The 576716-nt window shown below is 48.3% G+C and overlaps 6 protein-coding genes and 1 long non-coding RNA gene across 17 annotated transcripts; 3 read left to right on the top strand and 4 right to left on the bottom strand.

Annotated features, from left to right (window-relative positions):
- Positions 1-105803: 105803 nt before the first annotated feature.
- Positions 105804-164557, top strand: IMPG1 (interphotoreceptor matrix proteoglycan 1). The gene is made up of 17 exons (XM_039914864.1): positions 105804-105831; positions 111056-111289; positions 113302-113468; positions 114479-114507; positions 116252-116319; positions 118510-118610; positions 122380-122529; positions 128765-128823; positions 131254-131274; positions 133328-133581; positions 134433-134509; positions 136662-137055; positions 150438-150817; positions 152337-152556; positions 157131-157341; positions 160258-160341; positions 163933-164557. The coding sequence occupies exons 1-16, from the start codon at positions 105804-105806 to the stop codon at positions 160295-160297; spliced, it is 2433 nt and encodes an 810-aa protein (XP_039770798.1). The 3' UTR covers positions 160298-160341; positions 163933-164557.
- Positions 164558-165655: 1098 nt separating this feature from the next.
- On the bottom strand, positions 165656-323172 carry MYO6 (myosin VI). 7 transcript variants are annotated; one of them, XM_039914738.1, is made up of 37 exons: positions 322913-323172; positions 266584-266739; positions 262801-262870; positions 257764-257837; positions 253833-253962; positions 251908-252013; positions 243589-243644; positions 241375-241472; positions 237198-237362; positions 232140-232220; positions 230439-230447; positions 227603-227783; positions 223375-223519; positions 220019-220176; positions 218796-218887; positions 216141-216213; positions 212886-213013; positions 211428-211523; positions 210786-210959; positions 207223-207261; positions 205068-205161; positions 199771-199901; positions 199569-199646; positions 198614-198743; positions 194415-194505; positions 193485-193635; positions 193181-193389; positions 190828-190906; positions 187835-187995; positions 184698-184724; positions 184281-184310; positions 182266-182304; positions 181318-181421; positions 180067-180198; positions 176027-176053; positions 171198-171416; positions 165656-169353 (listed from the first exon to the last, which is right to left on the bottom strand). In XM_039914738.1, exons 2-37 carry the CDS (start codon positions 266698-266700, stop codon positions 169154-169156), a joined length of 3894 nt encoding a protein of 1297 aa, XP_039770672.1. In that variant the 5' UTR covers positions 266701-266739; positions 322913-323172; the 3' UTR covers positions 165656-169153. The 7 variants fall into 7 exon arrangements, with proteins under 7 accessions (XP_039770672.1, XP_007668902.2, XP_028902901.1 ...); XM_007670712.4 differs by lacking the exon at positions 230439-230447 and having other exon boundaries at positions 322913-323171; XM_029047068.2 differs by lacking the exon at positions 230439-230447 and having other exon boundaries at positions 171198-171413; positions 322913-323171.
- Positions 323173-336437: 13265 nt separating this feature from the next.
- On the bottom strand, positions 336438-417022 carry SENP6 (SUMO specific peptidase 6; the record flags this gene model as incomplete). Its single annotated transcript, XM_029046960.2, has 24 exons — positions 336438-338461; positions 339831-339981; positions 340064-340132; positions 346495-346583; positions 346727-346830; positions 352256-352692; positions 353452-353544; positions 354101-354223; positions 358382-358498; positions 358575-358687; positions 360098-360324; positions 361793-361978; positions 363401-363434; positions 366424-366588; positions 368691-368923; positions 370514-370895; positions 373856-374001; positions 381320-381390; positions 387345-387365; positions 392750-392854; positions 396935-397077; positions 398682-398742; positions 402019-402112; positions 416962-417022. Coding segments are annotated over 24 exons (3435 nt in total), but the record flags the coding sequence as incomplete, so codon positions are not given.
- A 22012-nt stretch (positions 417023-439034) lies between these two features.
- Positions 439035-466471, top strand: METTL24 (methyltransferase like 24). Of its 2 annotated transcripts, XM_029047637.1 has the most exons (5): positions 439035-439322; positions 448121-448219; positions 451185-451324; positions 452777-453005; positions 466133-466471. In XM_029047637.1, the coding sequence occupies exons 1-5, from the start codon at positions 439143-439145 to the stop codon at positions 466445-466447; spliced, it is 963 nt and encodes a 320-aa protein (XP_028903470.1). In that variant the 5' UTR covers positions 439035-439142; the 3' UTR covers positions 466448-466471. The 2 variants fall into 2 exon arrangements, with proteins under 2 accessions (XP_028903470.1, XP_028903473.1); XM_029047640.2 differs by lacking the exons at positions 439035-439322; positions 448121-448219 and adding an exon at positions 450341-450443.
- On the bottom strand, positions 455294-456677 carry LOC114805735. Its single transcript, XR_003753763.2, has 2 exons — positions 456477-456677; positions 455294-455809 (listed from the first exon to the last, which is right to left on the bottom strand). It is a non-coding gene; the product is annotated as an uncharacterized LOC114805735 (long non-coding RNA).
- A 4406-nt stretch (positions 466472-470877) lies between the features above and the next one.
- CDC40 (cell division cycle 40) lies at positions 470878-503018 on the bottom strand. The gene is made up of 15 exons (XM_007670756.3): positions 502812-503018; positions 492175-492261; positions 487895-488024; positions 486367-486450; positions 483214-483353; positions 481339-481435; positions 480865-481004; positions 480326-480400; positions 478755-478800; positions 477597-477698; positions 477190-477305; positions 476828-476961; positions 473977-474053; positions 473312-473456; positions 470878-472013 (listed from the first exon to the last, which is right to left on the bottom strand). The coding sequence occupies exons 1-15, from the start codon at positions 503001-503003 to the stop codon at positions 471836-471838; spliced, it is 1743 nt and encodes a 580-aa protein (XP_007668946.2). The 5' UTR covers positions 503004-503018; the 3' UTR covers positions 470878-471835.
- A 3621-nt stretch (positions 503019-506639) lies between these two features.
- On the top strand, positions 506640-576513 carry WASF1 (WASP family member 1). 4 transcript variants are annotated; one of them, XM_029047581.1, is made up of 11 exons: positions 506640-506727; positions 543780-543892; positions 550433-550590; positions 554641-554775; positions 563214-563367; positions 563823-563940; positions 571847-572025; positions 572759-572941; positions 573855-574477; positions 575557-575727; positions 576151-576513. In XM_029047581.1, the coding sequence occupies exons 3-10, from the start codon at positions 550458-550460 to the stop codon at positions 575712-575714; spliced, it is 1683 nt and encodes a 560-aa protein (XP_028903414.1). In that variant the 5' UTR covers positions 506640-506727; positions 543780-543892; positions 550433-550457; the 3' UTR covers positions 575715-575727; positions 576151-576513. The 4 variants fall into 4 exon arrangements, with proteins under 4 accessions (XP_028903414.1, XP_039770756.1, XP_028903412.1 ...); XM_039914822.1 differs by having other exon boundaries at positions 571850-572025; positions 575557-576513; XM_029047579.1 differs by having other exon boundaries at positions 575557-576513.
- The last annotated feature ends 203 nt before the right edge of the window (positions 576514-576716 follow it).

Below are 576716 nucleotides of genomic sequence, written 5' to 3'. Positions count from 1 at the left end.
AGAAGAATCTTTTTTTTTCCTTTTGTTGAACTTAAAACGAAGGAGTGAAGAATGAATGTCGAAGAGTTTTAATATAATGGCCATGGAGCTATACCAAACTGCCCTAAAGGCAATATTAAGAGAACGGCATCACAGCTGATTTATAATTACATAAACTTCCACTTGGATTCGGTCACATCTCCTGAAAAATGCTCAGAAGTTGGTAAACAAAAGTGATTAACAATTAGCAATAAGGTATCTCTGCAAGCCTCCTTTAATATACTCCCTTTCTTGATGACAAAAGGGAGGTAGAAGAGGCATTATGCAAGAGACATTCATCTTGGAACTGTCTCTGGAGAAAAAGGAAGGCAAAGAAAGATACAGTGGACAGTCAGACATTACTGAACCTTTACAAAATTCATGTGAAAATTAAATGACTGTATTTCTTCTCCACGCAGCCTATGATTTCCTTTGTCATCCTTGAGAGGACGATTCCACACTTAGAAAATACTAAGCCTATGGTGAATCTTGATACGATGGTGAATCTCTATGCCGTGGTGAATCACTCTGTGATGGAGAATCGCTACGTGATGGTAAATCATGAGGTGATGGTGAATTTAAATTGTGGCATTTTGGGTATTTAAGTGCTTACTATGTACCAGGCACTGTAGTAAGTGCTGGGTTGGATACAAGCCAATTGGTTTGGACACAGTCCCTATCCCACATGGGGTTCACACTCTCAGAATGTGATGGCGAGCCACAAGGTGATGGTGAATCGTGAGATGACGGTGAATCATGAAATGATGGTGAATCTCAATGCGATAGTGAATCATGAGGCGATGGTGAATCATGAGGTGATGGTAAATTACTCTGTGTGTGTGTCTGAAATGAAGCATCGAGGACCCTCAGTCTCACTCCCACTGCCACACGCAGACACAAGGCACGTGTAGTTGCCATCTGGGCTATGAGGAATTCTTTTTGGATGAGCCTTGCCGTCCTGTGCTGTCAGTCAGTCAATCAATCAGTGGTATTTATTGAGCGGCTTACTCGGTGCAGAGCACTATACTAAGCACTTAGGGGAGTACAATAACAACAGAATTAACAGACGCATCGCCTGCCCTTAACGAGCTTACAGTCAATCGTACATGAGTGCTCGGTCCGTGCAGAGGATTGGACTATTAAGAAGAGCATATATGAAGAGCATGGCCTAGTGAAAAGAGCACAGACTTGGATCCAGAGGACCTGGGTTCTAATCCCACCCTGCCACTTACCTGCTGTATGACCTTGGGCAAGTCACTTAACTTCTCTGTGCCTCTATTTCCTCATATGCAGAATGGGGATTCAATAGTCATTTCTGTGATCCCAGTGTGGGACTTGATTATTGCTTAGAACAGTGCTTGACCCATGGGAAGCATTTAACAAATACTACGATCGTTATTATCATCACTATTACGGTTATGGTGATTATTATTGTTATTATTATGAAGAGCAGCTCTAATAGTCCCTGAACTGTCATTAAATAAAGGTGAAACAATAAAGGTAATATGAGACAAGGGCAATTATATTCAATCTTATTTATTGAGTGCATAAATGCTCTCAATAAATGCAACTGAATGAATGAATAGGCCCACCTTCATGAAGCTTTTGCTCAAGAAAATAATAAGAATAAGGATAGCAATAACAGTGATAGTAATTGTGGAATTTAAGTGCTTACCACCTGTCAAACACTGTACTAAGCACTGAGGTAAAGACAAGATCATCAGGCTCCACAAGGGGTTCACAGTCTAAGTAGGAAGGAGAACAGGTATTGAATCTTTCATTCATTCAATCGTATTTATTGAGCACTTACTGTGTGCAGAGCACTGTACTGAACACTTAGCACGGTACTACTAAGAAGAGAAGCAGCGTGGCTCAGTGGAAAGAGCACGGGCTTTGGAGTCAGGGCTCATGAGTTCGAATCCCAGCTCTGCCACTTGCCGGCTGTGTGACTGTGGGCAAGTCACTTAACTTCTCGGTGCCTCAGTTCCCTCATCTGTAAAATGGGGATTAAGACTGTGAGCCCCACGTGGGACAACCTGATTCCCCTATGTCTACCCCAGCGCTTAGAACAGTGCTCGGCACATAGTAAGCGCTTAACAAATACCAACATTATTATTATTACTACCCCATTTTGCAGATGAGAGAACCGAGGCCAGATCGTGGAAAGTCTAGAAGGGAGTCGGAGAAGAGAAGATGAAGGCAGCAGAAGTAAACAATTTATCGAAGAAGTTAACAGATAAACTGAAACACAGAAAAGCTAAGGGATTTGCCCAAGGCCACACAGCAGGCAAGTGAAGGAGCCAGGATAAAAGTCCATGAATCACGCCTATTAGCCCTTTTCTCAAGATGAATAACCTTCAAAAAAACTGATTTCTAGGTAACCTTTGACTCACTCCTTTTTAAGAGGTTAAAGTGCGTTAAATATCCTAATATTTAGGTCCTTAATTACTGCCGTCAAACTGGAAAAAAATCAGGTTCTATCTCTGTTCGATGAACAGTTTAAGATTAGAGGGCTTCCTGAGGTAGCTACTTCAACTTTACCCTTTGCAATCCATCTGATAGGTGAAACTGAATTCATTTCTTCATTTAGAGCACGGAAACCCGGCCAAGCCAAAGAACAGACCAACGTATTGCTTAGTAAACGGTCAATAAATTACCACTGAGTGATTGATTGGTTGATTCTCCTCTGAGAGCAGAAACAGAACTTGGATCTCTGTCTCACTGGCAGAAAGGAAAGAGACCAGATGATCTTGGAGTGGGGGTTTACGGTTTCCTCGGGCCCATTCACAACTCCAAATTCCACATACACAAGCCGATACGCGGTTCCAACCAATTCGCTTTGCAGGATCAGTGACTGATGATGAACCAGCTTGTACCTGGCAAACTCTTTTCCCACCCGAGGACCTCCATCGGCATCCTAGAGCTATGTAGAGTGTCTCCAAATTCTGCTTCCTCAGCAGCCGGCTGCCGGAGATTACAGGACAGAGAGATCTAATAAACCCCACTGATGTCCAAAAAACTCATCCTGTCGGGAGGCTGGAGAGATATTGGAAAACAGGTCCCATCAATCAATCAATCAATCAATCGTATTTATTGTGTGCTTACTGTGTGCAGAGCACTCTATTAAGGATTTGGGAGAACACACTCTAACGGAGTTCATTCATTCATTCATTCAATAGTATTTATCGAGCGCTTACTATGTGCACAGCACTCTACTAAGCGCTTGGAATGTACAAATCGGTAACAGATAGAGACAGTCTCTGCCCTTTGACGGGCTTACAATCGTTGGTAGATACATTCCCTACTGCACAAGAAGACCTAGCGGTAAGAGGATGGATCTGGGACTCAGCGGACCTGGATTCTAATCCCGGCTTCTCCCCGGACCTGCTGTGTGACCTCGGGCAAGTCACTCCACTAATCTGTTCCTCTGTTCCCTTTTATATGAAATGGGATTCAATACCTGTTCTCCCTCCTACTCAAACTGTCAGCCTTAAGTGCGACCTAAATATGTATCCCGCTGCTAAATACTGTGCTGGGCAGATAGTAAATGCTTAACAAATACCATTATTAAGGAGTTTATTGCCTGCAGGACTACTATTTCACACTATGTCAAGGTTCACATCATTTGCAAAATCAAACCAGGAATTTATTCAAACATAGTAATAACAACAACTCTGGTATTTTTTTAAGCACTTACTCATGTGCCAGGCACTGTACTAAGTGCTGGAGTGGATACAAGATAATCAGGTTGGACACAGCCAACGTCCCACATGGGGCTCGCAGTCTTCATCTCCATTTTACAGATGAGGGAACTGAGGCACAGAGAAGTGAAGTGACTTGCCCAAGGTCACACAGCCAAGTTAGAACCCAAGTCCTTCGGAATCCCAGGCCTGTACTCTACCCACTAGGCCGTGCTGCTTCTCCGATCAATATTAAATGTTCAACATTAAATATTTTAATAAAATAAAATAAACCTATGAAGTATTCCTTCAAAAGACATTTACAGTGCAACTTCATTTTTTTTCTAAATTTTGGGGTGTGAGAAGCAGCGTTTTTGTGATAGTTATTGAACAATTTACACAGAGCAGACTAAATAGGGTTCTTAGACGGGAAAGAAAAGTATATGGCTAGGCGAGAGAGAAAGCCAGGAGAGAGAAATTTTCTGCTGAAATAACATTTTGCCACATAACCAACTAATATGAGCCTAACACAAAGTCTAAAAGCCTAGCCAGAATTGTGTCTAAGCCAGATAGATAACAAATGCTTTAATGATAAAAATTTGTGGTATATTTTAAGCGTCAAATTCTATGCCCCAAATGCAATAGTCGATGTAAGATAATCAGGTCAGACACAGTCCCTGTTCCACATGGGGCTCACACACTAAGAGGGAGATCAGGTATCGAAGCCCCATTGTACAGGTGAGGAATTCCGCTAAGGCACAGAAAATTCATTCGTTCAATCATATTTATTGAGCCCTTACTGTGTGCGGAGCACTGTATTAAGCGCCTGGGAGAGTACAAACCGGCAATAAACAGTCACAGTTAAGTGACTTCGCCAGTCACACAACAGTCAAGTGGGAGAGCTAGGATTAGAACCCAGGGTCCCTGACTCCCAGGCCCACGCTCTTTCGACTAGGCCACGTTGCCTAAGGAAGCACATAATAATAATAATTATGGTATTTGTTAAGCGCTTACTATGTGCTGAGCACTGTTCTAAGCGCTGGGGTAGTTACACGGTAATCAGATTGTCCCACGAGGGGCTAATATTTTTTAATCCCCATTTTTACAGATTAAGTAACTGAGGCACAGAGAAGTTAAGTGGTTGGCCCAAGATCATAGAGCAGATGATACAATGCAATCAATCAACTAATCTTTCAATCTTGTTTACTGGGCATCTATTATACGCAGAGCACTGTAAGAAGTGCTTGGGAGAGTTCAATATAACAGAGTTGGTAGACACATTTGCTGCCCACGGGGAGCATACGTCTAGATAAAAGTGGAGACAGGCTTTAAAATAAATTACGGCTACGTACATAAATCCTGTGGGATTGAGGGTGGGGAGAATAAAAGTTCTACCTTCACCCCAGTGGAGGAGAAAGGGCCGATTTTAACAATATTGTGACGGTAGATCTGACGGGATTTGCCGACAAATTGAATATGCGAGTTGAATCATAACGACAAGGTTCCGAGCTTGTGAGAGAGGGAAGGGGGTTGTGCTGTCTACAGTGATGGGAAAGTCCAGGTCAGGGCCCGGGGGCAGGGGAGAGGGGGCATTAAACCTCCCAAACCCCTGAAAGATCTGTGTGGTAGCCTATCCCGTTGACGGACTGTAAGATCGCTATGGGCAGGGGACGCTTCTGCTAATTTGCTTTTATCTGTACTCTCCCAGTTGGTTAGAACGGCGTTCTGCAAATAATAAACGCTCAATAGTTATCACTGATTACTTGGATGATCAAATCAGACTTTCCCAATTGGAAGTCTCTGCTGCTTTGTTTCTACAAGCTTCCCTGACATTTCCTAACCTCACTGTAGCACCCGAGACAAAAACGATTATTTTTCAAACCCTCTTCCGTAGTCGCTCACTTGGTCGCTGTGAGTTACGGAAGTGACAAGTAACTCGCAGTCCGTTTTCAAACTGTGTCCCCAAGTTTGCATTTTCTCACAGAAGAGTTCACCTCGGGAATACAGGCCGCTCATTCGCCATTTCTCTACTTCAAACTCAAAGACGTTCTTTGGGAGAGACTGAAGTTGGAGTATATTTAGAGGAGGAGAGCAAACTCTAGGGGAAAAATCAGAACGGCTGAGGTTGGAAGTGATGAAATCTTAGGACAAATGTAATACTTTCTTTTATTTTGAGGAAAGAATGTTCTACTTGTTTTCTATTTTATCTTCTTTACTAGGAAAATCTGCTGCATAAGGAAAACTAGCCTCAGCTGCAATATTTTGATGGATTCTGCCTGAGTGAGCAGTTCTAGACGACTTGCTCACGTATTCGTTTTCTCCCTCTAGAGTCAACTCCGAGTCCCATATCCTCTGGCAAAGCTCAGCGTTACATATGAAAGTTGTCGGGCTTTTTTTTTTTAATATTTGTTATGCGCTTACTGGGCTGAGCACTGTAGCAGATATAAGTCCATCTGATGGAACACGGTTCCCGTCTCACCCAGAACTCACCATCCAAGTATGAGGGAGAACAGGGATTCAACCCTCATTTTGCAGTTGAGACAACTGAGACACAGAGAAGTTAAGTGACTTGCTCAAGGTCACACGGCATTTTGGTCGGGTGGAGAAAACTAAGTCCCAGAGAGGTTAAGTAACTTGCTCAACGTCACCAAGTGGTCCGGTAACATGGCTGGGACGTGAATCCAAGTCTCCTGGCTTCCAGTCCCGTTCTCTTTCTGCTAGGCCTCCCAACCTATTTTGTGAAAAATCCCACTTGGAGTGGCGATACAAAATCTAACTTCCTTTGGCTAGTGTACAACAATAATCTACCCCCCGATGGAGGGGATCGGTTGCCGTCGACACCATCGACTTTTCCAAGGTACCTTATTGCTCCAAATACACTCAAGCTGTGATCGTTAAAAGACAAAGGCAGAAAATAATCAGTTTGTTCCATCCATAATTCTGATGTATCGTGTTGTGCGCATTCATAAACTCCCCAAGACATCAAGAGAAGCTTTCGGAAATGGGATTGGGGAAGTTTTCTTTTCTCTAACTGCAATTCTTAAAAAGAAATATCTTCTTAGGCAGATGCTTTACTTCATTCCGTGATGATGGTATTTATTAAGTACTTTCTTTGCGGCACGACCTAGTGGAAAGAGGATCTAAATTCTAATCCCAGCTCTACCACTTGTCTGCTGTTTGACCATGGACAAATCGCTCAACTTCTCTGTGCCTCAGGTCCCTCATCTGCAAAATGAAGATTCAATATCTGTTTTCCCTCCTAGACCGTGATCCCCATGTGGGACCTAATTATCTTGTATCTACAACAGCGCCTAGTATAGGGTTTAGCATATAGTTAGTGTTTAACACATGTTATTACCAATAGTAGTATCGTTAATAATAATATTAATAATGATATTGGGGTACTTGAAGGTAATCAGAGCAAATACAGTCCCTGTCCCACATGAAGCTCACAGGGTAAGAACTAGGAAGGGCAGTTACTTGATATTCAACTCCAACCCGATCCCCACAACACTTAGGTACTTATCTTTAAATTATATATTGGTATGTAAACTCATTATCGGCGGGGAAAATGTCCTCTAATTCTGTTAGCGTGGCTCAGTGGAAAGAGCATGGGCTTGGGAGTCAGAGGTCATGGGTTCGAATCCCGGCTCAGCCCCTTGTCAGCTGTGTGACTGTGGGCAAGTCACTTAACTTCTCTATGCCTCAGTAACCTCATCTGTAAAATGGAGATTAAGACTGTGAGCCTCACGTGGGACAACCTGATTACCCTGAATCTAACCCAGCGCTTATAACAGTGCTCTGCACTCAGTAAATGCTTAACAAATACCAACATTATTATTATTATTGTGCTGGTCTCTTTCAAGCCCTTAGTTCAGTTTTCTGCACGTAGTAAGAGCTCAATAAATTCCATTGGTTGATTGATTTTAATCCCTATTTTACAAATGGGGAAACAGAGGCCCAGAGAATTTAAGTGACTTGCCCAAGGTCACGCCGCAGATGAGCACCAGAGCCAGGAATAGAATGAGGGTCTCTGGACTCTCAACTGCATGTTTTTCCCCTTCGAGTTGCCGAAGATAGTCAGAAAGGTCATAAGGAATCAACGCTTGGGAAAAAGTGTTCAGTCACAACATTATTTCTTTTTCCTTTCAGTCAGTCAGCCAGTCATATTTACTGAGTACTTACTCTGTGCAGAATAATAATAATAATAATGTTGGTATTTGTTAAGCGCTTACTATGTACAGAGCACCATTCTAAGCGCTGGGGTAGATACAGGATAATCAGGTTGTCCCACGTGAGACTCACAGCTGATCCCCATTTTACGGATGAGGGAACTGAGGCCCAGAGAAGTTAAGTGACTTGCCCACAGTCACACAGCTGACAAGTGGCAGAGCTGGAATTCGAACCCATGAACTCTGACTCCCAAGCCTGGCCTCTTTCCACTGAGCCAGGCTGCTTCTCTAAAAATTCACAGCAAGCCAGCCGAATATAACAGTATAACAGACCCAGCTTCTCTGGTTCCCAGGCCCGTGCTTTTTCCACTAGGCCATGCTGCTTACTGTGTGACAGGAACACTGAAATGAGCACCTGGAAGAGAACAATATAGCGGACGTAGTTCCTCTTTCCCAGCAACTTGCAATGTTCCTCTTGAAGCAGAGCTCTGAGGAAGAATTTTGGGCTAGCCAACCCAGGTTGGGCCACTGAAATGGCTTTCTGTCCTTGTTTCATTAACTTAGAAACACCCTTTATGATAAGATCTGCTGCATTTGTGTCACCCCGACTTTTTTATGGTTTTTGTTAAGCACTTACTATGTGCCAAACACTGTTCTAAATGTTGGGGTTGGTACAAAGTCAATTAGGTTGGACACAGTCCCTATCCCGCGTAGGGCTCACAGTCTAGGTAGGAAGAACAGGTATTGAATCTCCATTTACAATTGAGGAAACTGAGGCACAGAGACTTTAAATGACTGGCCCAAGGTCCCACAGCAAGTAATCGGCAGAGCCGGGATTAGAACTCAGGCCTTCGGACTCCAGGCCCCTGCTCTTTCCACTAGGCCGTGCTGCTGGATTATCAGAGATCTGATATAAGCATCAGAAACTTTTGCCAAAGCAACCAAAATAGTAATGATAACAACAGTGATAAAAATAATAATGATCATGATCGGAGGAGTTTTTTAGGTTCTTACCGTGTGCCAAGCACTGGGATAGACACAGTGCAATCAGTACTGTGCACATAGGAAGCAGTGCGGCTTAGTGGATAGAACACAGGCCTGGGAGTCAGAAGGAGCTGAGTTCTAATCCCGAATCTTCCACTCATCTGCTGTGAGACCTTGGGCAAGTCACTTCACTCCTCTGTGCCTCAGTTCCCAGATCTGTAAAATGGGGATTAAGACTGGGAGCCCAATGTGGGACGAGGACTATGTCCAACCCAGTTACCTTGTATCTACACCGGGGCTTAGTAGAGCCTCTGGGACACAGAGAGCAATTAACAAATACCACGATCATTATTATTAGATGAGACATGGGCCCCAACCTACATTGGGCTCAGAATCTAAGCAGGAGGGAAAACCGGTAGTTAAGCCGCATTTTGTCTTGTCTCCTGCCGTCGAGTCGTTTTCGACCCATAACGAAGCCGCGGACACACCTCTCCCCGAACGCCCCGCTCTCCATCTGCAATCGTTCCGGTAATGGATCCAGCGAGTTTTCTTGGTAAAAATCCGGAAGTGGTTTACCATCGCCACCTTCCGCGCAGTAAACTCGAGTCTCCGCCCTCGACTCTCTCCCGTGCCGCCGCTGCCCGGCACGGGGGAGCTTTGACTTGTAGCAGACGGCCTTCCACTCTCTAGCCACTGGCCAAGCTAGGAATGAAACGGACGGGCCTCTGCTTGACTCTCCCTCTCGTAGCCGAGACTGAGAGAGGACTGGAAACTCTGCAGGTGCCACCCTGAGAGGGGAAGGCCGCATTTTACAGATGAGGAAAATGAGGTCCGGAAAGTTGACTCGCCCAAGGTCTCCCAGCAGAGTCAGGATGAGAACCCAGGTCTATGGGCTGCCAGCCCAGTGCTCTTTCCAGTAGATCCCACTGCCTCTCCAGTATCAATAGGAGAGTGAGGGCTGGCAAGAGAGATCGCCTGGGACAGTTTGGGGGAAGGGGGACAGACCGACAGGGGAGACGGTGGGGGTCTATGTTCTGGGGAGTCCCCACCCTTTCTCAAATTCCCTCTTGATCTCCCCTCCCAAACCACCGGTCCCTCTCCTGTCCCGAAGTCACCACCACCCCCCGCCATGAATCCTGACTTTCCCCACCCTACTGAGTCTTCCTGCTCCCCTCTTCTCTCCTTTCCCATCATCTTCCAGGGCCTCCCAGCTAATAACGAAATCAAAGGGCCAAAAACTATCTCTGAGGCTTCCCATCTGCAGATAGTGCTTTCGGCTGATCATAATCACATCCCCTTTAGGGATTCTAAAACCCAAATCCCATCCCGAATTGCTTTTCAGCCTCCGTGGAGCCGTGCCCTGAAGAAACCATAAGAGGAGCAGCGCGGCTGGGCTTTCTAATTACGTCTCCGATACACTCGGTGTTAAAATCCCATAAGTCAATACTGACAACTCTGATGGTTCAACCAACTATTTAGCAGCAATTACATGGTCCTGCTTTTCTAATAGAGGGCCCCCTCATTTGTCTCCTCAATTTTGCCTCAAGAATATGGTGCCTGTGAAGACACAAGTAAGCCTGTTGTATCTTCGCATCCCAGGGTGGTAATGGGGTGTGGGTTGGGAAAACGGAGGGTATAGGGGCAGCAAGAAGCTGAGTGACGTGGGGAGACAGAATGGAGGAGGTGAGCCAGAAAGGCCTTTTGAAGTTCACCAACATTAGGGTCAAAATATCACCAGAATCTGGAGGGGGGGAAGCAGCGTGGCCTAGTGGAAAGAATAAGGCCCTGGGAGTCGGGGACCTGAGTTCTAAATCCGGCTCCTATTCATCTTAATAAATACGATCGATCGATCGATTACAAAAATACCCAGATTATTAACACTGAGTGGCGGAGAAAAAGGAAAGTGTGACAAAATGAAACTCCAAGGAGTCGGGTGAAATCTCTCAGAAATTCATTATTACCATGAAACTTCGAATCCTATTTTATCGCCTCTCCGGGATCTCTCCATCACATGAAAGCTCAGTATATCGCCTTCCTTTTTCATCAATACTATCTAAAATCATCACGTATTTGTCTCCCTATACGTTTGCGTGACGAACATCCTTGTCAAAGCAACTAGACACTCTGGTGATTCAAGTTTCAAAGAGCCTGGAAATAAGTCTCGTGAAATAAGTTTGAGTTGCTGTTTTTATGGACTCTGTTCCTCTTCCCTTTTTCTCTCTCTCCTTCTCTCTCTCCTCCCTCCACTCTCAGCGAGGCCTTTTGACACAGGTTTTTTTTTCACAGAAATAGGGTCTTTGAAAGGAAAAAAAAAAACCTTTTCCCCAAGCCATCCAAACTGTCGTACTGAAGTGCCATTTCGATTACTTCTTGCCATTTGTAAACCTGCAATCTTGTAGGTGCGAAGATGACTACTATTATTTTCAATGGCTGCTAATAAAGTAGTTATGTCACGGCTGCCTATCTGGTGTCCAACATCATTTTCCAGAAAGTATGGCCTAGTTAGGGGATGCAATATGGTTAATTACCCTGGGCTCCGTGGACAGAATAGTTGTTTCTTTCCAGATCGCGGTGGCCTCGAAGAGGCCTCAACACAATCAGGTTTGGCAAAGAAGAACTACATAATGAATCCATGTTCTTTGGGCAATTAACTGAAGTATATTGCTGTTTTCTGGAAGAGAAATGTGCTTTTCACACTGTCTCTATACTTGAGTCTATTCTGCAAATGTTGTCGCCACCTGCTTCATCGATGTGACTAGCAGAATCCCAGGAAAGCACTTGGCGTCGACGTGTCTTATTTTAAGCCTTGTGTTTCAGACCGAACTGGTGCCCAAAATATTTGCCCAAAATAAAGAAGGCAGAAGCAGCTTCGGGTTAACATTCAAACTGGAAAAATCAACTTCGACTTGTCCCCGGATCCAAGACCACCATCTTCACTGGAAGGATGTTGTCGTTACTGACGACAAAATCGTCAGCACCGACTGAACGCTTATTCTACGCAGGGCTGCTGACAATAGCCCTCTGCCAACAATGTAGTGGGGTCTTTGTAAGCGAATACCCCCAAAATCCTCGACACACTCCCCACCCCAGCATCTCAGTGACACAAAGGACAAGCTGAGCCTTATTTTGCTCTACTGAAAAATGGGGCAATATTTTCTCCCTCCTTCTTAGTCTCTAAGTCCCACGTAAGAAAGAGGCTCAATAATGTCTCCTGTTTTTTTCAGTGCTGCTTGCTAAGTTATTACTACGTGCCTGGAACTGAACTAAGCACTGGGGTTGATTCAGATTGGACCGGATCCATGTCCCACATGGGGCTCACAGTCTTAATCCTCATTTTACAGATAAGGGAACTGAGGCATGAAGAAGTGGCTTGTCCAAGGTCAAGCAGCAAACAAGTGAAAGTCTAGACAAGTCATGTTGGTTGGCAAATTTTATTTAGAACATCTACATCTTTGACATGGAATCAAAACCTAGTCTTCAGGTAAACCTAAATATTTCTACAGTTATGATGAACAGAGCAGAGCATTTGTGTAGATTGCACACCTGTTTCAACCATATCCTCAGCAACCACATCAATGAACCTGAGGAAATGCATCCTTTCCTCCCAACTCTAAGACTTACAAACTTACTTACATCCCCCTTAACAATCACATATATGCAAACTCATTTATCTGGCCAATCTAGTTGTAAATATCTTTGGATTTCTCTGTCCTATTTGACTGGAAGCTTCTCATAGGCAGGGAATGCGTCACTATTTGGAGTCGAAGAAGACCCGGAATAAAAGCACGATTCAGTAGATGTAGTTAACGATCGAGGAACTTGTTGAGAGCTTATTATATGCCAAGCACTGGGGTAGTCACAACAGAATCCGATCGGCCGCATTCCCTGTCCCGCACGAGACTCTCAGTCGAAAAGGGAGGGAGAACCAAAATTTAAGCCCCATTTTGCAGGGGAAGAAAGTGAGAACAGAGAAGTAGAGTGACTTGGCCGAGGTCACAGTGAATGCTATCTCCTTCAGACCACACTGCTTCTGGGTAAATTTCCAGATAATTTCCAGATATCTGGAGTATTAACTGTGGTCCTGAGGAACCTACGCCTCACCTTGAGTAATGATTCCACTGGAGATTATATGCAATAAATCCGTGCAGACAAGTGAAAGCATTTGATTCAACTTACTTGTTAGCTCTCCTCTAGGGTTTCCAAGTTCAGGAAAACACTTTCTTTATTTACCACGCTCGACTGATTAATGATTTATCCAGCGCCTCTGATGCATTAAGTCCTGTTTAATACTATACAGAAGGAACCGTCTCCACCCTAGGGTAGCAGGTACTCTAAAAAACACAGAGCCAGCTAAAACAAATGGGGAAATTACATTTTGCTGACTGAGGGTAACGGGGAGGATTTAGATGGATAGTGATTTGGAGAGAGTTCTATCACTGTGGGCTTTCAAATGCTGAGCTTTACTTTCCAGATGATCCCCAGGGCAGAGGTCTGAAAGGAGAGATGATCAGCATCCAGTCAGTGTTCAAGAATCTGTCAGCCAAAACGAGAGGAGGCCTTCAGTTCATTTGGTTAATGGTCATCTTTCAGGAGAGGGGAAGGGAAAGGCAGTGTCACAGAACCGCGGGCCCTCTAAGATATGAATTGGTTTTCATGCTACCTTTCCATAGACTTGCTAAAATTGTGATTGCAGACCAGCAGGAAAAACAATCCATGTCTAAAGAGTGCATTTCTTACATATCAGTCAGTCAGTGGTATTTATTGAACGCTTACTGCGTGCAGAGCACTTTACTAAGCGTCTGGGGGAGTACAACAGAAGAGAGTAGGTAGACGCATTCCACGCCCACAGCGAGCTTGCAGTCTAGAGCTTATGCAAGAATCAAGACAAACTCGGCATATTTAGAATCTCCTTGCTCTAGCTGAGCTGGGGAAAGGTCCGATATAAATGTCCCCCATTCAACCCTAAATTGTATTTATTGGAAAATGGAGCCATAGTAATCTTTAGAGAGGTTAGCTTACAAACAGTTTTTACCAAAAGCCCGTGCTTATACGGTCTTAAAAACACAAAAGGCTTTCATGTGTCCCTTGTTTTCCCTGCAGACAACTCTGGCCAAAAGGAATTATCCAGGTCAGAGACAGTCACTGTCCCACATGGACGCATAGTCTTAGCAGGAGGAAGAACAGAGATTCAGTCCCCTTTTTACTGAAAAGGAGACCAGAGAAGTTGAGTGTCTTGTCCAAGGTCACACAGTAGGCAAGCGGCAGAGCCGGGATTAGAACCCAGATCCTCCGATTCCCACGGTGGGAGCCCGCTCCACTAGGCCGCACTATTTTCCCGTAGGTTGAAATGTTGCTTTTCCCGTCCCTTATCGCGAGGATTGGTCATTCAGCAAATGAACTGAATCTTTCCTCTTGTTGGACATTTGGTTTGCAATCACATTTTTAGCAAATCTGGCCAATGTTGGCCTGGTCCTAGGAAGCAAAGGTGTCCGGAAGGATTCTGCATTTGTTTCTTGTCTACCTGAAAAAACACATGCTTTAGATAGTTTGCCCAGTTACTTGGAAGAGCTTCTATAAAAGGTTTCTTTATCCGCACAGGACTGTGCGTTATTACAATATACAGTGCTCAAGATCATTAAGCTTCTTCAAGTCGAAGATTAACGGGGAGCTTTAACTCTCTCCAAACTATTTCGAATTGCCTCCCGTTTTCAATAAATCAAGAACAATATTTAATAATATGCAGATTTAAATTTAGATTGGAGTACAATTTAATTCTAACCCAGTCAAACTCATTTAGTTGAATTTGGCAACGTACTCTGCGTCAAATTTACTTGTATCGTTGCATTTGCAATAACTTTTCAAATCGTTCTTGAAAATTACATTATATTAAAACCAAAAGATGCCTCTTAAAGATTAAGTACAAAGCCAAGGCACTAAAATATAGTCTATAGCTACAAAAGTTTATCCTGGTTTTCTATTTCTGCAGTGTGAATTTCATCATGCTTTCACTATGCTGTAGCTTTCATGTATATAAATATATCCAAAGCTACAAATATTGAAATCCTATTCATTTTTGTGTGCAGCTGACTGTCTCTATTATCTTTAGTGTATTTACTGAGCACCTACCATGCAAAGAGTACGGTACTAAGCACTTGGGAGAGGTACAACAGAGGCAAAACTGAATTCTCTGTCCTCAAGGGGTTTATGATCTAGTGGAGAAATGGGAGGACATGAAGTGTTGAAAAATTGTGAAGCACTGGGAAGTCTCTGCTGTGTGACCTTGGTCAAGTTTCTGAACTTCTCTGTGCCTCGGTTTCTTCATCTGCAAAATGGGACAAATATTAGCTCTCCTTTAAACGGTGCAGCTCTTCTGGGATAAGGGATGTGCCAATCTGATTACCTTGTATCTACTCCAGTGCTTGGCCCAAGGTGAGTATGTAACAAATACCACGATTATTATCATTAATTAGCATCAATGTTAGTGAGTGAATGAATGAATGAGTGAATGAATGAATGAATGAATGGAAGAATGAACTGGGCATCCATCTTTGTCTCTGCATTACTGAAAGCTTGTTTCAAGATGTAGAGTAGAGAATGGGCATTAAATGAGAGCAAAGATCATCTTCTACTGAAACAGAATCTCTTCCACTTCCAAATTCTTTTGATTTAATTTAGCTCTTATTCAACCACATTCCAACTGATTTACTAACTTTTTTGGAAACAGAAGTTTGATTCTTTCCACCACCCAGCCTCCCTGTGTGAAATTTGGAGCAATTCAAACAGAAACTCCCTCTGGCTTCACACCACTGAACATTTGATTAAAATTACAGAAACCAACTTCCAGGACAGCACCCTTCCAGCTCCTTCTGGAACATCTGCTGCAAGGAAGCTCGGAGGACGATGGATGAACTGAAGAGTCAGACTTGGGGGGAATTAAAAATAACTCCAGATTCCAATCTTCCACCCCTTGGATACTTGTATTCACTAGAGAAAGGATTCTGTGGATATTAACTCTGGTGGTGAAGCTGGAGCCTCAGACACTCCGGTGCATGAGGTGTGGAACGCTGCTGGCAGAAAGCCAGACACCAGGCCCACCTTGTCTACCTCAAGTTCATCTTCACTTACTTTAACTATGCCCTCTTCTCCACCCAGCAACAATACTTCTTCCACCGTAGTGGAGAGAGCACGGGCCTGGGTGTTAGAAGGTCACGGGTTCTAATCCCCGCTCTGCCACTTGTCTGTCTTTTGGCCTTGGGGAAGTCATTTCACTTCTCTATGCCTCAGTGACCTCATCTATAAAATGGGGATGAAGACTGCGAGCCCTATGTGGGAAAGGGACTGTATCCAAACCGATTCGCTTGTATCCACTCCAGTCCTAAGTTCGGTGTCCGGCACAGCGTAAGCGCTTAACAAATGCCATTATTATAATTCATTATTATTATTATCCTTACCCATCATACCCATTGCCCTCTACAGCTGTTTCAGACTTTTAATACTCTCCTCAAATACCTTCTTTACCCTTCCCCACCATCTCTCCTCCCTGATGACATGTACTTCATTGATGAAATTGAAGTCACTGGAGGTGGTCTCCTTAAAATCTTCCCTGCTCCATTTCAATCCTTTCATCCACCTGTCCCCTCTTTGAGTCTCTTATCTTTCCCAGCAGTATTTCAAGAAAACAACTTCTCCCTCCCTTCTTCTACTCCTCAAAAAACTCCAGTGTTTTCCCATCCACCTCCACATCAATAGGAAACCCCTCATCACCACCTATGAGGCACTCAATCATCGTAATAATTATTATTATGGTATCTGTAGCTTATTAAGTGTCACGCACCGAACTAAGTGCTGGGCTAAATTCAAGATATTCAGATCTGACACAGTCTCTAAACCACATGGGGCTTACGGTCTAAACAGTGGAGTAGGGTTCATTTCCCATTTTACAGATGAGGAAACTAAGGCACAGAAAAGTTAAGTCACTTGCCCAAGGTCATATAGCAGGCAAGTAAGTGTCAGGGCTGGGATTAGAACTCAGGTCCTCTGACTTCCAGTTAGTTTCCTTAGAACAGTGCTTAACACATAGCAAGTGGCTAATATAATAATAGTAATCATAATAATGAAGGAGAAGAGGAGGAAGAAGAAGGAGAAGAAAATGACAATGTTATTTAAGTGTTGCCTAGTGGCTACAGCATGGGCCTGGGCATCAAAAGGACATGGGTTCTAATCCCAGTTCCACCCCCTGTCTGTTGTATGACCTTGGGCAAGTCATTTCATTTCTCTGTGCCTTAGTTACCTCATCTGTAAATGGGGATTAAGAATGTGAGCCCCCTGTGGGATAAGGATCGGGTCCAACCCATTAGCTTGTAATGCCAAGTACGGTGCCCGGCACATAGTAATCACTTAACGAATACCACAGTCCTTACTAAGCACCGACTATGTGCTTAAGAAAGCAAGAGTCCTCATTAATCGAATTGAATTGTACTTCCCAAGCGCTTAGTACAGTGCATACAGTAAGCGTTCCGTAAATACAATCAAATGAATGAATTAATTAATGGGTTTCCCAGAAAGATAGGTGTTTAATGAGAAACAGCATAGCCTAGGGCTCTGTGTCTGTTTCTTCATCTATCAAATAAGCATTAAATACATATCCTACTTCCTAATTAGAAGTAGGATGTTTGTATCTACCGTGTCTAGACCGTAAGCTCATTGGGGAGCAGGGAATGGGTGAATTGTACTCTCCCTAGTGCTCAGTAGAGTGTTCTGCCCACAATAAACTCTCAGTAAATACCTTTGATTTATCCACCCCAGTGCTTAGAACAGTGCGTGACTTAAAGTACTTAACAAATGCAATAGCAATAATAAAAATAATAATAATTCAAAAACACCTTGAACATAGATAATGGGTTTTCATTATAATAATAATGGTTTTTGTTAAGTACTTACTATGTGCCAAGCACCGTTCTAAGCCCTGGGATAGTAATTATAGTTGTTAATAGAAGCAGCGTGGCTCAGTGGAAAGAGCACGGGCTTTGGAGTCAGGGCTCATGAGTTCGAATCCCAGCTCTGCCACTTGTCGGCTGTGTGACTGTGGGCAAGTCACTTAACTTCTCGGTGCCTCAGTTCCCTCATCTGTAAAATGGGGATTAAGACTGTGAGCCCCACGTGGGACAACCTGATTCCCCTTTGTCTACCCCAGCGCTTAGAACAGTGCTCGGCACATAGTAAGCGCTTAACAAATACCAACATTATTATTAAGCGCTTAACAAATACCAACATTATTATTAACATTATTAATCAGGTTATCCCGGAGGGGCTCACAGTCTTAATCCCCGTTTTGCAGAGGAGGTAACAGGCACAGACAAGTGAAGTGACTTGCCCAGGTCACACAGCAGACAAGTGGAGGAGGCGGGGTAAGAAATTTTTCTCCTTTGTATTTGTTGTTCTAGGAGTTTGGATCACAGATAACCCCTTAGAAAGGTTCAAATCCCTGTTGGGTATTGAAATGAGATTACAAGTCTCAAATTCATATACTGTCATATTTGGCCCGAGAAGGTATAGGACTTTGGGATTTTCTTTTCTATTTTTAAGCAAGAAAACTTTGCATTTATTAAAACTGATGCAGGGAGGAGAGAAATATAACAAGGCTAAAGATAGAATAAAAACCTTCTAGAATGCAGACAAAACAATTATCTATCACATGAATGAAAACCTAGGAGAGTCTCTTCAAAAATAAATCGGGAAAAGTAAACAATGTTCTCAACTTATTTGAAAGACTTTCCTACGAGTGAACAGATCAAATCCTTCAGTCAGAAAATGTTATTAAAGCCCAAGTATTTGCATCTATATAATGAAAAAAGATGTATTCCAGGGACAACTTTTTGAATACAGAATACCAAAGTAATAAGTGCTGCAATTACTCTTGTGATCACAAGTTATTGTTGTGTTTTTCCCAGTCAATGTTTCCATTTGAGATGTCATCACAATTTACTTAATTAACTCTGAGTAAAGTCAGTTTGGCATTATTACTCAGGAGAAGACAATATAGCAAGAAGGGAAATATTGAAAATAGTCACATCAAGATCACTGCAATCATGAATCAGCAGGAGAATGCATTAATTGGCCGGGATAATGAATCAGACACTCCTGAATTTTTTGGATGTTACAAGCCAAGCATACCGTATGTCATTGCCATTCGGAATACAATTTCTTTTTTTTCTATTAATACTTGCTGTGACAGATTCGGGATTCTCAAAGTCACAAAAGTCATGGGACTTGAATCCAAGCTAAGAATCCAAGTAAATCTTACCCCAAAACAGAAGATATTTAGTGCAGAGAGCTATACTGTTGAGTCCCTGTCTAGACTGTAACCTCCTTGTGGGCCGGAAAGATGTCTACTCTGTTCCATTGTGCTCTCTCCAGCACATAGTCCAGTTTGATTTATTATTATTAATGTATTGATTCATTATTTATCAAGCACTGTGCTAAACACTGGGAAAGAATACACCGACGTGAGTTAGCCATGCTCTCACACCATAAAGAGCTTCTCAATATAAGAAGATAAGTGCTCGATAAATACAACTGAATGAATGAGGGGCTGAAAGATGTTATGGGTTCTATTCCACTGGGGTAGACAACGGGGTCTCATGACAACTTTTCAAATGATGCAAAATAATAACCGATGCGGCAATTAGTAGACATAATAGTGAGAGTAATTCAGTTCGATTTAGCGAGTGTTTACCGTGTGCACAGCACTATGCTAAACACTTGGGAGAGTACTTGGGAGAGATACTAATAGCAGTAGTAATTAATGGTGGTCGTACGTATAATTTATCAATCTCCCTATTGGTGCCCCGCACCGTACTAGATACTTGGTAAGTACAGAATAATGATACTCTACTATTTTCCCCTCTCCTTAATCTATTTTAAAGTCTCTCTCCCCCTATAGATTGTAAATTCCTTGTAAGCAGGGATTATATCTATTAATTCATTCAGTCAATAGTATTTATTGAGCACTTACTATGTGCAGAGCACTGTACTAAGCGCTTGGAATGAACAAGTCGGCAACAGATAGAGACGGTCCCTGCCGTTTGACGGGCGCACGGTCTAATCCGGGGGGACAGGCAGACATGAACAATGGCAATAAATAGAGTCAAGGGGAAGAACATCTCGTAAAAACAACAGAACATCTCGTAAAAACTCAGTTGTATGGCAGCTTCCCAAGGTGTTCAGTACAGTGCTCTGCATAGAGTAAGCATTTAATAGCTACCACTGATTGATTTATTCTTACAGTGAAAGCTCTATTAGACTGAAAGCTTCTTGTGGGCTGGTAATGCGATGCTTCTTTAATCAATCCATCAATCAGTGGTATTTATTGAGTGCTTAATGTGTGCAGAGCACTCTATTAAGCCCTTGAGAAACGATAGTTCAACAGTGTTGGTAGATGTGAACCACATGGAGTTTTCAGTCTAATGGAGCTGTCGCTATAAAAATTAAGTCATTCGATTCGTGCTATGGTATTAAGCACTTAGTTTGTGCAGAGCAGTGTACTAAGCACTTGGAAAAGAACAATACGATGAATCAGGGAGGACCGCAGAATCACGGTTTAGGGAGTGCGGGGAGACAGCCTTCCTCTAGATCACTCAATTTATTGAGCGCTTACTATGTACAGAGCACTTTACTAAACCCTTGAGAGAGTACAGCAGAACAAAGTTGGTAGACACATTCCCTGTCCTACTTCTCTGAATTGATTTTCTCATCCACACTGTTGCTCAGCCAGTTTGGGAACGGACCGAATAAATCTTGTTGCTTTTCGGCTTGCTCTGATTTTATTTTCATTATCGATCAGGCTTATCTGCAGAGCTCTTTGGGTTGGACGACAGCAGTGGCGCTAAATGCTCGGAGCCGGAGGATGGGGAAAAAAATACGAAAACGAGGTTGTAGGATCACCAGGCGAATTTCTGCAGTCTGTTTGAAATCTAAAAATAAAGAAGTCAGTGGCTGTGCTGTTGTGTCTGTGAAAGAAAATGAGTCCCGCATTTTGGCAGACAAACAAAGAATGTTCGGTCTGAAAGGTAGTGGGAAAACTAAGAAGGGGGCCATTATCAGATGCTAGCGTGGAACTTAAGTAGAGGCTGAGAGAGCTGATCACGAAGTCGTTTTCAAATGAGAAAGAACATTAATGAGACCAATTGAACAGATCGTAGAGATCCGAATTGCTCCGATACTGGTAATGGCTATGGCCAACAATCAAATTGAAAATCAAATTGCAGAAAATAGGGCAAATAAAGGAAAGGGCGACTACATATAGATTGCAGAGCCGATAACTTCAACTGCCTGGAAATCGAATATGAAAATGACAGGCTTTTAAACATCCCTTGGGCCTCGGTTGAATATAGAAAGCTCCGGGCCCGAATTCGTCGAATCAGAGAGCCACGAAACTGGGAAGGTCTTCGCTGGCCATCTGGTTACCCACTCTAGGCAAAGAAACGGTCTTGATTTGGATCTGGCAGACAAGTTTGCTAGGGAAAGGAGATTCTTAAATGTTAAATCTGGTGTTAATTTATCTGAAAAAAATCCTGGCATAAAACGGACACCTGCAAATCAGATGCCTCGTTAAAAAGCAGCGATAGGACAGATGTGTGGCAAAAATGCAAAGCCATGTTGGTACTGAGTCAGTAGTAGGACATCAATCCATCGAAGGTATTTATTGAACTGTTACTCTGGGCGGAGCACAGCACTTAGAACAGTACCATGACACAAAGTAAGGGCTTAACAAATACCGTACCCTGTAGTAAACTTTGCAGAAGACTGTGCTCCAGAGGCCGATATTCAAGAAAGTTGTCAAATGATAATTAATAATGTTGGTATTTGTTAAGCGCTTACTATGTGCCGAGCACTGTTCTAAGCGCTGGGGTAGCCACAGGGGAATCAGGAAGTCCCACGTGGGGCTCACAGTCTTAATCCCCATTTTACAGATGAGGTAACTGAGGCACCGAGAAGTTAAGTGACTTGCCCACAGTCACACAGCTGCCAAGTGGCAGAGCTGGGATTCAAACTCATGACCTCTGACTCTAAAGCCCGTGCTCTTTCCACTGAGCCATGCTGCTTCTCTTAATTGATAATTGATAATTGAAGCATTTGTTAAGCCCTTACTCAATGGATAGAGCCTGGGCCCGAGAGTCAGAGGCCCTGAGTTCTAATCCCCACTCCTCCCCTGGTCTGCTCTGTGATCATGAGCAAGTCACTTCACTTCTCTGTTCCTCAGTTACCTCATCTGGAACATGAGGATTGAGACTGTGGGCCCCACATGGGGCAGGGACTGTACCCAACTTGATTCGCTTGCATTTACCTCAGCGTTTAGTACAGTGTCTGGCACATAGAAGTGCTTAACAAATACCATCGTTATTATTACTATTTCGGGAAGCTCTCAGTAAACACGACTGAATGAATCCCCTCTTTTTTCAAAGATTGAAATTCACTGACTAACCTAATACTTGACCCTTAATTAACACTACCACTGGATTATGGGTTGCTTATTTTGCTGACGGTAGCTTTTAGTTCTGTGAATCATGTTCAGAACCTCCACCTGGACTGAGATTGACAGCCAGATGATGATGATGATGGTATTTTTGAAGCACTTATTATGTTCCAGGCACTGTTCTAAGCACTGGGGTAGATACAAGTCAATCAGGTCGGACACGGCCCCTGTCCCACGTGGGGCTCACGCTCTTATTCCGATTTTACAGATGATGTAAGAGAGGCCCAGAGAAGTTAAGCGACTTGCCCAAAGTCACACCAGACATTTGGAGGAGCCAGGATCAGAACCCAGGTCCTTCAGACTCCGAGACCCGTGCCCTTATCCACTAAGCCTAGCTGCTTCTCTGCTGTTGCTGTTGTCTGTTTTCATTTTTATTTCTTGTTTTCTGCTCTTCCCCTGGTGTTTTGCAAAAAAGCAGAAACGATGGCCCTCCCCCTAGCCGTTACTAAGCCATTCTGAATATCATCCTGAAAAACATTTGTCGTGCGTTTTTAAACACTTACTGTATGCCAAGCACTGAGGGAGATACAAGAGAAGCTGCCAGGCCCAGTCATGCATTCATTCATTCATTAAATCATATTTACTGAGCGCTTACTGAGTGCAGAGCCCTGTACTAAGCTCTTGGGAAAGTACAATAAAACAACAGTCCCTATTCAGTGTGGGGCTCACAATCTGAAGGAGGGTGGAGGGGGTCAGACGGGCATTTAATCCCCATTTTACAGGTAAGGAAAGTCATTTGCCCAAGGTCACACAGCAGGCTTGGCTTTGCAGATGAGATGAGGGAACAGTGGTGTGTGCTGCTGTTATAATCCCTAAAATAGTCTATTCTGTGACCCCAGACTTTATGCCTCCTCTTTAACAGCCACCTCATCGCATACTCCTGAGGACAAAAGGGCCCGAGAGAGTGCGGATGGCTCCGTGCCAACCATCCCCATTATTGCCAGAACGACGCAAATGTTAATTCTACTGATGGTAGGACACACCTTTTCCTTCCTAACCAACATAGTCTACCCAGAGGTTACTTGGAAGAAGCTTCTCCACTAGATTCTAAAATCCTAGAGGGAGGGATTATTTTTACCAACTCCATCGTACACTCTCAAGAGCTTAGTACACTATTCGGCACACAGCAAGGGCTGAGTAAATATCATCGATCAATTGACTGATGGGCAAAAGTTGCAAGTGTGTGGAAGACTCACACACTAAATCAATCGGTCTTTGTATTTATTGAGCACTCGCTGTGTGCAGAGCACTGTCCAAAGCACTCGGGAGAGCAAAACAGAAAAGAGTTGATGGACATGTTCCCTGCCCACATCGAATTTACAGTTTAGATGTAGCCGTACCAGTCAGCAATAACAGCATCAACAAACCAATCCACAGCTCTTCTGCTGGTCTTATTTTTATGGCTGCCTTCTTGATGCTGTCCTGTCTTCTTTCTGAAAATTGATATCTATCTCTTCTGCTAGATTGTAAACTCCTGAGGGCAGGGTTCGTGTCTACTCATTTGTACTTGGTCAGTAAGTCAGCGAATCGTATTTATTGAGCACTTACTGGGTGCAGAGCATGTAGAGAACACTTGGGAGAGTACAACAGAACAATAAGCAGACACATTCCCTGTTTACGACAAGCTTACAGTTTAGAAGGGGAGACGGACATTAATATGAATTACAGATATGAACATAAGGGCCGTAGAGTTGCGTTCACAAGTGTTTTCACAGTAGGTGTCAAATCAATATCATTGATTAAATGATTGATGTGGTCTCAGTCAGAATAAGTACATTAATGCACGTTTCCTTTAAACCAGTATTCTGCAGGACTCGAGCTTCTTTCAAGTTCTGTTGTCAAATGATAATATAATCAGTGAGGCTCCCACCCAGAAATAGATGTGGTTCCTGTTCACAAAAAAAATTCCCTTTAAGAAGACAACCTGATTCAGAGTTCAAAAAAAAAAAAGATGCATTATAGAGAGGGTAAATTTTGGAAGATTAATTTTTATTATCCCTTATAATAAGTTTTGGGGAAGAAAAGAGGGAAGCTTTTAAATCAATTTGATTCCAATCCAAATTACCTTCCTAATGCAGAAATAGGAATTCTGAAAATGAGCTGAATAAGGCATCCCGAATTCTATTAGTTTCTAATACAGAAACTGTTAAGGTTGATGGCCGCATATTCCAAGTAAGCATTCATCCGTTCCTAGGCTGTTTCACCCTGCAAAGTGAGCAAATGCTTCATGTATAATTGTGGTATTTGTTAAGCACTTACTATGTGCCAGGCGCTGTACTAAACGCTGGGGTGGATACAAGCAAATCGGGTTGGACACAGTCCCTGTCCCACCTAAGACTCACATTTCATTCCCCGTTTTATAGGTGAGGCAACTGAGGCCTGGAGAAGTGAAGTGATTTGGCCCAGTTCACCCAGCAGACAAACGTATCTAAGTCCACAGGGTCTTCCGTACCTCTTCCGAGCTTGTCCCCCCAAATCTTTCCAGGACTATAGTAAGTGCTCCCCCGACTCTCTCCCAGCCTCTGAGTGGTTTGGGGGTCTCTCCAAGTCCATTTTCCTCAAGCTGAGCCGCTAAAGGGTAACAGGGAGCGCCGATAAGTTGAGTTAAACATTTTAAGCAGTGTGGCTTAGTGGCTAGAGCCCGGGTCTGGGAGTCAGAAGGACCTAGGTTGTAATCCAGGCTTCACCACTTTTCTGTGACCTTCTGACTTGCAGGTCTGCCATGCTGCTTCTGAAAAATAAAGCAGCCTCCCTGTCGGGGAGTCGACTCACCACTATACTAAGGAGGGGTTGAGGGAGGGGTGAATAAAGGGAGTAAATCCGGGGGCAAGAATGATGGCCAGGGAGTGAGAGAAGAGGACAGGAGGGCTTAGTCAGGGAAGACCTCTTGAAGGAGATGTGCCCTCAGTAAGGCTTTGAAGGTGGCGAGAAGGAGTCTTCTGCTCCGATTCAAATCGACATGGCTACTGGAGTCTGTGTTTAACGTACCAACCAGGTGCTTTACAAGTGTGGTTTCGATTCACTCTGGTTCCAGTCTCCATCCCCACCCCCAGCCAGGAATAAATCTCATATTTGTTAATCACATCACACAATCTCACGTACCAGTGTGAAGCAAAGACACCAAAGGAGGCATAAATGGGGTGAAACAACCACAGATTGGAAAGCATGAGAGCTCTCTCGCTTAGAGCTACTGGCATTAACTGTTGCTTTTTGTTTTTCCTTTTTTTCCTCTTTCGGCCTGCTCGCTCCATCTGGGTTCTGGTCCACTTGTCTCAATAATGCAACAGCGCATTCGACCCTCGGGTGACTGGAAATTGAGGAAAAACCCAGAAAAGCCATAGAGGGTCCAGTCACAAGTGACAGGAGAGACAGTCATCTTGATCATGCTCCATTGACGTGGAACCAAAATCACTCCAAAACACCTCAGCTCACTCTCGAGACTCACCCGATTAAGCCACGCATGAGCCAATAAAAAAATAAGGGTTTAAAAAGTCTGTGTATGTCCTATGCAATTAGCACGCTGAGGTTATATACATTAGACAGTGAGATATTATTATTATCAGGTGCCATCGAGTCGTTTCCAATTCATAGCGACTCCATGGATAGACTTTCTCCAGAACGTCCTGTCCTCTGCCATAATCCACAACGACCGAGGTATTATTAATAGTATTCATTCAATCATCTTTATCGAGCGCTTACTGTGTGCAGAGCACTGTACTAGGCACTTGGGAGAGTACAATACGACGAGAGAAACATTCCCTGTCTACGGTGAGCCTAGTCATTTGGGCAAGTGTGAATCTGGGCAAGTCACTTAACTTCTCGGTGCCTCAGTTCCCTCATCTGTAAAATGGGGATTAAGATTGTGAGCCCCACGTGGGACAACCTGATTCCCCTGTGTCTACCCCAGCGCTTAGAACGGTGCTCGGCACATAGTAAGCGCTTAACAAATACCACCAGTATTAGTCAGACTCTCTTCGATTCCAGATGAGAATTTGGGTTCTCTCTGGACTGAATCTGGCATTCATTCACTTAATAGTATTTATTGAGTGCTTACTCTGTGCAGAGCACTGTACTAAGCGCTTGCAATGTACAATTTGGCAACTGATAGACACAATCCCTGCCCAGTATCAGCCTCACAGTCTAAATGGGGGAGAGGGACAGCAAAGCAGAACAGAACAAAGCAAAACTGTCTGGCATTGCTTGGAGGAAACCATTAAGCGAGTTCCGACAGGATTAAGCACCCCACGGTTGACATTATCCACGGCAGATCTGGATTTTAGACCCTCCCTCCCCTCGCTACCCCCCAGCTACTCCTCAGTAAGTCATTGTAAGCTCCAGAGAGTATGACTAAGCTCCCCCCGCAAGCAGGTAAGAGAAACAAACAGGTTTTACTCTGAACTAGGGAGAAATAAACACAGAATATTGAAGGCGAGGGCCAGGAGGCAATGACACGCAACTTCTGAAAAGTTTTAGGACTGAATGATTTAAGCGTTTAGGACCGTATTCTGCACACATTAATCGTTCAGTTAATACCACCGATTAATTGACAGATCTTCCTCTTAGGAAGGCATCCTCATCGACTGGCCATGCGGACTCAGGATTAGTTTTAATAAATTAACGAGAACTCCTCTAACCAAGTTAAGCCACTCAAACCTTCCTTTTTATCCCCACTGTTCCTCGATGGGAGAGAAATAAGTTACATCCTAGGCCTTGGGTCTCTCAGTTCATCAGTGGTATTCAGTGAGCACTTCATATGGTGCAGAGCACTGTACTAAGCATTTGGAAGCATACAAGAGAGTTATGAGACCCGATCTTTGTCTTTGAGGAGACATTTCACCTTCATTGGCTTCTTTTTTGAGCATGGAGGACAATTCTCTGCTTGTTTTGCTCTCACTTACACACTCTCTCTGCCTCTGTTCTCTTTCGGTCTCTCTCATTCTCTCTGACCCGAAAGCCCAGAGGCTAATCTCTCTTATTTAGAAGTGATTAGTCCACAGAGAGACAAGAGTGAAGAAGAAAAGTGGCTTTCACGTTCGGATGAGGGTTAGCACGGCGGACCCGGAGCAGTCTCTGCAGAAAAATAAGAGAGCAACCGGAAAAGATCCATTTAAACGTGATCGCCTTGGCTCTAACACAAAGAAAAAGAAATATAAATTGAGGAAAACCGGTACCGAATCGAAGAGCAATGGATTAAATAAAGTCCGGGGAGAGGGGGGAAGTATCAGCCACGATCTGATGAAAAAAGTTTGGATTAGAGGCTGTTGTGGAGGAAAACTCATTCCTGAAAGAGGAATGATTTCAGCCCAGTGCTGTCTCATAGCCGGAAATAGAGACACGTCTCACCAAATATATTTCTCAGCTAAAAAATAGGCCCTTATAGGCTGAAACAGTAGAAGGTGGAGGTCAGTCATTTTTCTACATAAAGTGGCCATTAAAAATTAAGAGCGTGATTAGGGAAGGAAGAGGAGGTAAAGATGAACCCAACCTGGACTACATTAACCTAGCTATCATATTTATCTAAGAAGCCAGCCGTCTCTAGGGGTGGGCTTTTAGATATGATTTCTTGCTGAAGAAAAGCGTGCCCTCGAAACCCATAATAAAGAACTGTCTTTCAAAAACAGCTTTAAAGAAAAATCCGGCCAGTCTTTAACATGAAATAAACCACTCCGGGAACCACAGTGGACATAGATGTATGTCTACGTTTAAGGGGAAATCATTTTAGGAGAAGCTGCTTTTAGCACAAGAAGGGAATCGGTTCCCATCAGATACAGGCAAAAGGAGATAAAGTGTCCCAGCTCACTCTCATTTTCCTATTTTATATTTACTCTTAGTGACTCTTACCTAGTATTTTTTGTTGTTACGTGAGGTCCCCTGCAACATTACATTGCTTCCAGAAGTCATATTGCTACCAACTCTTAATTATCCCTATTAATAATAATGGTTATTTGTTCATCAATCATATTTATTGACTACTTACTGTGCGCAAAGCACTGTACTAAGTGCTTGGGAGAATACGTCATAAGAATAAACAGTTTACAGTGCCTCCTATGTGTCAAGCACTGTTCTAAGCAGTGGAGTAGATACAAGTCACTCAGGTTGGACCCAATCTCAATCCCACATGGGACTCACAGACTCAAGCCCCCTTTTACAGATGAGGTATCTGAGGCCCAGAAAAGTTAAGTGACTTACCCAAGGTCATACAGCAGTCACGGTAGAGAGACACGATTAAAATCCAATTCCTTCTGTCTCCCAGGCCCATGATCTTTCCATTCATTTGATCATTCATTGGTATTTATTGAGCGCTTACTATATGCAGAGAACTGTACTAAGCACTTGGGAGAGTACAGTACAATAAAAGGACGCATTCCCTGTCCACAGTGAGCTTACCTGCTCCTTAAATGGGTTGTATACTCCTGCTGTCTTCACTTCCTCTCCCCCAGCTCTCTCCTTGACCCACTGCAATCCCGTTTCCTTCACTGTACTGTACCTATCTAGAAATTATGAATTTATTTGCATTAATATCTGTCCCCCGCCTAGACTGTAAGCTCACTGTAGTCGGGAAATGTATCTTGCACTTGTGTAGTGCACTCTCCCAAGCGCTTAGTACCGTGCTCTGCACACAGTAAGTGCTCAATAAATAATTGTTGTTTGATCTACTGAGAGCGCTCACCAAGACTTCAACAACCTCTTTGAATGCCAATGTTAATGGCCTCGACTTAATAATAATAATAATAATGTTGGTATTTGTTAAGCGCTTACTATGTGCCGAGCACTGTTCTAAGCGCTGGGGTAGACATAGGGGAATCAGGTTGTCCCACGTGGGGCTCACAGTCTTAATCCCCATTTTACAGATGAGGGAACTGAGGCACAGAGAAGTTAAGTGACTTTATCCTAATCATATCAATAATCATTATAATCCTATTTGATTGTTAATAATAATAATTATGATGGTACTTGTTAAGCGCTTACAACGTGCCAAGCACTGTTCTAAGTCCTGGGGTAGATACAGGTTAATCAGGTTGGACACAGTCCCTGTCCTACATTGGGCTCCCACTTTTAATCCCCATTTTACAGATGAGGTAACTGAGGCCCAAAGAAGTGAAGTGACCTGCTCAAGGTCACACACAGCAGGAAAGTGGCAGAGCCAGGATTAGAACCCAGATCCTCTGACTCAACGGGCCTGCAGGCTTTCCACTAGGCCACGCAGCTTCTTCTGCTGCATATCTGCAGTAGCTCGAGCAACTGTCAGGCTCCTCTGTCAGTGGAGGCCCTCATTAATGAGGTGACTTGATTTGCCGATTCTAGAGATAACTCAGATCTGGAGCCTCTGAGTGATTTTTGTGTTTATCAGGCCCTGCCGATGGACAGCAATGTGGTAATAATAATAATAATAATAATAATAATAATGTTGATATTTAAGTGCTTACTACGTGTAGAGCACTATTCTAAGCGCTGGGGTAGATACAGGGGAATGAGGTTGTCCCACATGAGGCTCACAGTCTTCATCCCCATTTGACAGATGAGGGAACTGAGGCACAGAGAAGTGAGGTGACTTGCCCAGTCACACAACTAAGGGATTCGAACCCATGGCCTCTGACTCTCAAGCCCGGGCTCTTTCCACTGAGCCACGCTGCTTCTCTGAGCCACAGTGCTTGGTAGACAGAGGGGTTCTCATAAGGCCTGGGGACCTTAAACACCATAATTATTAATTATATTTTCTCACTGAATTAAAGTAGACCACTGCTTATGTAACTTTCCAATTCCTTGAACCCCACATTTCCAGCTAGACTGTAAGCTCGTCAGAGGAAGGCATCATGTCAGCTTGATGTGGGAAGCAAATGTGTCTATTTACTGTTATATTGTCCTCTCACAGGTGCTTAATACAGTGTTAGGCAAACAATAAGCACTCAATAAATACGACTAAATGAATGAGTAATAATGTTGGTACTTGTTAAGCGCTTATTATGTGCAGAGCACTGTTCTAAGCGCTGGGGTAGATACAGGGTCATCAAGTTGTCTCACGTGAGGCTCACAGTCTTCATCCCCATTTTCCAGATGGGGTAACTGAGGCCCAGAGAAGTGAAGTGACTTGCCCCCAGTCACCCAGCTGACAAGGGGCAGAGTCGGGAGTCGAACCCATGACTTCTGACTCCCAAGCCCGTGCTCTTTCCACTGAGCCACGCTGCTTCACTCTATTGTACTCCCCCAAGTGCTTAATCCAGTGCTTGGCACGCAGTAGATTGTGACCCCTTTATTAAATCTATTTTACTCTTCCAAGTGTAGCCCAGTGCTCGACACAGAGTTAACTCTCCACAAATCTGATCAATTGATTGATTGATTCTTCCTGAGGACCTGCTGTCCAACTTCGGAGCTCCCATAAACTATTTAGATCCTTATAGCTCTACTGCACTGCATTCATTCATTCCGTAGTATTTATTGAGCACTTACTATGTTCAGAGCACTGTACTAAGCGCTTGGAATGTACAGTTCGGCAACAGATAGAGACAATCCCTGCCCATCGACGGGCTTACAGAACTGCGCTCTCCCAAGTGCTTAGAACAGTGCTATGCCCACAGTAAGAACTTAGTAAATAAAACTGATTGATTATATAATTTTTATTAATAATAATGGTATTTCTTAAGCGCTTACTATGTGCCAAGCACTTATTTTTCTCCAGACTCTTTCGAATCCCGGCTCTGCCGCTTCTCAGCTGCGTGACTTGGGCAAGTCACTTCACTTCTCTGTGCCTCAGTTACCTCATCTGTAAAACGGGGATTAAGCCTGTAAGCCCCACGTGGGACAACCTGATTCCCCTGTCTACCCCAGCGCTTAGAACAGTGCTCTGCACATAGTAAGAGCTTAACAAATACCGACATTATTATTATTATTACAGGGTTATCAATCATTTGTTCCTCAGGAAGCCAGAGACTAAGTGTTACCTGATTATAAATCCAATCCCACTCCCGAAGAGGTATCCAGCACCCACTTCTGCAAACTCCCTCTGAAAAGACGGCCTAGTTTTCCTCTACTGTAAACCCATCTAAGAACTGGGTTTCTTTCTAAGGTGCTCAGCAATACAGCAGCGTGGCTCAGTGGAATGAGCACGGGCTCTGGAGTCAGAGGTTGTGGGTTCGAATCCCCGCTCGGCCACTTGTCAGCTGTGTGACTGCGGGCAAGTCACTTAATTTCTCGGTGCCTCAGTTACCTCATCTGTAAAAGGGGGATGAAGACTGTGAGCCCCACGTGGGACAACCTGATTCCCCTGTGTCTACCCCAGCGCTTAGAATAGTGCTCGGCACATAGTGAGCGCTTAACAAATACCAACATTATTATTATTAACCTAATCGATTAGCCACATCTCTGTGGATAAAACGAGTCCCTGAAAATCTCTCCCAGGCAGTCTAAATTCAGGGTAAGGAGGTTCTCCTCTAGCAAATCAGAATCACAACCCAAACCACCTGGACCCCAGCCTCCTGAGATGGGGGGGGGGGGGAGGTGTAAACCCTATGGGCAGATGAAGAAGGAGAGCAGAAATATGCTTTCATGCCCAAGGAAAGAAATAATTCATATAAAAAAATCAGGCGGAAAATAGATGCTGGGTGACAGCCAAAAGGTCATTTTAATAATTATTATTCTGGTATTTAAGTGCTTACTGTGTGCCGGGCACTGAACTAAGCACTGGGATAGACCCATCCAATCAGCTTGGACACAGTCTTAACCCCCATTTTACAGATGAGGTAACTGAGGCACAAAGGAAGTGAAATGACTCACCCAAGGCCACGTAGAGCTGGGATTAGAACCCACGCCACATTTTCAAATGTTTAGTCATGCTTAATCAGGGAAGAGACAAGGTGAATGTCGCTGAACAAACGACCGTTTCTGTCAGTCAATCCATCAATCATAGGTACTGATTGAACACTTACTGTGAGCACAGCACCGTCTGAAAAGTTGGCAGAAGACTTCCAGGGGGAAAGGGTTCATGATCTATCATCAGCTTGTATCAATAACAAGAATTACGATACTCTTTGAGTGTTTACTCTCTGCCGAGCATTATTCATTCATTCAATAGTATTTATTGAGCGCTTACTATCACTGATACAAGATAACCACATTGGTCACAGTCCCTGTCTCGCATGGGGTTCACCATCTAAAGAGAAATTAATGCCCGTTTTGCAGATAAGGTAACTGAGGCACAAAAAAGTTAAACCACTTACACAAGATCCCACAGCAAACAAGAGGTGGTCAGTCAGTCAACTGTGCTTATTGAGCACTTACTGTGTGCAGAGCCCTGTACTAAGCTCTTGGGAGAGTACGACATAACAATCAACACACATTCTCTGCCCACAGTGAACTTACAGTTTAGAAGACCTCTGACTCTCGGGACATTATTCTTTCCCCTAGGTCACGTGACTTTTTCAGTGCAGGCTCCTGGTCTCGGAGCGTTCATGGCTCACCTGAGGTTGATCTGTCATTACAGCGGGATTCTCTGCTCTCATCAATTTCTTACCTCTTTTTTTCCTACTGCAGCTGGTTCAAGGGTAACAAATTACGGCCCCTCTGTTTCCTTGGCGCGTTCTTCTCCAGAGCCTGGTTGTGACGGGTCAGGCCTTGGCCAGACTCCCTCCATTTTATAACAAACCTCCATTTTATACCACCCGCATCAACTGACACCTGCAGACCCCTCTGATTTTAAAAAACCACAAGGTCACGGGTGCCAGCGGACTAGTAGTGAGACACAAAGAACCGTGGGCCCCTCGATTCTGAAAATCCACAAGGACGCTGAAGCCGGAGGGGCTAGCGACGAACGACGAGGAAAATTCCACCGGGTCGTGACACGCGATCCTCCCACATATGACCGTGGATCCAGAATTAACAGGGTACATCATGAAGTGAGCCTCCGCGAACTCTTAGTAATAGGTTGGAAGTCCATCGTGCCGGTGTGAGGAGTTGCCTTTTCCCAGAGTCGGGGACACCCACCCGGTCGGACCCTGTGGGGGACTGAGTGACCCATCGGACCTCCTCACTGGAGCAAAGAGAAATGAATATCCTCTCGAGGGGAGAGCTCAATTTGGAGCAAAGAGAAATGAATGTACCCTCGGGGAGGGACCTCGTTTGGAACTGTGCCTCAGTTACCTCATCTGTAAAATGGGGATTAAGACTGTGAGCCCCTGGTGAGGCAGGGACTGTTTCCAACCCGATTTACTTGCATCCACCCTAATGCTTAGTAAAATGCCTGGCTCGTAGAGCAGCAGCATGACGTGGTGCGTAAGAAGCGAGCCTGGGCGTCAGAAGGTCATGGGTTCTAATCCCAGCTCTGCCACTTGCCTGCTGGGTGACCTTGGGCAAGTCACTTCTCTTCTCTGTGCCTCAGTTCCCTCATTTTTTCTACTAGGTTAAATAGCCCAGCCTGGAGGGCGGCGATCAGAAGTGGACCGGACTGAGTTGAGGCGGAAGCTTCGTGAAGACCGTGACACCAAGAGGGAGAAGTGAAATTATTGGCAGGCGCCGGGGCTAGACAACCTAATAGATCAGCAAGGGGAAATCTCGGCATACTCAAGGAGTGGCAAGGATCGTCAGTCACACATCAGAGTCACTGGCCCGCTCGGGCTTGGAAAAAACTCCACCCCTGTAGCATCACCGTCAAACCTGGAAGACAGTTATATAAATGCCCCCAGAAAAATGAGTTAATAGAAATCGTAAAAGCCAACACTAATTAAGCATAGCCTATAGCAGCCTAATGATTTTGATGCTCAAACCCAACCTGCTTACTAGTTTGGAGTCAAGCAATCTCAGTACCACAGATAGAACTGAATCCCAGAAAGATCAGGCATTTCAGAGTGTGGTGTGTTTTGGGTTTGGTTTTTTTTTCACGATATTAGTTAAGGACTCCCTAGGTGTCGAGCACTGTTTTTACAGCTGGGGTAGATACAAATATCGGGTTGGATACAATCTCTGTCCCACATGGAGATCACAATCTAAATCCCCAATTTATAGATGAGGTTACCGAGGCACAGAGAAGCGAAGTGACTCTGCCTAAGGCCCCACAGCAGATGAGTAGCAGAGTCGGGGTTAGAACCCAGGTCCTCTGACTTCCAGGGCCATGCTCTTTCCTTCAGGCTATTATACGTCTTTTTCTAACAGAGAAGTCAGAAATATAAGCAAGTATTGGGAGAACTTACTCCTTCATATACAATGAAGTGAGTAGACGCGATCCTGGCTCTCGAGGAACTTGCGATGAGTTTACAGTGTAGTGCAGTAAAACAATCATTCCTCTCTACAAGTAAAATTGCCTGAAGAAAAATGCTGAGGGTGTCTCAGAAACAATCTGAGAATGATTTTCTGCTTAGCCGCCTCTCAACCAATCAATACTTGTCTTCTGATTTTTCCAGAGTTAGACAGGCTGATATTTTATTCATCTATACTATAGGATTTCTAGATTATATTATGATCGTTCGGGACTAGGTCATAGAGCCTGAATTCCAATCTTTAGCCGATTATTATTCAGTTGGGTCTTTCCAGGCCAAAGAGTTCATTTACAGATCAGCTGGATTGTTCATTCTTTCTAGTGTTTGTATGTATTTGCAATGTATACAGCGTATGTGTGTATGCAGGGAATATGTTTGTTTTTCCACTGTATTCTCTCAAGTGCTTAATAAATACCACTGAATGAATAAAAGTGTTATACGTATATAGAGCTCCCAGCAGTGATTTCACTTCTGACCGCGTGTGTGGTTGAAAAGGTCAATATAGGATTATCAGCCCTGGCCACTCTGAGAACACAAAAAGGCTGTCACTGGTTATGTTACTTTTAGTGCTTGCAGGGCCGCTCTTTTGCCTTCTCGTCTCTCGTTCCCTACGAAGCTTCTGCTCGACAAGAGTTTCCTCCATCTTGCTGGCAGTGCTCAGTCAGTCAATCGTATCTATTGAGCGCTTACTGCGTGCAGAGCACTCCACTCATCGCCGGGAAGAGTATAATAGAACAATAAATGGATAAATTCCCTGCCCACGATGGGCGTACAGTCTAGAGGGGGGCTCCGCACTGGTTGTCCTCGGCAACCGATTTCCGGTTTTCAGCTGGGCCATGACACTGTTGGAAACTCTGTGCAGTCTTCCCGCTTCTAGACTGTAAGCTCGTTGTGGGCAGGGAATGTGTCTGTCTATTGTTCTGTTGCTCTCTCCCAAGAGCTCACTACAGTGCTTGGCACATAGTAAGCTCTCAATAAATAGCAATGACTGACTGACTGTCTTGGTTAATATTAGAACGTTTCCTCTGCCTTCTTTGCTTTCAGTTTCCCAATATCACTTCTCCATACAGTAACTAATTAGAGTTAAGGTAAAAGTTAAGGTTAGGGAACAGTTTTAGGCAAACCAAGGGTCTCCATATGGTAACTAATTAAGGATAGGGTTAAGGTAAATGTTAGGGTGAGGCAACAGTTTTTGGCAAGCCGAAGGATGGGGGGAGGAAGTGGTGTAGCTTGCCATGCGTGTTTGTGGAATTTTTTTTGAATACGACATTTGTTAAGCACTTACTATGTGCCAGACACTCTACTAAGTGCTGGGATAGATACAAGCGTATCAGGTTGGACACACTCCATGTCCCACGTGGGGCTCCCAGTCTTAATCCCCATTTTACTGATGAGGGAACCGAGGCACAGAAATTAAGTGAATTGCTTAAAGCCACACAGCAGACAAATTGCGGAACCAGGATTAGAACACAGGTCCTTTGACTCCCTAGCTCGTACTCCATCCATTAGGCCATGCTGTTTCCCCTAGGTAAAGTTAAATCCTGGAAGATTTCCCCCGACATCTGCTCTGGTTGGGAATCTCATGGAAAACCCCCGAGGATTCATTTTATTTTCCCAAAAGCACTGCGGAAAGATACGCTCCTCGAGTTCTCTGATGTTCAGGGAAAGTTGGAAGCAGCGTGGCCTAGTGGATAGAGCTGAGGCCTGGGAGACAGCAGGGCCTGGGTTCTAATCCCGGCTCTCCCACATGTCTGCTGCGTGACCTTGGGCAAGTAACTTCACTTCTCTGGACCTCGAATAACATGTGCCATGGACTATGTCCAACCTCATTAGCTTGTATTTACCCCAGGGCTTAGTACAGTGCCTGGCACATAGTAAGGGCCTAACGAATACCATTTTTTAAAAATAAATATAGATGTCTTGTCTGAAGAGAGCCCTGTACGGGACAGTACAGATGAGTTAGTAGAAGGAGCCATGACCTTGAGGAGTTTACAATCTGGCTATATCGACACGGCTACACCTCTTAGCATATTTTGGAAACTAGTGACTGTAGTAGACTGACTGAGAACAACTCAAAGTGACCCAATGTAACACTCTTTCTTAGTCCAACTGAGAAAACTCAAAGGATGCCAGATTTTATATAAAATCTAAAGTCCATTACAATTTGGCTAGCGGCAACGAAGAAAAAAGGGTCCAGACTTATTTCCCGATACCAAGCACATACTAAACGCTCACTGGAACGTCTTCGTCATAAGAGAGACAAAACATATTACTGCTAAGACTATGGTCCAGATTTGTGTCTCTAGCAAGTTTGCTGCAAATTCAAATTCAGCTCTGGGGAGCTCCTTTCTCTTTCTGTCATGAAGAGGGGGGTTAAAAACCGAGAAAGAAAAAGCAAAGGCTTTCATTTCTGCATCGCTGCCTACTAGATCCTAGTTTATCAACAAAGGAGATGGAGCATATTACCAGCCAAACGGGCAGGTGACTGGTTGTGAAAGTTCTTTCTCACAATTAATTCTCACTTGAAAAGATCCAAGACTCCCTAAGACTAAGACCCTGTGGAGCTAATATACATTTAAGTTAATAGATTCAGAACATCGCGGAGCTAGGCAAAAAGTCGCACGGTCCAATACCTTGTCTTTCTAATAATATTGGGAAGAAAAGAACTCTGACGCTAGAAAACATCAGAGCAGTTAAAGATAATCGGAAATAGTATCAATAATAGCACTTTTTTATGGTATTTGTAAAGTGGCTCCTCTGCACTCATCTTAGCTCAGCTTTCACCGATGTTTCCACACCCTGATATGTTACAATTTTATTACTGATGCCCTGGAATACTGTTTCAATGTGTCGGCAGCTTGGAGGCTTAAACCTGCAAATGGTTTCAAAGTCTCCTTTTAGCATTAGCAGGATAATTCCTTTTAGACTTCATAACATCTAACTCCTAATCTGTTTACGGCATTTATTGAGCACCTACCATATAACGAAAATGTTGGTATTTGATGATGATGAGGGTGTTTGTTGAGTGCTTATTATGTGCCGAGCACTGTTCTAAGCCCTGGGTCAGTTACAAATCCTTGTCCCACATGGAGCTCACACTCTTATCTCCATTTTACAGATGAGGAAACTGATCAAGACTGTGAGCCCCATATGGGAAGGGAATGGGTCCAACCTGATTATCCTGGGCCTAAACAAGCACTTAGAACACTGTCAGGCACTTAGTAAGCCCTTAATGAATACTGTTTTGTAAAAATCCATTAGTCACAGCTGAAGTCTTTCTAATGTTCCACACATTGTGGAGGCCTAATGCCAACCCAACCTAAATCCAAGGCTCTGCTGGCACGGGTCAGGTCTGGAGCTAAAGCCAGGTTGGCACGGTGGGAGACGGCACTGATTCCCAGAGTTTTAATCCAGCTGTGCGGGAAGACACAGGAGCTATTTTATTGTGAAAATAGGCTACAAACCCCAGATGATCTGGCCTGATGCTCCTGAGCCCTTCCTTAGAGAAGCAGCTCGACCTAATGGCTAAGACTGGGAATCAGAAGGATCTGGGTTCTAATCCCAGTTCCTCCATTTGTCTTCCGTATCACCAAGGGCAAGTCACTTCACTTCTCTGGGCTTCAGTTCTCCTGTTTGCCCTCCTTTTCGGACCTTGCGGGACAGGGACTGTGTCTAATCCGATTATCTTGAGGAGCAGCATGGCGCAGTGGTTAGAACACGGGCTCCTCCTTCTCTTCTTCCTCTGTCTCCTCTTCGTCCTACTTCTCCTCCTCTTCCTTCTCCTCCTCCTCTTTCTCTTCCTTTTCCTCCTCCTTCTTCTTGTTCTTCTCCTTCTTCTTCTACTGCTCTTCTTTTTTTATGGTCTTGTTAAGCTCTTACTATGTGCCAGGCACTGTACTAAGAGCTGGGATAGATACACTTTGATCAGTTTGGACAGAGTACCTGTCCCACATAGGCCTCACAATCTTCATCCCCATTTCGCAGACGAAGTAACGGAGGCACGGAGAAGTTAAATGACTTGCCCAAGGTCACACAACAGCAGACAGGTGGAGGAGCCAGGATTAGACGCCCAGGCCCTTGCTCTCTCCACTAGACCACACTGCTTCTTCTTCCCCTTCCTCCCCCTCTCCTTCTTCTTTCACACAGCCTACATTTCTACCTCATTTGAAGATGTACAAGTGTATATCCAGCAGGAAATCTTGATTCATTCAGACCGATGATATCTATCATTTCCTCCAACCCCTCTCCATCGATCAATGCATGGTATTTATTCAGCATTTACTGTGTGCAAAACACTGTACTCAATGCCTGAGACAACACAATACCACAGAGTTGGTAGAAATGTTCCCAACCCATAAGCAGCTTTCAGTCTAGAGGAAACCAAGCTGTCTTCTCTTGCCCCTGATTCATTCATTCATTTATTCAGTAGTATTTATTGAGCGCTTACTATGTGCAGAGCACTGTACTAAGCACTTGGAATGTACAAATCGGTAACAGATAGAGACAGTCCCTGCCCTCTGACGGGTTTACAGTCTAATGCGGGGAGACGGACGGACAAGAACAGTAGCAATAAATAGAAAGTAAATCAAGAACTCACATTTGCCAGGAAATCTCTAGTCATCCTTATACCTCCAAGAGCTCACTTACTTTCCCAATCTCATTCATAATAATAATAAATATCTGTTGTCCCTCCCCTTTAAGCTAAGCACCACATGGAACAGAGAATATGTCCAAACTGACTGGACAGATACAGAATAGTCACTTTGGACACTCTCTCCCATGTGGTGCTTAGTTTAAAGGGGAGAGACAACAGATATTTAATTCCCATTTTAAAAGAGGAAACTGAGGCACAGAGAAGTTAAGAGACTTGTCCAAGGTCACACAGTATGCAAGGGGCAGAGGCAGGATTAGGTGTCCTAAGGCCCGTGTTCTTTCCACTAGGCTATGCTGCCCTTCCTATCCCTATTCTGTGATTGCATCTTATTTTGTTGTATATTTCTGTAGAGCTCCAGCTCCTTTGTAATTTCCTACTTCTCTCTCGTGTTACAAAAAACATGTTCGGTTCAATATGTGAGTTGTCATTCGTCCTTAGAGGACCGCATTTCGTCTGTTTCACTGGGACTTCCTTGTGGTTGTGTCAGCTATAAATGCAGCCTGCATGTAAATAAGGATTTGTGTATGACTACAGTGGACTGAGGTGCTCTTGCCTTCCTGCTTATCCATTGCTCTCTGGGTCCCTTTAGGAGAAGACTGGTTCATCATGTTTCTGGTACCTGCCTCCAGTTTCCAGTTTTTTTCTTATAACAGTATTTGTTAAGCGCTTACTATGTAATGTTGGTATTTGTTAAGCGCTTACTATGTGCCGAGCACTGTTCTAAGCTCTGGGGTAGACACAAGGGAATCAGGTTGTCCCACGTGGGGCTCACAGTCTTAATCCCCATTTTTACAGATGAGGTAACTGAGGCACAGAGAAGTTAAGTGACTTGCCCACAGTCACACAGCTGACAAGTGGCGGAGCTGGGATTCGAACTCATGACCTCTGACTCCAAAGCCCGTGCTCTTTCCACTGAGCCACGCTGCTTCTCTACCAAGCAGTACAGGTTAATCAGGTAGGACACGGTCCCTGTCCCACATGGGGCTCAAAGTCTCAATTTCCATTTTTACAGGTGAGGTAACTGGGGCACAGAGAAGATAAGTGACTTGACCAGGGTCACGCAGCAGATACGTGGCAGAGCCGGGGTTAGAACCCAGGTCCTTCTGACTCCCAGGACTGGCTTCTATCCAGATCTGCAGAAAACAGAGTGGATAATCAATCTATCAATGGATGGTATTGATTGAGTGCTTACTCTGTGAAGAGCATTGTATAAAGAGCTTGAGAGAGTACGATAGAACAGAGCTGACATAGCCACTGCTCTTTTATATCGAACCCTCTCAAGAGCTTAGTAGAGTGTTCTGCACATAGTAAGAGCTCAGTGCCACTGACTGGTTGACAAACTGACTGAACTCAAGAAAGACAGAGAAATGGAAAGAATCCTTAAGTGAGAAGCGACGAGGGAACGCTGACGGGTGCGAGAGTGAGTAAAACAATTTCATTTAAGGGAAAAAGCGATCCTCTAATATCACTTTAAACTGAACTCGGGATTAAAACGAAAGGAGCCAGAAGCGTTCATTACCTTAATGTCTCAGAATCTGCCAGTCAAAGAACATTACTTCTTTCTGGAGAATTCATTCACCAAGACTAAAACTAGAAAGAGAATTGTTCTGCTTGAATTTTCCATGTACCACAGCAAATTATTTTTTCCCACTCTATCAAGAAATTGGGTATTCACTGGGAGAAGTTGGTAAAGTTTCTGAAGCTCTTAGATGGAGCCTCCTTGTATAGTGGCATTCCTGGCCCAGTTTGAACTGAACTTGAGCTCACCAGCCCCAGCTAAAAAAGAGCAGAACAACTCAACGGACTATTTCCACGGCATAGAAATGCGTGCGAGTTGGGAGTTCTTCTTTGGATGGACTTTCACCTGGTCAGTGTCTCTCTCAATGCGGACCTCTTGCCCACGGCTTCCCACGTGCCTGAAACTCAATCAATCAATCGTATTTATTGAGTGCTTACTGTGTGCGGAGCACTGAACAAAGCGCTTGGGAGAGTACAAAACCGCGGAGTCGGTAGACACACTCCCTGCCCAAAACAAGCTCCCGGTCTAGAGAGGGAGCCAGACTCCCTCTGGCTTCACGCTTAGCAACCACTGCTCTGTCAGTCGATCGTATTTACTGAGCACTTACTTTTTGCGGAGCCCTGGAGCACTAAGCGCTTGGGAGAGTATAAAATAACAACCTACCCGGAAACCACATCTCCTTCATACTCCCCCAAAGCATGAAGGAATACTTTATCGCTTTCTAGTCTAATTTCTTTTACTGTTTTATTAAGGGCATTTCATTCAATCGGTCACACTGACTGAGCGTTTACTGTGTGCGGAGCACTCTACTAAATGCTTGGGAGAATACAATATAAAAGAATTGATAGATCCTGCCCCTGGCCCCAGTGCTACCTATTCTCCTTCTACAACCCAGCCCACACACTTTGCTCCTCTAGTGTTAACCTTCTCACTGTGCCTTCATCTCACCTATCTCACAGCCGATCCCTAGTCCACATCCTGCCTCTGGCCCGGAATGCCATCCCTTCTCAAATCCGACAGACAATTCCTCTCCCACCCTTCCAAGCCTTATTGAAGGCTCATCTCCTCCAAAAGGCCTTCCCTGACTAGGCCACCCCCTTTCCTCTTCTCCCATTCCCTTTGGCATCACCCTAAGTTCTCTCCTTTGTTCTTCCCCCTCTTCCCACCCCCCAGCACTTGCCCAAGGTCACACAGCAGACAAGTGGCAGATCCGGGATTAGAACCCACGTCTTTCTGACTCCCCGGCCCGTGGTCTATCCACTAGAGCCCGGTGTTCGTCCTCTAGGTTCACCCTAGTCCATCTCTGACGTAGTACCTTCTAGAATCACTTTGAGCACTCAGCCTAAAAATCCATGATAGTATCTTGTGCACTTTAACATTTTCAAAGAATCCACTCAGGATTTATTTACCTTTTAGCAGCAGTTTGAAGGCTGGGTTTTGCCCCTGAGGGCCTGATTAGAGAACCAGAGTTCTCAGATCAGATCGTGATGGCTGAAATCCAGTCCGACAAACTGAATTACGCTGAAAAGGATGGTTACCCCCTGACCTTGTGCCGCTAGAAAATCGGTGAGAATCCGGCTAAGCCCATTAAAGGCCAGTCCTCATTCTAAGTCACTTTTAGAGTGATCCTAAAAAGAGCAATAAAGCAGACTGTGACTGCCGAGAAAGCTAACGGTGACACCGAGGAGAAGAGAGCCTTCTCGGTCGGGTTCAAAGGCTCCTCCTCTGCCTTTCACATTCTAACCGTGGAGAGCCTCAGGTTCAGGTCTGGGTCTCCTCTTCTCCTCCATCTCCACCCACTTCCCGAAAACTCATTCTCTCCCACAGCTTTAACTACTAACTCGACCCCAGGGCTTAGAACAGTGTCCGGCACATAGCAAGCACTTAGATACTTTAAAAGAAGTAGGAGGGAGAACAGGAGAACTGAGGCACAGAGGAGCTAAGTGGCCTGCCCATGGTCACTTAGCAAGCAGCTGGCAGAGCCGGGATTAGAACCCAGGCCTTACGACTTCGAGGCCTATGCTCTTTCCACTAGGCCACGGTGCTTTTTCATCTTGGCTCTAGTTTAGAAGAACATATCTGAACCTTCACAGCTGACCTGTCCACTGTTTTGCTAGCTTAATCTTGAAATTGTGACGTACCTTCTTTTCAGACACCTCAGAAACATTCCCTGATAGCCTTTCTATTTTTTTATGGTATTCGTTAAGCGCTAATTATGTGCTAGGCACTGTTCTAAGTGCTGGGGTAGATACAAAGTAATCAGGTTTGACACAGTCCATAACCCACACGGGGCTCACAATCTTAAACCCCATTTTACAGATGAGGTAACTGAAGCCTAGAGAAGTGAAATGACTTGATCTCACCCCTTGCCTCTGGGGAAGATAGAAAGAGGATATCATTTTCTCATTTTGAAGAGGGGGAAACTGAGTCAGGGAGGATAAGCTTTTTGCACCAGAGCACACATTAAATGATGTTTCTATGTTCTTTCAACTCGCTGACTGCCCAAGCTGGAAGGACTTTTGGGAGGGTCACTAATTTGGTCAATGCCATGCTGATTCCCTGGGATGGGGGTAAAACACTTTCAGAAATTTCTGAATTTCTGTTGTTCGGTCGTTGAAAATGGGATGGTGAGATTCACAGGCCACCATCATCGTCATCGGCAATGGTATTTACTGAGCATTTATTGTGTGCGGAGCACTTCATTCATTCAATCGTATTTAATGAGCGCTTACTGTGTGCAGAGCACCGTACTAGGCACTTGGAAGAGTACAATAAAAAGGAGTTGGCAGAAACGTTCCCTGCCCACATTGAACTTGGTGTCTACAGGTGGAGATCAGTGTAGAAGGACTCTCCAGGACCTGACCACCAACCTCCACATCAAACAGAAACTCCTTACCGACGACTTTAAATAACTCAAGCCCCCTCCTCCTTCACCTCACTGATCTACCTCAGCCCAAACTTCACACTGTAACAGGCCTGTTGTCAGCTTGGTGTAGTTGTTCTAACTCTTGGGTATCACTCTGAATCACCCTGCTACAATGCCCTCCCCTCAAAATGATCCGTATCGTACCGTGGCTTCAGGAAACAGAAGGCTATTTATGTTTAAGAAAAATCTACATTTTCTTAGTTCAAACCTTATAAACTCAGTAGACTGTAAAAAAGGGGTGGTTTTTTGGCCAGAGAGATCGGTTTTCTGGGGAATGGAACGCGGCCTTCTTCAGCAGATTTTATTATTCATTGAATAACAGAAACCAGGCAGAAGGGAGACACCCTCTCCCCCGCCCCAGCATGGCATCGGGACTCCCACCAGCTCCTGCTCCCTCCCGGAAGACGTCAAACAGCGGCAGCGGCGTGAGGCCTGCTTGACTCTTTGAATGTTTTGGTCACTTCTGTGGTCACAGCTGGAACTTCCGGTATTGTTGATCTGAGGCACGCGGAATCCCTTCTGCTCCTTGTCCTTCGTACTTCCTCTTTCTTTATGGGTCTATCTCCGTAACCCCCGATATTCTTGGATTTTCGGCCCCTCAGAGCTCAATACCTCAACTGTGTGTTTCTTGCCCAGAGCTTTGCCCAGTGTTTCGCATAGAGTAAAGACCTAAATACTACTGCTGCGGTTGCTGCTACTGCTGCTGATATCCATGCGTGAGGAAACGCGGAAGCATTGGGAAGCAATACGTCCTAGTAGACGGAGCACGGGCCTGGGCCTCCGAGCACCTGGATTCTGATCCCAACTCTGCCACTTGTCTGCTGGGTGACCTTGAGCAAGGCACTTGATTCATTCATTCATTCAATAGTATTTCTTGAGCGCTTACTATGTGCAGAGCACTGTACTAAGCGCTTGGAATGGACAAATCGGTAACAGATAGAGACAGACCCTGCCCTTTGATGGGCGCACAGTCTAATCGGGGGAGACAGACAGACAATAACAATAGCAATAAATAGAATCAAGGGGATGAACATCTCATTAAAACAGTAGCAAAAAAATAGAATCAAGGTGATGTACATCTCATTAACAAAATAGAGTAATGAAAATATATACAGTTGAGCGGAAGAGTACAGTGCTGAGGGGAGGGGAAGGGAGAGGGGGAGGAGCAGAGGGAAAGGGGGGAAAAGAGGGTTTAGCTGCGGAGAGGTGGAGGGGGGGTAGAGGAGGAGCAGAAGGAGCAGAGGGAAAAAGGGGAGCTCAGTCTGGGAAGGCCTCTTGGAGGAGGTGAGCTCTAAGTAGGGTTTCGAAGAGGGGAAGAGAATGAGTTTGGCGGAGGTGAGGAGGGAGGGTGTTCCGGGACCGCGGGAGGATGTGGCCCGGGGGTCGACGGCGGGAGAGGCGAGAACGGGGGACGGCGAGGAGGTGGGCGGCGGAGGAGAGGAGCGTGCGGGGTGGGCGGTAGAAAGAGAGAAGGGAGGAGAGGTAGGAGGGGGCAAGGGGATAGACAGCCTCTTCTCTGGGCCTCAGTTACCTCATCTGTAAACTGGGGATTAAGACTGTGAGCCCCGCCTGGAGCAGGGGCTGTTTCCAACCTGATTAGCTTGTATCTACTCCAGCGCTTAGTCCAGTGTTTGGTACGTAGTAAGCGCTTAACAAAAACCATTAAAAATGTGGATATTTGAAGGCTGGTTTGATGAGTGCAGGTCTCTGTCTTCAAATAAATGATCTAGCTCTTAGCTCACATGAGAAGCAGTTTGATTTAGTGAACATGGATTCTATCATCCTAGAACAAACTCAATCTACCTGGATCTCTGGGGCCTGTAGTGCCCTAATTGAACATAATTCGTCACAATTGGCAGCTTCTCCTCAAGAGAGATTTAGGACTGATCTAATATAAACACTGAAAGAACTCCTGTCTCACTCCAGCCAGTGCTGGAAAATGTTTAATACTGTAAAAAAAAAAAAAAACCAAGAGACTGTAATGTTCTTTTCCCACAGGTCTTTTCCCATTTGGGCTCTGACAAGATATTGGGATCGGAATCAGATTTCGGTCCTTCACTACAGGGCGTTATATTCAATTCAGTCTCCGCTGAGTCAGACTTCTGAAACTCCGCAATATAGCCAGACCTTTTCCCATGAAAATTCTCTTAAAATCATTTGGAAATTTTGTACCCCTCCAAAGGAAATCAGGGTTGTGAATATACTGCCTTTAACAAGACGTTGCCTTCCTCTGAGGGAAACTGACCTTGTTTTTGAAACCCCAAAGAGGGACAGGGAACCCAAAAGAGAGGCAGAGAGGCACAGAGTCATGGATGATGATTCAAACAAAACGAGGCCCAGACACAGGTTCAAATCCTGACAAGGAAAGACCCGTAAAGGGTGATTGGGGGGGGGGGGCGGTATGGGCGGAGAGAGACAGAGATAAAGAGAAGAAAAGGAGAGAGATGGAGAAGGAGAGAAAGGGAGGGAAAGAGAGAGAGGGTGAAGGGAGAGCAGGACAGTGATGCCCTATATATAGATTTCTACACATAGTTCCACACACATACATGTAACATTTATAAGCAGCTGTGTCTGCCCATGTAAATGCTACAGATATGTTTGAAGAAAGGAAGAGAAAGAGACAGAGAGAGGAGACAGAGATCTAGTGAGGGATGCAGATAGTAAAATAAATTACAGATAGGGGAAGCAACTGAGTATATAATTGAAGTGAAATAAATGGAGGATTTTGGAAGCTAAAATAAGGTATTTTTCTCATGAGGCCAAAAGCAGAATAAATTGGGACTTGAATGCAAGACAGGTTCCCAGTGGATCAAAGAGTGAAGGATTCGTTCCACGGAATAATAATTATGGTACTTGATAAGCACGTACTACGTGCTTAACATACAAGTTAATGATGTCAGACAGTCCCTGTCTCACAAAGGGACAGTTCTGAATTTCCTTCTATTCTCCATCTACACCCACTCCCTTGGAGAACTCATTCAAACCCCATTGATTCAACGACCATCTCTACGCGCGTGATTCCCAAATCTATGTCTCCGGTCCGGATCTCTCTCCCTCTTTGCAGTCTCGCATTTCCTCCTGCCTTTAGGACATCTCTGTCTAGATATCCTGCGGTCACCTCAAATTTAACGCGACCACAGCAGAACTCGTCTTCCCGCCCAAAGCCTGTCCTCCCCCTGTCTTTCCCATCAGCGTAGACAACGGCACTATCCTCCCTATATTACCAGCCTGTAACCTTAGCTCTGTATTGGACTCATCTCTCTCATTAGACCCACCTGTTGGATCTGTCACCAAATCCTCTTGGTTGGACCTTCACAGCATCACTAAAATCCGCTCTACCCTCTCCATCCAAACTCCTACCGTGTTAATCCAAGCAGTTATCCTATACTCCCCTTAATTACTGCATCGCCCACCTCACTGACCTCCCCGCCTCCTGTCTCTCTCCGCTCCAGTCCATACATCACTCTGCACCATGGGTCACTTTTCTCCAAAACCTTTCAGTTTGTTTCACCACTCCTCAAAACCTTTGGTGGTTGCCCATCCACTTCCGTATCAAACCAACCCCTTACCATCAGCTTTAAAGCACACTGTCAGCTTGGCCCCTCCTAATTTACCTCCCTGATTTCTTACTCCAACCCAGCCCGCACATCTCCTCCTCGAGTACCAGCACACTCGCAGTACCCCGATCTTGTCTCTCTTGTCTCTAACCTCTTTCCCATGACTTCCCTCTAGCTTGGAACTCCTTCCCCCTCCATTCTACCAGACGACCACTCTCCCTGCCTTCGGAGCATTATTAAGGACACATCTCCTCTAAGAGATATGGCACAGTGGATAGATCACCGGCTGGGGACTCAGAAAATCATGTGTTCTAATTCCAGATCTGCCACTTGTCTGCTGGGTGACCTTGGACAAGTCACTTCACTTCTCTGGGCCTCAGTTACCTCATCTGTAAAAAGGGGATTGAGGCTGTGAGCCCCATGTGGGACAGGGACTGTGACCAAGCCAATTTGATTGTATCCACACCAGCGCTTAGCAAAGTGCCCAGCACAAAGTAAATGCTTAACAAATACCATTATTATTATTACTATTATTAAGAGGCCTTTCCTGATTAATCCCTCTTTACCTTGGCTCCCTCTCCCTTTTATGTCATCTATGCACCGGTTCTGTGATCTTTGGATATTTGATATTCAACCCATCCTCAGCCCCACCAGCACTTATATACAAATGATACATGATAAATCATTTATATTAATGTCTGTCTCTGTCTCTAGACTGTAAGGTCCTTGTGGGTGGGGAACGTGTTTACCGATTTGATTGTATTGTACTCTCCCAAGCGCTCAGTACAGTAAGCGCTCAATAAATGTCACTGATGATGATGATGCTTTACAGCTTAAAAAGGAGGGAGATCAGGGATTGAATCCCCATTTCACGGGATTGTGGTGGATAAAGTTAGGTCCAAGCCTGAATCCGATTTTCCATTGCATACAAACCCTGATGCCTCAAACTCAGAGGTGCTCGCTTGTCGCTGCGGTGAGGTGGTTTGGAGCAGACCTGGAAGCAGATGAGTGTGTTTCTGCTTATTCGTTAAGTCATTTACCCTCCAGGCCCCATTTTTTTTCATCTGTAGGATGAGAGTTAAACAAGTCTACTTCTCAAAATTGCTGTCTCAATGAACACCTCAGTGGGAAAATCCACTGGATAAAAGGTTCCATCATACCTGCTCCTGTATAAAACCATGGCTAAACCCAGGTTAATGACTGGCTGGGGGAGGAGAGAGGAAGAAAGTCCTGAGTAAACATTCCAAGATGGCAATCAGGTTAACAAAGAGGTGGTTAACTACCAGGTTTCATCTTTGGGCGGGGGAGGGGTTGGTTCAAATATTTACAGATTGATTTCTAAAAGGAATTTTTCTCAAAGGGAAAAAATATTGGCAATGGACATAAAGAAGTATAAATTGTTATTATCGTTATCATTATTATTATTATTATTAAATTTGTTAAGCGCTGTCCTAAGCACTGGAGTAGATACAAGTTAATCAGATTGGCCCGAGTCCCTGCCCCAAACGGGGCTCACATCTAAGTAGGAGGGAGAACAGATATTGAATGCCTGTTTTGCAGTTGAGGAAACTGAGGCCTAGAGAAATGACTTGCCCATTTGCTAGCTAATGGTGGAGCAAGGATTAGAACCCAGGTCCTCTGATTCCCAGGCCCGTGTTCTTTCCATTAGGCCATGCTGTTTCCCCAGTGGAATCCCCATTCAGTTCCCACTCAAGTTCCATGGTGCTTTAGTAAGAGTAGAGCAGACCTCATTCAGAAGTTCTTCCTGGGCTGCAGCAGGGATCCATGAAATTCTCAATGGCATGAGGATGGAATTACATTGAGAGTGGTAAATTTGGTCGCTGTTTTTAAGGAGTTACGATGAAGTGGGGGAGAAGGAGCACCCAGTCATTCACTCAGTCAGGTTAATTGAGCACTTACTGTGTGCAGAGCACTGACTAAGCACTTGGGAGAGCACCATTTGACAATAAACACACATTCCCTCTAACACCTCTAGGAGGAAGAGGGAAAATCAGTTATGTAGATAAGCAAGTATGTAAGTCCATATGAAAGAAAATTGTGGGCCATGGAGCTCTTCTCAAAAAAGGTTAGGTCATTGGGTGTCCCCAAACTAGATTTTCCTTTAGAAAAATCCAGCAGGATACCTGAAAACTTGAACGTAATGGATCGCTGTATAGCTTAACTAACAAATTCCTTGGAGGACTGATGCCAAGACCAGTTTAAAGGAGATAAAGTTCTAGCAGATGAGCCACCTGCGCTTTTCTCTTTTAAAATGGTACTTTTTTAAGTGATATTTGTTAAGCACTTACTCTCTGTCAGGCACTGTACCAAATGCTGGGACACTAAATGATAATCGGTGGGAGAGCTTTTTGGAAGATTTTCTCCATTTAAGAAGTCCCTACGCTGCTTTATCCCCAGCTGTGTCGACAGATGATCGATCATATTTATTTAGGGCTTACTGGGTGCCGAGCACTGTACTAAGCTCTTGGGAGAGTATAATATAAGCGAGCTAATAGACACATTCCCTCTCCTCAGTGAACTTTCAGTGTGGTATTTAATAAGCGCTTGCTTAGTGCAGATCACTGCACTAAAGTGCTCAGGAGACTCAATTTCTGCCTTCAAAAAGGCAGTCTAGCAGTGCTCCTGAGAGTGCTTTTCCTTGCTGAATAATTATACCACTTGCTCTTCGAGTATTATTCCCCTTACAATCCCTCTAGACTGTAGGCTTACTGTGGGCAGGGAACGTGTCTGTTTATTGTCGTGTTGAACTCTCCCAAGCATTTAGTGCCCTGCTCTGCACACTAAATACTCAATAAATCCCACTGAACAAATGAATGAATTCAATTTCAGTGCTCTGCCTCACGTGTCTTTGGGCTCGTGGACCTTCTTGGAGGTTTTGAACACGGTAGAGAAATTAAACATCCTGGAAAGTTTCCTTCGACAAAAGTAGAAAATGACTCTCATTCTTAAACCGCATGATGCAGTTATAGGACTGTCGACATGAAGGACTGCATTGTTAGCAACAGATCCTTAGATTCATTTCTAAGCTAAGTGAATGTGCACAAAAAGACTTGTAAGGGAATGGAAAGGTTGATGAAAAATGTATTGCTTTCTGAGGTTCAGGTGGAAAACTATTTTAGCACACTGAAAGAGACCCAGCAAGAAGCCAGGGTGTTTTAGAGTCACATAAGAATCAGTTCTGTTGAATCCATTCCCAATGGCAGAAAAGAAATGTCAGGGGTAAAAAGGGGAGTCAGGAGATTTGAGCTCCTCAGATTCATTCACTTCCTAGATTGGGATGTTGGAAATCTTATCTTCGGGCAACTGTTGCTTTGTGTTTAAAAAAGCTTTTAATCTAAACTACTCTGAGTCCTCCTGGCTGGAGAAAAAGCCCATGATCTTTATTTGGTCTAATCCTCCTTCACCTCCCACCGCCTTTGACACTATAGAAGTGTGATCTCCAGACCACTTTTTCAGGCAGAAGAGCCAGATAAAATGAAACCTCTGAGTAGTTAATGTGTGAAGAGCTGTTCGTCTGATTGAATGATAAGAAGGGGAGAAAGCCGGGGAGGAAATAAAATTAGGGGTGGGTCAGAGGAGTGGGGGGGAGTAGAAAGAGAAATAGAGAGTAAAAAAGAAAGAAAAATCCAGAAATAGAGCATTATGGCCCAGTGGAAGGAACATGGGCCTGGCGGTCAGAGAACCTGGGTTCCAATCCCAGCTCTGTCACTTGCCTGCTGCGTGACCTTGGATGAGTCATTTGTCTTCTTTGTGCCTCAGTTTCCTCTTCTGTAAAATAGGGGTTCAATACCTATCTTCCCTCTCCTGTTTTGCTCCACGTGGGATAAGGACTGTGTCTAACCTTATGGTCTCTTGCTTAGTACTACGATTGGCACATAGTAAGCGCTTTCCCGACTCCAAAATTATTAGAGAGAGACAAACTTAGTGTCACTTCATACGGGCAGGGGAAAGGTGGGTGCCACAGGGGGAAAGCTCCATGTACCCGCGGCCATCGCGCTTCACTCTCCCCTCCCCCGTCCTCTCCCCTTCCCCCTCCTAAGCAGACACTGCAGCCCCGAGCCCAGCTTGGGTGATGGGTGAGGAGCGTAGCACCTGGAAAGGAGTGGGAAGAGGGCTCTTCTTGACTCCTGTCCAGAAACAGCTCGCCACAGCCATGCCAGGGTGTGTGGGGAGTGTGACGCCTGGTGCTTGGACCCTTCATGCCCCCCAACCCCTGTACTTCCCCACATTCTTCTGTCACTATTGCCTCCCTCACTGCTTCTGTCCCCTCTGCTTCTACCCCTAATGCCCCTCACTCCGCTCCCCTAGTCCCTCCATCTCGCCTGTCTTGCAGACGATCCCTCGCCCACGTCCTGCCTCTGGCCTGAAATGCCCTCCCTCCTCAAATCTGCCAGACAATGACTCTCCCTCACTTCAAAAACCTATTGAAGGCCCATCTCCTCCAAGGGGCCTTCCCTGACTAAGCCTGACTTTTCCTCATCTCCCACTGCCTTCTGCTTCACCCTGACTTGCTCCCTTTTTTCATCCCCCCTCCCAGCCCCAAAGCACTTATAGGTGCGTATCCATAACTGTATTTATGTCTGGCCCCCGCTCTTGACTGTAAGCCCATCGGGGGCAGGGCATGCAACTGTTTATTACTGTATTGTACTCTCCCAGGTACTTAGTACAGCACTCTGCACACAGTAAGCGCCCAATAAATACCACTGAATGAATGAATGAAATGTTGAATACCCCCCTGCGGCGGGAATTGCTTTGGGAAGCCAGTAGGTTCCAGAAGATTGTCTCCCTCCACCTGCCAGCTGGTGGACAGAAAGTTTCAACTAGCAAATCAACTTCCCCGCTGCTTTTCCTGCCACCAGCCTCTCTTCCTATCCTTCCACCCTACACGTGAAATATCACTCAATACACATTCCTCCGTTCCTCCCTTCCTCTCTCTTTCTCTATCTCCCTTCCTTCCTCCTTCCCTTTCTTCCTCCCTTAAAGGCTGAAGCTGCAGAGCAGACTGGCTTCAGTCAACACTCCCCTCTCTGCCTCCGCCTTTCCTCTAATGGGCCTTAGTTCATTCATCTGTGGAAAACAATTCCAGTCTCCAGCTCATTTCACAGGGATTATGGGAAGGATTAATGAGATGATTGCTGAAAATATCTTCCAACCCTTTCATAGAAATCATTTACTCCGGTATCAAGTCGGGTCCTGAATCGAGTGAAGAATTCACCAATTCCTCTTTGCTCTCATCCCTTGAGGCCGTTCACTGCTCCTTGGAGATCAAGGTAGCCACTGATGTGGTCCAGACAAGGACGCACCCAGTACGTCAGTGGTGTTACACGGGGTGTGCAGTGTAATCTGATATTGACATTGGAATCACGGGTGCCATTTTCCAGAATTTTGTGACTCTCACGTGATTCTCCAAAGGAAATCACTGACTGAACTCCCTTCTCCACCACCTCCATTTTTTTCCAGAGACTTTGACTTCTTCCAGTCGGTGAGAAGCAGTGCGGTCTAATGGATAAAGCACGGGCCTGGGAAGCAGGTGATCTGCCATCTAATCCTGAGTCCGCCACTTCTTTGCTGGATGACCTCAGACAAATCACTTAACTTCTCTGAGCCTCAGTTTCCTCTACTGCGACTGCAAAAAAAATTCAGACCTGTTCTCTCTCTTATCTGGACCGTGAACCCCACAAAGGACAGGGACTGATTGATCTTTGGTTTCTCATCATCCTTCTTTTCTTAGACTGCAACCTTGCTTTCCACATAGCTAGGTTCAGACACCCTAATATTGGACTGAGATTCTTAATCCCTATTCTTCCTAAACCAGATCCTCTCAAATCAACCCAATAGTCACACACTGAAATAAGATAAAGATGAGCACATGCCATCTTAAATATTTAATGTCCAGGCTGCGTGTTCTTGCAAATTACACACCAGTCTGCTTGCCAGACATTTTTTCATTGTGGCTTTAATGCATTTCTGGGTCGAGTCCTACAGTGAAGGAACTCCAAAAATATTAACGACACCTTAAAATGGAGATTTCTTTCCGGTACTTCGGGGTAGAGGTGAAGCCGAAGTGTCACTGAGTCCCGGTGAAGTTAAGACCCTTGAGGAATCAAGCCAGGCAGTTTCTGAATCATATTATTCTTTTAACTAGTGTTAACTGAACCCATTATATTGAGCCTTATTTCGCCATTCACTTGGCAATATGCTACTGTGCAATTTACTGCCAATACACAACATAAAGCAACTCTGCAGACGTGAGTGCCAAAATTCAATGCCATCCTTAGGGTCTTGGAGAATAATTTCTCAAGAATGAATGGATACAAGAGAACTGAGAGTTCAGGAGAGGAGGCCTCGAACTTAAGAAGCAGCTTAGCGTGTTGGATAGAGCCCAAGCTTGGAAGTCAGAGGTCATGGGTCCTAATTCCAGCTCCGCCACATGTCTGCTGGGTGACCTTGGGCAAGTCGCTTTGCTTCTCTGTGCCTCAGAAAGCTCCTCTATAAAATGGGGATTAGGACTGGGAGCCCTGTGTGGTACAGAGACTGTGTCCAACCCAATTACCTTGTATCTACCCCAGCATTTAGTACAGTACCTGGCACATAGTATGCACTTAAGAAACACCACAGTTATCATTATTATTATCATCTACCCCAGGGCTTAGGTCAGTACCTGTGACATAGAAAGCGTTAGTAGAATCTCTTATCCTATCCCGACTGGATTACTGCATCAGCTTCCTTTCTGACCTCCCAACCTCCTGCCTCTCCCCACTTCAGTCCAAACTTCACTGCCCTGATTATCTTTCTACAGAAACGTTCAAGAATGTCACCAACCCCTCCAAAAATCTCCAGTGGTTGCCTATCAACCTCCATATCACACAAAAACTCCTTACGATTGGCTTTAAAGCTCTCCATCACTTTGTCCCTTCTTATCTCTCCTCCCTACTCTCCTACATCCCGGCCCGCACCTCTGATGCTAATCTTCTCGCTGTGTCTCGATCTCGTCGGTCTCGCCACCGACCCCTGGCCCAAGTCCTACCTCTGGCCTGGAAGGCCCTCCCTCCTCAAACCTCCAAACAATCACTCTTCCCCCCTTCAAAGCCCTGCTGAAGGCTCACCTCCTCCAAGGGGTCTTCCCAGACTAAGCCCTCTTTTCCTCAGGTCCCCTTCCCTTCCACGTCACCTCAACGCTTTCCCTTTGCTCTTCCCCCACCCACCCCACAGCACTTGAGAGACACATTCCCTGCCGACCACCAGCTTACAGTCTAGAGGGGGAGACAGACACTAACATAAATAAATAAGTTACATATATGTACCTAAAGTGCTGTGGGGCTGAGAAGTACGGGAGTCAGTACGGGGTCCTTAATAACAGTAATATTTGTTAAGCACTTTATTATGTTCAAAGCACCGGAATCTCTACATTGCAAGAAGATGAGACCTCGTCCCCGTCCCACATGGGGCTCACTCTCTAAAAGGAGGAAGAACAGGCTTTTAACCCCATTTTACAAATGGGAAAACTGAGGTAGGGATCAATTAAGTGACTTTTGCCCATGTCAGGCATTATTAGGCAAACTGAACAGTAAGGATTAGAACCCACATCCTCTAACTCGCAGGTCTGTACTCTTTCTACTAGGCCACGATTCTCATGCTTTTAAAAGAAATGCAAAATAGAAGGAGAGTATCGTTACTACTGTTTGGAAAATAAGAATGTGCTTATCCTAATATTACTTTCACTCCTCTTCCAAAATGGAAAAAGCAAAAACTGATGAAAACTTAAACTTGTGGGCCTGTCTGCCGTCATATCGATATGTTCTAAGAGGTATAAGTTTATTGGAATAGACTTTACAGGCTATAATTAACCCTAAAAGATGAAAACATAATTGAATGATCTTTCTAATGATCACAGAATTAATGATGACTCAGTGACAGACCAGACAAAAGAACCTTTCCTCAGGGAAGATCATTACTGTAATTTCCATTTTAATTTGCACCGAACTCCTACTTTTTGATATCTTCCGGGACTTTATAACAAAGAATGCTAATACCAATCTCCTGGGATGACAGAAAACTCTGCTCTTTTCATTCTGGTTGTTCTTCCCATTTTCATGGTGTTTCAGAGTAGGACTATAGGACCAGTTTTCTTTCTAGAAAAATATTTTTCCTATATTCCCTACACAAATGTCACATGGGTGCTGACCTCTGCCCTTGTTACAGCCACCAGACATGCGCTGTGCCAAAGATGATGATTTTTAGGTAGCGAGAAACTCACTCGAATGGTCACGCCAAGTGTATTTAACCCAACAGTCTGTGCAGTGGATGGTGTGGACAGAGTAGGAAGTGACCAACTTCGCTCCACCCTCTGGCCGGAAAGGAAAACAGTGGCAAATGATGATGATGATTATGGTAATTCTCAAGTGTTTACTCTAATTCTGAAGTGTTTACTCTGTGTCCAGCACTGTTTGAAGTGCTGGGGCTGTCACAAGTTAATCAGACTGGGTACAGTCCCTGTCTCACACAGGGCTCGTAGTAGGAAGGAATAGGATTCAATCCCCGTAGAATTGAGGTAACTGAGGCACTTAGAAGTTAAGTGACTTGCCCTAGGACATACAGCAGGCATGTGGAGGATCCAGGATTAGAACCCAGGACCTCTGACTTCCAGACCCCTGCTCTTTCCATTTAATTTCCAGTTTATAAAGAACTGGTCTGAGGTGATCAGTAAAAATGGAAAGAATACCAGTTAAAATATTATAGAAAAGTTGTTCCTTTCGATGTCTGACCCTCGACTGGGATTCAGCTGGGAAGAAGAATCTCTCGAAATCTCTAAAACTCTCTAGAAGTCCATGAGGGTTCCCGTGCAAGAGGAAATTTTGGCCTATGGATATATAGCTCCCTGAGAAGGGACGATTTTTGTTAATCTGATTTACTTTCAATGAGTGAATTTCCTCTCCCCTAGCTTCAAGCTCATTCATCCATTCCTTCAATCATATTCATTGAGCTTTTACTGTGTGCTAAACTCTGTACTAAATACTTGGGAGAATACAAGAACAAACAGTCACATTCCCTGCCCACAAGGAGCTCACAGCTTAGATGGAGAGATAGATGTTAATATAAATAAATAAATAAATAAATAAATAAATAAATAAATAAATAAATTACAGGTAAATGCATATGTGCTGTGGGGATGGGAGGGAGGATGAATTAAGGGAGCAAGTTCCGGCGATGCAGAAGAGAACGGGAGAAGACGAGGGCTTAGTCAGAGAAGGTCTCTTGGAGGAGACGTGCCTTCATTAAGGCTTTGAAGGTTGTGAGAGTCATTGTCTGTTGGATTTGAGAAGGGAGGGGTTTCCAGGCCAGGGTCGGGATGTGGGTAAGGTACAGTGCCTGGCACATAGTAAGCGCTTAACAAATACCGTAAAGAAAAAGAGAGAGAAGTGTCCAAAGGATGAGACCATGGAGAAGAGACCAGTCACAGAATAGATGGCAGACATTAAAAAGTGGAAAACCTTTATAACAAACCAAAAAAAAAATGACAGGAGTAATCCTGGACTTGGCAGGTGGCAGGAACTCTCTTTTAAAGGAAGTTAATAATGTTGGTATTAGTTAAGCGCTTACTATGTGCCGAGCACTGTTCTAAGCGCTGGTGTTCATAAATGTGTACCTCAAACTGGTTCAGAGAGAAAACAAGACTAGATGAGGCAAACCAATTAGAAATTACCTAGCAATGCTTTGGGTATTTTGATGATTCCGGTCCCCAGAGAGCATCATCCATCAGCTGTGAGTAGGCTAGACTTCAAAAAGGAAAACTATGTGTTTGATATTATCCTTTGAACGTGTCGTGAGAAAATCACCCAGAAACAGAAAAGAAGGAAGAAATTTGTGAGGTGATACAAGGGCTAGTTTTCTGGAATGTCTAACTTTTTCAGTGACTAAGTATTTTTCAACTTTAACCCTACAGTATTTATCAGGTTGGAGGCAGTCCCTGCCCCGCATGGAGCTCACAGTCTATATAGGAGGGAGTAGGATTTAATCCCCATTTTACAGACGAGTCAACTGAGACCCAGAGAAATAAAATGACTTGCCCAAGGTCACACCGCAGAGAAGTGACCGGGCTGGGATTAGAATCAATCAAAACATGGATTCGGACCTGAAAATACTGACACCCCAAGCCATTTCTTCAAAAACACTTGGGGGTACAGCAGCACCCCTTCCCAAGCTGCGAGCCATCCTCGGATTTACTACCCAACTGGTCCCCGAAAACTGCATCTTGAGTTGAAACATTGTAATCCGGGAAGCAATTTTCTCGTAGGATTGGTTGTCAAACTTGAATTCCTGACATAATTGGCCATCAAGATTGATTTTTCAGAGGGAGCTTCGGCGGTGGGTCCGAAGTCACATTGAGATTCAGGCTAGAATCCTGCCCGTGATAGAAAGCAATGAACGTTCCCCCGGAGGTTTCTGCCTGTCTGCCCTTCTCTCTCACGCAAGACGGAGTCCGAACCTGAAACTGTGGGGATGGAGCTTGTGGGAGTCGGAGGGGTGAAAAGCAGCACGGCGTACGGAAGACAGGCTGAGCCTGGGGGTCAGAAGGTGAAGGGTTCTAATCCCGGCTCCGCCACTCGCCCTTTCTGTGCCCTGGGGCAAGTCGCTTCTCTGGGCCTCGGTTACCTCATCTGTAAAATGGGGATTGAGTCTGTGAGCCCCAAGTGGGACAGGGACTGATTGGCTTGCCTCCGGTGCAGTGCTTTGTACAGCGTCTGGCACATAATAATTATTACGTAACAAATACCATAATAATTATTACTATCACCCAAGTGCTTAGATGATGCTGAAAGACTACAATTTCAGGTGTGGGGGAAAATAGTATAGGAAGATGAGCGATTAATCAGGGAAGACCTCCTAGTTAATCCCACTTTCTGGGAATGTTCATATTGCATCTCTTTTCGTATGATCCCTGCCCTTAAGGAATTAAGAGTCTAGCAGGGGAAAACAGGTACTGAGTCCCCATTTTACAGATGAGACAACTGAGGGACAGCCAAGTCAAGTGACTTGACCAAATCAGCTTAGGATCCCAGCAGGAATGGCAAAGTTCTGATCATTTCAAAGCCTTCCAACCAAACCATGGTTTGGGAAGCAGCGTGGCTTAGTGGAAAGAGCCTGGGCTTTGGAGTCAGAGGTCATGGGTTCGACTCCCAGCTCTGCCACTTGTCAGCTGTGTGACTGTGGGCAAGTCACTTGACTTCTCTGGGCCTCAGTTACCTCATCTGTAAAATGGGGATTAACTGTAAGCCTCACATGGGACAACCTGATGACCCTGTATCTACCCCAGCGCTTAGAACAGTGCTCTGCACATAGTAAGCGCTTAACAAATACCAACATTATTAAACCAACCCATCATCTTCAAATGCTCCGGCACATTGGCGGCCTCTAAAAGGTACCCAGGATAAAACCGGGCGTAAAGAAAACAACCACTTTTTAAATCTTGTTCTTGAGGCATATTCACGTTTGGCATTCGAAAGGGGAAAGGGAACAGGTTTGGTATTTTTTTTATTCCATTATCCTAAGCACGGGTGATTGTAATGTTTATGAACGTGTTCGGTTGTTTATCGCTCATTTAATCCACTTGAAAAATCTCCAGTTACAATACTCATCCTGCCTCCTTTCTAGAAGTTTTACAAACAAGAAGCTAAACTGTGCTAGTCTGCTCTGCCATGAAAAGTATCAAATTTTACTTTGGATTTGAAGGATGATTCCCAGACCAGCAGAGCAAAGTTATCCCTTTTACTTTTGCTGTTGTTGGATTTTTTTTAATGGCATTTGTTAAGCTCTTTCTATGTGCCAGGCACAAGCTAAGTAAGTTGGACACAGTACATGTGGATCATGGGGCTCGCGAGCTTAGTCCTCACTTTACAGATGTGGTAAGTGAGGCACAGAGAAGTTAAGAGACTTGCCCAATGTCACACAGAAGACAAGGAGAGGAGCTGGGTTTAGTACCCAGGTCCTTCTGACTCCACGGCCCATGCTCTAGCCACTAGACCATCCTGCTTCTCAAGTGTTGTTCAGAAAAGGCCCCCAGAGCCTTAAGAACAAGCCCTGTTAAGACCTTAAGTGGGTTCAGAGACCAGCAGAATGGGGAGAGAGTGAGGGGGATTTGGGTCAGAAGCAGCGTGGCTCAGTGGAAAGAGCACGGACTTTGGAGTCGGAGGTCATGAGTTCGAATCCCGGCTCTGCCACTTGTCAGCTGTGTGACTGTGGGCTAGTCACTTAGTTTCTCTGTGCCTCAGTTCCCTCATCTGTAAAATGGGGATTAAGACTGTGAGCCCCACATGGGACATCCTGCTTCCCCTGTGTCTACCCCAGCGCTTAGAACAGTGCTCGGCACATAGTAAGCGCTTAACAAATACCAACATTATTATCTCTAATCCCCCACAGAGTCCTGGAAGGAGCATGGCCCAGCGGATAGAGCCTGGCCCTGAGAGTCAGAAGGATCTGAGTTCTAATCCCTGCTCCTCCACCTGTCTGCTGTGTGACCTTGGTCAAATCACTTCGCTCTGGGCCTCATTTACCTCAACCGTAAAGATGTGGATTAAAACGATGAGCCCCATGTGGGACACGCACTGCATCCAACCTGATTACCTTGTATCTACCTCAGCGCTGAGTTCGGGGCCTGGTACATAGAAGGCACCATCAAGTACCATAAGAACAAAAACAAAACAAACAAAGAGTCCTGTCGCTCTTGGGGTCCAAACCCTCGTTTGAAGACGAGGGGCTGAAAGTTCCCGGAATGTCTCGTCTTACGCTGTCGTGTCCTTTCCGATCCACAGCGACGTCATGGGCGCATCTCTCCCGGAACACCCCGCCTCCATCTGCAATCGTTCCGGTAGTCTGTAAACCCGTCAATGGGCAGGGAGTGTCTCTATCTGTTGCCGAATTGTATATTCCAAGCGCTTAGTACAGTGCTGTGCACATAGTAAGCGCTCAATGAATACTATTGAACGAATGGTAGTGGATCCATAGAAGTTTCTGGGTCAAAATCCACAAGTGGCTAACCACTGCTGCCTTCTGCCCGGTAAATTTGAGTTTCCAACCCCGACTCTCTCCAACGCCCCTGCTGCCCAGCACAGGTGAGTTTTGACTTGTAATAATAATAATGTTGGTATCTGTTAAGCGCTTACTTTGTGCAGAGCACTGTTCTAAGCGCTGGAGTAGATACAGGGTAATCAGGTTGTCCCACGTGAGGCTCACGGTTAATCCCCATTTTAAGATGAGGTAACTGAGGCCCAGAGAAGCGAAGTGACTCGCCCACAGTCCCACAGCTGACAAGGGGCAGAGCCGGAATTCGAACCCGTGACCTCTGACTCCCAAGCCCGGGCTCTTGCCACTGAGCCATGGCCTTCCACTCGCTAGTACTGCCCACGTTAGGAACGGAATGAGTACGCCTCTGCTTGACTCTCCATCACGTAGTCGAGACTGGCAGGGTACTGGAGACTCTCCCGCTGCCATAATAATAATAATAATGATGTTGGTATTTGTTAAGCGCTTACTATGTGCAGAGCACTGTTCTAAGCGCTGGGGTAGACACAGGGGAATCAGGTCGTCCCACGTGGGGCTCACAGTCTTCATCCCCATTTTACAGATGAGGGAACTGAGGCCTAGAGAAGTGAAGTGACTCGCCCACGGTCACACAGCTGACAAGTGGCAGAGCCGGGAGTCGAACTCACGACCTCTGACTCCAAAGCCAGTGCTCTTTCCACTGAGCCACGCTGCTTCCCAGATCGCCGCGCTGCTTCCCAGATCATCCTTCGAGGGTCTTCCCTCAGAAGCCCTGCGGTCACTTGCAAACCAAATCGTCTCCCATGCCCTGACTCCTTGCTTTGCTAGGAGCAAAATTTCAGCGATACAGAGAAGAAGATTAATATCGGGCCCTCACGACAATGACACAAAATTCCCCGAAGGGTTTCCCGTTGTCCTGAGGCCATCTGACCGGATTCCCTGAGATTTCTCCCAGAATTTCCTGTGTTCAACTGCAGACCCATCCTTTATCTGGTCTGACTCGCTTCCGCCCAGTAGGCCAGTGCTCTAGAACACCCAGCCAGGTGGAGGAAATGGGCAGTGACTCCCCAGAGCAATGTATGACCTTGGGTAAGTCACTTAACTTCTTGATGCTTCAGCTATAAAATGGGGAATAAGACTGGGAGCCCCAAGCGTGACCTTGGGTAAGTCACTTCACTTCTCTAGGCCTCAGTTACCTGGTCTGTAAAATGGGGATTAAGACTGTGAACCCCAGGTGGGGCAGGGACCGTGTCCAAACTGATTAACTTGTACCTACCCCAGTGTTTAGAGCGGTGCTGGGCACATAGTGAGCACTTTACAAGTACCATAATAATTATTGAAGCGTTCTGTGTCCAACCTGATTAGCTTGTATCTACCCCATTGTTTAGTACAGTGCCTGGCGTATAGCAGAGAAGCAGCGTGGCTCGGTGGAAAGAGCCCAGGCTTGGGAGTCAGAGGTCGTGGGTTCTAATCCCGGCTCCGCTGCTGACCAGCTGTGTGACTTTGAGCAAGTCACTTAACTTCTCTGGGCCTCAGTTGCCTCGTCTGTAAAATGGGGATCAAAACTGTGAGCCCCACGTGGGGCAACCTGATCACTTTGTATCCCCAGCTCTTAGAATAGTGCTTTGCACATAGTAAGCGCTTAACAAATACCACCACTCATTTCTTTTATTTTATTTAAGCGCCTAACAAATACCATTAAAAAAATGAGGGGTGACAACATTCTGTCACCAACAGAGTAAGAGGAAATTTGAGCCCTGCAAAGATAACCAGCAACTATCTGAAGCGGTCAGTAGCGTTCTGGGCTCCAAGCACTGTGATAAATAGCTTGTCCCCCACTTTTGTGACTTGATTCACCCCGTCTTCAGTTCTTCATTCCCCGCTGACCATGACCCTCGTAGCCAGGGGAGAAGAATTGGTTGGAGGAGAGAAGGGAGAATCGGGATTTTTTTTTTTCCAACTCAATAAACCCTAAGCCTATCATTTTTCAAATCTGCCCTTGGTGGAATCAATCCCTTCTCCCCTCTCTTCTAGAATGGAATGACCCCTCTGCAAGTTTGGGTCCTTTGCCTGCATTAATCACAAAACTTCCTGGTTAGAGTCCGCTTTAATAGTTATGTGCAAAGAGTAAATAGACAGTCCATTTCATCGTCATGGTAACCGCAGAAGGAAAATCTGATTAGAACCACCTAGTCCTAGTCTTTATAGCCCATAAACCAAAGGGTTTTTTTTGCTTTGGGGGCTTTTTTTTTTTTACTTTTTTTCTTATCCTTTTAGTCTTTTAGTTATAAAACAGATTAACTTTCTTCACATATTCCAGAATCAAGAGTCTCTCCCTTTTCTTTCTCTCCTCTCTGTTTCTCTCTGTGTCTCTGTGTGTCTCTCCTTTCTCCCTCTGTCTCTCCCTCTGATTCCCTCTCTCCTTCTTTCTCTTTTTCTTTCTCTTTCTCTCTTCTATCTCTTCCTCTGTCTCTTTTTTCTGTCTCTCTCCCTCTCTCCTCCCTCTACTTCTTTCTCTTTCTTCCTCTCCACTTGTAACTTCTCAGGGCAGCATACATTCCAACTATACGTATACAGCATACGTGAAAAATTGTATGATTAACCCATCATCACAACCACCCATCCACTGCATTTCACCACAAGTGGAACATAATAAATTATATATATTATATATATTATAATTATATAACATAATAAATAAATTATTTAATAAATAAATTTAAAAACACTCCCTTACCATTCAGTAGCATTCAAGTCCCATCACAGAATAAAATCCCTCCCTGTTACCCAGTCATCCACCTGGATTCACTCTCCTAGTCACGTGAGGCACTCTCTGCTGTGTGATCCTGGGCAAATCATTTCACATCTCTGTCCTTCTCTTCTGTAAAATGGGGATTCAATACCTGTCCTTCCTGCGTAGATTGTGAACTCCTTGTGGGAAGGGACTGTGTCTAATCCTGATTATCTTCTATCTAATGCAATGCTAAGCACAAAGTAAGAGCTTACTATAAATACAATAGAAATACCACTATTATCATTAAAGATTAGGGTGCCAAGAGGCAGACTTAAAAACAAAGGCAGGCCCTTCTGGAACCAACCTTCAGAGCAGCTAGAGACCACTTTTACATGCATAGAATCCATAGAGAAATATTCTCACACATCTCAGTGGGATCTAATAATAATGTTGGTACTTGTTAAGCGCTTACTATGTGCAGAGCACTGTTCTAAGCGCTAGGGTAGATACAGGGTAATCAGGTTGTCCCACCAAATCCCCATTTTACCGATGAGGGAACTGAGGCACAGAGAGGTTAAGTGACTTGCCCACAGCACACAGCTGACAAGTGGCGGAGCTGGGATTCGAACCCATGTACTCTGACTCCCAAGCCCAGGCTCTTTCCACTGAGCCACGCTGCTTCTCTTCAGCAGCAGTAGCTTCCCCTTTGAAAATGACAGGCAGCAATAAATATCTCTGTCCTCTTTATATATATTTGCTTTTATTACAAGTGGATAAAACGGGTGCAACTTTGTTTAATGGATTATCAGCTCTGAAGAGCTAGAAAACTAGCGCCGCTCACGCGGCAAATCCCCGTTGGCCACTTCAGAGGTGTTTCCTCGGCTTCCCTCACTCGACTGAGATCTCGAATGACTTGCTTTTGGTCACATCAAGCGAAGCTCCACTCTGTCCCAGCCCGCCTGGACTTCTCATTTGTTTCATTCAGCCCGATCACTCCCTTTCCCCAAAGACTCTCGCTGGCCTCGGCGATCCTGACGTGATCCTCTCGGAGTTCTCTGCCTACCTCTCTCCCTCTGCAGCTGCAGAGTTTCTTTCCCGGCTCCTTTTCCTCTTCTGGCCTTTTAAGTGTAGATGTCCCACAAGGACCTGTTCTGGTACTTAATTGTTTTGCTCCACATTCATTCTCTTTGGGGACTGCATCTGCTCTCCAGATTTCAGCGACCGCCTCGACCCAGAGGACACCAGACTCTACTTTCATTCAATAGTATTTATTGAGCGCTTACTATGTGCAGAGCCCTGTACTAAGCGCTTGGAATGTACGAGTCGGTAACAGATAGAGACAGTCCCTGCCCTCTGAAGGGCTCACGGTCTAATCGGGGGAGACGGACAGACACGAACAATAGCAATAAATAGAATCGAGGGGATGAACATCTCATTAAAACAAAAGCAAATAAATAGAATCAAGGCGATGTACATTTCATTAACAAAATATACCTCAGCGGACAGAACTTCTCACCTACTTCACAAGCTTGCCTTTCCTTTTATTAGTATTATTATTATTGCTAATAATAATAATATCGTTAAGTGCTTACTATGTACCAACCAGTTCACTCAACACTGGGGAAAATACAAGATAATCAGATCGGACACAGTCCCCGTCTTTCACGTGCTCCCTGTATAAGTAGCATTATCCTGGATCTTCTTGGCACATAGTAAGTGCTTAACATATATTACAGTTCTTATCATAAGAATAATCAATAATAATTGTGATATTTGTGAAGGAATGGTGCTTGGCACGTAGTAAGCGCTTAACCAATACCACAATTATTATTATAATGATAATAATTAATAATAAATCCTGGTATTAGTTAAGCTCTTACTACGTGCCAAGCACTGGGGTAGCTATAATAATGATAATTACGGTCCTTGTTAAGCTCTTACTATGTGCCAAGCACTGTTCTATGAGCTGGAGTGGATGTAAGCAAATAGTCTCTGTCTCACATAGGGGTCTCAGTCTTAATCTCCATTTTACAGATAAAGGAACTGAGGCACAGAGAAGTGAGGTGCCCAAGCTCACACGGCAGAACCCCTTTTGACTCCCAGGCCCGTGCTCTACCCACTAAGTTTCACTCGATAACACATCATTTCCCCACCTAGATACAAGGTAATCAGGTCCGACACAGTAATAATAATAGCAGGAGTGAGTCCCCTCTCAGGGTCGCAACCGGAGAGTTTCCAGTGCTCTACCGGTCTCGGCTACGGGAGGGAGAGTCAAGAAGAGGCCCGTCCGTTCCATTCCGAGCTTGGCCGGTGGCTAGCGAGTGGCAGGCCGTCGGCTACGAGTCAAAACTCACCCGTGCCGGGCAGCGGCGACACGGGAGAGAGTCGAGGGCGGAGACTCGAGTTGACTGCGAGGAGGGCGGCGGTGGTTAACCGCTTCTGCATTTTTACCAAGGAAACTCTATGGATCCACTACCGGAATGATTACGGATGGGGAGCGGGGCGTTCTGGGAGAGAAAGGTCCGTGGTGTCGCTACGGGTCGGAAACGACTCGACGGCATAAGTAGTAGCGAGCAGGAATTAATCCCCATTTTACAGATGAGTGAGCTGAGACACAGAGCAGGTCAGTCGGCAGGCAAGTGGAAGAGCCGGGATTAGAACCCAAGTCCTCTGACACCCAGGCCCGTGCTCTTTCCACTAAGCCATGGTGCTTCCATATTCCTGTTATCAGGGTGGCCCGCTTTGACAATCTTCTGATTCCTTAAACTTAATTTAGTAAAATTCAATTCAATTCAATTCAATCCTCTAATCTAAACTAATTCTTCTCTTTCCTTTCCCACCGTGGGTGGTCACTCCAAAATCCTTCCTGTCCCAGGCCTTGTGTCAATCCATCAAGCAATCAGTCCTATCGAGCGCATACTGTGTGCATGGCTCAGTGGAAAGAGCCCGGGCTTGGGAGTGGGTTCGAATCCCGGCTCTGCCGCTTGTCAGTTGTGTGACTGTGGGCAAGTCACTTAACTTCTCTGTGCCTCGGTTACCTCATCTGTAAAAAGAGGACGAAGACTGTGAGCCTCACGGGGGACAAACTGATTACCCTGTATCTCCCCCAGCATTTAGAACAGTGCTCTGCACATAGTAAGCGCTTAACAAATACCAACATTATTATTCCTGCAGAGCACTATGCTAAATGCTCGGGAGAATGTGATATAACAGACTTGATAGACACATTCCTTGACCATAAGAGAACTGTTTAGTACAAGCATTTAGTACACAAAAATTCAAACACAGGAAGCACTCAATAAATGTGATTGATGGGTTGTCTGAATTTTTTTCCCTCTCCTCAGATAATATTCTCCTAAGTATAACTGCAGCACTTTGGTATAATCTTCCCCCTGCTAAAATCCCTGTCTCCTGTAGCACTTTGGTATAGGAGAGTTTTGCATTTTCTGCATTCATCCTCACACCTAGCTTTCCATTCTCTTCTTCTTCCTATCTTTAAATCATTTTCTTTCTGTCTCACCTGCAAGATTGCAAGTTACGTGAGAGGAGGGTCATCTCTTCTACCATTTTCTCCCAAACACCTAATACAGAACTCTGTACATAATAATCATAATTAGAATTAGAATAACTGCGGCATTTGTTAAGGGCTTCCTATGTGCCCAGCACCGTTCTAAGCGCTGGGGTAGGTACAAGATAAGATAATCAGGTTCTATATGGGGCTCACAGTCTAAGTAGGATGGAGAAAAAGTATTGGATCCCCTTTTTGCGGATGAAGGAACTGAGGCAACCAATCAGTCAATTAATCGATAGTGTTTATTGAGGGCTTACGATGTGCAGAGCACTGTAGTAAGCACTTGGGAGAGTCCAATACAACCGAATCAGCAGACACGTTCATTTAATTCATAACAAGCTTACGGTCTAGAGGGGGAGACGGACATTAATACGAATACAGATTTGCAGAGAAGTTAAGTGACTTGCCCAAGGCCCTACAGTAGACAAAGTGGTGGAGCTAGGATTAGAACCCAGGTTCTCTGACTCCCAGGCCCAGGCTCTTTCCACTAGGCTATGCTGCTTCTCAGAGGAGGTACTGACTGAGGAATGATTGACTGACTGAGTAAGCAAACCTACCGGGCTTCTGAGATCTTTCTTAATGAAAGTCCAGTCCTGCCAAAACGCATCCAGAAGCTGGCAATCAAGTTGTTTATCGAAGACGGACCCCTGAGTATTGAGGTCAGCTTGGCTGCTGCTTGCTCAGAAGCTCCACTTAATTTACTTACCAACCAGTCTCTTCAAATCATTTTGATGCAGCTAAAACCAGCAAACCAAGGAAATTTGACTATTTGGTGAAAGCTTTCTGATGGCAATTGTAAAGGTCCAGGAAACCGTGGGATCTGTCATCATTAAACCGTGGGGTCTGTCATCATCAGTGGCATAAATGTTTGATTTATGGTGTTGGTTAAGCACATACTATGTGCCAGGCATTGGCTAGATATAAGGTAATCAGGTTGTCCCAAATGGGGTTCGTTTTAATCCCCATTTTGCAGAGGAGGTAACTGAGGCACAGAGAGGCAAAGTGACTTGCCTAAGGTCGCACGGCAGATGACTGGTCAAGCCGGGATTAAAACCAGGTCCTTCTGACTCCCAGGCCCGTGCTCTATCCACTAGGCCATGCTGCTGTTTTATTTATTGAGCGCTTAATGCGTACAGAGCACTGTACTACATTCTTGGGACAGTACAATTGAAGAGTTGGTCGATATGTTCCAGGACCACAATAGAGTATCTTTCTAGAGGGGGGAGGCAGACTTTAATGTCTCGAGCTTTTAGTAAGGCAAAGATGTCCAACTGCAAGGAAAATGTGATTCATTCATTCATTCAATAGTATTTATTGAGCGCTTACTATGTGCAGAGCACTGTACTAAGCACTTGGAATGTACATTTGGGCAACAGATCTGTGTCTTAAATGCTGATGATCTTCTTCCTAAAGCCTGATCCTGTGTTTGCCCAGAATATAATAAATGTGGTGTTTGTTAAGTGCTTACTATGTGCCCAGCACTGATTAAGCATGGCCTAGTGGGCAGAGCAAGGTCGAGGAGTCAGATGGACCTGAGTTCCAAGCTCTGCTCTTGCCACTTGTCTGCTGTGTGGACTTTAGGCAAATCACTTAACTTCTCTGTGCCTCGGGTACCTCATCTGTAAAATGGGGATTGAGACTGTGAGCCCCTTGTGGGACACGGACTGCGTCCGACTGAATTAGCTTGCATCTACCCGAGGCCTTAGTACAGTGCCTGACATTTAGTAAGTACTTAACAAATTCCATTAAAAAGAAAAGATAATCCGGTCCTAGATGAGGTTCACAGTCTTAATAGGAGGGAGAAGGGTATCGAATCCTCATTTTGCAGATGAGGGAACCGAGGCAAAGAGAAATTAAATGATTTGCCCAAGGTCGTACTAGAACTAAGGTGCGTCCTCTGATTCCCAGGCTCTTTCCAGTATACGGTGCTCGAGATCATCTTCGAGACTGTGAGTTCATTGGGGTTAGGGAATGGGTCGGTTGTAATGTTATATTGTACTCTCCCAGGCACCTAGTACAGTGCTCTGCACACACTAAGTGCTCAATATGATGGACAGACTGATTGACTTCCCGGGACTCGGTATTTTCTCTGCCAGACTCCTACCAGGTGTGTCAGGGAAGGCTTCTTGGAGGAGACAGGAGCTGAGTAGGGCTTTGAAGATGGAGAGATGGAGTAATGAGAGATGGGAAGCAGCGTGGCTCAGTGGAAAGAGCCTGGGCTTCGGAGTCAGAGGTCATGGGTTCGACTCCCGGCTCTGCCACTTGTCAGCTGTGTGACTGTGGGCGAGTCACTTAACTTCTCTGTGCCTCAGTTCCCTCATCTGTAAAATGGGGATGGAGTGTGAGCCCCACATGGGACAACCTGATTACCCCGTATCTCCCCCAGCGCTTAGAACAGTGCTCTGCACATAGTAAGCGCTTAACAAATACCGACATTGTTATTATTAACGGTCTGTCGCTACATAATGGTAAGGAATCCTAGCCAGAAGGAGGACTTGGACAAGGGGTCGATGGTGTGAGAGTCGAGATCCAGTTACAGTAAGGAGGATTCATGGTAGAGGAGTAAAGTGGGTGGGTTGGCTTGTAGTGGGGGAGGAATGAGGTAAAAGTGTGGGGTGGGGTCAATAAAGTCATCTTCAAATCACATTTCTTCCATGAGGCCTTTTTTTTTATATGATATTTGTTATAAGCACTTACTGCGTGCCAAGCACTGTTCTAAGCGCCGGGGTAGATACAAGGTAATCGGGTTGGACACATGGGGCTCATAGTCTTCACTCCATTTTATAGATGAGGTAACTGAAGCATAGAGAAGTAAAGTGACTTACCCAGGATCACACAGCAAATAGCAAAGCCAGGATTAGCACCCAGTTCCTTCTGATTCCCAAGCCCGTGTTTTAACCGCTTCTTCTCCAAGTTGCCTTTTCTGACTAAGCCCTCATTTCCCCTACTAACCCTCCCTTTTGAGTCACCTAGGTACTTGAATCTGTATCCTTAAAAAACTTATCATTCCCTCAGTCCCGCCTCAGTCCCGCCTCATCTGTGTACATATCTGTAAAACGTTCACCTCATTTGTGTACATTCTGCCCTATCTCTAACCTGTAATTTATTTTCAGGTCTGTCTCCCACTCTAGAAGGTAGGCTTCTGGTGAGCAGCATCATGCTTACCAACTCCAGTGTACAGTAGCCTCCCAAGTGCTGGGTCCATTTAAAGGACACCAGAAAGGCTTAATAGATACCATTTATCGACTGATTAATCGATAGGGAGAGCTGCTAGAATGCCTTAAAACCAATGGTAAGGAGCGAGGAGACGTGTGCCGACAATTTTTAGACAGAGAATTTGGGCAGCGGAGTGAAGTCGAGTCTGATGGAGTTGGAGGCAGTAGGTTAGCAAGGAGAGCAAGAGGTCGGCGGTGAGATCGATGAGATCGAGGTGCAGTGAGTAAGTTGGCATTAGAGGAGTGAAGCGTGCGGGCCGGTCTGTAGTAGGAGAATAGCAAGGTGAGATAGGAGAGGGCAAGGTGACTGAGTGCTTTAAAGCCAAGGGTGAGGAGTTTCTGTTCGTTGGAGAGGGCAGCTACTGGAGATTCTTGAGGAGTGCGCAAAGAGTTTTGTGGAAAAAGGTTCTGGGCGGCAAATGTAAGTGTAGACTGAAGCGGGGAGGGACAGAAGGCAGGGAGGTCAGCAAGGAGGCCGAGGGCGTGATCCTGATGGGATAAGTTTAGTGCTTGGATTAATGTGGCAACAGTTTAGATGGGAAGGAGAGAGTGGATTTTAGCGATGCTGTGAAAGTTGAACCGCCCGGCAAAAAAGTAAGAAACAAGATCCCAAAAGCCAGCATGGGTTTTGGAGAAATGCCGTGGGCTAGACCATCAAGGCAATGGACCATCGGGTGTCATAACGGGATGAAGATTTATAAGGGTTTTTTGATGGTTGTGAGAATCAGACCTACAGTAGAAGATGCATCCAAATACCCTACTCATCAACAACCCCTTCAAACTAAATTGGACTCATCATCGGATAAAAGGACAAAGTACCCAACAACGAGCTTTTGGAAAGCACCCAGGCTCACGGAAATGCAGTCCTACTGGGTGGCTTGTGTGAGGAGATTGGACAACAGCGGGATACCCGACCAATTACCCTATGCATCATCGCTCACGGCAGCGGAATGGCCCCTAATCTTTTCATGGAGAAACATTTATCACACAAACCTGAAAGCAAATTGTAACACAGAATGTTCATTTTTCATTCTCCTGTATTAATTTGATCTGTCTTTTCCTGGTGCTCAGTCATTTTTTCAGGAAATATTGGAGATCGAGATAGCTCAGAAATATTTTACTTCCCGCGGCAGAGCTTTCTCACATTTATGTTATCAGACGAAAGTGTTTGTGCCGACTGAGGCCGTTCAGTTAACTGACGGCAGTGTTGCTCCCCGTGTTGTCCTACTTCAACGTAATGGCAATGTACCACCCCAGAAATTTCCCCGTGTCCATAAAACAATGTTTTTCTCTCACAAATCTGTCATATCCTCCTTCGGTGAAAATGCTGAATCCGTGAAATCATCACCATGACAACTCACAAGGACTCTGAACGTAAGACGTGGAGCTTTTGTGCAGCGAGTAATTAGAATAAACGATGTTGGAACTCAGAGATGAAAGGGACTTTTAGAAAAAATTCTTCTTGATATATTTCAAACACAATCAGAAAGGTTCGGAGTTAATAATCATTGCTTTGTGGCATTTATTAAAAGTGCCTGGGCCAATTCCTGTGCTAAGCACTGGGGTGGACATAATAATAATAGTGGATTTTTAAGTGCTTACTATGTGTCAGGCACTGTTCTAAGCGCTGGGGTAGATTCAAGCAAATCGGGTTGGACACAGTCTCTGTCCCACATGGGGTGAAGAATCTAAATCTCCATTTTACAGCTTAAGTAACTGAGACCCAGAGAAGTGAACTGACTTGACCAAGGCCACACAAAGGACAAGCGGCAGAGCCGGGACTAGAACCCAGATCCTTCGGACTCCCGGGCCTGTGCTCTAGCCACTAGGCCATGCTGCTTTTCTTAGATCAGGTGTGCAGCAGTCCTCATCCCCGGGCCATTTTAAGGGGTCCAGAGGTAGAAGGAAGCAGAATGGGTGAGAACTCAGCTCCGGTTCAGAGAAAAGCTTCCCTGACGAGAGTCCCTGTTATGAAAATGGTTTGGTGGTGGCGGTCGGGGGCATGGGGGGAGACAGCAGCACTTCGGTCCAGCCGGAAGCGGAGTCCCCAAAGACCTGCGGGTGGGTGGCCACAGGCCACCAGAAATGGTCGTCCCACCCCCGCCCGGTCCGACCAGTCCAGCTCCCACCGTGATTCGGTCTCCCAGGTACTTATCATCCATCCCCCAGTCTAGATTCTGGGACCAAAGAAGCCCTGGCTCTTCCTCCCTCCCTTCCACCCCTGCAGCAGTGGCGTTTCAGGAAGGACGGAGAGCTATTGTCCGAGAGAGAGGGAGAGGCCCAGCTCTGAAATCCCGGCGCGACTCCAAATGCAAACCTCTCTCTTGCCTGAGCTGCAGGGTGTCTGGGGAGGAGGATAATGACCTCTTCCTGAGGTAGTGGGGGCTGCAGAGGGGCTGAGGAGGATGATGACTCCTTCTTCAGTTACGGGGGAATTGGGGGAAGCTGCAGGAGTTCTGGGGAGAAGGATAATGCCCATTTCCTGAGACGGAGAGCTGCGGGGGTTCTGGGAAGCAGGATAATAACCACTTCTTCATAAAAGAAGTCTGCAGAGAATCTGGTGAAGAGGATAATGACCCCTTCCTCAGGTAGGGGGTCTGGGGAGGAGATGACGACCCCTCCCTGAGGTTGCGGGGCTGAGGGAGAAGAGGTGGAGCGGCTGGACTCTGGCCCCTCCTGCGACACCGTCACGTTACACGGGCCCCGGTGTAACATGCGTGCCATCCTTGGCTTTCCTGGCAGAAGGAATATGTTTCCAGGTGTACCACTATAGGGAAGGTAGGCAAAATTGAAAGTCACAAGGAGGGCAGAGGAGGAAAGATAAATGGAGGGAAGGAGGCAGCGACAGGGCCATTTATTTTATCGGAAGGCTAGGAGTTTCTCCGGACTTCCCAGATCACTAACTCAACTTGGGGAGAGAGCCAAGAGAGTGGAATATAGTCTTTAGAGTTACATTTCAAATAGACATTATTAATGGGATATGAACGATACCGACGGACTGATTTTATCACCCTGGATCAGGGAAATCTCCTCTCGGGGTCACATGGTATTGCCCTCAAAAGTTGGGCCGGTAAAGAAAAAAAAAAAACGTGTGATAATTATTGATATAAATTCCGCTGCTCTTTTCTATTGACAATCTGTGTCCCCTTTCTTCCCAGTTAGATTGCATACAGGCAGAGTAGCCTACTGGAAAGAACATTGACTTAGGAATCAGAGGACCTGTATTCTAATTCTGACTGTCACTTTCCTGCTGTGTGATCTTAGGCAAGTCACTTACCTTCCCTGTGACTCATTTTCCTAATCTGCAAAATGGAGGTTAAATAACAGATTAAATACCTAAGTAGATGAAATGTTTATTCTCCCTCCCCCTTAGACTGAAAGCCCCAAGCGGGACAAGGACGGAGGTGGGAATTTTGTTGGGTGGGAAGGTGAACGCTGCTGCCTACACCCTTCTGGGGCAACATCGGGTATCATAGCAACACCCAGAGAATGGTGTGTGTCTTTTGACATTATAATAACGTGAAATTGAGCTTTGGTCTCTCGAAGCAGTGTGGCTTAGTGGAAAGAGCACGGGCTCGGGAGCCAGAGATCATGGATTCTAATCCTGTCTCCGCCATTTGTCAGCTGTGTGACTTTGGGCGAGTCACAACTTCTCTGTGCCTCAGTTACCTCATCTGTAAAATGGGGATTAAGATGTGAGCCTCACATGGGACAACCTGATTACCTTGTATTTACCCCCGCGCTTAGAACAGTGCATGGCGCAGAGTAAACACTTAACAGATTCCATCATTATTATTATTATTATTATTATTATTATTATTGATCTGGAACTAGCCCTGCTAGAGAAAGACCCAAGAGAAAAACTGAACCAAAGCCAGTTGCAAATAGAGTGATCCCGGTTCCGGCAAATCCATACATCTCGGTGAAGCTCCTCTTTTATCTCTGAATTAATTCAGACTTTGAACCCTAATTGGAAGTTGGGGAAATGCTGCTTGGGCCATTTTCTTCCATCCACCCACTAAAAACGTTCAATAAAGCCTGGACCTCGCTGGCTCCGGGATCCAGAGTCGAATCAATAGTGTAAAAAAAGGAATGGGTCAGCAGGTCTAGAGGACCCGGTGCCAGTAAACTGGTTTTATATATTTATGTATATATAGATATACATAGACGTGTATTTACATATAAGCACATAAAGACAGCCAAGCTCAGAATTGGAAGAGAACATTATTTACGGTGAAATCCTATCTGTGCACGAGGGTTTGGCTGGAAAGGACTCATTCCAGACTTGCATTCCTTTTGCTCTGTATTGTCTTTATCCCATATGAGACGTCTCTCCGTTTGGAATTCAGAACTCTGCAAAATCTCTGCTCGAGGACAGCAATCTCTCTCCCTAATGATGTCTGCCAGGCGGGCCTTTCTGTTGCAGAGTCTCCCAACTGTCTATTCCTATGTCACACTGTTTGACATTGAGATTGGATTTATAATAATAATAATAACTGTGATCTTTGTTGAGCACCTACTATGTACTGGGCACTGTACTAAGCCCTGGAATAGATACAAGGTAATTGGGTTGGACACAGTCGCTGTCCCACACGGGGCTCACAGTCTTGATCCCCATTTTACAGATGTGGTAACTGGGGCATAGAGAAGTTGAATAGAGGTTGGGTACAGTCCGTGCCCCACATGGGGTTCACAGTCTTAATCTCCATTTTACAGATGAGGGAACTGAGGCACCGAGAAGTTAAGTGATTTGCCCAAGGACACACAGCAGACAAGTGGCAGAGCCGGGACTAGAACCCAGGTCCTTCTGACTCCCGGGCCCGTGCTCTATCCACTAGGCCATGCCGCTTCAGAGCCCTGACATAATTTTCAGAGTAATTCTTGTTAGTATTATATTTTTTAAGTGCTTACGATGTGTCAACCAACACTTCTAAACACTGGGGTAGATACAAGCTAATCAGCTGGATACAGTCCCTGTCCTACATGAGGCTCACAATCTAAGTAGGATGGAGAACAGGCATGTAATCCCCATTTTACAAATGAGGAAACTGAGGCACAGAGAAGTGAAATGACTTGCCCAAAGCTATACAGCAGGCCTTTGGCGGAGCCGGGATTAGTACCCTGGTCATCTGATCCCCAGGCCTGTGTTCTTTCCACCAGGCTGCTTCACCATGTCTTTAATCATTTATCCTCCCCTTGTGGCTTAAATGTACCCTTTTTAGCTGCCCATGGAGGAGTCGCTTTGTTTTCCTACTGTCGTCCATTCTCTTGACAGGTCCTACTCATTTATTCATTAAGTCAGTCCTATTTATTGAGCGCTTACTGTATGCAAACCACTGTACTAAGTGCTTGCCAATAAACAGACACACTTCCCACTCACAAGGAGCTCCGGGTCTGGGGGGGGGAGAGACAGACATTAATATACATAGATAAATAAGTAACAGATAGATACACAAGTGCTCTGGGGCTGGGAGGGAGGATGAAGGAAGGATGCAAGTCAGGGTGACATAGAAGGGAGTGGGAGAAGAAGAGAGGAGGGTTTGGTCGGGGAAGGCTTCTTGGAGGAGATGGGCCTTCGTTAAGGCTTTAAAGTTGGGGAGAGCAATTATCAGTCTGATCCAAGGAGGGAGGGTGTTCCAGGCCAGAGAGAGGACGTGGGCAAGAGGTCGTTGGCAAGAAAGATGAGATCAGGGTATAGTGAGGTTAGCAATAGAGGAATGAAGTATGTGGGTTGGGTTATAATAATAATAATGACGGTATTTGTCAAGCACTTACTATATGCCAGGCACTGTTCTAAGCACTGGCGTAGATACAAGGTAATGAGGTTGTCCCACATGAGGCTCACAATCTTAATCCCCATTTTACAGATGAGGTAACTGAGGCACAGAGAAGTTAGGTGACCTGCCCAAAGTCACACAGCTGACAAGTGGCGGAGCCAGGATTAGGAGCCACAAGCTCTGACTCCCAAGCCCGGGCTCTTTCCACTAAGCCACACTGTAGCGAGATGAGGTAAGAGGAGGAGAGGTGATTGAGTGTTTTAAAGCCAGTTCATTCATTCTATCATATCTGTTGAGTGCTTACTGTGTGCAAAGCACTGTACTAAGCAAAGCACTTAGGAGAATAAAATATAACAACTAACAGACACATTCCCTGCCCACAACGGGCTCGCGGTCTAGAGAGGTTTTTTTGCTGAATGGGCAACACTGGAGTTTCTTGAAGAGCCGGGAAAGATGGGCTGGACGTTTTGGAAAGAAAATCATCTAGGCAGAAGAGAGGAGTATGGGAGAGTACAAAATAGAGAGCATAAGTAGACGTGATCCCTTCCATTCCTTCCAAGAGTTGTTTTTTGTTTTTTTTAACGGTATATGGAGTTCTCTCCCACTCACCTCAGGAATTCATCTTGAACCATAACTTCCTTAACACCTTGAGGGATATTTGTCACCCCTAATCCTAGTTCCCTCACTCCCCCACGGTCCGGGAACAAAAACAGGCACAGGGGTGACTTCTGCAATTTTCTAGTACAAGGCAGAACGTGTGGTCGCTCTGCCCAAACCCTACTGAATGTCTTGAAATTGAGCTTGTTAAGAAAAGGTGTCGACAGGGTCACCGAAATGGAGTTTATTTCTTATGTTAGAGTTGCTCGAGACAACATGTGGGGCTGACAGAGGGGCTTAACCAACATTCCTTTCACCTATCATTCGAAGATGATGATTGCATTATTTTCTCTGGGCCTTAGAGACCGTGAGACAGGGTGAGAGAGAGTTATCTTTGCACCTGAGGTGGTTTTTTATTTGAGGACTATCTGTTCTCCAGAGCCGGCCAACTAAAGCAGAAATGAATCCCAAGAGTCCAGCCCGGACCACCGGAATAAACTCATCTGTGACTCTAAATGGCAAAGATGAAGATGCGAATTCTGCCTCTCTCCTCGGAGATGAATCTGTGGACCCCAAATTGTTCTCGGCAAACTAATCTTTCCATTCCCAACTGATTCTATGTAAAAAAAAAAAAAAAGCTTGAGAAAGGCAGCTCCTCTGAAAAAGTCATTTTTAATTGTAAATGCCAGTCTGACACTGGTTTCGTGAGATATAATGGTGGAAAGGTCCCAGAGTCAGTGAGTGCACAGAAATGTAATGAAGGGATGAGAACTTTGGCAAACAAGAGCAGGCTGAGGGTTTGGATAGTTGGCTGCCCTTTCTAATTTGAAAGGTCAATCCGCGGCCTTTCTCAGCAAACCGTGCTATGGCTACCGGCTCCGTCTAACCCAAGAACGGATTACAACCGTTCTGCCAACTGATGCGTTTCCGTCACGTCCGGCACGAGGTGAGTCGGCCCCGCACGCTGTTAGAACAGAGCTCTGCGAGCTGAGTTCTATAGCTTCACAGAAGCCAAGTGAGATCCTCAACCGGTCAATAGACTTAAATTCTTGAGCTCCCTCAATCTACCGCTAAACCTCCCTCTGAAGCATTGGTCCATTTGTCCTTATTCTCTGCCAGCCTCCTGCACCGGAAAACTATACTAAAGCTGAGTCCCCGCATGCATTTTTTTTGTGGGAGGTAACGGTATCTCAAAGCCTTCTCTTGAAAAGTCGTACAAGCTGAAGTGCAAAACCCTCATTCTCAATTCCGTTTGAACCTCACTTCATGCCTGGAACTCCTTCCCTATCAATCAATCATCAGTGGTATTTATCTAGTGCTTACGGGGTGCAGAGCACTGTACTAAGCACTTGGGAGAGTACAATACTACAGAGCTGGTAGACGCATTCCCTGCTCACAGTGACCTTAGGGTTACTGAGTATTTACATTCTCCGAGCAGTTTATTAAACTCCCTTTGGATCTTCCCCACCGTGTGTCTCCGCTATCTTTCACAGCTCTTTCCGGTTGCAAATTTTCTGATTGATTTTCTTCTCCCCAGGGCACAATCTCCCTAGTTCCACCTTAGAAGTTAAGCACTCACCCTCACCACGCTACTATTTAAACACATTCATTCACTTAGAGCACGGTCTTCCATTCTCTTTTTCCTCTTACTATTAATTTATTCTCTCTCTCCCAGCTCGTTGTGGACAGGGAATGTGACCATTTAATGTATTGTACTCTCCCAAGTGCTTAGTACAGTGTTTTGTACCCAGTAAGTGCTGGGAAAATATGTTCCAGTGTTTGAATGAAGTAGATCATAAACTCCTTAAGGGCACAGATTTTGTCTTTTTCCTCTATTGCATTCTTCCAAGTGCTTATTAGAACGATTTGTACAGAGTAGGTGCTCAACATCACCACTGATCAAAGGACACTGATCAATCAGTAGTATTTTCTGAGTGCTTACTCTGTGCAGAACGTCGTACTGAGTGTTTGGGAGACTACGATGGAGGTGGTAGACGTGATCCCAGCCTTCGTGGAGTCTACAAGTTTGTGGGAGAGACAGGCACCAAAATAAAATATAGGGAGAGGGAAGCAAACCAAGTTCAAAGATATGTACATAAGTGTTGTGGGAGCTCATGGTGTACAGAGAACATGTAAACTAACTCTTAGTAAAGTGCTTGGCACACAATAAATGTGCAATAAATATGATTGATTGGTTGATTGATAGATTGGGGTGAGTTCCTAAGTGCTTAGTGGGCAGGGTCTCAAGTGCACAGGTGACACAGTAGCGGGGAAAGTAAGTGGGGAGACGAGATGTTAGTCTGGGAAAGCCTTCTGGAGGAGATGTGATTTTAGTAGGGATTTCAAATGGGGAAAGTGTAATCAGTCAGCTAATTGTATCTGTTGAACACTTACAATGTGCAGAGCACTGAGCTAAGCGCTTTGGAGAGTACAGTATAACAATATAACAGTCACATTCTCTGGTCACAGCGAGTTTACAGTCTAGAAGGGGAGACGGACGTTAATTAAATAAAAATACAGATTATGTACAAAAGTGCTGTGGGGGTGGGAGGGGGGATGAATAAAGGGAGCAAGTCAAGGCAGCGCAGAAGGAAGTGGGAGAAGAGAAAAGGAGGCCTTAGTGGAGGAAGGTTTCTTGGAGGAGATGTGCCTTCAAGGAGGCTTTGAAGATGGGGAGAGTAATTGTCTGTTGGGTGTGATAAGGGAGGGCTTTCCAGGCTAGAGGCAGGAGGTGGGTGAGAGGTCAGCGGTGAGATAGACTAGAGAAGAAAGCTTGTTTGGGCAGGGAATGTGCCTATCCCCAAGGGGTTTTTTGTTTGATTTGATTTGGGTTTTTTTATGGTATTTGTTAAGCGCTTACTATGTGCCCGGCACTGTTCTAAGTACTGGGGTAGATACAAGGTAATCAGTTTGGACACAAGGCCAGGTCCCACATATGGCTCACAGTTGTAACCCCTGTTTTCCACATGAGGTAACTGAGGCCCAGAGAAGTGAAGTGATTTGCCCAAGGTCACGCAGCAGACAAGAGGCAGAGCTGGGATTAGAACCCAGGTCCTTCTGACTGCCGGGCCCATGCTGCTGCATACACTGCTTCTCGCTGTGCTCTTCTGTATTGAACGCTCCCCAGCACTCAATGCAATAATCTGCACACAGTAAGTGCTATATTAATGTTGGTCTTCCCCTTTAGTCTGTAAACTCCTTGTGGGCAGGGAAAGTGTCTACCAACTGTGTTGTGTAGTACTCTCCCGGGCATTTAGTACAGTGCGGTACACACAATAAGGGCTCAGTATATACCGATGATGCTGTTCAAAGGTGAAGGTAGTTCCGGGCAGGAGAGATGGTGGAAATATGAGGTAAATTGCAAGAGAGATGAGAGTGAGGTACAGTATTCATTCATTCATTAAACTATATTCATTCATTCACTAGGATTTATTGAGCGCTTACTATGTGCAGAGCACTGTACTAAGCGCTTGGAATGGACAAATCGGTAACAGATAGAGACAGTCCCGGGTTTACGGTCTAATCAGGGGAGACGGACTGACGAGAACGATGGCAATAAATAGAACCGAGGGGAAGAACATCTCATTAAAGCAATAGCAAATAAATAGAATCAGGGTGATGTACATCTCATTAACAAAATAAATAGGGTAAAGAAGATATATACAGTCGAGCGGACGAGTTCAGGGCTGAGGGGAGGGGAAGGGAGAGGGGGAGGAGCAGAGGGAGAGGAGGGGGAAGAGGGTTTAGCTGCGGAGAGGTGAAGAGGGGGTAGAGGGAGCAGAAGAAAAAGGGGAGCTCAGTCTGGGAAGGCCTCTTGGAGGAGGTGAGCTTGAAGTAGGGTTTCGAAGAGGGGAAGAGAATGAGTTTGGCGGAGGCGAGGAGGGAGGGCGTTCCGGGACCGCGGGAGGTCGCGGCCCGGGGGTCGACGGCGGGAGAGGCGAGAACGGGAGACGGCGAGGAGGCGGGCGGCGGAGGAGCGGAGCGTGCGGGGTGGGCGGTGGAAAGAGAGGAGGGAGGAGAGGTAGGAGGGGGCAAGGGGATGGACAGTCTTGTAGCCTAGAGTGAGAAGCTTTTGTTTTGTGCGGAGGTCGATGGGCAACCACTGGAGGTTTTTAAGAAGGGGAGTAACGTGCCCAGAGCGTTTCTGCAGGAAGATGAGCCATACGGAGCGTTTACTATGTGCAGAGCACCCTACTAAGCATTTGGAAAGTATAACTCAGCAATAAAGAGAGACAATCCCCGTCCACACCAAGTTCACAGTATGTACATTAAATCTGGAGTGAGTAAATTCTCCAGTCTGGGTTGTAGTGGGAGAGGAACACCAAAATTCTTGGCTTTCATGAGAAGCAGCATGGTGTAGTGGTTAGAGCCCGGGCCTGAGAGTCGGAAGGGCCTGGGTTCTAATCCCGGCTCTGCCATTCGTCTGCTGAGAGACCTCGGGGAAGTCACTTCACTTCCCTGTGTCTCAGTAACCTCATCTGTAAAATGGGGATTAAGACTGCTCGTCCCATGTGGGACAGGGACTGGGTCCAATCTGGTTAGCTTGGATCTACCCCAGCGCTTAGTACAGTGCCTGGCACCTGGTTAGCTTTAGCAAATACCATAAAAATAAATTCATTAAATAAATAATGGGTTTGGATATCCCTTCTCAGAAAAGGGAATCAGAGAGCCTGAAGTTCATTAAAAAATTCACATGAAATGACAGGCCTGTAAAACACTATTTAAACTGGCCGAGGAGTCGGTCAACAAGGAGCCTATCTCACACAATCCGGACTTCATTAGGGGAATCTCCAAAGAATAATCTCACGCCTTTCAATAAAAAGGGACTTTTATTTTAACGCTCCCTAAACTCATGGACTAGAATATTTGCTTCCTTCCTTTTTTTTCCCCACCCCAACAACTCATTCTGTACACCAAATTTCTCTGAAGGCGATTTCTAATATTCTAAGAGTCTCTCCGGGTCAATCAGCTTGAGAGGGAATCCGTTGTTTTTTTAAAAAATAAAATAAAACATTATTCTTCTTTTACGCTTCTGGCTGTATTGCGATCGATGCGACCTCCGCGGGCACTGAGCTGACATAATCTTCCGAATGCAGAGACAAAGGTTTTTCTGGGTTTTCCTGAATATTAGGGCTGGTTCTAATTCCGGCTCCACTTGTCTGCTGGGTGGCCTTGGGTAAATCACTTCACTTCTCTGGGACTCAGTTGCCGCATCTGTAAAATGGGGATTGAAAATGTGAGCCCCACATGGGACGGAGACTGTGTCAAACGTGATTTGCTTGGATCCACCCCAGAGATTAATACTGTCCCTGGCACATAGTAAGCGCTTAATAAATACTACAATTATTACTCCCCCAAGTAACCGTCTATGGGAAAGGAACAGTTCATATAGCCTGGCTAAAGCCAATCCGGTGATTCTCTGAGCGAAGGGTTTATCAACTAATAGCAATTATAATTATAATTATGGTATTTATTAAGCACTTGCTATATGCCAGGCACTGAATTAAGCACTGGGATGGATAGAAGCAAACCGGGTTGGACGCAGTCTCTGTCCCACATCAGGCTCACAGTCTTAATGCCCATTTTTACCTATGAGGTAACGGAGGCTCAGAGAAGTTAGGTGACCTGCCCAATGGCACACAGCAAATGACAGGGCCAGGATTAGTGGCAGAGTTGTTATATTGTACTCTCCCAAACATGTAGTACAGTGCTCTGCACACAGTAAATGCTCAATACAGTGCTCTGCACACAGTAAATGCTCAATAAATACAATTGATTGCTTGATGTATTCCGAGTATATAGAGTTTGCAGTGAGGAAGATCGACAAGACAGACCAAAGCTACAAGAAAATCAGTTGTCACCCTGTTAACACTCAACGATTTCTTCTTTAGAGATTTTAACTTCTTTCCAGGCTATTTTGGATCTCAACTGGGGGTATCCCGTCTCCTTTCCTTTGTGTTATTGGCTTGTAAGTCTTGCTGCCATCTTGGGCCCCCAAAACAGACACTTGGCCCTGAGTTTGATTTCACAGCAGTGTGAAAAGTAGCAACCAGGAGAGAGTTAACAGTCCAAAACGCCTTTAGATAAAGAAAATCTCACCGCCAACGTTGTCAGAAAAATTGTTCGGTCGGCTTGTTCTAGGGAAGCGTGTTAATAACCGTAGAGCTTAGGAAGGGGCCATTAGCATTTAAACTTTGTGTGTGATTCACTGTATTTGTTGTGATTAAAATGTGCCTGTTTTTCACTGTAATGGTTAATAAAGGTGCACTGAAATGGAAATGTAATTGTGTAGAAAATGTTCTCACCTCTCCTGTCTCTGACCCCCGGCTCTCATCTTTTCTTTCTTCCGCTTGGAATTCCCGCCCCCTTCAAACACACCTGTTCACAGCTCTGCCCCTCTTCAAAGCCCTTCTGAAATCCCATCTTTTCCAAGGGCAATCCCTTAATCAATGGATCAACGGTATTCACTGAGTGCTTAATAATTAATAATTGTGGTATTTGTTAAACGCTTCCTATGCGTCAGACACTGTACTAAGCGCTGGGGTGGGTGCAGAAACTCGGGATTCATTCATTCATTCATTCAATAGTATTTATTGGCGCTTATTATGTGCAGAGCACTGTACTAAGTGCTTGGAATGTACAATTCGGCAACGGATTGTCTCTATCTGCCCATCGACGAGCTTACAGTCTATTCGGAATGGACACAGTTCCTGTCCCACGTGGGGCTCACAGTCTCAATCCCCATTTTACAGATGAGGGAACTGAGGCCCAGAGAAGTGATGTGACTCGCCCAAGGCCACACAGCAGACAAGTGGAGGAGCCGGGATTAGACCCCATGACCTTCTGACTCCCAGGCCCGTGCTCTATTCACTAGGCCATGCTGCTTCCCATGCGTGCAGAGCACTATACTAAGTATTTGGGAGAGTACAATAAAACAGACCTGGTAGACACGTCCCCTGCCCACAACGAGCCAACAGTCTGGTAGGAGAGACAGAAATTAATATAAATAAATAAATTTCCGCTATGGACATAAATGCTGTAGGGCTGAGAGGGGTGGGGTGTGGGTGTGAATATCCGATAAATCTTTTCTCTCTCCGATAAATCGTATTCCCTTCCTACCACCTCAGCAATCCTTTACCAGTTCCACATTTAAGCTCCAGTAGCATTTCAGATATTCAAGCACTTACCTCTATATCCATATTTCCTTTGTCTTCTTTCCATAAATACGTTTGTGTCCGTCTCCCTCCCTTTGGATGGGATGCGATAAGCACTTACTAGGTGCCAAACAAGTACTAAGCTGTGGGATAGAGCCAAGATACTTGTGTTGGATGCCGTCCCTATTCCACTAGGAGCTCCCGGTCTAAGTAGAAGGGACTTAGAATTTAATCCCCATTATACAGATGAGGAATTGAGGCTCAGAGAAGTCAAGTGACTTGTCCAAATTTACACAGCAGACAGTGGGTGAAGCCAGGAGTAGAACCCCGGTCCTCTGACTCCTGGGCCCGTGTTTTAGCTAATAGGCCACGCCACTGCTCGCGCCGCTCCTCTGCTTGATGGAAATCTCTTGAAGGGCAGAGATCATGTCTTCTCAATACCATAGTCTGTAAAATTCATAGCAGAGGCACTCAATAAATAGGACTGATTGAATGACTTCAAAGAAAACAGGCAGTTCTGAAATGGATTGAAAATAACAACGTCCTCTGTTTTGTTTTCTCCCTCTCCCGTTGCCGAATGCCTGGCTGACGTGTTTTGGGATATTTTGCTATGTTGAGTTCCAGGCACTGAGTAAAGAGTTTCCTTTCATCTGTTCTGAACCCTTCAGTGGGTGCCATCCTAGTTTTGTGGACAGAAATTCCAACTCCGCCCCGTTTGCGTCCTTCAAGAATTTAAAACTTACAATCACATTTGATCATTTGTTTTTCCAGACGGCCCTGGTTTTTTAGAGAAGCGTTATGGCCTAGTGGAAAGAGGACAGGCCTGCAAGTCAGAGGATCTGGGTTTTAATCCCACCTCCGCCGCTTACCTGCTGTGTGACCCTGGGCGAGTCACTTAACTTCTATGTGCCTCGGTTAACTCATCTGTAAAATGGGGATTCAACGCTGATTCTCCCTCTCCTCTAGGCTTTGAGCCCTACTTGGGATGGGGAAGGTGTCCAACCTGATTAGCTTGTATCTTCCCGGGTGTTTGGTACGGTGCTTGGCACATAGTAAGTGCTTAACGTATCTCATAACTATTAATTATTATTAGAAAAATAGACCTTTGGCTTTATTTTCTGCCTCAAATTGAGGTGACTACACATCCAGGGCCAGATCTCAGCACATCGCTGTAAGCACTGGGCTTGTAATACAGCTCTCTGATGGTGTCATCTCCTTTTACAGAGGTTTTCAGAATCCTTGCCATTTTCCCAAGTATTCACGCTCACATTTCCGTATTTTACCGCTGTACTGAGCTGAAGTTCAAATAGAGGAATAATTTGGAGCCTATCGTAACTTTTTCTATCCCCGCTTTGCCACCGCATATTTGAACGCGGTCCAAAAATTAACTGATGCAATTATCCTACAGTTCTGTGCTGCCGTTCGGATGTGAAAATTGTTGTACTTTTGAAGTGGACGAACGTCTCGACTCTCGTAATATATATTCAATACATGCTGCTCTGTTTACTTGTTTAAATCCCGAGGGTGGTTTAGGTGCCGGCTAGCTGTGACTTTTGCATCTTCATGTCTTCCCTTCTGAGATTCTAATCTTAGAAAGGTTACAGGTTGAAGAGGGAATGAAAGCAGGAGAGGCTTCCTTGTTTCTGAAAGAGAGAACTGTAACTCCATCATCAATCATTCATTAGATACATATCAAAAAAAGAAATCCTCATCAATAATTAAGATGCAGTGGACCTCCAGTAGGATTCAAGAATACAGACATATCCCACAACACAGCTGAGTTGTAGTCCATGAAGAGGAAGTGTTATCATGAATGGTTGTAGGAGACGGTTTCCTCAAAGACTTGTTATAAATTAAGATTGGTTCCAGAACTGGAAAAATCATATAAATGTTAAGCATCACTTAAAGCTCGTTGAAGTAATATGAAGCCTAATGCACCGCTTTTGGTGGAATTTAAGTGCTTACTCTGTGCCCAGCACTGTCCTAAGTGCTGTGGTAGATGCGAGATTCCGATATTTGAAAGTCCGTGTCCCACATGAGGCTCGCCCTCTAAGTGGGAGGGAGAAGAGGTATTGAATCCTCATTTTACAGATGAGGAAATGGAGGTGTAGAAAAGTAATGATAATAATAATAATTGCCCATCTGTTAAGTTCTTAACACAGTCCCTGGCCCACCTGGGGCTCACAGTCTCAATCCCCATTTTATAGATGAGACAACAGAAGCCCAGAGAAGTGAAGTGACTTGACCAAGGTCCTACAGTTGACACATGGTGGAGCCAGGATTAGAACCCATGCCCTTCTGACTCCTAGGTCTATGTTCTATCCACTATGCCACACTACTGAGAGAGCTCTTGGGAGAGTGCAACGTGACAGTTGGTAGACATGTTCGCTGACCACAATGAGCTTAAACACTTAATAAATACTATGATTATTAGTCTGAAATCCTTCCAAAAAATCATCTGGGTCATGAGATTCTCCTTCCATGATGTGAGGAGAAGTGGTCAGGCCTGCCTGCTGTCTTGGTCCCCCTAAAACTCTCCCCTCCAAGGAAGAGAAGAACTGCCACGCATCCCCTACCAGAGTGAAAAATTCGTTTTTAGAGCCGACAACTTCAGCTCCGCTAAAGACTTTGATCACCATGGTTACGCTTTTAATGAAATACCTCAAAAAGAAAACAACTCCAAGTCTGATTAAACAGTTTCTATATTTCAAATATAGAATAATCTTGTCAAATTCGCCATTCAAAATTCCAGCGCTCTTCGGGGTGATAGTCCGCAGAGCTCAGGGCGTCAAATAATATCCAAGTGTGGGAGCAAGCAATCTTGGGTGCCTTCTTTGTTCTCTTTCACTGGTGAGTTCTGAAGGCTAAGGATGGTAATAGCCGCAGCAGCATTTACCCAGTGACCACGTAATGTCACACTCTTGGGAGCGGCGTGGCCTAACGGAAAATCAGTCAGTCAATCGTATTTACTGGGGGCTTACTGTGTGCAGAACACTGTACTAAGTGCTTGGGAGAGTACAATATAACAAAAACTGGAATATTCCCCGCCCACGGCAATCAAGGGGGAGACATAATAAATAAATGATAGATATGAACAAAAGTGCTGTGGGGCTGGAAGGAGAAAAACATAAAGGGAGGAAATCAGGGAGATGCAGAAGGAAGTGGGAGAAGAGGAAAGGGGGGCTTAGTCAGGGAAGGCCTCTTGGAGGAGACGGGCCTTCGAGGAGAGTAATTGTCGGCTATAAGGAGGGAGGGCGTTCCAGGACAGAGGCAGGATGTGGGCGAGAGGTCGGCGGTGAGATGGATGAGATCGAGGTACAGAGAGAAGGTTAGCACCAGAGGAGCCGAGTGTGTGGAATGGTTTGTAGAAGGAGAGTTGCGAGATGAGGTAAGAGGGAGCAAGGTGTGACTGACTGCTTTCGAGGCAGTGGTGAGGAGGTTTCTGTTTGATGTGGAGATGGATGAGCCAACACTGGAGGTTCTTGAGGGGTGGGGAAACATGGCCTGAATGTTTTTGTAGAAAAATGATCTGCACAGCAGAGTGGAGTGGGGTGAGACAGGAAGCTGAGAGGTCCTGGGAATCGGAAGACTATTTGCTATTGTTTTACTGAGATGTTCTTCCCCTTGACTCTATTTATTGCCATTGTTCTTGTCTGTCTGTCTTCCCCGATTAGACTGTGAGCTCGTCAAACGGCAGGGACTGTCTCTATCTGTTGCGGATTAGTACATTCCAAGCGCTTAGTACAGTGCTCTGCACATAGTAAGCGCTCAATAAATACTACTGAATGAAAAGAAGACCTGGATCCTAATCGCAGCCCCGCCACTTGTCTGCAGTGTGACCATGGCTAAATCACTTCACTTCTTTGTACCTAAATTACCTCATCTGTAAAATGTGGATTAAGACTGTGAGCTCTACGGGCAGGATGGCCTACTGGATAGAGCATGGGCCTGGGAGCCAGAAGGACCTGAGTTCTAAAGCTGTGTTCCACAGTCTCAAATGGGGCTGACAGTCTAAGATGGAAGGAGGGAAAAACAGGTATTTTCTTCCCATTTTACAGATGAGGAAACTGAGGCACAGAGACTTTAGATCAAAGTTGCACCACATGCAAATAGTGGAGCAGGGATTAGAACCCAGGTTTCCTGAGCCCCAGTTCAGTGTTGTAGCCCTGTTCCATTAATAAATGCCACCCTTTATTGTTATTATTCCTTCTTTCTCCATGTAGGGACTGTCATCACCCTTTACATTCCTGCACACGTAAAAACCCAAACAAACTCCTTCTTACACATGCTTGATGAGCTTCATTTCAATTCTCCCCTCGCTACAGCTCCTTGGATAACGAAGGAGCAGTGATGCCTAATGAGCAGAGCATGGGCCTGGGAGTCCAAAAGACCACGCTACAGGTTATTTAGTTCTGACACAGTCCCTGTCCCACACAGGACCTACAGGCTAAGTGTGCCTTCAGAACATGGCGACCGTTCTTCTCCCATTTGCCCATCTATTCTCCTTTTCCCAAACCTCTTCTCCGATTAGTTCTTCCCTGTTGATCCAAGCTGATCCGCCTTCTCCGATCTGTCCGCCCGACATGATCCAGGAATGGCCGTCAGATAAATGATTGACATTTTAAGCTGATTAGCTTTTCCCCTTGTGAGGGGGCAGGGAGGAGTGAGTGGCTTTCTCGGCTAATGAGATTATTCTGACTGAGACAGCCAAGATAATGTGCAGCTTCCTGCATATATATTATTGCTAAAGATCTAGTTTAAGGTAGCCCCCTAATAAACCTCTTGGACAGTGTCTCCCAACCCTGTGGACCACCCCCTTCTACTGGAAAAGTTATCCAACCCGGCTTCGCTGACACTGTCCTCCTCCTGGCTCTCCTCTTCTCTCTGGTCGTTCATTCTCAGTCTCCTTAGCGGACTCCTCCTCTGCCTCCCACCCCCGAACTGTGGGGGTCCCTCAGGTTTCAGTTGGGGGTCCCCCGCTATTCTCCATCTACTCTCACTCCCTTGGAGAACTCATTCACTCCCTTGGCTTCAACTAACCCAAATGTACATCGCCAGTCCTGGTCTCTCTCCCTCTGTACAGTCTCGCGTTTCCTCTTCCTTTAAAGACATCTCTATTTGGATGCCCTCCCGTCACCTCAAGCTTAACGTGCCCAAAAAAGAACTCCTCATCTTCCCACCCAAACCTTGTCCTTCCCCTGACTTTCCCATCGCTGCAGATGGCACCACCATCCTTCGTGTCTCACGAGCCCGTAAACTTGGCATCATCCTTGACTCTTCTCTCTCATTCAACCCACAGATTCAATCCATCACTAAACCCTGTCAGTCCCATCTTCACAACAACGCTAAAATCCGCCCTTTCCTCTCCATCCAAACTGCTATCATGTTAATACGGTCACTCATTCTATCCCGCCTGGATTGCTGCATCAGCCTTCTTGATGACTTTCCGGCCTCCCACCTCTCCCGACTCCAGTCTATACTTCACTCTGCTGCCCAGATCGTTTTTCTACAAAAAATTCAGGGTATGTCACTCCACTCCTCAAAAAACGGCAGTGGCTACTCTCACCGACTTCAAATCCTTATGGAAGGCACATCTCCTCCAGGAGGCCTTCTCTGACTAAGCCCCCTCCTTCCCCTTCTCCAACTCCTTTTTGCGTCACCCTGACCTTGCTCCCTCTGTTCTTCCCCCACTTCCAGCCCCACGGCGCTTATGTACGGATGTGTAATTCATTTTTAATATATCGATGTCTGTCCCTCCTCCTCTAGACCGTGAGCTCGTTGTGGGCAGGGAATGTGTCTGTTTATTGTGGTTTTGTATTCTCCCAAGGCTCTCCTCACAGTAAGCGCTCAATAAATACGCTTGAGTGGACGAATGAATCACCCGAGACTCTGTTCTCATCCTTTCTCCGTTGCACTGATTAAAGGCCAGCTAAACTTCTTCCCTGTCTCCCTGGTGTAAGATCACACGGGACCGATCAACACAGGAGCCTTTATAGTAATGATGGCATTTGTTCAGTGCTCACTATGCGCCAAACACTGTTCTAAGCGCTGGATCTCCACCCCAGTGCAAACCGTCAGACATAAAGACATTCACAAGGTATCTTCAGTGTTCACAGAGCTTGCGCTCTCTCCCAACTTGATTGCACCTGCAGAACTGGAATGAGTAGGTAAAAACCCAAATAATTAACAAGACACAACTATCCCAAGGGCCATGTAGGGAATTCTAATGTATTTGAAACGTTTTCCTGAATTATAGCATCTCTGTTAGCTGTGAGGTTCATCAGGTGCAGTTAGATGTTTTGTCCTTTTTTTTTTTACAGATTTGCAAGCCAAATTACTGCAGTCCACCATTTCACGCCATCAAAAAGTTGCTACAGTAAATTGGGAGTGGGTGTGGCCAAAACAGTTTTTTTAATGGTATTTGTTATGTGCTTGCTATGTGCCAGGACACTGTATTAAGCACTGGGATAATACAATTAATCCGATTAGTCACAGTCCCTGTCCCACATGGGGCTCACGGTCTTCATCCCCATTTTACAGATTCATTCATTCAATAGTAATTCTTGAGCGCTTACTATGTGCAGAGCACTGTACTAAGCGCTCGGAGTGTACAAATCGGTAACAGATAGAGACAGTCCCTGCCCTTTGACGGGCTAAAGTCTAATCGATGAGGTAACTGAGGCACAGAGAAGTGAAGTGACTTCCCGAGGTCACAGAGCAGAAAGTGGTGGAGCAGGGAAGAGAAGCAGCATGGCGTAGTGGCTAGAGCACGGGCCTGCGAGTACGAAGGTCATGAGTTCAAATCTGGGCTCTGCCTCTTCTGTGGGACCTTGGCAAGTCATTTTACTTCTCTGTACCTCAGTTCCCTCATTTGTGAAATGGAGATCAAGACTGTGAGCCCCAAGTGGGACAGGGACTGTGTCCAATTCCAACTGTTTATATCCACCCCAGAGCTTAGGTAAGGTGCCTGCCACATAAGAAGCGCTTAACAAATACCATACTAATAATATAATAACCAGGACTTCTGACTCCCAATCCTAGTCTCCCTCCCTTCTGCGTTGTCTCCGTACTTCCATGAGAGGCAGCGTGGCTGAGTGGGAAAGAGCCCAGGCTTGGGAGTCAGAGGTCATGGGTTCGATCCCCGGCTCCGCCACTTGTCAGCTGTGTGACTGTGGGCAGGTCACTTGACTTCTCTGGGCCTCAGTTCCCTCATCTGTAAATGGGGATGAAGACTGTGAACCTCACGTGGGACAGCCTGATTACCCTGTATCTACCCCAGCGCTTAGAGCAGTGCTCTGCACATAGTAAGCGCTTAACAAATACCAACATTATTATTATTATATGTGCATCTCTCTGCACTTTGACACACCCCACAGATCGTACTCCGCCGTGAACCCCTAATCCAAAGGTTAAGACCCACCTTCTTTCTCCCTCCCCTAGATTGTAAACTCTTCGATGGCAGGGATCGACTGTATTCCCCCAAGAGCAAACACTAAATACTATCGACCGGTTGATTTTTCTCTGCTTCGCTGCCCTTATGAAACGTTGATTTAGCAATTTCAACCGATTTCCAAAGGTCCTCTGATTTGAGCTGTTCTTCTTTTCCCATCTATCACATGCCTTCTCGTCTTTTGGAAAACAAAACGGCACAGGCTGAAATTCAATAAGGAAAATCTTTGATGACTTGCTTAATATCCTTTACCAATATTTCAGTGGAAAAATCAGTTAAATTTCACTGGGTTAACTGCAACCTCGATTGCCCATTGAAAACTAAATGCCGTCATCACCCATCCTTTGTCTTTTGAAAATAATTGCCAGGAAGGGGCTGGTAGTGGCTATCAGCGGTATTTATGTTTCTGGTCTTCATTCATTCAGTCAGTCAGTCGTATTTATTGAGCGCTTACGATGTACAAAGCAGTGTACTAAGCACTTGGAAGAGAACAATACAACAACTAACGGATACATTCCCCACCCACATCGACCTTACAGTCTAGAGGGGGAGACAGACGTTAATATAAATAAATGAATTATAGATATAGACAAAGAAGGGTGACCAGAAGGTTCTCCCAATTCTGAGTCACTTAACCACTAAATGGAGTTATCCTCTTCCTTGTCCTCATTTGGTGCTAGGAATACTGAACGAAAGAAGAAACTGATAACTTTATGAATCTAAGAAAAGAGGATAAAGATGGTTTTATAAACCATCTTTCCTTCAGCCTCAATGGAAAGTCTTTGAGATAAACTGTGAGCGATCAACCCAATCATCCAAATTCCCAATCTCTTGGGCATTTTTGGCTTCCTTTTTTTTCTTTTTGGCGTTACGAAGTTCATGAGGTTGTGGGTTATATCACTGAATTGAATGGAATGAATGGTACAAAAAATAATGAAAATCACCACTAAAATGAATATATAGGTATTCCATGAGAAGCAGCCTGACTTAGAGGAAAGAACACGGGCCTGGGAGTCAGGGGTCATGAGTTCTAAACCCGGCTCCGCCACTTGTCAGCTGTGCGACTGGGCAAGTCGCTTAACTTCTCTGTGCCTCAGTTACCTCATCTGTAAAAAATGGGGATTAAGACTGTGAGCCCCACGTGAGCAACCTGATTACCTTGCATCTATCCCAGCTTTTAGAAGAGTGCTTGGCACATAGTAAGTGCTTAGCAAATGCCATCACTATCATTATTATTATTATTTATCATTACCCCACAGCATATTCATTACAGAGTATGATCTGTGCTCTCAGTTGACTTCCCCCAACATATATTCGCCAAGAAATGAAGTTGCACGTGAACCCTCCCCTCCTCTCTCTGCCCTAAACCCATTTCACCTTCACTCTTTCCCACTGGTTTTCCGTTCCCTCTCTTCTCTCTACGCACAGTAGCAGCATGGTTTAGTGGATAGAGCAAGGGCCTGAGAGTCAGAAGAACCTGGGTTCTAATCCTGGCTCCACCACTTGACTGCTGGGTGACCTTGAGCAAGTCACTTAACTTCCCTGGGCTTCAGTTACCTCATCTGTAAACGAGTATTTAGACTGTAAGCCCTATGTGGGACAGGGACTTTGTCCAACCCAAATATCTTGTAGCTACTCCAGCGCTTTATGGTACCTGGCACATAGAAAGTGCTTAAAAATGCCACTATTATTATTATTATTACAGTAAATGCTCAGTAAATATCCCTGATTGATCTTGAACTCCCCCTCCATTTCCCTATCTTCCCAGACTCACTGCGTTTCCTTCACACTGGAAGAATCCTACTTCATAAGATATAAATGTATGGGAAAAGATAATCCACAATTGAAACATTTCGGGTGCGATCATATTTTCAAGGGACATGCCCACACGTATTAGGCGGCAGAATCTGTGCTGGAAACTGAAGTCACTGCTGATTACTGTAACAGACAGCTAAATCCATGTCAGAGAAATAGTTTAGCCACTTCTAAAGACGTCACGACTTTTCCATCACGGTTGACAGTTCCTATAGTCCCCTTTGCCTTTGAAGCCCACAAATTTGGCATTATCCACGGGAGGAGGCATGGTCTACTGGAAAGAGCACAGGCCTGGGTGTTCAAGGACCTGGGTTCTAATCTTCACTCTGCTGTGTGACCTTGACAGGTCACTTAACTTCTCTGTGCCTCAGTTTCCTCCACTGTAAAATGGGGATTTACCATCCATTCTCCCTCCTACTTAGACCTTGAGCCCTATGTGGGACAAGGACTGGATCTACCCGACTGACTGATATCTGCCCCAGCATTTAGAAGGGTGCTTGACACATGGTCGATGTTTAATAAATACCATAAATGAAATAAATAAACCTTGACTCTCCACTCTCTTTCAAATCTCATATACAGTAGGTCACTAAATCCTATCTGTAAACTCTTTCTTCCTCAACATTTCCTGTATTCACCCCTCCCCCTCTATCCATCCGACCTTTTGGACTATCACGTTGGTCCAAGCCGTTGACATAACCTGACTAGAATTAGCCTGTTCATCGGTCTCCCTGCCATCATTTTCTCCTCTCTCCAATCCATACCTCACTCTCTTGCCTGAATCATCTTTCTAAAACATCTCCCTGTGTATCTAATAATTATAACAATAATAATTACGATATTTATGAAGTGTTTACTATTTACTAGGCACTGCACTCAGCCCTGGGATGGATACAAGCAAATCGGATTAGACGCAATCCCTGTCCCACACGGAGCTCACAGTCTCAATTCCCATTTTACAGATGAGGTAACTCGGCCACTGAGAAGCGAATTGACTCACCCAAGTTCACACAGCAGACAAGTGGAGGAGCCGGGATTAGAACCCATGACCTTCTGACTTCCAGGCCCGGACTCTATCCGCTACGCCACGTTGGGACAAAAGGCCTGGAAGGATGCCTGAATGGGAACACTCTTGGATGGTGGTGGTTGCCTCTCTCTGCCAGCGGCTCTGGGGGTCGTGAGCTTACAGACGCCTAACGCGGTGGACCAGAGGAAGAAGAAATGGGGGGGAAGAAACCTTTTTAGCTGCATTGCCTGAAAACAACCACCGGAAAGCAGTAAAAGACAAGATTTGGAAACCTAATTTAAGAAAAATAGGAGAAGGGGTAGTTTCTACTCCATCATAGTAATCACCCGTATTAATCGAGCGCTTACTATACGCAGAACACTGCACTACGCTCTTGGGAGAGTACAATATAACAGTCTTGATAGACCCATTCCCTACCCCCAACGGGCTTACAGTCTAGAGGACAGTAGTAGCAGGAATAGCATGGACACTTACTGTGTGCAAAGCACTGTACTAAGCACCGGGGGAGGATCGTAAGCCAGTGCTCTTTCGTTTTTGTTCTTTGAAATAGATTGGACGGTGGGTAGCAGAAGTCGCAGGGCCCCATCCCAACAGCATCGGGTAAAGAAGCTCGTTCTTTCCAGCAGAGATGGGCGCCTTTTAGAGCCAATGGAATCCAAACGCTCCGAAGCTTCCAAACTCCAAACTTCCATTTCCGCTCCAACAAAGAGTAAGTGCCTCCTAAAATTCTTCCGGGAATCTTGTGGAAATTCCTCTCTTGATGATGGAAACAGCACGGATTCCTCCCCTTTTGTCGATAGCATGTAGGAACCCTTTCCGTGAGAGGCCTTTGGTTGGATGCTTTTATGTGTGAATTTTCTCCTTCGGCAACTCTGGAGATAGCCACATTATCTGCTCTGGCTCAGATAGGCTCAGAACTGGAATATTTTCTTCTTTTTATGGTATTTGTTAAGCGCTTACTATGTACCAGGCACTTAACTAAGCACCCGGGGGTAGATACAAGCTAATCAGGTTGGGCACAGTTCCTGTCCCAAGTGGGGCCTAACCCTTATTTTACAGATAAGGTAACTGAGACACAGAGAAGTTAAACGGCTTGCCCAAAGTCACACAGCAGACAGGTGGCGGAGGCAGGATTAGTACCCGGGTCCTTCTGACTCCCAGGACTGCTCTTTCCTTTAGATCATACGGCTTTCTGTTTGTCTGTTTGGCAAGTCACTTCATTTCTCTGTGTCTCAGTTTCCTTACCGGTAAAATAAGGGCTGTAATAATAATAATGTTGGTATTTGTTAAGCGCTTACTATGTGCAGAGCACTGTTCTAAGCGCTGGGGTAGATACAGGGTCATCAGGTTGTCCCACGTGAGACTAACTGTTCTTCCTCCTCCTTCAGATCGTGATCCCCAAGTGGAACTCTGTCTCAACTGATCATCTGACCTGACCAGCATCAGGCTGGGAAGCGGCAATGCGTAGGGGGATAGAGTCCGGGCCTGGGAGTCAGAAGGTCATGGGTTCTAATCTCAGCTCTGCCACTTGTCCGGTGGGTGGCCTGAACAAGTCACTTCACTCCTCTGGGCCTCAGTTACCTCATCTGTAAAATGGAGATTGAAACTGTGAGCCCCATCCGGGATAGGGACCGTGTCCAACCTGATCGGCTTTTATCCACCCCAGTGCTTAGTACAGTGCCTGGCACGTAGTAAGTGCTTCACAAATATTATTATTATTACTATTCCCTCTTTGACCATAATACGGGAAGCGGCATGGCTCAGCGGTAAGAGCACGGGCTCGGGATTCAGAGGTCACGGGTTCGAATCCTGGCTCTGCCACTAGTCAGCTGTGTGACTGTGGACAAGTCACTTAACTTCTCTGTGCCTCAGTTACCTCATCTGTAAAATGGGGATTAAGACTGTGAGCCTCACGTGGGACAACCTGATGACCCTGTGTCTACCCCAGCGCTTAGAACAGTGCTCTGCACATAGTAAGCGCTTAACAAATACCAACGTTATTAATACTGGCAGCAGGGAGCTGCTTTGCTCTGAGCTTTGGCCTAAGGTGCGGAAAGACATCTTGAACAATCTCTTTGGAAAAGTTTACCAAGGTAGTCAGGGGCTGACTGTCTCCGTTCAGTAGTCTTGTTCTGGTTTTTGATCCCCCGCTTCAATTCTTTTCAAGCGTAACACTGATTAAAATAGTATTTGTCAGCAGTTATGTGCGTTCAGAGTTTTACCACTTTTCAAAGAACTCAGGTAGAATTCCTGAATTGATTTGCCCAGATTTCACAGGTCTCAGTTTCCTCATCTGTTTAATGGAGTTTCAATATCCGTTCTCCCTCCGATTTAAATTATGAACCTCATGTGGGACAAGCACTGTGTCCAACCAGATTACCTTGTATCCACCGCAGTGTTTAATCCAGTACTCGGCACAGAGTAAGTGCTCAAAAATGTGATTATTAGTACTATTATTGTGAGTATTAGTAAAGTGCTCTACACACAGGAAGGACTCCATAAATACCTCTGATTTTATTATTATGAGTGATAGTAAGTAATTATAATAAAAACAACTCCTGTACTACTATTATATGTGTCGATCGGTGAAGGAATTTTTTTGCTTCTCATTTTAGATACCTAATTAAGTGGTCCCAATCTCATGAAATAACCAAATCTCTTAATCAAGATGGCCTGGGGAGGTGGGCTGTTTACAGAGTACTGAAGTATAGTAGAGATTCAAGACCGATCTCCTGCAACTGAAGAGGTCGGTTTGCAGGTTGTGATGGAGAGGGACAAGTCTACAGGACAAGCAGCATGGCCCAGTGGAAAGAGCCAGGCCTGGGAGTCAGAGGACCTGGGTTCGAATCCCGGCTCCGCTGCTTGTCTGCTGGGTGACCTTGGGCAAGTCGCTTAACTCCTCTGGGCCTCAGTTCCCTCATCTGTAAATCGAGGATTAGGACCGGGAGCCCTGTGTGGGACTGTAAGATCATCTCTAGACCGTAAACTCATTATGGGCAGGGAATATTGTTACTGCTGTTGCTAACAGTATTTGTTAAGCGCTTATTATATCCAGGCACTATTTTAAGCACTGGGGTAGCTACAAAGGAGTCAGGTTGGACGCGGTCCCTGTTCCACATGTCTGTTGTTGTATTTTATTCTCCCAAGCGCTTAGGGCATTACTGTGCACATAGTAAGAGCTCAATAAATACGTCTGATTGACTGATTAATCGACAGGGATTCTGTCCAACTAATTAGTACAGACCTTAGGACAGTGCCCGGCACAGAGTAAGCACTTAACAAACACCAATTTTAAAAAAAGGCCAGGATGAAACAGTTATGCCGATAACAAGATCCACTGTACCCCCACACTCTCGTGGGCCGACGTGGGATGAACCGAGAAGTCACAGAAGAGTCGAAAGTTAAGAAGTGAGAGTGAGGGCTGTGACTTGTTTTGTTCTGTTTCACTGTCTGTCTCCCCTGTTTAGACTGTGATCCCGCTGTTGGGCAGGAACTGTCTCTAACTGTTGCCGAACTGTACGTTCCAAGCGCTTAGTACAGTGCTCTGGACAGAGTAAGCGTTCAATAAATGCAATTGAATGAACAAATGAATGAGTCAGAGCTATCGGTAACGGGGAATGCGTCTACTAACTCTGTTGTATTGTGCTATCCCAAGTACTTGGACGGTGTAAGCACTCAATAAATACCACTGAGTGATCGATTGATTGATTACAAGACCCGTTCCCTCCCGCCTCAGGGTCTGGACCGAGACTGTTGCTTGAGAAGACTCAAAATGTCATCTGAGGCCGCTTCCTTGCACTGCAAACTAACATTTTTGGAGAGGGTTGGTGGTTGATTTTTCCTCTGTTTGCACAAAAAGTAATGAGCTTTCCCAAGGCAAGTTAGTTTCCCCTGGCCGAAAACAACTTCTCTTTGTTCATTAAAAAAAAAAAGTTCACTTTTTCGTTTGCCAGGGAGGCTGCAGGGGAAGCAGACTGTTTCTTCATGGATGTGAACAGAGTCATTGTGTGATCACCATCAACAGTCCCCCCATTTGTGCGCACTTCTCGTGGCTCAGCGAGTCTATCGGCAAGCGACCCTGCCCTTCGCAGATTTTCCTTGTGCGTTTTTAAGGCCATCGTGAAATTCAGCCAATGAGGGGAAAACTCTACCCCTTTACGGATACGTAATTGCCGTCGACAGCCAACCGGCTAAAAGAAGCACTTTTGGATTAATTAACGGTGACCCACAATTAAACCCTGCAATACGTAAAGCAGGGAAGGGTTGCCAGATAGCATTTCCTCAGCTAGAATGAGTTTATCATTTTGGCAATCTTGGTGGCAATTATCAGGATCAGTAACCAACAAACCAATATATGATATAAGGTATAGCTTTTGCAAGAATAAAAACCCCTTGAAATAGTCATGGTACAAACATCTAACTTCAAATGCCTCTCAGCAGCATGGACAGTACAGGGGCCTGGAAGTCAGAAAGACCTGGGTTCTAATCCCGGCTCTGTCAGTTGTCTGCTGTATGACCTTGGGCAAGTCACTTCACTTCTCTGTGCCTCAGTTCCATCATCTGTAAAATGGAGATTAAGACTCTGAGCCCTATTATGTGTCCAACCTGATTAGCTTGTGTCTACCCCAACGCTTAGAACAATGGGTGGGTTTTGTTAGAGGCGTCAGGTGTGTCAACTGCTTAGTACAGTGCTTTGCACACAGTAAGCACTCATTAAGTACCAGTGAAGGAACGGGTGGCCTTGTAATGGAAGAGAAGTAAGGACAGGTGGGGGAGAGAGCTGATTATCATACACCTAATGATGAGGTGTTTCTCTTGATGGCAAAGATGGAGGTTTTCGAGGAAGCGCACACAATAAGCACTTCAGAAATTCCATCCCCCCAAAAAGAGGACTCAAATGCCCCAGTTTGGTGAGGGAATGAAGACAGATTTCTGCTTCTCTGGGGCTTCAGAGACCGAGCCTCTCAGGACTGCAATTAGTTCCATTAAATGGATGCTCCGTGGACCTTTCCAGAAACAGTTGACCCACTCAGATAATCAGCTCTCCCCATCACTCGGCAGCATCTCCAGTAACCTTCTATATTGCTAGAACGGAGGAAGAACTAATATGATTCTTCTTGCCGGGGCCCCTTGCGGAAGGTAGTCTCGAATAGAGCTGCCGAGAGGTGAAGGGGCCGACCGACAGATACTTCTCCACAAGGCTAATAAGATGAAGGGAGCTCTTCCAGCTGGCGGATAAGAGGGGATTAGGTCCGAGAAGTGGATAAACAGATTATTCCCGAAACAGACCTTTCTTCTTTTCTTCTCTTCAACTTAGTCATAAATAGTATTCCCCGGTCTAGTTCCCTCGCCCGGCCCCGACAGGACCCGGCCTCTGACGTCCACTGCGTCATCCTAAGGCACGTCGGTAGATTCTACTTTCTCGTCAACGGGCGGGAAGTTTTCTGGCATTTGAAGAAATGTCATTTGGGAATCCCTGTCATTCATCTCTTCAAAAATAGCCTTGGGGAGCATCATCTAGCTGCCTTTCTTGCCAATGATCTTTAGTCAGGATGCGTTTCGAAACTGGATTATTATTTTCGATTTTTTGGCTCGCTCTCCAAATTCAAGGAATCAAAGGTGAGTCCCTCTTTGAAAGCTTCTGGTCTGTCAGTTAATGGGCTTGGCATTTATTCGGTTTATGCCTCGTCATCTTTTCTGAGGAAAAACTTCAAAAAGAGCAGTATTTCAATTGATTGAATGCCCCCCACCCTCCATACATAATATATATAACACAAATTGTATTCCATAAGAAGGGGTACGAAAGTCAAGTCGGCTCTGGATTTGCCGCTGAAACCTCTCTCCGGTTAACTCTCAGCGCAAACTAGAGGCATTTCTAATACAATTAGCGGAATATCAGTAGAATCAGTTCAATCCATCAATTAATCCATCAGTGGTATTTATTAAGTGTTTACTGTGTGCAGGGCACCTTACCTACCTCTTGGGAGGGTGCAATACAATAGAGTTTAACCTTAATAAATGTAATTTCGTCTATTCAGTGAGACGTTAAGAATGAAATAAATGAACCACTGTCATTTAAAAAAGATGAATTTACCTGTTAATTCATTAATGCATTGGAGTTCAAGACTGAATTTGCAGTCTTATTGGAACCAAATCAGCCGCAAGGGTAAACAAGGAGGACAAAATGCATTTTGGCTTTAATGAGGACTATGCATGCCTAACCAATTAATCAGTCCAGCGGTAGCATTTATCAAGCGCTTCACTACGGGCAGACCCCTGGACTGAGCACTTGGGAGAGGTCAGTAGAGCTGGTAGACACAATCTTTTCCCTGTTCCAAAGCACAAAAACTAGGACATGGGGAAAAAAATATACAGCAATGTTCTATTTGGAAGATTGGTCTTCAAATTGAGAATAAAATGAAAAACAATCAGGAAACCCACACTTTACCTATTGAGGAAATGAGTCTACTCCCCTGTTGCAGAAAGTAGAATAAAGTATAACTGGTGGACATTCTTCTGAAAAACTTTAAACTACCCAGGCCTTTTCTGTGGACAACTTTCAGAAATCTGCATTTCCAACTTAATTTTGGTGAGTACGTGCCTATGAGAAATGAAAATGAAATATAAAACAGTGAGAATTTGTAAGGTTCTTGGGCATAGTGAAAGCAGGTAACTATTCCATGTGCAGCCTGATAATAATTGCCTTATTACTATTATCATTATTATTACGGTATTTGTTAAGGGTTTACTATGTGTCAAGCACTTTTCTAAGCACTGGATAGATACAAGTTAATCAGGATGGACTCAGTCCCTGACCCACATGGGGCTCAGAGTCTTCATCCCCATTTCACAGAGGACGTAACTGAGGCCCAGAGAAGTGAAGCGACTTACCCGAGGTCACACAGCAGGCAAGTGGTGGATCCAGGATTAGAACCCAGGTCCTTCTGAGTCCCAGTCCTGTTCTCTATCGACTAGGCCCTGCTGCTTTTTTGTATCCACTGACTGCTTACTCTGTGCAGAGCACTGTGCTAAGAGCTTGGGAGAGCAGAAGACAACAGACTTGGTAGACACGTTCCCTGCCCACAAGAAGCTCACAGCCTAATGGTCTAATTAAAATCCATTTCATAGGCCTGTCTTTACTGACAAGGCAAATATTCCCCACCTCCTTTCAGCCAGACTATTGATATTCCTTAATCCCAAACTCAGAAGCTTCTCTCCCTACCTTTCCCATTGCCTACTGCCTCCTGCCCCTCTCAGCGTGGCATCCGGAGAGTTTCCAGTCCTCTACCGGTCTCAGCTACGGGAGGGAGAGTCAAGCAGAGGCCCGTCCGCTCCATTCCCAGCTTGGCCAGCGGCTAGCGGGCGGAAGGCCATCTGCTGCGAGTCGAAACTCCCCCGTGCTGGGCAGCGGCGGCCCGGGAAGAGAGTCGAGGGCGGAGATTCGAGTTTACCGCGCGGAAGGCGGCGATGGCAAACCACTTCCGGATTTTGACCGCGAAACCTCTATGGCTCCACTACTAGAAGCGGCCTGTCTCAGTGGAAAGAGCACGGGCTTGGGAGCCAGAGGTCATGAGTTCGAATCCCAGCTCTGCCGCTTGTCAGCTGTGTGACTGTGGGCGAGTCACTTCACTTCTCTGTGCCTCAGTTACCTCATCTGGAAAATGGGGATTAAGACTGTGAGCCTCACGTGGGACAAGCTGATGACCCTGTATCTACCCCAGCACTTGGAACAGTGCTCTGCACATAGTAAGCGCTTAACAAATACCAACATTATTATTATTAGAACGGAGAGCGGGGCCTTCTGAGAGATATGGGTCCGGGGTGTCACTATGGGTCGGAAACGACTCGACGGCATAAGACAAGACTGCTTCCTGCAAGTTCCTCTTTGGAAGGATGAAATGCGCATTTGGTCCTGATCAATCAAACAATCAATGGCATTTATTGAGTGCTTACTGTATGAAGAGCACTGGAGTAAGCGCATAAAAGAGTATAACAGAGTTGGCATCCATATTCCCTACCTTCAGCGAGCTCAAAGTCTAGAGAGAGACTGTGCTCTAGGTTTCCAAAGCTTTGTCGGGAGATCTGTCAGGTCTTTGTTGCTATCGCTGTTGTTTTATGGAATCTATTAAAGGATTACTGTGTGCCAGGCACGGTACTAAACGCTAGGATAGATTCAAGCTAATCAAGTTGGGCACAGTCCTTGCCTCACATGGGGTTCATTCATTCATTCACTAGTATTTATTGAGCGCTTACTATGTGCAGAGCACTGTACTAAGCGCTTGCAATGTACAAATCGGCAACAGATAGAGACAGTCCCTGCCCTTTGACGGGCTTACGGTCTCATCCCCATTTTACAAATGAAGTAACTGAGGCACAGAGGAAGTTAAATGACTTACCCAAGGTCACACAGCTGACAAGTGGGAGAGCTGGGATTAGTACCCAGGTCCCTCTGACTCCCAAGCCTGTGCTCGATCCACTAGACCACACCGCTTCTCTGCACATTCACAGAACGCTACACGTTCATAGAATAACAGTTCTTTGAATGTGCAGTCTTTTTCATTTCATGTTTACCCATTACATGACGTTTTCATTCCCTGAAACAATAATAATTATGGTATTTAAGTGCTTACTATGTGCCAAGCACTCTTCCAAGCACTGGGGTAGATACAAGGTAGTCAGGATGCCCCACTTGGGGTTCACAATCTTAATCCTCACTTTCCAAATGAGGTGACTGAGGCCCAGGGAAGTGAAGTGACTTGGCCAAGGTCACGCAGCAGACAAGAGGCAGAGCCGGGATTCGAACCCATGACCTTCTGACTCCCAGGCCCGGACTCTATCCATTACGCCACGCTGCTTCTCACTACAAGAGATTTAGAAGGTTCCGGGAATGATTTGTTTGTTCAGTTTTGGAGCTAGAAAAGTAGAATCTATAAACGGAAAGCATTTAATCGTTCCTTCACCTGGGGCATCATAAGCCATTCAGTATGGGGAGTATAAGGGTAATTATTAAGCATTCAATATCAATCAATTGCACGGCCCTTGGGAGGGCACCGTAGAATTATTAGGCATAATCGCTCCACTGAAGGTGCTTTCACCTCGTGGTGAGATAGACCCATTAATTACAGGTAGGAGAAAGTAATACAGGCTACACAAGTTATGAGTTTAAGAGCCGTGGGATTTCTCAGAACTTCAATTCATAGGTGCCGCAGAAGAACTGGAGAAAGTTATAAAATGGGGAGATTAGAGACTGATCGGGGAAGCCTTCCTGGAAGAGATGGGATTTCGAAGGGGCCTCCAAGATGGGAATGATGTAGACTTCAGATATGAAGGGGGAGGGACCTCCGACCAGGCCTGGAGGAGGAGAAATGCCGAGAAGACTCATCAGAACAGCTTGAGAGGAATGAAGAGTGCATTCATTCATTCAGTCGCACTTATTGAGCACTTACTGTGTGCAGAGCACTGTACTAAGCGCTGGGAAAGTCCAATACGGCAATAAGAGGTCACGCTGCGTCTCGGCTCGGTTCCTGGCCCCTTTTCCATCTCATTCTTGACGGTCCTTCCCTCTGAGTTTCTCCCTAAATTGCAGGTAGCAGCACTTCTAGGTTCAGTTTCCTATAAACCCTTCCTCTAGGCTGTGAACCTCTTGTAGGCAGGGAACATGCCAACCAACTTCTGCATTTTACTCTCCCAAGTGTTTAGTACTATGCTCTGCACTAGTAAGCACTACATAAATATGATAATAATAATAATAATTGTGGTATTTGTTAAGTGCTTTCTATGTGCCAGACACGGTGGGATGGATCCAAGCAAATCAGGTGGGATAAAGTCCCTGTCTCACAGTGGACTCACAGTCTTTATCCCCATTTTACAGAGGAGGTAACTGAGGCATGGAGAAGTAAAGTGACTTCCCCAAGGTCACACAGCAGACAAGTGGCAGAGCCTGGATTAATAATAATGTTGGTATTTGTTAAGCGCTTACTATGTGACGAGCACCGTTCTAAGCGCTGGGGTAGACACAGGGGAATCAGGATGTCCCACGTGGGGCTCACAGTCTTAATCCCCATTTTACAGATGAGGTAACTGAGGCACAGAGAAGTTAAGTGACTTGCCCACAGTCAGCTGACAAGTGGCAGAGCTGGGATTCGAACTCATGACCTCTGACTCCAAAGCCCGTGCTCTTTCCACTGAGCCACGCTGCTTCTCTAACCCAGAACCCAGACCCTTCTGACTTGGAAGCCCGGGCTCTATGCATTAGGTCACGTTACTTCCCTAATTTTATGGAACACTGATTGGATGAGAACTGATTTAATCAATCCACCCATTGATTAAATGACCGCAATAGAAGGGTACCATACCTCGCTCCCAACCGCCCTCGTCATCATTGCTATTCTTATGGCGTCGGAGGACAAACAAAAAGTTACATTTAATTAAACCCAAATCCGAAATGCAATGGAATTATTAATCAAAGCGAGGACCCAGCTCAATTATAAACTCCAAACTCTTTGCCGATATTCACATTATGGTAATCATACTTTGCATTTCAAAAGCACTTTACCTTACGAAACCTCCCAATCTTTTAATTACCCCCCACCCCCTCCAAACCTCCAGGCAGCCCAGCGAGGTGGAAGAAAAAGCCTTGTCAACACCCGATTTGCAGCCCGGGGAGCAAAACCACAAAAGTACGCCGCATTAGCAGCGGCCCTGGGACAGATGCCAGTAAAGTGCTTGTCTCTACCTACCAGACCGGAACGGATGGAGCCATCGACAGAGGTTCCAGAAAACCCTAATCTGGGTGGTTAAACTGCCTCTCTGGAAGCCAGGAGTTCTGGACCTGCTGGGCTGAATCACCTTGGCTAATTCTCTCCCTCTCCATTTGCAGTTCCGTTGCCCACACGGGAAACGGGGAGAGGGAACGTGCCTCTACTGCCTTTTCGTTTCTTGCGGAATTAGTCCTCGAGTCCATTCATCCGTTCGGTCTTATCTCTTGAGCGCTGACCGTGGGCAGAGCCCTGTATTAAGCGCTTGGGAAAGTACAAAGTATTAGCAGTGATAATCCCTGCCCACAACGAGTTCACAGGCTAGAGGTGGGGAGGCAGACATCGATACGAACAGACTTCGATACAAATAAATAAAATTACAGATTTATACGTAAGTGCTGTGGGGCCGGAAGGGTGGGGGGGAAGAGCAAAGGGAGCGAGTCAGGGAGATACAGAGGAGAGGGGGAGATGAGGGAAAGCAGGGCTTAGTCTGGGAAGGGCCTATGGGGGAGATGTGTCTTCAGTAAGGCTTTGAAAGGGGGGCAAGTAATTGCCTGGCGGATTTGAGGAGGGAGGGCGTTCCAGGCCAGAGACAGGCCGTGGGCCGGGGTCGGCGGTGAGACAGGTGAGAACGAGGCCCAGTGAGAAGGTTAGCACCAGAGGAGCAAAGCGTGAGGCCTGGCTTGTAGAAGGAGAGAAACGAGGTGGAGTAGGAGAGGGCAAGGGCACGGAGAGCTTTAAAGCCGACGGTGAGGAGTTTTTGTTTGATATGGAGGTGGAAAGGCAACCACTGGAGATGCTGAGGAGAGGGGTGGCGTGTCCTGAACGTTTCTGTCGAAAGATGATCCAGGCAGCGGAGTGAATTATGGACTGGAGACGGGAGAGGCAGGAGGTTGGGAGGTCAGCAAGGAGGCTGACGCAATAATCCGGGCGGGAGAGGACGAGCGACCGTATTAACGTGCTAGCAGTTTGGATGGAGAGGAAAGGGCAGATTTTAGTGACATTGTGAAGGTGGAACCGACAGGATTTGGTGACGGATAGAATGTGTGGATTGAATTCGTTCATTCAGTCGTATTTATTGAGCATCTACTGTGTGCAGAACACTATACTAGACACTTGGGAGAGCACAATATAACAATAAACAGACACATTCCCTGCCCACCGCTAGCTCATATTCTAGAGGGATTTAATACCTGTCTCCCTTCTTCTGGGACAGTGAGCCCCACGTGGGACCTATCCTGTATCTACCGCAGCCGGCCCGCGGTTCGGCGCATAGCACATAGGGCTTAGCAAAGGCCGTAATTATTACTTCTATTATCAGTAGGACAGGCTCATGAGTTGTTTTTCCTGCGTCAGTGATGGCCGCTCTACGGCGAAATCATCAAAGTGAGCATGGAAGAAACACTTCAAAGACACAGCTTAAGCAAAACCTCATGCGGTAGAGCAGAGGAGTAGGCAGTGTCGACTGAGAACAGGTTAGCCTACCAGGCAGTGATGAGAAATGGGGTAACTGTCTTGGAACAATGGTTTTGGGAAAAGTGTGAGTCCAAGAGAGAGAACGAGAAACATCGCCGGACACGGTGGGTAACACATTTTTTAAAATGGCGATCCTCAGGGTGATCTATAAGGAACCGTCAGTTACTCACTGATATAACCAGACACACGCACGCGTCACCATCAGAAGCGAGAGAAAACAAAAGACTGCTGGTGAGCATGGCCTGACGGAAAGAGCGCAGGCTTGGGAGTCAGGAGATCTGGGTTCTAACCCTGACTCTGCCATCTGCCTGCTCCGTGACCTTGGGCAAGTCGCTTCACTCCTCTGGGCCTCAGTTTCCTCATATGTAAAATGGGGGTTTAATGCCTGTACTCCCTACTACTTGGATAATAATAATAATGGTACTAGTTAAGTGTTTATTACGTGCCCAGTACTTTTCTAAGTGCTGGGGTAGATACAAGTTAATCAAGTGGGATACAGTCCCTGTCCCACATGGGGCTCACTCTCTTAATCCCCATTTTACAGATGAGGTAATTGAGGCCCAGAGAAGTTAAGTGACTTTCCCATGGTCACACAGCAGATAAGTCGCAGAGCCGGAATTAGAACCCAGCTCCTTCTGACTCCCAGGCCTGTGCTCTAGCCACTAAGCCACGCTGAGATTGTGAACATCGTGTGGGACGGGGACTTTATCTGACCTGATGAAACCGTATCTACCCCATCGCTTAAAATGGGTGCTTGACAAATAATAAGCGCTTAACCATTATCATTATTATCAATATCATTATCACTGTTATGATCATTGTTAAGAAACTGATTACCTTCAGAACTATTGTTCCATCAACTTTTCCTTTCACAAGTACCCAATTTCTTTACCACTCAACCGTACTAAATCCCACAGAGCCTGACCTCGTATATCACTCCAGTACATAACCCGACTGATTGCATTTAGACTTTATTACTGACCACATCTATTTATTCTTCTTGCCAACTGAACAATGTCGACAACACCAAATCCCAGTTTGCTTCACAGTTTGCCGTAAGAAAGTCCGACTCACTGAAATCCGATGTTTTCAATGCGCTCGACAGAACTAGAATCAGTTGAGCACATTCGATCGTATTCATTGAGGGCTTACCGTTGCAAAGCACTGTACTAAGCGCTTGGGAGAGTACATCATAACAACAAACAGACACATCCCCTGCCCACGACGAGCTCTCGGTTACATTTCCTTCAGCCTGTAAGTAGAACAGGCCAATACATTCAATGGCGAGTGCCGCAAGGGGAAAGAGACGCTGACCAATTTCAAAAAAACTGGAACATCACTGATAGATAATGACCTCCCCTTGGGAATCCGACGAGCTTTATTATATGAGCTTTATATGAACTTTATCGATTATGTCCATAATTCTTGCCACTAATTATGGCTGTCATACTAGAACGTTTCTTTCCTTCAATCACTAATTCGGAATTATGAAGGAGTTATGAAGGAATTAGTGGACATTCATCCCTTCCCAAAGAGAAAATCTCTGCCACGTGCAGAAGCTGTGTCATTTTGGGAGTAGATTTCAGAGAATTCTTCCTTTGCTGCTGCATTTCTCAGAATTAGGCCTGGCTGATGGACTAATGGAAAATATCTTTCTAGAAATCAGAAGACATAGGCTTTGGTACCAGTTCTGCCCGTAGCTGGGTCTCCAGGGCTTAGTACAGTGCCTGGGACGTAGTAAGTGCCTAATAATAATAATTATGATATTTACTAAGCGCTTACTCTGCACAAGACACTGTCCTAAGTGCTGGGGTGGGTGGATACAAGAAAATCAGGTTGGACATAGCCCCTGTCCCACGTAGGGCTTACCCTCTTAATCCCCATTTTACAGATGAGACTACTGAGGTACACAGAAATGAAGTAACCTGCCCAAGATCACACAGCAGATGCGTGGCGGAGCCAGAATTAGAACCCAGCTCCTTCTGACTCCCAGGCCTGTGCTCTAGCCACTGAGCCAAGCTGAGATTGCGCACACCATGTGGCATGGGGAATTTGTCTGACCTGATAAAACTATACCCCATCGCTTACAATAGGTGCCTGACAAATAGTAAGTGCTATTCACTATCATTATTATCACTATTACTATTATTATGATGATCATTAAGAAACTACCTTCGGAACTAATATCCAATAAGCTTTCCATTCACAAGTAACCAATTTCTTTACCAGTCAGTCATATTAAATCCCACAAAGCCTGCCTTCGTATATCACTCCCGTACCTAACACGACTGATTGCGTTTAGACTTTATTACTGACGACATCTATTTGTTCCTTTTGCCAATTGAACCATGCCAACTAAGCCACCGTGCTGCTTCTCCCTCAGAACTACGCCCACAGCGAGTGCCCCCAAATACCAGATTATCATTATTCCCTTTTACGGGCCTTGGAATAAAACTTCCGAAGGTTCGGTTGCTCAAATATGGGGCCTAGAAATTTACCTTATCATTTTCGTGTCCTTTTGCCTGTGCCCCGTGAATTTAATTGGAAACAACTTCTGCTGCCATCAAGTGACCGTTTCTAATAACACATTGGAATATTTTCCTTTTCAAATCAGCTTGCTTCCTACAGCAGTTTATTCGGGGTCTAAGACGCTCACAGGGTCCACGGCGCAGAGCTGTGAAAACGCTCCTGCAAAGCCCCAGTAGAGGTTCTAAGTAGCAATCAATCGATCCATCAGTGGTATTTATTGAGCGCTTACTGGGGACAGAGCACTGAAGTAATTGCTTGGGAAAGTGCAATAGAACAGACTTGGTAGACACATTCACTGTCTCAATAAATTCACAGTCTATTTAGCATTCAGCATAAAAAGTAACCAAGGATGGCATGGGTCTGTTGGCATAATCGCCTCTTAAATGAGATCTGGGAATAACTCCTAACCCTGCTCTACGTTTTGTAAGAGTAATAATTATATTCTGATTACTAATAATACTAATTGTTAAGCATTTATCGTGTATCCAGCACTGTCCTAATCACTGAATGCTGAACTGAGCACTGAGGTAGGGATTAAGAGTTGTCCTCCCCTCTCACCCCCTACCCCGACCGAAATCCTCTGTCAAACTTCCCTCCATAACTCTGCTATGGTTTGCTCCTTCCCGGAGCATCCCCCTCACTATTGGAGTATCACGTTTCTCAGCCAATTTTTTTTTTTTTTTGGTATCTGTTAAGTGCTTACTATGTGTCAAACAGTGTTCTAAGTGCTGGGATAGGTACAAATTAATTAGGTCAGATATAATCTCTGTCCTGCCTGAGGTTCATAATCTAAGTAGGAGGGAGAACAGGTAGTTAATCCCCATTTTATAGAGGAGGAAATTGAGGCACAGAGAAGTAAAGTGATTTGCCCAAGGTCACACAACAAGCACATGGCAGGGCAGGGAATTAGAACCCAGATCCTCTGACTTCCAGGCCGGGATCTTTCCACGAGGCCATGCTACCAGCTTTCCATGCTCACCTTCCAGCGGATGCCTTGGGTAGGGACCTCTCCTCCTAGTTCCTTCCCTTCTGGACCCTCAAGAGAAACCCCACCTCCTGGTCCTGTCCAAATGGACCCTGGAGTGGAGATTCTTCTTGCTCTAACCATCCAGCCCACATTTCCCCACTCCTCAAGAAACTCCAGTGGTCACCCATTCGCCTCCACGTCAGACGGAAACTCCTCACCGTCGACTTGGAAGCAGTCGGCTCACCTGCTCCTATCTTATCTCGCTGATTTCCTACTACAACCCAGCCCCCTCATTTCACTCCTCTAACGCCAACCTATTTCCTGAACCTCCATCTCATCGATTTCTACCGCCGACTCCTCTCCCACGTCCTGCCTCTGGCCTGGAATTCCCTCCCTCTTCATATCTGACAGACAATTACTCTCCCTGAAGGCACATCTCTCTCACTCTCTCTCCCCTTCACATTGCCTTGGTACTCGAATCTGTACCTTTTTAAGCACTTGATAGTCACCTCTCCCTCAGCTCTACAGCATTTATGAACCTACCCGTAACGTATTTTAATGTCCGTCTTCCCCCATCTACGCTGTAAGCTCCTTTTCGGCTCCTTTTGTTCTCTTCCAAGTGCTTAATACAGTGCTCTGCACACAGAGGTGCTCAATAAATACTACTGATTGATTGGATACTCCTGGATTATATTCCAAAAATTTAAGTCAGGGATCCTATCTTTAACCCAAGAAGAAAAGCTTAGATTATTCATGTGATTAAAGCTAATCATAGATGAAGCTATCTGGTGCCTTTTTGGACAACTATTTTCTGATGTCATTTGACCCGGGTTCGAAACCTGACTCTGCCTCTTGGCTGCTGGGCGATATCGGGCAAGCCACTTCACTTCTCTATGCCTCAGTTACCTCTTCTGTAAAATGGGAGGGGGGAGGGAAAGACTGTGAACACTATGTAGGACAGGGATCGAGTCCAATCTGATTACCTTGTACCCAATACCCGCCCCCTGGTAAGGATAAAAACGGAATACCCCATCTGATATTTCACATGAGGTATTCTTCATTGTGAATTATCGCTCTACTTTTGGAAAGGGACTTTGGTAATAAAAGAAGGTTTTTACGTGTCGTTTGTGGTGATTTTCCTTTTATTCCAGTGATTCCCTAGTCGTTCCACGCACGTCACGGTCGCCATTTTCCTTCTTGGCCCACCCAAGATGCTTTCAAAGGAAAGTGCTAATGTCCTACCTTATGAAGTTCCTGAAAGCTTGAAATAAAACTACCATTTTAAAGCATACAGACAGAATGTGATGTCTAAAGGTTTGGTCTGAGGCTGGGCTCACGGTATTGTGAAAAAAAAAACTGCGGATTGTTTTGAAAAGAAGCCTAAAAGTTCTACTTGCACTCGATTCCTAAAAAAAATTGGCTGAAATATTGAACTACTCTTACAGACAACCTCGGGCCCAAATGGGCAGAAATTATTTGACTATTGTCATTTTTAATAATCCCATGTCGAGAGCAGTCTGGGAGCTTGGATAATTATAGTTCGAGGTGTTCTGCCAATACGGCACCCGTCCCGGCCCCCTTGGATGAAACGCCGCAGCTAGAGGAGAGAGGTTCACCGGATATGTATTTTCCCTGCAGCAAACCCTTTGAAAACCAGTCATGCTGAAACCAAGCTCTTGGCTCTATCCTCAAGATCGGAGAAAACAGAAAGGACTGCAAAGGTGTCTAGGGTGTCAACCATCAGGAGGATATTTGATCTGGCCAAGCGACGGACGAAAAGATCATCTCTTCTTCCGAATGAGGTTAAAGTCTGTCCACAGGAGTCGATGAAACAGGTTTTAGCCAGTCATCAGGCTTATTACCGATTCAGAGGTAAGCAAACCATGCAACAGCGTGACTCAATGGAAAGAGCCAGGGTTTGAGAGTCAGATGTCATGGGTTCTAATCCCAGCTCTGCTGCTCGTCAGCTGTGACCTTGGGCAGGTCTGCGCCCCAGTTACCTCATCTGTAAAATGGGGATGAAGACTGTGAGCCCTACGTGGGATAACCTGATCTACCCCAGTCCTTAGAACAGTGCTTGGCACTTAGTGCTTAACAAATACCAACATTATTATTATTAACAGAAGTAGAGGTAATAATTGCGACATTTGTTAAGCGCTTATTATGTGACATCCACTAAAATAAGTGCTGAGGTAGATACAATATAATCAGATCCCACAAGCGGCTAATAGTCTAAGTAAGCGGAAGAGCAGGTAATAAATCTCCGTTTTGCAGAAGAGGGAAGTGAAGCGCAGAGAAGTCGAGGTCACGCAGGAGGTACACGGCAGAGCCCAGATTAGAACACGGGTCCTCTGACTCTACCACAGAGTCGGGCTGCTTGTAGAAATAGTAATATCAGTGATAGGAATAAAACAGCAATAGGAATAACAGTACTGTTGAAGAAGCAGAAGAAACTGTAATGGAAATGATAGCAGCGAAGATACTATTTCTCTCTAGACTGTCAACTCATTACGGTCAGGAAACATATCTGTTCTCCCTCCTTCTTAGATTTGAACCCCGGGCAGGAACAGGGATTGTGTCCAACCTAATTAACATGTACCTACCCCATTGCTTAACACAGTGTTTGTTACCTAGGAAATGCTCAAGAACTACCACAGTTATTAGGGGAAAAGGTTTCGAGAACTGAAGCAGTTTTGCCGGAGCCCCTCTCGGAAGCGAGGAAAAGGCTGGGAATGATCGTTCTATTCCCGTCTACTCACCTAGATCTCCTCCTCCCTTCATCACCCCCTAATAACTGTGGTTTTTGTTAAGCGCTTACTGTGTGCCAAGCACCATACTAAGTACCGAAGTGGATACAAGCAAATCGGGTTGCATACAGTCCCTGTCCCACGTGGCGCTCACAGCCTCGATCCCCATTTTACAGATGAGGTAACTGTGAAGGGGGAAGGGACTTGCCCACGGTCACACAGCAGACATGACTGCGTGAATATATCTGTTTATTGTTATATTGGACTCTCCTGAGCGCTTAGTATAGTGGTCTGCACACAGTAAGCACTCCATAAATACGATTGAATGAATAAATGTGGCGGTTAGGATTAGAACCCAAGACCTTCTGACTCCCAAACCCATACACCATGCTGCCTCTCACTATGCCACGCACTACACTTTCAGGCCTTAATTTCACCTGCGTGGTACTCCTTGATTATCCTTCCTTTTCCCCTCTTTACACGTGCATACCGCTGCTCTTAGACACTAATACCCACATTCAGAGACACTGAGCCTGTCCCATCTGATTAGCTTGTATTTCATTCATTCATCCAGTCGTATCTACTGAGCGCTTACTGCGTGCAGAGCCCCGTACTAAGCGCTTGGGAGAGTACACTACGACAGTAAACGGACACATTCCCGGCCCACAAGAGCTTACAGTCTGGGGGGCGGGGGAAAGACAGACAGTAATAGAAATAAATTACAGATATGAACACAAATGCTGTGGGGATGGGAGGAGGAAGAGCAAAGGGAGGGTGATGCAGAAGGGAGTGGGAGAAGAGGAAAGGTGGGGCTTGGTCTGGGAAGGCCTCTTGGAGGAGATGTGTCTTCAAGAAGGCTTTGAAGGCGGGGGAGAGTCATCGTCTGGCAGATTTGAGAAGGGAGGACGTACCGGGCCAGAGGCAGGACGTGGTCTAGGGGACGGCGGCGAGACAGGTGACATAGAGGCAGAATAAGAGGGTTAGCCCTAGAGGAGCGGGCCTGGCGGGCCTCCATTGCATAGTAGAGCGCTCAGCAAATAGAGAGCCGTTAGAATACACAATAATCGTTTCTAAAAGGCTCAGCCAGAGACGTAGGGAGCTTCCCAGCTTCCACTGTTGAGCGTTCTGCCTTTGCAGTCTGCCAGGAAGCAGTATGGGAAGCTTATCGAACCTTTCTGGACCGGATTCCTAACAGCGGTGAATACCAGAGCTGGTTGAGTGCCTGCCAGCAGGATACCTTCTGTATATTCGATATCGGAAAGAACTTCAGCAACTCTCAGGAGCACCTGGAATTGATTCAACAGGTAAGGAGGAAAGTTTCTCTTTCCTTTCTAAATGGGAGGAATGGCGATTCCTCCCTCCGCCCGGCCCCCGGACCTCCCCCTACGTTTCAAAGCCTTTACTGCGTAAACTCACTGTGGGTCAGACAGGAGATACGTGGCAGTGTCAGGATTAGAAACCAGGTCCTCTGACTCCTAGACGCTTGTTCTTTCCACGAGGCCATGATCCTTCTAGTCGCAATAGTAACAGTGTTGTTGAAGAAGTAGGATTAATGGTATTAAATAATAATACTAACTGTGGTGTTTGTTAAGCACTTAGTATGTACCAGTCACTGTACTAAGCGCTGGGGTTGATACAAGCTAATCAGGTGAGACACAGTCCTCGTCCCACATGGGACTCCCAATCTGAAACCCCATTTTAAAGATGAGGTAACTGAGGCACTAAGAAGTGAAGTGACTCACCCAAGGTCACACAGCAAACAGGTGGCAGAGCCAGGATTAGAACCCAGGCCCTTCCGACTCCGAAGCCTATGCTCTACCCATTAGGCTTCGCTGCGCTCCCCTGGGTCCAACCTGATTTGCTCATTTCTACCCCAGCACTTAATACAGTGTCTGGGACACAGTAAGCGCTTAACAAATACCATTTTTAAAAAATGGGAAATGCAGTGGGGGTGGGGGAGATCAAGGTCAAAGCAGGAAGAAAAACAGAGGTTGAGTCACTTCTGATTTTGAACAATAATGGTTATAATAATCACAATGGTATTGTTAAGCACCTATTATGTGCCAAGCACTGTTCTATGCACTGGGACAGATATAAGTTATCCAGGTTGGACATAGTCCCTGCCCACATGATGCTCATACTCTTAATCCCCATTTTCCAGATGAGGTAACTGAGGCCCAGAGAAGTTAATCAACTTGCCCAACGTCACAGAGCAGACATGTGGCAGAGCCAGGATTAGAACCTAGGTCCTTCCACTCCCAGGCCCATGTCCTTGTCATAATAGTGACCTTTTTCTCCTTTTTCTTTTCCCCAGCGAGTGAAACAGAGAAACTTCCCTGAGAGGTAGGTGGGTAATCTTGACTTTGTCGAAAAATGGACTTATTAGTGAAAGCAGGACCTTTAGTTTAGAATTGTAGTGACTTTGGTGACTGCCGCATTCCAGTTATTTTTGTATTCCCGTTCCACATCATGGAATTAAATAAGGAATTGACAATCAGCCTAAGAGAGACTCAACAAGGGATGTATATGCTAAACGTGTGTAGGCAGCCGATGAGGGGGTAAGATGGAAGTAGAGATTCTCCATTTTGAGCATCAGGGGGAAGAGGGAATAGGGGTTTTGGCAGGAGTTTGCAGAAGTTTCCAAAGCTAGCAGGACCAGAAAAGCTAATTTGGGGAATTTCAATCCTGCTTGGAAATTCTTGGGTTTTATTAGTGAGCTGGGATGAGTGAAGCCGAGCAGCTCTGTGGGGTGAAAGCTATGTCTCTGCCCCTACAGCTGGAAACTCTCGGAATCAATGGCCCCCAAAACTCTCAAGATCTATCTATGCACGGTAGGATGAGAGCAGTCCCACATTATTTGCTCGTCGAGGCCATTTAGATGAGCACACGATTTGCTTTTTCAGATAGGCATAATTATCCTGATAATCAGAATAAGATATCCTAGGAACAATTGCATTTTTGACATTTATTATGGAATGTGCGTCTGTTTTGAATTTTATACCTCCAACTGTGCTGTCACTGAATTGAGGTGCCATTTACTGCACCTCAAAGAAGTCCTGAAAAGTCAAGCATGAAAATCAGCGAGTGAACAAAGTCAAGGGAGGTGAATGCTTCAGGAAAATGGAAGGATGTCACGCTGGCTTTTTTTGTTTGCTTGTTATCCCTCCTATTAAGATTATCTCAATACTTAGAACCACGATGATGATGATGGCAAAGGCCTTAGTATATGTCAAGCACTGTTCTAAGCACTGGGGTGGAAACAAGATAATCAGTAGGACACAGTCCCCGTCCCACGGGGGGGCTCGTGGTCTTAATCGTCATTTTTCAGAGGAAGCGACTGAGGGACAGAGAAGTCAAATGACTTGTCCCAGGTCGCAGAGCGGATGAGTGGCAGGGGCAGGATTAGAACCCAGGTTCTCTGACTTCCAGGCTCTGGTCTTTTCACTAGGCCGTGCTGCTTCTTCCGTTATGGGACTTAAAGAGCCCAGTTGGGTGTGAAATTAAAACCAAAAAGAATCTCAAGGGTAGGGGCCTAGTCTTCTTGCAGAAATTCAAAGCCGAGTCATCGTAAGAGGAAGAAAGGACACAGTATCAATGATCATTATAATAGTGGTCTATTTATGGATAGGATAGGATATTATCCTATCCTTTGACTCTGCTGCTTCCCTTACGTGGAATTTAACGTCTGCTTCCATAGGATCGAGTCTATTAGATTGTACCCTCCCAAGTGGTTAGTACAGTGTTCGGTACACACCAAAGGCTCAATAAAGACCATTGACTGAATGGAGCACTTACTTTCTGCAGAGCACTTTACTAACTAGTCTCTGCTTCTAGAACCCAATGCTGCATTCCCAGTGGAAGCGAAGCTGACTCGTAAGAAGTGACATCGGCTCTTTGTAACGATTCCTCAGAGGGGATGTCTTGGGGATTTTCCTCTCTTTTCACGACAGATTCCACCTCGGAAGTCCCGAGGTGCTTCCAGAGGTGTCAGGACTCCTACCCTGACAGGGATCATCTCCCTATGAATTCGAATGCCAATTTAACCGAGTTTTAACTCTTTCATCTGTCACCTCTATTTGGTTAGCAGAAAAGATGAAAAGGCTCCAGAGAAGACATCAGGGAAAAATCCTGAAGAAACTGGCGTGCTTCCCACAGGTAAAGGGATCATCTGCTCGCATTGGAATCGCCTGTTTTGCACTCTTTCGCTGACATTGAAACATGAACTAGATAAATCGATGGTTTGGGGAATGCAGCAAAGCTAAGAAACCGATCATGACGGCCATCCCATCGAGAAACTCATTCGTTCAATCGTATTTATTGGGCTCTTCCTGGGTGCCGAGCATTGTACTAAGCATTTGGGAGAGTACTACAGTGGAATATGTAGTTGTTTTCCAGGGTTGGCATTTTCTGCCACCTCCAGTTCCTAAATTTATTAGTAAAGAAATCTTTTCGGGCGTAAACCAGGGACAAAGAAATGGACTAGCACCGGTCCATTGTAGTGACAGAGGAATTTTTGGCAGGAATGTCTGCGTTTTGGTAAAGGTATGTCCCTTCAGTTTGAAGGAAACAGCCAAGTCATTTTACAGGATTATCTGACAATTCTCTAATGCCCCCTTTAACCATAATAATTGTGTTATTTGTTGGGCACTTTCTGTGTATAAGTGCTGTACCAAGCGCTAGGTTGGAGATGCATTCCCTGTCCTTTACGGGGCTCACGGTTTAAAAGAGAGAGAGAACCGGTATCTAATCCCCATTTTACAGATGGAAGAAACTGAAGAACAGAGAAAAGTTATTTATATAAATGTCTGCCTCCCCTCTAGACTGAAAACTTGTTATGGGCAGGGAACTTATCTATCAACTCTGTTGTACTGTACTCTTCCAAGCGCTTAGTACGGTGCTCTGTATGTAGTAAGCGCTCAATAAATACTATTGAATGAATGAATATCGGTGATGATGATGATGGGTTGGGAGAGAAATACGTCCAGGGGTTCCTGCCAGTCTGGCTGGCTCACGTTATTGGCCAAAGTATCCTAACTATCAGAAAATCACAGATTTGTGATCATTAGCCCTGTTTATCCCAAAAGCTACTCCAAGTAGCCTGGTAATTGACCCAGGTAGTAAAACATAACTGGGGATAAAACAGAAAGAAGGGAAAACCGGCTTGAAGCTTGAAAATTTTTCATTTATGAATGAATTTGAATAGATATTCCTAAACTGGAAGCAAGCTTCCAAAGTTTTGTTAAACTATGTAGTTAACCTGTTCTCTTGCTGTTCCATTCATTCATTCAATAGTATTTTTTGAGTGCTTACTATATGCAGAGCACTGTACTAAGCACTTGGAATGTACAATTCCACAGTGCATTCATTATATATGTTTATTTTTGGTTTTGCTCATGGTATTATATAAGCACTTATTATGTGCCAGGCACTCTTGTAAGCGCTGGGGTAGATACACGTTAATCAGATCAGATACAGTCCCTGTCCCACATGGAGTTCACAGTCCAAGTAGGAGCGAGAACAGGGATTGAATCCTTATTTTGCAGATGAGGAAACTGAGGCCCAGCGATGTTATGTAGCTTGCCCAAGTTCACACAGGTCCTCTGGATGGTGATCGGTTGGTTGTTGGGCTTGAAGTGTTGACCGCTAAGGCTCACCAGTGCAGGATCCTCTCATAAAACCGGTTTTGAAAACGGGTGAGGGTTCAGTCCTGTTTGCTGTAGCTGAGGCCTCAGAGAGATTCTTCTCTAACAGTAATCATTGTTATGGCATCTGCTATGCACTTATGTGTCAAGTCCTGTTCTAAGCCCTAGGGCAGGTTTGAGACAGTAGAAGAAAGCAGCCAGAATCTCCTTCTCCATGTGCCCCACAACAGAAAAAAAAGGCCCAGAATAAAGGCAGTAGCCCCCAGATGCCACTAACTTGCCCAATGTAAGAACAGTGAGTGGATCTGAGAATCTTCCCTATACTTTAAGACTCAATCCACATGATCCTTTCAATACTCTTCTTATATCCAGATGAAAAGTGTGCAAGTTTCTAAGAAATCATTCCAACAGACTTCCCATTTCTAACTTGCCAGCTTCAAGAAAGGTTAAACAACCATTTTGGTAAAAACATATGTTTTTGAGAAAGAGATGCTGGGTCTATTTAAATAGGCGGGGTTACAAAAAGAATGATTCACACTGGAACTTTGTGTAAAATATCTTCTTTCCAATCTGAGGTCAAAACTGCATTATTACCCAGGAATTGCGGATTAACAAAGAACGGGTGACTAAGGTTTGACCTTGAACCGATAAAAGTTCCATTCTCATTGGATGCGCGTGTGTCGGGTGGGTGTGATTTTTGGAGTTTCCACAGGTATCATCAGCTCGTCTGCGGCTCCATTTCCATCTGCTCCTAATGGCACCCTTCTCAACGAAATCATCGATGAACCGAATATGCCTTCAAAGGTGAGGACAATCTAGTACTTTAGCTAATGATTCGCCTCTTCTCAATCCACTTCAGGAAAAATCAGGGCTTTAGGAGGCTAGGAAGTTCAAAGCCATTTTAGTTACTTGGATTGAAGTGAAGGCATTTTTACTGTTGGTGGATCATCCATTTTGCTTCGCTCATCAGCCACAGAAGCTACAGAAACCCTACAGTCGATTCAATGGGTTCAGAAGTCCAAGTTGGGTGACAAGGTCAGAGAAATTTCAAGGAGAGTTCTTTGCTTTATATTTTAACTCGAAGGCCCAAGAAGACACTGATTCTTGCTCAGCGTTCTCTGGGTTTCACTATAAACATGCCTCAATATTCAAATTCCGGGTACCCTTTTTTCTGATTTATTTTGTTCAAAAGCCCAGGAATCCCCAGAAGCCAAGACAGTGGAATCAAAGCTTCTAACTCAACCCACTTCTTTCCAAAATGCCCAGCGAACTAGAAAAGTGCCTCCATTTATCTAGATTTTTTTCTCATTGGAATGGTTTTTGTTAGTTCATTTGCCTAAACTCAAGATATCACGGAAAGTCTTACCCTGGAAAAAGTCTAGATCATCCATATCTAGCAGGAACTATCTGTTCCCTGCTCTTTATGCAGTAAGTTCTCGGTGATTGATAGACCGATTACGGATCCTTTTCCACATTCTCTCAGAAGCAGCGTGGCCTAATGGCTGGAGCACAGGCCTGGAAGTCAGAAGGACCTGGGTTCTAATTCCCTCTCCGCCACTTGTCTGCTATGTGACCTTGGGCAAGTCACTTCATTTCTCTGGGCCTCAGTTCTCTAATCTGTAAAATGGGAATTGAAACTGTGAGCCCCTTGTGAGGGACAGGGACTATGTGCAACCCCATTTGCTTGTATCCACCCCAGTGCTTAGTACAGTGCCTGGCACATAGTAAACACTTAACAAATACTATTATTATTCTCTAAGCTTTTCAAGATCATTATGGCCTCTCTCTCAACTGGCTTTCTGCTTCCCTATTTCACCTGAACCTGGGGCTAAAAGAAGCTCAGGCCAAACTCCATGGGAGCTCAAAAATGCATGAGGGTTGCTCAGTTCTGTACTAGTATCTGAGAGACAAACACAGAGTTCTCCACCTCTCCTGCTAAACCCCCTGGAAACGCTCTTTGCTTTGCTTTCCGGACGATCGGAGAAAGAGGTCAGCAATGGCTCTTCTGGGCATTTCCCTTTTTCGCCTTTTAATAGATTTTTCAAGTAAGTGTTCCCCTTAGAGACTCCGCAGGTATCCTAAACAGAAGCGTGTTTCCTCAGACATTGCCAATTTGGGCTGAAAATTCATTAAACTGTGCTCTAGCCCTGTGAATTCTCGGGGAATCAATCCACCTATCTAGAAACCCATTTTTGACCTGCTCTGCCACTGGAAAGCAGATGTAAACCCAAAGCTATAGGGTGAAGCTCAAGACAAGGAGAGCTTGCTTCTACTCTAATTAATCAATCAATTACATTCATGGAGTACTTATAGGGGGAAGAGCTGTGATAAGCGTTCATTCCTTCATGCAAGCGTATGTTTTAAATGCTTACTGTGGGCAGATCACTGTACTAAGCGCTAGAGAAAGTAACGTACAACAACAAACCGTGACAATCCCCGTCCACAATTAGTCCACAGTCTAGAGGGGTCGAGACGGGTGTCAATACAAACAAACAGACATCAACACAGTACGTAAAATTACAGATATAAGAGTTTAATAGGGTTAGTAGAATGATTCCTGCCTTCAGAGAGCTCACAATTTTGTCGGGGAAACAGATGGTAAATTATAGAGAGGAGGAAGTGCCTAGAGTACAGCCCTGGGAGTCAGAAGGTCATGGGTTCTAATCCCGGCGCCGCCACTAGTTGGCTGCGTGACTTTGGGCAAGTCACTTTACTTTTCTGTGCCTCAGTGACCTCATTTGAAAATGGGGATTGAGACTGTGAGCCCCATGTGGGACTCCAACCTGATTAGTTTCTATCTACCCCAGCGCTTAGTACGGTGTCTGGCACATAGTGAGTGCTTAACAAATAGTAGTAGTAGTATTAATAATAGGATATATGATAGGCATTTAAGTGCTATGGAGAATTGTGAAAACTTAGGTGTCTGGATGGTGTGAACTTGTCAATTGGTAGCAAGTTTCTCCCCTCTCGGGATCGCACCTGGAGAGTTTCCAGTATCCTACCGATCTCGGCTACGAGAGGGAGAGTCAAGCAGAGACCTACCCGTTCCATTCCTAGCTTGGGTAGTGTCTAACGAGCGGAAGGTAATCTGCTACAAGTCAAAACTCATCTGTGCTGGGCAGCAGCAGCATGGGAGAGTCGAGGGCGGAGACTCAAATTGACCGTGCGGAAGAAGGCATTGGTAAACAACGTCCTTACTTTTACCAAGAAAACTCCCTGAATCCACTACCAGACTGATTGTCGACAGAGGTGGGGCGTTCTGGGAGAGATCCGTCCATGGAGTCATTATGGGTCAGGGATGACTCTACGGCATAAAACGAGACAAGTAGGCTTCTCCTGTGAGCCCAACTGCCCCTTAGAATTCCCCTATCCAGCGACCTTTTCATCAGGAATGTTTCCCAATTCTCCCACCCAGACACTGAGGCCATTTTGGCGAAGGTTTATTCTGTCTCAGTCCTCGGAGAGGAAGGTTTAGTCTTTGGGCTTGTCTCAGTCGACGTTAATTCTCCTCACCAAAACCGCACCTACCTCAGGGAGAACTGTGGGAAAAAGCTTGGTTCCCACCCCCGCCACGAACTTCCCAACTGCAGGCTACTGCCAAACTCTTCCGTCTCTGGAGGGATCACATGACACAGCCCGTTTCCTTTGGGCCTACATGTGGCCTCCAAAAGGTCATGAAACTATTTATCCTTAGGGCCTTATATGTGGTTGACAGCCAAAATCGTTTTAATCCGAAACAGTTCTTTTGGGTAAGATCCAAAGCTCCTGGAAGCAATTGTCTTATTTTTTAAAGAAAAATGGGGTCTGTTAAGTACTTACTATATGCCAGGCAACGGATGAAGGGCTGGGGTAGAGACCAGATTCTCTGACCAATCCGACGGGAACCATCATCCAAAAGGTTTGCTTGGTGTGCGCTGATGGCCAAAATTGTTTTAATTCAATACAGTCCTTCTGGGAAAGTTCTGAAACCCCTAGAAGCAATTGTCTTCTTTTTTAAAAAGAAACAATGGTATCTCAAGTGCTTACTATATATACTTTTAATGGTATTTATTAAGCACTTACAATGTGCCAAGCACTCTACTAAGTGCGGGGGTAGATACAAGTTAATCAGGTTGGACACAGTCCCTGTCCCACAAGGGGCTCACAGTTTTAATCCCCATTTTACAGATGAGGTCACTGAGGCACAAGGAAGTTAAGTGACTTGCCCAATGTCAGGAGAAAAGTGGCAAAGCTGGGATTAGAACCCAAGTCCTTCGAAGTCCCAGACCACTAGGCCATATGCCAGACACTGGATGAAGCGCTGGAGTAGAGATGAGATTCTCCAACCAATCCAATGGGAACTGTCATCCACGAGGCTCACTTTGTGTAGGCTGACAGCCAAAATTGTTTTAATTCAATACAGTTTTCTGGGAAAGTTCTGAAAAAAATACAGTATCTGTTAAGTGCTTACTATATGCCAGGCACCAAATGAAGGTAGAGACAAGATTCTAGGCCCCATCCGCTGGGAACTGTTCATCCAAAAGGTTGGCTCTGACCTTTGCGTTCAACCAAATCTATTTTCATTCAGGAGAAGGAAACCGGAGTTAGGAATGTGGTGTCAGAGGTGATAGAGGAGCAGGTGGTAGAATTCAGCGTCATCCTTTCCAATGAAGAGTTCACAGCAGCACTAGAAGATCCGAACTCCTCACTGTACCGGGACCTCACGGAAAAACTACAACTCCAGGTAAGAGGATCAGGAGCCCAGATCGGGTTGATCCATGAACCAATTTTAAATATTGGCACCTCTTATTTTCACCAAGAAAACTCTAGGGATACACTGTCGGAACGATTGCAGATGGACGCGGAGGGTTCCGGGAGAGTTGTGTTCATGGAGTCGCTTTGGGTCGGAAACGACTCGACGGCCCAAGGCAAGACAAGACCATCCACCCACTCCCCGCTGTTTTCTCGTAACGTCGGCTTGAGTTTTGCTTGAAATGCGCTGCTTGGTGACGGTCGTTGAGAAATTAAACCACAGCCGGATATTCCCATGGGTTGGCTGGCGGGGCCGTGTTACCCAACCATTGGATCTAAGGAGTTTGAGGCATTTCTCAGACTTCCTTTTCTTTTATGGCATTTGTTAAGCATCTACTATGTGTCAAGCACTGTTCTAACCAAATAGGAGATACTAGGGATCGAATCCAAGGTCCTGAATGTGCATTTATGTCCATTTCTGTAATTTTATTTATATTAATAGTTTCCCACTCTAGACTGTAAGCTCATTGTGGGCAGGGAATGTGTCTGTTACATTGTTGTATTGCACCCTCCCAAGTGCTTAGTACAGTGTTCCACACACTGTAAGCGCTCAATAAATATGATTGACTGACAGTCTGAAACTGAGTTACATCTCGCTCACCTTCTCTGGAGAAGAGGAAAGGGGCAAATATGTTCCTCTCTTTCTCCTGATGAAAGAGACACCTCTCAGGTGATGTTCAGAATAGCAGTCATTTCCAGAGAAAAACCATAATTTACCATACATTGGCATCCTGGTATTTATTGAACTGGTCCAGGGAAGGGGCTCTATTCTAATGATAATAATAATAATCACGACATTTGTTAAGCGCTTACTCTGTGATAATAATAATAATAATGATGATGATGGTACTTGTTAAGCGCTTACTATATGCCAAGCACTATTCTAAGCGCTGAATTAGATATAAAGTAATCTGGTTGTTCCTTGTGGGGCTCACAATCTTAATCCCCATTTTAACTGAGGCACAGAGAAGTGAACTGGCTTGCCCAAAGTCATACAGCAGACCAGGGGCGAAGCCAGGACTAGAAGCCACGAACCCTGATCCCCAAGCCCATGCTCTTTCCACTAAGCCATGCTGCTTTGTAATAATAAAAATAATGTTGGTATTTGTTAAGCACTTACTATGTGCTGAGCATTGTCCTAAGCACTGGGGTAGATACAGGGTAATCAGGTTGTCCCTCGTGAGGCTCACAGTTAATCCCCATTTTACAGATGAGGTAACTGAGGCACAGAGAAGTTAAGTGACTTGCCCACAGTCACACAGCTGACAAGTGGCAGAGCCGGGATTCGAACCCATGATCTCTGACACCCAAGCCCGGGCTCTTTCCATGAGCCATGCTGCTTCACTGCCTTAAGCACTGGGGTAGATATAAGATAATCGGGTTGCATACAGTCCCCGTCCCACATTACGCTCACAGTATTAATCCTCATTTTACAGAGAAACAAAATGACTTGCCTGAGGTCACCCAGCAGACAAGTGGCGGAGCGGGGATTAGAACCCACATCCTTCTGACTCCCAGGCCCAGGCTTTCTCCACGTGACGCCACTTCCTTTCACCCACTCCACAACAGGAAAAACAAGCAGGAGAATTTCTTAATCCAAAATTAATGAGACCATGGCATGGAGAGCCGCGAAAGAAATCCTGAAGGCCTCTCCAAGTCGCTCAAGGGACAGACATACCAAGAGAGACAGACACAAAGAACTAGAGAGGGACAGAGACACAGAGAGAGACACGCACAGATGTAGAAATCTGGAAAGGGAGAGAGAAACACATAGGAAATCAGAAAGATGCCAGGGAAAGAGTGATAAAATGAGACCGATACTGTGGCACAAAGGCACAGGGAGAAAATTTGCAGTGAAAGAGAAGAAGAGACAGGAGTCAAGAGGAGAACAGGAGCATAAGTGACTGTAGGGAGGGAGGACAAGTAAATATAATTAATCATTTATAATTATGGTACTGGTTAAGTTCTTACTTTGTGTCAAGTACTAAGTGCTTGGGTAGATACAAGGTTATGTTTGGACACATAGAGCTCACAGTTTTAGGAGGAGGGAATAGGATTTAATTCCCAGTTTCCAGGTGAGGAAACCAAGGCACGGAGAAGTTAAATGACTCACCCAAGGTCACACAGCAGACAAGAGGCAGAGCCGGGATTAATACCACTACCGGACTGTGTTCTTTCCACTAGGCCATGCTGCTTATATGGAGGACAAGGTGGGAGATTGATGGGAAAGAGAGCGAGTCAATAGGTTCATGAGAGGTAAAATGAGTAAGTAGGGGAACTATTCCTAATAGGTAGGGGAATTATTCCTAATTTATAAATATGAATAACTGATGGGTTCCTGCTAATCAATCAACGGTATTTATCGAGTGGTTACTGTGTGCAGTGGACTGTTTTAAGCACTTGGGAAAGTTCAATCTAACAGAGTTGGGAGGCCTGTTCCCAATTCCTTGGGAATTAGAGCACTATCAGTGAAGGGTGTCAGAGAGAATAGGCTGGCTCGGTCCCTTATTTCTTCCATCTGCTTCACAGACCTGCTGTCCACCCACCCCAAAGTCTGTTGGGCTGAATAACACCTCACAATCCCAGAGGAATGAACAGAAGAAATTTATTTTTGTTTCTGGTTTATTTGTTTTGTTTTTTTATGGTATTTAGGTGCTTACTGGGTGCTAGGCAATGCACTAAGCAGTGCGGTAGATGCAAGCTAATCGAGTTGGACAATGTCCTTGTCCCACATGGGGCTCACAGTCTCAATCCCCACCCCGAGATGAGACAACTGAGACACAGAGAAGTCAACTGATTTACCCAAGGTCACACAGCAGACAGCCCCGCCGTTCTTTCCACTAGGCCACGCTGCTTCTCATTTGTTATGGGTAAATTAAATAATTGAAAGAATGGCCATTTAATAAAATCTCTTAGTAATAAAATGAAAGCATCTGCTCCGGCCAGGGAGGGGATGGTATGTGGGGGTTCTTTGTGTGGGTGGACTTTGGAAAATTAATTAAATCCTACACTCCATCATTGGGAACAACAAAGACCTTCTTTATTCGGGCATTCCTACCAAAACGTGACATTTTAGAGCACAGTTTGGATAGAAAGAGATGGAAAAAGGGAGGAATAGAATGACATAACTTGGCCGCGGATTGGTTACACTGCAGTGCAGCTTGTTTTAAAAGTGGCACCGAAGAATTCCTCAGCAATGGTGTTATCTGTAGCTTTTTCTCAGGTAACTGGAGATGACCTCATTTCCATTACTTACCGAAAACGGAACGTGAAGTTCTTGAAAATTAACTCCCAGGCTTGTGCTAACGAACTAGGAAAGTGTCAGCGCAAAGTGTGTGAAACAAGCCTAAGGAGGCTTTGGGGCTTTCAAGACCTTCTTGAATGTGACAGAAATCCTATCGATCAATCGATAGCATTTACTCAGTTCATACTGAGCATTTGAAAAGAGCAGAATAAAGAAGATGTACATCCTTTGCCCATTAGGAGCTCAGATCCTGCCCTCAAGAAGTTTAAACTTTAGCAAGGAAGAAAGACGCTCCAGTGAATTACAGGTAGGAGGAAACAATAAAGTCTAATGACATATATTCTACTGTGTTATTTGTTAAGTGCTTACTATGTGCCAGGCACTGTACTAAGAGCGAGTGGAGTTTTCCAGAGTTCTCGTCAACTTTAAGCTGCAACTGTCCATTTCGAAGACAGAACTTGTCCTGAGTCAAACATTTGTCTGCCTCCGAGGGAAACAAACTGTTCACATTTCCCTAAAAACACAGCAGCCGAGAAATCACGTGGGCCTAATCAGGAATTAACGGGCACTGCTTTTTAGTCATTTAACTTCCATGATAGACTTAATGAGCAATTTGACATACATGGTGAGAGGGATGGGTTGCTATCACGGGGTGGCAATTTTTCTCAACTAGCAGCCAATGAAACACAATCTGTGCCTCTTCAGAGCATTTTGTCATGCATTATCATATTTTCCAGCACACAAGTTGGGGGTAAGGCCTATAAGCATTATTGATATGGCTAGCAGCACTGAATTAGTAACTCCACAGTTAGCGCTTCATGATCTGAAAGCTTCCCACAAGTTTCATTTAGTAAAATGAATCCAGGGTCCATGGTGCTTACTCAAACGATATCACGGTAGCCTGCTCGGGCAAATGTTTTTATTTTATGGTATCTGTTAACCACTATGTGCCAGGCACTGTGTTAGGGGCAGGGATAGATACAAACAAATCAGGTCCATGTCCCACATGGGCTCAGAGTCTTAATCCCCCTTTTACAGAGGAGGTAACAGAGGCACAGAGAAGTGATTTGCCCAAGGTCACACAGCAGACAAGAGGTGGAGGCAGGACTAGAAGCCGGGTCCTTCTGACTCCCAGTCTAGCCACTAGGCCACACTGCTTCTGACTCAGAACCACTAGCAGATGGATTCCCCCAAAAAACCAGAAACCACCCAGCTCATAAACCGTCATGGCTCTTGAAATAAGTGAGGTTAAGCCGGTCTCTTGGAGAGAGGCTTTCTAAGTGTGGCTCTGAGTTGTTCTAGTGATTTGATTAAGCCTGTTTTCACTGCATTCATCTTTCTCAGCATCTCCAATATCTTGTGTCTCATAAAAGTCAGATCTGGAGGCTATCAAAAACTCTTCTCTTTCCAGGGAAAGTGGATTTGGCTCATGTACATCCAAAGGGATATGGCTCAAACAATCAACTTCCTTAGAAACTCACTTTCCCGTGAACAGCCAGACCCATTTAATGCAGATGGTCCCATGTCTGGAAAGGGAACACATTTGCTTTCCAGAATTTGGAACCCCTCGTAGCGAGGGGTCAATTTCCAGTGGGATTGTGTGGGAGGGGTCTCCCCTTCCCCTCTATGTGGCCATAAACCCACCACTCTGTCACTTTTGATACTCAAGTTATCCCCGAAGACATACAGTTTTTTTTTTTAATTTCTGAGGTAGAAATTACCCTAGGGGCTCACGCTGGAGATTGGCCCTCCTGCTTGGCCGCTGCCAACCCAGGATTTCAAGATTTGCACCTCCAGATGACATGGGAAGCATCTAAGGTGCAGTTTAAAAACCCTACCCCCTTGGAGCTGCTCACTGGAGCTTGGAAAAACTCAACATTCCCTCCCTTCTCTTGTCCTGTGCTGTTGAGTCGCTCCCAACTCATCTCCCCCAGAATACCCCACCTCCATCTGCAATCGTTCCAGTAGTGTATCCTTAGAATTTTCTTGGTCAAAACACAGAAGTGGTTTACTTCTTCCACACAATCAACTTGAGTCTTGACCCTCGACTCTCTCCCACACCGCTGCTGCCCAAGTTTTGACTTGTAGCTGAATGTCTTCCACTCGCTAGCCACTGGCCAAGCCCGGAATAGAACGGACAGTCCTCTGCTTGACTCTCCCTCCCGTAGGTGAGACTGGTAGAGGACTGGAAACTCTCCAGATGCCGATCTGAGAGGGGGACGTCCTCCCGAGTGCTGTGATATCTCCAAGGCTGCTGTGCTTTCAGAAAAACACAACCCTGTAAGTTCTGATTTCCTCTAGGCTGTCAACTCATTGTGGGAAAGGAATATGTCTGTTCTATGTGATAGTATTCTCTCCCACGTGCTTAGTACAATGCTCTGCACCCAGTAAGCACTCAATAAATACAATCGACTGTCATTTAAAGAATGTAAATAAGAATGAAATGGAATCTACTCCTCCTTACCCTTCTACTTAGATTGTGAGCCCAGTGAGTAACAAGAAATATGTCCAACCTGATTATATTGTAATTACCCTAGTAGTTAGTACAGTGTTTGACACATAGTAAGCACTTAATACCACAATTATTTTTATTACATTATTATTTACCTTTCCTTGAAGCTAGGATATTTACCAAGATCCTCCCTAAAACCTATGAACTTCCCTGCAGCAGTTCTTTAGCCCCCATTTGGGACAGGGTCTGTGTCTTCGCTATTTTTTTCATCTATCCTAGGGCTTAGTTCAGTGCTTGGCACAAGTAAGAACTAAACAAACTTCACAGTTATCATTTCTACATCTTTCTTGACTCTCAAAGTTTAGCCTGATACTACTAATGAACTGCACTGAGCCTGGGACAGACATTATACAGGGTTAAGTAAGGTATTTCACCAAATTTATATTCCACAATATTGATTTCTTTCTCCAGATGCAAATAATATTTGAAAAACTTCCAGGTTTCAAAGAAATTCGTGTGATGGGATTTAGGTAAGTAAAAACTTAGTTTCTTCTACCAATTATTCTCATGACTCGCTCCCCATTACTGAATGGATTATAATCTTTATCGCATTTCATAGATGAGTCTCTTCCTCACATCCTAATGCCAGATTCCCAAATCTTCCCTAGGATTCTCTCAGCTGGAGTGAAAATGACTTGTTTCACAAGGATTAGGGAAGAAAGCAGATTGGGATTGCTTTATTCTCTCAGATGATTTGTAATAATTATAGAAAACTGTGGTATTTGTTAAGCACTTACTATGTGTCGAACACTGTACTAAGCACTGGGGTACATATAAGAAAATCAGGCCTCACAGCCTGAATCCCCAGTTAACAGATGAGGGAACTAAAGCCCAGATAAATCAAGTAACTTACCCATGGTAAAACAGCAGGTAAGTGGTGGAGCGGAGATTCGAACCCAGGTCCTCTGTCTCTCAAGATCACGCTCTTTTCACTGGGCCCCTTTGCTCCTCCGAATAGGAAGAGTGTGGACTTGAAAAGAAACAGGGTGATAAGTGGAGATCAGGAGGCTGCAGTGGGACGCAGAAGAGACTTTTTAATGTGCAGAAAACACATTCAAAAGGAGAAGGAAAAGAATGAGTGGAGAGTGAGAGGGTAAAGATGCTGCTGAGAGAGAATGAGGTGACGGAGTAAGTAATTATAAGAGTTGAAAGAGGATGGAATCAGGACTCAGGAGAGAGCCAGCAGGCAGAAGATGATAGAAAGAGAGAGAGAAAAAGAAAAGAGGGAGAGAGGGAAAGCTGGGGAAAGAGGAGAATGTGTTGCGAAGTCAAGAGAACACTGAGGAGGACAGGTCGGCATTAAGGAAAAGTTCACATATGATGGTCTCTATTTTACCAGTCAAGTAGTTGGGGAGATCATCAAGGGTTAGATGAAGCACAGAGGTAGCAGGTGAAAGTTCGAAGGTCTACAATAGGTGGTGGAGTTAGAGGGCTGGAAATTTGATTGGGAAGATTTAGTGCTGCTGGTGAGAGATCATTTACAGCTGTATAAATTGGTCTCTAAAGATCAAGCTGTTTCAGTCCAGGTGTTTCTCTAGGCTATAAGCTCGTCTCTGCACTGTCAGCTCATCATGGGCAAGGAACAGGTCTGCTAATTCTGTTGTGTTGTACTCTCCCAAGCACTTAGTATAGTGTCCTGCACCTAATAGGTGCTCAATAAATATGATTGACTGAAGGATCTCAAAATAAACATGTTCATTGACTTTATGATGAAACTACCTCCCTTCCCACCCCCCACCCATATATGTCTGTTGGTATAGGCCTAGGGAGATTCTTGAAAAGGAAGCCCTGTCTTCTTGACAGGATAGGTGAAAAATATGTCTAAAAAAACTTCTTGCACCGACTACTTTTTTTAGCATCCTAGGTAAAGGATATTTTGGTGTCAAATTTAGGGTGAAGCAGCAAATACCATGGACTGCCCAAAAAACAAATGGATTTTAGAGCAAATTAAGGCAAAGTTGTCTTTGGAAGGCCAAATAACTAAGCTAAGCTAGTTTTCTTGGCTGGCTTCCCTAAGCTGAGGCAACCAGTTGCTAAAAAAGTAGAGGTGAATGACAAAATAGGTGGGGTGTCACCACTACTTCCTGTTGTCTGGACAGAACCACAGGGCCCAAGAGGCTACAATTCCTGATCCTGGGATAAGTCTTCCAGGCTAAAATCCTTTTGGGAGTGAACTGCTTAATATACGCTCTCCACAGCTCCACAGTTTCAGGATGCGAGTCATTCCTTCACAGACACAGTGACTCTTATAACTCCTAGAGTATTTCCTGTCCCAGCCAGAGGCCTAATGTTGAATATTTACTTGAGGAAACCACAGAAGAAACAGAGAGACATGGCATTGGAGAGAGAGAGAGAGAGAGACTGACAGGAGAGGGAGAGAAAAAGAGGGGGTGTGAGAGGAAAAAGGAGCCACAGAGATAGATGGGTAGAGAAAAAGAGACAGGACACTGGAGAAACAGGAGAGGGAGAGAAAAAGAAGGTGACTGAGAGAACAAGGAAAGAGAGACAGAGGTAGGGGGTAGAGGAACAGAATGAGAGAGACAAACACGAGAGGGAGAGATAAAGGGGGAAGGAGAGACAGAGGTAGATGGGACTGAGGGAGATGAGCAATTGAAATTCAGAAATTTCTCCCGCCTTAGTTCAAAAATCATTTTGGCTGTGATTACCATAAGAGGAGCTCCAAGTTGTCCACCAGAAATAGTTGGTAGATTTTAATCTTAACTCATCTGTGTCCCCCCAAGTAATGGAGACAAGGCAAAGGAAGAGTGATGGGAGTGGCATATTTGCCTCCGTGGATTCAGCAATAAAGATACAGGGCTCTTGGTCACAACCATTTATGCACATTTCTTCTTTTCCTTTGGCAAAACTGCACTTTTCCCACCTCCTGTGATGAAATGAAGACAGAAGAAGGAAAGAGATGGGTAATTTGCTTTCATTCATTTCATTTCGGATTGTAGTAGGTGACAATAATTATGGTATTTGTTAAGTCCTTACTATTTACCAAGTACTGTACTAAGTTATGAAGTGGATACAAGTCAAGCAGGTCAGACAAAGGCCCTGCCCCACATGGGGCTCACAGTCTAAGGGGGAAAGAGAACGTATTCTTATTATTATTAATGATTATAAGAGTAATAAATTGTGGTATTTGTTAAGTGCTTACTATATACCAAATACTGTATTAAACACTAAACACTGATACAAGATAATCAGGTCCCACATGGGGCTTACAGTCTAAGTAGGAGGGATCCCCATCTTACAGATGATGAAACAGAGAAGTTGAAACAGCATGGCCTAGAAGAAATAGCATGGGCCTGGGAGTCAGAGGTCCTGGATTCTAATTCTGACTCTGCCACTTGCCTGGTGTGTGACTCTGGGCAAGTCACCTCTCTGTGCTTCAGTTCCGTCATCTGTAAAAATGGGGATTAAATCCTACTCCTTCCTACCCAGTCTGGGAGCTCCATGAGGGACAGGACTGTGTCCAAACTGATAACTTTGTAGAGGCCCCAGTGCTTAGAACAGTACTTCTAAGGAGTCAGAGGTCTTAGGTTCTAATCCCGCCTCCGCCACTTGTCAGCTGTGTGATTTTGGGCAAGTCACTCGACTTCTCTGGGCTGCAGTTCCCTCACCTGTAAAATGGGGATTAAGACCGTGAGCCCCATGTGGAACAACCATTACCTTCTATCTACCCCAGTGCTTAGAACAGTGCTTGGCACATAGTAAGCCCTTAACAAATACCATCGTTTCAAGCGCTTAGTAGAGTGCTCTGCATACTGTAAGCACTCAATAAATACAATTGAATGAACTCTGAAAACAATAGGTATTCATGGATTTTATTTTTTAAGGCTATTTTCACGCTACATTGTACGTTCCTGAGCTCTTAGTAGCGAGCTCTGCCCACAGTAAGCACTCGGTAACTACGATTGACTGTGTGACTACAATTGTGCAAACTGTATCGCCAAGAATGTAAGTAACTAATTTGCTACATCATTGGAAAGGTTGTTTGGATTTTGGAGATGTTTTCAGCTCTGCTGTGGTTTGGTTCTACAATCAAAGGTTGGTTTGGGCTCCCATAACTAAATGTTGAAATAATGAACTGCTGAATCTCTTCCAATTGATTGAGTGGCTATCAATTTAATAGGTGTACCTATTAAAAAATAATAATAACTGTGGTATTTGTTAAGCATTTACTGTGCCAAGTTCTGAATTAAGCTCCGGGCAATCAGATCAGACCCAGCCCCAGCCCCAGCCCCAAATGGGGCTCATGGTCTAAGAGGAAGAGAGACAGGTATTTTATTCCTATTTTACAGGTGAGAAAACTGAGGCACAGACAAAATAAGTGACTTCTCCAAGGTCACACAAAAGGCAAATGCCAGATTTGGAATTCGAACCCAGGTCTCCTGACTTCCAGCCCTGTGCTCTTTCCACAAGGCCGTATTGGTCTGTTTATATCTTTGGGCTATAAGCTCATTGTGGGCAGGGAATCCAGTTATATTACCTCCAAAGGAATGGCAGGAAGGGAAAAAGGGGGAAAGACAAATCGATCAGTCAATCATATGTATTGAGCGTTTCCTCTAGACCGTAATCTTGTCGGCAGGGAATATGTCTACCAACTCTGTTATATTGGACTGTCCGAAGCACTCCGCAGCCTGTAAGTGCTCAATCAATACAGCTGATGGATTACTGCATGCAGAAACAGTACTAAGCGCTTGGGAGAGTGTGGTATAACAGAGTTGGCAGACAAGTTCCCTGCCCACAGCGAGCTTTAACATCTAGAGGGGGATGCAATTCCTCTGGTGGTTTTTTTGTGTTTTCCTTGTGTCATGGTGTTGGGTGAGTGCACAGACCAGTAACGGCAGTTTCAGAGGCCGTATAATGTAAATCCAGTCCAGAGTGGCTCCGTCTTCCATGGAGGATGGAGAGGGGTGGCCGCTTGTAATGGACGGGCTGCTTCTCGTCTTCCCCCGTGACCCGCAGTCGGAGCAGCACGGTCGTGCGCCACGCAGTGATCTTTGCAAGGGAGAGCTCGCAAAGAGGGCAGATCGGAAAGGATCCCACGCCCATTGGCTCCAACCAAGTGGAAAGCGAAAGGAGTCCCCCTGGGGTCAAGGAGGACGACGAGGTCCCGGTCATTAAGCTCACGGAGGCGGATCTCCAGCAGCTGATCACCATGGCGTTAGAGGAAGAAAAGACTCAGACGCTGGATTTGGGAACAGTTGAGTTTATCGAAGGTTAGTTATCCCTGGTCTTTTGGGTAATTTCATGGATTCAGGCTCATTCTAAACATCCATGAAGTCATTCACTCAATCCTATATTGAGTGCTTACTGTGTGTGAGGCACTGACAACTGGCAAGTTGAGGGGTTTTTTAATTGTATTTATTAAGCACTTACTATGGGCCAGCACTTTACTGAACGCCAGGGTGGTTACAAAAAATCTGGTTGGACACTGTCCATGTCCCACATCACAGCCTTAATCCCCATTTTACAGATGAGATAACCGAGGCACAGAAAAGTTAAATGATTTTATAATCATAATTACGACATTAGTTAAGCGCTTACTATGTACCAGCCACTGTGCTAAACACGAGGGTAGATTCAAGCAAATCCGGTTGGACACAGTCCCTGTCCCACATGGAGCTCCCAGTCTCAATCTCCATTTTGCAGATTGAGGTAACTGAGGCACAGAGAAGTAAAGTGACTTGCCCAAAGTCACACAGCAGGCAAGGGGCAGAGCCGGGATTGGAATCCAGGTCTTCTGGCTTCCAGGCCTGTGCTTTTTCCACTAGGCCATGCTACCTCTTGATCATTCTAAAGCACTGTTCTAAAGATTTAGAGGGTTCTAAATATCACTGTCACTCCCACCCCACAGCCTCCACCGTCCCAGCTTTCTATTTAACGTTTGCCCCCTTAAGTAACATTCTTATTACCTGGCGCTGGCTTATTCATCTCCTTTCCTTGATGTCTCATTAAAGACACGGTAGCTTGGGCCTTGTTCAATGCTTGAATTATTCTTTTCCATGTGGAATGCCTTTCCATTTAAACCAAATATTTTTCTCAAGTAAATTGTGTTTTCTTTCTGCAGAAACTGAGAAAGCATCCAAGATCTTGGAAGAGGATATCCCGTCGGTGATGCCTGGTACTTCTGCTATCCCCAAACTGGTGAGGGAAATTCTTATTCCTTTGATACAAAGAGAAGCATCTCCACCGAGATCCACCTTACGATTAGAGCAGAAGAGACGGAGCTTTCTTCCTGAATTGCTTCCCGGTGGAAGAGCTCCTCTAAAATTCCACCTCCTCCTCCAAGTGATCCTGAGAGAAGCAGCATGACGTAAGGGATAGAGCATGGGCCTGGAAGACAGAAGGTCATGGGTTCTAATCTCGGCTCTGCCGCGTGTCCACTGGGTGAGCTTGGGCAGGTCACTCAACTTCTCTAGACCTTTCATTCATTCATTCAATAGTATTTATTGAGCGCTTACTATGTGCAGAGCACTGTACTAAGCGCTTGGAATGAACAAGTCGGCAACAGATAGAGACGGTCCCTGCCCTCTGACGGGCGCACAGTCTAATCGACCTCAGTTACCTTATCTTTAAAATGAGGATTACGAGTGTGAGCCCAGTGTGGGCCGGGACGGTGTCCAACCTGATTAACTTGTATCTACCCCAGTGCTAAAGAAGTACCATTATCATTATTATTAATACTAATAATAATAATAATCAATTCCCACCACCCACAGGCTTGTCAGAGTAACAGCCACCTTTATAAATTTACAAGCATCCTCAATACTGATACATATGTAGCCATATATTGATCTGTGCTGAACAACAATCTTGCTTTTCTACCAACTTATTCATTTATCTGCTTCCCATTTCCTTACTCTTGCTTCTACCACTTACATCCTTGTCCGTCCTCTTTCCTGTCTGTCTTCCCCGCTAGACTGTAAGCTCCTTGTAGGCAGGGAACATGTTTTTGCTTCTGTTGTCTAAAAGCTCAGTACACACGGGTGCTAGATAACACCCATCGATGAATTGTTTGACACCACCTCTTCTAAGGAATGACTTCACCCAGGGGCAGATTTTCTGCCCAGGATTGCCCCATGAGGAGGTTAATTCCCCCACCAACCCTAGGTTGCCAAGGATGGGGTGACTGACCCCCATCGAGCATGGGAATCAGATGGACGCTCATCTGATTTCACAACAAATGTCTGGTTTTAGTTGGTTCATCCCCTGGCAGGTACAGATTCGGTTCTCATACTCTTACTTAGAGATGGATCTTCATTGAGATCAATCCATCAATCAAACCTATTTATTGAGCACCTACTGTGTGCAGAGCACTGTTTTAAGTACTTGGGAGACAATACAATATAACAGAGTCAGTAGACACATTCTCTACCCACAGGGAGCGTACAGTCAAGATCCCCCTCTTGTTTGTAAGCTTGCTATGGGCAGGGAGCATGCCTGCTTAGGGTTATCATGTAATAATAATAATAATAATAATGATGTTGGTATTTAAGTGCTTACTATGTGCAGAGCACTGTTCTAAGCGCTGGGGTAGATACAGGGTAAGCAGGTTGTCCCACGTGAGGCTCACAGTTAATCCTCATTTTACAGATGAGGTAACTGAGGCACAGAGAGTGAACTGACTTGCCCACAGTCATACAGCTGACAAGTGGCAGAGCTGGGATTCGAACCCATGACCTCTGACTCTCAAGCCCGGGCTCTTTCCACTGAACCATACTGCTTCTCTACTCTCCCAAGCATTTAGTACAGTGCTTTGCACGCAGTAAGCTCTCAACAAACTCGATTGAATGAATGAAGATCCCCTTGTCTTGTCTTACTCTGTTAAGTCATTTCCGACCCATAGTGACTCCATGGACGTATCTCTCCCAGAAGGCCCCCCCTCCATCGGCAATCATTCTGGTAGTGGATCCATAGAGTCTTCTTGATAAAAATCCAGAAGTGGTTTACCACTGTCTCCTTCCGCACAGTAAACTTGAGTCTCCAGCCTCGACTCTCTCCCATGCCGCTGCTGCCGGGCATGGGTGAGTTTCGACTTGTAGCGGGTGGCCTCCCACTCATTAGCCACTTCCCAAGCCCGGAATGGAACGGACGGGCCTCTGCTTGATTCTCCCTCCCATAGCCAAGACCGGTAGAGGACTGGAAATACTCCAGGTGCCATCCTGAGAGGGGGAAGATCAGTTGGTCAAATTGGTCATCAAATGGGAAGATCCACCCACCTTTGAACAACCACCTTTTTCAGCAAGATCCTGCCCCCAAGAGCCCTCCTATTCATTGTTTTCCTTGTTCTTTCCAGGAAATTCCCACTTCTGGGTTGGTTGAACCAACGGGGCCCAGTTTCACCACAATCACCTCAGGGCTAGGAGGCGACATCTACCTCGCAGAGGCCAATTTTGAGGTTCCCCCCAAGACAGCTGACCACGCTGTCATTGTGGCAACCCAGGATCCCTCCGGACCGGCTCTTCCAGGTGAAGCTGCAAGTTCTCTCCCTCAAGATCAGCAGTCGGCGCCTCCTCTAGAGCTGCTCATTGGGAAGGAAACCGGAGGAGAGCATGCTTCCCCTGAGCTGCGTCTTACAGCAGCGTCTGGCCCCAGTGGGATCACCGGCATGCCTCTCTGGGAAGACGAGAAAAACACGGTGGAAAACAAAGTATTCTCCACAGCTAGGACCACGCTGGACGCAGGACAAGGTGAGCTATAAAACTCTTTTCTCCGCTGTAGAGAGTGGTCTTTTCCGTAGTCCTGACAGGAAGTTTGGGACTGTGTGTGTGTGAGAGAGTATACACATGCAAGCAAACCAGACATTTAGAGTATCCAGGCTACTGTTACATGCACACAAACTCACCCAGCTCTCCTCAGGCTCCTCTAGACTGTGAGCTCACTGTGGGCAGGGAATGTGTCCATAGTTCATTCATTCACTCGTATTTAGTGAGCGCTTACTGTGTGCAGAACACTGCTAAGCACTTGGAAAAGTACAACACAACAATAAACCGTGATATACCCTGCCCACAATGAGTATGGTTCTCACTGTTAGTTTCTGGATTAGCATTTATGGGATTAGGAGATAATGGCCCTACCCAAACTCCCTAAGGCTTTTGGTGACTGTAACCAATTTAAAACCAGTGTAGAAGACTAGAAATTCAGTCCAAACATGATGCAAGCAATGTATAACAAGATGGCAAGATTGGGTAATCAGGACTCTTTCCCCCCAAAAGAGTTCCTTACCACTGATCTCAGAGGGACTTGGAATAAATCTTACACAGACAGCAGGATTAAGGGATAAGGAATAACTTCTTAGGAAAATTAAAAAGAGTGATTTGCAAGAGAAGATCCAGCGAATTGGAAAAGAGCATTCTACAGTTAGTTGCCATAATTGTACTATTTGATAAGCGCTTACTATGTGCCAAGCACTGTACTGAGCACTGAAGTAGATACAAGATAATCAGGTCCCACCTAAGAAGTCTAAGAAGGAGAGCGAGCGGGTTCTGAATCTCTATTTTGCAGAGGAGGGAACTGAGGCACAGAGAGGTTAAGTGACTTACCCACAGTCACCCAGCAGGTAAGGGGTAGAGCTGGGATTAAAACCCATGTCCTCCGCCTCCCAGGCCGGTGGTCTACCCACGAGGCCATACTGACTCTCTTGTAAATTGCCATCAACTTTCTACCTTTTCTCTTCCACATCCTCCCTCCAAACTACAACCCAATGAGCTCTCTCTGGAGGACTGCTAGATGCTTCCTTTGTATCGTATGATCATTGGCCTCTAGCTTCTCGAAGAAAATGTCATAAAACAAGGAGAGAGATGCCAGCCTGTCAATCTCCACCGTTGCTACAATCCCTGCCAGACTTTTTCTCAGTGGCTCGTGCGAATCTTTCCAGTCTGGTTCTACTGTTACCCATTTTAGGCCTTATCCTTTTATAGGAGAAAACTGGGAGAAAGTAAGCACACCCAGTCACTGACATGGTGTACAGATTAATGACGAGTGAATTTATTGGGCTCCAAATTAAACATCCTTCTGGACTCATACACCCTCAAACCTGGTTAGTGTTGGTGATCGAATCAGTATGATAAAGGTGGGGAAATGGAGGTCTTGCAGGGTCTCTCAGGCCTCGTTCCTCGCAAGTGCTCTTGCTTTGCTCAAGACACGGTATTTCACAATCTTGACAATCTCCTGCAGCCAACATCCTGTTCTCCATTTCCAAGTATTGCCTTCCTCAGAGAATAGCTAGCGTTCCTTATTCTGCCTCGGGGTTCTTTCGAGAGTCATATCTTCCAAGTCCCATTTATCTGGTGATGACTGCGTGGTAGAAGCTATTGTTTTTTTTTTGAAGATTTTCCTTCGAAGGTCCATTTTTGGCCTCAAACTACACTGGACGAGTCCATTGCTAAGACAGGAATAGCATTAGCGTGGGCTGTCTGAAGCTGATGGGTTTCCTATTTCACCCATAGACCTGTCCTTGAATTAGTAATAATAATTACAGTATTTTTTAAGAGCTTACTATGTGCCAAACACTGTTCTAAGCACGAGGGTAGACCGATATAAGGTAATCAGGTTGGACCCAGTCCCCGCAAGGAGCTCATATTCTTAAACCCCATTTGGGGTTGGGTGGCTCATGGAAGTGCCTTTCCTTTTCCTGCTATGGGCTCATTTCCTCTTCTCGCACTCCCTTCTGCCTCATCCTTACACTTGGACTTTCACCCTTTATTCACCCCTCCCTCAACCCCACAGAACTTACGTATATATATCTGTAATTCATTTATATTAAATGCCTTTCTCCCCCTCTAGAGTGTAAGCTCGTTGTGGGCAGGGAACATGTCTACCAACTCTGTTACACTGTACACTCTGCACGGAGTAAGCGCTCAATTGTTGCCCGCTTGCCACCCTTCTGCCCATTCCTGAGCCAAAGCCCTTCTGCTCCACTGGCTCAGGGAGCAGCTTTGACGCGGAATCGTGAAGGAGATCAGCAACGAAGCCGAAGCAAAGGAATGTTCATTCATTTAATCATATGTATGGAGCGTTTACTGCGAGCAGAGGACTATAATAAGCGCTTGGGAGAGTACAGTAGAACAAAAAATAGACACATTCCCTGCCCACAACGAGCTTACAGTCTAGGGGGGAGGTGGACATCAATACAAATCAATGTGCTGTGGGGGTGAGAGGGGGAAAGAAAAAGGGAGCAAGTCATCCTCCAATCTTAGTTTCAAAATCAAATGAAAAAGGGAAAGAGGTGATGGTGCAAAATGGCAGTCTTCAATAAGCTATGCGAGTATATCGTCAGTATGATTAGTAGCTCAGATCATAAGAGTAAACTGCAATTTAAATTATTCAGACTACTTTTAATGTTTCATACGGTTCCATTTCCTTTACAATGCTATAAATCTTTCCCCCTCTGCCTTGAAATATGTTTCGCAAAGTACAGTATTTATTTATAAACTGATGTTCAAGTGAGATTTGGATTGGGTTCATTCAAACGTATTTTAATAGCCCAAATAAATCTTAGAAATGTTTCCAAAAAATCCAGAGCACAAATATCATATCATCAAAGTTGATGAAACACCATATTTTAGGGAAAGTTGCCAATTGCAAGGCTAGGATTCATCTTCTTTCACCTTAGAGTCCTTTCTAAATTTCTTTTGTGATCTAAAAAGGAGTGAGATATTTGGAAATTTAGGACTCAAATGGATCCGGGGGAAACAGAAAAGTATCAAAAAAAATTGGGCTTTTAAGCTACTAATTTTTTGCCTGTAAAAACTCTCACTGTGCCATTCTCCAGAACTCAGAATGGTTTTCTCTAGCAATTAAAGCTTTTTTGTCCAGTAGTTGCATTTAAGAGACACATATGCCAAACAGACTTGCAGAACCTCTTAGCGGGTAGAACATTTTTCTTAAATGCTGGAATTGAAGAGTGTTCACTATTTGCAGCGTGGAAAATAAGCAGTTCCACCCATCCTGTCAACTCCCTCTCATTGTAAGGGACTGAGATTTCACTAGGAAAGGGAGGACCATTCAACCTAGGCAAGCAAACCCCCGGGGAGTTCAGATAGTTTTAAGATGCTTTCATTTCCCGGAGAACTTCGGGTGCATGAGTTGAAATGCCAACATTCATCTTGGTCATAAATTTCCAAATTGCCGAGCTCAAAAGAAATGGGTAACGGCAGAGCAATCGCCATTTCTAAGAGGGCTATAATGTAAATCCACCTTACCTAGGGTTTGGACGTTCTGTGGCTTTTTGTTTTCAAACTACGCATTTGCGCCGGCAAAGTGAAGATATGTCCATTTCACTTGGCTGCTCAGCTCTGATGAAGGAAGAAGGCTGTTATTGAGAAGAAAAATAATTCGTAGTTATGCTGTTTAAGTGCTGACTCTGTGCTAAGCACTGAGGTAGAGGCACCGTAATCAGGTCAGACCCAGTCGGGGTCTCACATGGGGCTTGTAGTCGAAGTGGAAAAGTGAACAGGCGTTGAGAAGCAGCGTGGCTTAGTGGATAGAGCACCGGCCTGGGAGTCGGAAGGACCTGAGTTCTAATCCTCACTCCTCCATTTCTCTGCTGTGGGACCTGGGGCAAGTCACTTAACTTCTCTGGGCCTCAGTAGTGGCCCTATAGTGGTTAGAGCACTGGTCTTGTAAACCAGGGCCACCTTTACTACTTTTCCAGTGCTTAGAATAGTGCCTGGCACATAGTAAGCGCTTAACAAATACCAACATTATAATTATTATCATTAAAATGGGGATTAAGACCCTGAGCCCCATATGGGACTGGACTGGGTCCAACTTGATTACCTCCTATCTACCCCAGTGCTTAGTACAGTGCCTAGCACACAGTAAGCACTGAACAAATACTATCGAAAAAAAGTTACAAGTAAAAAAATGAGGTACAGAGAAGTTAAATGACTTTTCCAAGGGCACCCAGCAGGCAAGAGGCAGAGTCAGGATCAGAACCCAGGTCCTTTACCTCCCAAGCCCGTGCTTTCCACGCTGCGTCCCATAACTCATCTTACTCTTCCACTAGGTAACGCGTCTCTTTCCCCCGCGTTACCCCCAAAACCAACAATCCCCACCAGCTTTTCCAATCCTTCGGCTCATTCTTGAAGCCTTTAGTTTCCCCACCATCTCCCTCCCTAGCCAACTATTTGGTTGGTAAAATTGACATTTCCCTAGAGATTCAGTGTTTTCCAGGGTGAAATACTGGGGCAACAACTAGAAGCAGCAGTCCTCTTCATGGAGTTTTCTTCAATTAATCTCTCTCATGCTTTTCTTCTGACAAATGAAGATTTTTAAGTTTTGGAGCCCTTTGAGCCCAGATATTCTATCTGTGGTACGGTGAAACTGGATCCAGTCCCAGCTTGGGCAGAAATCATTAAAGAAAAAGTAGATTTTCATTTGTTTGCATGTGTCTGGACTGATTATCTTGTAATTACCTCCACACGGTGCTTGGAACAAAGGAAGGACTTGAAAATGGGCTAGTGGATAAAACCTGGAACTAGGAATTAGAGGATCTGGGTCCCAATCTCAGCCCTGCCATTTTTCTGCTGTGGTACCTTGAGCAAGTCACTTAACTTCTCTGTGCCCCAGTTAGTGACTTCATCTTTAAAATGGGGATTAAGACTGTGACCCCACGTGGGACAACCTGATTACCTTGTATCTACCCTAACGCTTAGTTCAGTCGCTGGCTCATAGTAAATGCTTAATAACATTAAAAAAATCATAACTTACTCACATTTAGGACCACACACACACACCTTCATATATCTTGTGATGGGGTGAACGCACGTGGAGAGTCTTCCACGGGGAAACAGAGAGAAATCCTTAAAGAAACAGGAAAACAGAACGTTGTAAGCACTCACAGAAACATAGGAAAAGGAGGGGGAGAAATAGAGCGTCAGAGAGTGAAGACGGCACAGTAAGAAGTGGTAAATTGGTTGGTGAATAGCTATTTTGTATTTTCTGAAGTTAAAAAAAAGTTTGGAGGCAGACTGAGAAGCCAGGATTCCACTGCATATGGAATGATTGACAGACTCCTGCAATTTTAATATAGTAAACTGTATTATTTTTGTATGAAAGTGAGGAGAGGGTGCAGTGATGTATGAGATAAGGTTTCAATTTATAACAAAAATGCATTTTTACTTCAAAACCTCTTTCCTTTCAGCACAATGTCAAGCTGAGGTGGTATTAGAAGATGTTTTAGGTGCCTGAACGACTGATTGATCTCTATAAATATCTCTTCCTTGTATCCAAAGGTTCTAAGAAAATTGTACCATCCATATATGTGTCTAGCTGCCCTTCGTAATCGAAGATGGTGCTGCTGATAGCGAGGTCTTATCTGTGCAGGTGCTTGTGATTGAGAAGACCTAACTGGGATGGAGACCCTCTCCGACACTGTTTACAAGAAAGGATAGATATTTCCTTTTTTTTTTTATGATATCTGTTAAGCTTTTAGGGGAAAGAGCCCGGGCTTGGGAGTCAGAAGTCGTGGGTTCGAATCCCAGCTCCGCCACCTGTCTGCTGTGTGACCTTAGGCAAGTCACTTAACTTCTCTGGGCCTCAGTTACCTCATCTGTAAAAATGGGGATTTAAAAAAAAAATGAGAGCCCCATGTGGGACAATGTGGTTCCCCTGTATCTACCCCCAGCGCTTAGAACAGTGCTCTGCCCATAGTAAGCACTTAACAAATACTATAATTATAATTATTATTATTATTATATACCCAGCATTGTGCCTAAGAGAAGCAGCGTGGCTCAGTGAAAAGAGCCCGGGCTTTGGAGTCAGAGGTCATGGGTTCGAATTCCGGCTCTGCCACCTGTCAGCTGTGTGACTGTGGGCAAGTCATTTCACTTCTCTGTGCCTCAGTTCCCTCATCTGTAAAATGGGAATGAAGACTGCGAGCCCCACGTGGGACAACCTGATTCCCCTGTGTCTACCCCAGCGCTTAGAACAGTGCTCTGCTCATAGTAAGCCCTTAACAAATACCAACATTATTATTATTATTACATGGGGTAGATTCAAGCTATTCAGGTTAGACACGGTCCATATCTTGCACGGTGCTCACAATCTCGACCCCCATTTTACATCCGAGGTAACTGAGGCACAGTGAATTGAAGTCACTTGCCCAAGGTCACACGGCAGACAAGTGGCAGAGCCGGGATTAGAAGCCAGGTCCTTCTGACTCCAAGGCCTGTACTCTACCCACTATTGAGTTGGGAGATTTTCCCAGTGCACCAGAATCCCAGCTGGCATTTTTCCAGCAACCTTCAGTGGTTTCACTGCAAGCTGGAGCCCGGCAGCACTGAGGAAACCCAGACTTCCCACCCACTTCTGTTTCACTCCAACAGTAATAGGGAAAGGGTGAGACAACATCCCTTCAATACTAAATCCGCCCTCTCCTTGCCATCCGAACTGTTACCAGGTTAATCCAAACACTTATCCTCTCCCGCCTTGATTTCTCTAACAGCCTCCTTGCTGACCTCCCTGCCTCCAGTCTCTCCCCACTCCAGTCTATACTTCATTCTGCTGCCTGGATCATTTTTCTACAACAAGTTCAGCCCATGTTTCCTCAAGAACACCCAGTGGTGCCCATCCACCTGTGAATCAAACAGAAACTCCTCACACTCCATCACCTTGCCCCTCCCTACCTCACCTCGCTACTCTCCTACTACAACCCAGTTCACACACTTAACTCCTCAATGCTTACCTTCTCACTGTACCTCGATCTCGTCTATCTCAGCGCCAACCTCTCACCCACATCCTGCCTCTGGCCTGAAACGCCCTCCCTCTTCGTATCCGACAGACAACGACTCTCCCCACCTTCCAAGCCTTATTGAAGGCCCATCTCCTCCAAGAGGCCTTCCCTGACTAAGGCTCCTTTCCTCTTCTCCCGTTCCCTTCTGTGTCACCTTGACTTGCTCCTTTTATTCATCCCCCCTCCCAGCCCCACAGCACTTATAAACATATCTGTAATTTTTGTATTTATATTAACGTCTCTCTCCCCCTCTAGACTGTAAGCTCACTGTGGGCAGAGAATGTAACTGTTATATTGTCCTCTCCCGAGTTCTTAATACAGGGCTCCGTGCACAGTAAGTGCTCAATAAATAATAATAATAATAATATCGGTATTTGTTAAGCGCTTACTATGTGCAGAGCACTGTTCTAAGCGCTGGGTAGATACAGGGTAATCAGGTTGTCCCACGTGAGGCTCACAGTCTTAATCCCCACTTTACAGATGAGGGAAGTGAGGCACAGAGAAGCTAAGTGACTTGTCCACAGTCACACAGCTGACAAGCGGTGGAGCCGGGATTCGAACCCGATGGAAGGATCTATGATATAAGGATATGTCTCCTCTAGACTGGGAGCTCGTGGAGGGCAGGGAATGTGTCTGTTTGTTGTTCCATCGTACTTAGTGCTTAGTACAGTGTTTTGCACACAGTAAGCGCTCAAGAAATACGATTGAATGAATGAATGAAAAGATTTGGGAATCATCTGCATAGAGAGGGTAGTTGAAGCCATGAGAGGGCATGAGTTCTCCAAGATGGAGAGTAGAAGGGACCCAGAACTGAATCTGGAGGGACCCCCTCAGTTAGGGGGTGGGAGGCAGAGGAGGAGCCCCTAAAGGACACTGAGAATGAGCAGCCAGAGAGCTAGGAGGAGAACCACGAGAGGACAGTGTCGGTGAAGCTGAGGGTGGATAACATTTCCAGGAGAAGGGGACGGCCAACAATGTCAAAGGCAGCTGAGAGGATGAAGAGGATTTGGATGGATTAGACGCCATTAGATTTGACAAGAAGTAGATCATCTGTGACCTTTGAGAGGGCGGTTTCTTTAGATGAAGGGGATGGAAGCCAGATTGGAGGGGGTCAAGGAGAGAGAATTGGAGGAGAGGAACTTGAGACGGCGGACGTAGACGACTCGCTCCAGGAGTTTGGAGAGGAACGATAGGAGGGGGGTGGGATGATAACTGGAGGGAGCCGTGGGGTCAAGGGAGGGGTTTTTCTAGGATGGGGAGACATGGGCCTGTTTGAAAGCAGTGGGGAAGAAGCCATTAGATAGCAAAGAGTTGAAGATGGCAGCCAGGTAATAATAATAATAATGTTGGTATTTGTTAAGCGCTTACTATGTACAGAGCCCTGTTCTAAGCGCTGGGGGAGATACAGAGTAATCAGGTTGTCCCACATGAGGCTCACAGTTAATCCCCATTTTACAGATGAGGTAATGAGGCACAGAGAAGTTAAGTGACTTGCCCACAGTCACACAGCTGACAAGTGGCAGAGCAGAGATTCGAACCCATGTCTTCTGACTCCGAAGCCCAGGCTCTTTCCACTGAGCCACGCTGCTTCCCCTAGGTAGGGAAGAAGGGCCGGGACAAGTGCTTTGATAAGATGCGAAGGGATGGGGTCGGATACGCAGGTGGAAGGGGTGGATTTTGAGAGAAGGCAGGAGATCTCCACTTGAGATACTGCTGGAAGGATGGGAGAATTGAAGGAGCGGCAGGAGGAGGAAGGGATTGGAGAGGAAGTCTGTTGTATTGTATCCTCCCACACCCTTAGTACAGTGCTCTGCACATAGTAAGCACTCAGTAAATACCACTGATTGATCGATTGATACTGAAAGCAGAACACTGGGAAAGAAGACCCATTTGGGAATTATTTGAGAGTTGGGAGTAAGCATCAACGCCATGACTGAACCAGTCTCTCAAACAAGATAATGACCAAAGTTAAGATTTAAATCAGTAAAGTACCAAAGCTGAGAATTAGAAGATATTAATTAAAGCCACTGAAGTTCAGAACTGCTGGGTCAAGCTTGTCGATCTGATTAACAAAAACCAGACCTATGTGGGAAGCAGGATGGCCTAGTGACAAAAAAACACTGGCCTGGGAGTCAGAGGACTGGGGTTCTTATCCCAGCTTCACCCCATGTCCGCTGTGTGACCTTGGGCAAGTCGCTTAACTTCTCTGGGCCTCAGTTACCTCATAAAAATGAGGATTAAGAGCTTGAGCCCCATGTGGGACAGGGATTGTGTCCAACCTGATTAACTTGCATCTACCCCAGCACTTAGAACTTAGAACAGCACTTAGAACAGCACATAGTAAATTCTTCGCAAGTACCATAATTACTATTACTATTGTTGCTTTTATTAATAATCATTCCCCGAACCCTCCTACCGGACCTGTTTTGAAAAGATACTTACAGCCCACTGCTGTGACTTTGCAAGTTAAACAACTAATTTTATCATTGACAGGATTGAGATTCTTAGGCTACTCTATAATGAAGTGGTTAGTCGAGTTAGAACTTCAAGAATCCTCCATGATCTTTTCCTCATCATTGTTATAAAATGTTCAAGTCCCCTGGTACACCGAACTTGGTGGTATCTGACCTTCAGCTAAAGATGTCTCTGAAATTAGTGGCACATCTGAGATGCTCATTTTTCAAAAAATGTCTTCATTAATCACTGGAAAGTCAGTGAGGGTAACATTCAATGACATTCATTTGATGTTTACACATTTTCTTCTTACTTTAATGTTCCCCTTTTTTTTTTTGAGAACCTATTTCAAGTTCTCCTTCAGATTTGTATTGATGTGGCTTGTTTGTATGATAGATACCTAATATATTTCGGAGGATCACTATGAAGCCTCTGACAGATTGTTCATCAGTCACAAAAGCTTTTACCCTCCTCGAGCATTAAATAAAAAAATACTTTCATCTTTTTCTCTGCCACTCAGCTTTTGAATTTTGCAGTGTCATTTAAATCTCTCCCTGGGTTGTCCAGGATTAATATGTGATGCCCACATCAAAAGATTCAACTTTGGAATGATTTTCTAATAGTACTCCCCAAAACTTTTCACTATTCTGCAACCTTTTCTTGGAAAACCCTCTTGAACTTGGCGTGTCCATCTTGCAATCCAGCCACACGTAACTCCATCCTTTTGAACCGGCCAGCCTCTCTGGAAAGGCGTAGCTCAACTTCTTTTTTACCTTGCAAAATTCCATCCCTCTTTCTTGGAATACACCGCTTGCATCAGTTCACACTTCCCAGCTCTTCCTGCGTCTCAGTATGGAACGGAAGTAGAAGCTGTGAATCTCCCCAAATCACGGCTTTGAATAAGCATCTCATTACTCATCCTTGATTTCTCTATCTTTCCTATGACAAGTGTATTGTCTCCTCAATCTTTCTGTTTCTTTCTTCAGTTCATTAATTTCAGTACTCATCTCCAAATGCAGCATCTAAAGTAGTGCACCGCTCTCGAGAGGTGGTGTTTATTAGTGGTAAAATGAAATCGGTAAAATTAAATGACCTTTTTTTACTTGGGAATTTTACAAAGCTTTCGCTCGAAGGTGGATTTATTAGAGACATAATCCCCGGCACGTTGTGGGATGGAGATTTTGGAGATGTCAGTTAACTCTCTCACGGCCACCACCCTTAGCGCTTACCTAGTGCTCAGCACCTAGCAGTCAATCGAAGGTATTTAGTGAGCGCTTACTCTGTGCAGTCAATCGAAGGTGTTTATTGAGCGCTTTATTGGCTCCTGCTGTTGCCGTCAACATGACTTTTGAGAGTGTGGGTCTCTGGAGACGAGGAGGTAGGGATTGTCTGCGCTTCAGGCAGGGGCATGAATTCTGGAGAGCTGGAAGTAGGGTCAATCTCTCTTCTCACTGCTGCCCTGTAGGTGAATTGCTTCTTGCTGCCCTTTTATTCATTCATTCATTCGATAGTACTTATTGAGCATTTACTATGTGCAGAGCACTGTACTAAGCGCTTGGAATGTACAATTCGGCAACAGATAGAGACAATCCCTGGCCCAATGAGGGGCTCACGGTCTAATCGGGGGAGACAGACGGCAGAGCAAAACAGAACAAAACAAAAACAAGACAACATTATCACAATAAATAACATCAAGGGGATGTCCATCTCATTAACAAAATAAATAGGGTAATAAAAATATATACAAATGAGCACAGTGCTGAGGGGAGGGGGAGGGGAAAGGGGGAGGAGCAGAGGGCAGAGGGGGAGCAGAGGGAAAAGGGGGGAGCTCAGTCTGGGAAGGCCTCTTGGAGGAGGTGAGCCCTTTTATTTATTGACTGATTGATTTTCAATGGCATTTTTTAAGTGCTTACTATCTAGGAGGCACCATACTAAGCGTGGGGGTAGATAAAAGCTAATCAGGTTGGACGTAGTCCCTGTCTCTGTCCCAGCCTTAATCCCCATTTTAAAGATGAGGTAATCGAGGCACGGAGAAGCGAGATGACTTGCCCAGGGTCGCACGGCGGACAAGTGGTGGAGCTGGGATTAGAAGCCCGGTCCTTTTGACTCCCAGGCCTGTGTTTTATCCATTAAGTCATGCTGCTTCTCACCAAGGAGACCAGGAAGAAGCAGCTTCACCATGGTAATATATACTGCACTGAAATCTCTCCTGATGATCAGCCTGTATAATTTTGAAATCAATATCAATTGATGGATAGTATTTATTGAACACATACCATGTGCTAAGCCCTTGGGAGAGTACGATACCACAGAATCAGCAGTCACCAATTCCTTCCAGTTCCTTCTTCACATCATCTCCAGAATCTGCCTCTTCCTCTCCATCTAAATTGACACCACTGGGGTCCAAGAACTTGTCACATCTCGTTTCAACTTCTGCATCAGCCTCCTCGCTGACCTCCTTGCCTCTAACTTCCCCCGTCCAGTCCGTACTTCACAATGCTGACCAGATCATTTTTCAAAAGTACCATTTTAGATTAGTCGAAAACCTCAAAGAGCTGTCCATTCTTCTCTGCATGGACTAGAAACTCTGACCGTTGACTTTAAGGCACTTTCCCATGCGATTAATCAATCTCGCAAAGGTATTTATTGAGCACTTACTGCGTGTAGAGCGCTTACTTTGGGAGAGTGCAGAATTACCAGCTGGTAGACCCATTCCTTGCCCCCAAATTTCCTCTTCGACCACAACCAAGCTCACATTGTTCATTCATCCCTAGCTCACAAGCTCACTGAGCCTCTTTCTAATTTCTTCCATTATTTAACTCTACCTTACATCCTCCTTCCTGCTTGGCTTGTCCTCCCACTTCACCTCCAACAGATAACTGCACTCCCTACCTTCAAAGTCCTTCTAAAATCACATCTCCTCCAGGAGGCCTTCCTTGACTAATCAGTGGTGCTCTGCAGTCCCCCCAGAAAAACTTTTATACTAGTTAAAAAATGTCAAAATATCTCTTAGAAAAATCTAGCGTGCCTTCCCGAATTCAAACGGTTCCATCAACTCTACTTCTAATTCACATGTAAATATACTTTCGTGAATTTACAAAATTGATCCAACTGTATCCACAGAAATCTCATGATTTGAATTATACTCGATGTTAAATAATGCCACAGGGAATCTCGATTAGGATTTTACGGAATGTATTTTAGTAATCTCCAAAGTCTTTCAATTGAGTTGCTTATTGAGTTGCAGCTTGGTTCCCAGAGAACCCCAACCTCATTTTAACCTAAACACTGAAGCAGTGGACTTCAGTCATTCAAAGTGCATGTCTTCAAGGAGACTCACTAAAACTGTCAACTTTATTTTCAGTCACTATGAAGTGACGGCATGATTCCATATTTTCAAACCCGGATAGTATGTTGGCTAAACTGATTTGGTAAATATAGCTATGGAATATTCTTTAAGCTCCGTTTGCTCACATGTCCCAACCCAACAATCTGTGAATAAACTGTTGTCAGTCGGGCTGAGTTTTTTTATTTGTCTGTTGGCTAGAATGTGATAAAAACAGGTTTTATTTAGAAAGATGTGCCTTTTCTCTTTAAAAAAAAACCAGATGAAAATTCTTTGTGTTTTTTTTTAATGCCAAGCCGATCTTAAATTTCCTTTATCTTTCCTTTTTGTTTTATCTTGGTTTAAAAAAATTGAAGATATACTGGAATCATCAGGGGATTTATCCCTATCCATAGAAAGCGCTTCGACCCCATTTGACTTAGATGATCACGCCCTAGCAAAGACTTTACCTTTCTTTACCGGATCAAGTGACTTCTCTCTACCCACACCTGTGACTTCCAGCCTAGTTCCCGTCAGGGAGATAACCTTCTCCCCAGCGGTGACCATCCCGGGCTCTGATCGTTCCGTCGGTGCTCCATCGGCTTTGGGAATCCCAACTAACAACGAGCCTACCGCAGACGGCAGCATTTCCATAGTGACCGCGGATGTCTCAGGAGAGGTCGAGGTGGCCGACGCCAGCTCAGAGGATGGGTTCGGGGAATTCAAGTATACTGCCTCACCGGGCACGTATTTAGCGGAGATCACACCTGCACCGGCTTTGAAATATCTAACCGCCAGCTCCGCGACCACGGCAATCAAAGGCAAGGAACTCGTGGTATTCTTCAGCCTGCGTGTCACCAACGTGCCCTTTTCCAACGATCTCTTCGATAGGAGTTCTGAAGAATATCGAAACTTGGAACAACAATTCATTCAGCTGGTGGGTGAATAAAATTTATTCCATCCCTTTTTTTTTTTTTGGTAGCTTTTTGATAAAGTCTTCTAGACTGTGAGCTCATTGTTGGGTAGGGAATTGTCCCTGTTGCTGAATTGTACTCTCCAAACGCTTAGTACAGTGCTCTGCACATAGTGAGCACTCAATAAATACTATTGAATGAACGAATGCATACCTTTCCTGGAGTTCCTATCAATCAGAGGCATTTACTGAGCACTTAGTATGTGCTCTGCACTGTACTAAGTGCTTAGGAGAGTATAATTCAACAGATTATCCCCATAGCCATTGATAACTTTAAACAGTCTTTTTCTCTTATTTAAAAACATAACTTGTCTTAAAATGTCGTTTGGAGAGATTTGCTTCCTCGGATCTCTGGTGGAAAAACAATTCAGCAAAACATGAAAAGATCTTTAAGGATAGAGGTTACACTTTTTATTTTTATTGTACTCTTTTTAGTACTTTCTTAATACTGACAGAGTGGTAATAACAGGGAAGGATTAGTCAAAGCTTTAAATGTGGAGGGAAGAGTGGAAATGATCAAAGCAGTGTTGTCTAGTGGATAAATCACGGACCGGGGAGTCAGAAGGACCTGGGTTCTAATTCCGGCTCTGCCGCTTGTGTGCTGTGTGGCCTTGTGGAAGTCACTTAATTTCTCTGTTACCTCATCTGTGAAATGGGGATTAAGACTGTGAGCCCCATGTGGGAGCTGGACGGTGGCCGACTCTATTATCTACCCCATTGCTTAGCACAGTGCCCGGCACGTAGTAATGAAAAACAAGCCTTACGGAGGATAGTTAAAGGAGTTAGGGATCTTTCATTTGGAGAAGAGAAAGCTAAGTGATGACTTTAATAGATGTCTTCTATATATGAAGTGTTCTTTTGGAATGGACTCTGACCAATTGTTCTCCACGTTCACTTTAGCCCATTTGAGAGGCAATTGGCTTAAACTGTGGCAGAAAAGATTTTGATTTGATATAAGAACACCTTAACTAAGAGGGCAATAAAACCTTGCAAGTGGCTACCCAAGGAGACTTGAGCTCCTTCCTTGAGTTCTCTACAGAGAGACAGGGCATACATCTTTTCAATCACTCAAGATCGGTTCAGATGAGATCCCTTCCACTTCAAGGATTCTGAGATTCCAGTAAAAATTATTTCAAATGACTCCCCAGACACCAACATACCAACCGGAGGGCTGTATTGTAATATTTCTACGTGTTTATTAAAAGAAACAGAACGGCGATCCACTCTTGGTGAAATATCGGTCTGGATTCAAAAGAATCCTCTGATTGCTAAAGAAGCGTGTCATAAGAGTAAAAAGCTGAAAATTCGGAGAATGATCGAGGTAAATACAATAGCAGGCATGGCGGTATTCTGGGTCCTTGTCTTAGATCTGCAAAAGTAGCCATTATTAATGTCTCGGGTAGTGAAAAGTGAGAGTCTGTGGAATTAACACAGCTGCGCCTTTGGAAGACCAACAGAGGCCAATTCACTTCTTGTTTTGCAGCTGCTCCCGTATCTCCAATCCAACCTGACCGGATTTAAGCAACTAGAAATCCTCAACTTCAGGAACGGAAGTGTGATTGTGAACAGCAAACTGAGGTTCGCTCAGTCGGTGTCGTACAACGTCACCGAGGCCGTGCACTGCGTTCTGGAAGACTTTTGCTCCGCGGCCACACGGCACCTCAACCTGGAAATAGATAGCTATTCTCTGGATATTGAGCCAGGTAAGATTACGCCGCTTGAAGATCAGAGGGAAACACTCAGCCCCCTTCGCCGCATCGGTATAGCCTTCCAGGGAAAACGGTCAGACTGGTTAACCGATAAATGAAATTTCCAGCCAATCATAATGACAAGTGGCATTCAGAGCCCATATTCCCACCTGTTCTCCCTGTTCCTTAGACTGGAAGCCCCACGTTGGACAGACTGTATCCGACCTGATTAATTTGTTCCTACCCCAGTATTTAGAACAGTGCTTGACACATAGTAAGCGCTTAACAAATGCCAGAATAAATTAATTAATATGCTTTACTGAAACCTGGCTTCGGCAGCCTCTTGATGTGGGAAAAGTCAGGGTTTTTTTTAAATTTTTTTTAATGGTGTTTGTCGAGTGCTCGTCCGTCAGTCAGTCGATCGTAATTATTGAGCTCTCTCACCGTGTGCAGAGCACTGTACTAGCCACCCGGGAGAATACGATATAACAATAAACAGACACGTTCCCTGCCCACAACAAAGTGCTTGTTATGTGCCAGGCTGGGGTAGATAGAAGCTAATCAAGTTGGACACAGTCCACGTCCCACATGGGGCTCACAGTCTTACCCCCCATTCTACAGATGAGGGAACTGAGGCCTGGAGAAGTTTAGCGACTTGCCCAAGGCCACGCAGCAGACAAGTGGCAGAGCTGGGATCGAACCCAGGTCCTTCTGACTTCCAGGTCCGTGCTCTATCCACTAGGCCACACTGCTTCTCTAGGCCCTGGAACCAATGATTCCCAGTGTCAGTCCAAGAGGAAGTGACTGAAACAGAACTCCTGAGTGGGTAAACGGTCACACGCTCTTTAAGCCCCTCCTTCTGAGCGAAGCCCATCTGGTCCCTCCATCTTCGATCTCGTCTACCTCGACCTCTCGCCCGCATCCTGCCTCCGGCCCGTAATGCCCGCCTTCCTCGTATCCGACCGACAATCACCGTCCCCCGCTTCAAACCCTTCTCGAAGGCCCATCTCCTCCAAGAGGCCTTCCTGACTAAGCCCTCCTTTCCTCTTCTCCCACTCCCTTCTGCATCGCCCTGATTCGCTCCCTTTATTCAACCCCCCCCTCAGCCCCACAGAATTTATTACCATATCTTTATTTATTTCTATCAATGCCTGCCTCGCCCCGTAGACTGTAAACTCAGTGGGGGCAGGGAATGTGTCTGTTGTATTGTTATACTGTACTCTCCCAAGTACTTACTAAAGTGCTCTATACCCACAGTAAGCACTCAATAAATATGATTGACTGGTATCCTGGGCCAATTGTAACCCATTATTACAGCTCCAATCAAAGATCGACGCGAATCTTTGGCCTAGTCGTTTGCCCTGATCTTGGAGTTCGGCTTGCATTTCCACTTAAAACCTAACTTTCAAAAGGCAATTGGCTTGTCTCCTTTAGCTAGTCACTATGACTCCTTCTTGTCTGGGGAGCACTTAGAGGAGTCTCAAGTCTAATGAATGTGGGAGAAGCAAATTCATGATTTATCCAACACAAATATTCACCTTTTCATTACGCAGTTTAAGGCGGAATTGAACGTCCACACCCTCCATATCCGTCAGATCACAACTCTCTCCACCTTCAAAATTTTATTAAGGTCACGTCTCCTCCAAGAGGCCTTCCCCGATTAAGTCCTCTTTTCCTCGGCTTTCTCTCCCTTCTGCGTCGTCCGCGGGCTTGGATCGGTGACCTTTGGGCATTTGATATATGACCCGCCCCTAACCCTTTGAATTATATATTATAAAGTATTTATTTAAGTTAATGTCTACCCCTCTAGGTTGTAAGTTCATTTGGGGCAGGGAACGTGTCTGCTAATTCTGTGGTAGTTTACTCTCCCAAGCATTTAGTACAGTGCTCTACACAAAGTAAGCGCTCAATAAATACCACTGAGTGATTGATTGAAAGACATCGATTCCCTGATATTTGGCCTCTTAGTGGTGACTTGGATAGCAGAAAGGAAAATGCTGTCTGTGCATTAAATGTTGACGGCTAGACCACATCCCCTACCTCCGCAGTGCCGTTGTTAGCTCCCACAGAGCTGGAGTAGAGGAGCAGTGTGGCTTAATGGTTACAGCACGGGCCTGGGAGTCGGAAGGACCTGGGTTCTAATCTCGGCTCCGCCACTTGTCTGCTGTGTGACCTTGGCCAAGTAACTTCACTTCTCTGGGCCTTAGTTCCCTTGTCTGTAAAATGGGGATTAAGGCTGTGAGCCCCATGTGGGACTGGGACTGTGTTCAACCCAATTTCCTTGTATCTACCCCAACACTTAGAACAGCACCTGACATGCAGTAAGCACTTAACAAATACCACAATTATTATTGTCATTATTATTAGAGGGCCTTGAGAGGTGATCAGAAAAGAGGAAATGGGCTCATTTTCTAAATTCCGGGCCACAGAATTCCATCTTGGACTGAATAAGCCCTATGACCCCTGGCTCCTTTCTAAGTAGAAAGAATCACTAGACTATCCCCGTGAGCAAATGGATTCTGTCTCTATAGAGTAATACTATTTATTAAGCACTTACTATGTGCAGAGCACTGTACTCAGGACAGGGAAGACTACACAGGGAGCTTCTGTGTCTACGAATGAGACAACACCAGGCTATGAAGATGGAAACAGCGGAGTTAGCTCAGAAGACATTTTTCCCCAAAGCACTGATTATGCCAAATTACACACGATTCATTAATAATGCAAAATTCAGGCATCCAGCCCATTTTCTAAACGACAGACACGGCCCGTGCCAGAAAACAGACTCGAGCCAACGCATAAATTTATCAGTGGAATACTGAAGAGCATTGAGAGTCGGTATTTCCAGATAGAATGAGAGGTTAGATCCAGTGGCAGAGCAATCAAAACACATAAACAGAGAGAAGCAGCATGGCCTGGTGGAAATAGCACTGGCTTAGATGGGTTCTAATCTTGGCTCTGCCGTGTCCCTGCTGTGTGACTTTGGGCAAGTCACTTAACCTCTCTGTGCCTCAGTTTTCTTCTCTTTAATTCATCCATTCAGTTGTTTTTATTGAGCGCTTACTGCGCTTACTTACTAAGCACTTGGGAGAGTACACTAGAACAATAAACACACTCCGCAAAATAGGGATTATCCATTTTCCCTCCGACTTGGACTGGGGGCCCCAAGTGGGACCTGATTATCCTGTGTATTTCCCAGCGCTGATAACAGTGCTTGGCACATGGTAAGCCCTTAACAGGTAACAAAATTCTTCTTCTCGTTATTGTGTTCCAAAAGCTGAGATGAGCAGTGTGGTCTAGTGGATGGAGCACAAGCCTAGGAGTCAGAAGGACCCGGGTTCTAATCCTGGTTCCATCGCTTGTCCGCTGTGTGATCTTGATCAAGTCATTCCACTTCTCTGTGCCCAGGTTGTCCCACGTGAGACTCACAATTAATCCCCATTTTGCAGATGAGGTAACTGAGGCACAGAGAAGTTCAGTGACTTGCCCACAGTCACACAGCTGACAAGTGGCAGAGTCGGGATTCGAACCCATGACCTCTGACCCCCAAGCCCGGGCTCTTTCCACTGAGACACGCTGCTTTTCTAACTTGTATCTGCCCTGATACTTAATAATAAGAATAATAACGATGGCATTTGTTAAGCACTTACTACGTGCGAAGCACTGTTCTAAGCGCTGGAGGGCCTGGCACATAATAATAATAATAATGATATTTGTTAGGCGCTTACTATGTGCCCTTCTAGACTGTGAGTTCGCTGTGGGCGGGAATATGTATCCCGGCTCTGCCACTAGTCAGCTGTGTGACCTTGGGCAAGTCACTTATCTTCTCTGTGCCTCAGTTGCCTCATCTGTGAAATGGGGATTAAAACTGTGAGCCCCACGTGGGACAACCCGATCACCTTGGATCACCCAGCGCTTAGAACAGCGCTTTGCACATAGCAAGCGCTTAATAAATACCACAATTTATTTAATTTTTTTATTCTCCGCATAGGGTCCACAGTCGTAATCCCCACTTTACAGCTGAGGTAACTGAGGCATAGAAAAGTGAAGTGACTTGCCCAAGGGCACACAGCAGACAAGTGGCTGAGTCAGAATTGGAACGCAGGTCCTTCTGACCTCCGGGTCAGTGCTCCATCCATGAGGCCACCCTGCTTCTCTTCATCTTCTCTAGTCATCCATCTTGGTGTGGTAGGGATGAATACTTTTTATTTTCTAGGCCAGTATTTAGACCGGGGTGTTGCCACTGGATCAATGCATCTCTCCTCATCTTTTAATTATTCTTCTTATAGTTATTAATATAATTATGGCTCCTGTTAAACGCTTAGTATGTGCCCGAACTGTTCTAAGCGCTATGGTAGATACAAGTTAATCTGATTGGACACAGAGGACTCACACTCTTCATCTCCATTTTACAGATGAGGCACAGAGAAGTGAAGTGACTTGCCCACTTTATTGAGCGCTCACTGTGTGCAGAGCACTGTTCTAAACGCTTGGGAGAGTACACCACCACAGAGCTGGTAGACACGTTCCCTGCCTAGAAGGAGGTCACAGTCTGGAGAGGAGCTTACGACCTTTCGTTCTTCTTTCAGGGGATCAGGCGGATCCATGCAAATTCCTGGCATGCGATGAATTTTCTCAATGCGTGAAGAACGAATGGACGACGGAGGCGGGTTGCCTTTGCAAACCCGGTTACGTGAGTCGAGACGGACTCCCCTGCCAGAGTCTGTGCGAGATGGACCCCGGCCTGTGCGCCAACGGTGGAAAATGTGAATTAGTTCCGGGGAAGGGGGCCGTCTGCAGGTAAGTAAATCCAAGCGAACGTAACGTCGAGTTACGCTGAGCGCCTCAGCTTCCAATTTCTCCACAACTGCTTAGGACGGTGCCCTTCCCACATTCAATGTGCAAAAGAGAGGCAGTGTGGCCGAGGCCTGGGAGTCAGAAGGTCCTGGGTTCTAATCCCAACTCTGCCACTTGTCTGCCAGGTGACCTTTGGAAAGTCCCTTTACGTCTCTGGGCCTCATTTCCCGCATTTGGAAAATGGGGATTAAGACTCTGAGCTCCATTTGAGGCGTAGATGGGGTTCAAACTGACTACCTTGTTCATTCGTATGTATTTATTGAGCGGTTACTGTACTAAGCGCTTGTACCTACCCAGGTCTTTGCACAGTGCCTGACACAGAGTAAGTGCTTAACTGATATCGTAAATGCCATCGATCGACAAGTAACAAAATCCTTGCCTCTGGGGACAACTTTGGGGATGGCAAGATTTGGGAAGGAGGAGATGGGTTGGACCCATCTGGGTTGCGAGTTCCAGTCCCGTGTCTAAAAACGAGTCATCAGCTAATGTCCCCTTCTGCATGTTAGCAATCCCGTATGGCTTGGAATTTTATAGGCACCGATTTGATGGAAACCATGATAGGCTTCCTCGTACAATCTCAGATATCAAGTCCAGTCTGGATATCTGGAAATCTAGCAATTCTGGCTTCCACCCTCCATCTCCGCTCTGCCTACACGTGCTCGTCGCTAACCTGGCTCTCCAGCCCCAGTTTCTTGCCCCTGGATCTGCTCAAAAATCACTCCAGAGAAGACATGGAGCCCACTCTCCGCCCCACTGCCACGAGAAAGAGCATTCTTTAACTCCATCTTTTTTGTTCCTCTGAGAATTCCCTCTCCCTCACTCTTTAAAGACTTTTAAGACTTTTTGAAGAGACTGTCCCACTCAGTTTTTGCTTTGTGTATGTGTGAGATTGTTGTTCTTGTCCTACTATAGCAAGTCCTCACCCCACAAGAAGTTTGGGGTCATTTTCAATTTTGGATTGGTTTTGAAACTCAGCACCCTCAATTAAACAGGATTCCGTCGAGGTTGTCTCAGCAGGTGAACGCTTGCTGAGCTATTTGAGTCATTTTCAAATGCCGGAAAGGGAACGATATTTACCAAAGATACATTCGCTAAACAGACGTTGGCGTATGTTAATGCACCAAAATAAAGTGTAAAACGTAACCCCGATTTTTTAAAAAATTTAAACGAGATATTCACTCATATGAAAAGAAAATAAAAGTGGGAGTTAGAAGGACCTCGGTTCTAATTCCCAATCGGCCACTTGTCTGCTGTGTGACCTTGTGCAATTCACTTAACTTCTCTGTGCCTCGGTGACCTCAACTGGAAAATGGGGATTAAGACTGTGAGCCCTGTGGGAGGCATGGACTGCGTCCAACCCGATTAGCTTGTCTCTACCTCAGTGCTTAGTACAGTGCCTGGCACATAGTAAGTGCTAAAAAAATACCATCAAAAACAACGTTGTGTTGATGACTGGAATGTGCTCCTGATGGGATCTTAGGAGCGCGGGATCAGGTGAAAGAACGTCACTCCCTTACAAGAAAGAACCATTTTAGTCATTTATGGATCTGAAAATCAGCCCTCAGAAAAGTTCAAATAATCTGGAAATAGAATCAGGGAATAACAAAAAAAAAAAAAACAGAAGTATCCATGCGGTTGGAAACCAGACAGAAAATTGTCACAGAAGTGCTAGTTGTAGGGGAAAATTTCTAGGTCCTACTTGCAATTCAAATCAAGGCAACCAGATTTTCCTCTTAGACTGTAAGATCCTTGTTGACAAGGAAGGTTTTCTACCAACTCTGTCGCGTTGTCCTCTCCCAAGGATTTAGTACAGTGTACCGCACACAGTAAGCGTTCAATAAATATCACCCATTGATTGGTTGCCAAGCTCTGTTGGAAAGGGCTGCTGATCTATGTTTAACCTGCTTTTCTTGGCAGAGAATGATCAAGAAAATCCTATTTTGCTAAAATCGCTAAAATCAAAAATAATTGATGAGGTTGGAGAAAGGTAAAGGAGGATCTCCTTAAAGAGTCCTTAGGGAATGCGATAGTGGATTTATTTGTCTAGATTTCTCTCACGAAATGTGTCCTACCATACTTAACCTTCGTCAATTTTAACTTTCCTCATTTTAGATGTCCTGTTGGTAGAAACAGGTTACACCAAGGACCACCCTGTACAAATTACACTCCAGAACGAAAACACCCCTTCATTTTTAGTGCCTTTTCCGGTGGCTTAATGGTCCTTGCTTTCACTCTCATCGTCTTAATCATTAAGACGCGAAGGAAACGCATAAGCAGATCTAATATGGAGTAAGGCTTTCCTTATTTTTTTCTCTCAACCTTTCCATTTTCGGGCTGAAGTTCTCATGCCTGAAGTTGTAAGTAAATGAAATGTTCTCAGTTTTGGAAGGGCAGTTCACCGTTGCATCCCAGAGCCCGCGGGAGGAATTAGTCCGGTTTTTGAATACGAGGAGCCAAGTGTCTGTCCCTCCGGGGACCCCTGTGGCTCCAGTGCTTGGGTCAACCCTTCGGATATCACCGGTCCCGGGATATTTCGCGAAGCTCAGAAAGCAACTTAGCGTGGAGGTAAAACCCTCTGATCCCCATCGCTGCTCCGAACAATAACGTTCTCCATCTGCAGCATCGATTTTTCGACTCAAATTCTGCTGACTTTTCTTCCATTTGAAGCCTGAGAACAGAAAATACTAACTTCTCGAAATCACCGTCTTTCTACTTAAGAATCTGCTTAATTCTGCTTTTTTTTAAAAGTAGGCTATTAGGCGGAACCCTCTCTAACAGAATGCTTGCGCACTGTACTGTAGTTGCTTATTTTGAAATTCTGTTGATTGGGACAAACGATACCTTGGTTTTTTATTGTAGGTCCCCAGATGATTCTACCAAATCCACCAGGAGAAGTTAGTGTCAGAAATTCAGTATTTTCAGCACTAACAAGAAGTCATCAAGGTATGCGGTTTAGGATTCTATGTGAAGATATTTGTTACTTTTACTGTGTACTCCCAAATCTCAATTCATTTTCGCTTTTAAGGTACCTGCTAAGCCAGGCACCAAAATAAGCACTGGGGCAGGTGCAAAATAATCAGGTTGGACACAGGCCCTGTCCCACATGGGGTTCACAACCTAAACCAGAGGGAGTAGGATTTATTCTCCATTTGATAGTTGAGGAAACTGAGGCACCGAGAAGTTAAGTGAGTTGCCTAAGGTCACAGAGCAGGCAGAGCTGGGATTAGAACCCAAGTCCTCTGACTCCCAGTCAAGTGCTATTTCCACTATGCCATGCTGCTTTCCTACTTAAAAGTTGTGCACATTTTGTTGTGAAATAATAGTATTTTCAAGAGTTTTTATTTTAATCTTTTTTGGTGCAACGAAGTGTGTTTCCAAGATCTGAACCCCAATACGAAATATACTGAACGATTCATTCATTCATTCAATAGTATTTACTGAGCGCTTACTATGTGCAGAGCACTGTACTAAGCGCTTGGAATGTACAAGTCAGCAACAGATAGAGACGGTCCCTGCCGTTTGACGGGCTTACGGTCTGATCGGGGGAGACGGACGGACGAGAACGATGGCGATAAATAGAGTCGAGGGGAAGAGCATCTCGTAAAAACGATGGCGACTAAATAGAATCGAGGCGATGTACATTTCATTAACAAAATAAATAGGGTAATGGAAATATATACAGTTGAGCGGACGAGTACGGTGCTGAGGGGATGGGAAGGGAGGGGGGAGGAGCAGAGGGAAATGGGGGGAGAAGAGGGTTAAGCTGCGGAGAGGTGAAGGGGGGGGTGGTAGAGGAAGTAGAGGGAGAAGGGGAGCTCAGTCTGGGAAGGCCTCTCGAAGGAGGTGAGTTTTAAGTAGGGTTTCGAAGAGGGGAAGAGAATGAGTTTGGCGGAGGTGAGGAGGGAGGGCGTTCCGGGACCACGGGAGGACGCGGCCCGGGGGTCGACGGCGGGACGGGCGAGACCGAGGGACGGCGAGGAGGCGGGCGGCGGAGGAGCGGAGCGTGCGGGGTGGGCGGTGGAAAGAGAGAAGGGAGGAGAGGTAGGAAGGGGCAAGGTGATGGAGAGCCTGGAAGCCTAGAGTGAGAGTTTTTGTTTGGAGTGGAGGTCGGTAGGCAACCACTGGAGGTGTTTAAGTAGGGGAGTGACATGCCCAGATCGTTTCTGCGGGAAGATGAGCCGGGCAGCGGAGTGAAGAATAGACCGGAGCGGGGCGAGAGAGGAGGAAGGAAGATCAGAGAGAAGGCCGACACGGTAGTCTAGCCGGGATATAACGAGAGCCCGTAGCAGTAAGGTAGCCGTCTGGGTGGAGAGGAAAGGGCGGATCTTGGCGATATTGTAGAGGTGAGACCGGCAGGTCTCGGTGACGGATAGGATGCGTGGGGTGAACGAGAGAGACGAGTCAAGGAGGACACCGAGATCACGAGCCCGAGAGACGGGAAGGACGGTCGTGCCATCCACGGTGATGGGGAAGTCTGGGAGAGGACCGGGCTCGGGAGGGAAGACGAGGAGCTCAGTCTCGCTCATGTTGAGTTTTAGGTGGCGGCTGACATCCAGGTGGAGACGTCCCGGAGGCGGGAGGAGATGCGAGCCTGAAGGGACGGGGAGAGGACAGGGGCGGAGATGTAGAGCTGCACGTCATCTGCGTAGAGATGGTAGTCAAAGCCGTGAGAGCGAATGAGTTCACCGAGAGAGTGAGTGTAAATGGAGAACAGAAGAGGGCCGAGAACTGACCCTTGAGGAACTCCAACGGTTAAAGGATGGGAGGGGGAGGAGGCGCCGGCGAAGGAGACCGAGAATGACCGGCCAGAGAGAGAAGAGGAGAACCGGGAGAGGACGGAGTCCGTGAAGCCGAGGTGAGATAAGGTGTGGAGGAGGAGGGGACGGTCGACGGTGTCAAAGGCAGCAGAGAGGTCGAGGAGGATCAGAATGGAGTAGGAGCCATTGGATTTGGCAAGAAGGAGGTCAGTCTCGGTAAAGAGCAGTCTCCGTAGAGTGGAGGGGACGGAAGCCAGATCGGAGGGGGTCCAGGAGAGAATGGGAGTTAAAGAATTCTAAGCAGCGATTGAGACGACTCGTTCTAGGATTTTGGAAAGGAAGGGTAGTATATAGGGCGCTAACTGGAGAGGGAAGTGGGGTCGAGAGCGGGTTTTTTTAGGATGGGGGAGACGTGGGCATGTTTGAAGGCAGCGGGGAAGGAGCCCTTGGAGATTGAGTGGTTAAAAATAGAAGTTAAGGAAGGGAGGAGGGCAGGGGCGATGGTTTTAATAAGGTGAGAGGGAATGGGGTCCGAGGCGCAGGTGGAGGGGGTGGCACTTGCGAGGAGCTAGCGGCACCCCATTAGAAACAGGTCCAAACGTGATTTAATGAATTCACATGGCAATGACGTTACCTTTCATTATGCATCTTATGTTGCTGCCTTGTAATTGCTTTCTTAAGTGTACGGGTTCAGTTATTTCTTGTTTAAATAACAATTAGACTGAATTGAAATGGGTACAGGAGGCCTGATTGGTAAGAAATTCTTCACAAAGTTCAGAGGCTCTGAAAAACGTGATTTCATCTAGAGTAATTTGATTTTCCAGGAAGAAATATTTTTCCAAGGGTCATTCAATTATTTATTGACCTTTCTGGCTACCCTTCTCATTACCCAGTCAGGGCTTTCTCCTGTTGTTGGTTGAAACAAGGCACATTAAAACAGCCTCTTTTTCCTCCTTAATAATAAGAATAATTGTACTTGTTAAGCACTTACTAGGTGCCAAGCACTGCTCTGAGCGCTACGGTAGATACAAGAGAATCAGGCTGGACACAGTCCCTGTCCCTTTTGGGGCTCACACTCTTAATCTCCATTTGACAGATGAGGTAACTGAGGCCCAGAGAAGTTAGATGAAGTTAAGACACGTGGCAGAGCCGGGATTAGAACCCAGGTCCTTCTGACTCCCAGGCCCGGGCTCTAGCCACTAAGCCACACTGTTTCCCCTTCTGCATCCTCTATGGACCCAGACTGACTTCCGGCACTTACCAGAGGAAAATAGTGCACAAAAGGTAGGGTGGTGGATTGCTGGCAACTTCCCCAAATCCTCGGGCAGAATTACTCCAAATGTTTGCCCAGACGCCAACCCTGGCTTATTCAGGAAGCAGCGTGGCCTAGTGGAAAGAGCCCGGGCTCTGCCACTCGTCTGCTGTGTGACCTTGGGCACATCACTTCACTTTTCTGGGCCTCAGTTACCTCATCTGTAAAATGGGGATTAAGACTGTGAGCCCCACGAGGGACACGGACTGTGTCCAACCTGATTTGCTTGTATCTATTCCAGTGCTTAGAATGGTGCCTGACACATAGTTAGAAAATACCATTCGAAAAACAAAAGAAAACTCCCGGGTTCTAATCCCGGCTCTGCCGTTTGCCTGCTGTGTGACTTTGGGCAACTCACTTAACTTTTCTGTGCCTCAGTTTGCTCAGGTTTTTGAAGAACACATGCTGTACAGTGGGGTATGTAACTATATAAAAAAAGTTGCTTAAACTATCTTTCTCTTACAGGTTTTCAGAAAAACAACCGTAGTATTTCAGAAATAGCATGAGTTCCCAGCCACGAATCAGCTGGGCTAAGGATAGGAGAGATGAAGAAGGCCTTGCGGTTTTAGGAAAAGTGTTTCCCGCTCCACCACGATGATGAACAAAGAATACAAGTCTTCTTGCTAAGGGCTTCCTGAAATTCAGACGGCAGTCTGCGTTTCATTCTCCATCTTAACTGCTTGGCTGATGGGCTGACGGAGCTTGGACAGGCCAGAACAAAATCTTTGTAATTTAGCGTAAACATTGAGATGAGACTCTAATTACAGAATTAGAAAATAGGCGCGTTATTCGGTTCATTATTAGGACATCCGCATTTTTACCAACACCATAAGTACGCATTGGGAATTAGTTTCCCAATCAAAGATTAAAGTTCAAGCAATCCTTTCTACCATTAACATTAGATGTGTTAGCTAAGATTCGGGATGCTTATTAAAAATAAAAGCCAACGGAACGATCCTGACCTTTATTTGTCCTGTTTGTGTTCATTTTAATGCTGCAGTATTTTCTAAAGCATAATTTGCCCGAAAGGTAGAAGACCTACTGTATTTAAATGTCATTTTGCAGTACATTTCTTTTTTTCCATCAGAAATGAGTGAATGTTTATCTTTTTTTTTTTTAAGTATTAGTACTACCAAGCGCCAACAGAGAAACACAGTGTACTAAAGCAGGGGAACATCAGAATAACAAAGTGACGTGTTCCTTTCTCTGAAGGAGCTTATGCTCTAAAGGGGAAGACAAAACTTCTTGAAAGAGAAAATTACAGTGAGGCGTTCACATAACACATAATATTTGGGGATGGGTTTAGATTTCAGCTGAGTTCAGTCACTGCTAGAACCAAAAAAAAAAAAGGCATTTTAAAATCTACATGTAACAAAAGAATTCCTAAGTCTCTGTCACTGTTGTGGGTTTCAATTTAAATCAAACTAGTCACCGTGTGCTTCATTAAATTAAAAATACTCGGTTATTTGTAGGATACCGAAAGTAAACCAGGCCATAAAAATCACCTTCTCTACATCCTGCAGCAATTTCTTCTCCTCTCCAGACATTTTTCCTCTTGATAGGACATTCCCCTATAAACTATCAAGTATCAACTAGTAATAATAATCATTAGAAGAATAATTATGGAATTTGTTAAGCGCTTACTATATGCCAGGCACTGTACTAAGCGCTGGGGCGGGTACAAGTAAATCGAGTTGGACAGTCTCGGTCCCACAGGGAGCTCACAGTCTCAATCCCCATTTTACAGATGAGTTAACTGAGGCCCAGAGAAGTGAAGTGACTTGCCCAAGGTCACACAGCATACAAGTGACGGAGCCAGGAGCTCAAAAGCCCACTTTTTTATTTTGGCAAACTAAAACTATAAACAGATTTACCAAGAGTTAATCAACTAATGTTGCTAGGTAGTCTTATATTTTCAAGGTACTTGTTAAGGGAAGATACAAGACAATCAGTTTGGAGTTCATTTCAAGCCATTCTAAAAATTATCCCATGGTAAAATAACGATTAACTACCAAAGGTTACACTTTCAGAACTTGATAGATTTTAGTGCTAGAAATGTCTTAAATTCGAAAGGCGGGACAAGAACTCCTTCCTCATTATACCTTCTTCAAGATTACATTAGTCCATATCTCCGTCTCTCCCCCAGGGAACTGGGTTGAAAGCCCAAGAATTTGAAATAAGACGACAATAGTCACCAAGGAATGAATTTATTATTTGCAGCTTTCAGTACATCAGTAAAATAATTTGGGGGAAAAATTCTGGATACACACTTTGAAGAAAAGAGAATACAATTAGCAGCTCTATAAAGAGATTTTCACCCACGAAAAAAGGCAAATCAGTAAATGACCCGTTATCGGTTTTGGAAGATGACCTCTGCATAGATTCACATTCTTGAGCGACATCAGCGGGCTTCAATCCACCAGTATAGGCGTAAATTTCTCATATTATTGGACTTGAGGTCTTAATAAAAAAACAACAGCCAGACACCCAAAAGAACTTCTAATTCAGAGGAGGAAAATGCTTCTGAAAGATGGGACGACAATGCCTGTGTGGGAATTATACATAGAGTACGCAAACTCTCTAAATAAGCAACGTCTGCTCCACTCATCGTAGCATTCCTCCCACTTGGTCCCACTATGGATTCTCATGCTGCCGTCCAAAAAAAATATAATATTTAATTGACAGGGGAGCACCTATTCCTAGGAATCCTAAAGCACTGAGCTATTCAAGGGACCAGAAAAGAGATTAGTGTTAGAGAAAAACTGTAGTTATTTCAGCACTGAGATTCCAGATATAACGTAAATATTCCTTCCCTTTCTGGAAGGAGCGTGCCACAGAGGGAGCCTCAACAGGAAGAGACGCGGTAATCTAGTCATTCAAGAAGCTCTGTATAACCAAGTAAATTATCGCTACACTCTTCCTTTGTGCGACTTTCTCATCTTCACTACAGTTCTCCCAGATGTGCAAATTCTCGACTTTAAAAAAGCTCTGTTTCTTGGTTCCTTAAAAGTATTCCTTTTTTTTTTTTTTTAAACAATTACTGGAAAGAATATTCTGCAAGGAAGAATATTGTCTTTCCACCAGTCCCTTAGAAGTCCAGGAATCATGGATTCATCAGAAGAAAAATTAGCTAAAGTATACAGAAAAGTAGACGGGATAACTTTGAAATACCTTGCCCTTTCCCTTTTAAATGCAGCTTATTGCCGACAACCCACTTCCACACTGATGTGAGGAGAGTCTAGCCAAGCAGGGACTGGATTCAGCCAGGCAAAACCCTTGAAAGACAGACAGTACAAAAAGATACCTTTCACCGAAATGGTCTCGGTGAAAACAATTCATAAAACATGGGGATAAATCCTTCCAGAGGTGCTTATTCCTCTTGACTTATGATGGAACCGGCTTTGAAAGAGACCCAGAGTGACCCAAGCAGCTCGCTACAAAGGGCACTTTGTAAAGCACCATTTTGCGGCTCTTGGAAGTCTTTATCCTGATAGTTATGGCTTCCAGGTCAGGAATAGTTCCCTGCTAGCAGGGAGACACTTGGGAAGGGCAGCTGTCGAACATCAACGGGGAATCAGATCAGTTCTCCTGGTGGCAAAAATGAATTCAAGAGCTGCTATTCAGAGAGATCAATTCTAGGGTTGCTGCTTCATAAAACTGGAATTAATAAGACTAAGACTCTAGATTGTGGATATTTAAACCATAAGCACAGCAAAAAATATAATAATGGAGACACTCTGCTACAATGCCCCCCTGGAAATCAAAATCCTTAAAGATTTTGAAGAGATTTCCAGAATAACATCTAAGCAGAATACCACGAACAGATTCCACAAACATAATGCTAAGAGAGCTCATCTAAGTCTATTGTACTAATCATTTAAAATCGAGTCTTAGGGTCGTCGCGTTCTTCCATGTCTCTTTCCATTCCATGCAGCTCTATTCCCATTTACATGCCGCTAAGGAGAATGGATGCGGCTTCAAAGGAAAGTGTGGTAAGAAAAAGAGGGGAATTTCTGAACTCAAAGAGCCAAATGTTTTCAGAATAAGTTCAATCTATGCTTAAAAGAAAATCATTCGGTGACTACCGCTAGTTCAGAAATGTTCATTTCCTGTTATGAATGTAGTGTAATCATAATTATTTTTTACGAATGTAGAGTAATCATAAATAAATACCTCTTTACTACAGTGTCACAAGATGAGTGATTCTAAGAAGAGAGCAGAGAGCCCAAAACCTAATCGGTTGATAAATATTTTACTAAATGTAGAATCCTCTCAAAAGTTCATTGGGAGAGAGCTAAAGTTGTCATAGGATCAGAAGTATTATTTTAGTTGCAAAAGACTTGATTCTGCACTACAGCCAAAGACGTTTTAAAATTCATTACATCACAACTCAGAACTATGTCTTTTTGCTTTGCAAAATCCTAGCACTGAAATCATAAATACCAAGTTTTAAACTTTTGATGATCAACATGAAGAGCACACTCTGAAAATGTAAAAAAAGGTCATTTGTCTTAGGTGACATGAATAATTTTTGTGCTGATGGGATTTTAATTCAAAGTCTAAAAAAAAAAATAGTTACAAAAAGTCTCAAAGGAGAAGTGTTAGGCCAAAAAGATCATAGTACTTGATTAAACAGTTTATTTTATGGAATGCTAATCAAATTACACCATTTAAATTAGACCATTAGAGTTAGGGAACTGGAGTAAATATTTCAGATAGGATCTGGATGTGGAAATCATTTTAATCACCTGCAACAATGGTGAAAGGAAGGAATAAGTAAAATTCGGAATCAAACATTTCAAATCCACAGGGCTCCCTAAAACAAATTTCCCTTTCTTCTCCTTAATCCTACAAGAACTAAAATTAACTAGGAATTTTTTTTGGAAAAAAAAACCCATAGTATTCAAGTCAATGTGTTGCTTGAGGAAAAATAAAACTGGGATCCTTCACGGAACATCTAGCCAGAGGAAGACAGAATCGAGAACTCTGTGGGCCAGAACTTAATTTGAGTCCCTCCTTTAACCCACCGGTTCATTCGTGGCCTCAAAATGCACTGAAATTTCTTCAAACCCCAAAGCAGAGAGAGGTGATCCAAGTTTCTACCTCTGGGGTCATTTTCTAAAAACAGCATAAGGACTGAGATATCCCTGCCTGGTGTCCGAAGAGAAGATGCGTGGACTTTTCTGGAAAGAAATGAAAGCTGAGACCACATTCGTGTAAAGACAAGTGCTTCAGATGCTAGGTAGATGGAGGTTTTTAAGTGTAAGTGGGAGGGTGCAGTGCCAAGATTAGTTCAGTGCTCTGCCCACTCTAAGCACTTAATAAATAACTCAATAATCAACTGATCGAAGGAGGGAAAAAGTCCAGAACCTGGCAAAGAATATGGAGTGCTTAAATTCTACAGGGCAACTAAAAAAAAGCAGCATCTTTATGAGATGGAAATGTGATCCTTTCTAGACAGAAGCTTACCCCAGTCCAAGATTTAGAGTGCGCGTATAAAGAAACCATCAAAAGGTACAAATTAACGCCCCCTCCCGCCCCCCAGCAATGACTAATAAAATCTGTTTTCTTTATATTAAATATCTCGAGCTTGAAGACTGAACGCGTCAATCCTCTCGGGCCTGGGACAAGTCTTCCCCTTCTACCCCGGTAAGGGATTCCTAGATCTCAAACGGGAGGGCGGTATTTACTTTAAGAGGTTCTGCAGCATGGCCGTCGCATAAGTAGGTCGAGCCTGTCTGCTCTCAATTGCGTTTTGAAGGTACTGGATTCCTCCGCAACGCTCCCAAATCTCTTCGAACTGCCGGGGCAAAATCTCAGCTCCACGCTTTCTGGTGAGACCAGTCTCTTCCAGATTTAGCTCACACATTTCCATGTCATCTTTCCCTGGAAGGGATTAGAAAATGAGATTTAAAAAAGAGTTAATAAGCTCGTTTCATTTGGGGCACCCAATAAGCACATTAGGATGATGTCGGGTGTTGGTGTGAAGGTGGCCATGTAAGCATTCAATAAATATCACTGACAGATTTATGGTTCTCTGGTCCCTACCACCAGAAGCTGCAGACGTCATTTACTTCATCCTCTCGACCGTAAACTCCTTGTGGGCAGGGAACGTATCTATTTATTGTTGTACTGTACTCTCCCAAGTGCTCTACCCAAAGTACGTGCTCAATAAATACGACTGACTGACTGACGGGGAAAATGCCTCCACCCACTCCCCCACCTGAGAGTCCTTGCAGGAAACAAATCTTTCCCGTTTTTGAATTGAGGAATTAAGAGGAGTCCTAATGGAGGGAGAGCACAGGCCTGGCAGTTCTAAATTCAGCTCTACCACTTGCCTGCTGTGTGACTATGGGCAAGTCACATAATTTCTCTGCGCCTCAGTTTCCTCTTCTCTAAAACGGAGATTCGGCTGTTGTTCTCCTTTCTATGTAGACTGAGAGTCCCGTGTGGGACGGGGACTGCGTCCAACCTGATTAAGCTCTGTCTACCCCAGCATTTCGAACAGTGCTAGACACGCAGTAAACGCTTAACAAATGCGTCGATAGTCATCTTACTGCTTGTCTTACGCCGTCGAGTCGTCTCCCTCGCGCAGCGACACTTTGGACACATCTGTCTCCCAACGCCCCCACCTCCACCTGCAATCGTTCTGGTAGTGGAGCCAGAGTTTTCTTGGTAAAAATCCGCAAGTGGTTGACCGTCGCCTCCTTCCTAATCTCGAGTCTCCGCCCTCGACTCTCTCCCGTGCCGCTGCTGCCCGGCACGGGGGAGTTGTGACTTGTAGCAGATGGCCTTCCGCTCGCTAGCCACTGCCCAAGCTAGGAATGACTCGCCCTCTCTTAGTCAAGACTGGTAGAGGACTGACTTCTAGGTGACTCAGTTATCCCATCTGTAAAATGGGGATTAAGACTGTGAGCCCATATGGGACAACCTGATCACCTTGTATCCTCTCCAGCGCTTAGAAGAGTGCTTTGCACATAGTAAGCGTTTAACAAATGCCATCATTATTATTATTTTATTATTAAATCACTCAATCAATGGCATTTACTGAGTGCTTTCTCTGTGCAGAGCACTATACTAAACATGTGGGAGAGTACAATATGTGATTGACACATTCCCTGCCCACAGTGACTTTACAGTCTAGAGAGGGAGACAGACACTAACCTATTATTAATAATAATACTATTACTGTTGTTATTATTAATAGGGACCATTTATTATTTATCTTTTTTTTAATTATAAAAGTAGGCAAGATCCCTTCCTTCAAGGAGCTTACAATCTAGTGGGGGAGATGGACTTTAAAATCAATTACAGGTCAGGGAAGCAACCGAGTATACGGGGGAAGCGGCACGATGTAGTAGATAGAGCACGGGCCAGGGAGTCGGAAGGTCATGGGTTCTAATCCCTGCTCAACCATTTGTCTGTGGAGTGACCTTGGGCAATTCACTTGACTTCTCTGGGCCTCAGTTCCCTCATCTGTAAAACGAGGATTGAGACTGTGAGTCCCAGCGGGGACAGGGATTGTGTCCAACCCCATTTGCTTGTTCCTACCGGAGCGCTCAGTACAGTGCCCGGAACGTAGTAAGCACTTAACAGACACCACCATCATGATTATTACGTGCTGAGGGGCCGAGGAGCGCCCCGTCCGTTACTCTGCCCAAAGCGGGCGCTCAAAAGATACTCTCCGTTAGCTGACTCACACATTTAGAGGGGCAGGTAACCGCACGTACCAGCTACGAGGAGGATCGGCTGCTTGTCGGGATGGAGTTCCATCTGCCGGGCGATCCACGGACCATCGAAATGTGCATACCACCAGCCTTTCTTCTTGTTCTGGGGGTCCTTGTATTGGTCAGCGGGACGGATAAACGGGATGCGGAAGTAGCGCTGCTGCCGGTTCATCTCGATCTCTTGTTGCCTGGCAGGGTGATGAGTCGAGTTCTGGCGAGCTGCTGTCCCAAACCGAGCAAAAGTTACTATCGGCCGAGGAAGGCCCCAAACCGCCTAGAGCCCGTGAAGCAAATGAAAAGAGCCTTCCGAGGAAAGGACAACCAGAATTCGAGGGAGGAAGAAACTGAATCTTTAAGGAAGTCTTTAAAATTGCCCTTATTCTTAGGGTTAGCGCTCGGTTTCCGTTCTCCTCGTAAATGGAGCATAACATACACCGTGTACCCAGCGGTTGGGGGCCGTGATATAAATTTTTCAATGGGGCAGGCTATGGTACAATTGACGGACACTGTGGTTTATTTTTAGTAGTTTTAGTATTTATTAAAAGAAGCTAACAAAAGACGTTCATTTCCTTTATTACGCTGGTAGTTCCTTTCCTCCAGAGAGTTCATGGGGGATTGCTAACTTTAGACTCGATAATATTTTGTAGGACAAAAAGGTCGATAATTTAATTAATTGTGAAATTAGAGGACCTGGGTTCTAATCCTAACTCTGCCAATTGCTTCATTGACCTCGGGAAAATCACTTAACTTCTCTGTACCTCAATTTCCTCAACTGTAAAATGGAGATTAACTATCTTTTCTATCTCCTTCTTAGACTGTGAGCTCCATGTGCGACAGGGACTTGTCCAACCTGCTTAACTTATACTTGCCCCAGCACTTTCAACAGAGTTTGATACATAGTGAGCACTTACAAAATTCAAAAAAAAAAAAAATTTGAAGGATCCAGGCCTGTTGTCGGCCTGATTTCCATGTTGGTTATAATAGAGAGTATATTGAATATTGTTCTTTCATCACACAGGCCAGATACATTTGGATAAAAACAGGCCAGCATATTTAGAGAAAAAGCTTTCAACCAAAAACAGGGCTGGAAGCTAATTTCAATGAAAATAACTTCTATGATAGTGAGAAAATATCCCCAACATATTTCATAGTGTTCTACAACTGCCTTCCTCAAGAAAGTCTCCTCCAACTAAAGAAACTGGACCTGGGTTCTAATCCTGGTTCCACCTTTCGCCTGACGTGTGACCTTGAGCAAGTCACTTAAATATTTTTTGCCACAGTTTCCCCCATCTGCAAAGATGGGGATAAAGATACCTGTTTTCCCTCCCCTTTAAAGTGTTTGCCCCACATGGGATGGGGATTATGATCCAGCTGCTTAGATTTCACTCTCCCAAGTGCTGAGTCTAGTGTTCTCTATCCAGTGAGTGCTCAATAAATATCACTGATTGACTGATTGACTCTCTACCCCAACACTTAGCGCAGCACTTTGCACATAAAAGCACTTACTAATTGCTTTGATGATTATTTTTCCTTGATGTAAAACCCCTGAAGGAAGTTATAATTGTTTTAGGGCAGCGATGTGTACTTTTTACATTCAGGGTGCCATTTCCTCCCTTCTGGCAGCATGGATCAGATATTTCCCACGGGCAAGTAGTTAAATATTTAGTACTAAGCTTTGACTTAGTCACTTTTGGCTCTCAAATTCTGCAACCTAAAGGGCGAGGCAAAACCATTTAGTTCAGCTACACTGGAAATGGCTACTGACAGACTGAAAAGAGACTTCAATTTTTTTAATTATGAAAAGAGAATAATAATAATAATAATGCAGGTATTTGTTAAGCGCTTACTATGTGCCGAGCACTGTTCTAAGCGCTGGGGTAGACACAAGGGAATCAGGTTGTCCCACATGGGGCTCACAGTCTTAATCCCCATTTTACAGATGAGGTAACTGAGGCACAGAGAAGTGAAGTGACTTGCCCACGGTCACACAGCTGACAAGAGGCAGAGCTGGGATTCGAACTCATGACCTCTGACTCCAAAGCCCGTGCCCTTTCCACTGAGCCACGGGAAGTCAGAATTGGTAGTAAAGGTTTTATTTAGATGTCTTGGAACACTGAAAGGCAAATGGTTTTCTTGTTCACTTCCTTAGAGAGAGAAGAAGAAACTATCGAAAGACCAATACAATTCATTTTTCTGCAGAAGGAACCAAGGCAAAATTCAGCTCTCCTTCGTGCTGCTACAAAAATATACGACGTGATCTATTGGCCCACCTCCAGTTCGGTAAGTGAATTAGAAAAATCTATTAGCCCACCTCCAGTTCAGTAAGTGAATTAGAAAAGCATCTTTAATTAACATTTAGCGCCTTAAAACGGGGGAATTGTCTTTGTATAAAAATCTCCCAATTGCTTCCACCCTTGTGCACAGATTACTGACTAACCAACTCTCAAGTTTTGTGCACCATCATTCCTTACCGTGGATCATCTCGAAAGTGAAGCTCTTAAAACCCCTCACTTCACTTGGACATAGTCCATAGGAAATCAGTTTTGAAGGATTCGGGAAACGAGCAGCGACCTTTCATGATGTTTCTGGTCATTCACTCATTTTGTGTCCCTTAAAAATGCAGAGTGAAGGGCCTGGCAACCATTTGCAATTTACCTAACCTTACATCTATAGTAAAAAGCTTGTACTCCAGCCCTTTACCAAAGGAAAAGTAATTGGATCTCTTGGGGGAGGAGTTCACAGTCTGTTTGTGGGCAGGGTACACGTCTGCCGACTCTTGGATTCTCCCAAGCGCTCAGTACAGTGCTCTGTATATAGTAAGCGCTCAATAAATATGACTGATTGATTTATGATGTTTGAATCCTCCACCAGACATTTTCCTAAATTCTCTGATCATCTAAGACCAATTTCAGGTCTTGCCCTGCAGTGAACTCCATCTCCCCACTGATGTCGGGTTGGGGGGCTTCATTTACAACAAAGATTTGCCCTGACTGGATTGCAACTGGCAGACTTTCTCCTTAAGCGAGAACTTCAGCCGCATCATCTACTAATCAGCAAGGATCCATCGATCAGACCAGGTTTTACTCTCCCAGATTTCCTCCAAAACCTCAGTAGGGGTTTCAAACCCTCCGATTTTATCAAGTTCCCCGCTGGTCACTGGTGATTACCAGTTAACCAGAAATCCTAATTAGCATGCTGGTTAACAAAGCTTTCACCGCGAGTACGTAAGGGAAGAGAGGAAGAGAAAGGAAGAGAAAGAACGGGCAAGAATTAGTCTGTTGTTTCTTCTAATCTGAGAGCTGGAATTTTTACAGAAAGCAATTTTCATCTGGAAATCTTCAAATGCAGATGTCAAGAGCCTGATGATCTCCTTAAACTCCATTTCTTTCTCATTCAGTCGAACTTTTTCATAGAAGGTAGAAGGTATGAGCCGCTGTTTCTGCTAAGGCTCACGTCAGATTTACACACCTTGCCCGCAAAGCTTGAACTAAAAACCGTTGTGGGCATTGTGGGTCTTCCGAATCTGATGCATTGTGCTCTCCCAAGCGCTTAGGACAGTGCTTTGCATATACAAAGCACTCAATAAATGCCACTGATTGAATGACTAGCGTAGCGTGATCTAGTGGCCACATCACTGGCCTGGGAGTCAGAAGGACCTGGGTTCTAGGTTCAAGGTCTGCTGAGTGACCTTGGGCAAATCACTTCACTTCTCTGTGCCTCAGTTACCTCATCTGGAAAATGGGGATTAAGACTTTGAGCCCCATATAGGACGGGGACTGTGTCCATCCTGATTACCTTGTATCTACCCCAGGGTGTAGAAGAGTGCTTGATGCATAGTAAGCACTTACAAGTACTATTATTATTATTATCTGTGAGGCTAACTGCTCTCTGTCAGGCTGATCTATCTACACAAGGGTCTTCCAACCAACCACTGGTATTTTGCATCGTCACAGACACGGCTTTACCGTGTCTTTTAAATCATTTATTTTTGCCCTCTTGGCTTTCGTTTGCCACCCAAGAGTTGCTTGGATTGCCTGCTGTCTTCCACTTCCCTTAGATACCCCGGGTAGGAGGACCGAGATAGAGGATATGGGGTGGACGGGAAAATGAGAGGGAGAAGAAGGAGGGTACGAGGAAGACTGAGGAACGCCCAGAGAAAAGAGGAGCAGGAAAGGGTTGGGACAGGAAGAAGTGGGAGCGATGAGAAATCACTGACGGTCCGGATAATTTTTTAATAAGTCTCAGCAGCGTGTCTTAAATGTCCCAAACAAAAACCAAAGAATAGATGTAGCAGAAAAGTGTTTTCCATCTCCACAGTAATCAGTGGGGTTATTTCTAACCATGTGCACATCAAGTCCAAGAAGCCCAGCTGGATTCCAAACCATCACCAGGAAAAGGCCTAAAATTAGCCTCTAGTGTTAGTTTTTATTACAAAAGAATGGCTGCTGTCATAACAATTACAGCGTTGTGCTACAATACAGAGAAGAGTGTACATCCAGAGTTAAGAATGCTAATATTTGGGGGGGGGGGGGAATGCCATCATTGATCTAATTAGTCATTCTAATTAAATTTTCCTCAATTTACAAAGCTTGCTTGGAAAAGCTATAGGTCTTACTTGGGGAAAAGTTTCCTTATCTCACATTACAAGGCTTTCATTTATAAGTAAATGAATTACCATTATTATCAGCATTACAGGTATATGAATGACCATTATTAGTGCACAGCAATTCAACCTAAAATTGTAGCAAAACACTGTTCAACTGAAGTTAGTACTTTAATAGATCCACCCATTTTCCCTGTCAGTTTAAATCAGTTACCACGTCCCCACTTACGCTGGTTGTTCAGAAATGGTGCAAAATCTGTGAATAAATATTTCATAATGAAGAAAACAGAAAAATGCTATTATTACACCAACTTTTCTTAAAATACATAAAACCTTCCAGCACATCTGGTATCGGATGGAATTTCTGTTTATCACCTAAATGTAAATAGGCTGCTAATTGGGTGCACTGATGAGCTGTTTTCTGGTGAGAAAACACTGTTTTGATTTCGGAAATCTGTTTGGTTTAGATAAACTATGTTTTGGAAGCAGAAATATTTAATATGAGCTATGGAAACTGTGAGTCAGCTAAAGGCAGGCTGACCGATTTTACCGATACCAACCCGACTCTGGGTCACTTGCACATCTTTCTGTCGGGACGACCTTTCGAAATCCAGAACCACCCCATCTCTAAAGGGTTGAATGGTCTGCCCAGGTATTACTAAATTCTCATCCTAGAAATGCTTAATAAGCCACTTCTTCTGCCTTGAGTTTGAAAGCCCTTCAGAGTGACACTATAGACTAGGAAGACCTCACTTGGAGGAATGGCATGGCCTAGTGGAAAGAGCAGGGGCCTAGGAGCCAGAGAACCTGGGTTCTAATTCTGCCTCCACCATTTTCCTGCTGGGTGACCTTGTTCAAGTCCCTTAACTTCTCTGTGCCTCAGTCCCTCATCTGTAAAATGAGGATTCAATATCTGTCCTCCCTCCTGCTTAGACTGTGAGCCTCCTATGGAACAGGGACTGTGTCTAACCTGATTAACTTGAACCCACCCCAGAGCCTAGAACAGAGCTTGACACATAGTAAGCACTTAACAAATACATTTAAAAAAACTTTGATCATGACCGGTAAAGACTCACGAGTGCACATTCGGGCTTGGGTGGGCCGAGGTCTGTGGATCAATCAATCATAATTTTTGAGCCCTCGCTGTGTGCAGAGCGCCGTTCTAAGCACTTGGGCGAGTACGATATAACAGAGTTGGGTAGACATGTTCCATGCCCACAAGCCAAAGTGTACCCTCTCCCTTTATCTTTCCTGGAGCTCAGGTGTGCTTCCCGTCCTGCACTGTGCCTCAGTTCAAGCACTCAATCGTTTTGCTCCCTCCTACCTCACATCGCTACTCTCCTGATACAATCCAGCCCACACACTTTGCTCCTCTAATGCCGTCCTCCTCACCTTAATCTCGTCTATCTCTCCACCAACGTCTCGCCCAAGTCCTGACTCTGGCTTGGAACGCCCTCCCTCTTCATCTCCGACAGATAATTCCTCTCCCCACCTCCAGATCCTTATTAAAGGCACATTTCTTCCAAGAGCCCTTCCCTATTCATATTCTTCCACTTCCACTTTCCCCATTTTGGGCAATTTCTCTCCAATCCCTGCAAACATGTTAAAGAGAAACTTTCCTATCTTAGCACAGGCAATGTTTCCACTACCATTTAAATAGCATTCTTCTGATAACGTTTCCACCACCATCTAAGTAGCATTCTTCTGGTAAAATAGTGAGGCAAAAAGAGGATCACTCTGTAAAATCATTTCAAGTCAATAATACTAACACTATAATACTAGATAACTGAACCTTCTGAATTCACATAAAACGATACCCCGAAAATGTTGTTTTTAGTCTTTCGATTCAAATTAAACAGGCTGTACCTGTGGCATTTATTTTGATTAAAACAACGTGTACCTGAGTTTCAAACAGTGGCATGCGAATAGGCTACTGAAAAGAGGCATCGTGATCTGTCCTGTCACAATCCTCAATATGCATGGGCTTAACACAACCCTGACAATGAAAATTGAAAATAGTCTTCAATACCTGAGGACGGTTTCCTTTCACGATACAGTGAATTTAATTCACAGTATAATCACGTGCCGTCACCCCTGGAAAGAGCTACGTTGAGCTAATTTGCCTGGATCAGTAAGACAAAGAATGGGAAGACTGCCAAAAATTCTTAAAAAGCAAGACATAGCAGACGATTATCAAATAGCCCTGCTAGTTACGAGCAGAGATGACACTAAAATACTTTCTATATTGTCCCACTGCTTTATTTCAGTAATTCGGCATTTTATTAGCTCTTCTAAGTGTCTTGTGAAGCTGTGTGGCCTAGTGGAAGAACGCAGGACTGGGAGTCAGAGACCTGGGCTCTGATCTCACCTCCCCCACTTGCCTGTTGTGTGATCTTGGGCAAGTTGCTTATCTTCTCCGCCCCTCAGTTTCCTCATCTGTAAAATGGGGATTCAGTCCCTGTTCTCCCTCCCCAAAGACTGTGAGTCCCATATCGGACAGGAACTGTATCCAACCTGATGATCTCGTATTTCCTCAAGCGCTTAATATAGTGCATGGCCTATGGTAAGCACTTAACGTCCATTATGATCATTATTATTATTATTCTGAAAAATAAACACATCTCTGGGTGAAAGACCCTTCTTACTCTTCTCTAGTCTTCAAGGCTCTCCATCACCTTGCCCCTTCCTACCTCTCCTCCCTTCTTTCTACCACCCACCCCGCACGCTCCGCTCCTCTGCCGCCCACCTCCTCACCGTCCCTCGGTCTCGCCTATCCCGCCGTCGACCCCTGGGTCACGTCCTCCCGCGGTCCCGGAACGCCCTCCCTCCTCACCTCCGCCAAACTGATTCTCTTTCCCTCTTCAAAACCCTACTTAAAACTCACCTCCTCCGAGAGGCCTTCCCAGACTGAGCTCCTCTTCTCCCTCTACTCCCTCTGCCATCCCCCCTTTACCTCTCCGCAGCTAAACCCTCTTTTTCCCCTTTTCCCTCTGCTCCTCCACCTCTCCCTTCCCATCCCCACAGCACTGTACCCGTCCGCTCGACTGTATATATTTTCGTTACCCTATTTATTTTGTTAATGAATTGTACATCGCCTCGATTCTATTTAGTTGCCATTGTTTTTACGAGATGTTCTTCCCCTCGACTCTATTTATCGCCATTGTTCTTGTCTGTCCGTCTCCCCCGATTAGACTGTAAGCCCGTCAAACGGCAGGGACTGTCTCTATCTGTTGCCGACTTGTTCATCCCAAGCGCTTAGTACGGTGCTCTGCACATAGTAAGCGCTCAATAAATACTATTGAATGAATGAATGAATGAATTCTCATCATCTTGAATCACTCCTACCCAAGGTCTTTCCTTCCACCTCCCCCTGGTATCCAATTCCCATCTCTCCTTCCTCAACCTGCCTCCTGGTCCACGGCCGTCATCTCAATGGCCAAAAAGACGACCGCAATTCACAAGAATTAGAAAATGCTTCCTCTGGATGAACATAGCAGGATGTCAGTGTTTGCCCACAGTAAGAGATAACAATGAATGTAGCAAGTAGACTGTAAGCTCGTTATGGGCAGGGAAGATTTTTGCTAATTCTACTGTATTATACTTTCCCGAGTGCTGAATAAAGTGCTCTGCACATAGTAAGTGCTCAATAAGTACTAATGAGTGGCTGATTGAATGAATTCATTTTAACAATGATAATAATTATAACTAGGGTACTTGCTAAGCACTTACTACGTGCCAAACACTGTTCTCAGCACTGGAGTAGATATGTTAATCAGGGCACTGGAGTCGATATAAGTTAATCAGGTTGGAGACAGTCCCTGTCCCATATGGGGCTCACCCTCTTAATCCCCATTTTAGAGACGAGGGAACTGAGGCCCAGAGAAGTGAAGTGACTTGCCCAAAGTCACACAGCAGACAAGTGGCAGAGACGAGATTAGAACCCATGACCTTCTGACTCCCAGGCCTGTTCTCTATCCCCTAAGCACTAACAGGAGAGAGCAGTAAATCCACTGTGACTGAACAGATAGTGCTTTACGGACATTCACAACAGTAGGGAAGCTTGTGGAGGATTTAGCGCAGTTTTAAAATCAAATTTCCAGTGGTTCAAAGATTGATCTTACAGTATCAGAAGGAACCGTACACGCCATTTCCAAAATACTAAACACTGTCCCTTAGCTAGGTAAAGAGATACAATGAACTCTGATACCTATTCTCAACTTATCTACATCTTCCGTTGGAAGACGCTTAAAGGACTTGAGATTTCCTTACCATAGTCTGTGACGGATTTTGGAGCACGCTGCTCTGTTTCTGTGTTGCGTTTCTTGTTCTTGGATTTCCAGGTATGGTAGACCTTTAATCTTCTATGGAACTCTTCTCTGCAAGCGGCCAGAAGCTCAATATCTATCAAAAAAGAACAGCGGAGGTGTAGGAAGGGCAGAGAAATGGAAAAGGGGTTGTTTCTAATTGTTTATTTCGTTGTGAGGAAATTGAAGAGAAAGTCATTTTGCATGACAAGGGTACTTAGTACAGGGCTCTGCGTACAGTAGGTGCTGAATACAAACTATCAAAGGATTTATCTTATGTTGACGGCTTTCCCCATCGGCCTGAAAGTATATACCCACTTCCTCTTTTACGAATTGTGATCTCAAGTCTGGTCCTGAGTCGATTTAATCTATTTTACACGACCAACTTTCAGGTTTGCATAACTTATCTGGTGATGTGAAATAACTATAGCACATCTCCGATCAATCCAAGTCAGGAGAGCTAAGCAGATATAAGATGTCAGTGGACTGTTTTTGAAATCCAGGTCAATTTAGTAGCCATGGTGCATTCCATTTTAACAAGCTCACCACACAAGGGCTGGGATGGGAATCCTCCATCAACAGCCACCCACGGATTTTCCCTTGGTGATATCCAGGCTACCTCAGAAGAGCAGAGTAGAAAAGCCATATTTCCCATGGCAGCGTCCTCTACCAATCAATGCTATTTACTCTGTGCAAGGCACTAAACTAAGAATTTGGGAGGGTAAAATACAAGAGGTGGTAGACACATCCCTGCCCGAAAGCAGCTTAAAGTCTTGAGGAGTTAACAGTCTCTCAAAGGATTAGCGGAAACACACATATCCATGACTTACACCCTGGCCTAACTCCCATATCTCAAAAGCCGGGAATGACTTAAAATAAAAGCCTTTTAACAAAGAAATGTGGGAGGGAAACAAGCGAAACATAAGCGGCACAGGCTGGTGGAAACAGCGCGGGCCTGGGAATCAGAGGACCTGGATTCTAAACCCGCCTCTGCCAACAGCTTGGTGTGGGACCTTGGGTGGATCATCTCACTTCTCTGCATCTCATTTCTCCGGTTCTCCATCCTATTTAGACTGTGACCCCCATGTGGGATGGAATGTGTCCAACCTAATTAGCGTGTATCTATCCAAGGGCTTAGCATTATGTTTGACACATAGTAAGCACTCAACAAATACCATAAAAAAACACAAAACACATCTCTTTGAATCAAACCTACCACAGGAAGTGTTGATGGTATCACGAAGCTCCGCGTATTTCCACTTACTAAGGTCGTATTTTTTTGTTCCAGCAGCTGCTTTGGTAGCTTGGACTGCAGGACCTCTGCAATATTGACATCGTCCACGTTAGAAAGTTCATATTGGACCAGAGAGGAAATCAACAGTCTTTACTGAGTGCTTACGATGCGCAGAGCATTGTCCTAAGCGCTTGGGAGAGTACAACAGAATGAGCGACACGGTCTCTGCCCATAACGACGGAAAACAAAACCCCACTGAAGAGCCTTGAGCAATTAGTTGAGATTATTCCTAAATAATCTGGGGGATTCAGAGATGGTGAGGGGTGGCTTTCCACCGAATTAATTCATTGGACTGGAACTTGCTCATTAAAAAAATGCTAATTAACACATCAACCCCCATACAATGGTTAAAAAGTACAACCAGTATTATCTTCAATATACTGTCTTTTTATGGCAAATTCTATTCAGCATTTCTAACTTTATAAATGCTCTCCCCCAAGATCCAACAACAGCTTACATTCAAATATTGTACCTTCAAACATGCAAATACCACAGAGAATTAGAGAACCTAGAGACTCAATAGGGAAGATATCGATTCAGCATTTTAATCACCAAATCACACTCGTAATGATTTCACCCCTCTTTTTTAATGACTGAAAATTAAAATGACATTAAGGAACATTAAGATAAAACCATCCTGCCAAGGCAGAACACAAGTCTCATTCAGGAGGTAATCAGTATTTAAAGCCATTGGGGGCTTAGACTATTTATATTATTAACCAGAAATTTAATCAATTGTAACCCAATTCGAGAACACCAATTTACACCCGGGAGTAGCTAATTCAAAAGGCCGGATCTGAACCAGGTGATCAGTAGTGATTCCATTCCAGTGAACAATTCCATTAGATCCATGAATTTAAGTGCACCAACCTAGCCAAAATTTCTGACATTTCTTGGGCCAACTGATCCCTACAAAACAAATGGGTAACACACTGTAAATCATAAACAGGAAAGGAGTACAACATGAACAACTTTGGCTAACCTGGCGCTTTCTTTAGTTTAGTAAGGAAATCACATATTTAGGAATAGTCAATCTATGTGCAGAGCACTGTACTAAGCACTTAGGAGTACAATAGAACACATTCCCTGCCCTCACAAACTACAGTCTATAGTCCTCGAAAGTGTGATGATCAATATTGTCATTAGTTGTACTGATTCCCCAATTACAACTTTCCCAGATTCCCAATATCTTTCTCAAAATAAGTTCAGTATCTGACACCTAACATGGAAGCGCATGGCCCTGGAATTCAGATGACCTGGGTTCTAATCCCTGTTCCACCACTTTCCTGCTGTGTGACCTTGGGCAAGTCAAGGAGCTCCTCTGTGCCTCATCTGCAAAATGGGGATTTAATACCTCTGCTCCCTCCTACTGAGACCGTGAGCCTCATGTGGGACTTGGCTATTTCTACCTACCCCATCGCTTAGCATAGTGCTCGGCACAAAGCAAGCGCTTAACAGATACAATTATCATCACCACTATCATCGAAGGATTATACTCTCCTAAATGCAGAATGGTGTGGCTCAGTGGAAAGGGAATGGGCCTGGGAGTTAGATTTGCACCTTCCCCAATACGAAACATAGTGCTTAACAAATACATTAACATAAATTAATATATTATTATTAATAATGATGATAATGACAATAACATAATTCAGAGATACAGGTGCCTTTATTCAATGAGAGTCCCAGAGAATGGGTTCAACTGCATCTGAGTGTGAGGTGGGAGACAGACTAATATTAGCTCCTCTTTGGCCTGTATATGGATATAGAGATATATATTATCCCAGTTGATAACCAAGACATCCCACAGCATGATTATACTTGGTTCCTGTGGAAATCGATTTTAATGGAAATAAACTAAGTATACCTTGTTTCCTTTGGAGGCTAGGCTATAATTTTCAAAGTGAAAGCTAGAACTCTTTCCTCAACTCAGAACCTTGTCGAGAGCTTTATGTTGACATCAGGACCATCATCATTAAAATGATTAGGGTATATCTTTTAAGGCATATCCCGTGTTCCTCTGTCTTTGAGGGTCTGTCTCCTTGTGTCGCCACAGATGAGTCTTCCTTTGTGTGCACTCCATCCCGAGACATATGAGGGTTGGGGTATGTTTGTGTCCCCCAAAATATTGTAGGGTAGTTATGAATTTTTAAGGTATTTGTACTGGGGTAAATACAAGCTACTCAGGTTGGACACAGTCCCTGACCCACACGAGGCTCACTGTCTCAATCCCCATTTTACAAATGAAGTAACTGAGGCACAGAGAAGTGAGGTGACTTGTCCAAGGTCACACAGCGGATGAGCGGAGGGTTTAGAACCCGGGTCCTCTGACTGCTGGGCCCATGCTCTATCCACTGCTTCAGTGTTTCACCACTAAAAAGCACTTATCCAGCACTCATGTGCAGATGTGTCTGGGTTGTAAACCAAACACAAGTAGGACTTCCTTTTAGTACCTTTTCCTCCTGATTTTGGTCAGGTTCAACAAAACAGCGTCTCCAGGCAGACAGAAATTTTGGTTGCTAAACTTGATTTGTCTTGAGGTATGAGCCATGAGACACTAGCTCAACAACTATAAAGTTATCCCGTTTTACAAAAGAAATACCTCATTTGGATGTTTTGCCTATATCTATGTGGGGCTTTCTGGAGAAGAATGGATATTGGGAGTTAATGTAAACTAAAATTATGAGATTTAATAGCAAATTTTTGATACAGCCACTTCTACCGACTTAGATGACAGACCTCATATTTCATATTGATTCTCTCAGTTAAATGGCTACTATCAAATTATCCTGAAAAATGATTCACTTCAAAATAATGAGGGGAAACAATACTGTGACTACCAAGAGAAGAGAACAAACTAGAAAAATAGCAAAACAAAACCATACACTGTAATTTTAGGCCTCGAACCACCAAGTCTGTGGAGAGAATATAAACAAGATATTCTTGTTAGTACAGTTGGGACTTAGGTTTCTGAGAACCTGAAAGGTGAAACGATCAGACACACACTTCAAGTCTGTATTCCCTTTCCTTAATTTGTTTTGATTCAGTGATCTTTACTAGATGCAAAGCACTGCAAAAGTTGCTTCTTGGTTTTGACCTTTGTAAATCATGAAGGAATAGAAAAAAATTAATGAAAATGAAAAAAAATTACATATAACAGAAAGTACATATACTCGCCAAGAGCAATCTGAAAATTATTTTGACATTACAGATCCTCTGATTTTATCATTCTGAATCAAAGATTTTTCCCATGCAATTTATATAATCATATTTAGTTGAGAATCCTAGAAAATTATTCTTACGTAGTAGTTACTGGCTCAGAATCCGATCTGTTAAAATAAAGATATCACTAAAACTGTTAGTTTAACCCACAGTCACAAACACATAAGCTTCCTAAAAAATCCACATGTCAAAATACAAAACATTCTTTAGGAGAAGCAAGATTCCCATTGCAATTTAGCGGCTAAAATGACTACACACTTAAGATCTTAAAACTTCTCTAAATATAAATTTACCTTCGGTAAGGGGGCCTGAGCTAACCAATATCCAAATGGCAGTAAGGAAAGTATACTCAATTTAATCTATTATAAATTACTATTTCATAATATTTCATAAGAATAAATTGTAACTTGGAGATTTGCCAGGTTCTAAAAGGTAATCCATTAAATAGTAAAATTAGCTGTTTTAGAAATATTCAGAGTCTGTCAGAGGTTCTTATATATATATAAAATCCAGGCTGAATAAAATAATCATCAAACAAAAATGATAAAACATTTCACAGTAAAACTCAAAATCATCTGAAGTTATTTCACGTGCAACATGAAATATGCTTTATATATTATGTAACATATATATATATATATATATATATATATATATATATATATATATATATATATATAACATGTACGTTTATTTCAGGTAATTTTTTCACATTGATGCATTTAGGTAAAAATGCAACCAAAGGGAATGAACTTTTTATAAAATTCCTCTTAAAAAAGAGAATGAATTCTTCTATAGGCAATAAGAATTCCGCAAGAAAATCTCATCCAGTCACCATTCAATCCTCTAGATGAAGAAAACCTCCTGAATAAGAAACAGGCTTAACCACAGAGATACATCCGAGGGATCAACTGACTCACCAATGACAATTCTCAAATATCATTTAATGGACAGTACAAATGATTGTATCCTTCTTTCTTTCTGAATATGTTAACATTTTCCTAAAATAAAAATTCAATTCGCAGTACAAACATGCCATGGCTCACCACAGACACCCCTACAAGATGCTCTCCCACAGAAAAACGTCACCAATGGTCACAGGAATCGCCCAGCACCTCCACAAGTCAACAGCCTCCCACTTGCTACAACTCCTATATTATTACTATATTTAAGCAGCATGGCCTAGGGGAGAGCGCACAGGCCCGGGTGTCAGAAGGACCTGGCTTCTAATCCCGACTGGGCTACCTATCAGTTAATGACCTAGGGCAGATCACTTTACTTCTCTGGGCTTCAGTTGCCTCATCTTTAAAATGGGGATTAAGACTGTGAGCCCCATGTGGGACAGGTAATGTGTCCAATCTGATTTGCTTGTATCTACCCCAGTGCTTAGTTTAGAGGCTGGCACGTAGTAAGCGCTTCATAAATACCATACAAAAAATTGAAACAACTACTACTGGAGACGTTATCCAATCTCGGCTTCAGTGACAGTGTCCTCTCCTGGTTCTCCTCCTAGCTCTCCGGACGCTCATTCCCAGTTTCCTTTCTCAGGGTCCTCCTCTGCTGCCCAACTCCTAACTGTGGGGGTCCCTCAGGCTTCAGCTCTGGGTCCCCTTCTGTTCTGCATCTACACCCGCACCTTAGGAGAACTCATACACTCCCGAGGCTTCAACAACCACCTTCGGGCAGATGATTCCCAAATCCCCATCTCCAACTCTGATCTCTCTCCCTCTCTGCAGTCCTCCATTCCCTCCTGCCTTCAAGACATCTCTACTTGGGATGTCCTCCTGTCACTTCAAACTCAACATGTCCAAAACCTAACTCCTTATCTTCCTTCCCAAACCCTGTCCTCCCCCTCACTTTCCCATCAATGTTAACAGCTCCACCATCCTTCCTGTCTTACGAGCCGGTACCCTCGGCATTATCCTTGATTCCCCTCTCTCATTCAATCCACATATTCAATCCATCACTAAATCCTGTCGGTCCCACCGTCACATCACTAAAATCCACTCCTCCCTCTACCTTCAAACGGCTGCCACATTAATCCAGGTACTTATCCTATCCCGCCTTGTATCAGCCTCTTTGCTGACCTCCCAGCCTCCTGTCCCTTCTCACTCCAGTCCATATTTCACTCTACTGCCCGGATCATTTTTCTGCAAAAACGCTCAGTCCATATTTCCCCCCGTCCTCAAGAACCTCCAGTGGTTGCCCATCCACCTCCGCATCGAATGGAAACTGTCGGTTTTAAAGCACTAAAATACCATTACTGAGGTAACTGACTTGTCTGAGTTCACACAGCAGGCAAATGGTGGAGCTGATTAGAGTCAGGTCTTCCGACTCCAACCCTCAGGCTCTTTCCACTAGGCCACACACGCCGTACTGATTCCTTTCAAACATGTGCAAGTGTTCCCCCTAATCTCATGGCGCTCTCCAGCTATCGTCTCATTTCAATACATCAATCAATCAGTCGTATCGACTGAGCTCTCACTGTGTGCAGACCACTGTACTCAGCACTGAGTTGCAAAAGGAGCTTGCACTCTAACCGGAATGGAACGAAGATACCTGCTGCTTTCACTTCCTCTCTTCCAATCTAGTTTTTAACTCACCAAGACCACTTAGAAAAGGAGATTCAGACTAGATTGGGTCTGAGGAGAAAGAACCCTTGGGGAGAAGAATAAGTATTTTAAAAGCTATAAAAAGACGTCCATTGAAAGGCATTTTTTAAACATTTAGAAATCTCTACAATGTACAGCCAATTCCATCTGCAAATTATAAAAGAAGATATTATTTTTACCAGCTTTATAGCATGTGAAGTGGCTTTTAATTCAATTCAATCATATTTATTGAAAGAGCTTACCTTGTGCAGATCACTGTACTAAGTGCTTGGGAGAATACGGTACAACAGACACATTCCCTGCCCACAGTGGGTTTACAGTCTGTAAATACTATCCAAATATTTAAAGAGTTGTCCTCTGGCTATCTCTTGCAACTACCAGAGAGTGAGGAGGAGGAACAGAAAGGGTGAGGGAAGGTGAGAGATACAAGGCCTAAAAGAGAAAAGGAAAGGGATAGAAGAGTTGGAAAGAGATTGAGATTGAGTGAAGCAAAGAATGACAGAGAGAGAAGCAGAGAAGACGACGGGGCAAGCATGGGGGAGAGGGAGGGCAAAAGGAGAAAAAGGAGGAGAGAATTTGCAATAAAACCTAGGCACGAGTTGTACCTGCGTAGCCCTGCATCCAGCTGAGCTTCTTCTCTGATGAGCTCGGCCTCGCTCTGGGCGATTCTCATGGCCAGCTCACAATCCCGCCGCTCCTGTTCTCTAACAGCCTGCTGCTGGTTCTCCTCTTCTCGCTGTTTAGCCAGTTGTTCCTCCACTTCGGCCTGCAGGGTCCAGAGACAGCTTTCTTTAAAATATGTTTTTTGTTACGCTTCCTTCACACGGAACATTTCTTGGATAACACGAGAAGCAGCGTGGCCTCGTGGAGAGGGTCAGAAGGACCTGGGTTCTAATCCTGGCTCCGCCACTTATCTGTCGTGTGACCGTGGGCAATTTACTTCATCTCTCTCTTGCGTCAGGTATCTCATCTATTAAATGGGGATAAGACTTGTGAGCCCCATGAGGGACATGGACTGTGTCCAACCTGATTAACTTGGATCTAACCCAGCGCTTAGTACAGTGGCTGGGATATGTCAAGTCCTTAACAGATACCATAAAATGCTAAGAATAATAATAATAATACCATTCAGAGCTTCTATCTACAGTCCCATTTCTTTTGAATATTCTGTTAAAAATAACAAAAAGAAAATGAAAACACCAGATTCCTTTTTGTTTTCCACTTTGAGGCGATCAAACAATCATGAGCAATAATTCATTGAGCACTTACTGTGTGTAATGCTCCAAGCATTTGGGAGAGAACAATATAATAGGTGTTAGACACGTTCCCTGTCTACAAGAGCTTATAGTCTAGAGGGGGAGGCAGACATTAATAAAAATAAATAAATTACAGGTACGTACGTAAGTTCTGTGGGGCTGAGAGAGGGGCACAAATCCAAGTGCTAAGGTGAGGCCAAAAGGAGTGAGGAAAAAAGGAAATGAGGGCTTAGTCGGGGAAAGCCTCTCAGAGGAGATGTGATTTTAATAAAGCTTTGAAGATGCATCTGTTGGATGTGCAGGGGGCGGGAGTTCCAGAGGCCGGAAGCGGGAGAGAGGTCAACGCCAAGACAGACAAGATCGAAGTACAGTGAGAAGGTTAGTATTAGAGGAGCGCAGTGTGTGGGCTGAGTTGCAGTAGGAGAGGAGGGAGGTGAGGTAGGAAGGGGTTAGTTGATTGAATGTTTTACTCCTCAGTTCATAGTCTTCTAGAATAATAATGATGAGAATTTTGCTATTTGCTAAACACTAATATGTGGCAAGCACTGTATACAAAGCACTGGGGTAGATATGAGATGAACAGGTCAGACACAACCTCTGTCGCATAAGGGGCTCACGGTCTATGCAATTCTTTCATCCAATCACAGTAGAGTGCAGAGCACTCTACTAAGTGCTTGGGAGAGCGCAATATAGCAACAAACAGACACATTCCCTGACCACAAAGAGTTTATCGTCTAGAGGGGGAGACAGACATTACTCTAAATAAATAAATGACAGATGTGGACATAAGTGCCGTGGGGCTGGGAGGGAGGATGAATAAAGGGAACAAGTCAGGGTGATGCAGAAGGGAGTGGGAGGAAAGGAAAGGAGGGAAAGATGTGCCTTTGATAAGGCTTTGATGCGGGGGAGACTAATTGTCTGTAAGATTTGAAGAGGGAGGATGTTCCAGGCCAGAGGTAGGATATGGGTCAGGGGTCTTTGTGGACAGGGAATGTGTCTGTTGTATTATCACAATGTACTCTCCCAAGTGCTTAGTACAGTGCTCTGCACAGAATAATCAGAGAAGCAGCGTGGCTTAGTGAAAAGAGCCCGGGCTCAGGAGTCAGAGGTCGTGGGTTCTAATCCCGGCTCTGCCGCTTGTCAGCTGTGTGACTCTGGGCAAGTCACTTAACTTCTCTGTGCCTCAGGGACCTCATCTGGAAAATGGGGATAAAGACTGTGAGCCCCACATGAGACAACCCGATTACCCTGAATCCACCTCAGCACTTAGAACAGGGCTTCGCACATTGTAAGCACTTCACAAATACCATCATTATTATTAATAAGTGCTCAATAAATATAACTGCCTGATTGGAGATCTCCACAAAGTCACCGTCTCACCGCCCAGAGCTATTATGTCTACAATCTCTGGGCCCTACATCATACTTTTCCTCCTGCCTCTTATTTCCTTTCCCTCCAAATCAGCTAGACCACCGCTCTCTCCATCTTTAAAGCCCTTTGGAAACCGCAGCTCTTCCTGGAGCCTTTTCCCAATCATTCTTTTCTTCCCCCTAGGTCTCAGCAGCCGCCCTACTTATTCTCCCCTGGGTCATTCTCAACCAAATTAGCAGTTTTGCACAGATCGATTTACAGACTCTATTACTTGAACACTTCTTCTTATATGTAATTATTTTCTGCCCATCTCCCCTGTCAGAACCCAAGCTTCTCGTGGACGTGGAACGTGACTTCACGGAACTGAACTCGCGCAAGCACCGATTGTTCAATTTACAAAAACAAAAATAAACCCACTGACAGCTTGAACCATCGCAGCAACACAAGAAAAGAATCCGATCTAGTACTAGGGTAAGGATTAAGGGGTAATGGCTGTAGTTAGGAAAGGATTTAGGTCTAAGATGATTTATCCAAAAAGCAAACTGGGGGGATCTCATGGAAGTCCCGCTGCTCACTGTACACTTTGACAGAATTGTCCACAATAATCCACGGCGTTATGGCCTGGAAACGTTTTCAGAGGAGACACGGGTTTTTTACGTCCACAGGGGGAGGCTAAACGATTCCTGAGGTAAACTTTTCAAGAGAGTCTTTAAATAACAGCTCTAATCTAGTTTGTTTAAACTGACTTCGTGTTAACGTGTGTTCAGAGGGTGAAGGATCCTGGCCTTCACAAACACTGAAATGCACAATTTCTCTTTTATGGTCACTTTTAGAGTTCACTGTGAGGAGAGAATGTGTCTGTTGTTATAGTGTACGATTGCTATATTGTACTCTCCCAAACGCTCAGTACAGTGCTTTGCACTCACTAAGCGCTCAATGAATACGACTGAATGAATCAAGCAAATACATACCTGCATTCGTTTTTCGTCATCTTCCCTTTTCTTTCTCTCCTCTTCCTCCTGTTTTCTCTTGGCCTCTATCTCAGACTTCCTGACGACAAGAAAGATACGACGCTTTCAGGAAAATGCAGTAACTGCAAGTCATCAAACTGTTTAAAAACAAAGCTCACACAGAGTTAGACTCCGATAGTCCCTCAGCTACATGAATTCACTATTTATTAATAATAGATGTTGGCTACCAAAGCCGGCAGTATAAAAGTTAGAAGGGCCCCGGGAGATCATCTTGCTGGAGTCTCTGCCTCCAGGCAGGGCGATGAAATGACTTATTTCGATTAGGTATTCTAGAGCTAAAAAATACTAGCGGGTAACCACCACTGGGATGTGTTTCGAAACTTGGAAGGGTCATGGCTTCTGACTGCTCTTTTGAGGTGTTTAAGGTCGCATCTCGCCCGAGAGGCCTATCCGGATTAAGCTCTCTTTTTCCCAGCTCACTCTCCCTTCTGCATCGCTCGGATCTTTGACCTTTGAGATTCGCCCAACCCTCACAAACCCACAGCACTCATGTACACTGCTATAAATTACATATTATAAATGATTTATGTTCATGTCTGTCTCTCCCTCTAGACTTTTAACTCATAGTGGCTCAGTGGAAAAGAGCCTGGGCTTGGGAGTCAGAGGTGGCCGGCTCTGCCACGTCAGCTGTGTGACTGTGGGCAAGTCACTTCACTTCTCCGTGCCTCAGTTACCTCCTCTGTAAAATGGGGATGAAGACTGTGAGCCTCAAGTGGGACAACCTGATTACCCTGTATCTACCCCAGCGCTCAGAACAGTGCTCGGCACATAGTAAGCGCTTAACAAATACCAACATTGTTATTATTATTATTATTATAGTGGGCAGGGAACAGGTCTGTGGATTCCGCTGTATCGTACTCTCCCAAAAGAGAGTAGTAGAATTACCTAGTGGATAGAGCACGGGTCTGGGAGTCAGAAGGACCTAGGTTCTAGTCCCAGACCTGTCGGCTGTGTGACCTTGGGTAAGTCACTTTGCTTCTCCGGGTCTCAGTTACCTCATCTGTAAAATGGGGTGAAGACTGTGAGCCCCATGTGGGACATGGACTGTGTAACCTAATTATCGTGAATCTATCCCAGTGATTAGAACAGTGCCTGGAACATAGTAAGCGCTTAACAAATACCGTAAAAAAAAAAAAAACCAGTACATTGCTCTTCACAGAGTAAACGCTCAATAAATGCCGCTGATTATGAGGAGGATCCCTGGAAATCTGGGTGGGGCACCAGATTACCTAAGTAACCGATTCATTTGTAGCTGAAGGTGTTACCACTGTGAATAACCTGTGCTCTCTCCCACTAAGCTATGGTGCTTTCAAGATCTGCCCCAAGTCCTTCCCTTGAACCCCCCTAAAAATCTGCTCCAGCCCCCTCTCCTGCACATAAATCCTCCACCCCAATCTTCCCCAGACCCCAGAGCACAGGCTTGGGAGTAAGAGGACGTAGGTTCTGAACCCACCTCCGGCACGTGCCTGCTGTGTGACCTCGGGAAAGTCACGTAACTTCTCTGAGCCTCAGTTACCTCATCTGGAAAATGGGAATTAAAAGTGTGAGCCCCACGTGGGACAACCTGATTACCCTGAATCTACCCTGCACTTAGAAGAGTGTTTAGCATATAGTAAGTGCTTAACAAATACCATAATTTTAAAAAATAAGAATAAGAATCCCCAGTTATGAATTAGAAGATGAAACTAGGGACTTTGTTTTTCTTAGCTACCTACATCATTCAAATATAGATTGATCATATTATTTTGTTTGACAAGCTGGGGACTGGGACACTATCCTGAAATTATGGCCTTTTCCTTTCCTGCTCACTGACCATAACAGCAGTGGGGAGAGGAGAACCTAGAATATTATAAAATCTAAACTGAATTTGAACTGAACAAACTCTCACCCAGAGGAGGACATCCAAGTGTGTCACTGCCAGAGAGGCTGGCCAGTTTAGTTTTTGTGATCCCAACCCCAAGACACCTGGCTCTATTTTTTCTAAAAATACCTAAAAATCTGTTCAGGTTACAAATGAGCTACAAATATGAACTGGGTATATTTTCTCTTGATGTGAAGGAATGAATACATTAAATATTTTACTGTAGTCTCACACATACAAAAAAATCCACCTCCTTTTCCACTTTTCAAAATTCGTAAGTTAAGCTTAGTTTTATAAAATTTTAATAAGGACATTAGCTTCTCTTGTGTATACATTTATAAAAAATGAGCAGGCCCAACTCATCTAAAACCCAAACTAGTAACCACAACATCAATTGGGAAACACTGATAATCACTGTTCATCATCACTTACTGCCTTCTCTCCTCCTCTTCCTTTCTTCGGCGCTGCTCATCTTCTTCTCGCCTTTTTCTCTCTTTTTCCATTTCCTCCTGGATCCGCCGAAGTCTTTCTGCTTCTTCTTCCTGCTGTTTTTTTTTCTGCAGAGAACTAAGGAGCTGTTCCGAGCTTTTAACTAGTGCATCGTACTCACTCTGTATCTGTTCCCTAGTCATTACTGTAACCTGGAAAAGAAACCGATATATAAAGGCCACGTGATATAAAATAACATGACAGTGAATGCTGAAATTTTAGTCATTTTCATTCTTAACTACATTACCTTAATCTTGGCCATCAAAGCATCAATAGAGATCTCCAGATCCTTGACCTGTTGGCTCATCTCGGGTTTTCCATCCTTCAGAGCGCTTACAACTTCATTAAGTTTGTCGAGGTGGTGTTTCAGAGTACGCACTTTAACCAACCCATCGATTCTGCAAAACACAACGCATGGCCGCTATTTGATTTCCTCTTGGTGAATCTCAAATCCTCACTGAAACAGAAACTTCTAAAATGTTATTGTTTTATTTTCACTTAAATTTTTAAAATCTCCTTCAGACCTCCCAAACCAACCTACCTTGCCATCTTTAAAGGAATTAGGGGTGTGGAATATCCAGCTGGGATAGTCTAAGCTTTCCCCTTTCAACATGACACGGATTGGGGCCAATTTAAGGCTTGAGGGAAAGAGTTTTGGAGATCAGGAGTGATCTCTTCATACCGCCAAAGATTTAAAAGACAAAATGACATTGAGGAGCTCAGAAGGAATGGGATTCATAGGAATTTATGAGGGGACTGAAACACTTTCTCATTTCTACAGTCAACTGAATGAAGGAAAGAGAGCACCATCGCATTAGACTGGAAAGACTATAAATTCCACTATTAACCCTGAGTAGGATAACTCTCAAAGGGTGGAATTTGCTAAAATATTATGAAAAGTATGAAAATAAATATGAAAATAACCAGTCTAAGACGATGGTCTGGTTTGCTAAGGAGGAAAATAACTTTAAAATACTGTGAGAATACAATCGAGTCCCCAGAGAAGCAGTCAGGAAAGTAAGCTAATGTCAATGATATCATGCAATCACTTTTTTTGAGCATGTCTACTAACTCTGTCATATTGTCCTCTCCCAAATGCTCAGTACAGTGCTCTGCGAACATTAAACAGTCAATAAATACGATCGATTGATGGATTAATTTGTATATCCCTTCTTACCGTGGTCGGTGTTTTCTTTTGCAGAGCCACATTCGAACAGTCTTTTGCACTTTAATGCACGCATTGGCTCGGTATTTTATTTTATTTTTCACTGAAGGTACATAAAGGAAAATGGCAGGGATTAAACAATGCCAATTATATGCACTAACTGTGAAAAAGAACTCACAGAGCACACATTCAATAAAAAATATCATTGATCCCGGTATATTATTTTTGTCAGACAAAAAATCATGCTATTCCTAATTCTCCATTCTATTTTTAAAAAATTACCCACCACAGTGGGAGACTTGCATTTTAAATGCAATTACTCCCATAAAAGATTCCCATATTGCCATGCACAAATGCCATTTTACTTATTATTGTAACTTGGCGCAGGTTTAGAAACTTACAAATAGCCTAGTTGGTTAGCGGTAGAATACGCTATCCATTAGGGGACATGTTGCGGAAGAAATGTTCCTGGAGAAGTACAATCAAGTAAATGATAATGATAAATCATGAATTTCAAAAATCGAAATTCAGTTTTAATGTGTCTAAGGAGGAGTGGGGCTCAGGGCAATTTAACTTCCCAACATGGCAACAGAATTCAGATTCCTGGGAGGAGAGGAAGACAAAATGTCGGGCTAATATTCTTTCTTATTTCGATAGTCTGACTAGTTGTAGGTATAAATGGAGAGTGGAGGTGCTGTCTCTGGAGATCTTTAAGGAAAGATCTGGCTTGGATGGCTTAACCACTTAACTGGCTGGAGGAAGAGGATTCAACGAGATGATTTCAAGGTCTTTCGTAATCCTGGGTCTTCTAGACTGTAAACTCGTTGTGGGTAGGGAACGTGTCAGTCAAACTGTTCTAGTGTACTCCCCCAAATGATTAGTACAGTGTTCTGCACACAGTAAGCACACGACTGATGGCCTCTGAGAATTCTTTGACTTCATTTACCACGTACCAACTCCCGCCCGATCCCCACCCACCACACTCAGAGCTCCCACACAAAATCCCAATTTAGTTTCATTGTTCTTCTGAGGAAAATTAAGTGGGCATTTGGTAATCCCGAATTCTGCCTAACACTATTGGCTTTCTACATCCTATAATGGCAAGCAAGTAGTTTTAGAACTGAGTACAATTACTATTTCATATTGTTTGAATTACATTTTTATAGCAATTCGCTTGGCAACTCATTTTCACAGGCCACGCACTGTGAAGCAAAACAGTATAAAAATATCATCCACCACTTTGACAACGTAAAAATCTAAAAGGGACCCCCGCGTCACAAAATGTTAGGGGCACTGTGTCGGGTTTTCAGAAGTTTGAAGCTAAAAGGACGATTACATCATAAAACGGACAATAAAAGGTTAAAATTTTGAAAATTAAAATTCTACTGCCCTGACAGCCGAAAAAAAAGCCTTGGAAGAGAAATAGTCCAAATCATAGCAGTGGAAGAACCCCCTCATGGTGAGAGAATGATCATTCTTGGGCGGAACGCCACTTAGGGACAAAAAAGGGGGTTATTTTCTAAAATTGTTGCTTGTTGCAATTTGGGGATACCAATTCTTGGACGCTGGGGCAAATGGAATATTATCTATCATTCACATCATTACAAGATTGCCCCTATTAGAGAACAATAGGAAAACAGGGGGAAATGGCTCTCCTAATGTTCTCAAAATGGAGTTTTCTAATAGTGACAAACTATCTTCATTAGAAGCCAAATGAAAGTAAGTTTTCAAGATCAGAAACTCAAATATTGGAAGGTTTACAGATGCTGTGGATTGAATGGACCTTTCTAAAATTTCTAGTGGATACAGCACTAAGACTGGTTCTTAGCTAGGTTGAATTGACTCAGACAATAGGAAACCAGTCTTTATTAAGTACATCACTATGCAAGCTTAAAATCTGTTGTGTTATTGTTCTGAAACCAAAATAACAACCCCTCCCCTGAAAAAAAAAACAACCAAAAACATTTGGATGTATAGAAATGAAGAAATACTCCAGTCTCTAATCAACTTTATCACTCTGTGTCTCCTCTCTCAGTAAAGTCATCCCCATTGGTAACAGAATATGACTTGGTCATTTCCCAAGATTTTTGCTTAAGATTATTAGTTATTTCTGCTCTAATGCATGAGTTGTATTTTAGAAGCACCTACTGTATTGGGAAAATCATGTTACTGCTGGAATTAATTCATTTTTCAAATACAGATTCCTTTATAATTTTCATCACTAGCAGAACCCTTTCCATTCATTGTTATTTTACTGAATTAAATATTGTAAAGTTGTAATAACTCAGAGAAACACAAAATACTGTAAGGTCGGGCAAAGACTGGGAAATGTAACAATATCACCCCTCGAATGATTTCTACCATTTCTACTTCTGCCGATTCTAACCGTGGCCATTTAAGATGGGGTGATAAAATAATGATGGTATCTTTTAAGCGCTTACTATGTGCCAAGCACTGTTCTAAGCGCTGGATCAAAAGAGATTCATGTTGTGGTACTTGCCCTAATTTTTCCATCACGTTACATTCAAAGTGAGCACTGAAAACGAGTGCCGTAGCAGAAATAGGCTTTCATTTTTTAAATATGACATTTTTTATTACATTCTCATTCGCTTGGGATTTATGACATGACTTATAATAATGTTGGCATTTGTTAAGCGCAATGTGCCGAGCACTTTTCTAAGCGCTGGGGTAGATACAGGGTAATCAGGTTGTCCCACATGAGACTCACAGTTAATCCCCATTTTACAGATGAGGTAACTGAGGCACAGAGAAGTGAAGTGACTTGCCCACAATCACACAGCTGACAAGTGGCAGAGCCGGGATTCGAACCCATGACCTCTGACTCCCAAGCCAGTGCTCTTTCCCCTACTTAGGCTTCTTGTTAGATCGGATTCCCCCAAGCGCTTAGTAAAGAGTTCTGCACCCAGTACGCGCTCAATAAATGCGACTGAACAGACGACAAGGACAGCGTGCGTAGTTCGGGAAATTCTTCCTGGGTGCAATATTTTGCAGAACTGACCTTTCTTATCGTATAACAACAGGTTTCCCTTTTAGCGTGTTCTTTTTGCAGTACGGATCTGACGGGCTTCGGGAGGGGGAAGGAGAGAGAGGGATGGGTGAGGAGAAAATGCAGTAGAAAGAAGGGGAGTAAGAAAGCAGGCTCCACACAGGTTGGATCTGCTCAGCAAAGCAGGGGAAAATTCGGGGAGGAGGAGGGGGAAGAAGGTGGGGAGAAAGAAGAAGCAACAGTGACAGGGAATGAACCCCGTGGAGAAGCCACAGGAGGGGAGAAGGGGGAAAAATAAGGCAACCAGAAATTAGTAGCCTCTGCCAGCAGACAGCCATGATGGAGAAAGATCAAAATTTCATGTGATGGAAATAGGAGCACTCCCCCAGACACTGTTTTATTTTGGGGGCGGTGAGGGGAGGTTTGTGGTTGTTGTTGTTGTGTTATGGTATTTGTTAAAGGCTTACTATGTGCCAGGCACTGTTCTAAGCGCAGGTTGGACATAGTCCCTGTCCCCATTTGACAGATGAGGAAACTGAGGCCCAGAGAAGTGTAGTGACTTGCTCAAGGTCACACAGCAGACAAGTGGCGGGACCAGGATGAGAACCCAGGTCTTCTGACTTCCCAGGCCCGGGCTCTATCCACTAGAAAATGTTGTGTCAAGCCACACAATTAATCCCTCGAGGTTGACCATGGTTTTCAACCCCTTTATCTCTCTCAACTTGAGAACCAGCACGGCAGAGTGGACGGAGCACGGGCCTGGGAGTCAGAAGGTCATGGATTCTAATCCCAGCTCTGCTACCAGTCTGCTGTGTGACCTTGGGCAAGTCACTTCACTTCTTTGGGCCTCAGGTATCTCCTCTGTAAAATGTGGGTTGAGACTGTGAGCCCCACCTGGGACAGGGACTGGGTCCAACCCGATTTGCTTGTATGCCCCCCAGGGCTTAGTTCAATGCCTGACAAATAATAAGCGCTTAATGAATACCACAATTATTATTAGCATCTGATGGAATGATTAGGATAATGGGGTTTTGGCTTTTCTAGATAAGCACCTTCAAACTTGCGTGGGGTTTTCCGGGACTTTTTTTTAAACCAAACTAGCTTAAATTCAGAAAACGGACAGTCAGCTTCATTACTTCTATCCCAAAATACCTACGGTCACCCCTAGAATAAGAAACATCTGAAGAAGGAAGGCAATACCTACGCTTTATCACAGAGAGGGAACACCACTGAACTTTTTTCCAACGACTGCAGATGAGCCAGTGATTGACTCTTTTAACCAGCTTCGCTAAATGATCAGGATCCGACTTCATGATCTGGTCAAATTCTGCAAACTGAGATGGAAACGTACGTTAAACAATTCCCGATGACAAATTTTTAAAAAGCCCGAGGAGGGGATTTGGAGTGGCTTGGACGAACCCCAAGACACGAGAGTGCGTGCACTTGGATTTCAATCCTTTATTCACCCCACCGGGAGCCCCACAGCACTTAGGTCTATATCTGTAATTTATTTTAATGTCTGTCTCCTCTTCTAGACTGTAAGCTTTTGATGGGGGAAGGAACGTGCCTGCCAAATCTGTTATATTGCTATATAGTTCAGTGCTCTGCGCATAGTAAGTACTCAATTAAATTCGATGGATTGATTGCTTATAAAAGGTAAGAAATAATTGGTTCGGAGGCATAGGTAGAAGGGACAGACCTAACAATAATAATAATCGTGGTACTTAAGTGCGTACTATGTGCCCAGCACTGTTTTCAGCACTGGGGTAGATACAAGTTAAGTAGGCTGGACACAGTCCCTGTCCCACATGGCGCTCACACTCTTAATCCCCATTTTGCAGTGAGGTAACCGAGGCCCAGAGAAGTGAAGTGACTTGTTCAAGGTTACACAGCAGACATGTGGCAGAGCTAAGGATTAGAACCCAGATCCTTCTGACTCCCAAGTCCCTGCTCTACCCAATAAGAAACACTGCTTCTCCACGTGTAAGATCAAGGATTTCTTTTCTCTATTGTCTGCGAGGACCGAGTGAAAGGAAAGCTGTAGGGGATAACAGAACTCAGATCCGCAGGGCCCAAGGACTTGATTATAACTGTTTCTCACAGTTTTGTGAATCATACAGCATGACCATCTTGTCGTCATGAAATATGAGCATATTTACCTTGCCTGGTCTGAAAAATACTTTGGTTAATCCAAATTTGTAGTCATTTTCATTTAAGCCCAACGCTTTAAAAAGAGCCTGCAAGATAAAAAGAGAAGTCAGTTTGAACAGCGGTTGAAGGAGGCATCAATTCACTCTGGGTTCCTGAGGGAATTTAAAAACTCATTCAGAGAAGGTCTTTTTCAAAACGTAACACCGATACCTTGCAAAAGAGTCTCGGATCCAATCGCGCAAGTTTTTCTGGCAGATATTTTTTATACATATTGTAGAGCTCATGAAATGCGGCTCTGGAAGGAAAACCACCTTGCATCAGGTCCAAAACGGACACCATACCTATGGACACAAATATCCACAAATCACTGCTAATGTAATCCACGCCCCCTAAAGATCGTTCACCGTTTCAAACGACGTTAAAACCGTTCGGCGTTCTTAGACACTTCGGAGGTGATAGACTCCGAACTGTTTCAACTTCTCATATATAAAATTCGAATTATCATATAACTCCCAACAACTGGGGGGTCAACTCTTGATTTTGAAAATGGGAATAAATTGGGGACGGAGGGTTGAGGGGAAGGTGTGGAAGGGAGAAAGGGGGAGAAAAACAGCGGGAAAACAAGGAGAGGTGAGAAAAAGAGAGGGAAAAGGGGGTACTGGAAAGAGGAGGCAGAAAAGGAATAGAACAAGGGGAAAACAGAGAGAGAAGATGAAATAAAGAAGAGAGGAAAGGGAAAAAGTGGGGGAAAGGAAGGTAGGTGGGCTCTGAAGAGCAAGGGCAATGTCTTTTACTTGAATTCTCCCAAGCGATTAGTCCAATTTCTCTTCAAACAGTATGAGCTCCATAATTTCTACTGAGGGATTCAGCTCACACACACATCCCCACCCCCATCGTGCAGTCTTCTCCTCCACAACCTCCATGGCCGCCATCTTTCTCGAAGAGTTACACAAGAGGGATTTTTTTGCCCCTAATTCCAAAGCCCACGAAGACCCGCTTCCAGAGCTACTTTTCAGGCTTATTAAATCCCTGAGGGGGAAGATCTCCTGACTGCTTTCTAGCCCAGTGTGGCTGCTTTCCTATCCGTGGCGACCGTTGGCATTGGACAAGTGGGAGCAAGTAGATGGCACAAAGACCATCTGGAATTGTTGAGTTTCCACCTTAGCTCTCGATGGCCGATCATTCACTTTGTCACCGACAGTTATTGAGCACCTGGAGATGGCACACTGACGTTTGGAGCTGTTGGGTTTCTAACCCAGCTCTCGGTGACAGATCGCTGATTCGTTCGGCGACTATTATTGAGCACTTGGGGAGATGGCATTTTGACGGCCTGGACTGAAAGGTTTCTACCCCAACGCTTCCTGACTGGTCATTCATTCTTTCAGAGACAATCACTGAGCCACTGGGAGATGGCATAGTGACCGTTTGGGCTGATGGGTTTCTACTCCAGATCTCAGTGGCTGGTCATTCATGCTGTGGGGGATATTTATTGAGCAGCTGAGAGTTGGCACATGGACTATTTGGAACTCTCGGGTTTCTACCCCAGCTTTTAACAGCTGGGGTAGATTCATTTCAACAGCAGCTTTTATTGAGCACCTACTCCACGTAAAGAAGCTTCTACCTCAGATTTCATTACGGGGTCATTCTCTAGCAACAATTATTGAGCACCTGGGAGATGGTATATCGACTGTCCGGGCTGATGGTTTTCCACCCCAGATCTCAGTGGCTAGTTATTCATTCTGTCAGGGACATTTACTGAGCACCCGGGAGACAGCACATTGACTGTCTGGAATCATTAGGTTTCTAGCCCAGCTCTCGATAGCTTGTCATTCATTCTGCTGATAGAACTGAGCATCTACTGTGTGCGAAGCCCTGTGTTAAGTGCTGGGGGGCAGTACTATAAGAGATAGGTAAGACACAGTTCCGACCCTCCAAGAGGAATCTAAAACGTGATGAGTGGAAGAAGGCTGGTGCCAGGCTCCTGAAGCCAAGACTTGAAACCAAGTGGAAAAAAACGAAGCAGCGTAGCACAGTGGGTAGAGCACCGGGCTGGGAGTCAGAAGGTCATGGGTTCTAATTCGGATCCACCACTTGTCTGCTGTGTTTCTTTGGCCAGGTCACTTGACTTCTCTGGGCCTCAGAGAAATGGTGATTGAGACTGTGAGGCATGTGGGACAGGGACGGTGTCCAACCCAATTTGCTTATACCCACCCCAGCACTCAGTAAAGTGCCTGGCACACAGTAGGTGCTTAACAAGACTGTGAGCCTGTCATTGGGGAGGGATTGTCTCTATCCGTTGCTGAATTGTTCGCTCCAAGCGCTTAGTACAGTGCTCTGCACATAGTAAGCGCTCAATAAATACTATTGAATGAATAAAAATACCACATTATTATTATAAGAACACGGGGACAATGTGGTCCACTCGCAGGCCTGGGCTGGGCTGAGAGAAGCGTCCGGCCTTGGAGTCTTGGGAGGACACGGAAACCCTGGAGGTATCATGGCCAGGCTAGCAGGTGCGGTGTGTACCAGGAAGCGAAAGATCAATCGATCAATCAGTGGTATTTACCGAGCGCTCAATGTGTGCAGAGCACAATACCGAGTCCACAAATAGTTTCCAGTCTCGAGGGATGTAGCCAACAAACATTTAGCCGACATGTCTGCTGCAACGCTAATCCTCCAAAGACACGGTGGGCTGGGCTAGCTATAGCTCCATTTGCCCAGCCCAAAAATGATGCATTCATTCATTCATTTAATCGTATTTATTGAGGGCTTACTGTGTGCAAAGCATTGTGGTAAGCGCTTGGGAGAGTACAACAGTAAACACACACAGTCTCTGCCCACAACGAGCTTACAGGCTACAGTGGGAGACACATTAATGTGATTAAAGTAATGATATACAAATATGTACTATACGCAGGAATACAGCCATTAGCTTCACTCCCTCGGTGCCAACCTCACTATATTCTGCTCATTCCCAGCATGAATTAAATAAAGCTTTATAACTTCTGGTTTAGGAGTGAAAAAAAAACTTTGCCTAGACACACGATAGTACTATATAGACGATATCTCTCCTACTATAACTCGCTAGACTTTAAGCCCGTCGAAGGGCAGGAACCGTCTCTATCTGTTGCCGATTTGTACATTCCAAGCGCTTAGTACAGTGCTCTGCACATAATAAGCGCTCAATAAATACTATTGAATGAATGAATGAATGAATGAATAGTTTGGGGCAGGGAACGCATCTATCGACTCTGTTGTACTCTTCCAAGCGCTCAGTACATTTGCTCTGCACACAGTAAGTGCTCAATATGTACCCCTGCTGATTGATCAGTATTGAGGTGAGCGCTGACGTATTACCACTCCTTTTAAAATTGAAATAAATGGAATCACTGTCCTGGGAAAGCTCATATCCAACTGGAATTTTACTGATGGCTACCTGAAGCGCGTGTCCCAACTGCAGGCAATCGCTGACATTGGGTTAGTGGTTAGCTCCAGGCCTGGTGTGACCGTCTCGTAAACCCAAGTGGCCCTCCTCCTCCAAGAAGCCCTCCCGACTAAGCCCAAATTTCCCCTACACCTTCTCTCTACTGCATCACCTTCTAACTTGGCTCTGTCCCCTTCAAGCACTTGATATTCACCCCGCCGTCAGTCCTACATCAATTACATACTGATCCGCAATTTAACGTCTGTCTCGCCCTCTAGACTGTTAGCTCCTTGTGGGCGGGGAATGTGTCTACCAACTCTTGTTATTCCGTACTCTCCCAATAAATACCACTGGTTGACTGGTTGATAGGCCAAATAATAATAATGATGGCATTTGTTAAGCGCTTACTATGTGCCAAGCACTGTTCTAAGCAATGGAAGAGACTTGTTCAAAGACACCCAGCCAAATGAGGCTCAAAGGGTAAAATCCCATATCTCGAGCCTGAAAACCCATCGCGGTTCACTCCCCCATTGGCCTCAAGGACTCTGGATTCAGCTGACTTTGTGGGTCCCTTCTCCCTTCTCAATCCAGCTGCCTTCTAGGCACCATTTTTACTGCTGGAAGAGCAAAAAAGCTAGGCTTCAGTAGCTTAGAGTGAGGGAAATGGCAGCCAGTGGCTAGAGTCCAGAGCTGGGACACCCCCCAAAAACTCGGGGTTACAACTGGGTCACCCCCAGGGGCTCAGGACTGCAGCCAAGACACATGGCACTGAATGTCGCTGCGACTCTTCGACTCAGGGCGGGTTTCGTCTCAGGTTCTCCGCAGCACGTGGGATCTAGAACGAATCAAGCCAAAAGCTAACTCGCCAACGCTTCTTACAGCTTGGTGAGGCTCACCAATAAACTAATGCAGGTTACTTATATTCAAGGCCCTTAAATATTTCCCCAACTTTCCCCGCTATTTCTCCTCCCAATCAATCGCATATACGAGTGCTTACTGTGTGCAGAGCGCTAAACTAATGCTTCGCATCCCAGCTCTGCCACTTGTCAGCTGTGTGACTGTGGGCAAGTCACTTAACTTCTCTGTGCCTCAGTTCCCTCATCTGTAAAATGGGGATTAAGACTGTGAGCCCCACGTGGGACAACCTGATTCACCTGTGTTTACCCCAGCGCTTAGAACAGTGCTCTGCACATAGTAAGCGCTTAACAAATACCAACATTACTATTACAGTGTAACGGATTTGGTAGACAACTTCCCTATCCCCATGCCAGCTCTGAAATTTGACTGCAATGATTTATTCTTCTATAGTAACTTGAACATCCAAATGAAAAATCGGATGTTTTCATTTACGGTCTGGCCTTCCAAATATTATCTTACGTAACAGAGAAAATTAGTTAAATGGTACATCAATTAGCTAAACTTGCTATGACTTCTTCTAGACACGCCAGCTAAAAGTAGCCCAGAAAGACAACAGATGCTGAAGTAGAAAATGACTTAGACACACCAAACATGGGACAGAGAATGAATTCAAAAGAAAGACGATAGGCAAACCGGGGATTTCAAAACCTAATAAGAACAAATGGAGACAATGGTCATGATGGAAATTCTACTGAAAAGTAATTCTAAGTAATAACACGTTTCAGTGAAAATGCTCTTGAGAATTTTCCATAATTAAGGCACCAATGCACATTATTACATTTCTCAGGAACAAGACACATTTTGGGGAATCGGTAAAGTTCTTATTTCCAACCTGGGGCTATAAAAACCACTCTAAAATATCGCGTTAGCTTAAAGATTAGCCTAAATTGAAATGGATTCAAAAATTCTACCAAAAAAAAAATTGTAATTCTACTCAAAAGACTGGCTGTTGTTTTTTATCAACTTTTTCAATTAAATCATGAAACAGGTAAAGAAATCAAATAACCTGAGAAAATACGGTCTAAAAGTATGGAACTCGCTAATTAAGATATTTAAACGATTTCCCCACTAACAAAGTAATTTTAAAACACCGGGCATTTATGATTCATTTGGAATCATGACCAGAATCTTGAAAATGAAATGCGAAAAAATAAAGACACAATACCTGAACACTGAAGTTGAGAAAGAATCTGTCCCCCTTCAAAATGGTGACTTGTCATCTTTAAATTGGGCTTGATGCAACGAATAAAGCTAGATCCCTATTAGAATAACAATAAGTTGACTATAAACACCACATACCACGATCTTCTCCTACATTTATATACATAATGGGACTCATTATTGCGGAATTCGAGCAATAACTACTGCGTTCTTTAAAATGACCTCCTTTAGGTGAAATACGGCCTTTCATTAACCTGACTTTAAAATAACAGGATCGATGCAAATAAATGAGAACGACTAACTCGAGCAAAGAGTGTGCTTCGTAAGAAAGCTGAAGTGCTGTAATAATGAGCATCAGGAGTGAAATGAGTAAGGTTTTAGAGTCACATTTCTTACCGCTGATCTCAAAAGGGTATTTTTTTGCTGCTATAATAGTACAGCTATATTCAGTGGTACCATAATAAACAATGTCATGACCAGTGACCCACTCAGCTCATGATACAATATGCAGTATCTGAGAGAGGCAACTGGATTTTGGAAGATTCGAAGGATCCCTACCCTACCTGACATCCATCCTTAATGGTGAAGAATTTACGCCTGAAATTCCCTTAGCTTTCCTTCCAGAAATCCATTATCGATCTCTTCTTCATTAACCCCAACTCCCTTATGTTTCCGCCCTGTTCAGCTTCCTGTATGCTTACCGATTCCCAAGTGAAAGAACATTTCTTTCTTGTTTATTCTGTACCTACTCATCCTGACTTGGGCAAACTAAAAATTATTTATGTATTGGTTTATATTAATGTCTGTCTCCCCCTCTAGACTGTAAACTCGTTGTGGGCAGGGAATACGTTTGTTTACTCTTGTACTGTACTCGCCCAGAAGCTTAGTACAGTGCTTTGCACACAGTAAGCGCTCAATAAGTACGATTGAATGAATGACTAAAAATGACCTTGTGATTACCCTGCCCGCACCCTTAAGGTTTTGCTTCCTTGAACCACGTCCTCTCTACCAGCTGTGTTTTTCTTTTCGTAATGCCATCCCTCCCACCAAACGCAAACTTAAGAGTTATACCAGAGAAGCAGTGTGGCCTAATGGAAAGAGCATGTGCCTGAGAGTCAAAGGACCCGGGATCTAATCCCCGCTCCGCCACTTGTCGGCCGTGTGACCTCGGACAAGTCGCTTGACTTCTCTGGACCTCAGCTATCTCAACTTTAAAATGTGGATTCAATCCAACTCCCTCCTATTTAGACCGTGAGCCCCATATGGGACGGGGATACACGTCCAACCTGATTAACTGATATCCACCTCAGTTCTTAGAATAGTGCTTGGCACGTTTTAGGCGATTAAAAAGTACCATAATCAATGTATTACCATTAAAAATACACAATAGATTCCATATTTGGATATCACATGATAGAAGCCTAACACGGCTAAAGAGAGATAAGACTTACAACATGTATTTACTACAGTGACTCCGTGCTATAATTATTATTACATGGTAATAATGGTGACGCATCATCTTTATATTTAGCTTGATGCAGCGAATAAAGCTAGATCCCTATTAGAATAACAATAAGTTGACTATAAACACCACAGACCACGATCTTCTCCTACATTTATATACTTAATGGGATTCACTGAACCGAAATTCGAGCAATAACTACTGAGTTCTTTAAAATGACCTCCTTCTAGGTGAAATACGCCCTTTCATTAACCTGACTTTAAAATAACGGGATCGATGCAAATAAATTAGAACCAACTAACTCTAGCAAAAAGCGTGCTACACAGAAAGCTGAAATGCGGCAATAATTAGCATCAGTAGTAAATAATGCACTTGTTATTTACTACATAATTATTATGTACTTTCATAAAAGAATCACAGAACTGCAAACCTGAAAAGAATCTCTTTTAGAACTTACTACATGAAAACCGCATTCAGTCTACACTCATGTATTCACAACAGCGTCTCTAAACCAATCAAATGTGACCGTTTTCTTTAATGAGGTGCCAGAAAATCCCCAACCCAAATTCTAAAAAACTCCTTTTCCTTGAATTTCTAATTTACGTGGCTTAACTGATTTTAACTCAAGCGGACGCTAACGAGAGTCGAAAAAGCAAAGCGTAAACGGGCCGGGTGTTGTACGTCTCGCCGTACTCACCGTACTGCGAAGCTTTTCAAGGAGCAGATTTAACTGTGTCTGTAAGAGGGAAAAAAATCATTTTTAATACTCAAATAGCAGAGGCAGGCGGAGCTATTATATTAACTCATTAGGCAAATAGCTCTGTGAAGCGTAACTTAGCTCTATTACTGCTATCGAGAGTCTATTAACGTATCACTTCATTAGTGACCAAAATCATATTTGTTTGATAAGCCAAACGTGCACAGAGGCCTTAGCAAGTCGACGGCACGCCAACGGCTTGAGCAGAGACGGGGGGCCGTTTACAACCAGGCAGACTACAGTTTGTTTAACTCGGGGATGAAAATGGATCGCCAGGGGCACTGAACGGAAACCCACAATTAGGATATATCTCTTGACAGATATAGAGTAAATCCAATACAGAGACTGAAAAGAGATAAGGTGAACTTTATGAGGCAATATATCAAAATTATGGTTTAAGATGCCCAGAGAGTAGCGTTTCCCAATGGAAGAGAGTATATGTAATTGGATTAGGATCGCTCAGCCGATCTGGCCCGGATTACTGCATCAGCCTCCTCGCTGACCTCCCAGCCTCCTGTCCCCACTCCAGTCCACACTTCACTCTGCTACCCAGATCATTTTTCCTTCAAAAACATTCAGGGCACGTCACCCCGCTCCTCAAAAGACTCCAGCCGTTGCCCATCCGCTTCCGCCTCCAACAAAAAATCCTCAGCATTGGTTTTAAAGCAGTCCACCACCTCGCCCCCTCCCACCTCATCTCGCTACTCTCCTTCTCCAACCCAGCCCACTCACTTCGCTCATCTAGGGCTGACCTTCTCACTGGGCCTCCATCTCGCCGCCGACCCCTCTTCCACGTCCCGCCTCTGGCTCGGAACGCCCTCCCTCCTTAAATCTGACAGACGATGACTCTCCTCCCTTCAAAGCCTTATTGAAGGCCCATCTCCTCCAAGTGGCCTTCCCTGACTCAGTCCCCCTTTCCTCTCCTCCCATCCCCTGACTTTGCTCTTCCCCTCTCCGACCCCACAGTACTTATGTACATATCTGTCATTTATTGATTTTTACTGATGTCTATCTCCCCCCCCGTAGCTCGTTGTGGGCAAGGAATGTGTCTGTGTTGTACCGTATTCTCCCAAGAGCTTAGCACAGTGTGTGCTCTGCATACGGTAAGCACCAATAAATACAATTGAATGAATGAATTAGAAGGTAAAGAGGTAAATAATTCAAGGCCGAAAGTAAAAATGGGAAGCAGCGTGGCCTCGTGGCTAGAGCGCAGGCCCAGAGTCAGAAGGATCTGGGTTCTAATCCCGACTCAGCCACCTGTCCGCCTGTGATCTTGGGTAAGTCCCAGCTTCTCTGCGCCTCAGTTATGTCATCGGTAAAGTGGGGATCAAGACTGTGAGCCCAGTGTGGGATAGGGACTGTGTCCAACCCAATTACCTTGTATGTACCCCAGAGCTTAATAGGAAGCGCTTAACAAACACTATCATTATTATTATATGGACGTGAACTGGAATGGGGAAGGGGCCGAGGAATGTCCCGATAAGAACACAGCTTGTGTGCCTAGGGAGGAGACAAAACTGTCTGCCTTAAGTAAAGTGAAAGTTCACCCCAAGTTGTACTTTGGAGAATACTGATTACGGGTACTTTGCTCATTTCTGCCCAAATTCCAATCGTTTGCTACTTTCTAAAAAACGTGGAGAAAAAAATATTACACTTCAGCTTCGATTTAAGACCCTGCATACGATTTTCGGCAACATTTTTGGGCAATGAATTTAGCAAATGACTCTGCTTTCCTGTTTTACTGAGTATCACCCAATTTTGCTCTCTCCTTTCAAAATATCATTCATTGCTTTCGGCATTCCCACGCGGAATAACTGTGTCTTTATTGCTAGTTTTCGAGGCGTATTCATCATGTAATATGCAATATTGATACCTGGAGACTTAACCACAGCAAGACATTCCCATCCTCAAAAGGAGGATTACAGAGATACAACTTTTAAAGGTTTTAATATTTAAAACCCCCTACAGAACCATTCAAAGTCTTTCTTATTAACATATGAGGGAATCTGAAGTTAAAATCCCCAATTCATTTAGCATCCTGTTCAAATAAATAACAAGCGACCTCACTTTTGAGATTATTTATGGCAGACCTGCCGCCGGACAACGGAAAGAGCAGCGTTCAGGAATTCGAAAAGCCCGGGTCTGGGAGTGAGAAGGACCTGGGTTCTAAGCCCAGCTCCATTTGCCTGCTGTGTGACCTTGGGCAAGTCACTTCACTGCTCTGGGCCTCGGTTCTTCATTCTTCCTGGAGCTAGAGAATGTGGGCCACGATCGCCCTTCGCACGTGCCACACCCCTGCCGCTAGACTTTAAGCTTGTTGAAGGCAGGGAATGTGTCTGTTTATTGTTGTACTGAACTCTCCCAGGTGCTTAGTACAGAGCTCTGCACACAGTAAGTACTCAATAAATACAACTGACTGACCCCTGCCTACCTCCTTGCTCACTGCACTCTGGATCCCAGCAGAAAAGTGCCTGGCACATAGGAAGCGCTTAACAATACCAAAATTATTATTATTATTATTGTTAACATGATGGACAGAGACAAGAGACTGCTCCAAGAAGGTTTGGCCAGCTCTATTATCAATTCCTCTGCAGAGGTTCTAGGTCCTGAGGTGTCTGGATTGAGAGTCATCCGTCATTCCTGAAGGGAAACGGCGTGGCCTAGTGGATGAGCAAGGGCCTGGGGAGTCAGAAGGACTTGGGTTCTAATCCTGGCTCCTCCACCTGTCTGCTGTTCAACTGCTGCCATTCAAGCCTATCGGAGACATACAAATATCGGATTCTCACCCCCCACCATCTTATATCTACACCAGCGCTTAGTACAGTGCTTGGCACACGATAAGCACTTAACATATACCAGTTATTATCATTATTAGATCGTAAACTCCTCAAGGGTAGGGATGGTGTCAACTTTCTCTACCGTACTCTCCCAAGTCAAACAGAGTTAACGCTCAATAAATACTACTGCTTGATGGAACGGAGAATGGGGCTCGATGTTAATATCCCACATCTGCTTAAAATGCCGCCGGGATGGAAAAACACATTCAGGAGGGATCACCATGTGAGGCGGTAGCTTAGAAGAGCTCCCGTTGAAATTTCAGCAACTCTACAGTGGGAATCCAGAAAGGTGAAACGTCTACCTGGGACTCTTGACTGTATCTGTCAACTAACTAGTCCTCTCTAGACAGCCGAGCTGGCCTAGTCCAGCTAAAACACAACCGCTGAATGAGGGAAGGAAAAAAAAATATGCGGAAAAGCTCGGGTTTGAAGGCCGGCGTGATGGTAAGGAGAAAATCAGAAGAAGCACCGGGTAGTTTGATTAGGCATTAAAAGGAACCTTTCTGAGAAAATCGTCCATACTGTTTGCCTTACTTTGACTCTCTTAAAACAAGGAAGAACGAAGAAGGGTATTTCGGCTCAAAGAATCGTCACAACTACACATTTTCTCTAAACGTGAGGAAAGGTCACCAAGGAGAAGAGTTTTCCTTTTAAACATTCTGGTACCTTGAACTTGTTCCCCACACTGATGAAGCTAAGCTTTCCCGCTTTTTGTTTGGTGTCTTTGATGTTATTAGTGGATGATTCAAATAGTTCTCGGATAAACTTATCCTTGGATTCGCATATCAGTGATTCAAGAGACATGTGCAAAGCATCATTGTTTTTCTCCACAAACTGGGTCTGAAAAATGAAATAAACAAGGATGATAGTATATAAACTTTATAACAGATACATATTCCTCTTCTTCCAGAATTCAAGCTTTTAACAAATGCCAAAGTTTAACAATCGATAGAACAGTGCTTTGACACACTGTTTGTATTTAATAAATCTTATTACTCCAGAGCGACTTTTGTTTTTCATAAAAAAAAAAAGTCAAAACATTTCAAATAGAGAGGTTCCTCCCTCAATCCACCTTTGTTGCCCAACATATTCAAACTTGGATTTTTGTCAGCCAGAAGGTGAAGAGGAAAAGTTTATTTTCTCCCTTTAGTTCAACTCATTTCCTTTAGACTATAAACTCGCTGTGGGAAGGAAGGGAATCTACCGACTATTTTGCATGGTACTTTTCCAAGTGCTTATTACAGTGCTCTGCACACAGTAAGAGCTCAATGAATACTGCTGCTTAATCGATCTGACTAATAAACTTACTGTTTCATAGCATACGGCTCCCGCAAAATGTCTGATGATAAAACCTTCGTCATCTCGGATGTTTCTGTGAACGGTCAGTTTAGATTTCCTCGGGATCTGGAAAGGAATAACGAATGAAAGAGAACAGAGGTTGTACATTTTCAACTCGACATTTTCCTCTACTCTCAATTTGTGGCCTAATTATAATAAAGTCCTCCAGGCAATCAGCTGGGGCAACTTGGCATGGCAAGGGATGCAAAAGACGTTCTCCCGGCAATAACTTCATCATTTTAAAAAGCATCAGTGACAGAAATGCTTATCCACTACTACTACTAATGATAATAAATGTGGAATTGGATAAGCGCTTACTATGTGCCAAGCTCTGTATTACGTGTTGAGGTGGTAATAATAATAATAATAATTGGAGTATTTGTTAAGCACTTACTATGTACCAAGCACTGAACTAAGGAGATTGGGTTGGCCACAATCCCGGTCCCACACGGGGATAAGATTGAATAAATGAATGGATTATAATGAAAAGTATGAACTCCACCCTCCCTCCAGCCAGGTGGGAGGTTAGAGCCATTAAGTAAGTGTAGACCCTCCAGAAGTTGCCGCGGACAGAACTCCGTCTCCCACTAAACCAGTTGCAAGGAAAACTCATAGTGTCCTTGTCTCAGGGGCCCCAGACTCGACATTCCCTCACATGTAACGATAAAAATGGTATTTCTTAAGCCCTTACTATGCGTCAAGTACTGTTCTAAGCACTGGGGTAGCTACAAGGTAATCAGGTTGGACAGAGTCCCTGCCCCCCAACAGGTCTCCCGGTCTTAATCCTCATTTTGACAACCTGATTACCCTGTATCTACCCCAGCGCTTAGAACGGTGCTCTGCACATAGTAAGCGCTTAATAAATCCCAACATTAATTTTACAGATGAGGTAACTGAGAAGCGAAGTGACTCGTCCAAGGTCACCCAGCAGACAAGTGGCGGAGCCATGATTAGAACCCAAGTCCTTCTGACTTCCAGGTCCGAGCTCTAGCCACTGGGCCGTATCTATGTACCCATCTGGATCCCGCCGAGAAGGCCAACATGTCTGCAGCTTCCCAGGGTGGGGGGATGGCATTCTGGGCCACTGAATGGCCAGTGGACCACATCGAGGGATTCTATTTGGTAGGGAGGGGGACGAGGACGGCTGACTCGGCACCCCTAGAGGCACTTTCCTGCTTCAGGAAGCCAGCAGGGTCGGTAACGAAAGCGCGCCAAACCGTGTCCGACTAAAACGGATCCAGAGACCGATCTTTATCATCAGTTCCAAGCCTGGGACCATCCCCAAGGCTGTCGTGCAAGTCCTATTTTACGGCAGATAGTCTAATCGAGGCCTGAGCCGGTCAGGCCCGATGAATAACCTCTCCCCCGGTAAGGTGAGCGATTATCAATACTGCGAGGCGAACGACGGCTCGCCGGACGGAAACCCACAGTGAGGCGGAAGTGGTCCTTGTGTTTCTGGTGAACCGCTGCCGTGAAGTGCTGGTCGCTTGGCTGCGGAAGCCGATTTTCTTCATCGAGGATATCCAGGATGCCCACCAATTTGGCTTCGATTAAATCTACAAAATAAAATAATCATCATTACGGTATTTGTCAAGCGCTCACTGTGTGCCAGGCACTGTTCTCAAGGCATCGGGAGAGATACAAGGTAATCGGGTTGGACCAAGTCCCTGTCCCACAGGGCTCACAGCCTTAATCCCCGTTTTCCAGATGAGGGAACCGAGGCCCAGAGAAGGGAAGCGACTTGACAGACAGAGGCGGAGCTGGGGCGGAGCTGGAATTAGAAACCACGACCTTCAGGCTCCCAGGCCCGGGCTCTATCCGCTAAAGCCATGCCGCTTCTAAAAAGAAAATGATGACGGCCTAATTCTAGCCTATTCACTCCACAGGATCTACTGAGTGCTTCCTAATAATAATAATAACAATAATTGTGGTAGTTAAGTGCTTACTCTGTGCCAGGCGCTGTACTAAGCGCCGGGGTGGATACAAGGAAATCGGGTTGAACACAGGCCCATGTGAGGCTCACAATCTTAATCCCCATTTTCCAGATGAGGTAACTGAGGCTCAGAGAAGTGAAGTGACTGGCCCAGGTCACACCGCAGAGTCGGGATGAGAACCGAGGTCCTTCTGAGACCCAGGCCTGGGCTCTAACCACTACGCCATGCTCCCTCCTGTGAGCAGAGAGTTGGAGAGAGTATAGCACGGGGAAGAGTAGAGCAGGCTCAGCCCTTCACATCCTCAGTTCTCCTCATCCTCAAAGCCCTCCTAACATCCCATCTCCTCCAGAAGGTCTTCCAGAGGATAATGCTGACCCATTCTCCATGTTCGCTAAGGGATGAACAAGAGGAAATGAGTTTAAAGCAAGAAAGACTCAGCGTGCATTCAAGGCAAGGGACTGGATCTCATGATAAATATAACAGTAATAATAATAATAATGTTGATATTTGTTAAGCGCTTACTATGTGCGGAGCACTGTTCTAAGCACTGGGGGAGATACAGGGTCATCAGGTTGTCCCACGTGAGGCTCACAGTCTTAATCCCCATTTTACAGATGAGGTCACTGAGGCACAGAGAAGTTAAGTGACTTGCCTACAGTCACACAGCTGACAGGTGGCAGAGCCGGGATTCGAACCCATGACCTCTGGCTCCCAAGCCTGTGCTCTTTCCAGTGAGCCATGCTACTTCTCTATCTCAGAGGACTATTTTATTATTATTTCACGCCTCTTCTTCCTCTCCTAAAGTTTGCCAAACATTTAATTCTTCTCTCATCCTTTGGATAAGTTAAAATCACAGAAGCCCGTTTGCATTATTAGATTTGAAATAATAATAATAATAACGATGATTATTTCGATTATTTGTTCAGTGCATACTAGGTGGCAAGCACTATATTAAATGCAGGACACAGTCCCTGACCCACATGGGGCTCCCAGTCTAAGCAGGAGGGAGGAGGATTCAACTTTCATTTTGCAAATGAGGTAACTGAGGAAATGAGAAGCCAAGTGACTTGCCCAGGGTCACACAGCGGGCAAGTGGCGGAGCCGGGATTAGAACCCAGGTCCTCCGACTCTTAGGCCCATTCTCCTTCCACTAGGCCGCACTTCTTGGACCCGCTGAAGGGTGGGCAATCAACCCGAAATTGTTTGCTTCTCTTAATCGAGTCTACAAAAACAGAGTGTTACGTGAAAGCAAGGCAAAATGAACCACAGCTTCCTATAACGAAAGCTCAAATGCCTTCCTTAATTTTTAAAAAACTGGTCAAAACAATATAAATGTATTAGTTACAGAAATTTTAAAAGTTGCCACTAATTAACTCACATGACCAAATGTGGTAAATACGCACCAATAAAAAATTTAAATTAAAATAATTAAATGTTAGCCTTTTTTAGGTTTTTTTAATATGTCTTTAGTAGAGTCTTTTCGGAGAGACGCTGGCTTGTTTCTTGGCCTTCATTCTCTGGAATGCCCAATGTAGAGAAAGTTTTTGTCCTGCCTCTTGTCATTAGAAATGCTCAGCCCCAACTAACATATAATAACATAACTAACATATAATAACAAATTATTATTTGTTAAGCACTGTACTAAGAACTAAGCAGATAAAATATAAGCGGATTAGACCTAGTCTCACATGGGGCTTACAGGTCAAAAGGGAAGCTGTGTGGCCTAGTAGAAAGGACCCGGGAGACAGAGGACCTGGGTTCTAATTCCAGCTCTGCCAAGAGCTGGCCGTGTGACCTGGGGCAAGTCACTTCACTTCTCTGTGCCTCAGTTTCTTCAACTGCAAAATGGGGATTCAATACCTGGTCATCTTCCTACTTAGACTGTGAGTCCCATGCCGGACAGGGATTGTGTCTGACCTAATTGACTTCATTCATTCATTCAGTCGTATTTATTGAGCGCTTACTGTGTGCGGAGCACTGTACTAAGCGCTTGGAAAGTCCAATGCAACAACAAATAGAGACAATCCCTACTTACAACGGGCTCAGAGTCTAGAAGGGGGAGATAGGCATCAAAACATTTATGAGTTGCAGCTTGGCTTAATGAACAGAGCCGGGCCTGGGAGTCAGAAGGACCCGGGTTCTAATCCCACCTTCTTCACATGTCTGTTGTGTGACCTTGGGGGAGTCGCTTCACTTCTCTGGGCCTCAGTTACCTCATCTGTAAAATGGGGAATAAAGACGGCTAGCCCCATGAAGGACAGGGACCGTGTCCAATCTGACTAACATGTATCTATCCCAGCGCTTAGAACGGTGCTTGGAACATAGTAAGTGCACCAATAAAAAATTTACGCACCAATAAAAAATTTAAATTAAAATGATTAAATTTTAGCCTTTTTTAGGGTTTTTTAATATGTCTTTAATGTTTTTTTTGTAGAGTCTAAAGTAGTAGAGTACAAATACCGTAATTATGATTATTATTATTATTCAGAATGCGGCAGCTTTGTGTGACGGTACACCGGGGCTGTGCAGAGAGCTTGTGTGGATTCCACACAGAGAATGGCCAGAAAAAGCTCAAGCACAAAAGCCTGAGCCGAAAAGGGAGAATACGTCGTAAGAAACGCAAGTGTGAAAACATTATAGCTTTTTCACAGGGAAGCACCGAAAGGAGAGCCTTATCACAGGAATTGCCATCTAATGCATTTATTTATTAAAACTTAATACGTGTACGGATAAGTCGAATGGTGCTTACCTATACAGTCCTGATTATCCACATAGTGTACTTCATTGACTCCCAGACCTTCTTTCTGATAGAGTTCTTGCTCCTAAACAAACAAAAAGAAGTGGCTTGTTTTTTTAATGGTACTTGTTGAGCACTTACTATGGGCCAACCACTGTTCTAAGAGCTGGGATAGATACAAGTTAATCAGGGCAGATACAGTCCCTGTCCCACATGAAGTTCACAGTCAAGTAGGAGGGAGAACGGGCATTGAGTCCCCATTTTGCAGTTAAAGAAATTAGGGCCCAGAAAAGTGAAGTGACTGGCCCAGGGTCACCCAGCGGGTCAATGGTGGAACCGGGATTAGAACCCAAGTCCACTGATTCCCAGATCCGGACACTTTCCTCTAGTCCAGGCCGCATCAGGGGAGTAAGGATGAGGGTGAGGAATGTCGGGGAGAGCAGGGTGAAATCTGTCTAATGAGGGGAGGAAAAGGAAAAACAAGCTGGGGGGTCAGAGGCAGGAAAGTCCTGAGTGAAGTGTGGCCAAGCTTTCTCATTCAGCTCCTGAGCCTCTCTCTCTCTGCAAGTGAAAACAGAAGAATCATTCTCTCCTTAAAGAACTTCAAACCCCACTTTTCCTCATCTCCCACTCCCTCCTGCATCACCTGACTGGCTTCCTTTACTCTTCCCCCCGCTCCCCGCCAGCCCCACAGCACTTTTGTATATATCTGTAATTTTATTTATTTATAGTCATGTCTATTTGTATTGCTGTCTCCCCGCCCGCCCATCCAGATTGCAAACTAGCTGTGGGCAGGAATTGTCACTCTTTATTGCTCTATTGTACTTTCCCATTAGCTTAGTGCAGTGTTCTGCACAGAGTAAGCGCTTCATAAATACGACTGAATGGATGAAGCTATCAGCTATCAGCCTGTCCTAAAGAAAACGGGAACCAATTACAGAAATGCCTTGGCCTAGCTGACATTAAAATTCAGTTTAATTGAAGCAATGGTTAGGCATAATCTGTCCAAAAAAACCCAAAAGAAAACAATTTATTTTTCTGTACTTCCAATTACTAGGACAAATTTTCATCTCAGGACAATTAGCTTCCACGTAAATGAAAACAATTGAAATTAGCACAATAAGGCTTTTGTCTTGAGGTTTCGGGCAGGCTTCCCCTCTGGTCAAAAAATAATAATAACTGTGGTGGTTTTCAAGCACTTACTATGCGCTAAGCTCTGTACTAAATTCTGGGGTAGATACAAGAAAATCAGGTCCCACACGGGGCTCACTGTGTAAGTAAGAGGGAGAACAGAAACTGATTGAATTCTCCCTTTGGAGATAAGGGAACTGAGGCACAGACAAGCTAAATGATTTTTCCTCGGTCACACGGTAGACAGCAGAATCAAGATTAGAACCCTGGTCTTCTGATTCTTGATAAAAAAAGGGTGGCTATGTTTTGCAATTAAACGTGCCAAGATTGGCTTCTATTAAAGGATTTTCTTAATGTGTTGGCATGGTAATTTCTGCTATACCGTGGTTTATACGTTTCCTCTACTTAGCACTGTACTAAGCGCTAAGTTTTCATTATCCGATTTGTGCTTTCCATTATGGAAGTATTAGGAAATGCTCTTCCCACAACCCAAACCTGTTCTGAGTACAACATAATCCATAAATCGGCATAAGTATTACCAGTATAGCATCAGTCAGGGGATAATGACGCTATGTTTCCCAGCACAGTTCAGTCTTATTGAACTGTTAAGTACATTCGTTTGTGCTTCTTTGAGTATTTTCAATATTATACTATTGAAAAAAAATCAAGTAACATGGGTGTAAAGGATTTCTGGAAGTGGCGAAAATAATCACACTACAGAACTTGGTATGCAATATTGTTGGTCATAGGGATATCTTATAACACCGACCCCCTAACACATACATTCCTGTGGAATTAATGGTCCCTCTTTTAGGTCTTTCTTATAACCTAAAGTTCTTCAAAATCACAGCTACCACATTATAGCAGAAATGACTCCACGTTCCAAAACCTTACCCCCATTGCTTTTCTGCTTTCACATAATGGAACATTTCACGAGAAAACTTGCCAGGCTAAAAAACTCCCAGTGGATGTAAATTTGTGGAAATAAAGACACAGGGGTCCCCACTATATTTGCTCTTCTTGCCAAATCCAAAGTCCTCTACACTCCATCCTAATGCTCCTCGAACTCTCAGCTGCCTTCGACACTGTCGACGATTCCCTTCTCCCAGAAACATTATCTAATCTGGGTTTCACAGACAGTGTCCTCTCCTGGTTCTCCTCCTTTCCCTCTGGCTGCTCATTCTCAGTCTTTTTCATGGATTCTTCTTCTGCCTCCCACCCCCTGACTGTGGGGGTCTCTCAGGGTTCAGTTCTGGGTCCCCTTTTATTCTCCATCTGCACCCACTCCCTTGGAGAACTCATTCACTCCCACAGCTTCAACTACCATCCCTATATGGAAGATTCCTGAATCTCTCTCTCCTGATTTCCGTCCCTCCATCGACTCTCACGTTTCCTGTACTCAGCACTGTACTAAGCGCTTGGAAGAGAAAATGCGATGGAATTGATACACGTGATCCCCGCCCAAAAATCCCTTCTATCCCTTCTACCTGCGGAAAAGAGCGACTCAGCCCAAACCCGGAAGGTTCTGGGAGTTACCTCCTTCAGAATCCTTTCATTGAAGAATTGCTGCAGCTTTTCATTGCAATAGTTGATGCAGAACTGTTCAAAGCTGTTGTGTTCAAAGTACTCTGCAAGAAAAGATGGGAAATTAGTGGGACGAATCACTGGTCTAATGGGTCTACAAATTAACCTTGGAAAAAGTTTCACTACCCTTATGCTTTCATTCTATAAACCTCTGCTTGAGTTTTGCCAGTCGCATTTAATGGACAATTTCGCAAAGCTTAATAATTCTCTTTTCAAGGGCTTGAATTCTGTCACATGTATACCAAGCCTTTGAAAAAAGGATGTCATATTATGTAAGCTCCTTTCAGTAGAGATGGTTACCTATTTTTCTAAGACTCTTTTGCTGTCCATAACACTGGAAGAAAAGATATCTGTCAGAGAAGAAGTATGTGAATGTCATACAGTAAAGACTTAGAAATGTACCCAATCTCAATTGGTGTTCCGTTTTCTCAAACAAATAAAATAGGTTATCAAGGTTATACACAGATCTATTATTGAAATGGCTCTCAAGTCTTAAAATTCTTTTGTAAGTTTTTAATCACAGTAGCCTAACCGTGCGGCCTTAAATGAATACCCAAAATCCTTTAAAGCTCAGTGAAAATACAATTTAAAAATCTGAAATCTGGGGAAGATATCTCTATTCTATGTATAAAGCACAAAGATCGTCAGTGATTTCTACAGGCTCTTTTCACCTTAGATATTTGTTCATAAAGGTGTCAGGGAAGAATGCTCCCTTTACGTATATAATCCAAGAAAACCCACGGCTAGAACTATCTGAATTCCAATGACACTGTTAAAACAACCTCACTTGGATGTAATCCAGTGTTCTTCGGAATGGAGATTACCATTCTTAAAAGTCTATTTTTCAAAGAGTTAAGGATCATCTTTAACTTGATTCTAGATTGCATATTTGTTGTGGGCAGGGAACCTATCTACCAAGTCTCTTGCACTGTATTCTCCCAAGTGCTTAGTACAGGGCTCTGCACTCAATAAATACCACTGTTTGCAAAATAACAGTGTACTAAAAAAAATGTTTACATTAAGACTAATGGAAGATATGATAAGCGACAAGAGGTCATTCTCCATGAAATATTTCAATTAACTGCTTCCTTGAAGGCATACCTGTAGAGGGAAGGGCAAAAGTGCAATTGGTAGGTCTTTGAACCAGGAAGAAAATATAAGAGCACCCAACTTACCAAATCCAGCAATGTCTAGGACTCCAATAAAACAGGATGACGTCTCAAAAGGAAAGCACTGGTTTACTCTGTTTACCACGTGATCAAAAAGGTGGCTATAAACAGTTTTTGCCAATGCATCCCGGGCACTGTTCGCTTGTTCCACTTTCAGAGGCACCCTGCACAGCAAGAATATAATCACAGAAATAACCTTTCGACTTCTTCAACTCCATTAGGTATCTCTTCACGGGGCACACTAAGAGACGCGTGCGGGAAACGCACCTGGGCGATGCAACAGTTCAAACTTCCTGCGTGGCTTCGGTTAACATAGTGCATGAGAGGTAGAAATATGCTTCTTTTTCATCGTATTTGTTGAGCACTTATTGTGTGTCAGGCACTGTACTGAGCATTGGAGTAAATACAAGCTAATCAGATCGGACTCGATCCACATCCTCCTAGGGTTCACAGTCTTAAGCCCCATTTTTGCAGATGAGGTAACTGAGGCAAAGTTGAGAAGCAGCATGGCTTCGTTGATAGGGCCTGGGTGTCAGAAGGACCTGGGTTCTAATCCCGGCTCCGCGATTTGTCTGCTGAGCGACCTTGAGCAAGTCACTTCGCTTCTCATTGCCTCAGTTCCCTCATCTGCAAAATGGGGATTAAGATTCTGAGCCCCTCATGGGATAAGTACTGTGTCCAACTTGATTAGCTTGTATCTACCCCAGCATTTAGAACAGTGTTTGACACCCAGTAAGTGCTTAACGAATGTCAACATTATTATTGTGATGATGACGCGATTTGCCCAAGGTCTCACAGCAGACCGGTGGCAGAGCCGGGATTCGGACTCAGGTCTTCTGACTCCCAAGCTCATGCTGCTGCTCACCTCAAACCCCTATTTCTATGCATAAAATAATCTAATTAAAATGCTTCCCAGTTACTAAGGGGAGGAAGATATCGTAATGTCTGCTACTGCCCTAATACTTAGAAAAGCTCTGCAGAACTTCCAAAGCTATTTGCAAGATCATAATTTTACAGTGAGCAGAACTTCAGTTTCCATTTCCATCAACCCCGCCTTTCGTTATCACAAATAAGAACTGGTCAAGTGTGTTTAATAAATACTGTGAACGAGGATGACGACACATAAACTACATGAAATTATATCCTATGGGGCCAAGGCAAACCTTTATTCTCTTCTTCCAGAGTAAGGAGATTTTGATTTATTACACAATAAAGGAATAAAAAGACATCCTATAAATCGAGGTTATTCAGGACCTCAGAACTGTAATATTTACAAGGAGCCAATTATTTGTGATTGTTTTTAACATGTGAAGCTATAGCTTCGCAAATCAAATTACCTAGCGTCAACCTTTAAAGTTAGAGTCATCAGCCTACTGTGACTTTAGGATGCACTTAAAGAAGTTGCTCGGCCTTAAAATCAACTCTTTTCTCGAACAGCCAAAGAACCCAACCACCAAGATGAAGAGGAGCAGTATGGCCTAAAGGATAGAGCCCGGGCCTGGGAGTTAGAAGGACCTGGGTTCTAAACCCTGCTCTGCCACACGCCTGCTGTGTAGCTTTGGGCGAGTCACTTCACTTCTCTGTGCCTCGGTTACCTCACCTGTAAAATGGGGATAAAAGTGTGATCCTCATGCAGGACAGGGACTGTGCCCAACCAGATTATCTTCAATCTACCCCAGCGTTTAGAACAGTGACTTGTACATAGTAAGAGCTTAACAAATGTCATATTTATTATTATTATTTGACCCTGTCCGTCAATTACGAACCTGGCTGTGAACCCTTTAAGCATTCTGAAACTCCAGCCCCAATATTCTTCGTCTGCACTATTTCCCCTCTCCCTAATATATTTTAATGTCCGTCTCCCCCCGTAAACTCCTTGTGGGTTGGGATCATATCCACCAACTCTGTTGTATTGACTTTCCCACGTACTTAGTACAGAGCTCTGCACGCAGTAAGCGCTCAATAAATACCAATGACTGATTGATTAAGACCAGTGAGTATTGTAAGACAGGGAAAAGTGATTAAGTGCCTTAAAGCCGCTGGCAAAAGAGTTTCTGTTTTATGTGGCTACAGAAGGGCAACCATTTTTTTAATTTTATTCTTAATGGTGTTAAGCGCTAAGTATGTATCAGGCACTGTAGTAAGCTCCAGGGTAATAGCTGGCCAAATTACTTGTCCTGCTTAGGGCTCAGTCTTAATCCCCATTTTACAGAGGAGGTGAGGCACAAAGTCAATTGACTTGTCCAAGGTCACACAGCAAACGCATGCTTGAGCTGGGATTAGAACCTAAGTCCCGTGACTTGCAGGCCCAAGCTCTTTTCGCTAGACCAAGATGCTTCCCTAATGGAGGGTTTTGAGGAGAATGGAGACACGGGCTGAATGGGTGTCGCGCTGGCTACTTTGTAGAAAAATGCTCCAAGCAGCGGAGTGAAATAGGGACTGGAATGGGGAGAGAGAGGAGGCAGGGAGGTCAGCACGGAGGCTGATCCAGTCATCAAGGTGGGAAATGATAAGCTTGTTAGCAGCAAGGTTTAGTGGAAATAGCTCGGGCTTGGGAGTCGGATGTCGTGGGTTCTAATCCCAGCTCCACCACTTGCCAGCTGTGTGCCTTGGACCAAGTCACTTCACTTCTCTGTGCCTCAGTGACCTCATCTGGAAATTGGGGATGAAGACTGTGAGCCCCACGCGGGACAACCTGATTACCTTGTACCTACCTCGGCGCTTAGAACGGTGCTTGGCATAGAGTAAGCGCTTGACAAATACCACCACCATCATCATCATCATTATTATTATTATAAGCACTTGGATCGGCACGGTAGCAGGACGGATGGAGCAGGAGGGGAGGATTCAGGAGACGTAAAAATAGAACTGACAGGATCTGGGGAGAACTGAACGTGCGAGTCGAATGAGTGAGATGAGTTGAGGATAATGCCAAGGTAATGGGCTTGTGAGACAGAGAGGATAGCGGTGTTATCCACAGTCACGGGCGAGGGTTTGGATGGGAAGGTGATAAGTGACTGCTCTGGACATTATTTAAGTTTGAGGGGTTGGCGGGACAGCTTACTCCTCCTTTCCTCATGACTTCCAAAGACGCGATCTAAAGTACGGTGAACAATTTCATTAATGGGACACAACGACTGGCAGACACGGCGACGCGCCTTGCATAATAAAGTAAACGATCGTTTATGAAACGGCGATTTCAAACTCCCGCTTCACCCGGCGAAGAACGAAGAACAGAGCGAAGAACGGGCTAATGCTCCCTTCGGTCCCGGGGCGCTAGCGAAAAAGGCCGATTGTCGCAAGTCCAAAATATAGCAAATACCACCACGTTACGTGACCGTTTTTGTGCTTTCTGAACTCACTTGATGACTGTTCCTTTGGTGCCCCCTGCTGTGGTAAGCATAACTCTGGAAGTTAAACTCACGCGAAGATCATCTCGATCCAAACCCAGCAGATCAGCGCAATTTTCCAGGGACTGGCTGCATTGATTCTTCAGAGCACAGCCGCCTGAAAGAGAGCGACTGTGAGGACGGAAGTCTGCCATGATTAACCACGTCGCAAATATTCTATGCTATACAGTCACACGTCTATGCCAAGGATCGTTACTGGTCAGATTACCGGGACCCAACTGGAGTGGTACGATTCATTTATTTCAGGATTGCAAATCACCTAACAGAGGTTCAGTACTCTGAGCGTGTCAAAGATCGACTTCTACGGCTTCCTATGTTAAAAAAAAAATCACAAAAGAGTGACAGGCCTGAAAAAGAGAGGCTGGGCAATATACAACTTTGCTAATGGTAATCACGTGTTCTATGTAATATCTGCAAATAAACTAAAAAACATTGATTTTGTCACGAGGTTACCTCCTTGGTAAACGCATCTTTAAAACCTTGCCGCTTCCCCCACCTGTAATTTATTTTAGTGTTTCTCTCTCCCTGGCTAGATTATACTTGAGGGTAGGGAAAGTGTCTACTAAATCTCTTGCACTCTCCCATTTGCTTAATGCGGTGCTCGGCATAAAGAAACCACCGAATAAATGCTATTGATGCTCATTCATTCATTCATTCAATAGTATTTATTGAGCGCTTACTATGTGCAGAGCACTGTACTAAGCGCTTGGGATGAACAAGTCGGCAACAGATAGAGACAGTCCCTGCCGTTTGACGGGCTTACAGTCTAATCGGGGGAGACCTTTTCTTTCCCTACGTACAATCTTCCGCAAAGACAGTACGTTGCAAGAAATGCTCGGTACTTCTGTTCTTGAATGATTTTTCTATATACAACTGCACTAATGTGGAGAGTGAAATTATGGGGAATTTGAATTCTGGTTATCTCCCTTCCCTCTGAGCCACAGCATTAGGTCCTATGGTTATTTAAGAGTACACAACTCTTCAACAACTGCAATTATATTAATAATAATGATGATGATGACAATATGGAATTTATTAAGTGTTTACTACATGCCAGGCACTGTACTATGCGCTGGGATCGATACAAGATAATCCGGTTGGACGCCGTCCCTGTCCAACATGGGGCTCATAGTCTAAGTAGGAGCAAGTGGGATTTAATTCTCATCTTACATGTCAGGAAACTGAGGCATAGAGAATAATAATGATAATAGTATTTCAAGCACTTACTATGTGCTAAACACTATAAGTGCTGGGGTAGATACAAGATAATCAGGTCTCACAGGAGGCTCGCAGTGTAGGTAGGAGGGAGCACAGGTATTGAATCGCTGTTTTCCAGATATGGGAGCTGAGGTCCAGAGAGGTTAAGTGACTTGTCCAAGGTCACACAGCGGATAAGTGGTGGAGCGGGGATCGGAACCTAGATCCTCTGACTCTTTCCACTAGGCTATGTCGTTTCTGTATTAGTAAGGCAGGTGGGAAACCCTGGAAATTAAGGGATCTGAATCTTTGATTCTAAAAGTCTGTAGCTTCAAGTGAGCCATGTTTTGGAACCCTAGGGCTCCTCAAAGGTTGCAATCCCCTTTCTGATCCAAATGCGACGTCCTTTCCTCTTGACAGAAATGACCGAAATACTGTACTTCAGCTAGTTCATCAGTGGTATTTACTGAATGCTTAGTAAAAATTATTATTATTATTAGGTATATGTTAAGCACTTACTATGTACAGGCACTGTACTAAGCGGTAGGGTTGGATATGAGCGAATCGGGACAGACACCGTCCCTGTCCCACTTAGGGCTCCCAATCTCGACTCCCATTTTACAGATGAGGTAACCGAGGCACAGAGAAGTGAAGAGACTTGCTTAAGGTCACACAGACTATGTACAGAGCACTGTTCTAAGCGCTTGGGAGACTACAAGAGAATTAGCAGACACATTCCCTGTCCATAACGAGCAGCAGAAACCCAGAATCCAAATGTCAACTTCCTGGACTAGCTCCAGGTCAACGTCGAGCTTCCAGAGAAGGAAAAGAACCACGTAGTGCTCCCTGATCATTTTACCGGGGTCCTTTCGGAGAAAGGAAGCCCAGCTCCAAGTCCAAATGTCAACAGCGCCGAGCACTTATCCGGAAGGCTGCCGGGCGACTCTAAAAACTGTGGATGTGAGCAAAGGCTCAGAGTGATTCACGGAAGATGAGATTTTAAGGTAAGAAATCCGGTGTCGGTGTCTCATGATCCCAAGAGAAAGGAAGCCTGTGACGTATCACAGATAGACCTGAGTTACTCGCTCAACCAGTTGTGCACGGTCAAGGTTGAAGAAATTCAGAGTTCTGCTGGCTTTCTCCCAAGAAAAGACTTCATCTTCACCAAGGAAGATGGAGGGGGACATGTTCATTAGCCTAGATGTAAAAAGGGAATCCTGTCATGTTTGGCTACTGGACACACATTGTTCCAGTGAGGAAGAGAAAACCCCAAAAGCAGTGAGACCCAACTTTAGCTACGAAACAGCAAAACTGCTCAATCCGTTGGCCACCCTCAACGCTGCACTGAAGAAGGCGACTTAAAATATCCATCCTGGCTTTTCTTCACCATGTGGGATGCTAAAGAATCTCTAACATTCTATTATAAGCATCATCTTCGAGAAATAAGAGAGCCAATTATGGAAAATTCCAGGAAAAATCACAATGCTTTCCACTTCCAGGAAGATCCTGGCTAGAACTGCTATGGGTAAGCTATCAGAAAACAAAGTCAAATTGCAATGTGTGGGAAGAGCACGGGCCTGGGAGTCGGGAGGCTCTGGGTTCTAATTCTGGCCCTGTCACTTGTCCGCTCTGTGCCCTTGGACAAGTCATTTCACTTCTCGGTGCCTCAGTCACCTCATCTGTAAAAGAGGGATCAAGACCTTGAAGCCCATGTGGGACAGGGATTGTGTCCAACCTGATTAGCTTGTATCTACCCTAGAGCTCGGCCTGGCAAATAGTGAGCACTTGACAAATGCCAAAAAAAAAAATGTAATGCAGAAGATGTGATTTCATCACGATGGAGATTGCAGAGAGCAACAGAAGAAGCTCTCTACTGCTTTCTCCGACTTACAAAAGCACTTGTGACCAGCAACAAAACTAAGTTATGGAGACTAGCAAAGCTGTTTAGGAAAGTTCACCAAATCCAAAATTTAGAGTGTCCTATCCGACCTTTTCCAAGCTGTCGAAATTGTCCTCGCTTATGCTTCAAGATGCAAGAGGGATTGGGAAAACGGTGTCAGGCTACTTCTGATCTGCTGAGAAACCTTTCCATCTCCATCTTCATCTTTGAGAGTCAACCCGATAAGAACCACCCGGCAGAGCACTCAAATGGCTGTTCCAGAAAAGCCTCAGACTGTAAGTAAACTCACTGTGGGCAAGGAACGTGTCTACCAACTCTTCTGTATTGCACGCACCCAAGCGCTGAGTAGAGTGTTCTGCATTCAGAGAGCACTCAACAGATACCATTGATTGAGGATCCCACAACCACAAGCTTTTATTAGTCCCCAGAACATAGTATTGTCCCCAATTTCAGCTCCATAAGCAGAATATACTTTGACGATCTTGAAATTCGATTCGAGTCAGAGAGGTTTCCAATATTCCTTTTACACTTCCCTTTAAAGAATTGAAAAGTTTTTCCATACTGCATTTATGGATCAAGCATTAAGCGTTTGAAGATTCCAAACTAATAAAGGCACAGAGAACCACCTGGGAAAAGATGCTGCCATTCTAACGGTTTAGGAAAAACCTTTTCAGAGCTCAAAACACCTCAGCGGGGACTACGGAAAAATTGCTCACCTTTCGGGTGAAATTCAATCTGCCCAGGTCTACGTGTACCAATTAATCACCTGAAAATAGCCATAAGCATCACCCTTGCTGGGAGAAAGGATTTGTTCCCCATTAAGAAAGCAATCTGCCCCCAGTTACCAGTAGAATCTGCATCACAGATTTTACCAAGAGTAAAGATATATGAAGCATGCTTAGGGAGACAGTAAACTTTTGTGTCACCCTGCACATTCAGTGACACCAGCATTTAACAATTTGTCATCCAAGATTTAAAATCCAATATGTAGGAAAAAGAAATGGTCAAATATGTTTTACAATGATGGGACCGTGAGACTTTATCACTCTGAATGTAGAGCAAACACATTTGAATTTTCATAACCTGATGTGCTGCCGGCTTCTTCAAAATCAATATTTCCAAGGTGCAGGACGCCAGCTACTACACGGAAAAGATCGAGTTTTTCTGCATCATCCAAACCAATCTTTTTCATAGCGGTACACATCCTGTTGAAATCTCCATGGTCATCTAAGAGAGGATCTTTCATTGAGCCTAATTTAAGATGCTACGAAATGAGAAGAAATATCAATTAATCCAACATCTTCCAGCAATTTTTCAGCTAAGTACTACAAAATCCTTCATGATGCAACACACCGTGTGCAAAAATAAACACAAAACTCACAAAAGTCTAGTCATTTATCCACTGAAAAGTACACACACTTGTCAAATTAAATGCAAAGCTATTAAATTGGTAGCCTAAAGCATAATTATAATTAAGGTATGGATTCTTAGGGTTTGAAACATACATAAATGAAAGGAAATGTTTTCAAAATTGTAGATTAAGCTTGGGTTTCAAATTTTTTAAATCAGGGGCTTTATTTTAGTTTTTATTTTTACGATTCACCTGCAGTTTTGAGGGGAGGGGGTCGAGATGACTCCTTTCTGATGTTTACAAATGACTCAAATGGCTAAGTGAACGCCGTATTGTTGTATTGTACTTTCCCAAATGTTTAGTACAGTTCTCTGCACACAGTACGTGCTCAGTAAATATGACTGAGTGAATGAATATTTGACATTCAAGTGGGACAGAGACTGTAGCCAACCTGATTAGCTTGTATGTACTCCAGTGTTCAGTACAGTCCTTAGCCCATGGAAAGCACTGAAGAAATACCATTAAAAAAGTCACCTACAAACTCTAGTTTTGGTTAATTTAGGACTCCACTGACAATCCAAACATGGCTTAGTGGATAGAGCACAGACCTGGAAGTCAGAGGACATGGGTTCTAACCCCGGCTCTGTCACTTTGCTGTGTGACCTTAAGTTTCTTAACTCCTCTGTGCCTCAGTTACCTCATCTGTAAAATGGGGATTAAGACTGTGAGCCCCTTGTGAGACAACCTGATTACCTTGTATCTACCCCAGCGCTTGGCACATAGTAAGCGCTTAAAAATAGCATGATTATTTTATTATTACTATTAATAACCCTAAACAATAGATCCCAGGCTTTAGGTGAGGGTTGAAAACTGTAATGAAGATGTTCTCGAAACAGTTGAACAAAAACTGCACCTCAAGTGCCCATAATCCAAGGAAGCTTCAGGCTCTTATTAGAGCACGGAGAAAAGAAATTCACCCCAAAAGAAGATATTCAAATGCTTTTGAAAATGAAAAAAACTTCCAGACATCTTATTCCCTAATCAATGTTGATTCTATTGAAGGTGGTGACGATTACTGGCAAATCGTTCCCCGAAGAATAGTTTCGTAAACTGCCGATTACAGAGAAAAACGTTACGAAAATATATTTTTAAATATAATTTGTTCTGGGTTTTTTTTAAATGATTGGGGGCATAACAAAGTGATAATGATCCAATTGATACCCTAAAAATCCATACTCTAATTACAGACTGGGTGTCTAGGTGAGAATTTGAAGACAAAGAAAGGGAAGGGAGGTTTGGGAAGTGAGTTGGAGCAGCCATGCAGATTAGAATAGAACCACAACCTTGAGAGAAATAAGTCAAGCGTGAAAGAAATCAGGATGCAGCCCGGTAAGTATTGATTAAAAATTTAAAGTGCAACCCTCAGCAGGAGCACGGCACTAATTCACGTTAGCGACATGGCAGGAGAAAGGCACCATTTTCACCATCGGTGAAAGGGTAGAAGCTCTTTTTGTGGCCTAACAGATATTCTGGAGGTCGCTGTGATGATTGGGAGAATATCTGAAGGTCAGGAATAGAGTCGGGAAAGCCCAGCACTCAATCGATCGGTCGTATTTACTGAGCGCTTCCCGTGTGCAGGGCACTGTATTAAGCGTTTGAGAGAGTACAAAGCATCCGCCTAACAGACACAATTCCTGCCCTCAAGGAACTTAGAGTCTAGAGGGGGAGACAGATGTTAATAGAAATAAACCATGCACACGTATGTAAGTTCTGGGGCCTAGCAGGGGACATGTGACTGCCCGGAAGACAGTCTGGAAGTAACTGCAAGACTTTTCCTTGCCACAGGTGTCCTACACATTGGTAGGCGATATATAATATTGAGCCTATGGCCAGGGATTCTCCAGATGAAGAGAGGCTGAAGGCGGCAGGGACCAGTTTAGAAATATCATGGAATCGACCTGGACACCCATCAAAAAGAAAGCTTCTTGATCTTTCTGAAAAATGTCACGCTGTTAGGGAAGCAGCACGGCTTGGCGGCTAAAGCATGGGCCTGGGAATCAGACAGAAGGTCTTGGGTTCTAATCCTGGCTCTGTCGTGTGACCTTAGGCAAGTCACATCACTTCTTTGGGCCTCAGGTACCTCATCTGTAAAATGGGGATCGAGACTGTGAGCCCCACATGGGACAAGGACTGTGTCCAACCCCATCGGTTTGTATCCACCCCAGCGCTTAGGACAGTGCCTAGCACATAGTATGCACTTAACAGATACCATAATTATTATTACTGCAGTATAATCAATCTTATTATCCAAAATGAGAGAAAAGAGTAACAATCGCATGCAGCAAAAAGCGAGTAGAGACACCCAGTTATTTTTAGTCTAGCAGTTCGGTTCCAAAGTTCCGGGCATTAAGCAATGCTTGATTTATTCCATAAATTACCTCAGTTGAAATAAAAGCAAAAACACGGAAATATTTCTCAGACTAAAAATACTGCATGCGACCGAAAAATCCACATCACCCAGCTTGGAGAAACACCAAGAGAATTAGTCTAGTTATACAAAATGATCACCTCATTTTCCTGATAATAATGAAAAGACAAAAAGTGATTTCAACAAATTAATGCAGGGATCAACCGAATTTATATGCATGCACATCCTGAACAAGATTCTTGGTAGAAAAGCTCACTGCAGGCCCCAAAACCAGAATTGTGCTTTCCCTCTCCCCTTCAGTCCTAGTTATCCTTTAATGAGGGGCTTCTGTTCTCGCTAAACTCCACGTTCAGGAAAATCTGTGCTGAACACAGGAGTTTTAATATTACGCACACGTGCACACCTCTGTATTTTTTCTTCTGACATTATAACCTGCTTTAAAGCTCATACTGACAGGCAAATAGTCCCTAACAGCATTCCAGCCAAAAGGTATTGTGAATATCTATTATTTACTAATGCCCGGTCTCATCTAGACTTTAAGGTCCCTCCATAAACCAAGTTCTATGGTTTATATCTGACTTTGCTCTACCGCAACGAGGTGCAGACATTCCGTTATTTTAGTGGGGGAAAAAATAACCTTAATCTAACAAAGTGGTGTCCAGTAACTAAGTTTCTTTCAGGAAAAAAAATGATGTTACCTGCTGCTTCTTATACATACGTTTTCTAAATTAAAAATTACATATTAATCGTCACGTACTTTAAACCACATTTTGAATTTTAAAAAACACGTTCACTTTTGAACCGAATTATTGTAGCTGTTCAGTTGGAAATCCCCTACTAATATGAGTAGAATCGTTATTGTCTCATCTGGCAAGCATGTAAAAGGACACAATTTAGTCATGGATTCAAAACAACAGAACAAAAGGGTAATGTAATAGGGTGACATTTTTAGTTTCCAGTAGCTGTCCAATGAAACTAAAAATAAAAGGCATATTACATTAGTTTATTTGTTCTGTCCTGTACCCATGGCTAATTCGTATCTATTTAAACCTATCCGATGCAACTTTGAAAAACGTACGTGGAAATTTTACTATTTGCAAGCTATTGACGACAGGAACTACTAACATGATTTCTTGAATTTCTGTAAAAAGAAAAATTAAGCTCTAAGTAGACAAAAAACAGCATTTATCTCAACCTGACTCTAACATTAAAATTTAAGTCATTCATTTTTATAGTAACCAAATTTAACTCCAAGAGAAACACAAAAGAGCATATCTATACCGAAAGCTCCAATTCGTTTTCATCACTAAATGACAGAGACAAACGCCCCTACCTAACTACTGAAAAGGATGAATACAATATTTGTAAAGACCTTTAATAAGCTGCAATATTATAATATGACGGTCGGCTCTGAGGAGTGCTCAACAATCTTCTGCAATTACTTTGATTCTTTTAACATCTAGTCTACCTTTAATTATCAGCCCAAGGACTTCGGCAATTATAAACAACAAAATTCTTCAGGAGGGTAAACAAGACGTGGCAGTGGGAGGAGGTTTGAGGAGGGAGGCTGCAGCTCTTAGCCCCACACAAAGCGGGAAGGGAGGGATGGTCTGCAGTCACAGAACACAAGTATATTTATGCTCACATGTGGTAGCCCCGTCTGGGGAATCGCAGATAAAATAAGGGAAAACATTTAAAGTGACCAGCGACGTCAAAATCAAAATGCTCCAAATAACCCAACTTAATTAAGGGACAAAAAAATGACCAATGTTTTCACTGTCTTCAGGATTTATTTATTTTTTTGACAAAACCATCTTGATAGAAAAGTAAATACACTATACCTCAGGACTTTTGCGATTCTGTAAAATCTGTTTGTCGGTTTCTTTGCTGGCAAAGAATCTCGTGCAGCCTCGATTTAAATACTGTAGCGAAGGAAAATAAAGACATCAAATTACAAAGTGCAAGAAAATATAAGGAGAAACTGCTCTAATGAATTTTGGAGTATTCCAATCTGATTAACTCTTATACAACACATCTAGTGTCTTAATTAGGTGTTTTCCCTTCCGCATCACATACCACAAAATATTTCAAAGGTTAAGCGCTTACTATGTGCCAGGCACTGAGGCAGATATAAGATAATCAGGTTGGACCCAGTCCACGTCCCGCATGAGGTTCACGGTCTTAATCCCCATTTTCCAGATGAGGGAACTGAGGCACAGAGAAGTGAAGTGACCAACCCAAGATCACACAGCAGACAAGAAGAGGAGCTGGAATTAGAACCCAGGCTCTTCCAACCGGGCCCACGCTCTTTCCACTTGGTCATGCTGCATCCGTTACCTCATCTGTAAAATGGGGATTAACTGTGAGCCTCACGTGGGACAACCTGATGACCCTGTATCATCCCCAGCGCTTAGAACAGTGCTCTGCACATAGTAAGCGCTTAACAAATACCAACATAATTATTATTATTATTATTATCTCAGCAGCCAAGGAGAACAGAAAGTACGACAATGCATGTGCTAAAGAATGGCAGTTATCTCATATAACTATTAAAAATTACCTTAGGAGGGAAAAACCCCCAAAAGTATTTATTGAGGGCCTTCCGTGTGTGAAGCATTGTACTAAATGCTTAGGAAAGTATTATTGAGTTAACAGACATCGCCTCTGCTTTCAAAGAGCTTACAATCTGGCAAGGGATGCAGACTTTAAAATAATTTACAGATAGGAGGAGATAGCAGAGTACAAAAATGTGTGTATAAATTCTAGAGAGGAGTAAGAATAATCAAAGCGTTTTAGGGATGTAGTGGGAACGTACGCAGGAGACATGAGAGATTAATCAGAGAAGACCTCCTGGGGGAGGTGTGATCTTATAATGGCATTGAAGATGGGTGGGCTGTGATCAAATATGAAGGGGGAAGAGAGCTTCGACTAGGAGAGAGGGTGCGAGCAAGGGGTCGGTGGTGAGAGGGGAGAGAAAGAAGCGCAACGAGTAGGTTGGCTCAGGAGAAAAGCCGCATGTGAGCTGGAGTGTAGTAAAAGAAGAGAGTAGATTGGAGGTAGAGATTGCCTGATTGCCCGAAAGCTGCTAGAGAGGAGTTTCCGCTTGAGAAAGCACGGAATTGGCAACCACTGGAGGTTTTGGAGACCTGCAGAACGGTGCTTTTGAAAGATGATCCAGGCAACAGAGTGAATTTTATGGTATTTGTAATGCGCTTACTTTGTGCCAGGCACTGTTCTAGGCACCAGGGGAGATACGAGATCAGTAGGTTGGCCAGAGTCCCTATCCCCCAGAAGGCTCGCAGCCTTAATCCCCATTTTACACATGAGGGCAATGAAGCCCAGAGAAGTGAAGTGACTTGCCCAGGTTCACACAGCAGCGTGGCTAGCGAAGCAGCATGGCTTAGTGGCAAGAGCACGGGCTTGGGAGTGAGAGGTCGTGGGTTCTAATCCCGGCTCCGCCACGTGTCTGCTGCGTGACCTTGGGCAAGTCACTTCACTTCTCTGCGCCTCAGTTACCTCATCTGTAAAAATGGGGATTAAAAAACGTGAGCCCCACGTGGGACAATCTGATGACCCTGTATCTACCCCAGCGCTTAGAACAGTGCTCTGCACATAGTAAGTGCTTAACAAATACCATAATTATTATTATTATTAAAGGGTGGAGCCAGGATTAGAACCCAGGTCCTTCCGACCCCCAGGCCTGTGATCTATTCACTAGGACACACTGCGTCTCACTATTATGTCTTACTATCGCACTTGATATGCGATATTCAGTGACTTGTGTTTAGTTCCATCCCCACATTGACTTTTTAAGCTCGAGGGCTGGGACCCTATTTTTTCTCTCTCTGAAATAATAATAATAATAATAATAATTATGGTATTTGTTAAGCGCTTACTACGTGTACAGCGCAGTTCTAAGCACTGGGGTAGATACAGGGTAATCAGATTGTCCCACGTGGGGCTCACATTTTTTTAATCCCCATTTTTACAGATGAGGTCACTGAGGCACAGAGAAGTGAAGTGACTTGCCCAAGGTCACGCAGCAGACGAATGGCGGAGCCGGGATTAGAACCCACGGCCTCTGACTCCCAAGCCCGGGCTCTTTCCACTGAGCCACGTCTAGTACAGTGCTCACAGTCAGTGCTCTGTACAGTCCTCAACCCACCCGAATTCATATCGTTGCCCCACACAGATTCAGTTACACCTAAGAGTATAGAGGCAAACGAATACATTCAATGTCACAGTGGTTGCCTGCTACCAAGAGAAGAAACCTACTAAATTACAAATACCATTGTACCTGTAAAGAAAACACGACATTGTGGAAAAGTCTTTGCCTACTTCACTGCAAGTAACGGATAAAAGGGGAAACCCGGAATATCCAAAGTGGACTCATTTAAATGCCATAAAGGAATGACTTAGTATAAGCGAAACCGCGACGGCTGAAGAAATAGTCGGAAGTTTCGCGTCATTTTAGAACCCAGTTCTGAATATCAGCTTGAAAATGAGAAGATAGAATCAGGAGTCTGGCCTTAGACTTAAGGTTAAAACTAATCAATCATTCTTATTGACTGCTTACTGGGTGCAGAGCACTAGAGCCCGGGCTTTGGAGTCAGAGGTCATGGGTTCAAATCCCAGCTCTGCCACTTGTCAGCTGTGTGACTGTGGGCAAGTCACTTAATTTCTCGGTGCCTCAGTTACCTCATCTGTAAAATGGGGATTCACTGTGAGCCTCATGTGGGACAACCTGATTACCCTGTATCTACCCCAGCGCTTAGAACAGTGCTCTGCACGTAGTAAGCGCTTAACAATTACCAACATTATTATTATTATTACTAAGCGCTTTACTAAGGGTAAAGTCAGAAGCAAAGATCTATTTGAAAACACTTCCATGAAATGGGCTTGCCTTTCGATCTAAAAGTCTCTACGGGGAATAGGGGAGCTGTAAATCAGTCTTTGAATATGTTGAAGTGAATTCCTAGTAGTATGAGTTCAATAAAGCATATATTTGTTTTATTAGAGTAGCTGAAACAAACTCCTCCTTTATATACTATTTGTTGGTGAAGGGAACATTTACTTTAGAAATTTATGCTCCAGCTCTTCTGGCATAATAAGTAAACACCGACGTTTTAAATAGTCTATTGAAAATGTTGATTTGGGTAGTTGTCGCCAATTAACTCCCTCAGTTCCACAGCACGTACCCAACATGTCTGTAATTTACGTGTTCATAGTAACGTCCGTCTCCCCCTCTAGACCTTAAGCTCATTGTGGGTATGGAACGCGTGTACCAACTCTGTTATACTGTACTCTCCCAAGTGCTCAGTACAGTGCTCTGCACACAGTAAGCATTTACTAAACGCGATTGATAGACTGATTTTCTAAAACACCCCTCTCCTCCTCTCCTCCAAGACAACAAATGGTTACCCGTCTTCCCTGCATGAAGCAGAAACGCTATCAACTCCGTCCCTCCTACTTATCCCCTCTCTTCTCCCACAAACCTCAACCCTCATTCTTCATTCCTCTTACTCTAACCTACTTATTATGCCTCATTCTCATCTCTCCTACTGCTAACCACTTGATACTCCTCTTCCTCCTGCCTGAAGCTACCCCCCTTCCTTCAAATTCAACCCAACACAGCTCTCCGCCATTTTCCAAACTCTTCTGGAACTGAACTGTCTCAAGAAGACCTTCCCTGATTAATTTTGACACACCCTTGCTTATATTCACTCAACAGTATTTATTGAGCGCTTACTGTGTGCACAGCACTGTATTAAGCGCTTGGAAAGTACAATTTCAGCTTATATTCATCCTACTGACAGTTCTGTTCCTTTGAATAATAATTATAATAATAATGGTGTTTGTTAAGTGCTTACTATGTGCTGAGGACTGTTCTAAGTGCTAGGGTAGATACCCGATAATCGGGTTGGACACAGTCCCTGTCCCACATGGGGCTCACAGTCTTAATCCCCATTTTACAGATATGTTTACTGAGGTCCGGAGAAGTGAAGTGACCGGCCCAATGTCTCACAGTGGTGGACCCAGGATTAGAACTCAGGTCCTTCTGATTACCAGGTCCTTGCTAAATGCTTTTGCATCTAAGTACTCACTTCCTCCCATAGCACTGACAAATTTATTGTTAGAGTTTATCTGCAATTTATTTTCACGTCTGTCTCCCCTGGTCAGGGGAGGGTAAGCATCGGGTTTACTAATTCTAATGCCTTGCTGTTTAGTATGGGGCTCTGCACACAGTAGGGACTCAATAAAAGCTATTAACTGATTGATTAATTGATCAGAGTAGTTCTAAAAACCATAGTTTCCTAGATATTTTATTTAAAAAAGGGCACATGTCAAGTTAAAAGGTTAGAGAGAGGTACAGGCAAGGTGGAGGTGAGAAGATATATTCATTGTGGTTTTGGTTACGTCTGAATGAGATTGATCAACAGCTGAGGTGTTGCCTTGGATAAATATTAATCGTAGGGATAGGGTGAAGGACCCCTCCAAGCACCAGGGCCAAGTGGAAAGCGCATGGGCCTCGGTTCTAATCCCAACTCTGCCACTTGCCTGCTGTGTGACTTTTGGAAAATCACTTCACTGCTCTGAGCCTCAGTTTCCTCAGTTGTAAAATGGGGATTCAGTACCTACTGTCCCTCCCCCTTAGACTGTGATTCCCATGTGGGATAGGGACTGTGTCCGACCTGATTATTATGAATCTTCCCCAGTGCTTAGTTCAGTCTTTGGCACTACAGTAAGCCCTGAACAAATATTACAATCATTATTATTATTATTATTAAGAATCTTGCAGACTCATGGGACAGTAAAACATATCATCTCATATTCAACGGAACTGGCTTCTCGTACAGTTAACCTGCAGGAATAGACAGAAATGTATCTCAATAACTTACCCGGAAATTATCTGGAGAACTCAAGTGCAGCTTTTCTCTAATATCTTCAGAAGCTCCTGCACACAGTCTGTAGAATATATGGTAGTTCCTTTCCTCTTTGCCCTGGACGCAGATCCTGGATTTCTCCAAAAGGTAGTGTGATACAAATCCCCCAACGACGGAATTCTACATCGAAAGAAGAAAAATATGTTAACAATATAACCAAGGCTTTGGTTTTGCGGGGGGTTTCACTGGAAACCGCTCATAGCCCCAAAATGGTTGACCAACTGTTCGGACTTCAAAGACCCAGAAAGGGCAGGCAGTTGGACAGAAAATGGGAAGGAGGGAGGAAACGTGGAAATACCCTGGGGCAGGAAGTGGAGATGTGGTGTCCCAAAAAAGGTCTCGACCCTTTACCAAACATGTGGAGGTGGGGAAGGAAGGGTGAGAAGGAGAAGGAAGAGAAAAGTCCTAGAGAAGGAACTGGGGCCACTCATTCTGTCTCTTTCGCGGCTCCTCCTCCGTCTCCCAGCCCCTAACTATTGTGGGGGGGTCCCTCAAACTTCAGTTCTGGCTCCCCTGCTATTCTCCATCTACAGCCGCTCCCTTGAAGAACTCATTCGCTCCCACGGCTTCAACTACCTATGCGGATGCTACCCAAATCTCCATCTCCAGCCCTGATCTCTCTCCCTCTCTGCAGTCTCAGATTTTCTCCTGCCTTCAGGACATCTCTACTTGGATGTCCTCCAGTCACCTCAAACTTAAAGCGTCTAAAACGATACTTATTCCCCCCGCCCCAAACCCTGTCCTCCCCCTGACTTTCCCATCACTGTAGACGGTACCGCCATCCTTCCTGTCTCACAAGCCCGTAGCCTTGGTGTTATCGTCAGCTCCTCTATCTCATTCAACTCACAAATTCAATCCCTTACTAAATCCTGTCGATGCCATCTTCAGAACATCGCCCAAATCCACCCTTTCTTCTCCATCCCAACTGCTACCAGGTTACTAGAATCACTTACCCTATCTCGCCTGGATTACTGTATCAGCCTCCTTGTTGATCTCCCAACCTCCTGTCTTTCCCCACTCCCGGCCATTCTTCACTCTGCTTGCTGGATCATTTTTCTACAAAAACATTCAGTCCATGTTTCCCCACTCCCCAAGAAACTCCGGTGGTTGCCCATCCACTTCCACATCCAACAAAAACCCCTCACCCTTGGCTCTAAAGCAATCACCTTTCCCCCTCTTACTCACCTCTCTGCTCTCCTACTACATTCCCGTCTACACTACATTCCTCACCTGTAAAATGGGGATTAAATACCTGCTCTTCTGCCCCTGAGACTAATGCATGACTGGGACTGTGGTTGACCTGATTATCTGGTCTTTGCCAACATGCTTTGCACACAGCAGATGTTTAATAAATACCATAACTATTACTATTTTAATATACAGTAAAAAAACCTCTGAGGAGTATATAATGATCCATGCACACCACCATATTCCCTTTGAAGAGAGATATTTTGAGAAGACTGTGACACCAAGAGGTAAAAATAAAAGTTGTTCTTAGTAAAGCGACAGCGAACCGAAGTGCGATCTTTTATTATTAAAATTATTATTATTGATAATCTTCATCACATTTATTAAGTATTTACTAGGTATGCAGCACTATTCTACGAGCAGGGATACATACAGGTTAATTAAGTTGAACCCACTCTCTTTTCTACACAGTGAACATATTATAAGTAGGTGGGAGAACAGGTATTTAATCCCCATTTTACAGTTGAGGAAAAGAAATCGGAGAAAAGTGAAGTGACTTATCTAAGGTCACACAGCAAGCAATTGACAGAGCCGGGGATTAGAACCCGGGTGTTCTGACTCCCAGGCCCGTGCTCTGTCCACTAGGTCACACTGCTTCTTTAAGAAGAATTTTTACATGCTGTGGAAAGGAATGTTGGTCATGCATTACCGGCCACCCCAACGCACTGATAAAATTCCATAGTATCAAAATGTACGACTTTTTAGGAAAGTCAGAGAAGGGAGATTAAAGACCAAAGGTCTAAATGTCCTGTTCCTATAAAATGTGCATTCTAAGGGAACGCGTGCAAGGCTTTCTATACAGATGTCAGTCGAGGCACTGCCTAAAATAGAACATGAGAGGAGAAAAATATCAAACAAAATAAAAATCACGATCTGCAAATCTGGTTGCCGCATCACAAGACGGACATGTTGATGTTGGAATTTCCTGTCGAGAACGATGGGGTTATTTCTGTCTATCCCCTTCCCCGTCCTCCAAACAAAAGCTCTGCAAAACCTCAGGAGCTTTAAATAGCATTCTGTAAACACGAGTCTTTGTAGTTCTCTGCTGGAATTCTTGCCTATTTGTGACATTATTATATCGTTACTTTGGCCATTTTTCTGCCGGAGAGTTGGTTCAGCCATGATCACTTGGGACTTGGAAGAGTAAGCCAAGACAGCTTGGCCAACAGCTACCTCTACATCTCATTTTCCTCTGTGTTGCTCTGAATCTGGCCCATTTTTGTTAGTTTCAGTCCTAGTTCAGTGCTCTACAATTAAGTGGCCCCGATCGGAATTTCCTGATTTATTTTTTTTAAAGGCATCCGTTAAGCGCTTACTATGTGGCCTCAGCGAGTCTAATACCCCTTTAAAGCCAAAGTGACGCCAGCACTGTGCTAAACGCGGTGCGCCACCACCCGGGAAGGGGTTGATTTGGAAGCCACTGTGGTCTTCATCGGTCACATTAACTAGCTACAATCCCAAGTCAGGCTGGCGCAGGACCTTTGGGAAAGTCCTAAGAAAGCTCAACGCTGATGACGTCCCTAGAGTTGTGGTGGACAGGACAACTCCGTTACGCTGTTCTCTCCCAAACACTTAGTACAGTGCTCTGCACAAGGTAAGAGCTCAATGAATACCACCGACTGTTGGATGGCACAGTACCAGCAGGCAACCCCTTCTCTGCCCAGCTGGGCCTAGATCTCCTTCTTCTTCCTTCCCTAAATCCTGTCCTTTCCACTTGACCCAATATAGTAGGGCAAACGGAGTATTTAATAAAGCAGAGGGAAGAAAGCAGTTCCACAGGAAGGAAACTGAAAAGATTAGAACGTTTTGGATTGGAAAGACGCACAGGGAGCACAGGACTGAGGTTTACAAACTCATGAAATCGATCGATGGTATTTATTGAGTGCTGACTGTGCGCAGGGGGGTACCCTCCACCAGAGTGGGTAGACGCGTTCCCTGCCAACAATCGGTTTTACAATCTAGAAGAGGAAAGGAACCTGGCAGATAGTGAACTGTTGTTCATAGAAGCCCAGACCAAGACCAGGGACACATAATAAAGTCTGACGTCAAGATGTTCAAAACAGACCAAAAGGGAATGAAAAAAGGAAATTCACACTGCAAGTGGTAAGGTTTGGGAATGTGTTAGCGTGTTTGCAGGTAGAAAATAAAGATGGTTTAAGAAGGATAAATTCGAGAAGGTTCAGGGAGGATAAATTCAAGAATGATGGGATTCATGATGATTAAAGAGAAGAGTTCAAGATACATCAAATGCAAAGAGGACGACAGACTGACTGCTCCCGCTTGCATCCTTGGAGACAAAACACTGGGATGAGTAGGATCACTGGGCTATCCCTCGATCTCATCTTTCTCACCGCCGACCTCTCGCCCACGTCTTACCCCTGGCTTAGAACGCCCTCCCTCTTTATATCTGACAATTACTCTCCCCACCTTCAAAGCCTTAAGAAAAACACATCTCCTCTAAGAAGTTTTCCCTAACTAAACCCTCGTTTCCTCTTCTCCCATTCTACATCACCCTCGCGCTTGAAATTGCACGCGTTATTCACCACTCCCTGTGCCCCACAGCACTTATGTACATATCCGTAATCTCCTTATTTACATTAATGTCGGTCACCTCCTCTAGACTGTAAGCTCACTGTGAGGAGGGAACGGGTCTCCGAACTCCGTTCTGTTGTACTCCCAAGTGCTCAGAACAGTGCTCTGCACACAGTAAGCTCTCAATAAATACAAATCGTTAATTGGGCTCACCCTGCCTGGCACTGCCTAAGTTCTTGTTTAGCACGACATGTGAAAAAAGTGAAGGGAGACTTCTGTTTCTCATCAAACACCACGCAAAAACTAAATTCATTTCCATTCAGGATCTGCTCGACAGGAAAGACAAGCTCACCTTTTCGTTGAAATGAATTTCAACAAACTTTCCAAAACGACTGCTATTGTTGTTACGGACCGTCTTTGCATTCCCAAAGGCTTCCAGTAGTGGGTTGGCTGTTGATAAGAAATGACAGACTTAAAACGATTTTCCTGATCAAGAGTATTGATTGAGTGCCTTCTGTAATTGTGAGGGCTGCACTAAGGCTTGGGTAAAGCTCAGTAGAGTTAATGGACACATCCTGGCCCTCAAGCAACTTACAATATTCTTGTCAAAAGAATCACACCACTTGTTCCACAGTACTAAAATGTATTAATAACTGATAATAATAATAATAATAATGCTGGTATTTCTTAAGCGCTATGTGCAGAGCACCGATCTAAGCACTGGGGGAGGTACAGGGTCACCAGGTTGTCCCGCGTGAGGCTCACAGTCTTCATCCCCATTTTACAGATGAGGTAACCGAGGCACAGAGAAGTTAAGTAACTTGCCCACAGTCACGCAGCTGACAAGTGGCAGAGCCGGGATTCAAACCCATGACCTCTGACTCCCAAGCCGGGGCTCTTTCCACTGAGCCACTGAGCCACGCTGCTTCTCGTAACTGATAATGAAAAGCCGTAGTAACAAAAAATTTCAATAGAATTGTTTTACGTCTGAACTATTTTCCTGTTAACACCAATGCATTCAGTGTTGGGAAATTTCTATTAAAAAAAGCGACTGATTTTTTGCTTCTCTACTTTTAGGGATGCAAACTTTTTCACGAGAATGCAAATCCACAGTTTTTCCTTCTTGTAACGCAGAATAGATTAGCTTTTAAAAAATGTTTTCTCAGATTTAAACTATCTGTACATCAGCCCTACAAGCAGTTCTAAATAAGAATGGAACTACCCTAATAGAGGGAGCCTATTCCTACGTGCGAGTGTATCTTGTGAGACGCATATGTGACAGAGACTCCTCCATTTCACACTGTTTCCTTTGGCCTTAAAGCTTAGAACCTTGCTGTGCTAATAGGTTATTATTATTTTTACGGTATCGGTTAAGCACCTACTATGTGCCAAGCACTGTTCTGTGCACTGGGGTAGAAACAAGTTAATCTGACTGGACAAAGTTGCTCTCTTACATAGGGCTCAGAAGTCTGTCTTTGACTACGGGCCTGCCCTTCGGTATCAAGAAGCTTAACACTCATTATCCTCGACTCCTCCCTCTCATTCAACCCATTTATTCAGTCTGTCTCCAAATCCTGCGGGCTCAACTTTCACAACGTCGCACTTATACCCCACCTTGACTACGGCATCTGCCTCTTGGCTGACCTCCCGGCCTCCTGTCTCTCCCCATTCCAATCCATCCGTCACTCTGCTGCCCATATCGTTTTTCTAAAAAAAAGCTCAGTCCGCATCTCCCCGTTCAAGAACCTCTAGCGGTTGCCCATCCACCTCATCAAACAGAAACTCCTTTATCATCCGGCTTTAAAGCATTCAATCGGCTGATCCCCTTCTATCTTACCTCACTGATTTCCTCCTACAACCCAGCCTGCTCGCTTGACTCCATTAATGCTCACGGTACCGCGATCTTTTCTACCTTGGCGCTTAGCCCCTTTGCATATCCTCCTGCTGGCCTGAAACTCCCTCATGCTTCATATCCGACAGACCACCACTCTCTCCCCCTTCAAAGTCTTATTAAAATCACGTCTCCTCCAAGAAGGCTTCCCCCCCACCCCAAGTCCTCATCTCCCTAATACCCTCTCCCTTCTGCTTCACCCATATATTTGGATCTGTACCCATTTAAGCACATGATATTCACCCCACCCTCAGCCCCAGAGCACTTACGTACAGCTCTGAAGTATATTTCAGAGTGTGTCCTCCCCCTCTAGACTGTAAGCTCCTTGTAGGCAGGAAACAGATCTACCAACTCTGTTGTATTGTGCTGTCCCAAGAGCTTATTACAGTGTTCTGCGCACAGTAAGTGCTCAATAAACACTACTGATTGCCTGATAACGTTCTCAGCCTCTTGCTTTGAGGATCCTGAATGCTCTGCTCCCTCTGTACATAATCAAGGTGTGAACCTTAGTGGTCAGAAGACTAGACTTTTAAGGACCCTGAGTCCATTTAAAAACAACTAATAAGTAGGATATTTCTAAATACGGACACTGAATGCCTTAGGGACTATATTTCGCACATCAAATTTTGAGAAAAAGATTGAACATGCAGATTTCTTCCAAAAAGAAAATAATACCTTCGACAATTCTGTCATCGATATCTTGACCGGTACCATAAGATTCAGTCAGGTATCTGAAAAAGAAAGACGATGACTATTTAGCTCCGCATTTTCACAATGATCCTAATATTTACTACCTGGCAGCTAAAATCTCATTCAGCAATGCAGCTACAAGTATAAAATTAAATCAAAGGCAACATTTTTAGAACCAATTCTTCATTACAAATACTTTTTGCCTATTTCAACTATTGCTTTTTGTAATAGTCACTCCTCAAATCAAAATACTTTTCAGAAGAGCTTTAAGTAATTTGGTTTTGTATTCAAATTCATAAAGTCACAATTGGAAAGTTCATTGTTCCATCAGATTTTAAAAATCTTTTGAGTTCCACTATGACCCGGATCTCACGGGAAGTTGACAGACTCCTGGAAATGGGCTTTCGTTGGATTGAAGCCTTTACCAGTAGAAATCCTCAAAAATACACACATCATTTCCGACTTGAAATATTTTTCTTGTCTACGATAGAGATGGCACTCTTAGGCCTAAATGAATCATTAAAGCTATTCTATTCAGTAGTTTTCCCTTGTGCAGTCTAAAAACTTTACTTTGTATCAGATGAATGTTTTCCATGTATTTACTTCATAACAATAACTGTGGGATTTGTTAAGCACTCACTATGTGCCTAACACTGCTCTAAGAGCCAGAAGAAACAAGATAATCACATCAAACAGTTCCCGTCCCATATGGGGCTCACAGTCTAAGCAGCAAGGAGTACAGATATTTAATCATCATTTTACAGATGAGGCAAAGAGCGGTTAAGTCGAGAAACAGCATGGCCCAGTGGATACAGCATGGACCTGGATTCTAATCCCAGCTTCGCTACCTGTCTGCTGTGTGACCTTGGGCAAGTCACTAAACTTATCCGTGACTCAGTTACCGCATCTGAAAAATGGGGATTAAAACTGTAAGCCTCCTGTGGGACAACCTGATTACCCTGTATCTACCCCAGCGCTTAGAACAGTGCTCGGCACAGAGTAAGCGCTTAACAAATACCAACATTATTATTATTATAAGGACTGTGCCTAGCCTGATTATCTTGTATCTATCCCAACACTTAGTAGTAGAGTGTCGAGCACATAGTAAGCGCTTAACAAATACCACTAAAAATAAAAGGTAAGTGACTTGCCCCAGGTCACAATAAGAGGCAAGTGATAGAGCTGGGATTAGAGCCCACCACTAGATCTCTAAATTTCATAAGATGCTAAATAGAGTATTATTGAAAAGTTTCTCTTCACTAGATCCCTAAAGGAATTTTTGTCTCTACATGTTCATTGTGGAATTAAAAACCCAGGATTTAAATCACAATTTGCAAGCAGGTCATTTACTGACACCGATTTTCCCTTACACTTGGAATAATAACCCTTTATTCATCCTGAGCTCAGCCCTAGAGGAATTACTCTCATCTCTAGACTCTAAACTCACTGTGGACAGGGAACATGCCCGCTAACTAGAAATAATAATAATAATCACATTTGTTAAGCACTTACTATGTGCCAAGCACTGTTCTAAGTGGTGGGGTAGATACAAGGTAATCAGGTTGGACACGGTCCCTGCCCCAGCTGGGGCTCACAGTGTCAATCCCCATTTTACAGATGGGGGAAACGAGGCCCAGAAGACAAGGGGAAGAGCCAGGATTAGAACCCATGACCTTCTGACTCCCTGGCCTGTGCTCTAGACGCTACGCCATGCTGCTAACTCTGCTGTGCTGTACTCTCCCACTCAGTAGAGTGCTCTAGGAATAGTACGTGTTCAATAAAAAGGATTGAATGATTATTATATATCCCGACTCTGCCCCTTGTCAGCTGTGTGACTGTGGGCAGGTCACTTCACTTCTCTGTGCCTCAGTTCCTTCATCTGTGAAATGAGGATGAAGACTGTGAGCCTCACGTGGGACAACCTCATTCCCCTGTATCTCCCCTAGCGCTTAGAACAGTGCTCTGCACGGGGTAAGCGCTCAACAAATACCAACATTATTATTTATGGATCGTATGGATAAAAAGTATTGATTGCATACATATCCAGAATTTATTATGGATATTATGGATATCCATAATTTATTGTAATGTTTATCTCCCCCTCTCCACCGAAAGCCCCTCGTGGCCAGGGAACGTGTATACCAACTCTGCGTATCGTACTCTCCCTAGTGCTTACTTCAATGCTCTGCACAAAGTAAGTGCTCAATAAACACGATCAATTACATGAAAAGCAAAACCATGACGACTACAAGCTTCCCCTTTTCAGGGGTAGCCAGGGGCATTTTAGGATTAACAGCACGCGCAGTCCGTTTTTCCAGTCTTCCCTTCTATCACTGCGATTGACCTGTGTATTTAAATCCAAAGGTGCGCCACCGAAGGATAGAAAGTAAGCACGGAAGGCTGGAGCTATTAAGAATGTAAAAATGAGAAGCATCAGGACACAGCCAGTGAAACTGAACTGTGGCAAAATTCTATCTGTAGTGATAAACAATAATAAATTGTGATATTTGCTAAGCGCTCGCTGTGTCGAGCACAGTCCTAAGCACTGGGATGGATACAAGATAATCAAGTCCCACACAGAAGGGGTACTGAATCCCCATTTTCATTCAGTTGTATTTATTGAGCGCTTACTATGTGCAGAGCACCGTACTAAGCACTTGGAACGTACAATTCGGCAACAGACAGAGACAATCCCTGCCCAATGACGGGCTTACATTTTGCAGGTGAGAGAACTGAGGCACAGAAACGTTAGGTGATGCACCCAGTGTCGCACAGCAGGTTTGCGGCGGGGCCTGGATTAAAACCCAGGTCCTCAGTTTCCCGGGCCCTACTCTTTCCACTAGGCCACATGGCTTCCCTGAAAGAAATCAAGATGGGTCTTTGTTGTTTCAGCTGGGAGTTACTATTTCAGGCCCCTCTCAGGGTGGCTCTTGGAGAGTTTCCAGTCCTCTATATTGCTAATATTTTTTTACTAGAGAAGAAAATGAAAATATCCATCAGATCCACCTTAATCCCCGAGAAAGGTAAAACCAAGACAGGATTTGTAAGAAGGATGAAAACACAGAAAAACAAAAAATGACTTCCTGAATCATTTTGAAGGAGGAATCAATCACAACCACATCTGTGGAAAACACAGCGTCATCTTTATAACTCTGATACCTTATCTAGGGAAAAAATAGAGAAGCAGCAGCTAAAGAATAGTATCATAAATCCAGGGGAAACAGCTACTGCAAAAGAAAAGGTACAGTAGAGAACTCCTTTTTCAGCACAAAAAACTCTGACGGGGATATGTGGTTTAGAAATATTATCCTAGTGCAAAGAAAAGTAATCAAAGGAAGTAGTGTGATCTAGCGGAAAGAACACAGGCCTGGGAGTCAGAGGATGTGTGTTCTAATCCTGCTCTACCATTTGTTTCCTGTGTGACCTGGGGCAAGCCACTTAACTTCTCTGCGCTACGGTGACTTCATCTGTAAAATGGGGATTAAATCCTATTCGCTCACACTTAGAGAACCATAGGGTCCAGGGATTGTGTCCGCCCTGATTATTTTGTATCTACCCCCAGTGTTAAATACAGTGTACGGCACAGAAGTGCTCAACAAATACTATTACTACTCCTGTTATTGGATAACGGCCATCAATAACCCTAGATCCACTCAGTTGAGGGATGGAAAGTGAGGAAAGAGAGGTTGGCTGGAGTTGGGCATTATTTTTTAAACAAAGGAGCTGTAAAATAGGATTTTAAGAACAATGCTTAGCACTTGGTAAGAGAAGCAGCGTGGCTCAGTGGAAAGAGCATGGGCTTGGGAGTCAGAGGTCATGGGTTCTAATCCCTGCTCTGCCACTTGTCAGCTGTGTGACTGTGGGCAAGTCATTTAACTTCTCTGTGCCTCAGTTACCTCATCTGTAAAATGGGGATTAAGACTGTGAGCCTCACGTGGGACAATCTACTTACCCTGTAACTACCCCTGCGCTTAGAACAGTGCTCTGCACATAGCAAGCGCTTAACAAATACCAACATTATTATTATTATTATTATTTGTACCTATTGTTTCGTAAAGGGGCTCAACCCGAAGTTCCAATCAATCGACAGTATTTACTGAGTGCCTCCTGGGGTCAGAGCACTGTCCTAAGCCATTAGGAAAGGCACAATCCTTGACCTTAAGAAATCTGCAAACTAGTGAGAGAGACAGACATTAAAATAAAGGAAAAAGGTAAAATGGATATGCACATGAGTGAGTACTTAGCCATAAGGTGTTCTGAAGTATTACTCATGGTTTGGGCCGGGGGGGGGGGGGGGGGAGGTTTGCCTTTTGTTTTTGTTTTGTTAAGTGCTTACTATGTGCCAGGCACTATGCTAAGCACCGGGGGTAGATGCAAAATAATCGTTAGTCCCCGTCCCACATGCGGCTGGCAGTCTAAGTAGGAGGGAGGAGGACATAATCCCCATTTCACAGATGAGGTAACTGAGGCGCAGAGAAGTTACGTGTCTTGCCCAAGGTCACACAGCAGTCAAGCGGTTGTGTGGGTGCCTAGGTGTGTAACTTGAGCGGCAGCACTAGAGGAGAGTTGTGGGGGAATAAGAGCCGGAGAGAGGATAAATTAATCAGGAAAGGTCTGCTGGAGATGTGATTTCAGAAGGGCTCTGAAGAAGAGCAATCACCCTCCCTCTCCGTAGCCGACAGACGGTCACTCCTCCCCCCTTCAAAGCCTTATCGAAGGACGCCTCCTCCAAGAGGCCTTCCCAGACTAAGCCCGCCTCTCCTCTTCTCCCTCCCCCTTCTGTGTTGCCCTGATTCGCTCCCTTTTTTCTCCCCTCCCTCAGCCCCACAGCACTTACGTCCATGTCCGTATTTCCTTTATATTAATGCCTGTCTCCTCCTTCTAGATAGTAAGCTCAATACGGGCAGGGAACGAGTCTGCTAATTCTATTGTACTGTCCTCTCCCAAGCGCTTAGAACAGCGCTCTGCACGTAGTAAGCGCTTTTTAAATACACTTGATTGATTGATAGTCTGCCGGATGGGAAGGGGGAGGGAGTTCCAGGCCGGAGGTGGGATACGCCAAATGGAGGGACGGTGAAGAATGATAATAATAATGGGATCTGTTAAGCGCTTACTCTGTGCCAGGCTGACGTGAGAGGAAGGCAGAGTGTGAGCGGGGGTGTACTGGGAGACGAGAGTGGATAAGTAGGAGGAAGATAGCTGACCGAACATCTTAAGACTGATGGTCAGTCTCTTCACTAAAACCTTAAAAAAAAAAAATACACAGACCCATCTGAAAGAAGATTGTTTAGCCTCCACATCGAGATGCCTTATTTACCAGAAAATCGCCATCTCATAAAACCCCAATACCGCTGTTGTTTTTATTTGATTTCATTTTTGATCTTATCCTATCTTGAAAAGGACAGCAATATTTGATACCCCCCCTTCGTCACTCTGTAGACTATCAATCAATCGATGGCATTGATCGAGGGCTTACTGTGTGCAAAGCACTGTACTAAGCGCTTAGGCTCTTAGACTTAGCGCTTAGTCTCTTAGACTGTAAGCCCTGGGTGGGACAGGGACTGTGTCCAATCTGACTATATGTTACTGTACTCTCTCCCCAGTGCTCTGCACACAGTAAGCACTCAATAGCCGCCATTTTTTAAATGGTATCTGTTAAGAGCTTACTATATGCCGGGCTCTGTACTAAGTAATGGGGTAGATACAAGTTACTCAGGTTGGACACAGTCCACGTCCCACATGGGACTCCGTATCTGAAGCCCCATTTTACAGATGAGGTAACGGAGGCAGAGAGAAGTTAAGTGACTTGTCTAGGATCACACAGAAGACAGGCAGCGCACCTGGGACTAAAACCCAGGTCCTTCTGACTCCCAAACCACTAGACCACACTGCTTCTCCTGCCATACCCCAGTGCTTAGAACAGTGCCTGGCACCAAGTAGATGCTCAAGAAATAGCACTGCCTTTATTATCATTACTATTCATATTTTTCTATTAATAGGACACAAAATGCTGAGTAGTTTTTGAGCTCCATCGGGGCCAAGTTGGACTTCAGTGGATATCGATTCTGAAAGGTGACCTTCAGCACAAGTTTCCAAAGAAAGTTTCAGATTTCCCACTCTTCCATAGCCACGGTTCCCTAGATTAGTACGCGGTCTCGTGCCGAAGAACCGAGAAGAGGCCTTAAGGCCTTCTGTGTAAAGGAGTTTCATCGTCCTCCATTTTTCAGGTGGACATTTAACATCACTCAATCAGGGGTCTGATGAATGGTCAAAGAGCTCTCTAAATCAATGTCCAAAGTGAAGAGTCAGATTGAGTATAAATCCATAATTAAGTATAAGTATGACTCACAAGACTTATGAATATAAGTCCAAAGTGGTGTGGGCTGATGGAGGGGGAGAAGGGCAAGTGATGAATGTCATTTTTCTCTGTACCAAAAAGAATATTGCAAAACCTTTCTTCATTCTTTGGCCCATTGATATTTTTTCTCTGTCAGACAATGTGCACTGTGTCGACTTGTCCCTGAATTCATTCATTCATTCAATCCTATTTATTGAGCGCTTACTGTGTCTAGAGCACCGTATTAAGCGCTTGGTACAATTCAGCCACAAATAGAGACAACCCCTACCCACAACGGGCTCACAGGCTAGAAAGGGGGGAACTTGAGACGTTGGATATCAGCCTTCGACAAATGGTGGTTTACTTCACTATTCAAACAAAAACAACAGTCTCATAATCTCTCCGCCTCTGCTTAAGGTGCTGACTTTGGCTACCGTATCAAGCCAACTAAAACAAATAGTTAAGTCACTATTTCCTGCTTCCTGTCTGCTGTTTCCCTATCTTCTATAGGATTCTCTGCTAGTTGATCTTGATTTTCGGTATCTTTTAAGGCCGTTCTCGAGTGTCATTTATGACTGCTAGAAAACGCTTTAATGCTCATTGAGTAGCAATCCAATAAATGCTAAACAGATCGCCAAATTAATTATGGCCCTACGTGGATTTTCAATGAAAATTACATTAAAATTTTAATATGGGGGTATTATTGATTAGAGAGGTTTCAGAACCCTCCTGGGTTAGGCCGATTTTCCCGAATGCTGGGGTCAGAGGTGGAAATGTAGATTTCTAGGGGACCCTCAAGTTCTCCCAGAGATAAAATTACTGAACCTCCAAGGACTCCAAGGATCCATTTTCCCTAAGTTCCGTAGATTTCCTTCTACAGTGTATGCGAAATCAAATTTGGGGTGATCTTTGTCACAGAACCCGAGTCTCTTAGAGGTCCATTGCTGACTCCCATTAGCTGGGTTGTAGTAGGAAATTAGCCAGGGTAAGGTAGGAGGGGGCAAGCTGATTGAATAGTTTAAAGCCAAAGGGAAGGAGTTTCTGTTTGACACGGAGGTGGATGGGCAACCACTGGAGGTTCTTGAGGAGAGGGGAGAGGAGGATGGAACGGTCAGTTCGCTTCGGGGGTGCCTTAAGGAAAGGGAAGGGGGCAGAGAGATACCAAATTCCTGGTGGCAGGGTTCTTCTGTACTCCCAATCCACCAGCCCTAAAGATGAGCTCTGGGCTCCCCCACCATCACAGTGGAGTCACTTACGAACGCTACCCGAAAGGCTCAGAACTTTCTGTCACTGCACGTAAGCGGCCTGCTCTCTCTCTCAGCCAGTCAGTCGATCGTATTTATTGAGCACTTACTGGGTACTAAGTGCTTGAGAGAGTAAAAAATACAACAGAACAGACACATTCCCCGCCCACAATGAGCTGACAGCCTAGAGGGGGAGGCAGACATTGATGTCAATCAATAAATGAAGATCTGGACATAAGTGCTGTGGGGCTGGGAGGGGGGGATGATTAAAGGGGGCGGGCCAGGGTGACAGAGGAGGGAGTTGAAGAAAAGGGAAAGAGGGTTGAGACAGGGAAAGAGTCCCCACCCCCATGCCTGAGAAACGGCAAGGGGAAGGAGCCCCGGATCTTCCGACAACCGGAAGCAGAGAGCTAAATGTGTCGGCCGTCGGACTGTCTCATTGTTGTCCAGAGATAGCAGGAAGCCGTGTTATCAGGAAGCTGAATCTGGCCCTTTTTTGAATCGAGCTTCAGTTCCTTAGCAGTGGTCAAGGGTCATTACGCCACCGTGGTGATGAATTAGGATCAGGTCAGTAGGAAAGATCCCTGACGCCCCGGTCGCTTGAAGCTGATATTTTCAGAGGCGTTAACGACCTTCGATGAGCTCCGACTTCACAGTGACAGTCATATGTAACGATGCTAATGATCTCTCCGTTCAAAGCCATCTGAGAAAATGAACACTCACCTCAAAACAAATTTTGTGTTTTCTGTTTTGCCAGCCCCCGACTCTCCAGATACAATGATGGACTGACTCATCTTTAGGACCTTCATGTCACGAAAAGCTTTATCGGCTAAGATAGAATAAGGGGCGGGGGGGGAGGGCAAATTATTAGCGTGAAACGTATACAAAGCCGAGATCTACAAAATCCTTCTCCTTCTCCTTCTCTACAGCCTTTATCTTAACTAAAATCGGAATGATTATTCCTAGAGAATTCATAAATACAATGCTTTGCACACAGAAAGAGCTCAATAAATATGACTGAATGAATAAATGTCTATCTGATTACTTAATCTTTCTAACTGAAGCTAATAGGCAATATGAGAGTCACTTGGCAGAATGAAATTATTCTGCGCACGTAGGAGCAATACTATTAAGCAGCAACTCTGTGCAAAGCACTATGCTACGCACTGGGAAAGAAGTAATGGGTAACATTAGATAGGGTAGCTGTGCTCAACAGGCTCAAAATCGAGGTACACAGATGGAGAAAGGGGCCTGGTGACATACACTTAAGGAGAGATGAAACAATAAAATGCTAAACCAACAATGAAGACAAGGAAAATATAAAAAATGAAAACTATACTATTGCAAGGGGAGCAGGAAGTTGGGCTCCTCGGGGATCAGACTGCAACAGTCACAGCTGTGTGTGTGTGTGTGTGTGTGTATTTTTTAGAAGTGCACAGATGTGTCTCCGTGTATGTGTAATATGTGTAAATTAGCTCGTCCTAGACTCTAAGCTCGTTGTGGGCAAGGGATGTGTCTGTTATCTTGTTGTGCTTTACTCTTCCAAGCGTTTGGTATAGTGCTCTGCATATAGGAAGCGCTCAATAAATACCACTGTCTGATTATGTACATATAATAATAATGATGGTATTTGTTGAGTGCTTACTATGTGCCAAGCCCTCTTCTACGCATTGGGGGGGATACAAGGTAATAGTAATAATAATGTTGGTATTTGTTAAGCGCTTACTATGTGCAGAGCACTGTTCTAAGCGCTGGGGTAGACACAGGGGAATCAGGTTGTCCCACGTGGGGCTCACAGTCTTAATCCCCATTTTACAGATGAGGGAACTGAGGCACCGAGAAGTTAAGTGACTTGCCCACAGTCACACAGCTGACAAGTGGCAGAGCTGGGATTTGAACTCATGAGCCCTGACTCCAAAGCCCGTGCTCTTTCCACTGCGCCACGCTGCTTCAGGGCAATCAGGTTATCCCCCCCATGGGGCTCACAGTCTTAATCCCCATTTTACAGATGAGTTACCTGAAGCCTAGAAGAAGTGAAGTCACCCAGCTGGGAAGCAGCGTGGCTCAGTGGAAAGAGCCTGGGCTTCGGAGTCAGAGGTTATGAGTTCGACTCCCGGCTCTGCCATTTGTCAGCTGTGTGACTGTGGGCGAGTCACTTCACTTCTCTGTGCCTCAGTGACCTCATCTGTAAAATGGGGATTAACTGTGAGCCTCAGGTGGGACAACCTGATGACCCTGTATCTACCCCAGCGCTTAGAACAGTGCTCGGCACATAGTAAGCACTTAACAAATACCAACATTATTAAGTAGCAGAGCCGGGATTAGAACCCCACGCCCTCTGACTCCCAAGCCCGGGCTCCTTCCACTAAGCCATGCTGACTCTCCATATCCATATTTGTTTATCCACAATTTATTTATCTTAATATCTGTCCACTACACCGCTGTGTTGTGCTCTCCCAAGGACTTAGTGCAGTAAGCGCTCAATAAATATAATTAATTGATGGATTGATTAAGAGGCTAATGCCCATTGCTAGGGACCCCCTTGTTGCTCTTGCTCCAGAGGGGTCTTCTGGCTCTCTCTTCCGTGGCTCACTTTAACTCGTCCAGCGAGAGAACCGGTGATTCCAAACTACAGATGAATTACATACCAAGTGCGAAGACGTGAGGTGGTAGTGTCCCAAGAGATTTTCCTTGGTACTTCTTAATGGTTTCTGAAGAATATATTTTAGGAATGTCAAAGTATGGGTTCACGGCAATCAAGATGTTTGCTACGTAGGTCTGTAAATTTAAAACACACACACGTTCATCAGTTCGGTAGGTTCCGGTCTGAATTAAGGCTCTAGAAGCTATTTTTAAGGCATAAATAACAGTGGGGAAAAAACAAATCAAAGATCGCGAGATACGTCCAAAGTGACACAAAATAAATTCGGATAAGAGGAAAAGGAGAATGGAAAGATGGACACATAGATGGATACATATATTAAGTATGCATGTCTATATGTATTGAAATGCTACAGGGGCTTTGGGCTTAAAAATATGGCGTTGGTACAAAATTGATAGTTTGGGAGGGGGAAACGATCAATCGAGGAAGACTTCCGGGAGGAAGTGGGCTTTCAGAAGGGATTTGAAAATGGAAAGGGCTGTGGGCTGGCAGATTTAGAAAGGAAGGGAGTTCCGAGCAGAAGGAAAGGCATGAACCAGGGCTCAGAGCGGGGAGAGGCAGAGTGTAAAGATGATCTTGAGAGAAAAAGGATGTGAGCCGGGGTGTAATGGGACAAGAAAGTGGATGAGTAGGAAGGAGAGTTCTGACTGAGTGCCTTCGATGTCGGGAGTTTCTGCTCAATGCAGAGAGGAAATGGGCAAAAGCTGGAGATGCCTGAGGAGTTGAATAATAATAAAAATAATAATGATGATAATAATTACAGTATTTGTTAAGTACTTACTATGTACCAAGCACTGTTCTAAGCGCTGGGGTAGATACAAGGTAATCAGGTTGTCCCACGTAGGGCTCACAGTCTTAATCCCCATTTAACAGATGAGGTCACTGAAGCACAGAGAAGTGAAGTGACTCGCCCGAAGTCACACAGCTGGTAAGTGGCAGATCTGGGACTAGAACTCACGACCTCTGACTCCCAAGCCCGGGCTCATTCCACTGAGCCACTCTGCTTCTCTACGAATGATGCATGAGAAACAATGTTTCCCGAAAATGAGGCGGGGGAAAAAGGAAAGGGAAGAGGATGAAGGCAGGAAAGGTAAATGGGAATAAGCATGGGAAATGACAAGCTCCCGGACCAGGGTCGTAAATATTTGAATGGACAGGAGAGGACATGGTAAGAAGACGTAGAGGTGGAAAATCGGTAAGATTTACTGACAGACTGAATGTCAAAGGTGAGAGCAAGGACTCCAGGAAAACATCATGGGAAGCAGTGTGGCCTAGTGGAAAGAGCACGGGCCTGGCAATCGGAGGACCTGGGTTCTAATCTCGGCTCTACCATACATTGCCTGCTGTGTGACTTCGGGCGAGACACTTCACTTTTCTGGACCTCAGGTCCCCCGGTCTGTAAAATGGGGAGTCAATACCTATTCTCCTTCCTTCTTAGAATGTGAGCTCCACGTGGGACCTGACTAACTTGTATCGACCCCAGCGATTAGTATGGTGTTTGGCACATAATTATTATTATTATTATCATTAACAAAGTTGGAGGCTGCGTGGAATGAGCATGGGTCTGAGAGTCAGAAAAGCAGTGTGGGAATCCCAGCTCTTTAACTGGTCTACTCCATATCCACGCCTAAGCAGCGTGGCTCAGTGGAAAGAGCACAGGCTTGGGAGTCAGAGGTCATGAGTTTGAATCCCGGCTCTGCCCCTTGTCAGCTGTGTGACTGTGGGCAAGTCACTTCACTTCTCTGGGCCTCAGTTACCTCATCTGTAAAATGGGGATTAACTGTGAGCCTCACGTGGGACAACCTGATCACCCTGTATCTACCCCAGCGCTTAGAACAGTGCTCGGCACATAGTAAGCACGTAACAAATACCAACATTATTAACCTATTTGGTTCTCAGTTTCTCCATTTTATAAAGCAGATCAGAAACAGTCCCTGTCCCTCATGGGGCTCGCCGTCCAAGTGGGAGGAAGAAAAAGGATTTAATCCTCTCTTTACAGCTGAGCAAACTGGGGTACGGGAAATTTGCTTGCCCGAAATCACCCAGGGAGACTTAGGTGAGAGGCTTGAGGGACACCCACGGTGATCAGGTGAGAGGCAGAAGTCAGAAAAAGAGGCGAAGGAAAGGTCGGAGAGCTAAGAGGAGAACCGGGACGTCAGTAAAACCGAGGTTAGATAGGATTCCTAGGTGAAGGGAGTAATCCGTGTCTCAAAGGTAAGCGAGAGGTCGCGGAGGATTAGGATAAAGTAGAGTCCATTATTCCTTTTCCTATTTCGACTATTCCCCATTCAGTGATCTCAAAAATCCAACCACAACTTCTTAAAATAATTTGGTGACAATAAAGCTAATATATGTCACAAAACAGAAGGACGTCCCGCTGTTCCTCACGGACGTAAATATTTCGAGTTTTTATTTTACCTCATCTAGTCTTATGATCATTAGAGTTTAATCGATGGGTATTTTAAACCGGTTGTCTTTCTGTTTTGAAACGTAAGGACCATTCGTAAAGGTACGAGAAAATGTAAAAGATGTAGAGGGGGGCTCGGCAAGACTTTGTGAGTTCTGTTTCACAGCTGTCACTGCTAGGACAGATGACAAGGGCTAAGTGTAATCGAGTCAGAATTCATTAAGGACAATTAAGCAACGTGAGAGCAATTTAAAAGATTAAGAGGGTCATCTGAGACAGGAGGTGTCAAAGAAGCCAGGTGTTTTCTTCTTTCAAAAATAATGAAGAAAGGGAGCCTCATCTTTGGAAAGAGGAGAACTCTACCAGCAGAGCAATTTACCTAAAGCAAGACACTTTAACAGCCTAGAATATAAGCCTCTTTGTTATCCAGCTCTAAATCGTGTCTGCTGCCTGACCTTGGTCAAGTCACTTCACTCCTCTGCACCTCAGTTTCCTCATTTATAAAATGGGAATGATAATAATAATAATAATGAGGGTATTCGCTAAGTGCTTTCTATGGGCCAAGCACTGCTCTAAGCACTGGGGCAAAAACATGGTCATCAGGTTGTCCCCCGTGGGGGTCACAGTCTCGATCCTCATTTTACAGATGAGGTCACTGAGGTCCAGAGAAGTGAAGTGACTTGCCCAAAGTCACGCAGCAGACAAGTGGCGGAGCCGGGTTTAGAACCCACGACCTCTGACTCCCAAGACCGGGCTCTTGCCACTAAGCCAGGCTGCCCCTGTGTGAGCCCCATGTGAGAAAGAGACTGCGTCGGAGCGGATTTGCTTGTATCCACCCCAGGTCTAGTACAGTGTCTGGCACGTAGTAAGCGCTTCAATACCACAATTATTATTAAATCTTAATTCAAGAATACCAGGGACATTCTGGCTACGCTACTGGATGCTAACCATAACGCCCTCTAGACCGTAAACTCATTGTGGGCAGGGAACGCGTCTACCAACTCTGACTGCACTCTCCCAAGCGCTTAGGACAACGCTCTGCACAACTTCAGGTTGCTGTGAGGTTGTTGTCTTTATGGAAATCAGGAGTTTGTGGAAAAAATGTGGCCTAGTGGATAGAGCTCGGGCCAGGGAGTTAGAGGACCCGGGCTCTCTTCCCGACTCCATCTCTGGTCTGCTTTGTGACCTTGCGTAGGTCATTTCACTTCTCTGTGGCTCAGTTACTTCATGTGTAAAACGGGAATTTAAAACCGTGAGCTCCATGTGGGACAGGGATTGTGTCCAAACTTATTAGCCCTCTATCTACCCTCGCAAATAGTAAGGGTTTATCAAATACTATAAAAAAAAGAAAATATGGGCAACTTTAGAGCAAACCTGCCTTAGTCAAATAAGCACAATCAAATCATTCCCGTAATTTCATAAGCACAATTCCAAATGTCCTTCTTTATTTTAATAGTGGAACGCAAGGGATCAGCAGGTAGAATTCGATCTGCAGGCGTCCATTACTTACATAAATTCTGTCTTTACCATATCGCACTTTGATGTTGTGGAGGAGTGTGGCTTCGTTTAAGTACATCAGTGAGCCTACGAAAGGAAAAGAAGGTTTTACATGATTTGGAAAAAAAGAAACACAAAATCGATCCACGCATTTACCGAGCACATACTTTGTGCAAAGCACGGTGAGCTCCTTGTGGGTAATAATAATGTCGGTATTTGTTAAGCGCTTACTATGTGCAGAGCACTGTTCTAAGTGCTGGAGGAGATCGGAGTAATCAGGTTGTCCCACATGAGGCTCACAGTCTTCATCCCCCTTTTACAGATGAGGTAACTGAGGCACAGAGAAGTTAAGTGACTTGTAACTGAGGCACAGAGAAGTTAAGTGACTTGCCCACAGTCACACAGCTGACAAGTGGCAGAGCTGGGATTCGAACCCATGATCTCTGAATCCCAAGCCCGGGCTTTTTCCACTGAGCCACGCTGCTTCCCAGCGTGGTAGGAAACGTGTCTACCAATTCATGATACAGTACTTTCCCAAGCGCTTGGTACAACCCTCTGCACAAAGTAAGCGCTCAACAAATACCACTGACTGATACAATAGAGTAAGTGGCCATGTTCCCTGCCCTCAAGGAGCTTAGGAATCTTAAACTATGAATTATTTTGATGCTTTAGGAGAAGATCAAGTGATAAGGAACTTACATACCCAGACACCAAGTATTTATTTAATCAACCTGCCATGCAATACACAGAGCAATCATTGGTATGTGCTGGAAAAGCAGGTCTGAAGAGTTATTTCTCGTTGGAGTCGGTGCTTCCATGTCCAAATTTTGATCACTTCAAAACGCGGGCAGGGAATGTGTCTACCAATTCTGTTATACTGTACTCTCTCGGGCGCAATAAGCGCTCAATAAGTATCACCGATTTAATGGTGACTGAAGGAAGAGCAATACTTTTCAGGGCAGCATTTTCCTCCAACCAAGTCAGAGATCCTTTACAGCGGAACGGGCGGCCTGCGACTACATCTGCCGATTGAACAGTGGAGCGTGGAGAGGCGAGAGGGAGAATCAGGTGATTTTGTCAATCCCTGAGCTTTCTGTCAACAGATTGCCGATGAAATGTCTTTCTGATAATTGCCTGTGGCCTGTTGGAGGATGACTATTCTATCTGTGAAGTGCTTCCTATGTGTTTCTTTGGGATGAATCCACGGAATTCTGAGTCAGCTGAGGATTACCGTTTGCCAAGAGAGCCAACACTTGCATGACTTCATTGTAAACTGGGTGACTGAACTACCTTAAAAAAAAACTACCGTGAACTAGCTTAACAGCCTTTCTCTAAACTTTCTTTAGAGCCGTTAGGCATCGCTTCTGTTGATGATTAATCAACAGATCAGAAATTTGTCTATTTCAGAACAGATCAGATGGTAGGGGAGAAATACTCCCGTTTTCTAATGCCTGGACTTATTTTCAATAAGACTGAATTGTTATTTATGTTATTTATGTATGTACGTAGAGTTTATTGTTGCCTAAATGAGTTTGAATTGATTCAACCCTGCAAAACTTAATTGAACTATGCCTTCCTAATCAATCATTTTTTTTGAGTGCTTACTGGGTTCACACCACTTTACTAAACACTTACTGTAACAGAGTTGGTAGACACATTGCTTGCCCACAAGGAGCTTACAGTCTAGAGGGAATCAGGAATGAAACGAAAACATTTTTAATTAATTTTTAATGGCTCTTTTAGGGGGGGCATTTAATAGTACTTATTAAGCACTTACTATATGTCAGGCACTGAAGTGAGAACTGAGGTAAATACAAGGTAATCAGGTCAGACACAGTCTCTGTCCCACATGGGGCTCACTGTCTTAATCCTCATTTTACAGATGAGGGAAGCGAGGCCCAGAGAAATGAAGTGACTTGCCCAAGGTCACTCATCAGACAAGTGACGGAGCCAGAATTAGAACCCAAGTCCTCTGACTCCCAGGCTTCTGCTCATTCCACTAGCCCACGCAGCTTCTCACATTAAATGTGAGCAGCAAATGTGAGCAGGGAAGTGGCTTGGTGTAGTGATTAGAACACGGTCTGGGAGTCAGAAGGTCATGGGTTCTAATCTCGGCTCTGCCACGTCTCTGCTGTGTGATCCTGGGCAAGTCACTTCCCTTCTCTGGGCCTCAGTTCCCTCATTTGTTCGATGGAGATTGAAACTGTGAACCCATGTGGGACAGGGACTGTGTCCAACCGATTTGCTTGAATCCACCCCAGAGCTTAGTGCCTGGTACAGAGTAAATGTTTAACAGATATAATTATTACTATTATTATATTAAATCATTTCTCTAGCCAAGAGCTAAGGAATTCTAGAAAGGGGTTGCCTCAAAGTCAGTTCTAGTACATATTCAGGATGGCCAATCTATTGAAAAGGGGAGTAAAAACAGAGTTTAGATGAAAACTCACCTCTGGATAAAAGAAATCCAGCCCAGCTGCCACAATTCATTCAATCATATTTATTGAGCGCTTTCTGTGTGCAGAGAGCACTGTGCTAAGCGCTTGGAAAGTACAATAAGCGACAAGTAGAGACAATCCCTGCCCACAAGGGGCTCACAGTCTAGATTAACACACCGTCACAGTCTGAAGTGGTAATGTGGTGTCTACAATCAATCGATGGTATTTATTATTGTATTGGACTTCCCCAAGTGCTTAGTACAGTGGTCTGCACAATGTAAGCACTCAATAAATATCACTGACTGACTGATGGACTGACTGAAAGGACTGAACTTGAATTTGCACATTTAGTCAGCCCTCTCTCAGCCCCGCAGCACTTATGTACCTATCCATAATTTACTTACTTATATTAATATCTTTATACCCCTCCAGACTGGTAAATTTGCCTACCAACTCCATTATACTGTACTCTCCCAAGCGTCTAGTACAGTGCCCTGCACACAGTAAATGCTCAATAAATACGATTGAGTAATTGATCACCATATTCTCTGTCATTTTCCAGTACGTAGAACTTTCCTTTCACAGATGAATTTACCATCTTTAATCAAAAGTGATTTGGGGGAAATTTAGGGGAGAAACATTTTTTGACATAAAAATTGTACGTGACGTACATTGTGGAGGAGAAAAAAAACAGGAAGGGTCTTCTTTTCAAATCTAGCGAAAGAAATCGGCCGATTATCGGCATTTCAAATTAGCTCTGACCTCGGTTTTATATTCCGGTATACAATCTGAAACGTGATGCTTTTCACTGAAAAGCAGGTCATTTTCCAAAATACTCTATGGAAGATTTATGTGTCTGAATAGGAAATTCTCTGTTTTGAAATTAGTTATTATGTAACAAAGCTGGTTAATGTGTACTTTTTCATAAGTAACCAAGTCCTTTTCATTACTTCAGCGTCAACCTTTTAGAGAATCTATGCCAGTTTAATAGAAAATTATCTACAGAAAATGACTTCGGCATCAACTTTTTAAAGAATGTATACCAGTATGATAATCTCCATCTCATTTTAACACAAGAGAAGACAACAGAACAGTTGAAGCCCTAGTACTGAAGAAGAATGGCTTAGCGGAAAGACCACAGGCCTGGTAGTCAGGGATCCCGGGTTCTAATTCTGACTCAACTACTAGCGCGCTATGTGACCTCGGGCGAGTTCCTGCTCTGCCACTTCTCAGCTGTGTGACTGTGGGCAAGTCACTTCACTTCTCTGTGCCTCAGTTACCTCATCTGTAAAATGGGGATGAAGACTGTTTGCCTCATGTGGGACAACCTGATTACCCTGTAACGCCCCCGGCGCTTAGAACAGCGCTCGGCACATAGTAAGCACTTAACAAATACCAACATTATTATTATTATTATTATTATTCTCTAGCTCTTCTTTCCAAAACTGCACAATGGGGATTCGATACCTGTTTTCCACCCTGCTCAAACTATGAGTCCCATGTGGGACCTGATTATCTTATTACTCCCGCACTTAGTAGAGTGCTTGCCACAAAGCACCTAACAAACACCACCATTATTTAAAAAAAAACGCTTCTCATACCTGGCAGAAACACCAGTGGAAAAGTTACAACAACATCTGCCTCCTACCTGTAATTTATTTTGTGCCACTCTTCTCTCATGAGACTGTTAAGTCCTCAAGGGCAAGGATAATTTCTACTTAATCTACTGTACTCTCCCAAGCACTTAGGATAGTACACTGTACTATTTATCGACTGATTAATAGGGAAAATAAATTCCCTCATCCTTGGCAGAAGCAACTGTGGAAAAGAGATAAATCAAAAACCTCTTTTAAAGTGACTTAAACATCGAGAAGGCAGGATGGCCCGATAGAAAGTCCCAGGACTGAGAGTCTGGAAACCTGGGTTCTAATCCTGGCTTTATCATGTGACTTTGGGCAAGTCCCTTAATTTCTCCGGGCCTCAGCTTCCTCATCTGTAAAATGAAGATAAAATATCTTGTGTTCTCTTCCTCTTAAACTGCAAACCCTTTAGAGGGGAATGAAAATATCTTCCAGTTCTGTTGCACTGTATTCTCCCAAGTGCTTGGTCCAGTCCCCTGCCTGCAATAAGCATTCAATAAATACCACTGACTGAATGATGGACTATTAGGTCCAATTATTTATTTACCCCAGTGTCTAGCATAGTGCTCGGTACATAGCATGTGCTTAATAAATACTACAATCAGTATCAGTACTATTATTTGTTCTAAATGCCGGCAGATTTCAACTCCTTTTTCTTTTATGGTATTTTTAAAGCGCTTAATATGTTCCAGGCGCTATGCTCTGAGACAGAAACAAGCTAATCAAGTCGGGCACAGTCCATGTCCACTTTACAGAGGAAGGAACTGAGGCCCAGAGAAGGGAAGTGACTTGCCCAAGGTCACACAGACAAATGGCAGAGTCAGCATTAGAACCTAGGTCCTTCTGCTGCACCTTTTCAGAATTTTTAAGCCCAAAACAAATCTCTGGAAACTTTGAATAAAGCTTTGATTCTTTTCTGTCCAGAAGAACAGCTACACTTCTAGAAGCATCCATATTAACACGGGCACTTACAGTTATCTTCCACATCCTTCCCGCTGTCCTCTTCTGCAGGAAACACTTGGTTTATAAGAGCTAGAAAAGTCTGTCAATTGAAAACACAGGCATTGTTTAGAAGTAAACTACAGAAGTCAAAATTCATGCATTCAACCATTCGATCGATTTATTGAGCACTTACTGTGTGCAAAGCGTTGTATTAAGCTCTTCGGAGAGTGCAATATATAATGTCAAGCAGAATATAATAACAAGCAGACATATCGCCTGCCCGCAACAGGCTCAAGGTGTGGGGGGGAGGGGACAGACATTAATATAAATAAATGAATAACAGGTATACATTAAAAAATAAATTGAGCCCAAGATTCTACATACATGCTGAACATACAATAAGGCACCCACATAGTAACACGATATTATAATATTTCAAACACAAGAATTCTCAGTTTAACCAGTTGGTGTCAAAGCAAGGATTTCACCGCTCATTTCACTGGACTATTGAATGACTTTCCCATTAAACAGCATTAAAAGATGAAAATCAGTAAACAAACATCCTAAGTTCTAACAAACCCTTACTACTTAATTCATTAACTTAATACTTAATGTCTTAATACCGAATTCAGTTGCTCTGGAAGGTTCTAGACGAGCATTCTACACGTTGGGAAATACTAATCTCACTTCTACCATCACACGGGTTTCCGCTAAGCATTTTGGCCAGAACGCTGCTGGGTGATTAGTCAGTCAATCGTATTTACTGAGGCTTATTAAGAGCACCGCATTAAGCGTTTGGGAGAGAAGAGATTCGCAGCCCACAATGAGCTTACAGTCTAGAGGCAACGTTACCCCATCTGGGCTTCGGGAGCCGGGTTATAAAGAGAAATTACTTCGTACTTCTGCAAGGGGCATCCAAATGGGTATTACAGAGAGAGTTTTCTTTAATGTGACTATTTACCAGAACACAAGCCTAGCAATACAGGAGAATGGGGTGCGTTTGAGAAGAGAAAGAAGGCCATGCAAACACAGAAACATTACAGTTCCGCGGGAAAAAAAACTACTATCGTTTTTTGAGAGGAGTGTTTACATATTCTCTGGTTAACCAGACATTTAAATGAGTGGATTCAGGACACAGAGGCGATGGGAGCCATAAAGCTAATCAGTTGCACGAATAAAAAGAGCCCCTCTTGTATCTTTCAAATACTACAGGTGCCTTCTGGTATTAAAGATAATATCTTGGGGTGGAGAACATTTGCTCTCATATAACACTTGGCTCTATCTCTGGAGAGCAACTAGAGCCTATCTAGTCCAATCTTATTAATAGTAGCGGGCAAATCGAACTTTTCCAAAAACCTAACCCCTTCGGCTTAAAGTTTCCATTAATGCAAAAGTCGTTAGGGGGTTGTCCCAAATAAGTGGCGGGGGGGGGGTTGTGTGTGTGAATGACAGTGACCACCTCAAAGACTGAATTTTGATGGCTTTATTCCCCCAATCAAACACGTACTTTAATTGTATGTTTTTGGGGGGAAAACAAAGCAATACTATGAAATTCCCCGCTTTTTCTTTTCCTGACATTCTGTAACTCTTAAACGTATTCTTTTCATTGACTTCCAACATCTGAAGTGAATTTCCATTCCTCGGTTGTTTATGGTAACAGGACACTTATTGCATAGAAATATCCTCAGAGACTTACTCCTTGTTTGCGTCTCCTCTCCAGGAGGAGAGAACTCACATGACAAACTATGTTTCGCTACACAATTAAATCATTGAATGCTTGCTATTTTTAATTTGGAAGGTATTTTGTTTCACAAATGTTGCTTCATACTGAAATGTGTCGATCTGCTGAAGGCATTGGGAAAACTGAAATAATTTATAATTGTAATTTGCTTCATTATCTTCAGTGGATTCAGGGCACCCAAACTTCTTCTCCTTTAGCTTCCTAATATCTAGTCGGAATTTGTGTGTGCTGTGTGTGTGAGTTGAGGGGGGAGGGAATGGATGCAGCGTGGCCTCAATGACCTGGATTCTAGTCTCAGCCCTGCTACTTATCTGCTGTATGACCTTGGGCAAGTCATTTCACTTCTCGGTGACTCAGTTATCTCACTTGTAAAATGGGGGTTAAGACTGTGATTCCCGTGTGGGGCAGGTATGATGTCCGACCCGACTTGCTTGTAACCACCCTAGCATTTAGTACAGCTTTGGGCAAATAGTAAGCACTTCACATATATCACAGTTATTATTATTGTCTGCTGTGTGGCCTTGGGCAAGTCTTTTAACATCTCTGCGCCTCAGTTTCCTCAACTGTAAAATGAGATTCGATACCTGTTCTCCCTCCTACGACTGTGAGCTCCAGGTGGAAGAAGGACTGAATCTTATCTAATTAACTTGTAATTACCCCAGTGCTTAGAATTGTGCTTAACACACAGTGTGCACTTAACAAATACTATATGCCTTTCTCAAAAAGGCAATAGGAACACCGACATAAATCCAGAATTGTAATTTGCTTCCTTGCCTTTAATTTAGGGCATCCAATCTCCTTCTCTTTTAGGTGCCCAAAATCTAGTCAAAATGTGGGGGGGGGGGGGCATATATGTGTATTTTAGACAAATGTGGAGAAAAAGAGAGAATGTGTGTGTGGCTGAAAAGACTGATATCTGAGGGACCCTCTTTCCTGCATTCTTTATAAACAAGATTTGCTGTTATTATTTCCAAATGAGAATTCTCTGCTGATGCTCTATCCCACACAGGACCCGCCTCTGTTTTCAAGACTTCTTGGTAGGACCATCTCTGCAAAGATTTGGCTTAGAGAGCGTTCCCCAACCCAACTGCTGCCCGCCAAGTTGCTTTTTCCCAGCGTGGCCCAGTGGCTAGAGCCCGGGCCTGGGCCTCAGGAGGACCTGGGTTCTAATCCCAGCCCTGCCACATCTCTGCTGGGTGACCTTGGGTAAGTCACCTCACTTCTCTGGGCCTCGGTTCCCTCACACCTAAAATGGGGATTGGGTCTGTGAGCTTTATGTGGGACAGGGACTGTGTCCAACTCGAAGCATTGAACAAATATCGCTCTTATTAGTATCATTATTAATCTCCCCACAGTCCACCTGCTACGATGGATAGTTAGAGACCAGGCTGCAATGTCTCTAACTTGTTTATTCTGCCGTCCACACTCGCGAGAGCCCCCTTTCAATTCTCCAGGCAGCAGCTGCTTTGAGATCCAGCTGTCCCCAGTTCCCACAAGCCCCATCCAGCGGGGCTCAGTGTCTCTCTTGGATGCTCCGATGTTAGTAACTAAAACCCAGAGGAGGAGACTATGTCCCACATATATAATTCTCTTGCACCTTTATTCTTTAGTGAGGAGAACCGAAAAACAGAAGGCTATCGATTCAGTCTCCTCTACGAGACCGTTGCGACCAGGGAACGTGTCTACCGACCCTGTTATTGCGTGGCCCAGTGGATGCAGCCGGGGCCCGGGAGTCAGAAGGACCTGGGTTCCGATCCCGGCTCCGCCATTTGTCTGCGGTGTGACTTCAGACAAGTCACTTCATTTCTCTGGGTTTCGGTCACCTCAGTGGGAAAATGGGCATCAGGAGCCCCATTTGAGAAAAAGACTGTCCAACCTGATTAGCTTGTGTCTACCCCAGCGCTTAGAAAAGTGTTTGACACTTAGTAAGCTCTTAACAAAACCATCATCATTAGTATTACTATTACACTCCCAAGCACTTAGTATAGTGCTCTGCACACAGTAAGCGCTAAATAAAACACATTTGAACGAATTCCACCAGCCCCATCTTCTGTTCCTGTTGAGAAACTCACCTTGCCCTTTTGGTTGAGCGATTCGATCGTTAAGTTGTCCGGACCAATATCCACGATGTTTCCCATCTGAAATCCATCAGTTGGATGTGGAGCCCAAACGGGCTTCCCGTCCTCCATCTTGGAAAGGGGTTGTCTGCTTTCGCCCGTTATTCACACCTGTCAAAACAAACCGAAGAAACATCATTCATCACTTTGCTTCTGTTTTATGGCTACCCTGGAGCTTCTTTTTTTTTTAAATGGTACTCTTTAAGTGCTTTACTACAGATTCTAAGGATTGGGATAGATACAAGGAACCTGGTTGGACACAGCCCCAGTCCCACGTGGGGCTCACAGTCTTAATCCCCATTTTAAAAATAAGGTAACTGAGGCCCAGAGAAGCAAGTGACTTGCCCGAGGTCACATAGCTGATAAGCGGAGAAGCTGGGAATAGAAATCAGGTCCTTCTCACCCCCAGGGCCGGGCTCTACCCACTAGGCCACACTTCAAATATCTGGGTCCACGTGATACCCTCCCCCCACCTCCTTTCAACCTGGGCCAATTCCTCATGCTCTGCAACCAGGAAGAAAAGATTTACCAAGAGCCATGAAGAGGACCAAGTCCACTCCTGAGAACCAGACATTCCAGCTCTGTCTCCCAGAGAGCCGGGTGGGCCAGGGTAACCTCCATCTCCCAGGTAACCTGATAGGCCAATGGTGACCTTCACCTCCCGACAGCCAGATGGGCCATGATGACCCCTGTCACCCTGGCAATCTGAGGGGTGCTGGTGAATCCCATCTCCAAGGCAACCTGATGGGCCGTGTTGACCCCATCTCCCACACAACCTGGTGAGCCACGGCAGATTCAGTGAGTACAAAGTCCACGGCAGATTCAGTGAGTCCTGGTGAGGACAAAGTTAATTCACTGGCCTACCCTGTGGTGTAGTAGACTTTTGGAGGCCCTCGATACACACCGCTGATTCACTGATTTGGAATTTGTGTAGAGGAGACAGAGAAAATCAGAATACGTAAGGGTAGGCACAAATTCACACACAAGTAGGAGACTGAGAAAGGGTGAGCGCAGATGGGATTGACAGCTGGGAGTGACTCTGAACAAGCCTTATGAATTTCGGACTTTCACACTTTTCCTTCGCGACAGATCCGAAGCAGCGGAGCGCAGGCATTGGGGGTCGGGAAGAGGGGAGAGATACGGTGGTGACGGATCAGGTGAGGAGTCGCTGACGGGATTCAGGACAGACTCGAGAGAAATCACTCAATCAACAAGCGGCCGGCCGGGCCCAAGCCCACCTCCCGAACCGCTCCGGCTGGGATAGGGGCACCACTTTTCTGGCTGATTCCCTGGCCTCTCAGGCAGCAGGTGTAAACTCAACCTGTGAGGAAGAGAAAGGGTGCTGGACTAGAGGAAAGAGTCTGGCAGAAGCTGATGAAAACGGGTGTCTTGGACAATATAAGCCGAGAGGCCCTAATTTTGGGGGTGGGGGCGCGACCCACTCCAGTCTATATTTCACTCTGCTGCCCAGATTATTTTTCTACAAAAACCTTTGGGCCATGTTTCCCGCTCCTCAAGAACCTCCAGTGGCTGACCATCCACCTCCGCATCAAACAGAAGCTCCTCACCATTGGCTTTAAAGCCCTCAATCATCTCGCTCCTTCCTACCTCACCTCTCTACTCTCCTACTACAAACCCACCTGCTTCTATTCTTCCTCCTAATTAATAATAATAATAATAATGTCCGTATTTGTTAAGCGCTCACTATGTGCAGAGCACTGTTCTAAGCGCTGGAGTAGATACAGGGTGATCAGGTTGTCTCACATGAGGCTAACAGTCTTCATCCCCATTTTCCAGATGAGGTAAATGAGGCACAGAGAAGTTAAGTGACTTGCCCACAGTCACACAGCTGACAAGTGGCAGAGCCGGGATTCAAACCCATGACCTCTGACTCTCAAGCCCGGGCTCTTTCCACTGAGCCACGCTGCTTAGACTGTGAACCCCAAGTGAGACCTCACGATCATATATCTACACCAGAGCTCAGTCTAGGGCTTGGCACGTAATAGTCGCTTAACGAGTATCATAGTTATTAAAGGTGAAACTCAAATACTTTCTCTAGCAAGCCAGGTTTCTTTAGGGGCAAACAGGCCTTCAAGGACAAACCGACACAGACGATTTTGTGCTAAGAGCTTAGTGCCTTCTCTTTTTCCTTAAGATTCGACTATAAATGACTCTGGTTTAGAGTTATAACCAAGTGGGTCTGGAAAAGTCAAATCCCTTACCCTGCTCTCTTTTTTTTGGAAGGTGGCTGTCTCTCATCCAGGGAGCCTGACTCTTCCATCAAATTATATGTTCCCAAACAAAACCAAATAAAGAGGCACTGAGATGTTCAAGAACATTCAAACCACAAATAAAATTAAACAACACAGAGGTAGAGAGGTTGACTGCTCTATTCAGTGTGAATATGGGAAAAAACACAATAAAAGAGGAGGTAGGAAAGAAAGGGTGATTTTTTTTTAATGGGAAAAATGAGATGTTTCCTACCATCCCAGGGCTTGAAAGTAAATAGTCTAGGCAGAATGGAGAAACACTATTCTTACCATTACTAAGCTCCGGCCAAATGTTTTCAGTGCTGACTGAAAGATGGAGCTTTGATTTAGATTTACCACAGAAAAATGGAATGAGCAGAAGGCATTTCAATTGCTACCCTGCCATTTCAAATATTCCGTACTGCTGCTCCAGCAATTTGAAGTGCAGGTAAGAGAGCATAAAATCAGAGAAAAAATTTGCAGCATTGTGAATTACCTTTGAGAAATCGGCAATGCATAAGCTGGATGAATTTTATTTACAGAGGTCAAAAGTTCCCCATAAACTTAGATGGGTCTTCCCCGTGATTATGTGGTTCCCCTCAGGAAGTTAAATTGCAATTTCTTAGTGATCCCCTACAATAAACAAGCTGGGCTTTGATCCTAACAAAACTACCATAATTATGCACCATGACGTTACCGTCAAATTTCCTATGCACAAAGATCGGCATTTCTCTTTCCAATTCCACCATTTCTACAGTGGATAAAAAAGCCCACATCTCAGAAATCGTCTAAATTTAATTTTGATCAAATATTAGATCGGAGAAGCCGAATGGCCTAGTGGGAAGAGCTCGGGCTTGGGAGACAGAAGGACCTGGGTTCTAATCTATATACAGTGCTCTGCACGCAGTAAACGCTCAATAAATACGACTGAATAAATGGATCCTGGCTCCTCCACTTGCTTGTTGTGTGACCTTGGCTTGGGCAGGGCCCTAAATTTCTCTTTGCATCAGTTACCTCATCTGTAAAATGGGGATTAAGACTGTTAGCACTATGAGGGACAGGGACTGTCTCCGACCTGATTAGCTTGTATCCACCCCAGCCCTTAGTACAGTGCTCGGCACACAGTAAGCATTTAACAAATACCACTATTTATTATTTGCCCTGATTCTACATGCTTTCCTCTCAGCCACACTTTTCCCTCTCCAGATTCCTTCCCTCCTTCAAAGTGAGCCTCCATGAGCTTTCTCCAGTCCATAATAATAATAATTACGGTTCTTGTTAAGCACTTACTATGTGCCAAGCACTGTTCTAAAAGCTGGGGTGGATACAAGTTAATTGGGTTGGACACGGTCCCTGTCCCACTTGAGGCTCACGCTCTTCATCCCCATTTTCCAGATGAGGTCACTGAGGCCCAGAGAAGCGAAGTGACTTGACCAAGGTCACACAGCGGACATGTGGCAGGGCCAGAATCATAACCCAGGTCCTCCTCTCTCCCGGTCTATGCTCTATCTCCTAAGCTGGGCTGTTTCAGTCCAGCATTTCCCACACACCTAATCATGCCCCTCTTCTACCCTTTTCCTGGAGAGAGGTGGTGATTTCTCTCCAAATGCCCTGAGTGGGCAGTGCCTTCCATAAAGGCACTGAGAGTCCGTAAGAATCACGGAGGTGGGTATTCCTTGCCAACCGACGTGTCCATTCCACAACTCTACAGCTGTCTGAGCTAATCTCCCAGACCGACGCATTCATTCATTCATTCAATAGTATTTATTGAGCGCTTACTATGTGCAGAGCACTGTACTAAGCGCTTGGGATGAACAAGTCGGCAACAGATAGAGACAGTCCCTGCCGTTTGACGGGCTTACGGTCTAATCGGGGGAGACGGACAGACGAGAACGATGGCACTAAACAGCGTCAAGGGGAAGAACATCTCGTAAAAACAATGGCAACTAAATAGAATCGAGGTGATGTACAATTCATTAACAAAATAAATAGGGTAACGAAAATATATACAGTTGAGCGGACGAGTACGGTGCTGTGGGGATGGGAAGGGAGAGGTGGAGGAGCAGAGGGAAAAGGGGAAAATGAGGCTTAAGCTGCGGAGAGGTAAAGGGGGGATGGCAGAGGGAGTAGAGGGGGAAGAGGAGCTCAGTCTGGGAACGCCTCTTGGAGGAGGTGATTTTTAAGTAAGGTTTTGAAGAGGGAAAGAGAATCAGTTTGGCGGAGGTGAGGAGGGAGGGCGTTCCGGGACCGCGGGAGGACGTGACCCGGGGGTCGACGGCGGGATGGGCGAGACCGAGGGACGGCGAGGAGGTGGGCGGCGGAGGAGCGGAGCGTGCGGGGTGAGCGGTAGAAAGAGAGAAGGGAGGAGAGGTAGGAAGGGGCGAGGTGACGGAGAGCCTTGAAGTCTAGAGTGAGGAGTTTTTGTTTGGAGCGGAGGTCGATAGGCAACCACTGGAGTTGTTTAAGAAGGGGAGTGACACGGCCAGATCGTTTCTGCGGGAAGATGAGCCGGGCAGCGGAGTGAAGAATAGACCGGAGCGGGGCGAGAGAGGAGGAAGGGAGGTCAGAGAGAAGGCCGACACGGTAGTCTAGCCGGGATATAACGAGAGCCCGTAATAGTAAGGTAGCCGTTTGGGTGGAGAGGAAAGGGCGGATCTTGGCGATATCGTAGAGGTGAAACCGGCAGGTCTTGGTGACGGATAGGATGTGTGGGGTGAACGAGAGGGACGAGTCAAGGATGACGCCGAGATTGCGGGCCTGCGGGACGGGAAGGATGGTCGTGCCATCCACGGTGATGGAGAAGTCTGGGAGCGGACCGGGTTTGGGAGGGAAGATGAGGAGCTCAGTCTCGCTCATGTTGAGTTTTAGGTGGCGGGCCGACATCCAGGTGGAGACGTCCCGGAGGCGGGAGGAGATGCGAGCCCGAAGGGAGGGGGAGAGGACAGGGGCGGAGATGTAGATCTGCGTGTCATCTGCGTAGAGATGGTAGTCAAAGCCGTGAGAGCGGATGAGTTCACCGAGGGAGTGAGTGTAAATGGAGAACGGAAGAGGGCCAAGAACTGACCCTTGAGGAACTCCAACGGTTAAAGGATGGGAGGGGGAGGAGGCTCCAGCGTAGGAGACCGAGAATGATCGGCCAGAGAGGTAAGAGGAGAACCGGGAGAGGACAGAGTCCGTGAAGCCAAGGTGAGATAAGGTATGGAGGAGGAGGGGACGGTCGACAGTGTCAAAGGCAGCAGAGAGGTCAAGGAGGATCAGAATGGAGTAGGAGCCATTGGATTTGGCAAGAAGGAGGTCACGGGTGACCTTAGAGAGAGCAGTCTCGGTAGAGTGGAGGGGACGGAAGCCAGATTGGAGGGGGTCTAGGAGAGAATGGGAGTTAAGGAATTCTAGGCATCCTAGCCTCTCTCTCTGACCCGACCTGAGAATACGTCAGTCCTGAAAAGATTCTGAACGGTGATCCTCGACTACTAATAATTACAATGGTACTGATTACGTGCTTACTATGTGGCGAGCACTGTTCTCAGCGCTGGGGTGATATCCAACTCAATTTGCTTGTATCCACCCCATCGCTTAATACAATGCCTGGAACAGAGTAAAGGCTTATCAAATGCCAAAAATTATTATCGATATTAATCAATAAAGCATACTAAGCACTTGGGAAAGTACAGCACAACATTATAACAGACACATTCCAGATCCCGCACGGGGCTCACACTGTAAGTATGAGGGAGAACTGGTTTGGAACTCCCATTTTGCAAACGAGGGAAATGAGGCAGAGTCACTGTTACGCAGCCGACAGGCGGTGGAGCCAGGATTAGAACCCAGGTCCACTGATCCATTCATTGGGCCACGCTGCTTAACCCATTCCAATCAAGTTCTCAGTCCCCACAAAATCGCTGCCCTTATCCTTGTGAAAAATTGGCACCTCTGTTGGCGAAAGGTCAGATGTTTCAAACTAATTTATCCCCACACTCCTCCCTCCCACAGACAGGTTCATATACACCCAGTTCTTTCACAATGTAGGCTTTCAATGTGTGTTCTGGAAAGATTGTGCTTTTTTAAATTTTATGGTATTTGCTATTTGCTCTCTCTCCACCAGGCACTGTACTAAGCACTGAGGTAGATAAAAGCTAACCAGGTCAGACGCAGTCTTTGTACCACATGGGACTCACGGTGTCTTAATCTCCATTTTACAGACGAGGCAACTGAGGCTCAGAGAAGTTAAGGTGACACAGGGGACAAGTGGCAGAGCCGGGATGAGAACCCAGGTGCTCTGACTTCCAGGCCCGTGCTCTATCCACTAAGCCACGCTGTTTCTCTGTTGCTTGAGGAACTAAGGCACGTTCTTTCAACCACACGAGTCTGCACTGGCTCATCGGGATGTGTTATCCAAGATGTGGCTTTGGAGTCACCGGGGCTTGGGGAAGGCCCATTTGAAGAAACGCGAGGGTACAGGGAAGACGGGAGAGGACGGAAGAGTGGAGAAAAGGAAGGAATCAGTGGGAGAAGAGACCATCTAAAAGGATAACTCAGGGCAGGGGAAGAAAGCAAAAGAGCAGAAAAAAGGAGAGACCTCGGCGAAAATGGGCTTGGGCCGACAAGGGGAAGGGAGGGAGAACAGAAAGGGAATACATAATAATAATAATTACAGCATTTGTTAAGCACTTACTAAGTGTCAGTGTACTAAACGCTGGAGTAGATACAAAATAATCGGGCTGGACACAGTCCCCGTCCCACATGGGGCTCACGGTCACAGAGAGACTGCGAGGCAGTTAAAAGACCACAAAAAGGCAAAAAGACAAAAGATATAGACATGAACATCAAGCGGCGAAGGGAAAGGATGATGAGAAGCAGAAATGATGAAGAGTATGAAGAGGGGACCGAGAGGCAGAGAAACTAGTGGGACAGGATAAAGGGAAAGAGAGAAGGATGGAGAGAGACACAGATGTACACATAAACTACATAGAGTCATCCTTGTTTCTTGGAGATACTGCTAATATTTGTGTCAAAGACCGAGACACTTTATGTCCACACAAAGACTGGTGTGTTTGCTATCTGCAGCGCCTGGCTCTGTTTACACTTCTCCCTCCTTGTCTCACAAGAGACACCGAGAAAAGTGAAGACAGAATGAGGAAGAGTAAGAGTTGAGGGCCAGGAGAGAAGAATCTGTGGCAAAATGAATAGGAAGAGAGAAATGAAAACGGAACAGGAAGGAAGAATGGGGAAAAGTTTCAACCTGAGAGAAGATCTGAAGTTTACGTGAGCTAGCAATGAATTAGCCAAATGCAAAATCAAGGATAAAGTAGTAGCTAGATTTTCCCAGGAAAAATTGAAAAGTTCACTGACCTATCAAGTTTAGATTGTAGAATGAGCAGGCTATTTGTGAGCATACTGACGGAGCTGTCAAACTAAACACTCCGCACTCTGAAAACTTAGGCACAGCGCATTGGTAGAGTTCCTTCTAGATTCAATTTCTATTCTTACCAAAAGATTAACATTTTTAGGTAGCATTCTGATCTTATAAAAGAGGAAACTCAAATCTGGGACTTGCCCTGATACCCTCAACAAATCTGAAGCGGACATTAATAGAAATAAATGAATTATGGATATGTGTTGTGGGGCTGGGGCGGGGGGTGGATAAAAGTAGCAAATCCAAGTGACGCAGAAGGGAGTGGGAGAAGAGAAAATGAGGGCTTAATCTGGGAAGGCCTCCTGGAGGAGATGTGCCTTCGATATGGCTTTGGATGGGGGGAGAGTCACTGTCTGTCATATCTGAAGAGGGAAGGCGTTCCAGGCCACAGGCAGGACGTGGGCGAGAGGGTGGTGGCGAGATAGGCGAGATCGAGGTACAGTGAGTAGGTTGGCATTAGAGGAGAGAAATCTGCGGGCTGGGTTATAGTAGGAGAACAGCGAGGTGAAGTAGGAGGGGCCAAGGGGATTAAATGCTTTAAAGGCGATGGTGAGGAGTTTCGGTTTGATGCGGAGGTGGATGGGCAGCCACTGGAGGTTCTTAATGAGTGGGGAAACATGGACTGAACGTTTTTATAGCCGAATGAAGTGTGGACTGGAGTGAGGAGAGCCAGGAGGCTGATACAGTAATCAAGGCAAGAGAGGATAAGTGCTTAGATCAACGTGCTAGCAATTTGGATGAAGAGGAAAGAGCAGAAGTGACAGGATTTAGTGATACATTGAATAGTTGGCTGAATAAGAGAGAAGAGTCAAGGATAACGCCAAAGGGCTTGTGAGACAGGAAAGATGGTGGTGCCGTCTACAGTGACAGGCTCGTTAAGGGGGAAACAGGGTTTAGCGGGAAGATAAGGAGCTCTAGTTTGGACATGATAAGTTTGAGGTGAAAGCAAGACAACCAAGTGGAGATGATCCGAAGGCAAGAGGAAATGTGAGACTGCAGAGAAGGAGAAAGATCAGGGCTGGAGACGTAGATTTGGGAGTCAACTTCATAGCGTTGAAGCCACGGGAGCGTATAAGCTCTCCAAGGGAGTGGGTGTAGATGAAGAATAGAAGGGGACGCAGGACTCTGAGCGACTTCCACGGTTAGGGGACTGGAGGTGGAAGAGAAGCCCGTGAAAGAGTCTGAGAATGAGTGGCCAGAGGGCTACGAGGAGAATCAGAGAGCGGGAGGATGCTAACTTTGTCCTTACAAAGAGGCTCCTGAAGCCAAATGCCGAAGTCCAATGGCACGCCCGAGAATTCTTTCTCCTTTTTTTTCAAATGGTCTTTGTTAAGCGTTTACTATATGCCAGGCACCGTACTAAGCGCTGGGGTAGATACAAGCTAATCAGGTTGGACATGATCCGTATACCACATGGGGCTCACCATCTTAATCCCCATTTTATATACGAGGTAACAGAGGCACAGAGAAGTGAAGCGACTTGCCCCAAGTCACACAGCAGACAAGCGGCAGAGCCGGGATTAGAATCCAGGTCCTTCTGACTCCAGACCCGTGCTCTATCCACTAGGCCACACTGCTCGCTTCCTGTATTTGGACGTCCCTAGTTGTAACAAGAAAACTCTCTGGCTCCACTACCAGAACGACTGCAGATGGAGGTGGGGCGTTCTGGGAGAGAAGTGTCCGTGGCGTCGCCATGGGTCGGAGACGACTCGAGAGCATAAGACAAGTGTTCAAAAGCTCTTTTCGACTAAAATTAGCTGGAGACGTAGGACCAATTCTCTCAACCCCAAAGATCAGGTAATGACAGATTTTGGGGACAGCGCTTTAACTCTTCAAACCACTAGGAATCTGATTAGGATACACAAACTGTGTAAGCACAATCAAAGCTAAGCGCTCAATAAATACCACCGATGGCATTTATTGAGTGCTTACCTTGTGCAGAGCAGTGTACTTTGAGCTTGGGAGAGAAGACGACAGAATCGGTAAACGTGTTCCCTGCAATAAATACCAGCGACTGATGGATTGATAATTCCATCAGATGCTTTAAATTCCCGACAATGCAGCTGAATCTTAGGTAATCTCTGAAAAATTTCTCTCAGAAAATAATTTAGGATTTTCAAAGAAAGCTAGACGTTCAGTTAGATCCTTGGAAATGTCTACTCGTTTGACAACGTGTGTACAGACAAAGGGAATCTCTCTTGAAACTTGACAACTGCTTGCTACTTATTTCCCCTGAGAAGAGGCCAAAACGGTCAGTCAGTTGGACTAGAAAAGAATGGTGATTCACACCGTCTTCAGGAAATGGAGAAAAACGAAGGAAGCCACTATCCCCATGGCTAAACTTAGATCTTCTACAACTTTAGCAATCCATCCTGGGGCCATTCAGGATCAGTGGTAAATTTTTGTTAATGTAGAAGGCATAGTTAGGGCAGCATAGATCACACTAAATCATTCTGAAAGGTAAATAAAATTAGTGGCATTTGGTACCATAGTTTTATAAACTACAACTTAAATAAAATGATGCTTTTCACTGTTCCAGTCTCTTCTTTTCAAACAATCAATTTTACATTTTAGCTGACACTTTTATTTTTTTGAAGTGAACTGCTTTCCTTAGGATATCCCCTACTGACCGTGTCTCAATATTCTTCAAAAAACTCTAACGGTTCTCCTTTCCCTTATACGTCCAGCGAAAACTCCCGACCATTAGCTATAAATCCCTCAATCAGCTATCCTCCTCCTACTTATCCACACCCTACACCCTATCTCACGATCGTCCCCCCCTTCGCATCGGACCACGGCTCTCCCCATCTACAAAGCTCTTCCGAGATGACCGCTTCTCTAGGCGGCCTCCTCGAGTAATCTTTAATTTCCCCAATTTACCTCCTCCACGCCAATTAATCACTTAGGTTACCACACCCCCCATAGCCAGATAATAATAATAATAATAATAACGTCGGTATTTAAGCGCTTACTATGTGCAGAGCACTGTTCTAAGCGCTGGGGTAGATACAGAGTAATCAGGTTGTCCCACGTGAGGCTCACAGTTAATCCCCATTTGACAGATGAGGGAACTGAGGCACAGAGAAGTTAAGTGACTTGTCCGCAGTCACACAGCTGACAAGGGGCAGAGACGGGATTCGAACCCATGACCTCTACTCGATTCCTCCTTGTACCTGTAATTATGTGACTGGTAACTTCTGAACTGTCCCATGTGCTTAGTACAATGCTCTGCACATAGTAGACACCAATAAATAACGATTGATTGAACGCACCCTGAAAAGTTCCCCCTGTAGACCCTAAGCTCCTTGTGGGCAGGGAACCATCTGTCATATCTACTGTTCCGTTCTCTCCCAAGTGTTTAGCGTAATGCTTCTCACCCAGTAAGCACTCGATAAATACCACTGACTGATTGAAAGGTTCGATTTCACCATATACCCCAGGAATGGATAGGGAAAAAATAACGAGAGGAAAGAAAGGAGGAAGGACAAGAAGTTAATGAAAACTAGACGTTCAATGGGCACCTGCAGTCTACGTGAAGGCTGCCTATATTGGCATTGTTCTGTAAAGAATCAGAATTGTTGTGTCACCCCAATGTCCCAAAACCGGATGAATGGAAGTTTAAAGCTAACAGTTCCGAAGTAAGAAAATGTTAACCTTTAATAAAATAAGAAAACCACTTCCAGTCAGTGCCAAGGTAATTCTAGCCTCCACTGACGCAGGTAGCAGCACAAATGAAATCGGCATTTTGGACAACACGCTGAGTAGAAATCTCTCTCTGAGACGACTGAACATCGACAAGATGATGAAAATCTGTGGCAGTGATGCCTCGCTTAGATGGAACCTATCTTGGGCCTTCATCGTATAAGGACTGAAAATATCATTCGGCCAAAATGTAACGGGAGACGAGAAGACGCCAGAAAGCTGAAACCAAAGGACCCTGATGCCCACCACGTGACAGCGGAAGTTGGCTACGGGCACGAGGGGGTCCACGTTGCCGGCCGCAAGAACCTCAAGGTCCACGGGGCAGAGGGTGGGGGTGGGAGGAGCCCCCCTCGACCCTCCCTCTGCCCCTCGGCCACTGCCAGGGCACAACCCGTTCCTCTGGAGGAAGACAAGACAGGGTTGGCTGCAGCTGTACAGCCTCAAGCACTCACTGTCTTGTCTCATGCCGTCGAGTCGTCTCCGACCCGTAGCGGCGCCACGGACACATCTCTCCCAGAAGGCCCCACCTTCCGTCTGCAATCGTTCCGGTGGTGGATCCAGAGTTTTCTTGGTAAAAATCCAGAAGTGGTCACTTCTAGACTGCAAACGGCAGTGACCCCCTTCTCTCCTCCCATCCTCCGCATTCAGAAGGACTCTCGCTTCCCGTGAACTCACACGTTGGGACGGTCGCAGTGTTTTGACTAAAAACGGCCCTGAAGCCTCAAGTCTTATTCCAGCCTAGCTGTATTGAAATGTTGTTTTCCTCGACGTTGCCGTAGTGAATTCGTGTTGTTTCTCTCCTTCAGGCACTTGGTATTCACCCCTCCTCGGCCCTACAAATTTAATTTCAGTCTCCCCCTCTAGACCGTAAACTCCTCATGGGCAAGGAACGTGACTACCAGCTCTGTTCTACTGTACTTTCCCAAGCGCTTAGGACAGCGTTCTACACATCCTATGTGCCCAATAAATACCACTGACTGACAGAGAGACCCATCAGGAGAAGCAGCGTGGCTTAATGGAAAGAGCACGGGCCTAAGAGTCAGAGTCCTGGGGTTATAATCCCAGCTCTGCCACGTGTCTGCTGTGTGACCTTGGGCAAGTCACTTAATTTCTCTGTGCCTCAGTTACCTCATCTGTAAAACGGGGATTAAATCCTACTCCCGTCTACTTGGACTGTGAGCCCCACGTGGGACAGCTATTGAGTCCAACCTGATTCACTTGTCTCTAACCCACTGTTTAGAACACGGCTCGGCACATAGCGAGCGCCCAGTGTTTAGAACAGTGCTTGGCACAGAGCAAGCGCTTAACAAGTACCACAACCAATATTACTACTGAAAACGGGTATGGTTTAAAAAGTCCCATGCACGGTATTTATTTATATTAACGTCTGTCTCCTCCTCTACGCTGGAAGCTTGTTTTTGTACTGTATCGTCCCAAGTGCTTAAGACAGTGCCCTCAATAAATACTCTTGATGATGATGGCGACCAAATCCCTTTTCAAACCCTGCGCATTATAAAGGTACTTCTACTGAGCAAAAATCCTCAGGTAGAATTTAGTTCCTGCTGGTTTCCATCCAGATCTGCCCCACGGTCGCTTGATCGTCTCCAAGTCTCTCCTCAAGGACGGTAACCCCTCTTCTCCATGGCACGTGAGGCCTAGTCAATCCGCGCCACGTCTTCCCCTCCCATCTGCTGCTATTACGTATTGTCTTTATACCTTTAAAATGTTTATTTTCTCCTGTCCTCGTAGCTCAGGGAGCCCAATTTCGGCTCACCTTACAACAGGTGCTCGGGTGTCCTGTTTTCATCCATTCTCTTCCCAGGGCCCTCATAGTCAAGCTGTGCTGTAAAGTGCCCGGCCTCAGAGCTAAGCTCCAGCGTTGATAATCTTGTCCTACCGATTAAAGCGGGATATAACCCACAAGTGTGTGAGGAGCAGTGTGGCCTAGAGCCCGGGCCTGGGACTCAGAAGGACCTGGGTTCTCATCCTAACTCCGCCACTTGTCCGTTGTGTGACCTGGAGGAAGTCACTTCGCTTCTCTGTGCCTCAGTTCCCTCATTTGTAAAATGGGGATTAAGGGCGTGACCCCTACTGTGGGACAGGGACTGTGTCCGACCCAATTATCTTGTACCCACTCCAGCACGTGCTGGGAAGCAGCGGCCTGGGAGACAGTCGTGGGCAGAGACTCAAGTTTACTGTGCGGAAGGAGGCATCGGTAAACCACATCCAGATTTTTACCAAGAAAATTCTAAGAATACACTACCAGAACGACTGCAGATGGACGCGGGGCGTTCTGGGAGAGATGTGTCCGTGGCGTCGCTACGAGTCGGAAACGACTCGGCATAAGACAAGACTCCAGCGCGTAGAACGGTGCCCGACACATAGTAAGCCCTTAACAGATATTACTATTATCATTACTATTATTATTAATTGGCATTTACGATTGGGCACTGTCCAGCCTTGATGGGGGAAGACAAGTTCTGAAGATCTTAGACGTCTTGCCGACTGTCCAAAACTCCCTATGTGTCTGTAATGGGGTAAATCGATCTGCATTTGCCAATTCACATCACGCAGGGTAGGGTTTCCTTAACTCTCTTCATTATTGCTCTTGCGATAACAACTATTGCTCTATTGTTAAAGGCAAAATTCCCCCCAAAGCTCTACTGAGTATTTACTGAGCGCTCACTCTGCGCAGAGCACTGTAGTACGCACTTGGGAAGGCATGATGCAACAGAGTCGGTAGGCACGTTCCCGAATAACAGTGAGCTTACGGTCTGGAGAAATATCACTGACGATGAAGGTTTCTCACCACGGACCGTGATTCAAAACCAGGATGCCTCAAGATAACGATTCTTATTTTAGTGACAAGAAATAAACACCAATAATAAAGACCGAACGTCACCCAGTTCAAACGGCTGTACGAGGTAAGGGAGAAGAACGGATGAGTTCGATAATAACTGGCCTTCTGAACAGAGTGAAAAGAGGATCGCCACAAAGGAGCGGAGCAGAAGATACCGTAAAATATGCTGAAGCACATCCTCGTCACCAGGTTTCTGATGACATCCACCGGGCACAATTACCACAGAAACGAGAGAACGAATGTAGCCATTGTGGGCCAGGACTCGCTGCTCTCACCCAAGTGCTCAGTACGATGCTCTGCACGCAGTAAGCGCTCAGTAAATATCATCGTTCACTCCTGAATGTCAATGGGATCAAACACGTGGCTTTTCTATGTAGATAAGCTCAGGTGACTCCTGGCCGAGGAGGAGGATTCTCTAGACTGTAAGCTCGCTGTGGGCAGGGGACGTGTCCACCGACTCTGTCGTATCGTACCCTCCCGAGCGCTCAGTACAGTGCTCTGCACACGGTAAGTGCTCAAAAAATACCACTGATGATGATTTGCTCAGGCCACAACGCCTGTGTTTCCGTAGGGGAGATTATCACGTGCTCCTAACACACAAACGGCCCTTGGTTCGAAACCGGCGGGAAACAGCTCATCTGTCGAGACGCAGCGTAGCCTCGTGGAAGGAGCACGAGCCTGGGAGTCAGAGGACCTGGGTTCTATTCCCGCCTCCGCCGCTTGCCTGCTAGGTGACCTTGGGCAAGTCACTTAACTTCTCCACGCCTCCGTTACCTCATTCGTAAAAGGGGGATTCAATACCTGTTCTCCCTGCTTAGGTCTGTGAACCCCGAGGGGGACCAGATTACCTCCTATCTACCACAGAGATTAGTACGGTCCCTGGCGCAGAGTAAGCTCTTAACAAACATCACAATTACTATTCTTATTACTTGTATTAGTATTATTTGAATTATTATTAAGGCAGGACGGTACCATTGAGACAGTATCCCATAACGCGCCGCCCAAGCCAACCCTTCGCTAAGCGGATGACTAAGTCTTCCGCCCTAAATGTGGAAAGGACTATAAGCGAGGCATAAGCATCTTCAAGCGTCCCCACAAAATAGCGCCACGCCAAAAACATCATCCTCAAACAAGAGAAAAACCATATAATTTCTGGGGCCGTCTCCTCTCCCTAGGGAAAGATAAAAGATACGTTCTGGCGGGACTGGCTCCATGATTCGAAGTCTAACCCCTGGAGAATTCACATTTTAAAACGAGCATCGAGAACAGTGATTTCTTCTTGAGCGTGCGTGATTTTTCTACGGGTGAAAAGGGCACGGGCTGGAAAGCAGAGGACTCGGGCTCTAGCCCCAGCTCTACAACTGGCCTCTGCGGAGTCCGCGGCGAGTCGATCTCTCTGGGCTTCATTTCCCTGTCTGTAAAATGGGTTTCATCATCGCTGGCTCTCCCTTCTTCAGGGGTACGAAAGGAGAACAGAAATGACATAAGGTGAAAACACTTTGGAAAATCGATATGCTCTTCGACTATCTCTGATCTGATTATCTTTTATCTAGACTATAACCTCCCCAGGACTGTAAACTCACTGTGGGCGGGGAATGTGTCTGTTTATTGCTATACTGTACTCTCCCAAGCGCTTAGTACAGTGCTCTGCACAGGGTAAGCGCTCAATAAATACAACGGAATGAATGAATGAATCTAGGAGGAGCAAGGTGGTCTAGTGGAAAGAACATGGGCCTGGGAGTCAGTGGAGCTGGGTTCTAATCCCAGCTCCACCACTTACCTGATGTTTGACCCTGGACAAGTCACTTCACTTCTCTGTGTCTCCATTCCCCTCATCTGCAAAATGGAGATTCAATACCCGTTCTCCCTCCTCCTACTGAGACAGTGAGTCCGACCCAGACTATTTATTGCTATTGTTTTTGTCCGTCTCCCCCGATTAGACTGTAAGCCCGTCGATGGGCAGGGACCGTCTCTATCTATTGCCGATTTGTCCGTTCCAAGCGCTCAGTACGGTGCTCTGCACATAGTAAGCGCTCAGTAAATACTATTGAATGAATGAATGGTCTTGTATCCACTGCAGTGCTTAGTGGCACAGTAAGCACTTAATAAATGCCACAGTGATGATTAGTATCTTCCCCAGCATTTAGTGCAGTGTAGTGAACTCTGAATAAATGATAAATAATTAGCAAATGTCATAATAATAATAATAAGCGCTGGGGGGGAGGGGTATCAAATCGCTTAGGGGGTACAGATATAAATTCCTTGGTGATGCAGAGGGGAGAAGAGCGATTAGTCAGGGAGGGCTTCCCGGAGGAGGAGTGATTTCCGTAGGGCTTTGAAGACGTGGAGAATGGTTGCCTGTCGGCTCCGAAGAGGGAGGCGGTTTCAGGCGGGGCCGGGGAGGGTGTGAGGAGGAGGTCTCGTCCCATTCATTCTCAGCACTGGAGTCAGCTGAGATTTTTACTTCTCCTTCACGGCCCCTCCTCTGACCACTAAAGCTGTCGTGCCTCGCTCGGTAATTCGCGTCTCCACCCTTTCCGCTCTCCCCTCCCAGCCGCCACCTCGCTCAAGGCCTAATCACCGCCCGTGGCGACAGAGCCCGCTGCCTCCACCTCGCGATTTCCCGGCCGAGAGCCTGCGTGGAAGGGCCCATTGTCGGGAGGGTGGTTCCCGCAATTCATTCGATCCTATTTATTGCGCGCTTGCTGTGTGCAGAGCACCGTACTAACCGCGTGGGAGAGTACGACAACAGACGGACACGATCGCTGCCCACAACGAGCTTACGGACTAGAGGGATAATGATAATTGTGGTGTCTGTTAGAGCGCTTGCCGTGCTAAGCGTTGGGCGGGGGGAGGTATGCAAGCACACTGCGGTGGACATATCGGAGTCTTCACCGCCATTTTACAGGTGAGGTCACTGAGGCACAGAGAAGTGAAGGGAACTTGACTAAGGTCACACAGCAGGTAAGCGGAGGAGCGGGGATTAGAACCCGTGACCTTCTGTCGCCCGGGCCCGGGCTCTATCCACTAGGCCGCCCGGCTTCGGCACAGGGCCCCTCGCCCGCTCTGACCACTGCCAATCTGGTTGCAGCAAATAACCGGGCAGGAGCGCAGCACATTACCAACGACGCTCTCCAAACCGTAAGCTCACTGTGGGCAGGGAATGTCATCTACCACCTCGGTTGTATTGTGTGTTGGTATCTGTTAAGCGCTCACTATGTGCCGAGCACTGTTCTAAGCGCTGGGGTAGACAGAGGGGAATCGGGTCGTCCCACGTGGGGCTCACAGCCTTCATCCCCGTTTTACAGATGAGGTCACTGAGGCACCGAGAAGTGAAGTGACTTGCCCAAAGTCACACAGCTGACGAGTGGCCGAGCCGGGATTCGAACCCATGACCGCTGACTCCAAAGCCCGGGCTCTTTCCACTGAGCCACGCTTGACTCTCCCAAGGGCTGAGAGGCAGCGTCGCCAAGGAGAAAGCCCCGGGGCCCGAGAGCCAGAGGACCTGGGTTCTACTCCCGGCTCCTCTACCCGTCTGCTGCGTGACCTTGGGTGAGTCACTTAACATCCCTGGGCCTCAGTTTACCTCATCTGTAAAACAGGGATAAGACTGTGAGCCCCACAAGGGATGGGGACTGAGCCCAACCCGATTACCTTGTACTAGTCCAGTGCTTAGTACAGTGCCTGGCACATAGTAAGCGCTTAACGTGTACCATAAAAAAAAGCACTGAGCCCAGTGCTCTGCGCACGGTAAAGCGCTCAAGAAGTATCACTGATGTACTGATTGATAGAGGGACGTGCCCAAATGTCTTCTCTTGCAACCTTCACAGCCAAGAGAAGTAGCGAGGCCTAGAGGATAGAGCTCAGGCCTGGGAGTCGGAAGGACCTGGGTTCTAGTCCCGGCTTTGCCACTTGTCTGCTGGGTCACCCTGGGCGAGTCACTTCACTTCCCTGTGCCTCAGTTACCTCACCTGTAAAAACGGGAATGAAGACTGCGCGCCCCACGTGGGACAGGAAATAGGCCCAACCTGATCATTTTTTAACTACCCTAGCGTTTAGAACAGTGCCCGGCACATGGTATGCGGCTAACAAATACCACAAAAGGAAAAGTCTGAATCCGGCTACATGCCTTTCTACCTTAGGAGCGGGTAAATCGTAATTTCAGAGCACGGGGCTTGAGGCAGGATTGCTCGTGGGAAACTCAGGGTGACTTTACTCGCCTGAAAATCACCACGGGGTCATTTTATTTCTAATTGTTGGACATCGGACTCATCTGTGCCGAAGAACGCGTTAGCCTTCGGTTTTCTTCTTAGACCTTTCTTCCCAAGTCGGGTAATATCTCCTCCAGGAAGGCTTCCTTAGTGATGTTTCAACGCCCCACCCTATTCTCACTCTTCATTCATTCATATTTATTGAGCACCGCCTGTGTGCCGAGCACTGTACTGAGCGCTTGGGGAATACAATACAACAATAAACAGACACATTCCCCACCCACCGGGAGCTTACGGTCTGGGAGGGGGACAGAAGTTCCTATAAATGACAGACATGAGAGCCGTGGAGCTGGGAGGGGGGATGAATAAGGGCAGCAAGTCAGGGTTTCGCAAAGGGGAGTGGGAGAGGAAAGGGGGTCCAAACCCCCCCAAGCAACTTGATACTCGCCCCATCCTCTCAGGATTTAGGCACATCTCCTTATACTCTGCTGCTCGCCGTAGCTGTAATTATTTTGATCTTTGTCTCCCTGACTAGATTATAAACTCCCCGAGCTCAGGGATCACCTCAACCAACAATACTGTACTCAACTCTCCCCGGGCTCCGCAACCAATCGATTACTGGAACTGATGGAGCGTTGACCGCGCGCCGGGCACCTTACTAAGCGCTCGAGAGAAAACAGAAAACAAAGCCAGTAGCCTGCCTTCCCCGCCCACAATGGGCCGACAGTCTACGGGGACACGGTAAGCGCTCGAATGCCATGGGTCGAACGCGATTCCGAGGTAGAAGGATTCAGTGACGGCCTTCAATTGCTCGTTGTTGACGGGGCTCCTTAGGCGGAGATACAGTTTGCCCGGCACACGTTGGTACGTCACGTCAGTTTTCCTCAAGCTGTCGGTCCGTAGCGCTCGGGTCGATTCTAAATGACTTCTTGTCTGCTCCCGGAACGCGGCCATTAGCCGACACGGGTTCCTGCGTGACCGATTCGAGGGCTTCCGATAATACTCTTATCCCGCTGAGTTGAAAACACCCTGGAATTTTATTCCGGTCAACATCCACTTGCCTTATTATATCCTCAAGCCCGGTGGCAGAGAATAAGTTGAAAGAGATGGCTTCTAACGAGCATTGGACTATCCGTGCTTGCCTCCCTCCCCTTCTCTCTTCTACATTCATTCATTCGGTGGCATTTTTGGAGCGCTTTCTGCGTGCAGAGCACTGTACTGAGCGTTTGGGAGAATACAACACGACGATAAATGCACTGCCTGCCCACACCGAGCTTACACTTCTAGATTCCCAAAGGCTCGGTCTGGGCCTGAGACCTAGCGGGATAGAGCCCGGGCCTGGGAGTCAGAAGGTCGTGGATTCTAATCCCGGCTCCGCCGTTTGTCTGCTGTGTGACCTTGGGCAAGTCCCTTCACTTCTCTGCGCCTCAGTTCCCTCATTTGTAAGACAGGGACCGTGTCTAACCTGACTTACGCTTAGAAGGGTGCTTGGCACATAGAAAGCGCTTAACAATTGCCATCATTATTATTTATTTGTATCCACTTCTGCACTTAGTACAGTGCCCGGCACATAGTAAGCGCTTAACAACACCACTATTATTATTAAGTCGTGACTGAGTCACGTCCTCAGAGAGCTTCCCTGAAGTCGGCAGATCAGCTGGGAACGAGTGACGCGACGGGCCAGGGTGTCTATCATTTCCCGGGGAATAACTTCCCGAAGAATGTACCACGCTCCTGCTAATTAGCTTGAAAAACAAATGAGGTCAGTGGATCCGGCTAGCCTTTGATTTTATCCCCGGAGTCCGAGGGTGAGAGAAGTCCTAATCCAGTAAAAAGGAAGGGCCCCTCACGCCAACCATCTATTAAGTTATTACCGTATTCCCCCAGGGACGATTCATCATCACCCGCATCATCGCCGTCGGTTAGTTATGGGGCGCGCGTTGGGTGAAGAGCACTGTTCCCAGGGCCTGCCGAGTGCGGAGCGCTGTTCCGAGCACCCGATATGTGCGGATTAGACTGTAAGCCCGTCGAAGGGCAGGGACCGTCTCTATCTGTTGCCGCCTTGTACATTCCAAGCGCTTAGTACAGTGCTCTGCGCATAGTAAGTGCTCAATAAACACTATTGAATGAAATACCAGATGAGTGTAGAGTACTGCTCCAGACACCCGATGCACGCAGAGCACTGTTCCAACTGCCTCCTGAGAGCAGAGCACCCTTCTAATAATGATAGTATTTGCTAAGCGCTTCCTACGTGTCGAGCACTGTCCTAAGCGCTGCGGGAGATACAAGGTAACCAGGTCGTCCCACGTGGGGCTCCCCGTTTTAATCCTCATTTTACAGATGAGGTAACCGAGGCCCAGTGGCTTGCCCGAGGTCACCAGCGGGCAAGCGGTGGAGCCGGGATTAGAACCCACATCCTCGGACTGCCCAGTCCGTGCTCCGGCCACTAAGCCTCGTGGATTCTCTTGTTCTGAGCACCTTCTAGGTGCAGAGCACTGTTCTGAGCACCCGCTGGGTGCAGAGCGCCGTTCCGAGAGCCTTCTGGGAACGCAGCGTAGTAAGAAATAATAATAATAATAAAGCCGGTACCTGGCCTCGAAGAATTTACAACGCGATGACGGAAACGGATAGAAACTTCAGAGCCACAAAGGGGGCAAGAATAAGAGGATAGGTAATAGACAAGAAAATAACCGGGGCTCAGGGTGACTGTTGGAACGGTCTGAACCATAAGGTGGAGATTTTTTAGGTAACGTCTCCTGGAGGAGGTGCGTCGGTCTGTTGGGGGACACCGAAGGGAAGAATCAAGAAAAAAATCCCGCCCACCAGGAAGTTTGGCAGAATCTTCCACATCCTAATACTAGGAATTCTCAAGTTTCAGAAAAGCCCAGTGGCAGAGACGTTTCTGGAGAACAGCTTCAGAAATGCCTCAATGGGGACAAAAAAAAAAAAATCGAGCAAGAGGCTGAATTTCAGGAATGAATTAAATGCCTCTCTCTGTTGTGCAATTCGGGACTACATTTATTCCAGTTGTGAAGTACGCTCAAATACACAGGACTTTAGAGGGCAACGCCATTACAGAGCGAAGCAGCTTGGCCCAGCATAAAGAGCGTAGGCCTGGAAGTTAGAAGGAGCTGGGTTCCAATCCCAGCTCCGCCATTTACTGACCGTGTGACCTTGGGCGATTCACTTACCTTCTCTGGGCCTCAGTTCCTTATCTGTAAAATGGGGATACAGACTGTGAGCCCCATGTGGGATAGGGTCTGTGTCCAATGTGATTTGCTTGTAGCTACCCCAGAGTTTAGTACGCTGCCTGGCACATAGTATAAACTTAACATATACCATAACCACGAACCAAAGAGGTATTTCAATTATGTGCGGCCAAAAATCAAATAATTCATTTTATCAGTTTGAAACATCTGTTTTAATTCCAAGAAAGAAAATTACCAATCGATGGGTGCCCAAAAAGAGGTTGCTATTGATAGTCCCTTTCCAACATTGACAAATGGCCATTTTGTCTCTCATCTTTTTCGCCTAACATGGAAAAGTTTTGCAGAATGGTCTCAACTTCTCGGTGCCTCAGTTACCTCATCTGTAAAGTGGGGATTAATACTGTGAGCCCATGTGGAACAGGGACTGTGTCCAACCTGATTAGTTTCTATCTACTCCCGTGCTGAAAACAGTACCTGACACATAATAAGCACTTAACCAATACCATTTAAAAAAAAGACGTGAACAAAAGAGAGAACAATTCAAAGAAAAACAAAATCCAAGGCAAAGAAAATTCCCTGAACTGAAAGTGAGAGTCTCTCCTTAAATGATCAGACGTGAAAGGAATTCCAACTGGAGTTTTCGGAAGAAAAATAAATAAATGGCTGCTTGTGCAATATCCTAGAACCCTCAAATGGCTCAGACAAAAAAGTTAGTTTTATTCCAGGTTATTTAAGGAATCTGTTAAACCACAGAATCGCTACTCCATACTGAAAAGTTTATAGTCAGAGAACCTATGTTTCCTTGCTTTCGGCAATGCCATGTATAGTCAATTCTTGGGCAGCACTGAGAATAAGTTCAATCTATTTGGGAAGCCAGCGAGTTTCCCAACTTGATTGTTTCCTAATGAAGAGATCCTTCTGGAGACACATCTAATTTAAGAGATGCGTAAGAAGCTGATTGTATTCAGCAAAAGAGATCTATGGGACTGGGGGGTCAACTGTACCAGTGATTTTCCTTCTCTCAGACCCTCGGCATCTAGAGTCAATCCCCGTTCCACATTCCACAAAACTTCTGGCAACCTCAAAGAGCCGAAAAACGGAGCGAATTGCAGCTTCCGAACTAACAGAGTTGAGGATATCCTGGAGGGAGGGAGGGAAGGGTGGGGGAGAGGGAGGAGGAGAGGCTAAACTTTTCTCGTCCATGATTTTGCTGATCTGGGAAAGGGGTAGCCCAGAAACCATGGCAGGAATGTTGCTTCCTCTGATGCCTTTTTCACAAGTACAAATCATCAGTAAGTTTGAGATCGAAAGCTTGGCTACACTGGGGCACTTCACCCACATTCATTAGACATTTGAGAACAATGGATTTCTTGTCCGAGAAGACATTTCGGATGGCTCTGTCATGTAAATTGAAGAAAAATTAAATACACACCGGTCATTTAACTTCAAATAATTGGCTCATTGAGCTTCGGCTGCACTCAAGCACTAAGGGCCTTATGTTTTACGTGAATTTTTTCTGTTGTTGTTGAAAATGGTATTCGTTAAGCCCTTACTAGTGCCAGACACTGTATTAAGCGCTGGAGTAAAAACAAGATAATCGGATTGGACACAGTCCATGCCTCACACTGGGCTCACAGTATTAATCCCCATCTTGGCCTCATGTGGGACAACCTGATTACCCTGTATCTACCCCAGCGCTTAGAACAGTGCTCTGCACATAGTAAACGCTTAACAAATGCCAACATCATTATTATTATTATCTTGTAGATGAGGGAACTGAGCTACAGAGAAGTGAAGTAAGTGATCTGCTCAAGGTCACACGGCAGACCAGTGTCAGAGTCGGCATTAGAACCCACGCCCTTCTGACGCCCAGGGCCACGCTCTGACCATTAGGGCACACTGCTTCGGTAAGGGTAATACGTTATTATTATTGTATCTGTTAAGTGCTCACTCTGCATCAAGCGCCGTTTTAAGCACTGGGGTGATACAAGATAATCAGGTTGGACCCAGTCCCTGTCCCACATGGGGCTCACAGTCTTAATTCCCATTTTACAAATGAGGGAACTGAGGCACAGAGAAGCGAAGTGACTTGTCCAAGGTCACGCAGCAGACGAGGGGAGGAGCTGGAATTAGCCTGTAACCTTGGTGTCGTCCTTGATTTAGCTCTCCCGTTCCACCCACGTATTCCATCTCTTACCCAATCTACCTTCGCGACGTTGTTAAAAACCGCCCTTTCATCTCGATCCAAACTGCTTCCACCCCAGCACTTATCCTGTCCTGTCTTGACTCCTGTAACTGTCTCCTTACCGACCTCCTGGTCTCCTGTCTCTCTCCGTTCCAGTCCATACTTCACTCTGCTGCCCGGATCATTTCTCTCCAAAAAAATAAAACACTGGGTCCACGTCTCCCCCCAGGAACCCCCAGGGGTTGCCCAGCCACCTCTGCGTCAAACGCAAACTCCTCACCATCAGCTTTAGAAACACTCATTCGGCTCCCCGCATCCTACATCACTTCACTAACTCCTACTACAGCCGAACCAGCTGTGGAAAGTCCATGTTTTCCAAGTCCAGCTCTGCTGCTTCTCTAATGCCACTGACCTCCCTGCCTCCTCTCTCTCCCCGCTACCGTCCTCATTTCGTTCATTCTGCCGCCTGGATCAACTTTCTAAAAAAATGTGCGGCCCACGTTTCCCCGCTCTCACGAGCCTCCGAAAATTGCCCATCCGCCTCCGTCTCATACGGAGGCTCCTCGCCGACGGCTTTAAGGTACTCGTTGGGCTCTCTCCCTCCTATCTAACCACGCTGATCTCCTCCTCCAACCCATCCTACGCACTCCGCTCCCGTAAGACCAACCTACTCTCTGTTACCTCCACCTCGTCTATCTCGCTACTGACTCTCCGCCCACGTTCTCCCTGAGATCTGGAATTCCCTCCCGCTTCAAATCTGATAATCCGCCACTCTCCCCACCTTCCTAAAACCACATTTCTTCCGAGAGCTTCGACTTTTATTTTCCCTATCCCTCTGTGTCGACTAGGAATTTCGCTGTGTGTTCCTTAATCACTGATTCTCATCCCAGGCCCACAGTATTTCTGTGAAAATGAAAATATTCACGTAGCCTACTATTTCCTCTACCCCTAATCTACTCTAACTTCTGTCTGCCCCTGTAGACTGAATGCTCCTTCCGGGCTGGGATCGTCACTACTGATTCTCCTGAATTTTACTTCCCAAAACATTTAGTACAGTGCACCCCTAGGAGGAAATGTAAAGCGAGACGAGAAAGGACCCCAAAATAAATACGTTTAGCGAGCGCGAGGCAAAGAGTCGGTGAAAGAGACTGAGAAATAGGAGAGAGGCAGCATGGCTTAGTGGATAGAGCACTGGCCTGGGAGTCAGAAGGACCTGAGTTCTAATCCCGGCTCCGCCACCTGTCTGCTGTGTGACACTGGGCGAGTCACTTTGCTTCTCTGTGCCTCAGTTCCCTCATCTGGAAAATGGGGATTATGACTATAATTATGATTAGGTGGGACGGGGACTGTGGCCAACCTGATTACCTTGTATCTATCCCAGTGTTTAGAACCGTAGCTGGAACACAGTAAAGGCTTAACAGATACCATTTCAAAAAAAAAAATAACAGCAGCCAGAGAGGAGCGGGAGGAGAACCCGGAGAGAACTGTATGAGGGAAACCAAATTTAGTAAGTGCTTTTAAGAAAAAGAAATGGTCTACAATGTTAATGGCAAGTGAGAGTTCAAGAAGGAATATGCAAGGAGAAAGTTATTGGTGAGGAATATGCAAGGAGAAAGTTACCGAAAGAGAGATTGGGATCGAAATGGAGTGAAGAGGTGAAAACTAGATTGCGGTGGGTCGAAAGGGAGTTAAAGGAGAGAAAGTGGAAGCTCCTTGTGGACAGGGAATGCATCTGTTTATTGTTTTATTCTCCTAAGTGGTTATTACAGTGGTCTGCACCCAGTGACCGTTCAGTAAATACGACTGACTGAATGAATGGACCCATCCGACCCTCTCAGGAGTTTAGACGGGAGTTTGGAAAGGAGAAGGGGGACCGCAGGAGGCTGAATCGCACTTTAAAAAAATGACGCGCATACAAGGAATGGTATTTACGAGGCTACAGGGCTTGGGTCTTTCAAGACGCTGTCAGCCGGATGTCCGACTTTCCTTTAAATGCTCATTAAATTCCACAGGGAGCAAATTTTCGTCAGTGGGCTCTAGGCATTTGGCTTTCAATCCCGCCCCCCCCCCCCCCCGAAACCTAGCAATGAATGAATGATTTCCTTCAGTGCACAGATCTGTGGGTGCCACAAAATGTACACACGATATTTAGAACACGAATTGGATGGAAGCACAGGGGAACTCGGTGTGTAACTCCCCAGCCAGGCATGGGTAAGAATATGATAAGGCTTGTTTCAAGCAGAATCAAAAAAACTCTTGGGGAACGGCGTGATCAGTGGCTCGTTAAAATTACCCAGGGAACCACAACATTGTTACTGTTATTTCTTGGTAAGGGAGGAGCGGCGTGGCCCAGTGGGTAGAGCGTGGGCCTGGGAGTCAGAAGGATCTGGATTCTAATCCTGGTTCTGCCACTTGTCTACTGGGTGACCTTGGGCAACTCACTTCACTTCTCCGTGCCTCAGTTACCTCAACTGTAAAATGGGGATTAAGACTGCGAGCCCCACATGGGACATGGACTGTGTCCAATCTGATTAGTTTATCTTTTCTCCAGCAGTTAGTACAGTGCCTGGCACATAGTAAGCACTCAAGAAATACCACTGGAAAAAAAACCATTGCAAGTTGATCTGGGTCACTCAAAGAACTTCTCTAGTGGCAAAGTATCGGACCAGGCAAACGGCTTCAAACAACGTGGCTCAGTGGAAAGAGCATGGGCTTGGGAGTCAGAGGTCATGAGTTCAAATCCCAGTCCTGCCACTTGTTAGCTGTGTGACTGTGGGCAAGTCACTTAACTTCTCTGTACCTCAGTTACCTCATCCGTAAAATGGGGATTAACTGTGGGACAACCTGATTACCCTGTATCTACCGCAGCACTTAGAACAGTGCTCGGCACATAGTAAGCGCTTAACAAATACCAACATTATTAAACAACCTTCGGGCAGCTCTTCTGTTCTTCCCAACCTTCTTGGGTTTCACCCTTGTGACCAGGTTTGTGGACTACTTTGACTGTTTTTGCAACATCGGTCCTTATACGCTGTGGGAACAAAGGGGAATCATGATTTCATTGATAACAAAAAGTTTTTCAAGAATGCAGTAGCCGTGCTGCAGGAGAAAACGTCTAAACTAGATGATTGGAGCACCGTGTTTATTTAGAAAGTCCTCTTTGTTAGAGGTGATTCACCTGAAAAACATTTTTTTCTCCCATTTCCCTTACAGATACTGTTCAGGAAATCTGAATGAAGTTCTTTAAAAATAGAAATTTGCTCTATGGCGATTTACCCTTGCCTGAATTTTAATCACACTGGCATTATTCAACCATTAAAATTCAGCTGAGCTTCACGACTGCCTCACAAGAAAGGCGATCGGGTAGAACTGCCAAGAACTTTTTGTGAACGAAGAATTCCCTCTCCCCCTCATACGTTCAATTTAGGTTTCTTTTATCGTTGGAGCCATTTGTCCCGCAAAACACATTTTTTCCTGAAAGTGCTGGTAGCCTTCATTCTCCCAGGTCCGGAGAATTCCAATATTTGCAAGTTTTTCAAGGATAAACTCACTGCTGCCTCTTTTCCTAATTGCCTTGAGGGAATATAAAAGGAGTTATTAATTTGCATACAACTAAAGACTCTCAGAGTCACAAGTGACCTTTTTTATGGCATTTGTTAAGTGTTCACTTTCCATTATTAATAATAATAACTACAGTAATTAAGAGCTTACTCTGTGCCAAACACTGTTCTAAGCACGCTGGGGTAGATACAAGGTAATGGGTCTGTCCCATGAGGGGCTCCCAGCTTTATTCCCATTTTACATATAACAGGCACAGAGAAGTGAAGTGACTTGCTCAAGGTCACACAGCCACAAGCGGCAGAGCCGGGATTAGAACCCACACCCTCTGACTCCCAAGCCCGCACTAAGCCACGCTGCTTCTCAAGTCCATCTCTCTACAAGTGATTGAGCGACTTTCCAGGACAATCGTATTTACTGAGCACTTACTGTGTGCAAAGGACCGTATTTATCCCTTGGAAGGGTACGTTATAACAGAGTCGGGAGACGTGTTCCCTGCCCACAGCGACGCCGACTGAACATCTTCTCTTTCCTTAAAATATCTTCACAGCTTCCCTGGGTAGCCCACAGCCCAGTGTTCCACGACTTTGAATCAGAAAACCCTTCTTTGTGTCCATCCCAAATCTCTCCGGTCGGCCTTTCCTCAATTAAAAACTTCACTGGCAGCAATAATACTAATAATGTTGGTGTTGGTTAAGCGCTCACTATGTGCAGAGCACTGTTCTAAGCACTGGGGGAGATACAGGGTCATCAGGTTGTCCCATGTCAGGCTCACGGTCTTCTTCCCCATTTTTACAGAGGAGGGAACTGAGGCCCAGAGAAGTTAAGTGATTTGCCCACAGTCACACAGCTGACGAGTGGCAGAGCCGGGATAACACACAGGTGACGTCTAGCTCGCGAAAGGTAAAATCCAGACCTGTGTCATGAGCTAATCGCTGACATTTCTCAGGATCCATCAGTCCCACCCCCAAAACTACACCCCATTTTGGCTGGAAGATCAATCCTTTCCCTACCCTTTCCTCCCCTGCTCTACTCAAGCGATCAATCGATGGTTTTGACTGAGTGCTTACCTTGTGCAGAGCACCGTACTAAGCGCTCGGGAGAGTTCAACACGGTTAGGAGAAATACTCCCTGTCCCCAACAAACTCTCAGACTAGAAGGGGAGACAGACATTAATCGAGATAACTGAATTAGGGCCGTGTACAGAGTGCTGCGGGGCGGAAGGAGGGTGGCTGAAGGGAGCCGTCCTTTCCGTCCCCTCGTTCTAGAAGTTTCCGTCCCCGTGGCCGCGGCGGGGGTGGTAGGTAGGGGCATTTATTGAGCGGGCTGAAGTCAAGCCCGGTCTCCATGACGACAGGTCATTCTCCTGGGGCCAGGGAGAGAACAAGAAGGAGCGGAGACGGACGGCAAGAGCAGCGGCGCACGCAGGGGAGGGCAAGAGGGGGGCCGGAGCCGGATTCATTCATTCAATTTATTGAGCGCTTACTCCGTGCAGAGCGCTGTACTAAGCGCTTGGAATGGACAATTCGGCAACAGATAGAGACAATCCCTGCCCATCGACGGGCTCACGGTCTCAAACTGAGCCCGCTCTCCGCCTCTTGGCCTGGCGGGAGGAGGTGGGCGCTGAGGCCCGATCTCAGCTGGGCCCCCGTTATATTTTCCTGCCACCCCCCGACCCTTTTCCCGGCACCCGGCTTGAGTCAGGGTCCCACGGGTCCTCCGTTTACCCTTCCGCTCTGAAAGAGAGACGACTGAGTGAGGCGAGGCAGAGCTTCTGGGGAAGCAGGAGGGGAGGAGGGCCGGGTTCTGGGTGTTCGAGGGTGCGGGGTCAAAGTCCCTAAGGACACAGCTCCGCCCGCCTGTCTGCTGGTTGACCTTGGGCAAGTCACTTCTCTTTTCCTAAAATACCCTCATCTATAAAATGGGGATTAACCTTTGGGCCCCATGTGGGATGTGGACTGTGAACGACCTGATTGTCTGGTTGTCTACCCCAGCACTTATTATAGAGCCCGGCACACGGTAAGTGCTTAACAGATACCATAAAAAAAGCAACCACATTCAGAGCTTACCCCCCCCTCCCCCAAATGGGCTAGGTCCTGGGACATCCTTTCATCCATTCATTCAATCGTATTTATTGAGCGCTTACTATGTACATAGCACTTACTAAGCGCTTGGGAGAGTACGATATAACAGACACACGCCTGCCCACGATGAGCTCACAGTCTGGAAGGGGAGAGAGACATTGATATAAATAGACATCCATCCTCGTTGCCCCTAAAATAGCCTCTTTCCTGAGTACTTCAAACTTTACTATCTAAATGACACGTTTTAACTTGAGGTCGGAGGCGTACTATTATTTTTTAAGTGCTTACAGGGTGCAGAGCACTACCCTAAGTGATGGGTGAGAAATACGAGGTGCCTGTCCCTCAAGAAACTCACAATCGAAAGAAAGTAGCGTCCAATTATGACCGTGCTACTCGTTGAGCGCTTATTATGTGCCAGGCACTGGACTGGGGTGGATACAAATAATTCAGGTAGGACCCAGTCCCTGTCCCACATGGGGCTCGCGTTCTTAATCCCCATTTTACAGATGAGTTAACTGAGGTAACTTTCCCCCTCCTACCTTACCTCCCTGATTTCCTACTACAACCCAGCCCACAAACTTCACCTTTCTAATGTCGACGTACTCGCTGTTTCTCGATAGCGTCTCCCTCGCCACTGACCTCTCGCCCACATCCTGCCTCGGGCCTGCAACGCCCTCCCTCTTCATACCTGACAATCGCTCTCTCCACTTTCAAAGCTGTATTGATGGCACACCTCCTCCGAGAGGTCTTCCCTAAGCCCTCATTTCCTCGTCTCCCAGTCCCTTCTGTGAAGCGAAGCAAATTTACTCACTTTACTCACACCCGAAGCATATCTTCTGAACAGAAACTCACGACGATTTTGATCCGAACTGTATTTCACACTTTTCCACACTTGTCATTTATCCATTCCACTTGTCAGCTGTGTGACTGTGGGCAAGTCACTTCACTTCTCTGTGCCTCAGTTACCTCATCTGTAAAATGGGGATTAACTGTGAGCCTCACGTGGGACGACCTGATGACCCTGTATCTACCCCAGCGCTTAGAACAATGCTCTGCACATAGTAAGCGCTTAACAAATACCAACATTATTATTATGAATAATAGGGAAAATAACCATCTGGCCCCAAAATTCAAGGTCCTTTCCCAGGATTCTCAAAAAACTTCATGATGACTAGTCACTTCTTTGTCTTTTTTTCTTTAAACGTTCCACGATTGCTTTCCTAAAAAAAAGTCTGGCCACAGCTAGACAACTGTGGTCTAACATTTCCGATGACACTGAACGTACGGACTTCCTTCACTTTAAGGAAGCTAAATAACAGAAATGGTATTGTTAATTTTCCAAATAGTTCAGGGACTGAATCGGGGATGCTAATTTTTCACTGTGAGCCTGGGGATCTCCAACTAAACCTGTCCAAAACAGAACTCCCCATCTTCCCATCCAAAAGCTATCCTTCCCTCGTCTTTTCCATCGCTGTAGACAGCATCATTAACCCTGCCTACATCGAAAGCCGACGATTCTGGCATTAACCTCGATTCGTCTCTCTCATTCGGCTCACATATTCAATCTGTCATCAAATCCCGTCGTCTCTCCCAACACGACAAGGCTAAAGATCATGGGTTCTAATCCCGGCTCCGCCACCTGCCTGCTGGGTCACCTTAGGCAAGTCACTTTACTTCTCTGTGCCTCAGTTACCTCATCTGTAAAATCGGGATGGAGACTGCGAGCTCTACATGGGAGAGGGAACTGTTCACCCCAGTGCTTAGTACAGTGCCTGGCACAGAGTAAGAGCTTAACAAATGTCATAATTAGTCTTATTAGTAAAATCTGTCCTCCCCTCTCCATCCAAACTACTTCGGTGATCCAAGCACTTATCTTATCCAGCCTTGACCATTTCCAACAGCCTCCTCACAGACCTCTCTGCCTCTTTTGTCTGCTATTAGTCCAAACTTCACTCTGCTGCCCGCACCGTCTTTCGAAATAACCGCTTAGTCTATGTCACCCCACCCTTCCAAACCCCCCGGTGGTTGCCCACCCACCTCCGCATTAAATAAATTCCTTCTTCTTGGCTTTAAAGCACTCAATCATCTACTCCCCTCCTATCTTCCCTTGCCCATTTCCTACTACAATCCAGTACTCTCACCTCGCTCCCTCTTAACACCAACCTACTCACTGTACCTTGATCTCGTCTATCTCTTCACTGACCCCTTGCATCTCGCCCTTCACATCTGACAGGCCCCTACCTTCCCAACTTCAAAGCCTTATTAAATCTCCTCCAAGAGGCCGTCCTTCCCCGACTACGTCCTCTTCCCGGCTACGCCGTCTCCCTTCTGCATCGTTCTTGCAATCGGACCCGTACTCTTTAAGCATTTGCTGTTCACCCCACCCGCGGCCCCACAGCACTTACGTACTTATCTGTAATTTATTTTAAACTCCGTCTCCCCTTCCACACTGTAAGCTGCTTGTGGGCAGAAAAACGTGTCTACCAACTCTATTGGCTTGTACGCTCCTAAGCACTTAGTACAGAGCTCCGCACAAAGTAAGCGGCGGCTTAGTGGCAAGAGCCTGGCCTTGGGAGTCGGAGGTCGTGGGTTCTAATCCCGGCTCCGCCACTTGTCAGCTGGGTGACTTCCCTTCTCTGGGCCTCAGTTCCCTCATCTGTGAAATGGGGATTAAGACTGTAAATCTCAAGTGGGGCAACCTGATTACCTTGTATCTACCCCAGCGCTTAGAACAGTGCTTGGCACACGGTAAGGGTTGATCTCAGTGCGTGCATTTTCCCCACTAAGCATTTTAAAGCCAGACTACTCCTTTAGCCGTTACAAAGCCTCTCGACTTATCATATCATTTACGTGTTGACTTTTTTTTCAAGTTTCCAAGCCGTTGATTTTCCACACTGGTTAAATGTGAAAGAATGTCCTATTGTACACTGCTATTACAAAGTGAAAGGTCTAAAATTACTTTCTGCTTTCTTTTCATTGATGACTCTTTGTGGTGCCTCAATCAGGTTGCTGAAGTCTGCTTCTACGATTTTAAGGAGCAAGTTAACTCTTGCCTCATATTATTACAGCAGGTTTTGACTAAGTAGCAAACAGATCGAATGAGCATTCACTATGTGCAGAGCACTGAGCTACATACACAGGTCTCAAAAAGATCAGATTATTTCAGGGTTAGTCGCACTTTGAAGTGTTTGCTTTTTTGCAAGGCACCGAAAGCTGGTTTGGGGCAGGGATCAATCCTATCTACCAAATCCGTTCTACTGTACTCTCCCAAGAGCTTAGAACGGTGCTCTGCAATCAGCAAACATTCAATAAATGCCATTGATGATGATGATCGTATCAATCCGTCATTGGCATTTATTGGGCGCTTCTTACTGGATGCTCCTTGAGGGCAGAGTTTGTGTCTACCGTGTCTATTGCACTCTCCCGAGTGCTTAGGACAGTGCCTCGCACACAGAAAGCGCTCAATGATTACCACCGACTCACCGACTGGGGAAAAGTATAAGGATGACGCTTCGGACATGGGCTCTGGTCTTTGGGACTCCACAATCTTAAAAGCGGCGAATTTAATAATAATAATAATAATGTTGGTATTTGTTAAGCGCTTACTATGTGCAGAGCACTGTTCTAAGTGCTGGGGTAGACACAAGGGAATCTGGCTGTCCCACGTGGGGCTCACAGTCTTAATCCCCATTTTACAGATGAGGTAACTGAGGCACAGAGGAGTTAAGTGACTTGCCCACAGTCACACAGCGGACAAGTGGCAGAGCCAGGATTCGAACTCATGTTCTCCGACTCCAAAGCCCATGCTCTTTCCACCGAGCCATGCTGACACGTTCAGAAAAATTCAGTATGATAAATAAACGCCGCAAAAAATTAACAGTGGCGAGAGTTGGGTTACGCTAGAGACATAAGTCCAGGGTGGGCAGGGATCGTCTCTCTTTATTGCCGAATTGTACTTTCCAAGCGCTTAGTAAAATGCTCCGCACACAGTAAGCGCTCCAGAAATACGACCTAAAGAATGAATCAGTACAGCCAGGTTACACTCCTTGAAAATGGGGCTCTAGCATGAAGTGTGATAGACTTTTATGTAATTAATTAGGTCCCGCTCTACATGACAGGAGAACGCTATACGTAAAAATGATTACTATTATTGTTATGGTGTTTGTTAAGCTCTTTACAAGTCAAGCACTGTTCTAGGTACTGGGGTAGAAATGGATTATCAGACTGTAGCTCGTTGTGGGTGGGTAATGTGTCTGAACTGTGCTTAGTACAGTGCTTTGCACTTAGTAAGGGCTCAATAAATACAACTGAATGAATGAATTGGACCCAATCCCTGTCCCCCTTGGGGCCCACAGTCCCAAGTGGCGCAAGTCCCAAGTCCCACAATCACAGTGTGGGAGGGAGAAGATGTACTTATTCCCCATTTTTAACAGATGAGGAAATCGAGGCCCGGACAAGTTACGTGACTTGATCAAGGCCACCCGGCAAGCAGTTGGCAGACCTGGGATTAGAACCCAGGTCCTCTGACTCGCAGGCCTGTGCTCTTTCCACTAAATCCATCCCCAGCCCTACATCTCCCCCAACCTCCACCTCAAATCCGTGCCTTTCATCTCCTGGGTCCTCAGTTCCCAAAATATGCTCCCATTTTTTTGTCTGAACTTCAATCCCACAGCAACAGCTAGTGCCAAGGGTGCTCCGTCATGAGGGCCCCCCTTTCTCATTTCCGACTTGTAGCCCCTCCGCATTTCCCCTCCACCCCAAAACCGACTGCTGAGAGCAAAACGGGAGAGGGGGAGGGCAGCTTTGATGCGCCGGAGCCGGGACAGGAGGGCTGTGGTGCCATGCTGATCTGATGCTAAAGGAGGAATTCGGCAGAAGAGAACCCAAGCTCGCTGTCTCCCAGACAACATTAGTTACAGCCCCGGGATGTGATGAGAATGCCCTTCCTCAGAAACCGACTCCCCAGTGCTCACCAAATTAATGCCCTTCCTCAGAAATCGACTCCCAGTTAACCTGCTTGGGTATTTCCTATCAGGGGCAGGAGAAGAAAGAGCCAGGGCTCCGAACTGAACTAATCTCAAAGTCCATCTTTTTCCTACTGATTCTTCTTGTCTTTAACTCCCATTTCAAATGAAATATTCATTAACTGGGACATTTTTAAAGCGTCATACATTTCGATTAAAAAAAAAACAAAACACACACACTAAAATGGCTTGTGAAGTCAGCCTTCACTAGGGACAAGGCTTAGTCTTCATCCATTGTTTCAAACTGGGAACACTGGTTTATCTGTTTGGGCTGTTTTAGGGCTGCACCACTAAGAGAAAATTACATGTCCGCTGTACTTCTTTTTGACCTCTCCGTTTGTAAATATTTTTTTTTGTCTGTCCCCCCACCCCCATTGGAGGGCAAGCAATTTGAGGGCAGGAAATGAGTCACTTCTTGATGCTTTACTTCCCAAGAGCCCAGCACAGCCCACCGCACAAAGTGGGTGCTCAGTAAACGTTATTATCGCCTCCACAACTTTAAACGACAATTGGATCAGATGCCAATGATTAAACTTTAGTATTTCAAAGTACTCGAAACTGGTCCTGAGAATGATGTTCTAGTATAGGCCGGAGTTCATTGTGTAAACCTATCACCCCGGCGGAGTCTAAGCGCTTAATACAGTGCCTTGCAGAGAGTAAGCGCTCAATAAATACTAAGGATTGATTATGCCATCTGGTGGAATGGTGACAGCTCCCTATCCAAAGAGGGTCCAACAAGAGAATCAGGCTTAAAGAAGCGGGGTGGCCTAGCAGGACAGAGCACGGGCCTGGGAGTCGAAAGGACGTAGGTCAATAAAAATAATAATTATAGTATTTATTAAGCGCTTACTATGTGTCTCTGTTGCCCAATTGTACATTCCAAGCTCTTCGTACAGTGCTCTGCACATAGTAAGCGCTCAATAAATATGATTGAATGAATGCCAAGCACTGCTCTAAGCGCTGGGGTAGATACGAGGTAATCACGTTGTCCCACATGATGTTCAGAGTCTCAATCCCCATTTTTCAGATGAGGTAGCTGAGACCCAGAGAAGTGAAGTAACTTGCCCAAGGTCACACAGCAGACAATGGCGGAGGCGGGATTCGAACCCACACCCTCTGACTCCGAAGCCCGGGCTCTTGCCACTACGCCGCGATGCTTCAAAGCTGTTCTAATCCCAGCTCCGCCTCTTGCCTGCTGCGTGACCCTGGGCATGTCACTTCACTTCTCTGGGCCTCAGTTACCTCATCTGGAAAACGAGGAGTGCGTCCAGCCCGACTGACTCGCATCCATCTCGGTGCTTAGAACAGCGCCTGGCACAGAGTAAGCGCTTAACGTACACGACGGTTATTGTTATTATTATCACTTTTAAAAGTGGGAGAGGCGAGGTTCTGCTTGGCATCTTTTCACTTGGGGTGACGAACCCCTGGAGGTCTTCAAAGAATAGACACCCATCTTCCCTCGACGATTCAGCCGGCCATCATCCAGCCACGCGGAAGCGGGAGCTGAACTAAATAAACCCTTGAGCCTCCTCCCAGTTTGAGGAGGAGGAGCTCGATCCCCAGTCGGAGCCCAGTGACACTCCACGACATACGTATTTATGCACAGAAAGCTCATTCCGGCTTTCATTCCAAGTGCGTACTGGACTGAACGCTTTCAGGAGGGATGGCCGCTACCAGCCTTCTTAACTTTGCAGGTGGCCACGTTCCCGAGGCTACTAGAAGCTTATGCCGGGGCAGAAATGAGGAATTCAGATCTCGTTGATCTTCGGTCAGTGACCATCAGGAGAAGAGCGTGAGCTGGGATGCGGAGGAAGAGGAGAGGGGATATATCGGAGGGAGAGAGCTGACACCGTGTGCCTTAAAGTAACTTCTCAATCACAGCCTGAAAGCAAGCCCTTTCTCTAAAAAAGAAGGAGGCCGCTAAAAACCCGGCCACCATGAAATGACAGTTCAAAAAAAACAAAAACCCATCAGATCCAGGTTCTGGGATCAACATTTTAGATGAGTCTACCCAAATTAGACTGGGAGCGCGTCACGGGGCAGGGACTGTCTCTATCTGTTGACGAACTGTATATTCCAAGCGCTTAGTACAGTGCTCTGCACATAGTAAGTGCTCAATAAATACTACTGAATGAATGACTCTCCAGCCCACCCCTCACGCTGAGAAATCGATCTGTTCGACTAACTGCTTGGTAGGAAAAAAAACACTCTGCTGAGAAGTACCGGTGAAATGTCCTGTGATCCATCAGTCGGTGGTATTTATTGAGCGCTGACTACGCGCAGAGCGCTGAACTGTTTGACAGAGTACAACAGAATCAGCGGGCATGTTCCCTGCCCATAACAAGCTGCGTCTGTCAGGTGACTTTCGGCAAACACGTTAAGTTCCTTTGTCAGGTTTCCCCTCCGTACAATTCCTCGACCTGTACAAGATGGATTCTTTGACAATTCGGCTCACTTAAACTGGAAAACAAAGCAGATTCAAAATGAAGTTCCCACTTGCTACGTCCCCTGAGCCGGATTTCAAATCGCACACGTCCCCTCCGGTGTCGCTGAGAAATTTTTCAGTTCAAGATAAGATAGGTCAAGGCAAAGGAAGGAGTCAGGAGTTCCTTCAAACGCCTGGTGACAGGTGAGCTGTAAGACTAGAGTTCAGAATAAAGTTAATTATTCTGAGTACCCTTAGTCCAAACACTCGAAGCGAGGTCAGACATGCTTGGAAGGAGAAGGGAATCTGTTTTGAAATTGATTTCCACGTTTTGCCATTTCAGAGGTCGCCTTGAATACGGATTCTTGAGGTTGGATGGTCCTTTAGACTATAACCTCCTTGAAGGCAGTAATATATCTACCAATTCTGTTATATTATACTCTCCCAAGCGCCTGGTAGAGTGATCTGCACAGAGTAAGTGCTCAATAAATGCAATTGATTGATTATGGACTCTCTCTAAGCCCACATTTCCCTAACCACTCTCCCCACTGTCGCCTGCACGCTTCGGCTTCGTACCCCTTTAAATACTTTGCTACTCACCTCAATCCCCAACAGTATCCTAATACTCTATTATTACCCCTATCTGTAATTTATTTCAATGTCTGTCTTCCCCTGAAGACTGTAAGCTCCCCTTATTGACTGTGAGCTCCTCGGGAGCGGGGATCACGACTACCGACCCTACCTTCCCAAGCGCTTAATACAGTGCTCTGCGCAGAGCTCGCTAAATAGCACTGATTCAACGATTCGTAACTGATGATTTTCCTATTTTATTCATCTGAACTTGTACTGGGAGATTTATCACAACATAATACAGGAACAGATTTAAACGGACTTAAAAAGAAGCCTTGTATTTAATGTCTGGTTCTCATTTTAATATCAACAGAGAAATACAATACTCTCCAAGGAGCCTTTCTTTGCCTCTTCACTTCTGAATCTCAAATGGTCCCAATTTCTGCCTCCCTGTCTTCTACTGCCAAAATCTTTGCTCCGGTCACTTTGCATCCAAAAATGCATTGCTTTCCCAAAACGTCTCCAAAGTATTTTCTTCAAAGCGACCGGTAACAAATTGAAGCTACTAGGCACTCAAAAAAGTGACATATTTCTCACTTTCTGCCTGTGGTCGAGTTGGTCTTTGAGGTTTAATTTGTTGGTCGGAAGTCCACTAGATAGAACTCTAGTATTATACTGTCAAATAATCATTTTTCACCTCTCACAAATTAACCCATCAATGGTATTTACTGAGCCCTTATTGTGCGGATCAACGTACTAAAGAACAATGATAATAATAATAATGTTGGCATTTGTTAAGCGCTTACTATGTGCAGAGCACTGTTCTAAGTGCTGGGATAGATACAGGGTCATCAGGTTGTCCCACGTGAAGCTCACAGTCTTAGTCCCCATTTTCCAGGTGAGGGAACTGAGGCACAGAGAAGTGAAGTGACTTGCCCACAGTCACACAGCTGACAAGTGGCAGAGCCGGGATTCGAACCCGTGACCTCTGACTCCCAAGCCCGTGCTCGTGCCACTGAGCCACGCTGCGACTCTATCAACAATATCAATATCAGTATAACAACATATCAATATAACAATAACAATATCAACTCTGTCAACAAGAGAGTTGACAGACACGATCCAAGTCTTTTATAGAGCATTTCGATACTTAAATATCTTGTGTGCCGGGCATGTCTGTTTATTTTTATAATGTACTCTCTCAAGCACTTAGTCCAGTGCTTTGCACACAATAAACGCTCAATAAGTACAATTGAATGAATGAATAACAAATCACCAGCCAACTGTCTTTTTTGGGGGGGCTTGTGCAACATGAGTTTTCCTCTCTGCTAGAAGAAAGAACGTCACAGTTTGGGGGTTAGTACTCCCGCCACCTAATATCACGAAATCTAATCACGGATTAGATTAGAAATAAACACGGTCACTGAGGCGGCTGAAATAAACAGATGGATGGAAGCTTTTCTAAGTGGGAAGGCGGTCCTGTGAGTTGTTTCAAAAATGTTTCACAAGAATCTGTTTCTCAAGAGGTGACAGGGACATTTCGGGCTGCAGTTACTCACAGAGTTCTTGTCCTTGGGTTTGAAGACGATACCGCTGTCGACAGTGAGATTGTATCTACCGGGTGCGGACTTCGCACGGGGAGTCTCAACCAGTCGGGGGGATTTATTGCGCGTTTACAGTGTGCAGAGGTGTACGTTGCCAAGCGTACAACGGAGTCGGAAGGCACGTTCCCGGTCCTGAGCGCCTTTGCTCCTACGCCCCTGAAAATACAATTTGGTACCCTTTCTGACCCCTTGCCATTTGGGGGTGAGCACTGTTCAGACACCTAAGGTACCCAGGGGGCGGGAAGTCCGACCCCAGCGCGATACGTCCATGAAAATCCCTGAGTGGATTTTGCAGTAGCGGGGATGGCTGGCACTGAGCCATCCACACTCTCTTGCCTCATCTCCCCAGTCTGACCACGGGATGGATTATCTCTGAGACCTCAATCGCAGCAGACCTCACTGTGCTTCCATCCATCCCATAAATCGTCATCGTCAACGGCATTTATCGAGCGTTTCCTATTCGCAGAATACTGTACTAAGCGCCTGGGGGAGTATGATGCGAGTTGGCGGGCGCGTTCCCTGGCCACAGCGAGCTCGGGTGGGTTAAAAGCGGAGAGGGAGGAGCCACTGGAGAGAGAGGATAAAGTCTGGGTCAGAGGCATGGGCGAAGAGGGTAGATTTTGAAAGGAACCAGGAGATCTCTCTCAAGAGACGTCTAGGAAGGATGACAGAGTCAACTGGTTTGGGCAGACCCGGAGCCGCATTAAATACAGAGTTATAAAGGACCAACCCACAGTACTGTACGATCAATACTTTAATTGACTGACTGAGGCTGGGGAGAACGGCACATGTCCAAACAATCCTTCCTCCATCGTCTCTACTCGTGCTAACTTGCGAACTGGATTATACCAAATTAGAGTCACGCTATGGAGAGAACGCTCCCTAATTCTTCCGCCCTGTTAAATCCAAACTGTGAAACTGAAGACGCAGCTGACGGCAGAAGAGGGTGGACAGTAGCTACAGAAAACTATTTCCTCCGCATTCGAGAACAGACATGATACAAGACTGGAAAATGGAATATATGAAGACAGATCGAAGGGGTTAAGAAAGATTAAAAGGTAAAGAAAACTGAAGAGTGATGGTCTTCAAATATAATATGTCTCCCCCAATTACACTGTAAACCCGTCAATGGGCAGGGATTGTCTCTCTCTGTTGCCGAATTGTACGTTTCAAGCGCTTAGTACAGTACCCTGCACATAGTAAGCGCTCAATAAATACTATGGAAAGAATGAATAATACGTAGGTATGCTTATCTGTGCATATAAAACAAACACAACCACCCACACACTCACATATACACCTGTTTTTCACATTCCAAAAAGAGGACGCAGACTGATAATGTGCCCCTGGATGTATGTGTCATACATTAAGGACAGTTTACTCCCGCAAAGGCCCATAACAGGATGGTTCGGGATCCTCACGTCTCCTTCGCCTTCCTGCTTTCTGCCATTTCCTCCAGGCTTCCCCGGGCTCTTCTTGTTAGAGATGTGGTTGAGATGTTGGCGTTGACCTTCTCGAGGGGGGGCCTTCCATCAGCCCTGAGAAAAGCACTGTGGTAAACGCCACCTTCCCTCCCATCACTGAGAGCCCCCACTCCCAGCAGGCTCCACGGGCACCAGGCCGCCGAACACAGCGGATCCCGATGGCTCTCGGACACATTCATCGTCCCGAGGAAAGCACCCCGCTAGCCACTGCTTTCCCTCCCTCACTCCGAGGGACCCCGCTTGCTCGTGCTGCAGGCCCTTGACCTCCTCCATCGCTCCCGAGACTCTGAGTCTACTTCGTCTCCCGGTTCGTGTTAATGTTTTAACGTTTCGTAGCTCCTGATGTGTCTGTCTCCAGTCCCTTCTCTCTACTTTTTTTTTTATGATATGTGGATTTATCATAATCCAAAATCCAATAATCTGGGCCTCCGTTTCCTCCCTTGTGAAATGGGGATTCAAAGGTTAGACTGGGAGTTCCATGTGGGACAGGAACTTAAAACTGTGCTTGATATATAGCAAGTGCTTAAAAAAATAAAATAATTATTATTACTATTATCAGAGCCCAGTTCTAGAACATCAACCAATCAATAGTATTTAAATGGTGGACTAAGGACTTGCAAGAGTACAAGAGAATTGACAGACATGATCCCCTGACCTTAATAATAATAATAATAATAATGTTGGTATTTGTTAAGCGCTCACTATGTGCCGAGCACTGTCCTAAGCGCTGGGGTTGATACAGGGTAATCAGGTCGTCCCATGTGAGGCTCAGTTAATCCCCATTTTACAGATGAGGTAACTGAGGCACAGAGAAGTTAAGTGACTCGCCCACAGTCCCACAGCTGCCGAGCGGCAGAGCCGGGAGTCGAACCCATGACCTCTGACTCCGAAGCCCAGGCTCTTTCCACTGAGCCACGCTGCTTCTCAAGAAGGTAGCCCAACCAGAAATACAGTATTCCAATTCTATTTTTAGTGAGAACGCACAAAATGATTTGGAAATCATCCCTAAGTTAACTTATCCAGACCCATAAAAAATAAAGGTTATTGGCCTATTTTGGAAAAAAAACCCAAGCCTCAGCTGTTTCTTTCGGTCTTCATATTTTAGAATAAACTTTGCCAGAAAGAAACTAGATACTTGATGCGAATCTGACGGTAACACGCAAGAGTATTAGAGCAGCAGAAAGTTACGGCTTTATTATAAACACGCAAACTCCTGACATCGAAACATTATTTTTTCAATGACTATCTGTCATCTATTTAATATTCCCTTTCCTCTGTGAATAAGAGATTAGGATGAAGATTCAAAACGAACTCCAGAGCCAACTTCTGAAATCAAAAAATAACGCATGCAGTAAAGAGACACAGCGCACGGCCTAACGGAAAGAGCATGGGCTCGGGAGGCAGAGGTCCTGGATTCTAATTCCACCTCAGCTACTTGTCGGCTGTGTGATTCGGGGCAGAACTTCTCTGGGCCTCGGTGACCTCATCTGTAAAATGGGGATTTAGAGTGCGAGCCCCACGTGGCCAACCTGAGTTTATCGACCGCAGAGCTTAGTACAGTCCACACGGTAAGTGTCGAACAGGTATCATTAAAACACGATTAAAATGCCAATTCATTCATTCATTCATTCAATAGTATTTATTGAGCGCTTACTATGTGCAGAGCACCGTACTAAGCGCTTGGGATGAACAAGTCGGCAACAGATAGAGACAGTCCCTGCCGTTTGACGGGCTTACAGTCTAATCGGGGGAGACGGACAGATGAGAACAATGGCACTAAACAGCGTCAAGGGGAAGAACATCTCGTAAAAACAATGGCAAATAAATAGAATCGAGGCGATGTACAATTCATTAACAAAATAAATAGGGTAACGAAAATATTTACAGTCGAGCGGACGGGTACAGTGCTGTGGGGATGGGAAGGGAGAGGTGGAGGAGCAGAGGGAAAAGGGGAAAATGAGGCTTTAGCTGCGGAGAGGTAAAGGGGGGATGGCAGAGGGAGTAGAGGGGGAAGAGGAGCTCAGTCTGGGAAGGCCTCTTGGAGGAGGTGATTTTTAAGTAAGGTTTTGAAGAGGGAAAGAGAATCGGTTTGGCGGAGGTGAGGAGGGAGGGCGTTCCGGGACCGCGGGAGGACGCGACCCAGGGGTCGACGGCGGGACGGGCGAGACCGAGGGACGGCGAGGAGGTGGGCGGCGGAGAAGCGGAGCGTGCGGGGTGGGCGGTAGAAAGAGAGAAGGGAGGAGAGGTAGGAAGGGGCGAGGTGACGGAGAGCCTCGAAGCCTAGGGTGAGGAGTTTTTGTTTGGAGCGGAGGTCGATAGGCAACCACTGGAGTTGTTTAAGAAGGGGAGTGACATGCCCAGATCGTTTCTGCGGGAAGATGAGCCGGGCAGCGGAGTGAAGAATAGACCGGAGCGGGGCGAGAGAGGAGGAAGGGAGGTCGGAGAGAAGGCCGACACGGTAGTCTAGCCGGGATATAACGAGAGCCCGTAATAGTAAAGTAGCCGTTTGGGTGGAGAGGAAAGGGCGGATCTTGGCCAATCGCAGAAGCGTCTTGTTCTCAGCAGACGACCCAGCCACACAGCCTTCTGTACGGCTAATTTCCCTAGGAAATAATCACCGGCAGTCAGTCGTTGCGACTGAAGAAAGGAGCCCTCCTGAACAGAGCACATATTACATACACAACGTAGCATATTCATAACATTCCAGAAATAGCAGCCTCCCGTTGTACGTCCAGTGAGACCTGACCACAGACGTCATCTCTTACTCGGAACTCAAGACTGTCCGTATTTTAAAGAGGCCAGGCTCTCCCCGTGGGGGAAAAAAAAACCAACCCCAAAACACACAAACAAAAAAAGCCCCTAGAAGAGCTTCTTGAGAAGTCCTTTCCAGCCCTAGGATTCTGCAAGGCATTACGGAGTAACGTACGCTTTCCAGGAAAGTCGATCTCTATGCGAGCGAAGCGGCTGTAGAATAGAAATCATTTTCGGCCACTAAAACGTTATTATTCCCTCGCCCTCACCGCCTACACTTCCTCTCCTCCAACTCCCTTCTTGACCCTCTGCATTCCAGTGAGCTCCGCGGAGACTAGTCTGTCCAAAGGCCACCGAACTCTCTCAACGTCGAGAGGGAATGTGGAGGCCCTCCGTCCGTTCTCCCCCCTCCTCGTTATCCGCGCTCTTCTCCCCCGACGCCCCAGCTCCCACGTTTCACTCCTCTCAAACCAACCTCCTCCCCGAGCCCCCTCCTCCTCCTCTCTCCTGCCGCCGATTTCGAGGGTCTGGGGGGGCGTAGCTGGATTCGATAGCTGGAAAATTTGGCATGGCTCTTGGGGACGGAGAATGGGTGGTGGCGTGTGCTAAGCGCCGACTGCGTGCTGAGCACTGGGGTAGGCGGATAGGACACCGACCCCGTCCCACGCGGGCCTCACGGTCTACAGGGAAGGGATGACACGCACCGAATCCCCATTTTAGAGATGAGGAGACTGAGGCAGAGAGACGTTTAAGCGGCCTAACGGGGTCGCGCGGCAGGCAAGTGGTGAAGCTGGGATGAGGACCCGGATTTCCGGATTTCCAGTCCTGTGCTCTACCCACTGGGCCGCCCTGCTTCTCCCCAGGCTTTAAGAGAAGAAAGGTAACAGGGGTGTTTTCCACGGGGGGGCTCACAAATGACACACAGCTGGCTGAGCTAATTTGAGATATAAACAACAAAGGGTGGGGGAACTCCCTCTGGAATTAATCTCTAAATCGTAGGAAATTCGAACAACAGAACAGGGAAAGATCAACAATTTCAGGGGTGTCCCCTGGGGCATCCTATCGCTGTCCGAGAACGCTCCTCCACACAAACAAACTGAGCGCGCTGGAAGATCACTCCAGGGTTTGAAGATCCTGGAACAATAAAAGAGGATGCGATTCGCTTAAATGTTTGCATTCCGGGGGGAATCCGAAAGCTCCCCCCAAACACAGTCCAACTATGAGAATCAGGTGAACCTGGGAACGTTTCTCTCCCCACCTCAGCGGGCCACCTACGCAATCTCGCCGCTTGTCTGCCGTGGGACCCTGGGCAAGTCGCTTCACTTCCCTGGGCCTCAGTTACCCCATCTGTAAGATGGGGATGAAGACCGTGAGCCTCAACTGTGTCCAACACGATTTGCTTGCATCCACCCTGAACAATACCGCAATTATTATCATCATCATCATGAGGACTGTAAGTTCATTCACTCAATCAATCGCATTTATTGAGCGCTTACTGTGTGCAGAGGACTGTACTAAGCGCTTAGAAAGTACAATTCGGCAATAGAGAGAGACGATCCCCGCCCACGACAGGATCACGATCTAGAGGGGTAAGCGTGAGCTCACCGTGGGCCGGGAATGTGCCTGGTTATTGTTACGCGTACTCTCCCAAGCGCTTAGTACGGTGCTCTGCGCACGGTAAGCGCTCAATCAATACGACAGACCGACGGGTGGGCACGTCGGTTGTGCCGCTGACATGGTTTCCAGCCTTCCCCACACAAACCAGCCCGCCTTTAGGGAGAAGCGGCGTGGCCTGGGAGAGAGAGAGTCCGGGTCTGGGAGTCAGAGGGCCTGGCTTCCGATCCCAGCCCCGCCACTTTTCCTCTGCGTGACCTCGGACAGGTCACTTTACTCGTCTGGGCCTCGTTCCCTCATCTGCAAAATGGGGATTCAATACCTGTTCTCCCTCCCTCTTGGACCGCGAGCCCGACGTGGGGCCTGATCATCTCGTACGGGGGCTCTCTCCAAGTGAACATTCTCCTCTGTCCACCTCACCCCTGCCGTTCCCACAGTCGAGCTTTCCAAACCTCGGTGCTCCCTCGTCATTCATCTCCGAGCATGCCCCGCCACAAGAGTTAGACTGCCGCGAGTGGGATGTTTTCAGTTTGGCAGACAATGTCAAGAACCCAGTCCGGACCTCTAGATTGGGGTAGGTCTTGGCTGCTCGGTGGAATTCGAGCAAAAATCCTGAGCTTACGCCCTGCCAGGATCGATGACTTCTGCCCCAGGGACAGAAGCCGCGTGGCCGGGGAGTCAGAGGATCTGGGTTCTATTCCCAGCTCTGCTCTGTGACCTTGGATAAGTCACTTTTCTTTGCCTCTTTTCCCTCATCTGTAAAGCGGGGATCCGTTACCCGTCCTCCCTCCTCCTTAGACCGTGAGCCCGGTGTCAAGCAGGGACTCTGTCCGACCCGATTAACTTGTACCCACCCCGGCGCTCGGCACACAGCAAGTCCTTAACCGATCCCACAGTTGGCGGAATTGACATCGTTCTGGGGGACGCCCAGATCGAAAGCTGCAGGATCGAAAAGCACTTTTCTAGATTCGGTTTTCTCTCCTATGGATTAAACACCGTATTAATCACAGTCAGGGTTTTATCCACCCATACTTTTTACTGGGCATTTCCTCCGCGCACTGCTCTCTGCTAAGTATTTCGGAAACTACCGCAGAGTTAGCAGACGGGAGTCTCGGCCTTATGAGAAGCAGCGTGGCTCAGTGGCAAGAGCCCGGGCTTGGGAGTCAGAGGTCCATGTCCAAAACTGAGCTCCTCATCTTCCCTCCCAAGCCCCGTACTCTCCCTGACTTCCTTATCACCGTGGACGGTACGACCGTCCTTCCCGTCTCTCGGGCCCGCGACCTCGGTGTCGTCCTTGACTCGGCTCTCTCGTTCACCCCACGCGTCCGATCCGTCACCGAGGCCTGCCGGTCTCACCTTTATGATATCGCCAAGATCCGCCCTCTCCTCTCCACCCAGACGGCTACTTTACTGCTACGGGCTCTCGTAATATCCCGGCTGGATTACTGTGTCAGCCTGCTCTCTCATCTCCCTTCCTCCTCTCTCTCCCCGCTCCAGTCTATTCTTCATTCCGCTGCCCGGCTCATCTTCCCGCAGAAACGCTCTGGGCATGTCACTCCCCTCCTTGAAAACCTCCAGTGGTTGCCCGTCGACCTCCGCACGAAACAAAAACTTCTCACTCTGGGCTTCAAGGCTCTCCATGACCTTGCCCCCTCCTACCTCTCCTCTCCCTTCTCTTTCCACCGCCCACCCCGCACGCTCCGCTCCTCCGCCGCCCGCCTCCTCGCCGTGCCCCGTTCTCACCTATCCCGCCGTCGACCCCTGGCCCGCGTCCTCCCGCGGTCCCGGAACGCCCTCCCTCCTCACCTCTGCCAGACTGACTCCCTTCCCCTCTTCAAAGCCCAACTGAGAGTTCACCTCCTCCAAGAGGCCTTCCCAGACTGAGCTCCCCTTTTCCCTCTGCTCCCTCTTTCCCCCCCCCTTCACCTCCCCTCAGCTAAGTCCTCTTTTCCCCCCTTTCCCTCTGCTCCTCCCCCTCTCCCTTCCCCTCCCCTCAGTACTGCGCTCATTTGGATATATTTATTACCTTATTTATTTGGTTAATGAGATGTACATCCCCTTGAGTCTATTTATTGCTATTGTCTTTGTCTGTCCGTCTCCCCCGATCAGACCGTAAGCCCGTCACTGGGCAGGGATTGTCTCTATCTGCTGCCGAATTGTACATTCCAAGCGCTTAGTACAGTGCTCTGCATATATTAAGCACCCAATAAATACTATTGAATGAATGAATGAAAGATCGTGGGCTCTAATCCCGGCTCCGCCGCTTGTCTGCTGTGTGACCTCGGGCGAGTCACTTGACTTCTCTGGGCCTCAGCTACCTCATCTGCAAAATGGGGCTTAAGACTGTGACCCCACGTGGGACGGGGACCGTGTCCAACCAGATTTGCTCGTATCCACCACGGCCCTTACTTAGTACAGCGCCTGGCACATATTACACCTTTAACAAACACCACAATTATCATTATCGTCATTATTAACGACAGTAAGATATGTCCAAAGTGCCACAGGGAGGGGCGGGAGCCGAAGATTACCCCACTAGACTGTCGGCTCCTCGAGGGCAGGGATGGTGTCTACGACAACTCCGTCGTCTCGTACTCTCCCAAGCGCTCGGTCCAGTGTTCTGCTCCCGGTAGGGGCTCAATAAATACCACGGATCGACCGATGGAAAGGAGGCGACTCGTGCTAAGAGGAAGGCAGCCGAGTTGCAGGTAGGAAGGAACGCCTCGCCGGCTGATGCGGGTGTCTGCCGGGCAGCTCTAACTCGCTGGCCTCGAAAACAACAACGGAGGGTGAGTCAAGATCTGAAATATCCAGACACGCCCTTTCGTATTGCTCACTAGGTGCACTCGGCTCACTCCCGCCAAGTCTAATTAGCAACGTACAGGTTATCCCGCAGCTCAGAGAGGCTGCCGACGGGGCCAGAGACACCGTACCCACCAGCCAGAAGGCCGCCGACGGGCCTCTCTTGCAGGAAAATCCGGCGAGGCTCTTCCCGTGAAGATCCGAGAGCGAGGCTCGTCCGGCCCTTTCCCGTCCGGGGTGAACATTACCACGACCGAGAGGCGGCAAGGAAAACCGCTCCCTCCCTCTCCTTCCGCAAAATAGACGCCGTGTGTGCCAACCGAACTCGTAAAGTGGGAAAATGAAGATCTCGGCTATTTACACCCCTCTCGGTTGGGTTTCCCGGCCTCTCGGAATAGCGGGTTTCCAAGTCACCGGTTGCGCCCCACCTTCTCCGTTCACTCTGGGGATTGTTCGCTTCGGCTCCGGCACCCTCCGATCGAGTTCTTTCATCTCCTTCCTTGGGGTCCCCCCCAACTGTTGAAGTTCTTTTCCTCGACAGTTCCTTTCTTCCCTCCCTACTCTTCCGCACCCTTGCGATCCACCGGTGCTATTTACTGAGCGTCAACTGAAGGTGAAGCATCTTCTAAGTACTCCGGGGAGCACGACAGAAGAAAGACGTGTTTGGAGGAGCTAACGGTCCAAGGGGGGAGGCGGGGAGTCAACTACGGAGAGCACAGAGCAAGAAATACAAACAGCAGCGTGAAACAGCTGCAGCTACACGTGCACGGCAGAGCTGAGACCTGGAATACGTAAATGCTAAGGACGGAAGTCGGTCTGGCACAACAAGGAAGCGGCGCGGTCTAGTGAAAACAGCCCGGGCCCGGGAGTCGGAAGGACCTGGGTTCTACTCCCGGCTCCGCCCCGATCGGCTGTGTGACCTTGGAAAAGTGGCTTCATTTCCCTGAGCCTCAGTCACCTCCTCTGTACGATGGGGATTGAGACTGTGAGCCCGGTGTGGGACAAGGGACTGTGTCCAACCCGACCATCTTGTATCTACCCCCGCGCTTAGAAAAGTGCCGGGCCTATAGTCGGCGATTAACAAATGCCATTATTATGAGAATTATCATTATTAGGGTGCTGTGAATTAATGGGGGGAAAGGCTTCCCGAAAGGGGAGAGAACCAGGATGGCTTTGAAGGTGGAGAGAATCACGAGGGCTTTGAAGATGGAGTTTGGGGGGGGGGGGGGGTTTGGGGGGTGGGAGGTCGGGGGCAGAGAAGCGAGAATGTGGGGGAGCAAGATGAGCGGGGGGGTGAGGTACGGAGGGAAAGGGAGGTCGGGAGGAAGGGAGGAATTCCCTCCGTGGACTTGGGGGGCTGGAGGTGGGGTGGAAATGCACACTTCTGTAGCACTCGACCATTCACCCTTGCACACGTGCCTGACCGCAGCGGTGAGGAGAGCCCCGGACTGGCCAGATCTTTTCCCTCCACCATTCTCAAAACCTCTTCCCTCTTCCTCTGACCAATTACGCTTTTGGAGGACCAATTCCCCCTGAGCCTGTGATCCCCTTAAAGGACAGGGATTGCCTCTCCCCACTCCAATCCACGCTTCGCTCCACTGCCCGGCTCCTTTTTCGCCCAAAAATGTTCGGTCCACATCTCCAACTGCCGTGGAAACAGCCCCGCGTCCATCGGAAGCCCGTCACCCTCAGCTTCAAAGCGGTCAGTCACCTCGCCCCCCTCCTGCCTCGCCTCGTCGCTCTCCTAACACAACCCAGCCCGCACACTCCGCTCCTCCAACCCCGACCCGTTGGCGGCACCTCCATCCCGTCCGTCTCCCCGCCGACCCCTCGCCCGCGTCCTGCCTCTGACCCAGGACTCCCTCCCTCTCCGTATCCAGCAGACCACCCTCTTCCCCACCTCCGAGCCGCCGGCGTTCGTTCGGGTGTATTTATCGAGCGCTTAAGGAAATGAAAGGAGGAGCAGCACTGCTCAAAAATGCTCTGGGAGACTGAGCTTTCCCCTTCGGGGACGTCCTACTCGCCTCACGCGGAGAGGAAGGGGAGCCAGGAAACGGGCTGGAAAACTTTGCCCGCCTCACCCAACTCCAAACTGGCTCTCCAGAGAGACGCTCGCCGCAACTCCACGTTGTCATACGGTAACAAGGGTTTATCTTTCATACCCAAACTCCTTTTTTTTAATGGTTTGCTAAGTGCTTACTATGTGCCAGGCACCGTACTAAACGCCGGTACAAATTACTCAGGATGGACCCAGTCCCTCTCCCACGTAATAGTTACGGTACTTGTTAAGCGCTGACTAAGGGCCACACATCATTCTACGAGCTGGGCTACATACAAGTTAATCAGGTTGGACACGGTCCCTGTCCCACATGGGGTTCAGACTCTTAATCCCCATTTTACAGATGAGGGAACTGAGGCCCAGAGAAGTGACTCGCCCGAGGTCTCGTGGAGGAGTCGGAATTCGGACCCAGGTCCTTCTGACTCCCGGGCCCGTCCTCTAGTCCCTCGGCCACGCCGCTTCTCGATGTCGCGGGGCGGCGGGTGCCAAAACGTCCCCCTCGGCCTCTCTCGCATCCCCGGATGGGTCTCGCCTCACGCCGTAATAACAATAACGATGATATCTGTTAAGTCCTTACTATGTGCCAAGCACTTTTCCAAGCCCTGGGGTAGACACAATGTAATCGGGTTGTCCCACGTGGAGCTCACAGTCTCCATCCCCATTTTACAGACGAGGCAACGGGCACAGAGGAGTTAAGAGACTTGCCCACAGTCCCACAGCGGACAGGTGGTGGTGGACAGGATTAGAACCCACGACTCCCAAGCCACTATTCCTTCATTCAATAGTATTTATTGAGCGCTTCCTCTGTGCAGAGCACTGTACTAAGCGCTTGGAATGAACAAGTCGGCAACAGATAGAGACGGTCCCTGCCGTTCGACGGGCGCACGGTCTGATCGGGGGAGACAGGCAGACACCGGCTCTCAACGTGGGACTCCCACAACCGCCTCGCCTCTACCTTCCTGGAAAGAAGTTCGGGTCAAGGTAACTCCAGTCCGGGGATGGACCGCAACAGAAAAGAGTGGCTCACGTCTCGTTTAGAGAAAAAAAAAAAATCCGGCACAAATCGGCCCCGTTTCAAGTAGTTCTTCAAGCCTCCCAGGACTAAAAAAAAAAAAAAAAACCCCAAGCGACACGCCATAACCAACACCTTCTCGTTGCCGATTACTCAGCCTCGTTACTTTCAAATAATATGCTAAGTGAGCACGTAATCGGACACAAAAGATCCCTGTGTTCCCGACAGCCAACACCTCTCTTTGTCCAGACGACTCGGCATCGTGGCTTTACCACAACACGCTGCGTGAGCCCATCGGCAAGGAATGCACCGGTGTTTCGGTTTCGCCAGGGACGTCGGCTTTCTGTACAGCGAGCGTTTCCTCCCCCGTCGGAGGGAGGCCAACCCGTCGGTGGTACTTATTGAGCGCTGACTCCGCGCAGAGCACCGCACTAAGCGCTTGGGTGAGCGTTCATTCAGTCCCGTTCAGCCACGTTCGACGCCAGACGCGTTCCCTGCCCACAACGGGCTTCCAGTCTAGAGGGGGAGACAGGCCTTAATATAAATAAATGACAGGTGTGGACGTAAGTGCCGTGGGGCCGGTGCGGGGGATGAATAAAGGCAGCAAGTCAGGACGACGCAGAAGGGAGTGGGAGAGGAGGAAAGGAGGGCTCAGACTGGGAAGGCTTCCCGGAGGAGACGTCCCCTCGATGGGACTCCGAAGAGGAGGGAGAGTAGATATCTGTCGGATAGGAGGCGGGAGGACGCTCCAGGCCAGAGGAAGGATGTGGGAGACGTAGACGAGGTGGAGGTACAGTGAGGAGGTTGGCATTAGAGGAGCAGAGTGTGAGGGCTGGGTCGTAGCGGGAGAGCAGCGAGGCGAGGTAGGAGGAGTCACCACGACGGAGCCGGAAGACGCGATCCCTGCCCCGGAGAGGCCTACGGTGACCAAGGTGGCGGCGCACTGGTTCCACCTGCCTCTGTCACCGCAGCGGACCGGGCTCTCCCGGGCCACGGAGGGCGAGCGTCACCGGCCGTTCCCGTTGTCTCGGTCGGAAGACACCAGAGCCCATTGGGCCGGGGAGCCAGAGGACCTGGATTCCGATCCCGACACCCACCTTCGCCCGCTCCGTGACCCCGGATAAGTGATTTAACTTCTCCGGGCCTCGGTTACCTCAACTGCGGAATGGGGAGTCGATACCCGTTCTCCTTCCTGCTTTGACCGTGAGCCCCAAGTGGGGCGGGGACCGCGTCGGGCTTGATTAACCCGTATCTACCCCAGCCCTTAGTGCTTCACGAATACCATTAAAAAAAAAATGCCGTCTATCCCTCCAGCCAGAGCAGGGATTCCAGGGTCCCTGAATTTCTGGGGTGCTCTCCCGACACTCAGCACACTGCCGTGCCCTGGGGAGACGCTCGTTATCGCCGATCGATCGACTGACTGACGGAGAGGGCAACTCTGTAAAGGCACAGGCACGACTCTCCTTCCCTTCCAATACGCCCCCCGTTCCCCTCCTCTGCCTCTGACCCCACCTCCTTCCGAGGTCAAGCAGATTTCCGTTCGCCTTCTCTTAGGGAAATATGTTCTCCTGGATAAACCTCCTATACTCTGGAACTGCTCGATTACCACCGACCCGACCGTATGCCTTAAACGCCTACCCCGAGCGGACCATTAAACTCCGCAGCTCGAGGGCGAACGATAAAGTGAGAAGGGAGAGCCCGCCCTCGGAGACCTCAGGCTCTAACGGAGGAGACGAAGACGCGACGGTTCGACGGTTACGGGAGGGGAAGGGCAGCTGAAAGCGGAGACGACGTAAGTAAGTGGAATCGCTGAAGTTGCGTACGTTCAAGCGCCGAAGGTGGCGGATGGGATGACCCAACGAGGAATATCTCCTGGAGGGAACGGTCTTTCGGGATGGGCCGTGAAGGTTGAGGGGGACTCGGTCCGGCGGATTTTCTGGAAGGAGCGAGCTTCACGGGACCGGGGAAGAGGAAGATGGGCCCAACGGGGCGGAGACAGAAAAGTTCAAAGTGAGGCGCCGTTGAAGAGGTGAGCTGGGAAGGAATGAAGACAACAAGATGGAGGAGAAAGGCTTCGGTGGATTTATTATTTAGGATTTAGGATCTATTTAGCACTCGTTGAGCGCCGACTGTGTGCAGAGCACTGTATTAAGCGCTTGGGAGAGTACGATACAACCAGGTTGCCAGGCACGTCCCTGCCCGCGAGGAGCTGACAGTCTAATGATGTTGGCATTTGTTAAGCGCTTACTATATGCACAGCACTGTTCTAAGCGCTGGGGGAGATACAGGGTCATCGGGTCGTCCCACGTGAGGCTCACAGTTAATCCCCATTTTACAGATGAGGGAACTGAGGCCCAGAGAAGTGAAGTGACTCGCCCACAGTCACACAGCTGACGAGTGGCAGAGTCGGCATTCGAACCCATGACCTCTGACTCCGAAGCCCGGGCTCCTTCCACTGAGCCACGCCGCTTCCCAGTCTAGGGGTTGGAGAGCGTCGAATCCCACTCGATCACGTCTACTAACTCCACCGTACTCTCCCAAGTGCTCAGGACAGTGCTCCGCACAGAGTGAGAGCGCAAAAATGCCCGTCTACTTGTCTGGTCGTCTGTCTCCCCCTTCCAGCCCGGGAGCCCCTTGTTGGGCAGGGATCGTCTCTATCCGTTGCCGAGTTTTACTTTCCAAGTGGCCGGTCCAGTGCTCATGAACGAATGAATGGAAAGACACTGTTGACCGAATAGTAGGACGTCCCCGTTCGATGGGGAAAGGGCCGGCAGAAATTACGAGGTTTCTGAGGGGAGCGATCGATGGCATTTATCAATCAGTCGTGTCTATCCTCATCATCGACGGTATTTATCGAGGGCTTATGCAGTAAGCACTCGGGCGAGCACATTAGAACAGAACTGGTCACGCAGAGCTTACAGTCCGGAGGGGGAGGCAGACGTGACTATAAGTGAATAACTCGTGGGATACGTCCCTAAGTTCTGCGGGGCTGAGGGAGGGGTACATTTTTCCGGGCGATAATAGTAATAATAATAATCGTGCTGGGGGAGAGCAGAGCACTGTTCTAAGCGCTGGGGGAGATACAGGGTCATCAGGTCGTCCCACGCGAGGCTCACGGTCAATCCCCATTTTCCAGATGAGGGAACTGAGGCCCTGAGAAGTGAAGTGACTTGCCCACAGTCAGCCGCCGAGCGGCGGGGATTCGAACCCATGACCTCCGCCTCCCCAGCCGGGGCTCTCTCCACTGAGCCCCGCTGCTTCTCGTACCAGTGATGGCTTTGGATTATTTTCAAACGATTCTCTTCGAGAGGAATCGTGGCGATCGACACAATGTCCAATCCCGGTGGTGACAAAACCAAAAGATGATTTGAATGACGGCATTTTAAGTAAGCATTCCCCTCCCTCAAGGATAAGGATGTGCAACTCGGAGAGGACCGTGACGACGGTACGATAAGCTGATGACATCTCTTCCTCCCCGGGACTCGGGCTTCACGTGTTCATCGTGACGAAACAGGAATAGCCACGCCATTTCCGGAACCAGACACTCTAGTTGTCCCAGCTGGCCACATGAACCCCTTTCAGACTCCTAATTATCCTCCAGAATCGTCAGCTCTTGGGAGAGCACGATACAACCGAGGCGGTAGACGCGTTCCCCGTCCGCCACGGGCTTTCGGTCTACGGGGGCGGGGAGATAAACCCCCCCCCACCCCCCACCCCCGCGGTCGGAAAGCCGAAAGAACTCCGCCGGCTGACCCAAAAACCCCGTTTCTTGGGTCAGGTGTTTTTTTTGTTGTTTTTATTTTTTGACACTAACTGTTCGGTCCTTACTACGCACTGTTCCAGGCACTGGGGTAGATTCGAGCCGATCGGGGCCGGACGCCGTCCCCGTCCCACATGGGGCTCGCCGGTCTTAATCCCCATTTTGCAGATGAGGGAACGGAGGCCCGGAGAAGTGAAGCGACTTGCTCGAGGTCTCCCGGCCGAGCAGCGGCGGGGCCGGGATTAGAACCCGGGACCTTCTGACTCCCGGGCCCGGGCTCTATCCGCTGGAAGTGTCGGTTTGGTGAGGTCGGTGGAAGGACGCGGAAGGAGGAGAAACGGCTTTCCTTGCTGACCAGATCGCTCTCCGATCTTCTCCCTCCCCCCCGTTCCCCCAGCGCGGAAGTAACGTGTCCCTCGCCTAACCGACGGACTAAAGATCTCCCCACGTCCACAGCCGCCTCCTCCAACGAGCCTTCCCTGATTTAACTCCCGGTTACCCAAGTCGTCGGCCACCTCCGGCCCTTCCTATTTCCTTAACCCATCTTCGGCAGTTCGAAATGTAGATATCAATAACTTCCCATTATGATCCCATTATTCGGATCATCGATACGTGATTTCAAATCCGCCTTCCCCTTGAGAGTGGAATCCCCGGGTGGCAAAAAAAATGCACCTTGGGCTTCTGCTGTACTCTCCCAAGCGCTCAGTACAGTCCAAGGCAGCCGGTGGGCGTCTGACGGACGCCATTAACCACCGCGGCACGGCGCGGTGGAGACGGCCCGGGCCTGGGACTCAGAAGGTCCTGGGTTCTAATCCCACCCGTCCGCTGCGTGAGAGTCACTTGGCTTCTCCGGACCTCGGTTCCCTCATCTGTAAAATGAGGATCGAGACCGGGAGCTCCACCTGGGCCCGGGATCGGGTCCGACCCGATCGGCCTGTTTCCACCCCAGTCCAAACCGGTTCTCCCTCCCCCTCAGACCGGGAGCCCCGAGTGGGACGGCGACCGCACCCGGCGGGGTTCCCTGGCATCGACCCGGCGCTTCGTACGATGCTCGGCCCCGAGCGCTGGCACGACGCTATCACCACCGTCGTCGCTCTTATAAAATTCGAGCTCTTCTCTACGGTAGCCAGGAGGAAGAGGGCGGGGGAAACCACACGTTTCCCCGGGAGTCCCCTCCTTCCCAGCCTAAGCCGGTAAAAGGACACGGAGGTGGAAGGAGACCAAACATAAAGCCAACCCTGGCTTACCCACCTCGAGTCTGGCCTCGGTCACATCGTCAGCGTTCGCTCACGCCCACCTCCGCGGACACGTCGTTTTTTTTTTTAAATCGGTAAATTACGACCTCTGCATATTAAAGGAGGAAATGGCCTAAAAAAGGCACGCTTTCCTAATGAATCCAAGCCCGGCTAGGAAAAGATACGCAAACGAACGCGTCGCTGAGCACTCACACTTCCGTTTCGAAAGCGGGCCTCTCGCACGACGGAGTCCCCGCGCCGGACGCGATCAGGACCCCGTACCGAGTGAAGACGCGGCCTCGGCCTTCGGCGGGATCCTCTCCGAGACGGCAGAAACCCTCCCTCCGCGCTCGGACGCCGGACGCCGTCCGCCCAGGGGACGGAACCACAACGGGGCGAGCGGCCGGGGCTCGGCCTTCCCTCCGGCCGGTCGAAGTCAAACGGGTCCGACTAAACCGGTTCGTTCCACCTACCGGATTCCTTCGGGAAACTATTTCGGTTCGTCTCCTGGGACCCGGGCCCGTTCACGCACGGAGAAAAGGCTCCAGGTGGTGTCGTTTTCGAACGGTTTCGAATATATGCAACCAACAGGGATCCGGCGGCCCAAAAGGCCCCCCAAAAAGTGGGTAAAATCGACGGTTCCAATCCCCGGAGGGCTCCGTTTACCCTCTGGCTAAGCCGGTCCCACGAAAGGCGATGCTCCCCTTTAAAAACCCCCCATTTTACAACATTTGCACGGAGGCAGAGATAAATAAAAGCCGGCAGGGCCACCGTAAACAGACCCGAACCGTGAGGCTAGAGGGAAGTGCTCATTTCACCGGGTTAATCTGTACCCGCTCCTACTTGGGCCAACCTTTGGACCCTCGACGCTCCCGACCCGAGTACGAGATGCACATTTTATGAGGGAGAGATAAATTCGGAGACGGACTCTCATTTCAAAACCGATACTAATAACTCGGCCCCTTCGACGGACTTTGGATAGAGCCTTTCTCCGCCGGACCGAAAACCAAAAGGCATCTCGGTCCGGGGTCCGTCGATTTCGGCGCCGACGCCGTCCTAACCGCCCGTCCCCGAATCGCGGGTCGGCGACTGAAAAATCACCAGTCGAGGTCTTTCGGCACCACGAAATCGTTCCCTCGGAAATATAAAGGATCGTCCGACAGGTGGAAGAGCACGATCTTAACGATATCCGTCAACCTCATTTACTACGTGCCGGCCGCCGGCCGCGTTCCCCGTCCTCCGTGGGGCTCCCGGTCTCCGTCCCCGTCTTCCAGACGGGGGAACTGAGGCCCAGAGAAGTGAAGCGACCCGCCCGAGGTCACACGGCGGACCAAGCGGGCGAGTGGAGATCAGAACCCAGGTCATTCCCGGTATTTGCCTTCGCAGGGCTCGGGAATTAAGTTGGAAGAGGGGGACCCGACCCGGGCCCGGGGGTCGGGAGGACCCGGGGTCCTAATCCGGGCCTCCGTCACCTCGTCCGTCAAAAAAGCGGGGACGAGGGCAGCGGGCCCGATGAGCTTTCATCCACCCCGGTGTTTGGCACGGTGCCCGGCACGCAGCGGTCTTCCCAAGCGCTCAGCACGGCGCTCCGCACACCGTATACAACTGAACGAACCGCCCGGCCACGGAGCTGGGATCACGGACCACCCCAAGGGGAAAAATCACTCACTCGGTCGATCCGTGATCTGCTGGTTGCGGACGGGGAACGGGTCTGTCAACCCTGCTGCATCTTCCTCTCCCAGACACTTAGCGCAGCGCCGCGCGCGCAGTCGGGGCTCGACGAGCGCCGTCCGCTCCGTACCGACCGCGCACGGGGCGGCCTGCCGCGGCGTAGGCGAAGCGGCCCGAGCCCGGGCCTGGGAGTCGGAAGGTTGCGGGTTCGAATCCCGGCTCCGCCACCCGCCCGCCGCGCGACCTTCGGGCGAGTCACGTCACTACTCCGGGCCTCGGTCCCCGCGTCCGCAAAACGGGGATGGGAACCGTGAGCCCCACGCGGGGCGGGGACCGCGTCCGACCCGATTCGCTCGCGTAATAGCGACGGCATCTGTCGAGCGCTTCTCTAGGCGCCGGGCACCGTCCCGAGCGCCGGTCGGGGCCGGTCGGGTCGTCCCACGCGGGGCTCACGGCCCTGGTCCCCGTTTTCCGGACGAGGTCGCCCAGGCGCGGAGAGGTCAAGCGACTCGCCCCGGGTCACGGAGCTGGCGGGCGGCCGAGCGGGGATTCGAACCCATGACCTCGGACTCCCAAGCCCGGGGGACGCCGGTATCCACCCCGGCGCTCGGTACGGCGCCCGGCACGGGGTTAGGCGCTCGACGGACAGCACGGCTATCGCTCCGGGACCCGGGACGCCGCCCGGCGCACGCTAAACGGAGAAGCCGGGCGGCTCGGCGGCGAGAGCCCGGGCTCGGGGGTCGGAGGTCACGGGTTCGAATCCCGGCCCCGCCGCCCGTCGGCCGTGGGACCGCGGGCGGGACGCTTGGCTTCCCGGCGCCTCAGTTCCTTCGTCCGTCAACCGGGGACGGAGACCGCGAGCCTCACGCGGGCCGACCCGAGGACCCCGTACGTCCCCCGGCGCTCGGCCCGGCGCTCGGCCCGGCGCTCTGCGCGTAGCGAGCGCTTAACGGATACCAAAATCGTCATCATCGTCACCGAGCGCTTGGGAGGGTCCAATCCGTCGGAGACGTTCGCCGTGTTCCCGGCCCCTAGCCAACCCCACCGTCGGCTGGTTGGGGGCAGAGCGCCGCGCTGAGCGCTGGGGAGGGGAGGTTGCGGGGTCGAAGAGGGGGTCGGGGGAGCGGCGTGGCTCGGCGGAAAGAGCCCGGGCTTCGGAGTCGGAGGTCATGGGTTCGAATCCCGGCTCGGCCCCTCGTCAGCCGTGTGACCGGGGGCGAGTCACTTCGCTTCTCGGTGCCGCGGCGAGCTCATCTGTAGAATGGGGGATTGACTGGGAGCCCCACGTGGGACGACCCGATTCCCCCGCGTCGCCCCCAGCGCTGAGAGCGGTGCCCGGCACAGAGTGGGCGCTTAACACACACCAACGTTATTAAGCCACCCCCGGCAGGAAAAGGCCTTTTCCCCACCCCGTCCTTCCCCACCTTAGAGACGCGGCGCGGCTCGGCGGCCACGGCCCGGCAGGCCGAGGTCACGGGTTCGAATCCCGCCTCCGCCGCTCGGCGGCCGGGGGGCCGGGGGGCCGGGGGGCCGGGGGGCCGGGGGCGGGTCACTTCGCTTCTCTGGGCCTCGGTCACCTCATCCGCCAAATGGGGATGATGATAATGTCGGTATCTGTTAAGCGCTCACTAGGTGCCGAGCACCGTTCTAAGCGCTGGGGGAGACGCGGGGGCAGCGGGTCGTCCCACGTGGGGCTCCCGGTTCTTCGTCCCCATTTCCCAGATGAGGGAACTGAGGCCCAGAGAAGCGAAGTGACTCGCCCACGGTCACACAAGCCGACAAGTGGCAGAGCTGGGATTCGAACTCACGAGCCCCGACTCCGAAGCCCGTGCTCTTTCCGCCGAGCCACGCCGCTTCAATAACAATAATAATGACATTGGTATTTGTTAAGCGCTTCCTACGCGCCGAGCCCCGTTCTGAGCGCTGGGGGAGAGACGGGGTCATCAGGTGGGGCTCCCGGTCTTCCTCCCCATTTTCCAGATGAGGTCACTGAGGCCCAGAGAAGCGAAGTGACTCGCCCACGGTCACACGGCGGCCGAGCGGCGATTCGAACCCACGGCCCGACTCCGAAGCCCGGGCCCTTGCCACTGAGCCACGGATGAAGACGGGGAGGCTCCCGCGGGATCGCCCCGTGACCCCCGCATCACCCCCGGCGCTCGGCACGTAGTAGGCGCTTAACCGATGCCCCCGTGACGATGGGCGTGAGGACCAGGAGTTGTTCTCCCCGCACCTTCCCCCGTCGGGGGCTTCGCCCCGCACGCCCCCCCGCACCCTCCGCGGCCGGGGCGGAGGAGGAGGAGGAGGAGGCGGGGGAGGGTGCGGGTCCCCGGGATGGCAGAACCTCCCGCCCCCCCCTAAGTGTCCCGGGCGGGCGCGGGGACTCACCGGGCTGCGGGGTCGGTCCGGGCTGCGGGGCCGCTCCGGGCTCCCGGCGGGGACGGCGGAACGCGGAGGGGGCGGGGCCGAGGCGGGGCCCGGGGGGCGGGGCTGCGATTGGACCTACGGGAGCGGCCTCCGGGGGAGGGGGCGGGGCCTCCGGGGGACCAATGGGAGGGACTTCGGGGAGGAGGGGGCGGGGCTCCGGGGCATCGAGGGGGCGGGGCTGCGATTGGACCTACGGGAGCGGCCTCCGGGGGAGGGGGCGGGGTCTGAGGGCGTTCGAGGGGGCGGGGCCTCCGGGGGACCAATGGGAGGGACTTCGGGATCGAGGGGGCGGGGCTCCGGGGCATCGAGGGGGCGGGGCTGCGATTGGACCTGCGGGAGCGGCCTCCGGGGGAGGGGGCGGGGCCTGGGGAGGATCGAGGGGGCGGGGCTTCAGCTGGACCTATGGGAGGGGCTTCGGGGGGAAGGGGCGGGGCTTAAGGAGAACGAGGGGGCGGGGCCTCCGCTGGCCCTGTGGAGGGGGTCTCCGGGGGACTGGGGGCGGGGCCTCAGGTGGACCTATGGGAGCGGCCTCCGGGAGAGAGGGCGGGGCCTCCGGAGGATCGAGGGGGTGGGGCTTCGACTGGACCTATGGGAGGGGGCCTCGGGGAAAAGGGGCGGGGCCTAAGGGAGGACGAGGGGCCGGGGCCTCCGGAGGCCCTGTGGGAGGGACTTCGGGGGGAAGGGGGCGGGGCTACGGAAGATCGAGGGGGCGGGGCTTCAATTGGGCCTATGGGCGCGGCCTCCGGGACAGGGGGCGGGGCCTCCGCAGGGCCCGTGGGCGGGGCCTCCGGATTCCCCTCCCACTGCCCCCTCCCCCCGGCCCTGCCCGGCGCGCAGCCGCAGTCAGGCTGCTCGCTGACGCCGCTCTGTGGGGCGAGGGGGCGTGGCCCGACGTGCGGGGGCGTGGCCCCACTCGATTGGGCGACGTCCTCTGTGACGTCAGAGCGTCCGTCCCTCGTTGGGCCTCGCTCCCCCTTCCCCGCCCCCCCCCGCCCGCAGAAACCTGCGAAAACCCTGAGAAGGAGGCTATGTGATAAGCGCTTACTAAGGGGCGGACGCTGTGCTAAGCGTTGGGGGGGGGGGAACAAGCCCATAGCCCACATATATTGTACCCTCTCGGCCTTCAACCCCATTTCACAGATGAGATAACTGAGGAAGCTCATTGACCCACCCGGGGTCACACAGCAGTCATAATCATAAAAATAAATAAATGTTGGTATTGGCTAAGCGCTTACTAGGTGCAGAGCCCTGTTCTAAGCGCTGGGGGAGATCCAGGGTCATCGGGTGGTCCCACGGGAGGCTCCCCGTCTTCATCCCCATTTTCCAGAGGAGGTCACTGAGGCCCAGAGAAGTGAAGTGACTCGCCCACGGTCACACAGCTGACAAGGGGCAGGGTCGGGATTCGAACCCATGACCCCGGGCTCTTTCCACTGAGCCTCGCTGCTTCTCATCCTTACTGGAAAAAGCCCGGGCTTTGGAGTCAGAGATCGTGGGTTCGAATCCCGGCTCCGCCCCTTCTCAGCTGTGTGACTTTGGGGGAGTCACTTCACTTCTCTGGGCCTCAGTTCCCTCATCCGTGAAATGGGGATGAAGACTGTGAGCCCCACGTGGGACCACCTGATTCCCTCGTGTCTCCCCCAGCGCTTAGAACGGTGCTCGGCACCTAGTAAGCGCTTAACAAATACCAACATTATTATACTTCTTGAGCTGTCACTGTGTGCAGAGCACTGGGCTCAGCGCTTGGGAAGGACAATTCAGCAATAGAGAGAGACAATCCCTGCCCACAACGGGTTCGCAGTCTAGGAGGGGCCAGACAGACGACAAAACAAGCCGACAGGCATCGATAGCCTCAACAAAAATATATAGAATTGGAGATCTCTACCCATCGAAACAAGCCAGGAGGCATCGATAGCCTCCATATAAATAAATAGAATTAGAGATCTATATCCATCGAAACAAGCCGACGGGCGTCGATAGCCTCCATGTAAATAAATAGAATTAGAGACCTATACACATCGAAACAAGCCGACGGGCGTCGACAGCCTCAACGAAAATATACAGAATTAGAGATCTATACCCATCGAAACAAGGAAACGGGCGTCGACAGCCTCAACGAAAATATAACAGAATTAGAGATCTATATCCATCGAAACAAGGAAACGGGCATCGACAGCCTCAACGAAAATATACAGAATTAGAGATCTATACCCATCGAAACAAGGAAACGGGCATCGACAGCCTCCATATAAATAAATAGAATTAGAGATCTATACCCATCGAAGCAAGGAAACGGGCATCGACAGCCTCCATATAAATAAATTGAATTGGAGATCTATACCCATCGAAACAAGCCGACGGGCATCGACAGCCTCCACGTAAATAAATAGAATTGGAGATCTATACCCATCGAAACAAGCCGACGGGCATCGATAGCCTCCACGTAAATAAATAGAATTAGAGATCTATACCCATCGAAGCAAGGAAACGGGCATCGATAGCCTCAATGTAAATAAATAGAAAATGAGACCTATACACATCAAAACAAGCCAAAGGGCATCGATAGCCTCGACTAAAATAAATAGAATTAGAGATCTGTACACATCAAAACAAGGAAACGGGCATCGATACCCTCAACAAAAATATATAGAATTTGAGATCTATACACATCAACAGCCTCATATAAATAAATAGCTCATCGATAGCCTCCATATAAATAAATAGAATTAGAGATCTATACACATCGAAACAAGCCGACGGGCATCGATAGCCTCGATGTGAATAAATAGAATTAGTGATGTATACACATCGAAACAAGCCGACGGGCATCGATAGCCTCGATGTGAATAAATAGAATTAGAGATCTATACACATCGAAACAAGGAAACAGGCGTCGATAGCCTCCATGTAAATAAATAGAATTAGAGATTCGTTCGTTCAATAGCATTTATTGAGCGCGTACTATGTGCAGATCACTGTACTGAGCGCTTGGAATGGACAATTGGGCAACAGACAATCCCTGCCCAGTGACGGGCTCACAGTCCAAACGGGGGAGAGAGAGAGACAGCAAAGCAAAACAGAACAAAACAAAAACAAGACAACATCGTCAAGATAAATAGAATCCAGGAGACGTACACCTCATTAACAAAATGAGATCTATATATACACATCAAAACGAGTAGACAGGCATTAATAAAAATAGAATTAGAGCTATGTACATATATACACAAGTGCTGTGGGGCGGGGAGGGGGGTTGAGCAAAGGGGGTGAGGGGGGATGGCGAGGGAAGGGAAACTGAGGAAAAGAGGGGCTTAATAACGTCGGTATCTGTTAAGCGCTTACTATGTGCCGAGCACCGTTCTAAGCGCCGGGGTAGATACAGGGTAATCAGGTCCGTCCCACGTGAGGCTCACAGTTAATCCCCATTTTACAGATGAGGTAACTGAGGCCCAGAGAAGTGAAATGACTCGCCCACAGTCACCCAGCTGACGAGCGGCGGAGCCGGGAGTCGAACCCGTGACCTCGGACTCCGAAGCGCGGGCTCTTTCCACTGAGCCACGCTGCTGCTTAGTGAGGGAAGGCCTCCCGGAGGAGGCGAGCCTTCGGGAGGGCTCTGAAGCCGGGGAGGGCAGAGCCGGGATTAGAACCCAGGTCCTTCTGACGCCCGGGCCCATGATCTAAACACTACACCACGCTGCACCCGCTCTACCTTGTCCCTTGCAGGATTTACGTAAAAGAAATCCAGGGCCTCCAGGACGGGGACTGTGTCCAACCCATCCCAGGGCTGCTGCCCAACCCAGTGCTTGGCGCATAGTAAGCGCTTAACGAATACCGTTATCAGGATTATTATCATTATTCAGCCTCTCGAGACTAGAAAGGGGCGCAGAGTCAACGCTCTCCTACTGTACTCTCCCGAACGCTTAATACAGTTCCCTGCACAAGGGAAGTGTTCAGTTGATATGTTGGAAGATAGACTAATTCAGACCTGCCTCTGCACATAATAATAATAATGTTGGTAACTGTGAAGCGCTTACTACGCGTCGAGCACTGTTCTAAGCGCTGGGGGAGGTACAGGGTCATCGGGTTGTCCCACGGGAGGCTCACCGGCTTTATCCCCATTTTACATCAGCAGGGACTTGGAAAGAACAGGCTTGGACTAACTTCTTTGGTTTAAGCAAACGACGGACGTCCCTGGTACCTCGGGGAGATTGATTTTTATCAACCGAAAGGGGCTATTTGGACCCTTCCGCCTCTCGAGGCATTTCCTGGGAGTAGATGAAAGACATGAATAATGCCGAAGACCGACCTTAGTTAAACATTGTCAGAGGGTTAATAATAAACGAGGCTACGAGACTGGAAAGAATATTCGCCTGGCAAACCGAGAGAAAGATCCCCTAATTGACTCCTTCACTGGTTATTGGGGGCGGTCGCATTCATTCATTCATTCGATAGTATTTATCGAGCGCTCACTATGTGCAGGGCACCGTACTAAGCGCTTGGAATGGACAGATCGGTAACAGATAGAGACGGTCCCCGCCCTGCGACGGGCGCACGGTCTAATCGGGGGAGACGGACCGACGAGAGCGATGGCAAAAGATAGAATCGAGGGGAGGAACGTCTCATTAAAACGATAGCAGATAAATGGAATCGGGGCGATGGACATCTCATTGAACAAAATAGGGCGATGAAGATATATCACCGTTGAGGTGACGAGTTCGGTGCCGAGGGGATGGGAAGGGAGAGGGGGAGGAGGAGAGGGAAAGGGGGGAGAAGAGGGTTAAGCTGCGGAGAGGTGGGGGGGGGTAGGGAGGCAGCAGAGGGAGAAGGGGAGCTCAGTGTGGGAAGGCCTCTCGGAGGAGGTGAGCTTTAAGTAGGGTTTTGAAGAGGGGAAGAGAATGAGTTGGGCGATGGTGAGGAGGGAGGGCGTTCCAGTGTCCACGCGGAACGCCGCAGGCGTTACTTCTGAAACTTCGAAAGCTAGCAAATCGATTTAGAAACTCCCCGGAAGTCGTCGGACGGTTAGATGGTTAGCCTTCCGACATCGATCGGGGTAACCCACTTTTCTAATTCGGTCACTTCCCTCACCTTAGACTGATTTAGGCCCCGGTCTACCAGCGCAGGAGATGCCCTCCAGAGAGGGGCTGCGGGGAGAAGATCCAGGTCCCCCCCCTCTCATTTTAGTGGCTCTTCTCTACCCTCGCTGGCTGGGGCATCGTCAAGCAGGAATTACGAGTAAAAAAAAAAGGTCCCCAAACTCTAGTCCGCAAGCTCCTCGTGGACAGGGATCGTGGCTAACTACTCTATCGAACTGCACTCTGTCGAGCGCTTCACGCAGTGCTCTAAGTAAGCGCTCAATAATAAATACGATCGAATGGATAAATACCACCGGTGGATCGAGTCGCAGAATAACAACTCTCGTTGGGGCCCGAACCCGGGGTGCCCCCGCCGCGGAAGATTACGCGGAGCTCTGGATTCCACAGCCCGCGTTTTAAGACGACTGTAATAGAATAGGTGCGAATGACGACAGAGCGGTCAAGGTGATCGGGGGATGGCGTAGCTTCAGAGACTTCCCTGAAAAGGGCGAGATTCCAATGGACAAAATTATGACGGACGAAGATGACGGAGGGGAGGGATCTGACCCCAAAATCGTTCACCAAATCCCACGGCTGCTTGAAGGGGATAAATTTCTGGCTTCCAAGGACCCTCTTTGCCGGCTTTCGTTCGCCCGGGTTGGTTATTTTTCCTCCTACCGTCCTCTGGGTTGAAAACTCTGCAACTCAGGGAGTGTCTATCTGCCAACTCTGCTGTATTGTCCTCTCCCAACTGCTTAGTACAGTGCTCTGCGCAGAGTGAGCACTCTACGCTCTATGTGGGACAGGGACTGTCTCTGACCCGATTATCTGAACCCACTGCTAAGTACGGGGCTAGACGTGGCGGGCAGGGAATGGGTCTCTCCGTCCAGTGCCCCGCACCCAGTAAGCGCTCGATAAATACCACCGAGCGGACGGACGATTGGTAAGCGCTTACCAAATCCGCGATTATCGTGCTACAGAAGAGTACCGTGTTAACTCGGTTCTAAGGCACACGAAACCTTCTCGGACTCGGAAGAGACGGAAGTTTCGTATCCTCGGGTCATCCTTTAGCCTAGGAAGGTGGCTGGAATTGGATGAATCCCGTCGCATAACTGCCCCTGATTAAAAGATCGCGCATAAAAGTCACCGACGGCAACTGGGGAGAGGGACGGAAAGAGGAGAAAGATCAACGGAGGGGTCAAAGGGGTCGGACGAGCCACCACATTCACGCGGAGACGGGCAACGTTTGATTAGTGAACCGGACTGCTATTTGGTGAGCTGGGTGGGCGGTTTTCGGTTCTTTTCGGTTCAGACCCTTCCTTTAGGAAATGAAAGTCGCTCCAGATCTAGATGAAATGATGGGTTCTGATCTTGGGGTTCCCAAGATGCAGACAGCGACTTCGAAGGACCGAGGGGGGAAAGAGAAGGAGAAAGAAATATAACCCCCGCTTCTAAAGTACCAGACGTCTACCTGAGAACGCATACATTTTTCATTATACGTAATCTAAAACTCTCAGGAGGATTAACGGTCACTCAATCCGGCAAGAAAACCAATACAACAGATATATCCAATTAGTCACCGGATCTCTCTCATTGTACAACGGAATCAGGCCGTTTCGTGGTGTCTAGTAACAAAGCTTCAGGTTCTGGGGGTGTTTTTCTAATATACGGTTCAACGTCTTCCAGGTTCTCGTATGCCATGGTCCGCGTGGAATAAAAACATTTAAAAAATAATCCTAAATCCATGTCTGAATGCACGGACGGTTGCCAGTCTTGTTTCAAACCTATAAGTGACTTAGAGTGTAGCTCTTTCTGTCATGATGTGTCCCCATGAGCTCAGAGTCCCTAATTCATTCATTCAATAGTATTTATTGAGAGCTCACTAAGTGCAGAGCACTGTACTAAGCGCTTGGAATGGACGGTCTGGCAACAGATAGAGACGGTCCCTGCCCATTGACGGGCTCACAGTTCTAATTCGAGGCTGGAGTTGTCGTCGGGGGTTTTTCGTTTCTTTTTGAGGACCGCGCTTTCCCCGGCCCCGGGAACATACCGTGATCGTTGACAGCACCCGCCTAGAGTGCCAGTTCTGACCGTCTGAAGACCGAAACTCACCTGAGGCAGGGAATGCGCCGGTTTATTGTCACGTCGCACTCTCCCAAGTCCTTAGTACAGTGTTCGGCACACGGCGCTCAATAAATACGACTGAATGAACATCCACCCTTTCAAATATAAGCTTTTTGCGGGCAGGAAGCATCGCTACCACCTCTGTGACGATGCGCTCGATAAATACCACCGATGGAGCTCTGGGATGTATGAACGTTTTCACCCTTCCGGTAATCCGGCCGGAAGAGGCGAGCTTCGGGGGTTTCCTCTAGGAAAATCCCTTTTCCCTCCCGGAACCGTTCGGCTCCGCGGCCCCACTCCACTTCACACCTCTCCAGCGTCCCGCGAGCGGTCCGAACGAGATGTTTTCTCGCTGGCCTTCTCCCCTCTGGTCTCTGAAAAGGGAGACACGGAAGAAGGGAGGAGGACGCAACCGTTCAAAGAGGAAAAAAAAAAAGCCTCCCGAGCCAACCTGGGCGAATGTCTCGACCCCTGGGTCCCTGGGGTGCTGTGACTGAGGCAGGAAAAAGCTACTAGGTTGGCTTTCGGGCAGTCGAGAGTATTTACTGAGCGCTACTCTGTGCAGAGCACTGGATTCAGCCCTGGAGAATCAGCAGGCACAATCCCTATCCTCAAGGAACTTCCAAGTTCAGCAGGGGATACGGTAAACATACGTTACAGAGGATAGTAAGTATGGCATCTGTGAAGCGCTTACTACGTGCTGGGCACCGCGCTCGTTCAGTCATTTCTAACTGAGCTCTTATTGTGTGCTGAGCACTGTGCTAAACCCTTGGGAGAGCGCAATAGAAAAAGCAGACACGTTCCCTGCCCACAGCCAGCTTCCCGTACTGGAGCGCTGGGGTGGACGTAAGCAAATCGGGTTGGACACAGTCCCCGTCCCCCATGGGGTTCAGAGTCTTAACCCCCATTTTACAGATGAGGGAACCGAGGCCCAGGGAAGCGAAGTGACTTAGCCAAGGTCACACAGCAGACACGTGGCATGGTCAGGATTAGAAGCCGCGGCGCCTTCCCCGGGCCACCTGAGGACGGGTCGGCAAGTGGTCCCTGGCGGATCGGGACCGAAAACCCATCTTCTCCCTGGAATTATGATCTCCTGCTGCCCTCTCGCCCCCCTCTCCGAGAGCTGGCCGTAGGCTCGGCTGCCCGGTGGAGAAGCCGCTCGGCCTAGTGGCTACAGCCCGGGCCTGGGAGGCAGGAGGTCACGGGTTCTAATCCTGACCGCCCCACGTGTCTGCTGCGTCACCTTGGGCGGGTCACTAAACCGCTCCGGGCCTCAGTTCCTTCATTGGTAAAAATGAGGATCGGGACCGTGAGCCCCGCGTGGGACGGGGACCGGGTCCAACCCCCACCCGGCGTTTAGTACGGCGCTCGGCACAGAGTAAGCGCTTAACAAATACCTCCGTTCTCATCACCCAGCAGGCGGAGCAGGGGGTCACCCGGGGGGAGATCCAGGGAGGGTCATCGTGCACGGGGCCCCAAGCCGTGACCCTCGGCTACCGTGACGAGACCCCGGCCGCGACTCACCCCTCTGACGGCCGTGGCGGCCGGGGAACGTGCCTGTTGACCGCCACGCTGCCCTCCCCCAGGCTCCCGGCAAGGTGCTCCGCGCAGAGCGAGCGCTCGATAAATACGACTGGCTGACCGACCGACCGGCCTTTCACGCCTCTACCCCCCGAGCATCGCCCGTTCCCTCCCGGGCCCGACCCCAGCGGCTCGGCTCACGTGAGCCCGCGGGGATGGCGGCCCGGAACGGAAGCGGGTTCGGGGAGCCCGGCGGCACGCCGGGGAAGAGCCCGACCGCGACCGCTTCCTCTGCGGCGTCCGGGGGTCGCTCTGCCGTCAGGTCGTCGCTGTGGGTGGAGGATAACGTGGAGCCGGAGAGATGCCGCTCCGTGGAGGCTCCCTTCCCCTCCCGCGCCGCGGCCACGCGTCGTTTCCCGAGGCCTACGGGGCCTTGTGCGAAAAGCACGAGCCTGGGAGTCGGGAGGACCCGGGTTCTGATCCCGGCTCCGCCACCCGGCCGCCGTGTGACCGTGGGCAAGTCCCTTCACTTCTCTGGGCCTCGGCCGCGGGAAGGGGACGGGGTCCGTGGCCGGAGGCCGGCCGACGAGACGTCGGGGCTTGTTTCGGGACCGGGGGAGGATTGGGAAGCACCGTGGTGGCTTAGTGGAGAGAACCCGGGGCTCGGGAGTCGTGGGTTCTAATCCTGGCTCTGCCGCTTATCGGCAGGGTTGGGCAAGTCACTTCTCCGGGTGACCCCATCTGGAGAACGGGGATGAAGACCGTGAGCCCCACGTGGGACAACCCGATTACTCTGTATCTTAGAGCGGTGCTCGGCACAGAGTGGGTGCTTAACGGACACCATCATCATCCTCGTCATTATTATTATGGCAGTGAAGGTCGTCCCCAGGGGCTGGACACGTTTCCCCAAAGGCGTTGGAAGGAAGTCCGAGGAGGTACCGGAGACAGGTTTTCCCGGAGACTCGGGACCGTCTTTCGACGGACTGCGTAGGGTTCTTTATCTCCCCAGAGGAGAAGGTTCCCTCCGGTTCGGCCTCCCAGCAAGCGCCCTCGGTCCCAAAGGAACAGAACACCCGAAACAAACTTCGGAGATTTTCCCAAGGCGAAATTGAGAAACGCCACGTTTTCCAGTACCGCAGAACGACCCGCATTGCGGTCGTAAAGAAATCATCGAATAACTCCACGTCGCCAGTTTCTAGGAACTGTTTTATTAAAAAAATAAGTTCGACGGTCCAACGTGAATTAGTCTGCTGCAAGACGGCAGTTCTAAAGGCCTCGTCCTATGACATTTAGAAAATGATAATGAAATCCAACATTCTCGCATATCCTAGGTAGCTTAAAGGTATTCCTAGTGTCCTAGTATTAGAAATAAGAAGTAGATGTTCTAGACGTTAGTAGATCAATGAAATTCAGTCAGCGACCCTAATGTTGAAAGTCTTCAAAAAGCGCACCCTGCTATTTATTAAATCCACAGGTGCTGATTTTATTGGGAGTGGGAACCGCCGGCAGAGAAGAGGAAGAGGAAAAGAGTTTCCAATTCAAATTACGGGCGAGACTCTAGTCCGCGCTGCGTTTTAGTATTATCTTTGGCTTCATTCCTTCCAACTACCGCATGGCCCTCGTCCTCCGAGTGCCGGAAACGTTTTCCATCCTCCCTGGTCACTCAGACTCCTTCCTCTTCTCCTTTCTTCGTATGCCGCGCGGCCTCAAATCCACCGTGGATCGTAATAAATCCTACTGCAGGTCTGGACACGGCTGAATTTCACAAAAGTCTGGCGCGCCGTCGGTCTGGGATCGGTCGGAACGTCCCGTCCCGTCTCACGCCGTCGAGTCGTCTCCGACCCAGAGCGGCACCACGGAGGCATCTCTCCCGGAACGGCCGGCGGCGGGAGATTCCTTCCGCAAGCCCCTGCGGAGTCGCGTTTCTATCCCTTTCCATCTCGACACCGACACCTCTTAATCTTTCCGAGGAGAGGGTGGGGACTCTTTTCTGAATCACAAGAACCATCTATGGCCGGGGGCTTAATACAGAAATCATACTCTGAATCACCGTTAAATGACAAGGGGAACTTCATCCTTACGCCACGAAGACCAAGGAAAACCTCACCCAGGAACACCGAAAATATTTCTCTGTAGACGTTACAAAAAATAGTTTTCCCGTGCATAAGTTTCTCTAGAGAGTCAAAAGGCTCGTTACTTAGCCAGAACTCAGATTCTGGCTCATTTAGAGGGTTGGAACCTAGGAAGGTGATGCAGGTAGATTTCATTTCCGATCGTACTTACCGAAGTATTCCGTAAAGAAGGCCTCTGTGGAAATACGTCTGTAGAGTGCCGTACAGCCTCGGTCAATGTTTCTTTACCGAACGCCGCGCTGACCACCACCTGTTCGAGAAGCCGGACGCGACGGTGGAGGATGTTTTTATTTTTTCCTACCATCCGATTCGTTTCACGGGGAAAAAGCTCCGGTCTCCCGCTGCCTTAAGGCGTGTGCTCTATTCGTGAATGTCAGCCATCCCCCAGTGAGCTCAGACACAGATTATTCTCCGTTCTATATTCCTCTCAAGCGACTATAAGAGATCAAAATAGGATTGCAACAAAATACCTGAACATTCTCAAGTGTGACATCGGCCGCGGTGGGGGGGAGGGGGGGGGGTCAATACGAATTCACAGAAAAATAGCAAGTTAACCATTTCCTCCCATAAATATTTTCTTTTTATTTGTTTTACGTTTAGAAGTTGCTGTTCTCCGTACTATTAACAGAAAATACATAACAAAAGCCTTCTACCAAGTGAAAACAAAAAGCATTACAAATGTTGGAAAAAATTGGCCTCATTAACATATGTACAGTCTTTTCCTTAATACTTACTCTCCGGGGAGTTACATACATGACACATTTATACAGGCATTAACGTTCCCCGACCACAGTGAACAGTGAGCCCGTCTCAGTTCTCGACTCTCCGCGGAGGAAGGCGAAGACGGGCCGCCGGCCGCCGCGGCCGAGCGTCAGTCCGAGCCGCTGTTGACGCCCTGCTCCGACCTGTCCCGTGGGGTCGCTTCGCCCGATCTGAGGTCCTTCGGTCCCTTCTTGCCTCGGCTCTGATCTTCCTGCAGCTTGAGGATTAGGTTGCGGATCTCCTCTCGCTTGGTTTTCATTCTTGGGCGGGGAAACCAGTCCGTTAAATTCATAGGCAACTCGAAATTGAGGATCGGATTCTACGGAATTGAGACCGGCGGTTAGGACAACACAGTGACTTTTTCAGGTCGCTTTCGACACCGGCGTGTTGGGCTTTTGGCAGACGAGTCGTTTCTGATCAATCAGTCGATGACACTCTGGCACCGTCACCCAAGGACAACCCTACGTCTGTGTCTTCTATGTCCTTTTTCTCCCCTCCCCACCATGGGAGAGAATGAGAGCGTGTGTATCCCCCTCACCGCCCCTTCCTTCCTCGCCTTGACCCAATCTAGGCCAGCGACGTCTGGCTCGGCATGGACAAGCGAACAGAGCGCGGGCCCGGGAGTCGGCGGACCTGGGTTCTAATCCCGGCCCCGCCGCTTCTCTGCTGCGTGACCTGGGACGGGTCGCTTCGCTTCTCGGGGCCTCGGTCTCCCCCATCTGTCAAATGAGGATTCGATAACTCTTCTCCTGCAGAAACGCCCTGGGCCTGTCACTCCCCTTCCTAAAAACCTCCAGTAGTTGCCTATCAACCTCCGCAGGAAACGAAAACTTCTCACTCTAGGCTTCGAGGCTGTCCATCCCCTTGCCCCCTCCTACCTCTCCTCCTTTCTTTCTCCCGCCCACCCCGCACGCTCCGCTCCTCCGCCGCCCGCCTCCTCGCCGTCCCCCGGTCTCGCCCGTCCCGCCGTCGACCCCCGGGCCGCGTCCTCCCGCGGTCCCGGGACGCCCTCCCTCCTCGCCTCCGCCAGACTCATTCTCTTCCCCTCTTCGAAACCCTACTTAGAGCTCACCTCCTCCGAGAGGCCTTCCCACACTGAGCTCCCCTTTTCCCTCCGCTCCCTCTGCTCCCCCTCTACTCCCTTTACCTCCCCTCAGCTAAGCCCTTTCCCTCTGCTCCTCCCCCTCTCTCTTCCCCTCCCCTCAGCACTGTATTCGTCCGCTCAACTGTATATATTTTCATTACCCTATTTATTTTGTTAATGAGATGTGCATCGCCTTGATTCTATTATTTTGTTAATGAGATGTACATCACCTTGATTCTATTTATTTGCTATTGTTTTAATGAGATGTTCATCCCCTCGACTCTATTTACTGCTATTGTTACTGTCTGTCCGTCTCCCCCGATTAGACTCTAAGCCCGTCAAAGGGCAGGGACCGTCTCTATCTGTTACCGATTTGTACATTCCAAGCGCTAAGTACAGTGCTCTGCACATAGTAAGCGCTCAATAAATACTACTGAATGAACCCATGAATACTTAGGACCGTGAGCACCTTGAGGGACGGAGATCGTGTCTGACCTGACCTGATCTGGTAACTAGTTTAATAGTAGAGTGCCTGTCACCTAGGAAGTGCTTACATACCACAATTATTATTGGCGGAGATGCGGGGAGAGGAACAGAAACCCACCTCAAAAAAGCTTTCCACATACTGCAATATGTACACTCCGCAGTCACTGAAGTTATTCTGCTGGGGCACTTTGGGGCTCGAGCCTTTCATGACATCTTTGGAAAAACTCCTCTTACTCCCTTTGCGGACTTCCCATTCCACTTCCAGGTACCTGGGACGAGACGCATTGGGTCAGACCGCCGCCGCGGCACGGGAAACGGCACCGGCCGCAGGGTCGGGGATCTAGGACTTACTCTCTCAGGATTTTTACGATGTTCGATCGAGACGGGCCTCTCAGGGAATCCATAAGCAGGATACACGGTCTGGGGAGACAGAGGGCGAGGCTGAGCGCTTCGAAGCACGCGGAAGCACCGAAAGCGACGCGCGGAAGTGATAGGGTGACTCGCTTTGCACGCCTAAACCCGTGTGAGATTGAGCTCGTCACTGCCTTCTTGGGTTACCTCGGTTTGCTATTTCCTGAAGATGGCCAAGTGACACAGCAGGATAACTCCCGAAACAACGCGACCAAATAATCTGGGGAAAGTTAATAGGATTTTCACGGTTCTTTTTCCCCCCTCTAGGCCTCGGGCTCTTATGGGCAGGGAACGGGTTTGTGCTCGCCAAGTACAATTCCGCAAGAAATAGAGACCATCCCAACCCAACAACGGGCTCGCAGTCTAGAAGGGGGAGCCGGACAACAGAAAATAAAAACGAACAGGGCAAATAAACAGCAAACAAATAACCAGACAGATCGGGGGGGTGCAAGGGAGTATAAGGATACGTACATAGGTGCTACGGTAACGGGGTGAGGATCGAAATGATTAAGGAGATACGGTACAGGGCTCCGCACGCAGTAAGCGCTCGACGGATACGACTGAATGAATAAAGCCCGGGTGACGCGGAACAGAGGGAAAACCGCAACTTAGAGACCAAAGGCATCGTGATCGATAAGGAAGCCTTCGATCCTACTTTCTGACAAGACTATGGAAGATCGGAGTTAATTTTTAAGGTACAGGAAGGAGAGCACGACTGTGTCGTTCTGGGAGGAGACCTCTGCGCCCGAGAAGCAGTGTGGCCCAGTAGAAAGAGCTCACGCTTGGGAGTCGGAGGACACGGATCCTAATCCCGGCTTGGCCCCTCATCTACCGCGTGACGCCGAGCAAGTCACTTCACTTCTCTGGGCCTCGGTAACCTCATCTGCAGAACGGGATTAAGACTCCGAGTCCCTTGTGGGACGGGGACGGTGACCAACCCGATCAGCTTAGTCCATCCTAGCGCTTAACTACAACGCCTGGCGCAGAGTAAGCGCTTGATACCGCTAAAAAAGGGAGCGCTCCGTAACTGGGTCGCGCCCCCTTACTCCTCCCCGTCCCTTACTCTTTCCTTTCGTCGGAGGCAGGGCCGTGAGACCTGCCTGGCTCATTTTCCGGCGGGCTCCAAATACCATTCGTTTGTCTGATGATTGCTTTACTCCGTTCCTAGAATTGCCGTGACACTGCTTTACTGTACAACTGCTATGCTTTAGTCAAGGGATCTGATTTCTATGTGGTCTTATGTGGGTTGAGAGATTAAATAGGATTTTTGCTCTATCAGACCTGTCACCATTTTCTTATAGACTTTCACAACTGTAATCCTTTACTGCTGCTGTATCTTACGGCTATAGGGCTAAATAAAAATTTCATTAATAGTCGTTACTGTCCAAATCACTTCCTGGAATAATAATACATATTTTTTTTAATATCACCCTTCCGATTTGTTTGTGTTACAATCTGATGCTAGAAGTCGTTTCGCTACTTTTCTACGCGTGGTTTCACACTTCTCTATTAACCACTTAGCAATTCCAAGCGGTAGGGAAGCAGCGGAGCCCGGCGGGTGGAACCCGGGCCTGGCAGTCGGAAGGACCCGGTTCGAATCCCGGCTCCGCCACTTGTTTGCTGTGGTGTCCCCGGGCAAGTCGTTTCACTTCTCCGGGCCTCGGTGACCTCATCTGTAAAACGGGGATTAAGACCGTGAGCCCCACAGGGGAGATGGACTGTGTCCAACCCAATCTGCTTGGATCCACCGTAGCGCTCAGTACAGTTCCTGACACATAGTAAGCATTTAACAAATACCACGATTATGATTATTATTATCATAAGCAAATACAATGAGGAACGTCCAACGCAATGGAAAATTTGGAGAACGCGGCTTTACCGACGTGCCCAAAAGGCCTTCTGGAGTAAAGGCTGTGGAAAACAGAGTAAATCCAAGCCAGGGGAAGGGACTGTGATCACTGTCCTTTTCTGGTGGATTACATCTTATTTTTAATTCCTCCAGGTCCTTGTTCTGACATTCTCAGGATCCCCGTCCATCCTCCCTCTTACTGCTTCAATTGTTAAAAAATAATTAAAAGCTTGTTATTTGTGACGCACGCCGGCTCTCCTGGAGAAACGCACTATTTAAAATATAACGCGGGAAAGGGCACTTAAGGAAGGAATCAACCGGAGGATGAATTCTGGAAATCTTCTGAAGCGGTAGGGTGACAGAGCCCATTTTTCTTCGTGACTCTGCCCGAGCGAAAACTGGAGGACCGCAGCTGCGTGTCTCAACTTCCTAAGGTGCCAGTCAGCTACCTGACTTTTAAAAATTCTCCCGAACGGTCCTGCAAATCCAGGCAGCAAGCGAGGCGAGCCATATCTACCTAAATGAACTTCATTGTCTTCCCAGGGATCGATATTACTCACCGGCTCTCCGGAAGAGACCAGCCCATCGCGACGACTGTTTGTTTGTGGCAATCCAGCACAAGACCGAAAAGCTTTCAGGTGAGCTCCAGGACACCTCCTTTCTTTTCCGAACAGAAGAATCTCATGCGCGACACCCGCTTAAGCGTTTCAGTACGGTAAGGGCTCAGTGAATACCAACGACTGATCGGCTGAAAGCGGCCGAACACGGTGGCGTAAAAGCAGATCACAGAAAAATTTCTGTACTAAGAAATGAGCCGGTGAATCGCGGCATCGCCCCCAAGCCCCGCTCGACGGGGAAAACGGCCAACGGCCTAAAAGAACGGGTCTAACGGTACAAAGTTGACGCTCTAGTACGGAGAGAGCCCGGGCTACCGGCGGGTCGGCTCGAAGGCTGGATGCGCTTTCTGCGTCCCGGAGGAGAGAGGGGACGTGGAACCGCAGCCTGTCGGAGGGGTCGGGGACGGGGACGTCCATTCGGGGGGCATCGGCGGAGAGGCGGTAACGGAACCCGTGGGCGGATGCGCTTCTGTGGGTGCAAAGAGGGCGGGGAAAGGAAGGGAGGGACCGGACGGAGCCTCGCGGACACCCACGGCCGAGGGGCAGGAGGCAGATGAGGGGGCAGCAAACGGAACTGAGAACGAGCCGAAGAGAGGGAGGGAGGGAACCGGCTTCGTTTCTACGTCAGCAAAACGGAGGGCGGATCGCGTTTCGAGGAAGAGGGGTCGGCACAGGGTCAACAGAGCTGAAGGACGTCAAGGAGGAGGAGGACCGGGCTGAGCCCGCTGGATCCGGTTCCATGGAGGAACCCCGGTGACCTTGACGGACGCAGGGTCAGCGGGGTCAAGTGGCTGGGAAGAGGTCACCGAGCGAGCTGGCGGAGAGGAAGCAAAAGCAGGCGCGGTAAATGTTCCATCGCAGGAGTCCCGATAGGAAGCGGGGCAGGGGATGGGGAACTAGCTGGGATTCTGGGATGGAGAGGGGGCTTTTTTTATACAAAGGGGGATATTTGAAGGCCGACGAGTAGACGCCTCTTATCGTTTTGATCATCCCTCGCGGGTCAGCCACCAATCTTCTCTCTCCCGGCTTATTCTCAGAGGGTGAGTCTCTAAGGGGCCGGAGACCACGTCCGTTTTCATCCATTCATTTTTGCCCCAGCACTTCTGACGGACCTTTTTCCCAGAGGAAGCCCTTAATAAAGCCTCTTATTTCTCCTATGACTACTAGAGCAATTAAATCAGTGCCATCCGCAGGCGACCCTCCGCATCAAACGGCAAAGGTCCGAGAATAATAATAATAATGATGATGATGGCATCTATTAAGCGCTTATTATGTGCCGGGCACTATATTAAGCATTGGGGTGAGTTGTCCCACGTCGGGCTCCCAGTCTCAATCCTCATTTTCCAGAGGAGGGAACCGAGGCCCGGAGAAGTGAAGTGACTCACCCAAGGTCGCACAGCAGACAAGTGGAGGAGCCGGGATTTGAACCCATAACCTTCTGGCTCCCAGGCCGGGGCTCTTTCCCCCGAGCCACGGGGCTAATCAGGTTGGAAACGGGCCCCGTCCCACATAACTCCCATTTTACAGACAAGGTAACTGAGGCACCGAGACGTCAAGTGACTCGCCCCAAGTCCCGGAGCAGACCGGAGGCGGACCCAGGATCGGAACTCGGGACCTTCTGGCTTCCCGGCCCGTGCTCTAGTCGTTCCGTCGTATTTACGGAGCGTTTACTGTGCGCAGAACACTGTACTAAGCGCTTGGAGAGCAGAATTCGGCAACCGAGAGAGACGATCCTTACCCGACGACGGACTCACAGTCTAGCCAATAGGCCACAAAGTACATATATATAAATATATATATATATATATATATAGTGAAGTTTGGTGCTTGAATGCCTCAAGTGTCACGCCCAGTGAGAAGTCACCAGTGGCTTGGTGTCACCCTGCGGGGCGACGAATTGCTTCTAGCGCAGCTCTTTCGTGAAGATCTCAACCAAGGGATCGTCAGAAAGGTGCAGACGATAGCAAAGGCAGGAAGGCTCAACACTATCAAAGACGTGAATAGAATTCAAAGTGACTCTGATATATTTAAATCACGGTCCTAGTGAAAAAGGACGAGATTCAATCACGGTACGTGTCAGGAAACCAATTCAGGGGTGAGAAGCAGACCCAAGTACGAGCCGGGAAAGACCGGCTCAGAGGAACAGCCGTCCGGCACCGTTTCATCCGTCGACGAGCAAGGGGCGTGGAGGAAAATACCCTTTCCCCAAACAGCCGATCGATCAGTCGTATTCTTTGAGCACCTACTGCTTACGGAGCACTTTGCTAAGCGCTTGGGAGAGGACGATAAAAAGCTGGTGAAGAAACTGCCGCCCTCAAGGAGTTGAAGCTATAGAGGAGCGAATGGAGCTTCTTTCTGTAGGTACGGCAGAGCAGTCGAAGAAAAGGAGGGGGATTCACGTCCTCCCAACAGGCGAGGGGGCCGACTAGCTATAAAGTAGGCTGAATTTCCCAGCAAGCGCTGGTTTTTTCCTTGGGTGGAGCTGGTTTCTGGTCCTCGACTTGCGGACGTAGAGCCAAGCTGGGGCAAGGCTTCCGGAGAAGCTCCCCGAGGCTCTGGCCCTCGATTTCAGAATACTCCCCCTCACAGGCTGCTCCGCTGTCGGCCGGCCCCACTGCGACGACATCCCGGGTGCTTCCTTCTCGCTTACTGATGGAGTGTGGGAAGGATAAGCCGGAGGGCTTCCCACCTGGATTTCTCGGTTTGGAACAGGGATTTTTCAGCTCTCCCTCTGAATTCCCATCTTTCACGGAGGAAATTACTGCTTACGAATATTCCGGCCGTGAATCCCTTTTCGATACGCTCGTCCGGGGCTTTAGGGTTTTCCCCCAAAAAACTCGCACGGGGCCATTTTCTGAGCCCGTGGAAGATCCTACGGGATGGGCCGGGGTGGTCAGAGGGATCTTTCCACCCGTGTGGGCCTTCTCGGAGAGATCCTCCGAATCTAACGAATACGGGGACGGATGCGGGGCTCGGGAAGAGGTCCCGACTCTGTCACAGACTCCATCCAGGAGATGGTCTATCCCTCCCTCCCCTCAGGGACAGAGATGTACAACTGTGCTGTGTCACAGAGATGCGGCAGAAAAAAATAAAAATCTCAGAGCCACGGCTGAGCGGAAGCTGAACAAGAGTGAATCGGTAGTTAACACGCCAAAACGGGACTGGGCTATATCGACAACAGTTTGTCCTGCAACGTTTAAACTGTAATCTTCGTAAGACAGATGCTTAGTAGACTTAGGTTCGCCTCTGGTTACTGCTCTCTGAAGGGATCTGGAGAAACTATGTAGAGGATTCAGAGACGAATGACGGTGGTCGAAAGGGTCACAGGCAGAAAAATCAGTGTAAAAAGCAAGTTAAAGGAATACAGCCCGGAGAAGTGGCGCGTCTCTAACTGGATTTAAACATACTTGTATTATAGAGAAGCTCCCGACCAACAGATCTCCGTATCCGCCGACAGCCGGACTGAGAAAATGGGCTTAAATTCAACAGAGAAAGTGCGTTGGACTGAAGGAAATACTTTTTAATTATCCAGGGGGCAAAACAGCGGGGGTGACAAAACCCCAACAGAGGGTTCGCGGAGTCTCCATCCTGGAAACTTAATTAAAAATCAGTTACCTGACTGATTCATTCGACCGCAATTATTGTACACTGACCGTGTGCAGGGTGCTGTGCTCAGCGCTTGGGAAAGTACAACACAAAAACAAGACTATAATACAGTGTGATTTACACGTTCCCTCGCCGCGGGCGGGGGAACGGAATCAAACGCTCTTCTGAGCTCTCTTACGGCACCAGGAATTCAGGCTGCCACGGGGATTCTGCCTGTTTTTCTTCCGTCCGTTTGCAGGCTGTCCCTGAGGGGATACGGTCGCCGCGTATATACGCGAGAAATAAAAATCAGTACTTACTGTTTACAGATTGTGGGCTTCAGGTGCCACAGGCCTAGTTCCGAACTGCAGTTTTCCTCCGCGAGGCCCCCATCGTCGCTGCTGTCTTCCTATAAGAGGCAAGAGTTAAATAACCCTCAACAAAGCACCGTTTCCGACAGCTCGGATAAGCAACTTAATACACGCCGTAAAGTTTAAACCGGAACGGTCCAAGCGACGACCGCTCGGTCTTGGACTCGGTTTCGTTTTTTACCTGGTTATCCCGATCTTCTGAAAAGTCAATAAGCTCATCTTCAAGAGATTTACCACTGTCAGTTAGTTCGTCACTATAGTTTAGTCTGATTTTGTTTAAGCCATCTGTATTGGTCACAAGAAGAAACGTTATTTTTTTTTTTTAAAAAAAAAAATACCACTTTCACGGATGCTCATATCGAATCAAACGTACGTAGTTTTACCTCAAGCCTTCCGGTCGACGGTACCGAGTGAGCCCCTACTCCTTGCAAATCACCGAGTCGAGCGCGCGGGGGAGTATAAACGGAAATTAAACGCACGGTCCCTTACCCGTAAGGAGTTTACGATCTAAAAGAGGAGACGGCCACTCAAAAGGTATCGACGAGGAGTGGAAGAGGGAGGATCCCTTAGGGACGAGAGTCGGTTCACCACGACGACATGCCGAAATCAATCAGAATAACCGAGAACTACCCGTTCTGCGTTCGGCCGCTAACGCGTACCTCCTAGGGGCGGCTGCCGAGCTGGAGTGTGGGGATCTAACGGGGAAGGACTTGCTGGAGGAGGTGAGATTTAATGAGAGCTCTGAAGGTCGGAGACGGAGACGGGCCGGGGCGGAGGAACGACGTGAGCACCGCAGGCGGAGGCGGGAGAACGGAGGGCGGTTAGGCGAGCTACGGAGGAACGAAGAGCGAGGGCCCACGAAGAAAGCAGCAGGGGAAGCGGTAAGGTTTGAAAAGCCGCGGCGGCCTCGACGCCAATCGAAGCTGCTCTCCAGCTACCGTCCGGCCCGCGCGCTCCGCTCCTCTAATGCCGACCTACTCGCCGCGCCTCCATCTCGTCTATCTCGCCGTCAACCTCCTGCCCGCGTCCCGCCTCCGGCCCGGGAGGCCCTCCCCTCTTCACGTCTGCCAGGCGATCGCTCCCCCGGCCTCGGAAGCCTCACCGGAGGCACATCTCCTCCGAGGAGCCCGCCCCGACCAGGCCCTCGTCTCCTCTTCTCCCGCCCCGTTCCCCGTCCCTCGGATCTGCTCCCTTCATCCACCCCTCCCTCGGCCCCACAACGCGCCCCACAACGCTTACGTACACGACCCCCCTCCCGGCCCCCCAGCACTTGCGTATATATGTACGCATTTGTTATTCTATTTCATTAATGACGTGTATATATCGACGATTCCATTTCTTTATTCTGACGGTACTGACGCCCGACTACTTGTTCCGCCGTCTGCCGCCCCCTTTCAGAAAGCGCTCAGTAAATACGACTGAATGAACGAACCAATATCCATAACTTACTTATATCCCTGTCGGCCTCCCCCTCTAGACCCTAAGCTCGCTGTGGGCAGGGGACGTGTCTGCCAGCTCTGTTATACCGTACCCTCCCGAGCGCTTAGTTGAGGGCTCGGCACATAACGAGCGCTCGTTAAACGCCGTACGAAGTATTAAATATTAGAGTGCCTTTCTGTCCGATGCCGAGCAAAGATGATTCCAGGCTGCGGCAGTGCGCGACCCGGACCAACTGGAAGAGATGGCGATAATGACGGTATTTGTTACGCGCCTACTATGTGCCAGGCACGGGGTGGATACGAGCAAATCGAGTTGGACACGGTCCCCCGTCCCACGTGGGGCTCGGCGTCTCCATCCCCGTTTTACAGATGAGGTAACGGAGGCCCAGAGAGGTGAAGTGACTCGTCCGAGGTCACACGGCAGACGAGTGGCGGAGCCGGGATCAGAACCCACGACCTTCTGACTCTCAGGCCGGGGTCTATCCACCACACCGGGCTGCTTCCCAGAAGGAGTCCAACGGCGGAGCGGGGAATGCTTTAACCCAGATGGGAGCTGAGACCTCTGCTCTCTTCCCTCCACACTCACTCGCCTGGGGAAACTCATCCACTGAACGGCTTCAGCTACGCTTTCTCCGAGGATATCTCTCACATCTACCTCCCCGGCCCCGACCTCTCACTCGCTATCCAATCCCCCATCGCCCCCTGACTTTATCTCCCCTGGGGTGGGCCGACCGCCGCCTCGAGCTCAACATTTCCACAACTGCACTTCTCGGCTCCTCTCCTACTCCCAACCGGCCTTCCCGCGCCCAGACTCTCTCCCCTTCCAACCACACTCCACGACGGGACCCGGATCGTCTTCCGGGAATCCGGGAACGCGGCTCCCGACGTCCAACCGAAGACTGGCCCTTTCCCTCCGCGCCGAGGACAGGCTCCCTGCCGCTGGCTTCCAGTTCCTCCATCTTCCTTACTGGCGTTCATCCCCCGCTGCTTCCCAGCCCCCTCCCTATTAACTCCTCCTGGTTCCGCCGCGCTCCCGTCCTACCCGCCTCCGACCGCCCGCTCCCCTCGTCCCCGGAACCCGGAATTCCCTTCTCCTCCAAATGGGCCGGACCTCGACCCTCTCCGCCTCAAAAGCCTTCCTAAAATCCCACCGCTTTCCCAGTCGATCATCGACAGCCCCAATTACATCAACTCTCCAGCCGTCTCTGGCAGATATGTACTTCTTGCATCCCGCTCATCCTTGGCGCTTGGGTTTATATGTATTTTTGACGGAACGTTCGATTTTCTTTATTTTGATTCCCTTTCTCGTGAATTATTTCTGTATCCGTCTCCCTCGTTAAAGGGAGTGGGGAACACGTCTGGCGCTTCACCTGTATTTCCCAACCACCTACTACAGTCCACTGCATTTAGCGGACGCTCAATAAATACCATTACTATACTATTAGTGCTCTTCGGGCTGCGCTCTGGGAAAGAACTGACTCCCAGTTCCCCGGGCATTCCGCTCGGATACGCTGCCTCTCTGATGTCGCCGGGGGGGGGGGGGGGGGGTTCCTTAATGATTCTGGAAGTACCCGCTGCTTTTTGGACTCCACTTCCTCCTCACGTAAGGACCCAGCCTTAGACTTTCCCATCTCTCCCTCTCGGCAACCTACTTTCATGGCAGCCTCTGGACTGGGAGCTCTTTGGGGGCCACGTTTCCACGTTCTGCACACAGTAGGCCCTCACTTAATACCCATGATTGATTAAGCTTATTTTATTTCCTCTTCTAAACAGAAACCCCCCTAGCTCTCTAAACCGCGTGACCGGACAGAACGGAAGGGTAGCCGTGTTCCTCAAAGTGGGCTGCTCAGGGAAGGCAAGGGGGGGGGGGGAATCCAAGTCTGCAGTGAGGTTCCCTAGGATCCCTGAGACACTATTTTCTGTTTCTTCCCGGGTCTATGATCCCGACTCTACCCCCTGTCAGCTGTGTGACTGTGGGCAAGTCACTTCACTTCTCTGCGCCTCAGTTCCCTCATCTGTAAAATGGGAGTGAAGACTGTGAGCCTCACGTGGGACCTCATTCCCCTGTATCTACCCCAGCGCTTAGAACGGTGCTCTGCACGTAATAAGCGCTTAACAAATACCAACATTATTATTATCATTTCTGCAGTGGGACCTCCAAAAACCCAAGCCACTAGCATCTTTAGAAGCCACCGGCATTTTCCCTCTCTCTTTCCCCAGCGTCCCTATTGTTCATAATAACCACAATATTACTGCTGTAAGTACTGTCGTTGGTTAAACGCCTACTTTGGGCCAAGGTAACCCCGGTTCCTCAAGGAACTCACAGTCTAAGTAGGAGGGCGAACGGGTATTGAATCCCCACTGTTCCGAGGAGGGAGCCGAGGCCCAGAGAAGTGAAGTGACTCGGCCAGGGTCACCCAGCAGGCAAGTGACAGAGGTGGGAACAGAAGCGCCGTTCTCCGACTCCCGGGTCCGCGTTCCCTTCACTAAGCCGTGCTGCTTCTCTGCTACGGGGGGGAGGCAGGAGCCCCATCCAAGTCCCTCAAAACTGTGAATCGGAGGGCCACCTGACTAGAAGAAGAGCTGCGGAGGCTGTCCTCAAATCCAGCCGTGACTGCCCGCGGTCTATCCAACGGGAAAGGGAGGAAGGAAACGGGAAAAGCGGAAAGCCGGGAAAAGCCACCAGGCTGCCCGGGCCTGGAGATGGCCTGCGTTTGGTCCCGGGACTGACAAGCAGCGGGGTTTAGTGGCGAGAGCCGGGCCTGGGAGTCGGAAGGACCCGGCTTCTCATCCCGGTTCCATCACACAGCTGCTGTGTGACCAAGGGCAAGTCACTTCGCTCCTCTGGGCGGACCTCAGTGTAAAAAAGGGGATAGAAGCTTAACTCGATTACCCTGCATCTACCCCGGCGCTCGGAACGGTGCTTGGCATAGTGAACGCTTAACAAGTACCATTATTATTATTACTATTACTATTGTTATTATTACCAATTGGGGCTCCGGGCAGATTCCCTGCCCGGGACCCAATCGGACACTCCCAAGGAGGGTTGGGACTCTCTGCCATGATAAATCACGAAAAATCAATCAATCCATGGTATTCATCGAGAGCTTACCTAGCGCAGAGCACCGTATCGACAGCTTGGGAGAGTACGACGGAACGATAAAACAGAGACGTTGGAGCTTTTGGCCAGAGGCCTGCTGCTCTTTCGCCGGTCTGAGGACTGATAATAACGGTTAATAATTACGGTATTTGCTAAGCGCTTATTACGGGTCGAGCACGGTACTTAAGTGCTGGAGTGGATGCGAGCGAATAGTGCTGGACAGGGTCCCCATCGCCATCGTACGGATAACTGAGACTCGGAGAAGTGAAATGACTCGTCCAAGGTCACACCGCAGACAAGTGGTGGAGCGGGGGTTAGAACCCTTGACCTTCTGACCCCCGTGCTCTATCCACTACCCCGTGCTGCTTCTCTCCACGTAGGCGAGTCGCCGCGGGCAGACGTCGTTTACACGGAGCGTCGTGTAGCTAAGTCTTCGGGCCGGAAGAACCAGACTAGACAAGATGTCTCTCACCGCACGCTTGCCTGGCTCCGGTCGGCCTCAGAGGCTAAGACCGGGTGGCCACCACCCCTCAATTTCCGAGCTGATGCTCTCCAAAGCCACACCTCAAGTGCCCAAATTCTGAACTGGCCAGTTTTCCCGCTCTGCCCCGGCTTCAAGATATCTTAGGCCTCCCGCCGGAGCCACCGGGGAACCTGAGGACCCTCACCTGACCACTGCAATCACGAGATATTGACTGCTATCCCGATCACTGAGGGAGGAAGAAATACTGGTAGAGGTGAGTGCAAGTGGCGTCTCGAAGGAACCTCTTCTCCTCCGAACCAATCCGTACAAAAATATAACTGGACGGTGAACTCTTAAAACCAAAGCAATACTTCAGATTTCCAAAAAACCCCCAAAAAACATGCCTGACACTTGTTTCCTAAAATATCTTCCCTGCAAATTCCACACACTGTACCATTAAAATATTATTTTTTTTAATGAAAGAGAGTGCAAAAAAAATCCAGGTCTTCCTTATACGTGTGACTCCTTCAGCAGCAAATGATCTCTAAGAAAAATCTGAACATCTCTAAATATTTTCAGGCATTTCCGATCCAATTTTTTCAGAGGCGCATTCATTCGGGGGCCTTAACTGAAGGTTTTAACCGCATGACATGTATTTTGAATCTCCTTGCTTTTTGCACTTCAAAAAGAAAAAAACGGAATACTTACCGGCGCGTTGTAATGGTGATGAATATTCACTCTGCCTACCATTTTCATCTTTAGTCCTATTATCACCTTTGTGACAAGGCGATTCTATTTTTTTAAGTTCCTCGCTTTCACCGTCAGTCCGATTTACTCTTCTCGAGTTGCTCTTCCCGTTCCCCGCACCGCTTCGGGAGGGTGACTCGTTCTCCTCAATTCCGGCACTTGAGTTCATTAAAGTTGAAGCAAGTTTTCTATTCAGCGTTTTCCTCAGCACGGGCTTGACGGGCGAGCCGGGCGAACCGCTGTCCGTTTCGTTCGTCAGAGGAGACGGAGCACAACTCTCCCTCTCCGCTGGAAAACCTTTCAACTGGGGAGAGGGGTTTTCACGGTACTGAGGGTTGGGTTCGTATTTAGGTTTTTCCAGGCCGGGGAAACAAACCACTGCCAAAAACCAGTGGGCGCTGCAAAGAGAGACACAAAAGCAGTCACGCCTCTCCAGTGACCAAGCTTTGAAAACGGCCGAATCGCTTCACTGTCAAAAGACGGAGAGAGGCATCGGGTCCGTCCTTTACTTTCTATTTCTCTGAAAACACCCGGCTCGATCTAAAGAGTCTTAAAAAGGGGAATCGACCTCTTATTAATCACCAGACCTGCTCGGAGACTAGGACGTCCAGCACAGCTCCACACCACCCACGACGCGGATATATCCGCGGTTTACGTTTGAGGACGCCGTTACCGCGGTGGGACCGCAAAAGGCAATCACATATATGCACACACACTCCCCCGAAGACTATCTTCTGTTGCACTGACATGGCCGGGGGCGGGGGGGGGGGGGCAAAGCTACAAACATAAATACCTAAATAATTTGCTTTTTTAAGTTTTGGAAATCAACACTTCTAAAAAATAAAGGGTCGGGTCCTACCAGGGGAATAAATCACCCCCTTTTGAGTACAGGTCGGAATTTTGGGACTTTTTGGTTGACCGGGCAACAGGATCTGGCCGGGCAGTTGTACCTTCGGCCACAATTCTGTGGACGTTCCGTGGGATTCCCGTTTTTCAGGAAACTTCCTTAAAAAAGAAAGCACAAATATCCTACATGCCATCTTTTGGAGCTTTACAATGTGCTATTTCTAAAAAAAACTCTGAGTGACTTCTAAGCTCATTTTCCAAGCAAGTCTGCCCAAAACATTACAAATGAGAAAAAGAAAATCCCTACTCACGCTTCATTCAGGGGAACAAAAATAAAATCCTTCTCAAAAATATCCACGTGGCGAGTCCAAGTTTTCACTCGTCCGTGTCGCTTCTGCTGAATTCTGTAAGATGACGGCGAGAGACAAAATTAAAACATTTTTCAACACTCGAAAAGACCTCTACCGTCTTATGCCCAAAGGTAATTTAAATGAATGAAGGTCTGGATTTAATGGATCCCACAGAAGCGTTAAAAGTAGCAATATTTAGCAGAATCTTTTTCCTTCATTTACCTTCCATCCACCTCTAGCCTTTCAACTTTTCCTCTAGAACATTTCTCAGAATCACTCGGGTCAAAGTTCCTCACTGGCCTCCACACCTTCTGCCCCTGGTTTAGGCGAATAGTAGGCAGCCCATTTATCCATCCCAGTGCTTAGAACTGTGCCTGGCACCTGACTAAGCTGTTAAATACTCCAGTTTCTATTAATATTATTATTCTTATTACACACACACACAGAATAATTATTATTATTATTTCCTCCAGGCCCCAATGGGTTCCACCCCCAAATTAGCGGTGAAACGTCACGAGTTAATTATAGCTTCCTAATCGATTTTAAAAAAGTGACTCGGGTTAATTACGCTCGGCCTGGGTGGGCCTCTTTTCCCAAGGATCTGACTTACGAGAGATTTGGAGTTTCGTGAAGATTTCTCCTCTCCTTCTGATTAAGGCGTTTATAAAAAAAGGAGCTGAATATATGAATCCTGTCAGCATCTTCTTTCTTCAGTTTTTCGAGCACTAAATACCTAGCGGAGAAAACACATTCCCAGTGATCCTCACTAACTCAGGATAACGACAGAGAAGCCCGACTCGCTTGGAGAAGAGGACGACCAGCAGATCCCTAATCTCCACGATTTAGACTACGCTTCCCCGGGGGATGTTTTAGCTGCGTTGAACAGGAGGGGCCTGGATGAGAAGTGGGGGGAAAGGGAAGGGAAAGGTACAGAGAGGCCTGGGCAACGTCCCGCCGCAACTGCTGAATTTTGGGGAAGGAATTCCTCCCCTCCCCTAAAACCTAACAGGGGACGAGCCGACCGGCCAGCTGCCGCGTTCCACGGCGATTCAGAGAACGAGTCGAGAAGCACAACTGCGTCTCCCGAGGGAGGAGACGGGCCGTCCGTTCAGCAATCAGAGCCTGAAGCTGCTGCCCGGCGGACGCGGGGATGCGAGTTGCAACCGGACGGCCCAGCGGCACCCCCATCTGGCCCAGGCTAAGACGCCTTTCCAACCCTTCCAGACATTCCCTGGGCCCGCTGCACCGGGAGGGATTTCACACTTTCCAACTCCGGAAAGCTTGGATGGTGACGATTCGCGGGAAGGGAGTGACCCGTGGGCCTCACGGGCCCCGAGAGAGATCCCCACAGCCCCCGGCCCTCCAAAGACCAAGATGGCAGCACCCCCCGAGGCCTCTCCAGGGCTCCTTTCCCCCTAACATTTGGCTCTCTGAATTTTGCCTTTTCTGGTACTTTGTATTCCTATTACTTTATCTTTCATATTCTGTCTGCTGGCGAACTCTTCCTCCACCTCTGCACTCAGTGAGCGCCTAAAAACCATTACTACACGTGCTCGTTAACCACCTCACAAGGTGAGCTCCCGTCTTCCACTTCGGGAAACGTACATCACCTTCCTGGCCCCCTGACATCCTCTCCCTGTCGTAAAAGGAAAACTTTTACACGCAGGGAGCTCCCATTTGCTCAAGAGACGGGAGTGATTTTTCAGTCGACCCCTCGGTGTCCGAGTTGCCCTACCTGAGAACACATTATAGTCCCTTGTGGACAAGGGATTAGAAAATTTTCCGACTATCTTTCTGTGTGTGTGGTGCGAAAACTTAACTGAAGGGTTTCTTGTTTGTTTGGGGTATTTTTTTTTTCCCTCTCTTTCCTTCTTCCTAGCCCCAACCCACACGGGAATGAAAGTCCACCATCAGCAGGGTCACCTTTGAACAGAGAGTCTGTCGTAGCCTCTCACTCTCCGATTAAGATAAATTTAAACACTTGTAGCTCAAGAAAATTAAAAGAAAATCCCCATTTCACTCAAAGCAAAGTGCGATTGAGACTTGCAAATACATATCAAGAAAATGCAACCAGGTGGAGATGGCGTCTCTAACCGTGGGTTCAACGATACCGTCCTCTCCTGATTTTCCTATTTCTCCGGTCGCCGCTTCGCGGTCTCTTTCACAGCCTCCTCCGCCTCCAACCCTCTGACTGCGGGGGTCCTTCACGGCTCGGTTCTAAGTCCCCTTCTCATCTCCGCCCACACCTGCCCCCTTAAGAGAACTCATTTGCTCCCGAGGCTCCAATTCCCACCGCGACACGGAGGATTCCCAAATCTACCTCTCCGGCTCGAACCTCTCTCCTTTTCCGCGTTCTCACGCTTCCCCCTTGGATGTCCTGCTGACACCTCGAACTTAAAGTGTCATCTTCCCCCCCAAACCCGTCCCCATGACCGTAGATCCCACCAACACCATCCTCCCTGTCGTACAAGCCCCTAACCATGGCATTATCCTCGACTCGGGTATCTCCTTCAACCCACACATTCGGTCACCCATTCGACCGTATTTCCTGAGCGCTTCCTTTGTGCAGAGCACGGTACCGAGCGCCTCAATCTGACACAAAATACCGTCAGATAACTTCGCAACATCTCTAGCATCTGCCCTTGCCTCTCTATCCCATGCCGATCCAAGCGCTCGGCATTTTCCGTCTTAACTCCCACGGCATCAGGCTCCTCGCTGACGTCCCCGCGTTCTCTCCGGTCCACACTTCAACTCCGCTGCCTGGATCATTCTCCTGAAAAACCGTTCCGCCCCTATCCCCCCATTCCTCAAAAGACGGCTGCCTGCCCGTCCACCTCTGCTTCCGATCACCCCTTACCCTCGGCTTTGAGGGACGCGATCAGTTCTCCCTCCTACCTAACCTCGCTGACCTACTACTATAACCCAACCCGCGCACTCCGCTCCTTGAACGGCGGCCTAGTCTCTGTACCTCCATCTCTATCCCACCCTTGCCCTCTTGCTTACGTCTTCCCCGGGGCCCGGAACATCCTCCCCTCTGCCCACCTTATATCGTATCTCCCCAAAAGGGACATCCGGACCAAGCCCTTTATTTCCCGTTTTCCCCTCCCCTGCGTCAACTAGGCATTTGGCTGTACGGCCCTTAAACGGAGAAGCAGCGTGGCCTAGTGGAAAGAGCCGGGGCTTGGGAGTCGGGGGTCGTGGGTTCTAATCCCGGCTCCGCCACTTGTCAGCCGCGTGACTCTGGGCAAGTCGCTTAGCTTCTCTGTGCCTCAGTTACCTCATCTGTGAAATGGGGGTTAAGACTGTGAGCCCCACGTGGGACAACCGGCTTACCCTGTATCTACCCCGGCGCTCAGAACACTGCTTGGCACACAGTAAGCACTTAAACACCACAATTATTAACTATTCACCTCAGACCCAGAGTACCGATGCATATATTCTTCGACTCTACCCTAATCTATTCTAACGTCTGCCCCTCTCCCTGCCTCGGGTAGACCGTGAGCTCGTCGTCACTCTCATCATCGGATGGTACTTACTAAAAAAAAAAAATAATAATAGCGTTTGTTAAACGCTTACTATGTGCCAGGCGCCCCACGGCCTAACAACTCTGTTGTACCGTACTCTGCCCAGCACTTAGGGCAGTGCTCGGCACAGAGAACATGCTACATGAATACCATTCATCGTTCAGCTATCTTTTGTAGAGAATAGGACAGCGATCACTCAGATCCCACGGACTGATCGACTGACCCCGGGGGTGAAAGGAAAACGGTATTTTCACTCACGATGCAGTAGGAGCTCTTTGTTTTCTCGGGAAGAGCTGTCTCCTCCGGGTGGCTGATTCCCAAATCTGCCTCTCGTCTAACTAGCAAGCGCACCACCCTCGGGCTGCGACCTCAAACCCTAAACTACTCATCCGTCTCCCCAAGCCCGCTGGTCCTCCTCAATTTCCCATCTGTGGTTAACAAGCCCGCAACCCTGGCGTTATTCTCCACTCTCCGCTCGCAACTCTCAAATTCAACCTCCTGCCACATCTTGCCGCTTCTTCCTACGCGCCTCCCCGATTCACCCAGCAAGCTAAAAAAAATCTCTTCACAGCGGAGCTAGACTATCAAAGCGGCCTCCTCGCTGGTCTCCCCGCTACCAGCCTCTCCTACCTCCAATCTACACCACATCCGCTGCCGCGCAGCTCGTCTTCTAGAGGCGTCGCTCGGCCGGCGTCTCCCTCCGCCGTACGATAACGCAACGCTCCATTCGCCTCCCGTGCTCTTCCGGCTCCAGGGAAAACTCCCCGTCGGCAGCACGCCCTCATTTCTGAACAGCTCTCTTCCCGTGCTATTTCCCCCCGTCCCTCTCTTCTTTCCGCCCAAGCTGTACTTCACGCTGGCCTCTCCCGCCTCCGTCCCCTCTCGACCGGTCCCCCGGGGCGGAAACCCCGTCCCTTCCCAAAGAGGACAGACCACAGTTCTCCCCGGAGTCAGGACACTCCTGGAATCCCACGGACCTCCCCGAAACGCAGGGAACGTGTCCGTTCACCGTTACGGCGCACAGAACACAATGCTCTGCGCACCGTAGGCGCTCAGTAGATACGACTGAACGAACGACGCCCGTCGTCCCGAGTCAGATAAACCCCCATCAGCCACCTCCAGCACGCACGTGCTCCTCGCGACGTCTGCCTAGACGCGTACTGGGTTTGTAAGTATTTTTTAAGCCTGACCCACTTTCCGGCCGAGCACAGACTCCATCTACGTGCTCCGCTACCAGTTCCGCTACGACGACTGGAGACGAACGGCTTAGTGACTGCCAAAGGGGACAGGACAGGTAGAAAGCAACAGACATTTCGAGAACAGCTGTGATTGCGGTCGAACAAAGAGCCAGTATGAAATTAACTTACTTTAAATAAAAATCTATAATAACATCATTTAAAAATTCTCCTTCATTTAGACAATGGAGATCTTCATTAGTCACAGAGATGCCTCCTTTAGCTGGAGGTGGTGGGTATACTATCAATCTGAAAAAAAAAATTCATATTGTGACAAGCGGAAAATAACGGAGGGGCGTACGAGAGTCCAAAAAAATGATCTCACTTTTCAACAGGACCAATAAACACATTGTGTGGCTCTCCGATTTCGTCCTCATCGTCAAAAAACTGAAACTGTGACGTTGTATTCCGTAATTGCATTTTGGATTCAAATACAACCTTGTAGAGAAAAAGAAGACGCATCATTTCCAAACATGAACATTTCCGGTTTTTATCAGTAACCGGTAAGCGTTTCAATTGGCAGAATGCGTCAAACGCCCGTGAAAACCAACAGCGAGAAGAACGCTTAAAACCGACCCAAAGCCCTGCATAAATGTCATTTCCATTTCAACCAGAATCTCCGTTTCCCTGGGAGATAAACCTTGATCTACAGCTCTGAAAGACAGGGTTATTTTCTGTGGGCCCTTAAATACGGGGCTGCGCGTTCAATCCAGTATCTTTCGCCTAGTTGACGGTCAGTAAATATTAGCTGTTGCTAATTATAGATATCGGGCTTATAGGGACCTTAAGGTCATCTCATCGTACTCTTCCCTTTGGAGTCCAACGTGAAAAATACCACCGACCGATTATTATACCCCCCGAAGTCCCCCAAAATGATTTATTCCGTCACAAAACAAAATACGCAGAGAGAAGCTGGGGATGCTGTGCAGTTTCCACTAATGTTTCCGAAAATCCCGCTTTTAACTAATGAAAATTTAATAGCTTCCCATCTCCAACTCCACACTCAAGTACACTGCTGTACAGGAAGGAGAAAAATCCCGGGATGCCATGTTCCCAGGTGCTAAAAAATCTCCCCTTGACAAGCGGAAAAGGAGGGGAGTGTACGAGAAAGCGGGCTGGGGATCAAAGGAAGGTGATGAGGAGGAAGCGAGAACAAAATGAACCGACTGCGCCAAAGTGGCCAGAGGTGAGGTGAAAAAGGGCAGGTGGGCGGCGAGATGGAGAAACAGCCGAACAAGGCGGACAAGAGAGGAAAGGCAAACGAGAAAAAAAGCAAACAGAGAACGGGCGGGTAGGGAGAGACCCACATCTGAAAGATCACGTCGAAAAGGGGCAGGAGCTAAGGAGTACAGAATATAGAGGGAAGGGGGAAGAAGGGGAAGGGGCATCCTGAGAAATGAAAGAGATGGAGACGGAAGAACGGGAGAAGTAAGGTAAACAAGTCAGCCAAGTAACTGGAAAAAGACCCAGAGCGGGACCAGGGTACGGAGGAAAAGAAGAGAGAGAGGGAAGACCGGAGCTCTATATCTTCCCACTTCCGAAAGCTCTGAAAGAGGAAACGAAAGCCAAACCCGAAAATCAACAATCCCTCACGCCTGGTTCTTGAAAATATGTCCCTAGCTCTCAGGCTTCCCGCGTTTCTCGAACCCTCCTCAACAGAGATGACGACTACGGTACTCGTCCGCAAAGAGGCCAATTCCGGCTCGTTAACTAAATCCCGTTACGACCCGCTAATTTGGAAAATGAGATCCCAAAACCATGCACCCGGCCGAGACTCGGAAGTCCGAGACGCGATCGAAGTAGCTTTCTGTAGGATGGATATATTTCGCAAAACAAAAAGTAAATTACGTTTTTGATTTTGTTTTCCTTTTGTGCAGAATTTCCTTTGGAGACTTCTTCAAAGGTTTTTGTAAAAGCAACGAGTCTACCATTGGCTACCTTAAAGGAAATTTTCTCAAAGAAATCTGAAACATTATTTCTGATGCCGATGTCGTTGATGATATTTTCGAAAACCATATTTGCCTGAGTATCGAGGCCCGTTTCAAAGATCAGAATGATGTACTGCTCTTCTGGATCTGAAAAGGAATGAGTCGAGAAATCCGTAATGCGTTCGTAGAGCGTTCGATATTACGAGGAGAAGTAAAAGAGAAAAAACTAACGGCCCCCAGCCCGAGCTTTGGAAAACTCTGAAATGCGAAGGGCTGTACTAAGCGCCGGGTCAGATACAAGGTAATCGCGATGGACACGGTCCCCCGTGCCGCAGATTTTAATCCCTATTTTACAGACGAGGTGACCGAGGCGCAGTGAAGTGACTTGCCCAGGGTCTACACAGCAGACGAGTGGCAGAGCCGGGATTAGAACCCAGGTCCTCTGACTCCCAGGTCGGACTCTCTCCGCTGGCCAGATTCTTCCCGGCTCTCACAAGCCGGCGACCCTGGCATTATCCTGGACGCTCTATCGCTCAATCAGTCGATAGTATCGAGTGCTTATTGTGTTCAGAGCACTGTATTAAACACTTTGTGTGCTTGGTTTAAGGCTCTTGTTAAGCGCTCACTATGTGTCCAACAGTGTTCTTAGCACTGGGGTGGGTACACGTTCATTAGGTTGGACTCGGCCCCGAGTAGTCTCGGCGAGGCCGGAGAACCCGTAAAAATCCCCATTTTAGAGGTGAGGAAACGGAGGCGCAGGGAAGGTAAGCGGCTTGCCGAGGTCCCACCGCAACTGGCAGAGCAGGTGCTAGAGCCGGGATTAGAACCCAGGTCCTCTGCCTCCCAGGCCCGTGCTCTCTCCGCTGGCCCGCACCGCTTCTTCAATTCAACGGAGTGGGTAGACGTGATCCCTGACCCCGAGGAACTGACATTCTAGGCGGGGAAACAGACAATAGAAGAAATTACAGATGGCGACTCGCCCAGGGTCACACGACAGACGAGTGAGAAACAGGTACGGCCTAGTGGACAGGGCAGGGGCCCGGAGTTAGCAGGACCCGGGTTCCAATCCCGGCTCCGCCACTCGTCCGCTGGGTGACCTGGGCAGGTCACGGCTTCTACGGGCCTCAGTTCCCTCACGCGTAAAATGGGGATCAGGACCGTGAACCCTCCGCGGGTCAGGGTCCGTGTCCAACCGATCCCGTATCGACCCCGGTGCTTAGAACGGTGCTCGGCACACGGTCGGCGCCTGAGGAATACCACCATTATTATGATCGCTTCACTTCTCTGTGCCTCAGTCCCCTCGCCTCTAAAACGGGGATCGAGACCACGAGCCCCACGCGGGACGGGGGCCGTGTCCATCTCGGTTTGCCTTATCAGCCCCACGGCTCAGTACAGTGCCCGTCACACGGCAAGCACTTAACAGATACCATAATTATGATTATTATTACTGTTAACGGGGCCATCTGCAGGCGTGCTGCCGTGAACCTGAGAGGCCGAGGAAGTAATGGCGTCTTCCGGGAGCTCGGCACGTCCCCAGTCAGTTCCCTGAGGCGGGGAAAGGTCCCCCACACATTCGCGCTTCCTTACCCCCGGCCGCGCGCGCCCCGGCACTTACTTGCTCCTTTACAATCGTACCAAACGCTATCCTTCTCTTTACTCATCTTCAGCTGAATTCTCAAGCTGTGACAGGCGGCTGGTATCGTCTGTAGAAACACCACCGGCAACTTCCGGGCGCTGCACCATTCACATTTGGTAAGTTCCGAGGTCTTCAAATTAATCTCCCGGGTGTCGCTCTCGGATTCTGGGAAGGAAAACGATGGCCTCGGTGAAACAACGGCCGGCCGGCAAACGCGTCCCACGGTCCTCCGTCAATCGATCAGCTCACAGAGCCGGTGGGAGAGTCCAACGGAAAAGCTGGGAGACAAATTCCCCGCCCGCAAGGAGCCTCACGGTCTAGAGGAGGGGAGACGGCCGTTCATATACATTAATTACGATACGGGCGGGAGTGCTGTGGGGTTGGGAGGGGGAAAGAATGAGAGGAACAAGTCGGGGCGACGCGGAAGGGAGTGGAAAGAGAGGAAGCGAGGGCTCGGTCAGGGAAGGCCCCTTGGAGGAGACGGGCCTTCGAGGAGGCTTCGAAGGTGGGGAGAGTCACCGTCTGGCGGGATACGAAGAGGGAGGGCGGTCCGGGCCGGAGGCAGGACGTGGGCGAGGGGTCCGCGGTGAGACAGACGAGATCGAGTGCTTTGGAGCCCACGGTGAGGGCTTAAAGAGAACAGCGACTAAAGATAAAGAAACGACTGCCAATCGAGCACTCGGCGGTATTCACGGAGTGCTTACTACGCGCAGAGCACTGTACTGAGGGCTCGGGCAGGTACAACGTAGACAACGCGGATTTCATCTCGCGGCGGAGGTCAACGCGGTTTTCACGCTGACGACGAAAATGACGACGACCATTTTATTTAAGCCCTTACTGTGTGTGAGGGCCCGGGCTAAGCGCCGGGATATAAAATAATCAGGTCGATTCACGGCCCCCGCCCTAGACGGGACTCACGGTCTCAGTAGAGGGAGGACAGGGAAGCGGAGGGATTTAGTGGAAAAAGTCAGAGGCCGCGGGTTCTAATCCCGGCAAGCCACTTAACTTCTCCGCGCGACTAAGCTCGCACAGAGTCCACGGCCCACACGGGGCTCGGCGATCTCAGTCCCGATTCTGCCGATGAAATAACTGGGGCCCAGAGAAGGGAAGAGGCTTGCCCAGGGCCACCCAGCAGACAAGAGGCACAACTGGGATGAGGAGCCGGGTTCTCCGGCTCCCAGGTCCGGCCTCTGTCCACGAAGCCACCAGTCTATTGATGCCTGTCTACTTCTGTTTTGTCGCCTGCCTCCCCCTTCTAGACCGCGAGCCCGCCGTTGGGCAGGGATCGTCTCTCTCTGTTGCCGACCTTTACTTTCCGAGCTCTCAGCAGAGCGCTCCGCACGCCGTAAGCGCTCGATGAACACCACTGCACGAACGAACGGTTCCCGAAAGAAGCGAACGCCGGGGCTAGGCGGGCTCCATCCCTCTGCAGAAAGGGATCGAGACTCGTTCACCCTGGGCATATCCAGCCTGTAAACAGACTAGATTATCTCTTTCACGCTACCAAAGTGCACCTTTTACTCTGAACAACAATCCCCAGCAAAAAGTTGGCATCTTGAGGATCAAAGAGAAGGAAAAGATTCTTACCTTCCAGGCGGATCTTGATATAATCTAAACAAAACTGTAAAAGATAGAACAGCGTTATTTCTTGCTTCGACGCTGACTCTACGTACCAACGACCCCAATATTTATGCCTGACCGCTAAACAGGAGATCTACGGTTCGGGCATTTGGGTTTCAGGCAACCTCCAAATAGAAGCTAATTCCCTACATTTCGTAAGATTCAGCTTTTAACGGGCTCTATGAACTAAGGGTCCAACAAGGAGTCAAAATGCCCCGCCCCGCAAATCACAACTTCAGGTTATATATGTCTTTATTGCCATTGTTCTCGTCCGTCCGTCTCCCCCGATCAGACCGTAAGCCCGTCAAACGGCAGGGACCGTCTCTATCTGTTGCCGACTTGTTCATCCCAAGCGCTTAGTACAGTGCTCTGCACATAGTAAGCGCTCAATAAATACTATTGAATGAATGAATATGTCTTAGAAGTTTAAAGGTCAATTTTTAAGTAATATTTTAATCAGGCTTGGGGGATAAAAGCTTACCCTTTATGCTCATTTTTTTTTTTTTGATGGTATTTAGGCGAATACTACGTGCCCGGAACTGTACTGAGCGCTGGGGTCGACACGAGATAATCAGTGTGCACACAGTACGTGTTCCACGTGGGCTCGCGGTCTTTACTCCCATTTTACAGATGAGGTAGGTGAGGGACGGAGAATGACGTGACTTGCCCGAGGACAGGCAGCAGACAGGTGGCAGAATCAGGATTGGAACCCAGGTCCTTCCGACTCCCCGGCCGGTGCTTTTTTTCCACCAGCCCGCGCTGCTTCTCTATTTATTCAGTTTCTCAAACCGACTACAGGGGTAAATTAGACGGATGTTCCGTCCTTTCAAAATTACGTCTACAGAGGACAAAAAGACCCAGCTTTCTTCTTCTGCCGTCTGAATAACTACACAGTGTCAGAAGACAACATGTGAATTAAAATAAGCTCAATTCCTACCATCTGGTATGGTTCTTTCTCCAACATTCAACTCCCTTGCTAAGTACCACTCCGGACCACAAAATTATACTTCCCTTCATAAACTATTACTTAGCAGGGAGCCTCTCGTCCATCTCTTCGCTTGAAAAGATGACCGTGTATCTGCCCCAGTGCTTAGAAGAGTGCTTGGCACATAGTAAGCGCTTAACAAATACCATCGTCATCATCATTATTATTATTATTTAAAGTGCTGCGCTTCTTTCTACACGCGAAGCCACCGAGTTCCTCGGAAGGAAGAACTCTTGAGTTGACGGGTTTTATCATTTACGAATAGCATCCTTCTACAGCATCAGAGGATTTTCTGAGTTGACTGGAACCAAGTGTTGCTCTTATCCTCTAACTCTTCTATAGGGTAATTTTTTTTTTAATATCGTCCCCTTTATCTGTTAATTACAGAAATGCCGGGATATAACTAGGCATTGCTAATCAGAACACAGGCAAGGCCTTCAGTGGGCCACATTATCGGTTCAGAGGCCCGGATTCGGTTTCCGTTGGAGACGCCCGTAGAGTTGAGGTCGCCGGGAGATGACTGGCCTCCCGGGCATCCACCTTCGCGGTTGGGTTCGGACAATTTAATGCCCCTAAATCCAACCCCCTTGGGACCCCACTCTTCGGCCCCCCCCGTCCTCGAATTTAAGCCCACTCTCCCTCGGCCCCGTTGAGACCAGCAGTCGCCCGGTGACCCGCAGGAACAAATTCCTCACGCGACAGACAGACGCTGGGGTGGTCCGGTGGGCCCTCGCCAATACCGCATTCATAATACTAATTTTAGTATTTGTTAAGTGCTTACAAAAGGCCAGACACGGTACTGGGCGCCGGGGCGGATGCAAGCAAATCGGGTTGGACACGGTCCCTGTCCCACGTGGGGGGTCACGGTCTCCATCCCCATTTTACAGATGAGGGAACTGAGGCCCAGAGAAGTGAAGTGACTTGCCCCAAGTCACGGAGCAGACAAGCGGCGGGGCCGGGGTTAGAACCCACGACCTTCTGACTCGCAGGCCCGTGATACCAGCACTTATCGTCTTACTCGCCGGACACCGGACCGGGTGGAAGTGGAAGGGTGGGATGACCTACTCCATACTCAATATCTTGACCCGATTTGGAAATCTGAACTCACAACTGTAATTAGAAAGACAGACGCATCGAGGCAGAGGCCGGTGCTGGAAAAATCACCTCCCCCAAATTACTCAGAGTGGAGAGGGAGGGTGATTCCTGGGCTCTCGGAAAAAACGCAATTCCCCAAATTACTCGGAGTGGAGAGAGATGACGATGATGATAATAACGACGTCTGTTAAGCGCTTACTCCGTGCCAAAAACTGTTCTTAGCGCTGGGGTAGATATAAGGTGATCAGGCTGTCCCACGTGGGGCTCAGAGACTTAATCCCCATTTTACAGATGAAGGAACTGAGGCATAGAGAAGTCCAGTGGCTCACCCGAGGTCACACAGCAGGTAAGTGGCGGGGCGGGATTAGAACCCGCATCCTCCGACTCTCTTGCCATTAAGCCACGGCTGCTTCTCATCAGGATGATTCCCGGCCTCTCCTAAGACGGATACCAGCCTTCCCGCTGCTCACCATCGTTCGGGGAGAACAACTACCGTCTACATCCGAGGCCCTCCGGAAGCGGCGGGGAGTAGTGGCTAGAGCCCGGGCCTGGGAGTCGCAAGGTCATGGGTTCTAATCCCGGCTTCACCGCTTGCCTGCTGTGGGATCTCGGGCAAGTCACTTCACCTCTCTGGGCCTCAGTTCCCTCATCTCTCAAATGGGGATCGAGACTTCGAGCCCCACGTGGGGCGGGGACTGCGACCAACCCGATCCGCCTGCATCCGCCCCGGTGCTTAGCACGGTGCCTGGCACATAGCGAGCGCTTAACAAATACCATGATAATTATTATTTCTCTTCAGTGAGGCAGGAACCTCTCCACTCAAGCCAATGAGACCCCAAACCGGCTCTCACCGGTGCCATTTCTCCCCTTCAGTAGCCCAGAGCCGGGGATGGATTAAAGACATACTCACAATTACAGGTTCGACCACCATCCTGCGCAGAGTCCCTATCCTTATACTCCGACAGTTGAGAATGACGCTCTCGTAGGAGTTTGGGCAGTTTAGAGGTACGGCGTCCGTTTCTTGAGAAGTCACCTTGCGCCGTTTCAAGGGAGTATTCGATACCGCGTTGCCAAACTAAAGGAGAAGAGGGAATTGGCGTTAGCGTCCCCGTCTTCGTCAACGGATGCCCTCTGAGGGATTAGCACTGAATCGCTTTATCAAAGGAAAATGGAAAAGAACAGGCCACGTGGCGACATCAGACCTGAAACGAACAGATTTTTTACAGAGCTCAATTATGTTACACCCCGTGCATCTAATCCACGGTAATCACCGGCAGTTTTTTTGGGTTTTTTTTACGGTATTTGTTAAGCGCTTACCACGTGCCGGGCACCGTACTAAACGCCGGGGTAGATACAAGCTAATCAGGTCGTCCCACGTGGGGCTCACCGTTTTAAACCCCATTTTACGGGCGAGGCGACTGAGGCCCAGGGAAGTGCCGAGACTTGCCCAAGGTCACGCAGCAGACAAGTGGCAGAGCCAGGATTAGAAACGGGAAGCAGGGGGGCCCAGGGGGTAGAGGACGGGCCCGGGAGTCAGAAGGAGCCGAGTTCTAATCCCGGCTCCGCCTCGTGTCTGCCGGGCCTGACCCTGGGCGAGTGGCTTCACTTCTCTGGGCCTCGGGCACCTCGGTGGGAAAATGGGGATTGAGACCGTGGGCCCCACGTGGGACAGGGATTGGGTCCGACCCGATTAGCCTGTATCTATCCCAGCGCTTCAAACCGTGCTCGATATATAGTAAGCGCTCAGTGGAAAGAGCCCGGGCTTGGGAGTCAGGGGTCGTGGGTTCTAATCCCGGCTCCGCCACTTGTCCGCTGTGTGAACTTGGGCAAGTCACTTCGCTTCTCTGGGCCTCAGTCACCTCACCGGTAAAATGGGGATTAACTGGGAGCCTCACGTGGGACAACCTCATTACCCTGTATCTACTCGAGCGCTTCCAACGGTGCTCTGCATATAGTAAGCGCTTAATAAATACCAACGTTATTACTATTATCATCGTTATTATCCGGTAACAGGAAATGAGCCGGGCTAGAATCCGCCCTCCTCGAAAGGCCGAGAGCTTCCCTCCCATAGAATCCAGCGTCTCTGCCAAACGCCAGCGTGGATCGGGATTTCCGGGTGGGTTTCTATCTCTCAGCTGAGAACGCGCCCCTCAAACTCAGAACGATATCGGAATCCTAGTTTGGAGCGGGGATGCCTGGATACTATATTCAAAGTAAGAAAGACCAAGCGAATTTTGGTAGAGAACTAGCGGCCCTCACTCTCAAATCCAAACAAAGCTCCTACTGAGTCGAGGTCCTAATCGGGAAGCTTGGCACGACCATTTCGTGAACACTAGAGGAGTATTTTAAAAATACCGATCCAGGGTATTTATTGAGCACTCGCCGGGTGCAGAGCAGTGTACTAAACCATCGGGCGCCTACCAAGAGGCCCCGCCCCTGCCCACTTCTACAATTCTAGAAGGGGAGATTAATATATTAAAATAAATCAATTGTGGATAGGTTCAAAAGTACTGTGGGACTGAGGGCAAACGTGAGGGTGTTGCAGGAGGGAGAAGGAAAGGGGGAAAACGGGAATAGAGGGCTTAGTCCCGGGAAGGCCTCTTGGAGGAGATGAGATTTTTTAATAAGGTTTTAAAGGGCGGAGAATGGTGATCTGCCAGATAGAGGCAGGGAGTTGCAGGCCAGAGGAAGGATGTGGGGAAAAAGTAAAAAATAATAACGATGGTATTGGTTAAGCGCTTACTCTGTACCAAGCACCGTTCCGAGCGCCGGAGTACATACGAGGTAGTCAGGTTGTCCCCCGTGGGGCTCCCAGTCTTCATCCCCATTTTATAGAGGAAGGAACTGAGGCCCAGAGAAGTGAAGCGACTTGCCCGAGGTCTGATCCCGAGGCGGCGGAGCTGGGATTAATAATGTTGGTATTTGTAAAGCGCTTACTATGTGCAGAGCGCTGTTCTAAGCGCTGGGGGAGATACAGGGTCATCGGGTCGTCCCACGTGAGGCTCCCAGTTAATCCCCATTTTACAGATGAGGTAACCGAGGCACAGAGAAGTGAAGTGACTCGCCCACAGTCACACAGCTGACAAGTGGAAGCGCCGGGCCTAGAACCCGGGACCTTCTGACTCCCAGGCCCGAGCGGATAGATAGATGGTGAGACAGGAGATACGCTGAGGGTACCTGGTCTTTCATCCTTGCTTTTCTCGGTATCGTGACCGGCGGTTCGGAGTCTGCGGGAATGCTTCCCAGCCTCTGCTCGATCCCACAGTTATTTTCTTTGAACGCCGCTTCCACCTTTCCGGTACAGGGAGCCGGGGAAGAATGCGCTAAATCCGCGGGTCGAGGGGAAATGCTCTCTCTGAGGTTAGAACTCCCGATGTCGTCGTCCTCTTCGTCGTCACTGGACAGAACGACTAAAAGGTAAACGGTGAATACCTCGCATCAGTCCGTCTGCCCGAAATTCACCTGGCGGAGAGACTTCGGGACCTTCTGAGCCCGTCGATCCGAATCCACTTGGGAGCTCTCTCCCTCGCCTTGACCCGGGAGAGCTCACCGAGTCGGGGGAATGTCGGAGCCGGACGAGCGTCCGCGGGCGACGAACGGCCGAGGTGACGGACAGTCTGCGGGGGAGAGGGGAGCCTTTTCCCCGACTTCGACTCCGCTCACCCCCGGTCCCAGACAGCCGCGGACCCAAAGCCGGGACAGAGGGGAGGCGGGGCCGGGAGAGAGGGAGACAACAGCCTTAGAACAGTGCTCGGCACATAGTAAGCGCTTAACAAATACCAACATTATTAACAGCCTTCTAGCCACCGGCGTGACCCCCGTGACCCTGAAAATTCTCCACACCCCTTCCCGTTTGGAGCCCCGGGCCAAAAGAGCCGCAAGGGGGGCAGAATCCGTGGGGCCGGAGGGGCAGGATCTCCATTTCGAGGTCGGAACCGTACGGAGCCAGAGGGGCGGAGGAGCTCTTCGGGCCCGGTGTAAGCGGGGAAAGGCACCGCTACGGACGCTGAACGGCAGGGACGGTGAGTAGCTTCACGGTCCCCCGTCATCCTGTCGCCCCCCTCCCCGTTCCCTCACTTTATTTCCCTCCCTCATCCCGTCAAACCCCCGCCCCTTCAAGGCGCCGCCTCCGACGTCCCTCCCGCTCCATCCCGAATCCCAGTGGCTCACGGAGCTGGGGCTTTCGTCACGCAGACCGAGGAGCAGAGGGAGGCAATAATATTGATGACGACGGCGTTGAGTGCTTACTATGTGCCAAGCCCTGGTGACGATACGAGGTGATCGTGGCGTCCCACGTGGGGCTCGCTAATTAACCCCCGTTTTGCAGATGAGGGAACTGAGGCGACTTGTCCCAAGTCACACAGCTGACGAGCGGCGGAGCCGGGATTCGAACCCACGATCTCTGAGGCAAGCTCTCGGAGGCGCCCCGCCCCGCCTACCATCCTACTCCTCTCCCCAGGAGCGGCAGAAGTCGTTGGTCCGGCCCGGCTTCCCGGGTGAAAACAGGGGAGTGGGATGAAAGCTGCCATTCCCCACGGCGGGCGGGGGGAGAAGAGGAGCCGGGCAAAGAGCGCGCCGCTACTTACCGTCCGGATCCCGGAAGGGAATCGACGGAAAAAACGGGCCGCTTTCACTCTCCCGTTTGAAGGAGGCGACGGTCAGAAGGGGAAACATCCGCTCTGGCCATTGGGACGAGCTAGAGGCGAAGGTGGAGGGCTTCGGGAGGCCGATTCCGACCCTCCTTTTCTCCTTCTCCCCCACCACCCCATAAATCTATACGTACCCGCACACCCGACTGATCGATGACCTCGGCAAATCGCTCCTCCAATCCTTTGAGCCTTTCATCCCCTCATTCCGAATCACATCCTGCTAGCACGACTTCGGAAAATGTTCTTACGGGGAACGGAAGCTGCTCCCGATTTTTTTTTTAGGGGGGTGGGTGGGGGAATCAGAATCGGACCCCGTACGTTTCGGACCGGGAAAGATAAAAATGTACTTACTCGGATCGTTTAGATCAGACGGCCTTGCATTTCTCGGTCTGAGATTTGTAATTTTGGGAATTTTTGACGCAGATAAAAGGACTTTTCCATTCGCCTTTAAAAAGTTCTGTCCGCTTTCGCCCCGATTCAGGAGAATATCCACCTTCCCGAAAGTCGAGCCATAAAACTTCTTGGCGTTCAAGCCAGTGTTCGGTGACTTTTCTCCTCCTGAGTTGGGATGAATCGACGACCGTGACAGCGGGCTCCCAGATTCATTTAAGGGCGCGATTTGCCTACAGTGTCTTTGGAAATCCTTCAGATAAGCACTTCCGCAGCTTTGGCATTTGGTCTGATTTTCATCCTCTTTCCCGCACTGCGGACAACATTCGTTTTTTTCAGAACCCTACGGTTTCAAAAAAAAAAAAAAAAAGGCACAAAAATCCACTTAGGCTCGATAATAATCCACGATTAGGCTTAATCCAAAAAGGACCGAATACTTTTGATGCGACCAACTCCTACCCGGAGCCGGCGGGGAACTGAGCTTTGGGGTTTATTTGGGCGGGGAGTCGTTCTGATTTTCTTCATCTTTTCGGTGAAAATCTCGCTCACGGTGACTCTTGGCACCGAGTCAGTGAACGGTGGGCGGCAAATTAGAACTCGGGAAGGATTTTCCATCTTCCTTCGAGCCCGTTTGGAGTTTTTTGATAAGCTGGAACAGATTCCGCTACTCTGACCGCCACGGTGGAAGCTGTAGCCGCCCTTCCCGGGACTCTGGGATGAGGCATTGTTTTCCACTCTTCCCTTCCCTAATCTCCCTCCCGCCTTCCCTTCCCGATCACCCCGTCACCGGGGCGGCAGAAGGAAGGCCCGAGGAGAGGCGCCGCCGGCCGGCAACCCGGATATCTGACGGAGAAGCAGCACGGCGGAGCGGATAGAGCACGGGCCTGGGAGTCGGAAGGTCACGGGTTCTAATCCCGGTTCTGCCACTTGCTCACCGTATGACGTTGGGCGAGTCATTACTCTGGACCTCAGTTATCTCGTCTGTAAAATGGGGACTGAGACCGTGAGCCCCACGTGGGACAGGGACTGTTTCCGACCCGATTTGCTCGTATCCGCCCCAGCGCTTAGTACAGTGCCTGGCCCGTGGTACGCGCTTCACGAGCACCATAACCATAATCGTAATAATCTCCCAGAACGTCTCAGGCTGGGGATGAGCCCACGTTAAAGGACGGCAGGCCAGGCGGAACGGGCTGGGGTGTCAAACGCTGACCCAACTGCCCGAATGAAAAGATTCTCAACTTACAGATAGAGCTCGGGCCTGGGAGTCGGAAGGTCACGGGTTCTAATCCCGGCTCTGCCACTCGTCTGCTGCGTGACCCCGGGCAAGTCACTTCACTGGGCCTCCGTCCCCTCATCTGTCAAATGGGGATTGAGACTGCGAGCCCCACGGGGCACAGAGACCGTGTCCAACCCAATTGGCTTGTATCCACCCAGCGCTTAGTTTAGTGCTTGGCACACAGTAAGCACTTCAATACCACGATTATTATTATTAAAAAAAACAGTACCCGTGTTTAGCTGAGCGATCAGTTAAGGAACCTCTGAAGAACCTCTGCACCGTACGTCGTAGGGACGACAAAATCAAGATCCTCTACCTAGAAAATGACCTTTGCTAGTATATGAGATGAAACACGGCCGGATCACATCACAAATTTAAACATCTACTTTTCAGCAGCTTCACATTCTTCCTATATTTAGGCGACGAAGCAGTTGATAAATTGCCTGTGTGTTCCTTCCAACCTTTAGAAGAAGGGGACACTTAATCACTAGAATTTCTCTCGCCGTCTCCTATTTATCTTTTCGGATGTCTTTGCCGATTACTATCCAATCGGTCGTATTTACTGCGCGCTGACCGCGTGCGGGGCACTCTACCGTTGCGTTCGCTGAGTGATGACAGCGGTGGTATTTGTTACGCGCTTACTACGTGCCAAGCGCTGTTGAGGATCCCGGCTGATCAGGTTGGACACAGTCCCTGTCCCAGATGAGGCTCCCAGTTTCTGATCTCCCTCTTCCAGACGGGAGAACCGAGGCACAGAGAAGCGACTCACCGGAGGTCACACGGCAGAAGTGGGGCGGAGCTGCGGTCAGCTCTCGGGAAGATTCGCCGGGAGAGAAGGAATAACGGCAGCTTAGGGAGCCTTTCAAATCTTTCGAGACTCTAGGCTTCCCCTAAAGGGTGAAGAAGTGCCGGGAATACGATGGTCTTCCCAACAATTCATACCCGGGCCGACTCGGCCGGTTACATCGAGGAAAGCCAAAGGCGAGGCCCTCACGATGGCTCGCCCACCCCCAAGCACACACTCCTCCTTCCGACGCTCCGGCATCCTGTACCTAAATAAGTCCGTGTTACTAGAGGGGCGTTCTGTGATTTCCACACCCTGCAGCCAAGGCGCGTTGGGAGCACACCCGTCCTGGCCCAGCTGAGTTTATGAGCTGGATGATATAACTCTGTGATAGACAGAGATGTACAAGTATATAAAACGAGACCCCTACTTCTAACAGAAATGAATAACGGCTTAAAGTACATCTTGGAATCCTGTTGGAAAACAAGCTGATTCGTCTTTGGGTCTCTGATTTGGGGGAAAAAAACCCCCAAATCCCACCCGACTTTGGGAACAATGAGATGGATTATTTATTGCAGGCGGCACTAACGTCGTGCACTTAACAGGGATCTCTTGGATCGGGGAGACTACTTTTAGACAAAACCACACTCTTTAAACTACAGCCCTTGAAAATTTCTTTTCGATATTTAAACTACCTAAAGACTGATTTCACACCAGATTCAAAAATGAAACAGAAAACCTGATGATCATCCCTGGATTTTGCTTCCTTTTTCTAAAAAAAAAAAATCAAATCCTGTACCCAAAGGCACCAGGTGAGGCATTAAATTTGGAGAGAAAGCAGTGAAGCTGTCGGAGACGGCGGAAAAGAGAACCTCTGAGGAGAAGCGGAAGAACTTGGGTAATTTAGCCTTGGGAAGAGAAGACTGCTGAGGTGGACGGTGAGCCGACGAGGACGAGAGGAAACGCTGTTTGCATCCGAGCACAGAGAATTTAAGTCTAGATGGATTTTTACAAGGTTCTGCGGGGCGGGGGGGTCACTGAGGGAGATCTTTAAAAATACGACTCGGACGTATCTGATCAGGATGACTGAGGGGGCCTCGTCTCCAATTCCCTTCTGGCTTCAGCATTTCCAACTCGCCAAAGGCCCGCGGCCCACCACCCTCCGGTCTGCGCCTCTAAAGGCTTAAAAACCATCGGGTCCCATTTTTTTTGACGGCAACGGGACCCGATTTCTCTAACCCACCTCTAAGTGGATTAAACATTTTTTGGAAGCCGGAAACGGAAGGGCCTCGGATTGATAGGAATGGCAGTGGCGTTTCGGCTGTACCTTCCTCTTGACTTCGGGCTCCGATTCTGATCCCGATCCGTCCGTTTTCTCCATCAGACTATCTGAAGGGGGGGAAACAAAAAAACGCATCAATGGATGAACTTCACCAGTCTTTGACGACGGCGGACCCTTAAATGCGGAACCCTCCAGAACGCCGGCAGCTGAAGGGAAACGAAACACTGTGACTTCACATTTCTGCAGCCCCTGGTCTTCGTCACCGGCGCGGAGTACAGTGCTCCGCACAAAGTAAGCGCCTAATCAATACGGCTGAAGGAATGAATCGCTCTCGACGGGTTGGTTTTTTTTTTTTGAGTGGCTTCTGATCATCATTCTATCAACGCTATTCACTGAGCACGTTTGAAAATGGCATTTATTAAGCATTTATAATGTGCCAAGCACTGTACTAAGCGCTGGGGCGGATACAAGATACCGGGTTGGACACGGTCCCTGACTTGTTCTGATGTGTATATATCTCTAATTCCATTTATGTTGATGTTATCGATGCCTGTTTACTTGTTTTGCTGTCTGTCTCCCCGCTTCTAGACCGTGAGCCTGCCGTGGGCTGGGATTGTCTCTCTGTTGCTTAACTGTAATAATAATAATAATAATAATAATGTTGGTACTTGTTAAGCGCTTACTATGTGCAGAGCACTGTTCTAAGCGCTGGGGTAGATACAAGGTGATCAGGTGGTCCCACGTGGAGCTCACAGTTTTATTTCCCATTTTACAGAAGAGGTAACTGAGGCACAGAGAGGTTCAGTGACTTGCCCACGGTCACACGGCTGACAAGTGGCAGGGCCGGGATTCGAACCCATGACCTCTGACTCCCAAGCCCGGGCTCTTTCCACCGAGCCACGCAAGCGTTCGGGACAGTGTTCGGCACACAGTAAGCGCTCGCTCGATCCCTGCCCCCTCGGGGCTTACAATCTGACAAGGTGAACAGACGAAATGATCTGCCAGTAGAGCGAGCAGGAGGGTGTAACGAGAAACTGTACACCTATATCGTAAAAATAACCGAATAACCTAATATCAAAATAAAACAAGCTACAGGAACGCTAAGGATGGAAATGAAATATTCAAGTGCTAAGGGGAAGGAGGTTCCGGCTCTCCACCTTCTTCCCCGTCACGACGGCACAGAGTGGCCTGGCGTTCCTCAAAAGTTCCAAAGGAACCGCAGAGGATGAATGCCGCCGTTGAGCTTCTGGAGAAATGCCAGCCACATTTCACAACATTTGCACCCAATCCCTTGCTCAAAGTAGAAGCGGCAGGCGGCGTGGACCGGTGGACGTTCCCTGCCCACCGTGAGCTTACGGTCTGGGGGGATGACCGACATTAACGTAAAGAAATCAGTTCTGATATCTAAGCAAGTACTGTGGGGTTGGGGGGGGGGGGGGCGATTAATAAACGTCTACAGGTCAGAGCCGGGTTCCGAGGGGACGCGGAAGGGACAGCGAGCTGCGGAAAAGAGGGGTCAATCCGGGAGGGCCTCTTGGAGGAGGTGTGCCCTTAATAAGTCCTTGAAAGGGGGTAGAGTTGTGATCTCTTCCCCAGTATTCCCCGACTTCCTCTCTTCACTCTTCCCAGTTCTGTTGTATTGTGCTAATTCTGTTGTATTGGACTCCCCCGCATGCTCCCTAAAGTGGCTTGCACCTAATTGTCCATTCCAAGCGCTTAGTACAGCGCTCTGCACATAGTAAGCGCTCAATAAATACTACTGAATGAATGAATGAATGATCAGCGCTCAATACATCTCCTCGATCGATTCCCGCCGACTCCTGGCCCTCACCGGATCACACCAGGTCCCCGAGGAGGCGGCCGCCGTCTCCTCCGCCCCCAGACTCGCTGGGAAAGATGGAGTCGGCCTACGTCGCTTCGCCCGTCGCCGTGTTTCACGCCACTTCCGTCCTTCGGCTTCTCAACCACGGCTCGCCCACCCACCGCAGCTACTGGCTGCTGTCGTCTATGTCGGCTCTGGTCCCCGACTAACGTGGATAGGTTTCTCTCTCTCCTCCTCTCCCTCCCTTCTACTCCACTCCCGCGAAGCAGCACGGCCTAGTGGGTAGAGCCCGGGCCTGAGGGTCAGAAAGACCTGGATTCTAATCTTGGTTCCGCCAAGTGTCTGCTTTGTGACCCTGGGCGAGTCCCTTCACTTCTCTGGGCCTCAGTTCCCTCATCTGTAAAAGGGGATCGAGACCGTGAGTCCCGTGTGGGACATGGACTGTGTCCAACCTGATTTCCTCATATCCGCCCCAGCGATTAGTAGAGCCTGGCACAATATAAGCGCTTAACAAATACCATAATTATTATTATTCATCTATATTGATGCTACTGATGCCTGTTTTCTTGTTTTGATGTCTGTCTCCCCCCTTCTAGACCGTGAGTCCGTTGTGGGCAGGGATGGTCTCTCTTTATCGCCCAACTGTCCCTTCCAAGCGCTTAATACGGTGCTCTGCCCACAGTAAGCGCTCGACAAACACGAATGAATTATTCAAAAGGTCACATCCGCTCGGCTGGCAACCGACTGAAGCCACACTGCGATCGAGGAGGCCCGTAATAACCGACTCGCGCCCTCTTCAGTAGGTTCCCGAGGCTTCTGCCTGGAATCTTAGAGCAGCAGAAAGAGATGTTCCCTGGCAGCTACCGATGATATTCACTGAGTGCGTACTATGTGACGGGCGCGATAAATGGAAGGAGACGCCGGATCACCATTTTTCTTCCCGAAGACGGTGATCTTTGTAGCCTGTAAGAAGGCCTGCGGGATAGCCTCACTCATCCTTCTTCAGGGGAAAAACTCGGGCGAAGGATTAGAAAGGCAGCAGAGATGCCTTCGGGTAAGGGGGCTTTACGCTTTCCGGGCTACGGAGAGGATGGATCCACGCTGTCTGAAAATCCTCGTGTCCAACAGATTGAGAACTGATCTGGCCTGCTGCTAATAATAATGATGATGATGGTGGTGTCTGTTAAGCGCTTACTCTGTGCCAAGCACGTTCCTAGGAACTGGAGTAGATACAGGGTAATCAGGCTGTCCCACACGGGGCTCACATTCTTTATCCACGTTTTACAGATGAGAAGTGAAGTGACTTGCCAAGGTCACGCGGCAGACGAGTGCTGGGGCCGGGATCGGAACCCACGACCTCTTGAGTCCCCAGCCCGTGCTCCCGCCGCTTCCCGGGGCGGCAGACATCCCTGGGAGAACTGCCGGAGGGGCAGCGTCCCTTCCCACCCTAAGCATCCACCCGTTGCCCAGGACGGGCCAGAGCCGATGCGGAAGGACGGATGCGCCAGAGGTCACTGGGATGGCAGGGCCGGCCAGAGCCGGGCAGAGGATCTGATGAACTAGTCGGCAGGGAACCAGCCAGGGCAGTTTTGACGAGCCGAGGACGGGGACCTGCAAGTTCTGGGCGGAGGCACTAAAATAAGATGCGACGGCCTCCTCGATGGCTGCCCCGGGGTGACCTCTGGCTGCACCCTCGACGGGAATCGTACAGCGCAGCCCGAGTGCAGAGAGGGTACGGACAGGCTGACGAAGATGAGGTCGGCTAGGAGCAGGAGGCGGCCACGCTGGCCAGGCCCAGCCAGGGATGGGCCGAGGGAGAAACTCAAGGGATCTAGAGCCGGGAAAGGGCATCTCATTAGCCCCCAGATTCGGCCCCAGATGGAGTGAGACCGGCAGTCATCACTCTTTTGCCTCCAGGTGGTCCCCGAGGAGGAATAATGAGAACCCACACTGATCCCCGGTGGCCACGGGCCCGTAACGGAGAAGAGCATGAGACTCGCAGGAGATAACGGGGCAGAGCGACACACAAATCCTTGGGTGGCTCGGGGGTAACGACCGAGTGACGCGTCACAAATCCTTGGGTGCAATAACGGAGGGAAGCGTCACGCAGATCGTCGGGTGGCCCGGGAGCCAAAACGGAGCGGAGCGTCACCCAGATCCTTGGGGGGCTTGGGGCAAAATGTTAGGCCTACGCTTGGGTGGCTCGGAGGCAAGGATGGAGCTTAGCATCACACAGATCCTTGGATGGCTCTAATGGCGTGGGGCACCCCACCAGAGGCTACGGGTCTTGAGCGGCTCAATGAGGAATCATAGCAGCAGGGCCGCGCCAAATAAAAGTCTCCGAGAGACTCCGTGTAGAATAGAGGAGTTTTGCTAAAAAGAAGGACTCAATTTTGATTTATCAGAGAGCACTGTGTGGCCGTGGTTATTTCTGTTACCGAAACAAACTCGAGCAAAAGCGTGCGATAACGGGGCAGGGTGTCACAAGTCTTTGGGTGGCTCGCGGGCAGTAATGGAGAGGAGTGTCACACAGATTCTGGGGTGCAATGCAGCAGCGGAGTATCACACATATCTCCGTGCGGCTCGGAGATAGTACCCGAGGGGAGCGTCACACCAATCCTTGGACGGCTCAGGGGCCCTGATGGAGTGGAGCATCCCACAAGGGGCTCAAGGTCTTGAGTGGCTCAATGATTAATAGCAGCAGAGACGGGCCAAATATAAGTCTCTGCGAGAGTCCAAGTAGAATAAAGGCATTTTGCTTAAAAAAAAAAAAGACAAACCAACTCAGTCGATCTTGATTTATCAGAGAGCATCGTGTGTCCTTGGTTATTTCCGTTACCAAAACAAATTAAAGCAAAAATGTGTGATGTAATTGTGACGTGAATGCGCTGTAATTTACTAGATAAATTACAGCCCCTTTGCGATATGCTTTTTTCCATTACCTATTAAGAAAACAAGAAAGAAAATTAAATAGATTCTTTCAGATAAGTCACTGCGAGAAATGTAAACTACTGGGTCTTTCTGGCTACTTCAGTCTTAATTCTTCCTCTTCCTGTTTACTAAAAGCCTGGAAGAGACACAAGGGTTTTCTGGGCTTTTTGTTTTTAGTTCGAGTGATTTGTTGATTTAGATCGAGTATGTCCAATTTAGATCGAGTGAGTCCACAAGCAGGAAAATCTGCAGAAAGAGCTGGCTTCGAGGGCAATCTGGAAAGTAAGCAACAAAATAAAAACTGCACTGTACCTATTTGAAAATAAATACCACGATTATTATTATTATTACTGTTGTTACTTACGGAATCATCATTTCAAGACAAAGAGCTACCTATGTTGACTTTGTAACTTCTGCTATCAAGGTTGATATGATCTCCAACTTTCTTTTGAGGATTACGGCATTCTTGGGCCTATAGCTGGATGGTGCCGCGTGGTATTCACGTTCGTTCATTCATTCAATTGTATTTATCGAGCGCTTGCTGTGTGCAGAGCACTGTACTAAGCGCTTGGAAGAGTCCAATTCAGCAAGAGAGAGAGACAATCCCTGCCCTCACCGGGCTCACAGTCTAGAAGGGGGGAGACAGACATCAACACAAGTAAACAGGCATCGATATAAATAAATGGAATTATAGATCTATACACAGCAAAACAAGTAAACAGGCTTTAATATGAATAGAATAATAGATACGTAAATATATACACGAGTGCCGCAGGGCCGGGGGGGAGGAGAGCAAAGGGAGCGAGTCGGGGCGATGGGGAGGGGAGGGGGAGCTGAGGAAAAGGGAGGCTTAGTCTGGGAAGGCCTCCTGGAGGAGGTGAGCCTTCAGTAGGGCTTTGAAGGGGGGAAGTGTGACTGTTTGGCGGATTTGAGGAGGGAGGGCGTTCCGGGCCAGAGGGAGGACGTGGACCGGGGGTCGACGGCGGGACAGGGGAGAACGAGGCCCAGTGAGGAGCGGAGTGTGCGGGCTGGGCTGGAGAAGGAGAGAAGGGAGGTGAGGAAGGAGGGGGCAAGGCGATGGGCGGCTCTGAAGCCAACGGTGAGGAGTTTTGGCTTGATTCGGAGGTGGACAGGCAACCCCTGGATATTTTTGAGGCGGGGGGGGTGACATGCCCAGAACGTTTCTGTAGAAAGACAATCTGGGCAGCAGCGTGAAGTATAGACTGAATAATAATAATTATGGTATTTGTTAAGTGATTACTACGTGCAGAGCACTGTTCTATGCGCTGGGGTAGATACGGGGTAATGAGATTGTCCCACGTGGGGCTCACATTTTCAAATCCTCATTTTGACAGATGAGGAGGTAACTGAGGCACTGAGAAGTGAAGTGACTTGCCCAAGGTCATACAGAAGACAAGCAGACAAGTGGCGGGGCCGGGATTGGAACCCACGACCTCTGACCGCCAAGCCCGGGCTCCTGCCACTGAGCCGCGCCGCTCAGGCAGGAAGTTAGGAGGTCAGAAAGGAGGCTGATGCGGTAATCCAGTCGGGATGGGATGAGCGATTGTACTAACGGGATAGCGGTTTGGACGGAGAGGAAAGGGCGGATCTCGGCGGTGTTCACCTCATTCGATCTTTCGATTGTACTTACTGAGCTCTTACGGTGTGCAGATCACTATATTAAGCGCTTGGCAGAGTACGATACGACAACGAAGAGACACGCTCCCGGCCCACGACGAGTTTACCTACAGAACTGTTCGTAGGACGCGGTGGGAATGAATTATCCCGAATCTCAACGTGAAACCTCAGGCTCCCAACCTCCTGAAACACTGCCATCCCCGTGCGGTTCTCCCTTTTCCCCCACGGATCCTCGGCTTCCAGCTCACCCCGCTGCAACTCAGCGTTCCCGGCGAACAAGTGTTTCTACCGCCTGCCTGGCCTCTCGGGTTTTGAGCGGCCGTCCTAGCCTCGGCCCCCCCGCTCAGTTCTTCCGGTTCTAGCCAGAGCGGGGGAAATGTCGCCAGGTGAGCGCCTGAGTTATCCCATTGGGAGGGGCCCGGAGAGAATGAACGAGCCGTCGGCCTGCTCTTGAGATTTCCGAAAACATCCGGAAATTCCGACCTATCCCGGGGAGGGCCCAGCCGGGCCAGAACTGCCCCGGAGATGACCGGACAAACGATCCGGCCTCTTTCCGAGTAAAATGGCGATACCCACACGGCTTCCCGACCGTTCGCCTGCCCACGCTGAGTGAGGGGGAAAGGGGGAAATCATGCTTACAGCTAGAATGGGGGTCTCTGGAACCCAAGAGAGGAGAAAGGAGTCGGAAGAGATCCCTCCCGTACTAGCCACCATCCAGTCTGAGAGCAGCTGGAGTGGTGAGTAGTCGGGGAGTGAAAGGAAATGGAAGGGGAGGAGGAGAGCAGGGTTGGGACGACTGGGACAGGAAAAGCGCAAGCCAAAACTAAAGGAGGACTGTGACAAAATGGGGAAAACGCACTCCCGGCTAGATGAGACGGCCAAATAAGGTTTACCTACCCAAATTCCTGAAGCGGGCACCCAATTTTATAGCCGCTTTCGGGCTCTTTAGAAGGCACGACCATTCAGTTACTTTTCAGTCGAGAAGCACCGGAGATTCAGCAGAGACGGGAAGAAAAAAAGCTAACGACACTTACCGATACTCGGGGGCCGAGGTAATCTGATTCGATCGATTTCTATCTTCTGAACGTGAGCAGGGTATTCCTTCCTGGAAAAGAGGATTAAAACGGCTGTACTCCGGACAGTAGCGCATCCGTGCGATAGATTTTACGTGTGTACATCAGATGAGGTAAAACACCGACCGTGATTACAGGTCTTCCGTTCTCTGCGCAATACACATTTATAAGCTGAAAGTTCCTTGACGACAGGAGCGGTGTTATTTATTTTTAAATTATCCACTTTCCCAAGTGCTCAGTATACTAATTTACACCGAACAAGATGCTCAGTATATACTAAGGAATGCCTGGCTCCCCCTATTTAGCTGGGGTTCGAGCAACGGAATGTTGCTTTTACTCATATTTTCCTTCACCAATAAACATCATCTCTACTTATTCAAGTAGGTCAACATTTGAGATTTACCGCTCAAGTTGACAGCGCACACCAGCAGCCAAACTACAGATTCGCTCTGGATGAAAAATGCAGATCTCAGGTCATTAAAGCATCGTGGGCCAAAATCTGCAAACTCTCCCCCACAATTTCGCGAAAGACGACTAGAGGGGTCTGCAGTTCTAAATGTATCGGACCCACCTCTCCAGAGTCGCGAATCTTCTAACGCGGAAACCTCTGACTTACATGGATTGAGCCGATTACTCATCTATCTTTAAAAAGGTGCGGCCACCAAAAGGTTAGCGGTGGCCGAGTCGGCCGCCCCTCCCCAAATACTCTGTGAGATCTAATGGCCCGGACTTCACCCGAATAGCGCCAATTGAGAATCTCCATGATACCAGAATGGGCGGCAACGAAGAAATCGGCATCAGCGATTACCTTCCCGGATCGCCCGATTCGATGGTTTCTCCAAATCTAATAATGATAACCACGGTATGTGTTAAGCGCTCACCGTGTGCTAGGCACTGTACTCGGCCCTAGCGGAGAAACGGGGTCCCGACGAGAGGCTCCCCCATCAACGGTATGTATTGAGAGCTTACTGTGCGCAGAGTAAAATTCAAGAGACTTGGTAGACACGATCCCTCTAGATTGTAAGTCTGATGTGGGCAGGGAAGGGGTTTGCTCTCCCAAGCGCTTAATACATCGCTCAGCACACAATAAGAGCTCGATAAACACCACCAGGTGATGTGGATGACGATGATAATAATAACGTTGGTATCTGTTAAGCGCTCACTATGTGCCGAGCACCGTTCTAAGCGCTGGGGTAGACATAGGGGAATCGGGTCGTCCCACGTAGGGCTCACAGTCTTAATTCCCATTTTACAGATGAGGGAACTGAGGCACAGAGAAGTTAAGTGACTCGCCCACGGTCACACAGCCGACAAGTGGCAGAGCTGGGATTCGAACTCATGAGCCCCGACTCCAAAGCCCGTGCTCTTTCCACTGAGCCACGCTGCTTCGATGATCCGTACCCCCGAGGCGGTTAGAGTCTCAGGGGAGATCTCTTCACAGAACAACGGACAGCTTTTGGGCAGGATGGGCAATCCTAGCTAGTCCACACTGCTCCTCGGAGCTGGAATGGACGCAGGAAGGCGACCGGCCGTAGGTTTTCTCTTTTCCCCTCTGACACTCGTCCGAAACCTCCTGGCCGAAACATCCAAAAGGGTTTTGCTCATCCCCAGTGGATTCCCAAGCCAAGCCTAGGGCTTCTCCTGACCCTGTCCCCCCGGCAGGCCGGTGGAGGAGATTTTCTTCCACCGTTTAGCGACCCGTCGCATTACCTATACTTGGAGAATTCAGTAACTTGGGAAGAGGAGGTAGGAAAGGGCTACACTATTCCACGAGAACAGGTAACGGACCAGAAGTCAAAGATGAACTGTCAAAGAAGATTCTTTTACCCTCCACTGTGAAAGAGGGAAGAATGGTATTTTCCACCCCCCCGAAAAAGGGAAAGAAAAATTCCAGAGCATTTATTCAGCTGAAATCGAAAGCAACTAGGGTAATTCTATGGTGGCTAAAATCCCTGCCCAAAAGAATCGGGTGAATCCCTGAAAATAAATGGACTGGCGAAGCCGGGACCCCATAAAGAAAATGGATACTCCCAATTGAAGCCTCTTTTGCTAAACACACACTTATATAAAATAGGGAGAAAAAGATGAAACAAGTTAATATTATTATTCTGGTATTTAAGTGCTTACTGTGTGCCAAGCACTGTTCTAAGCACTAGGGTAGACACAGGATAATTGGATTGTCCCACGTGGGGCTCACAGCCTCTAATCCCCATTTTACAGATGAGGGAACTGAGGCAGAGAGAAGTTAAGTGGCTTGCCCAAGGTCACCCAGCAGACAAGTGGCGGAGCCCGGATCAGAACCCACGTCACCTGAATCCCCAGCCCGTGCTCTTTCCGCTAAACCACGCTGCTTCTCTATAATCTTAATCTAACCTAATAACCTTAATTGCGATCAGAGCTGAGGAAAGGTTTCCTTATTCTGATTCCGAATTATACCATGTAGCCCCTTCATGTAAACTAAGATATTTAACGTTCCCCTACCGGCTCATCGAGTCCCCGTCTCAGCCTAAAAGAAGTATATCGAAGCGTTCAATACGAAAAATTTAAAACCCAATTGCGCGAAGCAATCATTAAGGACACTTCACAGCTTTACGTTTCCATGTTAGACATTTCAGGTACATAATTTTACACAAAAGATGGGATATTCCTGTAAAACGTGTGGGGCTACGGAGTCGTGCCCCAAAAAAGGAATTAACTGCACGCCTGTGAAAGGCATTTGGCGGGTCGCCTGAAGATGAGGGCAGCGGTACGGCGTAGTGGCTAGAGTCCGGGCCTGGGAGTCGGAAGGTCACGGTTTCCAATCCCGGCTCCGCCACTTGTCTGCCGTGTGACCTTGGGCAGGTCACTTCGCTTCTCTGTGCCTCAATTACCTCATCTGTAAAATGGGGATTGAGACAGCGAGCCCCGCGTGGGAAGGGGACTACGTCCACCCCGATCTGCTTGTTCCCACCCCGGCGCTCAGGACGGTGCCTGGCACCCAGTGAGCGCTTAACAAATACCGAGATTATTATTATTACCAAAGAAATCCCGGCCAGCTCCCTGAGAAATTTCACGCCTTCACCTACTAGACACGCTCGACCAAATGGCAGCTCGAGATGACGAAGGTCTGGGACCCAGTCACTCGACAGCCCGTGCGCTTTGTTTCTCCCAAGCAAACTGTTCCACTCCCTCTCCCTCTGGATTCTCGGAGGCCACCCACTCATTCCTCACACATGTCCCCCCGGGAAAGTCACATCCCCCGGGAGCATTTGGGGGATCAATCTCCCCACTCTCTTATCCTGCCACTCCATCCGACAGTTACTCTTTCCCTCTTCAAAGCCTTATCGAAGGTCCACCTCCTCCAAGAAGCCTTCCCTGACTAAACCCTCCTTTCCTCTTCTCCCACTCCCTTCTGCGTCGCCCTGACTGGCTCCCTTTATTCATCCCCCACTCCGGCCCATTACTTATGTATATACCAGTAATTTATTGATTTCTAATAACGTCTGTCTCCCCCCGTAGACTGTAAGTTAGTTGTGGGCAGGGAATGTATCTGTCGCATTGTTATACTGCACTCTCCCGAGTACAGAGCTCTGCACAGATTAAGCGCTCAGTAAATACGACTGACGGATTTTGTCTGTTTCCTTCTTGATCTCTGAACTCTGACTAGAGTACATTTGTCATTGTGCTCTTTTTTTTTTTTTTAATAATAATAATGATGATGATGATGGTATTTGTTAAGCGCTTACTATAGGCCAAGCACTGTTCTCGCCGCTGGGGTAGACACAAGGTAATCAGGTGGTCCGCCGTGGGGCTCGCAGCCTTTAATCCCCATTTTACAGATGAGGGAACTGAGGCAGAGAGAAGTCAAGCGACTTGCCCAAAGTCACACAGGAGACAAATGGCGGGGCCGGGATTAGGACCCACGTCCTCCGACCCCCGAGCCCGGGCTCCTTCCTCTCGGCCACGCCGCTTGAAGCTCTTACCGTGCGCCAGGCGCTTTCCTGAGCACATCGGGTTGGACCCGGTCCCTGCCCCACACGGGGCTCACGGTCTCAACCCCCATTTTACAGATGAGGCAGAGGAGGCCCGGGAAGTCACATGACTTGCCCAAGGTCACCCGGCAGACCGGGGCAGAGCCAGGAACCCAAGTCTCTCTGACTCCCGGGCCTATCCTCTACCTCCATTAGGCCACGCTGCTTTTCACCCGTCTCGCCCATTAGACCGCATGCTTCTCGAGGACCGACATCACACCTTTCACTCCGTGGCTCCCCGAACACTTAGAACGGTGCCCTATGAACAGCAAGCCTCGGAGGACGCTTGAAACCGACCCGTCGGCATCATTAAACGACAGTGCTCCGCACACTAAGCGTTCAATAAAGACGACAATGAATGGATGGGACAGGGACCGTGTCCACCCCGATCTTCTTGTAACCACCCCGGGGCTCAGTACGGTGCCCGGCACACAGTAAACACTTAATACTATTATTATTATTACTACTTATTATCTCCTTGCTCCTCAGAAGACACCGACTGGCTGTCCACTGCGGATCAAGCGGATCCTGACTCCTGGCTTCAAGGAATACGTCCCTCCCCTCGACCTAACCTCGCTACTCTCCCACCGGAACCCCGCTTCCACGCTTTGCTCCTCCCGAGCCAACCCGCTCTCTGGTACTGTACTCTCCCTGGGGCTTAGCGCAGTGCTCTGCACGTAGCAAGTGCTCAATAAATACCACCGATTGATTATCCGGGCCTCATTCTACATCGCCCACCGCCGACTACCTTCCCTTCTGCCCGGAACTCCCTCCCCTTTCCTATCCACCTTGTGGGCAGGGAACGTGTCTCTTTATTGTTTTATTGAACTCTCCCTGCCCGCGACGAGCTGCTTAAGCGAGATGGGGTCTGGGTCCAACCCAGCAGTGTCTAGCACGTAGTAAGCGCTTAAATACCACAATTATTATTATTAATATAATTAATAAGTCTGGTGCTCCCCCCTTCCTGCAATTCGCGTTGGCGTCTGCCTCGCCTCCTGGAATAAGTCAGGTCCCTGGGGGAAGAGACTGTCGTCTGACTCGTGTGCTTTCCCAAGAACTTGGTATTCCGTGCTTAGTACGTACTGAGCGTTTTCTCTCGGTAGACACGTGCACATACTCGCTGCTGACTGACTGACATTTCGGAGCAAAGCGATTTCAACTAGTACAGAAAGTATCGCGGTGGCACGGAGACGGGAAGACTGCCCTAAGCCAATGTAATAAAAATAATAAAAATAATTACGATATTTGGTAAGCGTCTACTATGTGCCGGGCACCGAACTGAGCGTTGGGGTGGATTCGAGCGAATCGGGTTGGACACAGTCCCTGCCCCGCGTGGGGCTCACGGTCTCAATCCCTATTTTACAGATGAGGGAACTGAGGCACAGGGAAGTGAAGTGACTTGGCCAAGGCCACACAGCGGACAAGTGGCGGAGCTGGGATTAGAAGCCGTGACCTTTGGACTTCTCTATCCACCACGCCATGTTGATTCTTGTACTTTCCTTCGGGAAGCGGCGGGGCTCAGTGAAGAGTCCGGGCTTGGGAGTCAGAGGTCAAGGGTTCGAATGCTGGCTCTGCCACTTGTCAGCTGTGTGACTGTGGGCAAGTCACTTTACTTCTCTGGGCCTCAGTTACCTCATTTGTAAAATGGGGATTAAGACTGGGAGCCTTAACAATCCGATTACCCTGTATCTCCCCCAGCGCTTAGAACAGTGCTCTGCACATGGTAAGCGCTTAACAAATGCCAACATTATTATCATTACTTTCCCAAGTGCTTCGCACATTGTTCTGCACACAGTACGTGCTTAATAAATACGACTGTACTCTGTCTAATGAAATACTGCTGCCTGACTCTGTTGCCTCTTATTCCTGTCGAGACGAAAACTGAATGGGTTTTACTGAGCCAACAAATACATTAATAATTTTGTTTTACCTGAGCACTCCCCTCCCTTTTCTAATTTCATCCATATTAAGCTTACCTTTCCTTTTGATCCAGACTGCTTAAAGCGTGAAAGAGAGAAACACGTGAGAGACGAGAACCAGTTCTCAGTACACGACTGCATCAGAGGTTAATTTCTGATGAAACTACGGATGCATATTAGGTAAGCTCAAAGTGACACCGATATCTGCGATTCAGAACGTGTTTCGATTTGTCAATTGACCGGTAAAATCTAGCACGCCGAAGCGGGTTCTCTCGTTCCTGGTTTCAGAGGAGGGTGAGCTAGAACGATCGGAAAAAATACGCTAAACCGCGGTTTTCAAGTATCTGGATTAATCTGGAAAAAAAAAAAAAGCTCAAGAGAGAGTCAAACAGCACAATTTCAGTTTACCCCGATTACTGTATACGACTGTGTCAAAGAGTGAGGGAGGACGTACCCACAGGTGTGCGTTTGTGTGTCTGTGTGTGTCTCTCCTTCTCTGTTCATCCGTGTGTGTGTGTGTATAAATCCCAAACAAACACAGGTCGACCCCAGGTTCGAGGTACGCCAACCTGTATCTTCTACAGTTTGATGCCTAACTCCATCCACCCGGCACAGCCCCGATGCCCGACAGGTAACAAAACCCTCTCCCCGGCACCTCCGTCCACTAGACAGCGATCGGCAATGGCCAACAACAATTTTCCATTTTTGAGTAAGCGCGTGGTCCGAGTCGGACGGCCCTGGCCAAGGAAGACGCCACGGAGAGGATAACCGACGAGGTTGCCGAACGGCGAGGCGATTGATAATGCGGATACTGGTGGGTTAATCGTCTCTCTTTCGGGGGGATGACGTCTGGTGAGAACCTAGATGAATTTCGACATCCAAAGCCGAATGGATGAAGTAGCTACGCTTTGCGATTAAGAAGATCGGGGCCAATTTTTAAGAGAGCGGACCAACTCGACAATACAATTAAAGGCGACCCTATTGAAGAGAGGCATTCGGAGGTGAACGGAGGTGCTCGGACGGAAACGTCTGGCCTCGAGGTTCTTCATGAGGAAAAGACGGTTGCCGTTCAACCTACGTAGGTGAAATTACTCACTATAAGTTGAAAAACTGCCACAGTCTGCTGAAAAAAAAAACCTGACACCACTCACGATCTTAATTCAGATCTTCATTTATTTGAAAACTGTGATGCCATCCTGTGAATTATTTGATTCGGGCTAAACTACTGTGAGGTGTCATTCATTAAGGGATTTCACGTTCTGATTCTAGGAATTATGGAATAAATCCCCATTCTGGGTAGATCTACCCTTGAGGAACCATTCCGGCGCTTAGAACGGTGCTTGGCACATCATACGCGCTTAACAAATACATCATCATCATCATTACTATGAGACAACCATATTTTCAAGGAGTATAACACCCTTTTCTCATGGGATCCACCTGGAAATGCAGTTCATATCAAATATTTCCGAATTCACCTGCCTAAGTGACTGCACTGCCATTTCTCCTCCTCCCCAGCGAGTTTGGAGAAGAAAAAGATTATTTTTCTAAGTCATGGGGCTCTCTGGAGTGGAAAGAGGAGTGGAGTTAGAAAGCTGTGGGCCCAGGTTTGTGGAAACGAGGCAATTTTGGGGTCGAGGGGCCGGTGAGGCAGGCCAAGGTTTTGTGGTACTCCCCTAGTGCCTGCCCACTGGGAGAGCGCGAAAGAGTTAAGAGATAACAGTCTCAAGCCTCCTCTTACCTTTTTCTTCCTTCTTCCCTCCTTTCCTCTATTTTTTCCCCTTTTCTCTCCCGCCATTACTGACACTTAATTCCCCACGTGATAGCCACTTCCCTCTTTTGGGGGTTGTATGTAAAAAAACAAAAAAGTGGGACGATTGTGTGAGAAAATACAGTATTGATTGAAAAGAGTATCCAAGTGGTAATCTCAAACATCTACCATCTTTCTAGCCCACAGTTTTCCACCTCCTCTAAAGAGTTACCATTTTTACAGTCCCTATTTTTCTCAATTCGAGGAGAGGAAAAACAACATTCTGGGCTCAGATTGTGCAGCCTAAATTACTTACTCGGAGTAAATTTAGAAAGGAAAACAATTCTCGGCATTCCTCCCTCCACTAGAGATTATTCCTGCAACTGATCAAACTGTCCGGAGTACCTCCAAGGGAACAGATAAAACCCCTTTCTCCCAGACACGTTTAGTGGCTAAGTAGGTCTGATTCTTCGAATCGATAAAAAGCAGTGCTCGGTAAATGGGAGATGGGGGAAGAAATGAACCCGGTGGAAATGGAAAAAAAATTAAAGGAGGTGCCTACCTGTATATAAATCCTACCTAGCTTGGGGTGGAAAATAACTAAATTTATTCCATATTTTAGAACGTCTCCCCCCAAGATGTGGGGGAAACGGAAGGGGCCCATTATAAAAGGGAGAGGGAGAAGAGGGGACATTTGGGAAGAGAACGTAGCCAGGTTTCAGGTGCCTCAGTTACCTCACCTGTGAAATGGGGATTACGACTGTGAGCCCCACGTGGGACAACCTGCCCTCCCCAGTGCTTAGAACAGTGCTAGGCACATAGTACTTAACAAATACCATCATCATCATTATTATTATTATTACTATCCGCCGGGTCTAGCAGCATGGATTACGGGGGTGGGGCCAGCAGCCGGGACGGAGCCGGAGGTGGACCCGAGATGTCACCTGCAACTTTCTTTTTTTTAATCCCCCCCCAAAATCGCGAGCCCGGACCAGAGGTCCCCGACATCTCTGGCCCAGAACCCAGAGAGGGGTAAAGGGATAAAGCTGCCCGGCCGGCTGGCCGCCGGGAATCGGGGAGCAGGGGGTGGGACGCTTGAACGCCTAACGCGCGTCGGGGTTCCGGACTCACAGTGCCTGCTGCCCAGCCGAACCCCACTGCTCAAGAGTTGCTTCCAAACCTTTCCCCCTCTCTCCTCGCCATCCCGTCTTCCCCTCAGAGCCCCATTCACCCTGACATTCCAAGCCAAAAACGCTGATTGTACCTGTTGACTTGGAAAACTCTAAGTCTTACATTAATCCTTTCTGAATCCCCGAGTCGATGATAATAATGATAATAATGATGGCATCTGTTAAGCGCTATGTGTCAAGCACAGTTGGATTGGCATGCCGGATTTAGTTTGTTAAACCACTTAAAAGAGAAGTTTTGATATTTAAATGGGGAAGGAACAGAGAGGTCGGCCTATCTTCTCTCCCACCCGGCCTCTTCCTTATCTCCCCTATTCCCGCCAAACAATCGATGGTGGTTTGTCGTTGGCCTGATCCGCAATCTCCCTCGCTCGGGAAAGACACGGGCCTAATATCAAAATAACCATCGCCGTTCCATGAACGCATAAAGCATTTTTCTATTGCTCATGTCATTCTGCATTCCCAACCCCCTTCTCAAGTTGGGAGGGGCAGGAATTATCTCCATTTTACCGATGAGGAAACAAGAGATTTAAATGCCTCATCTACGGTCACCTAGCAGGCCGGTGTCAGAACCAGAACTAAATCCCAGGTCTCCCGAGGCCCGGCTTCTCGCTCTTTCAACAACCCGTCGCGGCCTACTACTTGAGATCTCGCCAGGGACGGAAAACAGTCTTCGCCTCCACTCTTCGGGGTCCTCGGCTCGAAGACTAGAACGAGCAGGCGTCGACCAAATTTAAGAAGCGGAAAGGGTACGCTAGCTGACGTGGACGTGAACGAAGCCGGATCCTGTGACGGGCTACGGACAAGATCGAGCCCCCGCATCAGGAAGACTCGAAGGAACGGTGTCTTCTGGAAGTTAAGGATGATTTCAAACTCCTTGCACCTGGGGGATGGAGGGAGTACTCGGGTGGACCGCAGTTTCCCTGGAGAGTTTAAGCTCTCGGCTGCCTGCAAACGAGAGATGGGACAGGCAGAACTGCAGCCCATTCTTGCACTATCCTTTGAGGCTTCCGGTCTCGACACCCCACGTGCTTCAAGGAGGCAACGGAAAGCTCAAAAACGCTCGGCTGGGCTTCTCGTGCCGGACGCCATCGCTAAGGGGACGTCGAGAATGCCAAGACGGGCCATCGGGCTGGGATCGAACCAAAATCTTTGTGAAAAGATACTATTCAAATATTTTCCATTTCCAAATGACCGTATTCTTAAAAGGGTAAGCACCACAGGAACTAAGCCCCCGTTCTTTCATTTTTTGGGATTTAGAAAATTGTAGAACAGTTTTCCGCTGCTGTTCAGTCACAAGACAATAGAGGTTTTTAATGTAACTGGCCTAAGGATCATAGAGGATCCGAGGAAAAAGCTATAATTCTGTACTTCTTTGAAAACCTCCAGTGAGCAAACACAATCGCCCGTAACATGAAGAAGTAGCAGCGTGGCTCAGTGGAAGGAGCACGGGTTTGGGAGTCGGAGATCATGGGTTCGAATCCCGGCTCCACCACTCGTCAGCTGTGTGACTGTGGGCAAGTCACTTCACTTCTCTGTGCCTCCGTTCCCTCATCTGTAAAATGGGGATGAAGACTGCGAGCCTCATGTGGGACAACCTGATGACTCTGTATCTACCCCAGCGCTTAGAGCAGTGCTCTGCACATAGTAAGCGCTTAACAAATACCAACATTATTATTACGAAGACGGCCACGCTGAACAAAATAGGGAATAGAGGACAGAAGGACAGTGATCGAGCTGGTTTTTCAAAGTTACGAACAGTGCAAACTTTACCGCAAACAAGAGGCGTAAAAAATAATCATCTAGAGATGGGATATCGTTCCGGTATGTTGAGGGCAAAAACAGGAAACCCTTTGAAACCAAAAGAGCTTCTGAGGCGCAATTTTGGAGTCATTTTGTAGACTATGGATAGAGGTTTGATTTATAATAGAGTGATAGCAGAAGAGGTATTTCACAATGCACTTCAGGTGCTGAAATTACGAAAGTAAAGATGATGACAGCTGAGGAGTTTAAAACAACGTTAACAGAAAAAAGACAGTTTAGACACCTTGAAAATCATTCTGGACCTTCTGAGGTGATGTTAAACTCAAGGAGCAGTAAGTTTATTTTTTCCAAGAGAAAAGCTAAATCGGGAAGTGAATCAGAAATGCTAATTCAGGGATGATTCAGAAATGACACACATACGACAATAATAAAAATAGCCACGTTAAACTCGGGAGCAATATGGAGATAAACGATAAACACTGTTAAAACTCACCATTTCTTGCGACTCAAAAGCTAGTGAATACTTTGCAAAAATAGACATCAACTTTATTAGACACATAATTAAAATTTTTGAAGGAATACCGAGCAGTACAAGGAACTACATAAACGCGAAAGGAGGCTTTAGTGTTCTAGGCTGTAGACTGCTCGCTTAAACGTTCACAACTGTTCTCCTGAAAAAGGAAAGGCAGTAAGAAAGAATTCAAAAACACATCGCAACTTGCAAAAGGCACGGCGGAACACGGAGAAGAAAGAAATTTTACCTTTGGGCTGCTGTTTTCATGATCGCTATCTGGGCGTTGGCGTGGTGAAAACGTCGACCGTGGAGTACGGTTCCCGAACTCAGAGACACGTTCTGTGAATTTTCACTGTAAGAGTCGAGAAACAAAGGTTATTTCTTTTGAAAGACAGCAGCGACTATATGGAATAAGAGATTAAACCCCTTGAATAATCCAACAACCTCAAATTATTTTGGAGAGTCGACTTTACGCCTGTACGCTCAACAGCTTTACCCGGACTCTGTCGAATCATCTCGACGTCCTCATGTTCTTTAAATTTTTCATTTGAGATCCCATTTCCACAATGAAACGAATCAAATTCTTTAACGTGCTAATATGGTACAAGTTGTTAATAAGCAGCGTCTTAAGTGTTTTGGAAAAGTACGCGCTTTCGGTATTTTGGGGGAAGCAGCGTGGAATAGCGGACGGAGCCCGGGCCTGGGAGTCGGAAGGTTACGGGTTCTAATCTCGGCTCCGTCATAGTCTGTTGCGTGACCTCGGGCAAGCCGCTTCACTTCTCTGTGCCTCAGTTACCTCATCTGTAAAATGGGGATTAAGACTCCGAGCCCCACGTGGGACAACCTGGTTACCCTGTACCTACCCCAGCGCTTAGAACAGTGCTTGGCACACAGAACGTGCTTAACAAATACCATCATCACCATTACTATCATCATCATCAATTTTAAAGAATTCGCCCATTTACTTTATGACTCCAATTTAATACGGCTGCGGTAAAATGGAACGCCTGTTATTTTGCAAAAAATAAGATTCAAAGCACAAAAACCAGAAAAAATACGAAACATTTGTACCCTAAATCTGCAGTACAAAGGGTAGGTCTCATATTAAATGTAGATAATTCAGCATTCTTTCAAAACCTAGTCTTGGCAGATAGGTGAAGAAGGAATGCATTTCTGTATCCCTTATAAATTGATACTTTCACCTTTCTGGAATAATCCCATTTCAGCGGTAGTTTAAATCTGTGAGAAGGGCATTGATTGAAAACTACATATCGTTTTCACCTTTCTGGAATAATCCCATTTCAGTGGAAGTGTAAATCTGTGAGAAGGGCATTGATTGAAAACTACATATTGCTTTTTCCGGGATAAATTTCATAAAGGTTAACTAAATACGGCCTTGAGGAACTCATCACCGACGGAGTATTTAGTTCTCAATTAAAATCCCTCTAACAGATTGCTCCTACTACGATTATACTATGAAAACAGCAGCACGGACTAGAGGACAGACCGCAGGATTCCGAAGGAGCTGGGTTCTAATCCCGGCTCCCGCCACTTGTCTGCCGTGGGCCCTTGGGCAAATCACTTCACCTCTCTCTGCCTCCGTTACTTCACCCGGAAAATGGGGGTTGAGACTACGAGCCCCACTCGGGACGGATTAGCTCGTCGCCACCCCCGCGCTCAGGACGGTGCCTGGCGAGTAATAAGAGAGCTTGACAAATACCTTAAAAAATAAGAAAATACAAACCAACTAAGCCAAGGGAGGGGGTATCTAGAAATCTCCGAACGGGGCCTCCCACCACAGCTCCACAAATGCCTCCGATCCCGGGAAGCCGTGGTGCTTTGGCGTGCCCAGATGCGTTTCGAATGTGCCTGGTGGACTCACCCAAGCGCTTTTTACACTCCCCGGCACACAGTAAGCGCCCAATAAATACGACTGAAAGACTGACAGAATGAAGAGCACGCACCCAGCCGAATCAGTGGGATGTTTGGATCTGCTCCCCTGCCACCACATTATCAACCGATCTCTACCTCAACGCTCAGTACAGGCCTCAGCACACAGTAGGCGCTTAAAATACCCCAGTTCTTACTATTATTACTAACGTTTACCCTGCTCATCTCCTCAGAGTCCACCTTCCAGGGATCGAGCCTCTTCACTGCAGCGCATTCTCGCAAATGTCGAGTAGTAAGCGCTCAGTAAAGTCCACTGACCGATTAGAGAGTGAGCTCTTGCTGGTCTCTCCCCTTCTATCCCCCCGGCGCTTAGAACAGTGCTTTGCACATAGTAGACGCTTAACAAATACCACCATTATCGTTATTATTAGAAGACGGTCGGCTCCTCGACGTCAGGGATCCCATCTCTCCGGTCCCTCTGCTTTTACGTTCCTTACCAAACAGGCATCGACGAACACCGGCGACGAGATCTATACTCGAGGCCTCCGAAGGCCTAGGTCGAAATCACTCCGATATTCCAGGCCCAAATCCTCTCCACAAACCGGCCTGATACTTCCAGGCGAAGCGTATTATTAATCGATCGCTAAAATCCCTCCCCATCCACATAAACCAGATCACCGCTGTCCCTGCCTTCAAAGCTTTATCGGGGTCACATCCCCTCCAAAAAACCAAAAAGCCTTCTCTAATTAAAGCCCTCTTTTCTCCGACCCCTTCTCCCTTCTCTGTCATCTATGTACTTGGATCTCTAGCCTCCGGGCACTCGGTATTTACTCCTCCCTCAGCCCCAAGGCAAATCATTTCTATTAACGACCGTCTCCCCCCCTAGACTGTAAGTTCCTCGTGGGCAGGGAACACATCGACCAACTTTATTACGCTGTACTCATGTACTCTGTATATTGATTTATGGTATTTAAACAATTGTGGTAGTTGTTAAGTGTGCCAGGCACCGTCCCAGTCGCTGGGGTGGATACAAGCGAATCGGGTCGGACACAGTCCCTGTCCCACGTGGGGCTCGAGGTCTCAATCCCCATTTGATAGATGAGGAAACTGAGGCCCAGAGAAGTGATGTGACTTGCCCAAGGTCACAGAGCAAAGTGGCAGAGCCGGGATCGTGGAGCGTTTTTTCTGCGCACGGCACTGTACTGAACACTTGGGGGGTAACGACGCGACAGAGCCGACAGGCTTGTTCCCTGTCCACGAGACACAGTCTAGAGGGAGACGGACATTACTATAATAATAATAATAATAATAATGGTACTTGTGCCAAGCGCTGTTCTAAGCGCTGGAGTGGATACAGGGTAATGAGATTGTCCCACGTGGGGCTCCCGCTCTTAATCCCCATTTTACAGATGAGGTCGCGGAGGCCCAGAGAAGTGAAGTGACTTGCCGAAGGTCCCACAGCAGACAAGTGGCGGGTCCGGGGTGAGAGCCCAGGCCTCTGACTCCCAAGTCTGTGCTCTTTCCACTGAGCCACGCTGCTTCTCTAAGTGGTTTAGGGCTAGGGAAGGGGTGAACATCAAATATCACGGCCCCTTCGAGGACAGAAGATTTTAATAAGGTCCTGAGGCGGTGGAAGAGTGATTGTCTGTCACGTACGAGGGGGTAGGGAGCTCCAGGCCAGAGGGAGAACACGAAGCAGCACGGCGCGGTGGCCAGAGCCCGGGCCCGGGAGTCAGAAGGTCGTGGGCACCTTTCCACTCGTCTGCCGTGGGACCTCGGACAAGTCACTTCTCCGTGCCTCGGTTACCTCGCCGGGAAAAGCGCGGTCAGCTTACCCTGCCGACAATTACTACGTTAAGAGCCGGCGGAGACCTGAAAATCCAGTCATCCTACAAGGGGATTCCGTGGTAAAAAGATGGCCTCGGTGAATGGGAAGAGGAGTTGGAGGCCGGTCGATCGACGGCATCAGTGAATTAAGGGCTTGGCAGACCACAACCGAGTCGGGAGGACAAGCTCACGGTCTAAAGGGGGAAGCCGCGTCACGGAAGCGGCGTGGCTCAGTGAAAGACAGAGTCAGGGGTCGTGGGTTCTAACCCCGGCTCCGCCACTTGGCAGCTGTGTGACCTCGGGCGGGTCGCTTCGCTTCTCTGGGCCCCAGTTACCTCATCTGGAAAACGGGGATGAAGACCGTGAGCCCCACGTGGGACGGCCCCATTGCCTTGTATCTACCCCAGGGTTTAGAACAGTGCTTGGCACACAGTCAGCGCTTAACAGACACCATCATTAGTATTACTGTTATCGGAACTGACCGCGGATACGTAAGCGCTGTGGGGCTGAGAACGGGGTCGAGGAAGGGCACGAACCCAGGTGCAAGACGAAGAGGTGAACGTGACTCATATCCTTTCTCATTTTGGAATTTCTAAGATCCCACCTGAAGAAATTCTGAATTTCTGGATAACCGGCATCTTTCGACGACGACCAACCACGTGGTCGTCCGTTCCGACCGGCCACGTCACTGCTTGGAAAGAGCAGGAAATACTACCTCAGTTTCTTGCTGTTCAACATGTTGAGTCCTATCGAGTTTCCTTTCAGAGTTCGGAAGGTTCCAATTTTGCTCCGCCTGGCGTACGTCTTAAAGGAGTCACCGGCGCTGGTTCCCACGGCATCTAATCGATAGCGTTGAGGCTACGAGAATCCACAGGTGGGAAGAAGTTAATGAGACCGTCAAAAGTCGCGCCGCGGCAGGCCGATCATCCAGACCTAACCCGGGCAATTAGTTGGAAATCAGAGCCGCCTCGCTATGAACCGTCAGGAGCGTTCATTTGCGCGGCATCGCGGGCCGCTCGGTTGCCCCCCGCCACGACGATGCATTTCCGGGGATCGTTCGAAATGCGTTTCAGTCATTAATAAGAGAAGCAGCGTGGCTTAACGGAAAGGGCACGGGCTTGGGAGTCGGAGGTCGTGGGTTCTAATCCCGGCTCGGCCGCCTGCCCGACCTTGAGAGAGCCACTAAACTTCCCCGGGCCTCAGTTCCCTCATCTGTAAAATGGGGATTAATAATAATAATAATTATGGTATTTGTTAAGCGCTTATTATGTGCAGAGCACTGTTCTAAGCGCTGGGGTAGATACAGGGTAGTCAGATTGTCCCACGTAGGGCTCACATTTTTTTTTTTAATCCCCATTTTTACAGACGAGGTAACTGAGGCACAGAGAAGTGAAGTGACTTGCCCAAGGTCACACAGCAGACAAGTGGCGGAGCCGGGATTAGAACCCACGACCTCTGACTGCCAAGCCCGGGCTCCTTCCACTAAGCCACGTTGCTTAGGCTGGGATTAAGCCTTGATTAAGGCTGGGAGCCCCACGTGGGCCACCGTGCCTCTATCTGCTCCAGCGCTTAGGACAGTGCTTGGCACATAGTAAACGCTTAACAAATACTATAGTCATCATTAAGACCAAATCCATTCCTCCGGGATCTCCCAAGGACAGAAAGCGGCGGTGCCTATCGGCTAGCGGCCCGCCGGTGAGGTTGCCCGCCCCCTTTGTTAAATGCGTGTCGTGTGTCGAGCACCGTGTCAAGCTGATGAATTCCTTCAGACCGACCTGACAAAGTAAATTGGACATTCACGCTTTCAGTATTATCAATCAGTGGCATTTCTGTGCAGAGCACTGTCCTCAGCGCTCGGGAGAGTCAGCAGAATTAGCGGCCACGTTCCCCGCCCAGAACGAGCTTACAGTCTGGGGTGGGGGAGACGGACATTAACAGCAATCAATAATTTAGAATATGCAATTTAAAGATATCTACGAAAGTGCTGCGGGCTGGGGGGGAGGTGACAATCGGATGTCCAAAGGTCACAGATTCAAGTGCACAGATGACCCGGAAGGGCGAAGCGCGAGGCGGGGGGGAAGAGAGGCTTAATCGGGGAAGGCCTCTTGGAGAAGGCGTGACCTTGATAACGCTCTGAAGGTGGAGAGGGGGGTGGTCTGACGGATGGGGGGACAGGACGGATGGGACAGGCCAAGGGGAGGACGTGGGAAAGGGCTCGACGGCGAGACAGAGGAGATCGGGGCACAGTGAGGAAGCTGGCGCTTAGAGGAGCGGGCCGGAGTAGGACAGCAGTGAGGTGAGACGGGATGGGGCCACCTGATCGAGTGCTTTAAAGCCAACGCGGAGGTGGACGGACAACCGTTAGCCGCTCTTGAGGAGGGGGGAGGACATCTCTGTCGATATCAGAAGTTCTCCTATTAGACATTCGATGAGAATCGGATGTTAGAACGTGCCCCGCTTACCCTCCTTCCTTCTGAAGTCTCAGGTCCATCGTTCTCATCTTCACTGAGCAGATTCGGCTCGCTATTTAGGAGGCGGTGAAAGGAAAACGTTAGTGATGCATCATCGCGTACTACTACCCCGATACCACGGCCCCGCCTATTGAGACGGAAGACGGTTAACACACTTGGAAGAGAGTCGCGGAGGGCGATTTCATATCTGGCAGGGTGGCTTAGCGGAAAGAGGCCGGGCTTGGGAGTCTGAGGACGCGGGTCCTCATCCCGACTCCGCCTCTTGTCCGCTGCGTGACCTGGGGCGACTTCTCTGTGCCTCAGTTCCCCCCTCTGTCAAATGGGGATTAAGACTGCGAGCCCCACGTGGGGCTTGTGGGGAAGCGGGAACTCCCCTTAGGCGGTCCCAAAGGGAACCGAGCTGGCGGTACTGCACCTCCCCAGGGCTTGGCACGGTCCCCGGCAAGCACAGTAAGCCCTTAACGAAGATGGCAATCATTACCGTTGCACGGTAGAAAGAGAAGGGGGCAAAACCCGCTAACGCTGCCGATACGGGCTCGGAGAACCACGCAGAGTCTGTGGTAGGAAGGGTGAGGGGGGAAGGCGTTACCAAAACTTACTATTGGTTCGGAACACTTGGGAAAGGGAGACAGAAGTAAAGACAGAGTCTCCAGTGCCCGCTCTGCTCTTCCTTCTCCCTCCTTTCCCCTTTCTTCTTCTGCTTCCCTTACTGTTACACTTCACAGTCCCTGTTTTGGGGTGACGAGTTAACGCACTAAAGAGTGGGACAGTTGTGAGAATAAAAACGGTACTCTGCGCAATAACTCTGAAAGCTAGGTCCTTTCGGAGCTGCAAAATAGGGAAAATGAAAGAGTGAGGCAGAAAATTCCACCAGATGGAATGAGTCTGTAACCAAAGTGACAAAATCGCGACAGAAAAGAATATAAAAATCCCCGTGCCCCGAAGATGACCCTTCATCCCGACTCGTGCTGTCATTTTAACGTCTGCCTCGGGTCCCTTTCGAGATGACAGGTTCGTCGCTAGATTCCCCACAGAACCGAAAAAAAAAACCAAAAGGAAATCCAATGATTTGAGAACCGAGAGATGAACGTCAGGAAATCGGTACGTGTTTCTTAAGCACGCGTATTCATCAGTATCGACAAATGCCAGATGCCAAGCACTCCACGATACCGAAAACCAAGAGATTCCGGCAACATCGCTTGCGAGATCGGTAAACCCCGCCCCCAGGATCCCGGCGGGGTTAATCAGGGAAGGCCTTCCGGGGATTTGATTTCAGAAGGGCGCGGACGATGGGGAAGGCGGTGAGGCGGCTGCCGGACGTGAAGGGGGAGGGACTTCCAGGCAGGAGGGAGGGTTCGAGTCACAGGTCGGCGGCGAGAGACGAGAGTGAGGGCCAGCGGGTCGGCTGGCTTCGAAGGAGCTCAGCGTGTCACCTGGGGTGTAGCGGGAGAGCAGCGAGGATCAGAAGAGGGGAGCGCGGGCGGACTGAAGGAGCTTAAGTAAATCAGGAGTGAGTGTGAAGTTTGGCTGGAAAGGCTGAAAGGCAGAGAAGGAGCGTGGCCCGGTGGAAAGAGGGAGTCAGAGGATCTGGGTTCTAATCCCGGGTCTACCTTGCGTCTTGCTGGGTGGCCGTGGGCAAGTCACCTAACTTCTCTGAGTCTCGGTTCCCACATAATAATAATGATGTTGGTATTTGTTAAGCGCTTACTCTGTGCAGAGCACTGTTCTAAGTGCTGGGATAGATACAGGGTCATTAGGTTGTCCCACGTGAGGCTCCCAGTCTTCATCCCCATTTTACAGATGAGGGACCTGAGGCACAGAGAAGCGAAGTGACTCGCCCACGGTCACGCAGCTGACAAACGGCAGAGCCGGGATTCAAACTCATGACCTCTGACTCCCAAGCCCGGGCTCTTTCCACTAGGCTACGCTGCTTCTCTACACATCTGCCCACATCTGTCAGATGGGCATGCGGGATATGGACCGCGTCCAAGCTGATTAGCTTGTACCATTAATAAATGCCATTAAAAACAAACCACTTTGGGTATAGAATTTATCCAACATGAGTAAAGAGGCTCATTCTTCTCTTCTTCAAGTGCCTTGTAGCAGATCGATGCCTTCTGAGAACCTTCTCACACCCTAAAACGCTTCTCTCCGCTAGGAACCTCTCCTCCGATCGCTTTTATAAATACGCCGCCGTCTCGAAAGTTAACGGAAACCTTCTCAACTCCCAGGTTACTCACGCATCGCCATCGTGGGAGGTATTTCCGCAGCGCCGACCGTAGGCAGAGCACCCTACGGAGCGCTTGGGAGAGTCCGCCACCAGAGAGTGGGAAGAGGGGTTCCCTGCCCACGACGGGCTTACGGTCGCGAGGATTTATTTCCGTGTTCTCGATCACCACGCCCCTAACTACCGCGTGGCTTAGTGGCGAGAACACGGGCCCGGGGGTCAGGGGACGTGGGTTCCGATCCCGGCTCCGCCGCTCGGCTGCTGGGTGCCCTTGGGCAAGCCGCTTAGCTTCTCTGGGCCTCGGCGCCCTCGGCTGTAAAATGGGGATTGAGACGGTGACCGCCTGACTGCCTTGGACCTACCCCGGTGCTTACAACCGTGCTCTGCACAGAGTACGTGCTTAACGGACACCGTCATTATTAGGGTTAGGGGGGCTTTGGGTTCTCCTATGATCCTACAAGCTCCGATCCTTCTTCCGTGTCACCCGTATCTGATTAACCGGGACAGCGCTCGCCCTTCCCGTTCCCGGAAGGTGCTCGGACCCGCATGGGGAGGGAGGACGACTGATGGCGGAGAGACGGGAGTCAGAGCGTGAGCGCGGCACGACAGCTCTTCCCTTCTTGGCCTCTCCCTACTCCGGGAGCCCTTTTGGGGGGCGAGGAGCAGGGGATATTATCAAAAGCAGGATTTTTTTTAAAATTTTTTTGCTTGGGAACTCGCAGTGACACCAACCGGACGTCCTGCACACAGTCGCTAAGGCCAAATCGCTCGCCAAAACAACAGCGAAAAGCATGCGAAAGCAATACGCCCGAGCTTTCACCTAATCGTAGTTCTTAAAATGTTCACCCTACACGTGACTACGATAAACGCCACCTGGGTTGAGGAACGGAAACAAATATGAACTAATCAGAGGAAATGTTTATAGAGGAGAACAAAAATCTCTACGATTTTGTTCGTTTAAAGCACGCTGTGCCCTTGGGACACCAAGCCCTTAAAGCAAAACATGTCCTTACCCCACGTTTTAGCTTCTGTAAGGGAAAAAAAAAACCCTCATCATCTTAAGAAACAATCTTTTCAAAAAGCTAAATAAAATAAGCTTACTCTTTTTCCGTATCTCCTTCGCTTTCTTCGGCATTATCGAAGCTCCAGTTGTTTTTAAAACCTCCATCTCTTTTGGACTGCGATCGATCCAGAGCTGAAATGAGAATAACCCGCCGTGAGCTCTCGGAGCTGGATGGAGAACCCATCGCCGGGAGATCGCGCCCGCAAACCTGTCGAATGCATTTCTTCGAACGGCCCGATACGTCGGTCGATCGGTCCCCCGTACGGCGGAAGAACCCATCTCGCCACTTACCCGCCGGGTGACCTCGGGCAGGTCGCTTCGCTTCGCCGTGCCTCTGCTCCCTCACCTGCAGAATGGGGATTCGACACCTGTGCTCCCTGCTACTTGGACCGCGAGCCCCACGTGGGGCCTGAGAATCTTGTGTCTGTCCCAGTGCTTAGCACATAAGGGCTTGACGCACCGCGCGGCGATTACTGTCTCGTCGTCTCCCGGTGTAGCGGAGGGAGCCCGGGCCTCCGAGTCAGAGGGTCAGGGTTTCTGCTCTCCGCTCAGCCACTTGCCTGCTGTGTGACCTCGGGCAAGGCACTTCCCTTCTTGGGGCCTCAGTTACCTCATCTGGAAAATGGGGATTAAGAGTGTGAGCCCTGCGTGGGACGACCTGATTAAGAGGAAAAGGAAAAGGAAAAGGAAAAGGAAAGGAAAGGAAAGGAAAGGAAAGGAAAGGAAAGGAAAGGAAAGGAAAGGAAAGGAAAGGAAAGGGGAAAGGGGTGGCCTGTGAAGTCAAGGCTTCACGTGAAGGCAGATCCCCGCTCGACCCTCCCGACCACCCAGGAGAAGGACACTCGGGCGCCCCGAGAATCGGCCGACGGAAACGCCACTTCCCTTTCTGCCACCAGATCCACCCCCAACAAGAATAACGACGGCATCTGTTAAGCGCTTACTACGTGCCGAGCACCGCTCTGAGCGCTAGGGGGGATATGAGGTCATCAGGTTGTCCCACGTGGGGCTCGCAGTCTTAATCCCCGTTTTCCAGAGGAGGTATAACTGAGGCCCAGAGAGATGAAGCGACACAGCTGCCAAGTGGCAGAGCCGGGATTAGAACCCACGACCTCTGACTCCCAAGCCCGGGCTCTTTCCACAGAGCCATGAGGGAAGCAGTGCGGGCTAGTGGGTAGAGCAGCGTGGCTCAGTGGAAAGAGCCCGGGCTTGGGAGCCAGAGGTCATGGGATCGAATCCCGGCTCTGCCACACGTCAGCTGTGTGACTGTGGGCGAGTCACTTCACTTCTCTGTGCCTCAGTGACGTCATGTGTAAAACGGGGATGAAGACCGTGAGCCTCACGTGGGACAACCCGATTACCCTGTATCTCCCCCAGCGCTTAGAACGGTGCTCTGCACATAGTAAGCGCTTAACGAATAGCAACATTATTATTATTAGGGCAGCCCGGGCTTGGGCATTAGAAGGACCTGGGTTCTAATCCCAGCTCCACCGCTTCCTGGCTAACTTGTTCGCTAACGATCGTGACATTCGTTAAGCGCTTACTAGGTGCCGGACACCGTACTGAGCGCTGGAACGGGTACAAGCACGTCGGACTGGACACGGTCCCTGTCTCAGGTGGGGGCTCACGGTCTCCATCCCCATTTTCCAGATGAGGGAACTGAGGCGCGGAAAAGTAAAGTGACTGACCCAAGGTCACACAGCAGACACTGATAATAATAATAAAAATTGTGCTATCTGTGAAGTGCTTACTACGTGCCAAGCACAGAGGCGGAGCCAGGATTGGAACCCACGAGATGAGCAGCGACTCAATGTGGGGTTTTCACGTCTAAGAACCGCGCGCTATACTACGGGCTTGTTTCGGAGTCTCCCAAACCGAGGAGACTACAACGTAACGATACGTTCGATACGTTCCACGCCGAGCTTGAGGTCTAGAGAGGGAGACAGACGGTAATATAAATAAGGCAGAGATATCTCCGTAAAACGCTCCGGGGCTGACAGAACTACGGTGGGGAGATGGGAGGCTAATCGAGAGGCCATAATTCTAGAGCATTTCAATGGTATTTACTGAGCACTCGCTCTACTACGGGCTTGTTATTCGGGAGTCTCCCAAACCTAGGCAGAAATCGCCCAATAAATACAACTGACTGACTGGGAGAGAACATCGCCACAGAGCGGACGACCCCTACCCTCGAGGGGGAGGCGGACACGAGAATGAATCCGACGTAGAGAAACGCCGCGGGCAGGGATGAATACCGGGGCGCTTACGAGGAACAGACCGAACGCACGGGTGACGGAGGAGGAGGAGCGGTGAAGGAGGCTCTGCCGGGAAAGATGAGGGGTTTTTTTTGGCAGGGCTTCGAAGACGGGGAGAGGGGTGGGGGTCCCTCCGTCGGCTCCGACGGGGTTGGGAGTTCCAGTGGAAGGGGAGAGATGGAGGTACGGGGAGGAGGTTGGCGTCAGAGGAGCCCAAGCGGAGGGGCCGTTGTGTAGTCGGAGATCGGCCAACTGAGGCTGGAGGCGGGCGAGGTGACGGAGGGCTCTGAAGCCCACGGTGACGGGTTTCTGCTGGAGCCGGGCGGGCAGCCACCGGAGGTTTCCGGGGACGGGTGGACCGAGAGGGGTTCTGTGTTCTGTTTTTAAAATACACGCCGGGTCAAAACAACGGTCCACTCTCCTCGGGCTCAGCGGCCACGACGAGATGCTCGGAGGCACCACGCGGGGCCCGGCCCCCTCTTAACGCTTTAACCCTCCAACGAGGGTATTTCCTGAGCGCTCCTTACGTGCAGAGCACTGCACTAAGCGCCCGGGAGAGTACGCTACGGCAGAATCAGCAGTCACCCTCCCCGCCCATACGATCTAGCGGAGACGGAGGTTAATATGAATAATTTCCAAGATCTAATTTAAAGACATATATGTAATTTTACCGCTATTTCCTCTTCCCCAGTCCTCGGTGGAACACGGGGAAGGAGACTGAAGTCTCCTCCTAAAAACCCCCGCCACCGGAAGAGTCAGTGACTTCTCAAACTTCTCCCCGAGTCTGAATTACCCAACTCGCTTTCATCATTAAAATGATTTGGTGTCCACACTGCGCGGCACACTAAGCTAGGCATTTAGGGAATATTCTGAGACAAAGGAAGAAACTCGCCACCTGGGGAGGAACGCGAACGTAAAACCCCTAGTACTCCGCCCTCACGAGGTGTTCCGTTACACGATTTGGAGGCTAATTCTGGTACTCGTTAAGAGGTGGGCGCCAAGCACTGTTCTAAGAGCCGGGGTCAAGAGACGTTAATCGGGGGGACGCGGTCTCCGTCCCACACGGGGCTCCCTACCTACGTAGGAAGGAGTAGGACGTCGTCCCCAATTTGCAGGTGCGAAAAGTGAGGGCGGAGGAGTGAAGTGACTTGCCCAAGGTCACCCCGCAGACACACGGCGGAGCCGGGATTAGAAGCCAGGTCTCCTGCCCCCGCGTCTCTAGAAGCCAGGGAAGAGCTGGGAGATGTCCTTCCCACGGCTGAGGCTGTCCCGGTGAGACACGATCCGGCGGCGCCTGGTACGGCGCTTGGCGCAGAGTAAGCGCTTCGCAAATACCATGATCACTCTAAAAGTGAGGAAACTATAGTACTCCTGCTACACGCACACACGGTATTTTTTTCTATCCCATGGCTTCCTGCGTTCCAGACCTGCATTCGTTCTGGGTTTAAGAGTCCTTAACGGGAAGTCCTAAAATCAAAAGGCCATAATTCTAAAGTATTTCAACAGAATGTCAAAGCCTAAAGTACGCTTAAATCATTCACTTACTAAGCCTCAAATCATTCCCTTTGAACAGTGATATTTAGGGGTGTCAGAATTCTGTATCCATCCCTGGCACCACCACAAAGCGACGTGACACCGAAAGTGAAGCGTGCGCGGCTGGCATTTCCCTTAAAAAAAAAAAAAAAAAGACCTGTATTTCTCCACCTACCCCTTCTGAATTTCCCTTTCAGATTCCATTCAAGAATCTCCGAGTACCTAAACGGCAGGTTAACAGCTTCTTCTCTCCATCAATCAATTCGACGCGCTTTAGTCCGACCCTCGGCTCTTCCGTGTGCCGGTGTACTTTTATTCGGATTTCTCCGTTTGGTTAATCACTCCTCCTGGCATTTTACACCGCGGCACTCGAACTTCTTCCCGATATGACGCCCTTCGGCAGTCTCCCCATTTATACCACAAGCTCGCCGAGGGTACCGGACGTGCTGAAACATCCCCTTGAGCCCAATACAGTTCACCCCTCTCCCCCCTTCAGACGGCGAGCTCCTCGAAGGCACGGAACACGCCGTAATATCCTCCTAAGAACACTGGAGCGTCCCTTCCCCTTTGGACCGTCAGCTTCTTGAAGGCAGGGACCATGCTATGCTTTCAATCGTCTTTACGGAGTGCTGACCGTGTACAGAGCACTGGGCTAAGCCCTCGCGCGAGGACGACGGAACGGAGTCGTTCGAAGCGTTCCCCGCCCACGGTGAGCTTACGGTCTAGAGAGGGAGACAGACATTAATATAAATGTTACGTAAAATGCTGTTGGGCTGAGGGGTGAAAACAGCAGGGGGGATCCAAACGCGTGAAGTCGAGCGGCGGTGGGAGAGCTCGCGCGTCAAGAACTACGGTGGGGAGACGAGAGACTCGTCGGGGAAGGCCTCCTGCAGGAGACGTGTTTATAAAGCACTTCCTACACGCTAAGTCCTGGGGTGGATCCGAGATCATCGGATTATCAGATCGGACTCGGTCCCTGTCCTACACGGGTGCAAAGTCTAAGACGGGAGGGAGAAGGGCATTTTATCCCCGCTTTCCTCATGAGAAAACCGAGGCACGGAGAAACGGCTGGCCCAAGGTCACGGAGCGGGCAAGCGACGGAACTGGGTCTACGACCCGGGAATCGTGATCGCCGGTCCCGTACTCTTCCCACCGTCGCGGTCCCCCAGTTCCCTTCCCACGCCACGTTACTATGTTACTGAATGGCCTGTTTATGTATGATCAAAACAGGTGAGTGTGGGTTTTTGTTTTTTTTTTTTGCAAGAACGCAGCTTTCAGAGTATAGGCGAGCCGGGTGTAATTTCATTTCCGAAAACAATATTTTGCTTCAAGGGAAAAAAACAGGGGACAGGCTGATCCAACTGGAGGCACCCTGGCATCTCATTACTAAGGGAGACTAAAGATAGAAAAGGGGGAAGATATCGAGGGAGGGAGAAGGGGAGACGGCACGATGCGATTCTCGACGACTAGGAAGCCAAAAGAAAGGATTTCACAAAACCCGGAGCGTGTCGCTACCCCCAGCAGCCCACCCCCATGCACTCAAGAAGCTTCGACCCCCTTCTCCTTACTGAGAACCGCCTCCCTCTTCAAATCTCCAAGTCCCCGACCTCTTCCGAACCTCAACCTCCGCTCCGAAATCCCACCTCACGCAGGAGACATTCCCCAGTGAACTCTTCTCCCCAAGTCATAACCTCATTTCACCGCTACATCAACATCGATCATGCACTGAAAATCACCAGGAGAACTTCCGTCCATTTTTTTTTTACACTATTTTCTAAACTGTAAGTTTCTTGTGGGCAAGCAGCAGGCCTACTGACTGTCGAACTGTAGCCGCCCAAGTGCTTAATACGGTGCTCTGCCTACAACTGGCGCTCAATAAATACCACCGATTGACTGATTGTTCAGGGGTTACTATGTGTCAAGCACCGTTCTAAATGCTGGGGTTGATACACATTGATCAGGTGGCACAGGGTCCCGTGCTCTGCAGGCACAAAGTAACTACAATTGATTGACTTAAAGTTAAAAAAAATCAAACGGAACCCAACCGAAGACAAGTTCAGAGAGGACAAGACTAGATGGCCGGCCTCGTCGCTCTCACGGACTCAAGGACAGTTGGACCATCTCCTCGGGGTTCCCCTAAAGCCAAGGACGTTTCGCCCGTCTCCTCGGGATTCTCCTAACGGCCGGCCTTCTCGTCCTCAACGACCCAAGGACAGTCGGACCATCTCCCGTGGGTATCGCCAGATTAAGCCGGTGCTGGTTTTCGCCTCACCTTCCCCCCTTTGATCCCTGACTTCCTCTCAGCCCATCCCAGCCCTCTCCTCCCACCTCACCTCTCCCGCCCCCTCGGACACCCAATTCCTCCCCGGTGCCGTCATCCCGTCCCAGTGTCGCCCCCCTCCCCCGCCCCCCGTCAACTCACTACCACCCAAACCCTTCCCGCCCCCGGCCCGCTCTCCCCTCCCGAGCCTCTGCCGCGTGCGGCCTGAGGAAGCCCGGCTCCGTCACGGGGAAGCTCCCCTTCGTCCTTGACCCGTTCCCGACTCGGTCACTCCTCCTCCTCGCCATCCTTTGGGACCCGGCCCTCCCCGGACGACGCGGCCTCCCCCGCTGCTCACTCCGAAGGGGGCCTCATCTTCTCCCATTCCCCCAGACTCCCCGGGGAAGGGGGAGTAGTCGATTTCCTTCTCGCTCTCCGATTCCACATTCACACCATTCCGCCTCCCTTCCTTTGCCTCCTTCAAAGCCCATTTCATCCGCCTCTACCACACGCTCCAGATATCAGTCACGGTCATCTACCGCCCCCCACTTCCCACCTCCAACTTCTTTAAGCATTTGGATCCCTTTCTCACATCCCTTCTCTCTTTCTCCATGCCCACATTGATCCTCGGGGACTTCCGTGCCCACGTAGTTGTTCCCGATGACCCTTGCGCTGCCCGCCTTCGCTCACTCCTCAACTCCGCCGACCTCCTGCCCCACCCCGCCTCGCCCACTCGCCGACTCGGACACGCGCGATCTCGTCACTTTCGGCCACCGCACGATCTCCACTCTCAGCAACTCCGAAATCCCTCCAAGAGACCACAACCTCCTCACTCGCCTCCTCTCCCCCACACCTCCTCCCCTACAGAGAGCTCCGATTTTTTGACCCCATCCAATTTTCTCAACTCATCACGCCCCACTTAGCCTCCCTCCCTACCCAAACCACCTTCCCTCGATGACGACGCTCTCGACACCACCCTCCCTACCGAGCTCGACTCGCTCGCTCCCCATCTCTTCGTCGATCTCGTACCACTAACCCACAACCTGGAGCGCCTGCACCGCCCGCCTCCGCCTCTCTCGTGCACGAGCCGCAGGGCTCTGCTGGCGGAAATCTAAATATCGGGCCGACTTTATCCACTTCAAGCTTATCCTCACGTGCTTTAACTCTGCCCTCTCCTCTGCCCGGCAATACCTTTTCTCTCCCCTTATAGACACCCACGCCCATCGCCCCCGCCAGTTGTTCCAGACATTTAACTCCCTCCTCGGGCCTCCCTGCCCCCCCGTCTCTTGCCCCCAGTGAGCTGGCCACCTACTTGCTTAAGAAAATTGACACCATCGGGGGGGAACTCCCTAAAATCTCCGCTGCCCCTCCTCAGTCCCTCCCCCTCCCGGCCCCCTCTTCGACTCTCCCATCCTCTCCGGCAGTTCTCTAGAGGAGAACTCCTGCCTCCTCTCAAAATCCACTCCCTCCGTCGGACCTCATTCCTCCCTACCTTATCGAAACACTCGTCCCTTCCCTTTTTCCCTCCCTAACAGCCATCTTCAACTCTCCGGGGGCTTCTTCCCCCACTGTTTTCAAACAGGCCCACGTCTCCCCATCCTAAAAAAAACCCTCCCTCGACCCTCGGCTCCCTCCAGTCACCGCCCCGTCTCCTTCCAGTCATCGCCCCATCTCCCTCCTACCGCTCCTCTCCAAACTCCCTGAATGAGGTGTCTACACCCGCTCTCTCATATTCCCCTCCTCCAATTCTCTCCTCGACCCCCTCCGATCCGGCTTCCACCCCCTCCGCTCCTCAGAAACCGCCCTCTCGACGGTCACCGACGACCTCCTTCTTGCCAAATCCGGCGGCCTCTACTCCATCCTAATCTGCCTCGACCTCTCACTTGCCTTCGGCACTGCAGACACCTCCTTCTCCTGCAAACATCGTCCATTCTTGGCTACGCAGACACTGTCCTCTCCTGGTTCTCTTCCTATCTCTCCGGCCGTTCGCGGTTCCTCCTCGGCCTCCCACCCCCTAACTGTGGGGATCCCTCGAAGTTCAGTTCTGGGTCCCCTTGTATTCTCCACCTACACCCATTTCCTTGGAGAACTCATTCATTCCCATGGCTTCAACTATCACCTCCAGGAGGATGCTACCCAAATCTCCATCTCCAGCCCTGCTCTCTCCCCCTTCTCTGCAGTCTCGCCTCTCCTCCTGCCTTCAAGACATCTCTACTTGGATGTCCTCCCGCCTCCTCAAGCTTAACATGTCCGAAACGGAACTCCTTATCTTTCCCACCCAAACCCTGTCTTCCCCCTGACTTTCTCAGCGCTGTAGACGGCACCGCCGTTCATCCATTCAACAGCATTTACTGAGCGCTTACTGTGTGCAGAGCACTGTACTGAGCGCCTGGAATGGACAATTCGGCGACAGATGGAGACCATCCCTGCCCAACGACGGGCTCACGGTCTAAACGTGGGAGACGGACGGCAAAGCGAAACAGAACAAGACAAAAACAAGACATCATCATCAAGATAAATAGAATCAAGGGGGTGTACGCCACATTAAAATAAATAGGGTGATAATATATACAAAAGAGCACAGTGCTGAGGGGAGGGGAAGGGGGAAGAGTGGCGGGGGGGGGGAGTGGGGGGGGGAGGGAGGGAGGGGGGAGGGCCATCCTTCCTGTCTCACAAGCCCGTAACCTTGGCGTTATCCTTGACTCCTCTCTCTCACTCAACCCACATAAGCAATCCATCACTAAATCCTGTCGGTCCCACCATCGCAACATAGCTAACATCCGCCCTTTCCTCTCCATCCAAACTCCGATCACGTTATACAATCGCTCACCCTACCCTGCCCGGATTACCGCATCAGCCTCCTTTCTCTCCCCACTCCAGTCCATACTTCTCTCTGTCGTCCGCATCGTTTTTCTACAGATATATTCGGGGCGTGTTTCCCCACTCCTCAAGAACTTCCGGTGGTTACCCATCCACCTCCACATCAAACAAAAACTCCTCGCCATTGGCTTTAAAGCAATCACCTTGCCTTCCCGAAACCTCACCTCGCTACTCTCCCACTACAACCCGGCCCGCAAACTTCGCTCCTCTAGTGCCGACCTTCTCGCTGGGCCTCGATCTCGTCTATCGCACCGCCGACCCCTCGCCCACGTCCTGCCCCTGGCCTGGAGCGCCCTCCCTCCTCATCTCCGACGGACGATCACTCTCCTCCAAGAGGCCTTCCCTGACTAAGCCCCCCTTTCCTCTTCTCCCTCTCCCCTCTGCGTCACCCTGACTCGCTCCCTTCGTTCATCCCCCTCCCGGCCGCACACCACTTCCCTACTTATCTGTCCGTCTCCCCTGCTCTAGGCTATAAGCTCCTTGTGGGCAGTGAATGGGTCTGTTTATTGTTATACTGCACTCTCCCAAGCGCTCAGTACAGTGTGCCGCACACGGTAAAGCGCTCCATAAATCCGACTGAACGACTAGAGAGACCCTTTACTTTTGGAAAATCTAAGGCGGGTATGGAAATTTCCACATTGCCAAACAATCAGGGGGGCCTCAACAGGTAACGATGGGAATCCCGAGACCCAAAACGTGGAGATGGGAATTTCCCCGGCCTCGTCCGAGCCCATCCCTCATTTCTATTTCGCCCTCCCCCGGCTATCGCTTCCAGGGGTTAACGGGCGACGGGGCGAGAGACAGAAACTCCAATTTCTCAATTCTTCTCCTCCATCGAAGCTGGCAAAGTTGAGTGGGCGGAAACTTAAAACCAGTGGCTAATTTAAAATTTTACGTTACTATTAATTAATATCTGAAGACCGGCAAACGGCAAAGCAACGCCCCGTGATTCTATTTGCGGTTTTCTTCGTTCCCGTCGTGACTGCCCGAATTTAGCAAGGACTCCAGGGCTGTGTCCCGTGTGGGACGGGGACTGTGCCCAACCTGATCAACCCTTACCCATCCCAACCTTCCCACAGTGCTCGGGACCTGGCGGGCGCTTAAACACCGTGATGATGATAAAAAACATTTCAGGTACTAGATAGAGCAAAGGGAGGCAAATTTCATTTGGGGGCCCCACGAGGCTCATTTGGGGTGGGGAAAGCATAGGAGGAGGAGTGAAAGGAGGGACGGGGTGCTCGAGGAACGAAGAGAGGAGAAACAAAGATGAGGAGGGAGGAAAAAAGGCAAGAAAAGCGAGGAAAAAATGAAGGGGGATTTTGCTGTCCTGTCTGCCCTTCTTCCTCCACTCCCACGGCTTCAACTCTCAGCTCCAACTCTACTTCAACAGGTCTGGCCTCTCTCCCTCTGAAATCGCACGTTTCCTCCTATCTCCGGGTGATTTCCAAATAGCCGGCCCTTGGCCACCTCCAGCTCGACATGTCCCCCAACTGAACTCCTCCGATTTCCTCCCAGACTCTCTCATCCACCTTTCCCATCGGAGCTGATGTCCCCATCCTCCCCAAGTCTACACCATTGGTATTATCCCCACAATTAATGGCATTTATTGAGCAGTTACTAAGGACCTGGGAAAGAATCACGCAAACGAGTTGTCCACATGGAGCTTAAAGTCTGCCAGGGACGACAGGAGACGAAATAGACGGGGGAGAGAGCATCAGAGAAGCAGCACGGCGAAGTGGATCGAGCACGGGCCTGGGAGTCAGAAGGTCGTGGGTTCTAATCCCGGCTCCGCCACCTGTCTGCCGTGTGACCTTGGGCGAGTCACTTCATTGAGCCTTAGTTACCTCTTCTGAAAAATGGGGATTAAGACCGTGAGCCCCACGTGGGACAGGGACTGGGTCCAGCCCAATTTGTCTGTAACCAACCCGGGGCTCGGTACAGTGCCTAGCACAGAGTAAGTGCTTACCAAATGCCATAAGAATAATTATTAGTATAAGTACTGTAGGACTGGGGTATCAAAGGGCTTAAGGGGGACATAACCAAGTGCCCAGGTGACACAGAAGAGAGGGCAAATAAGGGAAGGCTTAATCAAGAAAGGCCTGGTGGAGGAGATGTGATTCGAGTAGGGCTCTGAAGATGGGGGCGAGACGGTCGTTCCGGGCCAGGCGGAGGAGAGAGGGCGAGAGGTCCGTGGCAGGATAGAAAGATCGGAGTGCGGAGAGGAGTCTGGCGCTTGAGGACCGATCTGTAGTTGGAGAGGGCGGACCGAGTGCCCGAAAGTCGACGGGAAAGGGGCCAATGAATTCTCCCAAGAGTACGGACGTCTGCCTTCCCCCAGCTACTGTACTTTCCACGCGCTCGGTACAGCGCTCCGCACACGGTCAGCGCTCAAGAAATACGACCGAATGAAAAAGAGTGGGCAGAAGCCACTGGATTTGACAAAAAAAGCAGCCACCGGTGACTTTCGGGCTGTTTCCGTGGAGTGCAGGGGTGGAAGCCGGGGGAAAGGAAGCGGAGGCGGTGAGCGTCAACAAGACCAATCGTTCAAGGACTCTGGAGAGGAATGGTAGGAGGATGAAGGGGCGATAACCGGAGGGAGCCGTGAGGTCGAGGGAAGCGTTTTATTATTTTAGGACGGGGATGCGCGGGCACGTTTGAAAGCGGTGAGGAGGAAGCCTTTGCAAAGTCAACGGTTGAAGACGGCGGGCAGGGAAGGGGAGACTTTTTCTGACGGGGGGACGGGATGGAGTCGGAGGCTCGGACGGAGGGGGAGGATCTGAGGCGGCAGATCTCTTGAGAGTCTCCTGGGAAGGATGGGCGAATCAAAGGAGGGACAGGAGGAAGAAGGGGATGGAGAGAAGGGGAGATTTCAGGGAAAACACACCCAACGGTTTCCCTTTTACCAACGAAGCACGATAAACACAACCGACGGAGAGACTGACGGAGAAATTCCGGATGAGAAATTCCGGGGCGGGGATCGAGGGATTGGGGAGGGAGTTAAAAGTCCGAATCAGCCGCGGCGGGCCGACGCGGTCTATCGCTGAATCGCTGGGGTTCTCCCCGACCCATCTCTTCCCCTCCGTCCAAATGGCCACGATTCCGGTCCTGGCCCTTGTCGGGAGCCCTCCGGGATCTTCCCTTCCCAGTCCGCGCTTCACTCCGCTGCCCCGGTCATTTCTCTGAAACCCTGGGCCCTCATCTCCCCGTTTCCCAAAATCCTTCAACGGCTGCCTAGCCCTCACTGCGTCCCGCAGAAACTCTTGACGGGAGGTTTTGGGGGAGTCCTTTGGTTATCTCCCTCCTAATCCACCTTCTTCTCCCACTAGCCCTCAGCTCACCCTCTGATCCTCTCAAGCCCCCCACCTCCTCACTGCACCTCAGTAGTCTCCCCTCTCCCGCCTCCTGCCTCTCCCTCAATCACTGGTATTTACTGAGCACTTATCCGGGGCAGAGCACTGTACTGAGTGCTTGGGAGAGTTAATCTTCTCTCGCCCCCAGGTTACAGCCCCCTAACCGCAACCTCTGGGCCCGTGACCCATTCATTCACTCGCAACCGACAGCAACCCTTCCGTACACGCTGCTTTATATATTCTTTTACTTAAGCACCTCCTCATGAGAAGCAGCGTGGCTTCGTGGACGGGGCCCGGGTCTGGGAGCCACGAGGTCACGGATTCGAATCCCGGCTCCGCCACGTGTCTGCTGTGTGACCTTGGGCACCTGACTTCTCCGGGCCTCAGGTACCTCATCTGGAAAATGGGGATCAAGACCGCGAGCCCCCACCTGGGACAACCTGATAACCTTGTATCTCCCCCAGCGCCGAGAACGGTGCGTGGCACAGACCAAGCGCTTAACAAGAACCATTATTATCATTATTTTTATTATTACCAGGCACCATACTAAGCGTTGGGCTCTTCCCATACCTTTGGCTTGGGAGCTCAAGACAAACTCACTCTGTTTTAGCTGAAGATTTTGGGGAGGAAAATCTAAAACTGGGAAGTCAAACTCGGGGGAATCAGAATCCGGCAAACTAGGATTTTCTCGTCCGACGCCCAGGCGCCGGGATCCTTTGGGGGAGGAAAATCTAGAGCTGGGAAATCAAACTTGGGGGATCGCAATCCGGCAAACTGCGATTTTCTCGTCCGACACCCACGTGCCAGAATCCTCTGGGAAGGAAAGTCCAGAGGTGGGAAATCAAACCTGGAGGATCGGAATCCAGAAAACTAGGATTTTCTCGTCCGCCACCCGTGCGCCAGGATCCTCTGGGGAGGAAAATCTAGAGCTGGGAAATCCAATTTGGGGGATCGGAATCTGGCCAACTACGATTTTCTCATCTGACGGCCATTCACCGGGATCTTCTGGGGCGGTAAACCCGGCGCTGGGAAATCCAACTTGGGGGATCGGAATCCGGCCAACCAGGCTCTTCTTATCTGACACCCATGGGCCGGGATCCTCTGGGGAGGAAAATCTAGAGCCGGGAAATCCGACTTGGGGGATCGGAATCCGGCCACCTAGGATTTTCTCGTCTGATACCCGTGCGCCGGGATCCTTTGGGGAGGAAAATCTAGAGCTGGGAAAGCAAACTTGGGGGCTACCAGAATCTGGCCAACTAGGATTTTCTTGTCTGACATCCACGCACCATTTCCTCTGTGGAGGAGAAACCTAGAATTGGGAAATCCATCTTGGGGGATCAGAATCCGGCCAACTAGGATCTTCTCATCCGGCGCCCGTTCACCGGGATCTTTTGGGGAGCAAGACCTATAGAGCCGGGAAATCCAACTCGGGGGATCGGAATCCGGCCGACCAGGATTTTCTCGTCCGCTGCCTGTTCACCGGGACCTTTCGGGGAGGAAAAATCTAGAGCCGGGAAATCCAACTCGGGGGACGGGAGTCCGGCCGACTAGGATTTTCTCATCCGGCGCCCGTTCACCGGGATCTTTCGGGGAGCAAAACCCAGAGCCGGGAGACCCAACTCGGGGGATCGGAACCCGGCCCACCAGGACCTTCTCGTCCGCCACCGGTGCGCCGGGGTCCTCTGGGGAGGAAAACCAAGAGCCGGGGAGTCCAACCCGAGGGATGGGAATCCGGCCCCCCGGGATCTTCTCGCCCGCCGCCCGTGGGCCGGGATCCTTCGGGCCAATGAAGGGCTGGGAAAATCCAACTTGGGGGACGGGAATCTACCAGGGATCCCTGTGGGAATAAGGAGAGAGGGGGAGACCCTGGGAATTTCGGGGGGGAAGGGGGGGGGATCCTACTCCCCGGGGCACCTTGCAAGGGGAACCCCAGAAAACCCAAGACAGAGCGGCCTTCGTCCAATCCAAAAATCCAAATACGGAGCAGTCTCGACAATCCCTGATGCCAGGGCCTTCTCTCTCCCCTTGGACTTGTTTTTGTGCAAGCGTTAAAAAAAACCAAACCAATAAATAAATAAAGACGCGGAGCCCAGACCCCAACGGCCCCTCCGCTGACGCTCTCCATTGGAAAATGAGGATGAAGACTGGGAGCCTCACGTGGGACAACCTGATGACCCTCTATCTCCCCAGCGCTTAGCACAGTGCCCTGCACATAGTAAGCGCTCAACAGATACCAACACGATTATTATTACTGCACCCGCCCCAACGTTCAGTCCAGTGCCGGCCTCCCCCATGGGGCGATCGATCCTGTGACCGATTATTCATGTTTATTCTTATTTTAAGGTAATTTTCATTATTATCTTAATTTTTTATTTTAATTATTTTTATTGTTTTTATTTTTTCAATTAATTTGGGGGGGGGCTATCTTAAGGGAGGTTTTTTCCTCCTGAGACGGTGGTTTTGTCCTCGGGTCGGGGGGGGGGGGGGCTCGACGTCGTTAAAAGAAAACACGGGGAGGGTTTGAAAAAAAGATTAAGGGAAAAAGGGATGGAGAGGGGGGAGGGAGGCCGGGAAACGGCTTTTTGGGGTCCCGGGGGGGGCCTTGAAACTGCCCCCCCCGGAGGGGCCCCTCCCCCCCCTCCCGAGCGCCATCTACGGGAACGGGGATGGGAGGCGCCGGGCCGGGCCAGGCCGCGCCGCACGCACCTTCCAGAAACAAGCTCTCCCGGCCGCCTCCGCTGCAGCCGCCGCCGCCGCCTCCTGCCGCTCCCGCTCCTCCTCCGGCTCCGCCGCCGCCGCCGCCTCCTCCGGCCGCCATCTTCTTCCCCCTCCCCCCGCCGCCCGCCAGCGCCGCCGCCGCCGCTGCTCTCGGGAGAGGAGACGAAGCCCCGCCCCCCCCGCGGCACCGGACCAATCGGGTGCCGCCCTCTGGAGGCTCCGCCCCTCCCCGCGGCTCTGACTCACTCCGCGCTCGCGGCCCCGCCCCCGATGGGGCCGGGCCAATCGGGCTCCGCCTCCCGACGGGCTCGGACCAATCAGGTCCCGCCTTCCCTAGGATCCGCCCCCTGATGGCCCTGACTCAGTCCGCGCGGGGCCCCGCCCTCCGCAGGCTCCGCCCCCCTACGGGTCCCGACCAATCAGGCCCCGCCCCCTGACGGCCCCGGACCAATCGGGCCTCGCCTTCCGTAGGCTCCGCCCCCATGGTCTGACGCACTCCGCGCTCGCGGCCCCGCCTCCTGACGGGCTCGGACCAATCAGGCCCCGTCTCCCCTAGGATCCGCCTCCCCTCCCCCCCCGACGGCTCTGACTCACTGCGCGCGTGGCCCCGCCTTCGTGGGCTCCGCCCCCAAATGGGAGGGGACCAATCATTCCCCGCCCCCTGACGGCTCCGGACCAATCAGGCCTCGCCTTCCGTAGGCTCCGCCCCCTCCGTCTCCGTGCTCGCGGCCCCGCCCCCTGAGGGGCGGGGCCAATCAGGCTCCGCCTCCCGAGGGGCTCGGACCAATCAGGTTCCGTCTCCTCTAGGATCCGCCCCCCCCTCCCCCCGACGGCTCTGACTCACTCCTCACGGGGCCCCGCCCTCCTCAGGCTCCGCCCACAGACGGGACCGTACCAATCAGGCCCCGCCCTCCATAGGCCCCGCCCCTGAGGTGTCAGGACCCGCCCCCCGACGGCACTTACCCACTCCGGCTCCGCCCCCAGACGGGACCAGACCAATCAGGCCCCGCCCCCTGGGGGCCCCGGACCAATCAGGCCCCGTCTCCCCTAGACTCATCAGGCCCCTGATGACTGACTCACTCCGGGCTCGCGGCTCCGCCCCCCGACGGGCTGGGACCAATCAGGCCCCGCCTTCCCTCGGATCCGCCCCGTCCGCCCCGACGGCTCTGACTCACTCCGCGCGTGGCCCCGCCCTCCGCAGGCTCCGCCCCCAGGCGGTCCCGGACCAACCAGGCCCCGCCCTCCTCAGGCCCCGCCCCCAGCTGGCTCTGCTCCCCCTCCGCCCAACCCTCTGCAGGCTCCGCCCCCAGACAGGACCAGACCAATCAGGTCCCACCCTCCGTAGGCCCCGCCCCCTCGCCAGGATTGGACCAATCAGATCCCGCCCTCCGTAGGCCCCGCCCCCTTGACAGGACCGGACCGACCAGGCCCCGCCCTCGGCTGGCCCCGCCCCTACCTGGCTCTCATCCCCTCCGGCCCCGCCCTCCTCCGGCCCCGCCCCCAGACGGGACCGGACCAATCAGGGCACGCCGCCCGACGGCCCCGGACCAATCCGGTCCTGCCCCTTGGAAGCTCCGCCCCCTGACGGGCCCGGACCAATCAGGCTCCGCCTTCCCGAGGCTCCGCCCCCAACCCTCTGATGGGGGAGGGGAACCCCACAAATAACCATTGACAGCAGGGGGGGGAGGAACAAAGAAGCGTGTGGTGGCCCCCTCCCCTCACAAATGATAACAATAATAATAAAATAATAATGGTATTTGTTAAGCGCTTCCTATGTGCCAAGCACTGTGCTAAGCGCTGGGGAGGATGCAAGGCAATCAGGTTGTCCCACGTGGGGCTCACAGTTTTAAATCCCCATGATTAATAATGATAATAATGTTGGTATTTGTTGAGCGCTTCCTATGTGCAGGGCACCGATCTAAACGCTGGGGGAGATACAGGGTCATCGGGTTGTCCCACATGAGGCTCCCAGTCTTCATTCCCATTTTACAGATGAGGGAACTGAGGCCCAGAGAAGTGAAGTGGCTTGCCCACAGTCACCCGGCTGTCAGGCGGCGGCCCCGGCATTCAAACCCATGACCTTGGACTCCATAATGTTGGTATTTGGAAAGTGCTTACTCTGTGCCAAGCACCGTTCTAAGCGCTGGGGTAGATAGAAGGTCATCGGGTGGTCCCGCGTGGGGCTCACCGTCTTCATCCCCGTTTTACAGATGAGGTCACTGAGGCCCGGAGAAGGGAAGTGACTTGCCCAAAGTCACCCAGCTGACAGGCGGCAGAGGCGGGATTCGAACCCATGACGTCTGACTCCCAAGCCCGGGCTCTTTCCACTGAGCCACGCTGCTTCTCTGTCTCTCTCTGTATCTACCCCATCTCTTACTTGGCAGGCATTAAACACTTAAGTACCACAGTTATTATTATTAGTATTAGTATTAGAGAAGCAGCGTGGCTCAGTGGAAAGAGCCCGGGCTTGGGAGTCAGAGGTCATGGATTCGAATCCCGGCTCTGCCACTCGTCAGCTGCGTGACTGTGGGCGAGTCACTCCGCTTCTCGGTGCCTCAGTTCCCTCATCTGTAAAATGGGGATTAACTGTGAACCTCACTTGGGACAGCCTGCTGACCCTGTATCTCCCCCAGCGCTTAGAACAGCGCTCTGCACATAGTAAGCGCTTAACAAATACCAACATCATTATTATTATCGTTATCTCGGTTCAATACCTGTTCTCCCTCTGTGGGGGACCTGATTTTCTTGTATCCATCTCTTACCTGGCAGATGGTAAACACTTAAAAGTATCACAGTTATTATTAGTATTAGTAGTAGTATTAGTATCAGTATTATTTCGGTGGTTCTAGGCCAAGGAAGTAGGGAGAGTGATCATTTCTATGGAATTCTATGTGCAGAGCTTTGTGCTAAGCCCTGGGAGAGAATGCCCGGGTGGGAACCGGAGAAGATAATGACGACGATGATGATGGTGTTTGGGAAGCGCTTCCTACGTGCCAAGCACTGTCCTAAGCGCTGGGATAGAGACGAGGTAAGCAGGGTGGGGCTCGCGGTCTTAATCCCCATCTTCCAGATGAGGCGCAGGGAAGCGGCCCCAGCTGATAAGTGGCGGAGCTGGGATTGGAACCCACGACCCCTGGCTCCCAGGCCCGGCTCTTTCCTCTAAGTTATGCTGCTCCCACAGCATACCGAATATCAAACCGTGGTATTTGTTAAGCGCTTACTCTGTGCCAGGCACTGTGCTAAACGCTGCACCTCCAGGGGCTCAGTCGGAGCGGTAAGGGGCCGAGGAGTTGGAGTCTTCGACACCTCCGCGGCGGGAAGTGGATTCCTTTCTCCCGACGGGTGCATTCTCCCAGCCGACGGAAGAACTTCTAGAGAAGCGGCGCGGCTCAGTGGAAAGAGCCCGGGCTTGGGGGGGGCAGAGGTCATGGGTTCGAATCCCGGCTCCGCCGCTCGTCAGCCGGGTGACCGTGGGCGAGTCACTTCACTTCTCGGTGCCTCAGTGACCTCCTCTGCCAAATGGGGATGAAGACCGTGAGCCTCACGTGGGACAACCCGATGACCCCGTATCTCCCCCAGCGCTTAGAACAGTGCTCTGCGCATAGTAAGCGCTTAACAAATACCAACGTTATTAAACCGACGCAAGAGCTGAGGACGCGTCGGCCTGCGGGAGACCGGATGGTGACTGTGGGCAAGTCACTTCACTTCTCTGGGCCTCAGTTACCTCATCTGTAAAAATGGGGATTAAAACTGTGAGCCCCACATGGGACAATCTGATTCCCTTGTGTCTCCCCCAGCGCTTAGAACAGTGCTCTGCACATAGTAAGCGCTTAACAAATACCAACATTATTATTATCTCCAAGAGGAGAAACAGTCCGGGCCTGGGCGTCAGAGGACCTGGGTTCTAATCTCGGCTCCGCCACTTGTCTCCTGGGTGACCTTGGGCCAGTCACTTCACTTCTCTGGGCCTCGGTCCCCTCGACTGTAAAACGGGGATTCAGAATCCGATCATTTAGCATAAACTCTTCAGACACTACTGAGGAGCTCTGTGAAATCGAATTTCCACAGAAAACGCCTTTTAGTTGACAGAGCACTTCAGGTAACGTATCTACTTACCTAAGCGCCCCGTCACATCGTTGCCTCACCCTAATTTTTGAGGAAGAAATAAAATATTATTTTTTATTTAAAATTAAGTGTACAAAAAAAGCATACGATATTATCTGATCATAATATACTTTTCTATTTCCCTTAACTGTAATCTATTTTAATACCTGTCTCCCCCATAGAGTCTTAGCTCCTCATGAGCAATGTGGCTCAGTGGAAAGAGCCCGGGTTTGGGAGTCAGAGGTAATAGGTTCGAATCCCGGCTCTGCTACTTGTCAGCTGTGTGACTGTGGGCGAGTCACTTCACATCTCTGGGCCTCAGTTCCCTCATCTGTAAAATGGGGATTAACCGTGAGCCTCACGTGGGACAACCTGATGACCCTGTATCTCCCCCAGAATTTAGAACAGTGCTCTGCACATAGTAAGCGCTTAACAAATACCAACATTATTCTTATTATTATAAGCAGTTATCATGTCCACCAATCCTATTTATTAATTCTTGGCCCAAACTCTGGGAAACAGAATAATATTTTAGATATAGAAAAACATCAAGCTTCTTATTTAAAAAGGAGCACTAGAAAAAAGGAAGGGGTTTTATCGCCAGTGAGCCATCAGTTGAAAATCTGGCTACCTTGTCCAGAAGCTTATGCAATTATGCAGCAAACCGCTAACAAAATTCCCATCACGGAAGTTCTTCGAAATCAGTATTAGGTTCACAGAACCAACTAAAGAGAAAAACACGGCTAAAGAAAATTCTGGCATGCGATCCAACACCGTACGACTCCGATATTATTTTTGTCGCGTTTTAATCAGTGTTTAGATGTTGTATTTGGTCAACCCGGCGTGGACGAACTAGATGGGGAGTGGCCGGGAGAGGAAAAAAGCAGCTGAAGTGTAGGATTAACAGGAGGTTTGTGTGTCTATAACTATATCTTCTATCCCTGTTTCTTTGTCCTTTCCATTCCCTTTTCCCCACCGTTTTTTTCTCTTTTTTTAATGGTATTTTATCTTTTTTTCTGAGCCAGGTCCTTTACGAAGCACCGGGGTAGATATACGATAATCAGGTTGGACGCGGTGCCTGTCCCACACGGGGCCCACGGTCTTCATCCCCATTATACAGATGAGGGAACTGAGGCCCGGAGAGGTGAAGTGACTTGTCCGAGGTCACACAGACAAGGGGCGGAGCCGGGATGAGGACCCAGGCCCTTCTGCCTCCTAGGCCTGTGTTCTATCCGCTAAGCAAGGCTACTTCAAACCAACACCACTAGACGAACGTTGTCAAAACACACCTTATGGCACAGCCGAACTGTGCTTTAATTTCATCTTTAGTGAATTCTGACGATTTAGGGACTCAGTCCATCAATAAATGGTATTTACTGAGCGCTTCCTGGGTGCAGAGCACCGTCCTAAGCATTTGGGAGAGTTGGTAGACAGGTACCCTCCCCACAGCCGGCTGTTCAGTACGATATACTCCAGGGAAAAGAAGCTGGGGAAGTTCAATCGCATTTCTTGAGCGCTTACGCCGTGCAAAGCACTGTACGATATAACAACGGACACATTCCGGCCCTCAGCGAGCTCACGGTCTAGAGGCGGAGGCGACGGACGTGAATAAAAATAAATAACTAATATCCTCTCAGATCCCTTCGGGCATTTGATATTCACCCCGCCCTCAGCCCCACCACACTCGACCAACACATCCGTAAATTATTTCTTCGTATTAATATCTGCCTCCCTCTCTAGACCGTAAACCTGAATGGGAGGGTCTACCGATTCCGTTGGAGCGTACTCTCCCAAGCGCTCAGTACAGTGCTCGGCCCAAAGCGAGCGCCCAGTAGACACCACCGGCCGCTATAACACATACAGGTTTGTTGATGGACCCACGGCGACGTGTCCCATGTGAGCCTATTATACGACGACGTGTAATTTTGGTTTTAGTAGCTTGGGAACCAACTCTTAGGCAGCCTTACTCCACCTTGCTTTTTCTTTCGCATTCATCTATCTTTTTCCTAAATTATGTTTCGGCCTCCCCCGTCATCAATTGCATCCAGACCCTGTCATCCCTTTAGAAAATTGGAGTCCCACTTAATCGGGTTCAGTTGTTCGTATAAAGGAACACCATGTCCACCACGGACTATAAATAGCTACCTCTCCCACCTTTCAGTGATGAGGTTGAGCCCGCTTTTAATAATAAAAATAATAATGATAGTGCTTATTAATCGCTTACTATGTGCCCAGCACTGTTCTGAGTGCTGCAGGGCGGGGAGAAGAGGGGAGATACAAGGTGATCAGGTTGTCCCACGTGGGGCTCACAGTCTTAATCCCCATTTTCCAGCTGAGGTCACTGAGGCACGGAGAAATGAAGTGACTTGCCCAGAGTCACCCAGCTGACAAGTGGCGGAGGCGGGATTCGAACCCATGACCCCTGACTCCCAAGCCCGGACTCTTTCCACTGAGCCGCGCTGCTTCTCTAGGGTGACGGGCTCTCGAGGTCCCCGTCCGTACAGATCTGTAGTTAATATTGCAATAAAAGCCCCTTGTGCTATGTTACTGCGATTTGATTTTTTTGGTTAGACCCGACAGCGGTACTCCTATTCACTGAGCACCTAAAACGTGCAGAGCACCCTCCTAAGCACTGGGAAAGAATATACGGGTGAGAAGCAGTACGGTGTAGTGGATAGAGCACGGGCCTGGGAGTCAGAAGGTCATGGGTTCTAATCCCGGCCCTGCCACTTGTCCGTTGCGTGACCTCGGGGAAATCACTTCACTTTCCGTGCCTCAGCGACCCCATCTGTAAAATGGGGTTGGAGACCGTGAGAATCACGTGGGACAGGGACCGCGTCCACCCCGGTTCCCTTATGCTCGGCACACAGTAAGCGCTTAACAAATGCCATCGGTATTGTTATCATCCACCCGGCGCGTAGTACAGTCCCGGGCACAAACAGTAAACCATTAAAGAGAATAAAAGACAAGGGGCAGATGCACAGAATAAAAACCAATCGTTAGGAAATCAGTGTCCGCAGCCTTGGACGGGGGGTTCGACCGTAAGCGAAAAGCAGCCAGGCCAATTAGTACACATTATGCCCAGAAGAATAATTAAGGCAAAATGATGCTTGAGGGTTTTAAACCCACAAAAGCCGGGCGATTTGGAAGGAAGGCTCCCATGGCAACCTTCAACCTATCGCCACCGAATCTGCATTAGGTTGGAGATCTTTTATTTGGCTACGGGGCGTGAGATTTTGTATCACGCTCTTTAGCAAACAGAATGGTGGCTTCTTGGAGCCGAGCTAACAGCGGAGAGCCGCGAATAAAGAACAGAGAGAAACGGGATCCTAAAGACGGGTGCGGAGAGAAATGTATTTTTATTTTGGGGCTCATTTAGCATAAACTCTTCAGACAGTACTGAAGTGCTCCGTACGATCGAATTGCCACAGAAAACGCTCTTTAGCCGACGGATGGCTCTAGGTGACATATTTACTTACGTGAGGGCCCCATCGCGTAATGGCCTCACCCCGATTTTGGAGGAAGAAATAAAATATGATTTTTGCGGCGACTGTAAGCAGCTGTGGAGGAGGGAAAGGAGGAAGAGGAGTAGGAGGGACAGAACACGGTAATACGGCAGAGACCATTCCCAACAGAGAAGGAGAGTTTCATCTTTGAAACAGATGTGCTCCCAGGGAGAAAGAGCTGCCATTTCCCTGCTGTGTGACCTTGGACAATAATAATAATAATAATAATGTTGGTATTTGTTGAGCGCTTACTACGTGCAGAGCACTGTTCTAAGCGCTGGGTTAGATACAGGGTAATCAGGTCGTCCCACGTGAGGCTCACAGTTAATCCCCATTTTACAGATGAGGTAACTGAGGCCCAGAGAAGTGAAGTGACTCGCCCACAGTCACACAGCTGCCAAGTGGCAGAGCCGGCACAAGTCACTTAGCGTCTCCTTCCCTCACTCGGGTCGTCGGCCGAACGCGGGTTCGGTACCTGTTCTCTCTCTTAGACTGTGAGCCGCATGATGTTCCCGTTTTCATTCATTCGATCATATTTACGGCGTTTATTGAGCGCTCGGTGTGTGCAGAACACTGTACTGAGCGCTTGGAAAGTACAATTCAGCATTAAAAGGGACGATCCCTACCCACGACGGGGTGGGGGGAGACAGACATCAATACAACAGGCAACGAGTGTTTCTACCCCCAGTGCTTAGCGTATAATAAACCCTTAACGAAGGCCACGGTTATTATAGAATGGGAGGGGAGGGAGAGGAGGAGACTGGAACCTAAATGATTTGAGTGTCTACTGAGAGAATTAAATAGAAGAGTTACAGTCTCAATAATTCTAACCGGGGTATTTGTTAAATCCTTACGTGGTTCAAGCCCGGGGGTCGATAGGAGGCAAAAAACTCAGACACGGTCTCCGTCCTTCACAGGTCGCACTGTCTAAGGGGAAAGGAGAACACGTATTTCTTCCCCGTTTTAAAGATGAGGAAACTGAGGCACGGAGAAGCTAAACGATGGGTCCGAAGTCACACGGAAAACGGAAGAGCCGAGGTTAGAACCCACGTCCCCTGCCTCTCAGGCCTGTGCTCTACTAGGCCTCGCCGTTTCTCGTAACGCATTTCGTGACATAGCTTACTATTCCTTAAATACTATCTCATAAGCACACACCACGTTTCTTCGCGCAAGTGCCTCTCCCAGAGGATTTCCCCAGCCCCCTGATTTTCCTGGATGAAATAAAAGAAATGTTCTCGAGGGAGTGACGGAGATGGGAAGGTTATTCGTTCGTTCAATCGTATTCATTGAGCGCGGATCACCGGACTGAGCGCTTGGAAAGTCCGGCTCGGCCACGGATAGAGACAATCCCTACCCGACAATCGACACGGGCTCGAGGTCGAGGGGGAGTTTGTCCCCGAGACGGGCGAACTCCGGCAGAGAAGAAGAGTTGGTGTTAATTCATGGGACGCAAAAAGATCTCCAGTCTCAAGTGTCCTCTTGCCTTCCTGTCCCTTCTCCCCTCCTTCGCTACTTCTTTTTTTCTCGCTCCTCTTATATGACTTTGCGTGTCCCACCCCTCTTTTGGGGTGGCAAATATCACCCGAAAAGTGAGGCAATTAGGTGAGGAAATAGAATATAACATCAGCCCGTGCCGCCCCGGCCCATCTTCCTACCAACCGAATGCGGAGATAGGGGTTTCTCGGCTTCCCCCGTTCGGCTGGGAGCTCACCGGGGGCAGGAATGTGTCCGTTTGTTGTTACACCCTTCTCTCCCACACGCTGAGCAGAGTGCTTTGCACACAGTGAGAGCTCCATAAATAGGATCGGTCGGATGAATGACTAAATGCTTCCCATAACTGCCTAAGGCACCTTCTCACTTCACTCGCTGACTCCACCAGTAGAAAAGTGGGAGATTTTGGGTCCGGCGCTATTCCGCCCCGCTGCCGAATCCCCCAGGGAAAGTCAGGGGGCCTGGGTTCTTCCGGAAATGCCCCTTCTTCATCGCCCTTTGCTCTTCCCCCCTCCCAGCTTAGTGTTCATTCATTCAATAGTATTTAGGGAGCACTTACTATGTGCAGAGCCCGTACTAAGCGCTTCGACAACTGAGACGATCCCTGCCCCGTGACGGGCTCACGTACTAAGCGCTTGGAAAGTCCAATTTGGCAACAAATAGAGACCATCCCTACCCAACACGGGCTCACAGTCTAGAAGGGGGGAACGGGCCTGTTTATTGTTGCATTGTACTCTCCCAAGCGCTTAGAACAGTGCTCTGCATACAGTAAGTGCTCAATAAATACAACCGAATGAATAAATGAATAGATATTAATGTCTGTCTCCCCCTCTAGACTGTAAGCTCGTTGTGGGCGGGGAATGTGTCAGTTGATTGTTATATTGTACTCTCCCAAGGGTTTAGAAGCGGCGTGGCTCAGTGGAAAGAGCCCGGGCTTGGGAGTCAGAGGTCATGGGTTCTAATCCCGGCTCCGTCACTTATCAGCTGTATGACTTTGGGCCAGTCACTTAACTTCTCTGTGCCTCAGTGACCTCAGTGAGTGGGATTAAAACCGAGAGCCCCACGTGGGACGACCTGATCACCCTGTATCCCCCCAGCGCTTAGAACAGTGTTTTGCACATAGTAAGCACTAAACAAATACCACCATTATTATCATTTATTTAGAACAGCGCTCTGCACAGAGTCAGCGCTCAGTAAATAGAATTGAATGAATGAGCCGGTATGGAACCTAGGACCTCCGACTCCCCAGCCTCAGAACAGAGCTCGGCGCAAGTAAGTGCTCAATAAATAAGACTGAATGAATGAGAGAATTAATGGAAAAAGATCTCCTTGGGAAGGCCGAGTTTCATTCATTCAATAGTATTTATTGAGGCGCTTACTATGTGCAGAGCACTGTTCTAAGCGCTCGGAATGGACAATTCGGCCTTTCAGAAGCTAAACTGCCGGATGAAAGACGGCTCACACCGCCAGGATCCGGCAAGACGGCTGATGGGGGAAACAGGTGCCGTCTCCGGCGTGGAGAAGGATATCTCCGGGAGGCCTCGATCCGAAGCGGACCGCCTCGCCTGTCGCCTACGTGAAGAGCCGGGGAGGCTCGGGGCGAAGGGCGACCCAGAGAATTCCTAGAGATTGGAGAGTATTTAGGGAATTTTTTCTTTCGGTGAACCGTTTCCAGGAAGCTGAAATGAATCTCCTGGGACGTCAGTAATGATAATAATAAATGATAATTCATTCAATCGTATTTATTGAGCGCTTACTATGTGCAGAGCACTGTACTAAGTGCTTGGACTGTACAATTCAGCAACAGATAGAGACAATCCCTGGCCAATGACGGGCTCACGGTCTACGGCATTTGTTAAGCACTTAAGAACGACCGCTATGAGCAAAATGGGTTGGATACAGTCCCGGTCCCACGTGGGGCTCACGGTCTTAATCCCCATTTTACAGATGAGGGAACAGAGGCCCAGAGAAGTGAAGTGACTGGGCCAAGGTCACACGGCAGATGAGCGGCGGATCCGGGATTAGAACCCATGACCTTCTGACTCCCGGGCCCGTGCTCTATCCGCAACAGCGTGCTGCTTCTCCAATAATGATGGCATACTATATGCCAAGCACCGGAATAGATAGAAGGTTCTCAGGTTGAACCCGGTCCCTGTTCCGCACAGGACTCACAGTCTCAATCCCCCTTTTCCAGATGAGGTCACTGAGGCCCAGAGTGAAGCGACTCGCCCCAAGTCACACATCAGACGAGTGGGGGAGCCGGGATTAGAACCCATGACCTTCGGAAAAGGGGTGGAAGAGTTGGAGCCGGGAAAATGGACACGGAGACTCCAGAAAACCAGGAGAACCAGGAGAGGCCAAGACGGACATATCCCGGGAGGGCGAAGCAGCCTCTCCTAGTGGGTAGCGCCCTGGCTTGAGAGTCAGAAGGACCTGGGTTCTAATCCCGCTACATCACTATACTGCTGTGTGACCTCGGGCAAGTCACTTAACTTCTCGGCACCTGAGTCACCCCATCTGTGAAATGGGGAATAAGACTCAGAACCCCACGTGGGACAGGGACTGTGTCCAACTCGTCTCTACCCCAGTGCTGGGTTGGGGGAAGAGTAAAGGGAGCGAGTCAGGACGACGCCAAAGGGAGTGGGAGATGAGGAAAGGAGGGCGCAGTCAGGGAAGGCCTCTCGGAGGAGATGGGCCTTCGATAAGGCTTTGAAGCCGGGGAGAGTGGTTGTCTGTCGGATTAGAGGAGGAAAGGGGTTCCAGGCCAGAGGCGGGCCTGGGCTGGGGGTCAGATGGAGGCCCATTGAGGTGGCTAGCACTTAGAGGAGAAAGAAAACCTCCGGGAATGGCTGGTTCCGGCACGGAAGTTGTCTTGCTTTGGCGGCAGAGGCCTTCTCTTCCAGGCAGGGGATGGCGGAGCCACCCTCGTGAGCCCGGAGGGACCGAGGTGTCCGACCCCGGCCCCGACCACTCGTCCCGGCCACTTTCTGGCAGCTGGCAGCCGCAGCCCCATCTCTCCCCCTGTACAAAGCACTTGGGCGAGTCCAACACACATCCCAATCGAAGCCCTTCCCATGGCAGCAAAACCACAGATTTTCCATTAGGGCAGAAGTGGGCCAGAGCTGTTAGCATAGTAGTTTTCAAGCAACAGTGTATATGGCAGAATTTGGGCTTCCTAATTTTGTAATCTTTAGGATTCTACAAGGTCACTGCGGGTATGAAACCCATCTGTCACACTGCACTCTTCCAAGATCTCAGTTCGGTGCCCTGCACACGGAAAGCTCGCGATAAATACGATCCATCGATTGGTTAAATACAGAAATGTACAGATTTTTAATTTTTTTTTTTTGGTAGCAGCACCTGGATTTACTTTTCCATGAGAGGGAGCTATTGTATTAAACTCTGAGCAATCCAAGGTTGGCAGAGAAGAAATCGTAAACTACAAAAAAAACCAGCCCTAAAGGGGTGATGGAAAGGCGGGACATTTTTTTTTTTTGAGCTTCTGAGGCTTACATACCTAAAATAAAACTATTCCATATTTAAGGTTCGGTTTGACAGCATCTGATACGTTCCCTTAATAACATAAGATTTCCACCATGCTAAGGGTTAAAGAAAACGCAAGCTCCAAACGCTGTCTTTGGTCACTTCTAAAAGGTCTGGATGCTTATTTTGGTCTTTGCAGTTGTATCCTTTTAAGGTTTAGGCAGCAGATCCCAAGGATCTGGAAAGCAACAGAAGGAGAATAATTGGAAATAACTGCTAAATTGTTACGAATAATTTTTTTTAAGAATAATCGTTAAACGTTATTGGGAAAGAGCTCTTATTTTAAACTTTATCAATTGTATCGGGCTAGATGCTGCCGCTGGTTACTTCTCTGTCTCACAGTTCTACCGTATCCTCCTGGGTCCCGGTCCACTGGGATGTACTGACTTCCAGACAGGTCAAGTAAAGGGATCGTCAATTGTATTTACTGAGCGCTTACTGTGTGTAGAGCATGGTACCGAGCGCTCGGGAGAGTCCGATACATCAGTGAACCGTCACATTCCCTGCCCACAACAGGCTTGCAGTCTAAAGCGAGGAAGACGGACGGCAATACTAATAAATAAAATTACAGACATGTACATAAGCGTTGGCAGGCTGGGATGGGGGAAGAGCAAAAGGGGCCGGTCAGGGTGACGCAGAAGGGAGTGGGAGATGAGGAAAAGTGGGGTTTAGTCTGGGAAGGCTTCTTGGAGGAGATGGGCCTTCAATAAGGCTTGAAAGGGGTGGGAATAATTGCCGGGCATTCCAGATCCGAGGCAGGATTTGGGCCAGCGGTCGGCAGCGAGGCAGGTGAGACGGAGGCCCAGTGAGAAGGTTAGCACTAGAGGAGGGGATTATGCGTGCTGAGTTGTAGAAGGAGAGAAGCGAGGTGAGGCAGGAGGGGCAAGATGGTGGACTGCTTTATAGACGATGGTGAGGAGTTATTGACCGACGCGGAGGTGGATGGGCAATCCCTGGAGTGTCTTGAGGCGCGGGGTGATGTGTTCTGTACGTTTTCGTAGAAAAACGATCCGGATAGCAGAGTGAAGTATGGACTGGAGTGGGGAGAGACAGGAGGTTGGGAGGTCAGCAAGGAGGCTGAGGCAGTAATCTAGGCGGGAGAGGATGAGGGATCGTATTAACGTGGGAGCTGTTTGGATGAAGAGGAAAGGGCAGACTTTAGCAATGTTGGGAAGGTGGGACCGACAGGATTAGTGGTGGTTTGAATAAATGAGCACTTCCTCTGTGCAGAGCACTGTACTAAGTGCTTGGGAGCGTACAATACAATCAAGTTGGTACAATCAATCCCTTCCCACATTTATCTTATTTTAGTCCTCTATAGTCCCCATGGAGGGGCTACCGGGAAGTGATTTTTAGTAGTTTGGGAAACTTTCGTTACGGAGAGAGCATGGGCTTAGAAGAGCCAGAGGACGTGGGTTTTGACTCCGGCTCTGCCATTTCGCAGTTGTGTGACCTCGAGCAAGTCATTTAACTTCTCTGTGCCACAGTTTCCTCACCTGTAAAATAAAGATAAAATCCTACTTCCTTCAAGTTAGACTGTGAGCCCCATGTGGGGCAGGGATTGAGTCCGACTGATTATCTCATTTCTGCCCCACTGCTTAGTATAGTGCTTGGCACAGCGTAAGTGCTTAACGAGTACCACTGTCCTTCTTCCTTTTATTATTGTTCCAAGTTTGAATTCAAATAGGATCTACCTGAAGCCTGAAGGTGGCCTAGAGTCAGAAGACATGGCCTCAGTGAAAACCTTAAAATCTCTTTTCATTCCGGACTCTATGTCAACCCAACGATCATATGTAGAACCTCAAGGGCTTAGTCTTACCTCACACTGACTTTCGGGAGCATTAAATTATAGGCGGTTATTTCATCTGCGCACTTTGAGATTGGGCTGGAGGTGACGCATGATAACTTAAATGAACTCTTGAAGTTCTATATTTAGAAGGGTTTGAGAGCTTTTCTTTCACACGAAGCAGCGGGAACATTAGGATCAATCTTTTGTTCAACCAGTGAAAAATGTCTCCGGAACAGGGAACACTAATGAAAGAGAGCTCAAAAAAAGCGACTATCAGTCATTATCTTCAGACACACCATTGTCAGAATTGAAAAGAAGTTCTAATGATCTGTAAATCCAAGTCGAATCCTTATCAGTTACCAAGAAACCGACAATTTGAACAACTCCGACCATTTCCAACCATATTGCGGGAATAAGAGACATCCCATTTCGCTTCTTATTGGTCTGAAAGACAGTGGAGATGTACTTCTCTGCGTTGAGAACGGGGTTTGTTGCGCTTAATTTATACGTTCAGGGGTCCTCAGTAAATGAAAATCGTGAAGAAGAATTCGCTAATTATGCTGCTGGCGGGTGGGGAACGTATCTACCAACTCATTAGTACTGTCCTCTCCCAAACGGTACAGTGCTCTGCACACAGAAAGTGCTCAATAAATATCACCGATGGATCGATTTGCTAATAACTAAGCAAATTCAGTAAATCCAGAGGAAAAAAGCTTGTTCTATCTTAGTTACTAGTCAAGGTTGGGTCTCAGGTGCATTCTTTGGAAATATAATGCCTAGATCGACCGTTTCCAAATTTGATTCCCCTATATCCCGGCTCTGCCACTTGTCAGCTGTGTGACTCTGGCAAGTCACTTAACTTGTGCCTCAGTTCCCTCATCTGTAAAATAGGGATTAACTGTGAGCCTCAAGTGGGACGACCTGATGACCCTGTATCTCCCCCAGCGCTTAGAACAGTGCTCTGCACATAGTAAGCGCTTAACAAATACCAACATTATTATTATCATTATTATAACCGGAAAGACATCATCTTATCACCCTGCCTTGAGCAGAACCAAATTTGAACGATTCCAGAACCAAGTCTTCTCTTCGGCTAAACCTCCTACGATGTCTAGTATTGTTGATTTGATTACTTCTTTATATGGTCATTTTTTATGGTATTTCTTAAGCGCTTACTCTATGGCAAGGACAGTTCTAAGTGCTGGGGTAGATAAAAGATAATCAGGTTGGACACCGTCCCTGTCCAACAGCTCACAGTTTAAATTGCTGTGAGGAGGATTTAATTCCCATTTTATATTTGCTTGTCTCCACCCCAGCGCTTAGTAAAGTGCCTGGCATATAGTACGCGCTTACCGAATATTACAATCATTATTATTAGAGAAGTGACTTGCCCAAGGTCACACAGGAGGTTAGTGGTGGAGCCGGGGCTAGAACCCAGGGCCTCTGTCTCCCAGATCCGTGTTCTAGACGTTAGGCTCCACAGCTTCTCAATTGCCTTATGAAATACAATCTCATCATCAAAAATGACTCATTTGCTAATTCCCTCTAGACTGTAATTATGCTTACATTTTTAGGGAATTGTAAAAATTGGAAAAATTTACATTTTTAGGGAATTTTTAGGGAATAATTAGGGAAAATGCCTATCAACTCTGTTATAGTATACACTCCCAAGAGCTGAGTAAAGGGCTCTGCTCCTCTGGTGCTAACCCTCTCACTGGGCCCCATTCTCGCCCGTCCCGCCGTCGATCCCCGGCCCACATCCTACCTCTGGCCCGGAACGCCCTCCCTCCTCAAATCCTCCAAACAATCACACTTCCCCCCTTCAAAGCCCTACTGAAGGCTCACCTCCCCCAGACTAAGCCCCCCTTCCTCTCCTCCTCCTCCCCATTGCCCCGACTCGCTCCCTTCGCTCTACCCCCTCTTCCCGTCCCACAGCACATGTGTATAGATTTACCTATCTCTAATTCTCTTTATTTATATTCATCCCTGTTTACTTGTTTTGATGTGCTTGGATCTTTAATTCTACTTATTTATATTGATGTCTGTTGACTTGTTTCGATGTCCGTCTCCCCCCTACTAGACTGCGAGCCCGTTGTGGGCAGGGAACGTCTCTCTCGGTTGCTGAACTGGACTTTTCAAGGGCTTCACACAGTATTCCGCCCAGAGTAAGCGCTCAGTAAATACGATTGAATGAATGAACAAATGAATGCACTCAGTAAGTGCCCAATAAATACCCCCGATTGACTGATTTGCTAATAATTTGGGTAAATTCAGGAAAACTCAGCAGGAGAATAAGTAAACTAGTGCTGGGAGGCGTCTTTCAGGGGTATGGATGAACGGTCCTCGGCGCGATGTTGATAATCCAGCTGGGGAGACAGGAACACGGTGACTCAGAGTTAAGATGAAGAAGAGATTGAAAAGAAGAGAACAGAGGAGTAGTAATAATCATAGTATTTAGCCCTCACTATATGCAAAGAGATGGGAAAGAAATAATAATATTGATGGCATTTGTTAAGTGCTTACTATGTGCCCAGCACCGTACACGGTTCAAGGCAGTCAGGTTGTCCCACGTGGGGCTCGCAGTCTTAATTCCCATTCCCAGATGAGGTCACTGAGGCCCAGAGAAGTCAAGTGATTTCCCCAAAGTCACCCAGCTGATCAGTTGCAGAGCCGGGATTAGAACCCACGACCTCTGACTCCCAAGCCCTGGCTCTTTCCACTGTGTCACGCTGCTTCTCTGCTACAGATAACAATAACGATAACTGTGATATTCGTCAAGCATTTACTGCGTGCCAGGTCCTGTGTTGAGCGCTGGGGCGGATACGAGCAAATCCGGTCAGACACAGTCCCCGTCCCACGTGGGGCTCACAGTCCCAATCCCCGTTTTCCAGATGAGGCAGCGGGAGGCCCAGAGAAGTGAAGGGAGTTGCCGAAGGTCACGCAGCAGACCCGCGGCAGAGCTAGGATTAGAACCCAGATCCTTCTGATTCCCAGGCCACCGGGCCCCGCTGCTCCTCCTGACGGTGGGACGCCTCACTCCTGCACTCAAAAAACTCCTGTGGGAGTCGGTGGCCCGGGATATCGGCTACCGAACGGGCAGAGGCGCCTCTGAGTCGCCCCTCGGATACCTGGAAAGCCCCCTATAGGAAGTCTGAAAGGGGAAGAGCCTTCAAACTGCGTCCCTATAGATTATCTGCCTCCCTCAAACCCATCAGCCCCCCCAGTAGAGGGTGACGGGCGAGTGGTACATCTGCCTCACATAAACTGAAATATCCAATCAATCGTATTTACTGAGCGCTTACCGTATGCAGGGCACCGTACTTGGAAGAGTACGAGAAAACGATAAGCGGACACATTCCCTGCCCACAGTGAGCTAACAGTCTAGAGGGAAAAAAAAACACCCAACATTTCTACCAAGGAAATAAACACTGTATCACAGACCATTGGGGCGCAGTGCGATAATGAAAACGGTCATCAGTTCTAATAGCGCAAGAACTGGTGAGGTACGGAGTCGACATCCCAGCCCTAAGAACGGCTCACAGAGGTTGCCGCTATCTATGCTTTCTTACGGAGAGGGCTTCCCGCTTCAGGACACCTCCGAGGGGCTGGATTTATTAAGAAAAATAATAATAATGATTATTATTATGTATTTGTTAAGCACTTACTATGTGCCGGGCACTCTACTAAGTCCTGGAGTGGACCCAAGCAAATCGGTCCTGTCCCAGTTGGGGCTCACGGTCTCAATTCCCATTTTCAGTCTGTCCCCTTCCAATTCTCCAAGGGGACCCAGAACTGAACCTTGAGGGACCCCCCCCAAAAGATAGGGGGTGGGAGGCAGAGGAGGGGCCCGCGAAAGAGACTGGGAATGAACGGCCAGAGAGATAGGAGGAGATCCAGAAGAGGAGCGTGGAAGTGAAACCAAGGTCGGATAACGTCTCCAGGCGAAGGGGGTGATCCGCGGTGCCGAAGGCTGCTGAGCGGTCAGTGAGGATTAGGACGGAGTAGAGGCTGCTGGGTTTGGCAAGAGAGAGATCATTTGGGACCATTGAGAGGGCGGTTTCTTGTGGAGTGAAGGGGAAGGAAGCCAGGGGGTCAAGGAGAGAACTGGAGGAGAGGAACTTCAGACAGCAGATGTAGACGACTCGCTCAAGGTGCTTGGACAGGAACGGTAGGAGGGAGGTGGGGTGACAACTGGAGGGAGCCGAGGGGTCAAGGGAGGTTTTTTTTAGGACGGGGAGAGGTGGGCGTGATCGAAAGCAGGGAGGAAGAAGCCACTGGAGCGCCAACAGTTGAAGACGGAGGTCAGGGAGGAGAGAAGGGATGGGACGAGTGTTTCCGTAAGGTGCGAAGGAGAGGGACCGGACGCTCAGGCGGAGGGGATGGATTTTGAGAGAAGGCCGGGGATCTCCTCTTGAGATACTGCTGGGAAAGATGGGAGAATTGAAATAGGACTGGGAGTGGCAAGTGACTGGGAAGGGGCAGGGGAGATTTTCGGGAGCCCGCACCTGATCGTGTCGATTTTCTGAATCAGGTAGGTGGCCGGCTCCTCGGGGGCAAGGGATGGAGGAGGTGGGGAGAAAGGGAATTGGAGGAGGCATCTAGAACAACCGATGAGGGCAACGGGTGACCATAAGAGCGGAGAAGTCATTTTGCCGGGCAGAGGAGGAGGAAGAGTTAAAGCGCTCCAGGATACACTCGAAGTGGACGGAATCGGCCCGACGGCTGGATTTCCGCCAGCGGGGCTCGGCGGCCGACCGCGGAGGTGATCCGGGGCTGTGGGTTAGTGGTATTACCTCTCTCATTATTAGCCAGGAAGGCTTTCGGGGGAAGGGAAGGGACTTGCTCAGGAAAGTAATAATAACGTGAAGGGAAGGTAGGGTCCTCTCCCAGGGAGAGTCGATTCGTTTAGAGCTCTTAAAATGTGCCTTTCATTGAAGTCCGGGTGTGTGTGTGTGTGTGTGTGTGCACAACGTGAATTTGGGCCTCAGCTGAAAATAAACCAAACGGCAAATGAAATCTAAACAAATGGGGAGGCCACGCCGAAGAAAACTGCCCTGTGCAACGTTGTAAAGGTCAGCAGGCGGGTCGTTCTCGGACTAAATAGAAAAGGGAATGGTGGGGTCGAAGGAGCCTCCTTGGAAAATGCCTGAAATGCAAGCCCAGAAACTGTCATCCGGCAGCTTTCCGGAGGGAGAAGGCCGACTTGCAAATTAGCACGGCGATCCGGGCTACGTCCTCAATCGCTCGAGCGTTTATTAATATCTATTAAATGCTTACTTTGTACCGAGCACCTTACCGAGTCGCTGGGAGAGCACAGCGTAGTTAGTGAAAACCAGAGACGGAAAACAGGAAGACTTTTAAAAACGCAAAACCTCCCGGTTATCAGACGCGACGTTATAAAGACGTCGGTGAGTGGGAGGAATCCGGTGATCTTGGGCGAATCGCTTGACTTCCCAGTGCCTCCATTTCCTTATCAGTAAAATAGAGATTAAATACCTTTTCTTCCTCCTAACGGGCCGTGAGCTTGTGAGGGACTGATTAACTTGCATCTTTCCTAGCGCTTAATATAGCGCTAGCTTCTCGGTGCCTCAGTTTCTTCATTTTTAAAATGGGAGTTCCTCCTCCTACTTAGAGGCTCGGGGACTATGTCCTGCTTAACTTGCATCTACCAAAATGCTTAGTAGAGCACCTAGCAAGTGCTTAATAAATATCACGATTTTATTATGACAATTGTTATTCCCGACACCTAGCACCCAATTAAGAGACAACCGACTTTCCTACATTCAGTGGTATTTATTGAGCGCTTACTATGTGCAGAGCACCGTACTAAGCGCTTAGAATGTATAATACGGCAACAGATAGAGAGCATCCCTGCCCACTAACGGGCTCACGGTCTGAACAAAACAGAGGGAGCCGATCGGAGGGCAAGAGAATCAGCGTGAGATTATTTCACATTAAGGTTACTATTCTCCATGGCTGCAGGGAGTAGGCCTACAGCTCCCACTCTCTCCACAACCCAGCGAGAAACTTGCGAGCTGGCTTCGGGCCCAATTTTCCCGTTAATCGGTTTCTTCAGATCGGAAATAACCCTTGGGAGGGTGGTTGGGAGAGAGGGGAACGGAGGGAGAGGAGTTGCAATCCTCAACCTAAGCATCAAAGGATTTTCTAAATCGACTGCTCAGAATTTGCTCCAAGGAGCACAGCTTAGCATTCGAATCCATCGCTTTGCGCTCGCTCCTCAATTTGAAGGAAGCAGCAGCAAAGCAGCGTGACGCGGCCTGGGAGCCGGAGGACCTGGGTTCTAATCCCGGCTCTCTCGTCTGTTTGCCGTGTGACCTTGGGCCAGTCACTCAACTGCACGGCGCACGCCGTACTCACCTGTACCTGCTTTTCTGTGGCTGTGGGCCCCAGGTGGGACAGGCCTGGGTCCGATCTGCTTCTACCGTGTCTACCCCGGCGCTTAGTACAGAGTGCGCGCTTAACAAATACGACACGGATTCCGCTTACCCGAGGTGGCGTCACCAGGACCCCGTACCCCCCAACACCGGCTTTGCAGGCTGTGTTAAAAGGATTGTTCCTGGAGCCTCCGGTGTGGGCCTCGGAGGGGTCGGGGGAGGGAGGGTCTCCAGGCCGGGACCCCCCTCATCCCTCCATGCCTGGGTTTCATTCAGTCGTCTTTACTGAGCGCTTACTGTGTGCAAAGCACTGGACCGAGCGCTCGGGAGAGTACACTGTAACAACGAACAGACACATTCCCGCCCACAGTGAACTCACAGACATTAATATAAATAGATAGATAAATTCCAGGTACATACACACCGTTCTTGGGGGGCAAAAGGGGGGTCCTCCTGGAGGGGAGGGGGCTGCAGGGGGGAGGCCGGGGGGAGTCAACCAAGGAGCTCCAGGACGGGGGCGGGGACCAGGCACAGGAGATGGAGTCAGAGAAGCAGAGAGACAGGGAGACCGCGGGGAGACCACAGGGGAGGGAGAGAAAGAGAGACACAGGAGAGGGGACGGGGAGAGGAAAGGGAAGGGGGAGGGGGACAGGAGGAGGGAAGAGGGAAGGAGGGAAGAGGGAAGGGAGGAAGAGGGAAGGGAGGAGGGAGGAGAGAGGAGAGGAAAAGGAGGAGGGAGAAGAGGGAAGGGAGGAGGAGGAGGGGAAAGGGGGGAGAGGAAAGGGAAAGGGGAGTGGGACAGGAGGAGAGAAGAGGGAAGGGAAGAAGAGGGAAGGGAGGAAGAGGGAAGGGAGGAGGGTGGACTGAGGGAAGGGAGGAGGGGGAGGAGGGAAGGGAGGAGGGGGAGGGGGGAGGGAGGAGGGGGAGAGGGACGGGGAAGAAGGAAGGGAGGAGGGAGGAGAGAGGAGAGGGAAAGGAGGAGGGAGAAGAGGGAAGGGAGGAGGGAGGGGGAAGAGGGAAGGAAGGAGGGGGAGAGGTGGAAGAGGAAAGGGGGGGGCAAGAGGAGAGGGAGGAGGGAGAAGAGGAGGGGGAGGAGAGGGAAGGGAGGAGGGGGAAGAGGAGAAGGAGGAGGAGGAACAGGAGGAGGAGGAGGAGGAACAGGAGGAGGAGGAGGAGCAGAAGGAGGAGGAGGAACAGCAGGAGGAGGAGAAGGAGGGGGAACAGCAGCAGGAGGAGGAGGAGGAGGAGGAGGAACCGCAGCAGGACGAGGAGGAGGACTTGGTCTTGGCGGTGCGGAAGTTGCCCCCAGTTTTCCCGTGTGGGGAGCCCCGGAGCGGCCCGATGGGGCGGGGGGCGACGGGCCCGCTCCTCCTCCTCCCCCTCCTCCTCCTCCTCCTCCTCCTCCTCCCGCTCCTCCTCCCGCCCCGCCCAGGGGACGCGGCCGGCCAGGCCGGGAGCCGGATTCGAACCCAGGCCCGGGCCGGCCCGCCGCGCCGCCGCCCCTCCGGGGACACGCCAAAGGTCAGGGGAGCGCGGGGCGGGAAACCATCCTCATCCTCCCGCCTCTTCGGGGCTTGACTGACTCCGTGCGGGACACTGGGCCGAGCGCTCCACCCGGTCCCCGCTGGCCCCTGCGATCCTCTCTATCGCCATGAACGTCCCTCCGCTCCTTCTGCGTCCTCCTCCCTCCTTCTAACCGAGAGCCCAAGCCGGGGCGGGGAATCTAATGATAACGTTGGTATCTGTTAAGCGCTCACTCTGTGCCGAGCACTGTTGTAAGCGCTGGGGGAGACACGGGGGGATCGGGTCGTCCCCCGTGGGGCTCACAGTCTTCGTCCCCATTTTACAGATGAGGGAACTGAGGCGCCGAGAAGTGAAGTGACTCGCCCACGGTCACGCAGCTGACAAGCGGCCGAGCCGGGATTCGAACCCATGACCTCCGACTCTTTCCACCGAGCCACGCTGCTTCTCCATCCGCCGCCGCCCCCCCCCCCCCCAGGCCCGGCCGGTAGCCACGGGGTTGACCGAACCTCCGGGGGTTGGAGAAGCCGGGTGACTCGGTGGAACGAGCCCGGGCTTGGGAGGTCAGAGATCACGGGTTCGAATCCCGCCTCTGCCGCTCATGATAACGTCGGGATCGGTTAAGGGCTCACTAGGTGCAGAGCGCTGTCCTAAGCGCTGGGGGAGATACAGGGGCTTCGGGTTGTCCCACTTGAGGCTCACGGTCTTCATCCCCCTTTTACAGATGAGGGAACTGAGGCCCAGAGAAGCGAAGCGACTCGCCCACGGTCACACGGCCGACGAGCGGCAGAGGCGGGAGTCGAACCCGTGACCTCCAACTCCCGAGCCCGAGGCTCTTTCCACTGAGCCACGCTGCTTCCCGTCAGCTGTGTGACCGCGGGCCGGTCGCTACGCGACTCTGGGCCTCATCTGTCAAATGGGGATGCAGACCGGGAGCCTCGGGTGGGCCAACCTGATGACCCCGGATCTCCCCCGGCGCTTAGGACGGTGCTCGGCACGTAGTAGGCGCTTGACGGATCATTGACCGACCGCCTCCGCATCAGACCCCAACTCCTCGCCGTTGGCAGGCATCGGAGCAGTCCGTCGTCTTGCCCCGTCCCGTCTCGCCTTGGCTTCTCTCCTTCTCCGACCCGACTCACGGGCTCCGCTCCTCAAATGCCGACCTTCTCCCCGGGCCTCCGTCTCCTCCGCGTCCCGCCTGTGGCCCAGCACGCCCTCCCACCCCAAATCCGCCGGACGGTGACTCTCCCCCTCTTCGGAGCCAAATCCCGCCTCGGGCCCGGAATGCCCGGCGATCATCCCCACCCCTTCCGAGCCTTACCGACGGCCCACCTCCTCCCAGAGGCCTTCCCGGACTAGCCCCCCACTTTTCCTCGTCTCCCGCTCCCTTCTGCGTCGCCCCGACTCGCTCCCTTCGTCCCTTCGCTTATGTCCGATTTGACTTTTTTCAATATTTGAGCTTTAATTTGACTTATTTCTATTGATGTCTGTCTCCCCCGATTAGACCGTGAGATAGGGATTGTCTCTACCTGTTGCCGAATTATATAGTCCAAGCGCTCAGCACGGCGTTCTGCACATATTAAGACTGTGAGCCTCAGGCGGGACGACCTGATGACCCTGTATCTACCCCAGCGCTTAGAACAGTGCTCTGCACAGAGTAAGCGCTTAACAAATACCAGCATTGTCATTAGTAAGCGCTCAATAAATACCATCGAATAAGCGGACTGTGAGCTAACTGTGGGCAGCCAATAGCACTGTTTAGTGCTGCGTTGTACTTTTCCAAGAGCTCGCACAGCGCTCTGCGCACAGTAAGCACTCAATAAATGCGATTCGTTGATTCAATTAATGAATGACCCTAACTCAGCCCCTTCTTCTGAGAGGCAGCCAACAAACCTCCATTCAGTCGAAGGTATTTATTGGGCACGTACTCTGTGCGGAGCACTGCACTGAGCACTCTGGAGAGGACGATACTCATTCGTTCATCCAGTTGTATTTAGGGAGCGCTTACTGTGTGCAGAACACTGCACTGAGCGCTCGGGAGGGTATAATCGAGCCATCAACGGGCACGTTCCCTCCCCACAACGGGTTTACGGTCTAATATCGCTACGTTAAGTGGACACCATCCCCGCCCTCAACAATCTTACAGCCCCCGCTGATCAGTGAGCCAGGGGCCGGGGCCGGCCTGATTAACTTGCGTCTGCCCCAGCGCTTAGCACGGTGCTTGACACAGAATCGCCGGGCAGGTGACGGCATTTATAATAATGATCGATGGTATCTATTCAGGACTTACTCTGTATGAAGTGCTTGGGAAAGTGTGGCTAATCCTTTCTCGCGAGGAGCCGAGGGAGTCTTCAGTCGTGTCGGAGAGAGAGAGAGCTGCGGGGCCTGTTTTCTTTCTCTTGATGGTATTAATGATAATATTTAAGCGCTTATTAAAGAAGCGTATTTACAGTCCCGAGTGCCGGGGTGGATACCAGATAACGGGGTCCCGCGTGGAGCTCGCTCACATCGTAAGTAGGCGGGAGAAACAAGGTGTCGAATCCCCATTTCACCGATGAGGCCACTGGGGCCCGGAGAAGTGAAGCGACTCGTCCGAGGTCTCACAGAAGGTAAGCGATAGGGCCGGGCCGAGAATCCGGGTCCCCTGACTCCCAGGCCCGAGCTCCGTCTCGTCTCTCCTCTTTCCCGATCTCTCGACGCTGCCTTTTCCCGGAGTCCCGGTTGCCCCTTTACACGAGGACGGAGGCCTTCTTCACGTGGCAAAGCGGATCCCCCTGCCTCTTTCCGCCGTTGAAGACATTTTGCTCTACCCCGGTGCAGATGGAGAATGGCTTGTCATCAATCTGGTTATCCCGTCATTTCAGGTGCCTAAATTCTCCCCCTCCCTCCCTTGCCATTCTCGGCTCAGTAATTGCTGGAGTCGTAACGGTGTGAGCCTTCGCCGTCGAGCCGATGCCGTTCGTCTTACGCTCCAAATGGGATGGTTTTCGACTGAAGCAGTGAAATCTCCCCGAGGGCCATTTTATTCATTTATTTTCGTTAGGACGGTGGAAATGGATCCATTTCCCGGTACGGTTACATTTGGCATTAGCCTAACCTCGCGGAATGATAATTAGAATGATATTTGTTAAGCGCTTGCTATGTGCCCAGCCCTCTTCTAAGTGCCAGGGTGGATACAAGAAGCGGCGTGGCTCCGTGGCGAGAGCCCGGGCTTGGGAGTCAGAGGTCGTGGGTTCTAATCCCGGGTGTGACTTTGGGCAAGTCACTTCACTTCTCTGTGCCTCAGTTACCTCATCTGCAAAATGGGGATTAAAACTGAGACCCCCCACCTGGGACAACCTGATCACCTTGTATCCCCCCGAGCACTTAGAACAGTGCTTTGCATATAGTAAGCGCTTAAGAAATGCCACCATTTAGTTTAGAGAAGCAACGTGGCTCAGTGGAAAAAGCATGGGTTTAGGAGTCCCAGAGGTCACGGGTTCTAATCCCGGCTTTGGGCAAGTCACTTCACTTCTCGGTGCCTCAGTTACCTCCTCTGTAAAATGGGGATGAAGCCCGTGAGCCTCACGTGGGACCACCTGATGACCCTGTATCTCCCCCAGCGCTTAGAACAGTGCTCGGCATGTAGTAAGCGCTTAACAAATACCAACATCATCATTATTATTATTATTATAAGGTAATCAGGTTGTCCCAGTATTAACCACCATTTTCCAGATGAGGTAACTGGGGCACGGAGCAGTGAAATGACTTGCCCGAGGTCACACAGCGGATAAGTGGAGGAGCTGGGATTAGAACTCAGGTCCTCCCAGTCTTGTGCTCCATCCATTAGGCCACGCTCCTTCTTTATTAAAACCTGTAAACGTGCCCCTGCCCTTCCGCAGTTGTTCGGATGTCTCGGAGTCGCTTGTTCCCCTCTTACGTGGAAATGGAGGCCCCCGGAAGAGGCCTCGGATCGATTAGTAGCCTGGCTATTCGGCAGATGGGTTCCATTCCGGGCCCACCGATCCGGGGCCTATCAAGGATCGCCAGGGAGTCGGCCGCGGGCTTCCCGGCTGGAAATTCGTTCTCCAGGATTCGGTTTCCATGGTGTCGGTCCAAGGAAGAGGAGGAGTAGCCTGAGGAACGGCCCGGAAAAGAAAACCCCTTGGAAAATAACGGATTTCTTTAAAAGGAATTCTTAGAAACGTTTTCAATTTTCAGGGAGGTGAAGTCTCCCACCGAGAAACAGACCAGAGGCAGGCCTGGCACTTGGTGCTTCTCCTTTCGCGTGGCCTGGGAGTCAGAGGATCTGGGTTCTGATTCTGGCTCCGCCACTTACCTGCCGTGCGTTCTTGGGCAAGACACTTCACTTCTCTGTGCCTCGGTTCCCTCCTCTGGAAAATGGGGATTGAGGCCGTGAGCCCCACGGGGGACCGGGACTGCGCCCAACCCGATTTGCTTGTATCGACCCCAGTGCTTAGAACAGTGCCCGGCACAGAGTAAGTGCTTCACAGATGCCGCTGTTATTATTACGTTGGTTTATCATCTTCGCTTCCGTATATCTGCTCACGTTTCCTTATGTACCCTTTGAAGGTAGCTGGTTTTTTTAGGGTATTTAAACGCGTTCCTGGCAGTTTTTGTTGTTTGCATCCATATACACCTCTCCCCTAAGTGAGTAAAATTAGTCATCCTTCTAACGCTCCTGCTAGGAGCCAAAAAATGTGATTTTGAAGTGGAGTCGTTAAGGGTAATTGAATGAGGTGCGGTTATATGTGGGTGGAAAGTAAAAGTTGTTTAGTAACATGGGGGATGTAGCCGCACTAGGGTTTCTGCAATGCAGAACTGGCATTCAAAAGAAAAATGCCAAAAACCTCTTTCCAATCCTGTAATTTTTCTGGGGGTGGAAGGTACGTATTAAGAGCGGTTAAATGGAAGCCCTTTTGTTCTTCCTCGTGCAGTTGGAGAGGGAGAGCAGGAGGAGGAGGTGGGAACAAACCGAGAGTTTGTCGGGTTTTTTCTCGCTTCCTGTCTTTCCCGCCCTCTCTCCCTCCCTCTTTCGCCTCCTATCAGAGAAGGATGATTTATCTACAGCGGTCACTTGAAGTTCGTCGTATTATCATGAATTATTATTTGACGATTAAACTTCCACGAGGAAGTAAGTCGCGTCACTGTGGGCTTCCGCTGGACGATCAGCTCAAGTGGCGTGATTGCCTCTGTGTACCGGCTGTTCGAAGCCTTAATTCTTTTGGCTCTTCTGCTCCAAGAGGGTTTCCAACCCCTCATTTAGGCTCTCCCGAGAGGAGTGAAATGAAAGCTACTTGAGTTGACTAGATGACAAAATAAAAGCAGGCTCGATTTATCGCTTCCAAATAACCTCGTGGCCTAGCCTGGAAATGGTTTAGATCATTCTCTTCTTTAGACGATGTTTCCGTTAGTGTCTTCGTCCCGAGTCATGATAAATTGATATCCCGGCCTTTTTCTGGGGAAAGTAACCTAGTTGAAAAATAGAAGATGACGGGCACTAGATGACGGGCGATGGAAAAGAGTAATTCCAAGTCTGGCGTCGCGACAGTAACTCACGTGAACCATAGTGGAAAAGTTTCTAGGCAATTTCTAAGTACCTTACTTCAAGTTACTGTGTGGTAACTCCAGAGACATTTTTTATTCCATTGTAACGGTGGAAACTTTTTAGGTTTTATGGTATTTTTTAAGTTCTTATTCCGTGCCAGGCACCGTACTAAGCGTTGGGGTAGATAGAAGATAATCCTGTGGGACAGACACAGTCCCCGTCCCACGTAAGGTTTACGGTCTTAATCCCCATATGACAGATGAGGAATTGAGGCACAGAAGAAGTCAAGTGCCTATTTTTGGGAGTTCGTTAAGTGCTTACTATGTGTCAGGCACCTACTAAGCGCTGGGGAAGGTACAATCTAAACGGGTCGGGCCGTCTTTCACGTGGAGCCCGCGGTCTTAATCCCCGGTTTCCAGACGAGGTAACCGAGGGGCGGAGAAGTGACTTGCCCAGGGTCACCTCGCAGATGGGCGGTGGGGTCACCCCGCAGATGGGGGTGGAGCTGGAATTCGAACCCAGGTCCCCTGCCTCCCAGACCTGCGTTCTATCCACTAGACCGTGTTGAAAGCTTCCAGCGCGGGAAAGCTACTGCGCCGTAGGTACAAGGTGATGGGGAACGCCTCCTGATTTGCACCGGTTTTTCTCCGGTCCTTTTCGTGTACTCGTGTTGTTCTCTTCCCTTTCTTGAGGAATCCCAGGTATGAAAGATTTCTCTCTGGCTGGTCGGTTTGGGGGATTCCTTTTTTTAGCAGCGGTGGTAATGAGCTCACTCGAGCCGAAAGAGAGTTTGCTGACAGAACTACAAATGTTCTCATCCTTAGGGCGGTGATACGGAAGGGGAGAAACTGCGGGCCCTTCACTCCTTAAATAAAAATCAACTGGTCCTGAAAGCTCGACGCAACGTAGAGCTGGGTGGCGGAGGCCATCCCGAGTGTGATTTCCCACACCGCGTGGGCGAAGGGATGTTGACGTACGTGTCTGGGAAGCAGAAAACCCATCCGTCGTATTTATTCGCTCGGTAGTATTTATTGAGCGCTTACTATGTGCAGAGCACAGTATACAGACCCCTGTCCTAAGCAGTTGGGAGCGTATAAGAGAGTGGGTAGACATGTTCCCTGCCCGCTGCGAGCTTTGGGTCCGGAGCGGGCGGGGAGAGGGAGAGTAATAGAAATAAATAAATTACAGATATGCACATGACTGCCGTGAGGTTGGGAGAGGGGGAGAACAAAGGGGATGCCAAAGGGAGTGGGAGAAGAAGAAAGGGGGGCTTAGTCTGGGAAGGCCTCTCGGAGGAGATGGGCCTTCGATAAGGCTTTGAGGTAAGGGCGGGGTGGCTCAGTGGAAAAAACCCAGGCTTGGGAGTCAGAGGTCATGGGTTCGAATCCCCGCTCGGCAGCTGTGCGACCGTGGGCGAGTCACTTCACTTCTCTGGGCCCCAGTGACCTCATCTGGAAAATGGGGATTAACTGTGAGCCCCACGTGGGACAACCTAATGACTCTTTATCTCCCCCAGTGCTCAGAACAGTGCTCTGCACATAGTAAGCGCTTAATAAATACCAACATTATTAGTATTATTATTATTATTATCTTCTGGTGGATTTGAGGGGGGAGGGCCTTCCGGGCCAGAGGCGGGACGTGGGCCAGGGGGCGGCAACGAGATGGGAGAGATGACAATAATCATGTTGGTGTTTGCTAAGCGCTTACTATGTGCCGAGCACTGTTCTAAGCACTGGGGGAGATGAAGGGTCATCAGGTGGTCCCACGTGAGGCTCACAGTCTTCATCCCCATTTGACAGCTGAGGGAGCTGAGGCCCAGAGAAGTGAAGTGACTCGCCCACAGTCACACAGCTGGCAAGGGAAGCAGCATGGCTCCGTGGAAAGAGCCCGGGCTTGGGAGCCATAGTTCATGGGTTCGAATCCCGGCTCTGCCACTGGTCAGCTGTGTGACCGTGGGCGAGTCACTTCGCTTCTCTGGGCCTCAGTGACCTCCTCTGAAAAATGGGGATTAAGACTGTGAGCCTCACGTGGGACAACCCGATGACCCCGTATCTCCTCCAGCGCTTAGAACAGTGCTCTGCACATGGTAAGCGCTTAACAAATACCAACATTACTATTATTAAGGGGCAGAGCCGAGATCGAGGCACAAGGTTGGCATTAGAGGAGCGAAGTGCGCAGCTGGGTTCGGGAATCTCCTCTTAGCCAAGTCTAAGGAGCTGTGCCCGTGTTAATCTTAATTTCTCGTGCCTCGGTTCCCTTCTCTGAAAAATGGGGATTAAGACTGGGAGCCCCATTGGCTTGTTTTTGTCTCGTTCTGCCGTCCGTCTCCCCTGTTTAGACCGTGAGCCCGTCACGGGGCTTGGATGGTCTCTATCTGTTGCCGGATTGTCCGTTCCAAGTGTTCAGTACAGTGCTCTGCACATAATAAGCGCTCAATAAATACTGTTGAATGAATGACAGGGACTGTGTCCAATCTGATTAACTAATATCTACTCCAGTGCTTAGCAGGGGGCTCAGCACAAAGTAAGCACTTAACAAGTGCCGTAATTACTCGTCCCTTGGCTAGCTTCGTTAGCGTTGTCAAGAAGCAGCATGGCGTAGTGGACAGAGGTCGGGCCCGGGAGTCAGAAGGTCGCGGGTTCTTATCCCGGCTCCGCCACTTGTCTGCTACATGACCCTGGGCGAGTCACTTCACTTCTCTGGGCCTCGGTTACCTCAGCTGTAAAATGGGGGTTAAGACTGTGAGCCCCACGGGGGACAACGTGTTTACCTTGTATCTCCCCCAGCGCTTAGAACAGTCCTCTGCGCACGGTAAGTGCTCGATAAATACGACCGCGTGACTGTTTTCCCCCTTTAAATGAACCTCTGAGAAAGCACTGTTATCATCTCCACAAATTAATCGAGGCCTTGTTCGCCCGGTTGCACGGGGGGACCGGACATCGAGCTAAAAGGGGAAAGACGTTGGGCCTCTTTTCCGGTCCCCGTGGGGCCCGGAGTGGACCCCTCCCCTGACGGGCTGTACTAAGCGCTTAAAGACTGTAGTAAGCGTTTGGGAGAATACAGTCCCTTCCCACGACGAGCTTACAGTCACCATTACCGTTTTTTCTTGCTATCACCTCCGTTGCGCCCTCCTAAGGGTATAGTCTAGTGCTCTGCACACAGTGAACGCTCAAGAAATACCTGTGGTCGACCGCTGACTTCACTGAGCGGCGGGCATTGACGCACGTCCCTTTCCTGCCCTCTCTTTCAGGCTCCGCGATGGCATATCGGTCTTCAGCCGTGGGCCAGCGTGACTCGATCCCTGAAGGAGGAAGCTCAGAGGTTCCTGAGCTATATCAGCACGGTCCAGGTCGGATGTCCTCCTTTCATACCCTCTGGGTCTAAGGTGGCGATTCCCGCTGTCCCCGTTCGGAAAGGGGCACGGGTTTGGTTTCGGTAGCCGTGCTCCTCCTTAATCAATAAAATAATCACGACGGTGTCGGTTACGCGCTTGCTGTGTGTCGACGACTGCGGTGAGCGCTGGGGTAGATGCCGACTGATCGCGGTGGACAAAATCCGGGTCTCACGTAAGGCTCACGGTCGTAATCCCATCGTTCAGACGAAGTAACTGAGGCACAGAGAAGCGGAGTGACTTGCCCAGGGTCACGCAGCAGACAGGTGCCAGAGCCGGGGCTACAAACCCGGTCCTTCTGACTCCCGAACCCACGCTCTATCCACTAGGCCAAGCTGCTCCTCTCTCCAGTCAGCGGCGGCTAAAATGACCTGCCTTCTTCGCTGAAGCGGTCGATTCCTTCAGGAGACCCCACGCTTGGAATGTTTTAATAATCGTTATTAGAAAATTGGATCGGAGAAGAGCTTGACATTACGGAAACCTCTTGGTTGTGTTGTGGCCTCAGTGGCGCTTTTGGTTACTTTTCTAAGTAGCCCGTTTTTTAAGCAATTACACTTTCAAGCTACTTGTTTTTCCAGGCTCGCTGCGTATTTGAAAGAACCTGCCTCTTTAGAGCCCCACTACAATCCCTTAGAAATAGTGAATTGGGTTATCTGGGAAAAGGAAATTTGCTGACTGGAAGAATGAACAGTCAATGAATTCGCCTACCGAAAGCAGAGAGAGGGCTCTAAAGCTTTTTCTAATTAAAATATCCCAACACCCAAATTCCTACTTATCTAGCTGCCGATGATTTCTAATAAATCTTCCGGCATGTGAAAACGTGGCACCCGTCGCAACTGCTGGGGAAATCACTGCATCGGTCCGAGCCATGAAAGCATGGGACCGCACCGTTCTAAGCGCCGGGGTAGACACGAGGTGATCGGGTTGTCCCACGTGGGGCTCTCAGTCTTCATCCCCAGTTTCCAGATGAGGTAACTGAGGCCCAGGGAAGTCAAGTGACTTGCCCCAGATCACACAGCTGACACGTGGCGGAGCGGGATTAGAACCCACCACCTCTGCCTCCCAAGCCCGGGCTCTTTCCACTAAGCCACGCTGCTTCTCCTATAAGTATATACGCACATACACTTGCATATAAATATATATGTTTGTAGAAGAATCATTTTTTCCAGAGGTTTTTGGAACAGATCATAATTTCTAAGCCTGTGCGGAAACTCGTGCCGTCGCTTATGATCCACCTGTGATTTCCAGGAACGTAACGGTGGGTGACGCCTGTAGAATTATAACCCTCAGCCTTCGGGCGCTTGGCTCGCTCACGAGCAGATGCGGAGGAAGATAGTAAGGCGAGAGAAAGGAAGCCGTATAGATGGAGAAGGAGGGAAAACAGAAGAGGGATCCGACAGTTGATTAGAAGAAGGAGGAGAAGGGGTCGACCCGGAGAAAAGGGAGAAGTTGAGGAAGCCAAGCGTCGAGACTGGAGCGGGAACGGGTGATGAGAGAGGCACCCGAGCAAGTGGAGACAATAAGAGGAAGAGTGGGGCGCGCGAATGCCTAAATCCGATTAGACCGTGAGCCCGTCACTGGGCAGGGATTGTCTCTATCTGTTGCTGAATTGTCCATTCCAAGCGCTCAGTACGGTGCTGTGCACATAGTAAGCGCTCAGTAAATACGACTGAATGAATGAAAGATCGGGGAGACACGGGGAGAGAAAGAGCTGGGCCTAAAACCTAATGCGCCTTCACGCGCAGACTAGCAGCCCCCGCACCGGGAGATTATAAACAGAAGAGGCAGGGACGTGAGGACGGTAAAACGCAGCTAAAATTCTGGGATTGTTTTTATTTGGTTCGACAAATAGGGGAGGGAGGTGCGTAGCTCGTTGGGAGACAACAGCCGGATCTTCGCCGAGTGGTGGTGGGTTGATTTCGGTCAGGCGAGTGGGGTGTGGACCGGAAGAGGTCTCGGAGCTTCAGTTAACCGGCCCCTTGTCGTTGTATTTCCTCGAGCGGGCTTGACCGAACAGACCTTTGGCTCTGGGCCCTTTGGGATTTTATTGTTTTTTTTAGCCCAGACTGCAGTTCAGCAGGATGTGGGCTCTGTTCCGCTTAGCCGGGCGTGTTGGAAAAATGCAATAATAACAACCCAACGACCGTCCAGTCGAATAGAAGGGGCCCCGCCCGATGGCATGGTGGGAGCCGTAAAAGGCCGAAGTAGCGTGGCCCGGTGGTTAGAGCACGGGCCGGGGAGTCAGGGGACCCGGGTTAATAATGATAGCGGCATTTGTTAAGCGCTTACTATCTGCCGGGCGCTGGCCTAAGCGCTGGGGTCGTGGTGGAGAGAAGCAGCGTGGCCTAGTGGAAGGAGTCCAGGCTGGGCGTGATGCTGTTGTCTCGTTTTTGTCCGTCCGTCTCCCCCGATTAGACCGTGAGCCCGTCACTGGGCAGGGACTGTCTCTATCTGTTGCCGGATTGTCCATTCCAAGCGCTCAGTACAGTGGCCTGCACATAGTAAGCGCTCAATAAATACTACTGAATGAATGAAAGGTCGTGGGTTCTAATCCCGGCTCCGCCACTCGTCAGCTGCGTGACTTTGGGCGAGTCGCTTCACTTCTCTGGACCTCAGTGACCTCATCTGGAAAATGGGGATGGAGACCGTGAGCCCCACGGGGGGACAACCCGATCACCTCGTATCTACCCCAGCGCTTAGGGCAGTGCTTGGCACACAGGAAGCGCTTTACAAATACCATCGTCGTCATTATTATTAATATTATCAAGTTACCTCACCTGTAAAATAGGGATTCGGTCCCAGTCCGCCCCCCGCCGCAAACTTAGACCGTGAGCCCCGGGTGAAAGAGCGACTGGGTGGGATCCGCTATACCGTATGCCGTCCCGTGAGGTGAAATAATTCTCTCCATTTGGGCTGTTCGCAGATCTCCTGCGGGGCCACGAACGTCAACGGCCCGACTGAGCCCTCCGGAATCACACAAAGGCCCTGGTCCGTCTGTCTCGATGCCAGATTCAGCCTCGTTCACCGAATCCGGAACAAGAGATGCCTTCTCTACTCAGTGGGGTGCGTCTTCTATGCGAGGGCGGGGGGCGGGGGGAACAAAACAAAACACTTTCTCCGGCCCCAGTCCGCCTGACCTTATGGCTGTGGCGATCTGAGGCCTGTTACTCGGGCTCCCGGAATTTCAGAAGCTGCTCTTTTCCTTTCAAGCGCCCCTCTTCTCCTTCCTCCGTTGGCAGGAGGCCAGCTCCCTTTCTCAGCCTGAATCTGATCCCTACTGTGATAGTTGAAATACTTGGAATTGAGCGTCCTTATCGCGAGAGGGGAAGGATTCTGGGAAAGTGAAAATGGGAGAGATGAGGTGGGTGTTTTTGTTTGGTAGGAATCTCCGAAACCCTAGGGTTGAGCTTCCCGATTATCCTTTTCGGGAAAGACGTGGATGAGCGGCAGGAATGTAAAACATTCAACAGTTTAGCTTTGAGTACGATTTCTGTCGAAAGAGCTCAGGCCTGGTAGTCCCAGGACCCGGGTTCGAAACCCGGCTCTGCCGCTCGCCTGCCGTCGCGGACAAGTCGCCTGACTTCTCTGTGCCTCAGTTTCCTCGTCTGTAAACCGGGGATTCCATACCTGTCTTCTCTCCACCTTAACTTGGGAACCCCGTGAGGGGCAGGGACTGTGTCCAACCTGAGAACCTATATCCACTCCAGCGCTTAGTACGGGGTCTGACACATAGTAAGTGCTTAAATGCCACAGTAGTCATCATCATCATCAACAGGAATCATCTGATATCATTAGATCCACGACCACGGGGCTCGCGGTCTGGATAGGAGGGAGAAGGGCTATTGAATCCCCATTTTGCAGATGAGGGAACTGAGGCACAGAGTCTTTACGGTAAGCCTGTGGTGGGCAGGGGGCGCGTCTGTCTATTGCAATGTCGTACTCTCCCGAGAGCTCAGTACAGTGCGGAGCACCCAGTAAGTGCTCGACAGATACGCCCGAATGAATGAACGAGAATTTAAATGACTTGACCAAGGTCACCGAGCAGGTACGTGGCGGAGTCGGGATTAGAACCCTGATCCTCTGACTCCCGGGCCCGTGTCCCGTCTACTCGTCCGGGCCGCTTCTCACCGTAAGTCCTAGTGGAATGATATCATTATTAATGACGATAATAATTATCGTCGCTGTTGAGTTTGATTTGGCGGCGGGCGGCCACTTTGATGAGGGAGGAAGCCCAGCAGCAGATCCGGAAGCCCGCGTCGGGGCAAAGAGAAACCGGTCCCAGGCTACCGCCGCTTCTGCCCTCCGGGTAACCGAGGCCCAGAGGAGCGAAGCGACTTGCCCACGGTCACGCAGCTGACGGGCGGCGGAGCCGGGATCCGAATCCGCGACCGCCGACTCCCGAGCCCGCGCTCTTTCATAAACGCCCGGGCCCGCGGGAGCTCGGAATGGTCCACGTCGGCCAGTTAAGTCTGGTTTCCTGAACTTGCGATTCTCCGTCCTCTCCCCCCGTAATAGGCTGGAAAGCGCCGACGCCCATTTCGAGGCGGACATGGCCGAGGAGGGGTGCGAGGTGCACCGTTTCGACCCCGGCATCCGATCCGCTCACATCCAGGAAGGCCAACGCCTGTGGCATCACCGCCTGTCCGTTGACTGGCGGGACCCCAATCCGGCCGCCCCCGCTCGCCAACGCTACCGCCGCACTAAAAAACTGGGCGACATCTTGAACGAATTCGGACACTACAAGGTCAGAGGCTAACGTTGAGTTTCGGGGATATTCGCGAGGTCGGTGTTCGGCTTCTCGTGCACCGCGTCGTATTATATTGCTTCGATGAGGGTTTTGAGGAGCGGCGTGGCCTAGCGGGAGGAGCTCTGCCAACCGCTTGCTGAGTGACCTTGGGCAAGTCACTTCACTTCCCCCTTCCCTCATCTGTGAAATGGGGATGGAGACCGTGAGCCCCACGAGGGACCGCGTCCGACCCGAGGTGCTTGCGACCACCCCGCCGCTTAGTACAGTGCCTGGCACGTAGTAAGCGCTCAACGGATGCCATAATTTATTTGAATACCCATTTTACACATGAGGGAATGGAGACCCAGAGAAATGAAGCCATTCGCCCAAGGTGACACGGTGGACTGGCGGCGGAGCCGGGATTAGAACCCAGGTCCTTCCCACCCCCGGGCCCGTGTTGCGTCTCCTCACGCTCTTTTTTTTGGCATTTCGAGGTAACCGATAACTACGAAACGGTCTGCGGTAGGCCGAGCGCCAACCAGTTCTTCAACAAATAAAAAAAATACACGAGGCCTTTGCGAGTCGGCTTGAAATCGTTCCGAATGTTATCAAGAGAAGAGAGTTTAGGGAAAACAGAAAGGACAAACAAGCAGGAGGAGCCCAGAATTAGAAACGAAAACAATGTCAGAGTCGCAGATATACCATCTTTCCCGGAAACATGTGTTCCTTCAAGATGGCGGGGCGTCTGCCTAAATACGCTCATGCAGCCGTCAACCCCCGCTTGCGTTATATCGCGATACGCTTGCGATATTTTAAATGTTTTAAGAATAGTTTAAAATTGTATTTAAAAGTCAGCGGGAGCCGCTGCAGTGCTAGCCCCGGGCCTGAGCCGACCTCATTCATTCAGTCGTCTTCATGGAGCGCTTACTGAATGGAAAGCCCTGTGCCGAGCGCTTGGGAGAGTACAATACGACAACGAACAGATACATTCCGGCCCCCGGCCAGCTCGCCGACCGGGCCGTCCGAATGCCGGAGAGGTAATGCGACCGCCGGGACCTCTCTCCGCGCGCCCCCGCTTAGAATAGGAGAGTTTACATCCTCCCGGCGTTGATTTTTATGAAAGTCTTCAATAATGAAAGTGAAATAGTGGGAAGGCATTCGCGTTCGCCAACATTTAGAGGCCACCAAGACCCTTCGGCTCTTCCTTCACCTCTTCCAGTGTGTCCTTTGGAAACGACCCTGGCATTCGGGCTCTGCTCTCCTAGAAGCGTTCCTCTTCGAGACCCAACCGGCGGCCGGCAGGATGCCGGAAGCCGGCCGTTCATTCGTTCAGTCGTATTTATTGAGCGCTTACGATGTGCAGGGCACTGTACTAAGCGCTTGGAATGGACAGTCTGGCAAGAGATAGTGACAATCCCTGCCCAGTGACGGGCTCACAGTCTAATCGGGGGACGGAGACTGGGAGCCCCACGGGGGCTCCAACTTCATTTGCTCGTATCCACCCCAGCGCTCAGCACAGCTCCTGGGACGTAAGAAGCAAATCGTTGGGGTCTTTTGCTGTCGAGCCGTGTCCGACCCGGAGCGACGCCGTGGACACGTCTCTCCCAGAAGGCCCCACCGCCATCTACGATCATTCCGGTGGTGGATCCAGAGAGTTTTCTTGGCAAACGTCCGGAAGCGGTTGACCGTCGCAGCGAACGAGTCTCCGTCCTCGACTCTCTCCCGGGCCGCCGCTGCCCGGCACTGGGGATTTTCGAGTCGTAGCGGACGGCTTTCCGCTCGCCGGCCACCGGCCGAGCTAGGACGGAACGGACGGGCCTCTGCTTGACTCTCCCTCCCTGTAGAGGACCGGAAACTCTCCGGGCGCACCCCCCCCCCCCCGAGAGGGTGGCTTAACAAATACCATTAAAAAGACCCCCAAACTCTGCACGCAGTCAGTGGTCAAGAGTATGATTGATTGTAGAATTTAGATTTCAGGTTATCAAATCAGAACTTTCCAAAAGCACAAAGCTTCGGCAGCTGGGTTAGCCACAACGTATGTGAGGAAAACGGTGTATTAAAGAGAAGCAGCGTGGCTCAGTGGAAAGAGCCCGGGCTTGGGAGTCCGAGGTCATGAGTTTGAATCCCGGCTCTGCCACTTGTCAGCTGTGTGACTGTGGGCAAATCACTTCTCTGTGCCTCAGTTACCTCATCTGTCAAATGGGGATTAACTGTGAGCCTCACGTGGGACATCCTGATTACCCTGTATCTACCCCGGCGCTTAGAACAGTGCTCTGCCCATAGTAAGCGCTTAACAAATACCAAAATTATTAAATTGTCATTATTATCGTCATCGCCTGAATCCTGCGGAATCTGGACAAAGTAAATGCCTTCCGACCCGCCGAAATGCAGTTGCGTGACGCGTCTAAGCGCCGGGCTTTTTACGGAACATAACCAGTCGTGCTGTACTCCGAGAGCCTTTAAGGTCATACTGATGCACGGATCATAAATCGTTCTCAGTATCGTCCCTTCCCGATTTACAGATCGTCACAGTCCGAACCGCCCGCTTCGTTTTAGCGTAGGCGTCGTCTCGGGATGGTGATGAGCGTGACGACGATCCTTCTTGATGGTTTCCGAGGGCTAGGCACGTTCACGGTTATTAACCGATCCCATCGGCCGTGGCTCCACTTTGTCTTGATTATCATGGTAGCGACGTCTCTCATTAAACGCCTTCGCGACGGATTTTGGGTTCGCGATTCTCTGCGCTTTTTCTTCCCTTTGAAAAATCCTCCGCGGAAATGATCGGCTTCCAAATCCCAGCCAAGAATTTAAGGAGTCACTGCCTGCAGCAGAAGCCCAAGTCAGACGTGCGTTAGAGTCGGTCGAGCGTCAGAAGTATTTATTGAATCTCTACGGGGGGCAGAGCACTGTACTGAGCTCTTGGGAGAGTACAGCGGGGTGAATAGACGCAGTCCCTGTCCTCAAGGAGCGTACGCACTGATGGGGAAGGCGGACCCTCAAAATAAAGATAGGAATTAGTAGCGGAGCGGTGTGGCCTAGTGGAGAGAGCACCGAGAACATAATCTACTGGATTACGTGGGCCTGGGAGTCAGAAGGACCTGGGTTCTAGTCCTGGGTCCACCCCTCGTCTGCTGTGCAACCTGGGGGCAAGTCACTTAACTTCTCTGTGCCTCGGTTACCTCGTCCGTGAAATGGGGATGAAGACCGTGAGCCCCGTGTGGGCCGGGGACTGTGTCCAACCTGATCGGCTCGTATCTACCCCAGAGCTCAGAACAAGGCCTGACGCATAGTGAGCACTTATCCAATACTATAATTACTATTATGATTGCTTTGATTTTAGGGACGCGGAATTATTTTTGTAAGCAAAGCAATAGAAAAATACGAGGGAGAGGGTCCTCTACCGCCCTGAGTTACTTGGGATGGCTCTCCCATCCAGATAGAGAAGGTGGTCGCTATCGTCATCGTCGCCGGCATTTACCGAACGCTCACCGTGTGCCGAGGACTGTACTGGGCGATCGCGTGCTCTCGTTGAAGGAAGTCACAGGCCGGATTCTTGCTTGTTCCACTCAGGGCTGGAGCCAAGTCCTACCTTTTTTCCGGTCAACACAGCTACGGCTTCCCCTGCCAAGCGGCTTTTGGAATTATTCATTTATTCATAACGATCCCGGTCTCCCCCTCTAGACTGTAAACTCGTTAGGGGCAGGGAACGTTACATCGTCCTCTCCCGAGCGCTCCGTACGACGCTTTGCCCAGAGCGAGCGCTCAATAAATACGATCGAGTTCTAATCTCGGCTCCGCCACTTGTCCGCTGTGGGATCTCGGGCAAGTCGCCTCGCTCCTCCGGGCCTCGGTTTCCTCATCTGTGAAATGGGGATAAAGACTGTGAGGCCCGTGTGGGACGGGGACTGTTTCCAACCCGATTACCTCGTATCTACCCCAGCACCTAGAACAGTGTTTTATACATAGTAAGTGCTCAACAAATACCATAGTTGATTTATATGTGTGTACATATATATATATATATGCACATATATAAATCTGTGTGATTATATATGGGAGGAAGACAAGATAAGCTGCAGAAATTTCATAAGACCAAATATAGCACACTGACAAGTTGCAGTCTGTTTTAAATCCCCCATTTTTCCAGCCTCAGTTTGCAATAACCCTGTAAGAGAAGACCGGGCCTTCCTTCAAAAAGCACCCCGGGCACGTGTCGTCGATCAATCCGTCGTATTTACCGAGCGCTTACTACGTGTAGAACACTGTACTAAGCGCCGGGGAGAGTACGATACAACAGAATCAGCAGACACGTTCCCCGCCCCTAACGAGCTGAGGGTCTAGAAGGGGAGACGGACATTAATATGAATAAATAAGGACTTTTTAATATATCATTTAAAAGCATTTGGATTTATAACCTCACTTAAAGGTCAGTGAACCTGCCGCATCTTATCATCCTGCCTGGAGCTTTTCGGGCCCTACTGACTTCGAAATTCACTCACCTGCCTCTTCCCGTGACATTAACGTGACCGTGCGCTGATCGAATGTGAGTGGCAAGTTTATCCCTCCTATCTCAGACGTGTGGGCCCGTGCACAGGCAGAGAGCCAGATAAGCAATGCACCCTTCGACTCCCGCGAAGCCAACGCCTTTCGACAGGAGCCTTTTAAGTCTCCGCATCACATTCCTTCTAATTCATGCCATCCAGAAAATGCACGGCCGAGTGAATCCCACCCGTCACCCAAGCGGCCCGGACGGCAGGTGAACCCCCGGACGTCAGAGGATACATTTCTTCTTCGGTGTCCGAGTCTCTGAGAAACCGGACTTCGGAGTGGGGAGGAGAAAACGGACTCACCTTGTATTTGTATCGCCCGGGGAACGAAGGCCGTTTGGAATTTGGTCTCCAGAATCTTCCCGTCGTGGGCTTGATTCAACTGTCTTCCGCTTTAAACGATAATGAAAATTTTTTTAAAAAGTTCTGTGAGCACCCAGCGAGGGATTATGAAAAGCAGCTCTGTAGTTTTCCGTTTGACTTGAAGCTTAATTTATTCTCGATTCTGCAGAAAGAATCGATCGTGTGGCGAGTCGGCTAACAGACGTCAATTCAGTTTTATAGAGAAGGCCTGATTTAAGAGCCAGAAATCTGAAATTACTCGTTTAAGCTGCTTTTTAATATAGGACATGACTTCGTAACCAAGATGGCCGACGAACACCCAAAGGCAGGTTATTTTTTCACCTGCTTTCATCTCGCAAAATGTTGGGTGTACGGTTTCTCTCACATTGTCCTTTTCACTTAGGGGGAGTGGTACAATGATCAGAGATGATGGAAAATGAACTTGCTGTTTTAATTCCATTTAGGCGAGCGACAACGCAGATGATTTTGTGAGAGGGGGAAGTAAGAACTTGGGTAGTTATTAAATAATAGATCTGAGTTCATTTGAGTGAATCATTCATTCATTCAAAAGTATTTATTGAGCGCTTACTATGTGCAGAGCACTGTACTAAGCGCTTGGAATGTACTATTGGGTAATAGAGACAGTCCCTGCCCTTTGACAGGCTTACAGTCTAATCGAATGTTAAGCGCTTAACTAGGTGCCAGGCACCGTACTAAGCGCTGGGGTGGATACAAGCAAATCGGGCTGGACACAGTCCTGTCCCACATGGGGCTCACAGTCTCAATCCCCATTTTCCAGATGAGGTAACTGAGGCCCAGAGAAGTGAAGTGACTGGTGCACAGTCACACAGCTGAGAAGTGGCAGAGCCGGGATTAGAACCCATGACCTTTGACTCCCGAGCCCGGGCTCTTTCCACTGAGCCACGCTGCTTCTCGATCATTCGTTTAGTCCATCAGTCATTTATAAGGATAGATCAGAGCAACCTTTTATTTTCTAAACACTGCAGTCGGCGCTAAACTCGGGCTACGTGCAAATAGCTGTTTCTTTCAGTACGGGAAATTATTGATTGTTCTTTAGAATTATATTCCAGGATTAATCTGTGCCGCGTTTCGCATTCAAATTAAGGAGCTTTTAAAAACTGGTCTTTATTAAGTGCTTACTGTGTGTCAGGCACTGTACTTACTAAGTGATGGGGGTAGACGTAGAAACGTTCTGGGCATGACATCCCCCTCCTCAAAAATCTAGCGGTTGCCTATCAACCTCCTTATCAAGCAAAAATTCCTCATTATTGGCTTCAGAGCTCTCCATCGCCTTGTCTCCTCTTTCCTCGCCTCCCTTCTCTCCTTCTCCAGCCCAGCCGATCTCCAGTCCACATCTCCCCGACTCTCTTTACTCTTCCCCCCTTCCCCACCCCCGCCACTTGTAGATATATGTTCCTATCTATAATTCTATTTATTTATATTAATACCTGTGTAGTTGTTTTGATGTATAGAGATCTTTAGTTCTATTTATTTATATTGATGCCTGTTTCCTTGTTTTGATGTCCGTCTCCCTCCCTTCTAGACCGTGAGCCCGCTGTGGGCAGGGATTGTCACTCTTTATTGCCAAATCGTACTTGCCAAGGGCTTAGTCCGGGGCTCTGCACCCAGTCGGCGCTCCATAAGTGCGACTGAATGACTGAATGATTCGTCTGAGTGACATCAGCGTGGCTCGGTGGAAAGAACCCGGGCTTGGGAGTCAGAGGTCAAGGGTTCGAATCCCGGCTCTGCCACTTGGCAGCTGTGGGACTGTGGCCGAGTCACTTCGCTTCTCTGGGCCTCAGTGACCTCATCTGGAAAAAGGGGATTAACCGTGAGCCTCCCGTGGGACAACCCGATGACCCTGTATCTCCCCCAGCGCTTAGTACGGTGCTCTGCACATAGTGAGCGCCTCACAGATACCGACATTATTATTATTATCCAGTTAACTCATCGGCCTCGGCCGCATCCATTGCGAAATTCAGCTCTTCACTTCGGTTATCCGCCGAGGCTCCCGGAAGATCGGATACGAGCCGAGGACGCGGATTCCTCCGGGATCCGTTCAGTGCCGACCGCTTCCTCTCATCCCGGTTGGGGAGGAGGGGGGAAAGAGGTGGGGGAAGACCTTCTTACCTGTAACACTCAGCCAAAACACGAAGGTCGGTCGGCTTTCGGGCCCAGGGTGAGGTGTCGGAGGGATGAATCCTTGGGGCGACTGGATGGTAGGGCGACTCTAACCGAGATCAAAAACCGCTGGATGAATCCCCAGGTGGTATGTGATATTTCAGAGGACTCTTAACCTTCAAAATCCTCAATCCCCTTGCTCCCCGCTTCCTCACCTCGCTGCTCTCGTTATTACAGCCCAGCCCGCACGGTTCGCTCCTCTAACGCCAACCTACTCTCCGTACCTCGGTCTCGTCTATCTCGCCGCCGACCTCTCGCTCCCGTCCTGCCGCTGGCCTGAAATGCCCTCCCTCTTCGTCTCCGACAGACGATCGCTCTCCCGTCCTCCGAAGTCTTAATGGAGGCCCGTCTCCTCCGAGAGGCCTTCCCTGACTAAGCCCCGCTCCCGCTCCCGCTCCCTTCTGCCTCACCCTGGCACTTGGATTTCCTTCCTTTCCAGCACTTATCTACATCGCCCTAATTTATTTTAATTGACATCAATGTCTGTCTTCCCCTATATAGCGCGTTGGGGGCAGGGAATGTGTCTTCCAACTCTTTCATAATAATAATAATAATAATAATATAATCGTCATCACCATCGTGGGATTTAAGTGTTTGCGACGTGCCGAGCGCTGTTCTAAGCGCAGGGGGAGGTACAAAGTAATCGCGTGGGGCTGCCTGTTATGGTATAGTCTCCCGAGCACTCAGTACAGTGTTCTGCGCCCAATAAATACAACCGACTGATCGATAACACGCACGGTCTGCAATCTGGGGTAAGGTATAACGCATTTGATACAATCGGTTGTATCAATCAATCGAACAGTCGTATTTGTCGAGCTGTAAGCGGGGAACTGTACTAAGCCCAGGGGAAGCAGCGTGGCTCAGCGGAAAGCGCCCGGGCTTAGGAGTCAGAGGTCACGGGTTCTAATCCCCGTTCTGCCACCTGTCAGCTGTGTGACCTGGGGCGAGTCGCTTCACTTCTCGGTGCCTCGGTGGCCTCGTCTGGAAGACGGGGATGAAGACTGGGAGCCACACGCGGGGCAACCTGATGACCCTGTATCTCCCCCAGCGCTTAGAACAGAGCTCGGCACATAATCAGCGCTTAACAGATACCAACGTCACTGTGACAGAGTTCGTAGACACGTTCACGGTCCACGACGGGCTTTCGGTCTTGAGGGGGAGACAGATATTGAACATAAATAAATTAGGGATGTGTACATCAGCGCTGTGGAGCTGAGGGTGGGTGAATAAAGGGTGCAAATCCAAGGGATATTTGTATTTCGAGCAGGTTTGACCCTGTGAAACGTTTAGACTTCTGCACCTCTCAGTCTCTACCTTCGGAAAGATCGAATTTAGCCGTTTGAGATGCACTGCGGAGTGGCAATTACCGACTGAGCGATCACTGGAAGCGAAGCGAGAGTGAGGCTCGTTCCCTAGGCAACAATATGGTGGCCTCTCAGGTGCCTAAATCCAAGTTCGGAGTCGCTGCTGTTTTGGGTTTCGGCTTCCCCTGAGAACCAATTTATCCTGTGGAGTTTTTCTTTGGAAAAATGGAGCCTAGGCCCCCTGACAGACACGCAGACTGGCCCCCCACGCGGAGGTGACGGCGGCGGGTGGGATGCAGGGAGGCTTCGGAGGATGCCGGGACCGATAGAGATTCGTTTCCTGGGGACTTAAGCGCCGAGGTTTTAGGTAGCGTCTCCACGGAGGACACGGTCCAACACAGAGATGGATTGAGAAAAGGGCAGGGGCAGTAATTAAGTAAATTATTACTTAATAACAAGTATGGTATTTTTTAAGCACCTGGTCTCTACCGAGCGCTGTAGTAAGCACTTGGGTAGATAGAAGGGGAGAGGCAGGGTGGCCTAGTGGAGAGAGCCCAGGCCTGGGAGTCAGAAGGATATCCCCGCTCTGCCGCTTGCCAGCTGTGTGACTGTGGGCAAGTCACTTCACTTCTCTGTGCCTCAGTTACCTCATCTGTAAAATGCGGACTGACCGTGAGCCCCACGTGGGACAACCTGATCACCTTGTATCCCCCCAGCGCTTAGGACAGTGCTTTGCACAGAGTGAGCGCTTAACAAATACCACCATTATTATGAGTTCTAATCCACTTGTATGTCGTGTGACCTTGGGCAAGTCCCTTTACTTCTCTGGGCCTCACTTCTCACGTCCGTAAAATGGGGATTAATAATAATGTCGGTATTTAAGACTGTGATTAAGAGTAAGACTGTGAGCGGTATTTGGGACAGGGACTGGGTCCAACCCGATTATCTCGTATCTACCTTTAAAACAGTGTCTGGCACATAGTAAGCACTTAAGAAACACCACAGTTATTATTATTATTACCTTTACACTCGATGTAATTCATTTTAATGTCTCTGTCTCCCCCTAGATAAGCTAGTTCCTGGAGGGCAGGGGCCAAATCTTCCTACTCTATTTTATTCACTGAAGTACAGTTCTCTGGGCACAGTGACCGTGCGGAGAATACCACCGACTGATCGATTACGTCTGGAACCTTTTATATTCTCTCAAGTGCAGAGTACATGTCTCTGTAGACGCTTAATCAACGACATTTATCGAATACTTACTACGCGCAGGGCACTGTACTAAGTCTCTAGGAGAGTGCGATACGGCACAGTTGGTCGGTAGATAGGTTCCCCCGCTATCGATCGATCAATGTTCAAAACCTTTGCCGGGGGTCGAGGTCCTTCCGTACCTTCGACCTTGAAGGCTATTTAATTGAATCATTCCTCTAAATCACCCGTGCCTTCGGATGAACGAACGCAGCCTCCCGTTAGGTGTTCGGCATCGAAAACCGCCCCCTTTTCCCGTAGCTCTTTCTCTGGGAACCGTCTTCTCGAGTTTCAAGGTAGGAATCGCCAGCATATGAGGAAGGGAATCTGACCGTCTCGTATCTGAAATCGATGGAGCGCGCGGCTGATTTCACCTTATAACAACGAGCGGCAAATACGCGCTCTTGATTGAAGATAGCAGGAGGAGGCATTCGGCACGAATCCATTAGGCTGAACATCTGCCCTCTAAGGAACGAAGCGGGGGTTTGGCAGTTGGCTTCTGAAGAATCGAGATGACGGGCTGCCTTTTCCTTTGAGAAGTCAAAGCAATTCGAATGTTTTCTCCTACAAGAAGTCCACTGCATCACCATCATCATAATAATAACAACGTTAGGCGCCTACTGTGGGCCGGGCGCCATTCGAAGCGCCGGGGGTAGACACGGAGTAATCAGGTTGTCCCACGTGGGGCTCACAGACTCCCCATTTTACAGATGAGGTCACTGAGGTACGGAGAAGCCAAGGGGCTTGGCCAGAGTCACAGAGCCGACAAGCGACGGGGCGGGGATTCGAACCCTCGGGATCCCAATTCGATCCCAAGCCCTCGGGATCACGGATGAAAGTCTCTTTTGAAGTGATTTTCCCCTCTTCTTCAGGTCCAGAACCATCCCTGGCTGACGTTGCTTAGCGATATTGTCGTGCCACGGGGAAGAGAAGCCTTCATTTCGGAACAGGTGTTCAGCGAGTCAGATTAATGGCAAATGAGCTGCCGACCAAACTGAACCGCCTGTTAAACCTTCGGGAGGACAGCGGGCCAGAAAATTAGAATCCCTCGCTTCTTACCGTTGGGAAAAAGCCAGTTTGGAACCTGCCCCGCTTTTAATGGAACACATGTTGTTTTATAGCAAGGCAAGACTGAGAGGAAAGTGGAACTTCTGAGCCGTCAAATCACTCCTTTAAAGATGGAACGTGAGGAAGGGCGGGGGATAGGATATTTAATTATCCAGACCCCCTCTCCCCACCAAAATAGGAAATTCGACGTGTCCCGGAGAAAAGCAGGAGACGGGGAACAGGTCTACCAACCCTTTTATAGCGTGTGCTCTCCCACTAAGGTGTTTAGTGCAGTGCTCTGCTTACAGTGTACTCTCCCATGTGCTTAATACAGTGCTCTGCATAGAGGCACAGAGTGAGCGCCCAGTCCAGTTGATCGATTGAACCCCGGGCCCTCGGCACGTTCATCAAGCTCAATCTTTAGATCGTTTCTCTTTCTTCGCTTCTTTTATTCCCCCCGTTTTTGTTCTCCGGAGTCGGAGCAGGAATGGTAACGTTTTCCAAGTACCTGCTGTGAACAGAACACCGTACTGAGCGCTGGAAAGAGGCCTGTCGTTCTTCCATCGGGCTTCGTGACGGATCGGACGTGCGGGTTGAATGAGAGAGTCAGGGATCACGCCTTGTGAGACGGGCAGGATGGGGCCGTCTTTTCAGTTCCGGGCGCTATCAACTCTAGATCTTCCCGGTGGACTTTTGAGGCGGAAAGGGCTTTCGGGGAGGATGCGGTGGAGAGGAATGAGCGCGGTGGAGAAGGTCGTGGTTCCGGGAGCGCCGCGGGAGACAGAGACTGTGTCCAACCCCATTTGCTTGTATCCCGCCCAGCGCTCAGTACGGGGCCCCGGCACATGTTGAGTAAGCGCTCAACAGACACCACGATTATTATTAATATTAGGAGCACCCAGCGACATTCAAGGAGAGAGGCCAGCGGCGGGGCAGCCGAGGTTGGCCGACGCTCCCGGGGGAAGGGGGCGGTCGACAGCGTCGAAGGCAGTGGAGAAGTTGAGGAGGATGAGGACGGAGTAGCACTTAGCGCAGCGTTCTGCACGCAGCAGTGGATCTCGTGAATTGATCGATTAGCCCGGAAAGCTTATGTATTACTTACGTATCCATATTCGTGTCTGTCCTCCCCCCCCCAGATTGTAAGCTCATGATAATAACGTTGGCATTTGTTAAGCGCTCACTATGTGCGGAGCACTGTTCTAAGCGCTGGGGGAGATCCAGGGTCATCAGGTGGTCCCACGGGAGGCTCACAGTCTCCATCCCCATTTTACAGATGAGGTAGGCGGGGAACGTTTCTGCTAATTCTGGTGAAGTGAACTCTCCCAAGTGCTCAGAACAGGGCTCGGCACATGGTGATAATAATCATAATAGCAGTAACGGTACAATGTGCCAGGGACCGTACTAAGCGCTGGGGCGGGGGGTACAAGCACATCGGGTCGAACACGCTCCCTCTCCCATCTAGGGCTCACGGTCTCGATCCCAAAGTTTACAGATGAGGTCACGGAGGCCCAGAGAAGCGAAGTGACCTGCCCAGGGTCACACAGCAGACAAGTGGCGGGATGAGGACCCGGGTCCTGCTGAGTCCCGGGCCTCTGAGTCCTCGATAAATACCATCGATGTTTCCCGGGCTCACGTTTCCTCTTCAGCGGGCCGGCTTCGGATCGTCTCCTTCGGTGAAACGATCCATCTCCCTCCCTCCTCCCACTGCTTTGCCCGTTGAAGCTCGGGAACCTGCCCCAGTTCCAGTTTTCCGGCTCTTCCTTCCTTCTCTCCTTTCCCATCCTCCATCACCCGACGGTACTCACTGAGCGGTCGCTACGTATACAGCACCGCGCTAGACGCGTACCTGACTTCTCGCGACTTGGAATGCTTTTCCCTTGCTTCCTAGCTTTCTGTGGAATTAAAAGTGTTTGCTAAGCACTTCCCAGGTGCTAGACTCTGCGCCGGGCCCCGGGGTAAGACACCGGGACCAGTCCGTCTCCAGCGGGGCTCAGTGGAGAGGACACGGGCTTGGGAGTCGGAGGTCATGAGTTCGAATCCCGGCTCTACCCCTTGTCAGCTGTGTGACTGTGGGCAAGTCACTTCACTTCTCCGTGCCTCAGTTCCCTCATCTGTAAAATGGCGATTAACCGTGAGCCTCACGGGGGACGACCCGATGACCCTGTATCTCCCCCAGCGCTTCGAACGGCGCTCGGCACATAGTGAGCGCTTAACACATACCAGCGTTATCGTTATTATTACCCGGAGCGCACGGGTCTATCCCCCTTTTGCAGACGAGGTAACCGGGGCCCAGAGAAGTTAAGGGACTTGTCCGGGGTCACACGGCAGTCATGGGGCAGACCCAGGATTAGAACCCGGATCCTTCCGGGGATCTGTAAAGCGATCCACGTTGGCTCCTCTGAGAACACGGAGCTCGGGGGCGGGCGGTCGTTAACTCTCGCTCCTCCGGTTCCAGATCGACGTGCTCAAAGCCGACCTGGAAAGCGCGGAGTGGAAGATTTTGGAAAACCTGATCCTGGAAGACGTCCTCGACCAGATCGGGCAACTGGTCTTTGAGATCCACCTCCACTGGCCCGGATTTGAGGTCAGCGGTAACGACAGCAGCGTCGTCCGATTCTGGTACAGTCTCCTCAAAGAATTGGAGCGGAAGGATTTGAAGCTCTTTTCTACTTACAGAGATCTGTCTAAGCCTCAGCTCTTCCTGAGGAAGGACGGCTTCAATTCCAGTAGCTGCTACATCCTCGGCTGGGTAAACACAAAATGGAAATAAAGAAAAGCAAATAGGTGGAAAAGGCAGTCTCTCTTTCCAATCCTAAGAACTCAAGAGTGGCAAGGATAGCGGAAAAGGACATATCCAGGGCCTGCCTGTTATTTCTCGGGGAGATTTCATCCTGCGCGGCACGTAGTAAGCGCATAACAAACACCAACATTATTATTATTATTATTATTAATATTATTATCACTCTGTTGAATCCAAAGTTTCAAGGGACCCCGAAACGCCCGGGAGTTGAAGAGGTTTTGTCCTTACGCGGCCCGGTAAATCCTCCGATCGATAAACTAAACGCCGTCACAGACGGATTTTGAGCGGTCCTTATGTAGAGAAGCAGCGTGGCTCAGTGGAAAGAGCACGGGCTTGGGAGTCAGAGGTCATGGGTTCAAATCCCAGCTCTGCCACTTGTCTGCTGGGTGACCTTGGGCAAGTCATTTCACTTCCTCTGTGCCTCAGTGACCTCATCTGTAAAATGGGGACGAAGACTGTGAGCCCCACGTGGGACGACCCGATTCCCCTGTGTCTACCCCAGCGCTTACAACGGTGCTCGGCACATAGTAAGCGCTTAACAAATACCAACATTATTAGCACGGGCCTGGGAGTCAGAAGGTACGGGTTCGAGTCCCGACTCTGCCGCCTGTCGGCTGCGTGACCTCGCGCCAGCCGTTTCACTCGGTTACCTCGCCTGGAAATCGGGGAGCGAGACCGTGAGCCCCACGTGGGACGGGGACCGCGTCCAACCCCACTTCCTTGTATCCATCCCGAAACCTAGTACGGTGCCCGGCGCATGCGAACGTTTCAACACCACGACAGTTATTATTACTATTTAACCGCTGGATTTCTTTTTGCTTCCAGATTATTACCGACCAAAGCCAATCGATCGGACAATCGATGGTAGTTTGTGAGCGCCTGGGGGGGGAGACAGTACAGTCGCGTTGAAAAACACAATCTCTACCCATGAGGGATTTAATCTAGAGAGACGGTAACGTGAATTACAGATCGGGGAAATGGCCGAATGATAAAGAAATGGAAATAAGGGTTGTCGGGCTGAGGTGTCAAAGTGCTCAAGGGGAACGGACCCCTTGGACACTCGCTGTCTTCACCACTCTCTCTCCAAAAATCAGAGTCTTTTAGCAAAGACTTTGAGAAAATGCAGAGTCTTTTCGAGGTGGCTTCCCTATCTTTTCTGCCAGTCGCCAGGATTCACTCAATCGGATTTATCGAGTGCTTACTGTGTGCAGGGCACTGTACTGAGCGCTTGGGAGAGAGAGTGCGCGACCCCAATAAACAGATTCCCTGCCCACGGCAAACTTAGTCTACGAGGTCCCTCTCGGCGGGAACAGCGGGGCTTAAAATCCCCTCTCCCGGCGGCCAACACGTAATACCGTCAATTGCATAAAACAGTTTTATTTTCCGTTACTTATTTCATAATAATGACGACGGTGCCTGCTAAACGCTTACTCTGTGCCGTGCACTGTTCTAAGCGCCGGGGTAGATACAAGTTAATCAGGTCGGACACGGTCCCTGTCCCGCATTGGGCTCGCAGTCTTCATCCCCATTTTACAGATGAGGGAACTGAGGCCCGGAGATGTGCACTGACTTGTCCAAGGTCACGCAGCAGACAGGTGGCAGAGCCAGGATCAGAACCCAGGTCCTTCCGACTCCCAGGCCCGGGCCGCGTTCGCTGAGCCGTGATTTTTGTCCTCGCATCATCCCCGGGAGGGAGGGAAAAACAGGCACTCAGTAAAAAAACAGGTTTTTTTTGGATGAGGAAACCTGGGCAGAGAGAGGTTAAACGACTTGTCCAAGGTCACTCCCGGCAGGCCAGCAACAAAAATGGGGTCAGGAGCCAGGTCACCTGCCTCCCCAGACTTCCCGGCCTCCAGGCGACTTTACGGTTTATTTTCGGAGTGATCGGGTAGCGACGTATTTCTCGGGGTGACCGCGTACACCGCATCGGTTCTCACGGGCTCAGCTGACCCAGAAAGCTTGTCTGTTTACCGAGTTTCTCACTCGTTCCCCTGATGGATTTTTAATAAAATGTAGAACTAAAAGCGGAGTTATTCTTGTGGTATTTTCTTTAACGTACAACTAAAAGTGGAGTTGTTATTCTATTTTCTTAAAGCGCGTGAAGCACTGGGGTACGTACAAGTGATACAAGCACTGGGAAACATACACGGGGCTCGCAGGCAGACTACTTCCTCAAGCGCATTCAGTGCATTATATTATTAATATTTATATGTGATAATAATAATGCCTGTTAAGTCCTTACCGTGTGCCCGGCACCGGGAATCCAAACCAACTGAGACTCAGTCTTCATCCCCATTTTACAGACAGTGCAACTGAGGCACAGTGAAGTGACTTGCCCAAGGTCACACGGTATTCATTCATTCATTCGGTCATATTTATTGAGCGCTTACTGTGTGGAGAGGACTGTACTAAGCGCTTGGAAAGTCCAATTCAGCAATAGAGAGAGCCAATCCCTGCCCACACAGTCCAGAGGGGGGAAGAAGACATCACAACAAGCAAACAGGCATCGATATAAATAGAATTATAGATATAAATATATATATATATACGCTGTGGGGCGGGGAGGAGGGGAAGAGCAAAGGGAGCGCGTCGAGGTGACGCGGAAGGGAGGGGAACCGAGGAAAAGGGGAGGCCTAAGTAGATGAGATAGATAAGTAGGTAGGTGGCGGAGGCAGAATTAGAATCCAGGCCCAGGCTCTACCTACTAGGCTACGCTGCTTCCTTGTCCAAAAGGATTCTGTATACTTACTGTAGGTGATGATCCTGCGGGAATGCCTGTTTTTGGAAGATCTGTCGACTGGCTGTTCGTCACTCACTCCCCCTCCCTTTCCCGGAACGCTGGTTGGGGGTTTTAGCAAAATGGTTCCCGGCCCCATTTCCGTCGGCGAGATGTCTGGCGTCCCAGGAAAGTACGTCCCGGGATTTCCTAGGGTCTTCTTACAAAATCGACGCTCGGGATCAGCCAACGAGACGGGGAGGGAAATAAAACACGGGCTTGACCGGTGTGCGCGGAGAAGGGGCCGGAGGGGTGGAGCACGGGTCCGGTGTTCCTGGGGTCCCGGTCCGCGTCCGAAGACCACGGCGAAGGGCGGGATGCCCAGGGAAATTTGGGACGGCAGGGGTAAGCCAGTCTCGTAGCCCCTTTCGGCCATTTCCAGGGGCCTGACGGTATAGGAGAGCGGCTTCCGTGATGCGCGAGGTTCCCTCCCCGGTGAGTCGAATGATAATAAGGATTATAATAATGGCATCTGTTAAGCACTCACTACGTGTCGGGCCCTGAACCACGGGCTGGGGTGGATCCAAGCAATTCGGGTCGGACGCGGTCCCCGTCCCAAGTGGCGCTCACAGTCTCAATCCCCATTTTACAGGCGAGGTAACTGAGGCACAGAGAGGCGAAGAGACTCGCCCAAGGTCACGCAGCAGGGCCGGGAGTAGAACCCATGACCTTCTGTCTCCAGGCCCGTGTTCTACCCACTAGGCCAGGCCATACTGCATACGGGGGGGGGGAGGGGAGAACTCGGATTATTTCATATCTTTCTGATGCAGCACTGGATTACTTCCCCAATCTACGTTATTTTGGGGTAAAAATAGCCCACCGCCTCTTTGCAGAAACTCTCCCCCCAGACTCGCCTCTCCCTGCCCTTCTTCCAACATCCCCTCCCCTCCCACGAACGCAGAAATTGGGAGGAAAACCAGAGCGGCGGGACAGGAAAAGCCTCACGGATCGGGGGGGCGTCTCATTATTTGCCACAGCGGCCGACACTCCCCGCTCTGAGGAACCCACAGCAGGTTCAAAACCTCTCCTTCCGTTCGCTCGAGAACGAGGGCCCGCAGCGTAGAGCCATTCAGAACCCGAACAGCAGAGCGACGTGGAGCAGCGATTAATTTTCCCTTTACGGCAAATACCCGCCGCTACGCTTTTTCGGCCTTCGAATCCGGGCAGGGTCTCTTGGCCGTCCGCCCCCCGCTCCGATGTTAAAAAGCGGCAGCTGAGGACACACGGAAAGGTGACATTTTAGATTCTATTGAGTAAAGGAGGCAAGGAAGAGAAGCGTTTCGCCACTGAGTGAATCTGATGCCCGTCAAAGTTCCCGATGGTGCTTCCAGAAAATCTTCCCTTGGTATTTCTGTAAGAAACCGCTCCACTCTAACTGGCCGGAGAGAGTGCGCGTAGCCAATTTTTTTTGGCGGCCAGGGACTTAGATCTATTCCCCCTTTATTCCCTCTTCCATCTCACCATTAAAACTGGCCAATCAAATGCACCTCCGGACCCGTCTCCTGCCATTATCTGTTTCAGACGGATCGTTCTGGTTTTAGAAGAAATCCGTCTCTCGGTAAAGCCCCGCCCAGAGTTACAGGTTCAGCAGCGCCTGTGAGGACGAGGAAACGTTAAACGGGCGTTTACTGCAAAAAGTTTTTTATTTTAAAAATACGCTCTTCCAAGAGACCTACTTTTCTGTACAGTCATCTCGCTCTGAAAGATCATCCGAACACCACACCGAGAACGGACGGTTGAGAAAAGGCGCGATTTCCGCCGACACGTATCGTGCGCAGCGACAGAGGGAGAAGGGCCGAAAACGAGCACGTGAGAGGCGGTCCGATGCCGAAGGGCTCATCCGCTCTCGGGAGCCTCGTGGCGGGATCGGCCCGGTGGCCGGGCCTGCCGGTCCCCGGGACGGCGGGCTGGAATGTGGCTTCTCCTGGCCGGGCCCGGAGAAGCGTACGGCTGCCGCCGCGGTGGCCGAGGGTCGCGGCGACGCGCGACCGCGCGGGAGTCATCTTTCCCGGGGCCGGGGCCCCGGCTCCGCCCCGGAAACGGAACGGGGCGGCTCGGCCGAGTCGACGGCCGCAGGAGGGCGGGGACGCCGGGGATCCTCGGACCATCCCGCTGCCGCGTCCGGCCTCCGGGGTCCGTTGCTTTCCCGGGGGGGGGTCCGCGTCGGGACGTGCGCCGCCCGGCTCCCCAGCTCGGGTTCGGACGCTGGACTCGCCCGCTTTTTGGGGGGCGCGGGGCCCAGGGGGCGTTCGCTTATCGGGAGACCGAGCCCAGGGAGGGGTGCGGGGGTTCCGGGAGAAACACTCAGTGCGGCCTAGCACACGTTTGCGCGGTAAAGACGGGAGGAGCGAACACTGGTACGGAACGAGATCCAAGCTGCTGCAGCTCTTTTGTTTTGGCCATATAAATAATTCACATCGATCAATTCAAAGAACCCGGGAGGGAGGGCGAGTCCGCCGGGAACCGGGCCCCTCCGTCCCCCGCCCGCTTCGAAAGCCTCCCGGGAGCGACCGGCGTCTGCCGAGTTTGGAAACGGCAGCGGGGAGATGGGGTGGGATACCGCGAGCGGCCGAAGCGCTTCTTCAGTCCCACAGTTTGATGAGGCCATCCCAGCCGCACGTTATCACCTTGGAGGTCTCGTGGGGGTGCCACACCGCCCCTATGCAGACTTTGTCGTGAGCCTTGAATCGACTGTAGAGCTTGGTCGTCTTCCAGTCCCAGATATTCAGTTTCCCGTCCGCGTCGCCCGATATCACGTAGCTGTACGGAAAGAGAGATGATATCCCGTTGATTCGGACCGGGCGAATCCGAATCCGGGCGGGGGGAGGATGCGGAGGGTTCGGCCGACTCGGCACGCTCTCCGATTCGGCCCCCGACCGCGTGCTGAGCCGAAGAGAACGATCTGCCCGGGCCGAAAGGCCCGTAAGCCCGTTGGGGGCGGGGGATGTGGCTGCTTGCTGTCATAGCGTACTCTCCCAAGCGCTTAGAACAGTGCTCTGCACACAGAAAGCGCTCAGTAAATACGACTCGGTGAACGGATGAGGTCTCCGCCCCCGGGCAGTCTCAAGGCCAGAGCCGGGGGTTCTGAAACCTCTGGCTCACGTGTCCACGGTGGCCTTTCGCCCGTAGGGCGGCCGATCGACCAGCCGGTCCACGGTGTTTTGGGAAAGGAACTACGGCTGGGGAGGGGAGTGAGGCGGGTTGAGTTCCTTCAGTGGCACGGTGCAACTTCCAGGCCCCGTTCAACTCGCCCGCCTTCCGAGATTCCACAACCTCACACGCGTCCACGGGACGCACGTTCGACGGCTAGGGCTGCCCGGAGCTCCTTCCTCCTCCTGCCGTTTTGGCTTTTTTTAACCCCGCTTTTCAATCAGGAGGGGGGAACGGAGGGTCCCGGTTCCCGGAAGACTCGCCCTCCCTTGCGGGTTTTTGGAAACGAGCGATGTGAATCATTTTTTTCCCGGACATCGGGCCCGGCAGCCGGGTAACACCGGGACGTGCAAGCTTCTCGGCACAACCGTCCGGGTCTGAAAACCGAGGCGGGAGTAGGAAATGCGGATCGATGCACGGAGAGGTCTCGCCGCTCCAGGTTCTAACGGGGTGGTCCGCCGGGAGAGAGGAGTGGGAGAAGCCGGTCGGGGAAGGGGGACGTTTAGGAACATACTACAGAGGTGGAACCCACAGGCCCGGCCGATCGGACACGGGAGACCGTAAGCTCCTGGAGCACAGGGACAGGGTCCGTCAGCCCCGTACCACTCTGTCAACTTCCCCAGGCGCTTCGTTCAGCGTGCACCCGAGCGCTCGGTAAACACACCGCTGACTGAGGATGTTACAATCGAACGGGAGAGACGGGTGGACTGAAAACATGAGTTTGAATGTCGACATCCGGGGAGGGCCGATGTGCGGCCTCGAATTCCGGGGCGGGGAGTCCGTTCGACGCAGGGAGAGAGGGGTGGCCGTCGGAGATTACTTGGGACGTAATCCTGAAAAATATCCCGGCAGGAAGCGGCGGTTTTCGAGCAAGCGTGTTGTTTTCAATTTCCTTGAAAGACACCTACCTCATATCTGGTGAAAAATCCACCTGACAAGCATAGCCTGCCACCATATGACCCTTAAAGATTTTCTTCTTATTTAATCGAAATCTGTTCTGAGCTCCGAAAATCAAAATCTGATTATCCATCGACTGACAGGCCAACCATTTCCCTGTAAAGCAACGGAAGAGACAGCGCTTTGGGAAGAGTGATGACTTCTCCAGTGGCAATCTTTAGTTCTTTCCAACAGGGCATTCCCGACCGGACTACGGAGGGGGATCCGATGCCTCCGGCTAGCGGGTTCGCCAGGAGAGAAGAGAGACATCTAAGGGGTAGGATTTATCTGCGTGCCCAGAGGGTCCCGCTCACACGACAAGCCCGTTAAAACCTATGAGGATCTCTGTCAACGCCTTTCAAACCACTTTAGAACCCAGAGTCTAGTAATTTCCACTGCGAGTCTCCGAATTACTTCTGTTCCTTTAGCCAAAGGGGAACAAAAACGCACCTGAAAGTTGAAAAATTCATCTTGTCCGTTGAGGGGTGACGATATATTCACTAACGGGACCCAGCTTCCGAATTAAAAGCAGGCGAATTTAGGGTAAGCGGCACTAAAGCCGGAAACACACTTAGATTTTCGGATGTTTAGAGAGGTGAGCGCCAATTCAAGGACGAGAGGTTTCCCGATAACTCACCGTTGGGCGACAGGGTTACGGCCGGCATCGAATGCATGCTAGGTTCCGCGATGTATTTAAAATCCACGGGAATGTCCCTGGGAATTGAGAAATGCACGTGACGGAGTACGAGAGAAGCCTCATAAGAAAGTCTGGCTACGTCGGTTTCAACGACGACGCTCAGTCGGTTCTCCCCCTCTTTTCTCCCTCCTCTCCGCACACTTCGCCTTTCCGACACCAAACTACTCACTGCACCCTGAGCTCGGCTCTCTTGCCATCCGGTACAGTGACTGGCACATAGTAAGCGCCTAACCAATACCACAATTATCATCAACAACCCCCTTACTCACATCCTCCCTCCTGCTTGGAATTCCCTCCCTCTTCATATCTGACAGACCACCACTCTCCCCCTTTTCAGTTCCTCCTCAAGTGATGATGATGATGGGATGTGGTAAGCGTTTACTAGGTGCCCAAGCGCTGTTCCTACGCACTGAACTCTATTCTAAACGCCGATCACATCACCTCCATGTCAGCCTTTCCACACTAGTCTCATCTCCCCAGCCAATTCTCCCTCTCTTCTGTAGCATCTTAAATCCCTACCCTCTGAGCGCTAAGGTATTCACTCCCACCCTTTCGGCACTTCAAATTCGGTTGCCTTTCCTATCGAATTTATTTTCACGTCTGACTCCCCTTCTCGACTGTAAGACCCCAAGGTCGATTATACTCTCCTGGGTGCTCAGTACGGTGTTCTGCCCACAGTAAGTGCTCGCTTAATAATTCTGGGAAAAAAAAGATCCCAAAGGACAACTCCATTATACTCTCCCGGGTGCTCAGTACGGTGCTCTGCCCACACTAAGTGCTCGTTTAATAATTCTGGGGGAAAACAAAGAAATAAGTCCCCAGGCTCTCCTCCTGCCTCGGTGCTTTCCCCTCTCAACGAATGCTCTCTGCTGGTAAAGAGGCAAGACCCACCTGAAGTTTCTACTGGTGAGGGGCTGTGGCAAAATTTAAGAGGGGTGAGTGGAAAGAGGTGGGAAGGAGACAGTGGGGGAGAAAGGGAGGGAAGAAAAGGAGCGGTCGGGACGGGGGAGCGGAAGCCAAAGAACAATTTTCCATTCGGAGAGTCATCTCGCATCAGAGCCTACTTAGTTTTAGAACCGCATTAGAGAACAGAGTCCTAATGTACTGAAGGTGGATTTCCAGTAACCCACCGTGGGCAATTTCTATCGCATTCAGACAGTTGCCCCAAGTAGCCAACATCTCGGTATCAATTTCTAGCAGAAAGTCTGCCGACCGATGTTTATTAAATTCGATACTCTGAAGAGGCCACTGTGACTTAGCAACTAAGCAAGAGCAAAGTATAATGTTCAGTTTAAAAATTCCTTCCTCAAATAAAGGCCAAGGCAATATATGCTCTCTGTGGATTTTAACCATCGGTCCCCCAATATTGAGTGGTCATTACGTGCAGAACGCTGGACCGAGCGCTCAGGAGGGTACAATGCGAGAGTCGGTAGACGCCTTCCTGGCGGACAAGGGGCTGACAATTTAGAGGGGGTGACAGACATGAACATAAATTACAGATATCAATGGTATTAATGAATAATAACAACTGCGGTATTCGTGAAGCACTTACTATGTGCCGGACACTGTACTAAGTCGTGGGGTGGAAGTGCTGAGTTTTGAAAACCTCTCTACGAGACACATTTTGGGCAGCCGGAGGGTCGAAGAGCGATAAACGGAGGACGGGGGACGCCGACCTCCAGCTCGACCGCCCGCGAGAGGCCGCGGAACCCGTACAGCACGGGGACCGGTGAGGGGTCGCTCCCGTGGGAGCGTCTTCGGGAGGGCCAAGGCGGGCCAAATGTGTCAGCAAACATCCGATGCGAACATTTACCGTTCAGAGATAAGCAGTAATTGCATTTTTCAAGTTCCTCCATCGTTTTTAAAAAAGAAAAGCAAACCGTCGTTTGAAGAGAAGGTCCCTAAGAGGCTGAAAGATGTCGGGGGCGGGAAATTTTTTTAACACAGTCTCAGAGTGCATTCGGTTCTGTCAGAAGGCAGGTTTTCGTTACCCGTTTTGGGTGAGATTGTGACACCTAACGCAGCTGGTTCTGCGCTGCGGAAAACTAAAACTTTATCATTCGTTCCCTCTCTGTTGGCGAGCACAAGCGCCAAATCACTTCCGTCACCAAGTCAGGGTCCTTCCAGACGGTCACGGGCCGGCAGAAGGTCTGCCGTCACATGCTTTCCGATAACACACACTGGAAAATTTGTGTTAGGGCAGAACTGACGGTCATGAGTCTCTCTGCCGTAATAACGTACTTTGAGGCACAGCATTTGATTAGAAAAACTCCCAACCAAACGGAGCCGTGATTAGGGAGACTGGGCTCTTGAAAAGAAAACACATGCCCAGCTTCTGGAAGTGACACTTCATGTGACCGAACATATTTGCTGAGAGAACACTAAGTTATAGGCGGCGAAATAGGGAGGTGGATATGGAATACATTTAGAGTTCATGAACAGAGGAGCCAGATTGAGAAACTCATCAGCCAATAATACTTATTAACTTCCTCCTGAGCCAAGATCATCGCCCTGTGCTCTTGGGAGAGTAAAACAGAGTTAAAAAACGCACACTGCCCGGCCTCGGGGATCTTAGAATCTAACGGGGAGACAGGAGACAGAGGAAGGGACAAAAAGGAGGACAGAGAATGAAGAGATGTATGAGAGAATAATAAAATGATGATGATAATAACCTACCCTCCCTCCTATTTAGATTGTGAGCCTTATGGGGGATAGGGGCTCTCCCCAATCTGATTATCTCACATCGACTCTAGTGCAGAGAACTAGGAAATTCAGGAAATTCAACACTTACCACTCCCAGACTCTGAGACTCTTGTCATCAGATGTACTCACGAACCGTCGATTCTCATCCACAAAGACGATGGTGTTGACGGCGCCCAAATGTCGGTCGTATTCCTGCACGATTTCCCCACTGCGAATGTCCCACTATCGTTGAAAGAGAAAGGAGAGATGAACTGTTAGAGACAGTTAGAGACAGCGTGGAATGGAGTCTTAACCGTGGGGGGAAATGGATGAGGTTCTCTCTAAACAGAACACATCTTCAAATAAAACCACAATCGGTGCCGGTCAACCCCAACCGAAGCTTCCGTTTCGGATAACGGGTCAAGCCGATGACCAAACACGGGTCCCCAGACATTTCCGGTTAAGACTTACTTGTACGATCTTCTTGTCCGACATCCCAGCGACGAAGAGATTCTGTTTATCTTCGTCCGGATTGAATTTGACGCAGTAGGGAACTTTCCGATTGGTAAACCTTGAAATGCACTGCCCTAAAAACCAATACACGGTTGTGTATCGGCGAAACCGAGCCGCTCGGCGAAGGCTAAAGACGTTCGAGCGGACGTCGGGCCGCCCGCCACCCTGCCACGTTCGCTCCCACCCTCGCCGGGCTGGGCCCAGGGCCCACGAGCAGAAGCTCCAGGGATGGGAGCTCGATCTGGAAAATGGCAGCAGCACCCCTGAACCGGGAGCGGCACAGGAACCGGAGGGTGGGCAACCGAGTACGATGCACGGTTTGGCTTAGGAGAGCCCAAAATATACTTCGCTTACAAAAACCTTACCTGTTTCTGTGTCCCAGAGCTTGAGATACCTGTCGTAAGCGGCACTGAGGAACTGGGTCCCGGCGCCGTTAAAGCAGATATCTCTGACAGCCTTGCTGTGTCCTTAGGGGAGGAGAAAATTGGGGCCGAGGGTTACCGCCGGGGAAGCCGGTGTTTTGGCATTTCCGACGCACCTGCTTTTTTTCACGAATTGTAATCAGCACTAGGGGAGTAGATTAAAGTAGGAAACCGTCTTGGTCTGGCTCTCTCCGCACTTATTCTTGCTCTTCTCCCACGGCGACCAGCCCCCACACACTTCTGCGCCTCTAACGTCAATCTGCTCACTCGCCCTCGTCGTCGACCCTTTGCCCGCCTGGAAGCCTCCCCCCTCCTTACATCCAACCATCTATTACTCTCCCCACCTTCGCAGCCTAAAATTTCATCTCCTGCAGGAGGCCTTCCCTGACTCTCTCCCATCTCTGCACCCCATCTTCCTTCCCTACTACACCCCTCGTGCACTTGAATCTGAACCCCCTAAGCTCTCGGGTACTAATTCCACTCCCCAGCCCATTCTGTGCAATCGATCATATTTATCGAGCACTTGAGAGCAGAGCACTAAACACTAGGGAGAGTCCACTAAAACAGATCTGGTAGACGTGTTCTCGGCCCACAGAGAGCTTAGCGTCTAGGGGGTGCGTCTTTACACTCGGTTTGATATCTTTAAGTATTTTTTAAGCGCTTACTATGTGACACTCACTGTTCTAAGCTCTGGGGTAGAAACAAGGTGAGGCTCGCAGATTTAATCCCCATTTTACGGATGAGGGAACTGAGGCCCAGAGAAGTTAGGCGAGGTAGCGGGTGGGCGAGAGGCCGGTGGTGAGATGGAAGAGATCGAGGCACAGTGAGAAGCTTAGCGTTACAGGAAGGGAGCGTGAGGGCAGGGTCGTAGTAGGAGAGTGGCAGGGTGATAAGGTGATCGAATGCTTTAAAGCCAAGACTGAGGAGTCTGTGTCCGGCGCAGAGGGAGATGGAAGGGCGTGAACCCGAGTGTGCCGACGGTAGAACGTGAGAAAGGGAAATAGATCTTTGGCTACAAAGGACAAGGGCGCTCAGGCTGATATTTCAAGAGCAAGGCAAAGGTCAGGCACGCCGTACTTAGGAAAGAGAAAGGAACATTACCGATAAATGTCCTCAGACAGCGCCGATCCCCATAAACTTCCCACAGCTGCAAAAGGGAAGAGAGATATTAACCTCTCGACGACGACGCGACGCATTTGCAGGAGACGGTCAGGGGTACCGTCTGCCTTGCTTTGAGCTGTTTCTGCTTTACCCGGGAACTGAAAATGCCGCCTCACTAATACGCGAGCAAAAATGTAGCCTGAAACAAGATCTTTCCCCAGAATTTCTGGTTGGGAAATAAAGAAGAAAGATTAGCTTTTCACGTAGGGACCAAAGCAGTCAGGTAGGGACACCATTTCGCCTCGCCCGGTGCTGACCCTTTCCGGGTTCAAAGTAGAGTAGGGTGCAGGCCCCTAGTAACCAACTTCCCTGGTCATGTCGCTTTCAGTCACCGCAGACCGAGTGGCCAAATATTCTCTTTACAGACAGAAGACGGCTACCTCTTTTAGCAGATTTCTTCAAAGAAGCCACACCCCTGTCCGAAGAGACCCAGGCTGGGATGGGGGTGGCTTGCGCTGGCTCGCTTCGTCTCTCCGCCTCGCCCCGCTCCCGCTTTCCCCCGCCCGTGAGGATCCGCGCCTCTCCCTGGGGGACGAGATCGCATCTACCGACTCTCCCGAGGGCCGAGCGCAGCGCTCGGCACACGGTCAGCGCTCGCTGAATACCCGATTGATGAATTACGGTTGTGGTCTTCCGTCTGTGAGGCTTGGCCACCTTCGGTATCCATTCATTCACCCTACTGTATTTACTGGGGGCTCACTGGGTGCAGAACACTGTACTGAGCGCTTGGCAGAGTACAACAGAACAATAAGCAGACATTCCCTGCCCACAACAAGCTTACGGCCCAGAGGGAGGGACAGATATTAATATAAACAAATATACAAATTACAGATATGTAGAAAAGCGCTATGGGGCTGGGCATAAGTTAGACTTCCGAATGAATATCAACGATAGAACGGTTGGGTCCCAACCAAGCTTTTTTCTTTTACAAGAAACCAGTGAGCCTAATAAGAGCCAGCTATTCATTTCACAGATAAAACTAAAATATTAGGGGACCATATCTAAAATTCCCCCAAAATGAGAAACCGGGTGGCCCTAAAATGTATCAAACGCCGTCGAGTCGTTTCCGACTCCTAGAAATCTTTTTTAAAAAAGGTTGATATCGCTCTTTAGGTGACAGCAATCTATTCCAGCTGGCTTTTATCATGGGATCACCATTTTCAGAAAAAATCTGAACACGAGAATTGACTTCTTGCCAGAAAACCTTCCCATTTTCTTAGTCAAGCTAGCGTTTCAATCTGTTATATCTGAGGGGCTAGAGAGGGAGAGAGCTCAGGGCTGGAGATGCAGATCTGCGTGTCATGGGCACAGAGGCGGCAGTTGAAGCCGTGTGAGCCGACGAGTTTTCCAAGGCCGTGGGTTTGGACGGAGAATAGACGGAGACCCAGAACTAGCCTCGCTCCCAGTGATAAACCCTAGTGGATATAAAGAAAGGGCAGCGTTTTCAAGCTCTACGAAGGCCGCACTCCCGTTTTATCCAGACCCCTGACAAAATCTGGAAGAGAGCTTACCTTCATTTTACAGTCCATGGAGGAGGACAGTAACAAATGACCAGAGAGGGGAAACAGCCTGACCGCACTGACGCCCTGTACGGGAAAACGAACACCGATGTCAACCACGAGGAAAACGTTCTGACGTGAAAATACCTGCCCGCGTCGGTCCCGAATAAGACCAGGTTCATCTTTCCCTCACTCTCCTTCCCCCCCTGTAAGAAATTCATTTTGAAACGACTCGGTAAAACCAAGAGTCTCGGCCATCCGGGAAGAGCAACGCTTCTCGAATGACTTTCCGCTCCGTTTCCGCGCGGGATGGGTGACCTACCAGGGAGTAAATATGGGCGGCATATCCGCGGGAGGGCTGCTGAGGGAAGAAGAGCAGAAGGTTCTCGGGAAAACCAAGCTTCCGACAATACTGCCTCCCAGCTGACAACGGGAGTTAATTACCGAGGAAATACCTCTCTAATTATTAATTAATGATTCAATTTCCAAGCCCGCCTCTTCACCGTGAAACTAAAATTGAAAAAAAAAAGAAAGGAAACTATTATACCTACTTTGGTATGTCCAGACCACACGTGGATCTGTTTTTTGGGAAGGTAGCATTTCTCCGGAGGTACCGGAGAACGGAGATTAACGCCGACGTCCTGAGGAACGTGAAGATAGGATCTTCCCTGGTAGTCATACATTTCTTTAACTGAAGAAACAGAAAAAAGACGACGCTTGGTCTCTAAAAGCCTTCTTTTTGAGAGCACTACAAAATGCTTACGACGTCCTGCTCTACGTTAGTTTTAATGCCTTACTCGAAGTCCAACTTCCAGCATTTCCATCTGTCACCCTGGGAATATCAGTGCTGTTTGCGACTGTGGAGAGTATGCCGAAATTCCCACATGACCGCACGTCATATTTTAAATTCTTTTGAGGGGAAATTGATTTCTTTCTTACCAACGGGTCTGTATTACGGAGACACGAGAAATAGTTTCTCTTTCAACTAACGCACAGCAACAACACTGCGGTGAGGAGTACGTTACCGTGTAAGATGGTCTTCTCCTCTCCAGGTTTGTCATCTTCATGTTTGCCTTTCTTCTGCCTCTTGGCCGTTATTTCATCCAACTCTTTCTGTTCTTCCTACGGAAACCAAATATTGAACAATCAGTGTTTCATCTATTTTCAGCCTCCCTAATGCCTTATTGTTGCCACCAAATGATCGGGCCTCTGAAATAAGCGGAAACCCCCTGATTAATAATAGCAATGATACTAATAATTTTGGTAGTTGTTAAGCGTTTACTATATGTCAAGAACGGACCAAAGTGCTGGGGTAGACGGAAGTTAATCAGGTCTATCGTAGTCCCCGTCCCACAGTAGGATTGAATCCCTATTTTACAGATTGAATCTCTATTTTACAGATGCGGGTAACCGAGGTACAAAGAAGTTAAGTGACTTATGCAGGGTCCTACAGCAGGCAAGTGGCGGGGCTGGGATTAGAACCCAGGTCCTCCGAACGCCCAGGCCCATCTCCATTTCCACTAGGCCACGCTGCATCCTTCTCAACGCCTCACGGTGCTGAGCATAAATTGGGAAACGCTTTGGAAAAACACGAAACACGGAGCTATTTGGGGGTTCTAAAATGATGATGATCATCATCGGTGAACGTGTTCACAGCAATGCACCGCAATGAGCGAGACTTGATTAAAAGACAGTCAGGCGAACGAAAGAACATAGGAAACGCCGGCACTGCAGATCCGAACAGAGCAGGTGAACGGAAGGGCTACTCGGGACCGGGACTGAAATCTCACACAAGTTTGAGCTGCCGGCCGTATTCTCTTGAAAGCTCAATAAGTGGAAGGCACGGACATCGGGGTCAAGTATCAGTAAGAGACGGTGTCCCACTTCCGTCCCCACGAGGAACCAACAACTGATGTGACAGGTGGGGAGACAAAAGGGAGACGCACTGCTATGACATATAACTCCCAGTACGGAGTTATCAGATCTCCCCTCCGAAATACGGAGGCGGTCGCTTTGCCGAGAGACCGGGGCTCCTGTAAACTACGGGACAGTTTCCACGAGGGCGGACGAGGTCGGTAGGCTCGGAGGAGTGCGAGAGAGGCGACCGGAGGGCTTAAGAGCGGTACCGGCTGGAGAATTTGAGACAACTATGGAAAACAAACACACAGACACACACATTCCCCACTCCATCACGCTTTTCTAGTGCGGGAGTAGTCTAAATCCAGCAAGGGCCCATCGGGATTGGATTCCAAATGTCCCCGGGGGCTGAAGGAAAGGGACCCTGCAGTTTCAGAAGGTCCCAGGAACCGCAAGACTTCCAGTGGTGGGGTTTTGCCTGAAGACCCCAAGGTCCCATTTTAGAATCTTGGCACACGTTCTCAAAACGAATGAGACGCTCCGACGGGAAAGGAAACGGGGCACTAAAAAAGTAAATGGAAACAAGATACCTCTAAAATGGCGATCAAAATAATAACTGAGGGACAGAGAAGTGCAGGGCTACCACTCTCCTGAGTTAGAAAGGGACGGGAGAATCTGGCCCTGGGCCGTCGCCCCCGAAATCTGGTGAAGGAGGGGGGTGACGGCGTGGTGATGATAAAGCACGTTTCCTAACGGGATGGGAAAAATATAGTCGGCGCCAGCTTCATGCATCATTTTTCAAGCCCTGCATCTCACAAATTAAACAGAAAAAAAAATAACCCAGAGAAAAAGCTCAAGTAAAAGTCAAAATCCATTTTTGAGTAAGAAGAAAAACCCAGCTGGGGACATAATTATATCTGACTTTCCTCCCAAATCCCATTTTGGCACCGCACTTGGCTGCCAATCATCCCACAGGGGCACTCCGGCTCACTTCTGCACAGGCACCTCCCTACACAAGCACAAGGGAGGGAGGAAACACTTACCTCTGAAGGTTTGGCCACATCTTTCTCATCCACGTATTTAGCCCAGGGACCCAGGAAACCGTCAATATTTGAGGCATCATTTTCTTTGAACTTCTTCCTCTTTTCGGTTTTCTTCTGTCCGGTCTCAAACACGGTTAGACCTGTGATCAAGAGGCGGCTCTGAATTGGGTATTTACAACCTTAAATGCTTTTCTACGGTGACTACATCTCAAAGGCCCGCTCTTTGAGATGACACCTAAGAAATCTCCACGACAGAACACCCACGGTTCTCCGGCCTCCGTCCCAGAACTGACCGCTTCGCCCCGGGGTTTGGAATCCCTCTGGATTTGGAGTAAAGACGTCTACAACCTCTATGGCATCTGGTGCACGTCACCACACCAGTCAAGGATAAAGCAATTTTTTAGGACCCTGCCCGTGTCCAGTCTCTCTCAAAGATACACAAGCCTAGGGATGGGGAGGGAAAAGAAAGGGATTTTTAAACGGTCATTTCTAACTTTCAGGACGTACGGCAAGGAAGGTAACTATCACAGTGCTCCTCCCCGAATCCGGTGGCCAGTACTGGCGTAGTGGATAGAGCCCGGGCTCTGCCACTTGTCTGCCTTGTGACCGTGGGTAGGTCGCTTCACTTCTCTGGGCCTCAGTTACCTCATCTGTAAAATGGGGATTGAAACTGTGAGCCCCAAGTACGCTGTATCCATCCCAGCGCTTAGTACAGGGCTTGGCACACAGTAAGTGCCTAACAAATACCATAATAATAATAATAGTTATTATTATTACTGGAGTTGGAGCCCTGGCCTGGATAGACTACTGGTCTGCCCAATCAATCAAGGGTGTCTACTGAGCTTACGCCGTGAAGAGCATTCTGCTACGTCTTTGGGAGAGTACAACACAACAGAATTCGCAGTCCCCTCCCCCGCCCGTAACGAGCCCGGTAATGCCGTTTTCCTTATCTTTCTGCCTCCGGTGGCTTGCATTTTGGAAAAACCCAACAGTTCGACTTCACTCAATAAACCAAAATAACGACGAGCCTGCACACGCGGCACCTGTCCCCTCCCTGTGTATCGCCGTTACGAGATTTTGGGGGGGGGGGTGAGGGACTATTTCAAAGACATTTACTATGACCGAGGTCGGAGAATCGCCCTTCGATTTGAAGATAATGCCGCAAAGAGGGACCCTACATCTTGGGGGAGTCTTCCGCTAGACTAATAAGCTCTTGGTTAGCAGGGAGAGGGCCCACCAACTCTGTCCTGTTGTACTTTCCCAAGCGCTTAGTACGGCAAACGTCAACAGACGCCACCGACTGCCCTGAAAGAAAATCGCTTGCACCATTTGCCCGCGGAAATCGAGCGCCCACACCTTTTCTGGCCCGTTCGGATGCGCGTTGCCTTGACGCCGGTGGTTAAAGAGGGTGAAAGGCGTGACTTATACGTGCTTCAGTGTGGCGTGTTGGCGGTGGAGATCTACACTGAGTCACCCACTCTCTCAAGCCCAGCAATCAGTAAGTCGATCGTACTCACTGAGCGCTTGCGACGGGCAGAACACCGTGCTAAGCGCTTGGCAGAGTACACGCCGACAGAATTAGCCGTCGTGTTCCCTGGCTACACCGAGCTGACAGTCTATGACTAGATAATTTAGAATAATTTAGAGACGGCTACATGTGTCCCGCGGGGTTGGGCGGTGGGGTGAACGGCTAGTGTCTAAAGGACGGAGAAGGATGTGCGGCGGTGACGCAGAGGGGAGAATGAGCCGGGGAGAAGAGGTCTTAATGCGGGGAAGACCCCTTGGAGATGTGACCCCGGTAATGCCTGGAAGGTGGAAAAGCCATATTTTTCTATGCCTCGCTCTCTTCAGTTGTCAAACGGCAACTGAATAGTCTCCCCTTAGACCGCGTGCCCCACGCAGACAGGGACCGGGCCAGATCCAACTGTATCAGCACGGTGTTTGGAACGTAACGCTTAGCGGATACCCCCGGGCCCAAGAGGGACGTATCAGACGACAGTTTGGGAGAATGGGTTTGATCTCCGGCCAGAGGAGAACTCAAAAGCGGCAGACCTGCTGCGCTCTCATCCACTTTTTACTTCGATGCTCAGAATGGTTTGGTACAGGTCGACAGAGAAGGTGGGTTCACGTCACTTTACGTAGCGCTGCAATTTAAATACGGATTCCCTAATGCCAACGTCCCCGAGTCATTTTAAGCGACCCCAACCTCGCCCCCAACTACCAGCCGGAGCGTGAGTATTAGAAACGAGTGTCAGTCGTGAAGGAATCGAAACGATAGCTGCGGACCAAAACAAGCTCCGGAAGAATGAAACTCCCCATTTTTCCAAGAGACAGTGGCGCGGGAAGAAGGAAAAATGCATTCCAGGTATTTGAAAGACTTCCTTTAGCCAAAACTGCCGATTTAACTCCCATCAACCTTTACTGCTCACGCCAACGTTGAACAAACTAACGAGCTTCAACTGATTTTCAATTCCCTGCCCACCCCTATCCTCAGGGAGAGATCCCACTACTGCTTTAGCCTCGTAGAGTGAGGAAGGAGACGGGGCCGACGCCAGGTAGGTGACGGTGTAAGGGGAATGTCTTCAAACCGAGAGGGGAGGGACGAGAGGAGAGGAAGAGTGAAGGGGGAGAGAGGGCTCTGGGGCCTCGAGGGGCGAAGCACCGGGACCCCCCTCCTTCTGCGAGCTCGCTTCGGTCTTCCCGAGGAGAGAGGGGAGCGGGCCGTGGCCGTGGGGACTGTCCCGCGGTGGTTTTTACGCCCCCGCTTCGCTCCACTACCAAGATGGCTTTAGGGGAAGCCGAAGCAGGCTCACCGAGCCTCCCGGCTGACACGTCTCTCCCCGCAGAGCTTCCGGCGAGGGGGACGAGGGAAATCGAAAAGGCGACCAGGCCGGCGCTCTCAGGCTTCTCGAAATCCTAGCGCGGGGTTTGCCGTCCCGTATGCTGGTCAGTCCCCCGTCGGAGGCACCGCCAGCCAGGGCGGGAGGAAGGAAAGCGAGGCGACTAAGACATCCAAAGGGAATAATCAGAACCTGAAGAAATGGGAGTCGCCCGTGGCTGGTTTTCTCTGAAGCTATAAAGGGCAGATAATGAACTTGCAGGGGAGACCCTAAGGCACTCCTCAACTGACAACGGCCGTACTAAGTACTCTACCTTGGTTTTTTTCCGCTTCTTCTACGGAGCCGATATATTTGGTGGTAACTTGGTGATTATCGAGCGAGGGGTCCAAAGCATAACCTGGAGAGGGGAGAAAAAAAAGGGTGCGCGTCATTACCGAATGCGCGGCCGTTCAAACCATTCCCTCAGGATTTAAACGCCTCCCATGTCTGACTGGTACCTCGGCTAGTTTTGGGGAAACAACTGTGTGCCAGGCCTCATACTGAGCGCTGGGGTGGATGCAAGCAAATCAGATTCGACAAAGTCCCTGTCCCTCGTGGGACTCACGGTCTTAATTCCCATTTTCCAGACGAGGGAACAGGCACAGAGAAGAGAAGTGACGGGCCTAAGGCTCCACGGCAGACAAGAGGTGGAGCCGGGAGGAGAAGCCATGACGTTCTCACTCCCACTACGCCATGCTGCTTATAATAATAGCAACGATGGCATTTCTTAAGCGCTTACGACGTGCCAGGCACTGTTCTAAGCGCTGGGGGAGACACAAGGTAATCAGGTTGTCCCGCGTGGGGCTCACGGTCTTCACCCCCATTTTATAGATGAGGTGACTGAGTCAAAGAGAGGTGAAGCGACTTGCCCCGAGTCGCACAGCTGACAACACGGCGGAGCCGGGATTAGAACCCACGGCCGCTGACTCCCAAGCCCGGGCTCCTTCCGCTGAGCCACAGAGCAGGAGCGGGAATCGACTGCTCCGAGCACGTTCTTCCTCTCGAAGACTTCAGAACGGAACTGAGGCTCTTCTATGCTTTCAGAGGAAGACTCCAAAGACTTAATATCCTCCGAGATATCTACTCCGAGAAGCCCTCCCTCCTCTTTTCCCGCTCCCTTCTGCGTCGCCCTGACTAGCTCCTCCCTCCCGTCCCCACAGCACAAACGTACAGAGCTGTCCATAGCCTTAATTTAAGTATTTATTTGTGTGTCTGTCTCCCCGTCGAGACTGTGAGCTTGCTGTGGACGGGGAATGTATCTGTTGTTATATACTGTACTCTCCCAAGAGCTTAATACAGTCAGTGCTTTGCACACAGTAAGCTTTCAATAAATATGAATCCTCTCCCGCAACTCTCACCCCAATTTCACTTCAACCCGATCTGCTCGTATCCACCCCAGCGCTTAGTACAGTGCCTGGCACATAGTTAAGCGCTTAACAAATGTCGTAATTATTATTATTAATCTGTGTTTTGGTCGTACTAATTCCAGTTTCCCCAATGTCCAATTTGAATCCAGTCCCTAACGCTAGAAGGACGCTTACGCACACCTGGAATACCCAGGATGTTTTCTACCCCTTTGAGGTAATTTGTCCAGGCCACAGTTAATTCTGGCAACCTAAAAATAATCAAGAAACTCATCCGAAATAAGGACTTGGGTAGGGAGAGCCGACAATACCCCTTTTAGAAGTTAATCTCAGTTTTCTTAAAAGCCTAACTTCTGGATCAGGAACCAGAAGGTGAAACCCAAGCACACTTTGGGAGAAACGTTCGCTCTTCCTGAGCCAGACCTGTCGACGCCTTACCGTAGGTCGCAAAAGTTCTCCTCTGCTGTTCGAACATGAAATCGTTGATATGGGTCGGTTCGGCGTATCCGGAAAGCATGTTTCTAGGAGCTGCCATCTGCTGAGTCCTAAATGGGTTTTCGGGCCCAAACTGCAACGTGACGACGTAACAACAGTAGAGAAAACAGAGAGGCAAACCGAGATTCAGAGAAAACCGAACGGGAAGAAGAGTTATCGAGCGCTTGCTGAACGTCGACTACAACCCGTTTCCAAGTGGCTGTTTCGAGACGCACGTTCAGTTCGGAGACTCCACGCTCACGGGATGCAAGCGGGACCGGTCGGGGTGGTGTGGGGACCGAGCAGGGGGCCATCCCGGGCTCCTCGTCGTCGGCGAGCAACGGAGGGGATTCCGGAAGGTTCCCCCGTCAGCCTCGGGAGGAGCAAGCCTGGAAGCAGAGTCGGCAGCTGGGGCTACCCCTTTCAGGATTCCTCCCTCCGCAACCGTTCCAGGTTCCGGGCACCAAGGGAATAGGAGCGTGTGTGTCGGGGAGGGCGTCACAGGAGAGAGCAGGCTTGCCAGCGTCGAGGAGGGCGGGCAACGTGGCCTGAAGGACAGAGCACGGGCCTGGGACTCAGAGGACCTGGGTTCTAATCCCAGCTCGGCCACTCATCTGCTCTGCGACCTTGGCCAAGTCACTTAATCCCTCTGGGCCTGGTTACCCCGTCCGTAAAAGGGAGATTTAGACCGTGGGTCCCTCATCGGGCAGGGACCGCGTCCCGCCCGATTGACTCGTATCGACCCCAGCGCTTAGAACAGTGCCTGACACCTGGTAAGCGCTTAAAACACATCCGAATTGTTATCATCAGGAGGCCCTCCCAATGTCGCTCCCCGGTCTTGCAAGCTTGTTCGAACAGTTTCTGCACTGTGGCCCGTTTACTCCGGCACACGGTCGCAAAGACTTATTTGAAAATACACCAAACGTGATAAAAACCCCCACAAAACCACGCATCCCCAGTAGATTTTACAGAGGAAAACCTCTCCCTTGGTGATTTTCAAGTTGCCTGCTCTTAAATCTCCTGGTTACAAACTGAAATGCATTACATTTCATCAAATAAAAATCGAGAAAGCAATCACCGCCACGGAATCTGCTGATGTGATTCTAAATCTGAATCATACCCCTTCAGGCTGACTGAATTGAGGTCGGTTCAAGTTCCCGAAAAATGATCTTCCTGCTCGGCGGCTGTGATTTCAAGCCCCTGAGAGCTCGCTGCGTTAAAGTTTAGCAGATGACTCGGGGTCTAAGACGCTTATTCCCTCAGAAGCTTTACTCGGGTGCATCACCGATCTATAAATCGACAAATTTTTGATGGTGGAGAGATAATACGGGGGGCTGCTGACAAGCCCCGATCCCGCAGGCTTCGCCCAAGAGTTTTCTCCGTTTCACAGATTTGACTGAGCTGCCCGAGCCTTTTAGTAGGAATATGGCTGGAGGTGGATGTAAATCAAGGGGACACGTTGGGAGACTGAGGGCAGGCAATCTGGCTCTTTCCCGACAGCTCAAAAATGGACCTACTGAGGCTGGACAAACGGTGGAAAGCACTTCCTTCCGCGGTTCTGGTTTAGCCGACGCTTCGGTCCCCCACGTACCAAAAACTGATGATTTTTACCAGTCACCGTTATCTACTTTACACCCAAAAATAACAATCCCTTAAGACAGGGCAAACTACGGGGGTGGGGAGGGAGACGACACCATACCCTGAATTATAACCACCCCATAATAACTCAGAGGAAACAGCGAGGCTCAGTGGAAAGAGCCCGGGCTTGGGAGGCAGAGGTCATGGGTTCGAATCCCGGCTCTGCCACTTGTCCGCTGTGTGACTGCGGGCAAGTCACTTCACTTCTCTGGGCCTCGGTTCCCTCACCTGTAAAATGGGGATGAAGACTGGGAGCCTCACGTGGGACCACCTGATGACCCCGTATCTACCCCAGCGCTCAGAACGGTGCTCTGCACATAGTTAGCGCTTAACAAAGACCAACATTATTATTATTGTGTGCTCCCTGGCTAAGAGCTGCACAGGTTGCAGAATTACCCCGGCCCGCAAATGCCCGGCCCCGCTTTACAACCAATCGCTGCAGGTCGGCCAATTCCCTCCCCGCTCCCTCCGACTCTCGCCTAGTTTTCTCCCCTCGTTCCCCTATCCCGCGCTCGGCCACCCTCCTCTCACTGGCATATATTCTTCTTTAACCGTAAACTCGCCGGCTGATGTGGGTGCGGCTGTTTCTGTCCCCCCCCGCCCCCTTTCCTGCATCGTTCCCCCTCTACCCGGGCCCCCCAGGTCATGGGATGGGGGACAGAGACGGACTTGGTCGGAATAGGGGGGGAAGGGGTGGCGTCTGAGTCCACCTCAGCGGTTGTCACTCCGATTATCTGATTATCTTCAGAGTCACAGCGAATCCAACTGCCCCCCTCCCTCGACTTCTACCGTTTATTCTTTCTACCGTTTTCTTTCCCCTACAAGCACTAAGGTCGTGACAGAGTTGTCGAGAGCCGGGCAAACACACCCGCCTTTCAGTTGACAGCCCCCGAATAAAAGCCCGGAGAGTGGCTTTTCTGACCCTTTCGAGTAGGTGATTATCCTTCAGGGCGCCTCAGACACCGGTCAGCCGGTAGCCGGCCATCAGTCGTCGTGATTTGAAAGCAACGGAGTAAATAAAGGCAGCCGCAACGAAATCTGCGGGGCAATATAGAGGGCTTGGTGTTTATATTCTTCTATTTACAACCAGCTTTAGATATAATAAATGCTTCCATAATGCCTTTAGACCCAACTTAAAGATCATTTCTGGCAATACCCCGGGTTCCAAACAATCACAGTACAAAGTGTGGAGAGCTATCAGGCCCTGTGTGCTGCCCTCGTTCGCATCTCTAAACCCCCCATCCCCCGTTATGTCTAATCACCAGAGGGAGGTCTAGCCCCCGCAGACCTTCCTCTCGGTGGCCTCCTCGTCGGATCGGCAGGTCGGACTCTCCGCTCTGGCTGGCGGCTCGGGAGGGAGATAACCTAAGCGGGACAGAGGTGGAAAGGGCCAGAGTCCTTGGATTACTCAGGCGGCCACCTCCGTCCCGTCCTCCCATTTGCGACCAACCAATTTCACCCGGGCTCCGGGGAATGGGGGAACGGAGGCCCGGAAGGAGATGGCTGTCCCATCCGCTCGTAGATGTCTCTGGGCTCCGACAACCTCAGTCCTCGGGCTCCCCCTCGGCAGCTGCAGACGCCCGGTCTCTGGGGTGACGAGAGCCGGCAACCGGCTGGAGCGGGAAGGGAGGCGAGGGAAGATGGGAACCGGCAGAGAGCAGCGAGAGGGATCACGGCCGGGGCGGATGGAGCCGGCTCCCTGCCGCCCGGCCGAGGACGTGGAGCTCGGGGCCGCAGGCTCCCGGCCCTCGGAATCGCGGACGGACGGAAGGGACCCGGCAGCGTTTTCCCGGCCCCCTCCTGCTGACCGCAGTGACCCCTTGAGCGGGGGCTGCAGGAGTCCTCTACCACTTCCCGCAGAACCCAAAAATAACCCATTTTCCACTCCGGTTTCTGAATCTGTACCTAAATGTTGGCGTTCCTCTGCATTTCCTGCCCGCGATTCTTCTGTAAAGCTCCCTCTCAAAATTGCGAGACTTACCAGTAGGGTACCTCAACGTTTAATCATCCTCACTCAGGTCACTTAGACTGTAAACCTTCTAGGGAGCAGAGACGCGCTCGTTTACATTCGCTTGGGATAATATTTTACGTGTGGAAACAACCGCAGAAGTATATGCTGGTTTCAAAGGATTTTAGCTCCTGATGGGCGAGGGGAAGGAGATGACCGAACCGAAGACTAGAAACGTCTAGGGACGATCCCTTGATATTCGCAAAAGGTTCTTCGTTCGGATAACTCCGTTTTAAAGACGACTTAATATCTGCCCGCAACAGAAGGCCTACGTGTGTTCGAGCTGGAAATTCTGAGCCATTTAAAAGTATTATAACCCAGAACAGCTCACACTCGTACACAAAAAGCGATTCCTTTCGTCACAAGGAAATTCTTTTTTCCTTTATCTGGAGGTTTCCACTTTCATTCACTGAAGATACGTTTTACTCAACGTTAAGCATTTATACCCGGATCCCTAAGCGGATACGATTTTTCACGCCTCGCCCTCGAACGAGCACGCCCCTGTTTAGACCCCGACTTTAGCCAGCCAGCTAAACATTTAAACATTCCTGGAAGCCAAATACAGACTGTCAAGTTTAAAAACACCGGACTTTCTTACTTCGGGAGCGAACATCGTCTCATAGGAGGGATTGTATTGAACTTCCTTGATGGCAGGGTCCAGATGAACTCCCGTCTCCACATCCTCCTGAAATAGATGAAATTGATCGGCGTCAATATCCCAGATTTTAGGCAACTTTCCTGGGGACGACAATGGCACAATACCCACCCTGGCCCTTTGAATCCCATCTCCGACTATACTCCCTATTGAAAATCGGACAAATGAGTATTTCCCTTCGGTTCAAAGGAATAAACATCAACCGCGGTCAAAGATCAAAACAAATCATTTCGGTAGGAATATCTGGGAAACTGGTTCCAGCTGAAAATAAACCCGTTTTGCTATTCATTCTTTTTTTCTCCTGACTATAAAAGGAACAGTGTCATGCCCGGGGCCTAAGTGAAATTTAATAAGCCCTGGCTCTTCTCTCTATGAGCTTTTTGTTCGACTGTTCAAAGGGATCTGTTAGTGACTGAACTTAGTCCAGAACCCTAAATTTCCATTTCTTCAAATGTCCCGTGGCTTTTCTCTCCCCTCTTCCACTCCCTTGAGCCAGCGACACGGCCACTGTCCACGTATGCCTGTAAATCGGTAGGCTCTCCTACCCATCCGTATTACGACTGTTTTCTAGCTGTAGCTCACATTATTTCAGAAGTATTTCACATTTTTATCTAGCTGTATTTCACATTATTTCAAAACTCCAGTCTTTTGCCCAGTTGACGTGGGCCCGGCAGTAGCATTTATCCAACCCCCATCTGGAGGGTCAGTCGGCCAATCAGTCACGTTTATTAGGTGGTTACTGTTCGCGTAACGCTGTACTAAGCACTTGGGGGAGTAGAATATATATAACGGGGCACCTGGTCCGGTTCCCCGCCCAGAAGAAGCTTTAGAGTCTAGAGGGGGATCCAGACATTAGAATGAATAACGGAGATAAACATAAATGCTGAAGGGGGAGTGAATAAATCATTACAGTACTTGGTAAGCACTTAATATACGCTGGCCTAAGCACTGGGAGAGGTACAAGTCAATCGGGTCGGTCACAATCCTTGTCCCACATGGGCCTCACAGTCTAAGTAGGAGGGAGTAGGGTTTAATCCCCATTTTACAGATGGGGTAACGAAAGCACAGAGAAGATCGGTGACTAGCCCAGGGTCACACAGCAGGCACAGGGCAGAGCCAGGACTGGAACCCAGGTCCGCGGTCTCTCCGCTATCCATTCCCAGGCTGCTTCCGAATAAAGGGTCCAAATCGAGCGTGAGGGCGACCCAACGGGGAGAGGGAGTCGTAGAGACGGGGGCTCGGTCGGGGAAGACCTCTTGGAAGAGATGTTGATTTTAATACGGTTTGGAAGGTGGGGAAGGTAATGGTCGGACATGAACGGGGAGGGATTTCCAGGCCAGAAGCAGGATGAGGGCGAGGAGCAGCCGGCGAGCTGGAGGTTGGCGTTAGAGGCCTAATTATACGGCGAAATCCTGGAGGAGAGGTAGGAGGGGGCAACCGCGATCGAACGTTTTAAAGCCGTGGGGGAGGAGTTTCCGTCCGACGCAGAAGGTGGACGGGCCACGGCCGGAGGTCCGGGAGGAGCGGGGGAACGTGGACGGAATGGTTTTGCCGAGAAACCGTCTGGCCGGCAGAGTGAAGAGCGGCCAGGAGAGGGGAGAGATAGGCGGCAGGGAGGTTGTTGCAGTAATCCAGCGTGGTGTACAGTGTGAGGGACGCTTCCCTCCCCGTCACGACCTAACACCCTAATGCCTGTCTCCCCCTTTAGACTGTTAGCTCGCCGTGGGCGGGGAATGTGCCTCCATTTTGTTAGAGTCGCCTCTCCCAAGCGTGTGATTCGGTGCTCTGCACACAGTAAGCGCCCAATAAAGTGGGATCGATTGACTAGAATTTCAAAATTCTACAAAACTACCCAAGAGTTTAATTAGATTAACAAGAAGTTAGTACAATGGATAAAAATCATTCATTCAAGCCTGCCACATATTTTACTTTTCAGTTGTTCAGTAGATGATAACAAGTCAGTATAATGGATAAAATATCCTTATTATTCATTCGGGAAAATCGAACATTTTGTCTCGCCGTTGAATCGGCGGCCGGTAAACGGAACCTCTCCAAAGTCACCAACCAATGGAACAAATCGGTATCTACTTAGACAAAGGCATGAAAAATCACACAGAACCCCATTTTTAAAATTCAGCACGATTCAGGCATCAAGTGTTATTTTCCAAGAGGTTAGGAACCGAGTAGAAGACAAACTCAACGAGACACGATTTCCGTCCACAGATTCGCAATATTATCTGGTTCTTAGACCGTTACCCCTCTCCAAGGTCGGGGACAATTTCCAATTCCCATCTAGGAAGTCTCACAGCACTTAGAACAGTGCTCTGCACACAGCACTTGGTAAATGCTATCATTGCTCATTTCTTTTCTCTTCTGGAGGCGGCGAGGGGTTCCGGGAGACCAAAGAATCACGTTTTCTTTTATTTATCCCACGACTTTCCCAATTCGGTGACCCAGAATGAAGACAGCCACGACATTGACAGGGCCGAACCTAACACCCCAAGCTTTTGTCCCGGGAACACAAGAGATAATAAACTTGCTATCTTACTCCACACCGAAAATACCGGTCCCATCTTCCAAAATACCCTCAGAATGTTTCTGGGGCAAAAGATAAATGGTAAAAAAAAAAAAAAAAAAAGAAAACCGACCCAAAAAACAAACCTATTCTTGATGGTCATGACCTGAATATGAACACAGGGATGGCTGTTGTGATCTTCCCTTACCATGCGACCAAATAGAGTCACTCCTCCCACCGTGATCTGGCTAAATGTTGTGAGGAAAATAGGGAGCATTTGACCCATGCCAGACCCCTATGTGAGACAGAGACTGACTGAATGTGTATTCACTCCAGTGCTTAACTCAATGCTCAGCACCTAGTAAGCATTTAACAATAATAATAACTATGGCATTTGAAAGGCACTTACAATGTGCCAGACGCTCTTCTAAGCGCTGGGGTAGATACAAGTTGATCAGGTGCCTGCCCCGCTTGGGGCTCCCGCTTTTAATCCCCATTTTCCAGATGAGGTAACGGAAGCCCAGAGAAGAGCAGTGACTTACCCAAGGTCACACAGCAGAGTGATGCCCGTTTACTTGTTCTGATGTCTGTCTCCTCCCGTTTCAATACTCTAAACCATTTGTGGGCAGGGATTGTCTTTTTATTACTGAACTGGATTTGCCAGGCACACTACGACGAAATGAGTGAACGGATGAATGTGGAGGAGCCGGGATTAGAACCCAGGTCCTTCTGACTTCCGGGCCCGTGCTCTACCGAATACCAGACGGTTAGGCAAGTTTTCTTTAATGTTGGGTTTTTTAAGAACACAATCCCAGCACCGTAGAAGAAATAGGTGCCTAACCCTAGAGGCCGCTTTTCGGCCTGCCTTCCTAACCAAGCGGTAGATACCGACGCTTGAAAACACCACCTTGCCTATCCAGATACATCTCGGCCCGAGGACCCTGACGATACACACTACGTTAAGAGCGCTGTTCCACCTGACTCTCTGCTTTTTGGAACATCGCAGGGTAAATCAGCTCCCTCCGTTCAAAAAGCCTACAGTCCAAGCAACCGCGGCATAAGAACGTTTTGAATCCGAGATCCGGATTCTCTCGTCTTTAAGCGCCTCACCTACGTTACACTTAAATCATGTCCGAGTCATTTTCAGACTAAGAAAACTTTTCGAGGCCAGGTTGGTTCTGTTGCAAAGCATATTTTCAGGTTAGGTGTCGGCAAGAGCACAGTTAAGGAATTGGAAAATGTGCTTCCCACCACCCAGAACTGACTGGGTGACCATCAAACCGTGCCACTTACTGGACACTTACTCTGCGAAAAGCACTGTGGTAAGTCCTTGGGAGAGCCCAGTAGAATTAGTAGATACTCGCAATGAACTAACCATCCAATCGGGGAGAAAGGCACTAAAATAAATCAAAAATAGGGGGAAGCAACAGAGTTTAGACGTGTACCCAAGGGCTAGCGGGGGGGAAAGACAGTGAGTACCCAAATGCCCTTTAGATTGTAAACTCGTTGTGGGCAGGGAACGCGTCTGTTTATTGATGTATTGTACTCTCCCAAGCGCTGAGTTCAGAAATACCCTGCCAGATTTGCAAGCATCTCCCAGGATCGGGCAGGGAAGAACGAGCAGCAGAAGAGCTGAAGTGGGCTTTCAATTCCAACTCAAAAATGACCCAAGAAAACCGAAAAACAACCCCGCAGAAAAACAAACATGGTCTGCATTTAGTTAGACGGGCTTGGGCAATACCACTCCCTCATTTCTAAGCCCCTGGAGGATTTCACGCCAATTAGACAAGGAAGAAACACTGGACTGGATGAATCACGCAGGATTTCTTCTTGACTTTAATCATCTATAAAAAGTAATGTGCCGCAAATGAGGCCATCCCATGGTCAGAGAGACTTATGCGGTTTATCCCTTGGCAATTCTAAATGACTCATAGGAGAAATGCTCAATGGTAATCGCTTTATAAAAGGCTTGACGTCTCTTGCTGAGTTACTGAACGGCTCGCTTTTAGTCAAGTTAAAAAAAAAATGCATTCGTTGAATTGATTTACTTCAACGTAAGCGGTGACCTAAAAGAGGAAAAAAAACCTAGGTACGCAGCTTTATTTGCGGGGGAAAGAGCTTTATCTATTAAATCAATGCATGGTGGAGATAATACTTGGGAGGTTATTCTCAGTGACTCTCCTTTTAAAGCAGAGGGTCTTTCTGGCTTATTTGGGGGAAAGTTGAGGGGTAAGCATGGACAATAAGGGTGAATTCCCAAACTGGTCAGTTTCCGGTCACTGCAAACTCTGCTGCGCCTTCTTCCGAAAGGAAAGCACTTTAAGGAGCAGGAGAATCCTCGGGCTTCAGGCACGGGCTGTGTCAGGTGCTGAGGGAAGCCAGAAAGACGGAGGTGAAGTGCATTTTATCTCCCTTCCTTCCCGGTTGCTCCGGTGGAACGGCTTGCTGCAAGAAGAAAGAAATCCAGGGCTTTCACTTCTGCCCTCCTTCAAAAGAGAAATATCGATTTCCGCGCCAAGGGGGAAGCGCCGGCAGGCCGGGAAAGTTCTTCCGGCGTCGTCGAGAGTTCACCGAAGGACCCCTGGGCCCAGAGAATCCGGAGGACAGAAGTAAAAGGTACGGCACGAGCCTTTGAGGAGTTTATAATCTAACGGGGGAGACAGAGGAAGACGGCACAGGCGGAAACAAACCGTAAATTCTACAAGTGGTAAAAATACCACAAGAAATCAGCCTGACTTTCCTGAGGAACTCAGAGGCTCGCGTGGTTCTGCATAAAAACTCCATCAATCAATCATTCAGTAGCACTTATTAAGCCCCGACTCTGGCCAGGGCGTGGGAGAGCACGACCGGGTTTTTCCGGCCGAGGAAAGAGAATCATGTTGAATTCCCACCCCGTGTATTGGAGTCCAGTGCTCTGCACACAGTAAGCGCTCAATAAACACGACTGAATGAATGAGACCTGAGGGGAGGGAGAGCGACGGCCTGTCGGATATGAAGGAGGTGGGGGGTCCAGGCCAGAAGCAGAACGTGGGCGAGGGGTCGGCGGCCAGATAGACGAGCTCAAGGTACGACGACCCGGTTGTTAGACGAAAAGCATCAGGGGAGTTGGAGATCAGGAAGATAGGGAGGAGCAAGGCCACTGAGGGCTTTAAAGCCGACGGTGAGGATTTTCCATCTGAGGTGGCGGCGGATGAGTAAACAGTGGAGTTTCTTGAGAGGTGGGGAAACATAGTTTGAATGGTTGGTGGGTTTTTTTTTAGAAAAATGATCTGAGCAGCGGTGACGTCTGGATTGGAGTGGGGAGAGACAAGAAGCAAGGAGGCCGACGCGATCGTCGAGGCGGGCCGGGAGAGGCGCTTGGAAGGGAGCAGACCGGCCCGGAGAGCAAAGGGCGCATCTGGGCGACGACGGGCCGGGAGAACCCACGGGACAGGCGGCGGCGGCGGTGACTACCGGGAGGAGGAAGCAAGGGGACAGAGACGTGGGCGACGCGGGGACCGCGAACCCGAGAGCCGCGGTGACGTGGGAGAGCTGAAGTGGGAGCGAAAGGCGGAGGGGAGACGAGAGGTTAACGAGGGAAGGTCTCGGGGAAGGGCGACGGTTTCGGGAGGGCTCCGACGACGGGGAGAGCGGCGTCTCTGCCGGGTGGGAAGGGGAAGGCGGAAAGAAAGGTCGGCGTAGAAGACAGGAGAATGAGGTACGGTGAGGAGGACCGAAGCGTGCGGAGTGGCGGTAGCGGGAGAACGGCCGGGATGAGAGGGGAGGGCATTTGATGTCCGCCCCACCCTCAGTCGCACAGCACTTATGTACATATCTAATATATTACGCATCACAAATTATTTCTACCCCTTCTAGAAAGGAAGCGCACGGTGGTAGGGAATGTATTCTCCCAAGCGCTCAGTACAGCACAGAGGGGCCGCCTACTTACCCCGACCCCGCAGGGAACGACGCTCGACCTGAATTGACTTCCATCTCCCCCCCACGCTTACGACAGCGTCTGACCCACAGTGAGCGCCTAACAAACACCACGATAATAACAGTAACGGGCAACTCTCGGAGGTTTCTGAGGAGATCAGGATAAGAAAACTGTCTGGATGAGGGTGGCGGGAGCTTAGGCAGAGAGGGAAGTGGAATCTGGGGAACTGGGAAGAGAACGAACCGACGGGATCCGGGGACAGACCGAATGTGGAGAGGATGGGGCGGGAGAGGGAACTGGGGAGGGAAGACGAGTTCAGCTGCGGACACGTCGAGCTCGAGTCGCCGGGGATGCATCCGCGTAGAGGCGGCCTCGAGGCAAGAGGAGACGCAAGGATGCACAGAAGGAGAATCTCGGGCGGTAGATTGAGAAGGCAACCCTCCAGAGGTGAGGACCGAGGCCGCGGAGCCGGTGAGCTCCTCAAAGGGGAAGCAGCGGGGCCTGGTCGTCAGAAGGACCTGGGTTCTAATCCTGGCTCTGCCATGGCGGCGACGTGACCCTGCGCAGGTCATTTCGCTTCTCTGGGCCTCAGTTCCCTCACCTGGAAGATGGGCACTAGGACCGTGAGCCCCACGGGAGACGGGGGACTGCGCCCGACCTGAAAACCTTGTATCTATCCCGGCGTTTAGAACAGTGTCTGCCACGTAATAGGCACTTAAGTATCATTATTATATAGAAGCAGCGTGGCTCAGTGGAAAGAGCCCGGACTTGGGTTTCTAATCCAGGGCTCCGTCACTTGTCAGCCGTGTGACTCTGAGCAAGTCGCTTCACTTCTCTGGGCCTCAGTGACCTCATCTGTCAAATGGGGATGAAGACCGCGAGCCCCACGTGGGACAACCTGATCAGCTTGTATCTACCCCAGCGCTTACAACAGTGCTTGGCACAGAGAAAGTGCTTAACAAATACCATCATCATTAGTTACCTCATCTGTCAATTGGGAATTAAGACGGTGAGCCCCACGAGGAACCACCTGATCGCCTTGTATGAACCCCAGCGCTTAGTATTATCATTATCATAAGGTAATATATATCAGTACAGATATTAGCCCCCAGCGCTTAGTATTAATTATCACATTATATGTAAGTACAGATAGCCCCCCAGTGCTTAGTATTAATCACTATCATATTATATGTCAGTACAGATATTAGTCCCCCAATGCTTAGTATTATCCTTATCATATGATAATATATATCAGTAGAGATATCAGCCCCCCAGCTTTTGGCATTAATCATTATCACATGATAAGGTATTATACCGGTATATACATCAGCACACCCCAGCACCTAGTATCATCATTACATTACAATATCGCATTAGAGTACAGATATCAGCCCCCCAGCGCTTAGAATTATCATATGATAATAAATATCGGTACAGATATTAGCCCCCCAGCGCTTAATATTATCATTATCATACGATTAATATATATCAGTACAGATATCAGCTCCCCAGCGCTTAGCATCAATTATCAATATCAGCTCTCCAGCGCTTAGCATCAATTATCATATGATAAGGTACTATACCGGTATATACATCAGCACACCCCAGGGCCTAGTATTATCATCATTACATTACATCGTATTAGAGGAGTACAGACAGCCCCCCAGCGCTTAGTAGTAATCATTATCATATGATGATATATATCACTGCAGATATCGGCCCCCCAGCGTTTAGTATTATCATTATATGATAACATCAGTACAGATATTAGCTCCCCCCGGCAGCGCTTAGCATTAATCATGATCATACGATAAGGTATTATACCAGTATATACATCAGCACACCCCAGGGCCTAGTATTCTCATCATTACATTACAATATCGTATTAGAGGAGTACAGACATTAGCCCCCCGGCGCTTAGTATTAATCATTATCATATGATGATATATCACTGCAGATATCGGCCCCGCAGCGTTTAGTATTATCATTATAACACATCAGTACAGATATCAGCCCCCCAGCGTTTGGTATCGATCACTGTCATAAGGTATCGTACCAGTACATACATCAGCACACCCCAGCGCTTAGTATTATCATTATTACCTTACAATATCAGAGTACAGATATTAGCCCCCCAGGGCTTAGTATTATCATTATCATATGATAATATATACCAGTTCAGATATTAGCTCCCCAGCATTTAATATTATCATTATACTATATCAGTACAAATATCAGCCCCCAGCGTTTAGTATTATCATTACATAACAACATATCAGTACAGCTACCAGCCCCCCCAGAGCTTGGTATTATCACTGTCATCTGATAAGCTATTATACGGGGATATACATCAGCACACTCCAGCGTTTAGTATTATCAGAGTACAATATCATATTAGAGGAGTACAGATATCAGCCCCCCGGGGCTTAGTATTATCATATGACAACAAATATCAGTACAGATATCAGTCCTCCAGCGCTTAGCATTATCATATCATATCACCATCATTATATAACATATCAGGACAGATATTAGCCCCCCCCCCAGTGCTTAGTATTATCATTGTCATATGATAATATATATCAGTACAGATATTAGCCCCCCAGCGCTTAGTGTTATCATTATATTATAACCTATCAGTACAGATATCAGACCCCCGCGGGGCTATGCATTATCATTATCATATGATAATATATATCAGTACAGATATGAGGCCCCCAGTGCTTAGCATTCATCACTATCATTATATTAGAACCTACCAGTACAGATATCAGCCCCCCAGTGCTTAGCATTCATCATTATCATATGATCAGGTATTATATTATTAATCCAGTGCTCTGCACATAGTAAACGCTCAATAAATACTATTGCATGAATAACATCGTATTATAGGAGTACAGATACCAGACCCAGCGCTTAGTAGTATCGTTATCTCATGATAAGGTATTATAAGGGGATACACATCAGCGCACCCCAGCACTCAGTTGGTCATTATTATATTATAAAATATTAGAGGAGTACAGACATCAGCCTCCCGGCGCTTAGTATCATCATTATCATCTGATAAGGTATTATAAGGGGATATACATGAGCACACCCCAGCCCTCAGCATTGTCATTATTATAATAATATAATGACTATATTATGATCGTGATATCATTATTAATATATTGGCATATCACGATCGTATCGTCATTACATCATAATCATACCGGTATTGTATTATAATCATGATATCATTAATAATATATATCATGACCATCACAGCAGTATTACAATCATGATATCATTATTAATATATCACATTATGATAATATCACTATGGCATAATCATATCGTCATGACATTATAATCATGATATCGTTATTATATTATAATTATGATTTCGTTATTGTCACATTACGATCGTGGTATTATATGATAACCATGATATCCTTAATACATTATCCTATTATGATCGTGATATCACTGTTACATTATAATCACGATATCGTTATTATATTATAATCACGATCTCGTTATTTTTATCACATTTTGATGATATTATATGATGATCGTGCTATCATTCGCAGGTTATCCTATTATGATCGTGATATCACCGGTACATTATAATCACGATATCGTTATTATATTAGAATCGCTATTTCATTATTAATAACGAAATTATTAATATATTATCATATTATGATCACGACATTATATTCTAACCATGAGGCCGGCAGTATATTATAATCATGATATATTAATGTTATCATAGTATATCACTTTTATATTCTAATCACGATATCGTCATTATAATCATGACACCATTATTATATAATTGCATATATATGTGTGCGTATGCAAATATATATAATAATGATGCCATTAGAGGGGCAGAGATGTGCCACCACCCCCCCCGCCCCGCCCCCCAGCGCTGAGCCGGGTGCCTCCCCCGCGAGCGGGTGACGGGGCGGGGAGGGCCCCTCTCTCTCTCTCTCTCTCTCTCTCTCTCTCTCTGTTGCCAGACCGTCCCTTCCCAGCGCTCGGTCCAGTGCTGCGCGCAGAGTGGGCGCCCGGTCGACGGGCGTGAATGAATGAATGAATGAGTGAGTGAATGAGTGAATGAGTAGGAGGGCGCGGGTCCTTCCCCGGGCGGCTCCTCCTCACCTTGACGGGCACCTCCGGGGCCGAGTCCACGGTCCGGGCGAGGGCGAGGGTCCGGGCCGGGCCCGGGGCCGGGGCCGGGGCCGGGGCGGGCGCGGGGAGCGGGCGGCGTCCGCCCTCCTCGCCGCCCGAATCCGACTCGGACCCCGAGCCCGACCCGTAGGAGGCGGCCAGGGCCGCGATGGCGAACGACATGATGGCCGACGGGCGGCCGGCCCGCCCGGAAGTGGCGTCGGCGGGGGGACCGGAAGGGACGCCGGCTGCCCCCTCCGACCGGACGTGACGTCGGAGGAGCCGCACCGGAAGTCCCGCCCCCCCAGGCCGCCCAACCGCCCGCCGAATCCTTTCCTTGCCAGGAATCCATCCCTCCCTCCCTCCCTCCCTCCCTCCCTTCCTCCCTTCCTCCCTTCCTTCCTCCCTTCCTCCCTTCCTCCCTTCCTCCCTTCCTCCCTTCTTCCCTTCTTCCCTTCTTTCATTCCGTTCTTCTTTTCTTCTTTCTTTCTTTCCTTCTTTGTTTCCTTCTTTCATTCCTTCTTTTCTTCTTTCTGTCTTTCCTTCTTTTCTTCTTTTTTCTGTCTGTCTTTCTATCCTTCCTTCCTTCCTTTCTGTTCCTTCCTTCCTTCCTTTCTGTTCCTTCCTTCCTTCCTTCCTTCCTTCCTTCCTTCCTTCCTTCCTTCCTTCCTTCCTTCCTTCCTTCCTTCCTTCCTTCCTTCCTTCCTCCTTTTCTGTCCTTCTTTTCTGTCCTTCCTTCTTTCCTTCCTTCTTCTGTCTTTCTGTCTTTCTTTCCTTCCTTCTTTCCTTCCTTCCTTCTTTTCTTCTGTCTTTCCTTCTTTCCTTCCTTCCTTCTTTTCTTCTTTCTTTCTCTCTGTCTTTCTTTCCTTCCTTCTTTCCTTCCTTACTTGCTTGCTTCCTTCTTTCATTCCTTCCTTCTTTTCTTCTTTCTGTCTTTCTTTCTTTCCTTCCTTACTTGCTTGCTTCCTTCTTTCATTCCTTCCTTCTTTTCTTCTTTCTGTTTTTCCTTCCTTCCTTGCTTCCTTCCTTCTTTTCTTCATTCCTTCATTCATTGATTCCTTCCTTCATTCATTCAGTCACATTCATTGGGCGCCCACTATGTGCACAGCACTCTACCAAGCGCTTGAAACGTACAGTTAAGCAACAGAGATGATCCAAGTGACACCATTATTAATTATTTTGCTATTTCTTAAGCGCTTGCTCTGTGCCAAGCACGGTTCTAAGCCCTGGGGCAAACACAAGGCCATCAGGGTGTCCCACATGGGGCTCTCGGGCTTCATCCCCATTTTACAGATGAGGTGACTGAGGCCCAAAGGAAAAAAAATTGATGGAATTGGTTAAGCGCTTGCTCTGTGCCAAGCACTGTTCTAAGCCCTGGGGGAGATACATGGTCATCAGGTTGTCCCACGTGGGGCTCTCAGGCTTCATCCCCCATTTCACAGATGAGGAGACTGAGGCCCAGAGGAAAAAAATTGATGGCATTGGTTAAGCGCTTACTATGTGCCAAGCACTGTTCCAAGCCCTGGGGTGGATACAAGCAAATCAGGTTGGACAGAGTCCCCGTCCCACGTGGGGCTCACAGTCTCAATCCCCATTTTCTAGATGAGGGAACTGAGGCCCAGAGAAGTGAAGTGACTGGCCCAAGGTCACACAACAGACAAGTGGCAGAGCCAGGATCAGAAGCCACGTGACTCCCAAACCCGTGCTCTTCCCGCTAGGCCGAGCTACTATCACTACCGAGAAGCAGCGTGGCTCAGCGGAAAGAGCCCGGGCTTGGGAGTCAGAGGTCATGGGTTCTAATCCCAGCTCCGCCGCTTGTGGGCTGTGTGACCTTGGGCAAGTCACTTTGCTTCTCTGTGCCTCAGTCTCCTCATCTGTAAGTTGGGGGTGAAGACTGTGAGCCTCAAGTAGGACAAACTGATTACCCTGTATCTACCCCAGTGCTTAGAACAGTGCTTGGCACATAGTAAGCGCTTAAATGCCATCATTATTACTGATAATGGCATTTGTTCATTCATTATATTGAGCGCTTACTGTGTGCGGAACACTGTACTAAGCGCTTGGAAAGTACAATACAGCAATAAAGAGAGACGGTTCTTGCCCACAACTGGCTTACTGCCCTGTGTGGCGGGGACTGTACTAAGCGTCGGGGGAGAACGCAAGCAAATTGGGTTGGACATGGTCCCTGCCTCACATCGGGCTCACAGTCTTCACCCCCATTCCACATCTGAGGCACCTGAGACAAGTGAAATTCATTTATTTTCAATCGCATTTAGTGAGCGCTAACTGTGTGCAGAGCACTCTACTAAGCGTTTGGAAAGTACGGGATAGTAAAGAAGCAACGTGGCTCAGTGCAGAGAGCCCGGACTAAGGAGTCAGAGGTCATGGGTTCCAATCCCCGCTCCGCCACCTGTCGGCTGCGTGACTTTGGGCCAGTCACTTGACTTCTCGGTGCCTCAGTGACCTCATCTGTACAATGGGGATTAAGACTGTGACGTGGGACAACCTGTATCTACCCTAGCGCTTAGAACGGTGCTCGGCACATAGCGAGCGCTTACCAGATACCGACGTTATTATTAATAACTCGCCCGAGGTCACCTAGCAGAGCAGGGGCGGAGGCGGCATTAGAACCCAAGGCCTTCTGACTCCTGGGCCTGTGCTCTATACGCAACGCCAGGCCGGTCCCCCCAATAATTACGGTGTTTGCTAAGCGCTTACTATTCAAGCGTATTTATTGAGCGCTTACTGTGTGCACAGCACCGTGGTAGATGCCAGGCAGTGGGACTGCTTTGCACATAGTAAGAGTTTAACAAATACCACCATTATTTATTATGTTGGTATTTGTTAAGCACTTACTATGTGCAGAGCACTGTTCTAAGCGCTGGGGTAGACACGGGGGAATCAGGTCGTCCCACGTGGGGCTCGCGGTCTTCATCCCCATTTTACAGACGAGGTAACTGAGGGCACAGAGAAGCGAAGTGACTCGCCCACAGTCACACAGCTGACAAGTGGCCGAGCTGGGATTCGAACTCATGACCTCTGACTCCAAAGCCCGTGCTCTTTCCACTGAGCCACGCTGCATTATTATAATCATTGGACCCAGTCCCTGTCCCACTCCACCTTTGTGCCCTCTCATTGCATGGCTATCGCTGTAGCGTGCTTCCCAGGCCTCAGTGGAAAGAGCCCGGGCTTTGGAGTCCGAGGTCATGAGTTCGAATCCCAGCTCGGCCACTTGTCAGCTGTGTGACTGTGGGCGAGTCACTTCGTTTCTCTGGGCCTCAGTTCCCTCATCTGTAAAATGGGGATGAAGATTGTGAGCCCCATGTGGGACGACCTGATTCCCCCGTGTCTCCCCCAGCGCTTAGAACGGTGCTCTGCACCTAGTAAGCGCTTAACAAATACCAACGTTATTATTATTAGTCCAGCGTCGTGCGCACCGTGTAGGCGCTCAATAAGTACGACTGGGGGGGGGGGGAGGAATGAACGACTGTCCGCCCCCAGTAAGCGCCCCGCGCATACGAATGAATGAATGGATCCTGCGGGCGAGGGCCGGGGCCGGTGGAAACTACAACTCCCGACGCGCATTGCGCGCCGCGCGCCCCCGGGCCGGCGCGGCGGCGGCGGCTGCGAGGCACGCTGGGAGATGTAGTCCCGACGGGGCGGGTCATTCGATTGGCCGCGGGAGCGGGCTGGACCATGTCCCTCTGGGCGGGGGGGAGGGAGGGGGCGGGGCCGCTCCCCCCCTGCAGGGGCGGCGGTGGTTGGGCTGACGCCGGGCGCCGGGCAGCGGGGCTCCGGGGCTCCGGGGCTGCGGGGCTGCGGGGCTGCGGGGCTGCGGGCCACCGGGCCACCGCGGGGACGGACGCCCTGTGCTCAGCGCTGCGCCCACCGCCCGTCGGGGACCGAGGTGAGCTGCAGCCGGGGGCCGGCAGGGGGAGGAGGAGGAGGCAAGGGAGGATAGATTCCCCCCCCCCCCCCATCATCCCATCATCCCATCATCCCCGTCCCGCCCATCCCCCAGGACCGAGCCTCCGCAGCGCAACGCTTAGGACAGCGCTCCGCACCCGCCCCATCTCCGGCCCCCCCTCCCCGCTATTCATTCATGCCTGCAGGCACTCCGCTCATTCATTCATCCACCCACTCATTCATCCATTCATTCAGTCCTCCGTTCAGTCATTCAGTCATGCAATCAGTCATTCACTCGCTCATCCATTCAGTCAATCAATCATTCATTCATCCGTTCTTTCAATCCTCCATTCAGTCATTCATCCATTCAGTCATTCATTCACTCACTCATCCATTCAGTCATTCATTCATCCACGCACTCATTCATACATCCATTCAATCCTCCATGCCATCATTCATCCGTTAAATCACTCATTCATTCAATCATTCATTCACTCACTCATCCATTCAATCATTCATCCACTCACTCATTCATCCATTCATTCAGTCCTCCATTCAGTCATTCATCCATTCAATCATTCATCCATCCCTTCAATCGGTCATTCACTCACTCATCCATTCAATCAATCATTCATTCATTCACCCACTCATTCATCCATTCATTTAATCCTCCGTTCAATCATTCATCCATTAAATCATTCATTCACTCATTCATCCATTCATTCATTCACTCATTCATCCATTCATTCAATCCTCCATTCAGTCATTCATCCATTAAATCATTCATTCATTCACTCACTCATCCATTCACTCATTCATCCACTCAGTCATTCATCCATTCCATCAATCATTCATTCACTCCTTTACTCATTCATTCAATCCTTTACTCACTCATTCATCCATCCAGTCATTCATCCGTTAAATCATTCATCCATCCATTCATCCGTTAAATCATTCATTCATTCACCCAATCATTCATTCACTCATTCATCCAGCCCTATGTATTGGGCCCTCATCGTGTGCAAACCACTGTCCTAAGCGCCGAGGAGAGAGAGTTCGCCACAGGGATGTGCCCATGGGTTGGCCCAGCTTGCTCTCCCAAGCGCTCAGCGCAGCGCTCTGCCCACGGTAAGCCCTCCAGACGTACCGACGAATGCATTCATTGGGCGCTTACTGTGTGCAGAGCACTGCGCCGACCGCCACGTGCCGCGGACCCATCGACTGGCGGGCCGCCCGCACTTTCTGGCCTTCCTTCCTTCCTTACGGAGCGCTCGCTGGGTGCCGAGGCTGTGCTAAGCGCTTGGGAGAGTAAGCTTAACGTGTCTATTGTCGTGTCGTGCTCTCCCAGGCGCTTAGCACAGCGCTCTGCACATGGAAAGCCCTCCAGAAATACCGACGAAGGAATTTATTGAGCACCTAACACGCACAGAAGCGCTTAATGCCATCGACCGATTTGCGGGCCACCCCCCGCTTCGATTCATTAATTCCCTCATTTATTGAACGCTTACTGCGTGCAAAGCACTGTATTCATTGTCCTCTTGAGCGCTCGCTGTGTGCAGAGCACTGTACTGAATACTTGGAAAGTACAATCCAACAACATATGGAGACAATCCCGGTCCACAACGGGCTCACAGTCTAGAAGACTAAGCTCTTGGGAGAGAAAGCTCGCTGTGAGCAGAAATGTGTCTTATGTTATACTCTCCCAAGCGCTTAGTACAGTGCATTGCACAGAGTGAGCACTCCATAAACACGATCGAATTGAATACGGCAACACACAGACACATTCCCAGCTCGCAACGAGTCTTCCACCCCCTCCCCAGCCCTGGGATCCTCTCCTGTCGGAAAATGGGCCTGATTTGGGATTTCTCAAATAGATCGACATCACCCCGATTCTGCCTCTGCAATGTCGATTTTCGCAAATGCTCGTTTCCCCCACCACCACACCCACTCACCCACTCCGACCTTGTAAATTTGGTATTTGCTTTAGATTTCTCCAGATTTCAGTAGCTTTCGACGCGTCGGGTCCCCTAATCGATATCCCGATTTATTCCGAATGCCCGACACGGTAAATGCCTCCAAGAAACATCTCAAGCTTCCGATTGGCCCTCCGTGGGAGCCTTTAGTGGAATTAGAGAATGTCCGGCTCTGGACGAAGGAGGGGCACTGCGATTTTCATTTTGGTCGAAATGTTTTACGGTCCTAGTTAAAGGGCGATTTGGTTTTCGGTACCCGGTGGAAAGATGGCTTATATTTAGACCAGTTTTTCTCCAGCCGGGAGAGTCGGCTTGGTATCTTTAAGCGTCCGGCGTTTCCGCTTAGTTTTAGTAACCCGTGTTGATATTTGCTAATTAATTAAAGTGCAGGTCATTCTCTTCAAAAGTACTAGAAAAGACAGCCACACTGTGCTATACCCATTCCCTGGAAGCTTATTTTGCCCGTGATTTTGAGTCTGTGTGTGCTCGAGGTTTGTTATATTCTCGTTTTTCCGGTTGGCACCTAAAGCATGTTTTCCAACACCTATAACGCAGAATAGACGGGAAAGAGAGAATGTATCTCAGGTGGACGTTTTTAACCCGTATGCGGTGACCTTATGTTAAAACCCGCTTTACCTTAGAATGGGATCATCGTGCCTGGGAAAACAAGTGTTTTTGTAATAATACTTAATGAAGCATAAGATTTCATTATTGTCCAGGCACTTAACCTCCCCGTTAACCTTTTTAATTAAACTAAATTAGGCCTCGGCATTATAAAGGCAGTTGCTGTCGAGGTACGGGCCTGCTCCTTCCAGAGGCTTTGGAATCTCAGTTTCGCTAGCGATCTTTGAGTCTGGGTTTTAAGACCGGTGTTTGCACACAGTAAGCGCTTAACAAATACCATAATCTTTTATAGGGCAGCGTGCCGGACGGAGTCCTAAATCTCAGTTCCCGATATCTCGGGCACTCTCATGAAGTCGATAAATTCCCGTGACCTCTTTGTTCCTCCCTTTTCTACGTCCTAAAACGGGGAGCAGGGATCCACCGCCCGGGGTTAACGGTGATGGTTTTTGCCAGTTCTCTCAGATTATCGCCTCGTACTTTTATGAAAATCGGGAAGAGATTGTTGTAAGGTCAGGAATTCAACTGGTTTTTACCTTGAGAGAAAGCTCTCCAGAGGATGTTTCTAGTGGAAAATTAATTGGGTTCAAATTCCAGACCATGAAAGATCCCCATCGATCACTTTGGATTTTGTTTGAACGAGGTTTCTGAAAATCTATACCTTCGGGGAGGCGGAGGGAAAAAATGAGCCTATCTAAAAGATTAAGATGTGATTTTTTCGCCCTTTGCATCTGAGTCACCAAAGTAATTAAGCAGTTATGAGTCATGTTGTATTTATTGAGCGCTCGCTGTGCGCTGAGCACTGTTCTAAGCACTTGGGAGAGTACAGTGGAGCTGGTAGACTCCATTCCTGTCTTCAAGGAGCCGGGGGAGACAGACACCCAAATAAATTACACATAAGGGAACGGATACGGATCTAAGTGCTGGGGGGCTGGGATGGGGTGAATTACAAATTGCTTAGGGGATAAATAATACAGTGCCTGGCCCCGAGTAAGTGCTTAACAAATACCACTAATTATTATTTTTATTATTATTAGGTCCTGAGATGAGTAATTGTGTTGAAGAATTAATTATTCATACCGTCTAACTCTAACCAAGCATTCGTTTCAGTGCAGGTGATGACCGAAAGCCCCTAGACTACGTCATGGGCAGGGAACATGTCTATCAGCTCTGCGTTGTTCTCTCCCAAGTGCTTAGTACAGTGTTCTGCGTCCGGGAAATGCTCAGTAACCACCGCTGAGAGTCACCGAGTATCACAGCGACTAACTTGAAAAGTCCTTTTTAATTCACTGTTCTTTTTAAATGTATTTTAAGGATAGAAGTTTGACAGATTGCCCGATAGCGATTTTTAAAATGGCATTCATTTGATCAAAAAGGCGTTTCTATCGTCAGGCAATTTTCTCTAAAACCAAAATGGCAGTGTTCCCCTAATAGTGCCTTAAACGAGTCGGGCAGCCCGGCCTAGCGGTCGGTCATCTTGGCTCCCCGGGTGACCTCCTTCATTCGATCCTATTTATTGAGCGCTTACTCTGTGCAGAGCACCGTACTACACGCTTGGAAAGTACAATTCGGCAACAAAGAGAGACAATCCCTGGTCACGGCGGGCTCACGGTCTAGAAGGAGGGAGGCGGACATCAAAGCAAGTAAACAGGCATCAGTAGCATCAATATAAATAAATAAATGAATAAATCCCGGAATAAATCGGGATATCGATTAGGGGACCCGACGCGTCAAAAGCTACTGAAATCTGGAGAAATCTAAAGCAAATACCAAAATCCTCATTAATAAAATAAATAGGATTATAAATACATACATAGATACACAAGTGCCGTGGGGAGAGGAGGGGGGTAGAGCGGAGGGAGGGAGTCGGGGCGATGGGTAGGGGAAACTGAGGAAAAGAGGGGCTCAGTCTGGAGGAGGTGAGCCTTCGGTAAGGCTTTGAAGGAGCGAAGTGTGATTGTTTGGCGGATTTGAGGAGGGAGGGCGTTCCGGGCCAGAGGTAGGACGTGGACCGGGGGTGCATGGTGGGACAGGCGGGAACGAGGCCCAGTGAGGTGGCTAGCACCGGCACCTCGGCAAATCATTCCTTCAATAGTATTTATTGAACGCTTACTATGTGCAGAGCACTGTACTGAGCGCTTGGAACAGACAACCCGGCAACAGATAGAGACCGTCCCTGCCCAACGACGGGCTCACGGTCTAAACGGGGGAGACGGACGGCAGAGCGAAACAGGACAAAACAAAACAACATAAACAAAACCACTGGACCTCAGTTCTGTCTTCTGTAAAATGGGGATAATACCTGCCTCTCCGTTCTTCGCACGGTTGTTTAAGGAGAAAAGATAATTGATGTGAAAGCACGTTGGAAAAATAAAAAGTTGCACTCTTCAAGAAGCAAGGCATTATTATTATTTCTAGTGCATTGCGTGTAGAATTAGCATGCATTTCTTTTGTGGTTGCTGTCACGTTTTTTAGGGGTAAATGGAAGCTCTTTTTTCTTTTTCCTAATCCCGACCTCTCCACTTGTCTGCTGTGTGACCTTGGGCAAGTCACTTAACTTCTCCGTGCCTCAGGTACCTCCTCTGAAAAATGGGGATTAAGACTATGAGCCTGGCATTGGACAACCTGATTACTTTGTATCTACCCCAGTGCTTAGAACGGTGCTTGGCCCATAGTAAGCCCTTAACAAACGTCCTTATTACTATTATTATTATTTAAAAATGCAAGCAAAATATATTTCTCTGAAATGGCTTCTAGGTGAAATGTCTTTTTTCAATTGTTTATATCTATCTTGGTGAATTATCTGGATTGCAGTTGTGACAGAGTAGGAAAATACATCTGCAAATGAAGGGCAAAAAGCCGGAAATTGGGGAATGGAAGAATGAAAAAAAGTCACTCGATTGCAGTAAATCTTTGATATCTATAGAAAATATATCAGTTTGACAGTGAGCTCCTTGAAGACAGGGAGATTGTATCTACCAACTGTATCGTCTTCTCCCAAATACTTGAAAGCACAAAATTGTCGATTCCCATTGATTACCCATTTTTTTCCCAGAAATAATACTTAGAACAGTCCTTGGCACACAGTAAGCACTTTAACGAATACCATAAAAATATGCTATTTAATATCGATGTGCTAAGCGCTGGGAGAGGTACATAATCAAATTGGACACATCCCCTGACCCTCGTGGGGCGCACGTAAGGGAGAGGGGAGAACAGGTATTCCTCCATTTTACTGATGAGGAAACGGAGGCATCAAAGGAAAAAAAAGTCAGGTTTGGTAAAAATCAATCACTTCAAGTTCGTAGGTTTTCTCTCTCTCCACTTAATTGATCCAGCTTCAGACATTTTCTCTTTCCACCTCTGGAATTGTGATTTAAAAAGGTATCCCATGGTTTCTTATTCCTATAAAAATAATTTGTTCACAATTTTGAGGTCAGTAGTGAATGGGGGATTTAACTAATTTCATTTCTAATTGTTTTCAAAAACTTATTTGAAATGGCAGCTTTTTCTTTTTTCTAATAAGAAATGATGTAGCTGAAATAAGCAGAGTGAGAGAGAGCCTGAAATATGTTATATATTATACACTTTTTTCTAACGATCCATTTTGCAGATCAGTGTTGAACACTCTGAGGAGCAGTGGATCGGGAAAATTCTGTCTTAGATTTGACTCGAAAATTGCTTTAAAAACAATTAGTGTTTACCGATTTCCAACCAAGCGGGGATACGTGGCAATCTTCCACCCATCTTCATTCCCCTTTCCTCCGACCCTAAAAGGGCGGGTGGGGATGCGGGGGAGTGGGAAACCTGCTTTGTTTTTCTGCCTCCGAAGGATTCTCTCTGGAAACATAATTGCCGGAGTACGTTAGGCTCTTCTCCCCTTTACCCGAGCCAAGAATTAGCGGTGGCCTCCGCCGAGATCCGTTAGTATTTCTCCACCTTGCTGCGTGCACGTTCGTTACGGAGACGTTCCGCCGCGTTTGTTAGGGAGCGTGGGTGGCCATTATTTGGAGTCTTAGCCACCCCCCGCTGTCCTCTGGACCCAGGTGGTCAGGAACTGACAGGATGGCTCATGTCATTGCAATTGCTCGCGAATTAATATCTGGAAGCTCATTAGGGGCAGGGAGCTTGTCTGCTAATTCTGTATTGTACTCTCCCGAGCGCTTAATACAGCATTCTGCATGTAGTAAGCGCTCAATAAAGACGATCGAGGAGAGATGCCCCTTCAGCTTTCTATCAAAGAGTGAACGTGGCTAGGTAGAGCGCACTCTTCTCCCACCCCGGGCCACTGGCTCCATCTCTTGCCAGTCCCCTCACGGTGATGGCATCCGACGGGTTCCCACCTCCCCCTGCCCACCTCTGTTTTGGTTTTGTGGTATTGCTTTGTGCCGGGTACCATTCAAAGCGCAGGGGTAGATACGAGGTCATCAGGTTGGAAGGAGCCCATGCCCTACGTGGGGCTCACAGTCTTAATCTCTATTTTACAGGTGAAGGAACTGAGGCCCAGAGAAGTGATTTGCCCAGGGTCACACAGCAGATAAGTGGGGAGTCCTTTAGACTCCCAGGCCTGTGCTCCATCCACTAGACCACACTGCTTCTCGGCTTCTCACTTGGCTGACCTGTCCCCTGCCCAGAAGGAGGCAGACGTTAAAATAAATTGCAGATATACACCTGAGAGCCGTGGGGCGACTATCAGGGGCTTAAAGGTTCCAATTCCAAGGACCAGCGTGACGCAGAAGGGAGAGGAGAGTAGGAGAAATTAGGTCTTAGTCGGACAAGGCTTCTCGGAGGAAATGTGATTTTTTTTAATGAGGCTTTAGGCGGGGAGGGTGACGGTCCGGCTGTGACGGAGGAGGGAGTTCCGAACCAGAGGCGAGATGTGAGCAAGGGGTCGGGAATGAGATAGCGGAGATTGAGGCGCAGGGTGAAGGTTGGCGTGAGGGGGGCAAAGTGTGCTGGGCTGGGTTGGGATAGGAGATCTGCGAGATAAGATAGGGGAGGGGAGGGTGATCGAATGCTTTAAAGCCACTGGTAAGGAGTTTCTCTTTGGGGAGGTAGATGGGCAGCCAGCGGAGTTTCTTGAGGAGCGGGGAGATGTAGATTTGAATGAAAAATAAAAATGATCCGGGCAGCAGAGTGAAGTATGGACAGGAGTGGGAAGAGATAGGAGGCAGGGAGGTCAGTGAGGAGGCTGATATCTCATCTAGGTGAGATAGGGGAAGTGCTCGGATCGGCACAGGAGCAGTTTGGAGGAGCTCAGCGACAGGGCGAAGGTGGAGCAGACAGGATTCCGGAGGCGGACTGAAGGAATACGGCGGTCGGATGGGAGCGACAAGGGGAGGATGACGCCAAGATTGTGCGCTGGAGAGACGCGGAGGGTGGTGGGGCTGTCTACAGTGATGGGAAAGTCGGGGGGGGTCCCGCTTTGGGTGGGGAGGTGAGGAGCTCCCTTTGAAGCGGTAGCTGGACATCCAAATAGAGATGGAGAACGAGAGAGGTCAGGGCTAAGCCCCTTAGAACAGGGAAGGTGAAGTACATATCTGTAATTTATTTAACATGGGTCTCCCCCTCTGGACTCTAAGGTAGTGGAGAGCGGGGAATGCGTCTGTTTGTTCTTTTATTGCACTCTCCCAAGTGTTTAGTACAGTGCTCTGCACATAGTCAAATATGAATGAATTAATGAAAGGGGTGAGAGGGAAGGATTTTCAGTGGAATTACCTAATAATTATGCCGTTTATCACTGTGGGCAGGGAACACGTCTGTCGACTCTGTCGTATTGTACTCTGCACACAGTAAGCACTCAGAGCGCAGAAGCCGCCTGCTTAGTGGATAGAACGTGGGCTCGGGAGTCGGAAGGACCTGGGTTCTAATCCCGGCTCTTCTCGTTTGCTTTGTGACCTGGGGCAAGTCACTTCGTTTCTCTGGGCCTCAGGTACCTCATCTGTAAAATGGGGATGAAGACCGTCAGCCTGACCCTTTTATGGAGCTCTTTTATTGAGCTTTTATTGCGCTCGGAGAGTGCAATGTAAAAATAGACACATTCCCATCCCACAATGAGCTTACAGCCTAGAAGGGGATACAGGCATTGATATACATAAGTAAGAGACATGTACATAAGTGCCGTAGGGCTGGGAGGTGGGGATGAATAAAGGGAGCAAGTCAAATGCAGAGGGGAGAGGGAGAAGAGGAAAGGGGGGCTTAATCAGGGAAGGCCTCTTGGAGGAGATGGGCCTTCAGTAAGGCTTTGAAGTGGGTGGGGAATCTGTCGGAATGGAGGAGAAAGGGGGTTCCAGGCCAGAGGGAGGGCATGGACGAGGGGTCAGTCGCGAGATAGATGAGATCGACGCACAGCGAGAAGGTTGGCATTAGAGGAGCGAAGTTTGCGGGCTGGGTTGTAGTAGGAGAGTAGCGAGGCGAGGTAGGAGGAGGCAAGGGGATTGACAGCTTTAAAGCCGACGGTGAGGAGTTTCTGTTTGATGCGGAGGTGGATGGGCAACTGCTGGAGTTTCTTGAGGAGTGGAGAAACACGTCCTGAGCGTTTTTGTGGAAAAATGATCCGGGCAGCAGAGTGAACTCTGGAGTGGGGAGAGACGGGAATCCGGGAGGTCAGCAGAGAGGCTGATGTGGGAATCCAGGCGGGATAGGATGAGAGGCTGTATTAACACCGTAGCAATTTGGATGGAGAGGAAAGGGTGGAGTTTAGCGATGTGGTGAAAGTGTGACCGAGAGCACTTAGTAATGGATTGAACATGTGGGTCGAATGAGAGAGGAGTCAAGGATAACACCGAGGTGACGGACTTGTGAGATGGAAGGACGGTGGTGTCTTCTACAGTGATGGGAAAGTCAGAGGGAGGGTAGGATTTGTGGGGGAAGACGATGAATAGAAGAGAACCCCAAAATGAACCTATTCAAGGGTGAGAGGCAGATAAAGAGGCTGCAAAAGCCACAATAAGCGCTCAGTAAATACTTTGGGGAAGCAGCGTGGCTCAGTGGAAAGAGCCTGGGCTTCGGAGTCAGAGGTCATGGGTTCGACTCCCGGCTCTGCCACTTGTCAGCTGTGTGACTGTGGGCGAGTCACTTCACTTCTCTGGGCCTCAGTTACCTCATCTGTAAAATGGGGATTAACTGTGAGCCTCATGTGGGATGACCTGATTACCCTGTATCTCCCCCAGCGCTTAGAACAGTGCTCTGCACATAGTAAGCGCCTAACAAATACCAACATTATTAGATAGAAGTGGTTTTCTGAACAAAAACGTCACAAGGACCACACGAGGCAAGCAAGCAAAAACAACACGCGCAACTGCAGAATGTACGTGTGAGCGTGGAGTGAGGTCGGGAATGGGTCCCCCATATTGGCCTTCTCAGGTACAAATACACATCTTCCCTTCTTCCTCGCATAGGAGCGCACAAACAAAAACACACACACGCACCCCTAACAGAGAATGAAACAGGTGTGCGAGGAGGTAGAATGAGAAACCTGCAGGCCCCGCCCCCAACCAATCTCTCCATTCTCCATTTTGGGGATCTGGGGCCAGTTGGGAGAAGGAGGGAGGGGAAGGAAGAAGAAGAGACTCCTGCTTAAACTGTGAGCTCCGGGTGGGACAAGTTAATACTTCACTCGTACCTACCCAGTGCTTAGAACAGTGCTTGACACAGAGTAAGCACTTAGCAAAGGCCATAATTCCACAACACATTTCAACGAGAGTTTCTGACAAGTCTGTGGCTCTACCACAGTAGACAGAAGATTGATTGTGGTGACGCTTCTGGTCACCACAGTCCATCTATCTGCCCATTTCTGGCTGAAGTGTTTTTTCCTCCTCTTGGATGTGGGACTTGTATTTTCCATAAAAGGTCTGGCCTCAACGCGAAAGATTTTGGTTTCCCGAACCTAGGTGACCGACCGGGATGGCTACGCGGCTGAAAGATAGTCCTAAATAAAACCGTACTATTTCCAAACCCACCATCACGTATTCTTTGCACTTTCGTTTGTTCGATCGTATTTATTGAGCGCTTACTGTGTGCACAGCACTCGACTAAGCGCTTGAAAAGTACCATTCAGCAACAAATAGAGACGATCCCTGCCCACAGCGGGCTCACGGTCTAGAAGAGGGGAACTTGAGACACTGGATTCCAGCCTTTGGTAGTTTAATTCCCTATTCAAACAAAAATAGCAGTCTCATATGCTCTGCAACTTTGCCTAAGGTGCTGACTTTGGCTACCGTATCAAGCGAACTAAAGCAGGTAGTTAAGTCACTATCTCCTGCTTCCTGACTGCTGTTTCCCTGTCTTCCATAGGATTCTCTGCTAGTTGATCTTGATTTTCGTCACCTTTTAAGGTATTTCTTGAGTGTCATTTACGACTGTTAGAAAACTCTTTAATGCTCATTGAGTAGCAATCCAATAAACGCTAAACAAATCACCGGATTAATTATGGCCCCTACATGGATTTTCAATGCCAATAAATTTCTAATTTGGGGGTATTATTGATTAGAGAGGTTTCAGAACCCTCCTGGGTTAGGAAGATTTTCCAAATCGTGGGGTCAGAGGCGGAAAGGTGGATTTCGAGGGGACCCTCAAGTACTCCCAGAGATAAAATTACTGAACCTCCAAGGACTCCAAGGATCCATTTGTTTTCCCCAACTTCGTAGATTTCCCCCCGACAATCCATGTGATATCAAATTTGGGGCGATCTGGGTCACGGAGCCCCGAGACCCTTAGAGGTCCAATGCTGCCTCCCATTAATAATAATCATGATGGTATTTGTTAAGCACTTACTATGTGTCAAGCACTGTTCTAAGCCCTGGGGTAGATACGAGGTCATCAGGTTGTCCCACAGGCTCACAGTCTTCATCCCCATTTTACAGATGAGGGAACTGAGGCCCAGAGAAATGAAGTGACTTGCCCAGAGTCACCCAGCTGACACGTGGCGGATCTGAGATTCGAACCCACGACTTCTGACTCTCAAGTCTGTGCTCTTTCCACTGAGCCGTGCTGCTTCGCATTAACTCCCAAAGGGCAGGCTGAGGTGCGGTACGTTCACGACACTTTTAACCCAGTGGTCTCCCGACATACTGGCCGTCCCTCTTGGCGAAATGGGCTGTCTTTGAAGGGGAAGGGAAAGGCCTGTGAGACGGCACTAGCAACGAGGAAGATTATTTACGAATGTGCACAAAAAAAAATCCCAAGTCAAAGTCTATTCCTGGTTTGCATTTACATCGCTATTTGGTCCTGTAACAAAATGTACCGTTTATCATTTTAATGCACGGTTAGGGCCGATTTTTTTGTATCTTGGGAAGCCTTTAATGCATTTTCTTTATTTCCCATGGGAAACCTACCTGGTTTAGCGCCTTTTCGGTTAACGTTATTTTCGGGCAATCAATTAAGTCGCATTAACTGGTGATCGACTGTATATTAACTGTCATCTGCCGGCATCTTGCCAAAGGCATTAATAATTCAGGGCTACGGCCAGGACGGGGGTGAGGGGAGGATTTTCTTCAGCAAAATACCCAAACAACACCTAACTCACGCCATGTCTGCTTCCTCCTCCATCGCCTGCAGTCCTTTAATCCACCACCTAGGATGGAGTTTGAAGGACTTGAATAGAATTGGGTTTTCACGTCGACTCAGAAACGGCGCTCGCCCCGCCCCCCAACTTTGGTCGGAGGATTCCCTTGTTCACCCTCTAGGACCCGCTCTCCGCCCCTCCCGTTCCCCCGAAGCTACTCTCTTCGAGGTCACCAATGACCTCCCCAAGTCTAGCACTAAACTATCGATTGAGCTTGCACTTTAAGGAGCCTCCTAATTCTTCTCCAGCTCTTGTCGAATTTGGGAGGAGGGATTTCGGCGAAGCAGACTCCTTCTCCTGGAGATAATGATATCCGGAAAGACTATCTAACACTGGTTTTACCGACATCGTCCTCTCCCGGTTCTCCTCTTGATTCTCCAGCCGATCCTCCCCAGACGTTTTCGACGGTTCCCCAACTGGGGGGTGTCTCCGGGGTCTGTTTGGGGTCCCCTTCTAGTCTCATTTTACACCTACTCACCTGAGGAGCTCACCCGCTTCTGGGGTGAGCGGGTGACATCTACGTGGCTAAATCTCAAATCTACTCCGTCCTCTGTGACATCTCTACATCTCTACTCCGAGTGTGTTGGAAATTAAACTTTTCATCTTCCCTCCTTAACCTTCTCCTTCACCTACCTTTCCCATCAGTGCCATTCATTCAGTCGTATTTATTGAGCACTTCCCTGTGTGCAGAGCACTAGACTAAGCATTTGGGAGAGTATAATACCCCAACAAACGACACATTCCCTGCCCACCACGAACTCACAGTCTAGAGGGGGAGACATTAAGATACACAAAGAAATAAATGACAGACACGTACATATACGTGCTGGGGGGACGGGAGGGAGGATGAATGAGGGGAGCAAATCAGGGTGACGCAGAAGGGAATGGAAGAAGAGGAGATTCCCACCATCCTTTCCAACCCTGAAGCCTGGAACTTTGGAATTATCCTCGTCTCCTTCCTTTCTCTCAAGTCTCCTATTCCGTTCCTCACCAAATCCTGATTGTTTTCCCTCAGTCAATTTTTTCCGGCATTTGTTAAACACTTACTTCATATGCCCGGCACTGTACTAAGCGCAGCGGGAGATCCGAGCCAATCAGGATGGGCACAGTCCCCGTCCCACATGGAGCTCACAGTCTCGATCCCCTCCCCCCGTCCCTTGCCTCTAATGACTCAGCCACTTTATTGGGAAAATTGACGCTGCCGGACGTCTTCTCCCTAAAATCTCCCCTGCCCCTCCCCCTTCAACTCTCCCATGTTTCCCAGAAGTCTCTGGAGGAGATCTCCCGCCTCCTGTCAAAATCCACCCCCTCCACCTGAACATCCGACCCCATTCCTTCGGAACTTAACGAAACACTCGCCCCCTCTCTTCTTCCCTCTCTAACAGCCAGCTTCGGCTGTTCACTCACTCTCCAGGGGCTTCTTCCCCACCGCTTTCAAACCGGCCCATGTGTCCCCTATCCTAAAAAAACCCTCCCTTGACCCCGCAGCTCCTTCCAGTTATCACCCCATCTCCCTCCTACCATCCCTCTCCAGATGCCTGTAACGAGTCATCTCCACCCACCGTCTCCAGTTCCTCTCCTCCAATTCTCTCCTTGACCCCCTCCGATCTGGCTTCCAGCCCCTTCACTCCACAGAGACCGCCCTCTCAGAGGTCACAAAGGATCTCCGTCTCGCCAAATCCAAAGGCCTCTACTCCATCCTAATCCTCCTCAACCTCTCGGACCAGCCCCTTCTCCTGGAAACGTCACCCAATGTCGGCTTTCCTGACACCGTCCTCTCCTGCTTCTCCCTCATCTCTCTGGCAGTTCATTCTCCTTTATGGGCTCTTCCTCTGCCTCCCACCCCCTAACTTTAAAAATGAATAAATGAGAATGAATGAATACCGCAGAGCACGCTACTAAGTTAATTCATTCAATAGTATTTATTGAGCGCTTATTATGTGCAGAGCACTGTACTAAGCACTTGGAATATGCAAATCAGTAACAGATAGAGACGGTCCCTGCCCTTTGACGGGCTTACGGTCTAATCGGGGGAGGCGGACAGACAAGAACAATAGCAATAAATAGAATCGAGGGGATGAACATCTCATTAAAACAATAGCAAATAAATAGAATCAAGGTGATGTACATCTCATTAGCAAAATAAATAGGGTAATGAAAATATATACAGTTGCGCGGACGAGTACGGTGCTGAGGCGAGGGGAAGGGAGAGGGAGAGGAGCAGAGGGAAAGGGGGGGATGAGAGGGCTTAGCTGAGGAGAGGTAAAGGGGGAGCAGAGGGAAAATGGGAGCTCAGTCTGGGAAGGCCTCTTGGAGAAGGTGAGCTTTAAGTAGGGTTTTGAAGAGGGAAAGAGAATGAGTTTGGCGGAGGTGAGGAAGGAGGGCGTTCCGGGACCGCGGGAGGATGTGGCCCGGAGGTCAACGGCGGGATAGGCGAGAACGGGGGACGGCGAGGAGGTGGGCGGCGGAGGAGCGGAGCGTGCGGAGTGGGCGGTAGAAAGAGAGAAGGGAGGAGAAGTAGGAGGGGACAAGGTGATGCAGAGCCTTGAAGCCTAGAGTGAGAAGTTTTTGTTTCGTGCGGAGGTTGATAAGCAACCACTGGAGGTTTTTAAGAAGGGGAATGATACAGTGTAACAGAGTTGGTGGACATTCCTTGCCCACGACAAGCTTACGGTCTAATAGGGAAGGTAGAGATTAATATAATTTTTGGACGTGTACAGAAGTGCCGTGGGGTGAATACCAAATGCCCATCGTGCACAGATTATGCATTTGGGAGAGAGAGTCGGGGGGGATGGAAAAGGGCTTAATTGGAGAAGGCCTTTTGGAGGAGATGGGACCTTAATAAGGCTTTGAGTATTAATAATAATAATTATAGTATCTGTTAAGCACTTAATATGTCCCAGGCACTGTTCTGAGCGCTGGGGTAGACGCAAGCTAATCAGGTTGGACACAGCCCCTTGTCCCACATAGGCCTCCCGGTCTTGATCCCCATTTGACAGATGAGGGAACTGAGGCACAGAGTATTTTTGACTTGCCCCAGGTCACCCAGCAAACGGCGGAGCCGGGATTAGCAGCCAGGTCCTTCCGACTCCCAGGGCCGCGCTCTAGCCACTAGGTCTGGCGTTCCCGGAGGGGAGGGAGTTTCAGGCCAGAGGGAGGAACGGGAAAGGGGTCGAGCGGCGAGATGGACGAGATTAGGGCACTGTGAGCAAGCCGGTGCCGGAGGTGCGATGGTCGTAGGAGATCAGGGAGGGGGAGAGGTGACTGAGTGCTTTAAAGTCAGTGATTATCTTGACTGTCGTCGGCCATGCTCTTCTGTGGGTAGGCTTCCAGTTGTCAGATGGGATTCGGCATCGTCGGAGGCTTTGTTTATCCGTAAAGCCTTTCCTCTGTCCCCTTTGCCTTCCACTCCAAAATTGCAGTTCACTTCAGCAGCCGTTTGTCATCCACCCTCCTCACCCGTCCCTCCCACATCGCTCGTGCGGCCGTGAGTATCACTGACTCCGGGACTCTTTTGTTCGGGTTCGTGTCCGGCCGTTTGATGCTGAGCGGGGGCCCTCAGCGATACCGGGGTGTCGGCGTTACGGCTCCGCAGACCCTTTAGTTCTCCTGCAGCCCAATTCTCTATTATTGCTGCACGGTCCCTCGAAGGATGTGCTGACCTTCTTGATTCGATTTTTCTACCTCCTCGTCTGTTATTAAGCCACTGCGTAGCGTGCTGCCTAGCTACCAGAATTCTGTGATGTTGTTTAGCTCTGGGTGACCGATCTAAACTTTTTGATCGTCTATATTGCTTCCCCGTGTGTGTCTGGTTTTTTAAAAATAATTTTTGGTGGTTGCGAGGGGGAGGTTGGTTTTTTTGTTTTGTCTTTTGTGGGGGGTGTGCGTGTTAAACCCAGGGGTAGTTACAAGCTACTCAGGTTGGACCCACTCCCTGCCCCACGGGGGGTTCACAGTCTAAATCCCCATTTTACAGATGAGGTAACTGAGGCCCAGAAAAGTGAAGCGACACGCCCTAGGTCATACAGCAGACGAGAGGCGGAGTGGGGATGAGAACCCGGCTCTCTAGACTGCAAGCTTGTTGTGGCGTAAACTCGTCGTGGGCAGGGGATGTGTGTGTTAATTGTTGTCTTGTACTCACCCAAGCGCTTAGTACGGTGTTCGGCACACAGTGAGGACTCAATAAATACGATTGAAGGTCTTTTTGACTCCCAGGCCCGTGCTCCATCCTCTAGGCCGGAAATTTTGTTCAGGAGTCCCTCCTTGTCCGCGAAGAGACCGAAGCCGTTTTTTCTCCTCAGAGGCAGGTACGGGGCCATTTAGCCGTAATTTCTTAATTTCTGCGTGGGTCGGCTCTCTTCTGCTTTGGCACCCCGCCATCTGTCCCTAACCTGACTGGCTCGGTGCCACGTGGCATGCCGTAAACCTCAGTTCTGGGCTCCTGCTAGCTATTGTCGACCGTTCGGACCGGGCGGGTTTCACTGCCAGCTGACATTTTAGCTCGGAGTCATTTACGCTGAACCAACCTCGGTGACTTCTCCAGGCCGCGCCCACTGGCTCGGCAGCTGCCTGGTATCACAGAGAAGTGCCCATTTGTGGTGTAGGTTGGGGATTGTCGTTTCGCGGAAGAGTTGTCTGGGTTTTGCCGCGGACCCCCTCGTCCTCCAGGAGCTTCCGAATGAGTCGTCCTGGCGCTTTTCACTTCCCAACACGGTGGTTTCAGAGTCGATCGACGGGATCTCGGGTGAATGGGATCGGGATCCCATCCCATTCCGATCCCGAGCTCCCTCTGCCATCCTGCGGTCCGTCAGACGCAGCTGCCGTGCCGCTGTTTAGGTCCACGACGGATCCTGCGCTTTCGTGTGGCAGGAGGACGGTGCCGTTTGCGGCGGCGAGCTCGTGTTCGGTGCATTTATTCATTGAATTTGTCGTATTTATTGAGCGCTCACTGTGTGCAAAGCACCGTATTAAGCGCTTCACTCGGCAAAAGGAGGCCTTGCAGATGTGTCTACCCATCCCATGGCGCCTAATTGCTTCCATGTCTGGCCATCACTTTGAACTCTAACCTTTAGGTTTCCCATTTGAGATTTTCCATTTTGGTTACTCCTGGGAAGAGTCTGTCTAAATCTCGAAAGAGACTTTCTTTATCAATAATAATAATAAGGATGGTATTCGTTAAGCGCTTACTATGTGCCAAGCACTGTTCTGAGCGCTGGGGGAGATACAAGGTGAACGAGTTGACCACGTGGGGCTCACGGTCGTAATCCCCATTTTCCAGATTAGGTAACTAAGGCCCAGAGAAGTGAAGTGACTTGCCCAGAGTCACACAGCTGACCAGCGGCGGAGCCGGGATCGGAACCCACGACCTCTGACTCCCAAGCCGGGTCTCTTTCCACAGCGCCATGCTGTTTTCTCTGTCTTCATCACTGTGGGAAGCCGTGCAGCAGATGTCCCTGGTGAAATGCTCTTGTTTCAGAGGCCGGTGGGACGTTGTCAGAGAATCACTTAAGCTTCTTGGCGGACTTAAAAGTCAGTCAGTCGTATTTATCGAGGGCTTTTTGTGTGCAGAAGTGTACTGAGTGCTTGGGGGAGTACACCGTAACAATAAACAGCATGGCTCAGTGGAAGGAGCCCGGGCTTGGGAGTCAGAGGTCATGGGTTTGAATGCCGGATCTGCCACTTGCCAGCTGTGTGACTGAGGGCAAGTCACGTCACTTCTCTGTGCCTCAGTTTCCTCATCTGTAAAATGGGGATTAAGACTGTGAGCCTCACGTGGGACAATCTGATTACCCTGTATCTCCCCCAGCACTTAGAATTAGTGCTCTGCTCATTATTGGTTTGGCTTCCGGTTTTTCAGAGGCGCAGTCCCGGCAGGCTTTGACTCACCGTGGTTTACTCTGAGTGGCCCTCAGCTCTCCAGCTCCTATTTCAAATTGCTCGTGCTCCTCCTTTTCCCCCTGTGGCACTCCCACCACGGGGGATCAGAGGGCTGCTTGGGCGAGATCCCCGTTCCTCCTTCTCAGTTTTGCAAAGACAGCAATAAAGCGTTGAGTTTTGAAATCGGGGAATCCGTCTCCACACTTTGCATTTTCACGTGTCCAATGCAAACCTCTCCTTTTCCCGTGTCAAAGGAACATTAATCTACACGTGCTCTGGATGTGCCCTTTCGCTCTAAAATAGACGGTCGTAAAAGGGTCTCCCCACCCATTCTTTAACCCGGAATTGCTAGAAGACACGGACAGCTCCGTTACGATGGAACGCTCCCGAGCGGTGTGGGGTTCTGTACGTAATTAGGACCCGATCGATACCATTGACCGACAACCAGGTGATGGTGTCAATAGAGTCAGTTCCCTGTAGCCAGAAGCTGCCATGGCTGCTCTTCAGAGCTAGAACTGAACCACGTGAGCGTTGGTGTCGGATTCCATTCCTAGGGCCCGAATAGGGAAGAAGACAAAGGCCTGGGAAGTCTTTCATCCGCAACTATTCGTCCCGAACGATACCAGGGAGAGACTCCGAGAAGGAGGGGGCCTGGCTGATCTTGCTCGGTCCTATTGAACGTGCCCTCTCAGTCACATCCGGGGCACAAAGGAGTCGCCGTTTGTTTGTTTTTGTGGGACAATCGAGAAACCATCAAGGGACTCCGTGGGAGAGAGGTCAGCCGCTCCAGGGAGAAGAGAACTTGTCCATTTAAAAAAATTTCTCTGCTGAATATCGGTTTTCCCACTCCGACAACTGCTCCCTAAATCCCGGAGGTCGTCTTTGTGAAACGAGTCTTATGGGGAGACCTAAATCAATACGTATTTGTTTCGATGGTAAAGAGAGGAGGGATGTGGTGTCGTGCGGGTCTCTCGGAACTTGATGTGCTCGAGAACCGGTGTTGATTAAGGCTGCAGCCGGGAAGATGCGTCGAGTACATTGATCATGAAAATAGTCCCGGTAATAGTTAAGACTGTTGCTCTTTGGGATCCCGGGCTGAGGGTTTTAAGCTGGAAGCGAAATGCAGCAGATCACGGTGGAAGCCAAGTTATTTCTGTGCCAGGAAACCTGTTGCAAGTTGGTTTCCTTTCAGTCTGACCCAGTGACCGGCTAACAGGCGGAGCTCAAACGGTCAGGTAAGCTTGGCTTGAGCCTTCAACTTCATTCCAAGCCGAGGATGAAGAATCTAGAATCATCTAAATGGAGTACAAAAAAGATGGATGTAATTCCCATCCTTTGGCTCCCAACAGGATGGATTGGTGCCTTTAGGGACTCTTGGAATGCCAGGAGGGTGACCAGAGTCAAAAAAATGCTCATATAATTTGCGTTTAAATTGTACACTCCCTGTTTCCCTTTCTTCAGCATCCCTGCAGAATCTGATTGGAAAACTTTGGACTGGTGCTTTAATATGCAAGTACAGCTAAGTACTTTATCTTGAAAAGTCTAATGTGATGGATTTTATGATGCTGTAAAGTAATGGTTCATAAATAGAGGAAGTGGCCGACATCCAGGTTCTTGGTTTCTGTCATCTTAATTTTTTTTCTTTTCATCTTTGGAATAGAGGATATGATAAAGAAATGTCCATTCTTATTTGTAAAATAACATTTTTTCTCTGAGTAGTTGATTTTAAAAGAAATAGATGGTCGATGACCACACTTTACGACAGGTGCTAACCTTCCCACTGTACCTTGATCTCGTCTATCTCGCCTCCGACCTCTCGCCCACGTCCTACCACCGGCCCGGAACGCCCTCCCTCCTCATATCAGATGGATAATTGCTCTCCCCCACTTCAAAGCCTTATCGAAGGTACATCTCCAGGAAGCCTTCCCTGACTGAGCCCTCCTCTCCTCTTCTTCCAGTCCTCTGCGCAGCTCAGACTTGCTCCTCCCTTCATCCTCCCTCCCTTCCCATCAGCACGTATGTTTATATCTCGATATATCCGTTGTTTATAGTAATGTCTGTCTTCCTCTCTAGAAAGTGAGCTCCTTTTGGGAAGGGAGTGTGACTGAAATTATATTGTACTCTCCCAAGCTTTGCACACAGTAAGCGCTCAACAAATACGGTGACTAGTAATAACAGTTACTATTTATTTAGTAACTGTAATTTTTTATTTACATCGAATAGTACTTTATTTCTAATAATGTCTGTCTCCCCCTCTAGACTGAAAGCGTCTTCTAGGCAGGGAATATGTCTACCAACTCTGTACTATCCCAAATGCCCAAAGCACCAGTCAGCCTTCAATAAATGCGATTAATTGCTTACTTAAAACACTATGAACAAATTAAGCTGATGTAGAAATATTTTGGTTGGAGAAACAACACAAAGAAAACCAACCTTTCTCCCAAATGTTAAACTCAGGTGACTCATGCGATATGAGAATTGGAATAGACCCCGCTTGTAGTTACATTCAGCTTCTGACGCGTTCTGCCCTCTGTTGGGTGTTCTTGTCCCTCCGTCTCTTGCAAACGTGTCCTACATTGTTTCGCCGTTGGGGATAAAATAAGGGAAAACGGGTAGATCGTCAGGAAGGGTCTTTGAGGTATGCAACAGATTTTATTTTTTCATTCCTCTTCGCTGCTTGTGCTGCTTTTTGTTTGGCGACCACAGCTGAGCCCGTGGTCGGTAGGGATTGTCTCTCTCTTTTGCCAAACTGTACTTTTCAAGCGCTTAGTGAGGTGCTTTGCACACAGTTTCTCTCTGATCTCCCTTCCTCCTCTCTCGCCCCGCTCCAGTCTATTCTTCACTCCGCTGCCCGGCTCATCTTCCCGCAAAAACGTTCTGGGCATGTCACTCCCCTTCTTAAACACCTCCAGTGGTTGCCCATCAACCTCCGCTCAAAACAAAAACGCCTCACTCTAGGCTTCGAGGCTGTCCGTCACCTTGCCCCTTCCTACCTCTCCTCCCTTCTCTCTTTCTACCGCCCACCCCGCACGCTCCGCTCCTCCGCCGCCTGCCTCCTCACCGTCCCTCGGTCTCGCCCAGCCCGCCGTCGACCCCCGGGCCACATCCTCCCGCGGTCCCGGAATGCCCTCCCTCCTCACCTCCGTCAATCTAATTCTCTTCCCCTCTTCAAATCCCTACTTAAAGCTCACCTCCTCCAAGAGGCCTTCCCAGACTGAGCTCTCCCCTTTTTCCCTCTGCTCCCTCTACCCCCTCTTCACCTCTCCGCAACTAAACCCTCTTCTCCCCCCTTTCCCTCTCCTCCTCCCCCTCTCCCGTCCCACCCCCTCGGCACTGTACTCGTTCGCTCGACTGTATATATCGTCATCATCCTATTTATTTTATGAGATGTTCTTCCCCTTGACTCTATTTATTGCCACTGTTCTTGTCTGGCCGTCTCCCCCGATTAGACCGTAAGCCCGTCAGAGGGCAGGGACTGTCTCTATCTGTTACCGATTTGTATATTCCAAGAGCTTAGTACAGGCTCTGCACATAGTAAGCGCTCAATAAATGCTATTGAATGAATGAATGAACAGTAAGTGCCCGGTAAATGCGATCGAATGAATGAACGAAAGAGAGATCAATGATATTTGAGTCGCTAGACATGTTCTCTGCCCACGGCGAGTTTACAGTGTAGGAGATTTCTCGAGATGATCCACCCATTGATTAAAGGAGGGTGCCAACTCCAATCTTTTTTATTCATCGCACCCCGGTGACTATCCGTAACGGTACGTACAGGCTCCTGCGTTGGTTGACGATTCCTGCTGCCGTCTGCGGAATACAGATAATCTCGAGTCACGTTAACAAATGGAAGTCGGGATTTTAAATAGAGTGTGGGTGGGTAACACACGGTCCACAAGGTATTATATCCCCCTTTTCCAACCGTCAGAAAGAAGGTACCTTATGTTCTGTTTATCGGTTTGCTACTTCACGCTATTTTAGAGGCGCTGTGTGAAGTGGGTTAACAAAATTATTAACCTTTAACGTTCATATGTACGTAATACTTTTCCTCGTCCAAACAGCCTTGTGGGCCAGCTGGATTTACCTCAGAGGTAATCGCTTGCCTCCTCAGTGAATGATCGAACGAATGTTTCTCCGGAGAGGAGAGAATAACTGATACTTGGCCCATAGTGAGCACTTAACTCATCACCTTCATCTCTGGGTGCCTGAACAGAACTTTTTTCCAACTGAATTCGTAAATGGGAATTCCTTCCCGAAATTATCACTTCCCCGTTACGTCTACTGAATCGAGGGCTACTTTTGCATTTTCCAAGAGAACGCCTCTGGAGCGTTGTTACCGACTAATCTCTGACTTGGTCTGTGTTACCTAAGCTAAGCTCTCTATATTGGATGGAGAAGGGGCAGGGTTTCATAGGACGCGAGCTCGTTGGGGCGGAGAGTGTTTCTTGCTAATTCTGTTGCCGTCTCCCAAGCGCTTAGTACAGTGTTCTGCAGATAGTGAGTGCTCAGTAAATACCATCGATTGATTGGTCTCAAAGAAGCCACCGTTACTTTGCCATCTTCAAGAAGCAAAGTGATAGATCAGGTTGCGACCATTCTCGTGGCGTCAAATTACTCTCCGTTGCTGGCCAGGTCTTATCCGGAAGACTCTTGGATCACCTCTCGGGAAAATATCACTGACTGAAAGGTCCCAGAGTCACAACGGGGCCTCAGACCAAAATGTGGCATGAAGGATCTGATCTCCTCCGTGGGACAGAGACGGGAAATTTGCCAGAAACGATGCCAAGATATTTCCGTAAACTTCACGAAATCATATTCTGTGGTTCGTTTTTTTCTTACAGTGAAACCTGACCTGCTCCAAGCGTTCTCAAGAGTGTGATTACCTAGAGAGACGGTTTGATTAGGAGGCTTTTGTTTTTCATATGAGGACTCTTTAATTCTCCATTAAGGCCACACAGATTTAAACCTCACTAATTAAGAATTTTCTGAAACAATTCAGCCTGAGGTTTTATAAGGCAACACTTATAAACTCCAAACATAAAGCGAATCAAAGAAAATGACTATCACAGGAGTGAGAAAAGGCTGCTGCAAAGCGAGGGAAGTGATGAATGGGAGAGGGGGAGAGAAAAAAACTGTGGCGTAAAGAGAGAATGAAAGGAAAAAGTCCCGATCGAGTCGCCAATTTCCTTGATCTTCCAGGAGGGGAGGAAAAAAGGAATGTGTCTGTGTAGAAAAGAAAGAAATTTTAATAATAATAAATGTGCTTTTTCTTAAGTGCTTTCTATGTGCTAAGCGCGTTACTAAGCCCTGGGGTAGATTGAAGATCACCAGGTCCCACCCAGGGCTCACATTATAAGTAGGAGGGAGAACAGCTATTGAGTGTCCATTTTACAGATGAGGACACTGAGGCCCAGAGAAGCTGTGACTTGTCCCTGGTCACAGAGCAGGTAAGCGGCGGGACTAGAATCCAGGTTCTATGACTCCCAGGCTGTTCTCTTTCCGCTAGGCCCTGCTGTTCCTCAACTGATAGAAGGAAAACATCTCCTTTAACTCTCTTTCCTTTGTCCACTCTTCTTAATTTCTAGTTTCTGACCTAATATTAGAATTGAGGTTGGGAAAAAAACAACCCCTTTCACACCTATCGAGTATTTATTCCCTGGTCAACCTCCGTCTCCACTACGCGCTGTTCCAACCCTCCTCAGTGCCTCAGGGTTCTGACTGTATCCAGAAGAAACCACAAGAAAGACTGATTTATTTGTTGGGTGGTTTGTCAGTCTCTGCCTTCTGCTGAGTATGTCTTCTCTGCTTATCTCAAACGGATCGAATGTTGCTTTGAAGTAATAATAATTATGGTGCTTACTATGTGCCAGGCACTGTACGAAGCGCTAGGGTAGATCCAAGTAAGGTTGAACACAGTCCCTGCCCCACACGGCGCTTACGCCCTTAATCCCCATTTTACCGATAAGATAACTGAGGCCCAGAGAAGTGAAGTGACTTGCCGAAGGTCCCACAGCAGACCCTGGATTAGAACCCATCACCTTCTGACTCCCAGGCCCGTGCTCTATCCGCTAAGCCATGCTGCTTCTCATCCATGTGCACATATATATATATGTATATATATATATATGTCATGTATATATATATATATGTCGTCATATATATGCACATGGATAATGATGATCTTTTATAGTCCAGGAAGGCTATGATAGTGATCTCGCTAGCAATGGAGAGCCATGAGATCCCATGATAGAGTCAGCTCTCCTCCCTTTTCTCCTGGAAACCGGTGAAATAGCGGCCTGGCGTATCTCCGCAGCCTTTGCTAGATTAAAAGAGATGACGTAAGGAATGAAGAAGCACCTGCCCTCCGCACTTGCAGATCTTAGCTGATAAACCGTCAGACCTTGGAATTTGGCCGATTTTCATGATTATCTAGATTAAATATCACGTCTACGCACTTTGGCAATCGAGCCATTCGACTCAGTCATCTGCAGGGGCAGAGAGTGTATCAAGAACATGTTTGAAGCTTTTCTATTATGTTTCGAAGATTCCCTTTTTGTTACCAAGGCAGAGCCATCTCTCATTTCCACGTCCGCATGTGAACCCGTCTACGTGCCATCGGGGGATTTCCTCAGTAACTCAGAATCGAAATTCTATCTAGGCAGTGCGCCGTTCAGTGATGCGCAACCGGAGATAGAAAATCAAATTGCAAAGGCTGGTGTGGCCTCGAAGAAGGCTTGCGAGCAGGCTGCGGTGACGGCGACATCGGCCACCGTACCTAATTGCAGGTCTACAGGACTGTTGCGTGACAGACCTCCGAAAGGAGCCGTGCGACCGGGGAAGATGCGTCTGTGTACACTAAGGGGTAGCACAGAAACTCAAAGCAACAGCGTCCTCCAAAACGTGTGGACATTCCCAAAGTGTGAGGCCGAACCACCTCACCTGAGGCTCAGAGGTAGTGTGTTTAGTGTGGGGGGTTTGCTGCTGTTCCTTCTCAGTGGCTTCTTCCCCACCGCTTTCAAACATATCTCCCCTATCTTAAAGTCCTCCCCTTGAGCCGCTCCCTCCTCCCATCACCTCACCTCCCTCCTGCCATTTCTTTCCAAACTCCTCGAGAGCGAGTTGACTTCACCCGTCACCTCCACATTCTCTCCTCGGTCTCCCACGCTCCACGGAAATTACCCTCTGAGGTCGCCAGTGACCCTCTTACCAAATCCAGTGGCCAAGCCAACCCAACTTCTGCTCCTGTAATGCCAGCCTACTTGTTCTACTTCCGTCTCGTCCGTCTTGCCACCGACCCCTTGCCCATCTCCTCCCTCACACCTGGAGCTCCCTCTTCTTTAATATTTGAAAATATGCCGTTCTCCCATCTTTAAAATCTGACTAAAATTGTGTCTCCTCCAAGAGGTTTTGCCTGACTAAGCCCTCACTTCCTTTATTTGCCCTCCTTTCTGTCCCTTTAATATTTGGATCTGTACTTCTTACTCATTTTGATTTTCACCGCACCCCTACAGCACTTATAATAATTACAGTATTTAAGAGCTTACTATGTACCAGCCACTGAACTGACCACTGGGGTGGATAAAAGCAAATTGGGACAGGCACAGTCCCTGTCCTGCATGGGACTCACAGTCTCCCAGTTACAGATTTAGTAACTGAGGCACAGAGAGATTAAGCCACTCACCCAGGGTCACACAGCAAAGGGACGGAGCTGGATTTAGAACCCATTACCTTCTGACTCCCACGCCCGTGCTCTGTCTACTATGCCATGCTGCTTCCTTATGGGCATATTCATATTCCCTATGGATCGATGGACATATTCATTTGTAATTTACGCTAATGTCCATTTTCCATAGCTTGAGCCGACGAAATTAACTGCAACATATGTGGTGTGTGTTTCTTTTTCATTACCACCGAGAAAAACAAAGTGTGTTTGTATCTATGTAATGCTCCCTGATAAAGATGCCCTGGGTGGTTTATAGGCTTAATGGAAAGAGCGCGGGCTTTGGAGTCAGCGGTCGTTCGTTCAATCGAATTTATTGAGTGCAGAGCACTGTTCTAAGCGCTTGGGTTCTAATCCCGGCTCTGCCACTTGTCAGCCGTGTGACTTTGGGCAAGTGACTTAACTTCTCTGGGCCTCAGTTGCCTCCTCTGAAAAATGGGGATTAAGCCTGGGAGCCCCACGTGGGACAACCTGCTTACCTCGTATCTACCCCCGTGCTTAGAACGGTGCTTAGCACGTCGTAAGGGCTTAATAAATACCAACATCATCATTATTATTATTCCCTCCTCATCTGTAAGCTCCTTGGGGAGCTACAGGATCGTCTTCTCCCAAGCACTTAGTACAGCGTTCTTCATAGGGTAAACACTTGGTACCGCCGATTGATTCCGCGAGCCCTCCGAGAAACCGAAACTGTCCGTCCTGATTATCTGGTATCCAACCCAGCGTTTAGTATTTTGCCTGGCTCACAGTCAGTGCCGAACAAACACCGCAGATATTAATCATGGGTACTATTAGTTATAATCGTGGTATTAAGTGCCAAGAGTAGCATGGTGACCATTTGGACGGAGCGCAAGAGGAAGATCTCGAAAGCCTTGAAGGGGAAAGGCTGACTGGATTTGGTGACAGACTGAACGCTAGGGTTAAAAGAAAATGGGAGGAGTCAAGCTAATGCCGAAGTTATGGGCTTTAGGGATAAAAAGGACGACGGCACCGTCGACTGTGATGGGAGATGATGATGAAGAATAAGATTTGGAAGAGAAGGTGAGGATCAACTAAGAGGAAACGACATGAATCGTAAACCGTGATGGTTTGAGGTGATGATTTCTCCCTCCTCCAACCCCTAAGCTCGTAGTGGGCAGGGAACTTGTCTACTAACCCCATTAATATCAACAGAGTTAATATTAATATTAGGGTCAGTCAACTAACCCTCTCCCAAAAACTTACTGTAATGCTTTGCACGTGGTAAGCGCTCGTCACTCCCCTTCTTAAAAACCTCCAGGGGTTGCCTATCAACCTCCGCACGAAACAAAAACTTCTCACTCTAGGCTTCAAGGCTCTCCATCACCTTGCCCCCTCCTACCTCTCCTCCCTTCTCTCTTTCCAGTGCCCACCCCGCACGCTCCACTCCTCTGCCGCCTACCTCCTCGCCGTCCCCCGTTCTCTCCTATCCCGCTGTCGACCCGTGGGCCGCGTCCTCCCATGGTCCTGGAACGCCCTCCCTCCTCACCTCCGCCAAACTCATTCTCTTCCCCTCTTCAAAACCCTTCTTAAAGCTCACCTCCTCCAAGAGGCCTGCCCAGACTGAGCTCCCCTTTTCCCTCTGCTCCCTCTACCCCCTTCACCTCTCTGCAGCTAAACCCTCTTCTCCCCCCTTTCCCTCTGCTCCTTCCCCTCTCCCTTCCCCTCCCTTCAGCAGCGTACTCGTCCGCTCAACTGTATATATTTTCATCACCCTATTTATTTTGTTAATGAGATGTACATCACCTTGATTCTGTTTATTTGCTATTGTTTTAATGAGATGTTCATCCCCTTGATTCTATTTATTGCCATTGTTCTTGTCTGTCTCTCTCCCTCCGATTAGCCTGTAAGCCCGTCAGAGGGCAGGGACTGTCTCTATCTGTTACTGATTTGTACATTCCAAGTGCTTAGTACAGTGCTCTGCACATAGTAAGCTCTCAATAAATAATATTGAATGAATGAATGAATGACAAATACGATTGACAGCCCTCTCTCAGAAGGCTGGAGTTTTTGGAAGGGAGGAGGCATTGTCCGCTAGAAGGATGCAGTCAGGGTGGGCCTCAAGCTTCCAGAGCAGGACAGGACACTGTACCTAGTATTGAGAATATGATGTCAATAATTCATCTGAAAGACGATTTAACTCCCGAAGACATAGATAAAAATAATAATGTGAGTAGCTCTCTACTGCTTGAACCGACACAAGGATTTTCTTTTTCCCCCACTGCCACCTAGAAAGACAAACTGTGTTTGTCTTCCTGTAACTCTCCCTGCTAAAGATGCAACTGGAACATAGATGGTTTGTAGAGTTTCCCTGAGAATTAGGAGTTTCTACCGGGAGGGAGTCAGGAGCGATAATCTATTCAAGCAGCCCACTATTTGATTAGTTGCTTAGCAGCCAAACAAATTATGGAAATTGAAAACTCCAAGATAGCTAGGATGATTCTGCAGTGAATGATCTTCAGTTTTGTGACTTTTTCAAGATAAAATTGGATTTCAGCTTTCTGCCTTTTATTCTCCCACTCCACCGATTTCTGCCCCCCCACCCCCCCGCTCGCCCGATTCCATCACTCTTCCTCCAAAAACACACATATTCCTGTACGTAAAATAGTTTGGGTTGATCCTAGGCAGAGCCCAAGAGCAGTGAAACTTTGCCTAAAATGCTTTATCACTTCCTGGATTAGAATTCCAAAATGTAGAGTTTGCAAGTCTGCACGTGTCCTCCTCGAAGAGTTGGGGGTCAGGAGGCTGCGTACTCTTTCTGGAATGTATATTTTGTCCCCCTTTCGCCCAGAGTCCTCTACTGGATTTGGGGGTGAGCTTCAGAGGAAAAATAAATGGGGTTTGCCGTCAAGGAGTTCACAATCAAATTTGGGAAAGGGGATGAAATCAAATGCGTGCTCCGCAGTCATCATCGTCGTCATCAATATTTGCAAAATAGATAAAATTGTTGCAGAGGGATACCGAATAACAAGCAGCAGAAATCTATTTTCCTCAGAAAACTGTGTATGTAATAGCTGAGGAGTAATTGAAATAATCAGAATGCACAGTCGGGTGGAGTTAATCCAGGCTTGAGACATTCCAACTCAAATGGAATCGCCCTGGCAAAATGGGTAAGCAATAAAATAATGGAATAAAATCATTGAGTCCGTCAAGGACTGTCTTTTTTATTCTGCCCCACCTGCGCTTTTTAATGGTATTTAAGCACTTAATATATGCCAGGCACCATACTAAACGCTGGGGCAGATACGAAGTTGGACACCATCCACGTCCCACGTGGGGCTCACCGTCGTAATTCACTATTAATAAATAATGTTAGTGAGCCCGATTTTGAATGTCGTGTGCAGTTTGCTGTGGATTTTTCCTTAGCGACGGCTTCCAAAAGACCCTCTTGACTTGGGGAAGTTGAGCACCAGTTCAGTCGATGAGTGATATTTATTGAGCGCTACTACTGAATGCAGAAAGAGAGCACTGAAGTAAGCGGTGGGGAGAGTTCAGTTCAGTAGAGTTGGTAGATAAAAAACCTGCCTTCGCAGAGGTTACAGTTTAGCAGAATCCCATCCCGTATGAAGGCTCATTCGATGCCAGCAGGGGCTGAATCAACCCGGACTCCCAGAACCCGTTGCCATTGAACCTGTGCGAAGAAAATATTATTTCCCTGCCCAGCAGCTCATCGGCAGCTGCCTCCCAACATCCGTCAGTCTGGCATTTTCAGGCTACCTTGTCCTTTCAGAAAGACCGAAATCTGATTTCCTGAAGAAAACAGGGCAGCTGGCCTTCCCCGTGCATCAGGGAAAGGGAAACTGAGGCAGACGAATGAAAAACGGGTCCGTTGGACAGTGAGAAGCCCCTCAGAGGTGGCATACTGGGGAAGGAAAATACTGTTAATCTATTAAAATGGAGACAGTGGTCAATCAGTCAATCAGTGGTATTTATTGAGCGCTCACAGAGCGTTATACCGAGCGATTGGAAGGGTACAGTCCACCAGCGTTAGCGACCACGTTCCCTGCTCGCGAGCTTCCGGTTCGGAGGAGCCGGTTCGGAAATCGAGGCCGCTCCGCGCTCACAGATTTTCCGCCGCTCGAAACACAACATTCCCCGAGGCTTGATTTGAATGCGTAACCAAGTCGTCTGCACACCCCCTCCTCTCCGTGGATGTTCTTCACACATCCCTTTTCTGATACAGACCATCTCTGTGTCTTGTTCTCCTGCCTCTGATTCAGGAATGACTCACCCTTCTCGATTTAATGAAATCCCCCCCCTCCCCTGACTAAGAGGACAGAGATGGCCTCAGAATAGGAAAAAAAGAAAAAATGGGGCAGTGAAAATCTTCAATCCCAAGGTGAAGAAGGGAGTGAAATTGCTATCCTGTAACTAAGGTAATACCCGTGACTTTGACCCTTGGAAAGAGCGTGAGAGAAGGTGCATCTTTTTTTTTGAAGACAGCCGTGTCGGAGCAGGACTACGTCTGATCTGATTATCCTGTATCTAGCACGGAATTTGGCGATTAATAAGCACTTGATACATTCCACCGAAAAAGGCAGAATATGAGAGAGATTTCATGGGAAAATACAGGGTCCTGGGAGTCAGAGGACCTGGGTTGAAATCCCACCTCTGTCACTTGCCTGCTGGGTGACTTCAGTTTCTTCACCTGCAAAATGGGGAGTAAATGTGTGTTCTTCCTCTTACCCTGTGAGCCCCCATGTATTCAGTCGTATTTATTGAGCGCTTACCGTGTGCAAAGCCCACTGAGCCCATAGGAAAGTACTGTACGACGATAAAGAGTTACATTCCCTGCCCACAGAGATTATACGGCGCTTATCATATAATACAACAATTATTTTTCGTAGCATTAAGTGGGGAGGGGAGGTCTCAATTAGTTATAATCTCTTGTGTAGAGGAAAACCCGATTGAAATTTGGAAGTGAACATAAGTCCCTAGAAAGACTGTCTTTTCTAGTCGTTTATAATAACGATGGTATTTGTTAAGTGCTTACTATGTGCCAAGCACTGTTCTAGGCACTGGGGTAGATACCAGGATTTCGGGTTGTCCCGCATGGTGCTCTTGGTCTCAATCCCCCTTTGGCAGATGAGGCCCAGAGAAGTGAAGTGAATTGAGCAGCCGATAAATGGCGGGGCCGGGATTCGAACCCACATCCGCTGACTCCCCAGTTCGGGCTCTTTCCACTAAGCCACGCTGCTTCTCTGAGTTAAGTGCGTGCTTAACACGGTGCCCTTGATAGTCACAGGACGTGTAAATGAATGGAACAGCAGAATATAATTCTCCTGGATGTCCGCACAGATTTTTAAAAAGAAGATTGGACTGTTTATGGCAAGACTGAAAGCTCATGAGGGCAGGGATCATGTCTACTAACTATATGGTATTGTGCTTTCCCAAGCACTTAATAATCTATTCACAGTAAGCACATAATCAATGATTCATTGTTCGAATCAGTAGCCAATGAGCACTGATTTGGAAAATTATAATTTTCTAATTTTTGTAGCTCTTTTATTCTCTGAAAGCATTCGACACATTCATTTATTGAACGTTTACCGTGTGCGGAGCGCTGTACTTCGCTTGGAAAGTACAATTCAGCAGAAATAAGGGATTCTGAGCCTGTGATGAAAAGATATTTTGTAAATAGGTACATCCCCGCGTCTGACTTTAAGGGTGTCGGCGAATAGGAGCTCGGCTATTGGTTTGCAGCGGGAGTTTGGGGAGGAGGAAGTGTGGTCTCCGTGAACGTCGTTGTTCGTTCATTCATTCGATGGTATTTATTGAGCGCTTACTAGGTGCAGAGCACCGTCCTTATCTGAAAAGGGGAGTGCTGTCTCTCTCTGGCGTTGGAGGAGATGCCTAAAGATGACTAACGCAATCTGCAAGCGCGGGTTCTTACGTGAACCCTAAAGAGTGGTACGGACCGTTTCGGCTAGAGGATTTGCCGAAACGCACGCGGGATTTGGAAAGGCCGATTATTGATACTGACAATAAGGTCAAGACAGGAATGTCTTTTCTTTCCTTGGGTTGTGCTTACTTGCCATTTATCCGTGGGGGTGCCCAGTACAGTAGACTTCCAGAATTAGGAAATGCCGCCTTTCTATCGTCTTTTATACACGAGCTTTCGTGGCGGGCCTACGTTTATTTGCTTTCTCCTTCCTGACCCCATGGCTCTAGAGAAACGCAACGGGGATCGGCGAGAGCAAAAGCACTCATCTTGACAGGTTTCCTTCTCCTGAGCACTCTGGGACTCAGAAGGTCAGGGGTTCTAATCCTGGTTCCGCCACTCGTCCACTGTGTGACCTTGGGCAAGTCTTTTCCCTGGGCCTCGGTTGCCTCATCTGTAAAATAAGGGTTGAGACTTTGAGCCCCTCCTGGGGCAGGGGCTGCATCCAACTCTATTTGCTCGTATCCAACCCGGCAGTTAGTACAGTGTCTGGCACATAATAAGCGCTTAACAGTTATTGTTACTATGTGGCAGATGCTTTACTAAGCGCCGGGGTGGGTGCAAGCAAGCCGGGTCGGATGCAGTCCCTGCCCTACGTGGGGCTCACGGTCTTAATCCCCATTTTACAGATGAGAGAACTGAGTCCCAGTGGGTTAAGCGACTGGCCCAAGGTCACATGGCAGCCACGTGCTCAACGTGATCAAAAAAGGATTGTGACACGGGGATCATTGGAAACTAAATGAGAAAACGGTCCAGTGCAAAGCTTTTTCACGAGATGAATGTAACCAAAATCAGAGTTCGCGTTATATAAAAATAAAAACTATTAGTCACATTTTTCACATCCGTGCAAGGTACATTTCCAAACTGTACCATAATCCAGCCAGTGCTTCTACGTCACGGGATCTGTGTGCTTGCCGAACTCTGCATTAAGGAAAACTCGTGTCCCCGTGTCCAAAGCCCCATGCGTGGTCCTGATTGACAGTGCCAACCTCAGACCGGCATGCGTTTCGGAAAGAACGTTCCCCAGTTCTGCATATTCTACCCAAAACCACGGTGGAAAGAGACATTTTAGAAGAACCGAATGTATCTGTTGCTTTAAAAAAAAAATACCAATTTTAGCATCAACAGAAAATAATGAAGAAACTCCGTGGCTCTCACCGACGGGCTGAATTTTTGGAAATCTCCAGATTCTTTTCCGGGACAATTTCCCCATGGCAGGAAGAAAATCCTCTTCACGAATGTTTGGGCGAGGGATGTTGTGCTGAGAGTCAAAGAAGGCAGTGAAGGTGGAGAACATGCTACCGTCTCTGTGGTATCGCACTCTTCGAAGCGTTTAGTACAGTGCTCTGCCCACAGTAAGTGCTCAATAAATAGCATCGATCGTTTCGAGGCCACACCTGCGAGAAGGTGGAACCTACAACTTCCTCGTCGCGGTCCGTCGGATCCTGCCTGGCGTAGCCCAGCCGCTGGAACTCGGGGTGGTTTGGGGACATGCCCACACCCCGGAGCGCACCACGCTCCCTCACCCTTCCTCCAGCCGGTCCTCCGGAATGGTTCGTTCCCCCTTTTGGCGAAGATCCCGGGCAGAAGGAGGCTGTGGGCGGGCCTGTTCCCAGCGAGGATATCGATGCGCCGCGGTGGTATTTGTTCGTCTGTTTGGGTTAGGGAAGAGAGCGTTTTGGTCCTTTCCTTCCATTAAACAGAATCTGGCGTGCTGCGAAAATCATTTCCACAATTTTCCGTTAAAGTAGTGAGACGGAGTAATGCGGAGGGCAGCGATTGATAACCCGGGACTCTCCGGGCCTGATGGGCTCGTCTCGATATCGGAGGTCGTTCTCAAGTGGGAAATCGCCACTGGGATTCCATTAACTTCACCCTCACGGTGTAAACCTGGGCAGGAAGTTGGGCGAGAAACAAGCAGTCTGCCCCCAACCCTTTTGAACTGACAAGAAGCCCCGGAGGAACAGGGATGGTGGCTCCACGGCTCACAGCGTGGCATAATGGAGAGGGCACGGTCTTGGGAGGCAGAGGACGTGGGTTCTAATCCCGGCTGTGTGACCTTGGGCAGGTTTCTTCCCTTCTCTGTGCCTCGGTTACGTCCTCTGTAAAATGGTGATTGAGACTGTGAGCTCCTCGTGAGACAGGGACTGTACCCAACCCGATTTGCTTGTATTCTCTCCAGCGCTTAGTGCAGTGCCTGGCACAGAATAGGCGCTTAACAAATACTATTATTATTATTACGGGAAGTTGGGGCTACCCTTTTTTTTTAAAGTATTTGTTAAGCGCTGACTATGAGCCGGTCACTGTATTAAGCGCCGGGATCGATTGACACTAATCAAGTTGGACACAGTCCCTGTCCCGCCTGGGGATCGCAGCCTTAATCCCCATTTTACAACGTGGCCTAGTGGCAAGAGCCTGGGTTCGAATCCCGCCTCTGCCACTTAGCTGAGTAACTTTGGGCAGGTCATTTAACTTCTCTCTCAGTTCCCTCATCTGTAAAATGGGGATTAAGACTGTGAGCCCCACTTGGGACAAGCTGATTACCTCATATCTACCCAGCGCTTAGAACAGTGCTTGGCATGTAGTAAGCGCTTAACAGATACCAAAATTATTATTATTATCATTAATCCTGGCTCCGCCACTTGTCGGCCGCGTGACCAAGTCACTTCGCTTCTCTGTGCCTCAGTTCCCTCATCTCGAAAATGGAGATTAAGACTGTGAGCCCCAAGTGGGACAGGGACTGTGGCTACGGGATTTGCTTGCGTCCACCCCGGTGCTTAATACAGTATACACAATGAGCACTTAACAAATGCCTCAATTATTGTTAATATTACTATTGTGCACCAGGTACGGGAGTATGGTAGTTCAGTGACGTCAGCGGTGCGGTCTGAGGAGAGAGGAGAACAGAAAAAAGCAATCTGTTCTCCTCTCTCTCTCATTCACTCTTTCTCCCTTTCGTCCCGCCCCGACGCCCCACATCTTCCCCTCTTCTCTGTTCCCTATGTCAGCAGGTTAGGACAGCTGGCAAATGGCGGCCCCACCCAATCCGCCCTTCTCCTCGGCGCCCGGCTCCCGTCGGGGCTAAAACGCAGCCTTTCCTCCCAAATCGGGACCAGTGGAAGCCGACCCAGCGGCCCGTGTCCGGAGGAAGGACAGACGTGATCTCATCCTGTCAAGGAGGAGCCGGAGGGACGGTGGGGTGGCGGTTTGGTCAGCCCGGTGCATAGATGGGGGCACCAGGGGCCGGGCGAGGCAGAGGAAGTCAGTCGTCGTCTGTGAGCACGTACTGTGTGCAGAGCACTCTACCGAGCGCTTGGGACAGTACCATAGGACAGTAAATTGACACATTCCCTGCCCACAACGAGCTTGCGGTCGGGGCACTTTCAGGTCCGTCCATCAGGCCTCTCTGCCTCCCTCTTCTCGCCCCATTTTTCTTTCCCTCTCTCCTCCCCGGCCCCTCTCCTTTTTTTATTCTCGTCTCCGTCCTTACCATTCCATCTTAAATTAAGCCACATTAATCGTCTGGTCGATGATTGGCTGTTTGCACAGCAGGTGCTCAAAGCTGGTTTTTCGAGGGGTTTTTTTTGGATCTTTCTACGAAAAGATTGACGCCTGAGATAAAGACTCTGAAATTACATTTCTCGTTTTAAGGAATGCTTCTTCTCCGACCTCGGAAATAAACTCTGAAAGCTAGTATTCTAGACATCCCAAAAGTCTTTATTCCCAAAACGTGTTAATAAAGGGCAAGTACCATCTTGCTTAGGAATAAGTGGAAAGACATGCATAATTAACTTAATATGAAACTTGACCAGTTCTATTAATACCGAATGCCAATCGGTATTGCTTGTGAGAAGACGTGATCCACGCCCTCAAGGTGTTTACAATCTAGCAGGGGAATCAATCAGTAAATCATATTTAACGAGCCATTACCGTGTGCAGAACACTCTACTGAGCACTTGGGAGAATACAGTATACGAGAGTCGGTAGGCACATTCCCTGCCCACGACGAGCTTACGGTGTAGAGGGGGAGGCAGACATTAATATAAATAAATTACAAATACGTGCGGAAGTGGGGCGGGGCTGAGAGAGGCGAACGAAAGGTGAAAATCCAAGGGCCAGGGTGATGCGGGAGAGGGAGAAGAGGAAATGAAGTACGGCTTATTGTCTTTCGATAAGCCGCTGCAGAAGGAAAAGCAGAGAGCTAGGTTTTGCCTATTAGCATCTTGTCACAGGGCCAACTTCTGCAGGATTTAATTCTTTTGAAGCAGAAATTTCTATGGAGAACTGATAGGGCAAACTTTGACTTTCCTCCTGGGTGGTATGTGCTGAATTCAGTAGCCAGTGGAATAAACGATGGATTTTAAAAATGATTTCGACTCTGATGTTTTACGTAATTGTAAAAGACTCCTAAGGGGATTTTTTTCAGATATCTTACAGTGGCATATTTGTATGCCCTCCGTAAAAAGCTGTTGATTATAAAGGTGTTTGGTCTGCATCGCTTATGCATTGTAGAGAAACACGTTTAAATAACCCACATTTTTAAAGCACTAACTATTAAGACCACGGTGCTCTAGCAGTGGAGTTTTTTGGTTGTTTTAAGGGAGCAGGTTATGTTAAACCTTTAGATCACTCTGCCTGGTACAGCTGAAAACCAGATTACCGCAATGTATCAGATATCTAGTCCCTGATTTCTGTGTTTTGGTCCATGAGCCCATTGACTAGAATACGGCATACCGCTCCCACCTCTGCTTTAAGCATCAACCGCTGCATTCCTCGACGGCACGTCAATTTTCAGAATTCTACAGGCAGAGAAAGTTCAGTCAATCTAGTCAATCACAGTCCCGTAGCCCGATTATTCAAACCGAACACCTCCGGTCACTGAGCCCCTTTGGGACGGGCTGGTGTTTCCCCAGAGGAATTATTTATCATTTCCCTAACATCTAGCGCAAAATATGCAGTCTGTTTCCTCCCCTCCGCTCTCTTTTTCTCTCCATCACGAGCAGAGCAGCCTCTTCCCCGATTTCTGCAATGCCATAATTGAATATTTTTGTGGCCGCGGTTAGCCACCGAAGAAGTAATTATTTCTGTGTCTGCCTTGAGAGGGTTCTTTCACTTTCTGAGGAAGAAAAGAGATTTCTGGTCACAGGGTTGCGAATGCTTCTGGCTTTTCTTTGAAAGATGGCTCTGTTGTGAAGGCGAGGCACTGTGTTTGGAATTCTAATTCCTGCGTGTGGAGAGACCAGCCCGTTTCAAAGCAACCCAGTGACTGGAGGTGTTCAGTATGATTAATAGCGTACTGTACTACACTAAATTTGACCGGATTTTCTCTTGTTTGAAGAATTCTCCAAGTTGGTGTCCCACTGGAGACACTGGAGTCGACGCTTAATGCGGAGGTGGGAGCCGTGTGTTGAAAGTCAACTTAGACCGACATCCTGTTGCTTCAACAGCTGGGTAGGTTTAAGTCATTTTTCCTTGAATATTTTATTTATTGCCATGAGGACCGGTTAGCATGCGCGCATATCTCTATTTAGTATGCTTCAGTAGGAATGCCTAAAACCTCTGTATATTTGAAACACGCACCGCCTACGAGGCCCGGATATCACCTGAAATCAAACTAGTCTAAAACTCACAGGTGAGGAAGTGGGCTTCGTCTTCAGAGGAACTTCGTTGGAACTATCGGAAAGCTTTAAAACGCCTGCTGTGTGTCTTATTTTAGAAATTTCGAAATTAAATTGGTTCTAAAATTAGCCGGCTCATGATTACAACAATTTCCTTTTGTATTGGTGTGCGATATATGTTAACACTAAAAGCCGGTAACTGGGAGAATTGAGTAATGTAGCGAGGAAAAGTGTCATCCTTTAAAAGTGGCTCGGATTTCAATACAGGAGTTTAAATCTTTCGGTGGGGAGAGAAATCTGAAAATAAAAATGGAAAGAAGTATTCAAGTTATTACCGCTCTTTAGAACTAGGTACCCTGGGGTAATACTGTATCCAGAAATCAAGTGGTTTTCAAGATTTTGAAGAAAAATGATTTCATTCATTCGATTGTATTTACTGAACGCTTACTGTACGCAGAGCCCCAGTCAACCACAGGACGTTCTTAAAGGGTGTGCATGAATATTCTTTAATGATGATGGCAGAGTAGTCCATCAACTTGGTGTGAACCATCCATTTCCATTTGATTATGAATAAAACCAGAAATATTGGGGATTTTTTTTTCTTTGCAAAGCTAAAATTAGCAGTTCATAATTCAGGGATGCTTTCTAACACAAACTTTTAATGGCAGGGGACCCGTTTCTCTCTGTGGTCGAATTCCACAGGCTGTCTTTAAAAGCTTTCTGCTTTCCAAAACCTCATTTATCTACAATGATATAATGATACGGTACCTTGAGCTCCGATCTTTTCACCGTTGGTTGTACTTATCGTATTGTGAGCCAACTGCAAAAAATCCTCAAGTAAATGTGAAGCAGAAGCTAATTTAAATGTTTTAGACTACAGGTTGTAAACGGAAAACGCATGCAGCGATTTTAGCGATGCCTGCCATCTTCCGGATTGGACCTCTCTCTCCGCATCGGACTGACCACGGCTCTCCCCATTTTCAAATCCCTCTGTAAATCGCACCTCCTCCCCTAAGCTTTCCCAGATTTCTTTCCCAGCACCCTGAGCCGTTAGCATCCCCTTAAGTCAACTCTAGCACTCATGAATTTATTTAGACCTCCTTAATATCAGTATATATATACATATATGCTCAATTTAGTTAGATAATCATATAGGTTTCGGCAGTTTAGGGGTCACTGAGAGAATCCTTTGCTTTTCGTGGGCCTATTGGTTTTCAAAAGATGAGTTATTTTCAATCATGTAAAGCAGTGTTTTGCTTCCAGATTAATCACACCTTTGAGAAATAAGTAAATGATGTAATGCCTCCCTTTTTTATGTATCTAAGTTTTTGTTTGCTTAAAGGTTGGGCTGACTTTAAGATTCATTTAGACAGTGAATATTTTCCGTATTATTTGGACCGTTTAGGTAGACGTGTTTGGTCGCGATTCATCCGTGTTGAGTTTTTAATCATTTCTGAAGCCAGAAAAGCACATTATTCTAAGTCGAAGTGTTACGAAGGATATCGTGTGAATAAAAAGATACTGAATCTCTGGTTTAGCTAGAGGAGAGATATAAGACTACACCAGAACTGACTGGAAAAAATAAGGTTCATACTAGTTTCCATTAAGGTGACCGTGCATCTCAATTTGGCCAGGATGGTCAGACTTTTCAGGGTGCCCTCACAAAAAGGCCTAGTGTTGGACCTTTTCGGATTGCCCCTCACTTCTTTAAGTTGGGGAGGTGGGAAGGGATCTGACAGCCATGGTGTCAGTAGAATATCAATCTTATTCATTGAGCGCTTACTGTGTGCAGAGCACTGTATTAAGTGCTTGGGAGAGGACAATACAACGATAATATAACAGACGGAGCCCTGCCCACAGCGAGCTTGCAGTCTAGAGAGGAGACAGACATTAATATTAACAAATAAAGTGCCGAGGGGCTGAAGAAAGGAACGTCAAAGAAGGAAGAAAAGGGAAAGAGTGCTTAGGGAAGGCCTCTTGAAGATGTGCCTTGAATAAGGCTGTGAAGCGGAGGAGAGTCGGATATGAAGAGGGAGGGCGTCCCAGGCCAGAGGCAGGATGTGGGCAAGAGGTCAGCAGCGAGATAGATCAGATCGAGGTACAGTGAGTAAGTTGGCAAAAGAGGGGCAAAGTATGCAGGCCGGGTTATGGTAGGAGAACAGTGAGGTGAGGTAAGAGGGGGCAAGGGGACTGAGCGCTCTGGATCGACGTGGAGGTGGATGGACACGTGACTTGAACAGTTTTGTAACACAGTGATTCAGGCAGCAGAGTGAAGTGTGGACTGGAGTGGGGAGAGACGGGAGACCGGGAAGCCAGCCAGGAGCCTGATGCAGAAATCAAGCCGGGATGGGATAAATGCTTGGATTAACATGGTAACAATTTGGATGGAGAGGAAAGGGAAGATTCTAGCTATGTCGTGAAGATCAAACCGACAGGATTTAGTGATTGACTGTGGGGGTTGAATGAGAGAAGTCAAGGATAATGGCAAGATTATAGGTGTGTGAGACAGGAAGTATGGCGATGCCATCTGCAGTGATGGGAAAGTCAGGGGGTTTGGTTGGGAAGATGAGGAGTTCGGGTTTTGGACATGTTAAGAATATAATAATAATAATAATAATGTTGGTATATGTTAAGCACTTACTATGTGCAGAGCACTGTTCTAAGTGCTAGGGTAGATACAGGGTCATCAGGTTGTCCCCCGTGAGGCTCACAGTTAATCCCCATTTTACAGATGAGGTCACTGAGGCCCAGAGAAGTGAAGTGACTTGCCCACAGTCACCCAGCTGACAAGTGGCAGAGCTGGAATTCGAACCCATGACCTCTGACTCCCAAGCCCGGGCTCTTTCCACTGAGCCGAGAATGGATTGTAAACTCACTGAGGGCAGGGTTCATGTCTGCCAACTCTAACGTGCTCTCCGAAGCACACAGTACCATATAAATTGCTCGATGGAAGAAAGTCACCAGAAATGATGTTGACGATATTTGTTCAGCACTTACGATGTCCGAAGCCCTGTTCTAAGTGCAGGGGTAGAACAAGGTAATCAGGTTGTCCCACGTGAGGCTCGCAGTCTTAATCCCCACTTTACAGATGAGGAACCGAGGCCCAGAGAAGTGAAGTGACCCACCCACAGTCACACAGCTGCCAAGTGGCGGAGCCAAGATTCGAACCCACGATCCCGGACTCCCAAACCCGGGCTCTTTCCACTGAGCCACGCTGCTTCTGTAGCCACCACCGCTCCGGCCAACGGAGCCAAACTGTCCGTTCCATGCCATTGTTCGGGAGCTGCAGCCCACTTAGCAACGTGTATCGTGTGGCCGCACTAGAAAACTCAAATATTGTCCCGGAAAGGGCAGTTCTAGGTTGGGCCAGTCTCGCTTAAGGCTGCTCAGGTGAGGGGGTTGGGTAGCCAGACGGGGAGGACAGAGAAGGGTGAAAATGACAGCTCAGGAGGTCGGCCCGCTTCCCCTTTTTCCCCTCCTTCCCTCTCAGTTGACCGCGAAGGCGATCGAAGTCTTTCTCTGGTTGGTTTCCCCAGAAGCCCGAGTCGCGGTTTGCCTCAATCGTCAGTCACAGTGTGGATCGTGCCAGGCATGGAGAGTAACGAGATGCCCCGACATTGCCGCCGTCGATCCTTCTGCCTTTCTTTTTGAAGTCGGTGGGGCGGTCACGCCTGGCTGATCCAACTCCCGGAGACAGGGAGAGAAAGTCTGAAGTTTCTGGAAACAGAAGTCTTTCAATCCTTAATTCACAGAGGGTGGATCACAGGTCCGGTCGTATAAGCCGGAGCACAGCCGGGCGGAGGGGGAGGGAGCTACTTAAGGAGAAGACTCCATGAGCAACCGGGAAACTCACGCGTCTTTTGGGATCGGGGGGGTCAGAGGCCTGGTAGCCGAATCGGTTGGGTTTCAGCCATTCGGCAAACGGAAAGAAACAAGACGTCTGTGGACCAAAAGATCCACCAGAACCACTGAAGGAAAATGGAGGGCGGGGCGAAGGCAGGCTATCCTTTTGGGAACGAATAAGCTTTAGGGAGAAGCGCTTGGTACAGGATTTAATTTACGCTCATGCATAACTAAATCCTAATGCGATTATTAAAGCCTTAACTACCCTGTTTCCTCACATAATTGCATCCAACACGTAATCCTTCCCTCTCCCCAGTTTTTGAGAAGGAAATAAAAGATTACACTCGTGAGGAATGGTAACGGCACGTACTAGGGTCGGAAGAGGGGATGGTTCAGAACATATTTACCCCACGGGTACAGCGGTGGGGGTGAAAGAGGGAGGAAGAGGAGAAGGTCTGGGTTCATTGGCCGAGTGGCCATCGCATGCAACACTTGAGAAGATGCAAAAAGAAGGAAGAGTCGCAGTCTCAAATGCCGTCTAGTCTTTCTTTTCCTTCTCCCCTCCTCCTGCTTTTTAATCCTCTGGTTTCTCCTGCTCTTACTGTTGCTAGACTTAATTCTTTTATTACCCTGGGTAACAGCCCCTCCCCGGGTCATGATTTGCAAAGATGTTGGGCAGTTCTACTAATAGTAATAATTATAGCATTTGTTAAGTGCTCGTTCAGGTTGGACACAGTCCTTGTCCCACAAGGGGCTCACAGTCTAAGGAGAGGGAATAGGATTTGCTCCCCACTTTACAGATGAAGAACGTGAGACCCGGAAAACTGAAGTGACTTGCCCACAGCAGATCAGCGGCGGAGCTGGTGTTAGAGGCCAGGTCCTCTAATTCTCAAGCCCGTGCTCTTTCCACTAGGCCCCGCTCCTTCCAAAGAAAAGATGGTTCTGCTAGACTCTGTGCAGATAGTGGGTGGGATTCCCGTCTTTTGGAGAAAATTGCTACCGCAGGACAGAGCAGAAAGAGAGGAACTTCTCGAAGCCTCCGTCAACCAGCCCTCTGGAAGAAAGACTAGCCATCTGGGCCCCAGAGCCCTCCCATGCCATGCAATCCTAAAAATTCACAAGATAGTGGCCGCAATTTACAAGCTTTGGAGGCCCCTTGTATGAGCTCGTAAAAATCCTTTTGCCGCGAGGCCGGAAAAAGGTGAGGAGGGTAGGACTCCGGGTCACCTCGGGGAGTCGGTTGGTCAGTTGTACTGATTGAGCACTTAGAGTGTGCAGAACACTGTACTAAGCGTTTGGGAGAGGATGCTATAACAAACACAGTTCCTACCCACAATGAGCTTACAGTCTAGAGAGGGAGGCAGGCATTAAGATACATCAATAAAATGACAGATATGTACATAAATGGGGCTGGGAAGGGGAATGGATAAAGGGAGCAAGTCGGGGTGACGCGGAAGGGAGTGGGGGAAGAGGAAAGGAAGGCCGAGGCAGGGAAGACCTCTTCGATAAGGCTTTGAAGGTGGGAAGTGTAATTGTCTGTTGGATATGAAGAGGGAGGGCGTCCCAGGCCAGAGGCGGGACGTGGGCAAGAGATCGGTGGGCGAGATCGAGGTACAGTGAGAAGGTTGGCATTAGAGGAGCGAAGTGTGCAGGCTGGGTTGTAATAATAATGATAAGTATAACGTAATGGCATTTCTTAAACGCTTACTATGTGCTTGGCAAATTCTAGGCTCTGGCACTGTTCTAAGCGCTGAATGATACTGATGGTATTTGTTAAGCACTTACTCTGTGCCGAGCACTGTTCTAAGCGCCGGGGGAGATACAAGGTCATCAGGATACCCCACGTGGGCTCAAAGTCTTAATCCCCATTTTACAGATGAGGGAACTGAAGCCCAGGGAAGTTGTGCCCGACGTCACCCAGCTGCCAAGTGGCGGAGCCGGGATTAGAACCCACGACCTCCGACTCCCAAGCTCGGGCTCTTGCCACTAACCCAACGCTGCTTCTCACAGGAGAGTAATGAGGGGAGGTCTGTCCATTCCATTCCCAGCTTGGCCGGTGGCTAGCGAGCGGAAGGACATCCGCTACGAGTCAAAACTCACCCGTGCCGGGCAGCGGCGGCACGGGAGAGAGTCGAGGGCTCGAGTTGACCGCGCGGAAGGCGGCGGTGGTAAACCGCTTCTGGATTTTTCCCAGGAAAATTCTCTGGATCCACCACCGGAACGATCGCGGATGGAGAGCGGGGCATTCGGGGAGAGATGTATCCGTGGTGTCGCTATGGATCGGAAACGACTCGGCGGCATGACACAGGACAATAACTAACATTCTTTAAAGAGCTCTCAGAAATTTCCAAGATAAACGATATGAGTAATTTTTGTTTTAACGAACTTGCAAATTCAAGAACCTAACAACCAGTTGTTGGGTTTTTTCAATTTCAATTTGAGGGGCGCGGTCTTGCTCAGCGTCGATTAATAGTGAGACTGTCAGAGGGGAACGATCCTTTATTGCATTTGTTGTTTTCTTTTTTCACAGGCGAGGTGAGAAGCACATTGGCAGGATGCCGTTAGTGAAAAGAAACATAGATCCGAGGCACCTGTGCCACACTGCGATCCCTCGAGGTATTAAGAGCGAGCTGGAATGTGTGACCAACATTTCCTTGGCCAACATCATCCGACAACTGAGTAGCCTAAGTAAGTATCGGGTATTAAGCCCCTTAATTTTAAAGGAAGATAGGAGATTTAGAGCACTTATGCAGAAGCGCACGGGAGATGCCGTTGACGACCGTATTGGACGTCTGCAGAAAACTTGGAAAAGTGATGGTAATAGTGAACCAATCGAAACTCTCCCCATGCGATCCTGAGCGGGGCGCGTAAATGCTACAGAGATGGTATTGTGATGTTGTGCTCCGGATTCCTTTCATGGGCAAGAAATGATGGTTTTGCTGCAGAATAGTTCAGGTAGGTGACTTTCACGTCATCTTTCCAGGGGTTCTGGAATGGATTCCATTTTATAACGTAGATGTCTGTGGGGAAACGTGCCTTCCGGTACAGCCTTCCATCATACACTCGAGTTAAAACCTATTCAGCTTGATAGATACCTGCAGGTGGTGAGAGAACTATTCAGAAGGGACGAAGGTTAGCTAGAGAGACTTCTCTCCCCATTGCCGGCTGAGGACATAGAGGACCCCATTTTCTTCATTCACCCGTTGTCGCATAGGAGCCGATGCCATTTTTTCTTGGGAAACGATCCAGTAGCTTGCAGCCCCATCTGGTGTCTTTGTAGAGAAAGTGGCATTTCATTCATTTGGAGGGTTCTTTACAAACATATTTGCTTTCTTGGACCTCCATCTCCCGTCATCCAATTCCTTATCTGTCAGTTTCTAGGCTTATTCTCTTCAGGTACCGATATAGAGCATTATAAACGTCCGATTTGAAATACATTAAAGCCCCTATTCCCGGATGGGCAGACAACCCTCTGAATTCATGCAAGGCAATTTAATTCAGAGAGTCTCCCCCCACCGCCTCTTTCCTTTCATTCATTCAGTGGCATTTATTGAGGATTTTTCTCGGTGCAGAGCACTGCACTGAGCGCTTGGGAGAGTACAGTAGAACAGTCCTCTCGTGGTTTGAAAGCTCCCTTTTGCCACCTATTCAAATCCATCGCTAAATCCCGTCGGCCCCACCTTCACAACGTGGCTAAAATCCGCCCTTTCGCTGCCTCGTTAGATGCACTCATTCTCTCCCACCTGGATCGGCCTCCTCTCTGACCTCCCAACCTCCTTCCTCTCCCCACTCCAGTCTCTCCTCTCTCCCCTCATCATTTTTCTCCCAAACTGGCCCGTCTTTCCCCCACTCCTCAGAACACTCGAGTGGTTGCCCACCTACCGCCGCATCAAACAGAAACTCCTCACCATCTCCTCAGTCACCTTGCCCCTTCTTACTTCTTCACTTCGCTGCTCTCCTCCTACAACCCACCCCTCACACTTGGCTCCTCCAGCGCGGACCTTCTCACTGTGCCTCGATCTCCTCTGTCGCACCGCTGACCCCTCTCCCCCATCCCGCCTCTGGTCTGAAACGCCCTCCCTCCTCAAATGCTGCAGAAAGTTACTCTCCCCTCCTTCAAAGCCATATTGAAGGTAAATCTCCTCCAAGAGGCCTTTCCTGACTAAGCCCCCCTTTCCTCTTCTCCCTCTCCCTTCTGCCTAACCCTCCCTTTCTTCTTCCCCCCTCCTAACCCCAAACCACTTATGTACATATCTCTAATTTATTTATTTATGTTAACCTCTGTAAGCTCATTGTGGGCAGGGAGTGTGTCTGTTTATTGCTGTCTTGTCCTCTCCCACACAATAAGCACCAGTAAATTGGATCGAATGAATGAATGTCACCGTTAGCACCCTCAGCTTCTTTCCCTCCACCTTTCCGGCCTTGCTCCCGCCATTCGCTCTCCTCTTCTCTCACCGTCATCACCACTGCTATTGTAAAGATCACTGTGGCTAGAGCAGAGCTGGTCCAGATGAAGCGAAGATTTGGAGGGGCGGGGGCAGGATGAGAACATTCGAGAAGGCTTGGAGATGTGGCTTCCCATCACCGCTGGAATGATTTAACAAATCCTATGATTTTCGAGTTGTCAAAGGAATGATATTTGAAAATGTCGGCGGTATTGGGTTCTTCAAAACGTAGGCTCTGCCCTTGACACTCTTTGTGCAGCTCTTAAAGATAATAATAATAATGATGGCGTTTGTTAAGCGCTTTCTAGGTGCCAAGCACTGTTCTAAGCGCTGGGGGGGGATACACGTGGGGCTCATGGTCTTCATCCCAATTTTACAGATGAGGCACAGAGAAGATAAGTGACTTGCCCAAAGTCACACAGCTGTCAAGTGGCAGGGGCCAAGATTTGACTGTGCTCTTTCCACTGAGCCACCCTGCTTCTCTGGATCCAGTGGAACGTTTCAGTAGAGTGTGTCCTCCATTTTGATGTGCACTGTCTTGATCAAGAGTATTTCTTGAGCCCCTTTGTGCAGAATACGAGTTACTGTGGTGACAGCACTTCATCAACTCTAGTAGAAATCATAGTATTTATTAAACCCTTACTGCATGCAGAGCACTGTACTAAATGCTGGGAGAGAATACCCCTCAGGGACTTAGACTCGGTCCCTGGCCCTTCGGCAGCTCGAACCAAGAGTATAAGTGGGAAGAAAGGCCTGGAGACGGACACGTCAAGAATGAGGAAAATCCCCACGCAACACCGACAGAATAAAATCAAAATCAATAGGGTGCCGTGGTGAGAGGAGCAGAATTTCAGGTTCTTCTGGGGTCAGAATTCAAAACAGCTGCTCCAGCGGTCACCAGTCTTCTTGGGGAGAGGGAAATATCCCTTCCCACCGGGGTGTGGGATGGCAGAACAAGATGGAAGCAGCGGGGCTCAGTGGAAAGAGCCCGGGCTTGGGAGTCGGAGGTCGTGGGTTCTGATCCCGGCTCTGCCGCTTGTCCGCTGTGTGACTTTGAACAAGTCACTTTACTTCTCTGGGCCTCGGTGACCTCATCTGTCAAATGGGGATGAAGACTGTGAGCCTCACATGGGACAATCTGATGACCCTGTATCTCCCCCAGTGCTTAGAACAGTGCTCAGCACATAGTAAATGCTTAAATACCAACATTATCATTATTATTATTATTTTGTGGCCCGGAGGAGAGCCGGGGGAGCATGGTTGGCTGCCTGGTGGGGGTGGAGCTGATTGCCCACAGCAGCAGCTTTATTATTAATAATAATAATGGTAGGCATAACAATGACGGTATTTATTAAGCACTTCCTATGCATCAAGCACTCTTCCAGGATAGATTCAGGATCGTCAGGTTGGACACACTGTCTGTCCCACGTGGAGCTCCCAGTCTCAATCCCCATTTTACAGGTGAGGTAACGGAGGCCCAGGGATGTGACGTGACTCGCCCACGGTCTCCCAGCAGATGAGTGGTGGAGCGGGGATTAGAGCCCATGTCCTCTAACCCCCAGGCCCGTGCCCTAGCCACTAGGCCAAACTGCTTCTCTAGCCCACTGTGCCCGGAGCCCGTCGGCGACCGGATGAAAGGTGGCCGTTCCAGTGGATGCTTTCCTCGGCCACCGAGGTGGGGACCGAGAGCACTCAATTCTCACCTCGGTGGAAAGAGCCCGGGCTTGGGAGTCAGAGGTCATGGGTTCGAATTCTGGCTCCGCCACTCGTCAGCTGGGTGACTTTAGGCAAGTCACTTCACTTCTCTGGGCCTCAGTGACCTCATCTGTAAAATGGGGATGAAGACTGTGAGCCCCATAAGGGACCACCTGATCACCTTGTATCCCCCCAGCACTTAGAACAGTGCTTTGCACATAGTAAGCGCTTAACAAATACCTCATGCTTCTCCCGACTCTTCTACTGCCCCCCAGCTCACGCGCTTCCTTCCCCTCAGATCTGCCGACTCACTGCACCTGGTCGTCGTCTCCCACCGCCAGTCTCTTGCCGGTGCCCTCCCTTCTGCCTGGAACTTCCTTCCCCATCACATCCCCGTCTTCAAGATCCTCCTGAAATGCCCCCTCTGATGAATCTCTCATCTCCACAACCTAGTTCTCCCCAAATGCCACTTCAGCACCTCTCTATCACCCGGCACTAAAATGCATTCATTTAATAAAAGGTCAGCTTTAAAAAGGTTGGAATGACTTTACGAGATTTGCCTTGTCTATTGAAATCGACCCGTCGTTTCCTTCTTCAGGTAAATATGCCGAAGATATCTTCGGAGAGCTATTCAATGAAGCGCACAGCTTTTCCTTTAGGGTTAACTCTCTGCAAGAGCGGGTGGATCGTTTATCTGTCAGTGTTACGCAACTTGATCCCAAAGAAGAAGAGCGTAAGTTTATTTTACATTCTCTCATCCTTTCCCATGTGTTAAAATTGCAGGTTAAATGTAGATTTTGTGGGCAGAGCGTTTGTTTATGCTTGTGATATTTTCAGGGATTTCTGATCTACATTTTTGTACAATCAGCAATCTCTGATAACGAGAGACTACGTCAGACAAATTTCCCCTTTCCCTCACCTTCCCCCCTTTTCTCTCATTGATTTGTTTTCTTCATCCTTGGTGGTCGATAGCTGGTTTACAGTTATTGGCTGCCAAATTTAGAAAGGTTCAGATGATGACACATATTGAAATCCATACCCTTTTAAGATTTATTAATTTCATAACTGTCTTTAAATGCTTTTACCCTTCCCGAAGTGAATGTAGTGTTTGCGAAAGGTTTCGGATGAACGGCTCTGGAAGCTGAAAGCTTCAGAATTGGTTTTCTGTTAATCAGTGGCATTTATTGAGCACTTATTGTGCGTAGAGCACTCTGCTAAGCACGAGGGTTAGTAGAATACGAGAGTTGGCCGAGAACGTTCCCGGCCCGCACTGGGCTTGCGGTCTAAAGGGGGAGACAGCAGACATCAATGTAAATAAATAATCGATAAAATATAAATTAAAAATATTAGCAAAAGCGCCGTGGGGCTGGGGACGGGCGGGGTGGGGAATACAAGAAGCCCAAAGGTGACATTTCCGATTGCAGAAATGGGAGAAGGAGCCAGAGAAAAGAAGACTTGGTCAAGGAGGGCCTCTTGTGATCTTAATAAAGGCTCTGAAGTTGGGGAGAGTGGTGATGTGGAGTATATCGAGGATGAGGGGGTTCTCGGTCAGAGGGAGGATGTGAGAAAGTGGTCGGTGACGAGATAGATGAGATTGGGGCATGGCGAGCAGGGTGGCTCCGGGGGAGGAAGGTGTGCGGGCTGGCCTGCGGTGGGAGATTTAGGGAGGTAAAGGAGGAGGGGACAAGCCGATGGAGTACTTTAAAGCCGCCGCCGATAAGGAGTTTCTGTTTCAAACCCTAGGCGTGAAATTTAAAAGGCGATTTATGAGCTAAAATAACCCTAGAGCCTTTTGGTGGGGGGAAAAGCCCATCACATGGCTTGATGGAGAGCATTAAGTGCCACTGTCTCCAAAATGCAAGTTCTTTTTCTGCCAAAAGAGAGATGAACACGGATAACGGAAATTTTACCCCTCCCGCCCCGGAGAGTTGTTAAATGTGGATGAATTATAATCACTGCCATCAGGGAATACAGATTTCTGGCAAATAATTTTATTTTACGTAGATGCGAATTACCCGAGGAGGAGTTTTGAAGATGGGGAGGGTGGTGGACAGTTGGAGATGAAAGGGGAGGGAGTTCCCGGGCCCAAGGGAAGACGTGGGCAGAGGGTTGACGGGTTAGGCGGGCTTGTGGAACCGAGAGTAGGTTGGCGTTAAACGAGCAAGGTGTGTGGATTGGGTTGTACATGGAGGTCAGACAGGTGGGAGAAAGCTGACTGAGGGCCTTAAAGCCACCGGTCAGTGTTGGAGGTTTCTGAAGATTGACCAGTGGAGTGATATCTGTTAGGCGCTTACTATGTGTCACACCCCGTTCCAAGCCCTGGGGAAGGTACAAGTTCATCAGGTTGGACAGAGTCCCTGTCCCGCCTGGGGATCCCAGTGTAAGGAGGAAGAAGACCAGGTATCCCCCTTTCGCAGTTGCGGAAACTGAGGCACAGAGGAGTTAAGTGACTCCCGCAGGGTCGCGCAGCAAGCGGTGGGGAGAGCCGGGATTAGAACTCAGGTCATTCTGCCTCCCAGGCTCGTGCTCCCTCCAGGAACCCACGCTGCTTCTCGGGACCTCGGTGTACTATCCAGCTGTACACCATCTCCCCTCTCCCTTTCAATCAATCAGTGATATTTATTGAGCGCTTCCTATGTGCAGAGGACAGTACTAGGCGCTTGGGAGAGTACGATGCAACAGAATTGAATTTGGCAGGCGTTTCCTGACAGAACCCCTTAAATAGATTGTATCCCCCACCCCCATTTCCTTTGCTTTCTCTCTACCCACTCATTTCCTGACCCGTGGCAATCCGGTTTTTGCCCCATTTACTGCACTCCCGTCTCCTTAGCTAAATCCAGGGGGCTGTATTCGATCTTCATCCTCCTCGAACTCGTGGCTACCATCAAATGGCCTCTTGCTTCTCCTCAAAATGGTATCTGACCTTGGTTTTGCTGACCCTTGGCTTCCCCGGTTCTTCTCCCACCTCTCTGACCCTTCCTTCTCATTGACATTTGCTGACTTCCTCTGCCGTTCATCCCTCAACTGGGTTTCCCCACGGGTTTCTGTTCTGGATCCCCATCTTTTCTCACTAATTAATTAACTGCGGTATTTGTTCAGCGCTTACTATGTGCCAGGCACTGTTCTAAGCGCGGAGATAGAAGATAATCGGGTTGGACGGGCTCCCGGTCCCACATAGTCGTAATCCCCATTTTACAGATGAGGGAACTGAGGGACAGAAAAGAGAAAAGACCTGCCAAAGGTCCTACAGCAGACAAGTGGCGGAGCTGGGATTTGAACACAGGTCCTTCTGACTCCCAGGCCTGGGTTCTATCCTCTAGGCCACACCGCTTCACTGTATGTACATCCAGTCTCCAGAAGGACATTCAATAGTATTTACTGAGCGCTTACTATGTGCAGAGCACTGTACTAAGCGCTTGGAATGTACAGTTCGTCAACAGATAGAGACAATCCCTGCCCATTGACGGACATCTGCCCTCGTGACTTCAGCTGTTACGTCTAGATGGCTGCCAGTCGAGCATACGTCGCTAACCTCCTCCACCTCTCTCCTGCTCTACAGTTTTATTATTTCCTCCTGCCTCTGGACATCCCCACGTGGATCCTAGAGCAGCACCTGAAATTCAAAACTGAATGACCTTTCCTTCCTCAAAAACCCACCCCTCCATCTAACTTTCCCATCCCAATCGCCAGGACCGCTATTCACCGTATCCCAGAAACCCGTAATCTCCGTGCTGTCTTTTGACTCCCGCATCTCATTTGTCAGTCTAGCCTGCTCAGTCTTTCTCCGCATTATTTCCCAGATCCACGCTTATCTCTCCACCCAACCTCTTTAGACTACTCCTGGTTCAAGCCCTCATCATCTCCCAAACTCGACTATTTCATCGTCCTCCTCACTTGCCTTCCTGCTTCCTACCTCTCCTTGCTTCAGACTATTCTGTCTGCTACTATCCAGGCCTTTTCTATGCTTCTCTATGTCTTCCGTGCTTTCCTGAAATCCAGGAATTTTTCTCCAGTTAATTTCCACTACTTCACACCAATCAATTGTATTATTAGAGTGCTTTGTTTTTTTTCGGTGGCATTTGTAAGGTGCTTAATACGTCCCAGACGTTGTACTAAGTGCTGGGATAGATTCAAGCTAATCAGGTTGGACGTAGTCCATGTCCCACGTGGGATTCCCAGTCTTGTTTCAGTTGAGGGAACTGAGGCACAGAGAAGTTAAATAACTTGCCCAAGGTGACACAGCAGACAGGTGGCGGAGTCTGGATTAGAACCCAGGTCCTTCCGACTCCCAGGCCTTATTGTTTGCAGAGCACCGTCCTAAGCAATTGTGTGAGTATGACCGAGTTGGTAGATAGGTTCCCCGCCCACAACAAGCTAGCAGTCTAGATGAGGACAGACCTAGCTATCGCTCTTGATTCTCCTCTTTGTGACCCTTTTTATGTCGCTTGTCCTGGAGACATCCTGGGGGCGGGAGAAGGTGCGGGATTGTAGAGACGGAGCCGGCTCGAGGCTAGGGAGGTAGATTGGGAGGTCACCCGCACAGAAGAGCCAGCCCAGTTTTGTCAACGGATGAGTTCCCTGAAAGCTGGGAGAGTTGGGGACCCAAAAAGGAGCCCGGTGGGCTACTCACAGTGAGAAGTGGAAGGGGATCCAGAAAATGAACCAGGCGAATGGTCAAAGAGGTAGGAGGAGAACTGGGAGGGCATCAAGCCATCAAAAGCAAGCAGCGTGGCCTAGCGGATAGAGCACGGGCCTGGGGCAGAGGATCTGGGTTCTAATCCCGGGTCCACCACTTAATAAGTACCTGCTGTGTGACCTTGGGCAAATCTCTTAACTTCTCTGTCCCTCAGTTTCCTCATAAAGTGGGGATTAGCTATTTATTCTCTCTCCTCCTCAGGCTGTGAACCCCATGTGGGACGAGGACCGCGTCTGATTTAATTCTCTTTAATTTCTGTCCCGGTCCTTGGCACTCGTAAGCAAGCACTTCGCAAATCCCACAGTTACTACCTGATAAACTTACTAGAAGAAAGGAATGGTGAGAAGTGTCATCTCAGGGGTCAAGAAGAATTAGGACAGAGGCCGTGGTACTTGGCCATGAGGAGTCATTAGTTTTATTTTCGGGGGTGGGGGTTTATGGCATTTAAGCGCTTACTATGTACTAAGCGCCGAGTTACATAGAAGGTTAGACACCATCCACGTCCCACGGGAGGCTCACGGTCTTAATTCCCATTTTACAGCTGAGGCGACTGAGGCACAGAGAAGCCAAGTAAGTCGCCCGCGGTCACACAGCCGACAAGTGGCGGAGCTGGGATTCGAAGTCAGGGCCTCCTGACTCCCGGGCCCTCGCTCTTTCCGCTAGGCCGGGCCGCTTCTCGTCGTTGAGGCGGGGTCGTGGCTTTGGGGAATGTGGTCCCAGTGGAATGAAAGAGGGGAAAACCTGCCTGTAACGGGTCAAGAGAAGAGTGAAGTGGAGAGGAAGTGAAGTCACCATGCGTTTGCACACTCTAACGATTTTGGACAACAATCGGCCAAAAGTTCGAAGGGACTGTGGACTCAAAGGGACGGCATTTTTCTTCCAAGTGAGGTCCCCAGCGGGTTTGAAGGAAGAGACAGAGGAGCCAAGCATGAGTGGAGAGATCAGAAATAGCAGGGAGGGAAGGAAGGAGGGTGTGAGTTTTTAGAGATGGAGGCAGAGGCACAGGTAAAGGAGGTGTATCTGGAGAACGGGAAGGAGATCTCCCGAGAGGCAGCTGCCGAAGAGGAGCTGGGAGCGGAGCAGTAAGAAGACAGAGGAGAGACTTGGAAGTTCACCCCTGATGGTTTCTCTTTTAGCGAGGTATTTGGTGAGGTCACTGGGGGTTAGGGAGGAGGAGGAGAAAGCCCGGGGGGTACTCTAAAGGCTTCGGGAGGGAGTTGTGGGCTTGGAGTCTCTGAAATATAAGCCGTTTCCATTTCTCATTAGCTTCTACTGCCGGGAAGATGAATAGAAGGGCTGAGAAACCGGGAGGAAAATGTTTAGTTTGTCTCAGGGATTTTCTCTGAGCCAGCAGTAGAATGGATCTTTTGAAAGCTGCACATTTTTGAATCCAAAGTGGAACAATGGAATACTGATCATCCTTTCTCAGTCTCCTTTTCAGGCTCCTTTTCTGCCTCCCCTTCCCCTCGCTCCCCCCATCTGCGGGACTCGCTCAAGGCTCCATCCTGGGTCCCCTTCTCTCCTCTATCTACACTCCCCAAATCTACATCTCCAGCCCTGGTCTCTCTCTCCCTCTCCGTAGTCTCGCATTCCCTTGTGCCTTCAGGACGTCTCCACTTGTTGTCCCACCGACACTTCAAACTTAACGCGTCCAAAACAAAACTCCTAATCTTCCCACCCGAACACCTACCTGCCCCTGACTGTCCCGTCGCCGTAGACAACATCACCATCCTGCCCCAAGCCCGTGACCTGACGTTTTCCTCGACTCGTCTCTCTCGTTCCAGCCCCGCATCCGGCCTGTCGCCGGACCCTGTCGGTTCAGCCTGCGCACCGCCTTTTCCTCCCCAACCAAACTGCTAATCCCAGTGCTCGCCCTAGCCCGTCCTGATTACCGGGTAGCCTCCCATCTCTCCCATTCCAGTCCAGACTGCGCTCTCCTACCCCGAATCATTTTTCTAGCCAAGAGTTCATTCCGTGTCTCCTCGCTCCTCTAGAACCCTCAGCGATTGCCCGTCGGACAGAAACTCCGTATCGTTGGCTTTCAAGCCCTCAATCACTTTGTCCCCCTCCCACCTCACCTCCGCGACTTCTTACTATAACCCAGCTGGCGGGCTTCGCTCCTCTAATGACAGTGTATCTTGCTCTTGCCTATCTAGCCCACATCCTCTCGCCCACGTCCTGCCTCTGGCCCGGAGCACCCTCCCTCTTCCTATCTGACAGATGATCGCCCTCCCCACCTTCAAAGCCTTATTAAAATCACATCTCCTCCAAGAGGCCTTCAAGAAGCCCTCGTTTTCTCTTCTCCTATTCCCTGTTGCGTGCGATTGTCATCCTTTCTTCACCCCCTCCCTCGGCCCCACGGCACTTGGGCACGTCTATGCAATTTGTGTTAACGTCTGGATCCCTTTCTGGATTGCAAGCTCGTTGTGGGCAGGGTCTACCAACTCTTATATCGCACTCTCCCAAGTGCTGAGTACCGCGCTCTGCACACAGTAAGCGCTCGGTAAATACGACCGACCGATCAATCCGATGAATTCCCTGTAGCGTTTTTATTGTGCTGGACATACTCTTTTAAAAGCAGAAAAAAGAGATCATGTTGCTCTCTCCTCAGAGCTGTCTAAATGGAGTTTACAAAAATAGTGCATTCCCTAAAGAGTCAGGAAATGCTCACACAGAATGATTGGTTTTTGAAAGCAAAGAAAAAAATGAGGTAAGAGATTGGTGACATGGCCAGATCAGGGTCAAAGCTTCCCTTCCACCGGTGGCCCAGCATCCTCGACCCGCTGACCTCAGCCATCCCCATCGGTTTATCGAGAGCGCTTACTGTGTACGGAGCGATCAAGCCGTATTTATTGAGCGCTAGCACTGCCGAGCGCTGGTACTAAGCAGTTGGGAGATGGCAAATACTGCCTGCCTTTAATGTAAATTTCTTAGTGTTTTCACTCAAAGTGTTAAATTGTGGACAGGGAAGCTGGATACCAACTCTCTTGTATCGTACTCTCTCCAGTACTTAGTACAGCGCTCTGCACGCCATAAGCACTCAGTGATGATTGATGATGTGAGATGTGGGTAGGTGGAAATTTACAGGGCGTCTGCAACGAATAATCATTCCCACATTCATGCCTTTATTCTTCAGAAATGCTGATACGCAGTACAAGTAGCTCAAGCCATAAGCAAACAAATAAAATGTCGAAAATGTGTGGTATTTTGGAGGGAAAGAATTCGCAGTCCAAGAGCTCCCTGTGGCATTTTGTGAGGTTTCCTAAAGCAGCGATATTTTGGGGGACCACAAAGAAAGTCAAACCGAATATACCTTTCTGGTCTGAATCGGAATCACAGATCTGGCCATTTGGGATGACGTCCTTTCATTGAGCAAGGTCGCACGTGGAAAATTACGTGGACTATTCTCCTCTAATGGGTGCGTTTAAAAGAGTCCCACTGCGGCTGCCCTGGGCGTTTCAGTGTGCCAGATATCACTTAGATATTTAGATGACGCATCCCTACATCCTGCACGTCTACGAGCCGGGGCCTGCGGGAGCCGTAAAGGAAAGGGGGGAATAATAGCTGGAAAAGCAGGAAGCCAGAGGGGGTTGAAGCAGTTGGGGAGAAACACAGAAGTGGAAAGAGGTGGGAAAAGGCTCAGAGCCCAAAAGAATCAGTTTGGAAAGAAAGACCGGCTTCTTGGAAAGGAAGAAAAGAGAGTAGCCCAAGAGGCTGCTGGCTAGTGGGGTCCAATGGTGACTTGGGGCTAAACCCAGACAGGCTCCTGGGGCGTGAGGGGGTGATGGGGGTGGGTGGATGTCCCCTGTGGGATGGGGACTGTGTCCCACCTAATCAACTGGTGTCTACCCCAGCTTAACCCAGTGCTTGACCCATAGAGAATGTGTCTCCGGGTCTCCCTTGCTCATTTACACGGAGCAAGGGCTTAATAAATCCCACCGATGGATCGATGAGTGCTTAACAACTGCCATAATGATGATGGTAGTAAATAATGATCATATGAAGCGCTTGCTATGTGTCAAGCACTGTTTTCAGTACTGGGGTGGATTGTATTTTTTTTTTAATTTATAGTGATGTGCATCTCCCTCCCGCCCAGCCCCCGCAGCTCATAAGCCCCTTGTGGGCAGGGAATGTCTCTCTTCATTGCTGAACTGTACTTTCCAAACGTTTAGTACGGTGCTGTGCACACAGTGAGCGCTCAGTCAATACGATTGAATTAATGAATGAATTGTGGGCAGGAATGTGTCTATTGGTTGTCATATCGGACTTTCCCAAGTTGCAATTGCTTAGTACAGTGCTCTGCACACAGCGCTCAATCAATAGACCGAACGACCAGAAACAACAACCACACGTTATTGAATCTCCTTGTTAAAATGAGGAATCTGGGACCCCGAGAAGCGCGGTAACTCGAAATGCAGTCGAGAACGAAATTAAGTATTTGACGAGAGTTTGGTTGTACGATGTTTCTCTTCCAGTGTCCCTGCAAGATATCACAATGAGGAAGGCTTTCCGGAGTTCCACGATTCAAGACCAGCAGCTCTTTGATCGCAAGACTTTACCTATTCCCTTGCAGGAAACATACGATGTCTGTGAACAGCCTCCACCTTTAAACATACTTACTCCTTACAGGTCGGTGTCAGAGTAAGAGAGAATGTCTTTCCTATCATTTTCGTTAGAGTAACTGATAAAAGAATGTATTTCCAAGCATTTTCAGGTGTAGAGTGAGAAGGAAAACTGCCCATAAAATCCGTTTTTTTCCCACACATGAAATCTTCAGTAAATGCTATATTTTGAGTCACAATTGATTTCATAGACAAGGTTTCTCTTTTTCTTAAGCTTTTTATGTACGCGTGTTTGCGCAAACACGTTTTCAAACTTTAGTTGTTTTATCATGGTACTAGTAATACTTTGGATTTGCTCCCAAGTACTCAAGGTGCTTTCAAATCTAGCTTTTTGCATGAGTAATGAAAATATTTAATAGCTTTCATCCCAGTGTCCCCATATTGTTAATTATGTGTTCTTAACTGAAAGAATGGTGTATCCAGATGATCCATGATATAATGATATGCCTTGTTTTACCTCAGGGATGATGGAAAAGAAGGATTGAAGTTTTATACCAATCCTTCATATTTCTTTGATCTATGGAAAGAAAAAATGTTGCAAGACACAGAGGACAAAAGGAAGGAGAAGCGAAAGCAGAAGGTACTGTTTTGCCACGCACCGAGCACAGATTTGAGTTTTTTCTGGAAGAATGTTTACAGATGTGGAATTTAGTCAAGTACTCTTCTCTTTTCATCTTTATAGAAAAAATACTATAGCTAAGTATTTTGGACTTTTTTCCCCCCTACATGTGATTGTATTAAATAGCTTAGAGTTGGTGCTCTGTTTTAAAAGAATAAATAATGAGCTTACTAGGTAGCGAATGATTTCAGCTGGTAATGTACACATTTAGAAATCCAAGGATCTCTGTTAGTTCTAACTCGTTTTAAAAATGTAGTGATGTAGTTGTGGGGCAGGTAGGGTGGAGATGAGGTTTTAGTCAGGAAAGGCATCCTGAAGGAGGTAGAATAATAATGTATTTATTAAGCGCTTACTATGTGCCCGGCACCGAATTAAGCGCTGAGGTGGATACAAGCAAATTGGGTTGGACACAGTCCCTGGGGCTCACAGTCTCGGTCGCCATTGTACAGATGAGGTAACTGAGGCCCAGAGAGGTGAAGTGGCTTGCCCGTGGTCACCCAGCAGACGAGGGGCAGAGCCGGGATTAGCACCCCTGACCTTCCGACTCCCGGGCCGGGGCTCCACCTGCCCCACCAAGCCGCTCCCCGCTTCGGTAGGGCTTCGGAGATGAGAGTGGAGGTGTGTCAGATACGAAGCGGGAAGGATTGGAAGTGGGAGGGGAGAGAGGCTAGGCAAGAGGTTGGAGAGCTAAATGAGTGCCTTAAATCCAGTGGGGAGGAGTTTCTGCCTGATGCAGAAGTGAGTGGACCCCTGTTGGATCCGTTCGAAGAACGCATGGATTGATTTTTACAGGGAAATGATCCGGGCAGCAGAGTGAGGTAGGATCTAGAAAAGGGAAAGGCTGGAAGCGGAGGGGTCAGCGAGGAGGCTAATATGGCAGGAGGGGGTGTGACCAGTTCCGGGACTGGTGTGGTAACGGTTCGAATGGGGAGAAGGAGAAAGGTTCTGGCAATGTGGATGATAGTGCTGCAAGGATTTATTTGGTGACTCATTGAATGTGTGGGTTGAATGAGTCAAGAATGATGCCGCGTTTGCAGGTGTTTGAGACGGGGAAGATGCTGGTGGTGTTGATCGTAATGGGAAAGTCTGGGGGGGAGGGGGGAGGGGGATGGACTTTGGGCGAGAAGATGAACTCTGCCGGGAATGCTCTTTCCCACATTCAGCGGGATCTTCCGGAAGTTAATCAATACTCCTTTGTGTCACAGAGGGGAGCATTTAAAATGCACTTGCGCTTCACACTGATTTTTAAGCAGCGAAGATTGATATTGCCGACCGGTGATATATGTCAGCAAAACAAGTTACTTTTTCCTGTTGAGTTTGGGGAGATGGTGGGACATCGGGAGTGACGTCCTGAAGTCCGTTCGTTCATTCGATGGGATTTACGGAGCCCTTGCTGGGCGCAGAGCCCTGTATTAAGCGCTTGCTGGTTAGGAGGTTAGGAAGAGAGGAGGAACTGCAAGATTAAGAAGGAGAGGGGATGGAGATGTAGAGATCGTAGTCGAAACTGTGGGAGCGGATGAGTTCCCCAAAGGAGCGAGGGTAAATGGAAAACTGGAGACCCAAGAGTGAACCTTTAGAACCTACACCGTTAGAGAGTGCGAGGGAGAAAAGGAGATGGAGAAAGAGATGGAGATGGAGCAGCCGGAGAAGTAGGAGGCGAACCGAGAGGTCAATGAAACCAAAGTCAGACGGTGTCAGTTTCCAGAAGAAGGCTGCTTCCGAGAGGGCCGGGGGGCGATTTAGGTGGCGAGAGTCGGTTGGATTTAGCAAGGAGGAGGTCATCGATGGCTTGGGAAAGAGTAGTTCCAGGGGAGCGGAGCCGGGGGACTGGAAGTCGTGGAGAGATTTCCAGATGGCTGGAAGTCATGGAGAGAGAGGAGAGGAAATGGATGGGGGTGCGTGAAAACGACTCATTCGAGGAGTGTGGGGAGCCGTGGCAGGAGGCAGTGAGGCCAGAGAAGAGGTTTTTTAGGGGAGGAGATGCATGGGCGTTTCAGAACGGAGAAGAGAAGGAGTCATCAGAGAGTGAGTGGTTGAAGATGATCATCAGGGAGGAAAGATGGGGATAAGTTGTACACTGCAAGCCAAATGTTATCCAAAAATCCTTTTTCTTTTTTTTTTTATCAGCAACTGTTTCAGTGGGAATTAAGGGGCCAGGGGAAGAACGTTTGAAAGCAGTCGGAATAGTCCACAGCTCCCATCATGCAGGATAAAATTTACAATTAAAATGAGCTTCGCTTCTTTCGCTGACACATACCAATGGTCAGCAGCATCAATTTTCACTGCTTAAAATCAGTCTGAAGTAGACAGGAATTTTAAATCCGCGCTATTCCCCTCTGCAATACTAAGGAGCAGTGATTTAGAGTTTCCAGAAGATCCTTTCATGTGTGGGAAGCAGCGTTCCTGGCACAGTGAATTCCCGTTCAAATGCTGCTTACGGCCAGGCAAAATTTTCCCCTTTGTTTGAATAATTTTGACCCCCAAAATATGGGAGAGACAGTTTCATGAAGAATTAGGTCTAGCAATAGGGGGTGCGGGAGAAAATAAAAGGAAGGGAGGAGGAAGAAGAAGAAGAAAAGGCACTTAAAACTGCTTCTTTTCCTTCTCTGGGAGAGTACGATACGAGGTATTCTTAACGAATTCTGCTTCGTCACGTTCTCACCTGTCTGCTTCTCCTTCTCACAGTTATGTGGAGCAAAAAATAATGTTTATTTCCTCTTCAAAAATCAGAGTGAGACAATATTGCAGTGGAGGCCATTAAGCAAGTAAATCAGTCAGTGGTACTTTTGAAGTGCTTGCTCTGTGCAGAGCACCAAATTTAGGGCTTGGGAGAATATAATACCATCAAATTAGTAGAGGAGAGCTTTGTAAAATATACTGTGAGACTGAAAATTCAATCGATCAACCAATCAAGTGAGCAGAACGCTGCACAAACCGCTTGGGAAAGTACGATATAATGGGAGTTGGTAGACAAACTCCCTGCTCACAAGGAGGGGAAGAAGCAGCGTGGCCTAGTGGGCGGACCACAGGCCTGGGAGTTGGAAACACCTGGGTTCGAATCCTGGATCTGCCCCTTTTCTGCTGTGTGATCACTTCTCTGTGCCTCAGTTACCTCATCTTTCAAATGAGGATTAAGACTGTGAGCCCCTTGAGCCAATTAATTAGCTTTGTATCTCCCCCAGCGCTTAGCCTGGCACATAGTAAGCGCTTAACAAATACCATTAGAAGGAAAAGCAGTTTAGAGGGGGAGACAGAGATTAATAGAAATATGTTTCGGACCTGCGCGGTGGGGCCGAGGGTGGGGTGAATAAAAGGAGGAAATGCAAGCTGTCCAAGTGTCACGGGTAAGCTCTCGCTCCCCCTCAAGACTGTGAGCTTACTGTGGGCAGGGAATGTGTCTGCTGTTATAGCGGACTCTCCCAAGCGCTTAATTCAGTGCTTTGCACACAGTAAGCACTCGATCAATAGGATTGAATGAATGAACGGTATTTATTGAGCACTTATCCTGTGCAGAGCACTGGAGGAAACATTTGGGGCAGTACAATCACAAGAATCTGAAGCACTCAGAATGCCTCTGCTAATTCTGCTTTATTGTACTCTCCCAAGCCGTTAGTACAGTGCTCGGTACGTAGTAAGTGCTCAATAAATGCCACTGGCCACCTGATAGAATATTTAAAGTGCCATAGGGATGGGGTAAATAACTCTGGGCTTATCTAAAAGGCATAGATACTGCCAAAATGAGAGATTATTCAGGGAAAGCTTCCCGGAGGAGATATGATTTGAACGGAAATTTAAAGATGAGGAGAGTACTGGTTGGAGATGTGATTTTAACAGAACTTTAAAGATGTGGAGAATACCGGTTTGTTGTAATAATAATGTTGGTATTTGTTAAGCGCTTACTATGTGCCTAGCACTGTTCTAAGCGCTGGGGTAGACACAGGGGAATCAGGATGTCCCACGTGGGGCTCACAGTCTTAATCCCCATTTTATAGATGGGGTAACTGAGGCACAGAGAAGTTAAGTGACTCGCCCACAGTCACACAGCTGACAAGTGGCAGAGCTGGGATTCGAACTCATGACCTCTGACTCCAAAGCCCGTGCTCTTTCCACTGAGCCACACTGCTGTTGTACATGAAGAGTTGGTGCTAAGATATTTTTGTAAACTCTCAGTGGTAGGTAAAAGAGATTTTTGGAAGGGTTTCTGAACCGATAGTATTACGGTAGCGAGTCTTATATTGATTTGTTTTCCATTAAATATGATTCTGTAGGCTGAGAGTATCGTCATACCTGAATTTGAGATATGTCCCCTCTAAAGTGAGAACCTTCGAAGGGCTTACAGGTAGTCGCCTGTCACCGCTTCCTTTCACCCGACTGCCCCGCCTTCGAATTTGGGAAATGCAAAAATGTTGAGGGGCTGGAGCTGAGGTGGAAAGAGTGGCTAACGCATAGCAGACCAAGGGCCGGGAGTAACCAGTTGGCCTCTGGTCTGACTTTTCCTCAGTCCCCTCCCGTCAAAGACCCTGTGGAGTGAGGAGATGGAAAAGGAGCTGGGCGCTCCGGAATCGGAAAGGGAAGGCCCAAGAGCAGGAGGTCTTTTCTGGATCCCCCTGTGGCCCCTATCTATCGCCTGCCTCCCTCAGTCAATCAGTCAGTGGGATTTATTGAACACTTATTGATTGCAGAGCACTTTACTAAGCACTCGGCGGAGTACAGCGTCCCCTGCCCACAACGAGCTTGTCTGCTGTGGGACCTTGGGCAAGTCACTTAACTTCTCTGGGCCTCGGTTACCTTATCTGTAAAGGGGGTAAAGATGGTGGGACAGGGACCGTGTCTGACTTTTCAGTCGTATTTACTGAGCGCTTCCTGTGTGCAGAGCCCTGTACTAAGTGCTTGGAAAGTACAATCTGGCAGAGACAGTCCTTACCCAACAGCGGACTCACCTCTTCCTAGCTACGTACTGTGCCTCACCCTCATCTCTCCCCTCACCACCGCTTGTCTAGACGCTTCCCTTGCCTTGAACTCCCTAATAAGAATAATGACTGGTGGCGTTTAACGCTTCCTATGTTCCGGGCCCTGGCTCTGGGGTAGGTATGAGAAAACCCAGGTGGACAGGTATTTCAATCCCCATTTTACCGATGTGGCAACCGAGACCCAGAGAAGTTGTGACTTACCCGAGGTCTCTTGGCTGGCAGGGTGGTGGAGCCGGGATTAGAACCCAGGTCCCGGGTCCAGGCTCTTTCCACTAGTCCCTCTGCTTCTCCCCCCTTCAAAACCACCCGACCACAGACCTCCCCTCTTCAAGGCCTTGGGTGATATCACATCTCCTCCAGGAGGCCTTACCTAATTAATTTCTACTCTTCCCTGATTACATCCCCACGACCGCCACCTCAACGCTTATCTCACAGTCTGTTGTAGGGCTTATGTCCGTGTCTTCTGAGCTACCCCACCCCGTAAGTACAGGGATGCCGCATAAATACCGCGATTACTCTTATTATTGTTATGATTACTCCGCATCCCCTAGGACATAAACGCTAACTCACGTGTGTACTCGCTACAGCTGCCGGTGAGGTGCGGCGTTAGAGAACGCAGAGGCCAGAGCTCGCTCCCAGTCAGAGATCTTTAATCCCACTCCCTCACAGGAGGGTTCGGCACAAGATGGCGGGTCCGAGGACCGAGCGGCTTCCACCGGCGGGGTTGTAACGCAACGTTTAGTTGGCATTAGGCCGCCCCCGGCTGGCCTGATCAGCTCCCCTCGGCCCTCCCGGAGATGCTCCCCCAGGAGCGACCCCTCGTTTGTCCCCCGGCTGCCCGTCGGGGCCCGCGGCCTCTCACTGGCGGTCGAGCGCCAGGTGGGCATCCCTCATTGTCCGACGGACTCCCGTTCGTCACTCCTAGTCCCTCCTCTAACGGTCCCCGCCTCGTGGCCCGGTCCGCCACCTCAGAGCCATGGGGTTTGGGAAGAGGGGGACGGGGGCACCCCCAAAATGCCAAACTGGGTTAGGGCGGGGTCTGGAGGTGTCCAGAAAACCCCCCGGGGCAGCAAAGGCTCCGTTCGTGGGGTTCTGTGGTAGAGACCAAGCGGGGCGCATCTCTCTGAGACCAGGCCTGAGGAGGGCAAGGGTAAAGATATTCTTCTTTTCTCTTTCTTTCTACCTATAAGTGATTTCGCCATCTAGCTCCCCTGCTAGAATGTAAGCTCCTCCAAGGCAAGGACCCTATCTACTAACTCTGTCATCCTCTCCCGAGCGCCTTGTTCTCCTCACCGTCGTACTCCACCGCCTAGCCCCTCGCTACTCTCCTGCTCCAACCCAGCCCACACACTCCACTCCTCCGCTGCTCACCTTCCCCCTGGGCCTCCGTCTCGCCTGTCTCGCCCCCCGACCCCTAGCCCGCATCCTGCCGCCGGCCCGGACCGCCCTCCCTCCTCAAATCCCCATTTGACAGTTGAAGAAACTGGACCACGGGGAAGGCAAGTGACCTGCCCGTGGACTCTCGGATCGTTGTGGGCCAGGAATGTTTCCACTGACCCTGTGGTAGCGTACTCTCCCGTGCATTGAGTACAGTGCCCTGCACGCAGTGAGCGCTCAGTCCGTACCATCGATGAAGTGGCAGAGCCGGGATTAGAACTCGGGTCCTCCGACCCCCGGGCCCCGGCTCTTTCCACTAGGCCCCACCGCTTCCCAGCGTAGCTCACGTGCCCGTGCGAGGTTAGATAACCTCCGGGTCCATCTGATCTGCAGGAATATCCTGTCGGCTTCAGCTACCAATCAATTAATACATCTAATTTACTGAGCGCGTATTACGTGCAGAACACCGTGAAAAGCACTTGGGAGAGTACAGTATAACGGACACGGTCCTGGCCCACAATGAGCATCCAGTCTAGCGGGAAGACAGATGTTAATATAGATAAATCACGGCTCTGCTCCGACACTGAGGGAGGAGGACAAATTCAAGTGCGTGAGCGATGCAGAAGGACGTGGGAAGGGGAGGAAATGAAAGTTTTTTTAGTTGGGGAACGCCTTTTTGGAGGCGATGTGATTTAATGAGCTGTTGAGGTGAGGAGAGTGATTGTCTCGGATATGAAGAAGGGCGGGTGTTCCAGGCCAGAGGCGGGATGTTGGGGAGAGGTCGGCGACGAGCTAGATGAGATCGTACAACGAGTCGGTTGGCATCGGAGGCTCTAAAGCCAGCTCAACTAAATGCTCTTCGGCGCTTTCTTGCCATAAAAAAAAATACTAATATCACATCCTCCTTTTGTTGGCTGGCAGCGTGAGACTTCATCAGGTCCGGTAAAATTAAAAAGAAAAATGCAGGTTCGGAAACTACTTTTCGGATTGCCGTCGGTTTGCCCCGGGCAGCCGCGGCTGCCGGTATCTCTCAGGTGGATAGAGAGGTTCGACGAGAAGTCATCTCACCTCGGGCTTGCTCCAGATGCCCCAGCCTGCGCTTCTAGGTTCACTGGAGGCTGGTTCTTGCCCCACTCGCTTTCCACACGGTTGGCTTCTCTCTCTTCCGGTGCAGAGAGGCCTAGGTAGGCCGGAGTTCTCCGTGTTCTCACCAGCCGCTCTGACAAACCGGGAATCACGAGCAGAGATCGGGCCTTTCGGCTCTGGAAGCTGTCCCGTGCAGTCCTCATGTACGCATGACGTGTGAGGCTTCCAGAGCCACGTTGCGGAAACCCGGGCCGGTGAATCGATCGGCAGAGATGGACTGGGAAAGGCAAAAACGCCGCCATTAATGGAGCCCTCCCCCCATTTTAGCCGTGAACGTTCGAGCGGGGGATTCGAGTGGGATGTTTCTCGGGGCTTGCTTTCAAGAGGGGCGGCGCTTCATCGGTAACCCTGGTTTTTGTACACGTCTGTTGTAGCAGAAGAATCTGGATCGTCCTCATGAACCAGAGAAAGTGCCCAGGGCGCCTCATGACAGGCGGAGAGAGTGGCAGAAGTTGGCCCAGGGTCCGGAACTGGCCGAAGATGACGCCGATGCTAATCTCTTACACAAGCACATTGAAATTGCTAATGGCCCGGCTGCTCATTTTGAAACAAGGTTCCTTTTAATTCGGTTTTCCTTCATAACATCGCCTTCTAACGGGCGGACTACCCTTCCAAATCCTTCTCTGCCAAGGTTTCTGCTACGGCTCTCTGCTGGTAGCCCTCCTCCTCAAACCCCCTCCTAACGGACACGTTCCCTTCCCACAGCTGGCTAACGGTCTGATAAGCTCGGATCTGTCTATCCCAGCGTTTAGTACAGAGCCCGGCCCGCGGCTAAGCGCTTAGCAAATACCAGATATCATTCATTCATTCACCCCTATTTTTGGAGCGCTTACTCTGTCCTAAGCACTTGGAAAGAGAGACACTCCCTGCCCACAGGCATCAATATAAAGAAATAAGTAGATAAATAAGATCTGTCGTTGTTGTTATTATTACCCTCTAACAGATTTGTTAGACCCGTTCCCTGCCCACCAAGTAGTGGCTAGAGCCCGGGCCTGGGATTCGGGAGGTCATGGGTTCTGATCCCGCCTCCTCCACTTGTCGGCCGTGTGGCCCCGGGCAAGTCACTTCGCTTCTCCGTGCCCCCCTTACCTCACCTGCAAAACGGGGCTCAAGACCATGAGCCCCGTGCGGGACGGAGAGCCCGTCCAACCCAATTCGCTGGTGTCCACCCCGCCGCTTAGCACGGGGCCCGGCACGGAATAAGCCCTCGACGGGTCCCACGGTCGTTATCCTTATGAAAGGGACTAGCTCGGCAGCCCCGCTCACGGGTTCTGTTCTTCTTGTAGGCCTCAGGCGTATGTGGATCATATGGACGGATCCTATTCCCTGGCTGCGCTTCCTTTCAGTCAGATGAGCGAACTCCTGAACCGAGCTGAGGAGCGGGTGCTGGTCCGACCCCACGAGCCACCGCCTCCCCCTCCTCCGATGCACGGGGCCGGGGAGCCCAAGCCAGCCCCTCCCTCTATCAGGTGAGGCCGGCCGCGCCCCGGAAAGGACCGCGGCCGTCGGCTCCTTCTCCCGGAGGCGGCTCCGAGATCGGAACGGGGCTTGGGGGTAGCGGGCTAGGTGCGGGAGCCCTATCGGCCAGCGGGATCGACGGAGGGCGCAGAGAGAGAGAATCAAGACGTTCTCCTCGGCCCCGTGGGTGCGGTTTTTCTGAGGGGCTTCCCGCCTCGGTACTCGTCTCCCCAAAGCCTCGCTGGGGTGTTGTCCCGGCGGGCCTGGCGGGCCCCGGGGCAGAGGAAAAAGAAGCAGAAAGGATCTGTGGCGCAGTAGTCGGTCGCCCCTGCAGTCAGATCCCCCAAGCGGTATATTAGCGTTCGCTGTCGCCGTTTTAAAAGCCGGGTGCGACTTGGTGATCCCTCGGTGTCGGGGCTCGGCATCCCGGCCCTTCACCCGAAAGTCGCGAAAGACCCGGGGGAAGCAGAGGAGACGCGAGGAAACTCAGAGAGGTAGCAGAAGCCTAGAGCTCCGATGAGCGCCCTTTAAGCCGCTGGGTCCGACACCTCAGTCGTTGAGCGCTCACTCTGCGCGGGGCCCGAGCTCCGTTCCGACGAGACTTATATTTTAGTAAGTCTCGAATTCCGCCCTTGAAAATAGCCACGCACGCGAACCCTCCGGACGTTGGCTGGGTCGTTCATTTACGGCGAAGGCAGTTGGGTTTTCTGGTGGGTCTTCCCGTGGGCCGAACGGCAAAGCGAAGATGACCCCGGTCGGTTTCCACAGGGTGCCTTCCTTCTCCCTATCGCTTAATCAGAGAGAGCGCACCCAAAGGCGGAGCGTTAAAACGAAGCCCGGTGACCGCTACCCCGTAGCGTGAACCGTTTGGGAAACGCCCGACCCCCTCCGCCGTCCGTAACCCAGCGGGGCCTCTCGTTTCAGCGCAACGACGAGCCTGATAGAAAGCCGTCCTCAGTCTCCGGCCACGGGCAGGCCGCCGGTGTTCGTGAGCCCCACGCCGCCCCCGCCCCCGCCCCCGCTTCCGTCTGCCCTGTCGACGTCCTCGCTGCGATCTTCCATGACCTCGACTCCCCCGCCGCCCGTCCCGCCCCCGCCCCCGCCCGCCGCCCTGCAGGCCCCGGCCGTCCCTCCGCCCCCGGCCCCTCTCCAGATCGCCCCCGGGGTCCTGCACCCAGCTCCGCCTCCCGTCGCACCCCCTCTGATCCAGCCCTCCCCGCCCGTCGCTAGAGCCGCCCAAGTGGGCGAGACTGTCCCGGTTCATCCGCTTCCCCAGGGGGAGGTTCCGGGGCTCCCCCCGCCTCCACCGCCTCCTCCTCTCCCCCCTCCCGGCATCCGGCCGTCGTCCCCCGTCACCGTCGCGGCCCTCTCCCATCCCCCCGCTGCCCTCCACCCTCCTCCGTCCACCGGGCCCGGCGCTCACGCGCCATTATTGCCTCCGTCTCCCCCGTCCCAAATCGTCCCCGCTCCCGAGACCAAGCGCCATCCGTCGACCCTGCCGGTCATCAGCGACGCCAGGAGCGTCCTCCTGGAAGCCATCCGCAAAGGTACCGTCCTCCGTCGCTTCGGGAGCCGTTCGGCGGAAGCGTTCGGGGGGTCCGGGTGGGCTGTGTCCTACGGGATCACCTCGGGCCAGGAACTCCCTCCGATGCCGCTTGATGTTCCGCGTGGAACTCGTCTTCGCCCCGGCGGCAGATCTTTCCCACTCGTCCTCTCGTGTTTACGTCCGAGCGTAGTTTGAAAGGTCGGGGGTGGCGTTCCCGGTAAAAAGAGAACACTAAAAATTTCACGCCTCTACCGAGAGACCATCCATTTTGAATCCTCTGACCACTGCCAGCAGTTGAGGTTGCATAATGTCCGGTGACAGGCCAGCGTGCCGGGACGTCTCCTGGGAAACCTACAAGGAAGAAAAATCAAAATCCTCTTTTGTCAAACCCCACGAGCGGATCGTATTAGGGGGCCGGGGAAGGACATTATTCCCTCGGTAGGAGCTGAGGAGGAGGGTCGTAAACCCTTGGGCCGTTAAGATCCCTCCTGGAAAGTCACGGGCTAGAATGCCTAAGGAAATCATGTACTGCGGTCCGGCTTCTCCTTTTGTCGTCTGTCACGGGAAGATTAGGTGGGAGAGATCGATCAGTCAGTCACTGGTACTTTTTGAGCGCTTCCTAGGTGTGGAACACCGTACCGGGCCCTCGGGAGAAAACCGTACAACAGAATCAGCAGACACGTTCCCCGCCCATATCGAGCTTCTAGCCTGGGAAAGATTTGGGAGGGACGATGGGGAGCTCCATTTTAAGACACATTGAGCTCAGCGGGCCGTTCACGTCAGTCAGTCGCGTTTATCGAGCGCTCACCGTGTGCAGAGCACTGTCGCCAGCACCTGTGAGAGGGTGAGAGGGTACAGTAGAACACTTCCGGACCTTTTCCCGGCCCACAACGAGCTTAGGGTCGCAAGATCTCCCGGCAACAAGAGGAGCGACGTATTTATCTGAAACGCCCTCGTGGGATCAGACCCCTTATTTGCTTGCCCTTCACCTTCCCCGGGACCCGTTTTGGTCGAAGAGGCGAAGCGTACTCTTTCCCGTTTACGATACTCAAGAGATTTGGCTTTGTCGTTCTCCCTCAGGTATTCAGCTACGGAAAGTCGAGGAGCAGCGGGAACAGGAGGCCAAACACGAGCGTATCGAAAACGACGTCGCCACCATCCTGTCTCGCCGCATCGCCGTGGAATATAGCGACTCCGAAGATGATTCGGAGTTCGATGAAGTGGATTGGCTGGAATAAATCGATTATCTTGGTAAACACTACAAAACTGAATGCAGATGTCTGTTGTGATGCTTGTTCCTTGAAAACGTTTGGTAACTTCTAGTGTTTCGGATTTTGTTTTTTTTCCTTTACCCTACCTAATTGATCCATGTTTTTTCTACTGTTCGGTTTACAAGAGAACTACTAGCATAACCTTGGAAATTAGATGTTTTACAGTGGCTTTTCTTATACAGTTTTGGGGGAAATAACCTAATTCGTTCTCATAGACCACTAAGTATTCCGCATGGGCAACTGCCGGTAGACTAGCGTATTCGGTTTTTGACATATCTGAATTGTGCACTTTGTGAATTTTAAGTTAATGAAGGTAAAGAACGGATTGAAATTCCAAGGGCAGCTGTGTGTATTAATGAGACTTATTTCATTTTCCATCCTGCCTAACCACCGTAAAACGTAGCCCTCGAGATACCGCCGTCTCGACGACGGGAGAACCTTCAATGCGTCCGGTTGTAGCTCGCGAGATACCGCTGTCTCGGTGACGGGAGAACATTAAACGCGTTCGGTTGGAGCACTGGATGAAATGGGGAAGAGATGTTCCGCCTTTTTTACTGTGTTGTTTTTAAATAATACTTTCCTTTATTTGACTGTTTAGAGGCTCCCTCCCCTCCCCCAAGTACATATTGTGTGGTACCATTTTGCCTGCCTTCGAGAATTAAACATTTTTTCCCATGTGAAATCTCCCGACTTAAACATGCTGTGTAATTTATGTGACTGTTGAGAATAACAGTTTGATAAAAATAAATGGTTCGTTGGAAATGTCTTTTAGTTGTCGCTCTTTCAGTAAAGCCCCTCTCGGTCTGAGAACGGTATTTCCAATTCGGACGCCTGGTGCGTTGAATCGAAGCCCCTACAAAAGATATATTTACGGATCCGTAATTTTGTCTTGGGTCCGGGCTACCCGAGGCAGCCACCGACAACTGATTCCGTGAAAAGGAACAGACATTGAGGGTTACCTTGCAGTGG

Source organism: Ornithorhynchus anatinus, chromosome 19, assembly GCF_004115215.2.
Source record: "Ornithorhynchus anatinus isolate Pmale09 chromosome 19, mOrnAna1.pri.v4, whole genome shotgun sequence".
In the NCBI taxonomy this organism is placed as follows: Eukaryota; Metazoa; Chordata; class Mammalia; order Monotremata; family Ornithorhynchidae; genus Ornithorhynchus; species Ornithorhynchus anatinus.
The sequence above is the reverse complement of the archived record's forward strand: the minus strand, read 5'-3'. Positions and strand labels throughout refer to the sequence as shown.

Excerpts from the sequence above, each read along its gene's own strand:
- MYO6 (XM_039914738.1), bottom strand. The coding sequence starts at position 266,700 with ATGGAGGACGGGAAGCCCGTTTGGGCTCCACATCCAACTGATGGATTT. Across the intron at positions 213,014-216,140 it reads GGATAATCAGGACTGTATAG|ATTTAATCGAAGCCAAATTG; the intron begins GTAAGCACCATT and ends TTTATTTTGTAG. Across the intron at positions 211,524-212,885 it reads AGGACCACTTCCGCCTCACT|ATCCCGAGGAAATCTAAACT; the intron begins GTGGGTTTCCGT and ends ATTCCTTTCCAG.
- CDC40 (XM_007670756.3), bottom strand. The coding sequence starts at position 503,003 with ATGTCGTTCGCCATCGCGGCCCTGGCCGCCTCCTACGGGTCGGGCTCG. Across the intron at positions 492,262-502,811 it reads CCCCGGAGGTGCCCGTCAAG|GAGGATGTGGAGACGGGAGT; the intron begins GTGAGGAGGAGC and ends CATCTATTTCAG. Across the intron at positions 480,401-480,864 it reads TGTGGTCTGGACATACCAAA|GGCGTCAGTGCGGTCAGGCT; the intron begins GTAGGTATAATA and ends TTTCCCGTACAG.
- IMPG1 (XM_039914864.1), top strand. The coding sequence starts at position 105,804 with ATGGCCGCTCTACGGCGAAATCATCAAA. Across the intron at positions 118,611-122,379 it reads AACCGAATATGCCTTCAAAG|GAAACCGGAGTTAGGAATGT; the intron begins GTGAGGACAATC and ends ATTCAGGAGAAG. Across the intron at positions 134,510-136,661 it reads CTTCTGCTATCCCCAAACTG|GAAATTCCCACTTCTGGGTT; the intron begins GTGAGGGAAATT and ends TGTTCTTTCCAG.
- WASF1 (XM_029047581.1), top strand. The coding sequence starts at position 550,458 with ATGCCGTTAGTGAAAAGAAACATAGATCCGAGGCACCTGTGCCACACT. Across the intron at positions 572,942-573,854 it reads CCAGCCCCTCCCTCTATCAG|CGCAACGACGAGCCTGATAG; the intron begins GTGAGGCCGGCC and ends CTCTCGTTTCAG. Across the intron at positions 574,478-575,556 it reads CCTGGAAGCCATCCGCAAAG|GTATTCAGCTACGGAAAGTC; the intron begins GTACCGTCCTCC and ends GTTCTCCCTCAG.
- METTL24 (XM_029047637.1), top strand. The coding sequence starts at position 439,143 with ATGGGGCGGGGGGCGACGGGCCCGCTCCTCCTCCTCCCCCTCCTCCTC. Across the intron at positions 451,325-452,776 it reads TGCCTTCTCTACTCAGTGGG|GCTGGAAAGCGCCGACGCCC; the intron begins GTGCGTCTTCTA and ends CCCCCGTAATAG. Across the intron at positions 453,006-466,132 it reads ACGAATTCGGACACTACAAG|ATCGACGTGCTCAAAGCCGA; the intron begins GTCAGAGGCTAA and ends CTCCGGTTCCAG.